The sequence below is a fragment of the Geotrypetes seraphini genome, chromosome 3 (assembly GCF_902459505.1).
Source record: "Geotrypetes seraphini chromosome 3, aGeoSer1.1, whole genome shotgun sequence".
NCBI classification, from domain to species: Eukaryota; Metazoa; Chordata; class Amphibia; order Gymnophiona; family Dermophiidae; genus Geotrypetes; species Geotrypetes seraphini.
Genome location: NC_047086.1, coordinates 222,610,924 through 223,173,816, shown reverse-complemented (window position 1 = coordinate 223,173,816; position 562,893 = coordinate 222,610,924). Strand labels below are relative to the sequence as shown.

Here is a 562,893-nt window from a genome sequence, read left to right as displayed (position 1 = left end):
TTCTAGTTATAGTCTCATGTAACTGCTGCAAGAGGTCATCTCAACCATTTTGACAGAGTTGATATGGGCAACAGCAATTGGGAATCTCTAATCTCTATCCAAGGCGTAGTGAAGGTCGCTGCCTCTTATGCAGCAAACAATAGAGAAATTCACCATTGGAACCTACCTAATGAGGAAGGAGTAGCTGCTTCCTTGCTGGGGCATGAGACGGCAGCGATTTCTCCTTGTCCAGCAGCAACTACATTCAGTGGAGTTGCTGAAGTGGCAACTAATGAATTGCCTAAAAAGGATCCAAGAATGGAAACATTTGAGCGATGGAATTGAGAACCGAGGTGGAAGAACCACACAAGGAGGTCATGCTGGAAGCAATTTGGACTTTGCTTCAGAAACTCAATACTGCTGCAACCAAGACATCCGGAGAGGTAAAAGCTCTGGCAAGGAAAATGGATGACTTAGTTAAATCTTTTGAGCAGAGTAATTCAGATTTTAAGACCACGATTACACAGATTCAGTCAGAGGTATCTTCTCTTCAGGAATTTAAAATATTCACGCTAACTGATAATGCTGCATTATACATGAAAATTGAATTACAATTGCAGACTAAATTTGTGAATTTTAAATTTTCCCCAAAACCCTTGGAATTTCTCCATTAGAAATGATTAAAGAAATATTCCTCAGAACTTATACCTCTAAGGAGACATAAATGGTAATAACCCCCAGACTATTCAAATGGATTTAAATAACATTTCAGCTGTTTTAGAAGTCTGTGACTGATTCATCTGTTAGGGCTACTTTGTTGGTCTCCTTTGTTTTTGAGCAGGACTTGAACACTCAGACTATTTCCAACATTCCTCTGAACTATTTTGGGGGGTATCCTGATGTAACTAAAGTTCCTCAAGAGAGGCGAAAACAGTTTCTTGGAAGGAGTTGGGAAACAAGATCTATTCTATTCCAGAGCAATTAAGAGCCATTTTTGGATTTAAAAAAATTGCTTGAGTATTAGCTGACTGGTTAGATATATTTTTATTTAAGCATTTATATACCACTAAAGTGGTTAGAGTAGGGATTATAATGCTAAGAGCCTATTGATCATAATACTTTGTATTCCTTATTTAATTGGTACAAGGTACACGCTACGCTCTCCCACTTAAATTGTGGTTTAAGGAAGTGTATACATGTGTTCTTTTCCTTCATTTTAGAACTCACTGTGTTGCTTTGACAAGAGTTTATCTTGTAATATGTTAAAATTAATAATAATTAAAAAAACCAATTACACACATCCAAAATTCCTTCCTTCAGATTTTCATCTAAACCAAACTATAATTTTACCATCATTTTTTCCCTCTTCATTATAGCAGAGCAATATCTCCACATGCTAGACTGCAGAAGAGCATTACTGTACTATTATCTCAAAGCAACTGATCAGTTACATCACACAAACCAACTATTCATTTCGTACAATCCAGCTACCAGAGAAAACTAGCATCAAAAAGAGCTCTTTCCTCTTGTATAGCACAATGCATCAATTTTTGCTACTCAGGAACAAACCTACAACCATCTGGTTCAATTGGGACTCAAAGTACGAGCTACAGTTCATTCAATAGTGAATTTGAAATCCATCCCCATTCAAGATATTTGCTAGGGGAGAGCATCAGCACACAGGCTCTCAAAGGACTTCAACAAATGTGACTGCATTCCCCTGCTGTCACAGAGTACACCTGTAACAGGTAAGCAAATTTAGTTTGTTTCCACTTTCTGCCATCTTTCGCTCTCCCTGCTTGTGCCCTGGGTCAAACCTTTCCTCCTCAATGAAGCATCTCTTCTTTGTTCCCCTCCATTATGAGCAACATTTCTTTCTCTCTCCATGCACTGTCTCTCCCTGTCCTCCTACCTATGTTAAACATTTCTCTCTCTTATCCATGCATGTCTGACTCCCCTCCACTCCAAGGACTCCACTCTGACTCCAAGATATCTCCTTTTCACCCCTTTCTACCTCTTGTTTGCTCTTGGCAGAATTCTGTGTAAAAAATTCAAAATTCTGCACACAAAATTAGCAAGTTCTGCAAGTTTATATGTTAAAATTAAAACAGTATTTTGTTAGTTATCCATATTCCATTCAAAACAGTTACAATGTTTTTCTTTTACCTTTGTTGGCTGGATGTTCTTTTTCATTATGTTCCAGTTTCTCTTTTCTGCTTTATTGTCATCTGCTAATTCTCCTCCTTCAAGTGGCTGCTATCTATTTGTCTTTCTATTCTCCTGCCTATTTCCTCACTACACTTCCTCAGTCATTGATAATTCCTTTTTAGCTCTTTTCTGCCTATCTTCTATTTTTCACTTCAGCTACTCATCAAATTTCCATCTTCTCTCCCATTCCCCATCTCATTCTTTCCTCAGTCCTCCATTCCCTTTCATCTTCAATTTTACTTCCATTACCATATTTCTACCCTGTTATCGCTCTCCTTATCTGTTTCCTTTCCACCCTCTCTTCCCCCTAAGGGTTCTACCATTCTCAGCATCTCCTCCCGCAGCATCATCACCTGACATCACCCCATCTCTTCCCTACTTTACTCTCCTCCCATGGTCCAGCTTTTCTCCCACTCTTCCCTCACTCCCATGTCCAGGCATCTCTCCATTCTGCTCCTGGATCTAACATCTCGCAACTTCTACCTCCTCTGTATCTCCCTCATCAACCCCATGTCCAATACCTCTCTCTTTCCCTATGTCCCTGTGTCAAATTTCTCTATCCTGTTCCATGTACCATGTCTCCTTCTCATCCCCCTGTGCCATCAACTTTCCTTTCCTCCCCTGTACTTCAAGGTTTGCTTCTTCAAATTGCGGTATCAGCATTGTCTCAGGCTGCCTGCTGCTAACCTGGAGGTCTTCCAACCCCCTCTTACTGTGGAGAGACTTCGGGTCAGTGACAGGCAGCACATGGGAAATGCTGCTGGTACTGTGACATGAGATTTGATGCCAACACTGCCAGTGTGGCAAGATTCTGCGCAGGAAAAGGGATTTCCATTCCTCCCTCCTATCCCCCTATGCAGCACTTCCTGATCGATCGCTCCCCTACCCCCGGTAAGACCTCAACTTTTGGAACTCCTAGAGCACCAGCAGCAGTGGTGAACAGGCTGCTTGTGGCCTACTTGCCAGGGCTTCCCTCTGCTGCATCACCAGCCTGTTCACCACCACCACTGCTTTAGGAGACCTGGAAAAAACTCAGGACTCGCTGAATTGGTGAGTTGTTTGGGTTTTTTTGTTTTTTGTTTTATGAAAGATTCAAATCGATCCACTCCAATTGAGGGCAAATTCCCGCTGGGATGATGCTATGAACATCAAAGTGACTCTAGGGCTGGAAGCTCTGGGCCCTGCATGGCGATTACACTTGAAACAGTTTGGAAGGCGGCTATGGACTTGACATCGGTGGTTCAAAAATCTTCTATGGAAGTAACAACTTCAATTTCTACAATGGATACTATCTCTAAAATTGTTCAGGAACTAAAACAAGACTCTTTCATTAAGTCTCAACAATTTCAATTAGATATTTCTTCTCTACAATAATTCAGATCTGTTGCCATAAACGATAATGTTTCAATAAGGAGAAAAATTAAGCAGATTTAAACAGAAGATTAAATCTTTGGTTTTTGAACTGTCCTATGGATCCTTGGATTTTACCAAAAGAGATGCTTAAAAAAATCCTTTGGTAGTTCTACATTTTTCCTCTGCTATGGTTCCTCCTGTGAATAGATTACTTTACTTGAAAATGCCTAAGAGAAATACCTAAGATGGTGATGTTCCAGTGCAATCTGCTGTTGGTCTTGAAAATCAGAAATTGGATTTGAATAATTTATCTGAGATTTTGGAGCAGTCGGTGATGGAAAGTCTTCAATGAGTTACTTTAGTTGCTGCTTTTGTTTATGAACAAGATCTGACTAATATCATGAAAATGTATTTCTGTAATTCAAAAGCTCTCTTTTGGTCAAACATTTGGTCTTCCCAGATGTGACTGAAGTGACAGGGGAGGGGGAAGGCTTGTGGGCTCGGCGCTTGTGCAGTTGCTGCATGCTCCTGGCCTGTTGCAGTGTCAGGGAAGCAGGGAGAAATTGGCGGCAGTGGCTTGGAGGGGGTAGGGACAAAGAAAGAAAGAGGGGCAGGGGGAGAGAGAGAGAGACAGAAAGAAAGGGGTGGGAATGGAATGTATCAGGGGGCAGGCAGGCAGGGAGAGAGGAAGAAAAAGTTGGACTCGTGGAGGGACAGATGTTGGTTGGGGAATGGAATGAGGTCAGGAGAGGAAGCATGCAGGAGGCAGAAAGAAAGAAATATTGGATTTACAGTCAGAAGAAGGAAGTGTAACCAGACAACAAAGGTAGGAAAAATTATTTTATTTTCAAGTTAGTGATCAAAATATGTCCTTTGAGTATTTATATCTGCTGTCTATTTTGTACTATGGTCCCCTTTTACTAAACTACGATGGGAGTTTTTAGCACAGGGAGCCTATGAGCGTCAGAAGCAGCATGGGACATTCAATGCAGCTCCCTGCGCTAAAATCTGCTATCGTAGTTTAGTAAAAGGGGAAGGGGTATATTTGTATATTTTTGTATAGTTGTTACTGAGGTAACTTTGTATATTTTAAAGTCATCTGCTTTAACCTCTCTGAAAAATCCCCCAAATATAAATGATGATTAACATTTTCTCTGTATACAGCAGCGGTGTCCAACCTTTTGGCTTCCCTGGGCCGCATTGGCAGAAAAAATGTTTCTGGGGCTGCGCAAATGCTGCAGCAAGACCGAGGAGAGAGCCAGCAAGACGGTAAACACCCAGGGGCAGCAGAGGAAAATGCTGCATTGCTCTCGACCGGGACTGCACAAAATACTTCATGGGGTCGCAGGTTGGACACCCCTGGTGTAGTGTGCTTTGTGGGTTTTTTTAAGCTTTATTGTTGGTAGATCATTTTGACTTGGTCATTTTTAAAAGTAGCTTGCAAGCCCAAAAAGTGTAGGCACCCCTGCTCTAGAGAAAGCTAGGTAGGGGCCAAAATATAATACTGTGGATATAACCAACATAGCCTTTGACAGTTTAAGAGACGGGAGCGATTGCTACTGCTGCCTGGATTGATACAGGATTCATCACTCACTTGGACGCTGCTTTGGTGATCACAACAAGGTGAACAGGGCTCAGGTGAGAATCATGAAAACACTGGATATATAGTTTGAAGAGGAACTGCAGCAGAATGGCATCGGTTGCATTTTCTTTGATGGCTGGCCTGATGATATCAGAGTCATGTTAAAGACAGAAGAGAATGATAAAATCTAACCAGATATGGTGAAAGAGGAACATTACAGGGTTTGTATGGAGCCAGGAGGCAGATATCTGAGGCATTTTGGGTCAGATTCTCAAAAAGTGGCCAAAAGTTAGATGCCAGCAGTCACCTAGATCAGTGTTCTTCAACCGCCAATCCGCAAAAAAATCTTGCCGGTCCATGAAGGATTCGGGGCCCTGCCATAACAAAAGGTTCCAGCGTCAGCTGACATGCAACTTCCTGTTGCCGTCGCTAAGCTGGGACTCCTGCTTTCCACCAGCAGAACGCCAGACACATATGCCTCCTACTCCTGCCTTTGTCTCCGCACCCCCAGACCAGCAGCGGCATTGTAGGCCGGCCTACAAGCTGCCCCTGGGCTGCCTCATGAAGCTACTGCTAAACTACTGCTTAGAGGCAGCTGTGTGCTGCAGTTAAAAGTACCTAGAGCTGCCGCTAGCCTAAAGAGAGGGAAGGGAGAAGGGGTACTCCTGGACAATGGAGGGCAAGGGGGTACTGCTGCCAGGGGAGAAGGGGAAGGGAAGAGTTTCTGTTGGATAAGGTGAGGAGGAATGGGAGAAGGGGTACTCCTGGACAGGGGAGGGGAGGGGAAGTGAAGGGGTACTGCTGACAGGGGAGAAGGGTAGAGAGTTACTGTTGGATAAGGGAGAAGGGATACTACTGGACAGGGGAGGAGGAAAAATGGAAGAAAACAGCTGGCAAGGAGATTAGAGGAGGGGAAGGAGTCAGGATGGAATGGAGAGATCAGATGAGGGAAAGGGGAGAGACAGAGGAATGAGAAAGTAGAGAGAGATTGATGCTGGTAAGGGGGGTCAGATGAGAAATAAGGAGAGAGGGACAAAGATGCTAGACCTGGTGTAGGAGAGAAAAAAATGAAGAGAGCAGAATGAATCATGTAAAAAGGAGAGAGGGGGCATAGGCTTGATGGAGAGGGGCATAGAAAGAAGGCAGATACCATATGGAAGGGGGAGTGGGCAGACAGTAGATGGAAGGGGCAGATGCTGGATTGAAGAGAGTGAAAAGATGATGAAAGCAGAAACCAGAGATGACAAAAGGTAGAAAAATCATTTTTCTATCTTGTGATTAGAATATATCAGATTTGAAATATGTATCCTGCAGGAGCTGATGTTTGACATAACTAGGGAGTGCAAAGCCCAGGCAGTACTTCTTTAGCTTCCATCTGGCTTAGGGAACTCTGACCAGGGGGCAGTTGCCCTAGTTGCATTCCCCCTAACACCATTCCTGCCATGTGTGACTGTGGTATTCTGTTAGCATGATATATTTATAGCATTCTGTAATAATTTGGCTTATTCAGTTTTCTTGATAGTAGAGGGGATATATGTGAAGGGGAGACGGGGGTTTTGTTGATCCTTGCCCTGTACAGAATATTGTTTATATTTTAATAAAATATGTTCAATATAAAATCATAACTATTTGAGGATTGTGCGGATGGGATCAGATGGTTTGCGGGATCGAGCTCGTGGGGATGGGGCGGTGATGGTTGTTTTTTTTAAATTTCAGTCTTAGTGGTTTGCCGGTCCACGAAATAATTATTTTGTTTCCGCTGGTCCATAGGTGTAAAAAGGTTCAAGAACACTGACGTAGATTATACCTACTGGTACTTAAGTGTTTTAATTTGGGTTTATGTTCAAACAATTTTATTGATAAAATCCACAAATCAACAGAAGCAGACAGATAATATCAAAATCAAGAAAAAAACATAGGAACAATATCCACAACATAAGAACAGTCATCAACATTTTGTTGCCCATTGGGACATAATACACGTCTCCTACCCACCATATTTCCCAACAGACTTAGTTCCAAGAATACAACAACATGAACCAGGGCCCTGGACTCTGAGCTCTGGAGCAAGCCATCCATCAGCCTCCTCCTACTGAACCCAGAAATAGTGACCTGGAACGAAATGTGTAAACCTTAATAACAATAACTTTAATTTTCTATACCGCCATAATCAGATGACTTCTAGGCAGTTCACAGCGAAAAAGGCTTGACATTCAGCGAATTACAAATGCATGAGGGGAATGGTACAGAAGAAAAGGATTGTAGTGGAGGGAAATGTAAGAGAGGTTGAAGGGGGAGGGAAAGTGAGAGGGGTAGGAATTGCCTGAAGATTGCTTCGTGTTTGTAGGGGGAAAAAGCGTAGTGAGCGCGGATTGGTCTGTTTAGGTGATGAATTTGTCAAACAGAGTGGTTTTGATAGATTTTCGGAATGCATTGTAGGTCTGTCTGGTTTTATTTATGTAGTTCCCCCCTTCCCCACCCAAAAGCCCAATCCAAATGCAACAACCAAAAAGACCCAACCCTCCCCCCCAGGTACTCTCCACCCTGTGAATTGCAAACTGCCCAGATTAAGACAACCACCTTAATATGGCATTACATCCCTTTGGGTTCAAAGACTGCAAATAGGGTTCCCAGATGTTCAGGAACAAAAGCTTCCTCTTCCTTAACCCCCCGGCATCCCTTGCCTCACAAGTAGCCAACTGATGCCAGAACGCCGGAGGGTCCTGAACCGTCCAGTATTGCAATATACATTTATGGGCTAACAGGCTCATCTTCCTACATAAAGTCAAATGGTCCCGGGGCAAACGGCCATAAGCCTCTGGTAAATCCAGAACCATCTGGGCTAGTGTGCTCCACAATACTCTCCCTATCAAGCCTGACATGTAAGAGACGATACGGTCCAGAAGTGCTGTATTATATGGCAGGGCCAGAATGCATGTCCCAAGGTATGCTCCCCCTGTCCACACTTATGACATATTGGTGTAGGGAGACTCCCACTGTAATATAATTGTGTGCGAGTATAATATGCTCGTAATGTCACCCTATAATAAGTTTCCTGCAACCATGTGCACGGTGTCACCTCTGTTGTCGCCTGGAGAGTGTGGGCTACATCCCAATGTCCCAAAGCAACCTGTAACTCCTGTTCCCAGTGACCCTTAACTGCCTGGTAGTCTTTATTGGGTTGCAAATCCTACAAACTGGTATGTATGCTCGAAACCGATAGAGGGGTCCCCTCCTCCCTAAAGAAAAACCTCTGCAAACTAGCCCCCATATGTTTCCCCAATTGTGCTCTGTCGAGGAATCCCACATAATGTTCCACTTGACATGCATACTGTGCCCCTCAGTGATCTCCCACCAGAGCCTGCAAGTCCGCACGGGCTAACATCTCCCCGTCCTCCCCCAAGAGGTGTTCCAACCGGGAAACACCTTTCGCTTCCCAGGTCAAATAAACACAGGATTCCTGACCCGGCAGAAAAGCTGAATTGCCCTGTAAAGGCAAGAGATCAGTGACCCTTGGGGCCCCTCCCCCCAAAACATTTCAATAGCCATCGCCAAGCCTCTTGCAGAGAACCAAATATCACACTTGCTCTGATATCCACTGGAAGCGCACTTCTGGGACTATGGAGCAATGCAAACATATCAAAGGAAGCAAAAAAACTCCCGTTCCATCAAAAGAGGGGTATAACAACTAGACTGATTCACCCAATCCCCCAAATGTCAGAGCAAACACTCATAATTATAAACCTGGATATCCGGCAAACCTATTCGCCCCCCCCCCCCCCTTGACCAATTCCCCAAGAGCTGTGGCAGCTTCAACTTAGGTTTCTTTGCTGCCCAACAAAATCGAGCGATACCTCTATATAATCTTTGCAGATCCTTCCCCGTCAAGCGCAACGGGAGGGTTTGCAACGCATACAGCCACTTAGGAAATATGAGCATCCGGACCAGAACAATGCGACCCAACAGGGAGAGAGGCAGAACTTGCCAGGTATCCAACAAGAGCTCTGTGTGCTGGTGTAGTAAATCTACATTAATTATATACATAATTATATAGACTGGAAACCGCAATGGACATCTGAACCTCCAGATATCTGAACTTCCCTGGTGCCCAGGCGAGCAGAAACCATGTCCCCCAGAGGGTTCTAACCTCCGCCGAGGAGGCCATCGCTTAAGACTTCTCCAAGTTTAATCAAAACCCAGCGAAATCTCCATATTCTTTAATTAATTCCAACAAAGCTGACAATGAGGGTCCACCGGATGAACCAGGATATCATCTGCTAAAACAGACATCTTGAATGTAGTACCCCCTATGCGAATCCCCTGTATAGTTGACATGGTATAAATATCCCGTATGAGGGGGTCCAGGGTAAGCACAAATAACAAGAGCGACAATAGGCAGCCATGTCTTGTGCCTTGATAGATTGAAAACCGATCTGATTCAAAGTCTTTCAACACTAATTTAGCTTGGGGAAGGGCATACAAGACCTGCACAGCAGAAACGAAGTACCCATTAAACCCATATGCGGTTAATGTAGCGTAGAGAAAATCCCACCATACCCTATCAAACTCCTTTCGGCATCGACAATGATCAGTACTGAAGGGATATTCCGAGCTGTCCTCTGTTCCAACGACAGAAGTAATTTCCTCACATTCTTTGTTATCGTCTGATTCTTCACAAAGCCCACCTGAGCTTCGTGAATAAGATCTGGCAGAACCGCTGCCATTCTATTTGCCAAGATTTTTGCTAACAATTTGACCTCCGTATTCAAAAGAGAAATGGGTCAATACGAACCAGCCTGCTCTGGGTCTCAACGGAGTTTAGGTAACACCAAAATGTGTGCCATGTTCATGCCCTCAGGTAAGGCCTCAGCCCGGACCATGATGTTAAACATCTGAGCCATAGGTTGAATAATCTCTTCACCCAAAAGTTTATAGAATTCAATTCTCATACCATCATCTCCAGGTGCTTTCATCAAAGGACTGTTCATGATCGCCCAGTACACTTCCTCTGGAGAAATGGGCGCATTCAAGCGATCCTTAGCTTGGTCAGTAAGGTGAGGTAGCAGAATCCCTGACAAATATTGAGTGGCGGAAACCCCCACATCAAGTGGAGGGCCATACAATCTCTTATAATAGCGCAAGAAAATATCCCCCCGCTCATTCCTCAGGGCCTGTAACCGTCTCGGACCCGTCCTGGTGGTGACCAGTCGGGACAAAAGTCTACCGCCCTTATTCCCAAACCGATAGAGCCGATATTTATAGTAGGCGAGTGATTTCCGCGCTCGCTGATGTAGGAGCGAATTAAGGGCCACCTGATATTCCATCAACTCCTGTCTGTGCGTAGGGCTATCCCGTACGGCTATACCTCTGCTGCGCTCTGGTAACATCCCTCTCCAAGCGCAGAATTTCCCAGTCCCAGGCCTTCTTAACATGACTACTGTAACTTAAGGTATCCCCCCGCAACACCGCCTTTGCTGCTTCCCAGAAGAGGATAGGATCCTCTTCTGCATGGGCATTATGCGGCTTATAATCTTTCCAAGAGGCCAATAGCCTCTCCCGATAATTCATGTCTCCATACAGCGCTAAGGGAAGTACCCAACACCATGCCTTCTGAGTCCCCCCCCCACCCCCCTGCCACTGCACACTGACCCATGCATGGTCCGAAACAGTATACGGTCCAATATCTGCCATCTCAACGCCCCGGAACGTCACCCATATATAATCAATGCAGGATTGAGTACCATGCACTCGGGACAAGTGTGTAAAATCCTTTTCATCTCCATGCAACACCCTCCAGGCATCATGTAATTCTAAGTTGTCACTAAATTGTCGCAGTTCACTCTCCCCTGCCTGACGAGAGGCCCCAACTGCCCCAGTACAATCCAGGCGGGAATCACGGACGGCATTAAAATCCCCCCCAATTATGAGAGAATTCTGAGAGAATGGCAACAGCAAGCGTGTCAGTTTGGCATAAAATTCCGGATCACATTCATTGGGGGCATAGACACAGCAGAACATCATGTCTCGTTGATCAAGCACCCCCCCCCCCTTTTGACAGTGCACATATCTGCCTTCCCCATCCTTAGCCAAAATTTGCAGATTTTCAGTAAGACCCTTACGAAACAACATTGCCACTCCCCTACGTTTCATCTGTGCTGAGGCTGCTACACACTCCCCTACCCACCACTGTTTCAGTTTTGCATGCTCCATATCATTTAAATGTGTCTCTTGAAGGAACGCCACATCTACTTTGTGACGCTGCAACTGCTGTAAAATTTTTGAGCGCTTAACCAGGGAATTAATCCCCCCCCCCACATTCCAGGTTACCAAATTAACCAGGATCCACAAGCGTCAGCCACTCTGCATACACCTCCACAAAGATCCGTGCGGCTCAGCCACCCCAGCCCCTGAATCCAGCCCCACCCCAGCCCAGGCCCCACCAGTGCATCAGTCTACCACCCACTACCAAAGAGGGGCAGAGAGTACCATCCCCCAATGAACCCCCTTCCCCATCCCCAAACCCCTCCCCAGCACCCCTCCAATTCCTCACCTATCCTTCTAATCTTCCACTCCCCCCAAACTCCCTCCAGGCACCTCCAAACTTACATAAACCACCCCCAAAATAACTGAACAGTACATACCATACTCCCATCCCAAACCTCTCCCTCCCTGCTCCCTGCAGTGTGGAATTATTATCTTTTATAATTTTTATAGGGCTGTATTTTGTGCTATTTAGTATTTTATTCTGAACTGTTTTCATTTATAATAATTTATATGACTTTGTATTTCTAATTGCTAGTGTAATTATTATTGTGTAACCACCATGAACTGATGGTTTGGCGGTTTATAAAAATAAACTACTATCATTATTATTATTATTGTTATTATAAAGATGTGACTTAACTAAGGTGACCATACGTCCCGTTTTGAACGGGACAGTCCCTTTTTCACATCCCCTGTCCAGTTGTCCCCACTCACAGCTTCGGGACGCCGAAATGTCACGTTTTCAGAGAGGGCGTCCCAAAGCTGTGAGTGGGGACAACGGGACAGGGGATCGCAGCCTGGATTCAGGCCCCGCTGACCTTCCTATCTCTCCCTCCCGACCCTCCCATTGAGTTGACAACCTCCTTCCAGTAGCGTCGGCAGCCGCAGTAAGCTAAACAGGCTGCTTCGCGGCTTTCTCCTGCCGTCGAAGCGTCACTGATGATGTCATCGGTGACGTGGCAGAGGGATTCGCGGGCAGGAGAAAGCCGCGAAGCAGCCTGTTTAGCTTGCTACGGCTGCCAACGCTACTGGAGGGAGGTTGTCAACTCGCTGGGAGGGTCGGGAGGGAGAGATAGGAGGGTCAGCGGGGGTTCGGCTGGGAAGGGGGAGAAGCGGTCTGCCTCGTTGCTCCATTACCTTCTTCGGGCAGCAGCAGCATTTACAATTCGCTGCTGTTGCCGGCTTCAGGCCTTGCTCTCTGTCGGGTCCTGCCTACTTCCTGTTTTCATGAAGACAGGACCCGACAGAGAGGAAGGCCTGAAGCCGGCAACAGCAGTGAATTGTGAATGCTGCTGCTGCCCGATGAAGTTCAGGACACCAGGCCTTGGGTGACAAGGAGGAAAGGGAGTAGAGAGGGAGAGAATTGGGGAGAGTGTTGAAGGAAGATGAGGGAGGGAATGAAAGGAAATGCCAGGGCTTGGAGGGAAGGAGGAAGGCATGCCAGACCAAGGGAAAAGGAAGGAGGAGATGTCAAAGCATGGAGGGGGAGGTAGAGATGGAAGAAAAGGAAAGGAGAGAGATGCCGGGAATCAGGGAAGGGATGATGCCAGACCATGGGGGAAGGAAAGAAAGGAGAAGAAAGAGATGCCAGAGCATAGGGGAGGGAGTTGTGACAGAGAGAGAAAAACGGAGAGGTGAGAGTTGAAATCAATCATGTACAAAGGAGAGAAGGGGCACGGGATAGATAGTTTATGGAAGGAGCATAGAAAGAGGGAAGATGCCATATGGAAGAGAGAGAAAGAGAGAGAGGGCGGACACTGGATGGAAAGAGCATAGAGGGCAGTGAATGGAAGGGGCGAGATAGAGGGTGAACAGTAGATGGAAGGGATAGAGAGAGGGAAACAGACACTGAATGGAAGTGTGGGGAAGAGGAGGGACAGCCGCTGAATGGAAGTGTGAGCAGACACTGGAAGGAAGTGGGGAGGAGAAAGAAAAAAAGGGCACATGCAGGATTGAGGGAATAGGATAGAGTTAGTTACTGGAAGGGGTGAGGGAAAGAGGTGGCAAGCTATAGGTAGATACAGTGAAAGAGGGAAATTGAGGACTGAATAGTAAAAAAGAATTTAGACAGAGGCAGAAAATAAATTGAGAAGGAAGACCAGGAAAGAACAGGAGGAAGGGAGCGGAGAGAGAGATGCCAGAGCAAGGGGGAAGGAGAGGAGACAGATACCAGACCTGGGAGGAGGAAAAGAGGAAGGAGACAGATACTAGATCCGTGGGGAAAAAAGGAGGAGAGAGATATGCTTAAAATCTGCTGGGAGGGAGGAAGGAAAGGAGAGAAAGAGGCAGAGAAAGGGGGGGTTGTAAACACATTAGAAAGACTACAGAGAAAAAGGCTTTGATAAAAGTGAAAAGACAGGAGGCAGATGCAGGACTATGGGAGGTTCAAACAGAGGGGGAGAGAGAGGGAGACCTGGAACAAAGGTAGAAAGGAGAACTGACACTGAATCTGGGGAGGGTAACAGAGGGAAAAGAGAGAGAGAGACCTGGACCCAAAGGGGATGGGGCTGGATTCTGAAAGAAATGTTGAATGCAAAAGAAAGAAAGATTGGATGCAGTCAGAAGGAAGTGCAACCAGAGACTCATGAAATCACCAGACAACAAAGGTAGGAAAAATGATTTTATTATCAATTTAGTGATCAAAATGTGTCTGTTTTGAGAATTTATATCTGCTGTCTATATTTTGCACTATATTTGTCTATTTTTCTATAGTTATTGAGATGACATTGCATATTTTAAAGTAATCTGCCTTGACATCTTTGAAAAAACCTACAATGCGTAAAGTGTGCATTGTGGGGTTTTTTTTATATTTTATATTTACCATTATGAATTAATAAGATATTGTGTGTACAAGAAAATGAATGGAAAAAATTGGGGGCGGAGCTGGGGCTGGAGCTGGGGGTGGGGCTAGGGCGGGAATGGGGGCGGGACTGAATATTAATAGATGTCCCGTTTTGATGAAAAAAATAAATGGTCACATTAGACTTAACACGGCCTCAAACAACCGGTCTTCCTGGGCACTGTGGGGAAGGCTTTTTTTTAAAAAGAAGACAGTGCAGTATCGGAGTCCGCCAGCCCAGGTAACAGTCGAGATCTGCATCTCTGCAGTGCCGCCAGCAGTGCGACCATAGAGACCAGAAGCTTTACTAAGTCCCCGGAAGAAAATAAGGGTGGGTAGAAAGTACAGGCGTCGTAAAGTGACATTAAGTTAGAGGAGAGGATTTAGCAACCGGCATGAATAATGTAGCATTATATTTGTTGATTTAAAAAAGTTACAAAAACTGCTGCACTGTTAGGGTACGTATATTAAGATTTTACCAGACGTTTATTTCCCTCCCCCAGCACAGTTGGGATGGTCTAGGTGACGTAAACAATCGTCGGACGCTCGATGTCCGGCTGTGCCAGGTAAAGCGCTGGTAAGTTGGGTTCTATCGGGATTCGGTTGCTTCACCTGTTCTGGCCCTTGGAAACGTCGATTATGACGGATCGGCTGTAATCTCTTTAGAGTCTCGTGGTTTAGTTCTTCAGGCGTCGCGGGACCTGGCTTTGGAAGCCCCCGAAGAGGCTGCGATAGGCCTTTCCTTTGTCCAGTACAGGACGCCATGAGCTCCCGAGTTTACAGCCTTTGAATATCCAAATGCAAGACTTTTCTGCGCCCTATCATTTTGTTTTCCCACTGTTTTAATTTTGCAATATTTTTCCATTGTAACCAGATTGAAGTTAATTTCAGAAAGCGTTTTCTGTGTGCGAGGTATGTTCTATACGTGAAAATGTTTGTTTTGGGTTGGGTTTTTTAATGAAATAAAACGGGTGGTATATGTGCAAGTAACATGCCAGTAAGAGACATAAGCAATGCCTCCGCTGGGTCAGACCTGAGGTCCATCGCGCCCAGCAGCCCAACAGGTCCAGGACCTGTGCAGTGATCCTCTATTTATACCCTTCTATCCCCCTTTCCAGCGGGAAATTGTCCAATCCTTTCTTAAACCCCAATACCGTACTCTGCCCTATTACGTCCTCTGGAAGCCATTCCAGGTGTCCACCACACGCTGGGTAAAGAAGAACTTCCTAGCATTTGTTTTGAATCTGTCCCCTTTCAGCTTTTCCGAATGCCCTCTTGTTCTTTTATTTTTGGGAAAGAACAAGAGGGCATTCGGAAAAGCTGAAAGGGACAGATTCAAAACAAATGCTGCATTTGGGTGGAGCTGAAACAAAGTTGTTTATCTGTAGGTATAGTTTGACTCCCTTTTTGGAGGAGGGGGAGATTTTCACCCCTTCTCCTGATTGTCATGTATTAGCTTTCTCCTCCAAATCATCCCCTCTTTCTCTCTAATATATACCTTTCCATCTCTCCTCCAGGGCCTATTGCCACCAACCTCAACGTTTCCACCTGTTCCAGCATAGCTGCCATAGTGTGGTGTGATATCGTTTTCGTACCTTTTTTTTCCCCCCAACATTTATTTTTTTCCAGATGCTTCACTCTTCCTTCTTGGCTTTTTTCCAAACCTTCCTCTTATCTCTCTCCCATTTTTATCTTCTCTTCCCTCCCCATGTGCTTTTGCACTCCTTCCTTCTGATTTTCTGCTGCTCTATTACTCTAAGACTGTAAAGACATTTATTTATTTATTTACTTTTGTAATCAAACTTGGAGCGTAACCAGAACTAATAAAGTTGCAACGACTGAAAAATATACTTTGGTTCATCACTAGAGGGCGCAACTCTCTTCTTGAAGAACTCTATACCTCTGAGTGACTTTCAAACGTGACGGTTGCAATCCTGAAGTTTGGTTACCAATTTGAATGAGAAGACAGTTCTTTTATTTGAACTCTAATATTTTTCTGACTTCCACTAATATTTAACTATTAGTACCCCAGTGACATTATAAAGAAGCTCTATTACTCTCAGCAGTAACTCACTCTCACTATTTCAAGTTTATTTAGTCTCGATATCTCATTTTAATTACCAAAGATGTTTACATTTGTACACTTTTAAAATATAAAAATGGGGAAGACTGACTATATGAACATTACAGACAAAACATGCTACATAAGGAAAGTGGGTGGGATACATTGAATAGAATGAAAAAGAAAGGGGAAAGGGAAAGGCAATCTTTAATGTGGCTATTGTCTTGAGTCTCATGAGCAATTTAGTCCTAGGAATAGATCTCATAAGCATCTTTGAAGAGAGGTTTTAAGACTAGACTGTCTCGGCCAAAGGGAAGGAATTCCATAATGTGGGGGCAACTACCGAGTAAATAGTCTTGCGTGTTGTATCATAGAACAACTGATGGACTGAAGGGACAGCAAGAAGATATTGTTGAGAAGAACGGAGTGATTGCTGAGATTCATATGGAATCAACAAGTCTGTCTATAAATGAGGGAATGTGACTAGCATATCTTCCTCTCCTTCCTTTCCAACAAGCTCAGAATATTTCCCTCTAGCACAGAAGGTGGGCAGCCTCGGGGCCAAATTCAGCCCACCATTGAATTTTATGTGGTCCTCAATCCCATGGGAAGGGTACACAAAAACTATCATTAGCCAGAGTTTTGATTAATTACTATATTTCACAAATATTTTCAGAATAGCCATATCTAGCAGTTTGTTTTTATTGTTTTAAATTAAATTTTTAGATATTTATCATAGGTCTATGTAGCTCTGTTCATTTTTGGTTCTAACATTATATTACATGGATTGTTAGGGATAACGGCATTAATTTGGACCTTTTATATAATGATTACCTTCCCCTATTGCTCCCACTCCTTCTCTAGGTGTTGGTCTTGTTCCTCAATTATTATTTTCTGGAAAGTACTTTGCCACCATATTTTCAAAAGTATAAGGTTTTACAGTTTAAGCCACACCTGATCTTTTGTTTGGTCATTTTGATATCTATGTGCTACTTTTTTGGCAAAGAAAAAAATGTATTGTTGAATTTGGCTGTCATCTGAAGCTCCTTCTTTAGCACAGAAATTTCAGATTTTGTTGATGCTGGATCGCTAAGGAGTAAAGGCCTTGGACCTGAGCAAAAGGATTCTGTTCCAACAGATGTGGGATCCATTTTGGAATACAGGCAGTTCCTGGATTAAGAATAGGTTCTGTTTTTTAAACTGTTCTTAAGTGGAACTTGTATGTAACTCGGATCCTAGTATTCTTCCCACCTTCTCCACCTCCTTGAAGCCCCTCTTGCATCCCTTTCCATCCATCCCACTGTTCCCTCTTCACCACATCCATCATTACTCCCTTTCATCTCTCTTCCCTATGCATCTCTACCTCACTTTCTCCCTCCCTATGCCCACCAATTCTCCTCTTTCTTCATCTCTCCATGTACACCATCTCTTTCCCTCCCACTCAGACCCCAATTTTCCTTTTCTATTCCATCCCCCTCCCCAGCATCTTTCCCTCACTCCTTCCATTCTTCCATCCTATGGCCCAATTTCAAGCTTCCCTCCCTCCTTCCTTCGATCATTTGTCCAAAGTTTTTGCCTCCCTCCCACTGGTGTTTTACCTTCTAGCCAGCTCCCTCCTCCTTCCAACCACAGTCGTTTCTCTTCACAAAGTTGTAGGCAAAATGTCTCTGAGCCTTTAATAGCCGAGTAGAGATGATTCTAAAACTTGAAATGTTTGGGGTTTTTTAACAAGAGTTCCTCCTCCCCTTAGTTGAATATCGTCCCTAATCATTTTTATTTTTGAATAATTAATTTTTGCTTTGTTCTAAGAGTTTCGTTTATGAAATTTGTGTCTATTTCTCTTTTTAAAAATTCTTTATTCATTTTTTAATCTTACAAGTGTACAAATAATAAAACATTTAAAATTAAATACATCACTTGAATTTCTTTCTAGTATAACATCAAATAAATAAATTTATTCCCTTCCTACCCACCCTTTCCTTTAGCATTTAATCAAAAATATACAAATATAAATATTCTTTTCTTTTGATTAAACCTACAGTAAACTTTAATTCACCCTCCTCCCCCCATTTGCAAATATACTTTCAAAAGAAAATGGTATCTACTCATTATAGTAAGTTGTCAATGGCCCCCAGATCTTTTTAAATTTATTATAATTCCCTTTTTGAATAGCAATTATGCTTTCCATTTTATAAATGTGACATAACGAATTCCACCAGAAGGTATAATTTAATCTACTGCGGTTTTTCCAATTACCGTATTTGCCGGCGTATAAGACGACCCCCCAACTTTTACAGTTAAAATATAGAGTTTGTTATATACTCGCCGTATAAGACTACCCCTTCTTCCGATTCGCGACCCCCCCCCCCCCCAAGCCGGCAAAAACAGCTTTGCACCGCAGGCCCAGCCACCCAAGACGAGTCGGAGGCCCCTACCCGCCGCATCCTGCACGTGGGCAGACTCAGCACAAACGCTGCTGATGGCCCCAATCAACACGCTGACCTCCCCGCGCACGCTGACCATCTTCTCTCTGCCTGCACTTTCCCCGCGGCCCTCTTCGGCGACTCAGCAGGGGCAGCGATCAAGACAGGCTGCAAACGTCGGGACCTTCCCTCTCTGAGTCCCGCCTATTTTGTTTCAACTTCCTGTTTCCGCATAGGCGAGACTCACAGAGGGAATGACCGCCTGTCTTGATCGCCCGAGGCTGGGAGGAACAGAAGATTTCTGCAAACACCATCGGGGCAGAAAATTTAACGGGTCCATCTCGCCAGTCCTGTGCGGACCGGCAGGAATTTTCTGCGGACCGGCACCGCGGACCGGCGGTTGAAGAACTGTGATGTAAACAGTACCCGGCGTATAAGACGACCCCCGACTTTGGGGAGGATTTTAAGGTACTGAAAAGTCGTCTTATACGCCGGCAAATACGGTACTTGTGATATTTTGAATGGTGACCCCTGTCATAATCAATAAAAGTTTATTGTTGTTTGAAATCTGACTCCTTGTTCTCATTGATGTACCGAATAGAATCATATCATATGATAATGCTACATGATTCTCATAAACAATTAATTTGGGACCAAATTGATTTCCATAAGGCCATGATAAAGGGACAATCGAATAATAAATGATCTAGAGTCCCTGCTTCAAGTTTACAATGGCAGCATCTATTAGACTTAGAGCTGTCTAACTTTTGTAATCGAACTGGGGTCCAAAATGCTCTATGCAACAAAAAGAACCAAGTTTGTCTCATAGATGCAGAAACTGTACACCTCATTCTCCAAGACCAAAATCATGGCCATTGAGACGCAGAAATTTGATACTTAATCTCAATGCTCCAAATGTCTTTGAGGCCAGTCTGGTTTTTTATTTATAAATTCTGTTATCAATTTATACTACTTTGCGTCTTGGTGTCCCAAGAAGTCCGCCTAAAAGCATAAGAATTCCAGATTATATTGATTATTAAGATTCTTCCATTCAGGGAACCCCTCCTGAATAGCCTGCTTCAGTTGCAACCATTTAAAACTTTGTGTTTTATTAAGACCATATTTTTGCTGCATCTGTGAAAAATCAAGCAGTTTACCATTTAAAATAACATCGTTTAAAACCTGCAATAATCCAATGCTTCCAGATGACTTTAAATCCGCCAATTTGAATCTTGGAGTTAAGCCATATAGATTGATTTGTTGATTTTTGTGTTCGGTTAGGTGTTAAATTACTGACATATCGTAATGTTTTCTACGTATCCATTAATATTCTATTATCTTTATACTAGTCTTTAAGCCCGTTACATTAATGGGTGCTAGAGTAGATGTCTGTCTGGCTGGGTTTTTTTTTCTTTGTCTATCTCTCTTTTTGCACGCTGCCTGTCTGTCATTTTTTTCTGTCTGTGTCTCTCCCTATGTCCTTAGTGCCCTCAGTGCCTCCTTCCCATGTCCTTAGTACCTCTTCCCATGTTCTTAGTGCTCCCAGTGCCTCCTTCCCATGTTCTTAGTGCCCCCAGTGCCTCCTTCCCTTGTTCTTAGTGCCCCCAGTGCCCATTTCTATGTCCTTAGTGCCCCCAGTGCCTCCTTATGTCCTCATTATCTTCTAGACTTTGTCCCACCCCCACCCCCGTTGCCATCCTGCCTGCCTCCCATCCCCCTGAGCAGCATGTTAACATTAACCCCTCCCCCCCAATGCCAGCCTGCCTGCCTGCCTCCCATCCCCTGAGCAGCATGTTTTTAACCCCCACCCTCCCACCGACCCTACCCAGCACACCACAAACCCCCGTTGACCCTCCCAGCCGACCCTCCCACTGCTACACGGCCGACAAACCTCGCAGCTCCAGCAGCATCCCAAGCACAATAAACACGCTGCTTCGGCTCTTCAACTGGCCTAATTTCTTCTGCCGTGTCTCTGATGATGTCATTAGTTACGCGGCAGAGGAAATTAGGCCAGTAGAAGAGCCGAAGCAGCGTGCTTAGTGTGCCTGGGACGCTGCTGGAGCTGCGAAGTTTGTCGGCCGTGTAGCGGTGGGAGGGTCAACGGGGGTTTCTGGTGTGGCGGGTAGGGTCGGCCGGGGGGGGAGTCACGGCTTGTTAGTGGTATGCCGGGTAGGCTGGCGGCGGGGGGGGGGGAAGAGAGGGAGTTGCGTTGTGTTACCTGGCTGGTCCTTCGCGCGCGTGCGCACTCTGTCAGCCACATCCCAACAGATCAGATCTCAGGGAACATGGGATAAGAGTGCGCATGCACGCTTAGCATATTATTATGAGGTATTTAGGAAACGTCTAAAAACACACCTGTTCCTAAAACATCTTGACAACTGATCCACTTATCTCTTTCCTCTCAATAGCGACCTACTGTCCTTTTGATCACTTTTCTCCTCAACAATGAATTTCCTGTCTAATTACTTCTCTTTCTTCTTCCCCTCTTGAAGTCAGTCAATTTGTACCTTTGCTTAATCTTTTGTAAACCGCATAGAACTTCACGGTATTGCGGTATATAAGCTGTTATTATTATTATTATAGATATTCTAGGCATCTTAATACTGAGAACATGACATAAATGTAAAGGGAACATGAGTCGCCATTCCAAATATAACCAATCTGTGACATTTTCCATGTGCTCTGGGAGGACCCAATACATACCCTGGCGTAAAATATAGGCTTGATGATACCTATAAAAATTTGGGAAATTTACCCCACCCTCCCTAATTGATTTTTGTAGAGATACTAAAGCAATTCTAGGCCTTTTACCCAGCCAAATAAATTTTGTAAGAATACCATTTAACTTTTTATAAAAGGACCCATGAAAAAAAACTGGTATCATACTCATTTCATAACAAACCACAGGCAATATCATCATTTTAATAGTTTGAACTCTCCCCCACCAAGAAAGATGCAAAGGATTCCATTGCTCACACATTTCTGTTACTTTCTTTAATAAAAAAATTTTCATTCTCTTTTACCGTGTCTTCAAGTGTATTTTTAATCCAAATACCTAAATATTTTAATCCATCTTCCTTTCATACAAAGGAAAAAGAGTCAAATAGTCCTTTAGTACATTAAGAGGCAGAATTTCTGTTTTGTTCCAATTTATCTTGTATCCTGAAAATTTTCCAAATTTCTCTATTAACTCAAGCAAGCATGGAATGGAAGTTTCTGGATTCCTCAAATAAAGCAGTATATCATCTGCATAGGCAGAGAATTTATATTCCCAGTCTGTACGATGAATACCCTGTATCCCCTTTGCTTGTTGAAAAGCTAATAACAAGGGTTCTAATACAATATCAAAAAGCAAAGGAGATAGTGGACAGCCTTGTCTAACCCACCTCCGCAAAATAAAACGCTCTGATAAATTATTATTAATATACAATCTTGCAGATGGGGAGCTATAGACCTTAAATCTGACTTGGGTGTTTTGCTTTGTATTCTTAAGTTTGCTATTTTTGAGGTCTTTGCAGACAGTAAAATACCTTTTTATTGTAACAGTGTAGTAACTTTCTCAAGAGTTACCATAGAAGAGCTGAGCAGATTTCATTTGTTAAAAATAATTCTTGGGTTTTTATTCTTTCTAATTTTCAGAACAAGTTTGTCAAGAGGAAAGGCTTCCCGATTGCACATCAGTTCCTACAATGAACTGTCGGTCAGAAGTGCTGGAAGTATCGGTGGAGGGTCGGCAGATTGAGGAAGCAGTGCTTGCTTTGCTTCATACCATCCTCTTCCACCGGAGCACTGGGAAATTCCACTACAAGAAGGAAGGGACCTATTCCATTGGAACAGTCGGAATGCAAGACATAGATTGTGACTTCATCGAGTTCACTTATGTTAGAGCGTCATCTGAGGAACTTGACAAGACTTTAAAAAAGGCTGTGGGCGATTTCAAGGTAAAGTAGTTTCCAATCTGTGTAAACGGGTTATGAGACACGTTAAAAAGCTTCATGTGTAGATATGCTTGTGAAGTAAACAGAATGTAAATAAAATGGGAAAGAACTATGAAAGCACTTCATTTGGGAGCCTTATCCTGCCACATGTCTTATTCTGTATTTATCAAAACATAATAAAAATGTAGCAGATGTAATGGCATCCAGCAATAAGAAATGCTTTTTAGCTGTTTAGACAAGCTATAATGACCAGCTTAAATTCATAAGCCAAATATTACTTATAAGGAGGCTGAATTTGCGTTGAATAATGTGTCAAATGTTTCCCTCTACTAAGAATGTTATAATGCCCCTATAGCGCTCCATGGTGCGACCACACCTAGAGTATTGCCTTCAGCTCTGGTCTCCTTGGCTCAAGAAAGATATACAGTACTCCCCCGAAATTCGCAGGAGTTCCGTTCTAAGAACACCTGTGAATCTTGAAAAACCGCGAATACGGGTTTTTCGTGGGGGAGATTGGAGAGGCAGGAGAGAGCAGCCGGAGCACCGGTAACTGAAGTAAATCACTCGCTGTATGCTCCTACCACCTCTTCCTGCACTAAAGTTGGGCCTTACCAATCAGGAGCTTCTTTGACACGCAGCTCCTGATTGATAAGGTCCCGACTTTAGTGTAGGACTTTAGTGCTCCGGCTGATCTCTCCTGTCTCTCCAGCTGTCCTCTTCTGGTCGGCGGTCAGAAAATACCGCTAATGACTGGGACTGTGAACCACCGACCGCGAATGACCAGGGGAACACTGTAGCGGTACTTGAAAAGGTTCAGAGAAAAGCGACCAAGATGATAAAGGGGATGGAACTCCTCTCATATGAGGAAAACTTAAAAAGGTTAGGGCTCTTCAGCTTGGAAAAGAGACGGTTAAGGGGAGATATGATTGAAATCTACAAAATCCTGAGTGGAGTAGAATAGGTACAAGTGGATCAATTTTTCACACTGGCAAAAATGTCAGAATAGGGCAGGGGTAAGCAATTCCTGTCCTTGAGAGCCGGAGCCAGGTCAGGTTTTCAGGATATCCACGATGGATTTGCATGCACTGCCTCCTTGAGATGCAAATCTATCTCATGCATATTTATTGTGGATATCCTGAAACCTGACCTGACTCCGGCTCTTGAGGACTGGAATTGCCTACCACTGGACTAGGGGCATGAAGTTACAGGGAAATACTTTTGAAACCAATAGGATGAAATATTTTTCACTTGGAGAATAGTTAAGCTCTGGAACGCATTGCCAGAGGTTGTGGTAAGAGCGAATAGCTGGTTTTAAGAAAGGTTTGCACAATTTCCTGAAGGAAAGTCCATAGTCTGTTATTGAGAGATACATGGGGGAAGCCACTGCTTGCCTTGGATGAGTGGCATGGAATGTTGCTATTTGTTGGGTTTTGGCCAGGTACTAGGGACCTGGATTGGCTACTGAGAACAGACTACTGGGCTTGATGGACCATTGGTCTGACCCAGTAAGGCTATTTTTATGTACTGTATCTGTGTATTATTACATTCTGCAATGATTAACATTATGCAGCTTAACACAATATATTAGTAATTCACTCTATTATAAATTTATTCTAGTTCATTTCTCACACCGTCAAACTACAGTCATGAAGAGCTGCGAACCAGTCAGGTTTTTGGGATCATCTTATAATAACAAGAGTTATTCACAAGACCAGATAATCCTGATGATAAAATTTCTCTTTATCACAAACAGTTATTACTCATAATTATATAATATAATCACCTTATCCTACAAATATATAATCAGTAATAGGAGATCCACACCCATACATCTTCATCCCTGCAAAAAGTATACTAATGTCCTGTGAATCAGTTATCAACCTCAAGACGACATGATCTTTTTGCTGCCAACGTCCAAAATGGCATTTATTTGCAGGTGCTGGGATGGACGTAGTCCCCTGGGTAAGGGTGCATAAACATCTGTTCTAGGATGCACTCCTCTCCAGCAGTAGCTACCTTGGCCAGCGGAAGCTTGTTGTAGCCTAGCCTGTTGGTTGGAGCACCAGTCTCTCACCAGAGGAGTTCCCCTTAGCATATCTGTGGGTGATACTGACACTGACAACGGACGCCAGCCTAAATGATTGGGGGACACATTGCAAGGGATGTCCGTTTCAGGGACGCTGTTCTCCTTCCCAGAGGAAGTGGTTGATCAACCGCTTAGAACTTTGAGCCATCAGCCTGGTGCTTCAGGTGTTTGGGAAGGCGTTGCAAAACAAAACGGTATGAGTTTTTTTGGACAATGCAATGGCAGTAGCCCATGTCAATCACCAAGGGGGCATAAAGAGTGCTGCTCTACCTTTGGAAGCCTAGATGCTGTTTTGATGGGTGGAGGCCCATCTCGGTGCTCTTGGCAGCACTTGTGGCAGGAGTGGACAATGCAAGCGGATTTTCTCAGCTGGAAGACTTTAGATCCCGGGGAGTGGTCACTGTCTCAGGAAGCCTTCATGTGCATTTTGAATCGGGGGCACCCAACATTTGATCTGACGGCCTCAGCAGCCAATAGCAAGACTGTCGAAGATACAAGCCAGGAAGCAAAGACTTGGATGCCCTGGAGGAAGCCTGGCCAAAGCCAGGTCTTCTTTACGCCTTCCCTTTGTGGCACATGATAGGAAGACTTTCAGGTGGGATCATGGCGCACCAGAGGCTGGAGATTCTAGTAGTATTGTATTCAGACCTGGTCCGTCTACGAAGAGATCAAGGTCTCGAACTTCCTTGTCATCCCTGGCTGATCAGCCAGAGTTCAGTTGTCTTGCAGGGTCCAGAAAGTTTTGGTCTTATGGCATAGCTTTTGAGTAAATGTTGCTAGTGTGTAAAGGTTATTCAGATGGAGACATCTCCACCCTTCTAAGATGTAGGAAGAAGGCAACTAAAGCAGCATATGCAAAAGCCTGAATATGCTTCCAAGCTTGTTGTGCTCAGAGAAGTGAGGACCTGAGCTTGGCACCAATCTCTGTGGTGTTTGCATCCCTGCAGGAAGGTCTGAAAAAAGGCCTAGGATTAATATAACTGCATATCCAGATGTGGCCAGGTTTTTGAAGGGCACCTTATGTCCCCTTCCTCCAGTGCAATAGCCTTTTTCTGGCATGAAGTCTTAATTTTGTCCTGCGGATGCTAGCTAGAGCACCCTACGGACCTCTGGAGCAAACTTTCTTTGATGGACCTTACCATCAGGATTGTGTTTTTGGTAGCGATTGCCTCAGTTCAAATGTCTGAACTACAGGCTTTGTCATGCAGAGATCCCTTCCTCATAATTTTGGATTCAGGGGTGGTCTTATTCACAATCTTCACTTTTGTTGTTTGGTTGTTGTTTTTTTTTTTTTTTTTTGGGGGGGGGGTGTTTACTGAAAGTGGTTTCCAGCTTCCTCATCAACCAAGAAGTATGCTCAGGATCGAGAAACAGTGATCGCATGTTGAAATTGTTAGATGTTTGCAGATTCTTACTGCAGTATTTAGAAGTTACAAACCAATTTAAATTGTCAGATCATTTGTTTTAACGGGAGCTGCCTGTAAAGGCTGAAGGCCTCAAAAGTGTCCATTTCCAGATGGATCTGTATGGCCATTTCTTCAGCCAGTATCAGAAGTGAAAAGCATCCACCTATATCCATGAAAGCACACTCCACTAGAAGCATTGCTTCAAGGAAGAAATCTGTAGAGAGGCAACTTGCTCCTTTCTCCATACATTCACAAAGTTTGTTTTTTGTTTTTTTGTTTTTTTTTAAGGGTGGACGTGGTGGGAAAACAGGACTTCGCATTCAGATCATCTGTTCTATTAGCAGGCTCGTTTGTCCTGCCCTAAATTTGAGAGACTGTTTTGATATGTCCCATAGGTTCAGGAATAGTGTCTGTCACACTAGAAGGAAAAAAGATTAGGTTCTTACCTCTATAATCTTCTTTCTAGTAGACAGACACTCTATTCCTGAAGCCCACCCTGTCAGATGTTCATTTGCCTGCTTACTGCCTCGAATGTGCTGGGGCATCTGGACACTTTGATTCTTTCCTTTATTCAGTTCTAACAAGGATAGAGGATGCAACTGCTGCATTAATGAATATAGGGGGTATCTGTAGAATCTCCCACACTCTTAGTGCAGGTTACCCTCAGAGTGGTGACTTGATTGTGTTCACCTTATTATGTTTTGCAAATGGTAAGCTTTTGTTTGTTTTTTCTGTTATGTTACTGATACAAGCTGAACTGACATGTTTTTCATGAAGAGTTCCTGTACCCCTCCCTATTTTGTTTCCTTTCCAGGTCTGACTATCTGCTTTGGTATGAACTGAAGAATTGGAGGACAGCCCAGAGGGATGGAAGGAGGAGCAAAAATAATGTTAATGAGGCTATACAGGAATTCTTGCAGGAAGGGATTGATGACCCCAGGTTCAGGAATAGCGTATGTCTACTAGAAAGAAGATTGAGGTTAAGAACCTAATCTTTCCATAAAACTTTAGTTTACACAGTAGCAAAAAAAAGTTAATATTTGGTTGTATGTGCATTTTGGGCTTTTTTGCCCATATTTAATATTTGTTTTCTGTTCTTTTGTAGGATGCTCTGCAGAATTCTGGAAGTGATGGACTAGGACAAATATGCCTGGAATTTTATCAGAAAAAAAAGTCACGTTGGCCTTTTTCAGATGAGTGCATCCCTTGGGAGGTGTGGACCATCAAGGTCAACGTGGTGAACTTGGCCAATGAGCAAGAGCGACAGATATGCCGGGAAAAGGTGGGGGAGAAACTTGGTGAAAAGATCATCAATATTGTGGAAGTGATGAACAGGCATGAGTACCTGCCAAAGATGCCAACACAGTCGGAGGTGGACAATGTTTTTGACACGAGTTTAAAGGATGTTCAACCTTACTTGTACAAAATCTCCTACCAAATTACAGATTCACTTGGCACCTCTGTTACCACCACAATGCGAAGACTGATCAAGGACACACTGGCTCTCTAGATAAAGTCACTCTTTGTACAATTACCAGCTTGTTGGGAGATGTTGTGATCAGCCTCAGTTTGCTGTAGGTGGCGTAATTTACAAAGGTTATATGTAGGCAGCTGGAAAGGAAAGAGTACATACCTGTCTGAGGAAAAAGTAGTATTAAGTTTTTGTAAATTTCTGACTTGGTTCTTTATCTGTTCATTCCTTAGAGTTATGAATGAGGCAGAAACTTCTTGTATCGACAGTTGTGACACTAAAGGTGTATAGCTTGGTTGGGGGGGCGGAGGTTAGTTGTTAATTTTTACTTATTGGAAGGTATCCCTCAGTCTTGCACCTTTGCATTGTAGTGAACTAGAGGAACTTTAGGATTATGGCAAGAAATAAAGGTAGATGGCAATACAAACGGGTGCTTCTCATGTATTCTGTCTGTAAAGTAATCTGTACATATGGCGGTGAACAATTCTTACTTGAAATAGAGCATCTGTGTAGTATAATAAGAATTTTACTAGTATATCTTTTATTCCACCTTTTAGTAAAACCAGTACAGACAGTAATGTTGGGAAAAGCAAGTAGACTTCATCCCTTGTTTTATAAAACATGTATGACCTGTTTAACATGCACCATTCTGACAAGATCTGATTTTTGCTACATATATCTTTCCAGTATATTTTAATTGCATTATAAAATTTGTGGTGAAGTTGTACTGTTTCAGTAAAGCATTGAACTGCAAACGAGGTGCATCCATAAAATGTCTTCCTTTTCCTGAGTGACTTTAATCTCATGTTGGTCTCACCTTAACTAGCTGAATGTTGCTGTGCAAGAGACCTGAGTCTGAGCTAGACTGTTGGCCTGAGCTGAGAAGTTGTAGAGCTAACATTTAAAGCCTCTAGAAGAGGACACTGCCTGTGTTTGGAAACACCTATGGCCTGATGTGCTAAAGCTTTTCTCTTCTGTCTGTCTGATGAAAAAAGCTTAGTAAATTAGTCCTTCCTTAGCATCCTTACCAGACCAGTTCAGAACTTGTGGGTTATGCCCATCAGCCAGCAGATGGAGACAGATTAAAGACTTGTAGGCTCTGTCCTTTATTATTGGAATTTATTAACTGCACTTATGAAGAGATTAATGCAAGGAGGTGCACAGCAGGTACAGTTTAATATGAAACTTTCAATTTTGAATGGCTCTCACGAATTCTCATGAGACTTGCTGCAGCCATTCAGGAAGCCACGCAGAACCCAAAGTGCCCTCCTGCTCAATATAGCTGAACTGTCAGAACTCGGGGCAGGAGCACAGAAAGCTTGCTCCTGCCCACTATCACTGGACTACCAGGGATTCCAGATACACGGGTTATAGGGAAGGCATGGCGGCATGCAGGATATTGGCAGAGAGGAGGTACGATAGGCAGGGGGGGGAAAGGGTGCAGAACCTAGCAGAGGAGGGAGGGAGAGAGGTACAGGGTGCCGAGCCTGGTAAGGTAAGGAGGGGATGCCGCATGTAGATCCTGGCAAAGCACTTGAATATTAAGCTGCTCAACTTATATTTAAGTCGACCATTTTTCCTCCTTTTTGGGGGGAAAAATGTGGGTCTTAACTTATGAGTATATATAGTAATCAGTTGGAATGGGTGCGCCTTTCTCTTTACTTAAAAAATAATTTTTAAGAGAAGTTAGTTTTTCAGGAGCCTGGGAACTTCTGAGAGGAATCGGCTCCTCCCTCTCTCCCCTCCCAAGTTAGCTTATTCTCCTTGAGTGAAAAGAACCTTCTACAGTTAATTTGCTCTAAGGGTATGTGAGCATTGAGGGTCTTTTTCTTTGGAGGGGGTGGAAAGGGTTTTCATTACTTACTTATTGGGCTGTGGTATCTTATGAGCTTTGGACAAAATGTTTAGTGCTGACAAGTTGCAGCATCAGCTTTGTGGGATTTATTTTTTGCTTTCTCCTCACATTTGGTGTTTCTGATTAAAACTTCATTTTCACTGCTCATAGAGGTCCTTGTTGATTGTGTGAAGCCTTTACTTTGGGGGCTGGTGCACAGCTGTCAGGGACTGCAAATCATACTGACAGAATTTTGGGTTGGATATGGTGTTGAAACAGGGCCCCAAGTAATTTTTGCCTAGTTTTGACCAAAGCTGTGGCCATGGTTTCAGTATTGGCTAAACTAGTTTTTTTCAGTGAAAAGCTGAAAACTTGTGCTTTGTCTTGTCCCCCCCTCCTTCCTACAAGCACCCCCTTTAGGCCTATCTTACAATTCCCGTGGTCTAGTTGGGGCAGGAGCAATTCCAGGTACTCCTGCCCCTGCTGGCTGTTCTCTCAAAATGGCTTCATGACTGCTAACAAGGAAGCAAGTGGGAACAGACAATGAGCAATCCAAAGGAGGCAGCAGGATAAAACAAAACTTGTTTATTTCAGTCCAGGATATACAGTAAAGTAGACCCGACATTAGGGGTCACTAATACAGTAATCAAAAAACACCTAACAACCCAAAAAACTAAATTGTCAATCTAATAAACATGTATAAACATGCATACATTAAAACAAAATTGCATGACTTCTAGTTATAGTCTCATGTAACTGCTGCAAGAGGTCATCTCAACCATTTTGATAGTAGAGTTGATATAGGCAACAGCAATTGGGAATCTCTAATCTCTATCTAAGGCGTAGTGAAGGTCACTGCCTCTTATGCAGCAAACAATAGAGAAATTCACCATTGGAACCTACCTAATGAGGAAAGAGTAGCTGCTTCCTTGCTGGGGCATGAGACGGCAGCGATTTCTCCTTGTCCAGCAGCAACTACATTCAGTGGAGTTGCTGAAGTTGCAACTAATGAATTGCCTAAAGAGGGATCCAAGAATGGAAGCATTTGAGCGATGGAATTGAGAACCGAGGTGGAAGAACCACACAAGGAGGTCATGCTGGAAGCAATTTGGACTTTGCTTCAGAAACTCAATACTGCTGCAACCAAGACATCCGGAGAGGTAAAAGCTCTGGCAAGGAAAATGGATGACTTAGTTAAATCTTTTGAGCAGAGCAATTCAGATTTTAAGACCATGATTACACAGATTCAGTCAGAGGTATCTTCTCTTCAGGAATTTAAAATATTCACGCTAACTGATAATGCTGCATTACACATGAAAATTGAATTACAATTGCAGACTAAATTTGTGAATTTTAAATTTTCCCCCAAACCCTTGGAATTTCTCCATTAGAAATGATTAAAGAAATATTCCTCAGAACTTATACCTCTAAGGAGACATAAATAGTAATAACCCCCAGACTATTCAAATGGATTTAAATAACATTTCACCTGTTAGGGCTTGCTTTGTTGGTCTCCTTTGTTTTTGAGCAGGACTTGAACACTCATAAGCCTTTATTTCCAACATTCCTCAACTATTTTTTGAGGTATCCTGATGTAACTAAAGTTATTCAAGAGAGGTGAAAACAGTTTCTTGCAATGCGTCAGGAAACAAGATCTATTGGTGCTTCCATTCCTGAGCCATTTTTGGATTAAAAAAAATTGCTTGAGCATTAGCTGACTGGTTATGTATAGAGAGGGATTATAATGCTAAGGTCCTTTGTATTCCTTATTTAATTGGTACAAGGTACATGCTACACTCTCCCACTTAAATTGTGGTTCAAGGAAGTGTATACATGTGTTCTTTTTTCCTTCATTTTAGAACTCACTGTGTTGCTTTAACAAGTTTATCTTGTAATATGTTAAATTAATTTAAAAACCCCCAATTAAAATCTCATCTAAAATTCCTTCCTAAACTTGTCAGATTTTCATCTAAACCAGACTATAACTTTACCATCGTTATTCCCTCCTCATTACAGCAGAGCAATCTCTCCACACGCTAGACTGCAGAAGAGCATTACTATTTTATCTCAAAGCAACTGATCAGTTACATCAGACAAACCAACTATTCATTTCGTACAATCCAGCTACTAGAGAAAGCCAGCATCAAAAAGAGCTCTTTCCTCTTGGATAGCCCAATGCATCAATTTTTGCTACTCAAGAACAAACCTACAACCGTCTGGTTCAATTGAGGCTCATAAAGTACGGCCTACAGTTTCTTAAATAGTGAATTTGCTAGGGGAGAGCATTAGCACACAGGCTCAGTCAGATGACTTCACCAACAAGTGTGACTGCATTCCCCTGCTGTCGACGGAGTACACCTGTTACAGGTAAGCAAATTTGCTTTGTTTTTCCCACTTTCTGCCATCTCGCTCTCCCTGCTTGTGCCCTGGGTTAAACCTCTCCTCCTCTATGCAGCATCTCTCCCTTGTTCCCCTCCATTATGAGCAACATTTCTTTCTCTCCCCCCATGCACTGTCTCTCCCTGCCCTCCTCCTTATGTTCAACATTTTTCTCTCTTAACCATGCATGTCTTCCTCCCCTCCACCATATGCAAGATATCTCCCTCTCGCCTCTTTCTACCTGTTTTGTTTGTTCCTGGTAGAATTCTGTGCAAAAAATTCAAAATTCTGCACACAAAATTAGCAAATTCTGCAAGTTTTATGTTAAAACAGTATTTTGCTAACTACCCATATTCCATTCAAAACAGTTACAATGTTTTTCTTTTACCTTTGTTGGCTGGATGTTCTCTTTTTTATCATGTTCCAGTTTCTTTTTTCTGCTTTCCTGTCCTCTGCTAATTCTCCTTCAAGAGGCTGCTATCTGTCTTTACTCTCTCCTGTCTATTCCCTCACTACACTGCCTCAGACATATTGATCATTCCTTTTTAGCTCTTTTCTGCCTTTCTTCTATTTTTCACTTGTTCAGCTACCTATCAAATTTCCATCTTCTCTCCAATTCCCCATCTCATTCTATCCTCAGACCTCCATTCCCTTTCATCTTCAATTTACCTCCAATACCATATTTCTACCCTGTTGTATCTATCCTCTTATCTGTTTTCTTTCCACCTTCTCTTCCCCCTAAGGGTTCTACCATTCTCAGCATCTTCCTTCCTCTACCCTTGTAGCCCAACATCTTCTCTCCACCATCATAGCCTGACTCTCCCCATCTCTTCCCTGCTACACTTCCCCCCCCTCATGGTCCAGCTTTTCTCACACTGTTCCCTCACTCCCATGTCCAGGCATATCTCCATCACTCCATTCTCCTCGATCCAACATTTCGCAACTTCTACCTTCTCTATCTCCCTCTCATCTATCCCATGTCCAACACCTTTCTCTCCCTTGTGCCCCATGTCAACATAAGAATTGCTGCTGCTGGGTCAGACCAGTGGTCCATCGCACCCAGCAGTCTGCTCATGCATCGGCCCCCAGGTCAAAGACCAGTGCTCTAAAATGAATCCAGCATCACCTGTGTATGTCTAATTTAGCAGGAACTTGTCCAGCTTAGTCTTGAAACCCTGGAAGGTGTTTCCCCTACAACAGACTCTGGAAGAGCGTTCCTGCTCTCCACTACTCTCTGGGTAAAGAAGAACTTCCTTACGTTTATACAAAATCTATCCCCTTTGAACTTTAGAGTGCCCTCTCGTTCTCCCTACCTTGGAGAGTGTGAACAGTCTGTCTTTATCTACTAAGTCTATTCCCTTTAATATTTTGAATGTTTCGATCATGTCTCCTCTTTTTAAGGGAGAAAAGGCCCAGTTTCTCCAATCTTCACTGTACGGCATCTCCTCCAGCCCATTAACCATTTTAGTCGCTCTTCTCTGAACCCTTTCGAGTAGTACCATGTCTTTCTTCATGTACGGTGACCAGTGCTGGATGCAGTACACCAGGTGAGGGCGCATCTCTCTATCCCCCTCCATGCACCATGTCTCCTCTTCTCCCTGTGCCACTATCTTTCCTTCCTCTCAGCTTCCCCTTGTCCTGTGGCACCAATTTTCCTTCCTCTTCTCTCCCCCTGTGCCACCAACTGTCCTATCCTCCCCTGTACTCCAAGGTTTGCTTTTTCAAATTGCAGTATCAACAGTGTATCGCATGCTGCTTGCTGCTAACCTGGAAGTCTCCCCCTCCCCTGCTGCGGAGAGACTTCTGGGTCAGTGACAGGCAGCACATGGGAATTGCTGCTGGTACTGTGACACGAGATTTGGTGCTGACACTGACAGAAGATTCTGCGCAGGAACAGGGAATTCCATTCCTCCCTCCTATCCCCCTGTACAGCACTTCCTGATTGATTGAACCCCACCCCCCTTTCCAGTGAGACCTCAACTTTTGGGACTCCTAGAGCACCAGCAGCGGTGGTGAATAGGCTGCTTGTGGCCTTCTCCCCAGGGCTTCCCTCTGCTGCATCATCAGAGGTAAGGCCCCGGAGGGCAGGCCAAGAGCAGCCTGTTCACTACCACCACCATTGCTGCTGCTTTAGGAGACCAGGAAGAGACTCAGGACTCACTGAATTGGTGAGTCTGATCTTTTTTTAAAGATTCAAATCGATCCACTGAAATGAATTGGTTCAAATCAATGAATCAGGCAGCACTAGTTCCCACCCATTATAGTCACTGCTTGTGTACTTTCCATACATCTATGCCAATCAGAAAGAATGCTGTAGAAAGAGAAATTAGGGCTTATCTTGCTAATTTTCTTTTAGCCCCTCCAGAAGAATGCTGCCAGATTCAGGAAAAAAATTTCGATTCGATTTGATTTTCCTGCCCAATTGGGTGTTTTTTTCCAAACATCCTGGTGGGTTTATTTTATAGCCTCTTCACCCCCTTTGCCTTCTCCTAACCACACTGGCGCTGTGGTGTAAACAAACAACAAAGACTTTTTCTCTCTATTAAATCCTAGTTCACGTTTGCGGTCTATCACCAGCTCTGGCAGGATACACGTTTCAAATATGACATATTGTGATCACAAAACAGAAAATAAAATTAGTTTTTTTACCTTTTGTTGTCTGGTCATTATTCAAATCTTGTCGGTCCCAGGCTCTGGTTGTCTTCTGATAACTTGCTTGCCAGGGTCTCCATCTTTCTTCTTTTTCTGTGCTAACCATCCATCTGCCAGCTCTGTCCTCCCCTTCCGTTTCCCTTCCCTGGAGGTCTGGCATCTTTTCCTTTTTTTCGTCTCATCCATAGATCCACCTTTTCTCAACTACTCTTTCATCCAGCATGTCTCCCTTTCTTTTCCCAACTACCCTCCTCTCCAGTATCTCTATCCCCCCTCCACACCATCCCTTGTGTCCAACTTCTCTCCCTTTCTGTTCCTTATCTCCCTAAATCCCATTGTCCACCATCTCTCTCCCTCTCCTCTGTTTTTAGACCCATTATTTCTTCCCACCCCAAGTCTGGCATATGCACGTCTCTTTGAAACCCCCTCCCTCCATATAATTCTACACCAGGACCCCCCCTGAAGGCCTGCCTGTCCCCCCCCCCCCGAAGGCCTGTGCCACCATCCCTGAAGGTCTGCCCCCCTTGTAGGCCTGCATCCCACTTGCCCAGGCTATCCCACCATGCCCTGCCCGCATGTACCCATTTTCTTATTTACTTCTTTTCCCCTTCTTGCTTCTCTACTTCTCCTCTTCACTGTTCTCTTTCTTTCGCTTTCTCCCACCAGACCTTTTTCTCTGCTCACCCCAAAATCCTTCTTAGCACCGGGGCCTGGGAAAAATGCATCTGGTCAGATCACTACATATGTAATTTTGATATACATTGGCATAAAAAAATCACCCCAACAAAAACACAAAAAAATAACCCAAAAGCAACCACAATCACCAGAAGAGGAACCATAAATCAAACAGAATTCTGGGCCCACTACGAACTTCAACCCAAAACCGAGGAAATACAGGACTTCCCAAATAGATGGGCAAAGTTCAGCAAAGAAGTGCTAGATCAAATAGCACCTCTCCAAACATACAAAAAGAAAGAAAGGATAATAAGCAAATGGTTTGACTCAGAAATACTAACTCTAAAATAGGAACTAAGAAAACTAGAAAGAATCTGGCAAAAAACAAACAAAGATGAAGACAAAACAAACTGGAAACAAAAAATGAAAAACTGCAAAAACCTAATCAGAGAAAAACGAACAAAACACTACGCACAAAACAAATAGCAAAGAACTGTTCAAATTGGTAAACAGACTTACAGACACTACCCAAATCCTAATACAAAAAAATGAATGTATGCCCCCGGCAGAAACCCTTGCCACTTTCTTCAACAACAAAATCTTAGACATAAGAGCGACCATACCTCCACCCTCACCCAACTTCGAATTCCAACTCAGACCCCACAAAAAAGAACCCAGAGTAGACATGCTTTGGAACCACTTTGAACCTCCAAACTGGCACCAATTTCTAACCCTGTACAACAAATATAGTAAATCAAACTGCCTACTGGACATATGTCCTTCCAAGACCATGAAAACTGCCACATTAGATTTTAAAAAGGATCTATTTATCTGGGTAACAACCACTCTCACAGAAGGCACATTCCACGAGGAAATGGGACATATACTAATCACACCCATCCCTAAAGACCAAAAAACCTCATTAGCCCTAAAAACCAACTACAGACCCATAGCGAGCATCCCCTTATTTACCAAGCTTCTTGAAGGATTGGTTAACATGGCGCTAATGAACTATCTAGACAAATTTAGCATACTAAAATGAACACCAATCAGGATTCAGAAAAGGTTTAGCACTAAGATAGTCCTAGCTTCAATCCTAAACCACCTATACGGCTTATTCAGCAAAGGAACAAGTGCTCTGATTTAACATCTGAACTTCAGCAGTGCTTTTGATCTTGTTGATCATGAAATAATGCTACACTGCCTAGATTCAATAGGACTTACCGGAAGAGTAAGAAACTGGATACAGGGTTTCCTAACAAATAGATCTTACCGTGTGGTTAGTGATGGGACATACTCGAAACCTTGGAGGAACCCCTCGGGAGTACCACAGGGATCACCACTATCACCAACACTATTCAACATTTACATCTCATCCCTAGGACACTTACTACAAAAGCTAAACTTAAACTACTACATATACGCAGATGACATTTCCATTTTAATCCCACTGAACAGCATAACAAACGAGACCTCAGACTACATTTCTCATATTAGGACCGAAATAGAACACTGGACAATCAATTTCAAGCTGAAACTAAACACAGAAAAAACTAAAGTCTTCCTTGCAAGCCCAACGGACAAAATTACAAAAACAACATTACATATAAAAGATCATGACTACCCGATTACCAAAACAATAAAAATATTAGGAGTCACATTAGACACACATTTGACAATGGTTGAACACACAAAATCAGTGGTAAAAAAGTGTTTCCTGACATCATGGAAATTAAAGGCCATCAAAAAATACTTCGACCCATTATCATTTAGACTACTAGTGCAATCACTAGTACTTTCTACACTGGATTACTGCAACATCATTTATATGGGTATACCCAAAAAAACAGTGAGTAAATTTAGATTAGTTCAGAACACAGCAGTCCACCTGATATTTGGATTTAAAAAAAAGTGACCATGTCAGCCCCTACTACAAACTACTGCACTGGCTGCCAGTTGAAGCACGAATAATATTCAAGTTCACTTGCATATGCTTCAAACTAATATGGGGACTAGCCCCCACATACTTATTATCACACTTTGTACTATACAGTCCCACGAGGCAAACCAGAAATTGCAATCTATTTGCATATCCAAGCATTACCGGCTGTAAATACAAAACCTTCCTGGATAAAACTTTCATGTACCAAGCAAACAAACAACAACATTGGCTGGACAACTACATAAATGGAGCTAGAGTGACTTACGTCGCCTTTAGAAAACCATAAAAACTGCCTTATTCGACAAATATATCACCTAAACTTCAACTACACCAATCATTATTTCCTTTTCTTTTTCCTAATATGTCCCCCCTGAAAAAAAAATTCTAAACAAACTGTACTATGTATTTTGCCACTTTATCTAAAAGGACCCCTCTGAATTTCTAAACAAACTGTATATTGTAATTGCTGCTTTTCCATGATTCTGTATACTGTAATTTCATTAATTATCTGCATATTGTAACTCACTGATTGTCCAGCTCTCTTCAGTTGTAAACCACCTAGAAGTCGCACAATTGTGGCGGTATAGAAGAATAAAGTTATTATTATTATTATTATTATCCCTCTCTCCAAATACTCTTTATCCTTTTTCCAACCCTATATTTCTCTCCCTGTCTCCTTTCTCATTCCCATCCTTCATTCTGTACTTTTTCACACCTTGCCTCCTTCCCCTCAGCTCGCCTCTCAGGCTTCCTACACTTGATCTCTCTCTCTCTCTTTTTTTTTTTTTTTTTTTTTAAATCGTGCAGCAGTCAGAGAAGTGTCCCTTTATTCCTACCCTCTGTTTCCTGTCCACCAGCCAATTCCTGATCCATCTGTGCACGTCCCCTACCATCCCGTGGCTCCACAGTTTTCTTAGTAGGCGCTCATGAGGTAGCTTGTCGAAGGCATTTTGGAAATCCAGATATACGATGTCTATGGGGTCACCCTTGTCCAATTGTTCGCTTATCCCCTCAAAGAAATGAAGTAGGTTTGTTTAGCATGATCTTCCTTTACAGAAACCATGCTTGCTTGTCTCATCAGATTATTTTTTTCTAAATGCTCATTGATACTTTCCTTGATCAATGATTCGGCCGTCTTCCCCGGAACTGAGGTTAAGCTCACCGGTCTGTAGTTCCCTGGGTCACCTCTCGATACTTTTTTGAAGATAGGTGTAACATTTGCTATTCTCCAGTCCTCCGGGATTACCCCTGTTCTCAGAGATAGGTTACAAATCTGCCGTAGTAACTCCGCAGTGTCTTCTCTGAGCTCTTTCAGTATTCTCGGGTGGATTCTGTCTGGGCCCTGAGCTTTGTCAGTTTTTAATCTATCTATCTATCTGATAACACAGGCCATCAAAAAAAAAATTTCTTGGTGTCTTGGATTTTTTGACCTGTTCCTGGGGTTATTTGGAGCGCTAATTCAGAAAATTGCTTTGGTTAGACTGAATCAGCTCTAGTTTCTTCGATATGGTTGAATTTATGGTTCTATTCCAATCAGTCACTCCACCAGAATGAAAGAAGAGTACATGGCCATCTCTTTAGTCTTGGCAAAGATAAATTACCAAGAACATCAATGGGTGATTTGTGTAGACTTGAAGATGGTTAATTTTCTTCTTAGTCAACAAACTGGCTACACAAAATATCCTTGCTTTTTATGCCTTTGGGATCATAGGCAGTGGAATGCTTTTTTGTTTGGGGGGGCCTGCAAGCTCTGCCACAGACCCCGCCCCCATAATAGTACTAATTGTAATTCCATTTTTACCATTCATTTTCCATATATATACACACACACAATATAATCTTATTAACAATACATAATAGTTAACCACAAAATTAAACTACACAAAGCACACTGTATGTTTATTAACATTCATTCCTATCAGAACACCTGGCCTTGGTCATACATGCAGAACACAGATAACCCCTATGCAAATACAGGACCACAAACTCAAAGTATTACTATATACATATATACTAAGGCCAGTATTGGGCAGACTTGCACGGTCTGTGTCTGTATAGAACGTTTTTCAAAAGATAAGTGAAGTCTATCTAGCCTTCCAGTGATTTCTTCACATGCAAATCTCAACGTATAAGATTTTTCACATAAAGAAATTATATATTTAAAACTAAATTGAACTTACAGGTCTCAGAGAGTAATTTCAATATGAAATTTGCAATGACTGGCTGGTAAACTCTTAAATATAAGAGGGGGTTACCTCCCCCTCTTCTGGAGTTTCATATCTCTGAGCGTACCATATAAATATAGGATTACTCCCTTGATACCAGTTTTTTCACTATAGTCGGTTTGTTCTTGATCTATCCAACAAGCTTTACTGACTCTCTTTTTGGATATATATTCTCTGTTTCTATTGGAAATGAAGTTATACATCCATCTTTAGCATTAACATTCAACTTTCTTCCATTTTTCTGCTTTCTTCTCAAAATCTACTTTTCCATGCTTTCCCTTCCCATCTATCCATGTGTACCATCTCTCTTTTCTTCTCCCCTACTCCCATCTATCCATAAGAAGCATTTCTTCTTATCTCTTCCTTGTCGCACCCATCGCTATGCACCATCTCCTCCCTCTCCCATGGTCAGACATCTCTGTCTTCCCACTTCCCTCCTCATATGGTCAGGCATCTTTCTTCTCTCCTTCCCATAGTCTGGAATCTCTCTCCTCTCCCATGGTCTGGCATCTCTCTCTCTCTCTCTCTCTCTCTCCTTCCCATTCCAGTGGTCTGACATCTTTCCCTTCTTTGGGTCATCTCTCTTCTCTCCCTGTGTAACATTTCTCCCTCCCTCCTCTCCACCACTATCATGTCCAACAATTCTCCATCTTTCTTCCTTTCCCCATATACATCATCTCACGCCACACACCTATGTCCAACAATTCTCTGTTACTTTTCCTTCCCCCACCAGCAGCATTTAGGTCTCTCCCTTTCCACTACTGTACTTGAGCAGCAACTCTCTTTACCTCCTTTCCTAACCCCCTCCCCCCCAGCCCGTGCATTTGTCCTTCCCAACCCTCTCCCAGTACGTGCAGTATCTGTCTTTCCCAACCCCTTGCACCCACCTCTCCCTGCGAGGGAGCCAGTCAAAGAAGCCACTGAGCAGGCAGCATCAAAGCACGCTCCTGCTGGTTGCTGCTCAGCTGCAGAAGAAATCTGCTGCCACTGACTGGGTTAGCAGTGGGCAGGAGCGTGGAATGCTCGCTCCTGCCCACTGCTCTCCTGAACCTCCAGGGATGAAATTTTTGGGTAGGCCACGGCCCCTGTGGCCCCCCGTTCCACCACCTATGTTTGGGATAGTAGAGCCAAACATGAACATTGGGCAAAAAAAGATTGGCCTCCAAGGGAATATGTGGTGGTTGGAGGACAAAATGTAATCAATGAACCTTTGGTAGCACGAGATAGAATCATACATATAAAACTACATATAAAGCTAGGCCTGATGAAACAATTTGTAAAGGCTTTGAATAAAGACGGTTCTTGCATTGAATACATAGCACATATGTTACCTGGACTTACAATGGAAAAATTGAAAGCAGGAATTTTCGATGGTCCACAGATCAGACAACTTATAAATAACCCACATTTCATAGCATAAATTAATGAAATCGAATCATGTGCCTGGTCTTCATTTGTTCATGTTGTGAAAATCTTCTTGGCAACAAGAAGGCAGACAACTACACACAATTAGTAGAAGATATGCTCCTTCATTTCAACAGGCTTGGCTGTAACATGAGTGTTAAAGTCTATTATCTGCACAATCACTTCCCAGAGAACCTTGGTGACCTAAGCGAAGAGCAAGATGAAAGAATTCACTAAGACATTAAAAACAATGGAAGCCAGAGGGGAGTGGCCAAGATGGTGGCACGTACGTGGCGAGCTCTGCTTCTCTTCTGTGTTGAGCTGCGAATTCTTGTTAGTTTTTGCCACAATTTATTATGCTGCATACTAAAAGGAAAGGAAATGTGCAGGTTACCTCCTCACTGGACCACACTTCCTTTCCGCTGCAACAAAACATTGAGAAATATCTCACTGGGAATCTAGCGACTTTGACCGGTGGTGAGAGATCTGCTAAAGCATATGTGGAAGGAGTCGCTGAGCTTTCTGTTATTCTTTCTTCCCCGGATTTGACTCATCTGCCGTGTCCTGTGTCGGAGGTGGGTTCGCCGACAGAGCAAGCAGGTTTGGTTGGAATGCAATCGCCAGAGGCTCCAAGTGAGGGCAATCCCCGCTGGAATGATGCTATGAACATCGAAGTGACTCTAGGGCTGGAAGTTCTGGGTCCTGCATGGCGATTACACTTGAAACAGTTTGGAAGGCGGCTATGGACTTGACATCGGTGGTTCAAGAATCTTCTATACAGGTAACAACTTTGATTTCTACAATGGATACTATCTCTAAAACTGTTCAGGAGCTAAAACAAGACTCTTTCATTAAGTCTCAACAATTTCAATTAGTTATTTCTTCTCTACAATAATTCAGATCTGTTGCCATAAAAGATAATGTTTCAATAAGGAGAAAGATAAAACAGATTGAAAATTACAAAGAAAATTAAGGGCTCCTTTTACTAAGCTGTGGTAGCGTTTTTGGCAAGCGCTGTAGATTAGCGCACGCTAACCCCTGCGCTACGTGGAAAAGCTCAATGGAGGCGTTAGCGTCTAGCATGCGTTAAAAACGCTAGCGCAGCTTAGTAAAAGGAGCCCTAAATCTTCGGTTTTTCAATTTTCCTATGTATCCTGGGATTTTGCCAAAACGTATGCTTAAAAAAATACATTTTGGAAGTTCTACATTTTTCCTTGGATATGGTTCCTCCTGTGAATAGATTATTTTACTTGGAAATGCCTAAGAGAAGTACCCAAGATGGTGATGTTCCAATGCAATCTTCTGTTGGTCTTGAAAATCAGAAATTGGATTTGAATAATTTATCTGAGATTTTGGAGCAGTCAGTGATGGAAAGTCTTCATCGAGTTACTTTAGTTGCTGCTTTTGTTTATGAACAAGATATGAATTATATCATGAAAATGGATTTCTGTAATTCAAAAGCTCTGTTTTTTGGTCATAAACTTTTGGTCTTCCCAGATGTGACTAAAGTGATGCAAGAACATCAGGGTTTTTTTTTTTAAACCGTTAAACAAGAAGTTTTGGATCTGGGGGCCTCATTTAAGTTGCTCTATTCATGTAAATGCCTGATCTATTTGGGTGGCTTGAATTATATTTTTTTTAATTCCTGTACAGTTGAAATCTTTTCATGATCTCAAGAAGATTGTTTGAAATCAAGTGTAAAATGGTCAAGTAAGATATATATATATATATGGTCAAGTAAGAGATATATGGAATTGTGTGGATGCATTATACTTTATTTCTTCAATTGATACTCCTTTTATTGTGAACTCGCTCCCCTCTTATTGTGGTCTATTTAGGAAATAAAACTTTCTTGGTTAATCTGTTTTTCATTTTCCTCTGGTTTGGACAAATTCCTGGAGGAAAAGTCCATAGGCTGTTATTAAGACATAGGGGAAGCTTCTGTTTGCCTTGGATTGGTAACATGGAATGTTGCTACTCTTTGGGTTTTGGCCAGGTACTAGTTATCTGGATTGGCCACTGTGAGAACAGGCTACTGGGCTCGATGGACCATTGGTCTGACCTAGTAAGGCTATTCTTTTTTTCTGATGTTCTTATACTTTTCATGTTGCTGTAACAAGTGTAATCTTGTGATAATTTTATTGAAAATGAATAACTAATTTTTTTTTTAAAACCCCAAATGGAAGCAAGATACCAAGAAAGATGGGATTCACACATGATGGCAGACTATTGTTTGAATCTTATGCGGGATTGTCCTGGCAGATCCCACTCTCGGAAACTTACAAAAGGAACTTTGACTGGAAAGTTTGTATCATAAACTTATGCTTTTGGTATGAAATAAGTAGATTTCTCTTTATACAAATTGTATTTCTGCCCTTTTCCATCCTGTATCGGTAAGTTAATGTTTGTCAGTGCGTCTGATTGTTTGTAGCATTATTTGTAATTTGTTTTTTTACGTACGCTGTTTTTATACTTTGTATTTATATTATGTAAAACCGCTTTGAATTTTGATAAGGCGGTATATCTAATTTTTAAATAAGAAACCTGATTTTCATGAGTGAAGAGTGGTATATGACACATGTTCTGTATCTCAAAAACTAGAGCTAATAGGAGAAAACTGGTGCCATTTTTTTGAATCAGCAGGTCAAATATACCCAGAAACAGATCCATTTGAGGCACCAAAATGAGTTTTAACCAGTGTAATCGTTTTTATATGTTTGCATTGCATATTAATGCCTTTTGTGTCTCAATTATCAGTTTATCTTACTTATTTACCCTTATTGACGCTAACACATCAGGTTCATTTTCTCATCTACAGGTTTTCAAAATAGCGTCATCATAGTGACAATCTAATATTGAAAATGTCCAAAAGAAAAATGAGACTGCAAGTTTGGCCTCATTTTCATCAGTGTTTCTCAACTCGGTCCTGGAGTACCCCCATGCCAGTCAGGTTTTCAGGATATCCACATTGACTTTGCATAAACTTGATTTGCATACCCTGCCTCCATTATGTGCAAATTTATTTCATGCATATTCATTGTGGATATCTTGAAAACCTGACTGGCAAAGGGGTACTTCAGGACTGAGTTGAGAAACGCTGATTTACCTGAGCTACCAACTTGCAGAGAACTCATTAGATATGAGTTGTATTTGAGAGATATCAGTGATCAAGACAGACAAAATGACAGCATTGATGAACTAGCCAATGACCTAATGACTAGATTTCTTGCTGAGTGGTATAAAGCAAATCCAAATTTCAGTGGTCCTGTTTTAAAGAGCCATGTTAGGATTAAAGAAAAGTTGAAATCCATGTGGGAGCAAGCCAGCAAAGTTTCTGCAGACAGAGCAAAACTGGAGGAGAAAGACAGATTTATGGAGAAACTTGACATACTGATGGACATTCTTACCTGCAAGTGAGAAATAAAGAGTTGTACTGATGTGGACTGCAATTCTACCTGTGTCAGTGGAATACACATGTCTTGTGACTTCAGCAGAGAGAAGATTCCTGTGATTAGGTTAGCTTTTATTAAAGGTCAAAGAGAGAAAGCTGGGAGTGTTGGACCTCATTGGATTGAACCAGTCGACCTCCCTGAGACAAGAAGCCAAGAAGTACAGAAAAAAAGGGCAGGCAAAAAGCAAGGAGGATAAAGAAATGCGCAAAATGAAGAGTGAAAAAAAGAACAGAAAAGTAAGAGACAGGCAGAAAGAAAGGGGGGCATGGGGGAGAGAGAAAAAGAAAGGGAGGGGGGTAGGGAGAGAGGAAGAAAAAGTTGGTTAGGGAATGGAGTGTGTCGGGTGGCAGGGGGCAGGCAGTGAGAGAGAGAGGAAGAAAAAGTTGGACTCATGGAGGGACAGAGAGAGATGTTGGTTGGGGAATGGAATGAAGTCAGGACTGGAGGAAGCATGCAGGAGGCAGAAAGAAAGAAAGAGAAATATTGAATTTACAGTCAGAAGAAGGAAGTGCAACCAGAGATTCATGAAATCACCAAACAAGAAAGGTAGGAAAAATTATTTTATTTTCGATTTAGTGATCAAAATGTGTCCTTTTTGAGAATTTATATCTGCTGTCTATATTTTGTACTATGGTCCCCTTTTACTAAACTGCGATAGCGGTTATTAGCGCAGGGAGCCTATGAGCATCAGAAGCAGCGCAGGACATTCAATGCAGCTCCTTGCGCTAAAATCTGCAATCGTAGTTTAGTTAAAGGGAAGGGGATATATTTGTATATTTTTGTATAGTTGTTATTGAGGTGACTTTGCATATTTTAAAGTCATCTGCCTTGCCCTCTTTGAAAAAAACCCAAAATATAAATGATAATTAACATTTTCTCTGTGTACTGTGTGCTTTGTGTTTTTTTTAAGTTTTATTGTTGGTAGATCATTTTGACTTGGTCATTTTAAAAGTAACTTGCAAGCCCAAAAAGTGTAGGCACCCCTGCTCTAGAGAAAGCTAGGTAGAGGCCAAAATATAATAGTGTGGATATAACCAACATAGCCTTTGCCAGTTTAAGAGACGGGAGCGATTGCTACAGCTGCCAGGATTGATACAGGATTCATCACTCACTTGGACGCTGCTTTGGTGATCACAACAAGGTGACGAGGGCTCGGGTGAGAATCATGAAAACACTGGATGTATAGTTTGAAGAGGAACTGCAGCAGAATGGCATCGGTTGCATTTTCTTTGATGGCTGTCCTGATGATATCAGGGTCATGTTAAAGGCAGAAGAGAATGCCAAATATATCCAGATATGGTGAAAGAGGAATATTACAGGGTTTGTATGGAGCCAGGAGGCAGATATCTGTGACATTTTGGGTCAGATTCTCAAAAAGTCGCCAAAAGTTAGGCGCCAGCAGTCACCTAGATTACACCTACTGGTACTTACGTGTTTTAATTGGGTTTAAATGGTGTGATAATTGGTTGCGCCATTAAAATACAACTGGAAACTAAAAAAAAAATAAATAAATATCAGGTACTGCTAGGCACCCTCTGGGATCAGCACCTGGGTCCGTGGCACCTAGTGATGCCAAAGCCCAGATGTGGGTACATTTAGGAGCGATGCTATACTTTGGCATCACTAGGCGACACTGGCTGCAATTCTGCAAGGACCTTAAGTGCTGGAAAAGTAGGCCTGTAAAACCCTGGTCTACATTTCCGACACCTAAGGTCCTTGCTAGCCAGTGGTGTAGCGCGGGTGAGCAGTGCCAGGGGCAATGGCACCCCTCTCCCTTTCTCTTCCCCTTCCCTTTTCATCTTCAGCACAAGCAGCCACGATCTTGCTGTTCGCATCGGCTTCGGCGCTATCTGACATCACTTCCTAGGTGCGGGTCCCAGAAGTGACATCAGAGAGAGATCCGAAGCCGATGCGAGCAGCAAGTTCGTGGCTGCTCGTACCGACGATAAAAAGGTACAGGGGGAAGGGAAGGGGTGCGCTTGCGGCTGGGGGAGGAGTGGGAAGGGGGCTAGAGAACAGGAGGGGTGCCAGCGCCCCAAGGAAGACTGCGCCCAGGTCGGACCGAACTCCACATACCCCCCTTTCTACACCATCGTTGCTACAATTCTGTAAGTGGTGCCTGTCTGTGATTGACATGTGGCAGATGCCCATTTTCTAAGCACCGTTTACATAATCAACCCCTTTGTTCTTGCAAAAGCAATTAAAGGGAAGACTAATGCAGAAATAATTGCTGATAATGTGGTTGCATGGACAAGAGAAAGAGGTGTGAAAATAAAACTTTTCAAGCTATTGGAGGTGATTCCTGTTAATGTAAACACAGGTTGGGAGGGAGGAGGAATGTGTTATGTTGAGGAGAAGCTACCAAGGAAGCTGATGTGGACGGTCTGTAACCTGCACACAGGCGAACTACCATTCAGACACTTGAATGTACACTTAGGCCTAGATTCACAAAGCAAACCGATTGTGTACCCTTTACGACCAAATTTCCCTCTGGCCTGATTCACTTATCTCTCCTGCTATCTGCTTCCAATTCGTGCATGCAAAAGAGGGGGAACGCATGTAAAGTAGGCAGGGATGCAATTCACAACACAAAATTTCACATCCGACTGGGCTGGACGATCAACTGAAGAAGCGACTGCTGGGAAGCAGTCGAAAATGTCTTTCTGACTCTCCTGCACTATTGAAGCCCTGCTCTCTGCCCTGTCAGCCCCGATCTGCCTGCCTGACATGTCCTCTCTGCTCCCCCTCGCTCTGCTGCCTTCCCTGCAGTGTGAACCCACGGGACTGCACGCCGCAGTGCAGCCCTGCTTTAAACCTGCCGGCTTGCACTGCAGGGAAGGCAGCAAGAGCAGGACTTGGAAGGAGAGAGCAGGAGAGTCAGCGCACATGAAAGTTAAAAAAAAACAAAAAAACAGTTGGGCCTAGACACATTTGCAGACCATCTACAGATGGTCTGCACATGCGTTGGGATTGCAGACTTGCGATCCATGCCAGCAGATGGCGGCGTTCCTTCAATCGCCCCCCCATCTGCATATTTGAGTTTAGGGAATTCATCGGACTTGCCCGGATCAGGCCCGATCGGGCAGGTTCGTGAATCTAGCCCTAAGAGAAGATTTTTTCTTCATTTTAATAAATGGATGTTCCCAGATGTTTCTAGAGAGATTCAAAAGAGAAAATACTTTCTTATAATACATTCTGCTGTTTTACAGATGGGGGTGTTGTTTTTTTCTAAAATGCCCCTGCAACCATATCATCAAATATAAGTTGCATAAATGTGTAGTTTAGTTTTTATTAAAGCTACAAGTATCCACTGTACTTTAATTTCCACAAGGGGGAGCAGATCTGGATACCTAATATATTTATTTCCCTTCTATAGGCTTGTAATTAGTTGCTTTTGCCTTTAAGTCTGAAAGAATTAAATTTTTTCTTTGTGTTTTTGTAAGATTCTGCACCTGAGAATAGTTATTTGTATTTCTTATTTATTTGGAAGATTGTTATTCTTATTATGGCCTTCTTTTACTGAGCTGCAGTAGATGTTTCTACCATGGCCTGGGGAGCTAAATGTTCCGACTCTCAAGAATTCTATGAGCATTGGAGCAGTATCGAGCATTTAGCGCTCTGGGCTGTGGTAGACACCTCTATCATGGCTATGTAAAAAGGGGGGAGGGGGGGTTATGACAGCTTGGGGGTTGAAGGTGCACACTGGTCTTGAATCGGGAGCCTGAAAGTAGTTTTGTCACTGCCTTAAATGATGGAAGAACAAATTAAGCCCTTTAAAGGACCAAGAAGAACAGCTATGGGAGCCCAGCGAGTGAGGTGAAAGGCAGCTGCATCTTAAAGGTTGATGCTAGCGTACAAGTCATTACATAGCATGACACCTGAATACATCTCAGCTTAGCTTCCCCCATACATCCCAAACAGGCCGCTCCACTCCCTGGAGGAAACACATCTCCCTCCAACTCCAAAATGGCAGACAAGGATCCTACTCTCATTTCATACCAAGCTACTGGAATCAACTGTCCCCAAGAGATCAGATCGCTCGAAGGGACTTCTGAACTTTAGGAAAGCAATAAAAACTTACCTCTTCATCCAGTAGCCCCACATAATGCCTGTATGAATACGAAAGAAATGTCTTCTATGTAAGTTAACCTGTATATTAAACTGAGATCATCTATGTATATCAAATTAGGATGTTAATGGTGCTTTTTAATTCAATCCGTTGCCAGTAAAGTGAAATCTATATGAACAAGGCAAACTCTAGACTTTCAAGACACTGAATATCTATCAATATTTGCCTGCCACCAGCCTAGCAATTCATGGCTGAGGTGTTTATTTTTAATTTTTATATTAAGTGTGTTGAAAGTCTAGAGTTTGCCTTGTTCATATAGATATCAAATTAGGATGAACACACTGTATTATAAGTATGGCAAATTGTAACCTGTTCTGAGCTCTTTGGGGAGAACGGGATATAAAATGAATTAAATAAATAAATAAATAAATAATTATCTCCCTTTTATGAAGCAATGTTAGGCTTTTTTATCGCCAGCCCCTATGAGTGTTGGAGCTAATACCGCTGAGACTGGTGATAAAGACTAACAGCTTTGTAAAAGGGAGGGTATATAGTTTCTGTAGAAGTAGATTACTTGGATTGTGAAGAAAATATAATTTCAATAAAATTATTTTTTTAAAGAACCCTATAGAACTCAATCATAGCTCCTCTCAGCCATCTCTTCGCCAAGCTGAATAGCCCTTACCTTTCCTCATATAAGCGTCTTTTCATCTGCTTAAACATTTTGGTTGCTTTTCTCTACCTTTTTTTTGAGATGTGGGAACTGCACACAGTACTTAAGGTGTGGTGACTAGATGCCAAATGATCACCCAACGTAACCTCAGAAACACTTTCCCCATTTGTAAGCATCAATTCTAGAACAGTTCTATCCTGCGTGGGTTAGAAACATAGAAAATGACGGCAGAAAAGGGCCACAGCCCACCAAGTCTGCCCACTCTAATGACCCACCCCCCTAATTTCTTCCATGAAGAAATAAGCAAAAAACAAAAGGAATTGACCCCAAAATATCCACAAAGAAGAAAATCCACAGAGGTTTTTTTGGTTTTCCATGAAGAGATCCCACATGCTTATCCCATTTTTTCTTAAAATCTCTGTCAATTACCTGCAGTGGAAGAAGATCATTCTGTAATTAATTGCTGGAGCAATTTTTCATGTAGCTAATCCAAGATCTCCTCGCTTCCTTGCAGCTGGGATGGTCCATTCAAAGTCTGGCAAGTTAAAATCACCTATCAGTAGTACTTCCCCTTTCCTACATAGTGTCACAGGGCAGCCCCTGTGAGCTGTAAGGAATCCTTACCAGAACAGGAATCTAATGAAAACAGTAAAATGATTCCTAAGACTGCTAGCATAAAACCCAGAGCAGCTCCCAGGAATATTCAGGGCAAAGTATTCCTTCATTAAAGCTTCCTCAAACAATGCCCAAGAAGACAAAGACTGGTTTAGCTTTTCCCAAACAGCTGTAGGAACTCTGCAAGAGAAACTACATTTCCCAGTAGCACAGGGAATAGTGAAGGGGAAAAACAGGACTGGAACACAAGCCAATCCTAATCTGTGTGAGACTGGTTTAAACCAGATTAGAAGGCTCCAGAAACCAGATTTCTCAAACTCACCTGCAGTGAGTAGTAATCAGCTCACTGCAGGGAAAGAAAAGGGTGTAACCCACATTCCCAAGCAGTTCCAGCAACCTAGAGCAGTAGTGCAATTGGAAGGGAGCAGAGTCAGCAGACTACAGCCACTGAAAGCCACAGAGCATGGCAGAAAGCTCAGGTACATGCTCTTAGTGAAGAAGCTATGGATAGTTTTGACTCATCATCTGTAAATGAAATGGAAGATGATGTGAGTTTCTGTGCAATGGACACAGAAGTGGCTGAATTATCCAGTATAGAGATTATAGAAATGAGCTAAGGGCTATTGAAGATAAAGGTCTGCTCAGGTTAATTATAAGAATTGAATTGAAGAGTCTTAGAATATTTATTCTTTAATAGTTCTTTGAATTGAAAAAATTAAAAAAAACTAAAAAAATTAAAAAATAGGTGAATAAAAACTGTTTCAAACCCGACAGCCAATGATGAAGTTCCCACAGTAAATCTCCCGCATTTTTGAATCGAATATTGCGGTGGAGTGGTGGGGCTGAGGCGTCGGGTTTTCAAGAACTGATTATTTAAAATTAAATCTGGCTCTCTTACCATTGGTATTTAAAATTATAGTCAGTCTCTCATTTATTATATATTTACTTTTCTGACTAGCATACATACATGTCCCTGTAAGCTCTCTTGACAGGTTAATTATAAAGCAGAAGGAAGTTTGTTTTTTTGAACTTTAAGATAAGTGCCATTGATTAAAGTAGTTTAAGCTGGAATGCAACCAGGGCAAGTGGCAAGCCTACAAAACCAGTAGAGAACATTTGTTTTCTTATTTTTTTTGCCTTTTGGCTATTCTTATGTGCTGTGGGGAAGTTATGGCTAAGAATGAATATCCACACACCACCAATTCAGTGAAAAGCACAAGTAGGAACCCAAACTTCAAGGGAAACTTGGAGTAGAACCCACCCTTGGGGGTATTAATGCTGTGACCCCCAAGGAGTTTTGCCTTTAAAGGCAAAACTTTTAGTGTGTATGACTTTTGTGTCTTTTTGCTTGAACTGAAGTTTTGAAGCTTGTGTGTGGTGAAACATAAAGGCAATGGTGATACAAACCTGAAGGCCACTTTTGAAGCTTTTGTTAGTAGTGTTTTGAACAATAAACTTATAAAAGAATTGCACCAGTATTTGTTGGAACTCTTTATTAATGCATATCAAGCTACCAAACAACCTCGCTCACACTCGGCTGAGGTTTATGTGCACTGGGCCGGGCCATTTGCTGTGTCCAGCTTGGCCATGACCGGTCACAATAGCTATGTTGCAAATGTCTTTAATTAAATCTTTGTCCGTTCCTTCTGTGAAGGAGTCCTGTATATCACATCAACATAAATGCATTTTCCATTCTTTCTTTCAGATTAACCCACAGTGCTGCTTCTTTACTCCCTAGGTCTCTCAATTCTGTCACTTTCTAATATTATTTTTAACATACAATGCAACTCCTGCACCCTTTTTACTTACTCTATCATGCAATCTTCACCATCCTTTCTGGAAAGAAAATATTTCCTCAGATTACTCCAGAGTCTGTTCCCTTTTATCTTCATCCTATGTGTCTTCATTCCAGACCTTTCTCTCAATTAAGAGACTCGCCTCCTGTGTATTTTTCCATGGAAGTAATTTCTCTATTATATCTCACCTCTCATCTTTCTTATATGACATACATATTTAAATCTTTAAGTCTATTCCCATATGCTTCATGATGAAGGCCACTGACCATTTTAGTAGTTACCCTCTGGACTAGCTCCATCCTATTTATATCTTTTGAAGGTCACCAGAATTGTACACAGGATTCTAAACGAAGTCTCACTAGATATGTACTATATATGGGGCACTAGCACCTTTTTTTTTTTCTGCTGGACATTCCTTTCCCTATGTACCCAAGCATCCTTCTAGTTCTAACCATCACCTTTTCTACCTGTTTGGCCACCTTTAGATCCTCAGATACGTTCACCCCCTAGTCCCATTCATCTTTTGGGCACTTCACCCCCTCTACTGTACCTCTCCCTTAGATTTTAGAGCCCATATAATGATCCTGCATTTCTATAGCATTAAATATTAGCTGCTAATTTTTGGACTCTTTGCCAAGCTTCAATACATCCCTCCTCATGTTATCCACACCATTAAGGGTGTTTATCCTATTACATATTTTGGTATCATCCACAAAAAGGCAAATTTTACAAGGCAGCCCTTCCACATTATAGCTCACAAAAGTGTTAAAGAATTGGATCAAGAATTGAACCTTGCAGCACACCACTGGCAACGTCCCTTTCCTCAGAGTTGGCACCATTTACCACTACCCTCTTGTCACCTTCCTCTCAACCAGTTTAGAATTCCAGGTCATTTGAGTTCATACCAAGAATACTTCAGTTTGATAGAATGATTTCTTTATTGAAAGAGCTACACTGGCTTCCAATAAGAAAAATGCATTCAATTCAAATTATGCATATTGTTTTTTAGATTTTATCCAAATTGGCACCAAGTTAATAAGGTACCATTAACTAGGCCTTCTTTGAATAGATTCCTGCGAGCCATAGTCACTTCATTTATACATTCCTTCAGTACATGGAATAACATCTAAGATGAAACTGAATTCCTTGTTGCCTTATCAGGCAGCTATACATTGGAACTCTGCCACCCACTGTTAAGAAGGAGCGTCGGTATTTATCCTGTCTAAATAATGTCTGAAATTTTTGTTCCAATTCCTTTGTTTTAGGTTGTTTTGGTTTATTTGTTAAATGTTTCTTTTTTTGTAATGTTGTATTCCTAGCTTATGGTTAGTTTCTTAATTTGTAATTCTCACTGAACTATATAATTGAAAAGTAGCGGTTTATTGTATTTATAAAGTTGCTTATTCAGAACCATATCAATGGCTTTGCTAAAATCTAGAGTATACCACATGTAGTGCTCTCTTGATCCAACTATGACAAAGTCCTTACCTTTAGTAAAACTATGCTCGGGTCCTATAATCAACTGGATTTCAGAAATCTCAGTTTTAAATTTAGAAGTCACCTCTCGGTCATGATACTATATCTGGTTGTGATTCACCAATCAAGATGCAGACTAAATGCTTTATTGCCAATAGATGTAGAATTGATACTCTTGCTCTCTCTCAGAGGAGTGGCTTAGTGGTTAGAGCTGCTGTTTCAGCACCCTGAGCTAGTGCGTCTGTTTCACAATTCAAATTGATTCACAGAATCAGTAAAATAAAACTCACTGATTCAGGTACTGCGGGTGAGGGGGGGCAGCATCGGCATCCTAACATAGTAGATGACGGCAGATAAAGACCTGAATGGTCCATCCAGTCTGCCCAATCTGATTTAATTTTAATTTTTTAATTTTTTCTTCTTAGCAATTTCTGGGCAAGAATTCAAAGCTCTACCAGGTACTGTGCTTGGGATCCTACTGCTGAAATCTGTTAAAACCGACTCCAGCCCATCTACACCCTCCTAGCCATTGAAGCCCTCCCCAGCCCATTCTCCACCAAATGGCCATATACAGACACAGACCGTGCAAATCTTCCCAGTACTGGCCTTAGTTCAATTTTTTATATTTTCTGATTCTAGATCCTCTGTGTTCATCCCAAGCTTCTTTGAACTCAGTCACAGTTTTACTCTCCACTAGCTCTCTTGGGAGCGCATTCCAGGAATCCACTACCCTCTCTGTAAAGTAGACTTTCCTAACATTACCTTTGAATTTACCACCCCTCAACCTCAAATTATGTCCTATGGTCTTACCATTTTCCTTTCTCTGGAAAATTGGCGTGACGTTGGCTATCTTCCAATCGTCCAGTATCTGACCAGCTCTAATTGCAGGTTGGCAATTTTTTGCAATAGCTCTCCGATTTCAACCTTCAGGTCTTTTAAGACTCTCGGGTGAATTCCATCAGGTCCAGGGGATTTGTCACCTTTTAAGTTTGTCAATCTGGTAGTATATCTGGTCCAAGTCCACTTCTACTGTGGTGAGGCTGTCCTCTGTTACTCCTTTGAACGCTTTCACCACTACTGGTATTGTTGCGGTGTTCCCTTCGTAAAGACAGATGTAAGAAGGAATTTAGTTTGTCAGCAATTTGTTTGTCTTCCTTGATGTACCCTTTTCTAACCTGGTCATCCAATGGTCCCACCGCCTCTTTTGCGGGTTTTTTTCTTTTTATATATATATCTAAAGAAGGGCTTGAAGTTCTTGGCCTCTTGCGCTATTTTTCCCTTGTAGTCCTTTTTGGCATCCCTCACCGCCTTGTGACATTTCTTCTGCTCATCCTTGTGTGTGTTCCGAGCTTCGGTTGTTTTCGTATGTTTCCACTCTTTAAAAGGAGTCCTTCTTTCTTTTTTATGGCTTCCCTCACCTCTAGTAAGCCATGCCGGTTCCCTTTTGCCTTTATTTTCCCATCCTTTGGTTATCTGTAAATGTAGAGGTTTTGTGCTTTCGTGATAGTATATTTTAGTAGGGACCATGCCTGATCAACCGTTCTGATTTTATCCATCCTTTTTCTTGAGCCATTTCTTTTACCATGGCTCTCATGCTATCATATCTTCCTTTTCTAAAGTTGAAAGTCGTGGTTAAGGTTTTGGTATATTTCACTTTCTCGATGTCTAGTTTAAAGTTGATCGTGTTGTGATCGCTCATCCCAAGCGGGACCATGACTTCTGCTTCTTTTGTCTGACCAGTAATGCCATTTAGGACCAAGTCCAAGGTGGTGTCAGCTCTCCCACCATTTGTTCTAGGAAGCAGTCCCCTATCATTTCCAGGAACTTACCACAGTTTGAGGTTCCCAGGTTCCAGTCGATCCCCGGGAAGTTGAAGTCTCCCATGACCATTACATTTCCTATCTTGCATCCTTGTTTGATTTCCTCATTTCTGAGTCTGTATCCTCCGTCTGTCCTGGGGGGGCGATAGTAAAGACCAATTTTTGTGTCTGCACAATTGCGTCTAGGAATCTTGATCCAGAGGGACTCCAGCTTCTCTTTCCCCTCTGTCTTTACCTCTCTAACAGATTCTATTCCTTCCTGAACATATAGGGCAATACCTCCCCCTTTCTGCCCTGTTCTATCCTTTCTGTATAGCTTGTATCCCTGTAGTACTGTATCCCATTCATTTTCATCATTCCACCATGTTTCTGTTATGCCAATGATTTCTAGTTCGTCACATCTTGCTATTATCTCTAGCTCTCCCATTTTGTTCCTCAAGCTTCTAGCATTCGTATACATACATAAGTTCCCTTTGTGGTCCCTTCTTGGACTTTCTAAGTTTTGCAGCCCCTACTGTGTCTTTCGTGGTATCTGTATGTGCTCCTACATTGTCTCCCTCAATTGCTTCGTGGTCTTCACCCCCTATGTCTGGGTAGCTGTCTGCAGATCCATCTTTGGGGCATTCTGTTGCCCGGGCCATCAACTGGTGGTCGACTGTCGGCTTTCCCCTGACCTTTAGTTTAAAGTCTTGTCAATGGCCCTCCTCATGTTGCCTGCCAATACTCTTGCTCCTTCTTGGTGAGGTGTAATCCATCTATTCTGTAGTACCTGTTTCTTCCCCAGAACGCTGTCCAGTTGCGCACAAAGTCAAAACCTTCTTCTTCGCACCATCTTCTCATCCAGGCATTGATCGCTTGCAGTTCCTCTTGCCTCTTCTCATCCACTCTCGGTACCGGGAGGATCTCTGAGAAGGCCACCTTCACCTCCATGACTTTCAGCTTTCTTCCGTGTGAGTGGAACTGGCCCTTCAGTTCTTCCCTGTCATACTTCCCGTCCGCTTACATCGTTGGTTCCCACGTGGATAAGCACACAGGTGTCCTCTCTTTCTGCGTTGTCTAGGATCCTGGTAATCCTGTTGGCCACATCCTTCACTCTTGCTCCGGGCAGGCAGGTGACAAGTCTATCCTCGCTTCCTCCTGCGGTGTGGCTGTCCACATGTTGTGTAATGGAGTCTCCTACGATGATCCTCCATCTTCTCTGTTCAGGGGTTCCTCAGGGGTCGTAGATCCACGTCCATGGTGTAGAGCTGATCTTCTCTCTCCTGAGGTGCATACCCATGCAGTCTCCCTCTTCCTCTCGGTGAGTGGTCGCCCTCTAACTCCGCTTCAGTCACATCTGTAGTTGTAGTGGTGTCTCCTCCAAACTCATCTAGGCCCATATTCCTGGGTTGCTTGGGTACAGTTTTCCAGCCCTGGGACCTCTACATGTTGCTGGTGGGCTTCCTCAATGAATCTCTAGCTCCTCGATCTCCTTGTTGGTACTGGACTCCACTAGTTGCTTCTCCTGCTCACAGATTTCCTCTTCAAAGGTGAGGTGTTCTTTTAGTTCCCTCACTGTCTCTTATAGAAGCCAGACTTTCTTTATCAGGCTATCCAGCTCCATGCATCAACTGCATATGTATGCCCGAGTCTCCGAGGGGCGGTAGTCATACATATTACAGCTGGTGCAGAAGACTGGAAAGCTCATCTTCTGACTTCCTTGAGCTATCATTTCTTGTTCCCCTTCTGAGTTGTGTGGGCTTCTTGCTGCGAACCTTCTGTCTCCGTCGGCTGGATATGACCTGACTTCCTGTTTGTGGGTCTGTTGGTGCTGCTGTGTTTGTCACTGCTTATTCCTCTAGGTGTGTGGTGTGCAAGAAGTGATCCCTGTTTCGCAGCAGCTACAAATAGAACTTGTAACTTACACTCTAGGTCACTCTGGGCATCCTGGATTTCAGCGCCTTTGCCGCGTGCCACACAACTGTGCGTCGCTGCCCCTTGCTCCCGGTTCTCCTCACGACTCTCCCTGCTCTCCTTCCTTCTCTCCTGCTCTCCCGGCTCCTCTCTGTACGCCTCCTGCTCTCTCTGAATCAGCCGGCTCCTCGCTGCTCTCCTCCCGGCTCCTGATATTAATTTGTTCTCTCGTTATATGATTTTAAACAAAGAGTTCCCCCCTTCCCTTAGTTGAATATCATCTCTTAATCATTTTTATTTTTAATCATTTTTTTCCTTTGTTCTAAGTTTTTCATTTATGAAATTTTTCTTATCTATAGACCTTAAATCTGACTTGGGTGTTTTGCTTTGTATTAAGTTTGCTGTTTTTGAGGTCTTTGCAGACAGAAAAATACCTTTTTATTGAAACAGTGTAGTACTTTCCCAAGAGTGTTACTATAGAAGAGCTGAGCAGATTTCAATTGTTAAATAATTCTTGGATTTTTATTCTTTCTAATTTTCAGAACAAGTTTGTCAAGAGGAATGGCTTCCTGATTGCACATCAGTTCCTACAATGAACTGTCAGTCAGAAGTGCTGGAAGTGTCTGTGGAGGGTCAGCAGATTGAGGAAGCAGTGCTTGCTTTGCTTCATACCATCCTCTTCCACCGGAGCACTGGGAAATTCCACTACAAGAAGGAAGGGACCTATTCCATTGGAACAGTGGGAATGCAAGACATAGATTGCGACTTCATAGAGTTCACTTATGTTAGAGCGTCATCTGAGGAACTTGACCAGATTTTAAAAAAGGCTGTGGGAGATTTCAAGGTAAAGTAGTTTCCAGTCTGTGTAAACAGGTTATGAGACGTTAAAATACTTCATGCTTGTGAAGTAAAGATAAAACAGAATGTAAATAAAATGAGAGAGAACTATGAAAGCACTTCATTTGGGAGCCTTATCCTGCCACATGTCTTATTCTGTATTTATCAAAACATAATAAAAATGTAGCAGATGTAATGGCATCCAGCAGTAAGAAATGCTTTCCAGCTGTTTAAGCAAGCTATAATAACCAGCTTAAATGTGTAAGCCAAATATTACTTATAAGGAGGATGAATTTGCATTTAATGTGACAATCCTGCATCCCAAAGTCTTGTCAGAGAAATATGGGAGGAATTACAAGCCCAGATGCAGAAGGGCTGACCCAAGTCAGAGCCCGGGGGTGTAGATCAGCTGACTATCCTATAGACAGTGAAGAAATGGAAGTAGAACAGGAAAGCTGTGACTTCCCCGATACTGTCCAGAAACCAGGCAGTAAAGTTTTACCTCGCTGTTTGCCAGGTGCTGGGAAGCAGAAAGCAGCACAGCAGGGTGCCTTGAGAGCAATTCAATCAGAGGGAAGGAAACTCCCCCTGCAGCTAAAGGGGAGTGGTTTCTTCCCTCAGCTTAAACATAGGCTCCGTAATGAGCTTAGGGAAGCAGCAGGAACGTGGCAGAAAGAAACCAGCAGATTCCCTGGGACAGGAGCAGAAGCCAGAATCGCAGCATGAAGCTGTACTAGCTTGGAAGCAGCCAGAGCGACTTGCTGAAAGGGACTGGGACATGAAGGAGGAACAGGTTGGAAACTTGCCTTTATCATACTGTGTGCCTGAGTCTATGATAATTGAGGGCTATGATCTGAGTGTAACTCATGCTGAGCCAATGGAGATTGCTTAGGGCTGTGAGGTTAAGGAGGAATATTTCTGCTCCTTTCTGTTTCTCTGCTATTCCCTGCTCACAAGGAGAAGTTATGACCAATTCATGAAAACTGTCAGCACTTAGGATCAAATAAGGCATCAGGGCTTATATGTTTTGGGGATATACAAGCCTGCATATAGCTGAGTGAAACGCTGTACAGAACGACAGCCTGTGTTTGCCTGATGTCAGGTTACAAGCCTCCATGCAGGCTTAGAGTGCTAATTGCTCTCCATAGCAACTAAGGAGAGGCTACGAGTGCTGCCAGCTTCAGAGTCTTAACCCAAACGCTGGCTAAAGACGGGTTTATGAATGTTGAGAGAATACAGTCCCCGTTTGTAACAGCCGATGGGGACTAGCTGTACTGCATTAAACTGAAGGAACTTTTGAATGATAGCAAATGCTCAGTTATGATACTCTGGTGAAGAGGATTGTTAATTCTATGATTTATTTTGATGAAGTCCAGAGCATGCCATATGTCTGATTTTTAAAGAAGTGCCTGTTTTGCATATACTGTGACGAACTTTTAGTGTAATTTGGCGATTCTTTGGTGTGCTACCAAACTCTACTTTCCCAGGCTTTTTTTGTGACATTTTTTTCTTTTTTCCTTTATCACCATGGACCCCTGATGAAGGTTGTCCGAAACATGGACTGTGTTGGGTCACTTGTCTGGTAAAAGGTTTTTAATTAAGATTTATTTGTTAAAATAAAATTTTTGCCTGCACCGTGTACAAGCCTGCAGTTTTGGTTTGTTTGCTCTTGTATATAAAGTTTGTCACCGGTGAAATCAGGCTTGGCTGAAGTTGCCAAGGCCAGTGGCCTAATAAGTTATGATTTAACACTGAAGCCATTCTGACTGCGGAGGTTTCTGTACCAAGAACACACCATATCTAACCCAAGGAATAAATTAGAGGTATCCTGCTTGAAAGGTGGCCCTACTACAAAGGGGCTCACGCCGGAGTGTCAGTTATAAGTCACTGCCTGGCTACCAAAAACCGCTCGGCCAGAACATAGGTGTGACAATCTGTCAATGTTTCCCTCTACTTCAGTTATCCATGCCTCTGTTTACTTCTCTCGTTATCCTTACTTCTTGGACCACCAACTCTATTTTCTAGTCCCCATATATGGTTACCCGATCCTCCCATCACATGCTCATTTTTTGTGCTGCATCCTTCAACTTGTTTTAATAAAGCCCTTATGTTATACAGTTACTGGAGGCATTGTGTTCCCATGAATACCTCACCCCTCTTCCCTATTCCCTATTGTCTTTTGCATATCTCAGTTATTACCAATGTCCTCCCAATGTGTGGCGGCAGTCAAAAGAGCACATAGAATTCTAGGAATTATTAAAGGAATGGTTAACAAGACTAAGTGTTATAATGCCCCTGTATTGCTCCATGGTGTGATCTCACCTAGAGTATTGTATTCAGTTCTGGTCTCCTTATCTCAAGAAAGATAGATATAGATATAGGCACTAGAAAAGGTTCAGAGAAAAGCGATCAAGATGATAAAGGGAATGGAACTCCTCTTGTATGAGGAAAGACTAAAAAGCTTGGAAAAGAGACGGCTGAGGGGAGATAAGATTGAAATCTACAAAATCCTGAGTGGATCAATTTTTCACACTTTCAAAAATGACAGAGACCAGGGGACACGATGAAGTTACAGGTCAAGATGACTGTGGTATGCAGACCTGGTCCATCTACGAAGAGATCAAGGTCTCGACTTCTTGTCATCCCTGGCTGATCAGGCAGGGTCTAGAATGCTTTGGTCTTATGGCATAGCTTTTGAGTAAATGTTGCTAGTGTGTAAAGGCTATTCGGATGGAGACGTGTCCTTCCTACATCTTAGAAGGGTGGAGAAGACTATAGCAGCATATGCAAAAGCCTGGAAATGCTTCCAAGCTTGGTGTACTCAGAAGTGAGTGACCTGAGCTCGGCACCAATCTCTAAAGATTAAGTTCTTACCTCTAATCTTCTTTCTAGTAGACAGACACTCTATTCCCGAAGCCCACCCTGTCAGATGTTCATTTGCCTGCCTACTGCCTCGAATGTGTTGGGGCATATGGACACTTTGATTCTTTCCTTTATCCAGTTCTAACAAGGATAGAGGATGCAACTGTTGCATTGATGAATCTAGGGGGTATCTGTAGAATCTCACACACTCTTGTGGCCTCTTTTTTACAAAGCTGCACTAGCGGCTGTGCTGCGCTAATGGCCTTGAAGCCCATAGAGGTTTTAAGGGCTTCGGGGCTGTTGCTGCATGGCTTTGTAAAAGAGGTAGTTAGTGCAGGTTACACTCAGAAAGGCTGACTTGTTTGTGTTCACCTTATGTTATTGCAAATGGTAGGTTGTTTTTTTTGTTTGTTTTTTTTATCTTACTGATACAAGCCGAACTGACATGTTTCTCAGGAAGAGTCCCCGTACGCCTCCCTATTCTGATTCCTCTCCAGGTCTGACTATCTGCTTGATATGAACTGAGGAATTGGAGGACAGCCCAGCCCCAGAGGGATGGAAGTAGGAGCAAAAGAATGCTAATGAGGCTATCTACAGGAATTCTTACAGAAAGGGATTGACAACCCACAGGTTCAAGAATAGTGTCTCTCTACTAGAAAGAAGATTGAGGTAGGAACCTAATCTTTCCATAAAATTTAGTTTACACAGAGCAAAAAAAAGTTATGCATTTTTAGCACTTTTGCCCATATTTAATATTTGTTTTCTGTTCTTTTGTAGGATGCTCTGCAGAATTCTGGAAGTGATGGACTAGGACAAATATCCCTGGAATTTTATCAGAAAGTGTCATATTGCCCACTTGAAGATGAGTGCATCCCTTGGGAGGTGTGGACCATCAAGGTCAATGTGGTGAACTTGGCCAATGAGCAACAGAAATGCCATGAAAAGTTGGGGAAAAAAACTTGGTGAAAAGATCATCAATATTGTGGAAATGATGAACATGCATGAGTATCTACCAAAGATGCCACCACAGTCAGAGGTGGACAATGTGTTTGACACAAGTTTAAAGGATGTTCAACCTTACTTGTACAAAATCTCCTACCAAATTACAGATGCACTTGGCACCTCTGTACCACCACGATGTGAAGACTGATCAAGGACACACTGGCTCTCTAGATAAAGTCACTCTTTGTACAATTACCAGTTTGTTGGGAGATTTTGTGATCAGCCTCAGTTTACTGTAGGTGGTGTAATTTACAAAGGTTATATGTAGCCAGCTGGAAAGGAAAGAGTACATAACTGAGGAAAAAGTAGTCTTAAGTTTTTGTAAATTTCTGACTTTGTTCTTTATCTGTTCATTCCTTAAAGTTATGAATGAGGCAGAAACATCTGGTACTGACAGCTGTTATACTAAAGGTGTATAGCTTAGGGTGGGGGGTGCAGGTTAGTTGGTAATTTTTACTTATTGGAAGGGGTATTCCTCATTCTTGCACCTTTTGCACTGTAGTGAAGTAGAGGAATTTTAGGGCTTTATGTACCTGCCACATGCTTAGCACTCCTTTCCACAGCAGCACTACTGTTTCACAAATGCTCTTGATTTCAGTTGACCCTCATCTTAAAACCCTCGGAGTACAAAGTCTCTCAGTGCCAGCAGCTTTTAGCTTTGAGGACTATATTAGCCATCTCTCTGAATCTGTTCTTCGCAGGTTACAGTCCAGTAATAGAAAATTATCTTTATCTCCTTTTAGATCTGAATAATAACAAACCAGAGCTTTGCTCTGGTCAGAATGTTGTGGGCTTTGGCATAGTGGATGTGAGTTTGGATCCCCTGTCCATATGGGCTATTCAGATATGGGTGCACTAGTGGTACAGTATACTGAGCTCAAGAAGGGAGGACAGATCACTTCTCATGCTGAGGTTGTACCTCCAGATAAGATGCTCTTCAGCAAGGTAGATAGCAAGAAATAAAGGTAGATGGCAATACAAATGGCTGCTTTTCATGTATTCTGTCTGTAAAGTAATCTGTACATATGGTGGTGAACAATTCTTACTTGAAATAGAGCATCTATATAGTATAACAAGAATTTCACTAGTATATCTTTTATTCAACCTAGGTAGAATGCTCTGTAAGCATGCCTTATAGTAAAACCACTACAGATAATGGGAAGAGCAAGTAGACTTCATCCCTTGTTATAAAAAATATGTATAACCTGTTCAACATGCACCATTCTGCCAAGATCTGATTTTTGCTATAAATCTTTCCAGTATTTTAATTGCATTATAAAATTTGTGGTGAAGGTGTACTGTTTTCAGTAAAGCATTGAACTGCAAACAAGGTGAATCCATAAAATGTCATCTCTTCCTTTTTCTGAGTGACTTTAATCTCCATGTTGGTCTCGCCTTAACTAGCTGAATGTTGTTGTGCAAGAGACCTGAGTCTGAGCTAGACTGTTTGCCTGAAGTTGTAGAGCTAACATTTTAAAGCCTCTAGAAAGAGGACACTGCCTGTGTTTGGAAACACCCATGGCCTGATGTGCTAAAGCTTTTCTCTTCTGTCTGTCTGATGAAAAAAGCTTAGTAAATTAGTCCTTCCTTAGCATCCTTACCAGACCAGTTCAGAACTTGTGGGTTATGCCCATCAGCCAGCAGATGGAGACAGATTAAATACTTTTAGGCTCTGTCCTTTTTTATTGGAATTTATTAACTGCACTTATGAGAGATTAATCAGGAAGGTGCACAGCAGGTACAGTTTAACATGAAACTTCCAATTTTGAATGGCTCTCATGAGATTTGCTGCAGCCATTCAGGAAGCCACACAGAACCCAAAGTGCCCTCCTGCTCAATATAGCTGAACTGTCAACTTGGGGCAGGAGCACAAAGTGTACTCATGCCCACTATTTCTGGACTACCAGGGATTCCAGGTACACAAGTTATAGGGAAGGCATGGCAGCATGCAGGATATTGGCAGAAAGGAGGTACAATAGGCAGGGAGGGGGTGCTGGGTGTAGATCCTGGCAAGGCACTTTTGAATATTAATCTGCTCATCATATATTCAAGTCAACCATTTTTTCTCTTTTGGGGGGAAAATGTGGCTTTCAACTTGAGTAAATATACAGTAATCAGTTGAGGGAATGGGTGCTCCTTTCTCTTTACTTAAAAAAAATAATTTTTGAAGAGAAGTTAGTTTTTCAGGAGCATGGGAACTTCTGAGAGGAGTCAGCTCCTCCCTCTCTCCCCTCCCACATTAGCTTATTCTCTTTGAGTGAAAAGAACTTTCTACAGTTAAATTTGCTCTAAGGGTATGTGAGTACTGAGGGTCTTTTTCTTTAGAGGGGGTAGAAAGGGTTTTAATTACTTATTGGGGTGTGGTTATCTTATGAGCATTGGCCAAAATATTTAGTGCTGATTTAGGCTGCAGCATCAGCTTCATGGGATTTCTTATTTTTTGCTTTCTCCTCACATATGCTCATAGAGGTCCCAGTTGATTATGTGAAGCCTTTGCTTTTGGGGCTGGTGCATAGAAGTCGGGGACTGCACATCATACTAGAGCCTGATGGCATTTTGGGTTTGGATATGGTGTTGAAACAGGGCCCCAAATCATTTTTGCCTAGTTTTTGCTTTGGTTTCAGTATTACAAAAAGGAGAGACTGACTCTGTAATCTATACAACCTAAGAGGAGGGCTCGCTATACAAAAACTGAGCTCAGAGACATAAAACTCTAAAGAGGGAGAGATACCCCCCTCTTGGAAAAAGAGTTTATCTTCCAATTATTGCTTGATCAATAGTAAAAGCGAGACCAGCTCAAAGGTGTAAAAATATGTGTATTCAACAGGGTATATATATCTCTTAATTGCTTGATTGAAATACTAATTGAAGTACTGTATACAACTAGGTCAAAAAGGTTTCTTGCATTCAGGTTGCCACAAATACTTTAAAGCACTTAGCTGAACTTGGTTGTAAAGTAGAAACTCATCAGGGTCCCAACGCAGCCCCATTTCGGCGTCTGCTTCAGGAGACCCCGCCAGAAAAAGATTTAATGCTGATAAGGAGTAACAACCGTAACAAAGTTCAAAAAGAAGTCTGAAATGCAAAAAATATATATATGACACGCTATAGATATGGGCAACAAACCTCACAACGCCACAGATCTATGCTAAATGTAATAAGTTTTGACGGCTGCCATAGCAGAAGAGAGCACACAAAAGTACATACCGTACAAATTGTAGAAAAACTTCTATGCAACAGAGAACGCCGGCACCCGCTCCGATATTTAAACCAGAGGGGGGGAAGGGAACCAGATGTAATCAGCGTGATGACATCATAAAAAATACTGACGTGAGCAAAAACTTCACAGGTCCACTGCTCGAGCCAGACAGTATTAGAGGAAAGCAACCCATTCAATATCATTGTTAAGACCGTGTGGGTGGAGGGTATTTAAGTCAAAAATCCACTTCTGCTCCCTCCTCCACAACATACGCGCTGTGTCACCTCCCCTAGTATTGCAATAGCGATCCAACACTGTAAATCTAAGATCTGATGTGGTATGGTTCTTGCTTTGCCAATGTTGCACCAGGGGGGCTTCTTGTACTGCAGTGCGTATGCGGCTCAGATGTTCACCAATACGAAGCTTCAAAATGTGGGTGGTGCTTCCCACGTATACCAGATGGCAGGGACAGGATATAGCGTAAACTACATGGTGTGAATCACAACTAGTCATGTGCTGAGTGTACTTATAACGAGAAGGTAATGACATTTGTTGGATAGTAACACTGAGATGGCAAACTTTGCAGTGTCCACATGGAGAGTGCTGACCCCTCGTTGGGCTGAACGCCACTGGTTTTAAAAATTGAGAGTGTGTAAGTTGTTGTCTCAGGTTGGGAGATTTAGAAAAAGCAAATCTAGGCACTTCTTGAAAAGCCTCATGATACTGCATGATGGGCCAATGCTTCTTGATGATTTTCTTAATCTGAAAAGCGTGAATAGAATAGGGTAACACGCAGACCAATGAGCTGGCTTCGGATACATGATGTGCTTGCAACAGAAATGCCAGGAAAAGTTGGGGAAAAAACTTGGTGAAAAGATCATCAATATTGTGGAAATGATGAACATGCATGAGTATCTACCAAAGATGCCACCACAGTCAGAGGTGGACAATGTGTTTGACACAAGTTTAAAGGATGTTCAACCTTACTTGTACAAAATCTCCTACCAAATTACAGATGCACTTGGCACCTCTGTACCACCACGATGTGAAGACTGATCAAGGACACACTGGCTCACTAGATAAAGTCACTCTTTGTACAATTACCAGTTTGTTGGGAGATTTTGTGATCAGCCTCAGTTTGCTGTAGGTGGTGTAATTTACAAAGGTTATATGTAGCCAGCTGGAAAGGAAAGAGTACATAACTGAGGAAAAAGTAGTCTTAAGTTTTTGTAAATTTCTGACTTTGTTCTTTATCTGTTCATTCCTTAAAGTTATGAATGAGGCAGAAACATCTGGTACTGAAAGCTGTTATACTAAAGGTGTATAGCTTAGGGTGGGGGGCGCAGGTTAGTTGGTAATTTTTACTTATTGGAAGGGGTATTCCTCATTCTTGCACCTTTTGCACTGTAGTGAAGTAGAGGAATTTTAGGGCTTTATGTACCTGCCACATGCTTAGCACTCCTTTCCACAGCAGCACTACTGTTTCACAAATGCTCTTGATTTCAGTTGACCCTCATCTTAAAACCCTCGGAGTACAAAGTCTCTCAGTGCCAGCAGCTTTTAGCTTTGAGGACTATATTAGCCATCTCTCTGAATCTGTTCTTCGCAGGTTACAGTCCAGTAATAGAAAATTATCTTATCTTTATCTCCTTTTAGATCTGAATAATAACAAACCAGAGCTTTGCTCTGGTCAGAATGTTGTGGGCTTTGGCATAGTGGATGTGAGTTTGGATCCCCTGTCCATATGGGCTATTCAGATATGGGTGCACTAGTGGTACAGTATACTGAGCTCACAGGGCTTTAAACTAGGTAAGTCGGCGGAGGGTACCCATTCACATATTAGTGCAGAAAGGGATTATCCTGATGAGATGAGTCGAAACTCCGCTTCCATGTCCAAGGTAAGTACCCACATTGTAAACAGTTCTTTGGGAGTCACACCGACTCGGGTAGGATACGCCTCACAGGGACTTAACAAGCACAAGATCTGAAGGGCCATGTATGTCAATGCACACAGTTTAGGTAACAAAATTCTAGAATTGGAGGCTGAAATAAGGAATGCCGACCTAGATGTGGTGGCAATATCTGAAACTTGGGTCACGGACTCACATGGGTGGGATATGGCTATACCGGGCTACAATCTACTTCGTCAGGACAGAGAGGGCAGGTTAGGAGGTGGGGTAGCTCTATACATTAAAGAGGACATCAAAACCACCAGGATCACAGATGTCAAGTACACCGGGGAGTCCCTCTGGGTAAACCTGGCAAGAGGCAGAGAAAAATGCCTGTATCTAGGTGTGGTATACAGAACCCCAAGACAACTGGAAGACATGGACGCAGAATTAATTGAAGACATAGAGAATATCACTCTACGAGGAGAAGCTGTACTGCTAGGGGACTTCAATATGCCTGATGCAGACTGGAACTCATTTTCAGCGACAACCAGTGGTAGCAGGAGGCTCTTAACCTCCATAAAGGGAGCACGTCTCAAACAAATGGTAACGGAGCCCACTAGGGCCCAGGCGATCCTCGACCTGGTACTCACCAACGGGGAAAGCGTCTCAGAGGTCTCAGTAGGAGATACGCTAGCCTCCAGCGACCACAACATAGTATGGTTCAACCTTAGGAAAGGCTTCCCTAGATCAAACATGAAAACAAAGGTACTCAATTTCTGGGGCACAGACTTCGCACGCATGGGAGATTTCGTCCATCGGACGCTGCAGGACCAAGCGGAGACCGATGATGTAGAAGCTAAGTGGTTAACACTGAAATCAACCATACATGAAGCAACTAGCCGCTTCATAAAATCAGTAAATAAACGACAAAGAAACAATAAACCCAATGGTTCACCGCGGAGATCTCGCACCTCATTAAGGAGAAGAAAAAAGCGTTTCTCTCCTACAAGCGCACGGAGAAAAGAGGTAAAGGTAGAATATAGGACCAGGTCTACAGCGGTCAAAATGGCAGTTAGGGAGGCAAAACTTCGAATGGAAGAAATTCTGGCAAAAAACATTAAAAAGGGGGACAAATCCTTCTTCAGGTATATTAGTGACAGAAAAAGGAACACAGGCGGGATAGTACGCCTTAGAAGACCGGACGGAAGTTACGTGGAAGCAGATTCCGATAAAGCCGAACTACTGAATGAATACTTCTGCTCAGTCTTCACCTGTGAGGCACCGGGACACGGTCCGCAGTTGAAGGCAACACAAAGCACAGAAGACCCGTTTCAGAATTTTGAGTTCACACCAGGTGAAGTTTACAGTGAACTGGCAAGACTCAAGGTGAACAAAGCCATGGGACCAGACAATTTGCACCCAAGAGTGCTCAGAGAATTGAGTGATGTCCTGGCGAAACCGTTGGCTGAGCTATTCAATCTCTCCCTAAGTAAGGGGAAAGTTCCCCTGGACTGGAAATTAGTTAATGTCGTTCCTCTGCATAAAAAGGGTTGCAGGGCAGAGGCTGCGAATTATAGACCGGTGAGTCTCACATCAATAGTGTGCAAACTCATGGAAACACTAATTAAAAGCAAATTGGACACGATCTTGAATGAAGGGAATCTTCGGGATCCCAGTCAGTATGGATTCACCAAGGGTAGGTCCTGCCAATCCAATCTCATCAGCTTCTTTGACTGGGTAACAAGAAAGTTGGACTTGGGAGAGTCTTTGGACGTCGTGTACCTGGACTTCAGTAAAGCTTTTGACAGTGTCCCACACCGCAGGCTGCTAAGCAAGATGGAATCGATGGGGTTAGGAGAGACACTAACTGCATGGGTCAATGATTGGCTGAGTGGCAGACTTCAGAGGGTGGTGGTTAATGGTACCCTCTCTAAAACATCAGAGGTGACCAGTGGAGTGCCGCAGGGCTCGGTCCTGGGTCCACTCCTTTTCAACATATTCATAGGGGATCTGACTCAAGGGCTTCAAGGTAAAATAACACTATTCGCTGATGACGCCAAACTATGTAATATAGTAAGTGAATGCAGTTTACAGAATTATATGGCGCAGGACCTGCTTACATTGGAAAGTTGGTCCTCAACCTGGCAGCTAGGCTTCAATGCTAAGAAATGTAAGGTCATGCACCTCGGAAGCGGAAATCCATGCAGGACGTACTTCTTGAACGGAGAAACTTTAACTAGGACTTCAGCAGAACGAGATTTAGGAGTAATCATCAGTGCAGACATGAAAACTGCCAATCAAGTGGAGAAGGCTTCATCTAAGGCAAGGCAGATATTGGGTTGTATCAATAGAAGTTTCGTCAGCCGAAAGCCAGAAGTCATAATGCCGTTGTACAGGGCCATGGTGAGACCTCATCTGGAGTACTGTGTGCAATTCTGGAGGCCACATTACAGTAAAGATGTGCGCAGAATTGAATCGGTTCAACGGACGGCCACCAGGATGATCTCGGGGCTCAAGGGTCTCTCGTACGAAGAGAGACTGAACAAATTGCAGCTCTACACTCTTGAGGAATGTAGGGAGAGGAGAGACATGATCAAAACATTTAAGTACCTCACGGGACGTGTCGAAGTGGAAGATGATATTTTCTTTCTCAATGGACCCTCGGCCACAAGAGGGCACCCGCTCAAACTCAGGGGCGGAAAATTTCATGGTGACACCAGAAAGTATTTCTTCACAGAGAGAGTGGTTGATCATTGGAACAAGCTTCCAGTGCAGGTGATCGAGGCAGACAGCGTGCCAGACTTTAAGAATAAATGGGATACCCATGTGGGATCCCTACGAGGGTCAAGTTAAAGAAATTGGGTCATTAGGGCATAGACAGGGGGTGGGTAAGCAGAGTGGGCAGACTTGATGGGCTGTAGCCCTTTTCTGCCATCATCTTCTATGTTTCTATGTATAAAAATGCATACATTAAAACAAAATTGCGTGACTTTTAGTTATAGTCTCATGTAACTGCTGCAAGAGGTCATCTCAACCATTTTGATAGTAGAGTTGAAATAGGCAACAGCAATTGGGAATCTCTATCCAAGGTGTAGTGAAGGTCGCTGCCTCTTATGCAGCAAACAATAGAGAAATTCACCATTGGAACCTACCTAATGAGGAAGGAGTAGCTGCTTCCTTGCTGGGGCATGAGACGGCAGTGATTTCTCCTTGTCCAGCAGCAACTACATTCAGTGGAGTTGCTGAACTTGCAACTAATGAATTGCCTAAAGAGGGATCCAAGAATGGAAGCGTTTGAGCGATGGAATTGAGAACCGAGGTGGATGAACCACACAAGGAGGTCATGCTGGAAGCAATTTGGACTTTGCTTCAGAAACTCAATACTGCTGCAACCAAGACATCCGGAGAGGTAAAAGCTCTGGGAAGGAAAATGGATGACTTAGTTAAATCTTTTGAGCAGAGTAATTCAGATTTTAAGACCATGATTACACAGATTCAGTCAGAGGTATCTTCTCTTCAGGAATTTAAAATATTCACGCTAACTGATAATGCTGCATTACAGAGGAAAATTGAGAATTACAATCGCAGACTACATTTTAAATTTTCCCCAAAACCCTTGGAATTTCTCCATTAGAAATGATTAAAGAAATATTCCTCAGAACTTATACCTCTAAGGAGAAATAAATGGTAATAACCCCCAGACTATTCAAATGGATTTAAATAACATTTCAGCTGTTTTAGAAGTCTGTGACTGATTCATCTGTTAGGGCTACTTTGTTGGTTTCCTTTGTTTTTGAGCAGGACTTGAACACTCAGACTATTTCCAACATTCCTCTGAAACTATTTTTGGGGGTATCCTGATGTAACTAAAGTTCCTCAAGAGAGGCGAAAACAGTTTCTTACAATGCATCAGGAAATGAGATCTATTTTATTCCAGAGCAATTAAGAGCCATTTTTGGATTTAAAAAAATTGCTTGAGCATTAGCTGACTGGTTATATATTTTTATTTAAACATTTATATACCACTTATAGTCTAAGTGGTTAGAGTAGGGATTATAATGCTAAGAGCGTATTGTTCATAATACTTTATATTCCTTATTTAATTGGTACAAACTACGCTCTCCCACTTAAATTGTGGTTTAAGGAAGTGTATACATGTGTTCTTTTCCTTCATTTTAGAACTCACTGTGTTGCTTTGACAAGGGTATATCTTGTAATATGTTAAATTAATAATAATAAAAAAACAATTACACTTATCCAAATTTCCTTCCTAAAATTGTCAGATTTTCATCTAAACCAAACTATAATTTTACCATCGTTTTTTCCCTCTTCATTACAGCAGAGCAATCTCTCCACATGCACAAGACATTACTATTTATCTCAAAGCAACTGATCAGTTATATCACACAAACCAACTATTCATTTCGAACAATCCAGCTACCAGAGAAAACCAGCATCAAAAAGAGATCTTTCCTCTTGGATAGCACAATGCATCAATTTTTGCTACTCAAGAACAAACCTACAACCATCTGGTTCAATTAGGACTCAAAGTGCGAGCTACAGTTCATTCAATAGTGAATTTGAAATCCATCCCCATTCAAGATATTTGCTAGGGGAGAGCATCAGCACACAGGCTGTCAGGACTTCACCAACAAATGTGACTGCATTCCCCTGCTGTCACGGAGTACACCTGTAACAGGTAAGCAAATTTGGTTTCCCACTTTCTAACCATCTATTTCACTCTCCCTGCTTGTGCCCTGGGTCAAACCTTTCCTCCTCAATGCAGCATCTCTTCCTTGTTCCCCTCAATTACGAGCAACATTTCTTTCTCTCTCCATACACTGTCTCTCCCTGCCCTCCTCCTTATGTTCAACATTTTTCTTTCTTAACCATGCATGTCTGACTCCCCTCCACCATATGCAAGATATCTCCTTTTTCACCCCTTTCTACTTCTTGTTTGCTCTTGGCAGAGTTCTCTGCAAAAAATTCAAAATTCTGCACACAAAATTAGCAAGTTCTGCAAGTTTTTTCTTTCCTTCCTTTCCCCCCTGTGCCACCAACTTTCCTTTCCTCCCCTGTGCTTCAAGGTTTGCTTCCTCAGATTGTAGTATCAGCAGTGTCTCACATGCTGCCTGCTGCTAAACTGGAGGTCTCCCCCCCCCTCCCTCCTGTGAAGAGACTTTGGGTCAGTGACAGGCAGCACTTGGGAATTGCTGCTGGTACTGTGACATGAGATTTGATGCCAACATTGCCAGTGAGGCAAGATTCTGCGCAGGAAAAGGGATTTCCATTCCTCCCTCCTATCCCCCTGTGCAGCACTTCCTGATCGATTGCCCCCCCCCCCCCCACCGGTGAGGGTCATGTTAAAGGCAGAAGAGAATGACAAAATGTATCCAGATATGGTGAAAGAGGAACATTACAGGGTTTGTATGGAGCCAGATATCTGTGGCATTTTGGGTCAGATTCTCAAAAAGTTGCCAAAAGTTAGGTGCCAGTAGTCACCTAGATCAATGTTCTTCAACTGCCGATCTGCAAAAAAATCTTGCCAGTCCATGAAGGATTCAGGGCCCTGCCATAACAAACGGTGCCAGCGTTGGCTGGCATACAACTTTCTGTTGCTGTCACTAAGCTGGGACTCCTGATGCATATGCCTCCTACTCCTGCCTTTGTCTTCGCACCCCCAGATCAGCAGCGGCATTGTAGGCCGGCCTTCCAAAGGCCCCAGGGCTGCCTCATGAAACTGCGGCTAAACTACTGCTTATGGCCAGCTGTGTGCCGCAGTTAAAAGCACCCAGAGCTGCTGCTAGCTTAAAAAGAGGAAACATTTCTTGGTGAGAAAAGGGAGAAGGGGTACTCCTGGACAATGGAGGGGGAGGGGAAGGGGGGTACTGCTGACAGGGGAGAAGGGAGGAGAGTTACTGTTGGATAAGGGGAAGAGGAAAGGGAGAAGGGGTACTACTGGACAGGGGAGGAGGAAAATTGGAAGAAAACAGCTGGCAAGGAGCTTAGAGGAGGGGAAGGAGTCAGGATGGAATGGAAAGATCAGATGAGGAAAAGGGGAGAGACAGAGGAATGAGAAAGTAGAGAGAGATTGATGCTGGGAAGGGGGTCAGATGAGAAATAAGGAGAGAGAGGGACAAAGATGCTAGACCTGGTGTAGGAGAGAGAAAAATGAAGAGAGCAGAATGAATCATGTAAAAAGGAGAGAGGGGCATAGAAAGAAGGCAGATACCATATGGAAGGGGGAGAGGGCAGACAGTGGATGGAAGGGGCAGATGCTGGATTGAAGAGAGTGAAAAGATGATGAAAACAGAAACCAGAGATGACAAAAGGTAGAAAAAATAATTTTTCTATCTTGTGATCAGAATATATCAGATTTGAAATATGTATCCTGCTAGAGCTGATGTTAGACATAACTAGGGAGTGCAAAGCCCAGACAGTGCTTCTTCTTTAGCTTCCAGCTGGCTTAGGGCTCTCTGACCAGGGGCAGTTGCCCTAGTTGCACTCCCCCTAACACCATTCCTGCCATGTGTGTGTGGTATTCTGTTAGCATGATATATTTGTAGCATTCAAGTTTCAAGTTTATTAGGATTTTATATACCGCCTATCAAGGTTATCTAAGCGGTTTTTACAATCAGGTACTCAAGCATTTTCCCTCTCTGTCCCGGTGGGCTCACAATCTATCTAACGTACCTGGGGCTAGGGAGGATTAAGTGACTTGCCCAGGGTCACAAGGAGCAGCACAGGGTTTGAACCCACAACCCCAGGGTGCTGAGGCTGTAGATCCAACCATTGCGCCACACACTCCTCCATTCTGTAATAATTTGGCTTATTCAGTTTTCTTAATAGTAGAGGGGATATATGTGAAGGGGGGAGAAACGGGGGTTTTGTTGATCCTTGCCCTGTACAGAATATTGTTTCTTTTTATACTTTAATAAAATATGTTCAATATAAAATCATAACTATTTGAGGCTTGTTCGGATGGGATCAGATGGTTTTCGGGACAGAGCTCGTGGGGATGAGGCAGTGATGGTTTTTTAAAAAAAATTTCAGTCTTAGTGGTTTACCGGTCCACGAAATAATTATTTTGTTTCCGCTGGTCCATAGGTGTAAAAAGGTTCAAGAATACTGATGTGGATTACACCTACTGGTACTTAAGTGTTTTAATTTGGGTTTATGTTCAAACAATTTTATTGATGAAATCCACAGATCAACAGAAGCAAACAGATAATATCAAAATCAAGAAAAAAACACAGGAACAATATCCACAACATAAGAACAGTCATCAACATTTTGTTGTCCATTGGGATATAATACACGTCTCCTACCTACCATATTCCCCAACAGACTTAGTTCCAAGAACACAACAACATGAACCAGGGCCCAACGCTAGGAAGTTCTTTTTCACCCAGAGGGTGGTGGATACATGGAACGCGCTTCCGGAGGCTGTGATAGGCAGGAGCACGTTGCAGGGCTTCAAAGAAGGTTTGGATAGGTTCCTAGAGGACAAAGGGATTGAGGGGTACAGATAGGAGTAGAGGTAGGTTATAGGGATAGGAGTGAGAGGCAAGTTATAGGAATAGTCAGGGACCACTGATCAGGCAATAGGCCTGATGGGCCGCCGCGGGAGCAGACCGCTGGGCGAGATGGACCTCTGCGGAGGCAACTTCTTATGTTCTTATCATCCACCTCCCACTGAACCCAGAAATAGTGACCTGGACCGAAAAGCACAGTTACTTACAGTAACAGTTGTTATCCAGGGATAGCAGGGAGCTATTCTCACTAATGGGGCTCTGTTGGATCACGTCACCCATTAGTTCTCACTAATGGGTGACATGATCCAATGGAGCCCCGATGCGGATACCTCACAAGCAGTCTTGCTTGAAGAAACTCGAAGTTTTGAGTCGCCCGCACTCCGCATGCGCGAGTGCCTTCCCGCCCAGCACAGGGCTTGTCTCCTCAGTTCAGATAGCTAGCAGAGAAGCCAACCAAGGAGAGGTGGGTGGGATGTGAAAATAGCTGCCTGCTGTCCCTGGATAACAACTGTTATGGTAAGTAACTGTGCTTTATCCCAGGACAAGCAGGCAGGTATTCTCACTAATGGGTGACCTCCAAGCTAACCAGAATGGGATGGTGGGAATGTTAGCAATTTAGGAGAATAAATTTTGCAATACTGTTTGGCCAAACTGTCCATCCCGTCTGGAGAAAGAATCCAGACAATAATGAGAAGTGAAGGTATGAACCGAGGACCAAGTGGCAGCTTTACAAATCTCCTTAATCAGTGTCGATCTGAGGAAAGCTACAGAGGCTGCCATTGCTCTGACCTTATGGGCTGTGACTTTACTGGGAAGGGTAATCCAGCCTGAGCATAGCAGAAAGAGATACAAGCCGCCATCCAGTTGGAGATGGTACGCTTAGAGATAGGACGTCCCAACTTGTTTGGATCACAGGAGATGAAAAGTTGAGGAGCAGTTCTGTGAGGTTTGGTGTGTTCCAGATAGAAAGCCAAAACACACTTACAGTCCAGAGTATGAAGAGCTGATTCTCCAGGATGAGAATGAGGCTTTGGAAAAAACACTGGAAGAACAATGGATTGATTGAGATGAAATTCCGAGACAACTTTAGGAAGGAATTTAGGATAAGTGCGAAGAACCACCTTGTCATGATTGAACACTGAAAAAGGTGGATCCGCAGCCAATGCTTGAAGCTCACTGACTCGACGAGCAGAAGTGAGGCCAATGAGAAACACCACTTTCCAAGTGAGGTACTTCAGATGAGCCTTGTCAATAGGTTCAAATGGAGGTTTCATAAGCTGAGAAAGGACAACATTGAGGTTCCAAACCACTGGAGGTGGTTTGAGAGGAGGATTGACATGGAAAAGTCCTTTCATGAATCTGGAAACCACAGGATGAGCAGAGAGAGGTTTCCCTTGAAGCGGCTGATGGAAAGCAGCAATTGCACTAAGCGGCCAGAATGAGAAAGGTGCAAAAGGTAGTCCAAAACTGAAAATAAGGAGGAATGTTGAGGCTCCTGATGATGAGAAAAACACCAAGTAGAAAATCTAATCCACTTTTGGTGATAGCATTGTCTAGTAGCAGGCTTCCGTGAAGCTTCCAAAACATCTCTCACAGCTTGCAAAAACTGGAGAGGAGTTACGTTGAGAGGAACCAAGCTGTCAGGTGGAGAGACTGCAGGTTGGGATGAAGCAGAGATCCCTGATACTGTGTAAGCAGAGATGGAAAAACTGGTAGAGGGTATGGCTCCCTGCTGCTGAGTTGAAGTAGAAGGGAGTACCAAGGTTGTCTGGGCCACCGAGGAGCAATCAGAATCATGGTGGCATGGTCGGACTTCAGCTTGACTAGAGTCTTTTGAATGAGAGGAAATGGAGGAAACGCATATAGAAAGAGATTCGTCCAGTCCAGAAGAAAAGCATCTGCCTCGAGGCGATGAGGGGTGTAGATCCAGGAGCAGAACTGAGGCAGCTTGAAGTTGTGGGGGGCTGCAAAGAGGTCTATCTGAGGCATTCCCCACAGAGAGAATGTGATGAAGGGGCGTGGAATGGAGAGTCCACTCGTGAGGCTGCAGAAACGACTCAAGTTGTCCGGTAAGGCATTGTCCGCCCCCTGAATGTAGACAGCTTTGAGGAAGGCTTTGTGGCGAATTGCCCAATCCCAAACTTTCAGAGCTTCCTGACAGAGGGAGGCCGATCCCGTGCCTCCCTGTTTGTTGACATAATACATGGCGACTTGGCTGTCTGTGCGAATGAGGACAGCACAGTCGTGAAGCAGATGTTGAAAAGCATTGAGAGCATTGAAAATCGCCCTGAGCTCCAGGAGATTGATGTGGCACTGGCGGTCTGTACTGGTCCAATAGCCTTGAGTGTGGAGACCATCCAGATGAGCCCCCCAAGCATAAGTTGAAGAGTCGGTTGTGAGAACCTTCTGGTGGGGGGGGGGGGTGTGAAACAGTAAGCCTCTGGATAGATTGGAAGAGAGCATCCACCAGCGAAGAGACTGTGTCAGAGCAGGAGTGACCTGGATGTGACGAGTCAGATGGTTGGAAACCTGCGACCATTGAGATGCCAGGGTCCACTGAGGAATTCTGAGGTGAAGTCTGGCAAAAGGAGTCACGTGTACTGTAGAGGCCATGTGGCCCAAAAGAACCATCATGAGTCTCGCCGAGATGGACGGGCGAGAGGACACTGAATGACAAAGACAAAGAAGAGCTTCCAGACATTGTTGAGGGAGGAACGCTCTGAGTTGGATAGTATCTAGAACAGCTCCGATGAAGGGAAGAGTCTGAGAAGGTTGCAGATGTGATTTTGGAAAGTTGATCTCGAATCCCAGACTCTGCAGGAACCAGATAGTGCGCTGAGTCGCCAGGACGACTCCCAGAGATGTGGAATCCTTTATGAGCCAGTCGTCCAGGTAGGGAAACACCTGAAGACCACGGTTCCTGAGCGCTGCGGCCACCACAACCAGACACTTGGTGAAGACTCTGGGTGACGATGCCAGGCCGAAAGGGAGCACTCGGTATTGAAGATGAAGATGTCCCACCCGAAATCTGAGGTATTGACGGGAGGAAGGATGGATGGGAATGTGAGTGTAGGCCTCCTTGAGATCCAGAGAGCATAACCAGTCGTTCTGCTCGAGGAGGGGATACAGAGATGCCAGGGTCAGCATGCGAAACTTTTCTTTGACCAGATATTTGTTGAGCACTCTGAGATCCAAAATAGGACGCAGATTGCCTGTCTTCTTCGGAACAAGGAAGTACCGAGAGTAAAAACCCTTGTTCTGTTGAGCCAAAGGAACCGGCTCGACAGCCCGGAGCTGCAGTAAAGCCTGAGCTTCCTGAAGAAGAAGGATGGTCTGGGCAGAGGAGGAAAGATACTCTCTTGGAGGCTGTTCCGGAGGAACTTGATGGAACTGAAGAGAGTATCCCTCCCTGACGATGGAAAGGACCCAGAGGTCGGTGGTAATAGTTGTCCATCGGTAGTAAAAATGATGGAGACGACCTCCGATAGGGGGAAAGGCAGAACAACTAACATTATGCTTTGAGAGAGACAGTCAAAAAGGCTGAGGAGCCTTGGGGACAGCAGATGGCTGAGGCTTCTGTTGCTGCTTCTGTGGATGCTGATGGATGGCAGGAACCTGTTTAGGTGGGAAACGCTGCTGGTAGATCAAAGGCGGGTGTGAAGGATGAGGAGGAGCTGGCTTGGACTTCGGATGGAGAATTGATTGGAAAGACTTCTCGTGGTCTGAAAGCTTCTTGGTTGCCGCCTCAATGGACTCATCGAAGAGGTCAGTACCAGCACACGGGACATTAGCCAGCCTGTCCTGCAGAATGGAATCCATGTCGATGGACCGGAGCCACGCAAGCCGTCGCATGGCTACCGAGCAAGCAGTAGCCCGAGCAGACAACTCAAAGGCATCGTATGAGGACTGCATCAGTTGCAACCGGAGTTGGGACAATGAGGCTAGAACTTCTTGGAATTCAAAATGGGCCCGAGGATCCAAGTAGGCCATAAACTTGGGGAGGACGGACAGGAAAAACTCAAAATAGGTAATAAAATGAAAATTGTAGTTGAGAACTCTGGATGTCATCATAGAGTTCTGGTAATTCGCCTGACAAACCTGTCCATCGTCTTGCCCTCCCTGCCAGGTGGAACAGGGCATATACCTGGGAGGGGTGAGACCGCTTCATTGAAGACTCCACCAAAAGGGATTGATGTGAGAGCTGGGCACCATCAAACCCCTTATTATGAACCATGCGGTATCTGGCATCCAATTTTCCCGGAACAGCGGGGATGGAATAGGGAGTCTCCAGACAGCGGACAAAGGTCTGATCCAGCAACTTATGAAGAGGAAACTTGAGGGATTCAGCAGGAGGTTGAGGGAGATGCATTGTCTTTAGATACTCCTTTGAGAATTTGGACCCAGTGTCCAGCTGAATGTCCAAATCAGCTGCTATTTAACGGAGAAAAGAAGATAAAGACAGCTGGTCAGCCAAAGCAGGGCCTTGAGAGGGACTCAAGGACGTCGAGGCCTCTGATCCAATGAGGACGGGGATCGAGCCGGAGAAAAAGACCCCACCGTGTCCTCGAGATCCGGCATCGGAGGAGGCGAAGAAGATAGTGGAGAATACTGAAGAAAAGGCTGCTTCCGATGAGGCGAGGCATGCCTGGAGGAGTGCTTCGAAGAATGCCTCGATCGATGATGCGAGCTGTGCCTCAAAGCAGGCCTCGACAAACAAGGCGAATGTGTCTTCGCTGAGGCCCCCAGAGAGTGTATGGGGCTGGAAGCGGTGGATCGAAGCAGAGGTGGTTGATTGGAAGAACCACGAGGCACTCGCAAAGACTCGAGCCCTTGCATCGAGTGAATCGGTTCCAATGGAGGCACTCGCAAAGACTCTACTCCTTGCCTCGAGTGAATCGGTTCCAATGGAGGCATGGGCAAAGACTCTGCTCCTTGCAATGCATGCAACGATGCCAGACCAGACACTCGCAGAGACTCTGCTCCCTGTAGAGAGTGTGCGTACGGCTGAGGCACTGGAGGCGGCTCGACCTCGCAGGAGGCCTCCACGTGCCCAGGCTAGATTTGAGAGAGAAGCTTCAGCCCCATCGTGGTAAAGAGCTGAATGAATTGCTTCTCAAGTAAGGTCTGGAACGAAGCCGGTAAGGATGGATCTACGTCACCAACGGGACCACTTGCACGGGCTTCGTGCTCCCTCGAGGCAGTGTGAGAGTGCTTGGACTTAGAAGCCTTGGGTACTTTAAGCACCACCAGGGGAATGTGCTGCTGTGCTATCTGACCTGAAGAGACAGAGGAAGGCACCACAGCCTGCGTCGAAGACAGAGCCGGTACAAACAATGCCGGTTTTGATGAGGCTAGGAGAAAATGTGAAAGCCTGGGGAGCTTCGGGAGAGGCCAATGGTGAAGGGCCCTTCGATGACGAAAACTCCCTCGAAGACTCCATGCTGTATAGCTGCTCCCACAAGATGCAACGACGCTTGAAAGCACGGGCAGTAAGTGTTGAGCAAGGCCAGCACAATTTCGGAAGTGATAAGGCCCGAGACACCAAAGACAGCGTCGATGAGGGTCCGTCAGTGAAATCGCGTGCTGGCACTTGGAACACTTTTTAAAACTGGTAGCAGACATAGGTCAGAAAAGCTCCGCCACAAGATCGAAGCCGCAGGGCTGCGGCCATGTGGTCTGCCCGGTCAAATGGATGGAAGAAATTTTTTTTTTTTTAAAACAATAAAAGTACGACGAAAATCAGCGATTAAGAGAAAAATAACCCAAAACCGCGGACTTCAGAAGGCACAAGTGAAAATACTTCACGCACAGAGTCGAAGACGGACTTCTCGGTTCCGCGGAAAAGTAAGAACTGAGGAGACGCGCCCTGTGATGGGCGGGAAGGCACTCGCGCATGTGCGGTGCGGGCGACTCAAAACTTCGAGTTTCTTCAAGCAAGACTGCTAGTGAGGCGTCCGCATCGGGGCTCTGTTGAATCACGTCACCCATTAGTGAGAACTAATGGGTGACGTGATCCAACGGAGCCCCATTAGTGAGAATACCTGCCTGCTTGTCCTGGGATAATGTGTAAACCTTAATAATAATAACTTTAATTTTCTATACCACCATAGTCAGATGACTTCTAGGCGATTCACATCGAAAGAAGGTACAGAATTTCCCGGTCCCAGGCCTTCTTAACATGACTACTGTAACTTAAGGTATCCCCCTGCAACACTGCCTTTGCTGCTTCCCAGAAGAGGATAGGATCCTCTTCCGCATGGGCATTAAGCCGCTTATAATCTTTTCAAGAGGCCACCAGCCTCTCCTGATAATTCATGTCTCCATACAGCGCTAAGGGAAGTACCCAACACCATGCCTTCTGAGTCCCCCCGTCCCCCCCGCCACTGCACACTAACCCATGCGTGGTCCGAAACAGTATACGGTCCAATATCTGCCATCTCAACGCCCTGGAACGTCACCCATATATAATCAATGTAGGATTGAGTACCATGCGCTCGGGACAAGTGTGTTAAATCCTTTTCATCTCCATGCAACACCCTCCAGGCATCATGTAATTCTAAGTTGTCATTAAATTTTCGCAGCTCCCTCTCCCCTGCCTGACGAGAGGCCCCAACTGCCCCAGTACAATCCAGGCGGGGATCACCCACTTGGGGACGAAAACCACCCCCCAACACAAAGAAGTTGGGTCATAAACTCCCCCATACACCCAAGAACCTCCTTCACCCACAGATTAGCCCCAACTACCACAAACATCTTTTCTCAATCCCCTGTGCATACATGAACATAAGATCAATCAACCCAAAGACAGACCTAATAAAAGACTGGATAGTTAATGAACAGCTAGGCTGCCTTTTCCTATCCGAAACCTGGCTATCCTCCTACTCGGACCCAAGCATTACAGAATTTTGCCCCAAGGGATACAAACTTGAATTAGTCTGCCGAGAAAAAAAGCGAGGGGGCGGTTTGGCCATCCTAGTAAAAAACAACCTTACCATCACTGTCCTAGACAAACACTCCACCCCACAATCAGACCTGCTTGCCGTCCAAATTTCCAGTAACTCACTCAAAAACACCCTTACCTGCATCCTCTGCTGCATAGCTCCAGGAAAATGGAACACCACAAAACACGATCTTGAAGATTTCATCTTCCGGAACTCATTAACCTCAACACACAACCTGCTCCTCGGAGACATAAATCTCCACCTAGAAGACACCTCCTCCAAACAAGCTTCTGGCATAATTTCATACCTCAACGCACTCTCTTACCAAATTCTATATCCTCAACCCACACATGAAAAAGGCCACCAACTTGATATTGCAGCCTACATGTCACAACACCCCCACGCACTGAACATTCATATCTCCAATGGGGCCTGGCACCCCTCCCTCTGGTCTGACCACTTCAAATTCACCTTCAACATCAACTGGACTCAAAGCACAAACAAGCACAAAACCCACAAAACCTCCTTCAAAACCTGACCAAAAATCGACCCTTCTACATTCTGGACCACAGTAGACCCATTAATCGTCTCCATAGACCACGATGTATTCATTCACCAGTGGCGCTCGCTGAGCGAAACAACCTTGAACGGTCTAGCCCCAGAAAAGACAAAACACAAACTCTGCAGATCTTCAGACAAATGGTTCGACACAGAACTTCTTCAACTAAAGAGACACTGCAGACAACTCGAAAGAGCATGGCAAAAAAAGAACCAAGAACCAACCAAAGTAGCTTGGAGAAACCTAATAAAACAATACAAGATCAAACTTAAGGAAAAACGAAGAGCTTATTACTCCAAACTAATAGGCACAGAATCCTTAGACACAAAGAAACTCTTCCAACTTGTGAAGAACCTCACCGACACTCAACCATTCCTAACCACTCAAGGAATCCACCCTCCAACGGCCACCCAACTAGCGGACCATTTCAAGAATAAGATCGCCAATATTAGAGCCTCCTTCAACAACTCACCGTCCCTCCTAGACGAGATCATAATAAACCCTACAACAGATGAAGCCACTGCAGCTGACAGGCACTGGTCTAACTTTACAAAGGTGCAATGGCTAGACATGAACAGACTCTACAGAAAATACAGTCGAGCGTCATGCGACCTGAACAACTGCCCGTCATATCTACTGACAAACGCATCCCCCAAATTTAGAGCATGCCTCTTGCAATGGATTCAAACAACTCTCACGGAAGGCCAATTCCCACAAGACCTAGGGGAAATCATAATCACCCCAATACTGAAAGATCCCAAAGGACCAATAGACACCCCCTCCAACTACAGACCCATCGCCTCAATTCCATTATATGTTAAACTAATAGAAGGTCTGGTTGCCAAATACCTCACCAACTACCTTGAAGACCACAACCTACTCCACCCAACTCAATCGGGGTTCAGATCTAACCACAGCACCGAGACACTGCTAGCTTCCCTTCTAGATATAGCCAGACAGCACCTTAGCAAAGGAAGAAGGATGCTGATAATTCAACTCGACCTCTCTGCCGCATTCGACCTGGTCGACCACACCATACTTCTTCAGATATTAGAAGCAATAGGGATCTCAGGCGAAGTATACAACTGGTTTCAAGGATTCCTTAAAACAAGAACATACAGAGTAAAAACAAAGGATCTTATATCGGAGCCTTGGACCAATCCCTGCGGAGTACCCCAAGGTTCCCCACTGTCACCCATGCTCTTCAATCTTTACATTTCCTCCCTCGGTACCCTGTTAGACAAACTCAAAGTAACTTCATTCAGCTATGCAGACGATATCACCATACTCTTCCCCTTTGACACACAAGACCCCACCAAATCAGGCACCCTGGAAAAAACTCTAGAAGCAGTGGAAAAATGGATGACAGAACATAAACTGAAGCTCAACCCAGATAAAACTAAATTTCTGCTTGAAAAGGACAAAACCCCTTCTATAACTGAGCTAGAAATAAAAACCACCAAATATCCCCTACAACCCACTCTCAAACTCCTTGGAGTAACAGTAGACAGAGGTTGCACTCTTCAGGTGCAAATCAACAAAATCACACAAAAAGCTTTCTTCACCATGCGCAACCTTCACAAAATCAGAAAATTCTTTGAAAAAGAACAATTCAGACTCATAGTTCAATACCTAGTCCTAAGCCTATTGGATTACTGCAATATCCTCTACCTTTCTTGTCCTACCTACCTAATAAAACAACTACAGACCGTGCAGAACACTGCCCTCAGAATGATCTATTCCCTTGGAAAATTTGACCACATCACCAACGCCTTCCTAGACTCACACTGGCTTCCAATACAAGCCCGCATCCAATTCAAACTATACTGTATGTTATTCAAAACCTTAAACGGAACGGCACCCACCCACCTAAACAACCGTCTAAACAGGAACCTCTCAACCAGACAGAGGAGAACCCAATCCCCTTTCTCCTTCCCCCCTTTTAAAGGAACTAAACGCAAAAAGATGTATGACAACGTACTTGCAACACATGCAGCTAAATTGGACCCCTCCATCACCAACCTACTGACAGCATCAACTGACCTCAAGGCTTTCCGCAAAGAAATCAAGACCCTACTATTCAAGAAATTCACCCAAACGTCCTAATCCCTTCCTTTTCCCCTCTCTCCCCCTCTTAGAATCTACTCATCAAAATTGCTTTAGACCTAACGCCTTAATTGTAATTTGTATTTCTCTTCCTGGAAATGTCCAGTTATCGTTCTGATGTAATCCGCTTAGAACTGAAAGGTACAGGCGGAATATAAGCCAGTAATGTAATGTAATGTAATGTAATGATCACGGACAGCATTAAAATCCCCCCCAATTATGAAAGAATTCTGAGAGAATGTCAACAGCAAGCGTGTCAGTTTGGCATAAAATTCCGAATCACATTCATTGGGGGCATAGACACACACAGAGAGTTGCGTGGGGACAGAAATCCCACCCATCCCCGCCCGTCCCCGCCAGGATCCTCTCCATCCCCACCCGTCCCCGTCAGGATCCTCTCCGTTGCCACCTATCCCCGCAAGGAATTATCTCCATCCCCGCCCGTCCCCATAAAAAGCAGCAATTACTTCTGACAGGATCATCAATTCCACAGTTTCTTTTGTGTTTGTGCTGCTGTTTTCCTTGTGGAATCTCTTTGGTGGAACCCTTTTTTTGTTTTCTGTTCAGGTAATTAACTTATAAACCCCCGGACGAACCCTGCTTCCAAAGCCTTCCATCCCCGTGGGAGTCCCGTTGGCTAGAGGTGGGTCCCCGTGGGAGTCCCGTGGGCCAGAGGGAGGTCCCCGTGGGAGTCCCGTGGGTTAGGGGTGATTCCCACGGGACTCCTGCGGGAACCGCGAGATTCCCGCGATCCCCGTTCCCGTGCAGACCTCTACACAGCAGAACATCATGACTCGTTGATCAAGCGCCCCCCCCTGACAGAGCACATATCTGCCTTCCCCATCCTTAGCCAAAATTTGCAGATTTTCAGTAAGACCCTTACGGAACAATATTGCCACTCCCCTACGTTTCATCTTTGCTGAGGCTGCCACACACTCCCCTACCCACCACTGTTTCAGTTTTGCATGCTCTATATAGTTGAAGGAACGCCACATCTACTTTGTGACGCTGTAAAATTTTTGAGCGCTTAACCAGGGAATTAATCCCCCCCACACACACATTCCAGGTTACCAAATTAACCAGGATCCACAAGCAACAGCCACTCTGCATACACCTCCACAAAGATCCGTGCAGCCCAGCCCCTGACCAGGCCCCACCAGTGCATCAGTCTACCACCCACTACCAAAGAGGGGCAGAGAGTACCATCTCTCAAAGAACCCCCTTCCCCATCCCCAAATCCCTCCAATTCCACACCCATCCTTCAAATCCTCCCCTCCCCCCAAATCCCCTCCCTATTCCACATCTCGAGATCATCAAAATCAAACCAGACCCCGAGATTCCTCAGAGAGAAGCAACACCACCCCCTCCAGCCGCCTCCAAACTTGCATAAACCACCTCAAAAATAACTGAACAGTACATACCATACTCCCATCCCAAACCCTCTCCCTGCATTGTGGAATTACTATCTTTTATAATTTTTATAGGGCTGTATTTTGTGCTGTTTAGTATTTTATTCTGAACTGTTTTCGTTTATAATAATTTATATGGCTTTGTATTTCTAATTGCCTAGTGTAATTATTATTGTGTAACCACCTTGAACTGATGGTTTGGCGGTTTATAAAAATAAACTATGATTATTATTACAGTATAAAGATGTGACTTAACACGGGCTCAAACAACCGGTCTTCCTAGGCACTGTGGGGAAGACTTTTTAATAAAGAAGACAGTGCAGTACTGCTCCTCGGAGTCCGCTAGCCCAGGTGGCAGCCGAGATCTGCATCTCTTCAGGGCCGCCAGCATTGCGACCATAGAGACCAGAAGCAAGGGTGGGTAGAAAGTACAGGAGGCGTCGTAAAGTGACATTAAGATGGAGGAGAGGATTTAACAACCGGCATGAATAATGCAGCATTATATTTGTTGATGTAAAAAAGTTACAAAAACTGCTGCACTGTTAGGGTACGTATATTAAGATTTTACCAGACGTTTATGTCCCTCCCCTAGCACAGTTGGGATGGTCTAGGTGACGTAAACAATCGTCGGACGCTCGATGTCCGGCTGTGCCAGGTAAAGCGCTGGTAAGTTGGGTTCTATCGGGATTCGGTTGCTTCACCTGTTCTGGCCCTTGGAAACGTCGATTATGACGGATCGGCTGTAATCTCTTTAGAGTCTCGTGGTTTAGTTCTCCAGGCGTCGCGGGACCTGGCTTTGGAAGCCCCCGAAGAGGCTGCGATAGGCCTTTCCTTTGTCCAGTACAGGACGCCATGAGCTCCCGAGTTTACAGCCTTTGAATATCCAAATGCAAGACTTTTTTGCGCCCTATCATTTTGTTTTCCCACTGTTTTAATTTTGCAATATTTTTCCATTGTAACCAGATTGAAGTTAATTTCAAAAAGCGTTTTCTGTGTGCGAGGTATGTTCTATACGTGAAAATGTTTGTTTTGGGTTGGGTTTTTTAATGAAATAAAACGGGTGGTATATGTGCAAGTAACATGCCAGTAAGAGACATAAGCAATGCCTCCGCTGGGTCAGACCTGAGGTCCATCGCGCCCAACAGGTCCAGGACCTGTGCAGTGATCCTCTATTTATACCCTTCTATCCCCCTTTCCAGCGGGAAATTGTCCAATCCTTTCTTAAACCCCAATACCGTACTCTGCCCTATTACGTCCTCTGGAAGCCATTCCAGGTGTCCACCACACGCTGGGTAAAGAAGAACTTCCTAGCATTTGTTTTGAATCTGTCCCCTTTCAGCTTTTCCGAATGCCCTCTTGTTCTTTTATTTTTGGGAAAGAACAAGAGGGCATTCGGAAAAGCTGAAAGGGGACAGATTCAAAACAAATGTTGCATTTGGGTGGAGCTGAAACAAAGTTGTTTATCTGTAGGTATAGTTTGACTCCCTTTTTGGAGGAGGGGGAGATTTTCACCCCTTCTCCTGATTGTCATGTACAGTGGTGCCTCACACAACGAACTTAATTGGTTCCAGGAGCAAGTTTGTTATGCGAAAAGTTCGTTATGTGAAACGCGTTTTCCCATAACAATACATGTTAAAAAAAATAATTCGTTCTGTAGCATAAAATATGCTAAGATGACATAAAGATAAATTTTTTGTTATTATTTTTATTTAGATACATCTAAAAACATACCGTATTTGCCGGTGTATAAGACGACTTTTCAGTACCTTAAAATCCTCCCCAAAGTCGGGGGTCGTCTTATACGCCGGGTACTGTTTACATGCCCTTACTTTACATGCCCTAACATCTCCTTCTTTACCTCCTTACGGTGCTTACGGTAAGTCCTCCTGGCCCTAGCGACCCCCCCCCCCTAGTTGTTCGGGCCAGGAGGGAGCCTAAATCCTCCTGGCCACGGCGACCCCCTAACCCCACCCCGCACTACATTACGGGCAGGAGGGATCCCAGGCCCTCCTGCCCTCGACGCAAACCCCCCTCCCCCCAACGATTGCCCCCCCCAAGAACCTCCGACCGCCCCCCCAGCTGACCCGCGACCCCCCTGGCCGACCCCCACGACACCCCCACCCCCCTTCCCCGTACCTTTCTGTAGTTGGCCGGACAGACGGGAGCCAAACCCGCCTGTCCGGCAGGCAGCCAACGACGGAATGAAGCCGGATTGGCCCATCCGTCCCAAAGCTCCGCCTACTGGTGGGGCCTAAGGCGCCTGGGCCAATCAGAATAGATTTAAAGTTGTTAGTTTCCTGTCTCGGCCAAAGGGAAGGAATTCCATAATGTGGGGGCAACTACCAAGTAAATAGTCTTGCGTGTTGTATCATAGAACAACTGAAGGGACAGCAAGAAGATATTGTTGAGAAGAACGGAGTGATTGCTGAGATTCATATGGAATCAACAAGTCTGTCTATAAATGAGGGAATGTGACTAGCATATCTTCCTCTCCTTCCTTTCCAACAAGCTCAGAATATTTCCCTCTAGCACAGAAGGTGGGCAGCCTCGGGGCCAAATTCAGCCCACCATTGAATTTTATGTGGTCCTCAATCCCATGGGAAGGGTACACAAAAACTATCATTAGCCAGAGTTTTGATTAATTACTATATTTCACAAATATTTTCAGAATAGCCTTATCTAGCAGTTTGTTTTTATTGTTTTAAATTAAATTTTTAGATATTTATCATAGGTCTATGTAGCTCTGTTCATTTTTGGTTCTAACATTATATTACATGGACTGTTAGGGATAACGGCATTAATTTGGCCCTTTTATATAATGATTAGGGTTCCTTCTTTAAAAATCATCAATACTAGACGTCTTACTATCTTTTCGGTGACAGCTCCTCAATCCTGGAATGATCTTCCAACATATATAAGAGAAGAAAAGAATCTAGACAAATTTAAGAGTAAGCTTAAAAGTTTCCTTTTTAATGATGCTTTTAGCGATTAATGATCTTTTACTATCATATTTTTAGTAATTTTCCCCCCCCCCATGTTATTACCTTTTTTTTTTTTTTTTTTTTAATATGCATTGTAACCATTAATGAACTTCCCTTTTGTTTCTAAACAATGTCCAATAATCTATGTTTATTTTAACATTGTGATTTGTGTTTGTAACAGTATTTATTTATATAATATTTTACCTATGTTTTATAACTACGTGTTTTATTTTGTACATCGCCTTGAATTTTGATATGGCGATTAATCAAACTATTTAATAAACTTGGATAAACTTGGATTACCTTCCCCTATTGCTCCCACTCCTTCTCTAGGTGTTGGTCTTGTTCCTCAATTATTATTTTCTGGAAAGTACTTTGCCACCATATTTTCAAAAGTATAAGGTTTTACAGTTTAAGCCACACCTGATCTTTTGTTTGGTCATTTTGATATCTATGTGCTACTTTTTTGGCAAAGAAAAAAAATATTGTTGAATTTGGCTGTCATCTGAAGCTCCTTCTTTAGCACAGAAATTTCAGATTTCGTTGATGCTGGATCGCCAAGGAGTAAAGGCCTTGGACCTGAGCAAAAGGATTCTGTTCCAACAGATGTGGGATCCATTTTGGAATACAGGGAGTCCTTGGATTAAGAACAGGTTCTGTTTTTTAAACTGTTCTTAAGTATTCTTCCCACCTTCTCCACCTCCTTGAGGCCCCTCTTGCATCCCTTTCCATCCATCCCACTGTTCCCTCTCTACCACATCCATCATTACTCCCTTTCATCTCTCTTCCCTATGCATCTCTACCTCACTTCTCTCCCTCCCTATGCCCACCAATTCTCCTCTTTCTTCATCTCTCCATGTACACCATCTCTTTCCCTCTCACTCAGACCACAATTTTCCTTTTCTATTCCATCCCCCTCCTCAGCATCTTTCCCTCACTCCTTCCATTCTTCCATCCCATGGCCCAATTTCATGCTTCCCTCCCTCCTTCCTTCGATCATTTGTCCAAAGTTTTTGCCTCCCTCCCACTGGTGTTTTACCTTCTAGCCAGCTCCCTCCTCCTTCCAACCACAGTCATTTCTCTTCACAAAGCTGCAGGCAAAATGTCTCTGAGCCTTTAATAGCCGAGTAGAGATGATTCTAAAACTTGAAATGTTTGGGGTTTTTAACAAGAGTTCCTCCTCCCCTTAGTTGAATATCGTCCCTAATCATTTTTATTTTTGAATAATTAATTTTTGCTTTGTTTTAAGAGTTTCGTTTATGAAATTTGTGTCTGTTTCTCTTTTTTAAAATTCTTTATTCATTTTTTAATCTTACAAGTGTACAACCATTTAAAATTAAATATATCACTTGAATTTCTTTCTAGTATAACATCAAATAAATAAATTTATTCCCTTTCTACCCACCCTTTCCATTAGCATTTAATCAAAAATATACAAATATAAATATTCTTTTCTTTTTGATTAAACCTACAGTAAACTTTAATTCACCCTCCTCCCCCCATTTGCAAATATACTTTCAATAGAAAATGGTATCTACTCATTATAGTAAGTTGTCAATGGCCCCCAGATCTTTTTAAATTTATTATAATTCCCTTTTTGAATAGCAATTATGCTTTCCATTTTATAAATGTGACATAACGAATTCCACCAGAAGGTATAATTTAATCTACTGCGGTTTTTCCAATTACTTGTGATATTTTGAATGGCGACCCCAGTCATAATCAATAAAAGTTTATTGTTGTTTGATGAAATCTGACTCTTTGTTCTCATTGATGTACCGAATAGAATCATATCATATGATAATGCTATATGATTCTCATAAACAATTTGGGACCAAATTGATTTCCATAAGGCCATGGTAAAGGGACAATCGAATAATAAATGATCTAGAGTCCCTGCTTCAAGTTTACAATGCCAGCATCTATTAGACTTAGCTGTCTAACTTTTGTAATCGAACTGGGGTCCAAAATGCTCTATGCAACAAAAAGAACCAAGTTTGTCTCATAGATGCAGAAACTGTACACCTCATTCTCCAAGACCAAAATCATGGCCATTGAGACGCAGAAATTTGATACTTAATCTCAATGCTCCAAATGTCTTTGAGGCCAGTCTGTTTTTTTATTTATAAATCCTGTTATCAATTTTTATCCCAGGACAAGCAGGCATGATATTCTCACATGTGGGTGACGTCATCTACGGAGCCCCGATGCGGAAGCATTTTCAAGCAAACTTGATTGAAGATTTAAGTTTGCTCTGCTGCTCCACGCATGCGTGCCTTCCTGCTCCACTAGGGGGTGCATCCCCTCGTGGTCTCCAGTTCAAAATTTTCCGCGAGCCTAGAAGCCGTGTTTTTCAGGCTCTGCCCCAACTGCCTTCTAGCACCGCGATTTTTTCTTGTTTTTTCACGATTAAGTCGCTGTGCGCGAATTCCTTACCTTTTTACTTGATTCCTGCTTCGTTTTCAACGACCCGGAGGCTCCGGGTCCCCGTGGCCGCGTGGCTAATCGAGCCGCGGCTACTTTCGATTTAATGTCCCGGCCTTTGACCGGCTTTAAAAAGTGCACCCGGTGCGAGCGGCTCCTTTCTCTCACAGATCCGCATCGCCGGTGCATCCTCTGTCTGGGGGCGACTCATCCAACCGACTCCTGCCCCCAGTGCGCTATTTTCCAAAACCGGGCCCTCCGCCGAAGAAAAGCCCGCATGGCGGATCTCTTCACCCCGGACCAACCCTCCACCTCGGCCTCGAGGTCGGCCCCGGCCTTGACCTCGGCCCCGGATACCTCGGCATCGCCTCGGGACTCGACCCCGAAGTCCTCGGGACAACAGAAAGCCTCGGCTCCGGGTAAGTCCCCTCTTCCCTCTTCAGGTTCTGTAACAACGAAGAAGCCAGCCTCGGGGACAACGGCGACGCATGGCGGAAGCCCCATGCTTACAGCCCCGTCTAAGCCCTCCAAGCCTTCGGGCCGTGCCTCCACCACACGGGAATACTCTGATACGAGGTCGCCCCCGGTGGAGCGCACCGAGGCAGTGGACATGCCTTCGATGCTGTCCGTGCCCGTCTTCCAGGACCTACTCCGAGCGATGATCACGTCGGAGCTGTCCACTGCAATGGCCCAGTTTCAATCGGCCTCGACCTCGGATGTGCCAGACCAGCCTGAGCCTCACACCGAACAACCTTGAGGAAAGGTGCGCAATCCTCGCCGCATCCCATCCTCCTCGGACTCCTCGCCGAGACGCCCGAGACGCTCCCCCTCCGCGGACCGCCGAGGGGCAAAACATCGGGCTAGAACGACAGAAACCTCGAACCGCCGTACCTCCAAGAAGGCCCGAGGTTCACCAACCCTACGAGGCCGTTCTCCCACACCTCGTACAGGACCACTAAGGGTGGCTGAGTTATCACTCTCCAACCCGCGCATCCTCCGAACTCCCCCTCGGACGTATTCTCCGAGGGAGTCCGGATCGAGGTCACCAATCCGACATCGATCGGTACCCCTAACCCCGGCATCGTCTCCGAGGGGCTCCTCGAGACGCCGAAGATCGACAACCCCGGAACACTCTCACAGTGCTTCCCCAGCCTCGGAGCATGGATCAGAGCATGAACCTCGATACTCGAGGGAAGCCTCCTTATCCTTCTCCACCCGACGAAGGTCTCGTTCCCTGACCCCGCACAGGGCCCCGGGGACATCTCGCCCATCCTTCACTCGCTTTGTCCAAGACATGGGCCACGCATTGGACTTAGACCTCCAGTCCGACTCCAGATACTCGAAGGAGTACCTGGCGGAGCTGGATATGCCATCACTGCCCAGAGAGTCCCTTCGCTTACCACCTAACCCGGTACTCCAACAGGCCTTCTTCAGGAACCTGGAGACCCCCTACATGGTCACGGCCGTACCCTCCAAAATGGAGGCCAAGTACCGCACAGTACCTTACCCGGGATTCGAGCAACCACAGCTCTCCCACCAATCGCTGCTAGTGGAATCCTCCTTGAAAAAGGCTCACCCGCCCCGGGTCTCAGCAGCGGTCCCCCCAGGCCGAGAAGGCCGAACCCTGGACAAGTTCGGCAGGAGACTATACCAAAACGCAATGATGGCCTCTAGGGTGCAAAGCTACACTTTCACCTTCACATCATACCTCAAACACCTCATTGGACTATTGAGAGCCTTTGAGACTGACTTACCGGCCTCCCGGCAGGGAACGTTCGACCTGCTCTTAGAGTCCCTCTCCAACCTGTGCCTTCATCTATTCCACGCGGCCTACGATGGCTTCGAACTCTCCTCCAGAGAAGCAGCCTTCGCTATCGCCATGCGCCGACTAGCTTGGCTGCGCCTGGTCGACATGGACCCCAACTTACAGGACCGGTTGGCTAACCTCCCCTGCGTGGGAAAGGAATTGTTCGATGACACTATTGAGGCGGCGACAAAACGCCTCTCCGAACATGAACGCTCGTTTGCCTCCCTTGTCCGGCAAAAGCCCAAACCGCCAGCGCCCAGGCCATACAGGGCCCCTCCGCGCCGCTACCCACAAAAGTCCACCCCTGCTTTCTCGCGGCCCCCACCCAGACGTCCGCAAGCCCATCACAGGGCCATGCCCAAGTCTCAACCGCCCGCGACCACCAAACCATCCCCGTCCTTTTGACGGGACACGCGGAAGGGGGCGGGCCCCCTCCGCCATAGTCCCAGGCCGCCTTCCCATCGGAGGTCGACTCAAAGCCTTTTACCCTCGCTGGGAACAACTCACGTCGGACGCATGGGTCCTTGGCGTGATCTCATCAGGGTACTCTCTCAACTTTCGGGCCATTCCCCCGGACAATCCCCCAAGGAATTGCCCTCCCAACCGGACTCAGCTACCTCTACTCCTCTCCAAAGCTCGAGACCTGCTTCGCCTGAGAGCAGTGGAGAAGGTCCCCCCCGACCAACGGGGGAAGGGCTTCTACTCCCGTTACTTCCTGGTACCGAAAAAAACGGGAGACCTACGCCCAATACTAGACTTGAGACGCCTCAACAAATTCCTGGTACGGGAAAAGTTTCGGATGCTCTCACTACCAACACTCTACCCCCTGATCGACGAGGGCGACTGGCTCTGCTCCCTCGATCTCAAGGAGGCGTACACACATGTCCCAGTGCACCCCGCTCACCGCAAGTTTTTGCGTTTCCAAGTAGGGGACTGGCACCTACAATACCGAGTCCTCCCCTTCGGACTAGCATCATCACCTCGGGTCTCCACCAAGTGCCTCGTGGTGGTAGCAGCAACCTTAAGTTCCCAGGGCCTCCAGGTATTCCCCTACCTGGACGACTGGCTAATCAAAGCCCCGTCCAAGGAAGGGGTTATCTCAGCGACCCAACAGACTATTACCTACCTACAAAGTCTGGGGTTCGAAATAAACTTCCCAAAATCTCAACTACGCCCCTCGCAGTCCCTACAGTTCATCGGGGCCACGCTGGACACGGTTCGCCTCCGTTCCTTCCTCCCCCCTCCGCGCCTGGAGGCGTTAGTAAGTCTGAGCCGAAGGATCTCTTGGCTGACCTCAGTATCAGCTCGACAGATGATGACCCTCCTGGGCCACATGGCCTCCACCGTCCATGTCACACCCTTCGCCCGCCTCCATCTGAGAATCCCTCAATGGACCCTGGCGTCTCAATGGCGTCAAGACCGGGACCCGATCGACCACTCCGTGACAGTGACTCCTTCATTGCAACGATCGCTCCGCTGGTGGGCCGACTCTTCAAATCTTTCCAAAGGTTTGCTCTTCCTCACCCCTCCCCACAGCAAGGTACTCACCACGGACTCGTCGGAGTACGCTTGGGGAGCCCACCTGGAAGGCCTACGCACCCAAGGAATGTGGTCAGCACAAGACCGTCGCTGCCACATCAACGTGCTAGAACTTCGGGCTATCTACCTCGCAGCTGTAGCCTTCCAACATCTGCTCCGCGACCGAGTGGTTCTCATCCGAACCGACAACCAAGTAGCGATGTACTACGTAAACAAACAAGGGGGCACAGGGTCTTGGCCCCTTTGTCGGGAAGCCCTGCGCCTCTGGAAATGGGCAATCTCCAACAACACCTTCCTTCGGGCGGTGTACATACAAGGAGAACAAAACTGCCTGGCGGACAGACTCAGCCGCCTCCTCCAGCCACACGAGTGGTCACTACACTCTCAGGCCCTACGAGGAGTGTTCGAACGGTGGGGGACGCCTCAAATAGACCTGTTCGCGTCCCCTCACAATCACAAGCTGCCTCTCTTCTGCTCCCGGATATATTCCCCGGACCGGCTCGAGGCCGACGCCTTCCTCCTCGACTGGGAGGGAAGGTTCCTGTACGCGTTCCCGCCGTTTCCTCTAATACTGCGGACGCTTGTCCACCTGAAAACAGTACAAGCCACCCTGATCCTGATTGCCCCTCGCTGGCCACGCCAGCCGTGGTTTTCCCTTCTACTTCAACTCAGTGTCAGAGATCCACTGCCTCTGCCTCTGTTTCCCTCTCTACTGTCACAGGGTCAGGGTTCACTGTTACATCCCAATCTTCAATCTCTTCATCTGAATGCTTGGTTTCTCTCCCCCTGACTGCTCTCCCCGTGTCTCAATCAGTCAAGGAGATATTGGAGGCCTCTAGAAAAACCTCGACGAGAACCTGCTACTCCCAAAAGTGGACCAGATTCTCAACCTGGTGCTCCTCCCACAGCCAGGACCCGGCGTCGGTCCCCGTCCCCCTGGTCCTTGACTATCTACTTCAACTATCTCATTCCGGCCTAAAGACCAACTCCATTCGAGTACACCTCAGTGCGATTGCGGCCTTTCATCAGCCCCTGGAAGGGAAAGCCCTCTCGCTCCATCCCCTAGTCACTCGCTTCATGAAGGGTCTGCTGAACGTCCACCCCCCTCTCAAACCTCCCCCGGTGGTTTGGGACCTTAACGTGGTTCTGGCTCAACTAATGAAACCTCCATTTGAGCCCCTAGACAAATGCCATCCAAAATTCCTCACTTGGAAGGTAATTTTCCTACTCACGCTCACGTCCGCACGGCGGGTTAGTGAGCTACAAGCTCTGGTAGCAGACCCACCCTTCACGGTATTCCATCACGACAAGGTGGTACTCCGCACCCATCCAAAGTTCCTACCTAAAGTAGTGTCTGATTTCCATCTCAATCAGTCCATTGTCTTACCTGTGTTTTTTCCCAAGCCCCACTCTCACTCCGGAGAAGTGGCGCTCCACACTCTTAACTGCAAAAGAGCGTTGGCCTTTTACCTCCAACGCACTCAGCCACACCGGAAAGTCCCACAACTGTTTTTGTCCTTCGACCCAAACCGGTTAGGTCACCCAGTTTCCAAACGCACCTTGTCCAACTGGTTGGCCGATTGCATCTCCTTTTGCTACGCTCAGGCTGGTCTCGCGCTGCATGGTCGAGTAACGGGACACAAAGTCCGAGCGATGGCAGCCTCCGTAGCCTTCCTCAGGTCCACACCTATTGAGGAAATCTGCAAGGCTGCCACGTGGTCTTCGGTTCATACCTTCACCTCCCACTACTGTCTGGACTCCCTGTCCAGAAGCGATGGCCGATTCGGCCAATCGGTGTTGCGAAATCTATTTGCTTAAATTGCCAACTTCCCTCCATCCCTCTTCAGTAAGCTTGGAGGTCACCCACATGTGAGAATATCATGCCTGCTTGTCCTGGGATAAAGCACAGTTACTTACCGTAACAGGTGTTATCCAGGGACAGCAGGCATATATTCTCACAACCCGCCCACCTCCCCGAGGTTGGCTTCTTGGCTAGTTAAGTGAACTGGAGACCACGAGGGGATGCACCCCCTAGTGGAGCAGGAAGGCACGCATGCGTGAAGCAGCAGAGCAAACTTAAATCTTCAATCAAGTTTGCTTGAAAATGCTTCCGCATCGGGGCTCCGTAGATGACGTCACCCACATGTGAGAATATATGCCTGCTGTCCCTGGATAACACCTGTTACGGTAAGTAACTGTGCTATACCACTGTGCGGCTTGGTGTTCCAAGAAGTCCTCCTGAAAGCATAAGAATTCCAGATTATATTGATTATTAAGATTCTTCCATTCAGGGAACCCCTCCTGAATAGCCTGCTTCAGTTGTAACCATTTAAAACTTTGAGTTTTATTAAGACCATATTTTTGCTGCAACTGTGAAAAACCTGCAATAATCCAATGCTTCCAGACGACTTTAAATTCGCCAATTTGAATCTTGGAGTTAAGCCATATAGATTGATTTGTTGATTTTTTTATTGGGTTAGGTGTTAAATTACTGACATATCGTAATGTTTTCTACGTATCCATTAATATTCTATTATCTTTATACTAGTCTTTAAGCCTGTTACATTAACAGGTGCTAGAGTAGATGTCTGTCTGTCCGGTGGGGGGGGGGTTTCTTTGTCTATCTCTCTCCTTGCACGTTGCCTGTCTGTCATTTTTTCTGTCTGTGTCTCTCCCTATGTCCTTAGTGCCCTCAGTTCCTCCTTCCCATGTCCTTAGTACCTCTTCCTATGTCCTTAGTGCCCCCAGTGCCTCCTTCCCATGTTCTTAGTGCCCCCAGTGCCTCCTTCCCATGTTCTTAGTGCCCCCAGTGCCTCTGTACTGCGTCCTTAGTGCCCCAGTGCCAGCGTACTGTGTCCTTAATGCCCCCAGTGCCTCCTTCCTATGTCCTTAGTGCCCCCAGTGCCTCCGTCCTGTGTCCTTAGTGCCCCCAGTGCCTCTGTCCTGCTTAGTGCCCTCAGTGCATCCTAAGTCCTTAGCGTCCTCAGTGCCCATTTCTATGTCCTTAGTGCCCCCAGTGCCTTCTTATGTCCTCATCATTATCTTCTAGACTTTGTCCCACCCCCACCCCCGTTGCCAGCCTACCTGCCTCCCATCCCCCTGAGCAGCATGTTTCCATTAACCCCTCCCCCCCAATGCCAGCCTGCCTGCCTGCCTCCCATCCCCCTGAGCAGCATGTTTTTAACCCCCATCCTCCCACCGACCCTACCCAGCACACCACAAACCCCCGTTGACCCTCCCAGCCGACCCTCCCACCGCTACACGGCCAACAAACCTCGCAGCTCCAGCAGCATCCTAGGCACAGTAAACACGCTGCTTAGGCTCTTCAACTGGCCTAATTTCTTCTGCTGCGTCTCTGATGATGTCATCAGTTACGCGGCAGAGGAAATTAGGCCATTAGAAGAGCCGAAGCAGCGTGTTTTGTGGGCCTGGGACGCTGCTGGAGCTGCGAGGTTTGTCGGCCATGTAGCGGTGGGAGGGTCAACGGGGGTTTCTGGTGTGGCAGGTAGGGTCGGCGGGGGAGGGGGAAGTCACGGCTTGTTAGTGGTGTGCCGGGTAGGGTGGCAGCGGGGGGGGGGGTTGGAAGAGAGGGAGTCGCGTTGTGTTACCTGGCCGGTCCTTCGCGCGCATGCGCACTCTGCCAGCCACATCCCAACAGATCAGATCTCGGGGAACACGGGATAAGAGTGCGCATGCACGCTTAGCATATTATTATTATAGATATTCTAGGCATCTTAATACTGAGAACATCACATAAGTGTAAAGGGAACATGAGTCGCCATTCCAAATATAACCAATCTGGGACATTTTCCATGTGCTCTGGGAGGACCCAATACATACCCTGGCGTAAAATATAGGCTTGATGATACCTATAAAAATTTGGGAAATTTACCCCACCCTCCCTAATTGATTTTTGTAGAGATACTAAAGCAATTCTAGGCCTTTTACCCAGCCAAATAAATTTTGTAAGAATACCATTTAACTTTTTATAAAAGAACCCATGAAAAAAAACTGGTATCATACTCATTTGATAACAAACCATAGGCAATATCATCATTTTAATAGTTTGAACTCTCCACCACCAAGAAAGATGCAAAGGATTCCATTGCTCACACATTTCTGTTGCTTTCTTTAATAAAAAAAATTTTAATTTTCTTTTACCGTGTCTTCAAGTGTATTTTTAATCCAAATACCTAAATATTTTAATCCATCTTCCTTTCATACAAAGGAAAAAGAGTCAAATAGTCCTTTAGTACAATGCACATTAAGAGGCAGAATTTCTGTTTTGTTCCAATTTATCTTGTATCCTGAAAATTTTCCAAATTTCTCTATTAACTCAAGCAAGCATGGAATGGAAGTTTCTGGATTCCTCAAATAAAGCAGTATATCATCTGCATAGGCAGAGAATTTATATTCCCAGTCTGTACGATGAATACCCTGTATCCCCTTTGCTTGTTGAAAAGCTAATAAGGGTTCTAATACAATATCAAAAAGCAAAGGAGATAGTGGACAGCCTTGTCTAACCCACCTCCGCAAAATAAAACGCTCTGATAAATTATTATTAATATACAATCTTGCATATGGGGAGTTATAGACCTTAAATCTGACTTGGGTGTTTTGCTTTGTATTCTTAAGTTTGCTATTTTTGAGGTCTTTGCAGACAGTAAAATACCTTTTTATTGGAACAGTGTAGTAACTTTCTCAAGAGTTACCATAGAAGAGCTGAGCAGATTTCATTTGTTAAAAATAATTCTTGGGTTTTTATTCTTTCTAATTTTCAGAACAAGTTTGTCAAGAGGAAAGGCTTCCCGATTGCACATCAGTTCCTACAATGAACTGTCGGTCAGAAGTGCTGGAAGTATCGGTGGAGGGTCGGCAGATTGAGGAAGCAGTGCTTGCTTTGCTTCATACCATCCTCTTCCACCGGAGCACTGGGAAATTCCACTACAAGAAGGAAGGGACCTATTCCATTGGAACAGTGGGAATGCAAGACATAGATTGTGACTTCATCGAGTTCACTTATGTTAGAGCGTCGTCTGAGGAACTTGACAAGACTTTAAAAAAGGCTGTGGGAGATTTCAAGGTAAAGTAGTTTCCAATCTGTGTAAACGGGTTATGAGACACGTTAAAAAGCTTCATGTGTAGATATGCTTGTGAAGTAAACAGAATGTAAATAAAATGGGAAAGAACTATGAAAGCACTTCATTTGGGAGCCTTATCCTGCCACATGTCTTATTCTGTATTTATCAAAACATAATAAAAATGTAGCAGATGTAATGGCATCCAGCAATAAGAAATGCTTTTTAGCTGTTTAGACAAGCTATAATGACCAGCTTAAATTCATAAGCCAAATATTACATACTAGTCTTTAAGCCCGTTAGATTAACGGGTGCTAGAACATATGTGTGTGTGTCTGTCTTTTTTTCTCTCTCTCTCCTTAGCCGCTTTCTTTCTTTCTGCCTTTCTTTTTCCTTGGCTGTCCATCACCACCCCTTGCCTGCTCCCCCTGTCCATTTTCCCTTCCTTTTACCTCCACTGTGTCCACCACCACCCCTTCACTGCTCTCCTTATGCAGCAGCAGCCCTTCTCCCTTTGTTTTACCTCCCCCCTGTCCAGCAGCACCTCTTTCCTTCTCCCCCTGTCCAACATTAGTCCTCCGTTATTTTTTCTTCACCTCCCCTGTCCATCAGCATCTCTTTCCTTCTCCCCCTGTCCAGCAGTAGGCATCCCTTCCTTTTTTATCCTCCCTCCTCCTTCTTATCCCTATGATACTCTTACCTTGCTCTGCCCCTGATCAGAGGTTCCCGACAGCTGCCCAGTTGCACCCATTGGAAAAGTTCCCACTGCCGCATCCCGCACCCCTCCTGACGCGGCTCCCGCTGTCCTTTCTGTCTGTCTCTGTCCCTGGCCCCCTTTGCCTGTCTGTCTTTCTGTGTATCTCCCTGACCCTGTGTCTTTCTTCTTTCCTTTCTGTCTCCCTTCCTCCCTCTGTCTGTCTGTCCAAAGCAGCATTCCATCCCCCTCCCCCCACACCAGTTCCCTGTGCACCTGCCCCTGTGTCTTTCTTATTTTCTTTGTGTTTCCCTTCCTCTCTCTGTCTGTCCAAAGCAGCATTCCATCCCCCTCCATTTCCCTCCCCCCACACCAGTTCCCTGAGCACCTGCCCCTGTGTATTTCTTATTTTCTTTGTGTTTCCCTTCCTCTCTCTGTCTGTCTGTCCGTCCAAAGCAGCATTCCCTTCCCCTCCATTTCCCTCCCCCCCCCACCAGTTCCCTGTGCAGCAGCATTAGCGTTTCCTCTACCCGCCCCTGTCCCTTCCCCTTCCCGCGGGCCGGACTACAAAGGTGGTGATTCCAGCAGCGCTTTTATCAGTCTCCACACGCTGCTTCGGGCCCTTCTGCCCTGATTTACTCTGGCACGTCCCTGATGACATCATCAGAGACGCGGCAGAGCAAATCAGGGCAGTAGAAGGGCCCGAAGCAGCGTGTGGAGACTGATGTACACGCTGCTTGAATCGCCATTCGGACCCGCGGGAAGAGAAGGGGGTGGGCGGCAAAGGAGAAACGGAGATCGGCGGCGGCGACAGGAGAAACGGATAACGTCGTCTGGCTGCGGTCCGGCTTGTGGAGGCGATCGGGTGGTGACGTATTCGCGCGCATGCGCACTCCTTCGGCCACAGACCTACAGCGCACGGAACACGAAAATAGGACTGCGCATGCGCGAGTTAGCCTTTTATTATATAGGATAAGGAGGCTGAATTTGCATTGAATAATCTGTCAAATGTTTCCCTCTACTAAGAATGTTATAATGCCCCTATAGCGCTCCATGGTGCGACCTCACCTAGAGTATTGCCTTCAGTACTGGTCTCCATGGCTCAAGAAAGATATATATTTTTTTTCTGTCACAGCCCCATAGACATGGAATTCCCACCCACTTTATTTAAGAGAGGAGAAAAACCTCGATAAATTCAAAAGTCAACTTAAGAGTTTTCTTTTTAAAGACGCTTTCAATTCTTAATTGAAATGCCAATTACTCTTTACAACTCCCTTTCATTTCAGTCAGCTATAAATAAATATTTTGTTTCCCCATCCATTCTATGTTTTTACCCTATTGTCCCCTCCTTTCCTATTTTAAATTGTATTTCTTCCCCCTCTATCCCAATGGTTCCTGTCTATATTTGTCCTGTTTTTTAAAATGATTTTTTAAAATGATTTTTAGAGTTTTATTATATTACTGTTAATTTTATCATGTATTTTCTGTAAATGTAAATCGCTTAGTAGCTACGATAGGCGATTAATCAAATAATGAATAAAACTTGAAAACTTGAAACTTGATATACAGTACTCCCCCGAAATTCGCAGGAGTTCCATTCAAGGAACACCTGTGAATCTTGAAAAACCGCGAATACGGTTTTTCATGGGGGTGATTGAAGAGGCAGGACAGAGCAGCCGGAGCACCAGCAAGTGAAGGAAATCACTCGCTGTATGCTCCTACCGCCTCTTCCTGCACTAAAGTTGGGCCTTACCAATCAGGAGCTTCTTTGACACGCAGCTCCTGATTGATAAGGCCCGACTTTAGTGTAGGACTTTAGTGCTCCGGCTGATCTCTAATGTCTCTCCAGCTGTCCTCTTCTGGTTGGCGGTCAGAAAATACCGCTAATGACTGGGACTGCGAACCACCGACCGCGAATGACCAGGGGAACACTGTAGCGGCACTTGAAAAGGTTCAGAGAAAAGCGACCAAGATGATAAAGGGGATGGAACTCCTCTCATATGAGGAAAACTTAAAGAGGTTAGGGCTCTTCAGCTTGGAAAAGAGATGGCTAAGGGGAGATATGATTGAAATTTACAAAATCCTGAGTGGAGTAGAACAGGTACAAGTGGATCAATTTTTAACACTGGCAAAAATGTCAGACTAGGGTAGGGGTAAGCAATTCCTGTCCTTGAGAGCCGGAGCCAGGTCAGGTTTTCAGGATATCCACGATGGATTTGCATGCACTGCCTCCTTGAGATGCAAATCTATCTCATGCATATTTATTGTGGATATCCTGAAACCTGACCTGGCTCCGGCTCTTGAGGACTGGAATTGCCTACCACTGGACTAGGGGCATGAAGTTACAGGGAAATACTTTTGAAACCAATAGGATGAAATATTTTTCACTTGGAGAATAGTTAAGCTCTGGAACGCATTGCCAGAGGTTGTGGTAAGAGCGAATAGCTGGTTTTAAGAAAGGTTTGCACAATTTCCTGAAGGAAAGTACATAGTCTGTTATTGAGAGATACATGGGGGAAGCCACTGCTTGCCTTGAATGGGTGACATGGAATGTTGCTATTCGTTGGGTTTTGGACCTGGATTGGCCACTGAGAACAGGTTACTGGGCTTGATGGACCATTGGTCTGACCCAGTAAGGCTATTCTTATGTACTGTATCTGTGTATTATTACATTCTGCAATGATTAACATTATGCAGCTTAACACAATATATTAGTAATTCACTCTATTATAAATTTATTCTAGTTCATTTCTCACACCGTCAAACTACAGTCATGAAGAGCTGCGAACCAGTCAGGTTTTTGGGATCATCTTATACAAACAAGAGTTATTTACAAGACCAGATAATCCTGATGATAAAATTTCTCTTTATCACAAACAGTTATTACTCATAATTATATAATATAATCACCTTATCCTACAAATATATAATCAGCAATAGGAAATCCACACCCATACATCTTCATCCCTGCAAAAAGTATACTAATGTCCTGTAAATCAGTTATCAACCTCAAGACGACATGATCTTTTTGCTGCCAACGTCCAAAATGGCATTTATTTGCAGGTGCTGGGATGGACGTAGTCCCCTGGGTAAGGGTGCATAAACATCTGTTCTAGAATGCGCTCCTCTCCAGCAGTAGCTACCTTGGCCAGCGGAAGCTTGTTGTAGCCTAGCCTGTTGGTTGGAGCACCAGTCTCTCACCAGAGGAGTTCCCCTTTGCATATCTGTGGGTGATACTGACACTGACAAAGGACGTCAGCCCATATGATTGGGGGACACATTGCAAGGGATGTCCGTTGCAGGGACGCTGTTCTCCTTCCCAGAGGAAGTGGTTGATCAACCGCTTAGAACTTTGAGCCATCAGCCTGATGTTTCAGGTGTTTGGGAACACGTTGCAAAACAAAACGGTATGAGTTTTTTTTGGACAATGCAATGGCAGTAGCCCATGTCAATCACCAAGGGGGCATAAAGAGTGCTGCGCTACCTTTGGAAGCCTAGATGCTGTTTTGATGGGTGGAGGCCCATCTCGGTGCTCTTGGCAGCACATGTGGCAGGAGTGGACAATGCAAGCTGATTTCCTCAGCTGGAAGACTTTAGATCCCGGGGAGTGGTCACTGTCTCAGGAAGCCTTCATGTGCATTTTGAATCGGGGGCACCCAACATTTGATCTGACGGCCTCAGCAGCCAATAGCAAGACTGTCGAAGATACAAGCCAGGAAGCAAAGACTTGGATGCCCTGGTGGAAGCCTGGCCAAAGCCAGGCCTTCTTTACGCCTTCCCTTTGTGGCACATGATAGGAAGACTTTCAGGTGGGATCATGGCGCACCAGAGGCTGGAGATTCTAGTAGTATGGTATTCAGACCTGGTCCGTCTACGAAGAGATCAAGGTCTCGGACTTCCTTGTCATCCCTGGCTGATTAGCCAGGGTTCAGTTGTCTTGCAGGGTCCAGAAAGTTTTGGTCTTATGGCATAGCTTTTGAGTAAATGTTGCTAGTGTGTAAAGGCTATTCAGATGGAGATGTCTCCACCTTTCTAAGATGTAGGAAGAAGGCAACTATAGCAGCATATGCAAAAGCCTGGAAATGCTTCCAAGCTTGTTGTGCTCAGAGAAGTGAGGACCTGAGCTTGGCACCAATCTCTGTGGTGTTTGCATCCTTGCAGGAAGGTCTGAAAAAAGGCCTAGGATTAATAAGAGCGCCATAGCTGCATGTCCAGATGTGGCCAGGTTTTTGAAGGGCACCTTATGTCCCCTTCCTCCAGTACAACAGCCTTTTTCTGGCATGAAGTCTTAATTTTGTCCTGCGGATGCTAGCTAGAGCACCCTACGGACCTCTGTAGCAAACTTCTTTGATGGACCTTACCATCAGGATTGTGTTTTTGGTAGTGATTGCCTCAGTTCAAATGTCTGAACTACAGGCTTTGTCATGCAGAGATCCCTTCCTCATAATTTTGTTGTTTGGTTGTTGTTTTGTTGTTTTTTTTTTTGGTGGGGGGGTTTACTGAAAGTGGTTTCCAGCTTCCTCATCAACCAAGAAGTATGCTCAGGATCGAGAAACAGTGATCGCATGTTGAAATTGTTAGACGTTTGCAGATTCTTACTGCAGTATTTAGAAGTTACAAACAAATTTAAATTGTCAGATCATTTGTTTTAACGGGAGCTGCCTGTAAAGGCTGACGGCCTTAAAAGTGTCCATTTCCAGTTGGATCTGTATGGCCATTTCTTCAGCCAGTATCAGAAGTGAAAAGCATCCACCTATATCCATGAAAGCACACTCCACTAGAAGCATTGCTTCAAGGACATAATCTTCAATGGAAGAAATCTGTAGAGAGGCAACTTGCTCCTTTCTCCATACATTCACAAAGTTTTTTGTTTTTTTTTAAGGGTGGACGTGGTGGGAAAACAGGACTTCGCATTCAGATCATCTGTTCTATTAGCAGGCTCATTTGTCCTGCCCTAAATTTGAGAGACTGTTTTGATATGTCCCATAGGTTCAGGAATAGTGTCTGTCACACTAGAAGGAAAAAAGATTAGGTTCTTACCTCTATAATCTTCTTTCTAGTAGACAGACACTCTATTCCTGAAGCCCACCCTGTCAGATGTTCATTTGCCTGCTTACTGCCTCGAATGTGCTGGGGCATCTGGACACTTTGATTCTTTCCTTTATTCAGTTCTAACAAGGATAGAGGACGCAACTGCTGCATTAATGAATCTAGGGGGTATCTGTAGAATCTCCCACACTCTTAGTGCAGGTTACCCTCAGAGTGGTGACTTGATTGTGTTCACCTTATTATGTTTTGCAAATGGTAAGCTTTTGTTTGTTTTTTCTGTTATGTTACTGATACAAGCTGAACTGACATGTTTTTCTGGAAGAGTTCCTGTACCCCTCCCTATTCTGTTTCCTTTCCAGGTCTGAGTATCTGCTTTAGTATGAACTAAGGAATTGGAGGACAGCACAGAGGGATGTAAGGAGGAGCAAAAATAATGCTAATGAGGCTATACAGGAATTCTTGCAGGAACGGATTGATGACCCACAGGTTCAGGAATAGTGTCTATCTTACTAGAAAGAAGATTGAGGTTAAGAACCTAATCTTTCCATAAAACTTTAGTTTACACAGTAGCAAAAAAAAGTTAATATTTGGTTGTATGTGCATTTTGGGCTTTTTTGCCCATATTTAATATATGTTTTCTGTTCTTTTGTAGGATGCTCTGCAGAATTCTGGAAGTGATGGACTAGGACAAATATGCCTGGAATTTTATCAGAAAAAAAAGTCACGTTGGCCTTTTTCAGATGAGTGCATCCCTTGGGAGGTGTGGACCATCAAGGTCAACGTGGTGAACTTGGCCAATGAGCAAGAGCGACAGATATGCCGGGAAAAGGTGGGGGAGAAACTTGGTGAAAAGATCATCAATATTGTGGAAGTGATGAACAGGCATGAGTACCTGCCAAAGATGCCAACACAGTCGGAGGTGGACAATGTTTTTGACACGAGTTTAAAGGATGTTCAACCTTACTTGTACAAAATCTCCTACCAAATTACAGATTCACTTGGCACCTCTGTTACCACCACAATGCGAAGACTGATCAAGGACACACTGGCTCTCTAGATAAAGCCACTCATTGTACAATTACCAGCTTGTTGGGAGATTTTGTGATCAGCCTCAGTTTGCTGTAGGTGGCGTAATTTACAAAGGTTATATGTAGGCAGCTGGAAAGGAAAGAGTACATACCTGTTTGAGGAAAAAGTAGTATTAAGTTTTTGTAAATTTCTGACTTGGTTCTTTATCTGTTCATTCCTTAGAGTTATGAATGAGGCAGAAACTTCTTGTATCGACAGTTGTGACACTAAAGGTGTATAGCTTGGTTGGGGGGGGCGGAGGTTAGTTGGTAATTTTTACTTATTGGACGGTATCCCTCAGTCTTGCACCTTTGCACTATAGTGAACTAGAGGAACTTTAGGGTTATGGCAAGAAATAAAGGTAGATGCCAATACAAACGGGTGCTTCTCATGTATTCTGTCTGTAAAGTAATCTGTACATATGGCGGTGAACAATTCTTACTTGAAATAGAGCATCTGTGTAGTATAATAAGAATTTTACTAGTATATCTTTTATTCCACCTTTTAGTAAAACCAGTACAGACAGTAATGTTGGGAAAAGCAAGAAGACTTCATCCCTTGTTTTATAAAACATGTATGACCTGTTTAACATGCACCATTCTGACAAGATCTGATTTTTGCTACATATATCTTTCCAGTATATTTTAATTGCATTATAAAATTTGTGGTGAAGTTGTACTGTTTCAGTAAAGCATTGAACTGCAAACGAGGTGCATCCATAAAATGTCTTCCTTTTCCTGAGTGACTAATCTCATGTTGGTCTCACCTTAACTAGCTGAATGTTGCTGTGCAAGAGACCTGAGTCTGAGCTAGACTGTTGGCCTGAGCTGAGAAGTTGTAGAGCTAACATTTAAAGCCTCTAGAAGAGGACACTGCCTGTGTTTGGAAACACCCATGGCCTGATGTGCTAAAGCTTTTCTCTTCTGTCTGTCTGATGAAAAAAGCTTAGTAAATTAGTCCTTCCTTAGCATCCTTACCAGACCAGTTCAGAACTTGTGGGTTATGCCCATCAGCCAGCAGATGGAGACAGATTAAAGACTTGTAGGCTCTGTCCTTTATTATTGGAATTTATTAACTGCACTTATGAAGAGATTAATGCAAGGAGGTGCACAGCAGGTACAGTTTAATATGAAACTTTCAATTTTGAATGGCTCTCACAAATTCTCATGAGACTTGCTGCAGCCATTCAGGAAGCCACGCAGAACCCAAAGTGCCCTCCTGCTCAATATAGCTGAACTGTCAGAACTCGGGGCAGGAGCACAGAAAGCTTGCTCCTGCCCACTATCACTGGACTACCAGGGATTCCAGATACACGGGTTATAGGGAAGGCATGGCGGCATGCAGGATATTGGCAGAGAGGAAGTACAATAGGCAGGGGGGACAGGGTGCAGAGCCTGGCAGAGGAGGGAGGGAGAGAGGTAGGGTGCAGATCCTAGTAAGGGAGAGAGGGGGTGCTGGGTGTAGATCCTGGCAAAGCACTTGAATATTAAGCTGCTCGTCTTATATTTAAGTCGACCATTTTTCCTCCTTTTTTGGGGGAATAATGTGGGTCTTAACTTATATTTGAGTATATACAGTAATCAGTTGAGGGAATGGGTGTGCCTTTCTCTTTACTTAAAAAATAATTTTTGAAGAGAAGTTAGTTCTTCAGGAGCCTGGGAATTTCTAAGAGGAGTCAGCTCCTCCCTCTCTCCCCTCCCAAGTTAGCTTATTCTCCTTGAGTGAAAAGAACCTTCTACAGTTAATTTGCTCTAAGGGTATGTGAGTACTGAGGGTCTTTTTCTTTGGAGGGGGTGGAAAGGGTTTTCATTACTTACTTATTGGGCTGTGGTATCTTATGAGCTTTGGACAAAATGTTTAGTGCCGACATAGTCTGCAGCATCAGCTTTGTGGGATTTATTCTTTTGCTTTCTCCTCACATCTGGTGTTTCTGATTAGAACTTCATTTTCACTGCTCATAGAGGTCCTTGTTGATTGTGTGAAGCCTTTACTTTGGGGGCTGGTGCACAGCTGTCAGGGACTGCAAATCATACTGACAGAATTTTGGGTTGGATATGGTGTTGAAACAGGGCCCCAAGTAATTTTTGCCTAGTTTTGACCAAAGCTGTGGCCATGGTTTCAGTATTGGCTAAACTAGTTTTTTTCAGTGAAAAGCTGAAAACTTGTGCTTTGTCTTGACCCCCTCCTTCCTACAAGCACCCCCTTTAGACCTATCTTACAATTCCCGTGGTCTAGTTGGGGCAGGAGCAATTCCAGGTACTCCTGCCCCTGCTGGCTGTTCTCTCAAAATGGCTTCATGACTGCTAACAAAGAAACAAGTGGGAACAGACAATGAGCAATCCAAAGGAGGCAGCAGGATAAAACAAAACTTGTTTATTTCAGTCCAGAATATACAGTAAAGTAGACCCGACATTAGGGGTCACTAATACAGTAATCAAAAAACACCTAACAACCCAAAAAACTAAATTGTCAATCTAATAAACATGTATAAAAATGTATACATTAAAACAAAATTGCATGACTTCTAGTTATAGTCTCATGTAACTGCTGCAAGAGGTCATCTCAACCATTTTGATAGTAGAGTTGATATGGGCAATTGGGAATCTCTATCCAAGGCGTAGTGCAACAAACAATAGAGATTCACCATTGGAACCTACCTAATGAGGAAGGAGTAGCTGCTTCCGTGCTGGGGCATGAGACGGCAGCGATTTCTCCTTGTCCAGCAGCAACTACATTCAGTGGAGTTGCTGAACTTGCAACTAATGAATTGCCTAAAGAGGGATCCAAGAATGGAAGCGTTTGAGCGATGGAATTGAGAACCGAAGTGGTCATGCTGGAAGCAATTTGGGCTTTGCTTCAGAAACTCAATACTGCTGAAACCAAGACATCCGGAGCGGTAAAACCTCTAGGAAGGAAAATGGATGACTTAGTTAAATATTTTGAGCAGAGTAATTCAGATTTTAAGACCATGATTACACAGATTCAGTCAAAGGTATCTTCTCTTCAGAAATTTAAAATATTCACACTAACAGAGGAAAATTGAGAATTACAATCGCAGACTAAATTTGTAAATTTTAAATTTTCCCTAAAACCCTTGGAATTTCTCCATTAGAAATGATTAAAGAAATATTCCTCAGAACTTATACCTCCAAGGAGCAATAAATGGTAATAACCCCCAAACTATTCAAATGGATTTAAATAACATTTCACCTGTTAGGGCTGCTTTGTTGGTCTCCTTTGTTTTTGAGCAGGACTTGAACACTCATAAGCCTTTATTTCCAACATTCCTCTGAACTATTTTTTGAGGTATCCTGATGTAACTAAAGTTACTCAAGAGAGGAGAAAATAGTTTCTTGCAATGCGTCAGGAAACAAGATCTATTGGTGCTTCCATTCCAGAGCCATTTTTGGATTAAAAAAATTGCTTGAGCATTAGCTGACTGGTTATAATGCTAAGGGCCTATTGATCATAATACTTTGTATTCCTTATTTAATTGGTACAAGGTACACACTACGCTCTCCTGCTTAAATTGTGGTTTAAGGAAGTGTATACATGTGTTCTTTTTTCCTTCATTTTAGAACTCACTGTGGTGCTTTAACAAGAGTTTATTTTGTAATATGTTAAATTAATTTAAAAAAAAAAAACTCATCCAAAATTCCTTCCTAAAATTGTCAGATTTTCATCTAAACCAGACTATAACTTTACCATCGTTATTCCCTCCTCATTACAGCAGAGCAATCTCTGCACACGCTAGATTGCAGAAGACATTACTATTTTATCTCAAAGCAACTGATAGTTACATCACACAAACCAACTATTCATTTCATACAATCCAGCTACCAGAGAAAACCAGCATCAAAAAGAGCTCTTTCCTCTTGGATAACACAATGCATCAATTTTTGCTACTCAAGAACAAACCTACAACAATCTGGTTCAATTGGGTCTCATAAAGTACGAGCTACAGTTTCTTAAACAGTGAATTTGAAATCCATCCCCATTCAAGATATTTGCTAGGGGGGAGCATTAGCACACATGCTCAATCAGAGGACTTCACCAACAAGTGTGACTGCATTCCCCTGCTGTCGACGGAGTACACCTGTTACAGTTAAGCAAATTTGCTTTGTTTTCCCACTTTCTGCCATCTCGCTCCTCCTGCTTGTGCCCTGGGTCAAACCTCTCCTCCTCTATGCAGTATCTCTCCCTTGTTCCCCTCCATTATGAGCAACATTTCTTTCTCTCTCCCCATGCACTGTCTCTCCCTGCCCTCCTCCCTATGTTCAACATTTCTCTCTCTTAACAATGCATATATATCTCCCTCCCCTCCACCATATGCAAGATATCTCCCTCTCACCCTTTTCTACCTCTTGTTTGCTCCTGGCAGAATTCTGTGCAAAAAATTCAAAATTCTGCTCACAAAATTAGCAAATTATGCAAGTTTTATGTTAAAAACAGTATTTTGCTAACTACCCATATTCTATTCAAAACAGTTACAATGTTTTTCTTTTACCTTTGTTGGCTGGATGTTCTCTTTTTCATCATGTTCCAGTTTTTTTTTTCTGCTTTCCTATCATCTGCTAATTCTCCTTCAAGTGGCTGCTATCTGTCTTTCTACTCTCTCCTGTCTATTCCCTCACTACACTGCCTCAGACATATTGATCATTCCTTTTTAGCTCTTTTCTGCCTTTCTTCTATTTTTCACTTGTTCAGCTACCTATCAAATTTCCATCTTCTCTCCCATTCCCCATCTCATTCTTTCCTCAGACCTCCATTCCCTTTCATCTTCAATTTACTTCCATTACCATATTTCTACCCTGTTGTATCTATCCTCTTATCCGTTTCCTTTCCACCCTCTCTTCCCCCTAAGGGTTCTACCATTCTCAGCATCTTTCTTCCTCTACCCTTGTAGCCCAACATCTTCTCTCCACCATCATAGCCTGACATCTCCCCATCTCCTCCCTGCTACACTCTCCCCACCACTTCATGGTCCAGCTTTTCTCACACTGTTCCCTCACTCCAATGTCCAGGCATACCTCCATCACTCCATTCTGCTCCTTGATCCAACATCTCACAACTTCTCTATCTCCCTCTCATCTATCCCATGTCCAACACCTCTCTCCCTGGTGCCCCATGTCAACATAAGAATTGCCGCTGCTAAGTCAGACCAGTGGTCCATCGCATCCAGCAGTCTGCTCACGCGGTGACTCCCAGGAAAAAGACCAGTGCTCTAAAATGAGTCCAGCCTCACCTGTGTATGTCTAATTTAGCAGGAACTTGTCCAGCTTAGTCTTGAAACCCTGGAAGGTGTTTCCCCTACAACAGACTCCAGAAGAGCGTTCCTGTTCTCCACCACTCTCTGGGTGAAGAATTTTCTTACGTTTGTACGGAATCTATCCCCTTTCAACTTTAGAGAGTGTCCTCTCGTTTTCCCTACCTTGGAGAGTGTGAACAGTCTGTCTTTATCTACCAAGTCTATTCCCTTTAATATTTTGAATGTTTCAATCATGTCTCCTCTTTTTAAGGGAGAAAAGGCCCAGTTTCTCCAATCTCTCACAGTATGGCACCTCCTCCAGCCCATTAACCATTTTAGTCACTCTTCTCTGGACACTTTCGAGTAGTACCATGTCTTTCTTCATGTACGGTGACCAGTGCTGGATGCAGTACTCCATGTGAGGGCGCATCTCTCTATCCCTCTCCATGCACCATGTCTCCTTCTCCTCCCCCTGTGCCACTATCTTTCCTTCCTCTCAGCTTCCCCTCGTCCTGTGCCACCAATTTTCCTTACTCTTCTCTCCCCCTGTGCCACCAACTTTCCTTTCCTCCCCTGTACTCCAAGATTTGCTTCTTCAAATTGCAGTATCAGCAGTGTCTCGCATGCTGCCTGCTGCTAACCTGGAAGACTTCCCCTCCCCTGCTGCGGAGAGACTTCTGGGTCAGTGACAGGCATCACATGGGAATTGCTGCTGGTACTGTGACTCGAGATTTGGTGCTAACACTGCCAACGTGGCAAGATTCTGCGCAGGAACAGGGAATTCCATTCCTCCCTCCTATCCCCTTGTGCAGCACTTCCTGATCGATTGAACCCCCCCCCCCCTTTCCAGTGAGACCTCAACTTTTGGGACTCCTAGAGCACCAGCAGCGGTGGTGAATAGGCTGCTTGTGGCCTACTCCCCGGGCTTCCCTCTGCTGCATCATCAGAGGTAAACCCCAGAGGTCAGGCCAAGAGCAGCCTGTTCACTACCACCACCACTGCTGCTGCTTTAGGAGACCAGGAAGAGACTCAGGACTCGCTGAATTGGTGAATCTGATATTTTTTTTTTATTTATTATTTATTTATTTGATTATTCGTTATGTCTTAATAACAAATATTCATAAATGACCACAAAAAATACAAATTCCATATAAAGAACAACAAAACATATTAGGCAATAATTCAACCATGTCCTAGTCCACATTATCACTGGTCACCAGTATTTTAAAAAATAAAACATAAAACATCAAATCTTTCCGTCTACTTATCTAGGGACAGGCAACTGGCATTTTATATATTTATACAACATCCTCCAAAAGTAAAATCAGTATGAGAAATTAAACTTTCAACAATGGTTTCTCTTTAATAAAGTTCTAACTGGACTGGATCATAAAACACATATTTATCACTACCATACGAAATAAGGCATTTGTATGGAAATTTCAAAAAGAAAGTAGCTCCAACTGCCAAAACCTTAGGCTTTAGCTGAAGGAACTGTTTCCTTTTGAACTGAGTCTGTCTAGAGACATCCGGAAACATTATCACCCGTTGACCGCAAAACATCTCTTGTTTTTTCAAAAAATATAATTTTAAAACATCTTGTTTTTCAAGCTCTGTCGTGAAGGTCACGAAAAGAGTTGTTCGCTTATCTATTGTGTCTTTAGATGATTCTAAAAACTGTGACACTATTTTATCCATTTCATCTTCATCTGCCCTTTCCTTAGAGTCTCTTGAGATGTAATAGAGATTATCAACTTCAAAGGTCTCCACTTTAGTATAATGTAATATCTCTTTAAAATACATTCTCAAGAGCTCCATCAGGGACAGATAATGTGTGATTGGAAAATTTAACAAGCGAAAATTTTTACCCCTGATAGAGTTTTCCATTTTTTCTAATTTAGCATGTATCATCATACTATCCTTTATATTAGAAACAGCACTAGCTTGTAGGGTACCTACTGCCTGGTCTAATTTTTCAAACTTCACAGCTGTTTCTCCAATTTTGATATCTTGCTCTTTAATTTTAACTGTTGCATCAGATGAAAATTGACATAAATTCATAACAGTCTTTTGTAATGATGACTATTCTATTAATGCTAAGCCAAACATCATTTAGAGTGATCACTTTATCCCTGGGGAGAATGTCCGAGCCTTGCCCAGTAATCATCTGCCCTGGGATTAGTTCTTTAGCTTGCCCCAAGGATTGTCCAGAAACCTCCAGTCCAGATAACAAGGATGATTGAGGGGAAGAATAAATTAATCCCTCCTTAAAAAGGGAGGGAGATTCTTCTAACCATCTGATCTTTTTTTAAAGATTCAAATAGATTCACTGAAATGAATTGGTTCAAATCAATGAATCAGGCAGCACTAGTTCCCACCCATTATAGTCACTGCTTGTGAATTTTCCATACATCTATGCCAATCAGGAAGGATGCTGTAGAAAGAGAAATTAGGGCTATCTTGCTAATTTTCTTTTAGCCCCTTCAGAATAGTACTGCCCGATTCAGGAAAAAACATTTCGATTTGATTTGATTTTCCTGCCCAATTGGGTGTTTTTTTCCAAACATCTTGGTGGGTTTATTTTATAGCCTCTTTACCCCCTTTGCCTTCTCCTAACCACACTGGCGCTGTGGTGTAAACAAAATAAACAAACAAACAAAGACTTTTCCTCTCTCTCTTAAATCCTAGCTCACGTTTGCGGTCTATCACCAGCTCTGGCAGGATACATGTTTCAAATATGACATATTGTAATCACAAAACAGAAAATAAAATTAGTTTTTCTACCTTTTGTTGTCTGGTCATTATTCAAATCTTGTCGGTCCCAGGCTCTGGTTGTCTTCTGATAACTTGCTTGCCAGGGTCTCCATCTTTCTTCTTTTTCCGTGCTAACCATCCATCTGCCATCTCTGTCCTCCCCTTCCCTTTCCCTTCCCTCCTCCGGAGGTCTGGCATCTTTCCTTTTTTTCGTCTCATCCACAGATCCACCTTTTCTAAACTACTCTTTCATCCAGCATCTCTCCCTCCTTCCCCACCACCCCAAGGTCCATCATATCTCCCTTTCTTTTCCCAACTACCCTCCTCTCCAGTATCTCTATCCCCCCTCCACACCATCCCTTGTGTCCAACTTCTCTCCCTTTCTGTTCCTTCTCTCACTAAATCCCAATGTCCACCATCTCTCTCCCTCTCCTCTGTTTTTAGACCCATTATTTCTTTCCCCCCAAGTCTGGCATATGCACGTCTCTTTGAACCGCCCCCTCCCTCCATGTAATTCTACACCAGGGCCCCCCTGAAGGCCTGTGCCATCATCCTTGAAGGTCTGCCCCCCTTGTAGATCTGCACCTCCCTGTCCAGGCTATCACACCCTGCCCTGCCCTCATGTACCCATTTTCTTATTTACTTCTTTTCCCCTTCTTGCTTCTCCTCTTCACTGTTCTCTTTCTTTCCCTTTCTCCCACCAGACCTTTTTCTCTGCTCACTCCATCCCTCTCTGCAAATATTCTTTATCCTCTTTCCAACCCTATATTTCTCTCCCCGTCTCCTTTCTCATTCCCATCCTTCATTCTGTACTTTTTCACTCCTTGCCTCCTTCCCCTCAGCTCACCTCTCAGGCTGCCTATACTTGATCTCTCTCTTTTTTTTTAAATCGTGCAGCAGTCAGAGTAATGTCCCTTTATTCCTACCCTCTGTTTCCTGTCCACCAGCCAATTCCTGATCCATCTGTGCATCTGTCCACATCCTGTGGCTCCACAGTTTTCTTAGTAGGCGCTCATGAGGTACCTTGTTGAAGGCTTTTTGGAAATCCAGATATATGATGTCTATGGGGGTCACCCTTGTCCGATTGTTTGCTTATCCCCTTAAAGAAATGAAGTAGGTTCGTTTGGTATGATCTTCCTTTACAGAAACCATGCAGGCTTGTTCTCATCAGATTATTTTTTTCTAAATGCTCATTGATACTTTCCTTGATCAATGATTCGGCCGTCTTCCCCGGAACTGAGGTTAAGCTCACCGGTCTGTAGTTCCCTGGGTCGCCTCTCGATCCTTTTTTGAAGTTAGGTGTAACATTTGCTATCCTCCAGTCCTCCGGGATTACCCCTGTTCTCAGGGATAGGTTACAAATCTGCCGTAGTAACTCCGCAGTTTCGTCTCTGAGCTCTTTCAGTATTCTCGGGTGGATTCCATCTGGGCCCAGAGATTTGTCAGTTTTAAATCTATCTATCTATCTGATAACACAGGCCAACAAAAAAAAATTATTGGTGTCTTGGATTTTTTGACCTGTTCCTGGGGTTATTTGGGGCGCTAATTCAGAAAATTGCATTGGTTAGACCAGTGGTTCCCAACTCTGTCCTGGAGGACCCCCAGGCCAGTCGGGTTTTCAGGATAGCTCTAATGAATATGCATAAGAGAGATCTGCATATAATGGAGGTGCCAGGCAAGCAAATCTGCTCCATGCATATTCATTAAGGCTATCCTGAAAACCCGACTGGACTGGGGGGTCCTCCAGGACAAGGTTGGAACCACTGGATTAGACTGCATCAGCTCTAGTTTTTTCGATATGGTTGAATTTATGGTTCTATTCCAATCGGTCACTCCACCAGAATGAAAGAAGAGTACATGGCCATCTCTTTAGTCTTGGCAAAGATAAATTACCAGGAACATCAATGGGTGATTTGTGTAGACTTGAAGATGGTTAATTTTCTTCTTGGTCAACAAAGTGGCTACACAAAGTATCCTTGCTTTTTATGCCTTTGGGATCATAGGCAGTGGAATGCTTTTTTGTTTTGGGGGGGCCCTGCAAGCTCCAACCCAGACCCCATCCCCATAATAGTACTAATTGTAATACCATTTTTCCCATTCATTTTCCATATAAACACACAATATAATCTTATTAACAATACATAATAGTTAACCACAAAATTAAACTACGCAAAGCACACTGTATGTTTCTCAACATTCATTCCTACCAGAACACCTGGCCTTGGTCATACATGCAGAACATAGATAACCCCTTTGCAAATACCCCTTTGCATAAACTCAAAGTACATTACATTACATTAGGGATTTCTATTCCGCCATTACCTTGCAGTTCAAGGCGGATTACAAAAGAATTATGCAAGATGAATTACAACAAGAACTTGCAAAAAAAAAAAAATTGGTCATTTTCAAAAAGAGTAAGAAATGGGTAAGGTTATTTGTTTGGGGTAGTTGGCTTTAGTGAGGGGTGGAGTTTGAGACTTGCGGTATTATTTCTTTTTTCAGAGTTTTCTTGAAGAGTATGGTCTTTATTTCTTTTCTAAAAGTCTTGTAGTCGAGGGATGCTGCCAGTAGATTGGCAATTTGGTTGTCTAGTTTGGCTGCTTGAGTGGCCAGGAGGCCATCATATAGTTTTTTTCCGTTTGACCTCCTTAATTGGAGGGTATGAGAATGGGGTGTGAGTTTTCCTATGTCTGTATTACTATTACTATATACATATATACTAAGGCCAGTATTGGGCAGACTTGCATGGTCTGTGTCTGTATAGAATGTTTTTCAAAAGATAAGTGAAGTCTATCTAGCCTTCCAGTGATTTCTTCACATGCAAATCTCAACGTATAAGATTTTTCACAAAAAGAAATTATATATTTAAAACTAAATTGAACTTACAGGTCTCAGAGAGTAATTTCAATATGAAGTTCACAATGACTGGCTGGTAAACTCTTAAATTTAAGAGGGGATTACCTCCCCCTCTTCTGGAGTTTCATATCTCTGAGCGTACCATATAAATATAGGATTACTCCCTTGAGACCAGTTTTATCACTATAGTCGGTTTGTTCTTGATCTATCCAACAAGCTTTACTGACTCATTTTTTTATATATATATTCCCTGTTTCTATTGGAAAAAAAGTTATACATCCATCTTTAGCATTAACATTCAACTTTCTTCCATTTTTCTGCTTTCTTCTCAAAATTTACTTTTCCATGTTTTCCCTCCCCATCTATCCATGTGTACCATCTCTCTTTTCTTCTCCCCTATTCCCATCTATCCATAAGAAGCATTTCTTCTTACCCTTCCCTATCGCACCCATCGCTATGCACCATCTCCTCCCTCTCCCATGGTCTGACATCTCTGTCTTCCCACTTCCCTCCTCATATGGTCAGGCATCTTTCTTCTCTCCTTCCCATAGCCTGGAATCTCTCTCCTCTCCCATGGTCTGGCATCTCTCTCTCTCTCCTTCCCATTCCAGTGGTCTGACATCTTTCCCTTCTTTGGGTCATCTCTCTTCTCTCCCAGTGTAACATTTCTCCCTCCATCCTCTCCACCACTGTCATGTCCAACAATTCTCCATCTTTCTTCCTTTCCCCATATACATCATCTCGCGCCACACACCTATGTCCAACAATTCTCTTACTTTTACTTCCCCCACCAGCAGCATTTAGGTCTCTCCCTTTCTACTACTGTACCTGAGAAGCAACTCTCTTTACCTCCTTTCCTAACCCCCTCCCCCCCAGCCCGTGCATTTGTCCTTCCCATCCCTCTCCCAGTACGTGCAGTATCTGTCTTTCCCAACCCCTGCACCCACCTCTCCCTGCGAGGGAGCCAATCAAAGAAGCTGCTGAGCAGGCAGCGCCAAAGTGCGCTCCTGCTGGTTGCTGCTCAGCTGCTGAAGAAATCTGCTGCCACTGACTTGGTTAGCAGTGGGCAGGAGCGTGGAATTCTCGCTCCTGCCCACTGCTCTCCTGGACCACCAGGGATCAAATTTTTGGGTAGGCCACGGCCCTGTGGCCCCCCGTTCCGCTACCTATGTTTGGGATAGTGGAGCCAAACATGAACATTGGGCAAAAAAAGATTGGCCTCCAAGGGAATATGTGGTGGTTGGAGGACAAAATGTAATCAATGAACCTTTGGTAGCACGAGATAGAATCATATATATAAAGCTAGGCCTGATGAAACAATTTGTAAAGGCTTTGAATAAAGACGGTTCGTGCATTGAATACATAGCACATATGTTTCCTGGACTTACAATGGAAAAACTGAAGGCAGGAATTTTCGATGGTCCACAGATCAGATAACTTATAAATGACCCACATTTCATAGCATCAATTAATGAAATTGAATCATGTGCCTGGTCTTCATTTGTTCTTGTTGTGAAAAACTTCTTGGCAACAAAAAGGCAGACAACTACACACAATTATTAGAAGATATGCACCTTCATTTCAACAGGCTTGGCTGTAACATGAGTGTTAAAATCTATTATCTGCACAGTCACTTAAATCACTTCCCAGAGAACTTTGGTGACTTAAGCGAAGAGCAAGGTGAAAGATTTCACTAAGCATTAAAAACAATGGAAGCCAGAGGGGAGTGGCCAGGATGGCGGCACGTACCTGGCGAGCTCTGCTTCTCTTCTGTGTTGAGCTGTGAATTCTTGTTTTTGCCACAATTTATTATGCTGCATATTAAAAGGAAAGGAAATGTGCAGGTTACCTCCTCACTGGACCACACTTCCTTTCCGCTGCAACAAAACATTGAGAAATATCTCACTGGGAATCCAGCGACTTTGACCGGTGGTGAGAGACCTGCTAAAGCATATGTGGAAGGAGTCGCTGAGCTTTCTGTTATTCTTTCTTCCCCGGATTTGACTCATCTGCCGTGTCCTGTGTTGGAGGTGGGTTCGCCGACTGAGCAAGCAGGTTCGGTTGGAATGCAATCGCCAGAGGCTCCAAGTGAGGGCAAATCCCTGCTGGAGGCATTAGCGTCTAGCACGCGTTAAAAACGCTAGCCCAGCTTAGTAAAAGGAGCCCTAAATCTTCGGTTTTTCAATTTTCCTATGTATCCTGGGATTTTGCCAAAACGTATGCTTAAAAAAATACATTTTGGAAGTTCTACATTTTTCCTCGGATATGGTTCCTCCTGTGAATAGATTATTTTACTTGGAAATGCCTAAGAGAAGTACCCAAGATGGTGATGTTCCAATGCAATCTTCTGTTGGTCTTGAAAATTAGAAATTGAATTTGAATAATTTATCTGAGATTTTGGAGCAGTCAGTGATGGAAAGTCTTCAACGAGTTACTTTAGTTGCTGCTTTTGTTTATGAACAAGATATGAATAATATCATGAAAATGGATTTCTGTAATTCAAAAGCTCTCTTTTTTGGTCAGAAACTTTTGGTCTTCCCAGATGTGACTAAAGTGATGCAAGAACGTCAGGGTTTTTTTTTTTTAAACCGTAAAACAAGAAGTTTTGGATCTGGGGGCCTCATTTAAGTTACTCTATCCATGTAAATGCCTGATCTATTTGGGTGACTTAAATTATGTTTTTTTAAATTCCTGAACAGTTGAAATCTTTTCTTGATCTCAAGAAGATTGTTTGAAATCAAGTGTAAAATGGTCAAGTAAGATATATATATATATAGTCAAATAAGAGATATATGGAATTGTGTGGATGCATTATACTTTATTTCTTCAATTGATACTCCTTTTATTGTGAACTCACTCCCCTCTTATTGTGGTCTATTTAGGAAATAAAACTTTCTTGGTTAATCTGTTTTTCATTTTCCTCTGGTTTGGACAAATTCCTGGAGGAAAAGTCCATAGGCTGTTATTAAGACATAGGGGAAGCTTCTGTTTGCCTTGGATTGGTAACATGGAATGTTACCAGGTTTTGGCCAGGTACTAGTTATCTGGATTGGCCACTGTGAGAACAGGCTACTGGGCTTGATGGACCATTTGGTCTGACCTAGTAAGGCTATTCTTTTTTTCTTATGTTCTTATACTTTTCATGTTGCTGTAAAAAGTGTAATCTTGTGATAATTTTATTGAAAATGAATAAATAATTTTTTTTTTTTTAAACCCCAAATGGAAGCAAGATACCAAGAAAGATGGGATTCACACATGATGGCAGACTATTGTTTGAATCTTATGCGGGATTGTCCTGGCAGATCCCACTTTAAGAAACTTACAAAAGGAACTTTGACTGGAAATTGTGTATCATAAACTTATGCTTTTCGCATGAAATAAGTAGATTTCTCTTTATACAAATTGTATTTCTGCCCTTTTCCATCCTGTATCGGTAAGTTAATGTTTGTCAGTGCGTTTGATTGTTTGTAGCATTATGTGTAATTTGTTTTTTACGTACGCTATTTTTATACTTTGTATTTTGCAAGCCCAACAGACAAAATTACCAATACAACGTTACATATAAAAGATCATGCGTACCTGATTACTAAAAGAATAAAAATATTGGGAGTCACACTAGATACCCACTTGACAATGGTGGAATACATGAACATAGTAAACTAAACTAAACTAAACTAAACCTTAAGTTTATATACCGCGTCATCTCCACGGAAGTGGAGCTCGACACGGTTTACAGGAATTAAAAACAAAGAAAGGAACTCCAGTGGAAGGAAGAAGGGGACTTAGGGAAGTTAAGAGGGGGCTTAGAATAATGGAGAGGGGGGGGGTTACATTTTGGAGAAAAGCCAGGTTTTCAGATGTTTTCTGAAGTGTTGGAGGGAGGTTGAGCTCCGAAGATAGGCTGTAAAGCTGTTCCACAGCTTGGTGATCCTGAAGAGGAGGGATGTTCCAAGTTTTCCTGTATGGGAAATGCCATTTAGAGATGGGAAGGATAGTTTCTGAGTGGATCTGGTGGAGTGAGTACTTGAGAGCCAGAATAGAGGAAAGAGGGGAGGAAGGATGCCGTGAAGAGATTTGAAGGTGAGACAGGCGCATTTGTAGCGAACCCTGAGGGTGACTGGGAGCCAGTGAAGCTTAGACAGAGACATGGTCGAATTTGCCTTTTGTGAAGATTAGTTTAGCTGCAGTATTCTGAATCCGTTGGAGTCTGAGGAGACTTTTCTTTGTTAGGCTTAGGTAGATGGAGTTGCAGTAATCAAGTCTGGATAGAATGATGTATTGGACAAGGACAGCGAAATGTTGTTGGTGGAAGCAGGATCTGACTTTTCTTAGCATATGAAGATTGAAAAAGCATTTTTTTACTAGGGAGTTGATGTGGTCGTTGAAGGACAGTGTGGAGTCGATGATGATTCCCAGAACTTTGCTAGAGTGCTCAAGCTGCAGATTGGTGCCAGAGGAAAGTGGGATGTGGGAGGGTAGCTGATCCAATTTCGGGCCGAGCCAAAGTAGTTTTGTTTTGGTCTCATTTAGTTTCATTTGAATGGTGAGAGCCCAGGATTGGAGGTTTGTTATACAAGATGAGATGTTATCAGAGAGGTTGGTGAGGTTAGAGTCGGTCTCTAGAAGTACAAAGATGTCATCGGCGTAGGTGTAAAGTGTTTCCGAGGTGGATAGTTGGAGGAGTTTCAGGGAGGACATATAAACATTGAAAAGAATCGGGGATAGAGGTGAACCCTGAGGGACTCCGCAGATCGGTTTCCAAGGGGAGGATGAGGTACCATTTGTGTTAACGAGGTAGGAGCGGGAACGTAAGAATTTTGCGAACCAATCTAAGACTGTGGAATTTATGCCGATTTCAGAAAGTTGGAGGATTAGTATGTCATGGTGGACAATGTCAAAAGCTGCAGAGAGGTCGAATTGAAGAAGTACAGCGAACTTGTTGCAGGAGTGAAGTTGTTGGACCTTCGAAATTAAAGAGGCTATAAGGGATTCAGTGCTGTAGTTGGGTCTGAATCCATGTTGGTAGGGTAGGAGAATAGAGAATCTCTCTAGATAGGATGAGAGTTGGGTGGCTATGATGGCTATGATGGCAAACTTTTCCGGCAGTATTCATGGAATTGGCATAATAAAGGGGAAATACCTTGATAAAGCCCCCTGGGCGAAACATAGCCTATGTTGGTGAAGAACCCCTGCTATGCTTCTTTAACAAAGAGATGAGTACTTTTTTCAAAAATCTATTTATTAAATGAAGTACTATAATCGAAACTTATATGAAAAAATATAAAAAATTATGACCGATGAAGACTTCTGTGCTTGTAATCTGTGAATGAAACTCTCTCACAGTTAGCACCGCTGAGGTCCTAAACGGGATAAACTGTATTTATATCTAAGGTCTCTTATTTTTGACTTTTGTAATTAACCTTAGTATAACAGATATTTACTGCCTTATAAAACTGTATGATGGACTCCAGCATTTTGGTCAGGAGAGGAATGTTAGCTATTGGGCGATAGCTGGAAGGAGTGGAGGGGTCCAGATCAGCTTTTTTCAAAAGAGGGGATAGGGAAATGTGTCCCATTTCTGTAGTAAATAGGCCTGAGAGCATGGCGGAATTTAAAAGTTTGGTGAGAGATGAGATGGCCTGTGCTGGAATGTTCTCGTATAAGTAGGAGGGGAAAGGATCCAAAGTACAGGTGCAGGATTTTAACTTGGGGCAGAGTTTAGAGACCTGGGAGTCAGAAACGAGCTCGAAGGCGGTCCAGGATCTTTCGGCTGGGATGTGGTTGGCCTCGGTTAGATTAGGGTTGGAGGTAGTGAGCACCAGAGAATTGTAGTCGGGTGTTGGGGGGAAGGAGCATCATAAGGTAGTCACTTTCTCATTGAAGAATTTTGCTAGATCATTAGCAGATGGAGAAGAGGGGAGTGAGGAGGAATCATGTTTAGTGGATATGGAACGCCAAATGTTGAACAATGTGTTACTTTGGTTGTTGGATCTGGAGATTTTGTTGCCGTAGTAGTTCTTCCTTGATTTTTTTAATTCAGTATTGTAGAACTTAATAAGAGCCCTCCAGGACTGTCTGTCGGTGGGGGATTTGGATTTTTTCCATTGACGTTCCAGTGTTCGACATTTCTGCTTTAGTTGTCTGTGATAGGGAAGATACCAGGGGGCCTTGCGGGAGTAGGAGACAGTTTTTGTGGTTAGAGGAGCAAGGGAGTGGTAGGTGGTCTCGGAGAGGGTGGTCCAATTGTGCCAGTTGGATTCAGGGTTTGAAGGGTTTGGGATGGTGGGAATTAGGTTGAGGAATTTGGCCCAGAACAAATCGCTCGCAATTTTTTTTCGGAAGGTAATGGGATTGGAGGAACGAGGAGGGGGTTCGAGGTGGGACATGAAAATGGGGAGGCAGAAAGCCCCTAGGAAGTGGTCGGACCAAGGGATGGGTTCCCAGCGAATGTCGTCGATCGAAGTTTTGTATTCGGTGAGGTCGATGAAGCTGATGATGTCTAACGTATGCCCCTTTTCATGGGTTGGGGAGGGAGCCGGGGGTGGGGGGAAGCCTAAAGAGGTGAGGAAGTTGTTGAGATCAATTGCATCCTTGTTGGTGGTATCGTTTAGGTGAAGATTAATATCCCCAATGATTAGTAATCTTTGAAATTTGAGGAAGGCGTTTGTAATGGTCTCAAGGACGAGGTCAGATGATTTGTTCCAGGGGGATGAAGGTGGGCGATATAAAAGCAGGATACCTAGTGATTGCGGGTGGAGCTCGTCATTGACAGAGGCTAGCATGTATTCAAGGGAGGCATGGCTACACTTTTCGAGGAGCTGGACGTCGAAGAATGATTTATGGAGGAGTGCCAGACCACCTCCTTTTCGGTTAATTCTGGGGGAGAAGAGACCTTGGTAACCGTGAGAACAGAGTTCGTTTTGAGAGAATATGTCGTCTTTTGCGATCCAAGTTTCCGTGATGAATAAGAATCCGGGGTTGAGATCTTCAAGAAGATCCTTCAAAATTTGGGTTTTGTTGCATGCGGATAGTAGTAAAAAAATGTTTCCTGACACTGTGGAAATTAAGGTCCATCAAAAAATATTTCGACCCTCTATCATTTAGACTACTAGTGCAATCACTAGTGCTTTCAACACTGGACTACTGCAATATTGTTTATATGGGTATACTTAAAAAAAAACGTAAGGAAACTTAGGATTGTCCAAAACACAGCGGTCCGCTTGATATTTGGATTGAAAAAGAATGACCATGTTAGCCCCTACTACAAACTACTTCACTGGCTGCCAATGGAGGCACGAATAATATTCAAGTTCTCTTGCATATGTTTCAAGCTGGTTTGGGGACTAGCTCCTACATACCTGCTTCCTCACTTCACTCTATACAATCTTACGAGACAAACCAGAAACAGCAACCTATTTGCATACCCGAGCATTACCGACTGCAAATACAAAACCTTCCTGGATAGAACTTTTATGTACCAAGCCAACAAACAACAACACTGGTTAGACAGCTACATAAATGGAGCAAGACTGACATATAAGGCCTTTAGAAAAGCCATAAAAACTGCCTTATTCAACAGAATTGTCAACTAAAAAAGTATCTACACCCAACACTACATATGTCCACTCCTGCTTTCAAATCTGAAATGTATAACATTTTTTCTGCTGCCTTTTTTAAGACTCTGCTGTTGTAAGACTCCATATGCTGTATCTCTCTGCCTTTTTGTAAGACTCTATATGCTCTTTGTAAGACCCTACACGCTGTATCTCGGACTTTTTTGTAAGATTCTATATGCTTTTGTAAGTTTCTGTATATTGTATCCCGGATCTCAACACATTGTAACTTTGCTGATTGTCCAGCTCTCTTCGGTATGAACCGCCTAGAAGTCTCACAACTATGGCGGTATAGAAGAATAAAGTTATTATTATTATATTATTTATATTATGTAAAACCGCTTTGAATTTTGATAAGGCGGTATATCTAATTTTTAAATAAGAAACCTGATTTTCATGAGTGAAGAGTGGTATATGACACATGTTCTGTATTTCAAAAACTGGAGCTGATATGAGAAAACTGATGCCATTTTTTTGAATCAGCAGGTCAAATATACCCAGAAACAGGTGTAACATTTGAGGCACCAAAATGAGTTTTAACCAGTGTAATCGTTTTTATGTGTTTGCATTGCATATTAATGCCTTTTGGGCCCCAATTATCAGTTTATCTTACTTATTTACCCTTATTGACGCTAACACATCAGGTTCATTTTCTCATCTACAGGTTTTCAAAATAGCGTCATCATAGTGATAATCTAATATTGAAAATGTCCAAAAGAAAAACAAGACTGCAAGTTTGGCCTCATTTTCATCAGTGTTTCTCAACTCGGTCCTGGAGTACCCCCATGCCAGTCAGGTTTTCAGGATATCCACATTGAATTTGCATAAACTTGATTTGCATACCCTGCCTCCATTATGTGCAAATTTATTTCATGCATATTCATTGTGGATATCTTGAAAACCTGACTGGCAAAGGGATACTCCAGGACTGAGTTGAGAAACGCAGATTTACATCATTTGGTGGGATCACTACCTGTACCTGAGCTACCAACTTGCAGAGAACTCATTAGATATGAGTTGTATTTGAGAGATATCAGTGATCAAGACAGACAAAATGACAGCATTGATGAACTGGCCAATAACCTAATGACTAGATTCCTTGCTGAGTGTTATAAAGCAAATCCAAATTTCAGTGGTCCTGTTTTAAAGAGCCATGTTAGGATTAAAGAAAAGTTGAAATCCATGTGGGAACAAGCCAGCAAAGTTTCTGCAGGCAGAGCAAAACTGGAGGAGAAAGACAGATTTATGGAGAAGCTTGACATACTGATGGACATTCTTACCTGCAAGTGAGAAATAAGAGTTGTACTGATGTGGGCTACAATTCTACCTGCGTCAGTGGAATACACATGTCTTGTGACTTCAGCAGAGAGAAGATTCCTATGATTGGGTTAGCTTTTATTAAAGGTCAAAGAGAGAAAGCTGGGAGTGTTGGACCTCATTGGATTGAACCAGTTGACCTCCCTGAGACAAGAAGCCAAGAAGTACAGAAAAAAAGGGCAGGCAAAAAGCAAGGAGGATAAAGAAATGCGCAAAATGAAGAGTGAAAAAAAGAACAGAAAAGTAAGAGACAGGCAGAAAGAAAGAGAGGTGGGGAGAGAGAAAAAGAAAGGGAGGGGGGCAGGGAGAGAGGAAGAAAAAGTTGGTTAGGGAATGGAGTGTGTCGGGTGGCAGGGGGCAGGCAGTGAGAGAGAGAGGAAGAAAAAGTTGGACTCATGGAGGGACAGAGAGAGATGTTGGTTGGGGAATGGAATGAAGTCAGGACTGGAGGAAGCATGCAGGAGGCAGAAAGAAAGAAAGAGAAATATTGAATTTACAGTCAGAAGAAGGAAGTGCAACCAGAGACTCATGAAATCACCAAACAAGAAAGGTAGGAAAAATTATTTTATTTTCGAATTAGTGATCAAAATGTGTCCTTTTTGAGAATTTATATCTGCTGTCTATATTTTGTACTATGGTCCCCTTTTACTAAACTGCGATAGCATTTTTTAGCGCAAGGAGCCTATGAGCATCGGAAACAGTGCAAGACATTCAACACAGCTCCCTGCGCTAAAATCCGCTATCGTAGTTTAATAAAAGGGAAGGGGGTATATTTGTATATTTTTGTATAGTTGTTACTGAGGTGACTTTGCATATTTTAAAGTCATCTGCCTTGACCTCTTTGAAAAAACCCCCAAATATAAATGATAATTAACATTTTCTCTGTGTACTGTGTGCTTTGTGTTTTTTAAAGTTGGTAGATCATTTTGACTTGGTCATTTTAAAAGTAGCTTGCAAGCCCAAAAAGTGTAGGCACCCCTGCTCTAGAGAAATCTAGGTAGAGGCCAAAATATAATACTGTGGATATAACCAACATAGCCTTTGCCAGTTTAAGAGACGGGAGCAATTGCTACTGCTGCCAGGATTGATACAGGATTCATCACTCACTTGGACGCTGCTTTGGTGATCACAAGGTGAAAAGGGCTCGGGTGAGAATCATGAAAACACTGGATGTATAGTTTGAAGAGGAACTGCAGCAGAATGGCATCGGTTGCATTTTCTTTGATGGCAGTCCTGATGATATCAGGGTCATGTTAAAGGCAGAAGAGAATGACAAAATGTATCCAGATATGGTGAAAGAGGAACATCACAGGGTTTGTATGGAGCCAGGAGGCAGATATCTGTGACATTTTGGGTCAGATTCTCAAAAAGTGGCCAAAAGTTAGATGCCAGCAGTCACCTAGATTACACCTACTGGTACTTAAGTGTTTTAAGTGGTATAGAGCGGGTGAGCAGTGCCAGGGGCAGTGGCACCCCTCTCCCTTTCTCTTCCCCTTCCCCCTACCTTTTTATCTTCAGCACAAGCAACCATGAACTTGCTGCTCGCATCGGCTTCGGCGCTATCTGACATCACTTCCTAGGTGCGGGTCCCAGAAGTGACATCAGAGAGAGAACCGAAGCCGATGCAAGAAGCAAGTTCGTGGCTGCTCGTACCAACGATAAAAAGGTACAGGGGGAAGGGAAGAGGTGTGCTTGCGGCTGGGGGAGGAGTGGGAAGGGGGCTAGAGAAAAGGAGGGGTGCCGGCGCCCCAAGGAAGACTGCGCCCAGGTCGGACCGAACCCCACGCACCCCCCTTTCTACACCACCGTTGCCACAATTCTGTAAGTGGTGCCTGTCTGTGATTGACCTGGCAGATGCCCATTTTCTAGGCACCGTTTACAGAATCAACCCCTTTGTTCTTGCAAAAGCAATTAAAGGGAAGACTAATGCAGAAATAATTGCTGATAATGTGGTTGCATGGCCAAGAGAAAGAGGTGTGAAAATAAAACTTTCAAGCTATTGGAGGTGATTCCTGTTAATGTAAACACAGGTTGGGAGGGAGGAGGAATGTGTTATGTTGAGGAGAAGCTACCAAGGAAGCTGATGTGGACGGTCTGTAACCTGCACACAGGCGAACTACCATTCAGACACTTGAATGTACACTAAGGCCTAGATTCACAAAGCAAACCGATTGTGTACCGATCGGTTTGCGACCCCTTTACGACCAAATTTCCCTCTGGCCTGATTCACTTATCTCTCCTGCGATCTGCTTCCAATTTGTGCATGCAAAAGAGGGGGAACGCATGTAAAGTAGGCAGGGATGCAATTCACAACACAAAATTTCACATCCGACTGGGCTGGACGATCAACTGAAGAAGCGACTGCTGGGAAGCAGTCGAAAATGTCTTTCTGACTCTCCTGCACTATTGAAGCCCTGCTCTCTGCCCTGTCAGCCCCGATCTGCCTGCCTGACATGTCCTCTCTGCTCCCCCTCGCTCTGCTGCCTTCCCTGCAGTGTGAACCCACGGGACTGCACGCCGCAGTGCAGCCCTGCTTTAAACCTGCCGGCTTGCACTGCAGGGAAGGCAGCAAGAGCAGGACTTGGAAGGAGAGAGCAGGAGAGTCAGTGCGCATGAAAGTTAAAAAAAAAAAAAAAAAGTTGGGCCTAGACACATTTGCAGACCATCTACAGATGGTCTGCACATGCGTTGGGATTGCAGACTTGCGATCCATGCCAGCAGATGGCGGCGTTCCTTCAATCGCCCCCCATCTGCATATTTGAGTTTAGGGAATTCATCGGACTTGCCCGGATCAGGCCCGATCGGGCAGGTTCGTGAATCTAGCCCTAAGAGAAGATTTTTTCTTCATTTTAATAAATGGATGTTCCCAGATGTTTCTAGAGAGATTCAAAAGAGAAAATACTTTCTTATAATACATTCTGCTGTTTTACAGATGGGGGTGTTGTTTTTTTCTAAAATGTCCCTGCAACCATATCATCAAATATAAGTTGCATAAATGTGTAGTTTAGTTTTTATTAAAGCTACAAGTATCCACTGTACTTTAATTTCCACAAGGGGGAGCAGATCTGGATACCTAATATATTTATTTCCCTTCTATAGGCTTGTAATTAGTTGCTTTTGCCTTTAAGTCTGAAAGAATAAAATTTTTTCTTTGTGTTTTCGTAAGATTCTGCACCTGAGAATAGTTATTTGTATTTTTTATTTATTTGGAAGATTGTTATTCTTATTATGGCCTTCTTTTACTGAGCTGCAGTAGATGTTTCTACCATGGCCTGGGGAGCTAAATGCTCCGACTCTCAAGAATTCTATGAGCATTGGAGCAGTATCGAGCATTTAGCGCTCTGGGCTGTGGTAGACACCTCTATCATGGCTATGTAAAAAGGGGGGAGGGGGGGTTATGACAGCTTGGGGGTTGAAGGTGCACACTGGTCTTGAATCAGGAGCCTGAAAGTAGTTTTGTCACTGCCTTAAATGATAGAAGAACAAATTAAGCCCTTTAAAGGACCAAGAAGAACAGCATTGGGAGCCCAGCGAGGTGAGGTGAAAGGCCAGCTAGCATACAAGTCATTACATAGCATGACACCTGAATACATCTCAGCTTAGCTTCCCCCATACATCCCAAACAGGCCGCTCCACTCCCTGGAGGAAACACATCTCCCTCCAACTCCAAAATGGCAGACAAGGATCCTACTCTCATTTCATACCAAGCTACTGGAATCAACTGCCCCCAAGAGATCAGATCGCTCGAAGGGACTTCTGAACTTTAGGAAAGCAATAAAAACTTACCTCTTCATCCAGTAGCCCCACATAATGCCTGTATGAATACGAAAGAAATGTCTACTATGTAAGTTAACCTGTATATTAAACTGAGATCATCTATGTATATCAAATTAGGATATTAGTGGTGCTTTTTAATTCAATCCGTTGCCAGTAAAGTGAAATCTATATGAACAAGGCAAACTCTAGACTTTCAAGACACTGAATATCTATCAATATTTGCCTGCCACCAGCTTAGCAATTCATGGCTGAGGTGTTTATTTTTAATTTTTATATTAAGTGTGTTGAAAGTCTAGAGTTTACCTTGTTCATATAGATATCAAATTAGGATGAACACACTGTATTATAAGTATGGCAAATTGTAACCTGTTCTGTGTATATATTATGCACATTAACCTAGAACCCGCTCTGTCTGCTAATCTATAACCATTTTTCGCCAAGCTGAAGAGCCCTTACCTTTCCTCATATAAGCTTCTTTTCATCTGCTTAAACATTTTGGTTGCTTTTCTCTACCTTTTTTTTGAGATGTGGGAACTGCACACAGTACTTAAGGTGTGGTGACTAGATGCCAAATGATCACCCAACGTAACCTCAGAAACACTTTCCCCATTTGTAAGCATCAATTCTAGAACAGTTCTATCCTGCGTGGGTTAGAAACATAGAAAATGACGGCAGAAAAGGGCCACGGCCCACCAAGTCTGCCCACTCTAATGACCCACCCCCCTAATTTCTTCCATGAAGAAATAAGCAAAAAACAAAAGGAATTGACCCCAAAATATCCACAAAGAAGAAAATCCACAGAGGTTTTTTTGGTTTTCCATGAAGAGATCCCACATGCTTATCCCATTTTTTCTTAAAATCTCTGTCAATTACCTGCAGTGGAAGAAGATCATTCTGTAATTAATTGCTGGAGCAATTTTTCATGTAGCTAATCCAAGATCTCCTCGCTTCCTTGCAGCTGGGATGGTCCATTCAAAGTCTGGCAAGTTAAAATCACCTATCAGTAGTACTTCCCCTTTCCTACATAGTGTCACAGGGCAGCCCCTGTGAGCTGTAAGGAATCCTTACCAGAACAGGAATCTAATAAAAACAGTAAAATGATTCCTAAAACTGCTAGCATAACACCCAGAGCAGCTCCCAGGAATATTCAGGGCAAAGTATTCCTTCATTAAAGCTTCCTCAAACAATGCCCAAGAAGACAAAGACTAGTTTAGCTTTTCCCAAACAGCTGTAGGAACTCTGCAAGAGAAACTACATTTCCCAGTAGCACAGGGAATAGTGAAGGGGAAAAACAGGACTGGAACACAAGCCAATCCTAATCTGTTTGAGACTGGTTTAAACCAGATTAGAAAGCTCCAGAAACCAGGTTTCTCAAACTCACCTGCAGTGAGTAGTAATCAGCTCACTGCAGGGAAAGAAAAGGGTGTAACCCACATTCCCAAGCAGTTCCAGCAACCTAGAGCAGTAGTGCAATTGGAAGGGAGCAAAGTCAGCAGACTACAGCCACTGAAAGCCACAGAGCATGGCAGAAAGCTCAGGTACATGCTCTTAGTGAAGAAGCTATGGATAGTTTTGACTCATCATCTGTAAATGAAATGGAAGATGATGTGAGTTTCTGTGCAATGGACACAGAAGTGGCTGAATTATCCAGTATAGAGATTATAGAAATGAGCTAAGGGCTATTGAAGATAAAGGTCTGCTCAGGTTAATTATAAAGCAGAAGGAAGTTTGTTTTTTTGAACTTTAAGATAAGTGCCATTGATTAAAGTAGTTTAAGCTGGAATGCAACCAGGGCAAGTGGCAAGCCTACAAAACCAGTAGAGAACATTTGTTTTCTTATTTTTTTTGCCTTTTGGCTATTCTTGTATGGTTTATGTGCTGTGGGGAAGTTATGGCTAAGAATGAATATCCACACACCACCAATTCAGTGAGAAGCACAAGTAGGAACCCAAACTTCAAGGGAAACTTGGAGTAGAACCCACCCTTGGGGATATTAATGCTGTGACCCCCAAGGAGTTTTGCCTTTAAAGGCAAAACTTTTATTGTGTATGACTTTTGTGTCTTTTTGCTTGAACTGAAGTTTTGAAGCTTGTGTGTGGTGAAACAAAGGCAATGGTGATACAAACCTGAAGGCCACTTTTGAAGCGTTTGTTAATGGTGTTTAGAACAATAAACTTATAAAAGAATTGCACCAGTACTTGTTGGAACTCTTTATTAATGCATATCAAGCTACCAAACAACCTCGCTCACACTCGGCTGAGGTTTATGTGCACTGGGCCGGGCCATTTGCTGTGTCCAGCTTGGCCACGCCCGGTCACAATAGCTATGTTGCAAATGTCTTTAATTAAATCTTTGTCCGTTCCTTCTGTAAAGGAGTCCTGTATATCACATCAACATAAATGCATTTTCCATTCTTTCTTTCAGATTAACCCACAGTGCTGCTTCTTTACTCCCTAGGTCTCTCAATTCTGTCACTTTTTAATATTATTTTTAACATACAATGCAACTCCTGCACCCTTTTTACTTACTCTATCATGCAATCTTCACCATCCTTTCTGGAAAGAAAATATTTCCTCAGATTACTCCAGAGTCTGTCCCCTTTTATCTTCATCCTATGTGTCTTCATTCCAGACCTTTCTCTCAATTAAGAGACTCGCCTCCTGTGTATTTTTCCATGGAAGTAATTTCTCTATTATATCTCACCTCTCATCTTTCTTATATGACATACATATTTAAATCTTTAAGTCTATTCCCATATGCTTCATGATGAAGGCCACTGACCATTTTAGTAGTTACCCTCTGGACTAGCTCCATCCTATTTATATCTTTTGAAGGTCACCAGAATTGTACACAGGATTCTAAACGAAGTCTCACTAGATATGTACTATATATGGGGCACTAGCACCTTTTTTTTTTTCTGCTGGACATTCCTTTCCCTATGTACCCAGGCATCCTTCTAGTTCTAACCATCACCTTTTCTACCTGTTTGGCCACCTTTAGATCCTCAGATACGTTCACCCCCTAGTCCCATTCATCTTTTGGGCACTTCACCCCCTCTACTGTACCTCTCCCTTGGATTTTAGAGCCCATATAATGATCCTGCATTTCTATAGCATTAAATATTAGCTGCTAATTTTTGGACTCTTTGCCAAGCTTCAATACATCCCTCCTCATGTTATCCACACCATTAAGGGTGTTTATCCTATTACATATTTTGGTATCATCCACAAAAAGGCAAATTTTACAAGGCAGCCCTTCCACATTATAGCTCACAAAAGTGTTAAAAAGAATTGGATCAAGAATTGAACCTTGCAGCACACCACTGGCAACGTCCCTTTCCTCAGAGTTGGCACCATTTACCACTACCCTCTGTCACCTTCCACTCAACCAGTTTCGAATCCAGTCATTTGAGTTCATACCAAGAATACTCAGTTTGATAGAATGATTTCTTTATTGAAAGAGCTACACTGGCTTCCAATAAGAAAAAATGCATTCAATTCAAATTATGCATATTGGTTTTTAGATTTTATCCAAATTGGCACGAAGTTATAAGGTACCATTAACTCAGCCTTCTTTGAATAGATTCCTGCGATCCATAGTCACTTCATTTATACATTCCTTCAATACATGGAATAACATCTAAGATGAAACTGAACTCCTTGTTGCCTTATCAGGCAGCTATACATTGGAACTCTGCCACCCACTGTTAAGAAGGAGCGTCGGTATTTATCCTGTCTAAATAATGTCTGAAATTTTTGTTCAAACTCCTTTGTTTTAGGTTTATTTGTTAAATGTTTCTTTTTTGTAATGTTGTATTCCTAGCTTATGGCTAGTTTCTTGATTTGTAATCCTCAATGAACTATATAATTGAATAGTAGCGGTCTATAGTTGTTTATTGTATTTATAAAGTTGCCTATTCAGAACCATATCAATGGCTTTGCTAAAATCTAGAGTATACCACATCTAGTGATCTCTCTTGATCCAACTCTGACAAATCCTTACCTTTAGTAAAACTATGCTCGGGTCCTATAATCAACTGGATTTCAGAAACCTCAGTTTTAAATTTAGAAGTCACCTCTCGGTCATGATACTATATCTGGTTGTGATTCACCAATCAAGATGCAGACTAAATGCTTTATTGCCAATAGATGTAGAATTGATACTCTTGCTCTCTCTCAGAGGAGTGGCTTAGTGGTTGGAGCTGCTGTTTCAGCACCCTGAGCTAGTGCGTCTGTTTCACAATTCAAATTGATTCACAGAATCAGTAAAATAAAACTCACTGATTCAGGTACTGCGGGTGAGGGGGGGCAGCATCGGCATCCTAACATAGTAGATGACGGCAGATAAAGACCTGAATGGTCCATCCAGTCTGCCCAATCTGATTTAATTTTAATTTTTTTATTTTTTCTTCTTAGCAATTTCTGGGCAAGAATCCAAAGCTCTACCAGGTACTGTGCTTGGGATCCTACTGCTGAAATCTGTTAAAACCGACTCCAGCCCATCTACACCCTCCTAGCCATTGAAGCCCTCCCCAGCCCATTCTCCACCAAATGGCCATATACAGACACAGACCGTGCAAATCTTCCCAGTACTGGCCTTAGTTCAATTTTTTATATTTTCTGATTCTAGATCCTCTGTGTTCATCCCAAGCTTCTTTGAACTCAGTCACAGTTTTACTCTCCACTAGCTCTCTTGGGAGCGCATTCCAGGAATCCACTACCCTCTCTGTAAAGTAGACTTTCCTAACATTACCTTTGAATTTACCACCCCTCAACCTCAAATTATGTCCTCTGGTCTTACCATTTTCCTTTCTCTGGAAAATTGGTGTGACGTTGGCTATCTTCCAATCGTCCAGTATCTGACCAGCTCTAATTGCAGGTTGGCAATTTTTTGCAATAGCTCTCAGATTTCAACCTTCAGGTCTTTTAAGACTCTCGGGTGAATTCCATCAGGTCCAGGGGATTTGTCACCTTTTAAGTTTGTCAATCTGGTAGTATATCTGGTCCAAGTCCACTTCTACTGTGGTGAGGCTGTCCTCTGTTACTCCTTTGAACGCTTTCACCACTACTGGTATTGTTGCGGTGTTCCCCTTGTAAAGACAGACGTAAGAAGGAATTTAGTTTGTCAGCAATTTGTTTGTCTTCCTTGATGTACCCTTTTCTAACCTGGTCATCCAATGGTCCCACCGCCTCTTTTGCGGGTTTTTTCTTTTTATATATATATATATATAAAACTTCAAGAACTTCAAGCCCTTTTTTAGATATATAGGGCTTGAAGTTCTTGGCCTCTTGCGCTATTTTCCCCTCGTAGTCCTTTTTGGCATCCCTCACCGCCTTGTGACATTTCTTCTGCTCATCCTTGTGTGTGTTCCGAGCTTCGGTTGTTTTCGTATGTTTCCACTCTTTAAAAGGAGTCCTTCTTTCCTTTTTATGGCTTCCCTCACCTCTAGTAAGCCATGCCGGTTCCCTTTTGCCTTTATTTTCCCATCCTTTGGTTATCTGTAAATGTAGAGGTTTTGTGCTTTCGTGATAGTATATTTTAGTAGGGACCATGCCTGATCAACCGTTCTGATTTTATCCATCCTTTTTCTAGAGCCATTTGTTTTACCATGGCTCTCATGCTATCATATCTTCCTTTTCTAAAGTTGAAAGTCGTGGTTAAGATTTTGGTATGTTTCCCTTTCTCGATGTCTAGTTTAAAGTTGATTGTGTTGTGATCGCTCATCTCAAGCGGGACCATGACTTCTGCTTCTTTTGTCTGACCAGTAATGCCATTTAGGACCAAGTCCAAGGTGGTGTCAGCTCTCCCACCATTTGTTCTAGGAAGCAGTCCCCTATCATTTCCAGGAACTTCGTCTCCTTACCACAGTTTGAGGTTCCCAGGTTCCAGTCGATCCCCGGGAAGTTGAAGTCTCCCATGACCATTACATTTCCTATCTTACATCCTTGTTTGATTTCCTCTCATTTCTGAGTCTGTATCCTCCGTCTGTCCTGGGGGGGGCGATAGTAAAGACCAATTTTTGTGTCTGCACAGTTGCGTCTAGGAATCTTGATCCAGAGGGACTCCAGCTTCTCTTTCCCCTCTGTCTTTACCTCTCTAACAGATTCTATTCCTTCCTGAACATATAGGGCAATACCTCCCCCTTTCTGCCCTGTTCTATCCTTTCTGTATAGCTTGTATCCCTGTAGTACTGTATCCCATTCATTTTCATCATTCCACCATGTTTCTGTTATGCCAATGATTTCTAGTTTGTCACATCTTGCTATTATCTCTAGCTCTCCCATTTTGTTCCTCAAGCTTCTAGCATTCGTATACATACATAAGTTCCCTTTGTGGTCCCTTCTTGGACTTTCTAAGTTTTGCAGCCCCTACTGTGTCTTTTGTGGTATCTGTATGTGCTCCTACATTGTCTCCCTCAATTGCTTCGTGGTCTTCACCCCCTATGTCTGGGTAGCTGTCTGCAGATCCATCTTTGGAGCTTTCTGTTGCCCGGGCCATCAACTGGTGGTCGACTGTCGGCTTTCCCCTGACCTTTAGTTTAAAGTCTTGTCAATGGCCCTCCTCATGTTGCCTGCCAATACTCTTGCTCCTTCTTGGTGAGGTGTAATCCATCTTTTCTGTAGTACCTGTTTCTTTCCCAGAACGCTGTCCAGTTGCGCACAAAGTCAAAACCTTCTTCTTTGCACCATCTTCTCATCCAGGCATTGATCGCTTGCAGTTCCTCTTGCCTCTTCTCATCCACTCTCGGTACCGGGAGGATCTCGGAGAAGGCCACCTTCACCTCCATGACTTTCAGCTTTCTTCCGTGTGAGTGGAACTGGCCCTTCAGTTCTTCCCTGTCATACTTCCCGTCCGCTTACATCGTTGGTTCCCACGTGGATAAGCACATAGGTGTCCTCTCTTTCTGCATTGTCTAGGATCCTGGTGATCCTGTTGGCCACATCCTTCACTCTTGCTCCGGGCAGGCAGGTGACAAGTCTATCCTCGCTTCCTCCTGCGGTGTGGCTGTCCACATGTTGTGTAATGGAGTCTCCTACGATGATCCTCCATCTTCTCTGTTCAGGGGTTCCTCAGGGGTCGTAGATCCACATCCATGGTGTAGAGCTGATCTTCTCTCTCCTGAGGTGCATACCCATGCAGTCTCCCTCTTCCTCTCGGTGAGTGGTCGCCCTCTAACTCCGCTTCAGTCACATCTGTAGTTGTAGTGGTGTCTCCTCCAAACTCATCTAGGCCCATATTCCTGGGTTGCTTGGGTACAGTTTTCCAGCCCTGGGACCTCTACATGTTGCTGGTGGGCTTCCTCAATGAATCTCTAGCTCCTCGATCTCCTTGTTGGTACTGGACTCCACTAGTTGCTTCTCCTGCTCACAGATTTCCTCTTCAAAGGTGAGGTTCTTTTAGTTCCCTCACTGTCTCTTCTAGCAGCCAGACTTTCTTTATCAGGCTATCCAGCTCCATGCATCAACTGCATATGTATGCCCGAGTCTCCGAGGGGCGGTAGTCATACATATTACAGCTGGTGCAGAAGACTGGAAAGCTCATCTTCTGACTCCCTTGAGCTATCATTTCTTGTTCCCCTTCTGAGTTGTGTGGGCTTCTTGCTGCGAACCTTCTGTCTCCGTCGGCTGGATATGACCTGACTTCCTGTTTGTGGGTCTGTTGGTGCTGCTGTGTTTGTCAGTGCTTATTCCTCTAGGTATGTGGTGTTCAAGAAGTAATCCCTGTTTCGCAGCAGCTACAAATAGAACTTGTAACTTACACTCTAGGTCACTCTGGGCATCCTAGATTTCAGCACCTTTGCCATGTGCCACACAACTGTGCATCGCTGCCCCTTGCTCCTGGTTCTCCTCACGACTCTCCCTGCTCTCCTTCCTTCTCTCCTGCTCCTCTCTGTACGCCTCCTGCTCTCTCTGAATCAGCCGGCTCCTGATATTAATTTGTTCTCTAGTTATATGATTTTAAACAGAGTTCCCCCCTTCCCTTAGTTGAATATCATCTCTTAATCATTTTTATTTTTAATCATTTTTTTCCTTTGTTCTAAGTTTTCATTTATGAAATTTTTCTTATCTATAGACCTTAAATCTGACTTGGGTGTTTTGCTTTGTATTAAGTTTTGCTGTTTTTGAGGTCTTTGCAGACAGAAAAATACCTTTTTATTGAAACAGTGTAGTACTTTCCCAAGAGTGTTACTATAGAAGAGCTGAGCAGATTTCAATTGTTAAATAATTCTTGGATTTTTATTCTTTCTAATTTTCAGAACAAGTTTGTCAAGAGGAATGGCTTCCTGATTGCACATCAGTTCCTACAATGAACTGTCAGTCAGAAGTGCTGGAAGTGTCTGTGGAGGGTCAGCAGATTGAGGAAGCAGTGCTTGCTTTGCTTCATACCATCCTCTTCCACCGGAGCACTGGGAAATTCCACTACAAGAAGGAAGGGACCTATTCCATTGGAACAGTGGGAATGCAAGACATAGATTGCGACTTCATAGAGTTCACTTATGTTAGAGCATCATCTGAGGAACTTGACCAGATTTTAAAAAAGGCTGTGGGAGATTTCAAGGTAAAGTAGTTTCCAGTCTGTGTAAACAGGTTATGAGACGTTAAAATACTTCATGCTTGTGAAGTAAAGATAAAACAGAATGTAAATAAAATGAGAGAGAACTATGAAAGCACTTCATTTGGGAGCCTTATCCTGCCACATGTCTTATTCTGTATTTATCAAAACATAATAAAAATGTAGCAGATGTAATGGCATCCAGCAGTAAGAAATGCTTTCCAGCTGTTTAAGCAAGCTATAATAACCAGCTTAAATGTGTAAGCCAAATATTACTTATAAGGAGGATGAATTTGCATTTAATGTGACAATCCTGCATCCCAAAGTCTTGTCAGAGAAATATGGGAGGAATTACAAGCCCAGATGCAGAAGGGCTGACCCAAGTCAGAGCCTGGGGGTGTAGATCAGCTGACTATCCTATAGACAGTGAAGAAATGGAAGTAGAACAGGAAAGCTGTGACTTCCCCGATACTGTCCAGAAATCAGGCAGTAAAGTTTTACCTCGCTGTTTGCCAGGTGCTGGGAAGCGGAAAGCAGCACAGCAGGGTGCCTTGAGAGCAATTCAATCAGAGGGAAGGAAACTTACCCCCCTGCAGCTAAAGGGGAATGGTTTCTTCCCTCAGCTTAAACAGAGGCTCCGTAATGAGCTTAGGGAAGCAGCAGGAACGTGGCAGAAAGGAACCAGCAGATTCCCTGGGACAGGAGCAGAAGCCAGAATCACAGCATGAAGCTGTACTAGCTTGGAAGCAGCCAGAGCGACTTGCTGAAAGGGACTGGGACATGAAGGAGGAACAGGTTGGAAACTTGCCTTTATCATACTGTGTGCCTGAGTCTATGATAATTGAGGGCTATGCTCCGAGTGTAACTCATGCTGAGCCAATGGAGATTGCTTAGGGCTGTGAGGTTAAGGAGGAATATTTCTGCTCCTTTCTGTTTCTCTGCTATTCCCTGCTCACAAGGAGAAGTTATGACCAATTCATGAAAACTGTCAGCACTTAGGATCAAATAAGGCATCAGGGCTTATATGTTTTGGGGATATACAAGCCTGCATATAGCTGAGTGAAACGCTGTACAGAACGACAGCCTGTGTTTGCCTGATGTCAGGTTACAAGCCTCCGTGCAGGCTTAGAGTGCTAATTGCTCTCCATAGCAACTAAGGAGAGGCTACGAGTGCTGCCAGCTTCAGAGTCTTAACCCAAATGCTGGCTAAAGACTGGTTTATGAATGTTGAGAGAATACAGTCCCCGTTTGTAACAGCCGATGGGGACTAGCTGTACTGCATTAAACTGAAGGAACTTTTGAATGATAGCAAATGCTCAGTTATGATACTCTGGTGAAGAGGATTGTTAATTCTATGATTTATTTTGATGAAGTCTAGAGCATGCCATATGTCTGATTTTTAAAGAAGTGCCTGTTTTGTATATACTGTGATGAACTTTTAGTGTAATTTGGCGATTCTTTGGCGTGCTACCAAATGCTACTTTCCCAGGCTTTTTTTGTGACATTTTTTCTTTTTTCCTTTATCACCATGGACCCCTGATGAAGGTTGTCCGAAACATGGACTGTGTTGGGTCCCTTGTCTGGTAAAAGGTTTTTAATTAAGATTTATTTGTCAAAATAAAATTTTGCCTGCACCGTGTACAAGCCTGCCGTTTTGGTTTGTTTGCTCTTGTATATAAAGTTTGTCACCGGTGAAATCAGGCTTGGCTGAAGTTGCCAAGGCCAGTGGCCTAATAAGTTATGATTTAACACTGAAGCCATTCTGACTGCGGAGGTTTCTGTACCAAGAACACACCATATCTAACCCAAGGAATAAATTAGAGGTATCCTGCTTGAAAGGTGGCCCTACTACAAAGGGGCTCACGCCGGAGTGTCAGTTATAAGTCACTGCCTGGCTACCAAAAACCGCTCGGCCAGAACATAGGTGTGACAATCTGTCAATGTTTCCCTCTACTTCAGTTATCCATGCCTCTGTTTACTTCTCCCATTATCCTTACTTCTTGGACCACCAACTCTATTTTCTATTCCCCATATATGGTTACCTGATCCTCCCATCACATGCTCATTTTTTGTGCTGCATCCTTCAACTTGTTTTAATAAAGCCCTTATGTTATACAGTTACTGGAGGCATTGTGTTCCCATGAATACCTCACCCCTCTTCCCTATTGTCTTTTGCATATCTCAGCAAAAAGTTATTACCAATGTCCTCCCAATGTGTGGCGGCAGTCAAAAGAGCAAATAGAATTCTAGGATTATTAAAGGAATGGTTAACAAGACTAAGTGTTATAATGCCCCTGTATTGCTCCATGGTGTGATCTCACCTAGAGTATTGTATTCAGTTCTGGTCTCCTTATCTCAAGAAAGATATAGATATAGATATACACATACTGTGGTATGCAGACCTGGTCCATCTACGAAGAGATCAAGGTCTCGACTTCCTTGTCATCCCTGGCTGATCAGGCAGGGTCTAGAATGCTTTGGTCTTATGGCATAGCTTTTGAGTAAATGTTGCTAGTGTGTAAAGGCTATTCAGATGGAGATGTGTCCTTCCTACATCTTAGAAGGGTGGAGAAGACTATAGCAGCATATGCAAAAACCTGGAAATGCTTCCAAGCTTGGTGTGCTTCCAGATTGGTGCCTGAGCTCGGCACCAATCTCTAAAGATTAAGTTCTTACCTCTAATCTTCTTTCTAGTAGACAGACACTCTATTCCCGAAGCCCACCTGTCAGATGTTCTATTTGCCTGCCTACTGCCTCGAATGTGTTGGGGCATATGGACACTTTGATTCTTTCCTTTATCCAGTTCTAACAAGGATAGAGGATGTAACTATTGCATTGATGAATCTAGGGGGTATCTGTAGAATCTCACACACTCTTGTGGCCTCTTTTTTACAAAGCTGCACTAGCGGCTGTGCTGCGCTAATGGCCTTGAAGCCCATAGAGGTTTTAAGGGCTTCGGGGCTGTTGCTGCACGGCTTTGTAAAAGAGGTAGTTAGTGCAGGTTACACTCAGAAAGGCTGACTTGTTTGTGTTCACCTTATGTTATTGCAAATGGTAGGTTGTTTTTTTTGTTTGTTTTTTTATCTTACTGATACAAGCCGAACTGACATGTTTCTCAGGAAGAGTCCCCGTACGCCTCCCTATTCTGATTCCTCTCCAGGTCTGACTATCTGCTTGATATGAACTGAGGAATTGGAGGACAGCCCAGCCCCAGAGGGATGGAAGTAGGAGCAAAAGAATGCTAATGAGGCTATCTACAGGAATTCTTACAGAAAGGGATTGACAACCCACAGGTTCAAGAATAGTGTCTCTCTACTAGAAAGAAGATTGAGGTAGGAACCTAATCTTTCCATAAAATTTAGTTTACACAGAGCAAAAAAAAGTTATGCATTTTTAGCACTTTTGCCCATATTTAATATTTGTTTTCTGTTCTTTTGTAGGATGCTCTGCAGAATTCTGGAAGTGATGGACTAGGACAAATATCCCTGGAATTTTATCAGAAAGTGTCATATTGCCCACTTGAAGATGAGTGCATCCCTTGGGAGGTGTGGACCATCAAGGTCAATGTGGTGAACTTGGCCAATGAGCAACAGAAATGCCAGGAAAAGTTGGGGAAAAAACTTGGTGAAAAGATCATCAATATTGTGGAAATGATGAACATGCATGAGTATCTACCAAAGATGCCACCACAGTCAGAGGTGGACAATGTGTTTGACACAAGTTTAAAGGATGTTCAACCTTACTTGTACAAAATCTCCTACCAAATTACAGATGCACTTGGCACCTCTGTACCACCACGATGTGAAGACTGATCAAGGACACACTGGCTCTCTAGATAAAGTCACTCTTTGTACAATTACCAGTTTGTTGGGAGATTTTGTGATCAGCCTCAGTTTACTGTAGGTGGTGTAATTTACAAAGGTTATATGTAGCCAGCTGGAAAGGAAAGAGTACATAACTGAGGAAAAAGTAGTCTTAAGTTTTTGTAAATTTCTGACTTTGTTCTTTATCTGTTCATTCCTTAAAGTTATGAATGAGGCAGAAACATCTGGTACTGATGACTGTTATACTAAAGGTATATAGCTTAGGGTGGGGGGGCGCAGGTTAGTTGGTAATTTTACTTATTGGAAGGGGTATTTCTCATTCTTGCACCTTTTGCACTGTAGTGAACTAGAGGAATTTTAGGGCTTTATGTACCTGCCACATGCTTAGCACTCCTTTCCACAGCAGCACTACTGTTTCACAAATGCTCTTGATTTCAGTTGACCCTCATCTTAAAACCCTCGGAGTACAAAGTCTCTCAGTGCCAGCAGCTTTTAGCTTTGAGGACTATATTAGCCATCTCTCTGAATCTGTTCTTCGCAGGTTACAGTCCAGTAATAGAAAATTATCTTATCTTTATCTCCTTTTAGATCTGAATAATAACAAACCAGAGCTTTGCTCTGGTCAGAATGTTGTGGGCTTTGGCATAGTGGATGTGAGTTTGGATCCCCTGTCCATATGGGCTATTCAGATATGGGTGCACTAGTGGTACAGTATACTGAGCTCAAGAAGGGAGGACAGATCACTTCTCATGCTGAGGTTGTACCTCCAGATAAGATGCTCTTCAGCAAGGTAGATAGCAAGAAATAAAGGTAGATGGCAATACAAATGGCTGCTTTTCATGTATTCTGTCTGTAAAGTAATCTGTACATATGGTGGTGAACAATTATTTGAAATAGAGCATCTATATAGTATAACAAGAATTTCACTAGTATATCTTTTATTCAACCTAAGTAGAATGCTCTGTAAGCATGCCTTATAGTAAAACCACTACAGATAATGGGAAGAGCAAGTAGACTTCATCCCTTGTTATAAAAAATATGTATAACATGTTCAACATGCACCATTCTGACAAGATCTGATTTTTGCTATAAATCTTTCCAGTATTTTAATTGCATTATAAAATTTGTGGTGAAGGTGTACTGTTTTCAGTAAAGCATTGAACTGCAAACGAGGTGAATCCATAAAATGTCATCTCTTCCTTTTTCTGAGTGACTTTAATCTCCATGTTGGTCTCGCCTTAACTAGCTGAATGTTGTTGTGCAAGAGACCTGAGTCTGAGCTAGACTGTGTGCCTGAAGTTGTAGAGCTAACATTTTAAAGCCTCTAGAAAGAAGACACTGCTTGTGTTTGGAAACACCCATGGCCTGATGTGCTAAAGCTTTTCTCTTCTGTCTGTCTGATGAAAAAAGCTTAGTAAATTAGTCCTTCCTTAGCATCCTTACCAGACCAGTTCAGAACTTGTGGGTTATGCCCATCAGCCAGCAGATGGAGACAGATTAAATACTTGTAGGCTCTGTCCTTTTTTATTGGAATTTATTAACTGCACTTATGAGAGATTAATCAGAAAGGTGCACAGCAGGTACAGTTTAACATGAAACTTCCAATTTTGAATGGCTCTCATGAATTCTCATGAGATTTGCTGCAGCCATTCAGGAAGCCACACAGAACCCAAAGTGCCCTCCTGCTCAATATAGCTGAACTGTCAACTTGGGGCAGGAGCACAAAGTGTACTCATGCCCACTATTTCTGGACTACCAGGGATTCCAGGTACACAAGTTATAGGGAAGGCATGGCAGCATGCAGGATATTGGCAGAAAGGAGGTACAATAGGCAGGGAGGGGGTGCTGGGTGTAGATCCTGGCAAGGCACTTTTGAATATTAATCTGCTCATCATATATTCAAGTTAACCATTTTTCCTCTTTTTGGGGGAAAAATGTGGATCTCAACTCGAGTAAATATACAGTAATTAGTTGAGGGAATGGGTGCTCCTTTCTCTTTACTTAAAAAAAAAAAAAAATTTTTGAAGAGAAGTTAGTTTTTCAGGAGCATGGGAACTTCTGAGAGGAGTCAGCTCCTCCCACATTAGCTTATTCTCTTTGAGTGAAAAGAACTTTCTACAGTTAAATTTGCTCTAAGGGTATGTGAGTACTGAGGGTCTTTTTCTTTGGAGGGGGTAGAAAGGGTTTTAATTACTTATTGGGGTGTGGTTATCTTATGAGCTTTGGCCAAAATATTTAGTGCTGATTTAGGCTGCAGCATCAGCTTCATGGGATTTCTTATTTTTTGTTTTCTCCTCACATATGCTCATAGAGGTCCCAGTTGATTGTGTGAAGCCTTTGCTTTTGGGGCTGGTGCATAGAAGTCGGGGACTGCACATCATACTGGAGCCTGATGGCATTTTGGGTTTGGATATGGTGTTGAAACAGGGCCCCAAATCATTTTTGCCTAGTTTTTGCCTTGGTTTCAGTATTGGCTAAACTAGTTTTTTCAGTGAAAAGCTGAAAACTTGTGCTTTGTCAAGCACCTCCTTCAGGCCTATCTTACAATTCCCGTGGTCTAGTTGGGGCAGGAGCAATTCCCAGGTCCTCTTGCCCCTGCTGGCTGTTCTCTCAAAATGGCTTCATGACTGCTAACAAGGAAACAAGTGGGAACAGACAATGAGCAATCCAAAGGAGCCAGCAGGATAAAACAAAGCTTGTTTATTTCAGTCCAGGATATACAGTAAAGTAGACCTGACATTAGGGGTCACTAATACAGTAATCAAAAAAACACCTAACAACCCTGCTTCACAGGGCTTTAAACTAGGTAAGTCGGGGGAGGGTACCCATTCACATATTAGTGCAGAAAGGAATTATCCTGATGAGATGAGTCGAAACTCCGCTTCCATGTCCAAGGTAAGTACCCACATTGTAAACAGTTCTTCGGGAGTCACACTGACTCGGGTAGGATACGCCTCACAGGGACTTAACAAACACAAGATATGAAGGGCCATGTATGTCAATGCACACAGTTTAGGTAACAAAATTCTAGAATTGGAGGCTGAAATAAGGAGTGGTGGCAATATCTGAAACTTGGGGTCATGGACTCACATGGGTGGGATATGACTATACCGGGCTACAATCTACTTCGTCAGGACAGAGAGGGCAGGTTAGGAGGGGGGTAGCTCTATATATTAAAGAGGACATCAAAACCACCAGGATCACAGATGTCAAGTACACTGGGGAGTCCCTCTGGGTAAACCTGGCAAGAGGCAGAGAAAAATACCTGTATCTAGGTGTGGTATACAGACCCCCAAGACAACTGGAAGACATGGACGCATAATTAATTGAAGACATAGAGAATATCACTCTACGAGGAGAAGCTGTACTGCTAGGGGACTTCAATATGCCTGATGCAGACTGGAACTCATTTTCAGCGACAACCAGCGGTAGCAGGAGGCTCTTAACCTCCATAAAGGGAGCACATCTCAAACAAATGGTAACGGAGCCCACTAGGGCCCAGGCGATCCTCGACCTGGTACTCACCAACGGGGAAAGCGTCTCAGAGGTCTCAGTAGGAGATATGCTAGCCTCCAGCGACCACAACATAGTATGGTTCAACCTTAGGAAAGGCTTCCCTAGATCAAACACAAAGATACTCAATTTCCGGGGCACAGACTTCGCACGCATGGGAGATTTCATCCACCAGACGCTGCAGGACCAAGCGGAGACCGATGATGTAGAAGCTAAGTGGTTAACACTGAAATCAACCATACATGAAGCAACTAGCCGCTTCATAAAATCAGTAAATAAATGACAAAGAAACAATAAACCCCAATGGTTCACCGCGGAGATCTCGCACCTCATTAAGGAGAAGAAAAAAGCGTTTCTCTCCTACAAGCGCACGGAGAAAAGAGAGGCAAAAGTAGAATATAGGACCAGGTCTACAGCGGTCAAAATGGCAGTTAGGGAGGCAAAACTTCGAGTGGAAGAAATTCTGGCAAAAAACATTAAAAAGGGGGACAAATCCTTCTTCAGGTATATTAGTGACAGAAAAAGGAACACAGGTGGGATAGTACGCCTTAGAAGACCGGACGGAAGTTACGTGGAAGCAGATTCCAATAAAGCCGAACTACTGAATGAATACTTCTGCTCAGTCTTCACCTGTGAGGCACCGGGACACGGTCCGCAGTTGAAGGCAACACAAAGCACAGAAGACCCGTTTCAGAATTTTGAGTTCACACCAGGTGAAGTTTACAGTGAACTGGCAAGACTCAAGGTGAACAAAGCCATGGGACCAGACAATTTGCACCCAAGAGTGCTCAGAGAATTGAGTGATGTCCTGGCGAAACCGTTGGCTGAGCTATTCAATCTCTCCCTAAGTAAGGGGAAAGTTCCCCTGGACTGGAAATTAGTTAATGTCGTTCCTCTGCATAAAAAGGGTTGCAGGGCAGAGGCTGCGAATTATAGACCGGTGAGTCTCACATCAATAATGTGCAAACTCATGGAAACACTAATTAAAAGCAAATTGGACACGATCTTGAATGAAGGGAATCTTTGGGATCCCAGTCAGTATGGATTCACCAAGAGTAGGTCCTGCCAATCCAATCTCATCAGCTTCTTTGATTGGGTAACAAGAAAGTTGGACTTGGGAGAGTCTTTGGACATCGTGTACCTGGACTTCAGTAAAGCTTTTGACAGTGTCCCACACCGCAGGCTGCTAAGCAAGATGGAATCGATGGGGTTAGGAGAGACACTAACTGCATGGGTCAATGATTGGCTGAGTGGCAGACTTCAGAGGGTGGTGGTTAATGGTACCCTCTCTAAAACATCAGAGGTGACCAGTGGAGTGCCACAGGGCTCGGTCCTGGGTCCACTCCTTTTCAACATATTCATAGGGGATCTGACTCAAGGGCTTCAAGGTAAAATAACACTATTCGCCGATGACGCCAAACTATGTAATATAGTAAGTGAATGCAGTTTACAGAATTATATGGCGCAGGACCTGCTTACATTGGAAAGTTGGTCCTCAACCTGGCAGCTAGGCTTCAATGCTAAGAAATGTAAGGTCATGCACCTCGGAAGCGGAAATCCATGCAGGACGTACTTCTTGAACGGAGAAACTTTAACTAGGACTTCAGCAGAACGAGATTTAGGAGTAATCATCAGTGCAGACATGAAAACTGCCAATCAAGTGGAGAAGGCTTCATCTAAGGCAAGGCAGATATTGGGTTGTATCAATAGAAGTTTCGTCAGCCGAAAGCCTGAAGTCATAATGCCGTTGTACAGGGCCATGGTGAGACCTCATCTGGAGTACTGTGTGCAATTCTGGAGGCCACATTACAGTAAAGATGTGCGCAGAATTGAATCGGTTCAACGGACGGCCACCAGGATGATCTCGGGGCTCAAGGGTCTCTCGTACGAAGAGAGACTGAACAAATTGCAGCTCTACACTCTTGAGGAACGTAGAGAGAGGGGAGACATTATCGAAACATTTAAGTACCTCACGGGACGTGTCGAAGTGGAAGATGATATTTTCTTTCTCAAGGGACCCTCGGCCACAAGAGGGCACCCGCTCAAACTCAGGGGTGGAAAATTTCATGGAGACACCAGAAAGCATTTCTTCACAGAGAGAGTGGTTGATCATTGGAACAAGCTTCCAGTGCAGGTGATCGAGGCAGACAGCGTGCCAGATTTTAAGAATAAATGGGATACCCATGTGGGATCCCTACGAGGGTCAAGTTAAGGAAATTGGGTCATTAGGGCATAGACAGGGGGTGGGTAAGCAGAGTGGGCAGACTTGATGGGCTGTAGCCCTTTTCTGCCGTCATCTTCTATGTTTCTATATATAAAAATGCATACATTAAAACAAAATTGCATGACTTTTAGTTATAGTCTCATGTAACTGCTGCAAGAGGTCATCTCAACCATTTTGATAGTACAGTTGATATAGGCAACAGCAATTGGGAATCTCTATCCAAGGTGTAGTGAAGGTCGCTGCCTCTTATGCAGCAAACAATAGAGAAATTCACCATTGGAACCTACCTAATGAGGAAGGAGTAGCTGCTTCCTTGCTGGGGCATGAGACGGCAGTGATTTCTCCTTGTCCAGCAGCAACTACATTTAGTGGAGTTGCTGAACTTGCAACTAATGAATTGCCTAAAGAGGGATCCAAGAATGGAAGCGTTTGAGCGATGGAATTGAGAACCGAGGTGGATGAACCACACAAGGAGGTCATGCTGGAAGCAATTTGGACTTTGCTTCAGAAACTCAATACTGCTGCAACCAAGACATCCGGAGAGGTAAAAGCTCTGGGAAGGAAAATGGATGACTTAGTTAAATCTTTTGAGCAGAGTAATTCAGATTTTAAGACCATGATTACACAGATTCAGTCAGAGGTATCTTCTCTTCAGGAATTTAAAATATTCACGCTAACTGATAATGCTGCATTACAGAGGAAAATTGAGAATTACAATCGCAGACTAAATTTTAAATTTTCCCCAAAACCCTTGGAATTTCTCCATTAGAAATGATTAAAGAAATATTCCTCAGAACTTATACCTCTAAGGAGAAATAAATGGTAATAACCCCCAGACTATTCAAATGGATTTAAATAACATTTCAGCTGTTTTAGAAGTCTGTGACTGATTCATCTGTTAGGGCTACTTTGTTGGTTTCCTTTGTTTTTGAGCAGGACTTGAACACTCAGACTATTTCCAACATTCCTCTGAAACTATTTTTGGGGGTATCCTGATGTAACTAAAGTTCCTCAAGAGAGGTGAAAACAGTTTCTTACAATGCATCAGGAAATGAGATCTATTTTATTCCAGAGCAATTAAGAGCCATTTTTGGATTTAAAAAAATTGCTTGAGCATTAGCTGACTGGTTATATATTTTTATTTAAACATTTATATACCACTTATAGTCTAAGTGGTTAGAGTAGGGATTATAATGCTAAGAGCGTATTGTTCATAATACTTTATATTCCTTATTTAATTGGTACAAACTACGCTCTCCCACTTAAATTGTGGTTTAAGGAAGTGTATACATGTGTTCTTTTCCTTCATTTTAGAACTCACTGTGTTGCTTTGACAAGGGTATATCTTGTAATATGTTAAATTAATAATAATAAAAAAACAATTACACTTATCCAAATTTCCTTCCTAAAATTGTCAGATTTTCATCTAAACCAAACTATAATTTTACCATCGTTTTTTCCCTCTTCATTACAGCAGAGCAATCTCTCCACATGCACAAGACATTACTATTTATCTCAAAGCAACTGATCAGTTATATCACACAAACCAACTATTCATTTCGAACAATCCAGCTACCAGAGAAAACCAGCATCAAAAAGAGATCTTTCCTCTTGGATAGCACAATGCATCAATTTTTGCTACTCAAGAACAAACCTACAACCATCTGGTTCAATTAGGACTCAAAGTGCGAGCTACAGTTCATTCAATAGTGAATTTGAAATCCATCCCCATTCAAGATATTTGCTAGGGGAGAGCATCAGCACACAGGCTGTCAGGACTTCACCAACAAATGTGACTGCATTCCCCTGCTGTCACGGAGTACACCTGTAACAGGTAAGCAAATTTGGTTTCCCACTTTCTACCATCTATTTCACTCTCCCTGCTTGTGCCCTGGGTCAAACCTTTCCTCCTCAATGCAGCATCTCTTCCTTGTTCCCCTCAATTACGAGCAACATTTCTTTCTCTCTCCATACACTGTCTCTCCCTGCCCTCCTCCTTATGTTCAACATTTTTCTTTCTTAACCATGCATGTCTGACTCCACTCCACCATATGCAAGATATCTCCTTTTTCACCCCTTTCTACTTCTTGTTTGCTCTTGGCAGAGTTCTCTGCAAAAAATTCAAAATTCTGCACACAAAATTAGCAAGTTCTGCAAGTTTTTTCTTTCCTTCCTTTCCCCCCTGTGCCACCAACTTTCCTTTCCTCCCCTGTGCTTCAAGGTTTGCTTCCTCAGATTGTAGTATCAGCAGTGTCTCACATGCTGCCTGCTGCTAAACTGGAGGTCTCCCCCCCTCCCTCCTGTGAAGAGACTTTGGGTCAGTGACAGGCAGCACTTGGGAATTGCTGCTGGTACTGTGACATGAGATTTGATGCCAACATTGCCAGTGAGGCAAGATTCTGCGCAGGAAAAGGGATTTCCATTCCTCCCTCCTATCCCCCTGTGCAGCACTTCCTGATCGATTGCCCCCCCCCCCCGCCCCCCCACCGGTGAGGGTCATGTTAAAGGCAGAAGAGAATGACAAAATGTATCCAGATATGGTGAAAGAGGAACATTACAGGGTTTGTATGGAGCCAGATATCTGTGGCATTTTGGGTCAGATTCTCAAAAAGTTGCCAAAAGTTAGGTGCCAGTAGTCACCTAGATCAATGTTCTTCAACTGCCGATCTGCAAAAAAATCTTGCCAGTCCATGAAGGATTCAGGGCCCTGCCATAACAAACGGTGCCAGCATTGGCTGGCATACAACTTTCTGTTGCCGTCACTAAGCTGGGACTCCTGATGCATATGCCTCCTACTCCTGCCTTTGTCTCCGCACTCCCAGATCAGCAGCGGCATTGTAGGCCGGCCTTCCAAAGGCCCCAGGGCTGCCTCATGAAACTGCGGCTAAACTACTGCTTATGGCCAGCTGTGTGCCGCAGTTAAAAGCATCCAGAGCTGCTGCTAGCTTAAAAAGAGGAAACATTTCTTGGAGAGAAAAGGGAGAAGGGGTACTCCTGGACAATGGAGGGGAAGGGGAAGGGGGTACTGCTGACAGGGGAGAAGGGAGGAGAGTTACTGTTGGATAAGGGGAAGAGGAAAGGGAGAAGGGGTACTACTGGACAGGGGAGGAGGAAAAATGGAAGAAAACAGCTGGCAAGGAGCTTAGAGGAGGGGAAGGAGTCAGGATGGAATGGAAAGATCAGATGAGGAAAAGGGGAGAGACAGAGGAATGAGAAAGTAGAGAGAGATTGATGCTGGGAAGGGGGTCAGATGAGAAATAAGGAGAGAGAGGGACAAAGATGCTAGACCTGGTGTAGGAGAGAGAAAAATGAAGAGAGCAGAATGAATCATGTAAAAAGGAGAGAGGGGCATAGAAAGAAGGCAGTTACCATATGGAAGGGGGAGAGGGCAGACAGTGGATGGAAGGGGCAGATGCTGGATTGAAGAGAGTGAAAAGATGATGAAAACAGAAACCAGAGATGACAAAAGGTAGAAAAAATAATTTTTCTATCTTGTGATCAGAATATATCAGATTTGAAATATGTATCCTGCTAGAGCTGATGTTAGACATAACTAGGGAGTGCAAAGCCCAGACAGTGCTTCTTTAGCTTCCAGCTGGCTTAGGGCTCTCTGACTAGGGGCAGTTGCCCTAGTTGCACTCCCCCTAACACCATTCCTGCCATGTGTGTGTGGTATTCTGTTAGCATGATATATTTGTAGCATTCTGTAATAATTTGGCTTATTCAGTTTTCTTAATAGTAGAGGGGATATATGTGAAGGGGGGAGAGACGGGGGTTTTGTTGATCCTTGCCCTGTACAGAATATTGTTTCTTTTTATACTTTAATAAAATATGTTCAATATAAAATCATAACTATTTGAGGCTTGTTCGGATGGGATCAGATGGTTTTCGGGACAGAGCTCGTGGGGATGAGGCAGTGATGGGTTTTTAAAAAAAATTTCAGTCTTAGTGGTTTACCGGTCCACGAAATAATTATTTTGTTTCCGCTGGTCCATAGGTGTAAAAAGGTTCAAGAACACTGATGTGGATTACACTTAAGTGTTTTAATTTGGGTTTATGTTCAAACAATTTTATTAATGAAATCCACAGATCAATAGAAGCAAACAGATAATATCAAAATCAAGAAAAAAACACAGGAACAATATCCACAACATAAGAACAGTCATCAACATTTTGTTGTCCATTGGGATATAATACACGTCTCCTACCTACCATATTCCCCAACAGACTTAGTTCCAAGAACACAACAACATGAACCAGGGCCCAACGCTAGGAAGTTCTTTTTCACCCAGAGGGTGGTGGATACATGGAACGCGCTTCCGGAGGCTGTGATAGGCAGGAGCACGTTGCAGGGCTTCAAAGAAGGTTTGGATAGGTTCCTAGAGGACAAAGGGATTGAGGGGTACAGATAGGAGTAGAGGTAGGTTATAGGGATAGGAGTGAGAGGCAAGTTATAGGAATAGTCAGGGACCACTGATCAGGCAATAGGCCTGATGGGCCGCCGCGGGAGCAGACCGCTGGGCGAGATGGACTTCTGCGGAGGCAACTTCTTATGTTCTTATCATCCACCTCCCAGAAATAGTGACCTGGACCGAAAAGCACAGTTACTTACAGTAACAGTTGTTATCCAGGGACAGCAGGGAGCTATTCTCACTAATGGGGCTCTGTTGGATCACGTCACCCATTAGTTCTCACTAATGGGTGACGTGATCCAATGGAGCCCCAATGCGGATACCTCACAAGCAGTCTTGCTTGAAGAAACTCGAAGTTTTGAGTCGCCCGCACTCCGCATGCGCGAGTGCCTTCCCGCCCAGCACAGGGCTTGTCTCCTCAGTTCAGATAGCTAGCAGAGAAGCCAACCAAGGAGAGGTGGGTGGGATGTGAAAATAGCTGCCTGCTGTCCCTGGATAACAACTGTTATGGTAAGTAACTGTGCTTTATCCCAGGACAAGCAGGCAGGTATTCTCACTAATGGGTGACCTCCAAGCTAACCAGAATGGGATGGTGGGAATGTTAGCAATTTAGGAGAATAAATTTTGCAATACTGTTTGGCCAAACTGTCCATCCCGTCTGGAGAAAGAATCCAGACAATAATGAGAAGTGAAGGTATGAACCGAGGACCAAGTGGCAGCTTTACAAATCTCCTTAATCAGTGTCGATCTGAGGAAAGCTACAGAGGCTGCCATTGCTCTGACCTTATGGGCTGTGACTTTACTGGGAAGGGTAATCCAGCCTGAGCATAGCAGAAAGAGATACAAGCCGCCATCCAGTTGGAGATGGTACGCTTAGAGATAGGACGTCCCAACTTGTTCGGATCACAGGAGATGAAAAGTTGAGGAGCAGTTCTGTGAGGTTTGGTGTGTTCCAGATAGAAAGCCAAAACACACTTACAGTCCAGAGTATGAAGAGCTGATTCTCCAGGATGAGAATGAGGCTTTGGAAAAAACACTTGAAGAACAATGGATTGATTGAGATGAAATTCCGAAACAACTTTAGGAAGGAATTTAGGATAAGTGCGAAGAACCACCTTGTCATGATGGAACACTGTAAAAGGTGGATCCGCAGCCAATGCTTGAAGCTCACTGACTCGACGAGCAGAAGTGAGACCAATGAGAAACACCACTTTCCAAGTGAGGTACTTCAGATGAGCCTTGTCAATAGGTTCAAATGGAGGTTTCATAAGCTGAGAAAGGACAACATTGAGGTTCCAAACCACTGGAGGCGGTTTGAGAGGAGGATTGACATGGAAAAGTCCTTTCATGAATCTGGAAACCACAGGATGAGCAGAGAGAGGTTTCCCTTGAAGCGGCTGATGGAAAGCAGCAATTGCACTAAGCGGCCAGAATGAGAAAGGTGCAAAAGGTAGTCCAAAACTGAAAATAAGGAGGAATGTTGAGGCTCCTGATGATGAGAAAAACACCAAGTAGAAAATCTAATCCACTTTTGGTGATAGCATTGTCTAGTAGCAGGCTTCCGTGAAGCTTCCAAAACATCCCTCACAGCTTGCAAAAACTGGAGAGGAGTTACGTTGAGAGGAACCAAGCTGTCAGGTGGAGAGACTGCAGGTTGGGATGAAGCAGAGATTCCTGATACTGTGTAAGCAGAGATGGAAAAACTGGTAGAGGGTATGGCTCCCTGCTGCTGAGTTGAAGTAGAAGGGAGTACCAAGGTTGTCTGGGCCACCGAGGAGCAATCAGAATCATGGTGGCATGGTCGGACTTCAGCTTGACTAGAGTCTTTTGAATGAGAGGAAATGGAGGAAACGCATATAGAAAGAGATTCGTCCAGTCCAGAAGAAAAGAATCTGCCTCGAGGCGATGAGGAGTGTAGATCCAGGAGCAGAACTGAGGCAGCTTGAAGTTGTGGGGGGCTGCAAAGAGGTCTATCTGAGGCATTCCCCACAGAGAGAATGTGATGAAGGGGCGTGGAATGGAGAGTCCACTCGTGAGGCTGCAGAAATGACTCAAGTTGTCCGGTAAGGCATTGTCCGCCCCCTGAATGTAGAATGAGGAAGGCTTTGTGGCGAATTGCCCAATCCCAAACTTTCAGAGCTTCCTGACAGAGGGAGGCCGATCCCGTGCCTCCCTGTTTGTTGACATAATACATGGCGACTTGGTTGTCTGTGCGAATGAGGACAGCACGGTCGTGAAGCAGATGTTGAAAAGCATTGAGAGCATTGAAAATCGCCCTGAGCTCCAGGAGATTGATGTGGCACTGGCGGTCTGTACTGGTCCAATAGCCTTGAGTGTGGAGACCATCCAGATGAGCCCCCCAAGCATAAGTTGAAGAGTCGGTTGTGAGAACCTTCTGGTGGGGGGGGGGGGGGTGTGAAACAGTAAGCCTCTGGATAGATTGGAAGAGAGCATCCACCAGCGAAGAGACTGTGTCAGAGCAGGAGTGACCTGGATGTGACGAGTCAGATGGTTGGAAACCTGCGACCATTGAGATGCCAGGGTCCACTGAGGAATTCTGAGGAAACACCTGAAGACCACGGTTCCTGAGCGCTGCGGCCACCACAACCAGACACTTGGTGAAGACTCTGGGTGACGATGCCAGGCCGAAAGGGAGCACTCGGTATTGAAGATGAAGATGTCCCACCCGAAATCTGAGGTATTGACGGGAGGAAGAATGGATGGGAATGTGAGTGTAGGCCTCCTTGAGATCCAGAGAGCATAACCAGTCGTTCTGCTCGAGGAGGGGATACAGAGATGCCAGGGTCAGCATGCGAAACTTTTCTTTGACCAGATATTTGTTGAGCACTCTGAGATCCAAAATAGGACGCAGATCGCCTGTCTTCTTCGGAACAAGGAAGTACCGAGAGTAAAAACCCTTGTTCTGTTGAGCCAAAGGAACCGGCTCGACAGCCCGGAGCTGCAGTAAAGCCTGAGCTTCCTGAAGAAGAAGGATGGTCTGGGCAGAGGAGGAAGGATACTCTCTTGGAGGCTGTTCCGGAGGAACTTGATGGAACTGAAGAGAGTATCCCTCCCTGACGATGGAAAGGACCCAGAGGTCGGTGGTAATAGTTGTCCATCGGTAGTAAAAATGATGGAGACGACCTCCGATAGGGGGAAAAACGGGGAAAGGCAGAACAACTAACATTATGCTTTGAGAGAGACAGTCAAAAAGGCTGAGGAGCCTTGGGGACAGCAGATGGCTGAGGCTTCTGTTGCTGCTTCTGTGGATGCTGATGGATGGCAGGAGCCTGTTTAGGTGGGAAACGCTGCTGGTAGATCAAAGGCGGGTGTGAAGGATGAGGAGGAGCTGGCTTGGGCTTCGGATGGAGAATTGATTGGAAAGACTTCTCGTGGTCTGAAAGCTTCTTGGTCGCCGCCTCGATGGACTCATCGAAGAGGTCAGTACCAGCACATGGGACATTAGCCAGCCTGTCCTGCAGAATGGAATCCATGTCGATGGACCGGAGCCACGCAAGCCGTCGCATGGCTACCGAGCAAGCAGTAGCCCGAGCAGACAACTCAAAGGCATCGTATGAGGACTGCATCAGTTGCAACCAGAGTTGGGACAATGAGGCTAGAACTTCTTGGAATTCAAAATGGGCCCGAGGATCCAAGTAGGCCTTGGGGAGGACGGACAGGAAAAACTCAAAATAGGTAATAAAATGAAAATTGTAGTTGAGAACTCTGGATGTCATCATAGAGTTCTGGTAATTCGCCTGACAAACCTGTCCATCGTCTTGCCCTCCCTGCCAGGTGGAACAGGGCATATACCTGGGAGGGGTGAGACCGCTTCATTGAAGACTCCACCAAAAGGGATTGATGTGAGAGCTGGGCACCATCAAACCCCTTATTATGAACCATGCGGTATCTGGCATCCAATTTTCCCGGAACAGCGGGGATGGAATAGGGAGACTCCAGACAGCGGACAAAGGTCTGATCCAGCAACTTATTAAGAGGAAACTTGAGGGATTCAGCAGGAGGTTGAGGGAGATGCATTGTCTTTAGATACTCCTTTGAGAATTTGGACCCAGTGTCCAGCTGAATGTCCAAATCAGCTGCTATTTAACGGAGAAAAGAAGATAAAGACAGCTGGTCAGCCAAAGCAGGGCCTCGAGAGGGACTCGAGGACGTCGAGGCCTCTGATCCAATGAGGACGGGGATCGAGCCGGAGAAAAAGACCCCACCGTGTCCTCGAGATCCGGCATCGGAGGAGGCGAAGAAGACAGTGGAGAATACTGAAGAAAAGGCTGCTTCCGATGAGGCGAGGCATGCCTGGAGGAGTGCTTCGAAGAATGCCTCGATCGATGATGCGAGCTGTGCCTCAAAGCAGGCCTCGACAAACAAGGCGAATGTGTCTTCGCTGAGGCCCCCAGAGAGTGTATGGGGCTGGAAGCGGTGGATCGAAGCAGAGGTGGTTGATTGGAAGAACCACGAGGCACTCGCAAAGACTCGAGCCCTTGCATCGAGTGAATCGGTTCCAATGGAGGCACTCGCAAAGACTCTACTCCTTGCCTCGAGTGAATCGGTTCCAATGGAGGCATGGGCAAAGACTCTGCTCCTTGCAATGCATGCAATGATGCCAGACCAGACACTCGCAGAGACTCTGCTCCCTGTAGAGAGTGTGCGTACGGCTGAGGCACTGGAGGCGGCTCGACCTCGCAGGAGGCCTCCACGTGCCCAGGCTAGATTTGAGAGAGAAGCTTCGGCCCCATCGTGGTAAAGAGCTGAATGAATTGCTTCTCAAGTAAGGTCTGGAACGAAGCCGGTAAGGATGGATCTACGTCACCAACGGGACCACCTGCACGGGCTTCATGCTCCCTCGAGGCAGTGTGAGAGTGCTTGGACTTAGAAGCCTTGGGTACTTTAAGCACCACCAGGGGAATGTGCTGCTGTGCTATCTGACCTGAAGAGACAGAGGAAGGCACCACAGCCTGCGTCGAAGACAGAGCCGGTACAAACAATGCCGGTTTTGATGAGGCTAGGAGAAAATGTGAAAGCCTGGAGAGCTTCGGGAGAGGCCGATGGTGAAGGGCCCTTCGATGACGAAAGCTCCCTCGAAGACTCCATGCTGTATAGCTGCTCCCACAAGATGCAACGACGCTTGAAAGCACGGGCAATAAGTGTTGAGCAAGGCCGGCACAATTTCGGAAGTGATAAGGCCCGAGACACCAAAGACAGCGTCGATGAGGGTCCGTCAGTGAAATCGCGTGCTGGCACTTGGAACACTTTTTAAAACTGGTAGCAGGCCAGGACATAGGTCAGAAAAGCTCCGCCACAAGATCGAAGCCGCAGGGCTGCGGCCATGTGGTCTGCCCGGTCAAATGGATGGAAGAAATTTTTTTTTTTTGAAAAACAATAAAAGTACGACGAAAATCAGCGATTAAGAGAAAAATAACCCAAAACCGCGGACTTCAGAAGGCACAAGTGAAAATACTTCACGCAGAGAGTCGAAGACGGACTTCTCGGTTCCGCGGAAAAGTAAGAACTGAGGAGACGCGCCCTGTGATGGGCGGGAAGGCACTCGCGCATGCGCGGTGCGGGCGACTCAAAACTTCGAGTTTCTTCAAGCAAGACTGCTAGTGAGGCGTCCGCATCGGGGCTCTGTTGAATCATGTCACCCATTAGTGAGAACTAATGGGTGACGTGATCCAACGGAGCCCCATTAGTGAGAATACCTGCCTGCTTGTCCTGGGATAATGTGTAAACCTTAATAATAATAACTTTAATTTTCTATACCACCATAGTCAGATGACTTCTAGGCGATTCACATCGAAAGAAGGTACAGAATTTCCCGGTCCCAGGCCTTCTTAACATGACTACTGTAACTTAAGGTATCCCCCTGCAACACTGCCTTTGCTGCTTCCCAGAAGAGGATAGGATCCTCTTCCGCATGGGCATTAAGCCGCTTATAATCTTTTCAAGAGGCCACCAGCCTCTCCTGATAATTCATGTCTCCATACAGCGCTAAGGGAAGTACCCAACACCATGCCTTCTGAGTCCCCCCGTCCCCCCCGCCACTGCACACTAACCCATGCGTGGTCCGAAACAGTATACGGTCCAATATCTGCCATCTCAACGCCCTGGAACGTCACCCATATATAATCAATGTAGGATTGAGTACCATGCGCTCGGGACAAGTGTGTTAAATCCTTTTCATCTCCATGCAACACCCTCCAGGCATCATGTAATTCTAAGTTGTCATTAAATTTTCGCAGCTCCCTCTCCCCTACCTGACGAGAGGCCCCAACTGCCCCAGTACAATCCAGGCGGGGATCACCCACTTGGGGACGAAAACCACCCCCCAACACAATGAAGTTGGGTCATAAACTCCCCCATACACCCAAGAACCTCCTTCACCCACAGATTAGCCCCAACTACCACAAACATCTTTTCTCAATCCCCTGTGCATACATGAACATAAGATCAATCAACCCAAAGACAGACCTAATAAAAGACTGGATAGTTAATAAACAGCTAGGCTGCCTTTTCCTATCCGAAACCTGGCTATCCTCCTACTCGGACCCAAGCATTACAGAATTTTGCCCCAAGGGATACAAACTTGAATTAGTCTGCCGAGAAAAAAAGCGAGGGGGCGGTTTGGCCATCCTAGTAAAAAACAACCTTACCATCACTGTCCTAGACAAACACTCCACCCCACAATCAGACCTGCTTGCCGTCCAAATTTCCAGTAACTCACTCAAAAACACCCTTACCTGCATCCTCTGCTGCATAGCTCCAGGAAAATGGAACACCACAAAACACGATCTTGAAGATTTCATCTTCCGGAACTCATTAACCTCAACACACAACCTGCTCCTCGGAGACATAAATCTCCACCTAGAAGACACCTCCTCCAAACAAGCTTCTGGCATAATTTCATACCTCAACGCACTCTCTTACCAAATTCTATATCCTCAACCCACACATGAAAAAGGCCACCAACTTGATATTGCAGCCTACATGTCACAACACCCCCACGCACCGAACATGCATATCTCCAATGGGGCCTGGCACCCCTCCCTCTGGTCTGACCACTTCAAATTCACCTTCAACATCAACTGGACTCAAAGCACAAACAAGCACAAAACCCACAAAACCTCCTTCAAAACCCGACCAAAAATCGACCCTTCTACATTCTGGACCACAGTAGACCCATTAATCGTCTCCATAGACCACGATGTATTCATTCACCAGTGGCGCTCGCTGAGCGAAACAACCTTGAACGGTCTAGCCCCAGAAAAGACAAAACACAAACTCTGCAGATCTTCAGACAAATGGTTCGACACAGAACTTCTTCAACTAAAGAGACACTGCAGACAACTCGAAAGAGCATGGCAAAAAAAGAACCAAGAACCAACCAAAGTAGCTTGGAGAAACCTAATAAAACAATACAAGATCAAACTTAAGGAAAAACGAAGAGCTTATTACTCCAAACTAATAGGCACAGAATCCTTAGACACAAAGAAACTCTTCCAACTTGTGAAGAACCTCACCGACACTCAACCATTCCTAACCACTCAAGGAATCCACCCTCCAATGGCCACCCAACTAGCGGACCATTTCAAGAATAAGATCGCCAATATTAGAGCCTCCTTCAACAACTCACCGTCCCTCCTAGACGAGATCATAATAAACCCTACAACAGATGAAGCCACTGCAGCTGACAGGCACTGGTCCAACTTTACAAAGGTGCAATGGCTAGACATGAACAGACTCTACAGAAAATACAGTCGAGCGTCATGCGACCTGAACAACTGCCCGTCATATCTACTGACAAACGCATCCCCCAAATTTAGAGCATGCCTCTTGCAATGGATTCAAACAACTCTCACGGAAGGCCAATTCCCACAAGACCTAGGGGAAATCATAATCACCCCAATACTGAAAGATCCCAAAGGACCAATAGACACCCCCTCCAACTACAGACCCATCGCCTCAATTCCATTATATGTTAAACTAATAGAAGGTCTGGTTGCCAAATACCTCACCAACTACCTTGAAGACCACAACCTACTCCACCCAACTCAATCGGGGTTCAGATCTAACCACAGCACCGAGACACTGCTAGCTTCCCTTCTAGATATAGCCAGACAGCACCTTAGCAAAGGAAGAAGGATGCTGATAATTCAACTCGACCTCTCTGCCGCATTCGACCTGGTCGACCACACCATACTTCTTCAGATATTAGAAGCAATAGGGATCTCAAGCGAAGTATACAACTGGTTTCAAGGATTCCTTAAAACAAGAACATACAGAGTAAAAACAAAGGATCTTATATCGGAGCCTTGGACCAACCCCTGCGGAGTACCCCAAGGTTCCCCACTGTCACCCATGCTCTTCAATCTTTACATTTCCTCCCTCGGTACCCTGTTAGACAAACTCAAAGTAACTTCATTCAGCTATGCAGACGATATCACCATACTCTTCCCCTTTGACACACAAGACCCCACCAAATCAGGCACCCTGGAAAAAACTCTAGAAGCAGTGGAAAAATGGATGACAGAGCATAAACTGAAGCTCAACCCAGATAAAACTAAATTTCTACTGCTTGAAAAGGACAAAACCCCTTCTATAACTGAGCTAGAAATAAAAACCACCAAATATCCCCTACAACCCACTCTCAAACTCCTTGGAGTAACAGTAGACAGAGGTTGCACTCTTCAGGTGCAAATCAACAAAATCACACAAAAAGCTTTCTTCACCATGCGCAACCTTCGCAAAATCAGAAAATTCTTTGAAAAAGAACAATTCAGACTCATAGTTCAATACCTAGTCCTAAGCCTATTGGATTACTGCAATATCCTCTACCTTTCTTGTCCTACCTACCTAATAAAACAACTACAGACCGTGCAGAACACTGCCCTCAGAATGATCTATTCCCTTGGAAAATTTGACCACATCACCAACGCCTTCCTAGACTCACACTGGCTTCCAATACAAGCCCGCATCCAATTCAAACTATACTGTATGTTATTCAAAACCTTAAACGGAACGGCACCCACCCACCTAAACAACCGTCTAAACAGGAACCTCTCAACCAGACAGAGGAGAACCCAATCCCCTTTCTCCTTCCCCCCTTTTAAAGGAATTAAACGCAAAAAGATGTATGACAACGTACTTGCAACACATGCAGCTAAATTGGACCCCTCCATCACCAACCTACTGACAGCATCAACTGACCTCAAGGCTTTCCGCAAAGAAATCAAGACCCTACTATTCAAGAAATTCACCCAAACGTCCTAATCCCTTCCTTTTCCCCTCTCTCCCCCTCTTAGAATCTACTCATCAAAATTGCTTTAGACCTAACACCTTAATTGTAATTTGTATTTCTCTTCCTGGAAATGTCCAGTTATCGTTCTGATGTAATCCGCTTAGAACTGAAAGGTACAGGCGGAATATAAGCCTGTAATGTAATGTAATGTAATGATCACGGACAGCATTAAAATCCCCCCCAATTATGAAAGAATTCTGAGAGAATGTCAACAGCAAGCGTGTCAGTTTGGCATAAAATTCCGAATCACATTCATTGGGGGCATAGACACGCACAGAGAGTTGCGTGGGGACAGAAATCCCACCCATCCCCGCCCGTCCCCGCAAGGATCCTCTCCATCCCCACCCGTCCCCGTCAGGATCCTCTCCATTGCCACCTATCCCCGCAAGGAATTATCTCCATCCCCGCCCGTCCCCATAAAAAGCAGCAATTACTTCTGACAGGATCATCAATTCCACAGTTTCGTTTGTGTTTGTGCTGCTGTTTTCCTTGTGGAATCTCTTTGGTGGAACCCTTTTTTTGTTTTCTGTTCAGGTAATTAACTTATAAACCCCCGGACGAACCCTGCTTCCAAAGCCTTCCATCCCCGTGGGAGTCCCGTTGGCTAGAGGTGGGTCCCCGTGGGAGTCCCGTGGGCCAGAGGGAGGTCCCCGTGGGAGTCCCGTGGGCCAGAGGGAGGTCCCCGTGGGAGTCCCGTGGGTTAGGGGTGATTCCCACGGGACTCCTGCGGGAACCGCGAGATTCCCGCGATCCCCGTTCCCGTGCAGACCTCTACACAGCAGAACATCATGACTCGTTGATCAAGCGCCCCCCCCCCCCCCCTGACAGAGCACATATCTGCCTTCCCCATCCTTAGCCATTATTTGCAGATTTTCAGTAAGACCCTTACGGAACAATATTGCCACTCCCCTACGTTTCATCTTTGCTGAGGCTGCCACACACTCCCCTACCCACCACTGTTTCAGTTTTGCATGCTCTATATAGTTGAAGGAACGCCACATCTACTTTGTGACGCTGTAAAATTTTTGAGCGCTTAACCAGGGAATTAATCCCCCCCACACACACATTCCAGGTTACCAAATTAACCAGGATCCACAAGCAACAGCCACTCTGCATACACCTCCACAAAGATCCGTGCAGCCCAGCCCCTGACCAGGCCCCACCAGTGCATCAGTCTACCACCCACTACCAAAGAGGGGCAGAGAGTACCATCTCTCAAAGAACCCCCTTCCCCATCCCCAAATCCCTCCAATTCCACACCCATCCTTCAAATCCTCCCCTCCCCCCAAATCCCCTCCCTATTCCACATCTCGAGATCATCAAAATCAAACCAGACCCCGAGATTCCTCAGAGAGAAGCAACACCACCCCCTCCAGCCGCCTCCAAACTTGCATAAACCACCTCAAAAATAACTGAACAGTACATACCATACTCCCATCCCAAACCCTCTCCCTGCATTGTGGAATTACTATCTTTTATAATTTTTATAGGGCTGTATTTTGTGCTGTTTAGTATTTTATTCTGAACTGTTTTCGTTTATAATAATTTATATGGCTTTGTATTTCTAATTGCCTAGTGTAATTATTATTGTGTAACCACCTTGAACTGATGGTTTGGCGGTTTATAAAAATAAACTATGATTATTATTACAGTATAAAGATGTGACTTAACACGGGCTCAAACAACCGGTCTTCCTAGGCACTGTGGGGAAGACTTTTTAATAAAGAAGACAGTGCAGTACTGCTCCTCGGAGTCCGCTAGCCCAGGTGGCAGCCGAGATCTGCATCTCTTCAGGGCCGCCAGCATTGCGACCATAGAGACCAGAAGCAAGGGTGGGTAGAAAGTACAGGAGGCGTCGTAAAGTGACATTAAGATGGAGGAGAGGATTTAACAACCGGCATGAATAATGCAGCATTATATTTGTTGATGTAAAAAAGTTACAAAAACTGCTGCACTGTTAGGGTACGTATATTAAGATTTTACCAGACGTTTATGTCCCTCCCCTAGCACAGTTGGGATGGTCTAGGTGACGTAAACAATCGTCGGACGCTCGATGTCCGGCTGTGCCAGGTAAAGCGCTGGTAAGTTGGGTTCTATCGGGATTCGGTTGCTTCACCTGTCCTGGCCCTTGGAAACGTCGATTATGACGGATCGGCTGTAATCTCTTTAGAGTCTCGTGGTTTAGTTCTCCAGGCGTCGCGGGACCTGGCTTTGGAAGCCCCCGAAGAGGCTGCGATAGGCCTTTCCTTTGTCCAGTACAGGACGCCATGAGCTCCCGAGTTTACAGCCTTTGAATATCCAAATGCAAGACTTTTCTGCGCCCTATCATTTTGTTTTCCCACTGTTTTAATTTTGCAATATTTTTCCATTGTAACCAGATTGAAGGTAATTTCAGAAAGCGTTTTCTGTGTGCGAGGTATGTTCTATACGTGAAAATGTTTGTTTTGGGTTGGGTTTTTTAATGAAATAAAACGGGTGGTATATGTGCAAGTAACATGCCAGTAAGAGACATAAGCAATGCCTCCGCTGGGTCAGACCTGAGGTCCATCGCGCCCAACAGGTCCAGGACCTGTGCAGTGATCCTCTATTTATACCCTTCTATCCCCCTTTCCAGCGGGAAATTGTCCAATCCTTTCTTAAACCCCAATACCGTACTCTGCCCTATTACGTCCTCTGGAAGCCATTCCAGGTGTCCACCACACGCTGGGTAAAGAAGAACTTCCTAGCATTTGTTTTGAATCTGTCCCCTTTCAGCTTTTCCGAATGCCCTCTTGTTCTTTTATTTTTGGGAAAGAACAAGAGTGCATTCGGAAAAGCTGAAAGGGACAGATTCAAAACAAATGCTGCATTTGGGTGGAGCTGAAACAAAGTTGTTTATCTGTAGGTATAGTTTGACTCCCTTTTTGGAGGAGGGGGAGATTTTCACCCCTTCTCCTGATTGTCATGTATTAGCTTTCTCCTCCAAATCATCCCCTCTTTCTCTCTAATATATACCTTTCCATCTCTCCTCCAGGGCCTATTGCCACCAACCTCAACATTTCCACCTGTTCCATCTTAGCTGCCATAGTGTGGTGTGATATCGTTTTCGTACCTTTTTTTTCCCCCCAACATTTATTTTCTTCTATTTTTTTTCCAGATGCTTCACTCTTCCTTCTTGGCTTTTTTCCAAACCTTCCTCTTATCTCTCTCCCATTTTTATCTTCTCTTCCCTCCCCATGTGCTTTTGCACTCCTTCCTTCTGATTTTCTGCTGCTCTATTACTCTCAGCTGTAACTCACTCTCACTATTTCAAGTTTATTTAGTCTCGATATCTCATTTTAATTACCAAAGATGTTTACATTTGTACACTTTTAAAATATAAAAATGGGGAAGACTGACTATATGAACATTACAGACAAAACATGCTACATAAGGAATGTGGGTGGGATACATTGCATAGAATGAAAAAGAAAGGGGAAAGGCAATCTTTAATGTGTGGCTATTGTCTGAGTCTCATGAGCAATTTAGTCCTAGGAATAGATCTCATAAGCATCTTTGAAGAGAGAGGTTTTAAGAATAGATTTAAAGTTGTTAGTTTCCTGTCTCGGCCAAAGGGAAGGAATTCCATAATGTGGGGGCAACTACCAAGTAAATAGTCTTGCGTGTTGTATCATAGAACAACTGAAGGGACAGCAAGAAGATATTGTTGAGAAGAACGGAGTGATTGCTGAGATTCATATGGAATCAACAAGTCTGTCTATAAATGAGGGAATGTGACTAGCATATCTTCCTCTCCTTCCTTTCCAACAAGCTCAGAATATTTCCCTCTAGCACAGAAGGTGGGCAGCCTCGGGGCCAAATTCAGCCCACCATTGAATTTTATGTGGTCCTCAATCCCATGGGAAGGGTACACAAAAACTATCATTAGCCAGAGTTTTGATTAATTACTATATTTCACAAATATTTTCAGAATAGCCTTATCTAGCAGTTTGTTTTTATTGTTTTAAATTAAATTTTTAGATATTTATCATAGGTCTATGTAGCTCTGTTCATTTTTGGTTCTAACATTATATTACATGGACTATTAGGGATAATGGCATTAATTTGGCCCTTTTATATAATGATTACCTTCCCCTATTGCTCCCACTCCTTCTCTAGGTGTTGGTCTTGTTCCTCAATTATTATTTTCTGGAAAGTACTTTGCCACCATATTTTCAAAAGTATAAGGTTTTACAGTTTAAGCCACACCTGATCTTTTGTTTGGTCATTTTGATATCTATGTGCTACTTTTTTGGCAAAGAAAAAAAATATTGTTGAATTTGGCTGTCATCTGAAGCTCCTTCTTTAGCACAGAAATTTCAGATTTCGTTGATGCTGGATCGCCAAGGAGTAAAGGCCTTGGACCTGAGCAAAAGGATTCTGTTCCATCAGATGTGGGATCCATTTTGGAATACAGGGAGTCCTTGGATTAAGAACAGGTTCTGTTTTTTAAACTGTTCTTAAGTATTCTTCCCACCTTCTCCACCTCCTTGAGGCCCCTCTTGCATCCCTTTCCATCCATCCCACTGTTCCCTCTCTACCACATCCATCATTACTCCCTTTCATCTCTCTTCCCTATGCATCTCTACCTCACTTCTCTCCCTCCCTATGCCCACCAATTCTCCTCTTTCTTCATCTCTCCATGTACACCATCTCTTTCCCTCTCACTCAGACCACAATTTTCCTTTTCTATTCCATCCCCCTCCTCAGCATCTTTCCCTCACTCCTTCCATTCTTCCATCCCATGGCCCAATTTCATGCTTCCCTCCCTCCTTCCTTCGATCATTTGTCCAAAGTTTTTGCCTCCCTCCCACTGGTGTTTTACCTTCTAGCCAGCTCCCTCCTCCTTCCAACCACAGTCATTTTTCTTCACAAAGCTGCAGGCAAAATGTCTCTGAGCCTTTAATAGCCGAGTAGAGATGATTCTAAAACTTGAAATGTTTGGGGGTTTTTAACAAGAGTTCCTCCTCCCCTTAGTTGAATATCGTCCCTAATCATTTTTATTTTTGAATAATTAATTTTTGCTTTGTTTTAAGAGTTTCGTTTATGAAATTTGTGTCTGTTTCTCTTTTTTAAAATTCTTTATTCATTTTTTAATCTTACAAGTGTACAAACATTTAAAATTAAATATATCACTTGAATTTCTTTCTAGTATAACATCAAATAAATAAATTTATTCCCTTTCTACCCACCCTTTCCTTTAGCATTTAATAAAAAATATACAAATATAAATATTCTTTTCTTTTGATTAAACCTACAGTAAACTTTAATTCACCCTCCTCCCCCCATTTGCAAATATACTTTCAATAGAAAATGGTATCTACTCATTATAGTAAGTTGTCAATGGCCCCCAGATCTTTTTAAATTTATTATAATTCCCTTTTTGAAAGCAATTATGCTTTCCATTTTATAAATGTGACATAACGAATTCCACCAGAAGGTATAATTTAATCTACTGCGGTTTTTCCAGTTACTTGTGATATTTTGAATGGCGACCCCAGTCATAATCAATAAAAGTTTATTGTTGTTTGATGAAATCTGTTCTCATTGATGTACCGAATAGAATCATATCATATGATAATGCTATATGATTCTCATAAACAATTTGGGACCAAATTGATTTCCATAAGGCCATGATAAAGGGACAATCGAATAATAAATGATCTAGAGTCCCTGCTTCAAGTTTACAATGCCAGCATCTATTAGACTTAGAGCTGTCTAACTTTTGCAATCGAACTGGGGTCCAAAATGCGCTATGCAACAAAAAGAACCAAGTTTGTCTCATAGATGCAGAAACTGTACACCTCATTCTCCAAGACCAAAATCATGGCCATTGAGACGCAGAAATTTGATACTTAATCTCAATGCTCCAAATGTCTTTGAGGCCAGTCTGGTTTTTTATTTATAAATCCTGTTATCAATTTATACCACTGTGCGGCTTGGTGTCCCAAGAAGTCCGCCTGAAAGCATAAGAATTCCAGATTATATTGATTATTAAGATTCTTCCATTCAGGGAACCCCTCCTGAATAGCCTGCTTCAGTTGCAACCATTTAAAACTTTGTGTTTTATTAAGACCATATTTTTGCTGCAACTGTGAAAAATCAAGCAGTTTACCATTTAAAATAACATCGTTTAAAACCTGCAATAATCCAATGCTTCCAGATGACTTTAAATTCGCCAATTTGAATCTTGGAGTTAAGCCATATAGATTGATTTGTTGATTTTTGTATTGGGTTAGGTGTTAAATTACTGAAATATCGTAATGTTTTCTACGTATCCATTAATATTCTATTATCTTTATACTAGTCTTTAAGCCTGTTACATTAACGGGTGCTAGAGTAGATGTCTGTCTGTCCGGGGGGAGGGGGGGTTTCCTTGTCTATCTCTCTCCTTGCACGCTGCCTGTCTGTCATTTTTTCTGTCTGTGTCTCTCCCTATGTCCTTAGTGCCCTCAGTTCCTTCTTCCCATGTCTTTAGTACCTCTTCCTATGTCCTTAGTGCCCCCAGTGCCTCCTTCCCATGTTCTTAGTGCCCCCAGTGCCTCTGTACTGCGTCCTTAGTGCCCCAATGCCAGCGTACTGTGTCCTTAATGTCCCCAGTGCCTCCTTCCTATGTCCTTAGTGCCCCCAGTGCCTCCGTCCTGTGTCCTTAGTGCCCCCAGTGCCTCTGTCCTGCTTAGTGCCCTCAGTGCATCCTAAGTCCTTAGCGTCCTCAGTGCCCATTTCTATGTTCTTAGTGCCCCCAGTGCCTTCTTATGTCCTCATCATTATCTTCTAGACTTTGTCCCACCCCCACCCCCGTTGCCAGCCTACCTGCCTCCCATCCCCCTGAGCAGCATGTTTCCATTAACCCCTCCCCCCCAATGCCAGCCTGCCTGCCTGCCTCCCATCCCCCTGAGCAGCATGTTTTTAACCCCCATCCTCCCACCGACCCTACCCAGCACACCACAAACCCCCGTTGACCCTCCCAGCCGACCCTCCCACCGCTACACGGCCAACAAACCTCGCAGCTCCAGCAGCATCCTAGGCACAGTAAACACGCTGCTTAGGCTCTTCAACTGGCCTAATTTCTTCTGCTGCGTCCCTGATGATGTCATCAGTTACGCAGCAGAGAAAATTAGGCCAGTAGAAGAGCCAAAGCAGCGTGTTTTGTGGGCCTGGGACGCTGCTGGAGCTGCGAGGTTTGTCGGCCATGTAGCGGTGGGAGGGTCAACGGGGGGTTCTGGTGTGGCAGGTAGGGTCGGCAGGGGAGGGGGAAGTCACGGCTTGTTAGTGGTGTGCCGGGTAGGGTGGCAGCGGGGGGGGGGGGGGTTGGAAGAGGAGGAGTCCTGTTGTGTTACCTGGCCAGTCCTTCGCGCGCATGCACACTCTGCCAGCCACATCCCAACAGATCAGATCTCGGGGAACACGGGATAAGAGTGCGCATGCACGCTTAGCATATTATTATTATAGATATTCTAGGCATCTTAATACTGAGAACATGACATAAATGTAAAGGGAACATGAGTCGCCATTCCAAATATAACCAATCTGGAACATTTTCCATGTGCTCTGGGAGGACCCAATACATACCCTGGCGTAAAATATAGGCTTGATGATACCTATAAAAATTTGGGAAATTTACCCCACCCTCCCTAATTGATTTTTGTAGAGATACTAAAGCAATTCTAGGCCTTTTACCCAGCCAAATAAATTTTGTAAGAATACCATTTAACTTTTTATAAAAGGACCCATGAAAAAAAACTGGTATCATACTCATTTGATAACAAACCACAGGCAATATCATCATTTTAATAGTTTGAACTCTCCACCACCAAGAAAGATGCAAAGGATTCCATTGCTCACACATTTCTGTTACTTTCTTTAATAAAAAATTTTCATTTTCTTTTACCGTGTCTTCAAGTGTATTTTTAATCCAAATACCTAAATATTTTAATCCATCTTCCTTTCATACAAAGGAAAAAGAGTCAAATAGTCCTTTAGTACAATGCACATTAAGAGGCAGAATTTCTGTTTTGTTCCAATTTATCTTGTATCCTGAAAATTTTCCAAATTTCTCTATTAACTCAAGCAAGCATGGAATGGAAGTTTCTGGATTCCTCAAATAAAGCAGTATATCATCTGCATAGGCAGAAAATTTATATTCCCTGTCTGTACGATGAATACCCTGTATCCCCTTTGCTTGTTGAAAAGCTAATAAGGGTTCTAATACAATATCAAAAAGCAAAGGAGATAGTGGACAGCCTTGTCTAACCCACCTCCGCAAAATAAAACGCTCTGATAAATTATTATTAATATACAATCTTGCATATGGGGAGTTATAGACCTTAAATCTGACTTGGGTGTTTTGCTTTGTATTCTTAAGTTTGCTATTTTTGAGGTCTTTGCAGACAGTAAAATACCTTTTTATTGGAACAGTGTAGTAACTTTCTCAAGAGTTACCATAGAAGAGCTGAGCAGATTTCATATTTGTTAAAAATAATCCTTGGGTTTTTATTCTTTCTAATTTTCAGAACAAGTTTGTCAAGAGGAAAGGCTTCCCGATTGCACATCAGTTCTTACAATGAACTGTCGGTCAGAAGTGCTGGAAGTATCGGTGGAGGGTCGGCAGATTGAGGAAGCAGTGCTTGCTTTGCTTCATACCATCCTCTTCCACCGGAGCACTGGGAAATTCCACTACAAGAAGGAAGGGACCTATTCCATTGGAACAGTTGGAATGCAAGACATAGATTGTGACTTCATCGAGTTCACTTATGTTAGAGCGTCGTCTGAGGAACTTGACAAGACTTTAAAAAAGGCTGTGGGAGATTTCAAGGTAAAGTAGTTTCCAATCTGTGTAAACGGGTTATGAGACATGTTAAAAAGCTTCATGTGTAGATATGCTTGTGAAGTAAACAGAATGTAAATAAAATGGGAAAGAACTATGAAAGCACTTCATTTGGGAGCTTTATCCTGCCACATGTCTTATTCTGTATTTATCAAAACATAATAAAAATGTAGCAGATGTAATGGCATCCAGCAATAAGAAATGCTTTTTAGCTGTTTAGACAAGCTATAATGACCAGCTTAAATTCATAAGCCAAATATTACTTATAAGGAGGCTGAATTTGCATTGAATAATCTGTCAAATGTTTCCCTCTACTAAGAATGTTATAATGCCCCTATAGCGCTCCATGGTGCGACCTCACCTAGAGTATTGCCTTCAGTACTGGTCTCCATGGCTCAAGAAAGATATATACAGTACTCCCCCGAAATTCGCAGGAGTTCCGTTCCAGGAACACCTGTGAATCTTGAAAAACCGCGAATACGGTTTTTCGTGGGGGAGATTGGAGAGGCAGGACAGAGCAGCCGGAGCACCAGCAAGTGAAGGAAATCACTCGCTGTATGCTCCTACTGCCTCTTCCTGCACTAAAGTTGGGCCTTACCAATCAGGAGCTGCTTTGACACGCAGCTCCTGATTGATAAGGCCCGACTTTAGTGCTCCGGCTGATCTCTCCTGTCTCTCCAGCTGTCCTCTTCTGGTCGGCAGTCAGAAAATACCGCTAATGACTGGGACTGCGAACCGCCGACCGCGAATGACCAAGGGCACTATAGCGGCACTTGAAAAGGTTCAGAGAAAAGTGACCAAGATGATAAAGGGGATGGAACTCCTCTCATATGAGGAAAACTTAAAAAGGTTAGGGCTCTTCAGCTTGGAAAAGAGACGGCTAAGGGGAGATATGATTGAAATCTACAAAATCCTGAGTGGAGTAGAACAGGTACAAGTGGATCAATTTTTCACACTGGCAAAAATGTCAGACTAGGGCAGGGGTAAGCAATTCCTGTCCTTGAGAGCTGGAGCCAGGTCAGGTTTTCAGGATATCCACGATGGATTTGCATGCACTGCCTCCTTGAGATGCAAATCTATCTCATGCATATTTATTGTGGATATCCTGAAACCTGACCTGGCTCCGGCTCTTGAGGACTGGAATTGCCTACCACTGGACTAGGGGCATGAAGTTACAGGGGAATACTTTTGAAACCAATAGGATGAAATATTTTTCACTTGGAGAATAGTTAAGCTCTGGAACGCATTGCCAGAGGTTGTGGTAAGAGCGAATAGCTGGTTTTAAGAAAGGTTTGCACAATTTCCTGAAGGAAAGTCCATAGTCTGTTATTGAGAGATACATGGGGGAAGCCACTGCTTGCCTTGGATGGGTGACATGGAATGTTGCTATTCGTTGGGTTTTGGCCAGGTACTAGGGACCTGGATTGGCCACTGAGAACAGGCTACTGGGCTTGATGGACCATTGGTCTGACCCAGTAAGGCTATTCTTATGTACTGTATCTGTGTATTATTACATTCTGCAATGATTAACATTATGCAGCTTAACACAATATATTAGTAATTCACTCTATTATAAATTTATTCTAGTTCATTTCTCACACCGTCAAACTACAGTCATGAAGAGCTGCGAACCAGTCAGGTTTTTGGGATCATCTTATACAAACAAGAGTTATTCACAAGACCAGATAATCCTGATGATAAAATTTCTCTTTATCACAAACAGTTATTACTCATAATTATATAATATAATCACATTATCCTACAAATATATAATCAGTAATAGGAGATCCACACCCATACATATTCATCCCTGCAAAAAGTATACTAATGTCCTGTAAATCAGTTATCAACCTCAAGACGACATGATCTTTTTGCTGCCAACGTCCAAAATGGCATTTATTTGCAGGTGCTGGGATGGACGTAGTCCCCTGGGTAAGGGTGCATAAACATCTGTTCTAGAATGCGCTCCTCTCCAGCAGTAGCTACCTTGGCCAGCGGAAGCTTGTTGTAGCCTAGCCTGTTGGTTGGAGCACCAGTCTCTCACCAGAGGAGTTCCCCTTTGCATATCTGTGGGTGATACTGACACTGACAAAGGACGTCAGCCCATATGATTGGGGGACACATTGCAAGGGATATCCGTTGCAGGGACGCTGTTCTCCTTCCCAGAGGAAGTGGTTGATCAACCGCTTAGAACTTTGAGCCATCAGCCTGATGTTTCAGGTGTTTGGGAACACGTTGCAAAACAAAACGGTATGAGTTTTTTTTGGACAGTGCAATGGCAGTAGCCCATGTCAATCACCAAGGGGGCATAAAGAGTGCTGCGCTACCTTTGGAAGCCTAGATGCTGTTTTGATGGGTGGAGGCCCATCTTGGTGCTCTTGGCAGCACATGTGGCAGGAGTGGACAATGCAAGCTGATTTCCTCAGCTGGAAGACTTTAGATCCCGGGGAGTGGTCACTGTCTCAGGAAGCCTTCATGTGCATTTTGAATCGGGGGCACCCAACATTTGATCTGACGGCCTCAGCAGCCAATAGCAAGACTGTCGAAGATACAAGCCAGGAAGCAAAGACTTGGATGCCCTGGTGGAAGCCTGGCCAAAGCCAGGCCTTCTTTACGCCTTCCCTTTGTGGCACATGATAGGAAGACTTTCAGGTGGGATCATGGCGCACCAGAGGCTGGAGATTCTAGTAGTATGGTATTCAGACCTGGTCCGTCTACGAAGAGATCAAGGTCTCGGACTTCCTTGTCATCCCTGGCTGATTAGCCAGGGTTCAGGGTCCAGAAAGTTTTGGTCTTATGGCATAGCTTTTGAGTAAATGTTGCTAGTGTGTAAAGGCTATTCAGATGGAGATGTCTCCACCTTTCTAAGATGTAGGAAGAAGGCAACTATAGCAGCATATGCAAAAGCCTGGAAATGCTTCCAAGCTTGTTGTGCTCAGAGAAGTGAGGACCTGAGCTTGGCACCAATCTTTGTGGTGTTTGCATCCCTGCAGGAAGGTCTGAAAAAAGGCCTAGGATTAATAAGAGCGCCATAGCTGCATGTCCAGATGTGGCCAGGTTTTTGAAGGGCACCTTATTTCCCCTTCCTCCAGTGCAACAGCCTTTTTCTGGCATGAAGTCTTAATTTTGTCCTGCGGATGCTAGCTAGAGCACCCTACGGACCTCTGGAGCAAACTTCTTTGATGGACCTTACCATCAGGATTGTGTTTTTGGTAGCGATTGCCTCAGTTCAAATGTCTGAACTACAGGCTTTGTCATGCAGAGATCCCTTCCTCATAATTTTGTTGTTTGGTTGTTGTTTTGTTGTTTGTTTGTTTTTTGGTGGGGGGGTTTACTGAAAGTGGTTTCCAGCTTCCTCATCAACCAAGAAGTATGCTCAGGATCGAGAAACAGTGATCGCATTTTGAAATTGTTAGACGTTTGCAGATTCTTACTGCAGTATTTAGAAGTTATAAACAAATTTAAATTGTCAGATCATTTGTTTTAACGGGAGCTGCCTGTAAAGGCTGACGGCCTTAAAAGTGTCCATTTCCAGTTGGATCTGTATGGCCATTTCTTCAGCCAGTATCAGAAGTGAAAAGCATCCACCTATATCCATGAAAGCACACTCCACTAGAAGCATTGCTTCAAGGACATAATCTTCAATGGAAGAAATCTGTAGAGAGGCAACTTGCTCCTTTCTCCATACATTCACAAAGTTTTTTGTTTTTTTTTTAAGGGTGGACGTGGTGGGAAAACAGGACTTCGCATTCAGATCATCTGTTCTATTAGCAGGCTCGTTTGTCCTGCCCTAAATTTGAGAGACTGTTTTGATATGTCCCATAGGTTCAGGAATAGTGTCTGTCACACTAGAAGGAAAAAAGATTAGGTTCTTACCTCTATAATCTTCTTTCTAGTAGACAAGACACTCTATTCCTGAAGTCCATCCTGTCAGATGTTCATTTGCCTGCTTACTGCCTCGAATGTGCTGGGGCATCTGGACACTTTGATTCTTTCCTTTATTCAGTTCTAACAAGGATAGAGGACGCAACTACTGCATTAATGAATCTAGGGGGTATCTGTAGAATCTCCCACACTCTTAGTGCAGGTTACCCTCAGAGTGGTGACTTGATTGTGTTCACCTTATTATGTTTTGCAAATGGTAAGCTTTTGTTTGTTTTTTCTGTTATGTTACTGATACAAGCTGAACTGACATGTTTTTCAGGAAGAGTTCCTGTACCCCTCCCTATTCTGTTTCCTTTCCAGGTCTGAGTATCTGCTTTGGTATGAACTAAGGAATTGAAGGACAGCACAGAGGGATGGAAGGAGGAGCAAAAATAATGTTAATGAGGCTATACAGGAATTCTTGCAGGAACGGATTGAATAGTGTCTATCTTACTAGAAAGAAGATTGAGGTTAAGAACCTAATCTTTCCATAAAACTTTAGTTTACACAGTAGCAAAAAAAAGTTAATATTTGGTTGTATGTACATTTTGGGCTTTTTTGCCCATATTTAATATTTGTTTTCTGTTCTTTTGTAGGATGCTCTGCAGAATTCTGGAAGTGATGGACTAGGACAAATATGCCTGGAATTTTATCAGAAAAAAAAGTCACGTTGGCCTTTTTCAGATGAGTGCATCCCTTGGGAGGTGTGGACCATCAAGGTCAACGTGGTGAACTTGGCCAATGAGCAAGAGCGACAGATATGCCGGGAAAAGGTGGGGGAGAAACTTGGTGAAAAGATCATCAATATTGTGGAAGTGATGAACAGGCATGAGTACCTGCCAAAGATGCCAACACAGTCGGAGGTGGACAATGTTTTTGATACGAGTTTAAAGGATGTTCAACCTTACTTGTACAAAATCTCCTACCAAATTACAGATTCACTTGGCACCTCTGTTACCACCACAATGCGAAGACTGATCAAGGACACACTGGCTCTCTAGATAAAGTCACTCTTTGTACAATTACCAGCTTGTTGGGAGATTTTGTGATCAGCCTCAGTTTGCTGTAGGTGGCGTAATTTACAAAGGTTATATGTAGCCAGCTGGAAAGGAAAGAGTACATACCTGTTTGAGGAAAAAGTAGTATTAAGTTTTTGTAAATTTCTGACTTGATTCTTTATCTGTTCATTCCTTAGAGTTATGAATGAGGCAGAAACTTCTTGTATCGACAGTTGTGACACTAAAAGTGTATAGCTTGGTTGGGGGGTGGAGGTTAGTTGGTAATTTTTACTTATTGGACGGTATCCCTCAGTCTTGCACCTTTACATTGTAGTGAACTAGAGGAATTTAGGATTATGGCAAGAAATAAAGGTAGATGGCAATACAAACGGGTGCTTCTCATGTATTCTGCCTGTAAAGTAATCTGTACATATGGCGGTGAACAATTCTTACTTGAAATAGAGCATCTGTGTAGTATAATAAGAATTTTACTAGTATATCTTTTATTCAACCTTTTAGTAAAACCAGTACAGACAGTAATGTTGGGAAAAGCAAGTAGACTTCATCCCTTGTTTTATAAAACATGTATGACCTGTTTAACATGCACCATTCTGACAAGATCTGATTTTTGCTACATATATCTTTCCAGTATATTTTAATTGCATTATAAAATTTGTGGTGAAGTTGTACTGTTTCAGTAAAGCATTGAACTGCAAACGAGGTGCATTCATAAAATGTCTTCCTTTTCCTGAGTGACTTTAATCTCATGTTGGTCTCACCTTAACTAGCTGAATGTTGCTGTGCAAGAGACCTGAGTCTGAGCTAGACTGTTGGCCTGAGCTGAGAAGATGTAGAGCTAACATTTAAAGCCTCTAGAAGAGGACACTGCCTGTGTTTGGAAACACCCATGGCCTGATGTGCTAAAGCTTTTCTCTTCTGTCTGTCTGATGAAAAAAGCTTAGTAAATTAGTCCTTCCTTAGCATCCTTACCAGACCAGTTCAGAACTTGTGGGTTATGCCCATCAGCCAGCAGATGGAGACAGATTAAAGACTTGTAGGCTCTGTCCTTTATTATTGGAATTTATTAACTGCACTTATGAAGAGATTAATGTAAGGAGGTGCACAGCAGGTACAGTTTAATATGAAACTTTCAATTTTGAATGGCTCTCACAAATTCTCATGAGACTTGCTGCAGCCATTCAGGAAGCCACGCAGAACCCAAAGTGCCCTCCTGCTCAATATAGCTGAACTGTCAGAACTCGGGGCAGGAGCACAGAAAGCTTGCTCCTGCCCACTATCACTGGACTACCAGGGATTCTAGATACACGGGTTATAGGGAAGGCATGGCGGCATGCAGGATATTGGCAGAGAGGAAGTACAATAGGCAGGGGGGACAGGGTGCAGAGCCTGGCAGAGGAGGGAGGGAGAGAGGTAGGGTGCAGATCCTAGTAGGGGAGAGAGGGGGTGCTGGGTGTAGATCCTGGCAAAGCACTTGAATATTAAGCTGCTCGTCTTATATTTAAGTCGACCATTTTTCCTCCTTTTTGGGGGGAATAATGTGGGTCTTAACTTATATTTGAGTATATACAGTAATCAGTTGAGGGAATGGGTGCGCCTTTCTCTTTACTTAAAAAATAATTTTTGAAGAGAAGTTAGTTCTTCAGGAGCCTGGGAATTTCTAAGAGGAGTCAGCTCCTCCCTCTCTCCCCTCCCAAGTTAGCTTATTCTCCTTGAGTGAAAAGAACCTTCTACAGTTAATTTGCTGTAAGGGTATGTGAGTACTGAGGGTCTTTTTCTTTGGAGGGGGTGGAAAGGGTTTTCATTACTTACTTATTGGGCTGTGGTATCTTATGAGCTTTGGACAAAATGTTTAGTGCCGACATAGGCTGCAGCATCAGCTTTGTGGTATTTATTCTTTTGCTTTCTCCTCACATCTGGTGTTTCTGATTAGAACTTCATTTTCACTGCTCATAAGGTCCTAGTTGATTGTGTGAAGCCTTTACTTTGGGGGCTGGTGCACAGCTGTCAGGGACTGCAAATCATACTGACAGCATTTTGGGTTGGATATGGTGTTGAAACAGGGCCCCAAGTAATTTTTGCCTAGTTTTGACCAAAGCTGTGGCCATGGTTTCAATATTGGCTAAACTAGTTTTTTTCAGTGAAGAGCTGAAAACTTGTGCTTTGTCTTGTCCCCCCCTCCTTCCTACAAGCACCCCCTTTAGACCTATCTTACAATTCCCGTGGTCTAGTTGGGGCAGGAGCAATTCCAGGTACTCCTGCCCCTGCTGGCTGTTCTCTCAAAATGGCTTCATGACTGCTAACAAAGAAACAAGTGGGAACAGACAATGAGCAATCCAAAGGAGGCAGCAGGATAAAACAAAACTTGTTTATTTCAGTCCAGAATATACAGTAAAGTAGACCCGACATTAGGGGTCACTAATACAGTAATCAAAAAACACCTAACAACCCAAAAAACTAAATTGTCAATCTAATAAACATGTATAAAAATGCATACATTAAAACAAAATTGCATGACTTCTAGTTATAGTCTCATGTAACTGCTGCAAGAGGTCATCTCAACCATTTTGATAGTAGAGTTGATATGGGCAATTGGGAATCTCTATCCAAGGCGTAGTGCAGCAAACAATAAAGATTCACCATTGGAACCTACCTAATGAGGAAGGAGTAGCTGCTTCCTTGCTGGGGCATGAGACGGCAGCAATTTCTCCTTGTCCAGCAGCAACTACATTCAGTGGAGTTGCTGAACTTGCAACTAATGAATTGCCTAAAGAGGGATCCAAGAATGGAAGCGTTTGAGCGATGGAATTGAGAACCGAGGTGGTCATGCTGGAAGCAATTTGGACTTTGCTTCAGAAACTCAATACTGCTGCAACCAAGACATCCGGAGAGGTAAAAGCTCTGGGAAGGAAAATGGATGACTTAGTTAAATCTTTTGAGCAGAGTAATTCAGATTTTAAGACCATGATTACACAGATTCAGGCAGAGGTATCTTCTCTTCAGGAATTTAAAATATTCACACTAACAGAGGAAAATTGAGAATTACAATCAGACTAAATTAGTAAATTTTAAATTTTCCCTAAAACCCTTGGAATTTCTCCATTAGAAATGATTAAAGAAATATTCCTCAGAACTTATACCTCCAAGGAGCAATAAATGGTAATAACCCCCAAACTATTCAAATGGATTTAAATAACATTTCACCTGTTAGGGCTGCTTTGTTGGTCTCCTTTGTTTTTGAGCAGGACTTGAACACTCATAAGCCTTTATTTCCAACATTCTTCTGAACTATTTTTTGAGGTATCCTGATGTAACTAAAGTTACTCAAGAGAGGAGAAAATAGTTTCTTGCAATGCGTCAGGAAACAAGATCTATTGGTGCTTCCATTCCAGAGCCATTTTTGGATTAAAAAAATTGCTTGAGCATTAGCTGACTGGTTATAATGCTAAGGGCCTATTGATCATAATACTTTGTGTTCCTTATTTAATTGGTACAAGGTACACACTACGCTCTCCTGCTTAAATTGTGGTTTAAGGAAGTGTATACATGTGTTCTTTTTTCCTTCATTTTAGAACTCACTGTGGTGCTTTAACAAGAGTTTATTTTGTAATATGTTAAATTAATTTTAAAAAAAAACTCATCCAAAATTCCTTCCTAAAATTGTCAGATTTTCATCTAAACCAGACTATAACTTTACCATCGTTATTCCCTCCTCATTACAGCAGAGCAATCTCTGCACACGCTAGACTGCAGAAGACTTTACTATTTTATCTCAAAGCAACTGATAGTTACATCACACAAACCAACTATTCATTTCGTACAATCCAGCTACCAGAGAAAACCAGCATCAAAAAGAGCTCTTTCCTCTTGGATAACACAATGCATCAATTTTTGCTACTCAAGAACAAACCTACAACAATCTGGTTCAATTGGGTCTCATAAAGTACGAGCTACAGTTTCTTAAACAGTGAATTTGAAATCCATCCCCATTCAAGATATTTGCTAGGGGAGAGCATTAGCACACATGCTCAATCAGAGGACTTCACCAACAAGTGTGACTGCATTCCCCTGCTGTCGACGGAGTACACCTGTTACAGTTAAGCAAATTTGCTTTGTTTTCCCACTTTCTGCCATCTCGCTCCTCCTGCTTGTGCCCTGGGTCAAACCTCTCCTCCTCTATGCAGTATCTCTCCCTTGTTCCCCTCCATTATTTCTCATTTTACAATCGCTCAATTCCTCTAATAACCTTTTGGAAAGCATTCCTCCATCACTTCTTAAAAAATTCTTCTCTTTCTTCGGCCCATACCTTTGGGAAATGATTTACAAATCTCTTTCTGATAGCTCGGTTCCAATCCCTTGGAAAACTGCTCTCATCTTTCCTAAACTCAAACAACACAATACAGATCCTAGTTTACCTAAAAACTATCGTCCTATAGCCAATCTACCTTTAATCTCTAAACTAACGGAAAAAATTATTCACACTCAACTAACAGATTTTCTCGAGAAAACCCACGCCCTTCATCCATGCCAAACCGGTTTCCGCTCTTCACACTCCACAGAACTATCTCTACTAGGGCTTATTTCAACTATACACTACCATTACGATCATCAGAAATCTACTATTCTAATCTCTCTTGACCTGTCTGCAGCCTTTGACACTATCGATCATTCTCTTCTTCTCTCCAGATTAAAAGACTGCGGGATTACAGGTTGTGCCCTTTCTTGGTTCATATCCTATTTTCACGAACGCTGCTCCAAAGTCCGAGCAAAAAATGAAACTGCTTCAATCATACCACAAACATTTGGAATCCCTCAAGGTTCAATCTTATCTCCTTTACTTTTCAACATTTTTCTATCTCCGCTTCTTACCTTGGCGCAATCTATAGGATTTACAATTTACGCCTACGCCGATGATATACAACTCCTTCACCCAATCAATACTGTACTTCTAACATTTCAGAAATAAAAGAAATAAACAATAAACTGAACATCATCAGCGACTGGTTATATTTAAACAAACTCTCACTTAATATCGATAAATCTTGCGGGCTTCTTCTTCCAATCAAAACATCTGAATCATTATTAGGAACAATCTCAATCAAATCTTTACCAATACAAATGCTAACCAAAATAAAACTTCTTGGCGTCACCATCGATAGAGAGCTTACTTTTCATGACCACATAAGTTCGGTCGTAAAAATCTGCTTTTTTAAACTTCGTATTATTCGATCACTCTGTCCCATCCTAGATACTAACTCAATCAACATCCTAACTCATTCCCTAGTTATTTCCCACCTAGACTACTGTAACTCCCTTTTAAACGGACTCCCTCAAAAAGAATTGCAACGACTGCAATTAATACAAAACTCTGCTATAAAACTAATATACAAAAAAGGTAAATTTGATCATGTTACTCCTCTTCTTAAAGAGGCCCATTGGCTCCCCATCACCCATCGCATCACTTATAAAATCATCTTACTTTCTTTTAAAATTAAACTTTTTCATCAACCACTATTCCTTGATAAACTATTAATTCCACAATGTTCTCCTCGAACGTTAAGATCCACTGACCAAAAACTCCTTTTCATCCCTTCTCTAAAAGAATTCTACTACACCCGAAAAACTAATTTTGCAGTAACTGCACCTACTTTATGGAACTCTCTTCCACAATTTTTACGCGATGAACAAAATTTAATCAAATTCAAGACTAGCTTAAAGACTTTTTTATTTCAAGATGCCTTCGAATGAACCTAAATCACTCATTTGCTTCTCCCAAATCTTACTCAAAATTATTATTATTATTATTATTTTTTTTTTCCTCTTCCCTTTTTCTTTCTTTCTCTCTCTTTTTTCTGCTTCTTACCGCGAGTAAGTATTTGCCTCAACAAAGCTACCCTATCCTTCGTGTTCTATCCCCTCCCCATCTTCTCTTTTCTTACTAAATTATGTAATTTCTCCCCTCCTTCCCATACTTCCCTCACTTTCCAGTTCGTCTAGTCTATGTCATTTACGTTCACTTCATTTTATAAATTTTTTAGCCTTTTCAAAACATTGTTAACCGGCCAGACATTTGTTTTATGGTCGGGATATTAAAAACTAATAAACTTGGAAACTTGGATTATGAGCAACATTTCTTTCTCTCTCCCCATGCACTGTCTCTCCCTGCCCTCCTCCCTATGTTCAACATTTCTCTCTCTTAGCAATGCATATCTCCCTCCCCTCCACCATATGCAAGATATTTCCCTCTCACCCCTTTCTACCTCTTGTTTGCTCCTGGCAGAATTCTGTGCAAAAAATTCAAAATTCTGCTCACAAAATTAGCAAATTATGCAAGTTTTATGTTAAAAACAGTATTTTGCTAACTACCCATATTCTATTCAAAACAGTTACAATGTTTTTCTTTTACCTTTGTTGGCTGGATGTTCTCTTTTTCATCATGTTCCAGTTTTTTTTTTTTCTGCTTTCCTGTCATCTGCTAATTCTCCTTCAAGTGGCTGCTATCTGTCTTTCTACTCTCTCCTGTCTATTCCCTCACTGCACTGCCTCAGACATATTGATCATTCCTTTTTAGCTCTTTTCTGCCTTTCTTCTATTTTTCACTTGTTCAGCTACCTATCAAATTTCCATCTTCTCTCCCATTCCCCATCTCATTCGTTCCTCAGACCTCCATTCCCTTTCATCTTCAATTTACTTCCATTACCATATTTCTACCCTGTTGTATCTATCCTCTTATCCGTTTCCTTTCCACCCTCTCTTCCCCCTAAGGGTTCTACCATTCTCAGCATCTTCCTTCCTCTACCCTTGTAGCCCAACATCTTCTCTCCACCATCATAGCCTGACATCTCCCCATCTCTTCCCTGCTACACTCTCCCCCCCCCCCCCCTTCATGGTCCAGCTTTTCTCACACTGTTCCCTCACTCCAATGTCCAGGCATACCTCCATCACTCCATTCTGCTCCTTGATCCAACATCTCACAACTTCTCTATCTCCCTCTCATCTATCCCATGTCCAACACCTCTCTCCCTGGTGCCCCATGTCAACATAAGAATTGCCGCTGCTAAGTAAGACCAGTGGTCCATCGCCTCCAGCAGTCTGCTCACGCGGTGACCCCCAGGAAAAAGACCAGTGCTCTAAAATGAGTCCAGCCTCACCTGTGTATGTCTAATTTAGCAGGAACTTGTCCAGCTTAGTCTTGAAACCCTGGAAGGTGTTTCCCCTACAACAGACTCCAGAAGAGCGTTCCTGTTCTCCACCACTCTCTGGGTGAAGAATTTTCTTACGTTTGTACGGAATCTATCCCCTTTCAACTTTAGAGAGTGTCCTCTCGTTCTCCCTACCTTGGAGAGTGTGAACAGTCTGTCTTTATCTACCAAGTCTATTCCCTTTAATATTTTGAATGTTTCGATCATGTCTCCTCTTTTTAAGGGAGAAAAGGCCCAGTTTCTCCAATCTCTCACAGTATGGCACCTCCTCCAGCCCATTAACCATTTTAGTCGCTCTTCTCTGGACACTTTCGAGTAGTACCATGTCTTTCTTCATGTACGGTGACCAGTGCTGGATGCAGTACTCCATGTGAGGGCGCATCTCTCTATCCCTCTCCATGCACCATGTCTCCTTCTCCTCCCCCTGTGCCACTATCTTTCCTTCCTCTCAGCTTCCCCTCGTCCTGTGCCACCAATTTTCCTTACTCTCTCCCCCTGTGCCACCAACTTTCCTTTCCTCCCCTGTACTCCAAGATTTGCTTCTTCAAATTGCAGTATCAGCAGTGTCTCGCATGCTGCCTGCTGCTAACCTGGAAGACTTCCCCTCCCCTGCTGCGGAGAGACTTCTGGGTCAGTGACAGGCATCACATGGGAATTGCTGCTGGTACTGTGACTCGAGATTTGGTGCTAACACTGCCAACGTGGCAAGATTCTGCGCAGGAACAGGGAATTCCATTCCTCCCTCCTATCCCCCTGTGCAGCACTTCCTGATCAATTGAACCCCCCCCCCCCCCCCCTTTCCAGTGAGACCTCAACTTTTGGGACTCCTAGAGCACCAGCAGCGGTGGTGAACAGGCTGCTTGTGGCCTACTCCTCGGGCTTCCCTCTGCTGCATCATCAGAGGTAAACCCCAGAGGGCAGGCCAAGAGCAGCCTGTTCACTACAACCACCACTGCTGCTGCTTTAGGAGACCAGGAAGAGACTCAGGACTCGCTGAATTGGTGAATCTGATCTTTTCTTTTTTTTTTTTTTTTTTTTTATTATTATTTATTTATTTGATTATTCGTTATGTCTTAATAACAAATATTCATGAATGACCACAAAAAATACAAATTCCATATAAAGAACAAAACATATTAGGCTGTAATTCAACCATGTCCTAGTCCACATTATCACTGATCACCAGTATTTTAAAAATAAAACATAAAACATCAAATCTTTCCGTCTACTTATCTAGGGACAGGCAACTGGCATTTTATATATTTATACAACATCCTCCAAAAGTAAAATCAGTATGAGAAATTAAACTTTCAACAATGGTTTCTCTTTAATAAAGTCTTCTAACTGGACTGGATCATAAAACACATATTTATCACTACCATACGAAATAAGGCATTTGCATGGAAATTTCAAAAAGAAAGTAGCTCCAACTGCCAAAACTTTAGGCTTTAGCTGAAGGAACTGTTTCCTTTTGAACTGAGTCTGTCTAGAGACATCCGGAAACATTATCACCCGTTGACCGCAAAACATCTCTTGTTTTTTCAAAAAATATAATTTTTTTTTTTTTTTTTTTTTTAATATTTCTTTTATTAAGAAAAGAAGAATACAAAGAAGTAAACCACAATCGGAATACAAAGAACCAGAAACAAAGCAAAACCCAAGACAAAAAGGGTCTACCGCGGTGTTTCTGCGCGGAGACAAAAGATACTCATCAAAAGCCAAGAACAACCCACCCTCCAAACCCCCCCCCCCCACCCCTCACCCCCCCAAGCACTCCAGTGTCAGAAATTCAGAAGAGCACTTCGGGCACCCGGAGACAAATTGTCCCAGACCGGAGCCCAAATCGCTCGGAATTTCCTCCATTGACCAGGGCCACTTTTCTTAGTATCCAAATATTCATACTTCAGCAAAGTAAACAGTTCATTTTTCCACATTGTGAGGGTAGGCACCTCAGCCTGCCTCCATAACAAGAGGATACATTTACGAGCTAACAAAAAGGCCTTCTGCAGCAACACGGAATTACCCCTAGAAAGTCCCAAAGAAGTAAAGTGATAAAAAAGAAAAACCTTCGCTCCAAGGGGAAGTCTTGTCTTTAAGATCGTCTGTAGATGAAGCCCAACAAAAGACCAGAAGGTTTGTATTCTGTCACAGGACCAAAACATATGAAACAAACCCGCAGGGGCAGAACGGCATTTAGGGCATTCAGCATGAGTAGCAATACCGGCCACCAAGGCCTTATATGGGGAAATGTAAAGTCTCAACAAGAATTTATAGTGCTGTTAAATATAATTTTAAAATATCTTGTTTTTCAAGCTCTGTCGTGAAGGTCACGAAAAGAGTTGCTCGCTTATCTATTGTGTCTTTAGATGATTCTAAAAACTGTGACACTATTTTATCCATTTCATCTTCATCTGCCCTTTCCTTAGAGTCTCTTGAGATGTAATAGAGATTATCAACCTCAAAGGTCTCCACTTTAGTATAATGTAATATCTCTTTAAAATACATTCTCAAGAGCTCCATCAGGGACAGATAATGTGTGATTGGAAAATTTAACAAGCGAAAATTTTTACCCCTGATAAGAGTTTTCCATTTTTTCTAATTTAGCATGTATCATCATACTATCCTTTATATTAGAAACAGCACTAGCTTGTAGGGTACCTACTGCCTGGTCTAATTTTTCAAACTTCACAGCTGTTTCTCCAATTTTGATATCTTGCTCTTTAATTTTAACTGTTGCATCAGATGAAAATTGACATAAATTCATAAGTCTTTTGTAATGATGACTCTATTCTATTAATGCTAAGCCAAACATCATTTAGAGTGATCATTTTATCCCTGGGGAGAATGTCCGAGCCTTGCCCAGTAATCATCTGCCCTGGGATTAGTTCTTTAGCTTGCCCCAAGGATTGTCCAGAAACCTCCAGTCCAGATAACAAGGATGATTGAGGGGAAGAATAAATTAATCCCTCCTTAAAAAGGGAGGGAGATTCTTCTAACCATCTGATCTTTTTTTAAAGATTCAAATCGATTCACTGAAATGAATTGGTTCAAATCAATGAATCAGGCAGCACTAGTTCCCACCCATTATAGTCACTGCTTGTGAATTTTCCATACATCTATGCCAATCAGGAAGGATGCTGTAGAAAGAGAAATTAGGGCTATCTTGCTAATTTTCTTTTAGCCCCTTCAGAATAGTACTGCCCGATTCAGGAAAAAAAATTTCGATTCGATTTGATTTTCCTGCCCAATTGGGTGTTTTTTTCCAAACATCTTGGTGGGTTTATTTTATAGCCTCTTTACCCCCTTTGCCTTCTCCTAACCACACTGGCGCTGTGGTGTAAACAAAATAAACAAACAAACAAAGACTTTTCCTCTCTCTCTTAAATCCTAGCTCACGTTTGCGGTCTATCACCAGCTCTGGCAGGATACACGTTTCAAATATGACATATTGTGATCACAAAACAGAAAATAAAATTAGTTTTTCTACCTTTTGTTGTCTGGTCATTATTCAAATCTTGTCGGTCCCAGGCTCTGGTTGTCTTCTGATAACTTGCTTGCCAGGGTCTCCATCTTTCTTCTTTTTCCGTGCTAACCATCCATCTGCCATCTCTGTCCTCCCCTTCCCTTTCCCTTCCCTCCTCCGGAGGTCTGGCATCTTTCCTTTTTTTCGTCTCATCCACAGATCCACCTTTTCTAAACTACTCTTTCATCCAGCATCTCTCCCTCCTTCCCCACCACCCCAAGGTCCATCATATCTCCCTTTCTTTTCCCAACTACCCTCCTCTCCAGTATCTCTATCCCCCCTCCACACCATCCCTTGTGTCCAACTTCTCTCCCTTTCTGTTCCTTCTCTCACTAAATCCCAATGTCCACCATCTCTCTCCCTCTCCTCTGTTTTTAGACCCATTATTTCTTTCTCCCCAAGTCTGGCATATGCACGTCTCTTTGAACCGCCCCCTCCCTCCCTCCATGTAATTCTACACCAGGGCCCCCCTGAAGGCCTGTGCCATCATCCTTGAAGGTCTGCCCCCCTTGTAGATCACCTCCCTGTCCAGGCTATCACACCCTGCCCTGCCCTCATGTACCCATTTTCTTATTTACTTCTTTTCCCTTTCTTGCTTCTCCTCTTCACTGTTCTCTTTCTTTCCCTTTCTCCCACCAGACCTTTTTCTCTGCTCACTCCATCCCTCTCTGCAAATATTCTTTATCCTCTTTCCAACCCTATATTTCTCTCCCCGTCTCCTTTCTCATTCCCATCCTTCATTCTGTACTTTTTCACTCCTTGCCTCCTTCCCCTCAGCTCACCTCTCAGGCTGCCTATACTTGATCTCTCTCTTTTTTTTTAAATCGTGCAGCAGTCAGAGTAATGTCCCTTTATTCCTACCCTCTGTTTCCTGTCCACCAGCCAATTCCTGATCCATCTGTGCATCTATCCACATCCTGTGGCTCCACAGTTTTCTTAGTAGGCGCTCATGAGGTACCTTGTTGAAGGCTTTTTGGAAATCCAGATATATGATGTCTATGGGGGTCACCCTTGTCCAATTGTTTGCTTATCCCATTAAAGAAATGAAGTAGGTTCGTTTGGTATGATCTTCCTTTACAGAAACCATGCAGGCTTGTTCTCATCAGATTATTTTTTTCTAAATGCTCATTGATACTTTCCTTGATCAATGATTCGGCCGTCTTCCCCGGAACTGAGGTTAAGCTCACCGGTCTGTAGTTCCCTGGGTCGCCTCTCGATCCTTTTTTGAAGTTAGGTGTAACATTTGCTATCCTCCAGTCCTCCGGGATTACCCCTGTTCTCAGGGATAGGTTACAAATCTGCCGTAGTAACTCTGCAGTTTCGTCTCTGAGCTCTTTCAGTATTCTCGGGTGGATTCCATCTGGGCCCAGAGATTTGTCAGTTTTAAATCTATCTATCTATCTGATAACACAGGCCAACAAAAAAAAATTCTTGGTGTCTTGAATTTTTTGACCTGTTCCTGGTGTTATTTGGGGCGCTAATTCAGAAAATTGCATTGGTTAGACCAGTGGTTCCCAACCCTGTCCTGGAGGACCCCCAGGCCAGTCGGGTTTTCAGGATAGCTCTAATGAATATGCATGAGAGAGATCTGCATATAATGGAGGTGCCAGGCAAGCAAATCTGCTCCATGCATATTCATTAAGGCTATCCTGAAAACCCGACTGGACTGGGGGGTCCTCCAGGACAAGGTGGGAACCACTGGGTTAGACTGCATCAGCTCTAGTTTTTTCGATATGGTTGAATTTATGGTTCTATTCCAATCGGTCACTCCACCAGAATGAAAGAAGAGTACATGGCCATCTCTTTAGTCTTGGCAAAGATAAATTACCAGGAACATCAATGGGTGATTTGTGTAGACTTGAAGATGGTTAATTTTCTTCTTGGTCAACAAAGTGGCTACACAAAGTATCCTTGCTTTTTATGCCTTTGGGATCATAGGCAGTGGAATGCTTTTTTTGTTTTGGGGGGGCCCTGCAAGCTCCAACCCAGATCCCGTCCCCATAATAGTACTAATTGTAATACCATTTTTCCCATTCATTTTCCATATAAACACACAATATAATCTTATTAACAATACATAATAGTTAACCACAAAATTAAACTACGCAAAGCACACTGTATGTTTCTCAACATTCATTCCTACCAGAACACCTGGCCTTGGTCATACATGCAGAACATAGATAACCCCTTTGCAAATACAGGACCATAAACTCAAAGTACATTACATTACATTAGGGATTTCTATTCCGCCATTACCTTGCAGTTCAAGGCGGATTACAAAAGAATTATGCAAGATGAATTACAACAAGAACTTACAAAAAAAAAAAATTGGTCATTTTCAAAAAGAGTAAGAAATGGGTAAGGTTATTTGTTTGGGGTAGTTGGCTTTAGTGAGAGGTGGAGTTTGAGACTTGCGGTATTATTTCTTTTTTCAGAGTTTTCTTGAAGAGTATGGTCTTTATTTCTTTTCTAAAAGTCTTGTAGTCGAGGGATGCTGCCAGTAGATTGGCGATTTGGTTGTCTAGTTTGGCTGCCTGAGTGGCCAGGAGGCCATCATATAGTTTTTTTCCGTTTGACCTCCTTAATTGGGGGGTATGAGAATGGGGTGTGAGTTTTCCTATGTCTGTATTACTATTACTATATACATATATACTAAGGCCAGTATTGGGCAGACTTGCATGGTCTGTGTCTGTATAGAATGTTTTTCAAAAGATAAGTGAAGTCTATCTAGCCTTCCAGTGATTTCTTCACATGCAAATCTCAACGTATAAGATTTTTCACAAAAAGAAATTATATATTTAAAACTAAATTGAACTTACAGGTCTCAGAGAGTAATTTCAATATGAAGTTCACAATGACTGGCTGGTAAACTCTTAAATTTAAGAGGGGATTACCTCCCCCTCTTCTGGAGTTTCATATCTCTGAGCGTACCATATAAATATAGGATTACTCCCTTGAGACCAGTTTTATCACTATAGTCGGTTTGTTCTTGATCTATCCAACAAGCTTTATTGACTCATTTTTTTATATATATATTCCCTGTTTCTATTGGAAAAAAAGTTATACATCCATCTTTAGCATTAACATTCAACTTTCTTCCATTTTTCTGCTTTCTTCTCAAAATTTACTTTTCCATGTTTTCCCTTCCCATCTATCCATGTGTACCATCTCTCTTTTCTTCTCCCCTATTCCCATCTATCCATAAGAAGCATTTCTTCTTACCCTTCCCTATCGCACCATCGCTATGCACCATTTCCTCCCTCTCCCATGGTCAGACATCTCTGTCTTCCCACTTCCCTCCTCATATGGTCAGGTATCTTTTTTCTCTCCTTCCCATAGTCTGGAATCTTTCTCCTCTCCCATGGTCTGGCATCTCTCTCTCTCTCTCTCTCTCCTTCCCATTCCAGTGGTCTGACATCTTTCCCTTCTTTGGGTCATCTCTCTTCTCTCCCAGTGTAACATTTCTCCCTCCCTCCTCTCCACCACTGTCATGTCCAACAATTCTCCATCTTTCTTCCTTTCCCCATATACATCATCTCGCGCCACACACCTATGTCCAACAATTCTCTTACTTTTCCTTCCCCCACCAGCAGCATTTAGGTCTCTCCCTTTCTACTACTGTACCTGAGAAGCAATTCTCTTTACCTCCTTTCCTAACCCCCTCCCCCCCAGCCCGTGCATTTGTCCTTCCCAACCCTCTCCCAGTACGTGCAGTATCTGTCTTTCCCAACCCCTGCACCCACCTCTCCCTGCGATACTCCTTTTATTGTGGTCTATTTAGGAAATAAAACTTTCTTGGTTAATCTGTTTTTCATTTTCCTCTGGTTTGGACAAATTCCTGGAGGAAAAGTCCATAGGCTGTTATTAAGACATAGGGGAAGCTTCTGTTTGCCTTGGATTGGTAACATGGAATGTTGCTACTCTTTGGGTTTTGGCCAGGTACTAGTTATCTGGATTGGCCACTGTGAGAACAGGCTACTGGGCTTGATGGACCATTTGGTCTGACCTAGTAAGGCTATTCTTTTTTTCTGATGTTCTTATACTTTTCATGTTGCTGTAACAAGTGTAATCTTGTGATAATTTTATTGAAAATGAATAACTAATTTTTTTTTTTTAAACCACAAATGGAAGCAAGATACCAAGAAAGATGGGATTCACACATGATGGCAGACTATTGTTTGAATCTTATGCGGGATTGTCCTGGCAGATCCCACTCTCGGAAACTTACAAAAGGAACTTTGACTGGAAAGTTTGTATCATAAACTTATGCTTTTGGTATGAAATAAGTAGATTTCTCTTTATACAAATTGTATTTCTGCCCTTTTCCATCCTGATCGGTAAGTTAATGTTTGTCAGTGCGTTTGATTGTTTGTAGCATTATGTGTAATTTGTTTTTTACGTACGCTATTTTTATACTTTGTATTTTGCAAGCCCAACAGACAAAATTACCAATACAACGTTACATATAAAAGATCATGCGTACCTGATTACTAAAAGAATAGATACCCACTTGACAATGGTGGAATACATGAACATAGTAAACTAAACTAAACTAAACCTTAAGTTTATATACCGCGTCATCTCCACGGAAGTGGAGCTCGACACGGTTTACAGGAATTAAAAACAAAGAAAGGAACTCCAGTGGAAGGAAGAAGGGGACTTAGGGAAGGAAAGAGGGGGCTTAGAATAATGGAGAGGGGGGGTTACATTTTAGAGAAAAGCCAGGTTTTCAGATGTTTTCTGAAGTGTTGGAGGGAGGTTGAGCTCCGAAGATGGGCAGTAAAGCTGTTCCACAGCTTGGTGATCCTGAAGAGGAGGGATGTTCCAAGTTTTCCTGTATGGGAAATGCCATTTAGAGATGGGAAGGATAGTTTGAATTTCTGAGTGGATCTGGTGGAGTGAGTACTTGAGAGCCAGAATAGAGGAAAGAGGGGAGGAAGGATGCCGTGAAGAGATTTGAAGGTGAGACAGGCGCATTTGTAGCGAACCCTGAGGGTGACTGGGAGCCAGTGAAGCTTAGACAGAGACATGGTCGAATTTGCCTTTTGTGAAGATTAGTTTAGCTGCAGTATTCTGAATCCGTTGGAGTCTGAGGAGACTTTTCTTTGTTAGGCTTAGGTAGATGGAGTTGCAGTAATCAAGTCTGGATAGAATGATGGATTGGACAAGGACAGCGAAATGTTGTTGGTGGAAGCAGGATCTGACTTTTCTTAGCATATGAAGATTGAAAAAGCATTTTTTTACTAGGGAGTTGATGTGGTCGTTGAAGGACAGTGTGGAGTCGATGATGATTCCCAGAACTTTGCTAGAGTGCTCAAGCTGCAGATTGGTGCCAGAGGAAAGTGGGATGTGGGAGGGTAGCTGATCCAATTTCGGGCCGAGCCAAAGTAGTTTTGTTTTGGTCTCATTTAGTTTCATTTGAACGGTGAGAGCCCAGGATTGGAGGTTTGTTATACAAGATGAGATGTTATCAGAGAGGTTGGTGAGGTTAGAGTCGGTCTCTAGAAGTACAAAGATGTCATCGGCGTAGGTGTAAAGTGTTTCCGAGGTGGATAGTTGGAGGAGTTTCAGGGAGGACATATAAACATTGAAAAGAATCGGGGATAGAGGTGAACCCTGAGGGGCTCCGCAGAACGGTTTCCAAGGGGAGGATGAGGTACCATTCGTGTTAACGAGGTAGGAGCGGGAACGTAAGAATTTTGCGAACCAATCTAAGACTGTGGAATTTATGCCGATTTCAGAAAGTTGGAGGATTAGTATGTCATGGTGGACAATGTCAAAAGCTGCAGAGAGGTCGAATTGAAGAAGGACAGCGAACTTGTTGCAGGAGTGAAGTTGTTGGACCTTCGAAATTAAAGAGGCTATAAGGGATTCAGTGCTGTAGTTGGGTCTGAATCCATGTTGGTAGGGTAGGAGAATAGAGAATCTCTCTAGATAGGATGAGAGTTGGGTGGCTATGATGGCTATGATGGCAAATTTTTCCGGCAGTATTCATGGAATCGGCATAATAAAGGGGAAATACCTTGATAAAGCCCCCTGGGCGAAACATAGCCTATGTTGGTGAAGAACCCCTACTATGCTTATTTAACAAAGAGATGAGTACTTTTTTCAAAAATCTATTTATTAAATGAAGTACTATAATCGAAACTTATATGAAAAAATATAAAAAATTATGACCGATGAAGACTTCTGTGCTTGTAATCTGTGAATGAAACTCTCTCACAGTTAGCACCGCTGAGGTCCTAAACGGGATAAACTGTATTTATATCTAAGGTCTCTTATTTTTGACTTTTGTAATTAACCTTAGTATAACAGATATTTACTGCCTTATAAAACTGTATGATGGACTCCAGCATTTTGGTCAGGAGAGGAATGTTAGCTATTGGGCGATAGCTGGAAGGAGTGGAGGGGTCCAGATCAGCTTTTTTCAAAAGAGGGGATAGGGAAATGTGTCCCATTTCTGTAGTAAATAGGCCTGAGAGCAGGGCGGAATTTAAAAGTTTGGTGAGAGATGAGATGGCCTGTGCTGGAATGTTCTCGTATAAGTAGGAGGGGAAAGGATCCAAAGTACAGGTGCAGGATTTTAACTTGAGGCAGAGTTTAGAGACCTGGGAGTCAGAAACGAGCTCGAAGGCGGTCCAGGATCTTTCGGCTGGGATGTGGTTGGCCTTGGTTAGATTAGGGTTGGAAGTAGTGAGCACCAGAGAATTGTAGTCGGGTGTTGGGGGGAAGGAGCATCGTAAGGTAGTCACTTTCTCATTGAAGAATTTTGCTAGATCATTAGCAGATGGAGAAGAGGGGAGTGAGGAGGAATCATGTTTAGTGGATATGGAACGCCAAATGTTGAACAATGTGTTACTTTGGTTGTTGGATCTGGAGATTTTGTTGCCGTAGTAGTTCTTCCTTGATTTTTTTAATTCAGTATTGTAGAACTTAATAAGAGCCGTCCAGGACTGTCTGTCGGTGGGGGATTTGGATTTTTTCCATTGACGTTCCAGTGTTCGACATTTCTGCTTTAGTTGTCTGTGATAGGGAAGATACCAGGGGGCCTTGCGGGAGTAGGAGACAGTTTTTGTGGTTAGAGGAGCAAGGGAGTGGTAGGTGGTCTCGGAGAGGGTGGTCCAATTGTGCCAGTTGGATTCAGGGTTTGGGATGGTGGGAATTAGGTTGAGGAATTTGGCCCAGAACAAATCGCTCGCAATTTTTTTTCGGAAGGTAATGGGATTGGAGGAACGAGGAGGGGGTTCGAGGTGGGACATGAAAATGGGGAGGCAGAAAGCCCCTAGGAAGTGGTTGGACCAAGGGATGGGTTCCCAGCGAATGTCGTCGATCGAAGTTTTGTATTCGGTGAGGTCGATGAAGCTGATGATGTCTAACGTATGCCCCTTTTCATGGGTTGGGGAGGGAGCCGGGGGGGGGGGAAGCCTAAAGAGGTGAGGAAGTTGTTGAGATCAATTGCATCCTTGTTGGTGGTATCGTTTAGGTGAAGATTAATATCCCCAATGATTAGTAATCTTTGAAATTTGAGGAAGGCGTTTGTAATGGTCTCAAGGACGAGGTCAGATGATTTGTTCCAGGGGGATGAAGGTGGGCGATATAAAAGCAGGATACCTAGTGGTTGCGGGTGGAGCTCGTCATTGACAGAGGCTAGCATGTATTCAAGGGAGGCATGGCTACACTTTTCGAGGAGCTGGACGTCGAAGAATGATTTATGGAGGAGTGCCAGACCACCTCCTTTTCGGTTAATTCTGGGGGAGAAGAGATCTTGGTAACCGTGAGAACAGAGTTCGTTTTGAGAGAATATGTCATCTTTTGCGATCCAAGTTTCCGTGATGAATAAGAATCCGGGGTTGAGATCTTCAAGAAGATCCTTCAAAATTTGGGTTTTGTTGCATGCGGATAGTAGTAAAAAAATGTTTCCTGACACTGTGGAAATTAAGGTCCATCAAAAAATATTTCGACCCTCTATCATTTAGACTACTAGTGCAATCACTAGTGCTTTCAACACTGGACTACTGCAATATTGTTTATATGGGTATACCTAAAAAAAAACGTAAGGAAACTTAGGATTGTCCAAAACACAGCGGTCCGCTTGATATTTGGATTGAAAAAGAATGACCATGTTAGCCCCTACTACAAACTACTTCACTGGCTGCCAATGGAGGCACGAATAATATTCAAGTTCTCTTGCATATGTTTCAAGCTGGTTTGGGGACTAGCTCCTACATACCTGCTTCCTCACTTCACTCTATACAATCTTACGAGACAAACCAGAAACAGCAACCTATTTGCATACCCGAGCATTACCGACTGCAAATACAAAACCTTCCTGGATAGAACTTTTATGTACCAAGCTAACAAACAACAACACTGGTTAGACAGCTACATAAATGAAGCAAGACTGACATATAAGGCCTTTAGAAAAGCCATAAAAACTGCCTTATTCAACAGAATTGTCAACTAAAAAAGTATCTACACCCAACACTACATATGTCCACTCCTGCTTTCAAATCTGAAATGTATAACATTTTTTCTGCTGCCTTTTTTAAGACTCTGTTTGCTGTATTTTCACTGCCTGTTGTAAGACTCCATATGCTGTATCTCTCTGCCTTTTTGTAAGACTCTATATGCTCTTTGTAAGACCCTACACGCTGTATCTCGGACTTTTTTGTAAGATTCTATATGCTTTTGTAAGTTTCTGTATACTGTATCCCGGATCTCAACACATTGTAACTTTGCTGATTGTCCAGCTCTCTTCGGTGTGAACCGCCTAGAAGTCTCACAACTATGGCGGTATAAAAGAATAAAGTTATTATTATTATTATTATATTATTTATATTATGTAAAACCGCTTTAAATTTTGATAAGGCGGTATATCTAATTTTGAAATAAGAAACCTGATTTTCATGAGTGAAGAGTGGTATATGACACATGTTCTGTATCTCAAAAACTGGAGCTGATATGAGAAAACTGATGCCATTTTTTTGAATCAGCAGGTCAAATATACCCAGAAACAGGTGTAACATTTGAGGCACCAAAATGAGTTTTAACCAGTGTAATCGTTTTTATGTGTTTGCATTGCATATTAATGCCTTTTGGGCCCAATTATCAGTTTATCTTACTTATTTACCCTTATTGACGCTAACACATCAGGTTCATTTTCTCATCTACAGGTTTTCAAAATAGCGTCATCATAGTGATAATCTAATATTGAAAATGTCCAAAAGAAAAACAAGACTGCAAGTTTGGCCTCATTTTCATCAGTGTTTCTCAACTCGGTCCTGGAGTACCCCCATGCCAGTCAGGTTTTCAGGATATCCACATTGAATTTGCATAAACTTGATTTGCATACCCTGCCTCCATTATGTGCAAATTTATTTCATGCATATTCATTGTGGATATCTTGAAAACCTGACTGGCAAAGGGATACTCCAGGACTGAGTTGAGAAACGCAGATTTATATCATTTGGTGGAATCACTACCTGTACCTGAGCTACCAACTTGCAGAGAACTCATTAGATATGAGTTGTATTTGAGAGATATCAGTGATCAAGACAGACAAAATGACAGCATTGATGAACTGGCCAATGACCTAATGACTAGATTCCTTGCTGAGTGTTATAAAGCAAATCCAAATTTCAGTGGTCCTGTTTTAAAGAGCCATGTTAGGATTAAAGAAAAGTTGAAATCCATGTGGGAACAAGCCAGCAAAGTTTCTGCAGGCAGAGCAAAACTGGAGGAGAAAGACAGATTTATGGAGAAGCTTGACATACTGATGGACATTCTTACCTGCAAGTGAGAAATAAGAGTTGTACTGATGTGGGCTACAATTCTACCTGCGTCAGTGGAATACACATGTCTTGTGACTTCAGCAGAGAGAAGATTCCTATGATTGGGTTAGCTTTTATTAAAGGTCAAAGAGAGAAAGCTGGGAGTGTTGGACCTCATTGGATTGAACCAGTCGACTTCCCTGAGACAAGAAGCCAAGAAGTACAGAAAAAAAGGGCAGGCAAGGAGGATAAAGAAATGCGCAAAATGAAGAGTGAAAAAAAGAACAGAAAAGTAAGAGACAGGCAGAAAGAAAGAGAGGGGGGAGAGAGAGGGGGGAGGGGGAGAAAAAGAAAGGGAAGGGGGCAGGGAGAGAGGAAGAAAAAGTTGGTTAGGGAATGGAGTGTGTCGGATGGCAAGGGGCAGGCAGGGAGAGAGGAAGAAAAAGTTGGACTCATGGAGAGAATGAGAGAGATGTTGGTTGGGGAATGGAATGAAGTCAGGACTGGAGGAAGCATGCAAAGAAAGAAAGAAAGAAAGAATTTACAGTCAGAAGAAGGAAGTGCAACCAGAGACTCATGAAATCACCAAACAAGAAAGGTAGGAAAAATTATTTTATTTTTGAATTAGTGATCAAAATGTGTCCTTTTTGAGAATTTATATCTGCTGTCTATATTTTGTACTATGGTCCCCTTTTACTAAACTGCGATAGCATTTTTTAGCGCAAGGAGCCTATGAGCATCGGAAGCAGTGCAAGACATTCAACGCAGCTCCCTGCGCTAAAATCCGCTATCGTAGTTTAGTAAAAGGGAAGGGGGTATATTTGTATATTTTTGTATAGTTGTTACTGAGGTGACTTTGCATATTTTAAAGTTATCTGCCTTGACCTCTTTGAAAAAACCCCCAAATATAAATGATAATTAACATTTTCTCTGTGTACTGTGTGCTTTGTGTTTTTTAAAGTTGGTAGATCATTTTGACTTGGTCATTTTAAAAGTAGCTTGCAAGCCCAAAAAGTGTAGGCACCCCTGCTCTAGAGAAATCTAGGTAGAGGCCAAAATATAATACTGTGGATATAACCAACATAGCCTTTGCCAGTTTAAGAGACGGGAGCAATTGCTACTGCTGCCAGGATTGATGCAGGATTCATCACTCACTTGGACGCTGCTTTGGTGACCACAAGGTGAAAAGGGCTCGGGTGAGAATCATGAAAACACTGGATGTATAGTTTGAAGAGGAACTGCAGCAGAATGGCATCGGTTGCATTTTCTTTGATGGCTGTCCTGATGATATCAGGGTCATGTTAAAGGCAGAAGAGAATGACAAAATGTATCCAGATATGGTGAAAGAGGAACATTACAGGGTTTGTATGGAGCCAGGAGGCAGATATCTGTGACATTTTGGGTCAGATTCTCAAAAAGTCGCCAAAAGTTAGGCGCCAGCAGTCACCTAGATTACACCTACTGGTACTTAAGTGTTTTAAGTGGTATAGAGCGGGTGAGCAGTGCCAGGGGCAGTGGCACCCCTCTCCCTTTCTCTTCCCCTTCCCCCTACCTTTTTATCTTCAGCACAAGCAACCACGAACTTGCTGTTCGCATCGGCTTCGGCGCTATCTGACATCACTTCCTAGGTGCGGGTCCCAGAAGTGACATCAGAGAGAGAACCGAAGCCGATGCAAGAAGCAAGTTCGTGGCTGCTTGTACCAACGATAAAAAGGTACAGGGGGAAGGGAAGAGGTGTGCTTGCGGCTGGGGGAGGAGTGGGAAGGGGGCTAGAGAACAGGAGGGGTGCCAGCGCCCCAAGGAAGACTGCTCCCAGGTCGGACCGAACCCCACGCACCCCCCTTTCTACACCACCATTGCCACAATTCTGTAAGTGGTGCCTGTCTGTGATTGACCTGGCAGATGCCCATTTTCTAGGCACCGTTTACAGAATCAACCCCTTTGTTCTTGCAAAAGCAATTAAAGGGAAGACTAATGCAGAAATAATTGCTGATAATGTGGTTGCATGGCCAAGAGAAAGAGGTGTGAAAATAAAACTTTCAAGCTATTGGAGGTGATTCCTGTTAATGTAAACACAGGTTGGGAGGGAGGAGGAATGTGTTATGTTGAGGAGAAGCTACCAAGGAAGCTGATGTGGACGGTCTGTAACCTGCACACAGGCGAACTACCATTCAGACACTTGAATGTACACTAAGGCCTAGATTCACAAAGCAAACCGATTGTGTACCGATCGGTTTGCGACCCCTTTACGACCAAATTTCCCTCTGGCCTGATTCACTTATCTCTCCTGCGATCTGCTTCCAATTCGTGCATACAAAAGAGGGGGAACGCATGTAAAGTAGGCAGGGATGCAATTCACAACACAAAATTTCACATCCGACTGGGCTGGACGATCAACTGAAGAAGCGACTGCTGGGAAGCAGTCGAAAATGTCTTTCTGACTCTCCTGCACTATTGAAGCCCTGCTCTCTGTCCTGTCAGCCCCGATCTGCCTGCCTGACATGTCCTCTCTGCTCCCTCTCGCTCTGCTGCCTTCCCTGCAGTGTGAGCCCACGGGACTGCACGCCGCAGTGCAGCCCTGCTTTAAACCTGCCGGCTTGCACTGCAGGGAAGGCAGCAAGAGCAGGACTTGGAAGGAGAGAGCAGGAGAGTCAGCGCGCATGAAAGTTAAAAAAAAAAAAAAAAGTTGGGCCTAGACACATTTGCAGACCATCTACAGATGGTCTGCACATGCGTTGGGATTGCAGACTTGCGATCCATGCCAGCAGATGGCGGCGTTCCTTCAATCGCCCCCCATCTGCATATTTGAGTTTAGGGAATTCATCGGACTTGCCCGGATCAGGCCCGATCGGGCAGGTTCGTGAATCTAGCCCTAAGAGAAGATTTTTTCTTCATTTTAATAAATGGATGTTCCCAGATGTTTCTAGAGAGATTCAAAAGAGAAAATACTTTCTTATAATACATTCTGCTGTTTTACAGATGGGGGTGTTGTTTTTTTCTAAAATGTCCCTGCAACCATATCATCAAATATAAGTTGCATAAATGTGTAGTTTAGTTTTTATTAAAGCTACAAGTATCTACTGTATTTTAATTTCCACAAGGGGGAGCAGATCTGGATACCTAATATATTTATTTCCCTTCTATAGGCTTGTAATTAGTTGCTTTTGCCTTTAAGTCTGAAAGAATAAAATTTTTTCTTTGTGTTTTCGTAAGATTCTGCACCTGAGAATAGTTATTTGTATTTTTTATTTATTTGAAAGATTGTTATTCTTATTATGGCCTTCTTTTACTGAGCTGCAGTAGATGTTTCTACCATGGCCTGGGGAGCTAAATGCTCCGACTCTCAAGAATTCTATGAGCATTGGAGCAGTATCGAGCATTTAGCGCTCTGGGCTGTGGTAGACACCTCTATCATGGCTATGTAAAAAGGAGGGAGGGGGGTTATGACAGCTTGGGGGTTGAAGGTGCACACTGGTCTTGAATCGGGAGCCTGAAAGTAGTTTTGTCACTGCCTTAAATGATGGAAGAACAAATTAAGCCCTTTAAAGGACCAAGAAGAACAGCATTGGGAGCCCAGCGAGGTGAGGTGAAAGGCCAGCTAGCTTACAAGTCATTACATAGCATGACACCTGAATACATCTCAGCTAAGCTTCCCCCATACATCCCAAACAGGCCGCTCCACTCCCTGGAGGAAACACATCTCCCTCCAACTCCAAAATGGCAGACAAGGATCCTACTCTCATTTCATACCAAGCTACTGGAATCAACTGCCCCCAAGAGATCAAATCGCTCGAAGGGACTTCTGAACTTTAGGAAAGCAATAAAAACTTACCTCTTCATCCAGTAACCCCACATAATGCCTGTATGAATACGAAAGAAATGTCTACTATGTAAGTTAACCTGTATATTAAACCGAGATCATCTATGTATATCAAATTAGGATGTTAGTGGTGCTTTTTAATTCAATCCGTTGCCAGTAAAGTGAAATCTATATGAACAAGGCAAACTCTAGACTTTCAAGACACTGAATATCTATCAATATTTGCCTGCCACCAGCCTAGCAATTCATGGCTGAGGTGTTTATTTTTTATTTTTATATTAAGTGTGTTGAAAGTCTAGAGTTTGCCTTGTTCATATAGATATCAAATTAGGATGAACACACTGTATTATAAGTATGGCAAATTGTAACCTGTTCTGTGTATATATTATGCACATTAACCTAGAACCCGCTCTGTCTGCTAATCTATAACCATTTGTGTTTATGTTATGTATATTAACCATCTCTTCGCCAAGCTGAAGAGCCCTTACCTTTCCTCATATAAGCGTCTTTTCATCTGCTTAAACATTTTGGTTGCTTTTCTCTACCTTTTTCTTGAAATGTGGGAACTGCACACAGTACTTAAGGTGTAGTGACTAGATGCCAAATGATCACCCAACGTAACCTCAGAAACACTTTCCCCATTTGTAAGCATCAATTCTAGAACAGTTCTATCCAGCGTGGGTTAGAAACATAGAAAATGACGGCAGAAAAGGGCCACGGCCCACCAAGTCTGCCCACTCTAATGACCCACCCCCCTAATTTCTTTCATGAAGAGATAAGCAAAAAACAAAAGGAATTGACCCCAAAATATCCACAAAGAAGAAAATCCACAGAGTTTTTTTTGGTTTTCCATGAAGAGATCCCACATGCTTATCCCATTTTTTCTTAAAATCTCTGTCAATTACCTGCAGTGGAAGAAGATTATTCTGTAATTAATTGCTGGAGCAATTTTTCATGTAGCTAATCCAAGATCTCCTCGCTTCCTTGCAGCTGGGATGGTCCATTCAAAGTCTGGCAAAATAAAATCACCTATCAGTAGTACTTCCCCTTTCCTACATAGTGTCACAGGGCAGCCCCTGTGAGCTGTAAGGAATCCTTACCAGAACAGGAATCTAATAAAAACAGTAAAATGATTCCTAAAACTGCTAGCATAACACCCAGAGCAGCTCCCAGGAATATTCAGGGCAAAGTATTCCTTCATTAAAGCCTCCTCAAACAATGCCCAAGAAGACAAAGACTGGTTTAGCTTTTCCCAAACAGCTGTAGGAACTCTGTAAGAGAAACTACATTTCCCAGTAGCACAGGGAATAGTGAAGGGGAAAAACAGGACTGGATCACAAGCCAATCCTAATCTGTTTGAGACTGGTTTAAACCAGATTAGAAGGCCCCAGAAACCAGGTTTCTCAAACTCACCTGCAGTGAGTAGTAATCAGCTCACTGCAAGGAAAGAAAAGGGTGTAACCCACATTCCCAAGCAGTTCCAGCAATCTAGAGCAGCAGTGCAATTGGAAGGGAGCAGAGTCAGCAGACTACAGCCACTGAAAGCCACAGAGCATGGCAGAAAGCTCAGGTACATGCTCTTAGTGAAGAAGCTATGGATAGTTTTGACTCATCATCTGTAAATGAAATGGAAGATGATGTGAGTTTCTGTGCAATGGACACAGAAGTGGCTGAATTATCCAGTATAGAGATTATGGAAATGAGCTAAGGGCTATTGAAGATAAAGGTCTGCTCAGGTTAATTATAAAGCAGAAGGAAGTTTGTTTTTTTGAACTTTAAGATAAGTGCCATTGATTAAAGTAGTTTAAGCTGGAATGCAACCAGGGCAAGTGGCAAGCCTACAAAACCAGTAGAGAACATTTGTTTTCTTATTTTTTTTGCCTTTTGGCTATTCTTGTATGGTTTATGTGCTGTGGGGAAGTTATGGCTAGGAATGAATATCCACACACAACCAATTTAGTGAGAAGCAAACTTCAAGGGAAACTTGGAATAGATCCCACCCTTGGGGGTATTAATGCTGTGACCCCCAAGGAGTTTTGCCTGTAAAGACAAAAACCTTTTTTTTTGTGTCTTTTTGCTTGAACTGAAGTTTTGAAGCTTGTGTGTGGTGAAACATAAAGGCAATGGTGATACAAACCTGAAGGCCACTTTTGAAGCTTTTGTTAGTGGTGTTTAGAACAATAAACTTATAAAAGAATTGCACCAGTATTTGTTGGAACTCTTTATTAATGCATATCAAGCTACCAAACAACCTCGCTCACACTCGGCTGAGGTTTATGTGCACTGGGCTGGGCCATTTGCTGTGTCCAGCTTGGCCACGCCTGGTCACAATCGATATGTTACAAATATCTTTAATTAAATCTTTGTCCGTTTCTTCTGTGAAGGAGTCCTGTATATCACATCAACATAAATGCATTTTCCATTCTTTCTTTCCAGATTAACCCACAGTGCTTCTTCTTTACTCCCTAGGTCTCACAATTCTGTCACTTTAATATTATTTTTAACATACAATGCAACTTCTCCACCCTTTTTACTTATCCTATCATGCAATCTTCACCATCCTTTCTGGAAAGAAAATATTTCCTCAGATTACTCCAGAGTCTGTTCCCTTTTATCTTCATCCTATGTCTCTTTATTCCAGACCTTTCTCTCAATTAAGAGACTCACCTCCTGTGTATTTTTCCATGGGAGTAATTTCTCTATTATATCTCACCTCTCATCTTTCTTATATGACATACATATTTAGATCTTTAAGTCTATTCCCATATGCTTCATGATGAAGGCAACTGACCATTTTAGTAGTTACCCTCTGGACTAGCTCCATCCTATTTATATCTTTTGAAGGTCACCAGAATTGTACACAGGATTCTAAACTAAGTCTCACTAGATATGTACTATATATGGGGCACTAGCACCTTTTTTTTTTTTTTTCTGCTGGACATTCCTTTCCCTATGTACCCAGGCATCCTTCTAGTTCAACCATCACCTTTTCTACCTGTTTGGCCACCTTTAGATCCTCAGATACGATCACGCCCTAGTCCCGTTCATCTTTTGGGCACCTCATCCCCTCTACTGTACCTCTCCCTTGGATTTTTAGAGCCCATATAATGATCCTGCATTTCTATAGCATTAAATATTGGCTGCTAATTTTTGGACTCTTTGCCAAGCTTCAATACATCCCTCCTCATGTTATCCACACCATTAAGGTGTTTATCCTATTACGTATTTTGGTATCATCCACAAAAAGGCAAATTTTACAAGGCAGACACAAAAGTGTTAAAGAATTGGATCAAGAATTGAACCTTGCAGCACACCACTGGCAACTTCCTTTCCTCAGAGTTAGCACCATTTACCACTACCCTCTGTCACCTTCCACTCAACCAGTTTCGATTCCAGTCATTTGAATTCATACCAAGAATTCTCAGTTTGATAGAATGATTTCTTTATTGAAAGAGCTACACTGGCTTCCAATAAGAAAATGCATTCAATTCAAGTTATGCATATTGGGTTTTTTTAGATTTTATTTGAATTGGCATCAAGTTTAAGGTACCATTGACTTGGCCTTTTTGAATAGACTCCTGCGATCCATAGTACCTTCATTTATACGTTCCTTTAGTATATGGAATAACATCTAAGATGAAACTGAACTCCTTGTTGCCTTATCAGGCAGCTATACATTGGAACTCTGCCACCCACTGTTAAGAAGGAGCGTCGGTATTTATCCTGTCTAAATGTCTGAAATTTTTGTTCCAATTCCTTTTGTTTTAGGTTTATTTGTTAAAAATGTGTTTTGTTTTTTTGTAATGTTGTTGTATTCCTAGTTTATGGCTAGTTTCTTGATTTGTAATCCTCAGTGAACTATATAATTGAATAGTAGCGGTCTATAGGTGTTTTATTGTGTTTATAAAGTTGCCTATTCAGAACCATATCAATGGCTTTGCTAAAATCTCAAGTATACTACATCCAGTGCTCGCTCTTGATCCAACTCTGACAAGTCCTTACCTTTAGTAAAACTATGCTACCTCGGGTCCTGTAATCAACTGGATTTCAGAAACCTCAGTTAAATTTAGAAGTCGCCTCTCGGTTATGATACTATATCTGGTTGTGATTCTCCAATCCAGATACAGACTAAAATTGCTTTATTGCCAACAGATGTAGAATTGATACTCTTGCCCTCTCTCCGAGGAGTGGCTTAGTGGTTAGAGCTGCTGGCTCTGCACCATGAGCTAGTGCTGTCTGATTCACAATTCAAATTGATTCACCGAGTAGAGTAAAAAAAAAAAAAATCATTCGCTGATTCAGGCACTGCAGGGGGGTAGCCTACTTTGGGCTAGGGTCAGCATCGCCATCCAAACTTCTTCCCCTTCTGATAACAGTGGTGGCGTCTGCTTTCACCTGCCGTCGGGCCTTCCTCTGTGCTGGGTCCTGCCTTTGCGGAAACAGGAAGAAGGTGGGACGAGCAGAGGAAGGCCTGACGCTCACAGAACAGTGAGTTGTGAAGCCTTCCTTCTGATGTTGCAATGTCAAAGAGAAGGCTTCCTATTCAGGCGCAGGATGCCCCTAGGAGCCACGGCCCATGGCTTTATGCAATGAATCAGTTAGGAAGAGGGAGCTGGCTCAAAGATAATGCCGCATCGATTGCACCGTGGACCGGCGGTTGAAGAACACTGTTTTGGGCCTGATGCACATGTTGGCCCTGTGGACCGGCAGGAAATTTCTGTGGACCGGCACTGGCCCATGGACCGGTGGTTGAAGAACACTGGACTAGAGGACATGCCAAGAAGTTACACTTCTTGAACCTACAACCTGCAGCAGGTTTATGATAAGGGCTTGGATCAGATATCAGGGTTTTAAAATGGGGAACGCTCAAGACAAATCTATTAATGACAACAGTTTAAAAAGACCCTGGCTCAGAGATAAAGTTGAAGGGTTTTTAAGAAAAAATAATAACCAATCACTTTATATCCTGGGTGTTGGAAGACCACAAACTTCAAAAGCACAGAGGACAATCGCAGGTTATCTGTTAACTTGCCTTGAGGCAGAAAAATCAGATTTACGGGAGGAGATAGAAAAAAAGCTGCACCCAATTGAGAGGATGGAGGAGTAAGGAGGAAAGTCCTCCAGTTGGAGTGGAGGTAGAAGGAAGGGAGGAGATGAGTGATGCCAGACCATAGGAAAGAGAGGAGATAAGAGCATGGAGGGGGGAGGAAAAATGGAAGGGAAGGAGACAAGATGCCAGACCATGGGATGGGGAAGGACTGAAGGAAAGGGAAGAGAGGGTGCTGGCCACATGGTGTAAGCTGGGCTGGATGGAAGGCAAGAGAAGAGAGAGAGGGTGCTGGTCACATAGGATGTAGGTGGTGCTGGAGGGAAGAGAGATACTGGGCTGGAGGGGAAGGGAGAGAGGGTACTGAACCTGAAGGGAGGAGGAAAGAGAAGGGAAGGTACATAGATGGAAGATGGATTAAAAGCATGGAGAAAAAAGAAGTCAAATGGGAAGGAGACTCTAGCATGCTAGTTAACAGAAATCGGAACCTAGGACTAACATGATTTGAATAATAAAATGACCAGACAACAAATGGTAGAAATTTTTATTTTCTATTTTGTCATTACAATGTCGGATTTGAAATATGTATCCTGCCAGAGCTGGTGTTAAGATAATGAGTATGAGAGCTAGACTTAACTGTGTTCTTGTATACACATGACAGCGCTGGTGTGGGGTTGGAGAGGAGAAAGGTGTATGGGGTAGGTGAAAATGTAGCAAAATAAACCTGCCAGCTAATTTTAAAGTTGTATCATAGAAAGCAAATTGAATTGTCTCAAATCGCATCAAACTGAATTTTTTTTTTTTCTTTTTCTTTTTCCTCCTGAATCAGACTGAGGTTGTAGGTTCAATTGCAGCTCTGTTCCTTGTAACTCTGGGCAAATCACTTAACCCTCCATTACCCCAGGTACCATATTTAGATTGTGAGCCTGCCAGTAATTTCCTGTTTACACACTGGTAGGTCACTGCAGAGGGAAGGAGCAGGCTCTATTCAGGTAGTGTGTTACTACTGCTGCCAGTGAAGAACAGGTTAGCTGGTCCAGAGGCTAAGGAAGAGGTGCTGGACTTGCAGGATAGAATGGGGGGGGGGGGGGACAGCAGAGATGCCAACCCTTGGGTGAAGGAACACAGGAGGGGGAGTGCAGGAACATGGAAGGTGTAGAGGGTCTAGGGGTGAAGATAAGAGGACATGTCAGACTGGGGTGGGGTAGAGACAGGGGCATGATGGGTTGCAAAGGAAGGGACAAGTAAGTGGGTAAGCCACAAAACCAAAAGCTGGTCCAGGGTGCCACAGCCTCTTGAACTGGCCCTGCAGACCTCAGCTTGGAGCCCAATAACTCTATAAATGGCAATAAATGAGATTCCAAATTTGAAAGCTCATGCCTCAAGCTGAAACTGTTAGCTAATATCTACATAAACAAATTATTCAGTTCAATTAGGGAGATTTTTGTTCAGTCCTAGTGCTGAAATCACATCCCAAAGCAGTGGTATTTTTTGTCTCTAGTCAGCTCATTAAAATCAGTGCTGCAGGCAGGGCAGGATTAATTTTTGGAGGGCCCCTAGGCACACAAGTACACTGGGCCTTCTAGCCCTGCCCTACCCCTATTTATTTACTTCTTTATTTCCACTTGTATGTATTTTTTCTTATAAAATTCAAAACAAACAGCAAAGAGGTTTGTTGGCCATCTCACCGTGGGAGCGTCGGCAGGGTTCAATTGGGAGGGAGAGATGGAAAGATGGGAGGGTCAGTGGGGGTTTGGCTATATGGCGGGAGGGATGGAGGAGCGCTGCTGTTGCTGAATCCAGCGATGGTGACCGTGAAGGTAAGGGAGATGGTAGTGGGAGAAATGCCGGTACCGCAAGGACCCAATCAGCCTTTAAGCACCGCACTGTCGGGCCCCCCTGACATTTTCGGCCCTACCCTTTAATCCTTCCCTGGCTGCATGTCTCAATTAAAGTTATCAGAAATCGCAGAAGCCTCAAATCCCCTTCCTGGAAAGTAATTCCAAACTTTTTAAAGAATGATTGAACGAGCCTCTTACATGCTAACTGAACATGTACAGATTGAGAATTTGGAGAGGATGAGTATTGAAATCACAGGCTAGTAGTCAGTGTTTACTATCTTATGATCCATTCGTTTAGACAATTCTACAGACTTTATTTTAGTATAATCAACTTGTATTGTGTAATTACTATCTTTTATAGTTTTTATAGGGCTGTAGTTTGCCATTTAGTATCTTATTCTGAACTGTTATTTTCACTTATTATATGGCTTTGTATTTCTAATTGCCTAGTGTAATTGTGTACATTACATTAGTGATTTCTATTCCACCATTCCATTACCTTGCAGTTCAAGGCGGATTACATTATTGCATATTACATATGGGGTATTAGGTCTTTTGGAGATACATAAGTATTCTGGAAATTTACTAAGATGGTAAGGATCAGGGAGTATTGCAAGTTGTGCATGGGTCAAGTCTGTTTTTTTTTTTTTTTTTAAGGTTTTGAAGTCTGTGGTCGTGATTAGTAGGTTGGAGAGTTGATGGTCCAGTTTTGCAGCTCTAGTGGCTAGGAGGTTGTCATACAGTTTCTTTCGTTCAACGTTTTTGGTTGGCGGGAGCATGAATGCTGTGTGGGTTCTCCTGTGTCTGGTTGAGGGGGATTGATTTAATTGATTGTTCTAGTATGCTGGGCTGTCTCCGTTCATGGCTTTAAATAGTGGCAGTAGAATTTGAAGAGTACTCTCACTTGAACTGGGAGCCAGTGTGTTTCGAGGTATGCCTCTGTGATATGGTCGTATTTTTATCATGGATGCTGGGCATGGGCTATATAGTATCTTGCAGTAGTCTATTAGTCCTAGGACTAGGGATTGTACCACAAGTTTAAATTGTTTTGTCACATTTTCGAACTTGCCTTAGGTTTCTCATAACTGCAAATGATTTTTTTATTTTGTGGCTGCATGGTACAGCGTCTGTATCAGCACTCCCAGGAGTTTTAAAGTGGGTTGAATGGGGTATGAGAGTTTATGACTAGGTTTGTTATGGTTGTGGTTTTGCTGTTTTCAAGTAGAATGAAGTTTGTTTTTGTCAGGGTTTAGTTAGTTTTTGTGTTCTTTCATCTGTTTCAAGTGTTCTGTGTATTGTCTGCCCTGAAGGGTATTGGTTGGTCGAAAGGAAGGAGGATGATTGTCGTTTGCATAGCTGTAAGAGATTAAGTTTAGTTTATCTAGGTGGGAGCTGAGGGAGATAAATGTATAGGTTGAATAGCGTGGGATATAGAGGTGATCCTTGGAACTCCGCACTGGTTGGACCATGGTTCTGATTTTTCTTTGTTTGTTTTGACTCTGTAGGTTCTGGATTGTAGGAATCCTTTAAACCACGATAATACCTTGCTGGTGATTCCTATAGAGTCTTGTATTTGTAGAAGGATGTCATAGTCCAACAGGTCAAAAGCTGCGGAGAGATCCAGTTGAATAATCAGCATTTTTTTTTTTTTTACTGTGGAGAGGTATTGTCTAGCGGTGTCTGAGAGAACCTAGGAGGATCTCTGTACTGTAGTTGGTTCTGAATCTAGACTGTAGGGTGGAGTAAGTTGTGGTTTTCTAGGTATAAGGTTAGGGCTTTGGCTACGAGGCCTTCCATTAGCTTGACATAGAGCGGTATTGAGGCTATGAGTCTGTAGTTAGACTGTTGGTCTGTTGTTCCTTTGGGGTCTCTTAGGATTGGGGTGATTTTCACGGAGGTCATGTGGGAAAAGGCCATCTGAGTAGAATCTAGATCCATTGTAAAATCTGGGTGTAAAATAGCTTACTGGCGGATTCCAATAGGTATAGGGGCAATGGTTGAGGTCGCAAGCTGCACGTAAACCGCCATGAAATGATGGTTTGGTGGTTTTATAAAACATATTATAATAAAGTTGTGACTTAACACTGGTTCAAACGGTCTTCCAGGGCACTGTGGGGAAGGCTTTTTTTAAGAGAAGAGTGCAGTACTGCTCTTCGGAGTCCGCTAGCTCAGGTGACAGCTGAGATCTGCATTTCAGCAAGACCACCAGCAGTGTGATCAGAGACCAGAAGCTTTACTAAGTCCCCCGGAAGAGAACAAGGGTGGCTAGGAAGTACAGGAGGTGTCGTAAAGTGACATTAAGTTGGAGGAGAGGATTTAGCAACCATGCTGGCATGAATAATGCAGCATTATTTGTTTAAAAAAAAAAAGTTACAAAAACCAATGCACAGTTAGGGTACATATAGTAACATTTTACCGGACATTTATGTCCCTCCCCCAGCACAGTTGGGATTGTCTAGATGACGTAAGCAATCGTCGGAAGCTTGATGTCCAGCTGTGCCAGGTAAAGCAGTGGTAAGTTGGGTTCTATCAGTGTACTGTGGAAAGGGATTTGGTTGCTTCACCTGTCCTTGCACTTGGAAACATTGATTATGACAGATCTGCTGTAATCTCTTTATAGTCTAGTGGTTTAGTTCTCCATGCTGTGCGGGTGCTTGTAATTTTGGTTTTATTTCAAGTCGTCCCAAAGATTTTTGGGTGCATGAACAGAAGGCAGCATAACCCCTGACGAAACAAGAGTGTGAAACGGTTGGGCAGCCGTCGGGCACAAAAGTGCCTTTCTTTTTGTAGCACCTTGTGCACGGAATGCACTTTATATTTATTGAATGCAATCTAATCAAGTTCATAAAAGATTTAGAGCACATGTCACTTTACCAAGACCAATGATGAATGAACCACCCCAGTAAGGGCATGAAAATTATTTAAGTAGTGCCTTGGGTATTTGAGGTCTGGTAATTCAATATAACTTTATTAATTTGTTCTTTGTTATGATTGTAAACAAGAGTTCCCCCTCCCCTTAGTTGAATATCATCCCTAATCATTTTTATTTTTGAATAATTTTTTCCTTTGTTCTTAGTTTCATTTATGAAATTTGTCTTTCTCTTTCTATAGACCTTAAATCTGACTTGGGTATTTTGCTTTGTATTAAGTTTGCTGTTTGAAGTCTTTGCAGACAGTAAAATACCTTTTTATTGGAACAGTGTAGTAACTTTCTCAAGAGTTACCATAGAAGAGCTGAGCAGATTTCATTTGTTAAATAATTCTTGGGTTTTTATTTCTAATTTTCAGAACAAGTTTGTCAAGAGGAAAAGCTTCCTGATTGCACATCAGTTCCTACAATGAACTGTCAGTCAGAAGTGCTGGAAGTGTCGGTGGAGGGTCGGCAGATTGAGGAAGCAGTGCTTGCTTTGCTTCATACCATCCTCGTCCACCGGAGCACTGGGAAATTCCACTACAAGAACGAAGGGACCTATTCCATTGGAACAGTGGGAATGCAAGACATAGATTGTGACTTCATTAAGCTCACTTATGTGAGAGTGTCTTCTGAGGAACTTGACCAGATTTTTAAAAAGGCTGTGGGAGATTTCAAGGTAAAGTAGTTTCCAATCTGTGTAAACAGGTTATGAGACGTTAAAATGCTTGAAGTAAAGATAAAACAAAATGTAAATAAAATGGGAAAGAACTATGAAAGCACTTCATTTGGGAGCCTTTTCCTGCCACATGTCTTAAATATTTATCAAAACACAAAATGTAGCAGATGTAATGGCATCCAGCAGTAAAATGCTTTTTAGCTGTTTAGGCAAGTCTTAAATTCATAAGCGAAATATTAACTTATAAGGAGCCTGAATTTGCATTGAATAATCTGTCAAATGTTTCCCTCTACTTCAGTTATCCATGCCTCTATTTACTTCTCCCATTATCCTTATTTCTTGGACCACCAACTCTGTTTTCTATTTCCCATATATGGTTACCTGATCCTCATAAGCAATGCCTCTGCTGGGTCAGACCTGAGATCCATCGTGCCCAGCAGTCTGCTCACGTGGCAGCCCAACAGGTCCAGGACCTGTGTAGTAACCCTCTATCCCCTTTGCCAGCAGGAAATTGTCCAATCCTTTCTTGAACCCCAGTACCGTACTCTGCCCTATTACGCTCTCTGGAAGCGCATTCCAGGTGTCCATGTTTCGTGCTGCGTCATTCAACTTGCTTTAATAAAGCCCTGTGTTCCCATGAATACCTCACCCCCCCTCTTCCCTATTTGTCTTTTGCACATCTCAGCAAAAAGTTATTAGTACCAATGTCCCCCTGCCCCCCATAAAAGGTTCTGGTATCATCGTAGACATACAATGACACCTTCCTCCCAATGTGTGGCAGCAGTCAAAAGAGCAAATAGAATTCTAGGAATTATTAAAGGGATGGTTAACAAGACTAAGAATGTTATTATGACCCTGTATCGCTCCATGGTGCGATCTCACCTAGAGTATGGCATTCAGTTCTGGTCTCCTTATCTCAAGAAAGATTTAGCTGAACTAGAAAAGGTTCAGAGAAAAGCGATCAAGATGATAAAGGGGATGGAACTCCTCTTGTATGAGGAAAGAGACTAAAAAGCTTGGAAAAGAGACAGCTGAGGGGAGATATGATTGAAATCTACAAAATCCTGAGTGGAGTAGAATGGCTACAAAGTGGATCAATTTTTCACACTGTCAAAAATGACAGACTAGGGACACGAAGTTACATGAAAATACTTTTTTGAAACCAATAAGAGGAAATTTTCAATTGGAGAATAGTTAAGCTCTGGAACACATTGCCAGAGGTTGTGGTAAGAGCAGATAGCTGGTTTTAAGAAAGGTTTGCACAACTTCTTGGAGGAAAGTCTATAGTCTGTTATTGAGAGAGACATGGGGGAAGCTACTCCTTGCCTTGGATGGGTGACATGGAATGTTGATATTCATTGGGTTTTGGCCAGGTACTAGGGACCTGCATTGGCCACTGAGGACAGGCTACTGGGCATGATGGACCATTGGTCTAACCCAGTAAGGCTATTATGTACTGTGTCTATGTATTACTACATTCCACAATAATTAACATTATACAGCTTAACACAATATATTAGTAATTCACTCTATTCTAAATTTATTTTAGTTCATTTCTCATTTTAGTTCATTTCTCAAACTAAGATGTCAAACTACAGTCATGATGAGCTGCAAACCAGTCAGGTTTTTGGGATCATCTTATACTAACGAGAGTTATTCACAAAACCAGATAATCCTTATGATAAAGTTTCTCTATCGCAACACTTATTACTCATAAATATGTAATAAAATGACCTTGTCCTATAAATATATAATCAGTGATAGGAGACCTACACCCATACATCTTCATCCCTGCAAAAATTATACTAATGTCCTGTGAATTGGTTATCAACCAAGACAACTATCTTTTTGCTGCCAACGTCCAAAATGGTATTTATTTGCAGGTGCTGAGATGGATGTAGTCCCTGGATAAAGGCACAAACATCTGTTCCAGGATGCGCTCCTCTCCAGCAGTAACTACCTTGGCCAGCAGAAGCTTGTTGCAGCCTAGCCTGGTGGTTGGAGCACCAGTCATCAGGAGTTCCCCTTAGCATATCTGTGGGTGATACTGACAACGGACACCAGCCTATACGATTGGGGGACACATTGCAAAGGACGTCTGGTTCAGGGATGCTGTTCTCAGAGGAAGTGGTTGATCAACCGCTTAGAAGTTCAAGCTATCAGCCTGGTGTTTGGGAGCAAGTCGCAAAACAAAGCGGTATGATTTTTTTGGACAATACAATGGCAGTAGCTTATGTCAATCACCAGGGGGCACAGAGTGCTACTCTACCTTTGGAAGCTTAGATGCTGTTTTGATGGGTGGAAGCCCATCTCAGTGCTCTTGGCAGCACATGTGGCAGGAGTGGACAATGTGCAAGCAGATTTCCTCAGCCAGAAGACCTGATATCCCGGGGAGTGGTCACTGTCTCGGGAAGCCTTCATGTGCATTTTGAATCAGTGGGGGTGCCCAACATTTGATCTGATGGCCTCGGCAGCCAACAGGAAGACTGCTCAGTTCTTCAGTCAAAGATAACAAGCCAGGAAGCAAAGACTTAGATACCCTGGTGGAAGCCTGGCCAAAGGAAGGCCTTCTTTACACCTTCCCTCTGTGGCACATGATAGGAAGACTTTCGGGTGGGATCATGGCGCACCAGATTGGTCAAGATGACTGGTATGCAGACCTGGTCTGTCTACAAAGAGATCAAGGTCTCGGACTTCCTTGTCATCCCTGGCTGATCAGGCAGGGTCCAGAATGCTTTGGTCTTATGGCATAACTTTTGAGTAAATGTTTTTAGTGTATGGAGGCTATTCGGATGGAGACATCTCCACCCTTCTAAGATGTAGGAAGAAGGTGACTATAGCAGCATATGCAAAAGCCTGGAAATGCTTCCAAGCTTGGTGTGCTCAGAAGTGAGGAACTGAGCTCGGCACCAATCTCTGGTGTTCGCATACCTGCAGGAAGGTCTGAAAAAAGGCCTAGCAGTTGGCTCCCTGAAAATTCAGATTGGGGCTTATCTTGTGAACCTAGGATTAATAAGCACCATAGCTGAGTATCCAGATGTGGCCTGGTTTTTGAAGGGCTCCTTATGTCCCCTTCCACCAGTACAACAGTCTTTTCCGGCATGAAGTATTAATATGGTCCTGCGTGTGCTAGCTGGAGCACACTATGAACCTCTGGAGCAAGCTTCTCTGATGGACCTTACCATCGGGATGGTGTTTGTGGTAGCGATTGCCTCAGAGTGTCTGAACTACAGGCTTTGTCATGCAGAGATCTCTTCCTTATAGTTTTGGATTCAGGTGTGGTCTTAAGTCTTCACTTTCAGTAAAAAAAAAAAAAAGTTTCCAGCTTCCTCATGAACCAAGAAGTATGCTCAGGATCAAGAAACAGTGATAGGATGTTGAAATTGTTATACGTTTGCAGATTGTATTTAGAGGATATGAACAAATTTAAATTGTCAGATCGTTTGTTTTAGCGGGGACTGCCTGTAAAGGCTGATGGCCTCAAGTGTCCATTTCCAGATAAATCTGTATGGCCACTTCAGCCAGTATCAGAAGTGAAAAGCATCCACCTATATCCATGAAAGGACGCTACGCTAGAAGCGTTGCTTTAAGGACAGAATCTTTAGTGGAAGAAATCTGGAGAGGCAACTTGTTCCTTTCTCCAAACATTCAAGCTTTTGTGTTTTAAACAAAAAAAAAGGGGGTGGACAAACAGGACTTCGAATAGCATTCGGATCATCTGTTCTGTAAGGAGGTTCGTTTGTCCTGCCCTAAACTTGAGAGGAATAGTGTCTTGTCACACTAGAAGGAAAAGATTAGGTTCTTACCTCTAATCTTCTTTCTAATAGACAGATACTCTATTCCTGAAGCCCACCTTGTCAGATGTTCATTTGCCTGCTTACTGCCTCAAATGTGCTGGGGCATATGGACACTTCGATTCTTTCTTTTATCCAGTTGTAACAAGGATAGAGGACGCAACTGCTGCATTGATGAATCTAGGGGGTATCTGGAGAATATCCCACACTCTTGCGGCATCTTTTACAAAGCCGCACTAACGGCTGTGCTGCACTAATGGCCCCAAAGACCACAGAGGTTTAAAGGGCTTCGGGGCCATTGCTGTGCAGCTTTGTAAAAGAGGCAGTTAGTGCAGGTTACGCTCTGAATGGCGACTTGTTTGTGTTCACCTTATTACTGATACAAGCCAAAATGACATGTTGCTCAGGAAGAGTCCCCATACCCCTCCCTATTCTGATTCCTCTCCAGGTCTGACTATCTGCTTTGGTATGAACTGAGGAATTGGAGGACAGCCCAGAGGGATGGAAGGAGGAGCAAAAGAATGCTAATGAGGCTATCTACAGGAATCCTTATGGGAAGGGATTGACAACCCACAGGTTCAGGAATAGTGTGTCTACTAAAAATAAGATTGAGTTAAGAACCTAATCTTTCCATAAAACTTTAGTTTACACATTAGCAAAAAAAAAGTTAATATTTGGTTGTATATGCATTTTTGGCTTTTTTTTTTTGCTCATAGTTAATAATTTGTTTTCTGTTCCTTTGTAGAATGCTCTGCAGAATTTGGGAAGTGATGGACTAGGGCAAATATCCCTGGAATTTTATCAGAAAGTGTCATATTGGCCACTCGAAGATGAGTGCATCCCTTGGGAGGTGTGGACCATCAAGGTCAATGTGGTGAACTTGGCCAATGAGCAAGAGCAACAGATATGCCAGGAAAAGGTGGGGGAGAAACTTGGTGAAAAGATCATCAATATTGTGGAAGTGATGAACAGGCATGAGTACCTGCCAAAGATGCCAACACAGTCAGAGGTGGACAATGTTTTTGACACAAGTTTAAAGGATGTTCAACCTTACTTGTACAAAATCTCCTACCAAATTACAGATTCACTTGGCACCTCTGTTACTACCACAGTGAAGACTGATCAAGGACACTGGCTCTAGATAAAGCCACTCTGAAGAATTACCAGTTTGTTGGGAGTTTTTGTGATCAGCCTCAGTTTGCTGTAGATGGTGTAATTTACAAAGGTTATATGTAGCCAGCTGGCAAGGAAAGAGTACATATCTGTGAGGAAAAAGTAGTATTTAAGTGTTTGTAAATTTCTGACTTGGTTCTTTATCTGTTCATTCCTTACAGTTATGAATGAGGCAGAAACATCTGGTACTGATGACTGTTATACTAAAGGTGTATAGCTTAGGGTGAGGGTGCAGGTTAGTTGGTAATTTTACTTATTGGAAGGTATCCCCTCAGACTTGCACCTTTTGCACTGTAGTGAAGTAGAGGAATTTTTAGGGCTTTATGTACCTGCCACATGCTTAGCACTCCTTTCCACAGCAGCACCACTGTTTCACAAATGCTCTTGATTTCAGTTGACCCTAATCCTTAAAACCCTCTGAGTACAAAATCTCTCAGTGCCAGCAGCTTTGAGGACTATATTAGCCATCTCTATGAATCTGTACTTCACAGGTTACAGTCTTGTAATGGATAATTATCTTTTCTCCTATTTGATCTGAATAACAAACCAGAGCTTTGCTTTGGTCAGAATGTTGTGGGCTTTCGCATAGTGGATGTGAGTGTAGATACCCTGATATGGGTGCACTAGTTGTACAGTATCCTTGAGCCCAAGAAGGGAGGACAGATAACTTCATGTGCTGAGGTTGTACCTCCAGATAAGATGTTCTTCAGCACAGCCTATGGCAAGAAATAAAGGTAGATGGCATTAAATGGGTGCTTCTTATGACTTCTGTCTGTAAAGTAATCTGTACGTATGGTGGTGAACGAGTCTTACTTGAGCATCTGTGTAGTATAACAAGAATTTCACTAGTATATCTTTTATTCAACCTAAGTAAAATACTCTGCAAGCATGCCTTATAGTAAAACCACTACAGACAATGTTGGGAAAAGCAAGTAGACTTCATCCCTTGTAACATGTATAATCTGTTTTAACATGCACCATTCTGACAAGATCTGATTTTTTTGCTACATATGTTTCTGATATTTTAATTGCATTATGAAATTTGTGGTGAAGGTGTACTGTTTTCAGTAAAGCATTGAACTGCAAATGAGGTGAATCCATAAATGTCTTATTTTCCTTTTCCTGAGTGACTTTAATCTCCATGTTGGTCTCACCTTAACTAGCTGAATGTTGCTGTGCAAGAGACCCGATTCTGAGCTAAGTTGTTGGCCAGAGCTGAGAATTTGTAGAGCTAACATTTTAAAGCCTCTAGAAGAGGGCACTGCCTGTGTTTGGAAACACCCATGGCCTGATGTGCTAAAGCTTTTCTCTTCTGTCTTTCTGATGAAAAAAGCTTAGTAAACTAGTCCTTCCTTAGCATCCTTACCAGACCAGTTCAGAACTTGTGGGTTATACCCATCAGCCAGAAGATGCAGACAGATTAAAGACTTGTAGGCTCTGTCCTTTTTTTTTTTTTTTTATTGGAATTTATTAACTGCGCTTATGAAGAGATTAATGCAAGGAGGTGCACACAGGTACAGTTTAATATGAAACTATCAATTTTGAAGGTCTCACAAATTCTCGTGAGACTTGCTGCAGCCATTCAGCAAACCACGCCGCGTTCAAACTGCCCTCCTGCTCAATATAGCTGAACTGTCAGAACTCGGGGCAGGATCACAGAAAGCGTGCTCCTGCCCACTTTCTCTGGACTACCAGGGATTCCAGATACATGGGTTATAGGGAAGGCATGGTGGCATGCAGGATATTGGCAGAGAAGAGGTACAATAGGCAGGGGATGACAACAGGGTGCAGAGCCTGGAAAGGGGTGTTGGGTGTAGATCCTGGCAAGGCACTTGAATATTAAGCTGCTCATCTTGTATTCAAGTCGACCATTTTTCCTCCGTTTTGGGGGGAAAAATGTGGGTCTCAAACTTGTATTCAAGTAAATACAGTAATCAGTTGAGGGAATGGGTGCACCTTTCTCTTTACTTAAAAAAAAATTTTTGAAGGTTAGTTTTTCAGGAGCCTGGGAACTTCTGAGAGGAGTCGGCTCCTCCCTCTCTCCCCTCCCACATTAGCTTATTCTCTTTGAGTGAAAAGAACTTTCTACAGTTAAATTTGCTCTAAGGGTATGTGAGTACTGAGGGTCTTTTTCTTTGGAGGGAGTAGAAAGGGTTTTAATTACTTATTGGGGTGTGGTTATCTTATGAGCTTTGGACAAAATGTTTAGTGCCGACATAGGCTGCAGCATCAGCTTTGTGGTATTTATTCTTTTGCTTTCTCCTCACATCTGGTGTTTCTGATTAGAACTTCATTTTCACTGCTCATAAGGTCCTAGTTGATTGTGTGAAGCCTTTGCTTTGGAGGCTGGTGCACATCATACTGGAGGCTGACAGCATTTTGGGTTTGGATATGGTGTTGAAACATGGCCCCAAGTCATTTTTGCCTAGTTTTGACCAAAGCTGTAGCCATGGTTTCAGTATTGGCTAAACTACCGGTAGTTTTTTTTCAGTGAAAATTTGAAAACTTGTGCTTTGTCTTGTCCCCCCTCCTTCCTACATGCACCCCCTTCAGGCCTATCTTACAATTCCTGTGGTCTAGTTGGGGCAGGAGCAATTCCCAGGTACTTCTGCCCCTGCAGGCTGTTCTCTCAAAATGGCTTCATGACTGCTAACAAGGAAGCAAGTGGGAACAGACAATGAGCAATCCAAAGGAGGCAGCAGGATAAAACAAAACTTGTTTATTTCAGTCCAGAATATACAGTAAAGTAGACCCGACATTAGGGGTCACTAATACAGTAATCAAAAACACCTAACAACTCAACTAAATTGTCAATCTAAAACATGTATAAAAATGCATAAATTAAAACAAAATTGCATGACTTCTATTTATAGTCTCATGTAACTGCTGCAAGAGGTCATCTCAACCATTTTGATAGTAGAGTTAATATGGGCAATTGGGAATCTCTATCCAAGGCGTAGTGCAGCAAACAATAGAGGTTCACCATTGGAACCTACCTAATGAGGAAAGAGTAGCTGCTTCCTTGCTGGGGCATGAGATGGCAGCAATTTTTCCTTGTCCAGCAGCAACTACATTCAGTGGAGTTGCTGAACTTGCAACTAATGAATTGCCTAAAGAGGGATCCAAGAATGGAAGCGTTTGAGCGATGGAATTGAGAACCGAAGTGGTCATGCTGGAAGCAATTTGGTCTTTGCTTCAGAAACTCAATACTGCTGCAACCAAGACATCCGGAGAGGTAAAAGCTCTGGCAAGGAAAATGGATGACTTAGTTAAATCTCTTGAGCAGAGTAATTCAGATTTTAAGACCATGATTACACAGATTCAGGCAAAGGTATCTTCTCTTCAGGAATTTAAAATATTCACACTAACAGAAGAAAATTGAGAATTACAATCAGACTAAATTAGTAAATTTTAAATTTTCCACAAAACCTTGGAATTTCTCCATTAGAAATGTTTAAAGCAGGGGTGTCCAATGTCGGTCCTCGAGGGCCGCAGTCCAGTCAGGTTTTCAGGATTTCCCCAATGAATATACATGAAGTCTATTTGCATGCACTGCTTTCATTGTATGCTGATAGATCTCATGCATATTCACTGGGGAAATCCTGAAAACCTGACTGGACTGCGGCCCTCGAGGACCGACATTGGACACTCCTGGTTTAAAGAAATATTCCTCAGAACTTATACCTCCAAGGAGCAATAAATGGTAACCCCCGCCCAGACTATTCAAATGGATTTAAATAACATTTCAGCTGTTTTAGAAGCCTGTGACTGATTCATCTGTTAGGGCTACTTTGGACTCCTTTGTTTTTGAGCAGGACTTGAACACTCGTAAGCCTTTATTTCCAACATTCCTCTGAACTATTTTTGAGGGTATCCTGGTGTAACTAAAGTTACTCGAGGAGAAATGTTTCCTGACGCATTGCAAGAAACAAGATCTATTAGTGCTTCCATTCCAGAGCAATTAAGAGCTGCTTTTTTTTTTAATAAAAAAAAAATTGCTTGAGCATTAGCTGACTGGTTATGTATAGAGAGGGGCTATAATGCTAAGGGCCTATTACCGGGTAATCATAATACTTTGCATTCCTTATTTAATTGGTACAAGGTACACGGTACGCTCTCCCACTTAAATTGTGGTTTAAGGAAGTGTATACATGTGTTCTTTTTTTTCCTTCATTTTAGAATTCACGGTGTTGCTTTAACAAGTTTATTTTGTAATATGTTAAATTAATAAAAAAAACCAATTACACACATTCAAAATTCCTTCCTAAAATTATCAGATTTTCATCTAAACCAGAATATAACTTTACCATCGTTATTCCCTCCTCATTACAGCAGAGCAATCTCTCCACACGCTAGACTGCAGAAGAGCATTACTATTATCTCAAAGCAACTGATCAGTTACATCACACAAAACAACTATTCATGTCGTACAATCCAGCTACCAGAGAAAGCCAGCATTAAAAAGAGCATCAATTTTTGCTACTCAAGAACAAACTGTCTGGTTCAATTGGGGCTCAAAGTACGAGCTACAGTTTCTTAAATAGTGAATTTGAAATCCATCCCCATTCAAGATATTTGCTAGGGGAGAGTATCAGCACACAGGCTCAGTCAGAAAACGTCGCCAACAAGTGTGACTGCATTCCCCTGCTATAGACAGAGTACTCCTGTTACAGGTAAGCAAATTTGCTTTCTATTTTTCCCACTTTCTTCACTCTCACTCTCTTCCCATGCACTGTCTCTCCCTGCTCTCTTCCCTAAGTTCAACATTTCTCTCTTATCCATGCATATTTCCCTCCCCTCCACCATATGCAAGATATTTCCCTTTCAACCTCTTTGCTCCTGGCAAAATTCTGCAAGTTTATAAGCTAAAATTAAAACACTATTTTGCTAACTACCCATATTCCATTTAAAACAGTTACAATGGTTTTCTTGTACCTTTTGTTGGTTGGATGATCTATTTTTTTCTGCTTTCCCGTCCTCTGCTAATTCTCCTTCAAGTGGCTGCTATTTATTTGTCTTTCTACTCTCTCCTGTCTATTCCCTCACTACACTGCCTCAGACATATTGATCATTCCGTTTTAGCTCTTTTCTGCCTTTCTTCTATTTTTCACTTTTCAGCTACCTATCAAATTTCCATCTTCTCTCCCATTCCCCATCTCGTTCTTTCCTCAGCCCTCCATTCCTTTTCATCTTCAATTTAACTCCATTACCATATTTCTACCCAGTTATCTCTCTCCTTATGTTTCCTTTCCACCCTCTCTTCCCCCTAAAGGTTCTACCATTCTCGGCATCTTCCTTCCTCTATACCCTTAAAGCCCAGCATCTTCCCTGCTGCACTCGACCCCCATTGTCCAGCTTTTCTCCCATTGTTCTCTTATTCCCATGTCCAGGCATCTCTCCATTCTGCTCTTGGATCCAATATCTTGCAACTTCTACCTTCTATCTCCCTCATCTATCCCATGTTCTTTCTCTGTCTCTCTTCCCCCCCCTGTGCCACTATCTTTCCTTCCTCTCACCTTCTCCTTATACTGTGCCACCAATTTTCCTTCCTGTACTCTCAAGGTTTGCTTCTTCAGATTGCAGTATCGGCAGTGTCTCGCATGCTGCTAACCTGGAAGTCTTTTTCTCTTCCCCCCCCCCACACTGCTGCGGAGAGACTTCTGCATCAGTGACAGGCAGCACGTGAGAATTGCTGCTGGTACTGTGATATGAGATTTGGTGCTAACACTGCTGGCATGGCAAGATTCTGCACAGGAAAAGGGAATTCCATTCCTCCCTCCTATCCCCCTGTGCAGCACTTCTGATGATTGACATCACCCACCTCCCTGGTTTGACCTCAATATCTATGCCAATCAGGACGGATACTGTAGAAAGAGAAATTAGGGCTTACCTTGCTAATTTTCTCTTAGCCCCTCCAGAACAGCACAGGAACCACCCAAGATGTAGTGGGGGAGTTTTTATATAGCGTCTGGTAAACAAAAAAATATAAGAATAGCCATACTGCATCAGACTGATGGTCCATCTAGCCCAGTATCTCAATCACAACTACCTGGCAAAAAATACAAATAGTAGCAACATTCCCTATTCCTTATTTTTGTTCTGGGTGTGATGGATTGCTAGCAATCTTTATTCTGCAGTGGGGAGTCAGCTATTGCTTTCTGGGCAGCAGCATTTGGTCCACTAGCTCAGTGGTTCCCAACCCTGTCCTGGAGGAACACCAGGCCAATTGGGTTTTCAGGCTAGCCCTAATGAATATGCATGAAGCAAATTTGCATGCCTATCACTTCCATCATATGCAAATCTCTCTCATGCATATTCATTAGGGCTAGCCTGAAAACCCGATTGGCCTGGTGTTCCTCCAGGACAGGGTTGGGAATCACTGCACTAGCTTATCTGGTGGGCTTCTAGTGCTGTGATGGTGATTCATTCTTTTTGGTTTCTATTTGAAAAAACAAACAAACCAAAACCCAAAAAGAAACACAGTTTTGTGTTCTGAGCTAGTGCTTGGCTTAGTTTTGCTGTTTGGCTATTTGAGGCCTAGCTTTAGAGGAACTGCACAACCCACTTATCACTGAAGACAGTAATCTGTGTGTAAACACATACACATGTGCTGGTTTGGAGGGACTAAACGAAAGACAATTAGCAGGTAAGCCCTCATTTCTCAAAACTGTTTCCTTTTCTGCTGTGGAAGCTGATGCCACATTACCATTGACACACACATGCATTCCAGATTTAAAACACTGACTCGGTTTGGTTCACTCTATACCTGCAACAGCTTGGGAAGTGTGTTTCATTTAGAAAAGGACCAGACGTCTTAGCTAAGCAGCTAAAAGAAGGATAAATTTTATTTATTTAATTAGATTTCTATCCCTTTGTCACCCAGGAGCTCAGAATTGGTTACAGGTTTAACATGCATAATTTCTGTACTAGTTTACAATAAGTTTAAGTTTATCCTAACTTGATACATATTATACATAACATACAGTGTTCTATAGTTGTCCTTATAGTGCAAGGTTTTCAGTACAAGTTATATCCTAATTTGACAAACAAAGTTAGTGTGTGATGCAAGTTATCCTTATGTGACACATACTAGTTCTAGTCCCAATATATATTTCTTTGTAGACTATTGGTCAAGGTTAGGAGTTTAGGTGCAGAGGTATGTTTTCATTGCTTTTCTAAAGTTGAGGAGTCTTTCAAGGGATCTGATCTGTGGGGGTAGTCGATGCCAGTGGCTCAGTATGAAGTGGGAATTCTACCTGATGTGGGGAATGATCTTTTAAAGAGATGAGTTGGCATTTTGAAAAATTTAGTTGCTTCAAGTACTGTTGGGGAAACCGGTGCAGGAAACTCCTCCTACAGTCACTCAAATATGGATAGTAACTAAAAAGTCTTCTAAAGCTTTATACATCAGGCTATTCAAACACTTATTTTAGCTGAGCAGGGATCTCTTAGAGTCAGGATTAAAGACAGCAAAGCTTTATTCCTTGCTATCAGAGAGAGGTTGTTTGAACTTTTCTAAGGAGGTGGATGCCTTGATAATAGGAGTTGACCTAGGACAGTGTTTCTGAAGATGCGCTACACATACCCTTGGGGGTATGTGGCCTGGCCACCGCCAGGGCAATCTCCCTGCCTGCCCCCTGCTGCTGCACCACTCACTGCATGCAGCAACTCTCATGCAGCCTCCTTCCCCCCCCCCCCCAAAAAAAAAAGAGTCAGTTCTGACCTTGGAAAGAGGGTTCCAGGCCAGCCAATTGCTGCCTTGCTGGCCCAGAACCTTCTCATTGATGTCAGGGGCGAAGGCTTATGCGCTGGCCGTGTGCGAGTTGCTGCACATTCTGTGGCCTGTTCCTGTGTGGAGTTGCTGCTGGGGGTGGGGGGAAGAGTAGAGCATGTTGGCTCTGGTGAGGTGGGGGTGGAGAAGGGAGGGATCCCTGGTGGTGCCTGTGGCTTCTGTGGATGGATCACGGAGAAGGGAGGAAAGGGGCATTAACTTGGGACACAGGAAGGAGGGAATAGAAAGGGAGAATTGTTGGGCATGAGTGTGTGAATGAGAGATGGTGCACATGGGGAAAGGAAGAAAGGAAAATTGGGCAGAGAGAGAAGTGAGGTAGAGATGCACGGGGATTAGAAGGATGAGAGGGAGAAATGTTGGATATGGTGGTGGAGATGGTAGACTGAAGGGGATGCAAGGGTGAGGAATATTGGACATAGTGATGGAGGGAGAAATGTGGCATTGTGCTGGTGAGAGGCTATTCCCATAGCACAAAGGTTTACCTCTTACTGCATTGATACAATTGAAGAATCATCCATTAAAAGATGTAACTTCCGGTAGAATCTTAGGAGGTTCAGGCTCTTTGTGCGGCGGATGACTATCTGGTATCGCTATGGCAGATTTGAAGCCCAAGGAAGGGGTGAAGACTGAAAATAATGACCCTATTAATCTGACAGTATCGGGGCAAGATGGTTCTGTGGGGCAGTTTAAGATTAAAAACATATGCCACTTAATAAACTAATGAAAAGCCTATTGTGAGAGACAGGGTTTGTCAATGAGGTAGATCAGATTCTGGTTTGATGGGCAGCCAATCAATGAAACAGACACACCAGCACAGTTAGACATGGAAGATGAAGATACAATTGATGTATTCCAGCAGTAAACAGGAGGAATATTCTAATAAGGAGGCTACTTCTTCATTCTTGAACTGTGCTTCTTCTACCACCACCACCCTTCATGGTCACAAAAATATCCAAGATCTGTTTGGCCATATTCTGACTACTCCAGTATAGTTTCTTCAACCTCTTCCTTTTCTTTATTATACATAAAATATGCAGTATATGTGCATCCTTGCTTGCTTGCTTTTTTTTTTTTTAAGAACTGGCCCCACTTTTGATCAACATAAGGAGATGGGGTGGACAGACTTGGAAATATTTCTGTGAATATTCCCCCCTATCAGTTGCACGCTCATTCATCATCTCTATTACATTACATTACATTACATTAGGGATTTCTATTCCGCCTGTGCCTTGCGGTTCTAGGCGGATTACATTATAGAAGATATCTGGACAGTTCCAGTTGAATTACATTTCAGGTTAGGAGTATATTACAGTAACAGTAAAGAGTTATGATACTTCAAGTTCACAGAAGATAATACTTGTCACAGAAGTTATTACATATGACAGAAGATATTGCATTTTGCAGAGGTAATACATGGCAACTCGATCGTTTAAATCTGGTGTAAAGTAGAAGAGTTACATTACATTTTAGGTCACAGACAAAGAGATAGTATAGATGGGTGTTTCCGAAGTCGTTGGTTGGGAACTCGGGTGGTGGTTAGAGTGATGGGAGATATTTTTTGAACAGTAGTGTTTTGATTTCTTTGCGGAACTCTTTTATGTCTGTTGTTTTGGTCAGTAATTTTGAGATGTCAGAGTCTATTTTAGCTGCCTGTGTCCCCAGGAGGTTGTCGTAGAGTTTCTTACGACAAGTTCTGTTGAGTGGTGGATAGGTGAAAAGGTTCTGTGTTCTCCTTCTTCTTGGTGGGTGGTAGTGATGGAAACGATTAATTAGGTAACTGGGTGCCGTGCCATGGGTTACTTTGAAAATGAGACAGTAGAGTTTGAATTGTGTTCTTGCTTTTATTGGTAGCCAGTGAGATTCTAGGTATGCATTGGTAATGTGGTCGTATTTGCTGAGTGAGTATATGAGTCTGAGGGCTGTGTTCTGGATGGTCTGTAGTTTTTTTATTGTGTTGGTCGGGCAAGGTAGGTAGAGGCTGTTGCAATAGTCGACAATACTTAGCACAAGGGATTGGACAATGATCCTGAATTGGTCTTTGTTAAAGAATTTCCTGATTTTTCTTAAATTTCGCATTGTGAAGAATGCTTTTTGGGTGACCTTTAGGATTTGTGTTTGCATTGTGCAGCATCTGTCTAAATGTATTCCTAGGATTTTAAGGGAGTTCTGTATAGGGTACTTGATTGAGTTTACTTCCAGTTCTGTTAGGGATGGTTTTTTGTCCTTCTCTAGTAATAAGAATTTGGTTTTGTCAGAGTTCAGCTTCAGCTTGTGATCTGTCATCCATTTATCCACTGTTTCTAATGTAGTTTTCAGGCGTTCTGTGGAGATTGGGTTGTGTATGTCGAATGGAAGGAGGATGGTTATGTCGTCTGCGTAGCTGAAAGAAGTAATATTTTGGGTGTCTAGGGTGGTGCCTAGGGAGGATATGAATAGGTTGAAAAGTGTGGGAGAGAGGGGTGAGCCTTGTGGTACTCCACATGGATTAGACCATGGTTCAGATAGAGTGTCTTTTGATTTGACTCTGTATGTTCTAGTTTTAAGGAAGCCTTGGAACCAGTTATGAACTTTACCTGAAATTCCTATTGCGTCTAGTTTTTGGAGAAGAATGGAGTGGTCCACTAGATCGAATGCAGCTGAGAGATCAAATTGGATGATTAGCAGTCTATTTCCTTGGCTGAGGTGACTTCGAGCTATGTCTAGTAGAGATACCAGGAGAGTTACTGTACTGTAGTTGGTTCTGAATCCGGATTGGGATGGATGTAAGATATTGTGGGCTTCAAGGTAAGTGGACATTTGTTGTGCAACTAGTCCTTCTATTATTTTGACGTATGTTGGGATAGAAGCGATTGGTCTGTAATTTGATGGGTTATTTGTTAGACCTTTGGGATCCTTCAGTATAGGCGTAATTATAATTTCTCCGAGCTCTGGTGGGAACTGGCCTTCCCTGAGTGTGGTTTGCAGCCATAATGTGTAGCTAGCTTTGAAGTTGATGGAAGCTGTTGCTAGTAGGTATGGTGGGCAGTTATTCAAGTCACATGATGATTTGCAATATTTTTTGTATAGCCTGTCCAGTTCAGTCCACTGGGTTGTAGGGAAGTCGGTCCAGAACCTGTCAGCTGATATTGCTTCATCTGATGTGGGTTTTATTAGAATTTTGTCTGTGTTGTTTTGTGAGTTGTTGAATGTTGTTCTAATTGAGATGATTTTATTTTTGAAGTGGTCTGCTAACTGAGAGGCTGTAGGTATTAGGTTTTCCTGGGTGGCTAGACATGGTTTAGTGTCAGTAAGGTTTCTTACTAGGTTGAACAGTTTTTTTGTGTCTGGTTTGTCGGTGCCTATGAGGTTGGAGTAATAGTCTTTGCGTTTTTCCTTCAATTTGATTTTGTATTGTTTGATTTGGATTTTCCATTCTGTTTTAGTAATTTCTTGTTTTTGTTTTGTCCATGCCCTTTCTAGTTGTCTACATTTCCTTTTTAGTTGTAGGAGTTCAGTGTCAAACCATTTATCTGATTGTCTGTGTATTTTGTTTTTTTCTTTTAGTGGTGCTAGTTTGTTCAAGGTCGATTCGCTGAGAGAACGCCAGGTGTTTATGAATTCACTAGGGTTGCTGGAGTCTATTTCTGGGTCCACTGCGTTCCAGAATGTATTCGGTTCGATTTTCTGTCTGGTCATAGAGCTTGTTTTGAGGGGAGTGGGTTTATTTTTGTTATGTACCCAGTTGATAGTGAAGTTGTATTTAAAGTGGTCCGACCATAGGGTGGGTTGCCAGGTGCCGTTGGTGATTTGGATGTTTTGTGAGTTGAGGTTTGGGGATGAGTATGCTGCAATATCGAGTTGATGACCTTTTTCATGTGTTGGTTCCGGGTTGAGGATCTGGTACGATAGGGTACTGAGGTAAGATATAATATCTACTACTTGTTTTGAGGTGTGGTCTTCTAGATGGAGGTTTAAATCACCAAGGATCAGATTGTTTGTAGAGGAAAGAGAGTTCTGGAGGATGAACTCTTCTAGCTCGTGTTTAGTGTTGTTCCATTTTCCTGGGGTGATGTAGCATAGAAGGCAGTTTAGGTTTCCTGTAAGGGTGGTGTCAGAGAGTTGGCAGGCTAGAAGGTCTAAATGGGGGGTGGAGTGCTTGGCTAGTACTTTGATGTTGAAGTTGTTTTTTGCTATAATTGCTAGCCCTCCTCCTCTTCTGTTAGCTCGGCATACTAGTTCAATTTTGTATCCTTTGGGACAGATTTCAGTAATGTGAGGGTCTGTGTCGGATGTGAGCCAGGTTTCAGTAAGGAAGAGGCATCCTAGGTTGTCTTTGATTAGCCAGTCTTTGATTAGTTCTGTTTTTGGACCTACCGATCGTATATTTAAGTATGAACATGCTATTTGTGAGATTTTTTTTTTTGTGAGTGGGAAGGGGGTAGGAGCTATATTTGATTGTATTTTTTGTGATATCTGAGGTCTTTGAGAGCTTGTCTTGGTTTTTGTTGTATGTTTTTTTCCCCAGATTGTGGGTATGCTTGCTTGGTTGGATGGTGAGCAGAGGATCAAGGTTCTAGGGGTTTGGAGTTTCCTGGTTTGTAGGACGGATTTGTGTGGTACTGTAATGATTGGGATTGGCTGTGTGTGGTATCCTGCTGTTTTCCATTTGTCTATGAAGAGGGATAGTAGTAGTATAGCAAGGATGAGTTTGGGTGTACTTGTATCCATTCTGTGTGTGGCTGAGAGAAGTTGTTGTGGGATTTGCTGGGACTTTGTAGGGTCTCTGTATATAGGCTGGTTGAGATCCTGTTTGTAGTTGGGTCACCTAGTAATTGTTTATTTAGGTTTTGGTGTTGGTGGTTTAGGGTGAATTCCTGGTGGTGTTGCAGGTTATTCTCACTCACCTCTAAGATAGGTGGTATTGGCAGTTTCTGTATTCGGTAGTCGTCCCTGCAGTCGCTCCTACACCGGCCCGGTCGAGCTGGGTAGAAGAAGCAGTTCCCGGTGGCAGAGGAGCTTCTTTTGAAGAGGCAGTAGTGTCGCTGTGGTTTCGGGGGGCGGAGCAGGGCTCCCACGCGGCCCGAGGTCGCCTGTGTAGAGAAGCAGCTCCCGGTGGCAGAGGAGCTGCTTTTGAAGAGGCAGTAGTGTCGCTGTGGTTTCGGGGGGCGGAGCAGGGCTCCCACGCGGCTCGAGGCCTTTAGTGTGGCTGAAGCAGCTCCCGGTGGCAGAGGAGCTGCTTTTGAGTAGGTAGTGGTGTCGCTGTGTTTTTCGGGGGGCGGAGCAGGGCTCCCACGTGGCCCGAGGTCGCCTGTGTAGAGAAGCAGCTCCCGGTGGCAGAGGAGCTGCTTTTGAAGAGGCAGTAGTGTCGCTGTGGTTTCGGGGGGCGGAGCAGTAAATTACTATTACAGTAAATTATTTTGCTTTCACTGTTAAAAAACAAACAAACAATGAGACAGACTTGATTTTCCTTGTTACATAGATCTTTTTGGACCCCAGTTAGGTCGCAAAGGTTGGATAGTGCTAAATCTAATAGATGCTGGCACTGTCATCTTGATATAGGGACACTGGATCATTTGCTATATTTTTGTCCCTTGATAGTCAAATTCTGGAAATCCATTTGGGGTCAAATTATTAAGATATTGGATGTTCCATTATCACTATCATATGATATCAACCCCCCTCGTAACATCACCACACACCTGAACTTGCAACTGTTAACCCCAAACCCCCCTAATCACTAAACATGAACACTATACGAACTTACGGAATATTTCTACTTCTGTCTAAACAACTTGGCGCTTCCTGGCCTTGCAACACACAAACTGACGTTAACATTACTAATGTCATCAGATGTACAATGCTATACTCTTTAAGTAGTTGTACAAGAGATACACTGCTATACTCTCTAATTCGCTGTATGAAAAACTTCTCTTGATTGTATTTACAGTTTCTTTATTGTAAACTGCTATACTCTCTAATTCGCTGTATGTAAAACTTCTCTTGATTGTATTTACAGTTTAGTTTATTGTAAACCGCCTAGAAGTCGCAAGATTACAGGCGGGATATAAGAATAAAGTTATTATTATTATTATTATAATATTGTTTGGAATGATATCATTCCCTAAGAAACCAATTAATGCAAATCAGAATAAATTGCTCCTCATCATGACAGGAGTAGCCATGCAGCTGTTAATGAAAAATTGAAAAAATTGGGAAAACTTAAATTAACAGTTTTTGGTAGGAATCTTTGTGTCAGATTTATAAGTTTGAAAACATTAATTCTTTACAGAGGGGACATCACAGCAAATTCAAGGAAATTTGGGGCCCGTTAACAAAATATTGTAAGATATGAATGAGAATTACTAATATTATTTCCCTTTGATTCATGAAAGATTATTATACATATTCAGGAGGGGTGGGGGGAGGGTTAGGGTGTATTGGTATAGAGTGCTATGTTACTAGATTGTTCATGTGTTTTTAAAAATGAATAAAGATTATTTTTTTTTAAAAAAACACCAAACTATAAAAGGAAGCAAACCTGAGTACCTTGTTTGATTGGATCATTTCATTGTTAAACCAAGGATGATTTTATAACTTTTTTTGTATGTAGCTGTTACATGTAGCCTCAATATAACTACTGGGTAAAGTTTAAACAAAAATTGTCCCCAAAGTCCTTAAACAAACAAAACAGAGGGACAATCTACAAAATATAATCCCTGTAAGTGCTTTCAAGAGCGTACGGGTTATGGAACATCTCAGCAAGATCCACCGGGGTGATATGGAGGCTCCACTCACTCAACACTGGCAAATGAAGTCTCATACGTTAGAAGATCTTAAATTTGTGGTGCTGGAAGCTCTGAATTTTAAAGAGAGGAAGGAATAAGCAGGCTTGGTTATGGAAGAAAGAGCAGTCATGGATTTTCCATTGGCAGACAGTTGTTCCAACGGGATTGAATCGTGGAGTGGTGGGCATTCCTACACTGAAGATTGACATTTAGGAAAGTAGTTATACTGGGAGATCAGCTGAAAGCGACGTCAACAGGAAATGTAGCAATTATGGGCAAAGAGCGAGGTATCCACCGGACAGTGTTGTGAGTTTGTTTGAAGCACTTAATTGTTTTACAATTTAAATGGCATTTTCTATCTTCTTTTGCTAGGAAGGAGTTTTACTCATCAGTTATCAGTTACAGCCAGCGTGAGGGGGGTTCTCTGAGGAAGCCACTGGCGAAACGCATCAGGACCCGCTGGAGTGAGACAACTTCCTAACTACCTCACCTTCATTGTCAAGTTAAGTTCTTCAACACATTTGCACTTTAATTTATTGGAGACAACAGTTTTATTAAGAAATGGACACTTTAAAATAATATATTTAACTAGCTGATGCCCCGGCATTGCACGGGTATTTAATTATAGCAATAACACTGTAAATGGATTCAAATAAAGATACTTTATAGTGGTGAATGAAATTATTTTTTTACAGCTTTATAAAAAGTACAATATTCAAATTATAATGTGAAATATTTGACAAAATGAAGACAATACAACACACACAAAACTTGATTATAAACAACATTTTTAGTTTCATCTCCAGGAGCAAGAACATATAAATTCTTGGGTGAAGAGACCCCCAGAACATATCACCCCAGGTAGTGAGGGATTGGCATACCAAGTTTCGTTCAAATCGGTCAAGCCGTTTTTGATTTACTGTGAGAATGGCAGCTGTTTACATTTTTTTCCATTGACATGAATGGGTGAAATCTGATTTTCTGTTTGTAGCTCCACCCACGTGTGCAGGTGGGCCGCGAGACCCCCAGAACATATCACCCCAGGTAGTGAGGGATCTGCATACCAAGTTTCGTTCAAATCGGTCAAGCCGTTTTTGAAGTACTGTGAGAATGGCAGCTTTTTACTTTTTTTCCATTGACATGAATGGGTGAAATCTGATGTTCTGTTTGTAGCTCCGCCCACGTGTGCAGGTGGGCCGAGAGACCCCCAGAACATATCACCCCAGGTAGTTGGAATTACTGTGAGAATGGCAGCTTTTTACATTTTTTCCATTGACATGAATGGGTGAAATCTGATGTTCTGTTTGTAGCTCCGCCCACGTGTGCAGGTGGGCCGCGAGACCCCCTGAACATATCACCCCAGGTAGTTGGAATTACTGTGAGAATGGCAGCTTTTTACATTTTTTCCATTGACATGAATGGGAGAAATCAGATTTTCTGTTTGTAGCTCCGCCCACGTTTGCAGGTGGGCCACGAGACCCCCAGAACATATCACCCCAGGTAGTGAGGGATCTGCATACCAAGTTTCGTTCAAATCGGTCAAGCCGTTTTTGAATTACAGTGAGAATGGCAGCGTTTTACATTTTTTCCATTGACATGAATGGGTGAAATCTGATGTTCTGTTTGTAGCTCTGCCCACGTGTGCTGGCGGGCCGTGAGACCCCCCAGAACATATCACCCCAGGTAGTTGGAATTACTGTAAGAATGGCAGCTTTTTACATTTTTTCCATTGACATGAATGGGTGAAATCTGATTTTCTGTTTGTAGCTCCGCCCACGTGTGCAGGTGGGCCGCGAGACCCCCAGAACATATTACCCCAGGTAGTGAGGGATCTGCATACCAAGTTTCGTTCAAATCGGTCAAGCCGTTTTTGAATTACTGTGAGAATGGCAGCTTTTTACATTTTTTCCATTGACATGAATGGGTGAAATCTGATGTTGTGTTTGTAGCTCCGCCCACATGTGCAGGTGGACCGCGAGACCCCCAGAACATATCACCCCAGGTAGTGAGGGATCTGCATACCAAGTTTCGTTCAAATCGGTCAAGCCGTTTTTGCGTGATCGCAGCACATACACACACACACACATACATACATACATACATACATACATACACACATACATACCTCCGATTTTATATATATAGATTAGACATAATTTAAACCTTTCTACCAATTGAAGATGGTGCAATGATAAACTCTTGAAAGCACTTACGGGGGTTCGTCCCCTGTTTTGTGATTTTCCTACCATCTATTGGTTCTGAGCACCTTCTCGGTTAAAAAGGATTATATTTTGTTGATTGTCCCTCTGTTTTGTTTTTGCTGTTACATGTAGAGCAATCTGTCTTTGAGTAGGGATGACTTACTAGAAAACATTTCTAGCTAGTTTATCCCTTTAAATCAGTGGTTCCCAAACCTGTCCTGGGGGAACCCCAGCCAGTCAGGTTTTCAAAATATCCCTAATGAATATGCATGAGAGAGATTTGCATACCTGTCACTTCCATTATATGCAAATCTCTCTCATGCATATTCAATAGGGATATCTTGAAAATCTGACTGGCTGGGGGTCCCCCAGGACAGGTTTGGGAACCACTGCTTTAAATAAACTTGTTTAAAAGAAAAAAAAACAACCTTAGGAGTAGTGTTAGATCAGAAACTCTCCTATCATGATCAGATAAGCACAGTAGTCAAAAACTGCTTCTTTAAATTATGAACGATAAGATCATTGGCAAAAGTACTAGAACCGGAGTCGCTTAATATATTAATACATTCTCTTATAATCTCAAAAAGAAACCTAGACGACTTCAAATTATACAAAATATGACGGTTAAAATAATCACAAACTCAAGGAAATATGACCATTTTACGCCTGTCTTAAAAAATGCTCATTGACTCCCATTGCTCCATAGAATAACCTTTAAGTTGGCTCTCAACCTTTAAAATCTGGCAAACAAAACAACCTGCATTTCTCAATAAACTTCTTATCCCGTATGCTCCCTCTAGGATATTAAGATCAACAGACCAACCTCTCTTATCAATACCATCTTTAAAAATTATTAATACAAGGTGTGCAGACATCTTCATGGCCACTGCCCCCACATATGGAATCTTTTACCAGCCCATATTAGAGAAGAATCAATTTTAGAAAGATTCAAGGGCTCTCTGAAGAGTTTTCTTTTCAGAGATGCCTTTGAGAACTGACCCACTTATGCCACACCAAATCACAATACTGAAACTTGCATCTCGGGCTTCAATCGGCTGTTTTTTTAACCCTATGCCCTATTGTTTTGGCCCTTTTTTTGTTCCTCTTTACTATAATAATTTGTAGTTTTACCCCTCCTGTCTTGAGACTCAAGGAAGTAATGTTGATGTCAGTTACTATATGTTATTTTACCCCAGTTTTATTATGGAAATCACTTAGGGCTCCTTTTACTAAGGTGTGCTAGCGTTTTTAGTGCACGTACAAGATTAGCGCGCGCTAGCTGAAAATTACCGCCTGCTTAAAAGGAGGCGGTAGTGGCTAACGCGAGCGGCTATCTAGTGCGTTAAGGCCCTAACGCACCTTTGTAAAAGGAGCCCTTAGAAATTTTATAAGTGTTGTATCAAATTTTTTTTTAAGGTTCAAATGTTTTTATTGATTTTTTTTACAAAAGAATAAATTATAACAAGGCGACAAGATACAGACAAATTGTACAGAAAAAGGAATCAAACAATATCTATGTAATACAATACAACAAGCTGATCTACGCCTATTTGGGAGAAAATATCAACTCAATTAGCAGCCGTAGCAGTATATGATAATCCAACACAGAGACACTAGAATTATAATGTAATAGCAATTCGGGACGTGAGCCATAATGAGATGAGTTCTGATATAAATAGCTAATTCTTAGCGCAATAACTGAATGCCATCATCCTGTGTTGCAATATGAGTTGACCGGGCTCCAGATTTTAAGGAATGCATAGACTTGTGTTTACCAGCTATAACACTTTCATATTTTGCAGTGAGGCACAACGTATTCCACCAAGTGACATAATTAGCCTTAGATAAATCTTTCCAACAATGTAAAATATTTTTGAGAGCCAGAGATAAAAGGATATTGAGCTACTTAGCATTATGTTCAGGCAGCATATGTGGGAGGCCACGATAACGCAAAATAACAGTACACAGACTTATGGGCACATGTATATCCAAACTTTGTTCCAATAAACTGAAAGATGGGTGCATGCATATATCATATGCATTAATGTTTCTTCCTGTGAGTTACAAGACCAACACATGGGCGAGAGGCCATTTGAAAACTTTGCAACCTTTAGTGGAGTCCAATGAGTTCTATGTAGAAGGAAGAACATGGATTGAAGCACACTAGCAGAGCGAGATAATCTAAACATATTGACCCAGACATCCTGCCAGACCTCTTCTTCTAACACTAGACCCATATCACCGTGCCAAGCGTTCATCGTGCTGGATAATGAGTAAGTTGCATATCATTGAGATGCGATCTCTTCTTTATTATTATTAACTAGATAAATCTGCAAAAGCAGATCTGGAGTATCTTAACTGTCCTACATCCTGATAAATAATAATTTTATTTTTATATACCACAAAAGCCATAGTAGTTCGAGGCAGTTTACAACAAGAAGAGCTAGACAGTCAGCGAAAAAATAACAATGAAGTCATTGGTTACATAAAGTCAGGCAATGTCTCAATTGTAACCAGCAATATTGTTGATGATGAGGCACTTTATAACATGCCGGTATATCAGCAAAGGACATCCATTGAGAGTCCTTGATTAAATCTTGAATAGTCCAGATACCGCAGTTCTGCCACACTATCCAACATAAGAACATAAGAATTGTCATCTCCGGATCAGACCTTAGGTCCATCAAGTCCGGTGATCGCTCACGTGGAGGCCCAGCCAGGTGTAACCTGGCGAAAAAAAGGTTAGTCACCCGTATCCTTCCATGCATCTTTCGAGGAGATGTGCATCTAACTTGCCCTTAAAATCAAGAACTGTCACCCGTATCCTTCTATGCATCTTTCGAGGAGATGTGCATCTAACTTGCCCTTAATGCCCTTAAAACCAAGAACTGTGGGTTCCGCAGAAACCTCTATTGGGAGAGCGTTCCAGGTGTCCACCACTCGCTGCGTGAAACAGAACTTCCTGGCGTTTGTCCTGGGCTTGTCCCCCTTCAGCTTCAGTCCATGACCTCTTGTCCTGGTCACATTTGACATCGTAAATAACTTTTTATCCTGCTCTATCTTGTCGATTCCTTTTATTATCTTAAAAGTCTCAATCAGATCCCCTCGCAGTCTCCTCTTCTCAAGGGAGAATAGTCCCAGTTTTTTAAGTCGTTCTTTGTAGGTCAAGTTTTCCATACCTTTAACTAGCTTAGTTGCTCGCCTCTGCACCCTCTCGAGCAGTTTTATATCCTTCTTTAGGTAGGGAGACCAGTGTTGGACACAGTATTCCAAGTGTGGTCTGACCATTGCTCTATACAGCGGCATTATGACCCTCTCTGATCTACTAGAGATTCCCTTCTTTATCATGCCCAACATCTTATTTGCTTTCTTTGCTGCAGCCGCGCATTGTGCCGACGGTTTCAGGGTCTTATCTATCAGTACCCCCAGGTCCTTTTCTTGTTCGCTCTTACCCAGAGTTGCACCTGACATTCTATACTCGTGCTCCTTGTTCTTTCTGCCCAAATGCATTACTTTGCAGTTTTCCACATTGAATTTCATCTGCCATTTCTCAGCCCATTTTTCTAACTGGCTCAAATCTCTCTGTAGTTCCTCGCTATCCTTTTGTGATCCGATTACCTGACATAACTTCGTGTCGTCTGCAAACTTGATGACTTCACTGGACATTCCGTCTTCTAGGTCGTTGATGAAAATATTAAATAGGATGGGCCCAAGAACCAAGCCCTGGGGCACACTGCTAGTCACTTTCTTCCAGTCTGAGAACTTCCCATTTAAGCCCACCCTCTGTATTCTGTTTTCCAGCCATTTGCCTATCCACCTTAATATGTCTCCCTTTTTTTCCTTGGCTTTGTAATTTCCTGAGAAGTCTTTCGTGTGGGACTTTGTCAAACGCTTTCTGGAAATCCAAGTATATTATGTCCACTGGTTCCCCGTTATCAATCTGTTTGTTTACTGTTTCAAAGAATTGTAGAAAATTTGTCAAGCATGACTTCCCTTTCCTGAAGCCGTGTTGACTGGCTCTCAACAGGTCGTGTGTATCCAAGTGCCAGACTATGCTATCTTTAATCAGTGCTTCGACCATCTTTCCAGGAACAGACGTAAAACTCACTGGTCTGTAGTTACCCGGTTCTCCTCTTGATCCTTTTTTGAAAATTGGGGTGACATTTGCTATCTTCCAGTCATCCGGTATCTGTCCAGTTCTAATTGACAGGTTAGCAAGGTTTTGCAGTAGTTCTCCGATTTCTACCTTCAGTTCCTTTAATACTCTCGGGTGAATTCCATCCAGTCTAGGGGATTTGTCACTTCTACTGTGGTGAGGCTGTCCTCTATTTCTCCCTTGAACACTCTCACTGCTTCTGGTATTGATGTAACGTCTTCCTTTGTAAAGACAGACACAAAGAAGGAGTTCAATCTGTCTGCAATTTGTTTGTCTTCTTTGATGTACCCTTTTCTTCCCTGGTCGTCCAGCAGACCCACTGCCTCTTTTGCAGGTTTTTTCCCTTTAATGTATCTAAAAAAGGGCTTGAAGTTTTTGGTCTCCTCATAGACTTTTTTGGCATCCCTCACCGCCTTGTGACATTTCTTCTGATCGTCCTTGTGGCTGTTCCAAGCTTCGGTTGTTCTTTCACATTTCCATTTTTTAAAGGAGTTCTTCTTATCTCTTACGGCATCCTTCACCTCATTTGTAAGCCATGCTGGTTCCTTTTTGCTCTTGTTTTTCTGTCCTTTGGATATCTGTGGAATGTAGAGATTTTGTGCTTCCGTGATAGTATTTTTCAGTAGGAACCATGCCTGATCTACTGTTTTAATTGTGTGTATCCTATTCTTGAGCCGTTTTTTTCACCATGGCTCTCATGCTATCATACCTTCCTTTTTTAAAGTTGAGGATCGTGGTTAAGGTTTTGATATGTTTCCCCTTCCCGATGTCAAGTTTAAAGTTGATCATGTTGTGATCGCTTGTCCCTAGCGGGACCATTTTTAGTCTGACCAGTAATGCCATTTAGGACCAAGTCCAAGGTGGCATTTCCTCTCGTCGGCTCTCCCACCAATTGTTCCAGGAAGCAGTCCCCTACCATTTCTAGGAACTCTGTTTCTTTGCAGCAGTTTGCGGTTCCCAGGTTCCAGTCTATCCCCGGAAAGTTGAAGTCTCCCATGATAATTACACTGCCTGTCTTACATCCTTGTTTGATTTCCTCCATCATTTCCAAGTCTGTCTTCTCCGTCTGTCCTGGGGGTCGATAATAAAGGCCAATTTTTGTGTCAGTACCTTTGTGTCTAGGAATCTTAATCCAGAGGGACTCCAGCTTCTCTTTCCCCTCCGTCCTCATCTCTCTAACAGATTCTATTCCTTCTTGAACATATAGGGCAATACCACCTCATTTCTGCCCTGTTCTGTCCATTCTGTATAGCTTGTATCCCTGCACTGCTGTATCCCATTCATTTTCATCATTCCACCATGTTTCTGTTATGCCAATGATTTCTAGTTCGTCGCATCGTGCTATTGTCTCTAACTCTCCCATTTTGTTTCTCAAGCTCCTCGCATTTGTGTACATACATTTAAGTTCCCTTTGTGAACCCTTCTTGGGCTTTATAAGCTTTGCAGCCCCTACTGTGTCTTTCGGGGTATCTGTCTGTGCTCCTGCGTTGTCTCCTTCGCTTGCTTCGTGCTCTTCTCCCTTTATGTCTGAGTAGTTGTCCGTAGTTCCTTCTTCGGGGTATTTCATCGCCTGGGCCATCGACTGTTGGCTTTCCCCTGACCTTTAGTTTAAAGCCTTATCGATGGCCCTCTTCATGTTGCCGTCTCTTCTGTAGTACCTGTTTGTTCCCCAAAACGCTGTCCAGTTGTGCACAAAGTCAAAACCTTCTTCTGCACACCATCTCCTCATCCAGGTGTTGATCGCTCGCAGTTCCTCTTGCCTCTTCTCATCTGCTTTTGGTACTGGGAGTATCTCGGAGAAGGCCACCTTCACCTCCCTGTCTTTCAGTTTTCCCCCGAGTGAGCGGAGCTGGCCCTTCATTTCTTCCCTGTCATACGTCCGTCCACTCACATTGTTGGTTCCCACGTAGATAAGCACAGCAGTGTCGTCTCCTCCTGCGTTGTCAATGATTTTGGTGATCCTGTTGGCCACATCTTTCACTCTTGCTCCGGGCAGGCAAGTGACGAGTCTATCCTTTCTTCCTCTTGCGGTGTGGCTGTCCACATGTCGTATAATGGAGTCTCCTACGATGATCCCCATCTTCTTTATTCGGGGGTTCCTTGGGGGTCTTAAGTCCACATCCATGGTGCAGGGCCGATCTTCTCTCTCCTGTGATACATCCCCATGCAGTCTCCCTCTTCCTCTAAGTGAACGGTCGCCCTCTATCTCTGCTTCAGACTCTTCAGTAATTGTAGTAGTGTCTCCTCTTCTCTCGTCCATGCCTTCTTCGTGGGTTGCTAGGGAACAGTTCTCCAGCCCTGGGGTCTCCACATGTTGCTGGTGGGCTTCCTCAATGAATCTCTCTAGCTCCTTGATCTCTTCGTTGGTACTGGACTCCAGTAGTAGCTTCTCCTGCTGGCGGATTTCCTCTTCAAAGGTGAGGCGTTATCTTAGATTTCTCACTGTCTCTTCTAGCAGCTGGACTTGCTGTTTCAGGCCATCCAGCTCCATGCACCGACTGCAAATGTATGCCTGAGTCCCCGAGGGGAGGTAGTCATACATATTGCAGCTGGTGCAGAAGACTGGAAAGCTCATCTTCTGGCTTCCCAGGGCAATCATTTCCTGCTCCCTTTCTGAGTTGTCTGGGCTATTTGTTGTGAACCTTCTGCTTCTGTCAGCTGGATGTGACCCCTCTTGGTGTGTGGTGTGCGAAAAGTGGTCTCTTCTGCGCAGCTAGCTGAAAGAAAGAAGGAAAGAAGAGAAACAAAAAGTACTTGAGGCTTCTGTCGGCTGGATGTGACCCCTCTTGGTGTGTGGTATGCGAAAAGTGGTCTCTTCTGCGCAGCTAGCTGAAAGAAAGAAGGAAAGAAGAGAAACAAAAAGTACTTGAGGCTTCTGTCGGCTGGATGTGACCCCTCTTGGTGTGTGGTGTGCAAAAAGTGGTCTCTTCTGCGCAGCTAGCTGAAAGAAAGAAGGAAAGAAGAGAAACAAAAAATACTTGAGGCTTCTGTCGGCTGGATGTGACCCCTCTTGGTGTGTGGTGTGCGAAAAGTGGTCTCTTCTGCGTAGCTAGCTGAAAGAAGAAGGAAAGAAGAGAAACAAAAAATACTTGAGGCTTCTGTCGGCTGGATGTGACCCCTCTTGATGTGTGGTGTGCGAAAAGTGGTCTCTTCTGCGTAGCTAGCTGAAAGAAGAAGGAAAGAAGAGAAACAAAAAATACTTGAGGCTTCTGTCGGCTGGATGTGACCCCTCTTGGTGTGTGGTGTGCGAAAAGTGGTCTCTTCTGCGTAGCTAGCTGAAAGAAGAAGGAAAGAAGAGAAACAAAAAATACTTGAGGCTTCTGTCGGCTGGATGTGACCCCTCTTGGTGTGTGGTGTGCAAAAAGTGGTCTCTTCTGCGCAGCTAGCTGAAAGAAAGAAGGAAAGAAGAGAAACAAAAAGTACTTGAGGCTTCTGTCGGCTGGATGTGACCCCTCTTGGTGTGTGGTGTGCGAAAAGTGGTCTCTTCTGCGCAGCTAGCTGAAAGAAAGAAGGAAAGAAGAGAAACAAAAAGTACTTGAGGCTTCGGTTGGCTGGATGTGACCCCTCTTGGTGTGTGGTGTGCAAAAAGTGGTCTCTTCTGCGCAGCTAGCTGAAAGAAAGAAGGAAAGAAGAGAAACAAAAAATACTTGAGGCTTCTGTCGGCTGGATGTGACCCCTCTTGGTGTGTGGTGTGCGAAAAGTGGTCTCTTCTGCGCAGCTAGCTGAAAGAAAGAAGGAAAGAAGAGAAACAAAAAGTACTTGAGGCTTCTGTCGGCTGGATGTGACCCCTCTTGGTGTGTGGTGTGCGAAAAGTGGTCTCTTCTGCATAGCTAGCTGAAAGAAGAAGGAAAGAAGAGAAACAAAAAATACTTGAGGCTTCTGTCGGCTGGATGTGACCCCTCTTGGTGTGTGGTGTGCGAAAAGTGGTCTCTTCTGCGTAGCTAGCTGAAAGAAGAAGGAAAGAAGAGAAACAAAAAATACTTGAGGCTTCTGTCGGCTGGATGTGACCACTCTTGGTGTGTGGTGTGCGAAAAGTGGTCTCTTCTGCGCAGCTAGCTGAAAGAAAGAAGGAAAGAAGAGAAACAAAAAGTACTTGAGGCTTCTGTCGGCTGGATGTGACCCCTCTTGGTGTGTGGTGTGCGAAAAGTGGTCTCTTCTGCGTAGCTAGCTGAAAGAAGAAGGAAAGAAGAGAAACAAAAAATACTTGAGGCTTCTGTCGGCTGGATGTGACCCCTCTTGGTGTGTGGTGTGCGAAAAGTGGTCTCTTCTGCGTAGCTAGCTGAAAGAAGAAGGAAAGAAGAGAAACAAAAAATACTTGAGGCTTCTGTCGGCTGGATGTGACCCCTCTTGGTGTGTGGTGTGCAAAAAGTGGTCTCTTCTGCGCAGCTAGCTGAAAGAAAGAAGAGAAACAAAAAGTACTTGAGGCTTCTGTCGGCTGGATGTGACCCCTCTTGGTGTGTGGTGTGCAAAAAGTGGTCTCTTCTGCGCAGCTAGCTGAAAGAAAGAAGGAAAGAAGAGAAACAAAAAGTACTTGAGGCTTCTGTCGGCTGGATGTGACCCCTCTTGGTGTGTGGTGTGCAAAAAGTGGTCTCTTCTGCGCAGCTAGCTGAAAGAAAGAAGGAAAGAAGAGAAACAAAAAGTACTTGAGGCTTCTGTCGGCTGGATGTGACCCCTCTTGGTGTGTGGTGTGCAAAAAGTGGTCTCTTCTGCGCAGCTAGCTGAAAGAAAGAAGGAAAGAAGAGAAACAAAAAGTACTTGAGGCTTCTGTCGGCTGGCTGTGACCCCTCTTGATGTGTGGTGTGCGAAAAGTGGTCTCTTCTGCGCAGCTAGCTGAAAGAAAGAAGGAAAGAAGAGAAACAAAAAGTACTTGAGGCTTCTGTTGGCTGGATGTGACCCCTCTTGGTGTGTGGTGTGCAAAAAGTGGTCTCTTCTGCGCAGCTAGCTGAAAGAAAGAAGGAAAGAAGAGAAACAAAAAGTACTTGAGGCTTCGGTTGGCTGGATGTGACCCCTCTTGGTGTGTGGTGTGCGAAAAGTGGTCTCTTCTGCGCAGCTAGCTGAAAGAAAGAAGGAAAGAAGAGAAACAAAAAATACTTGAGGCTTCTGTCGGCTGGATGTGACCCCTCTTGGTGTGTGGTGTGCGAAAAGTGGTCTCTTCTGCGCAGCTAGCTGAAAGAAAGAAGGAAAGAAGAGAAACAAAAAGTACTTGAGGCTTCTGTCGGCTGGATGTGACCCCTCTTGGTGTGTGGTGTGCGAAAAGTGGTCTCTTCTGCATAGCTAGCTGAAAGAAGAAGGAAAGAAGAGAAACAAAAAATACTTGAGGCTTCTGTCGGCTGGATGTGACCCCTCTTGGTGTGTGGTGTGCGAAAAGTGGTCTCTTCTGCGTAGCTAGCTGAAAGAAGAAGGAAAGAAGAGAAACAAAAAATACTTGAGGCTTCTGTCGGCTGGATGTGACCACTCTTGGTGTGTGGTGTGCGAAAAGTGGTCTCTTCTGCGTAGCTAGCTGAAAGAAGAAGGAAAGAAGAGAAACAAAAAATACTTGAGGCTTCTGTCGGCTGGATGTGACCCCTCTTGGTGTGTGGTGTGCGAAAAGTGGTCTCTTCTGCGTAGCTAGCTGAAAGAAGAAGGAAAGAAGAGAAACAAAAAATACTTGAGGCTTCTGTCGGCTGGATGTGACCCCTCTTGGTGTGTGGTGTGCGAAAAGTGGTCTCTTCTGCGTAGCTAGCTGAAAGAAGAAGGAAAGAAGAGAAACAAAAAATACTTGAGGCTTCTGTCGGCTGGATGTGACCCCTCTTGGTGTGTGGTGTGCAAAAAGTGGTCTCTTCTGCGCAGCTAGCTGAAAGAAAGAAGAGAAACAAAAAGTACTTGAGGCTTCTGTCGGCTGGATGTGACCCCTCTTGGTGTGTGGTGTGCAAAAAGTGGTCTCTTCTGCGCAGCTAGCTGAAAGAAAGAAGGAAAGAAGAGAAACAAAAAGTACTTGAGGCTTCTGTCGGCTGGATGTGACCCCTCTTGGTGTGTGGTGTGCAAAAAGTGGTCTCTTCTGCGCAGCTAGCTGAAAGAAAGAAGGAAAGAAGAGAAACAAAAAGTACTTGAGGCTTCTGTCGGCTGGATGTGACCCCTCTTGGTGTGTGGTGTGCAAAAAGTGGTCTCTTCTGCGCAGCTAGCTGAAAGAAAGAAGGAAAGAAGAGAAACAAAAAGTACTTGAGGCTTCTGTCGGCTGGATGTGACCCCTCTTGATGTGTGGTGTGCGAAAAGTGGTCTCTTCTGCGCAGCTAGCTGAAAGAAAGAAGGAAAGAAGGGAAACAAAAAGTACTTGAGGCTTCGGTTGGCTGGATGTGACCCCTCTTGGTGTGTGGTGTGCAAAAAGTGGTCTCTTCTGCGCAGCTAGCTGAAAGAAAGAAGGAAAGAAGAGAAACAAAAAGTACTTGAGGCTTCGGTTGGCTGGATGTGACCCCTCTTGGTGTGTGGTGTGCGAAAAGTGGTCTCTTCTGCGTAGCTAGCTGAAAGAAAGAAGGAAAGAAGAGAAACAAAAAGTACTTGAGGCTTCGGTTGGCTGGATGTGACCCCTCTTGGTGTGTGGTGTGCAAAAAGTGGTCTCTTCTGCGCAGCTAGCTGAAAGAAAGAAGGAAAGAAGAGAAACAAAAAGTACTTGAGGCTTCGGTTGGCTGGATGTGACCCCTCTTGGTGTGTGGTGTGCGAAAAGTGGTCTCTTCTGCGCAGCTAGCTGAAAGAAAGAAGGAAAGAAGAGAAACAAAAAGTACTTGAGGCTTCGGTTGGCTGGATGTGACCCCTCTTGGTGTGTGGTGTGCAAAAAGTGGTCTCTTCTGCGCAGCTAGCTGAAAGAAAGAAGGAAAGAAGAGAAACAAAAAGTACTTGAGGCTTCTGTCGGCTGGATGTGACCCCTCTTGGTGTGTGGTGTGCAAAAAGTGGTCTCTTCTGCGCAGCTAGCTGAAAGAAAGAAGGAAAGAAGAGAAACAAAAAGTACTTGAGGCTTCGGTTGGCTGGATGTGACCCCTCTTGGTGTGTGGTGTGCGAAAAGTGGTCTCTTCTGCATAGCTAGCTGAAAGAAAGAAGGAAAGAAGAGAAACAAAAAGTACTTGAGGCTTCGGTTGGCTGGATGTGACCCCTCTTGGTGTGTGGTGTGCCGAAAAGTGGTCTCTTCTGCGCAGCTAGCTGAAAGAAAGAAGGAAAGAAGAGAAACAAAAAGTACTTGAGGCTTCTGTCGGCTGGATGTGACCCCTCTTGATGTGTGGTGTGCGAAAAGTGGTCTCTTCTACGTAGCTAGCTGAAAGAAAGAAGGAAAGAAGAGAAACAAAAAGTACTTGAGGCTTCGGTTGGCTGGATGTGACCCCTCTTGGTGTGTGGTGTGCGAAAAGTGGTCTCTTCTGCGCAGCTAGCTGAAAGAAAGAAGGAAAGAAGAGAAACAAAAAGTACTTGAGGCTTCTGTCGGCTGGATGTGACCCCTCTTGATGTGTGGTGTGCAAAAAGTGGTCTCTTCTGCGCAGCTAGCTGAAAGAAGAAGGAAAGAAGAGAAACAAAAAGTACTTGAGGCTTCTGTCGGCTGGATGTGACCCCTCTTGGTGTGTGGTGTGCGAAAAGTGGTCTCTTCTGCGTAGCTAGCTGAAAGAAAGAAGGAAAGAAGAGAAACAAAAAGTACTTGAGGCTTCTGTCGGCTGGATGTGACCCCTCTTGGTGTGTGGTGTGCGAAAAGTGGTCTCTTCTGCGTAGCTAGCTGAAAGAAGAAGGAAAGAAGAGAAACAAAAAATACTTGAGGCTTCTGTCGGCTGGATGTGACCCCTCTTGGTGTGTGGTGTGCGAAAAGTGGTCTCTTCTGCGCAGCTAGCTGAAAGAAAGAAGGAAAGAAGAGAAACAAAAAGTACTTGAGGCTTCTGTCGGCTGGATGTGACCCCTCTTGGTGTGTGGTGTGCGAAAAGTGGTCTCTTCTGCGCAGCTAGCTGAAAGAAAGAAGGAAAGAAGAGAAACAAAATGTACTTGAGGCTTCTGTCGGCTGGATGTGACCCCTCTTGGTGTGTGGTGTGCAAAAAGTGGTCTCTTCTGCGCAGCTAGCTGAAAGAAAGAAGGAAAGAAGAGAAACAAAAAGTACTTGAGGCTTCTGTCGGCTGGATGTGACCCCTCTTGATGTGTGGTGTGCGAAAAGTGGTCTCTTCTGCGCAGCTAGCTGAAAGAAAGAAGGAAAGAAGAGAAACAAAAAGTACTTGAGGCTTCTGTCGGCTGGATGTGACCCCTCTTGGTGTGTGGTGTGCGAAAAGTGGTCTCTTCTGCGCAGCTAGCTGAAAGAAAGAAGGAAAGAAGAGAAACAAAATGTACTTGAGGCTTCTGTCGGCTGGATGTGACCCCTCTTGGTGTGTGGTGTGCAAAAAGTGGTCTCTTCTGCGCAGCTAGCTGAAAGAAAGAAGGAAAGAAGAGAAACAAAAAGTACTTGAGGCTTCTGTCGGCTGGATGTGACCCCTCTTGATGTGTGGTGTGCGAAAAGTGGTCTCTTCTGCGCAGCTAGCTGAAAGAAAGAAGGAAAGAAGAGAAACAAAAAGTACTTGAGGCTTCTGTCGGCTGGATGTGACCCCTCTTGGTGTGTGGTGTGCGAAAAGTGGTCTCTTCTGCGCAGCTAGCTGAAAGAAAGAAGGAAAGAAGAGAAACAAAAAGTACTTGAGGCTTCTGTCGGCTGGATGTGACCCCTCTTGGTGTGTGGTGTGCAAAAAGTGGTCCCTGCTGTGCAGCTAGCTGAAAAAAAAAAAGGAAGAGAAACAAAAAGTACCTGTGGCTTACGTTCTAGGTAACTCTGCTGGGCGGCCTGGTTTCCTGGCTACTCCTTAAAGCTCCTTCGCAAAGGCGCTCTCCTTTGCTGCGCGCCGTTGGCTCCCTTCCTCTTAAGGGGGAGCCCAGGCGCTGATGCCACCTCTGACGCTGTGGGGGTGGGCGGAGCTCCCTCTCGCCGCTACCCCGATCTGGCTCCTCCCCTCTGCCTGCATGCGGCCGAGATCCGCCACGCGCTCCGACTCCCTTCCTCTTAAGTTAAGAGATCTATTCTGTATCTTGATATGGTCCTTATGCCATAGCAACATCTTACGAGACTAGTGCCATTTGATTTCCATCAAATTATCATAGGCCTTCAGCAACATATGTGTGGAATAAAAAATTGGTTGCTTTTTATCTTTCAATTATAGAGGAGTAGATAGCACAAAAGCAAGGCGAGTATTGCTCTGAAGACTTTTTTCTAACTGCAGCCAAATAGGGGAGGTAGCTGAGGATCCAACATCTAGCCACCATGATCCATGCCTCATAATGAAAGCCTGGTGATAATGGAAACAATCAGAAAAGTTCACTCCCCCCCTCGATTTGTCATGTTTCAGCTTGATACTTGAATAACAGCCATAAAAAATTCTAATGGATATTATTAACATCATCAGCTGATATCTTCTCTGCATTTAACTCTTTCTACAACATGCTTTATAAATCTGAGTCCACAGCAACAACTGAAGATATTTCTGAGTTATTCAAATCTATTGAGCTACCCAAATTGTGTGCTCCCTCCTTGTCTGATCTCCTACAGTAACCCATCTCTGATGAAGAAATTGCAACAGCTATTAAAAAAAGATGGTATCCTCGAAAGCATCTGGACTTGATGGGCTTCCAGTGGAGTTTTTAAAAGCTTTCAGCACTTTTATTACCCCAAAACTTTCTATGTACTATCAAGATTTACTATCTCATCCATTAACATTAGGGACATTTTTAGATGTCAACATTATTGTTCTACCTAAGCCTAATTGTGATCCTCAATTAGTACAAAACTACCATCCAATTTGTTTATTGAATCTTGATTACATAATATTTACAAAAGTTCTTATTAATTCAGATCAAGCTTTTTGAGGGGCAGATTTGGATCAGACAATACAAGATTGTTCTTTCATTTGATCCATTTTTCCCGGTCAAAGACAGAAGCCTTATTAGCAATTACCATTGATGCAGAAAAAGCTTTTGATTGGGTAAAGTGGAACTATTTGTTTCATACCCTTCACACTTTTGGTTAATGAATCATAGATAAAATTACTAAAAGAACTCAAATATTAAATTGTTGACCTGCTGTTACTGATCTGTAACCTGTTGCTAAAATCATCTGTAGTTCCTGAAGATGTTATGTTGATTTTTAAAAAGGGCTCCGGGGAGATCCGGGAAATTACAGACCGGTAAGCCTCACTTCAGTGCCGAGCAAAAGGGTAGAAACAATTTTAAAAAATAAAATTGTGGAACACGTAGACAAACATGATTTAATGAGACAGAGTCAGCATGGGTTCAGCTGAGGGAGATCTTGCCTCACAAATTTGCTTGACTTCTTTGAAGGTGTGAATAAACATGTGGATAAAGGTGAGCCGGTTAAGAACATAAGAGATGCCGCTGCTGGGTCAGACCAGTGATCCATCATGCTCAGCAGTCCGCTCACGCGGCGGCCCTTTTGGTCAAAGACCAGTGCCCTAACTGAGACTAGCCCTACCAGTGTACGTCCTTGTTCAGTAGGAACTTGTCTAACTTTGATATAGTATATCTAGATTTTCAGAAAGCTTTTGATAAAGTTCCTGATGAGAGGCTCCTGAGAAATTTAAAGTGCCATGGAATATGTGGCAAAGTTCAATTGTGGATTAGGAATTGGTTAGCAGATAGAAAACAGAGGGTAGGTTTAAATGGTCATTTTTCTCAATGGAGGAGAGTAAACAGTGGAGTGCCGCAGGGGTCTGTACTGGGACCAGTGCTATTTAACTTATTTATAAATGATCTGGAAATTGGAACGAGTGAAGTGATTAAATTTGCAGATGACACTAAACTGTTCAGAGTTGTTAAAATGCATGCGGATTGTGAAAAATTGTAGACGGACCTTAGGAAATTGGAAGACTGGGCGTCCAAATGGCAGATGAAATTTATGTGGACAAATGCAAAGTGATTCACATTGGAAAGAATAACCTGAATCACAGTTACTGGATGCAAGGGTCCACCTTTGGGGTTAGCGCCCATGAAAGGATCTGGGTATCATCGTAGACAATACGATGAAACCTTCCTCCCAATGTGCGGTGGCGGGCAAAAAAGCAAACAGGATGCTAGGAATTATGAAAAAAGGGATAGTTAACAAGACTAAGAATGTTATAATGCCCCTATATCGCTCCATGGTGCGACATCATCTAGAGTAATGTGTTCAATTCTGGTCTCCTTATCTCAAGAAAGATATAGTGGCACTAAAAAAGGTTCAAAGAAGAGCAACCAAGATGGTAAAGGGGATGGAACTTCTCTTGTATGAGGAAAGTCTAAGGGCTCCTTTTACTAAGCTGCGTCAGGGTATTAATGCGCGGAATGCTGCGCGCGCTAGATGCTAACGCAAGAATTGAGCTGGCGTTAGTTCTAGCTGCGTAGCATGGGGTTAGCACACGCTAATCTTCTGCGTGCGCTAAAAACGCTAGCACACCTTAGTAAAAGGAGCCCTAAAACGGTTAGGGCTCTTCAGCTTGGAAAAGAGACGGCTGAGGGGAGATATGATAGAAATCTACAAAATCCTGAGTGGAGTAGAAAAGGTACAAGTAGATTGATTTTTCACTCTGTCAAAAATTACAGACTAGGGGACACTCGATGAAGTTACAGGGAAATACTTTTAAAACCAATAGGAGGAATTTTTTTTCACTCAGAGAATAGTTAAAGCTCTGGAACGCGTTACCAGAGGATATGGTAAGAGTGGATAGCGTAGCTGGTTTTAAGAAAGGTTTGGACAAGTTCCTGGAGGAAAAGTCTATAGTCTGTTATTGAGAAAGACGGGGGAAGCCACTGCTTGCCCTGGATCGATAGCACAAAAAATAAAGTCACCACATACATCAATATGCTTAGTAAGCTTGTTTCTTACTTAGAACTCTGCTCAGAGACATGAAGGCTGATTACTCGGCCTCACCTACCAATCATTGCAGTGTTCAAAAAGAAAGCTTTTATCTTCAATAATCTTTTAATGCGCTAGCTTGACCGCTATGCTAAAGATGTTAATATTTTTCATAAGTTCTTGTGAACTATACAAAATTACTTATCTTTAAACAGTGACTGGTTCCGACGTGCACGTTTCGTTTGCTGCGTCAGGGAACCGACAATAACAGCTGAGTTTTAAAGCTGGTAGTGAAGTCACTGAAACAGAAATTGAATACTGTAAGTACTTGTATAATAGAATGTAAATGCAAATTATAAAGTAATACAGCACTATCGTATGGCTATTAACTGGAAGGGCACACTCACCATTAGATTACAAAACTGGATATCTCAAAAAAGTGTTTCTTCTTGGTCGTTTCAAACAGGGCTTAGCAGAATACAGACGCTATTTATAGGTAATGCAGAGCCGGTGGGGCTGTCACGTCAGAACGTTGAGACGTCACTGTCCCGGCCTGCAGTTACTATTGCATCATCAAGCTGTCTACTTGGAACAAAAACCTTATTCTCAAAAGAAACCTGTTGTTCACTAATGAAAAAATGTATGAGTGAATAAAAGAATCACAGAAAGGCTCTCCACTCCACCTCACTATTTAACCCTCGGGGGAGCAAAGTGCCCAAGGTATAAATCCATTTCTGTTCTAGGGCATACAGTTTGGCTTTCATATCGCCTCCCCTAGGGAGAATAGGGGCATCTAAAATGGAAAACCGCAGAGAGGAAATAGGATGTTCATGTTGAAGCCAATGTGGTGTAAGAGGGGCTTCTACAACTGCTTTAACAATCCTGCTCACATGTTCCCCGATGCGTACACGAATCTTTCTGACAGTGTGCCCTATATATAACATCTGACAGGGGCATTGAATAATGTAAACCACATTTTTCGTGTTACAGTCAGTGGGGACTATAGATCTACGATTAATCACCCATTCAGGAAGTGAGGTGGAGTGGAGAGCCTTTCTGTGATTCTTTTATTCACTCATACATTTTTTCATTAGTGAACAACAGGTTTCTTTTGAGAATAAGGTTTTTGTTCCAAGTAGACAGCTTGATGATGCAATAGTAACTGCAGGCCGGGACAGTGACGTCTCAACGTTCTGACGTGACAGCCCCACCGGCTCTGCATTACCTATAAATAGCGTCTGTATTCTGCTAAGCCCTGTTTGAAACGACCAAGAAGAAACACTTTTTTGAGATATCCAGTTTTGTAATCTAATGGTGAGTGTGCCCTTCCAGTTAATAGCCATACGATAGTGCTGTATTACTTTATAATTTGCATTTACATTCTATTATACAAGTACTTACAGTATTCAATTTCTGTTTCAGTGACTTCACTACCAGCTTTAAAACTCAGCTGTTATTGTCGGTTCCCTGACGCAGCAAACGAAACGTGCACGTCGGAACCAGTCACTGTTTAAAGATAAGTAATTTTGTATAGTTCACAAGAACTTATGAAAAATATTAACATCTTTAGCATAGCGGTCAAGCTAGCGCATTAAAAGATTATTGAAGATAAAAGCTTTCTTTTTGAACACTGCAATGATTGGTAGGTGAGGCCGAGTAATCAGCCTTCATGTCTCTGAGCAGAGTTCTAAGTAAGAAACAAGCTTACTAAGCATATTGATGTATGTGGTGACTTTATTTTTTGTGCTACCGATTTCTTTAGTCACTCAATAGTAACCCTATTGTGTAAGAGTTACCCCTGCACATTTTGTTTTGACTTAGTCTGCAACTTCATTTGAAGGGGTTAGATTTAATTATGGCATCCACCGGATGGGACATCACCATGTCTTATAGTGAGCAGCAGGCTATGGACCTTTTAGCTGAATTTCATTTATTCAGTGCTTCTGAACAAAACACTGCTTTTTCAGATTGGGACCAAATTGAATCCACTCATAAAAGGATAATACGTGCTGAATTGCACGCAGCAACTCTAGCCGAATATTGTAGAGTTAAACGCATACCCAGAGGCCTGAGAATGCGCACTGAACCCCGTCTTTTTCTAGAAAACAGCAATTTTGTGCAAAAATGGAATGCCATCTTAAATAAATGTTCATGTTAATGTTGCTAATCATTGAAACCACCAAAGTAGAAATTGATCAGTATAAAGTTGATTTACAATCTTACACTGACTTTTTGAAAACTACTGTACAACTTGATGTATATGATACACAATTTCAAGATCTTCAAAAGAAACTTGACGAATTTAGAGCTGACTTGAAAGTTTCAAAAATTAAGAAATTTCGACGTGATGAACTTGATTACCAAAGAGGTTTTGTATACAACTGGATGGATAAATCTAGGCGAAGACCTGTTAAACGTCAACCATATGCACAAACATCCAGTGATACGTCAGAAGAAGACACACAGGCTACATTAAAAACTGTATCTTTAGTCACAAGTTCAGGCACAACAACTTCAAAGAAGCCTTTTTTGTCCACAAACGCAAAAGCAGCCAGCTCAAGATCGACCAGGCAAAAAACGACACGACCGTAGCAGTCCAATCCAACATCTTTAATTTATCAAGTAGACCTTTGACAAAGCCTGAATTAGAACTCCTAAATAAAGGGTTATCGTATGTTCCAACTGTGAAATATAATCCTTTAGATACACGAATAGGGCTCTATAAATTCACGCGTAAGCTCAAACTGAAATATTTTTTTTGACAATAAGTGTGAAGATGGTTCTGATCAAATGAGTGAGCAGAATGAGGAGGACAATGAGCAAATATTAATTACCCCAAGACTTAGATCTAAGTGGTGTCCTCCGGGACCTGTTGATCCCCACATTAAAGCTTTTGAACAATTAGTTGAACGTGATCTAGCCATTTTGGAAACTCAACCCACTTTGATCAAAAATAATTTAACATCAGCACAGAGAACAGCATTAAATAATTTAATGTCAGATAAGAACATAGTGATTAGATCTGCAGATAAAGGGGGAGGAATAGTCATCATGGATACCAGTGCATACACGCGAGAGGCATGGCGACAGTTATCTGACGTGGCATATTATCAATCTATTGATCATGATCCTTTAGAAGAATTACAAGAAATTATTTCTTTTCTATTAGTACAAGCTTTAGAATCAGGAGTTCTTACTGAAGGTGAATATAAATTTCTTATATGTCAACATCCAATTACACCTGTCATTTACTTTGTGCCAAAAATCCATAAGTCTTTGATAAACCCTCCGGGACGCCCTATAGTAGCGGGTATAGGCTCTATTTTAGAGCCACTATCGGAATTTTTGGACCTTCAACTTAAAGACCAAGTTCCTCTAAGTGCGTCTTATGTAAAAGATACTGCCTCCATGATAAATGTTTTGAACACCTATAAGGATATTCCAGATCATGCAATTTTAATCACCCTTGACATTGCAGCCTTGTACACGAACATCTCGCAAGAAGCAGCTGTTTCCATTATACAACATCATTTGAGTCTTCAAAATTTATCTGTCAAGCGGATTGACTTTTTAATCACCATAGCGCGGTTGGCATTGAGTAAGAATTATTTTGAATTTGATGGGCATTTTTTCTTTCAAATTTGTGGCACAGCCATGGGAGCAAAGATGGCACCCACTATAGCATGCCTCTATGTGGCAGCATTTGAAGATCAATATCTATACTCTTCTCAACACTTTGCAAAGTTTCTACTATGGAAAAGATACATAGATGACGTTTTTGCAGTCTGGGTGGGCACAAACATTGAATTAGAGCATTTTTTAGAGTGGTTGAACCAACAAGACCCCACGTTACAATTTACTGCCCAATCTAATACCCATTCTTTACCATTCCTTGACATGAGTATTTCCATCGTAAATGGGGAATTCAGTACTTCCATCTATAGGAAACCAACGGACCGCAACAATCTTCTCAGATACGACAGTCACCATCCAAGGCATCTACGTAGAAATATTCCTACGGGCCAGTTCTTAAGGCTAAGAAGATTATGTTCTTCCAGGACTGAATTTGAAAGCAAAGCTGAAGAAATGAAAAAGCGGTTTAAAGAAAGAGGTTATCCCACCTCTGTGATAAAGAAAGCTTATAAGAGAGCATATTGGTCCAATAGGGAAGTGCTGTTATCCCCTTCTGTCAAATCCAATGAAGCTGAAACAGTATGTGTTTTGCCATACTCTCAACATGCTTTTCAAATAAAACACATTATACTACAACATTGGGGTATTTTACAGTATCATGAATGTTTTAACACTTTTCCAAAATTTGCTTTCTCACGAACATGGAACCTGAAACAACACCTTACGAAAGCCCTTTATCGTTCTGAATCATTCAGACAGCATGAGAAAGGCACTCACTCACCGTGCACAGCGTGCTCTATATGTCAATATAGTGTCGGGTTGGAAGATTTACAACTTCCTGAATGGGTGATTAATCGTAGATCTATAGTCCCCACTGACTGTAACACGAAAAATGTGGTTTACATTATTCAATGCCCCTGTCAGATGTTATATATAGGGCACACTGTCAGAAAGATTCGTGTACGCATCGGGGAACATGTGAGCAGGATTGTTAAAGCAGTTGTAGAAGCCCCTCTTACACCACATTGGCTTCAACATGAACATCCTATTTCCTCTCTGCGGTTTTCCATTTTAGATGCCCCTATTCTCCCTAGGGGAGGCGATATGAAAGCCAAACTGTATGCCCTAGAACAGAAATGGATTTATACCTTGGGCACTTTGCTCCCCCGAGGGTTAAATAGTGAGGTGGAGTGGAGAGCCTTTCTGTGATTCTTTTATTCACTCATACATTTTTTCATTAGTGAACAACAGGTTTCTTTTGAGAATAAGGTTTTTGTTCCAAGTAGACAGCTTGATGATGCAATAGTAACTGCAGGCCGGGACAGTGACGTCTCAACGTTCTGACGTGACAGCCCCACCGGCTCTGCATTACCTATAAATAGCGTCTGTATTCTGCTAAGCCCTGTTTGAAACGACCAAGAAGAAACACTTTTTTGAGATATCCAGTTTTGTAATCTAATGGTGAGTGTGCCCTTCCAGTTAATAGCCATACGATAGTGCTGTATTACTTTATAATTTGCATTTACATTCTATTATACAAGTACTTACAGTATTCAATTTCTGTTTCAGTGACTTCACTACCAGCTTTAAAACTCAGCTGTTATTGTCGGTTCCCTGACGCAGCAAACGAAACGTGCACGTCGGAACCAGTCACTGTTTAAAGATAAGTAATTTTGTATAGTTCACAAGAACTTATGAAAAATATTAACATCTTTAGCATAGCGGTCAAGCTAGCGCATTAAAAGATTATTGAAGATAAAAGCTTTCTTTTTGAACACTGCAATGATTGGTAGGTGAGGCCGAGTAATCAGCCTTCATGTCTCTGAGCAGAGTTCTAAGTAAGAAACAAGCTTACTAAGCATATTGATGTATGTGGTGACTTTATTTTTTGTGCTACCGATTTCTTTAGTCACTCAATAGTAACCCTATTGTGTAAGAGTTACCCCTGCACATTTTGTTTTGCCCTGGATCGATAGCATGGAATATTGCTACTCTTTGGGTTTTGGCCAGATACTAGTGACCTGGATTGGCCACCGTGAGCACGTGCTACTGGGCTTGATGGACCATTGGTCTGACCCAGTAAGACTATTCTTATGTTCTTAATCAAACTACCATATACATTTCCCTCAGCAAGAATTACTGCCAATAATGAACTGTCAACCTCTTTACTTTATATAGAGGTACCTGTCAGGGATGTCCCTTTTATTGTTTAATTTAGCTTTAGAACCTTTTTTAATTAAAATTAGGAAATCTTCTCAGATTCTAGGAATATGAGTCAATGATATAGAATTCAAATTATCTGCTTATGCAGATGATATTTTATTTATCCAACACACAAAGTTCTCTGATAAAACTTATTGAAATAATCTCTTTTTCCCAAATTTCAGGTTACAAGGTGAACTGGGTTAAAACTGTAATGAAATCAGTCATTTACAATTAGTCAGGAGATTCAAAAACATCCACCACACCTTGCATCTACCCCACAAAGTACATATCTTCAAAGAAACAAAGGGTAGTGTTTGACACTTCACTTCTGAATGGGTGAAATCACTTCAAATGTCACACAAAAACTTTTTTCTTCTGCACCAGAATGGCTTTAAAAAGAATTATTCAAAAACATCTTCTCAATCCCATTCATCATCATTGGGTTGTTTTTTTTTTAAACATATGTTAACTAAAATTAGAGCTGAAACTATCCAGGAGAGGAACATCAGAAATCCAATTAGGGAAGGGGATCATGGGGCCTCTTATAGCACACAGCTATTCCAGAACCCACTTCACCAATCTCAATCTTTTAAAATCATTTGTTCCTTCCCCAACCTTCCTATACTTCTAAGTTTTATTTTATGACCATTGCTTTTAACTTAATTATCAATTGGTTATGAAATATTCCATTAAAAAATCATATCAAGGTACACTGACAACCGCTATTAGTCACAACGTGTGAAGGCTGCACTCATCTGTCCCTTAGGACTCCAGCGCTGTCTGAATTTCACTCTGATTGCTCAATTTCTAGCCATCTTTGTGAAGAAATGGGGTTTGTATATGTTACCAACTCTACTTTACTGTTGAAAAAGAATGAAACCAGATAGAGAGTGAATAACAATCTATCTGCAACAGTATAGTGGCAGTCATGAAATCAGTCATTGGCAGTGTTCTCCACAGGGCCTTTCAGCCGGGCGCTCCGCCCAGCTAATTTAGATGAGCGCCCGGCTGTAATCTCGATCGCAATCCTGCTGCTGCTGCCGCCTTCTGCTCAACATTAAAAAAAACAAACCTTCTCACCGGCTTGGAGATTTACCGGGCTGACTCGGCACAGCCTGAATCGCAGGAGCCTGACTTTTTTTTTTTATTTAAGTTTTTAACGCCAGCAAGCGACTTGAACCCATGCTCCAGGGCTCTAAAGTGCATGCCGCTTCCCTCCGAAACCGGAAGTCACGTCCCGAGGGGGGAAGAGAAGGGAAGTCCCGGAGCATGGGTTCGCTATAGGAGACAGGTCAGCTTACAACTTGCTCGCTTCGTGCTTTCCATAAAGGCAGGACCCGGCAACGAAGAAGGCCCGAAGCAAGCAAGAGCAGCGAGTTGTAAGCTTCCCTCCGTTGCTGACTTATGGAAGATAGGTCAGCGATGGAAGGAAGCTTACAACTTGCCTTAGTCCAGCCCTGCACAACATGCGGCCCAAAACGGATCTCACTGCCGATATGGCTCTCACTCCGCTCTCCTTTGAAGATTAGCTCAGGAGGCAAGATTTAGCCCGAGATCAGACGAACATTAAAGGGCATCTGAGCAGATTGAGGAGAACATGTTCTGTTTTTCCTTGCCTAAAAATACCACCTTGTCTAATGTAATCTCATCAGATCCTTAAGAGTGATGCAACTATGTATGCTGGACAGTCTCCTCCAGTAAACAGAGCTTTAAAGCCTGCAGCCATACAGAACCAGATGGTCAAAGGGCTCCAAAGTGTAGTATTGCCAAGAGATCTGTCTCACAAGTTTCTGCTGCTGGCAGATGTAAGCACAGCACAAGAAATAGAGACTTGTGGCATTCTGTGTGGAAAGCTGATGCATAATGAATTTACTATTACCCATGTAATAGTGCCAAAGCAGTCTGCTGGACCAGACTACAGTACAGTGATATGGGGAATATGGAAGAATTATTCAGTGTTCAAGATCAACATGATCTCCTCACAGAAGAAAGACGGAGAGAAAGAGAGAGGCAGATACTGGAGAGGGGGGGGGGGGGAGAGAAGGGAAGGAGATGCCAGAGCATAGGGGAGGGGTGGAGACAAAAATGGAGAGGGGTTGAAGCTGAAATAAATCATGTACAAAGGAGAGAAAGGGCACAGGATATAGAGTTTACTGAAGAGACATAGAAAGAGGGAAGATACCATAATGAACAGAGAGAGGGCAGACACTGGATGGAAAAGGCAGAAAGGGTGGACAGTGGATGCAAGGGGCAGAGATATGGTGGACAGTAGATGGAAGGGGTAGAGAGAGGGTAGAGGCTGGGTGGAAGGGGCAAAGAGAGAGGATAGATGTTGCATGGAAGGGAGCGAGGACAAATGCTGAATAGAAAGAAGAGAGTGAAGAGAAGATGACTAAAGCAGAAACGACAAAAGGTAGAAAAAAATATATATTTTTTGCTTTACGTAGAATCAAGTAGTATTGTAACTGTATTGATTAAAATTTATCAATAGGAAATGGAAATAAGGCAATTTTGGGCGGGACTAAACCCCTTTCCTCAGATCAGGACAGGATACCATAACAGCTGTATACTGTACTGTCTTGAAGAAAGATTTGGCCTCTGAAAGCTAATTGAAAAATGGATTAGTCCAATAAAATGGTATTTTCATATTTCTCATTATTTGTTTTATTTCTATTTGTTAATTTGTAAAGTGGTTATGTAGAAGTTTTTTTCTCAAATTTACATCTACTGTCTTTATATTTTGCACAGTATTAGGGGACATGTGTCACTGTTTCTGTGGTGCTGCATTGTATGAAGAGTCTGGTTTCTACATATTTCTATTTTTAGTTTGTGATAATTCTATATTGGGTGAGGGTGTATCTGTGTTCTGTGTGTATGAAAAGGACATGGCTTTCTGTTAGCATCGACTACAGGATCAATTGACTGTGTAGGATCTGGTTTGTTTAGTTTTCCAATGCGTGTGTTGGTGTTCTAGTGCTCACTGCAGTGTTTAAGATGCTGCCTTTTCCTAGATGCACACTTATTGTGTGACTCATGGATTATTACTAAAAATATCTTTTTTTATATAGAGGAGGGGGTTGTTAAAAAAATGATTAGCACTGGCTATCATATATACTAGGTACACCACTGGATTTAATGACCCTATTCTAACTTTACTGTTGACGTAGGTGTTGTCTCCCCCAACACACAGACACACACATTATAAAGAATTAAATTAAAGTTGTATTATCATCAAGCAGCTTTCAAATGACATTATAACCAAATAAAAATAAAATATTTTAAATACATTGCTAATTATTACCTGCATCTTTACCTATACTGTTTTGCCCTAGCTCTTACTTTGCACTATAGCAAAATAAAAAAGAAGCAGATAAAGATCAATCACACAGGTGCCCTTCAAGGCTCAGTAACACCTCTCCATAAATTATGTGGAAGAGGTCTGGAAGTGGGGATAGCACTATTTCATATTCTCAGTGAGACCTCAGGAAGGAACCTAGTGATCAAAACATTATTAGAGGTGTTGTACAGCCATTTCTTGTATGACTGGATGAGCTATATTTATCTTTTTTTTTTAGTTGTTTAAATTCATGCAGAAATAAATGGTTAGATTGAACCTAATGACTTCATTAACGCATTTCCCTTTTTTAAACCTCTATACCATTTGAAAGAGGGTGAATATCTAATTATTCACTTCTAGAATTGAATACTTCTTAGATTTAGTAAAAATATTCTGGCACAACATAAGAACATAAGCAGTGCCTCTGCCGGGTCAGACCACAGATCCATCCTGCCCAGCAGTCCGCTCCCGCGGCGGCCCAAACAGGTCACGACCTGTCTGTATCACCAGAAGGGGCTCCCTTGCCACCTTGGTTTCTCATTTAAGTCCTGTCTTCCTATCGAAGTCCTAACCCTCCGGTCTTGCACATGCACGACCTGGTTTGGTTTCTATACTCATTTCCTGGTTAGCTTTCTATACTTGTGTTACATCCCAGCTCCTCCCTCAGTATCCCATGATCCCTTTATCCTTCAGGTCAAGTGTCAAACCTTAAAAAAGGAAGTCATATCGAGCATTGGAAAATAATAATAATTAACTAATAAAAATAGTATACATTTAATTTTCTCCACTACCAAATTTCCCTGCCCCGCCCCACCCGGCTACTTTTTCATGCCACCTGGCTGGAAAAAATTTCTGGGGAGAACACTGCATTGGCATAAAAAAAACTCCAACCTTTATGATCAAACCTTGCAGCATAGTTGAAATACTCACAACTGGGTTAAAGGTGCTTTAGAGGTCACTTATCTGGTACGGTCCTGTAAATCTAGGCTTCTTCTCACAGCTATATAGCTTCCAACCACTGCCAAAGGATCAGTTCCATTCAGATGAAAACCCAACAAGAAATCTTGTTTCATCGGTCAAGCTGGCTGCTTCAGGGGAAATCTACCAACCCTGTGCCTGAAGCAGCCGGCTTGACTGGTGAAACAAGATTTCTTCTTGGATTTTCATCTGAATGGAACTAATCCCTGGACAGCATTTGGAAACTATATAGCTGTAAGAAGAAGCCCAGATTTACAGGACCATACCAGATAAGTGACCTCTAGTGCACTTTTAACCCTGTTGTGAGTATTTCAACTATGCTGCAAGGATTGCTCATATGCGTTGGAGTTTTTTTTATGCCAATGACTGATTTAATATATGTGAATAAGAAAAGGATATATCCTCTACATCCCTTTCAATAAACTCACACTTATCAACAAATCTCAATATTCACTGACCCTCATATCCATATGAAACTTATTTATCCAAAAAATCCTTATTACTTTCCAAAAACACTGACAAATGGTCTATTTTATCTACCTATAGATGACATATCCACCACAGTGTCTTAGGTTTAACTTTGTTCATGTTAGCACTTTTGCTTTTTTCTTCATAATTGTTGTGATAACAAAACTTGTTATATCAATTTTGATGTTTATATTGTTTTTGTAAAAAAACGTATTTTCTCAATAAAAATACAAAGACTAAAAAGAAAATATACTCAGGTTACTGTTTATTCATCTTTGAAAATTATTTTTATATTGCCTCCACTCTTTCCATATCCTTTCGGAAGCACCAAAACAGCAAATATAACGTTATGTTTCTTCTTTCAGATGCTTTGCAATATATAGAGGACACCTAAGTCTTTTTAAATTCATAAACCGGAATAGTTACTGGATTTAGCTCACACTATTTTTTTTTTTATAGTATTAACTCAAAATGAGTTACATTTGGGTATATAACCTCTAAAAAAATTATCACTCTTTGGGATCGTTCAGCCTTGATAATTCTGCATTCGTCTCTCTGTTCCATTCTTCCAGCTGTGCACGTGATTGTCCGTCCATCTATTCCGACTTCCGTCCCCCTGTCCTTCCCGAGTTCTGTTCATCTACTACCGGCGCGGAAAGTGTCCCTATCCGTAGCCCTTTCTGCTCCGCCCCTTCTGCCGTTCCACCAATAGGAGCGTCTCTTATTAACGCGTGGGCCGCTGCCTGCCCGGTGCTGGCTGGTCCAGGAATGGTAACGTCTCTTTGTCTTGCGCTAATAATTAATGGCATTATTTTTTGGGGGGGAAAATATTATTATTGCTAATTAACAATAGCTGCGTGGGTGGACTTTGCTGCTATTCCGCCTCTCTCGAGCCCAGGGATGAGCAGCGTCGGTCCCCTTTCCGGCGCGGAGGAGCTGAAGAGAGACCAAACGCGTGCGGGGGAAGGCAGGGAGGGAGGAACGCTCATAGCCAAAGAGAGAGACACGTTGGGTCACTCCCCTCACTTATAGGATTAGATTTACTGAGGCTTTCCCCTATCTTTGGGGAGGGGTGAAAGCTTAGTAAATCAGGCCCATTGCAATAGGAGGGATCAAGTCAGAGATACATGGACAGTTATACTTACATGGTCAGATGCAGATACTCAGAAGTACAAAACAGCTATATATGAGTTGCAGAGAGAGAGCGACCGACCCATGCAGATATGCAGGCACATCTGTCAAAACCCAGAGATGGGCTCAGTGAGCTGCATGAAGAGAGTGAATAAGTAAGGAGGAGGATGTAGTTCATGTCTTTTTCAGAAAGTGCAAACATTTTATCTCTCTTTTATTTATATATACACAAATATATGACAGTGATGCACATATAGGGATACATAAATATAGAGGGATAAATATTCAAGTTTTCCCCCAAATAAGACAGTCTTATATTAATTTGGGCTCCAAAAAACTCATTAGGGCTTATTTTGGGGGAATGTCATTTTTTTCATGTACAACAATCATCTCTCTCCTTCCTCTCCTCCACTCCTCTTTCCCCAGCCCCATGTGCAGCATATTTCCTCACCTCTTACCCATCCCCTTCTGCAGCAGCTCCCGAGGCCTCCAAAAACAGCCTTCCGGGGCCGGCCCTTCTCTCTGCAGCATCTTTCTATCCCTCCCTCCCATCTGTCTGTGCAGCGGAAACCCACCTACCCACAGTGAGTCTGACATACCTCCAAAACAGCAGCGGTGGCAGCGCTCTGAATGGGCTCTTCAGAGCGCTGCTGCCTCTGGTGTTTTGGGGTTCTGCTGCACAGAAGGATGAAAGGGAGGAATAGAAAGATGCTTCAGAAGGAAGGCCCGGACCTGGTGGGGAAGGCTGCAAAGCAGCCTGTTCAGAGCGCTGCCACTGTTTTTGGAGACCTCAGGAGCTGCTGTACAAGGAGATGGATGAGAGGTGAGGAAAGATGCTGCACATGGGGGGGGGGGGGGGAGAGATAAAGGAAAGAGGAAGAATTGGGGTGGAGGAGAGGAAAGGAGAGATGATTAGCAAATTGTGCAGCACTAGTGTCAGGGATGGAGTTGGGGAGTGTCGGGGTGGCTTCGGGGTCGATCTTAAGTAGGGCTTATTTTTTGGCTATTGCTTATATTAGAAGCATCTTTGAAAAACATGCTAGGGCTTATTTTCGGGGTAGGTTTTATTTTCAGGGAAACACGGTATTTTAAGTTCAGAGGCTTCATGCTTAATACATTTTGAAAAAAGCAGTATTTTCTTTTAAGATAGTTCTATATGAATTTAGCCAACTGGGTGGGTGAGGTATGGAGACAGCAACTTGTTTACTGTACAGCGCTTGTGTAGTCTAGTAGCACTATGGAAAAGATTAGTAGTACTTTAGCCACACAGGGGTCCTTTTACTAAGCTAGGTTAAACGTTAATTCACACTTAATGCAGAAAAAAAGAAGCCTAATGTAGGACACGCTAAAATGTTCTACATTAGTTTAAGCACACTATTTATTTTTTCCTAAATTTTTTGAGGGGATGTTCCTGTTCTATCCAGTTAACACATGTTTAACACAGGAGCCCTTACTGCTTCCTAAATAGGTGGTGGTTAAGTGGTCATGTGTTTTTTTGGGGTTTTTTTTTTAATGGCTGTGCATTAAATAAACGTGCATGGCCATTAATGAAAATAATTGAAAAAAGGCATTTTTATGGCTTCGGTAAAAATGGCCTTAATGTAAAGGCCCGCTAATGTCATTCTTACTACAGTTTAGTAAAAGGATCGTATAGATCAGGGCTACTCAGTTCTAGTCCTCAAAAGTCCACAGGCATGACAGGTTTTCAGAATCTTCACAGTGAATATGCATGAGAGAGATTTGCATGCACTGCTCCTTTGGTATGCAAATCTCTCTCATGCATATTCATTATGGAGATCCTGAAAACCTGACCTGCCTGTGGACCTCAAGGACTAGAATTGAGTAACCCTGCCAAAGATTTTTAAGAATTGTATGTGATTCAGCATTCAGTTTTGAAGTGTCTGGATGTGAAAGGGTGTGTGTGGGATTGTTTACATATTTTTAAAAATTTTTTCTAATAGCTAATCAGTTATAAACAATAAGCTCTTATTGGTTTATTATGTAGTTATTTCAATATTTTAATTTTACCTTGTTTTAATTCCCACTCAGTCTCTGTTTATGAGCATTTGTATTTAGAATATTGTGTACAATTCTGGATGCAGCACCTTCAAAAAGATATAAAAAGGATGGAGTTGGTCCAGAGGAAGGCTACTAAAATGGTGCGTGGTCTTCGTCATTAGGCGTATGGGGACATACTTAAAGATCTCAGTCTGTTTACTTTGGAGGATAGACGGGAGAGGGGAGATATGATAGAGATGTTTAAATATGTACGTGATGTAAATGCGCATGAGTCGAGTCTCTTTCATTTGAAAGGAAACTCTGCAATGAGAGGGCTTAGGATGAAGTTAAGAAGTGATAGGCTCCGGAGTAATCTGAAGAAATACTTTTTTACGGAAAGGGTGGTAGATGCGTGGAACAGTCTCCCGGAAGTGGTGGTGGAAACAGAGACTGTCTGAATTCAAGAAGGCGTAGGATAGGCAAGTGGGATCTCTCAGAGAGAGAAAGAGATAATGGTTACTGTGGATGGCCAGACTAGATGGGCCATTTGGCCTTTAGCTGCTGTCATGTTTCTATGTTACTCCTACATTCCAGCGATATTTAAGTCAGTAAGAGACAGCAAGACAGACTGAGGTTGCCAAACCCTTAAAAGAGACTTCAATAGCAATAAATACAGTAAGTACCTAGCAATGAGGGTAGGAGGAGGGTGTCCAGCTGATATAAAGTATTCTACATTGATTATTAGGCTAATGGTACATTGACCTCTGTTTTGGTGATACATGTCATCGGTTTATTTAGTTTTGTGGTCATTGAGTTAATACAAGAAACACGAAGGGGCACTGGAGATGTCACTGCCAACTGATGGATACAAGTCTTTGAATAAAAGACTTGTATCCATCAGTTGGCGGTGACATCTCCAGTGCCTCTTCTTGTTTCTTGTCTAGCAGCCCGAGGCTTGGTCTCTTCTTTCCTTTTCTGCATTGAGTTAGTGCATCAGTTTTAGTGATTGGGTCTCATTGGTTCACTGGAATCTATACTGGTTATTGATATTTATATATTCATGTCTGTGTTGGATCATTCAACCTAAATATCAATTTTATGTTGATCTGGCCGAGATAGAAATATTGAATTTTTTTTTTGTGTCTGTTGGGGAATCTAATTTCATACCATTAGTTCTAATCTGCATATGAAACTCCTGTTGACTAGCTTACATGTATTTATTTCCTAATTGACTGACTTATAGGTATTGATATTTATTTTCTCTATATTTGACAGTCAGCACCGGACTCTGGAGGTGGCCCATCTGGGCAACCAGCTTCCTTTCCCAATGCTCCTCCAATGCTACCACCTCATTTTGTAAGTACTCTTACTTTGGAGAAAAAAATGTACATTTTGTAAATTAATACAATACAAATGCTGTTACTTCTAGTAGATATTAAGGCGAATCAATTCAGATAATCACATATCAAATATCAAAACTCACAATCAGTGAAGAACATAAGAGTTTGAATCTTATCTAATTATTCATGAGGATCTTCAGAAAGCTGTGTGGGTCGATAGCTCATCACACAGGTAACATTCGTCATTGATCCTAATATTTTAAATGTGTTGTTATTTTTTGCATTCAAAATATTTTATAATTTATATATATTATAACTTGTGATGTGAAATCACGCTTTGCCCCTTCATTAGGGTTGAGGTGCTACATTTTGTATCAAAGTTGCAAATAAAAAAATTTAAATTAAATTCTTACTTCACATCCAAATTTAAAAAGTCATCTTCATATAATTTAAAGAAACATAAAACTTCTCATGATAAATTCACTACATATACCGTAGTTCAAAAAAAACCCTTCTATCTGCTTCACTGTGTGTAAATCAAAAATTCTTACCATCTCTTGTCTGTCACTTCAGTTTCAAAATGGCTGTGGTGTTCTTGATCACGTTTTATATAGCCAACCCCCTTTGTGACATCAGTAAAATCTCTTATCCAGTTGAATCGCTGAATACCACCTCTATTCATAAAATTTCCAATTCATTTAATTTCAATCCCCTCTGTTCGTTACAGATCCTGGCTGCGCTGTCACTTTGAGCAGCCTCTCTGTTTAAATAACCCAATCAGCTAACCCGATTATCAATATCAATGACGAATGCTGCCTATGTGATGAGCCATCGACCCACACAGCTTTCTGAAGATTCTCATGAATAATTAGATAAGATTCAAGCTCTTACGTGCTTCACTGATTGTGAGTTTTTATATTTGACATGTGATTACTTCTAGTAGTGCACGAGAATCATTAGCTTCATGTACCAATAATAGCATTCATTTTAGGATCCAGGATTTTGTTATCAAAAGTAAAATTATATTTTACAGAACATATCGGTGTTTTTTTTAGTAATACCCTGTTACATTAGGTGGTCTCCATTTTGATTTTTTTTTTAAATTCTTTATTCATAAATTTGAAATAACATAACTAGCAAAACACTTGTCTATAGAAAACTAGAATAAAAACCAAAATCATTCTTATTTAGGAAACCACATTTTTAGAAATTAAATCAACTCTTCCTTAGACTACCATATATACTCGAATATAAACCGAGATTCTTGGGCCAAAAATTGACCCAAAAATGGGTGTCTGTTTATATTTGAGTCTACACTTGAGTACTTTTCTAACTACCGGTACTGTAGTTTAAAAAATATCAAAATTTAAGCCTACCGGAGGTCTGGCTATGGGAAATAGAGTCGTGGGTCAGGGGCAGGCCTGGTTTCGATCCTGACCCTCAAAATCAGGGGGGTGTGGGATCGAGACCTGTCTATACCAATTTGGCAAAAGGGAAGGCCCCTGCGGTGTCTGGCTTCATTATTGCCTGACAGTTTAGCAGGACTGGGACCAGGACCAAAGGCAGGACTGCTTGCAATCTGGACGCCGCTGACTCCCACTCTCCTCTCCTCCCGGCAGCTGGCAAACAGCATGGAGGACTGCCGCCGGGAGGAATTGGCTGCCTGTCTGCATGTTAGACCTGCCCCTGACTCGCGACTCCCATTTCCCAAAGCCCCAGGTAGGTAGTGTTGGAAGAAGCAAATGATAAAAGGTAATGGGGAGAGATTTTGGAGGGAGGTGGAGGGAGAGAGATGAGGTGTTGGAGGAAAGAGGGGAGAGGATATGCTGGATGGAGGGGGCATGATAGTAGATACTGGTTAGAAGAATGAAAATAAAAGGGAAAAAAAGAGAAAGAGAAGATGCTGAAAGGGGGGAGAGGGAAGAGTCAGCAAAAAAACCCTGGAGAATAATAGGATGAGGGAGATGGAAAGCTGTATGTAGAAGCAGATAGAGATGCAGAAAAATAAATGGAGGAAAACTGAAAGGAAAATGTTAGTCAGAGATGGATGTAGGAGAGGAAGTGAAGGCAGGAAGGAGAGAAGAGGCAGATAGACTGCAGACCCTGGAAAGAAAATTAAGAAAAGACAAAAGAAAGCAGAAACTGGAATAAACATGAATAAAATGGCCAGACAACAAAGGTAGAAAAGAAAGAATTTTATTTTTAATTTTATGAACAGAAAATGCAGTTTTCCTGTAAATTTGCACTGCTTTCTTTTTATATGCCAAAGTGTAGAGGGCTGTTTCTTTTTCTCTGGTGTTGAACTGCTTATCTTACCAATCTTGAGGTTTAAGTTTGATTTTTGTCTACATTTATTTAAGTTTGTGGTTGCTTGTAGTTGCGTTTTCCTATGTAGAGACCTTGTTGTGATATATGCACCACAGATATTTGTATCATGTTTAGTGACTTAACAAGATAGCTGATGGGGAGAGAGGGAGGATGAACAGTCTTTATAGATTGGCTCACCTTGATAACCCAAATTTCTAACCTTGGTTTATATTTGAGTCAAGCTTTTCCACCCCACCCCCCTTTTTGGAGGGAAAAAAAGAATACCTGTTTATATTTGAGTATATACGGTACACCATAAGTAGGGAGTGGCTCATATATAGGAGAGAAATAATAAAAAAAAGAATGTTCAAGAAAGCAAAGTTGCTTACCTGTAAAAAGGGTTCTTCGTAGATAGCAGGGGAATGCAACTACACTTAATGGTGAAGTCTGTAGACTGATCCTGTGTGTCGGTGCTCTCCCCTAACTAAAGTAAACCTTTGGCTTACTGAGCATGCGTAGGACTTGCTACCTTCCTTGGCCCCTCCTCTGCTAATTCAGTTTTGAACATGTACATGTCAGCCTTACAATTTTTCTGGCAGCAGCCATCTTGGATTTTAAACAATCTTTTGCTTCCATCTACCTCAAATGAAATGGACTCCTTAGACCTTTTTACCCCTATATCATGCCAGGTTTGCGCTGGATGGCCAGCTGAGGAATATCCATGTACTGTATTCGACAGAGCGCGCGGAGGAGAGGCGGGAGCTTTGGGCTCAGCATCTTCCAGTGCTAGGGATCCACAGGTGATGCATCCACAGGGGAAGCGACCACTCCCAGGACTCTCCAAATCTGTATTGACCAAGCAGAGTCATGTGGAGGCTGCAGAGCCCAGGAGGTCAGGGGTCCCTACTGGGGTCAGAAAGACCCCTAGTACAAGGCTTCATACTGGATTTTGTGAGCCTTATGTGGGTTGCTTATTTGAACTGCTGAGGGTCCTGAGTGGCTGTTAGCATACACTAGTGGCGGTGGCGCAGGGGTTCTCCCCTCGACGGGTGCCCTGACCAGACAAGGATGCAGACTTGAACCAGGAGGTTCAGTCTGTCATGGACTGGGAGGATAGCAAATCCGATTCTATGCCACTTTTATCTCACAATAAAGTCTCCCTGCAGGAGGATAGTAGTCAAGAGATGGTGGTGACACTGGATAACGGGGTAGACCCCACGGTACGCTGGTGTTTTTGAGCATTATTTCCACATCACTGCAAGAGTTAAAACTGGAAGTCCTGTCAGCTTTGTCTTAATGCTCAGTTATGAGCAGTTCCGTGGCTTCACTGCGTCGTTTCTCTTACATCTGGACATTACTAAGCTGGTCATTGATTTCTTGGAGTCGCCAGAGTGAGGTCTCTTCGAGTGATTAAAACTATGGCCAAGCTATATCCAATGGCTGTTTATGCAGCTGAAAGTAGATTCACTGATGGTGCAGGTCACTAAACAAACCTCCCTTCCTAATGAAGGAAGGGTGCTGTTAATGGATCCTCAAGACTGCAAAGTGCTCAATTTGAAGCTTTGGTCCTAGGGATTAAGGTGGCAGCCGCATCTTCCTTTATGGCATTCGTTTGTCATACTTGCCTGTCTTGGACCTCTGACCCGATAGATTGGGAAGATCCCCAAAAGCTCCTTTCTGGGTGAATTATATTGCTGATGCTCTCTATAATCTTATCAGAGTTATAAGCAAGGTCTTGGCCTATGCTATCTCTACCCGACGAATGCTCTGGATCAGACAGTGGGCAGGAGATGCTACCTCTAAAGCCACGCTAACAGGCTTCCATTTCAGGAACAAATGCTGTTTGGCAAGGGTCTAGATGACCTGATGGTCAGTGTGATGGACCATCAACCCAAAACCTTACTGGACAGCAGACCCCGGACAGCCCGGAGTTTGGGTCGGGGCAATTTTTGAGGCTTCTGGAGATTTTGTATGTATTCAGTAAGACAAATGACACAAAGACCCTTTTGTGGATTGCGTCAGAGGTTCAGTGGGAGCAGGAGACTGTAAGCCTCAGGCTATTGCCCCTCACCAGCCATTAAGAAAGCACAATGATGCCAGGCTAGAGGCTAAGCTCCCCAAGATAGGGGCAGGCTTTCGGCCTTTTGGTCAGTCTGGTCTTAGATTGGCACAGACCGCTGGGTTCTAGATGTAATCTGGGTGGGGGTACAATATCGAATTCTTTGCGCCCCCGCCAGACTGCTTTGTAATGTCTCTGGCTGGCTGGAGAGAGCTCTCAAAGTTCAGACTAAGGTGAAAAGGCTACTGTTCTTTGGGCCATAGAGCCGGTCCTGGATGCAGACTTGGGTTTGAACAAATACTTTATATACTTCATTATGCTAAAGAAAGTCTCAGATGACTGCAGACTGATTCTAGACCGCAAGTTGGTCAATGCATCTATTAAGACACCGCACTTTCGCATGGAGACTGTTCGGTCAGTCATAGTGGCAGTGGCTCCAGCGGAATTTCTTGCCTCCCTTGATCTGATAAGAGGCCTATCTTCACATTCCCATTTTCCTGGCCCACAGGAGGTACTTGTGATTTCATGTGTTGGAGCAGCATTTTCAGTTCTCCATGCTTCCCTTCAGCTTGGCCAAGGTACCTTGCACCTTTACCAAGATGATGGTGGTGGTAACAGCGCACCTCTGCAAGGCTGGGTTTCAGGTGCACTCATATTTGGATGATTGGTTTATCAGAGCTTCATCAAAGAAGGAAATAAAACTGACAGTTTTGAGAGTGGTTCAACTCCTTAAGAGCTTGAGCTGGATAGTCAGCTTCAAGAAGAGACAACTAGAACCGACTCAGTGCCAGGAGTACCTGGGAGTCCTGTTCGACATGGCCTTGGGATGAGTATTTCTTCCAGAACCTCACAGACAAGCTCCAGAAGCATATTTCTTAGCTACTACAAAGAACGGCTCCCATGGTGTGGCATTATTTGCAGGTCCTGGGGTTGATGGCGGCAACTATAGAGGTGGTTCATTGGGCCAAAGCGCACATGAGACCTCTCCAAGATTCTCTTCTCTCTCACTGGTCCCCTCAGTCGGACTCGCTACAACAATCTCTCCCCTGGCTGAGACCAGCTGCCCTTTCCACGGGTATGCCTCTTTACTTCCCTTCCTAGGAGATACTAATGACAATGCCAACCTTTACGGTTGCAGGGGGGGAGAGGGGGGGTCACGGCAACAGACAACTAGTCCAGGGACATTAGACTCTGGCTCAGTGGTCCATAAATCGCCTGAAACTCAGAGCCATTTGTCTAGTGCTTCAGGCACTAGAAAAGTCTTTGGAAGGCAAGGTATTCAGAGTCTTCTCAGAGAACGCAACAGTGGTAGCATATGTCAACAGGCAAGGAGGCACCAGAAGTGCCCCATTGCATCTAGAAGCTCAGCTTCTCTTCTGGTGGGTAGAGGCTCACTTGCAGGCTTTCTCAGCCATGCACATGGCAGGAATGGAAAATGTGCAGGCCAAATTTTTCAGCTGGTAGACTCTCGACCTGAGGGAATGGTCTCTTGTCTCCACAGGTGTTCGACATCATAGTTTTGCGGCGGGAGGCCTCCACAGATGGATCTGATAGCCTCGGCAGTGAACACCAAGACACCTCATTTTTACAGCCGAAGATCCAAGCTCAGGAGCAAGGGATTGGATGCATTAGGCCAATTGTGGCTGGAGAACAAGCTCTTGTATGTGTTTCCCTTGTGGCCCATGCTTGGTCAAGTCATTTGCAGGATTGCGATCCAACCCAGTTTGATAGTCCTCTAGTTCATCTCCAGAGGGACGAAGGCCTCAGACTTCTGGTCCAATTGGATCTTCTTACTCAGGGAGCAGTTCCTATTGTTAATCGGAACACTTTGAGCTTATGGCATGACTCTTGAACAGGCAGCCCTAACAAGCAAGAGTTATTCAGACGTGGTCATTACCACTTTGCTCAAAGCTAAGAAACTGTCCATGGTATGCTAAGGCCTGGAAGTCCTTTCAATGCTGATGTGTGGCAAAGCATGTAGATCCCTGGCAAGCTCTGATTTTGGTAGTCCTGGACTTTTTGCAGGAGGGACTTTAGAAGGGGCTCTCGGTAGGTTATCTGAAAGTGCAGGTAGCAGGTCTTTCCTTTATCCAAGCTTGAGGGGAACGAGGCTCCTTGGCCTCTCACCAAGATGTGGCCTGGTTTATTAAAGGGGCTCCAAGATGTTGCCTAGCTCATTAAAGGGGCTCTGCGGTTGCGTCCTCTGGTGCATTCCCCTTTCTCTTTCTGGAACGTTAACATCATGTTGCAAGCTCTCAGTATTGCTCCGTATGAACCCTTACAAGAGGCTTCCCTCCTGGATCTTACAGTCAAGACAGTATTCCTGGTGATTACATCGGCAAAATGAGTTTCTGAGTTACAAGCTATTTCACGGAAGTAGAGCTCTCCTTACACATGGTCTCATCTTTCTTACCAAAGGTAGTCTCGTCCTTCTATGTTAATCAGGAAGTCTATTTGCCCACTTTTCGCCCCATGGGGGTCAAAGAAAAAGGATAAAGTGTTACATTTACTGGATGTCAAGTGAGTGCTTCTTCGATACCTCAGAGTTACAAATTTTCTTTCGCCTTTTCGATCACATTTTTGTTCTCAAGTCATGCCAAGAAAGGGAGGTCGGCGTCTAAAGCCTTGATTTCCAGATGGTTTAAAATGGCCATTTCCTCTGTGTATATGAGCTGTGGTAAACAACCACCAATTGCATTGAAAGCACACTCCATTAGAGGAATTGCTGCCTCATGGGCAGAAACTAGGGCTGTCTCTCCAGAGAAGATTTGTATAGCCAGCTACCTGGTCTACCCTTCATACTTTCACCAGGTTCTATAGCAGTGTATCTCAAACTGGTTGCCAAGGCACACTTGTGTGTCCCCTGAGATTCTAAGTGTGCCGCGGCACACTGAGGAGGAAGAGAGGCACCTGTCAGCTGACTTCCCTACGCGGTACAGCACCAGCGCTGCCCGATTCGTTGAAGGCCTGCATGTTTTCCCCCTTCTCTCTAGCGTCCTCTGGCTTCCCCCCTGGCCTCCTGGTCTCACTTTTAAAGCTAATTACAGGAGCCTGCAGAGGATCGCCAATAGGTAAAATGATTTTATTTTCAATATAGAGATTAAAATGTGTCAGTTTTGAGAATTTATATCTGCTGTGTATATTGTGTGTATATGAAAAATGAATGGAAAAACTTTCATTACAATTAGTAAAGGGGATGGGATCTGGCGCAGAGCTTGGGTGGGCCTAGGGAGGTCTATGGTTGGGGTACTTAGTTGATATTTGTTAGACTTAGGGGGTACTTAGCTTGAAGTAGTTGAGAAACACTGCTGTAGGCAATCAGCTGGCACCAGTGCCTCTCCTTCTCTCCAGCCCTCTTCCCTGCTGGCACCCCCTACTGGCATCTCAGGGCCCATCTGGAGGGCCACTGCACATGCGTGGACATCGACGTGATGATGTCATGCATATGTGTGATGTCATCACAGTGACTTCCGCGCACTTCTGGGTGCCTCAAGCCATGGCCACTACCTTTAGTGTGCCCTGGCTCTAGAAAGTTTGAGAGACACTGTTCTATAGAGTGGATGTATCGGCTGGGAAGGACACCACTTTCAGGGCCTCTGTCTTAAAGGCAGGTGCAGTGGGCCCACTCTAAATGCTGGGGGCTGCTTTGGTACGTCCCTAGCGTTCAGGCCCACTAGACAAATCGCACTAGAAAGAAAAATTAGATTCTTATCTCGGTAATCTTTCTTGTAGATGTATCTAATGTTCCTGAAGCCCCACCCTGTGTATGGGCTTTGCCTGCCTTAGGATTAATCTGGATTTGAAGAATTTTCTCTCTCTCTTTCTCAGAGGAACTGAGAGAAAAAAAAAGAAAGAAAGAAAGGAAGATGATGCATATGTAGATCATCATGACCATACAGTCTGGATCTAGTCTCTGCTTTCAGCAGGTCACGCGAGTAGCTACAAGCTCTATTCAAGCTCTGAGGGTCACTAGCTTTGCTTTGGATACCAGTTACTGCTCTGTTCGCTCCTTACATTGACCTGTGTTGAATGTTCTATTCATGTGATAAAGTAATAAGCCTTTAAGACTTTTGACAAAGGCATAGATGCTGAAACAGTGTCGAGACTTCGAGACTTTGCAGTGCTAGAATCAATAAAGAGTATCTTGAATTTTACACCTGTGGCTGAATTATTGACATCTTATCCTCATAACTCCTCTTTTCTGCTGTGCTCTTCTCGTCGGTGAGGCTGCCTTGGGCTTTTTTCTTCAGTGTTTTTATAACTTGATTACAGGCAGTCTCCGGGTTAAGAACGGGTTCCGTTTTTTAAACCATTCTTACATTGAATTTGTATGTAACTCAGATTCTAGTAGTCTTCCCACCTTCTCCACCTCCTTGAGGCCCTTCTTGCATCCCTTTCCATCCATCCCACTGTTCCCTCTCCACCTCCACATCCAACATTACTCCCTCTCATCTCTCCCCAATTAATCTCTACCTCACTCCTCTCCCACCAGCATGCCTAATAATTCTCTCTCCCTCCCTATGCACAACAGTTCTCTTTCTTCATCTCCCCATGTGCACCATCTCTCTCTTTCCCTCTCTCTGACACCTAATTCACTCTTTCTATTCTCTTTCCCTCACTCCCTCCATTCTTCCATCCTATAGCTCATGCTCCCTGCCCTCCCTCCATTCTGTGTCCGAAGTTCACGCCCCTTTGTCCAAAGTTTGTGCTCCCTCCTTCCCGAGTCTCAATGCACCCCTCTCCCTCCCGTGTCCCAATGCGCCTCCCTCTCTCCCTCCCTCCATTCTGTGCCCCAAGTACGTGCCTCCCTCTGGCGGGTGTTTACCTTCTGGATGGCTCCCTCCTCCTTCCAGCCGCAGTTGTTTCTCTGCACAAAGCCATGGGCAGTGGCTCCTATGTGTATCCCTCAGCTAAACCAGAAGTCTCCCTCCCGAAGGTAGAGCAGGAACCCCGTTCATAAGTTCAAGTCCGATGTAAGTCGGATATTCGTAAAACAGGGACTACCTGTACTAAATAACTTCCAAGTGAGGTACACCAGTATAATAATTACAGTGTGATTATTTATGCACTCAATAAATTAAATACAATTAAAACAAAGCATGAATTCAGTCACCAAATATCTCTTTCTTGAGTGCTGAGTAGCTTTTGTGGCATCTCCACGCTTGCCTGACATGGGGATCAAACTAGGGAACCTTCCATATGGTAGTAGACAGTACTACCACTGAGCCACCTGCCCAGGTCTCCTAATTTGAAAAGTCATATACAGGGATGATGTGCAATATTTGATATTATGAAATTTATTACTCACAGATTGCAATATGGGATAGTTTGGGCTTCACAGCAGAAATTGGTAAGGTTCCTGTTCTAAAATGAACCACAAATGTTTTGGGAAACACATGGGAATTTAGAGGACTAGAAATGAATTAAGCTCAGTAAGAGTTTTCTCATATTTGAACTTCTGAATTACAGATGCCACCCCCTGGAATGCCTCCTCCATTCCCCCCAATGGGAATGCCTCCAATGGGTCAGAGACCACCAGCAATCCCCCCTATGCCCCCAGGTATGATGCCTCCAATGATGCCACCCATGGCAGGACCACCACCTTTAAGCCAGGTTGGTACAGCAATCCCCCCTATGCCCCCAGGTTGGGCTTCTTTATCTTTGGGGCTCTTAAGTTTTAGTTTGAACCTGTTTTATATTATGGAATATGTGGATGGGCTTCTAAATGTTAATATCATCAATTTTTACTGTTCTTTCACTGTTGAAAAATTCTGGATGGCCGTATGGACAAAGTGGTTGGCCCAGTTGTTCTTGTTGTGGCCAGTGGAGATAGTCCGTTCAGTCTAGTGAAAAAATCAGTAAAATTGGTTTTTAGCTTAGTCCACTTGTTTATAAGTCAGTATTGATGTTTTGATACAGTAGATCCTAAAAGCTGCAAGTCAGCAAAATTGAAGGTTAATCCACTTGTCCATAAGATCATCCAACTGTGTTTTGGTATACAGTACTCCCCTGAAATTTTCAGAGGTTACGTTTGTGGAGTGACCATGAATGTTGAAAAACCGCAAATTTCGGAAGAGTACTGTAATCGCCACTCCTCCACCTCTCTTGCTTCGTCCCCAATTTAAGAAACAAAAAATTTGCCTTTCACCTCCGGTCTCATGTGCCTCATCAGGCCACAGAAGACACTACAGTTTGCGCTGCTCTTGCTGGCCGGCCGCTGCCACACCTGCTTTAGAGGGCAAGGGGGGGATGGACAGCCGATTAGTGCTGGTGTTCGGCTTCCCCCCTGGCGTCCGGTTCCCCACCACCCCCCGGCGTCCAGTTTCCCTCCCTGGCCTCCCTGCACTGTTTACCTTATAGAAGCAGCCTGCAGACAAGATCGTGATGCTAGCGATCTTTGCACTCCTTCTGAGCTGTTTCCTCTGCCGCAATCCTGCCTCTGATGTCAGAAAAGGGGTGGGACCGCGGCGGAGGAAACAGCTCAAAAGCAGTGCAAAGATCGCTGGCTTCATGATCTTGTCTGCAGGCTGCTTCTATAAGGTAAACGGTGTGGAGAGGCCAGGGGGGAAGCTGGACACCAGTGGGAGTCCAGGGGAACACGCAGACCTTCCCGGAGGGGGGTGAGCAGTCCTTCGGGGTGGGGGGTGGGGCAGGCCTTCAGGGGGGACAGGCAGGCCTTCAAGGGGGGGAACAAGCCTTCAAGGGGGGGACAGGCTTTCGGGGGGATGCAGGCCTTCAAGGGAGGGGACAGGCCTTCAAGGGAGGGACAGGCCTTCAAGGGGGAGACAGGTCTTCAGGGGGGACAGGCAGGCAGGCCTTCAGGGGGGATGCAGGCCTTCAAGGGGAGGATGCTGGCCTTCAAGGGGGTGGACAGGCCTTCAAGGATTATGACACACACCTTCAGGGGTGACAGGCAGGCCTTCAGGGGTGGGGTGCAGGCCTTCGGGGGAGGTGTAGGCCTTCAGGGGGGGACAGACCTTCAAGAGAGGGGGGCCCTGGTGTAGAAGTACACGGAGGGAGGGAGCGAAGGGGGGGGTTCAAAGAAACGTGCATATGACGGTCTTTGGGGGGGAAGAAATAATGGGTCTAAAAATAGAGGAGGGAGAGAGATGATGGATAATGGAATTTAGGGAGGGAAGGAACAGAAAGGGAGAGAAGTTGGACACAAGGGATGGTGTGGAGGGGGGGATAGAGATACTGGATAAGAGGGTAGTTGGGAAAAGAAAGGAAGAGATGGTGGACCTTTGGATGGTGGGGAAGGAGGGAGAGATGCTGGATGAAAGGGTAGTTAAGAAAAGGTGGATCTGGGGAGGGAAACAAAAAAAAGTAAAGATGCCAGACCTCCTGGGGAGGGAAGGAAAACGGAAGGGGAGGACAGAGATGGCAGTTGGATGGTTAGCACGGAGAAAGAAGAAAGAATGAGACCCTGGCAAGCAAGTTATCAGAAGACAACCAGAGCCTGGGACCAACAAGATTTGAATAATGACCAGACAATAAAAGGTAGAAAAACTAATTTTATTTTCTGTTTTGTGATCACAATATATCATATTTGAAACGTGTATCCTGCCAGAGTTGGTGTTAGACCGCAAACCTGAGCTAGGATTTAATAGAGAGAGGAAAAGTCTTTTTTATTTGTTTATTTTGTTTATACCACAGCGCCAGTGTGGTTTGGAGAAGGCAAAGGGGGTGAAGAAGCTATAAAATAAACCCACCAGGATGTTTGAAAAAAACACCCAATTGGGCAGGAAAATCGAATCGAAAAACCAATTCAATAGGCTGAATCGAATCAAAATTTTTTTTCCTGAATCGGGCAGCATTAGTGCTGACCATCAAGGTTTCCCCATGACCAGCCCCAGCAAAGGTGCCCTGGTTGCCTTAGTCGGCGGCGTCTTCTGGAGATTGGTGGTGGTGATTTTTGGTGGTGATTTATTTGCTCTACTTGTAGTGGGAGGGGGCGTGGGAGGTGCACGACCAGGAAAGACCGCAGGTTGAGTAAGGGAAGGCTGGCTTAGCGTAGAGAGCTTTTCCATTGGTCAGTCATTCGTGGTATTTTCTGACCGGAAGAGGCGGTCAGAAAATATTACAAATGACTGAGCCCGTGAATCGCGAAATCACGGGGGTATACTGTATAATTAGCCATTGTGATCCTTAATAATTTGTTTAGGTGACTTCCGGTGATGTAACGTTGCATGATGGCAGGTTAGAGTGGGAGCTCTGACCTCCGAGTGCGATCCCCTACCTTCCAGAAGCAGTTGTGCGCTTCGTCCTGGTACAGGGTCCCTTCAACAGCAGCCCAGAGCAGACCATGCTTAAAAAATGGCATCCAAAAAAAAAGATTGACAAGGGGAGACAGCCCGATAAAGGAGCGGAGAAGGGCGGCCTGCGCCATTTGCGCGGGGCCTCCAGTGCGTCCGTGCGAGAGTCTGGGGAGAGCGCATCTGAGGACTAATCGGAGCGGGGTGCTTCTCCGAGACTGAGACGCACGGAATCTTCAGTGTCTGTTATCAAGTCAGATCTTCAGCAGGGGCCACAGACATCAAACATGAAGTGGTAGCAGTGAAAAGCAAGATAAAAGAGGTTGTCAAAGAAATTAGGCAGGACTTTACTGACTTTCTGGGGAGAGTGGAGGAGTCGGAGAAGTACATTGGAGAGGAAGAAGAGGTGGTGCAGGATCTGAGCTAGGCTTTTGATGCGGCTCAGAAGGATTGGCAAGACTGTTTTGCGCAAGTGGAGGACCTGGCGAACTGGTCGCGCAGAAACAATGTACGCATTAGAGGGGTGCCTGAAACAGATGATTACCAAGATTCAGCGCAAGTGGTCCAAGAGATCTTTAGCACTCTTTTCCCGCCGGTGGGGTCACTGCTGGCACGATTTCTGGGGTGAAGGTGGATAGGGCCCAATGTACTCTGGGGCCCAAGAAAGCTGATTTCCCTAGAGACATAATTGCCTGTCTACTTAAGTTTCTGGATAAGGACCGGATGGTGCGGAAGGCCAGAGAGATAGGCTCTTTTGATTGGAAGGGGCATAAAGTGGAAGTGTTCCAAGATTTATCAGCGATAACCTTACAGCGGCGCTGGGAATTTTGTCCGCTAGTGCCGCTTTTGAAAAAACATAATTTAAGGTATCGCTGGTTGTTTCCTTTTGGGCTCCTGATTACCATTAATGGGGCATATAAAAGAGTCACTACAATAGCAGAAGTGGGGCGCTGCTGAGGAGAGAAGGGCTGCAGAGTGCAGAGGATCCAGCCCTGGGGAAACCAACGGTCAGGCCTTTGGAGCGGTTCCGTTGGAGAGATGGTCCAGCGCGTTCCCGCCAGCGGCGGCCAGTGCATCGGGCAGCTGCAGTGGCACCGGCAGACAGTGGTGATAGGCCGGCTACCCGAGGAGAAGCTGAGACTTGCCATGTTTTGACATCCCCGGAGGTCTGGGGCATTGGGATTGTGCAGGCAGGCTAGGCTTTGTATTGGGGTGTGCTTAGGGGCGAAAGTGAGGGGAATCCTGTATGGAGGGGAGCGACTGTAGTGAGTGCTTGTTGTGGGGTCCTTCTGGGATGGGGGAGGTAGAGGGGGAGTGGGCTTTGGTGGGGTCACCCAAAGTCATGGAGGGGACACAGAGGTAGTGGGTGAGGGACTGGTGGGGCGGGGGGTAACAGCAAGGTTTTATGTGGTCAGTTTGGGGGGTGGGGGAAGAGGGGTGAATGGTGTGGAGTTGGAGTTCTGGGAGCTGATACTTTGAGAGTGGGCAGCTTTAATGTTAAGAGTCTTAACATGCCCTGTAAATGCCAGTTATTGTTAAAAGAATTGAAGAGTTTGAAGATTGATATCAGTTTTGTTCAGGACACTCATTTTGTGAAATCGAGGGGAAAAGTTAGTACAGTATTGAGAATATCCGGGTAGGGTCTGTGCCTCCAATAGGAAGGAGCGGAAGAAGGCTGGGGTGGGTATCTTGTTTGCTAAACATCTTAAACTAGTGCCGGAACAGGAAAGGAGGGTTGGGGGGGGGGGGGCGATGGGTTATTTGGCTGGATCAGATCAATGGGAATTGGCACTTTGAGTTCCTTCTTTGATGAGGTATTGGCCAAGGTACTGCTGGTAAAGAAGGGGTCGGTGATTGTGGGAGGAGATTTTAATTTGGTCAGTGATCCTAGATGGGACTACCGGGGCTGGGGGGGGATAGGCTTAAATCGGATAGGAAGTGTCTTAAGCATTTTGTGGACAAACTTAATGTGGTGAATGGCTGGAGATCTCAGCACTGGATGGGCAAGGATTACTCTTATTAATCCCCGGTTCATGAGGTTTATACCCGAATAGATATGCTGTACTTGAATAAGGGGTGGGGAGGTAGACTACTGGGGTCCCACATTGAAGACATTGGGTGGTCTGATCATGCTCCGATCTGGATGGATGTGAGCTGGGGGACCCCGAGGGCAGGGGATCGCTACTGGAAATTGAACGATAGTTTATTAAGGGAGCGTTGCTGGTCCGCAAGGAGGAGAGAGTTATTTTGGATCACTATTCCCTGATCACGATCTGGTAGAGTTTGAAGGCCGTGCTACGGGGGGAGCTTATCTCTATGGCTGCTCATAAGAAACAGCTTAAATTACAGAAGGAACAGAGTTTTGCGAGAGACTTTGCGCCGGTTAGTGGATCAACATAAAAGGGGGTCAGGGGAGAGCTTCCCTTGGAATTTGGATCCGGGAAGTTAGGGCGGAACTGGGGAAGTTGGAGGATGAAGAGATCCAATTTAATCTTGAGCGACTTTGCCTGCAGTTTTTTGAATCCAGCAATTGAGCAGGGAAATTGCTGGCCCATCGTCTTCGCCTTCAGCAAACACAATCTAATATTATGGCTATTAAGGAAAGCACGGGCCAGACATTGACAGCTGAGGCAGCCATTCAAAAACGCTTTTGTGAATTTTATCACCAGCTTTACACACCGGAGAGTCAGGGATTGGAGGCGGAGATTGGACACTACCTCAGGGACTTGGGTTTGGCATCTTTAATGGAGTCTGAGGCTCAGGGGTTGGATAAGGATAGTACCTTGGAGGAGGTGCATAATGTGATTAAACAGCTGAAACCAGGGAAATCCCCAGGGTTAGATGGGTTTACGGGGTTGTTTTATAAAAAGATGTCCACCTTGGTGGCGCCCCTATTGGAGAGGTTATATAATAATATGAGGGAGGGTGCCCAATTGCCTTTCTTTATGCGCTTGGTGGGGATCACGATTTTGCCTAAGCCTGGGAAGGATGCCACCCAGTGTGGGAGTTATAGGCCAATCTCCCTGTTGGGTATTGATACAAAAATCTTTGCTCGTGTACTGGCTGATCGTTTGTTGCTTCATATGCCGGCGCTTATTCACCCTGACCAGGTGGGGTTCATAGGGGGGAGGCAGGTGGCGGATGGAATCCGTAAAGTCTTGAATTTGGTCTGGCAGGCCTGACGCAATGAGGAATCCTGGGTAACGGTGGTGGTGGATGCCGGAAATTCTTTTGACCACGTGGATTGGTGGTTTATGGAAGCGGTCTTCCGGCATATGGGCTTGGAGGCTCACTATGTGTCTTGGATTTTATCTCTATATAATGGACTCATGGCTTGTGTTAAAATCAACAGGGTCTATTCCTCCCCCTTTGAGTTACGGAGGGGAATGAGGCAGGGATGCCCGTTATCGCCTTTGCTATTCACATTGGTAATTGAGCCTCTTGCGCAAAAGATCCACCTGTCAGATCGGGTGTGGGGTATAACGATACAGGGGCACAAGCATAAATTGTCTTTATTTGCTGATGATATTTTAGCCATTGTGGAACGTTCGGAGAGTTTGCTTAAAACTCTCCAGAACCTTATGACGGACTATGGGGCTTTATCAGGATTCAAAGCTAATCTGACTAAAACAGAGATATTGAATATATCAGTCGCAGATTCGGATATACCAGGTATCAAAAAGGTAGTGCCTTTTTTGGTGGGTTAAAGGCCCTCTACGATATTTGGGTATCCAGCTGGGGGTGGATTGGACGTCGCTATTTCAACTTAATTATATCCCATTGGTGGCATCCCTGTCTAGAGATATGGAATGGTGGGATAAATTACATGTGTCTTGGCTGGGGCAAATGGAGGTAACTCAGATGCTGATTCTCCCTAAGTTTTTATATTTCTTTCAAGTTTTGCCTATAGAAATCCCCCGGCAGTACTTTCAGCGGTGGCAGCGCAACTTATTGCGGTTTGTGTGGGGAGGCAGATGACCCAGGGTGTATTGTTGGGCCATGTTTAAGTTTAAGGCAGAGGGGGGTCTGTGTATCCCCACCTGGAGCATTATTACTGAGTGGCACAGCTAAGGATGGGAGTGGAGTGGCATGTGGCATCTTTGATGCTGTGGGTGCAGGTTGAACAGGGGGGGCTCAGACACTTGGGTCGCTTATGTGGAGGGACTTGGGGGAAAAAGTGCTGGGGACCATCTCTAACCCATTCACTAGGTGGACGCTGAGGGTCTGGAAAGGGGAGGCCCGCATATTGCTAGGGAGGGGGTGACATCACTGGGGATTTTGGAGTTCTGCATGTATTACTGTTGTGATGTACTGCTGTTTCTCTGTTCTGTTATTTGTTATAAATAAACAATTACAAAAATATATATATATATATTTGTTCAGGAAAGCTGCATTTCTGTGATCTCAATGACCAAACAATTGACACATTGGATCATTTTGTTAGCCACAGAGTGGATTTGATTTAAATCACTGTTTTCTACAGAAAGACTCATTCTTGCTGGTATAATCTTAATATTTACAACCAGTTGAAGGTTTCATTTTTTTGAAAAATAACTTTTCAGATTAGTTTTACAGTTTATGTAAGAAAAATTACTGATTTGATTATACTCCAAGTTTCCAAGTTTATTTAAAATCTTATACTGCTTAATCATATTTCTAAGCAGTGTACAATAATGATAAAATTTATACAATATTCAGAAAACATAGAACAATGGTTAAAACATTACAACTTTACATATCATCGGTCGGGGAAAATTAGTAAAAACAAAGACTTACATTACGCAGATGACTTTACGATCATCATTCCATTTACTAACTCTCTCTCGGAAGTTACTCCCAAGGCATCAGAAGCACTAAATTTGATGGAGCAATGGATGACTGAATTCAAACTGAAACTTAATTCAGAAAAAACAAAATTTTTTGTAATTTCGCCACACCCGCTTGAAACCAAAACACCACTATGCATCAATAACCTTAGTTATCCTATTCAGTCTACTATGAAGGTATTGGGTGTAACACTAGACCAGAGCCTAACCATGAAAGACCAAGTAGACTCCTTAATCAGAAGGGTTTTTTTCACTCTCTGGAAACTTCGATCCATTAAAGCATATTTTCATATGCCAGCATTTAGAATCTTGGTACAATCCCTCATACTGAGTCAACTTGATTACTGTAACATCGCCTATTTAGCAATTTCCCAAAAGAATATGTGACGATTACAATTAATGCAAAATGCAGCAGTTAAACTGATTTTCGGGCTGAAGGCACGCATAAAGTTTAAGTTCGCCTGTCTCTGCTTTAAAGTACTATACGGTCTAACCCCTAAATACATAACTGACCTTTTCTCCTTCTCAGCCAACAGACATAAGAGAAGCTCACATTTGAACTTTGTTTCCCCCCCAGTTAGAGGATGTAAACTCAGAAGATACCATCAACACCTTTTCTCACATCAGGCAGCATTATGGAGTAAAGATCTAGAACAATTGCTTACGCCTACTACTTATGGGGAATTCAGGAAATGCCTAAGAACATATCTGTTCCTGAAGTATCTACTCAAAGATTTTTCAAACTATTGTTTAAATTTATATCATGCTTTATGAAGCAGCTTATAATACTTTTAAAAGACACAAGGGGAATCTCAGAATGCCACTTGTCTGCTTGTTGATTCCTGCAGCACAATGTGGCAGCACTCGTCACTGGCTCACCCAAATGTGTCCTCTATTCTATTCTAATTTCTTTTTTTCTTTTTTTATATTCTTCACACTGTTTCTAATTCTAATTTTTCATACTGTTTCTGTGCTCTTTAATCTAATATAATAAAGCCCTAAGCGTGCATGCGCACTCCCACCTGCGTTCTCCTGTTTTCCGTGCGCTGTAGGACACCGCAGGTAGGAGTGCGCATGTGAGAGAATCCCCCGAGGTGGCTGTCGGCAGCTGCAGGCCGCTGCAGCGGTTGAAGGCCGCGGCGGCTGTCGGTGGCTGCAGGCCGCAGCGGCAGCTGTCGGCAGCTGTAGGCCGCGGCGAAAGATGGCTGAAGCCTATCATTCAATTCTTGGCAATTATAAAGGAACGGGGTAAAGAAACGTTTGGAACTGAAGGAAATAGACACAGAAAAGGAGAATTGACAAAGGGTTAGCAGAAGCAGAAAGGTTCCAGCAGAGTTGAGAGAAATGATTTGTTGCTATCAAGAAAACTGAATAAGCCAAATTATTACAGAATGCTACACAAATATCATGCTAATAGAATACCGCAGTCACACATGGCAGGAATGGTGTTAGGGGAGTGCAACTAGGGCAACTGCCCCCTGGTCAGAGAGCGCCCTAAGCCAGCTGGAAGCTAAAGAAGCACTGCCTGGGCTTTGCAGTCCCCAGTTATGTCTAATACCAGCTCTAGCAGGATATATATTTCAAATCTGATATATTCTAACCACAAAATAGAAATAAAATTATTTTTTTCTACCTTTTGTTGTCTCTGGTTTCTGCTTTCATCTTCTTTTCACTCTCTTCCTTCCAGCGTCTGCCTTCTCTGTCTCTTCAATCCAGCATCTGCCCCTTCCATCCACTGTCTGTCCTCTCCCCCTTCTATATGGTATCTGTCTTCTTTCTATGGCCCTTTCCCCTTTCCATCCAAGCTGCGCCCCCTCTCTCCTTTTTACATGATTCATTCCAGCTTCACTGCTCTCTTCATTTTTATCTCTCCTACAGCAGATCTAGCATCGTTGTCCCTCTCTGCTTATTTCTCTGCTGACCCCTTCCCATCATCAATATCTCTACTTTCTCATGCCTGTCTCTCCCCTTCCCCTCCTCTAATCTCCCTGCCAGCTGTTTCCTTCCTTTTTTCCTTCTCCCTTCCCTCCTCCTCCTGTCCAGCAATAACTCTCTTCCTTTCCCCTCCTCCCCTCCCAGCAGCATCTCTCCTTTTCCTTCTCTCCAGATCCAGTAGCAGCTGTCCCTTTATTTTCCCTTGTCCAGCAGCTTCCCAGACTCCTTTCCCTCCTCCCCTCCCAGATGCATCTCTTCTTCCCTCCAGGTCCAGTAGCTGCTCCCTTGTCTTATTTTCCCTTGTCCAGCAGCTTCCCAGAGTCCTTTCCCTCCTCCCCTCCCAGCTGCATCTTTCCTTCTCCTTCCCTCCAGGTCCAGTAGCAGCTCCCTTGTCTTATTTTCCCTTGTCCAGCAATTTCCCAGACTCCTTTCCCTCCTCCCCTCCCAGCTGCATCTTTCCTTCTCTTTCCCTCCAGGTCCAGTAGCAGCTCCCTTGTCTTATTTTCCCTTGTCCAGCAGTTTCCCAGACTCCTTTCCCTCCTCCCCTACCAGCTGCATCTCTCCTTCTCCTTCCCTCCAGGTCCAGTAGCAGCTCCCTTGTCCAGCAGCCTTATTTTCCCTTGCCCAGCAGCTTCCCAGCTTTCTCCCCTCCCAGCAGCTCTCCATACTTGCCAGTTCAGCGATTCACTAAGGCAGCCTTGGGTCCTTTGATGGGTCGTGCTGCCTCTGAGGAAAGAGAAAGTTGTACCATCAGAGGCAGCCGCGACTCAGCAAAAGCCTCAAGGCTGCCTTAGTGAATTGCTGCGCTGGCAAGTACGGAGAGATGCTGGGAGAGAGAAAGCCACTGTTGGAGGCTCCCCATGATCTCGCCGGCCCTGTGCGGACTAGCAGGAAATTGCTGTTTGAACTTGATGCTTTTTTTCTCCCCGTTTTTTTGTAAATCAACATATGCTGGTGTGCTCTCCCTCTATTAGCTGAGTAATATTTTTTTATTTTTGTTATGCTAACGTGCAAAACTATCCAATTTGGAGACATTTCGCCTGCCCTACCCGCCAACATCTCCCCTTCCCTCCCATTCAGCACCGCCCTTTCCTGTTTTGAGAGAAGGAGAAGGATAAAGCATGGAAGCTCTGGTCCCTGTAAGTCCTGACATTAGCAAGCCAGGTGAAGTGGGATACATCCCTGTAAGTCCTGACATTAGCAAGCCAGGTGAAGGGGGATGGGATAAAGACAAAGATCACTTTTCTCTTTACAGAAAAACTGCCCTCACCCCCTGCAACTGACATCTACCTTATCTATCTCTGCAGATGATAGAAACAGTAGATTAACTGTGGAAAGATATTTCACCATTGACTAAAGAGCATGCAAAGATGGAGAAATACGCTGTTTTATGAGTTCAATTAGCTACTGTAGAAGTAAAACTAGAGAAAAAGCAACAGGTCCTGAGGCTGTGGGCTAGCTGTGGTTTTACACCAAGGCCCACCCAGCCAGATACCATAAAGAGATAAACAGACCATGGTCAGAAGACAGAATTCTCAGAAGAAAGAATTCATAAGAAATATCATCTAATAGAAAGTATCAGAGATGTTTAAAGTTGGGAGGGGGGCTTGTGCTCGGAAATACTAATATGGTGGGGAAACAGGCATTTCAGGGAAAAAGGTAGGTCTTACGGAAAACAGAGTGAACATATAACATGATGCAGGTCAACCAGCCAATAAAGGAAGGTAACTAGGCAGTAGTGCATAGGTAAATAACCAATAAGGATGTATCATGTGATGTAGACCAACGTGGTGTTGGCCACTAAGAAATGTATAAAAACCAGGCCTTTAGAAGGGAGAGGGCAGAACAGACATCAGAAGACCTCTAGGCCTAGAGATCACCTTCTGTTACGCTATATGCTAAATGATTTATTCCTGTAAGCTGTTATTGATTGGCTAAATAAATATATACTTATTGAAACCGGTATATAGCGTTCGAGATCTCATTACCGAGGTAGGCCTGGACAGCTGCCTACATCAGTTTCCATTCAGCACTTCCCCTCTTCTCTCTCCATCCTGCGCCCGCAGTCTGGCATCACTTCCTTTCTCCTCCCAGCGTGCATACATTCCAGCCGCGGCCTTTCTTCTAACGCGTCCTGGCCAGCAGGAAAATGAAGCTCATCAATCTCGCCGGCCCTGCGTGGACCGGCAGGAATTTTCTGCGGACTGACATCGATCCGCGGACCGGCGGTTGAAGAACTGTGCCCTAGATAACTTAGCTTTGTTATTGCAATGTCGCTGTAACATTACGCCCCACCAACGCGTTTCGTATCTTCCTCAGGAAGGGGGAAGTGCCTTAACAACTACATTTCATTCATTCGCTTTCTCATGCTGCTTACAATATGCCATCCAAATATATTTGGGTGTAACAGCATAAGTCTCCATCCATTGCTTCCTATAGAAAATCCCCTAGCGATCCTCCTTTGGACTCTGACCTCTCTGTACAGGAGGATACTGAACCTAAGTTACCTGAACCTGAATCTTATGGGATTCAATCAGACCCTTCTCCACCCCCACTTAGACAAAGGTCACCTCTGAAAGGTTCTGTCTTTCACCAAGTTTATCTGTCAGTTGGGAAAGGCATTACCGGTGAAATTGGAGATGAACTCGGAACCAAAAGCTGAACTTCTAGAATCACTTGACTTTGATGAGGTTCCAAAAGATCTCCTTAAATTGCCGCTTCATCATCTGCTAAAAGATAAGCTTCTTAAGAACTGGGAGATTCCGCTTACTGTGCCCATGGCTCCTTGGAAGATACTCTCTTTATTGGATTCAATCCTGTCCGGGATTTGATAAACCACAGCTGCAACGTTAATCCCTATTAGTAGAGTCAGCCCTAAAGAAATCTTCCAGCATCAGAGCCTGTGCCAGTGCTCCTCCGGGCAGGGAAGATTGTACTCTTGATAAATTTGGTCGTAAGCTATTCAGAGTTCTATGTTGACCAATAGGGTAGTCAAGTTTTTTAATGACTTTTTATTTCAAATAGTTGGTGAAGCAGCTCTCGGACTTCAAGTAGTTTATTCCACTGGATCGTATTGGCTAGTTTCAAGAGACCTTCCAAAACCTACCTGAATTCGAAAGTTTATGGCCAGGTCCATTTTCAATACGTTTGATGTCACCTCCAGGGCATCAGTTATGAATATTGCAATGTGGCTTTTGTCTTGGCTGCGGGTATTGGACCTGGACATCAATGTTCAAGACTGCTTAACCAACATTCCATGTTTGGGTGAAGAATTATTTGGCGACAAAGTGAAGGAGACAACACAACAGCTCACTCGCCATCAACAAAGCATGTCCATTTTATTCACTTCTAATGCAGCTAAACCTCAGACATCCAGAATTTTCCATAAGCAACCATATTCTCCTTATAAGAGGCATTATCCATCAGCTTCTTCTTCTGCATCTAAACCTCTACCTTAGAAGAGACAAAAGACACAATGTCCTTAGAATCCTCAGACCTCTGATCCCCAGAAGGCTGTACAACGTTTTTGACCAGCTACTTCAACAATGATTTTTTCTATCAATAAATGATCTATCAATGATCTTCCTCTGTCCTACTCATCATCTATTAAGATTCTTGGAGTTACCTTAGATAACTTATTGTCATTTCATTCACACATTTCTGCTGTTGTCTCTTCTTCATTCTTCAAACTTTGTCAGTTTCGTTCTATCCGACCACTCCTAAACCATGGCTCTCTTCGGATTCTCTTGTACTCTATGGTCATTTCCAAGCTCGATTACTGTAATTTTCTCTTAGTTGGATTTCCCCAATACCAGCTTCGTCGTCTTCAGTTCGTACAAAACACTGCTGCTCTCTATAGTCTTTATGGCTGCTCAGAATATGATCACATCACTCCTTTGCTCAAATCTGAACATAAGCTCCTGATAGCATACAGAATACCATTCAAGTACAATGTTCTCACATTCCAGATTCAGTCCTTTGGGCTCCCCTCATTTCTGTCCTGTTTTCTGACTCCCTATTCCTGTAATAGGAACCTCCTTTCTTCCCACCAACACTTGTTATCTGTGCTGTATTTTTGACAGATGTTTCTTGACATTAATCGAGATTCTAGTTTCTTTATTATGGCTCCTATTTTGTGGAACTCCCTACCATTATACTTGAGGTCTGAAAAATCTCAAGAATTTTAAGTCGCAGTTAAAAGCTTACTATTTTACAAAGGCATTTGTAACACCTCCCTTATAGACCAAGTCTTTCTATGGTTACTACGAATGCTTTCTCCTTATTCTTCCATTCCATTTACCTTTTGTTGCTTTCCTTAAATTTTTCATGACATATTGCAAACCTCTCCTTCCTTGTTAACCTGTTTGTATCCAGTTTGTTTCCTTGTCCTGGTTGTACTACCCTGTCAGATTTTTTGTTTTATATTTTATCCCTATTTTTATTATTGTAAACTGTTAATGCGGTATATCAAATAATAACTAACTGTAGAGAGTATGGCTATTTTTCGTCCTTGTCCTTATCCATGGCCCATTGGAGGTCATCTGCTTTTTTACCATCAATTTATAATAACAACAGACTCCTGGATCCTAAAAATCATCCAGGAGTGTTAATACCTGCACTTTGCTCAAACCCCTCCAACTCATTCTACAAAGGAGTCCACATTCAGTTTTCAACAGACTTCCTTTCTTCTTCAGGAAATTGAAGCTCTTCTACAGTTTAATGCTATAGAATCTGTTCCGTAGATCAGAAAAATCAAGGGTTCTATTCAAAGTACTTTCTGATTCCAAAGAAGACTAGAGGTCTACGTCCCATTCTAAACATCTGAGTTATCAACGCATATCTGTACAAAGAGAAGTTTTGCATGCTATCCCTTGGACAAGGACAAGTGGCTATGCTCTCTAGACCTCAAAGAGACATTCACCCATATTCCATTTGATCCAGCTCACAGAAAGTATCTTCGTTTTCATGCTCACAGTCTTCATTACTAGTACAAGGTTCTCCCATTCAGGCTGGTAGTGGTGGCTGCATCCCTTCGAAACTATGGATTGCAAGTGTTTCCCTACCTAGACAACTGGCTGATCAAAGACTCGACACCTCACACAGTCTAATCTGCCACAAAGCTGACCATCTAGCTATTGGAACTGTTGGGCTTCGAGAAAAATTACCAAAAGTCTCATCTTCAGCCAACTCAAACTAGAGTTCTTAGGAGCCGTGGTAGACACCAACTTTACTCGAGCTTATCTATCAGCACCTTGCCAGGAGGTGTTACTCCAACTTGCTCAAAAGGTATCTACACCACATTTCAGCCAGACAAATGATGCTTCTTTTTGGACACATGGTGTCCACAGTTCATGTAACTTCCTTTGCCTGTCTCCATCTCAGACTGGCCCAGTGAAATCTGTTCTCGCAATGGATTCAGTCTCGGGACCCCTTATCCCAAAGAATCAAAGTCTCTTCCCTTCTACGTCACTCTCTCCAATGGAGGCTGTGACCAACCAACCTATCCAGAGGTCTGCTATTCCATGTTCCACCGCATCAGAGCATACTAACTATGGATGTTTCCATCTATGCGTGTGGGGGGGAGCACTTCTCAATGGCCTGTGCACTCAAGGAGCCTGGTCTGCTCGAGAGCAAACTCTACATATCAATCTCCTGGAGCTATGGGCAATTCATTATGCTCTCAGGACATTCCAAGATTGTCTTCTCAACCAACTCATTCTGGTCAAGACAGACAATCAAGTAGCGATGTACTGCATCAGCAAACGGGGAGGAACTGGATCTCTTCCTCTCTGTCAGGAGGTTTCCTGTATTTGGAAGTGGGCAATCTCACAAAATATCCTTCTCAAAGCAGTATATATACCAGAGAAGACCAGCGCTTTGGCAGTGGACAAACTCAGCAGATTTCTCCAAATGCATGAATGGTCTCTCAAATCCAAAGTGCTGGGCCACATCTCTTTCCTCTGGGGAACTCCTCAAGTAGATCTGTTTGCATCTCCCAGCAATCACAAGTTACCTCGCTTCTGTTCCAGACAGTTTTCTCCACATCGGCTGGAAGCAGATGCCTTCCTTCTGGACTGGACCCTGTATGCATTTCCACCAATTCCTCTTATAACAAAGACATTGTTCAAGCTCAAGCAGGAACTGGCCACCATGCTCCATGGTGGCTCCGTCAGCCTTGGTTTCCCCTACTCCTTCGTTTGTCTATCAAGAATCCCATACCGTTACAATTTTTTCCCTTCTTTGATAACTCGGAGCCATGGTTCACTTCTGCATCCCAATCTACAATCACTACTACTACTACTACTATTAATTATTTCTATAGCGCTAACAGACTTGAGCAGTGCTGCACAGTCACAAAGAAGAAGAAAACAGTCCCTTCTCGAAAGAGCTTACAATCTAAACAACCAAGACAGACAAACAGGGTGTCATGGAAACAGTTAAGGGGAATGGTTAATCAGTTGGCTGGGTTGGAGGACAGAGGAGTAGGGTTAAGGATTGAAGGCTATATCAAAAAGATGGGTTTTCAGTCTGCTTTTAAACACGGGAAGGGAAGGGGATTGATGGACAAACTCAGGTAATTTATTCCAGGCATAGGGGGCAGCTAGATGAAAGGAATAAAGTCTGGAATTGGCAGTGGAGGAGAAGGGTACAGCTAAGAGTGGCTTATCTGAAGAATGGAGTTCGCTGGGAGGTGTATAAGGAGAGAGAAGCGAAGAGAGATATTGAGGGGAAGTAGAATGAACACACTTGTAGGTCAGCAATAAGATCTTAAACTGTATTCTAGGGCAGATAGGGAGCCAGTGAAGTGACTTAAGGAGAGGGGTGAAATGAGCGTAGTGAAGTTGGTAGAAGATGAGTCGTGCAGCAGAGTTTTGCACAGATTGCAAGGGGGAGAGGAGACACTGCGGGAGACCAGTTAGAAGTAGATTGCAGTAATCTTAAGCATGAGGTTATGAGAGCGTGGGCATGGGTCTGGGTAGTGTGCTCAGAGAGGAAGGGGCAAATTTTAGTGATATTGAAGAGATAGAAACGATAGGTCTTAGCAGCTTGTTGGATGTGCGTAGAAAATGAGAGGTTGGAATCGAAGAACACTCCAAGGTTGCGAGCAGAAGGGACTGGAACAATCACAGTATTATTTACTGCAGAATTAATTGAAGACATAGAGAATATCACTCTACGAGGAGAAGCTGTACTGCTAGGGGACTTCAATATGCCTGATGCAGACTGGAACTCAATTTCAGCGACAATCAGCAGTAGCAGGAGGCTCTTAACCTCCATAAAGGGAGCACGTCTCAAACAAATGGTAACGGAGCCCACTAGGGCTCAGGCGATCCTCGACCTGGTACTCACCAACGGGGAAAGCGTCTCAGAGGTCTCAGTAGGAGATACGCTAGCCTCCAGCGACCACAACATAGTATGGTTCAACCTTAGGAAAGGCTTCCCTAGATCAAACACGAAAACAAAGGTACTCAATTTCTGGGGCACAGACTTCGCACGCATGGGAGATTTCATCCATCGGACGCTGCAGGACCAAGCGGAGACCGATGATGTAGAAGCTAAGTGGTTAACACTGAAATGAAGCAACTAGCCGCTTCATAAAATCAGTAAATAAACGACAAAGAAACAATAAACCCAATGGTTCACCGTGGAGATCTCGCACCTCATTAAGGAGAAGAAAAAAGCGTTTCTCTCCTACAAGCGCACGGAGAAAAGAGAGGCAAAGGTAGAATATAGGACCAGGTCTACAGCGGTCAAAATGGCAGTTAGGGAGGCAAAACTTCGAGTGGAAGAAATTCTGGCAAAAAACATTAAAAAGGGGGACAAATCCTTCTTCAGGTATATTAGTGACAGAAAAAGGAATACAGGCGGGATAGTACGCCTTAGAAGACCTGACGGAAGTTACGTGGAAGCAGATTCCGATAAAGCCGAACTACTGAATGAATACTTCTGCTCAGTCTTCACCTGTGAGGCACCGGGACACGTTCCGCAGTTGAAGGCAACACAAAGCACAGAAGACCCGTTTCAGAATTTTGAGTTCACACCAGGTGAAGTTTACAGTGAACTGGCAAGACTCAAGGTGAACAAAGCCATGGGACCAGACAATTTGCACCCAAGAGTGCTCAGAGAATTGAGCGATGTCCTGGCGAAACCGTTGGCTGAGCTATTCAATCTCTCCCTAAGTAAGGGGAAAGTTCCCCTGGACTGGAAATTAGCTAATGTCGTTCCTCTGCATAAAAGGGTTGCAGGGCAGAGGCTGCGAATTATAGACCGGTGAGTCTCACATCAATAGTGTGCAAACTCATGGAAACACTAATTAAAAGCAAATTGGACATGATCTTGAATGAAGGGAATCTTCGGGATCCCAGTCAGCATGGATTCACCTGCCAATCCAATCTCATCAGCTTCTTTGACTGGGTAACAAGAAAGTTGGACTTTGGAGAGTCTTTGGACGTCGTGTACCTGGACTTCAGTAAAGCTTTTGACAGTGTCCCACACCGCAGGCTGCTAAGCAAGATGGAATCGATGGGGTTAGGAGAGACACTAACTGCATGGGTCAATGATTGGCTGAGTGGCAGACTTCAGAGGGTGGTGGTTAATGGTACCCTCTTTAAAACATCAGAGGTGACCAGTGGAGTGCTGCAGGGCTCGGTCCAGGGTCCACACCTTTTCAACATATTCATAGGGGATCTGATTCAAGGGCTTCAAGGTAAAATAACACTATTCGCCGATGACGCCAAACTATGTAATATAGTAAGTGAATGCAGTTTACAGAATTATATGGCGCAGGACCTGCTTACATTGGAAAGTTGGTCCTGATGTAGGCCGCTGTCAGGCCTACTTTGGTAATGATACCTCGAACACTATATACTGGCTTCAATAAGTATATATTTATTTCATCAATCAATAACAGCTTACAAGAATAGATCATATAGTATATAGTGTAACAGAAGGTGATGACCTCCAGGCCCAGAGGTCCTCTGATCTCTGTTCTGACCTTTCCTTCCTAAAGGCCTGGTTTTTATACATTTCTTAGTGGCCAACACCACGTTGGTCTATATCACATGATACATTCTTATTGGCTATTTACTTATGCATTACTGCCTAACTACAGTCATTTATTGGCTATTCTCACCTACGTCATGTTATATGCCTTACTCTGTTTTCCGTAAAGCCTACCTTTTCCCCGAAATGCCTGTTTCCCCACCATATTAGTATTTCCGAGCACAAGCCCCCCCCCCCAACTTTAAACATCTCCGATACTTTCTATTAGATGATATTTCTTATGAATTCTTCCTTCTGAGAATTCTGTCTTCTGACCACAGTCTGTTTATCTCTTTATGGTATCTGGCTGGGTGGGCCTTGGTGTAAAACCACAGCTAGCCCACAGCCTCAGGACCTGTTGCTTTTTCTCTAGTTTTATTCCTACAGTAGCTAATTGAACTCATAAAACAGCGTATTTCTCCATCTTTGCATGTTCTTCAGTTAATGGTGAAATATCTTTCCATAGTTAATCTACTGTTTCTATCATCTGCAGAGATAGATAAGGTAGATGTCAGTTGCAGGGGGTGAGAGCAGATTTTCTGTAAAGAGCAAAGTGATCTTTGTCCTTTTCCCATCCCCCTTCACCTGTCCAATGCCAGGACTTATCTTGGGATGTATCTCACTTCACCTGTCTTGCTAATGTCAGGACTTACAGGGACCAGAGCCTCCATGCTTTATTCTCTCTCATCCCCTCTTCAAAGCCCCTCCAGGTGGCTTTGACCCCTGTTCATTCGGTGAGGAGTTAGTTTGTATCAGAAACTGTATATTATGGGCCGGGGCTATGTGCTAGGAATCACCCATGGAAAAGGAAAGAGACAAGTACCCACCCTTGCTATGCTATCGAGGACAGAGCAGTATAACATGTCGTAGTGTACTTATTGCATATAATAATAAGCTAAGTTGTTAATAATTCAGATATTTGTGCAAAGCAGAAATCATGTAAGCAGTCGAGTGCTGCATTAAAATTTATACCTGCCGGGCTGTGATAAAAACATCAGCATAAATTACTGATGTAGTGGGGATAGGTGGTGACTCGTGGGAGGGGAAATCAGCTGCTGGTGTTTCATAGGGAGGTACATTAAAAATTAGTCAAGTCAAGATTATCAAAAATGTTGTGTATGGGTCTGTGTAGGGGTCTCTATTTCAACATTTGGGATAGTTCGGGCAACCAGGTATCTGCAGGGGTTCATAATTTAACCTGATACATTTTAATATATTCTCTCTTTCATCCTGTTATGAGCATACTACATCCAAAAGGGATGGTGGGATAAATTAACAAGTTAGATTATTTCCAAGCCCTTCCAAAACAGCTGGGATCGGTGCAGACTCGGCTGGGTCCAGACGCCAGGGGTGAAAGTCCAGGTAACCACATCAAATCTTACGTCATCATCCTTCAGCTGGGCTCATCATTTCTTCTTCACTGCAGTTCTCCTCAGCTTAGCAGCAAGAAAGAGAATGGAAAGAATCCAACTGGAGGGGAAAATAACTAGGGAGCTATTGTGGGAGTCAAAACAGGATGAAAATGCATAAAGTCACAATCAAGAAAAGCACATGAATCTTGCAATAGGGCTGCTAGAAATAATTATCAACACATGAAAATATATATATGTACTAATACTGCATGAGTCCATAAAAGAGTTAAAGTGCAAATTAATGTCCATAATTAAAGCTGTAAAAGTTCAAGGTCATAAAGGTCATCCCGTCTTTGGTAGCAACAGTCAGGAAGTCTTCGCTGGTAAGTCTCGGCATTTATCCAGTTTCTTCTCCGGTAGCAAGATCCTTCCGTTGGGGCTCATCCGTCATCGGGGTTTCATACGGCCGAAAATCTTTCTTCCAGTGATGATATTTCAAATAGCATTAGTCCATAATTATGCAAATAAGTCCTTAATAGACATTAAAAGGATGTAAACACGGATTCTCATGTAGCATACAGCTTCCTCTGATAGGCAATTGTCTTTGTGTAGTGATCCATAATTAATAAGGCAAAAATATCTGTACTGTATATATCATTTAACTTGTTTCCAACAATACCTGAGCAATATTACTAACAGGATAAGTACAGCGTTAAAAAATGACATACAAAAGAAAACAAAAACTTATCTGCTTTAATTCAGATAGGCTAAGGTCTAATATATGTATTGGCTGAATTATATTTGTCAGCCTAAGGGAGTTATAGTTACAATGGCATATGATGTTCAAAGGACAGGAGTAATATGCTAAACATAAATATGAATTAGCAAAGAGTCAAACCCAAGCAAAAGGATGGCTAAGATATAGCCTTAAACATATTAACACATAGGTTATATTGAAACATACTAAAATAAAGAGGATAAACCCTAAAAATTAAAATAAAATAGGATTTATGGGAGAAATGTCCTTCCCATGGGATTCTATCAAATCATGGGTTCAATTTTGTTTCTTTCACTAATATTCTGAATGTCAATCAGCAAAAAGACCTAAACTACAGTATTTTGAATTCCAATCAATAGGACTGGATATTTCCTTCACCAACTTATTAGAAAAGTTTTTAAACAACAGTTAGAACCATTTTTTTTTTTTTTATAAAGCCAAACGCTAATTGCATTGTGTTAAACCAAAAAGTATTTCTGCGTGTATCAGAGAATATGTAAGAAAAAGAAGAAGTAACATGTCTTTTACAAGTTCCAAGAAAAGGCAGAGAGAGAAAGACTGCTAGAAGTTTGTTGTTTTTTTTCCCAAAACTATTATGATAAGTAAAGGAACAATAGTTTCCCTTTTATATTGCTGTTAACCGTGCAATGGGTTAACAGTACAGTACATGAAGAAAGCAGAAGTTACTTTCGCTTCGGTGTGTTAGCATGACATTAATTAATATTACCATTTGGGATAGAAGCGGATCATTAGAACCCTATGCAATATGTTCCAGTTATTGTAGAGACATGAATAATGAAAAAACAAAACGAAAATAGCAACTGATAATTTCAAGTTAAAGAAATAAAGCACTACATTTCCCAGTGTCCCTAAACATAGACACATCAACCAGGAAGTAGCTCGGTATGTTTGTGTAACGGAAAAAAAAAAGAAGAAACATAACTCCTTTCTTAAACTTTGATCACAGACAAAGAATAAGGTTTGAAATGGTTGTGGTGAGTAGTAAAAAATAAATCTTCTTTCATTATATTGGTAATTATAGTGAGCGCTCATAAATGGAAATCCACTCGCATTTCCATAAACACTGAAGTTGACACAGGGCACAATACAACAGATAATGACTCATAGTAACATAAAAGACTGTAACGCTGAAAATAGACAGACATTAATTGCTAGGAAGTATTAAAGGAGTCCCCCGCTGTCAGGCCTACTTTGGTAATGATACCTCGAACACTATATACTGGCTTCAATAAGTATATATTTATTTCATCAATCAATAACAGCTTACAAGAATAGATCATATAGTATATAGTGTAACAGAAGGTGATGACCTCCAGGCCCAGAGGTCCTCTGATCTCTGTTCTGACCTTTCCTTCCTAAAGGCCTGGTTTTTATACATTTCTTAGTGGCCAACACCACGTTGGTCTATATCACATGATACATTCTTATTGGCTATTTACTTATGCATTACTGCCTAACTACAGTCATTTATTGGCTATTCTCACCTACGTCATGTTATATGCCTTACTCTGTTTTCCGTAAAGCCTACCTTTTCCCCGAAATGCCTGTTTCCCCACCATATTAGTATTTCCGAGCACAAGCCCCCCCCCCAACTTTAAACATCTCCGATACTTTCTATTAGATGATATTTCTTATGAATTCTTCCTTCTGAGAATTCTGTCTTCTGACCACAGTCTGTTTATCTCTTTATGGTATCTGGCTGGGTGGGCCTTGGTGTAAAACCACAGCTAGCCCACAGCCTCAGGACCTGTTGCTTTTTCTCTAGTTTTATTCCTACAGTAGCTAATTGAACTCATAAAACAGCGTATTTCTCCATCTTTGCATGTTCTTCAGTTAATGGTGAAATATCTTTCCATAGTTAATCTACTGTTTCTATCATCTGCAGAGATAGATAAGGTAGATGTCAGTTGCAGGGGGTGAGAGCAGATTTTCTGTAAAGAGCAAAGTGATCTTTGTCCTTTTCCCATCCCCCTTCACCTGTCTAATGCCAGGACTTATCTTGGGATGTATCTCACTTCACCTGTCTTGCTAATGTCAGGACTTACAGGGACCAGAGCCTCCATGCTTTATTCTCTCTCAGTCCTCAACCTGGCAGCTAGGCTTCAATGCTAAGAAATGTAAGGTCATGCACCTCGGAAGCGGAAATCCATGCAGGACGTACTTCTTGAACGGAGAAACTTTAACTAGGACTTCAGCAGAACGAGATTTAGGAGTAATCATCAGTGCAGACATGAAAACTGCCAATCAAGTGGAGAAGGCTTCATCTAAGGCAAGGCAGATATTGGGTTGTATCAATAGAAGTTTCGTCAGCCGAAAGCCTGAAGTCATAATGTCGTTGTACAGGGCCATGGCGAGACCTCATCTGGAGTACTGTGTGCAATTCTGGAGGCCACATTACAGTAAAGATGTGCGCAGAATTGAATCGGTTCAGCGGATGGCCACCAAGATGATCTCGGGGCTCAAGGATATCTCATACGAAGAGAGACTGAACAAATTGCAGCTCTACACTCTCGAGGAACGTAGGGAGAGGGGAGACATGATCGAAACATTTAAGTACCTCACGGGACGTATCGAAGTGGAAGATGATATTTTCTTTCTCAAGGGACCCTCGGCCACAAGAGGGCACCCGCTCAAACTCAGGGGCGGAAAATTTCTTGGCGACACCAGAAAGTATTTCTTCACAGAGAGAGTGGTTGATCATTGGAACAAGCTTCCAGTGCAGGTGATCGAGGCAGACAGTGTGCCAGACTTTAAGAATAAATGGGATATCCATGTGGGATCCCTACGAGGGTCAAGATAAGAAAATTGGGTCATTAGGGCATAGACAGGGGGTGGGTAAGCAGAGTGGGCAGACTTGATGGGCTGTAGCCCTTTTCTGCTGTCATCTTCTATGTTTCTATGTTTCTATGTTTCTATGAGATGGAGAAAGGAGGAGGAGGAGCAGAGGGTTTAGAAGGAAAGAGGAGCAACTCATCCTTATTTCATGATGAATAACTTTTGAACTATAATGTAACTTAAATGGAAAGCTATATAACTTTTACCTCAAAAAGCATTTTATTTTTAAAAAATATGATTTAAATTAAAAGCAAATTTTGATTTAAAAAATAATTGATTTTTATTCACCCTGGTTAGCCACTCATTAACCCCCTCTTTTACTAACGCATAGTGCGGGTTTTAGTGCTGGCAGAGGAGGTAACTGCTCCGATGTTCATAGGAATTCTATGTGCGCTGGAGCAGTTACTTCTGATGCCGGCGCTAAAACTTGCGCTAGGCGTTAGTAAAAGAGGGGGTAAGTCTCAAGTCATCAGCATGTGATTTAAGAATTCATGAGAATAGAAACAAGTAATAGCCAGGCCATCTGCCCCTTGTTAACTTGATTTAACCAACTGTAGAAGAAGAGGTTTGTGTGTTTTAAACATTTTCCAAATATGTCTCTCTTTGATGTGGTGTCGAGTAACATCTTATTCCTCTGGTATTTCATTCTAGAATTGTATGGTCTTCTATTAAATTGAATGTAATTAATGAATTGTGATATTTCAACTTTCTATTTAGCAAATGCCAGGCATGGTGCCCCCAATGCTTCCTGGGATGATGATGATGCCCAGTGTGCAATCGGCGCCTATTTCTGCCACCGGAAGTGTAAGTATCACTTTGGTTTCTTACCTGTCACTGTTTCTTAGATTCATAAATTTCTTTGACCTGGCTGTTTTATCCTACTTCTTTTATGCTTTTAGCTATGGCACCTTGAGAATTCATTAGTAATTACCTGAGGACCTTTTTGGCTTATTTCCCCATTTAGGAACACTCCATTCCATATATAATTAGGCTGGTCATTGAAATGAAAGACCTGGGCTATGTACCATATACCGCAGGGGTCCCCAACCCCCGGTCCACGGCCGTCTGACAGCCGGGCTGCGAGAGAACTGCCGGCAACGGGCATCTTTTCTCTTTGTTTTGTGGCCATCTGACAGCTGGGCCACTAGAGAACTCCTTGTCACTTGTGGCTCCTAATTCAATGGCAACTGAAACCTCTAGTGGTAGTCTAGTGGTACTAGTGCTAGAGGTTGTCTTTAGCAATAGTAGGTTTACCATATAGCTCCAGAAAAAGGAGGACGGATTGAGCCATCCGGATTTTACTTCCATTGCTTTCAGTCCTCCTTTTTCTGGAGCCATATGATAACCCTAACCATGAGATTACCACTAAAGATTGTGATGGCTATTTTCAGTCACAAGTCATAAAGGGCAGGAGTGAGTGGGTTTTGCTCCTGCTCAATGACCACTAGAATACCACCAGGCCTGTTAAGGTAGGCCTAGCAAGGTGGTGTTTGTGTGTGTGTGTGGGGGGGTGGGGGGTCTGCTGCAACTAGAAGGGAGATCAGAATTTTGGTAGGAGGGAGGGGGGCTTGGAGTTTGCCCTGGGATAGACAAGATGAAATGTGGACTCCATTTATGCGGTTCCTGGCTAATATTCAGCCAGGGCCTACTTAAGTTCCCTCAGATAATGTGTGTCTTGAGATCTGGATATTCAATGCTGGTGCCTGAGCCTAATTGAGCTAACAGTGGTCAGTGCATTAAAATCACAGAACTCTGCTGGCTGAATATTGACTAGGGAATTTTTTTTAAAGTAAGAGGTATGAGAGTGAACTGTTACTATGAACTTTTTTCCCCATATATAGAAGAAAATCTGGATTGAAAATTAACTTCTATTGATATAATATTTTATTCTTTTTGGCAGGCATCTGGGACAGAATCCATCAGTCGTAAGTTGTCTCTATTGTAGGGAGGATGGGACATAGGAGAGGTGGTAAAGGAGCTAGTCTGGGTGAGAAATTAAGGGGGGATGAGCTGATGTCATTTTGCCAGCTAATTGCCTTTGTAGTTTTACATAAATTATTTATTAAATATTGTACTTCATTTTAAGAAAATTTCACTAATTTTTTTTTTAAAGAACGTTTTACTTGTAAGCCCATCTTTTCAAAGGTCAGCTGTGTTCTCTCTTGTGGAAGTAAGTATTGTTGTAAGCCTTTATTTTTCCTTTCGCCCTAAGAGCAATTATAGAAGAATCCTCAGGGTGGGTAGGGGGTGTCCTCTTTTCAGGCCTAATTATTTTTTAAATGTTGTTTTTCAGCTGCCCTGACACAACCGTCTCCTACAGTGAGTATTCCTTCTTGAACTATGATGTTTCCTCTTCATCTTTTCTCTTCCTTATGCACATGCATACACATAGTCCCTTCATTGACTGATTTACCATGTATACCATGTATACCTAGGACTTTCCCTACTGCAGTTACCTACCAACATACAGTACTTCTATTATGCTTATATTTGTTTTAAAGTCTTTGAAAACTGATAGTGAGACTTGGTTCCATTGCAAAAATGTCAGTCAGCCCGTGGTATGAATAAATTACTCTAAAATGTGTTCTTTAAAAAAAGTGCAGGTCTATAAGTATGGAAGGAATAGATAATTGGAGGTAAGGGGGATCAGAGTGGTTTGGGTGAGCAAGGGAAGGGGAGAAGGAGGAATTTCGGAGAAGGAAAAAGTAGGGAGAACAGATCACATGATGAACTAGTAGGAATCTGAAAGAACATGAGCCTTTTATGTTTCTGAATTAAGAAGTATAAAAAAAAATTAAGGCATAATGGGGAAGATGAAAGCAAATATCATGTGATAATTAGTCATAGCCATTCATAATTTTGTATAAGTATTGTCAGGACTAAGGTCCTCTTTTACTAAGGTGCGCTAACCGATTAGCACATGCTAATTGCTAATGCGTGCATGTTAGTCTATGGGCGTGTTAGCGTTTAGCGCGCGCTAATTCGATTAGCACACCTTAGTAAAAGAAAGGGGTAAGTGTATGTCTGAAAAGGAGTTTGTCTTTCTACCAGATCGTCTCCTAGCTGCATTCTAATCTAATCTAATCTTCTATTTCTGTGTCACACATACCTAAGCAGACTCAAGGCGACTTGCAAAGAGAAGTGAGAGGAAGCGGAGAGAAGGGGAGGATACTTGGGGGGAACATTTGGGCAGGGGAAGATCTGAGATGTTCAAGTGTCAAAGAGGTAGGTTTTCAGTTTTTTCCAGAATGTGGTGTAGTTGGGTTCCGTTCTCGTCGTTTCAGTGAGGTTATTCCAGGTTTTCACCCCTAGGAAGGTAAGCATGGAGTGAAAAATTCACTTGTATTGGAGATTCTTTGTTGAAGGAAGTTTAGTATATCCTGTTAAGGATTCTGTGGGAGGTAGACCATGCCTTTGAGAAGAGTTGGATGAGTGGAGCTGCTGAGTTTCCATGTATTATTTGGTATATTATGCATGAAGTTTTAAATTTTATTCGCGATGGAATGGGTAACCAGTGATGAAGGCTGATATCAAGTTGTATTTTTTTAGGTTGAAAATTAGTCTTACAGCTGTGTTTTGTATGAGTTGCATTTTATGGATCAGTGCGGTGTTGATTCCCATGTGGCCAGCGTTACAGTAGTCCAGCTGTGGTAGGATCATCGACTGTACAATCAGAGCAAAGTGATGCTGATGAAAGTATGGTCTGATGAGTCTTAGTTGCCTCATGGTGAAGAGGGACTTTTTCCGGATATTAGAGATTTGAGCTTCCATGGTTAGCGTGGAATCAAGAATGCAGCCTAGGATTTTAGATGCATTATCGATAGCGAGGGTGTGGCCCAATCAGAGAGTGATGCTTGTCGGTGCTGTGTGGAAGTATAAGATTTTGAGACTTTGTTGGTGACATCTGATTGGTTGTTGGTTGTGGGGATGAGGAGCAGAATGTCATCTGCATAGGACATTATGCTTTCATCATTGAATTTGATGTTTCCGAGGGAACTCATGAAAAGGTTAAACAGGATGGGGGAAAGTGGAGAGCCTTGAGGCACCCCGCAGAAGGCCTTCCAGGGTTTGGAGATCTCTTCATTCTTTTTAACGATATATTCTCTGTTTCGTAGGAACTCTGAGAACCATTTTAGCACTGTTCCAGTTATACCAATTTCTGACAGTTATGTTAATAGAAGGTGATGATCCACGGAGTTAAAGGCAGCTGAAATGTCAAATTGCAGGAGTATTGCTTGACGTCGCGTACTGAGTAGTTGTTTGGTTTTTGTGATTAAAGTGAGGATGAGAAGTTCAGTGCTGTGTTGTTGACGGAATCCGAATTGGGTCGGGTGGAGACATGAATGTTGCTTGATGTAGGTTGCAAGTTGTTTACTTACGTGGGTCTTGATGATTTTTGTTAGGATAGGTATGCCAGCGATGGGTCTGTAGTTGGAGGTCATGGAGAGATCTGCCTTAGGATTTTTTGGTATGGGAGTAAGTGCTATTTTTCCCATAGTTTCCCATATTTCCCATAGTTTTCCCATAGTTTCTGGTAATTGGCCTTGGTTTAGGGAGGTATTGAGAAAGTTGGTGATTCAGATGATGATTTGCTCGGGCGCGGTTGCAAGGAGGTAGGTAGGGCAGTTGTCCAGGGGACTGCGATGTGCGGACAGTTTAGATAATAATTTTGTTGTATCCTAGATGGACAGGCCAGAGAATGAAGTCCAGATTTGGTCTGCTTTAGTGGGTTCTGTGGAATGCCACAGAGTGTCAAGAGAACGATGCTCCGTGATGGTCGCTTTGGCTACTTCGGATTGAACTGTCTTGATTTTATTTAAAAAGAAGTCTGCGAGTTCTTGTGCAGTGATTTTGTTGGGGTGACCCGTGGAGTCTTGTTTCGGTGAGGTAGTGAGCTGTCGGACCAGGAAGAATAAATTTTTTGTGTCTAACGTTTTGGTGCCTACTTTGGAGGCGTAATAGTTTTTCTTGGCCTCTGAAATGTTGAGTTTGTATTTATTTATTGCTTTGCGTCAAAGTGTTCTGTGTTCCTGTATTCCATTCTTTCTCCATTTCCTTTCCAGTCATCTGCATAATTGTTTGTCTGTTCTCAGTGATTTGGTGAACTAGGGGAAAGTTTGATGTTGCTTTGTTTTTTTGGGAGTGGAGGGGGGTGAGGGTGTCCAGTGTGTTGGTTATGGTGTGATTCTAGCTTGCTAGCATTGATGTAATGCAGTTAGAAGGGGGGGGGATTAGGGAGTTCGTTACTATGTTCCAGAAGAGGTTTGGTTGTGTCCTTTCTCTTCTTTGGTGTCCTTCCTCTTCTTTGGTGACTTTGTCACTCCAGTTCTCCGTTGAAAGGTTTAGGTGAAAGTTTAGGAGGTAATGGTACAGGTGTCCATTTGATGTCAGTAGTGAGATTGGTGGGAGTGGTTGTCAGTATATCTAGGGTGTGTCCTTTTTTTGTGTGTGGGTCCTGAAGGTATTACAGTGATTTTGCAGTCTTCGAGTAGTGTTTTGAGCTTATGGACATCTTTGTTTTCTGTGGATTCAAGAGGGAGGTTGATATCTCCGAGTATAATCAGTTTGATGTGTTCGCATGTCAGGTTAGTTATTAGTTCTGTCATTTTGAGGATGGAGCTTGATTGAGAGTTGGGGGGGCGGGGGGTCTATAGATCAGAAGAATTCCAATGTTGTTTAGTGTGGAGTTGGGCTCCATTGCAGTGGTCTGTACAAGTAAGACCTTTTTTTCCAGCAACACAAGTCTGTTACAGAAATAAAGTCCTAATATCAAATGAAGTGACAAACAAAGCTTTGTCTCAGGAAGATTTATTCTTCCTGCAGCAGCCCCATCAAAGTTTTTTAAAGTTCTGCCAAGACGAGACTGTGTCATGTCTTTTCCCCCTATTCCCACTTCAAAGCTTTGGGTAGGTTAGGGCCCTTCCCCTTTCAAGGGTCCCTGTAACTAGGGGTGAATTACCCCAGTATTGATGGGATAAATGTTACATCAGGGAGCACATTTCTAAATGTAATAAATGACCTCTTCTTGGAGCAACTGGTCCAGGAATCAACAAGAGATTGTCACCTGCTAGACCCCTGCCTAGGTCCGCAGGCGGTCTTAACAGAGCTTTTTTCCGGCATGTTGGCATGGCTTCCTTAGGAAAGAGGAAGGCTTTTCAGGTGAGACAGACCTAGGCCCTTGCCTAGTCTGCCCAGGCCACACTGAGTGATGAATTCACAAAGAATGGGAGATGCAGACCAAGTACTGTTAAATCCCAAACTTTATGCTTTATTTGGTAAATTGGCTATGCCCAGTCAGCATCAGTCATGTAATTCATAAATCTAATCTAATCTTCCATTTGTGAGTCGCACATACCTATACAGGCTCAAGGCGACAGATCAAAGAGGAAGGGAAGAGTAGTATGGGAAGGGGGCATGGAGAAACAAGAGAGGGGACTTAGAAGAATGGTTGTGGTGCCAGAAGGAAACCTAAGTTACTACTGCTGCTGCTGAAACAATGCCGAGACAGATTGATATGATAATGTGTAGAGCTTTCTTGTGGGTAGACAATGCCTTTCCTATGGTTACTGTGCTCTATTAGGAATAAATTTGATATGATCAAGTGTGTTCTATTCTTTGCTTTTAGTGAAACTAGTAAGCTTACCTTTACTATTAGAAAAAAAGCAACAAACCTACCCTTTATATTCACACATTCTGTCTGCGCTTGTTTTGTGTCTTCCACTTTCCTTCTTTCTTTTCTTCCATGTTGCTCCCTTTCAAGCTAAACTTCCTTTCTCTTAAAGTGCACTTTTGGGTTTTGTTTCTTGCATTAGATTTCTAATCCGGTCGTGACCTCCATGCAGCAGAATGTTATAGGGAGCAATTCCCCAGCAAAAGACCCTCCAAAGAAGGTAACCTAAACTGGATGAGGTAGAAAAGAGCCAGAGTGTGTCACATTACTGAGGAGAGGGGTATCAGCTTGCTATTCCTTCACAAAGGAGAAATGTTGGCGAGTATCTCTTTGGGAAGGAGTGGTAGGGTAATAGCAGTAATAGTTTGATAATTTTGCTCAAAAATGTAAGAATTGGATGAAAGTTTTAAGCAACCATTTTGCTTTCATGATTTCTATAGAATTTATTTCTTTGCAGAAATTGCAATAAATTAAATCCTTGGCCAGAAAACACAGTACATTAAATTGGTACAAGCAAATGTCCTTGTGGTATTTTTTGCCAATTTTGCACAAACATAAATATCTGGCTTTAGTAGTAAAGAGAGACAGCTTTTCATGTCTGATGAAAATATTGATGTGAAAAGACTCATTTTCCTTTCTGATATGAGCATTTTTATATGTTTGTTTTTAGAAGGCTTTGTGGACTGAACACAAGGCCCCAGATGGTCGTATTTACTATTACAATTCTGACACTAAGCAGTCCACCTGGGAAAAACCAGATGAGCTAAAATCAAAAGCTGAGGTGAGAAGTCTAAACTGACTGGACTGAAAGAACAGAAAGGAATCTTTTTTTTTTTTTTAATCCATACATTTCTTCCCAGTGTAGGAGTTAATGATTCAATCATTATGAAAGAAGAGAACAGAGGATCTGTTGGGTGTGAAAATTCCTTGGAAATTTGCCTGCTTGGTGGAAAAGTAGTGGATATCATGTGTCACCTAGACAGAATTTTAGACAGTGCTGGGAAGGAGTCAGCTGTTGTGCATGTGAGGTACCAGCAACACATGAAGGTGCAGGAAGGAGCTTGTGGAAGCTTGTATATGATAAATTATAAAGTTTGTATTTTTATCTAAAGAATGGTAAGGATATCTTTTTATCCAAAGAACTATATCTTCTCATAGAATTATTGTGTCTTCTTTATGATGTAAATTGCCTTGAACTAAATAGTATTAAAACGATTCAGAAATCTTAGATTAGATTTAGGATTTTAGGTAGAAAGTTGAAATCCAGAATCTCTTGTGTAGAGTTCTCAGAAATGCTTCTATTTCATGTACAAGCACTAAAAGCAAGAAGAGCTCTGGGAATCTGTATGTGGGTGAGACAATGGTACAAGGAAGAGGGCTTTAGATTTATTAAGAACCAGGCAACATTTTGGGAAGGGGAGCCTAATCAAAAAAGATAAACTCCACCTTAACCAGCATGGAACCTGACTTCTAGTGCTAACGTTTCAAAAGAAGTCCAACTCTCTCTTGGGAAAAAAGCAGGCAGTCGCTTAGGAATTTATAGTTTGGAGTAAAGTAGCTTCAAAAGATGCTGGCAAAATATGGAATATTTTGATAAAGAGGTTGTGGTTAAGGCTAAAGTAGCCCAGTTTTATTTAAGTAAAGACTAGGTAAGCAAGGAAGAAATATGGAATTACAGGCCAGTAAGACTGACTTCTGTGGTAAGCAAATTAATGGAAATACTTTTAAAACAGAGAATAGTGAAGTTTCTGGAATCCTGTGGATTACAGGACGGAGGCAACATGGATTCACTAGAGGTAGGTCTTGTCAGACAAATCTGATCAATTTCTTTGACTGGGTGACCAGAGAATTGGATAGAGCAGGGGTGCCCAACACGTCGATCGCGATCGACCAGTAGCTCAGGAAGGCAACGTGAGTCGATCGCGGAGCCCATCCCGGGCTCCGTGATAGACTCGTGTTGCCGTCTTGATCTACTGGGCCGATCAGCCTTCCTCTCCAGTGTTCTCTCTAGGGCCTTTTAGCTGGGCAGTCCGCCCAGCTGTCATCTGCTGTTGCCGCCGCTACTGAACATTAAAAAAAAAAACAAAAAAACCGGCTTGGAGATTTCAGCCCTTAGCGAACTTATGCTCCGTGGCTCTAACGTGTGCGTGCCGGCTTCCCTTCTATTCCCTCCAAAACTGGAAGTTATGTCTGGGGGGGGGGAGAAGGGAAGCCGGCACACACATGTTGAGAGCCCTGAAGCAAGTGTTCGCTATGGGCTAAGGCGGGAGACAGGTTAGTGAAGCATTTGCTCTTCTTGCTGCCGGGTCCTGCCTACTTTCTGTTTCCGCGAAGGCAGGACCCGGCAGCATTTCCCCCAATAGGTCGATCGCGATCTTGGGCCAATCAGCCTTCCTCTCCCCGACGGCAGAATTGACGTCGGGGAGAGGAATGCTGGTCGGCCGAAGCAGGGAGAGTTTGGGGCGTCGTCGGCTTTCGGGCCTGTTATTGGTGGCGGTTTGGGTCCTGGTTCCCCGATGGCAATGGCTTGGGGGAGGGCAGGGAGAAAGAAAGAAAAAGGGCAGGCAGGGAGACAGAAGGAAAGAAGAGAAACAGAAAAAAAAGAAAGGGAGGCAGAGAGAAAGAAAGGGCAGGGAGAGAGGAAGGAAAAGTTGGGGGAGGGAACGAGGTCAGGAGGAGAGGAAGCATACAGGCTAAAAGAAGGGAAGAAAGATTGGATGCACAGTCAGAAGAAGAAAGTGCAACCAGAGACTCATGAAATCACCAGACAAGGTAGGAAAAATGATTTTATTTTAAATTTAGTGATCAAAATGTGTCTGAATTTATATCTGCTGTCTATATTTTACACTAAGGTCCCCTTTTACTAAACCGCAATAGTTTTTTTAGTGCAGGGAGCCTATGAGCGTCGAGAGCAGCGCTGGGCATTCAGCGCAGCTCCCTGCGCTCTAAAAACTACTATCGTGGTTTAGTAAAAAGGGAGGGGGGCATATTTGTCTATTTTTGTATGGTTGTTACTGAGGTGATAGTGCATAGAGTCATCTGCTTTGACCTCTTTGAAAAACCCTGGAATAGGAATGATAATTAACATTTTCTATGCGTACAGTGTGCGTTGTGTTTTTTTTAAATTTTATTGTTGGTAGATCATTTTGACTTGGTCATTTTAAAAGTAGCTCGCAAGCCCAAAAAGTGTGGGCACCCCTGGGATAGAGGATGTACGCTCGATGTGGTGTATTTAGATTTTAGCAAAGCCTTTGACAGTGTTCCACAAAGACGTCTAATAAATAAACTGAGTGTCCTCGGGATAGGTCCCAAAGTGACAGGCTGGGTCAAGAACTGGTTGAGTGGAAGGCGACAGAGGGTAGTGATCAATGGAGATCGCGCTGAGGAAAGAGATGTTACCAGTGGTGTGCCTCAAGGTTCTGTTCTTCGGCCTGTTCTTTTTAACATTTTTATAAACGATATTCTTGTACAATCCCTCTGGAGGCTGAACTAGCGGGTAGTGCATATATTCCAGCCTTGACTGCAGAACTTAAAAATAAAACCAACCCCCTCTGCGAGATCACCTGTGCGGCCACTCCTTTTGAAGTTCAGTTTGTTTCTGCAGCCTTGCTGAGAACTTCTAGTTTTCTTCTGCTCGTGATTTTATTTCTCAACTCCTAGTCTTTTATTTTCTTCGGTACCGAGGGTTTGCTCACATGCTGCGGATCAACTCCGTGCGAGTGATCCTTCAGCGGGAGATCGCAGACATTTTAAAGTTTGTCTGCTTCTGGAGGGTGCTCTGTAAGCCTGACACTGCAGTAAGCCCTCTGGACAGTCTGCAGATTGGATCGGGTCTCCAGGATCGTGAGCCATCTCTCCCCTGGTTTGTCCGCAAAGGGGTAGAGTGCAGGCTGCTGAGGTTCCAAGGGGGTACGCCGGGATCAGAACCGCACTGCGTGTCTTCCCTGATTTCCCTGAGGGGTCCTGGGGTCGTGATCTGAGGTGACAGGAAAGGTGAGGCAGTCAGAAGACCTGAAAAATCCACTTTAATCAGCTCATGAGGTACTGATCTCCCTATGTTTGCATTGTTTATTGCTGGCTGCCATTGAAATGCATTGCAGCACATGTCTCTGTGGTGTCTGTGAGTCACAGAGTGCTGATTTTGGGGGGGTGCTCAAATCGCGATTTCCCTGCTTGCCCTGGTCCCCCCCACCTGTAAAATTCAAAAATTGCAGTTTTTTTGCATTTTCCTGCATTTTTAATGGGTGTTTTTTAGGCAAAATCGGCACCCGCGGTGGCCATCTTGGATTTTCTTCAAAGTTTTAAAAAGTATAGTTTTCGGACTTAGAAGCTTTGATTTTGCTCCAAACTTCACAGATGGCCACCTCAGGACAGGATGGCATGGATTCATGCCTTAGATGCGGCCAATGGCGGCTGGATTCGTGGCCGTGTATTCCATGCGCCGCAAGGGGGGTGAGACGTGTACAGATACCACGCTCCCCTCCTCCTGAGAGGCCCTAATGCCCTTTAATTCCATCGGAGTCGTGATTGCTGCATCCGGGGCGCCTAAACTGGATGCAGATGGCATTTTTAAAAACGCAAGCACAGTTCTGGGAAAAAGTCTCAGTCTGCTAATCCTGTGAGATCTGAGATGCACAGAGTGGTTCTGGCCACTGGTGATTGTTTTTCCCCAGAATTTGAAGCTCTGGGGTATCTGACTATAAAAAACAAATAAACCAGGAGTAAAATGGGCTTTGCCTGTTTCTACCACTCAGACTTCAGTACAACAGTCTGTTCCACCTTCGGATGCCAGCATGATGACTTGTTTCTTTACTGGGGGTACTAGAAAGCAGGCGGCTCATCCCCATCCTTGCTTCTGCTTCGGTGTCTGTGCCGTTGCTGTTGCCTGTTTCTTTGGCGGAATCAGCAGAGGGGGCTAACTTAGCAGATCTGAGTGATACCCAGACCAATGGGTTCCGAGACCTTGTGGATCGCCAAGCAGTGTGCCGGCTTTTCAAGACTAGCTGCCTGCCCGTCTTTATTTTTGTCAAACACTAAATGAAGGCAAACTCTTAGTACTTGGAACTGCACATCAATCAATCAAACTTCCAAACTTAGTTCCAAGAATATTCTCTCAGTCAAATCTTTTTTCACGTTGAATTACACACATTTAAAGAAATCAATATACTCTATCATAGACCTCAGAAAACACCCTCCTCCGTCCCATATAGGTATATGTTCTTAACGGGGAGTTAATTGGTGTATACCTCCTCACCGGTCCAGACTATTTTACTTGAATTCTCTATTATTTTAAAGGTATTTTGAAAGATATTATGAATCATCTATTCATTATAGAATTGTATTTATCTTAATGAATGATTCAGCGGTTGGACTCGACATGTTTCAGTGCCGCTTCGTCAGGGATCCACACTGTATGAAAAAATGTATCACATCAATTAAAAACCTTACAATGCTATATCCAAATTCTACAGTGAAATCTTTACTATCCGCATATTCTCTATTTGCTTACCATTGCCGCTAACATCCACCCCACTGTAGAATTAATAAGCAAGATGGCGGCGGCGACTTCTGAATCGCTATTTAAAGCTCTTAAATCCCCCTCAAAGGCCTACCTGCCTGCATCCCCCCGAAAGCCTGCCTGCCTGTCCCCCCCCTTTGAAGGCCTGCCTGCCTATCTCCTCTGAAGGCCTGTTCCCCCCTCCCCCGGAAGGCTGCACCCCCTTCCCCCTGGCCTCCAGAATCAATCTTCTGAGCCTAAGGTAAGTACCCATAGCATACACAAAAAAACAAGTGCCACACTAACGGGGATAGGCATATCATCACAAATTTGGAGAGCAATGTATGTTAATGCACACAGCTTGGGCAACAAAATCCTGGAACTAGAAACAGAAATAAGGGATGCTGACCTTGACATAGTAGCGATATCCGAGACCTGGTTCACAGACTCACATGGGTGGGATATGGTTATACCAGGATACAATCTACTTCGTCGGGACAGAGAGGGCAAATTAGGAGGGGGGTAGCACTATACACTAAGGATAATATCAAAACTACCAGGATCACAGAGGTTAGATACACAGGGGAATCACTTTGGGTAAACCTTGCCAGAGGGAACGAAAAATGCCTTTACCTCGGTGTGGTGTACAGGCCTCCGAGACAAAAGGAAGACAAAGACAAAGAATTGATTGAGGACATAGAGAACATCACTTTGCGTGGTGACACAGTACTGTTAGGCGACTTCAACATGCCAGATGCTGACTGGAACACCCTCTCAGCAACTACGAGCGGTAGCAAAAGAATAGTAACCTCCATTAAGGGTGCACAACTAAAACAAATGGTATTAGAACCCACCAGAGAAAAAGCAATACTGGACCTGGTACTCACAAATGGAGACAGTGTCTCGGAAGTATCAGTGGGAGACACGCTGGCCTCCAGTGACCACAACATGGTATGGCTCAACCTCAGAAAAGGCTTCTCTAAATCAAACACAGCAACGAGGGTCCTCAACTTTAGGGAGGCAGATTTCAACCACATGAGAGACTTTGTCCATCAAGAGCTGCAAAACCATGCAGAAACTGACAATCCGGAAACTATGTGGTCAAATCTAAAATCCATCCTGAACGAAGCATCTAGCCGCTACGTAAAAACAGTAAGCAAACGCCGGAGAAACAAAAAACCACAATGGTTCAACAAGGAAATTTCGGACCTCATTAAAATGAAAAAAGAAACATTTATCAACTACAAACATCTTGGGAAAAGGGAGGCAAAAGAAGACTATCTGGCCAGATCTAAGGCTGTCAAAAAGGCAGTCAGGGAAGCCAAACTTCAAACAGAGGAAGATCTAGCACGGAACATTAAAAAAGGGGACAAATCCTTCTTTAGGTACATTAGCGACAGGAAGAGAAACAAAAATGGAATAGAACGCCTTAGGCAATCAGATGGAAACTACGCAGAATCTGATACTACCAAGGCAGAACTGCTAAACGAATACTTCTGCTCAGTATTCACCTGTGAAGCGCCAGGAGATGGTCCACAACTACAAATAAGAGACAGCCAAAATGACCTGTTTCGCGATTACGAATTTACACCTAGTAGCGTCTACCACGAACTTTCAAGACTCAAAGTTGACAAAGCCATGGGGCCAGACAATCTACACCCCAGGGTACTCAGAGAGCTGAGTGAAGTTCTGGCTGAACCACTATCTGTACTCTTCAATCTTTCCATGCGCACGGGAAAAGTACCCCTAGACTGGAAAACAGCTAACGTAATTCCACTCCACAAAAAGGGATGCAGAACAGAGACAGGAAATTACAGACCGGTGAGTCTTACATCCATAGTGTGCAAACTCATGGAAACACTGATCAAACAGGAACTTGACAAAATTCTAGACGAAGAAAGTTTACGTGATCCACATCAACACGGATTTACCAGGGGAAGGTCCTGCCAATCTAATCTGATTGACTTCTTTGATTGGGTGACCAGACATCTGGATGCCGGTGAGTCCCTTGACGTGATATATTTGGACTTCAGCAAAGCTTTTGATAGCGTCCCACACCGCAGGCTGTTGAACAAACTAAAATCAATGGGATTAGGGGATACATTCACTACATGGGTAAAGGATTGGCTAGATGGTAGGCTTCAAAGGGTGATGGTAAACGGTACCCCCTCCAAAACGTCAGCAGTGATGAGTGGAGTACCTCAGGGCTCCGTCTTAGGGCCGATTCTATTTAATTTATTCATAGGAGATTTAACCCAAGGACTTAGAGGAAAAGTATCACTGTTTGCCGACGATGCCAAACTATGCAACATAGTTGGCAAAAGCAGTGTGCCTGACTTTATGACGCAGGACCTAAGACAGCTCGAGCAGTGGTCATCAACTTGGCAGCTAGGCTTCAATGCTAAAAAATGTAAAATAATGCATCTAGGCAAAAAAAAATCCACACAGAACTTACACACTAAATGGTGAAACCTTGTCCAGGACCACGATGGAACGTGATTTAGGAGTGATCATTAGCGACGATATGAAGGCTGCCAATCAAGTAGAGAAGGCTTCGTCCAAGGCAAGACAAATGATGGGCTGTATCCGTAGGGGTTTTGTCAGCAGAAAACCTGAAGTAATAATGCCACTGTACAGATCCATGGTGAGACCTCATCTCGAGTATTGTGTTCAATTCTGGAGACCACACTACCGAAAAGATGTGTTGAGAATTGAGTCGGTTCAGCGAATGGCTACCAGGATGGTTTTGGGGCTCAGGGATCTCACGTATGAAGAAAGGTTAAAAAAACTGCGGATGTACTCATTGGAGGAGCGAAGACAGAGAGGAGACATGATTGAAACCTTCAAGTATATTACTGGGCGTATAGTGGTGAAAGATGATATCTTCAGTCTTACGGGGCCCTCGGTAACCAGAGGACATTCGCTGAAAATCAGAGGAGGGAAATTTCAGGGTGATGCTAGGAAGTACTTCTTCACCGAGAGGGTGGTCGATCATTGGAACGAGCTGCCTCAGCGGGTGATTGATGCCAGCAGCGTGTTAGATTTCAAGAAGAAATGGGATATTCATGTGGGATCTCTAGGAGAGTAAGAATCAGGGAGAGGGTCACTGGTATGGGCAGACTCGATGGGCTATGGCCCTTTTCTGCCGTCAATTTCTATGTTTCTATGTTTCTATGTTTCTAATCTCCCTAACTTCAGCAGGCTGCAATAAGATGCTGGTGCTAGCAATCTTTGCAAACTGCTGAATGGCTTTGGAGCGTCTTCTTTCTGCTGCAGTCCCGCCCCTTCTCTGACAATATCTCTGGGTTCTCAATATCATTCGAGAAGGTTATTCTCTTCATTTCCTCAGTATTCCTCCAAGAGAGTTTCCTTCCAACCCTCTTCAGTCCTCTCTTCTTCTCCAGGAAGTCTAATCTTTGCTCATTCTCAGTGCCATTTAGAAGGTTCCTTTGGACCAGTAGAACATGGGGTTTTATTCCCGCTATTTCCTCGTCCAGAAGACAGGAGGTCTTTGATCGATATTGGACCTCAGAGCACTCAACAAATTTCTTGTCAAATAAAAGTTTTGGATGCTGTCTCTGGCGTCCTTATATCCCCTTCTGGATTAAAACGATTGGTTATGCTTTCTCGATCTCAAGGAGGCTTACACTCACCCATTCCCATTCCCCCAGCCTCTCGCAAGTTTCTCATATTTTATGTGGGAAATCAGCATTACCAGTACATGGTTCTACCTTTTGGCTTTGCATCATCTCTCAGAGTTTTCACCAAGTGCCTGGTGGTGGTGACAGCAGCCTTGCAAAATTACGGTTTCCAAGTTTTTCCTTATCTAGACAATTGGCTCATCAAAGACCCCTCGTCTCAGGGGGTTACTGTAATGACACAACAGACTATACTATTCCTACAAAATTTGGGATTCGAAATCAAGTTCCCCAAATCTCAACTGCAGCCTTCTCAGACTCTTCAATTTATTGGAGCTCTTCTAGATACTGTGCAGCTCAGAGCATTCCTTCCCCAGCAACATCAGGATTCTCTCATACTCCTTTGCCATCAAGTGTCCCTCCTTCCTTCACTCTCAGCGGGCACATGATGGTTCTTCTAGGTCAAAGGGCCTCTACAGTTCATGTGACTCCTTTCGCCAGACTTCACCTAAGAATTCCTCAGTGGACACTGGCTTCTCAGTGGTCGCAGGCTCTTGATCCACTTTCCCAACACATTACAGTAACATCTTCTCTTCAACAATCTCTTCAATGGTAGATGCTCTTTTCCAATCTATCCAGAGGTTTGCTGTTCCAAAAACCTGTTCATCAGAAGGTTCTCAAGACAGATTCATCAACCTACGCTTGGGGGGCTCATCTAGATGGTGTCCGTACCCAAGGGCACTGGTCCGCCACATATCATCGCCATCATATAAATCTGTTGGAACTCAGAGCGATTTTCAATGCTCTCAAGGCTTTTCAGCATTTTCTTCAAGATCAAATCGTTCTCATTCATACAGACAATCAAGTAGCGATGTACTACATGAACAAGCAGGGAGGAACAGGGTCTCTTCTCCTTTGCCAGGAAGCTCAGAAGATTTGGGAATGGGCAATCACTCACAACATTTTTCTCAAAGCTGTCCATATTCAAGGAGAGAAAAATTCACTGGCAGACAAATTAAGCCACATTCTGCAACCTTACGAATTGACGCTCAATTCACCAACTCTTCATCAATTTTTTTCTCAATGGGGAACCCCTCAAATAGACCTTTTTACGTCTCCCCACAACAACAAGCTGCCCCAGTTCTGTTCCAGAATCTACGCTCCTCAGTGCCTAGAGGCAGATGCTTTTCTCATGGGCTGGACAGGCAAGTTCCTCTATGCATTCCCTTCATTTCCACTTATTCTCAAGACACTTGTCAAGCTCAAGAGGAAATCTGTCACCGTGAATGTGATAGCTCCTCGGTGGCCCAGACAACCTTGGTTCTCCCTTCTACTTCAATTCAGCATCAAGGAGCCACTTCTACTACCAATCTTTCCATCTCAGCTTACATAGAGTCATGGTTCTCTTCTTCAACCCAACCTGCAGTCTCTACACCTGACAGCCTGGTATCTCTCTGGATGACTTCACACCTTCAGATTCCCCATGGTACTCAATTTCTCACTCCAACACACTTTTTCATTGGGAAGCATTTAAGCATTTTGCTGCAGCTAACCCCAGTCACATCAATCTAGTTTGCCAGTTGAAAGAACAGATATGCAAACCCAATAAGCGACTCTGTGGTGTAACCCCTAAAGGTTTTCCCAACATACCAGACAAACAGTCCGTATTGTCCCACCAAAACTGTTTCATTATTGAGATATCCCGCCAAATGAAAGGAGCCCAGAGCAGCATTGCAACACCAATAGCTGTTTGATGCCTGAGAAAACATCTTTTGCAATAGCTCTGGAGTATAATACTACCTGGTTTTTATAAACATTTTCTTGTATTAAAACACAAGGGGAAGTTTTGCTTACCTCTTTACATATAGTGGTCCAGTCCTGCTGAGAGAATGTACATCTCAAATCCTCCTACTAGTTTTTCATGTAGTTGAATTTATGTAGTTGTTGCCATCTAAGATATTGATTAAGTATTAAGAGAGACCTTGGTAGTGTCCTGAGGGCCAGCCAGAAGTTTTCAAAATGTTCCCCCTCAGATGGAGGGGCCTTATCCCAACCTTGAGTACCTATAAAGTGGCGTACCTGATGATAGGCTAAATAATCCCCTTCTGGAAGTGCTTATGTCCTCTACAGGACTTCAAAGAGCAATAGACTTTCCTGATGTAATAAATCCATAAAGGAAACCAGCCCTTGTTGGGCCCAACACTTAAAAACACCACTATCTCTGCCCATTGTAAACTGAACTCCTCCTGCATAGATGCCAACGAAGAAACTGCTTGTCTACCCCCCAACTTGCACCTCATCACACTCCATAGTTTAATCGGATGTTTTAAAAATGGGTTATCACCCCTGGAAGCCACAGCCTCTCAGAATGGGAGGACCAAAGCCAATATTTCAATTGGCAGGTTCCTACTAAATACTGCTCTATCTGTACTCCCCATTTATTCTCAGCCACATCTAAATCCAATAGCATGTGCAACTGGGCTGATTGATAGTACCAAACCAAATTTGGAACTGCCCCCCCCCAAAGCCCTAGCTGCCCAAAAAACTTTCTACGCAATATGTGGATGCCTCCTCTGCCAAATAAAGCGTTTAAAATCTGCATGTAATGCCGATATAGTGTGACTAGGGACTTGAATAGGCAATATTTTTGTGGATGTCTTTTGTTTCATGGTAAATCGGGGAAAATTTATGTTGTTTGCCTGCAGTTGCGTCACTTTCTTTTCCAGAGATGGATAGAAGGGAGATTTGAATTTCTTGAGGAGGAACTGAGTGTTTCATGGGATGTCCTAGTTTTTTCACATGACTGTATGTCCTAATATTATGATTGTACTTTGTAAGCCGCTTTGGTGAAAGCGGGTAAGAAATGTTTTAAATAAATAAATAAAGTCTGAAAGAGAAAAAACAACCGTGGCAAGATATTTATCTTCAATACAATTCTCCCCACCAGGATAACCATAAACCATACCACTTCTGTAAATATTTCTTAACCTGTTGTATTACAGGAATATAGTTGACCTCATAGAGCTTGAACAAATCCCGAGAGATCTGTATGCCAAGGTATCATATCCCTGTCTTTGCTCAGCGAAAAGGAAAGCAATCTGAGAGCTGTTGAACTTCCCAGTCTTCCAAAGTAATATTAAATAACTCTGATTTATCTAGATTAACCTAAATCCAGACGCTTTCCCAAACTTATCAAAAATGGACAAATAGATGGGTATGGACTGCTTGGGATCTGTTCATATAATTGTATTTATCTAACCACATACCTGTATTTCTTGTCAAGAACATATGGATATCGTGCTGTTTTCTTGTAGAGTCACTGGGACTTAAAACTGGCAAGCTGGAATGTACAGTAGCTGAGATACAGATGCACGTTTTTCATATCTGATTCTCTCTACTTCCTTTTCCTGCTGCTTACAGCTGCTTCTTTCTCAGTGCCCCTGGAAGGAATACAAATCTGACACAGGAAAATCTTACTACTACAACTCCCAGACCAAGGAGTCACGCTGGACAAAGCCCAAAGATTTGGAGGAATTGGATGGTAAGGCTTAATTCTGGTGCCCCAAAAGAGAAAAGAAGGTGACTGTGCCATCTCATTTTCTCTTTTGTTTAATAAAAGCATGCAAGTGTGCCAATTGTTAGTCTTGTAATCATGAAATGGAGGCTTTTTCTCATATGATATTTCATTGCAATATCCTGACACCTTCTTGGACTGGTATCTGACAGAGAATGCAGACCATTTTTTCACATTACTGTTCCCTTAACATTTGGTGTGGTAATTGTTCTTTGGTGAAGACTTTTCAGTTACTTGAAAATCAAGTCAATTTCCTTGTTGGCTTATCCAGACCGGTTCAGTCACCGACAGTAGGGTTATGTACAGTTACCAGCAGGTGGAGACTGAGAACATACTGGAGGCTTAGGATCTATACATGGTTCTTATACTATTTGAAACTTAAGTATTCTCAGTCTCCAGCAGGTAGTGGATGTCTAGCTTTGTCGTCTGTGATATTTGATTCTGGTAGGCCCTTTTCAGGGCATTTTCTTTCCTTATCTTACTTATTTGTTTGGTACCTTCCCAGTGGTGTCTTGCTGTGTACCTGCCTCTTTCTGGTGTACCATGGGGTGGGTGGTCTTTGGGGTGGGTGGTCTTTGGGGTCCACTTGTTACCCTCTGGAGTATATTACCTGGGTGTCTGTGTCTCCCCACTGGGGGTGGGGGGCGCGTGTGTCTCGACTAACGCTGGAGCCATGAGTGACTTTTTTGTCAGCTCTATATCGAGTAAAAAAAAATTTTAAAAAGTAAGAGAAAGAGAGGTTGTAAATGAACCCAGAGCTTGGGGTTTGTTTTCACAGTATAGTTCCTCTTGGTTATGGTCTCCTCCATGCGGTTAGAGTGCCCTGGGGAATAGTGTTGCTGCCAACAATTCGAGGAAGCATTTCGGTGGGGGTGGGGAAGCCACATTGGTGCAAGGCTTGCGGTCATAAAGGAGTGGACAGCTTGTAGGCTCTACAGTGATTCTCGGGCACTGGCATCCATCAATGTGCACTGTGGGACCAGTTGGTAAACAGCAGATTGCACAGGGGAGGAGGCCTCAGCCATCTTCTGTGGTTGTCATGTCAGCAGCTGCTTCAGAACTGAATTTACTGGGGATGCTGCCATTGGTGCTACAGACCGTGCTGTTGAGGTTCTCATGGATTCATTGCCTAGGCCCTCTTTGGTGGTTGGAAGTGACTGTGGTTTCCCTACACAATATGTGTGGGCTATGTTTAAGATATGGAAAGCTGGAGATCCCTCAGAGACTGTCCCCTCTGGATCTTTTCAGGTTTTCCCAGTGGTCAAGAAGCCTTGGCTAGATTGTGTGGAGGAGTTGGAGGATTTAACCTCCCTTTTCTTCGGGATATGATTCTTGTGGAATGGGTTTAAATTGTATCCTGTTCCCCAGGGGGATAGGGATTCTTTCCATCCTCCTATGGTAGATGCAATGGTCACTGTGCTCACCAAGAAGACCAAGATTCTGGTGGATGGAGGGGTGGCCATGAATGATCAGCAGGATCGCAAGTTGAATTCATTCTTGAGAAGGTTTGATTTGGCAGCTCTGCTCTTACAAGCTTCTATTTGCAGGGGACTGATGGCCAGAGCTTGCTTCCACTTGACCGAGAAAGTATTGGATGACCCAAAGTTGGGGCATTCCACCCTGGTTAAAAAGGTGGCCAAGCTGAAGATGGATCCATTTTTTCTGGCAGCAACTGGCATGATGTATGATCTCAGGGCTTCGACGAAGAATATGGCATTAGGTGTGGGAGCCTGCAGAGCTCTCTGGCTTTGTGGCTGGCTGCGGATGTTGCCTCCAGATCCAAACTGTGTTCACTGCCCTTTTATGGGTCTTTGTTCATTGTCAAGGATTTGGATAAACTTGTTTGGGACTTAGGGGAGGCTAAAGTGCCACGGCTCCTGGAGGACAAACTGAGGAGCTTAGATAGAGGTTTTGCCTCTCGAGGTAGATTTTGTGAGGTGTGCTGTTATCATCCATGCAGACTCAGTGGGGCTCACAGACACAACCCTTTTGGGGTGCTTGAAAAGGAGGCCAGAAGGCCTCTTCTTCCAGACCAAGCAAGACCAAGCATCCCAATGAAGTCCTTTTATGGGTGGGAGGTCGTCTTTTGGAGTTTTACCTGAGGTGGACCCAAATTACCTCCAATCATTGGGTTCTGGAGATTATTTGAGATGGTTACACCCTGGAATTTGATTCTCCTCTCCCGGATCAGTTTGTAGAGTCCCCATGTTAGTCCAAATGGAAGGCCGGAAAGATTGTAGACACCTTGCATCGTTTAGTCTCACTTCAGGTTGTAGTTCCCATCTTCCAAGAGAGCAGAGATTGGGCTGTTACTCCATTTACTTCGTAGTGCCCAAAAAGGAAGGAACGTTTCATCCAATTCTGGATCTCAGGTGAGTCAATGAGGCCTTGAAGGTCTGAGATTTTGGATGGAGACTCTGCAGTCTGTTATCATGGCGGTGCTTCGCAGAGAATTTCTTACAGATTTGGACTTGTCAGAGGCTTATCTACATATTCTGATCCACCCTTCTCATCTATGCTTTCTTCGTTTTGCTGTCTTAAGATGGTACTTTCAATTTTGCACACTTCCTTTTGGCCTGGCCACAGCATCATGTACTTTTTCCAAGGTAATGGTGGTGGTGGCAGCGTCCTTGTGCAAGGAGGGGATTCTGGTTCTTCCTTATCTAGATGAATGGTTGATTTGGGCCAAAACTTTCCAGGAGAATGAGATGGCTGCAGCACAGGTAGTCAGTTTTCTTCAGGATTCAGCTGGGTAGTCAGCTTTTCCAAGAGTCATTTGGTTCCATCTCAGAGCCTGGTTTACTTAGGTGTTCATTTCGACTTACAAATGGGCCAGGTATTTCTTCCTCAGGAACGGATCATTTGCCTTCAGGCCCAGGTTTGCAAGTGCTTATCTTTTCTAGATCCCCAGGCACACAATTATCTCTGGGTGCTGAGGTCCATTGCTACGCTGGTCCGGCTACGCTGGAGATATTCCAGTGGGCTCGAGCCCACATACGGCCTCTGTAGAGGGCTTTGCTCTCATGCTGGTCACCCCAACAGCAAGATTTGGATGTGCGTCTCCCCCTTCTAGGAATGGCTTGCAGCATTTTTTTGGTGGTGGCTCTGTCCAAGTCGGCTCTCCCAAGGAGTAAGTCTGGAATCTCCTCAGTGGATGGCGGTAACAACAGATACAAGTCTCAGAAGCTGGGGAGTGCATTTTCTGTCCCTGGTAGCACAGGGGCGCTGATCTTCAGAGGAGGCAGCTTGGTCAATTAACCCATTGCAGACATGAACGATTCATGTTGCCTTGGAGGCTTTTTGACATGTCCTCAAGAGCAAGGTAGTGCGAGTTCTGTTGGACAACTCGACAGCAGTTTCTTATGTGAACAGACAAAGGGGCATGTGAAGTGCGTTGATGGCACAGGAGGCAGCCGCTGTGATGGAGTAGGCGGAAAGTCATTTGTTAAACCTCTTGGCAATTCATGTGGTAGGCATGGAAAATGTTTAGGCCGACTTTCTCAGTAGAACCTCCTTATATCGGCAGAGTGGATTCTCAGTTGGGAGGCTTTCAACCTGATTGGTCGGACCTAGGATCTCCCGGTGTTTAATCTCATGACAGCTGTAGCCAATGCATAGGTCCCTTGGTTCTTCAGAAGGCATGAATGCCTTGGTACAGCCATGGCCGACACAGAGTCTTCTGTATGTGTTTACTTCCCTCCTGGCCTCTGGTGATCCGGGTGCTCCAACAGAGAGAGACCCACGCAGATCGGGTAGTGTTGGTGGCTCTAGATTGACCGTACAGAATCTGATATGGAGGCTTGGTGGAGGCTCTGTTGTGCCTGTTGGGACTGGACAGATTGTTGTTTCAAGGTCTAATCAGGATGCCGAACCCAGCTCCATTCTCTCTTATGGCTTGGCTTTTGAGAGGGCACTCCTGACCAAGAAGGGGTTTTTGGCAGCTGTAGTTGACACTACACTTCTCCCTCCTTATCCGCGGTTTCGATTATTCACAGTTTTTAGCTTGCTGGCTCCTCCCCTCAAATTACATCAGCTTGCATAGAGTATTTGCTGATTCCAAGCATTTGCAGAGAAAATTGCTGATTCCCAGAACTTTCTGCACTGTGTTTTGCCTCTCCTTCAGGAACAGACCAGGTCTCCCACCATGTTATTCGCAGTTTCACTATAAACTGATGGTTTTTAATAGAAAACAACAAATAACATATGAAAAAGTTATTCACAATTTTTCTGTATTTGTGGTTCTGTTAATCCCCTATCACAGCGAATACGGAGGGAGAAGTGTATGTTGAATTCTTGGAACAGTCAACTTCTCTTGTCTATGTTCAGGTCTGGCACATCTTTGAGGGTTGGTGTGCAGACAGGGGAGTTTCACCCTTGTGTGCTTCTTTGTCTGAGGTTTTGCAATTTCTGCAGAATGATTCTGATAAGGGCTTGGCCTTAGCCTCACTGAAGGTACAGCTTGCGGCCTTGTCATAAGAACATAAGTACTGCCATCTCCGGATCAGACCTTCGGTCCATCAGGTCCGGCGATCTGCACCCATATCTCTCTATGCCTCTCGTAAGGAGATGTGCATCTAGTTTGCTTTTAAATCTTAGAACGGTGGATTCCGCAATAACCTCCTTTGGGAAGGCATTCCAGGTGTCCACCACTTGTTGCATGAAGCAGAACTTCCTGATATTTGTCCTGGACTTGTCTCCCCTTAGCTTCAGTCCATGTCCTTTTGTCTGTGTCACATTGGACATTGCAAATAATTTTTTTTCCTGCTCTATTTTGTCGATTCCTTTCAGTATTTTGAAAGTCTCGATCATATCCCCTCGCATAGTGGGAGGTCAGAGTTTGTTGGCTTCTCCAGGTGTGTTGCATTTTCTGAGAGGGGTCCATCTCTTCCAGCCTTGTGGTGGCCCTGGATTCCTTCTCGGAACTCGAATCTGGGCCTTTCAGCGCTGGTTGCATCACTGTTTGAGCCATTGTCGTCTTGCTCTTTAAAGGATCTCATGTTGAAGACAGTTTTTCTAGTGGCTATTTCTTCCATGAGAAGAATCTCGGAGTTGCAGGCTCTCGCATGCAGGGAACTGCTTTTTTTTTTTTGGGGGGGGGGGTTTGCAGAAAATGTTGTGTTGCAGACGTGCCTTCCTTTCTTAAGGTGATGTCTCCATTTTATTTGAACCAGTCCATTTCCCTTCCTATTTTGAGGGACTGGAAAGGAGATAAAGAACAGTACCAGCTGGCAAAATGACGTGAAGCATGTGCTTTTTGGTCTATTTGCAGAGGACGGAGGAATTCCATCATTCAGACCACTTGTTTATCTTGGTAGGTGGTCACATTCAGAAGAGCAATAGTCTATAAGGCTCACTTGATTAAAGAAGCAATTGCATCTGCTTGCTTAAAGGCAGCCAGGTGCCTCCGTTGCCGAAGGCTCATTCGACCAGAGACATGGCAGCCTCTTGGACTGAGAGAAGTTTGGTTCTGCTGAAGACATTTGTAGGGTGGCAATTGGGTCTACTCTGCACTCATTCAGCTGTAACTACCACATTAATGTTCAAGCAACGCAGCATGCTGCTTTTGGGAAAAGGGTGTTGTGTTCTGCTTTCTGGGAGTTCTGCGCTTGAGAGTTACTGCTTTGATACTTCTTTACCGACAGTGTGACTGGACCAGTCTGGGTAGGCTGACAAGGAAGGAGAAATTAGATCTTATCTGCTAATTTTCTTTCCTTTAGGCCTTCCAGACCGGTACAGGATCCTCCCAATATTTTGTGTGGAAGATTCTGTGACTATGAGTAAGGTTGCATGGAGGTTTTTTGTCTTCTGTGAAGCCTCTTGAGAACGTGAAGAGTCTGTGGTTATTATGGGAAAAAAAAGAGAGAAACAAAGATTGCAATTGGCAACAGTTTGGCTGTCATATGGCTTGCTTGGTGCCCTTTTTGGTGAGTGCTGAGTTCAGTGATAGTGTGGGTCTCTGTTGGGAAGGTACGAGGTATCTCTTATTTTTGGAGTCTTTTCTCCTTATGTTGTGAGGATTATACCGGAGGCTTAGGACATGTACATTGTTCTTATGCTATTTGAAACTTAGTGTTCTCAGTCTCCACCTACTAGTAGGCATATATAAACTTACAGTCAGTGACTGGACTGGTCTGGAAGGCCTAAAGCAGGGGTGTCCAACCTGTGGCCCGAGGGCCGCATGCGGCCCAGTGAAGTATTTTGTGCGGCCCCAGTCGAGGGCGATGCAGTGTTTTCCTCTGCTGCCCCCGGGTGTTTACAGTCTTGCCGGCTCCTTCCTCTGTCTTGCTGCAGTGTTTGCGTGTTTGTGCGGCCCCAGAAACATTTTTTTCGGCCAATGTGGCCCAGCGAAGCCAAAAGGTTGGACACCCCTGGCCTAAAGGAATGAAAATTAGCAGGTAAGATCTAATTTCTCCTTGTTTGATCTATTATACGTATTAACTCTAAAGCTGGTTGTTAACAATGGAAAGACTTTTGCTGATCTCTTTGTTCATATTTGGTGGAACTTTGTATGTTTGATTTATAATTATGAAAGAGTTATAGCAGAACTAAAGGAGACTGTGTATCATTTTACTGAGACATGGGCCTCAATTAATGTTTATTTTGCACAGTGATAGCCGTCAAGTTATATGCCTGTCTGGTCATTTGTTCATTGTTTGTTATGTGTTATCTTTTTCATATGTAAAATTTGATATAAAGATTTTTGGAATTAAAAAGTAAATAAAAGCATACAAGGTACATTTAGAGCAGTTAGTGACCACTGTGAGGGACATTCTTCACATTTTGTTGTGTATTAAGAAGTTAAGTCCTTATTTCTGTTTTGCAGCATTAATCAAGCAGGAGGAGGAAGCAGGGTGAGTAAGATGCTGTTGTCTTTTCTGCTGGCTTTGTAATACTTTAACACCAGGGGCTCCTTTTACAAAGGTGCGTTAGCGTTTTTAGCACACGCACAAGATTAGTGCGAGCTAGCCGAAAAATTACCGCCTGCTTAAAAGGAGGCGGTAGCGGCTAGCGCGCGGGGCATTTTAGTGCACACTAAGCATGCACTAAAACCGCTAGCGCACCTTTGTAAAAGGAGCCCCAAGTGTTCTAATATAAATTTATTATATGAAATTGCCTTTAAAAGCTTACCATGACAATTCACAATCCACTAGTTACCAAACAAATTATTATGGACTAATCAAGATCTATAAAGCTCACAAAACTTATCAAGAAATTTTTCTGGACTTTCAGAATGTGAGCTAATTTCATAGTAACATAGTAGATGACGGCAGATAAAGACCCGAATGGTCCATCCAGTCTGCCCAATCTGATTCAATTTAAATTATTATTATTATTATTTTTTTTCTTCTTAGCTATTTCTGGGCGAGAATCCAAAGCTTTACCCGGTACTGTGCTTGGGTTCCAACTGCCGAAATCTCTGTTAAGACTTACTCTAGCCCATCTACACCCTCCCAGCCATTGAAGCCCTCCCCTGCCCATCCTCCTCCAAACGGCCATGCACAGACAAAGACCGTACAAGTCTGCCCAGTAACTGGCCTAGTTCAATCTTTAATATTATTTTCTGATTCTAAATCTTCTGTGTTCATCCCACGCTTCTTTGAACTCAGTCACAGTTTTACTCTCCACCACCTCTCTCGGGAGCGCATTCCAGGTATCCACCACCCTCTCCGTAAAGTAGAATTTCCTAACATTGCCCCTGAATCTACCACCCCTCAACCTCAAATTATGTCCTCTGGTTTTACCATTTTCCTTTCTCTGGAAAAGATTTTGTTCTACGTTAATACCCTTTAAGTATTTGAACATCTGAATCATATCTCCCCTGTCTCTCCTTTCCTCTAGGGTATACATATTCAGGGCTTCCAGTCTCTCCTCATATGTCTTCTGGCGCAAGCCTCCTATCATTTTCGTCGCCCTCCTCTGGACCGCCTCAAGTCTTCTTACGTCTTTTGCAAGATACGGTCTCCAAAACTGAACACAATACTCCAAGTGGGGCCTCACCAATGACCTGTACAGGGGCATCAACACCTTCTTCCTTCTACTGACTACGCCTCTCTTTATACAGCCCAGAATCCTTCTGGCAGCAGCCACTGCCTTGTCACACTGTTTTTTCGCCTTTAGATCTTCGGATACTATCACCCCAAGGTCCCTCTCCCCGTCCGTGCATATAAGCTTCTCTCCTCCCAGCATATACGGTTCCTTCCTATTATTAATCCCCAAATGCATTACTCTGCATTTCTTTGCATTGAATTTTAGTTGCCAGGCATTAGACCATTCCTCTAACTTTTGCAGATCCTTTTTCATATTTTCCACTCCCTCTTCGGTGTCTACTCTGTTACAAATCTTGGTATCATCTGCAAAAAGGCACACTTTTCCTTCTAACCCTTCAGCAATGTCACTTACATACATATTGAACAGGATTGGCCCCAGCACCGAACCCTGAGGGACTCCACTAGTCACCTTTCCTTCCTTCGAGTGACTTCCATTAACCACCACCCTCTGGCGTCTGTCCGACAACCAGTTTCTGACCCAGTTCACCACTTTGGGTCCTAACTTCAGCCCTTCAAGTTTGTTCAACAGCCTCTTATGAGGAACTGTATCAAAGGCTTTGCTGAAATCCAAGTAAATTATATCTAGCATATGTCCTCGATCCAGCTCTCTGGTCACCCAATCAAAAAATTCAATCAGGTTCATTTGGCACGATTTACCTTTTGTAAAGCCATGTTGCCTCGGATCCTGTAACCCATTAGATTCAAGGAAATACACTATCTTTTCTTTCAGCAACACTTCCATTATTTTTCCAACAACTGAAGTGAGGCTCACCGGCCTGTAGTTTCCTGCTTCATCCTTGTGACCACTTTTATGAATAGGGACCACATCCGCTCTCCTCCAATCCCCAGGAATCACTCCCGTCTCCAGAGATTTGTTGAACAAGTCTTTAATAGGACTCGCCAGAACCTCTCTGAGCTCCCTTAGTATCCTGGGATGGATCCCGTCTGGTCCCATCGCTTTGTCCACCTTCAGTTTTTCAAGTTGCTCATAAACACCCTCCTCCGTGAACGGCGCAGAATCTACTCCATTTTCTCGTGTAACTTTGCCAGACAATCTCGGTCCTTCTCCAGGATTTTCATCTGTGAACACAGAACAGAAGTATTTGTTTAGCACATTTGCTTTCTCCTCATCACTCTCCACATATTTGTTCCCAGCATCTTTCAGCCTAGCAATTCCATTTTTTATCTTCCTCCTTTCACTAATATATCTGAAAAAATTTTTATCTCCCTTTTTTACATTTTTAGCCATTTGTTCTTCCACCTGTGCCTTCGCCAAACGTATCTCTCTCTTGGCTTCTTTCAGTTTCACCCTGTAGTCCTTTCTGCTCTCCTCTTCTTGGGTTTTTTTATATTTCATGAACGCCAACTCTTTCGCCTTTATTTTCTCAGCCACTAGGTTGGAGAACCATATCGGCTTCCTTTTTCTCTTGTTTTTATTGATTTTCTTCACATAAAGGTCCGTAGCCATTTTTATCGCTCCTTTCAGCTTAGACCACTGTCTTTCCACTTCTCTTATGTCCTCCCATCCTAACAGCTCTTTCTTCAGGTACTTTCCCATTGCATTAAAGTCCGTACGTTTGAAATCTAGGACTTTAAGTATCGTGCGGCCGCTCTCCACTTTAGCCGTTATATCAAACCAAACCGTTTGATGATCGCTACTACCCAGGTGAGCACCCACTCGAACATTAGAGATACTCTCTCCATTTGTGAGGACCAGATCCAATATCGCTTTTTCCCTTGTGGGTTCCGTCACCATTTGTCTGAGCAGAGCCTCTTGAAAGGCATCCACAATCTCCCTACTTCTTTCCGATTCCGCAGACGGAACATTCCAGTCCGCATCCGGCAGGTTGAAATCTCCCAACAGCAGAACCTCCTCTTTCCTTCCAAACTTTTGGATATCCACAATCAGATCCTTATCAATTTGCTGCGATTGAGTCGGAGGTCTGTAGACTACACCCACGTAGATAGAAGTCTGTTCTATTTCATATTATTTTGTATGAATCACTCATTCCAGACATAGGACCATATTTCACAATTGGCTGCATCAAAGGTTTTTATTCTATAATGACAGCAAAAAATTTTTTCTATTAGTTATTAGACAAAAGACTAGCCCACAACATTTCACCAAATATCTTCAGGACTTATTCAGAAACCGATCCAAACATTTCACACAGCTTCTCGTTCTTTCAAAATGGCCACTGTGTGTGAGCTGGGGGAGGGGACCCACTCTCACACTAGTAGGGTAAGTAACTCCATCTTGGAACCTGAGGTAAGTAATTGCGCGAATACTAAAGGGGACAGAGGCAATACCAAAGGAAACAAAGGCATGATCGAGGAAGGCGAATTATCTCGAGTCAATACAGAGAGAGACAGAGCGAGAGACAGAGACTTAGTATCTGAGATAAGTAATCAAGCCAATAAAGTGGGGGACAGAGGGAGAGACGGAGATTCCATCTTGGAGTCAGAGGTAAAAAATCGCGTGAATACTGAAGGAGACAGAGGCAAAAATAAGGGCGACAAACACTCCTGATCTGCGGCAGTTGAGCCGTTCGCCTGCTCCTGCCTTTTGCCTGCTCGCACCGCAACTGACATCTCCAGAGCTCCCAGGCCACCTCTCTTCCTCCGGGGCTCAGCGTGTGAGCGATCTCCGCCCCCCAGTAACAGCCGGGAACACTCCTGAACTGCGGCAGTTGAGCCGTTTGCCTGCTCCTGCCTTTTGCCTGCTCACATCGCAACTGACATCTCCAGGGCTCCCAGGCCACCTCTCTTCCTCCAGGGCTTGGCGTGTGAGTGAGTCATCACTGGACCTTCCTGCACCTCAGCGCAGCTGCCAACTCTGCTGCAGAAAAAGAGGAGGAGTTAATGTGCCCCCGACCAACATGGCGCCCAGAACAGACCGCCCCCTCCCTTACGATGTCACTGTTCAGTTTTTATCGGGCATTGTTGGGGCAGGTCGCGTCGGTGAGGATTGCCGAATTGGAGCTGAAGTATGCGGGCAAGGAGATGCCTCCGGCGCAATCGCTCACCCAGCCCCTCCATCCCATCATCGCCGTCACCCCTGTTGCCGAGAAGCCGGCAGCCAACCTGGTGCTCGCCCGCCGCTAGAGGCACCCGAGGCCCTGACGCCAGCCTGGGCCTGCTGAGCAGCGTTGACTCAGAGAAGGCGCTGCAGCCGCTAGCTTCGGCCATGATGAGGAGCGACCCCCACGACCACCACCGCCATCACGAGGGGGAGGCCATGGTTGGCGCCACAAACAGAGAGACGCGAGCAGTGCCTGTCCTGAAAGGAGACAGATTCAGCGAATTTGACATGCAGGCGCAGAGAGTGAATATCTTAGACGAGTTGATGACCGGAGACACTGGATTTGGGGCTTCCGGTTTGCTGACAAGGATTGGATGACATCTGGAGAAGTTTCGCAGCCAAAGCAGTGAAGTCATTTCAAGCTGGACTTCAGTCTTGACTGTTTGTTTTTATTTTTTCACTTTCTTTTTTAGTTTATGATATTTTATTTTTAAATCTCATTCATTGTTTTGCCACTTGGTTTTTGTTTCCTACTTTATTATTTAAATTTCATTTAAATTTCCCAAGTATTCTATAGTTTCAACGGTTCTCCCTTCTGCTTCTATTTCCTATCTCTCCTCTTTTTCAACCTTTCAAAGTCCTTTAGACCATTGTAGTCTTATTATAATGTTTATTTTCTTATTTTTTCTCATCTATCTCTATTTTATTTTTTCATTACTCTACTAATTGTCATTTTTCTAGGTACTTTAGTTAGATTGTGAGCCTTCAGGACAGTAAGGGAATATCTAAGTACCTATTTTACTTATAATTTTAATGCACCCTATTGTCTATTTTTTCTGTAAACCGCTTAGAATCCTAACGGAGTTTAGCGGTATATAAGAAATAAATTACATTACATTACAAAATAAATTACATTGCAATAATAAGGGCGACAAAGGCAAGATTGAAGGGGACAAACTATCTCGGACAGAAAACACTCCATGCAAACAGAAAGAATGGACAGCCATGTATGCTAATGCCCGTAGCTTAGGCAACAAAATACTGGAACTGGAAACGGAAATGAGAAACGCCGACCTTGATGTAGTGGCGATATCAGAAACGTGGTTCTCGGATATACCAGGATATAACAGGTACTAGGATATAACTTACTCCGTCGCGACACAGAAGACAAATCAGGAGGAGGAGTAGCTCTGTACATTAGAGAAGACATCAAAGTTACTAAAATCACAGACATCAAGTATATGGGAGAATCCCTCTGGGTGAACCTTGCCAGGGGCAATAACAAATGCCTGTATCTTGGTGTTGTATACAGACCACCAAGACAAAAGGAGGATGCAGATGATGAACTACTTGAAGACATTGAGACCATCACACTGTGTGGAGATACAGTGCTGATGGGAGACTTCAATATGCCTGATGTGGATTGGAATGAACCTTCCGCTACAACCAGCGACAGCAAGAGGCTACTAGCCTCCATGCGAGGAGCACGCCTCAAGCAGATGGTATTAGAACCCACCAGGGATCAGGCAATCCTGGACCTGTTACTCACCAACGGAGACAGTGTCACAGAAACCTTGGTGGGAGAAACCTTGGCCACCAGCGACCACAACATGGTGTGGTTCCACCTCAAAAAAGGAACCACTAGGTCAAATACATTGACTAAGGTCCTAAATTTTAAAGGAACTAACTTTCAGGGCATGGGGGACTATGTCTACAAAGCGCTGCAAAACCAAAGCACGACGGACAGTGTAGAGGTACTATGGTCGGCTCTGAAATCAACCCTGCAAGAAGCAACCAACATATACATAAAAACCTTGAGCAAACGACACAGAAAAAATAGACCACAGTGGTTCTCCGCGGAGATCTCAGAACTAGTAAAGCAAAAGAAAAAAGCTTTCATAACCTACAAACAATCACAACAACCGGAAACTAAAGAAACCTATCTGGCGAAATCTAGAAAAGTTCAAACGCAAGTCAGAGAGGCCAAACTCCGGATGGAAGAAAACATAGCTAGGCAGATTAAGAAAGGGGAGAAATCCTTTTTAAATACGTTAGTGACAGAAAGAAGAACACAAGCGGTATTGGGCGCCTAAAGAAACCTGACAGTAACTTTACAGACTCGGACGCAGACAAAGCAGAACTACTCAACTATTTCTGCTCAGTCTTCACCTGCGAAGCGCCAGGATCCGGACCTCAGCTACAGACAAAGGGGAGCTCGGAGGACCCATTCTGGGATATGGAATTGACCGCGAGCAACGTCTACCACGAGCTATCAAAACTAAAAGTAAACAAAGCTATGGGCGCAGATAATCTACACCCTAGAGTACTTTGAGAATTGAGAGATGTCCTGGCAGAACCGTTAGTCGAGCTCTTCATTCTTTCCCTAAGCAAGGGAAAAGTTCCCTTGGACTGGAAAACTGCCAACGTTATCCCACTCCACAAAAAGGGATGCAGGTCAGAGGCTGAATATTATAGACCGGTGAGTCTCACATCAATAGTGAGCAAACTCATGAAAACGTTGATTAAAAACAGATTGGACATGATTCTGGATGACAAAAGATTGAGGGATCCCCACCAGCATGGCTTTACGAAGGGAAGGTCTTGTCAATCCAATCTGATAAGCTTCTTTGACTGGGTAACAAAAAAACTGGATGGGGGAGAGTCCCTGGACATCGTGTATTCAGTAAAGCTTTTGATAGTGTAGGTTATTGAACAAGATGAACACGTTAGGACTAGGAGAAGCACTGACAGCATGGGTTGAAGATTGGCTTAGCGGCAGAATTCAAAGGGTGATGGTAAACGGTATTCCCTCAAAAACGTTGAAAGTGACCAATGGAGTGCCACAGGGCTCGGTCTTGGGCCCGATGCTATTTAATATCTTTGTAATGGATCTGACTCAGGGACTTCGAGGCAAAATTACATTATTTGCCGATGACGCTAAACTATGCAATGTTGTGGGCAGGGCAACAGAACCTGACAGCGCAACCAGGCCCAACACTATGGAGCAGGACCTACTTTTACTGGAACAATGGTCCAGTACTTGGCAACTAAACTTTAATGCCAAAAAATGTAAGGTAATGCATCTTGGAAGCGGAAATCCATGCAGAACATACACCTTGAACGATGAAGACAACAAGAACTGTTGCAGAAAGGGACTTGGGAGTACTCATCCGGGAAGATATGAAAGCTGCCAATCAGGTGGAGAAAGCTTCAGCAAAGGCTAGACAAATGCTGGGTTGCATCAGAAGGAGCTTTATCAGCCGAAAGCCTGAAATCATACTGCCGTTATACAGATCCATGGTGAGACCGCACCTGGAGTACTGTGTCCAGTTTTGGAGGCCACATTATCAAAAGGATGTGAAGAGAATGGAGTCGATCAGGACTTAAAGATGTCCCATATGAAGAACGTCTGAGCAGACTGTGCTTATATTCTCTCGAAGAGCGCAGAGATAGGGGGGGGGGGGGACATGATAAAAACATTCAAATACATCACGGGCCGCATTGAAGTGGAGGAAGAAATCTTTTTTTTAAGGGACCCATGGCGACAAGAGGGCATCCGCTAAAACTTAAGGGGGGAAGATTTCATGGTGACACCAGGAAGTACTTCTTCACCGAAAGGGTGATTGATCGATGGAATGGTCTTCCACGCCAGGTGGTTGAGGCCAGTAGCGTGCTCGACTTCAAGAGACGATGGGACAAACAGGTGGGGTTGCTACAGAGTTATGCTTAAAAGATGGATTCTCAATTAAAATACACAAAGCACACTATATGCTTTTCAACATTCATTCCTACCAGAAAACGATAACCCCATGCAAATGCAGGACCGAAAACTAAAAGTACTAATATTTAACAACAAATCCTAAGATGCGAGACTCTGCAAGCAGTACAACCGCAGAGTAAAAGAAACAAATGCATTTCTTCCTGAACAGACCAATCAATCACCAAATTAAAAAAATAAAAGCATTTACCCTACCGTTGTTGTCTCTCTCCGTCCATGTGCCTTGCCTTCTGGCCTATCCCCCGGTGTTATCTTTGGGCCGGTCCACTGTGCGATCAACGCAGCGTCTTCGGGCTGGCTCCCTGAATGCTACATTGCACAAAGCTGTGGGCAGCATCTCCTCACGCGCGTCCCGCGCCTCATCTGATCTGGAAGCCTTCCCTCTGACGTTGCGATGTCAGAAAGAAGGCTTCCGGTTCAGGTGCAGGCCGCGTGTAGGAGCCTTTTCCCATGGCTTTGTGCACTGCAACACTCAGGGAGCTGGCCCGAAGACGCCGCATTGATCGCACCATAAACCGGCAGCTGAAGAACGTTGTCTTGGGCCCGATGGACGTGCCGGCCCTGTGCAGATGCTCAAGGCCCAGCAGAAGAGGAGGCAGATCTTCGGGCACCGGCACCAAGCACAGGACATGCCGGTGCCTAGATGACGGTAAGAAGCGGCAGAGGGGTGCCCAATCACGTCGGGGGGGGGGGGAGATCGCAGGGGGGCCTTCGGGGGGAGCAATGCCGGTTCTCATGGGGGGGGGAAACCTATCAAAGCTAGTTTCCATTATTTCCTATGGGGAAACTCGCTTTGATAAACCAGCATTTTAGATTACGAGCATGCTCCTGGAACTGATTATGCTTGTAATCCAAGGTACCACTGTATATCTTCTTGCACAAATGCCTAATGAACGATGCTCCTGATAAAGCTAATAAAAAATAACTGATTGGAAAATATTTGTGAAATATCAAAATCTACTGTAATACTTTAAATAAAAATAAAAATAAAATCAATTTCTGGTGGAAATTTTAAGCATGAACTTGGCACAGCACCTCAGTATGCCCACGTTTTGCCTACCACATGTACAGTAGTTTGGAACAGTTTATGGTATGGTATAGTTATTAGTTAGGCCTATTTTTAATAGTAACTCTCAAGCAACTCTCAAGCAACCAGAAACTATATTTATCTAGCATCTATCAAACCCCATGGGTGCCGGTTAGCAGAGTCTATTGTACAACATATAGCATGCCCTCTAGCATCCTACAATGTCTACTGAACTAGCAGGAGAAAAGTCTCTATCGCTTGTCATCACTTTAGGAATGGAATGACCAGCATCTGCCATTTCATATTTTCAGTCATAAGTATGAAATGCCATTCCAGTAATGATGCCCCTGCAAAAAGATTTGGGATATGTAGGGATATGCTGGGAGAAAATCATTGAAGCAGTGGCTCGTAATGAAAAATAATCCCCTGATGCAGCCGTAGGGCGAAACAGGGCCTGTCAAATTGTTCAAGAGCGGCATATTGATACCGCTAAAACTGCAGCTGCGGTGGTTTTGCACTGTCAGAAGGAAATAAGATAAGTGCTTACTTTTTCATAAAATCTTAAAAGCCAGTAAAAAGTCAAAAAGTAAATGACAGTAAAAAGTTAAAAGGATAAATAAGAGAATGTGTAACGGTAGAATATAAGACCAAGGATGTATTTCTCTATGTCAATATTATTATTGGCATAGTTGGTTTCACAGGTTTTATCCTGAGAAACACTGAGGTCTTTACCGTTTTCACAGATTGGAAAGTTTATAGCACTTGGTTTCTGACAGTATAAGTTTATGAATATCATTTGGTGTGGCTATAAATTTTGAAGATATTCAGCTTGTATCGTGAATATTAATCAGTTCACATATATCATAATGAGCATAAATCTAAAATTAATAACAAACATGTGCTTGCGCCACTTGTATCACATTGGATTCAACAAAATCATTATCTTTCTGATATATGATGGCGTATTATAGATAAAGTGAACTGTGGGTGGGAGGGTGGTAACTGGGAAAGGATATTAAATTATAAAGAACAAAACTGGATTTTCAGGTTAAAAACTGATTCACCAAGAGGTTTGAATGAAGAGCTGAAATGGATGTCTTTAATTTAATTGAATATATACTGTTGCCTTAAAGAAAAGAAGCTTTATGCGTAATGTCATTTTCTAGTGTCTATTTCAACCTCGGTCCTTCTACACCAGCATTCTTCAAAGCAAAGCTTGCGGGTCAGTGGTTGTGGCCATTCATACTCTGATTCTTCCCTCTCTCCTTAAAGAATGACATGAAGATGGTTTCCCGCGGTTATCCGCGGGGATGGGAATGGTGATGAATTTTGTCACCGTGTCATTCTCTAATTAGAACACCAAGGGAAGAAGTGTAGATGAAAAAAAGAAGTGATCCCAGGATAGAGCTCTAAAGTGCACCAACCAACAGCAGGATGATGGTGAAAGAGGATCCACCACAGCAAACAATAAAGGTACGATGGGAAGGATAAGAAACAAACTATGAGAAAACAGAGCCCCGAAATCCAAGCAAGGACAGTGTATTGATGAGTAAGTAATGATTTACCGTGTCAAAAACCGCGGATCAAGAAGGATGAGGACGGAGTAAAGGCCTTTGGATTTGGCCAGGAGCAGGTCATTGGAGACTTTTGTAAGGGCAGTTTCTGTAGAATGAAGAGGACGAAAACCTGATTGAAGCAGGTGAAGGATAGCTTGAGATGAAAGAAAGTCAATTCAAGGCAGTGAAAAATACATTAAAGTGCTTGGATAAGAAGGGGAGGAGGGAGACAGGACGATAGTTGGAAGGGCTGGTAGGGTCCAGCGAGGGGTTTTTGAGGAGTGGTGTAACATCGGCATGTTTGAAGGCTTCGGGCACAGTTGCTTTGGAGAGTGATAGGTTAAGGATATGGCAGATAGAGGGGATGACAATAGGAGAGATAGTGGTAAGTAGATGGTTGGGGATAGGATCAGAGGAATAGGTGGTGAGTTTGAAGGAGGAAAGAAAATGTGCAGTTTCCTCCTCAGTAATTTCAGGAAAGGAAGATAAGGTGGCAAGGGCTGAGGGGGGTTGGTAGAGCAGACTGGGGGAGGTGGCTCAGTTGAGAACTCAATGTTAATTTGGGAACCTTGTCGTAGAAGTACTCAGCCATGGTCTGGGGGAGAGTGACGGAGGGGTTGCAGGTGGGGTGACCTTGAGTAAGGAATTTAGTGTGGCAAAGAGGTGGCGATGGTTGGAACCGAGAGAGGTGGGTGTAGTAATCTTGTTTGGCAAATGAGAGAGTGGACTGGAAGGAGGTCAGGAAGAATTTGATATGAATGAAGTCAGCATCAGTACAGGATTTGAGCCAGAGCCATTCAGCAGACCGGGCACAGGAATGTAAATAGTGGATTTTAGAGTTTAGAGTTCAAGGGCTGAGGTTTGGGGTGCCTTATAGAGTGTGAGGGAGGGAGGGTATTTAGAACAGAGGAGAGAATGGTGTTATAGGAGGAGACAGCCTTGTTTACGGACTTGTGTAGCATAGTAGTAGAGAGGAAAGGTGAAACAGGTGGCGATCAGCCAGGACTGGAGGGGAGGGTGAATTATTGAGTTGGATGGTGTTTTGTGGCAAGCATCCTTGAGAAAGCTTTAGGCGAAACATGTTGCTTACAATGCTTCCCTGATAATATGGACCAGTAAAGCCTTGTGAAATTAGGCTAAGTAAAATTTAAGTAAAAAACTTTCTGAAACTAATAGAATTTCTATATTGGAAAAAAAGACCAATAGCAATATGACATACAAAGTAGAGAATGGCACGGTGGCGGTTTACCCGCGGCTACTGCGTTTAGCTGCGGGTAACCCGCCAAAAACGGGGAATGAAAATTAGCAGCCTCTGCGGGGACGGGGACCATCACCGCCCTGTGGAGCGGTGAATGGTCTTGTCACCGCAGTGAGGCATAAAGGATCGTGCGGTCCCCGGAGCCCCCACCCGCACGTCTGCTCGATCGTTTAATCAGCTTCCTCTCTCCACCTCACCTTAGTTTGCCGGCTTTCTTTTTCGACGACCGGAACGCTTTCAAAAGAGCCGTGCACGCGCGGCTGCTCAGTATTCAATCTTCTGCTCTAACCCAACCGGAAACAGGAAGTTGCAGCAGAGCAGAAGATTGAACTTTGAGCAGTCGCGCGTGCGCGGCTCTTTGAAAGCGTGCCGGTCGCTGAAAAAGAAAACCGGCAAACTAAGGAGAGCTGGAGAGCAGTAGCGTACCAAGGGGGGGGGCGGGAGGGGCGAAAAAGGTAATGGCGCCAGGCCTTGGAGCACCGAGGCAGACCGCTTCTCCCCCCTCCCAGCCGAACCCCCGCTGACCCTCCTATCTCTCCCCCCCCAAGTGAACCTTTCCGACCCTCCCAGCGAAAGCAGCAAACCTCCCTCCAGTAGCGTCGGCTTTCTCCTCCCTCTGCCGCATCACTGATGACGTCATCAGTGACGCAGCAGAGGGAGGAGAAAGCCGCGAAGGAGGTTTGCTGCTCTCGCTGGAAGGGTCGGAAAGGTTCACGGGGGGGGGAGATAGGAGGGTCAGCGGGGGTTCGGCTGGGAGGGGGGAGAAGCGGTCTGCCTCGGTGCTCCATTACCTTCTTCGGGCAGCAGCAGCGTTTACAATTCGCTGCTGTTGCCGGCTTCAGGCCTTGTTCTCTGCCGGGTCCTGCCTACTTCCTGTTTTCATGAAGACAGGACCCGACAGAGAGGAAGGCCTGAAGCGGGCAACAGCAGTGAATTGTGAATGCTGCTGCTGCCCGATGAAGTTCAGGACATCGGGGAAGGAGCAGGGAGAAATCGGCTGCTGGCTTGGGGTGAGGGTAGGGAAAGAATCGTGGAAGTGGAGAAATTGGCACGATGGCTTTGTGGGGGCTAGGGGGAGAGAGAAAGAAAGGAAAAAATAAAGAGGGGGGAGAGAGAAAGAAAGGCAGAAATAAAGAGGGGTCAGGGGAAGAGAGAAAGAAAGGCAGAAAGAAAGAGGGGGACCAAGGGGAGAGAGAAAGAAAGGCAGAAATAAAGAGGGGGGTCAAGAGGAAGAGAAAGAAAGGCAGAAAGAAAGAGGATGGCCAGGGGGAGAGAGAAATAAAGAGTGAGGCCAAGGGAAGAGAGAAAGAAAGGCAGAAATAAAGAGGGGGGCCAGAGGGAGAGAGAAAGAAAGGCAGAAATAAAGAGGGGGTCAAGGGGGAGAGAAAGAAAGAGGAGGGCCAGGGGGAGAGAGAAATAAAGAGGGAGGCCAGGGGGAGAGAGAAAGAAAGGCAGAAATAAAGAGGGGGGCCAGGGGGAGAGAGAAAGAAAGGCAGAAATAAAGAGGGGAGCCAGGGGGAGAGAGAAAGAAAGAGGGGGGGGGGCAGGAGAAGAAATAAGAAGGATCAGAAGAAGGACCAGAGACTCATGAAATCACCAGACAAAAAGGTAGGAAAAATGATTTTATTTTCAACTTAGTGATCAAAATGTGTCCGTTTTGAGAATTTATATCTGCTGTCTATATTTTGCACTATGGCCCCCTTTTACTAAAACGCAATAGCGGTTTTTAGCGCAGGGAGCCTATGAGCGTCGAGAGCCGCATGGGGCATTCAGTGCAGCTCCCTGCGCTAAAAACCACTATCGCAGTTTAGTAAAAAGGGAGGGGGAATATTTGTCTATTTTTGTATAGTTGTTACTGAGGTGACATTGCATAAAGTCATCTGCCTTGACCTCTTTGAAAACCCGCGGAATATAAATGATAATTAACATTTTCTCTGCGTACAGCGTGCTTTGTGTTTTTAAAATTTTACTGTTGGTAGATCATTTTGACTTGGCCACAAAGGTAAGGGGGAGGGAGGGAGGGGAGCTGCTGAAAGACATCTAGTAATCCTTGCAGGCTTGACTGTGCAGGGAATTATTTTTGTAAAATCATGTTTTGTTATGTGACTGGCATTATCTAGACTTTAATTTCTATGAATGAATAGAATGAAAATGATATAAAATTACTTGCTTGCGGGGACCGCATGTTCCGGCTCACACAAGGAAGGAGGGGGTGAAAGGGAAAAAGTTTCTCTTCCTTGGAAATAGATTCTGAAGTGACCTCATCAAAGAAGACCAGCACCAAATGTACAAGAAATCCCTTAAACAATGTCAAAAGAGCCCAAAATAGAAAACTGCTACTGCCTTGAGACTCCATTATTGAAGGAATCAACTTGAAATCACAGAAGAGACAGGAAAAGGTTAAATGCCTCATGGAATTCTCAGGTACAAAACACAAACCAAATTGTGAATGAAATCAGAGCAGACAGTAAGAATTATAAAATTGATGTCATTATCCATCTGGAAAAAAAGGCGTACTAGAAATAATGCCTCAGCAATACAATTTTCAGAAGTTCTATTTGCTCATGGTAAGGGAGAAGAGAGACTGCTAGTGATGGTGGGGGGACTGATAGAAGATATGAAAGAAGGGTGGTAGAAAGGAACAGATGGTAAAGGAGGGAGGGAAGGGTGGTGGTGGAAAGGAATAGAACAGACATTGAAAGAGGGTAGAGAGGAACAGACCCTGAAAGGAAATGTGGAAGGCAGAGTGGGGAGAAGACGCTGGAAGAGAAGAAGACAGATGCCAAACTATGGGGGAGCGGAGGGAAGAAGATGGGTGCTAGACGGGGACGGTGACAGGGCGGTAAATGGGATGGCAGTGGCGGTGACGGTGCGGTGAAAGGGATGGCGGTGAAGGGAACGGCGGTGACGGGGCGGTGCAGAGGATGGTGGGCCGGGGATGGTGCAGTGACGAGGACAGATTTTTTTCCCCGTGTCATTCTCTAATACAAAGCTTCAGGCTTTTGAGCCTTAAGTGGTGACACTGAGATCTTGGATGAAGGTTTCAGGTTTATTTAAAAATTTGATATACCGCCTTATCAAAATTCAAAGCGGTTTTACATAATATAAAAACAAAAAATGAAAAGGGCATGAGTTAAAAACAAAATACAATTAATATTACAAACAATCAAACACACAGACAAACATTAACATACCGATACAAAATGGAGAAGAGTAGAAATACATTTGTATAATAAGAAAGAGAGGGAGAAGGATCAAAACAAAAGGGATGGGAACAAAAAAATAAATAGTCTGGTACTTTGTAAAATAGGTTAAAATGATTAAAAAATGGCAAGGAACAAGTTTCCATTGCTGTCCTTAAAAGGACTGTTATACTCCAAATGTGTCTTTAAAAAGAAAGGCCTTCAAGTTACTTTTAAATGTATCAAGTGATGAAATTTCTCTTACATAATTTGGTGTTGAGTTCCAGATGGTAGGGACCGTAACAGAGAAGATATTAGTGCGCATAGTGTTAATGTGTCTTAAAAAGGGAATGGATAGCAGGTTTTGATTAGATGAACGTAATGTACGATACAGGGTTTTTTTGACTTAGGATTAAAGACTGAGAGGATGTTTTTAAAGTGACAGTACATTTTGGTACATATCCGTGCCAGGCTCTTTGGACTATGTCGCCCCATATGTGAGAATATCTATCTGTTGTCCTCGGAGAACACCTGCTACAGGTGTGCTATTTATGCACATTCTTACCATCTAAAGCTAGGTTCTTATGACTCCCAAAGAATCATAACACAGTAGGATTTCATTTTCTACTCTCAGACTTATGATTCATACCTCAGTGCCCTGACAACACAACCACTTCTCTTCTTTAAGGGGATGATTGATTGATAATCTCAGTAGTTACTGACAATGAATTTATTCCAGTTTTTATCTTTTTTTTCTGCCTTTTTAGAAAGCAACATGACACACCATTGGTAGCCTCCAGCCCCATTCTTTCCCCTGCAATCACAGCAGACCCTGATATAACCCTTAATGAGGAGGGAGAGCTGGTGTCCTCGCAGCCCACGATGGTAACACCCACAGACATAGTAGATACTGCAGTTCCTCAGGAGGATGTGGTGGTGCAGCAGGAGGAAATAACCAGCAGGTAAGACGATGGTCAACCAGGCCATAAATCTGCAATAAAGGCTTGCGTGCTGGAATCACCAGATAATTACTGTGTAGCAGAACCAATGGTGTTTAGTCAGTGTTGGGTAATATTTATTTATTTGTTAGCATTTATTAACTGCTGTTCTAGTGCAACAGGCGCAAAGGTTCTGAATGGATGGGTAGTCGCCCTCAAACCACGAGTTTGTTTGCAGAAGATATCAATCATTTTCATTGGTTTTGAAAAAGCAGTTCCCCTTCAGTACTTGTTTTCTAGGGAACCCCCATTTGAGTTGGACTCTCATTTTGCCTACATTAGTTATTGTGTCACAAATGACAACACATAACTGCATAAGCTAATGAAATCCTATTTCATCTGAGATCATTCTGTCACAGTTTTGTACATCATTTGCTTTCAGGAGTGTATAGAATGAGGGTGAAGAATTCTCAAACTAAATACTTTGACACAAGGTTCCGATTACTTCTTACTGTTATACTTTCTATTATATCCATGACTTTGTTCTCATTCTTGCTGAGTGTTGATAGTTACATGCTGCAATGTGATATTTTTTCTTTTATTGTTCAGTAGTGATGCAGGGAAGAAGGAGGAGGAAGAAGAAGAAGAGGAGGAGAAAATGGAACCTATAAAGAAATCATACAATTGGAGCACAAAAGAGGAGGCAAAGCAGGCCTTTAAGCAGCTGCTGAAAGACAAGGTATTTGCAGGGAACAAGAGAAAGGAGCCAATCTAGGAGACAGGTTACTGGTAACAAGGAATCTTTCAAGGGACAGAAAAGCCTTTAGCTAAGAATAGGAGTGCAACCATTCAAGAAGATAAGAGAGGATTTTTTTTTCAGCTGAAGTGGGTGGCCTGAATCTAGGATATTAATCTGCAACAGGATGAAAGATCTTAAAGACAGAATTTTTTATAAATACAGGGAAGTATCTACTATATGATACCTTTGGTATCATATAGTTCTGTAGTGCCTGGTAGACTGGTACAGTCCTTACGAATGGGTTATTTACCTCACTGCTACCAGCAAGTGTAGAGAGACTGAGAACAAACTTGTATATCAGGATAGCTTCCCCTCTTGCAATCCAGTCTTCCTCAGTCTCCATTAAAGCAGGTGGTAAGACTAATTCGGCTCCCCTCTTAGTACTGTTGGAATTTTGTTTTGGACTCCTGGGTTCCCCTTTTATGCCGGAAAGAGTTTAGACAGGTCTTGTTTAGGGATCCATCTGACCTCGGAGGTATTAAACTCGGCGGGTCTCATGCTGGGTCCCTCCCCCCACCTTCCTCCACCTCCCCACATTTTTGTAGAGGTGCCTCAGCCAGCAGTCTGGCCCCCTAGTTGGTCAGCCCTCCAGCTTTGAGAGCCGTGGAGTCTGTTCTGACTAGAGAATGACACGGTGAAAAAATTGGTCCCCGTCACCGCCCCGTCCCCGTCTCACCATCCCCGTCACCGCCCCGTCCCCGTCTCACCATCCCCGTCACCGCCCCGTCCCCGTCTCACCATCCTCTTCACCGCCCCGTCACCGCCACTGCCACCCCATTCACCGCCCCGTCACCGCCACTGCAATCCCATTCACTTTTCTTTATTTACGTATAAAGGAAACATTCTTTAAAACTTTAAAACTTAGTTAAATATTAGTTAATAACTATACAAAAACAAAACACGCAGAGAAAAAATTAATTAATATAAATTCCCTGACTTCCCTGCACTGTCCCCCCTTGAAGGTCTGTCCCCATCCTGAAAGCCTGATGCCCCCCCCCCGACGTCCGATACATCCCTCCCCCCGAAGGACCGCCGACTCCCCAACAATATCGGGCCAGGAGGGAGCCCAAATCCTCCTGGCCACGGCGACCCCCTAACCCCACCCCGCACTACATTACGGGCAGGAGGGATCCCAGGCCCTCCTGCCCTCGACGCAAACCCCCCTCCCCCCAACGACCGCCCCCCCCAGCTTCAAAATGATGCCTGAAGTTACCTTGGGGGTTCTGAGCACTATTAATTTTAATTTATTACAGCACTCCAGAAATATTTTTCTAATTGTTTTAACTTGGAAAAGCGAACCAGGATTGTCTTAATGAAAGGCTTATGTTCTGCACTGCAGCCCTCCTGCCCTCGACGCAAACCCCCCTCCCCCCAACGACCGCCCCCCCCAGCCGACCCGCGACCCCCCTGGCGACCCCCACGACCCCCCTTCCCCGTACCTTTGGTAGTTGGCCGGACAGACGGGAGCCAAAACCGCCTGTCCGGCAGGCAGCCAACGAAGGAATGAGGCCGGATTGGCCCATCCATCCTAAAGCTCCGCCTACTGGTGGGGCCTAAGGCGCGTGGGCCAATCAGAATAGGCCCTGGAGCCTTAGGTCCCACCTGGGGGCGCGGCCTAAGGCACATGGTCGGGTTGGGCCCATGTGCCTCAGGCCGCGCCCCCAGGTGGGACCTAAGGCTCCAGGGCCTATTCTGATTGGCCCACGCGCCTTAGGCCCCACCAGTAGGCGGAGCTTTAGGATGGATGGGCCAATCCGGCCTCATTCCTTCGTTGGCTGCCTGCCGGACAGGCGGGTTTGGCTCCCGTCTGTCCGGCCAACTACCAAAGGTACGGGGAAGGGGGGTGGGGGGGGTCATGGGGGTCGCCAGGGGGGTCGCGGGTCGACTGGGGGGGCGGTCGGAGGTTCTTGGGGGGGGGCGGTCGTTGGGGGGGAGGGGGGTTTGCGTCGAGGGCAGGAGGGCCTGGGATCCCTCCTGCCCGTAATGTAGTGCGGGGTGGGGTTAGGGGGTCGCCGTGGCCAGGAGGGTTTGGGCTCCCTTCTGGCCCGATATTGTCGGGAAGTCGGCGGTCCTTCGGGGTGGGGGTGCGAGTGGTCCTGCCGGGGGGGGGATGTATCGGACGTCGGGGAGTCGGCCGGGCAAGAGGGCTTGGGCTCCCTCTAGCTCCGATCGCGGGTGCGGGTGGGAGCGCGTGCGAGCGGTCGTTCTGGGTGGGGGTGCGAGCGGTCCTGCTGGGGGGGTGAATCGGGCGTCGGGCGGTAAATAGCGGTTCCTAGAAGGGGGTACATTGGCCCGCGGGGACAAACCTGTTCACCTTTTCCGCGGTCGGTGAATGGCCTTGTCCCCGTCACCGCAGCGACTGCTAGTTTTCTTCCCCGTTTTCGGCGGTGACCCGCGGCTTAAATGCGGTGGCCGCGGGTAAACCGTCACCGTGTCATTCTCTAGTTCTGACTAAGTGGGGAAAAAAAGAAAAATCCTGAGGTGTGCTGGTCTAAAGAGCTCAATCCCCTTTAAAACTGCCATTTGTATTGTTTTTTCTCAATTAACCGGCACTTTTATTACAGCTAGGGCGTTTTTCAGCACAATGAGCACTTTTAAGGGGGGAAAAACATGCTCATTGTGCTCCAGACGCAAGGTACTCACGGCCGGCCTGTGCAAGTGTTGTGCAGGCCGGAGCGGTGGGGGAGTCTCATTGTCAGCAGTTGCCGGTGGCCAAGACACCCTGCCGTATGTACCTCATGAAGGATTCCCTTACTGACAGAGCAGCTGGGGATTCCCTTTTCGCTTCGGTCAGTTCCTCGGCCTCAGCATCAGGAAAGTCCCAGGCTTTTCAGACACGACAGGCTGCAGGAGCTCAAATTTTAGCAGTTTCAGGTCCAATTTCGGCGGGAACATCCTCTTTCATTTCTGTTACGTCAGGTAACCTTCCCCTGTTCTGGCTATACAGAGGCAAGGTATGGCAGGGTCCCCTGCTGGGGCAGGGAGTCCCTTGGGGCCGCTGGGGCTTTTTCCCCACTGAATTTATGCTGGAACTATGTAAAGCTTATGTGCTGGTGGCTGGAGGTTCCGTGTCTACTCCGATGGTCTTGGGGGGGGGGGGGGTTGCCCTCGACTAGAGAGTTGCACGGGGACAGAAATCCCACCCATCCCCGCCAGGATCCTCTCTGTCCCCACCCGTCCCCGTCAGGATCCTCTCTGTCCCCACCCGTCCCCGCAAGGAATTACCTTTATCCCCGCCCGTACCCATAAAAAGCAGCAATTACTTCTGACAGGATCATCAGTTCCAGTTTCTTTTGTGTTTGCGCTGCTGTTTTCCTTGTGGAATCTTTTTGGTGGAACCCTTTTTTTGTTTTCTGTTCAGGTAATTACCTCTTTTACTAACCCTGCTTCCAAAGCCTTCCATCTCCGTGGGAGTCCCATTGGCTAGAGGGGGGGTCCCCGTGGGAGTCCCGTGGGTTAAGGGGGGATTCCTGCGGGACCCCCGAGGGATTACCGCGATCCCCGTTTCCGTGCAGACCTCTACCCTCGACGTCATCCCTGACACGGACCCATACAGCGGCGGTTTTGCCCCCCTCTACTCCTCTCTCATCCAAGCGCCCGAGGGTGTCTTGGGATAAGTATTTTTGCCCAGAGGAGCAAGATGTTATTGATGAGCCCCTGGACCCTTGGGGAGATTTCCAGGATCCTCTTGGGGAACCAGATTCTGCTAGCGAGGGTTTCGAGCACCTCCCTACTAGCAAAGATGCATCTGTGGTGTGCATTTTTCATCGGGACGAGTTTCATGAGTTAATTCTTCAGGTCTCCTCGGTTTTGCACTTTGAGGACACCATGTCGGAGCCCCCGCGTACGGTGGACCCCTTGCTTAAAGGGAGCCGCTTTGCTTCCCGCTCTTTTCCTATGCATCAGGATATTTGGGACATTATGCTCGCACAGTAGTAGGTGCCAGAAGCCCCCTTTCGTTTTGCGCACTCCATGGCCCACCTGCATCCCATTCCTGAAGGGGATAGGGACACTCTGAAGTTGCCTGTGGTGGACTTGGTGGTCTCAGCCATCTCTAAGCGGCATACCGTGCCGGTTGAGGGCGGTGCAGTCTTGAAGGACCCTGAGGAGCGTAATTTGGAGTCCCCCCTTAAACAGAGTTTTGATGTGACAGCTCTGGCAGTCCAGGCAGCGATATGTGGTGGGCTGGTGGCTCGGGCGTGTTTTCGCTGGTCCGAGCATATGCTTGACAGTAAATCTGAGGAATGTGAATTGCTAAAGCGCAAGGTGGCAAAGATTGCATTTGGTGCTTCTTATCTTTCAGATGCCATATATGACCTCTTGTGCGCTTCTGCCAAGTCGTTGGCTTTTGCAGTGGCAGCTCACCGTACCTTGTGGCTTCGCACTTGGTCGGCAGATTCGGCATCCACAGCTAAGTTGACAAAGTTTCCCTTTAAAAGATATTTCTTGTTTGGTGAGGACCTGGACAAGTTGGTTCAGACTTTCACTGATTCTAAAGTGCCTTATTTGCCTGAGGATAGGCCTAGACCGCTGGCGCAAGGTGGTGCTGCTCGTGGGTGTGGGCGTGATTTTCGCCACTTCCGCCCTGGTCGAGGGGCTGCTTCTTTTCAGTCTCCTGGGCTCTCTAGAGGCAGGTTCTTCCGGCGCATGCAGTCCTTTTGTGAGGCCCGCCGGGATGCGGGTAGCACCTTCACCGGGTCCCCTGCCCCCTGTCCTGCTCAATGACTCCTTGCCGGCGCCTGTTTTTGTTCCGGTGGGCGCCCGGCTGCGGGATATTTATCCAAAATGGGCAGACATCACATCCGATCAGTGGGTTCTGGAGGTGATTCGGGATGGCTATGCTCTGGAGTTTGACCGTTCCTTGCCAGATCATTTTCTCACTTCTCCCATGCAGGTGGTGTTGAAGCAGCAGGCCTTTCGCCAGATCCTTCAAAGATTGTTGGATCTCCATGCAGTGGTTCCAGTTCCCCCGCAGGAGTGGGGCATGGGTTGATATGTGATTTACTTTGTGGTACCAAAGAAAGAAGGGACCTTTCGGCCCATCCTAGATTTGAAGGGGGTCAACAGGGCTCTTCACGTGCCTTCCTTCTGCATGGAAACTGCGGTCTGTGATTCTGGCGATTCAGCCGGGGGAGTTTCTGACCACTAGATCTGACGGAGGCCTACTTGCACATTCCTATTCGGGCCTCCCATCATCGCTTCCTGCACTTTGTGATCTTGGGGCAACACTATCAGTTCTGTGCACTTCCCTTTGGTCTGACCATGGCTCTGCGGACGTTCAAGGTGATGGTGGTTGTTGTGGCAGCGTCTGGTTGATTCGAGCAAAGTCATTCTGGGAGAGCACCTGGGTCACGGCTCAGATGGTGAAGTTTCTGCAGTTGCTGGGATGGGTAGTCAACCTTTCCAAAATCCGGTTGTCTCCATTTCAGTGCCTGGAGTATCTAGGGGTGCTGTTCAACACCTCCTTGGGGAAGGTCTTCCTTCCAGAGGCCTGGGTAAGCAAATTGTAATCTCAGATTCGCCTGCTTATGGCATCCCAGTGTCCTCGGGCACAGGATTTCCTCGAAGTCTTGGGGTCGATGGCGGCTTCCCTCGATATAGTGGTTGCGGGTCCGTATGCGTCTTCTTCAGTATGCTCTTCTTTGGAGGTGGTTGCCTCAGAGGCACAGTTTGGATCATCCTGTTCTGCTTCCGGACTTGGCTCGGTGCAATCTTCGTTGGTGGCTCTAGACCTCCCATCTTGTACAAGGGGCAAGCCTGGACCAGCCGCAGTGGACGGTGCAGCTCACGGATGCCAGTCTTCTTGGTTGGGGAGCTCAGTGTCTAGGTCGCTCAGCTCAGCGCATCTGTGTCCACCAAGGAGGCTTCTTGGTCGATCATTGTGTTGGAGACCAGAGCCATGCGTCTGGTGCTATTAGCCTCCCAGTCCTTTCTGATGGGCAAGTCAGTCAGAGTTCTTTTAGACAATGCCACGGCAGTGGCCTATGTCAATCAGGGGGGCACCAGGAGCACTTTGGTGGCACAGGAGGCGGCTCTGCTCATGGTCTGGGCGGAGTCTCATCTTTAGGAAATATCAGCCTCCCACATAGCCGGAGTGGAGAATGTTCAAGCGGACTTCCTAAGTCGTCACGTGCTATATCCCGGAGAGTGGTGTCTAAGCCCCGTGGCCTTTCAGTTGATAGTGCAGTCTTGGGGTCAGCTCCTCATAGACCTGATAGCCACAAGTGTCAATGCCAAAACACCCCGCTTCTTCAGTCATTTCAGAGACAGTCATGCCGAGGGCTAGATGCTCTGGCTCAGCCATGGCCAGTGGAGGGGCTGTTGTATGTGTTCCCTCCGTAGCCATTAGTGGGCAGAGTTTTTCTCCGCATAGTTCGCCATCCGGGCCTTGTGGTTCTGGTAGCTCTGGATTGGCCCAGGCATCCGTGGTACGCGGATCTGGTGAGGCATCTGGTGGTGGAGCCTCTTCCTCTCTTGGACTACCTTCTGACTCAGGATACCATTCCAGTATTCGATCTCTGGGTCCCTTCTGTCTTACGGCTTCGCTCGAAAGGTATCGCCTAGGTAAGAAGAGGTATTCAGATAAAGTGATCTCAACTCTCTTGGGGTCCCAGAGGCTTTCCACCTCTCAGGCTTATGTGAGGGTTTGTCATATATTTGAGGAGTGGTGTGCTGCGCGTGGAGTGGTCTCGTTTTGCGCTTCCTTGCTTATCATCTTAGAGTTCTTGCAGGATGGCTTGGTCTTCTCTTCGGGTTCAGCCTTTCGTGGATTGTTGAAAGGTCAACGTTTGATTGCCATTCCTGATGATTCACTTCTTGCAGGTGGCCAAATTTCTCAAGCCTCTCGTATGACCCTCTGTTCCATCTTGGGATCTGAATCTGGTTCTGTCTGTTCTAGTGCACCCACCTTTTGAACCATTGGGCGACTATTCTTTGAAGGACCTTACTCTTAAAGCGGTCTTCTTGGTGGCCATTATTTCTGCTAGATGTGTTTCTGAGCTGCAGGTTTTCTCTTGTAGGGCTCCCTTCTTGGAATTTTCTAGGGAGCGGGTTGTCTTGAGGCCTGTTCCTTTTTTTCTGCCAAAGGTAGTTTCTCCTTTTCATGTCAATCAGGCTGTGGTTCTCCAAGTGTTGGGTAGCAAGGAAGGCTCTACCGAGCAGAGACAGTTGTGCAAGTTGGATGTCAGTCAGGTCCTTCACTTTTATGTGCAGAGGACCCGGGAGATTAGAAAATCAGATCATCTATTTATCTTTCTAGCGGGTCCTTGTATGTGGGATGGCGCTTCTAAAGCTACTATTGCATGCTGGATTAAGGAGACTATTGCTTCTGCTTATCTTCTGAAGAAAAAGTCATTCCACTCGGGGTCAGGCAGCTTCTTGGGCTGAGTCTTCTCTAGTGCCTCCAGTGGATATTTGCAAGGCTGTAGTTTGATCTTCTCTGCATTCCTTTGTCAGACACTACCATGTGGATGTTCAAGCGCGTTGGGATACGGTATTTGGTGAGCGTCCCACCCTTAATGGGTACTGCTTTGGTACGTCCCATTTGTAAGGACTATACCAGTCTATCAGGGGCTACAGAAGGAGAAATTAGGTTTCTTACCTGTTAATTTTCTTTCTGTAGACTGATATAGTCCCCCACCCTGTCTGTCTTTGTGCAGTGATTGTGGGTTTTTGTTTTGCTTGCGTGCAGATTTTGTTTTTTCTGTGGGTTCTAGAATTTTTCTAGGGCCGGGAAGAATTAAGAACAGCGGCTATGGCTCAGCTGGCTTAGCTGGTGAGCTGTGGGGATATTTTCTATACCAGGGTTTAGTTCTACACATGTTCCAACAATTGTTTACCAGTGTTTGTTGTTTTTACACTCCTGTTCGGAGCGTGTTTCACTGTTTTCAGTTGAAGTCTTTCCTAGGTTCTGCTTGGCTGTTTGGCAGACTGGATTGCAAGAGGGGAAGCTATCCTGATATACAGGTTTGTTCTTAGTCTCCACCTGCTGGTAGCAGTGAGGTATATAACCCATTCATCAGGACTATACTAGTCTACAAGCTAACAGAAAGAAAATTAGCAGGTAAGAACCTAATTTCTCCTTCCTCACTCACCAGATGTTACCTCTGACTTCTTTGGAACACAGAATTCATGTGTTTAGTCCATTTTATGGAGATGTAGCATCTGACAGTGAGTCATGAAGGGCATGACTGGACTGAAGCTACCATCCTTCTACAGAATAAGGGCCAAGAAAACTGATTTTTGAGTTTAAAATAGTAATTAAGTTGTGAATAGAATAAATAAATTAAAATGATTACCTCTAAATTAAAGTACTTTATTGTAGGGTGTTCCTTCCAATATATCTTGGGAACAGGCAATGAAGATGATTATTAATGATCTGCGATACAGGTGGGGAACTAATGAGATCTTTTTAACAGAAGATCTGAACATTTATGCATTTCTCAGCTAGTGGTATGAGGATAAAATATCCATGTTGGATTGGAATGGTCAAAGCAAACAAACTCAGTGCAGTACCCTTCAATGAGCAAGAACTCCTTCCCCACTTTTATGCATTGCCACCTAATAGGGAATGCAGGGAATGTAGGAGCTGTGAATTCGCCTACTGCCAGTGCTCTCTACCATTTCTCTGCAGTGCCTTCTGCAAAGACAGGGGGGGAATATTTCTTATATTGTGCTCTGCACGTTATTTTATATAATGCTTCCTACTGTAAGAAACTGGGAGTGTAAGATATGCGAATTCCCTAAAACCTGCACTGTCCTATATATTGCCACCTTCTGTGAGAGGCTAGGACTGCACAAGTGTGAGCACCTAACAGTCAGAGAGCATAGAGGTAGACAAAAATGTCTTGAGAGACATGAGCTCAAGCACTGTGCTTTAACAGATGTTTCCCTTTTTCGGGGGTGACTCCTAATATGAATCTTGTAGCATGATATAGCAATTAAGGTACTACGATAGGGGATTACTCAGAAAAAAAATCCTTTAACTCTCAGGTCTCATAAAATCCTATTTCCTTCTCACCTAGTGCCCTTCCTAAACTCAGTGAGAAGAAACAGGCCTTCAATGCATACAAGACACAGAGAGAAAAAGAAGAGAAAGAGGAAACCCGACTAAAAGCCAAGGAGGCTAAAGAAAAACTTCAGCGTTACCTTGAACAGCATGAGAAGATGACATCCACTACTCGCTACAGGTACACAGTCACACATAAGAATAGCCTTAGTGGGTCGGACCAATGGTCCATCAAGCACAGTAGCCCATTCTCACGGTGGCGAATCCAGGTCACTAGTACCTGGCCAAAACCCAAGTAGTAGCAACATTCCATGCTACTGATCCAGGGCAAGCAGTGGCTTCCCCCAGGTCTTTCTCAATAACAGACTGAACTTTTCCTCCGGGAAATTGTCCAAATCTTTCTTAAAACTAGCTACGCTATCCGCTCTTACCACAACCTCTGTCAATGGGTTCCAGTGCTTAACTAGTCTCTGAATGAAAAAGTATTTCCTCCTATTGTTTTTTAAAGTATTTCCCTTTAACTTCATAGAGTGTCCCCCTAGTCTTTGTAATTTTTGACAGAGTGAAAAATCGATTGACTTGTACCCGTTCTACTCCACTCAGGATTTTGTAGACTTCAATTATATCTCCCTTCAGCCGTCTCTTTTCCAAGCTGAAGAGCCCTAACCTTTTTAGTCTTTCCTTATACGAGAGGAGTTCCATCCCCTTTATCATCTTGGTCACTCTTGAACCTTTTCTAGTGCCGCTGTATCTTTCTTTGAGATAAGGAGACCAGAATTGAACGCAGTACTCCAAGTGAGGTCATACCATGGAGCGATACAGGGGCATTATAAAATTCTTATTCTTGTTAACCATCCCTTTTTTAATATTTCCTAGCATCATGTTTGCTTTTTTTAGCCACATTAACAGGCCATGGCATCTTTTTCCTAGCCTTTAAGGCCCTGTGACACATGCCACAGGATATGCCATGGATAAACAGCTTCTCTGTTTCCAGCAACCTGATTTTATTACTAGTTTTGACTCCAAGTCATGTTGTATATACAGTATCTGGTCTGTATGCTATGCAACACTGGTAGTCATTAGTGATCTGAGTATATAATGCTGCATCTTAATTAGCTGTTTTATGTTGTTTCTGTCTTTGCTGTCCCTTCTGAGGACACTCACAGAGATGGGGAGCTAGAACAGGTGTACAGGGTCTTATTTTTAACTATACTATTTTCCTGCATAGAAAAGCTGAGCAGATGTTTGGAGAAGTTGAAGTTTGGTCTGTTGTTCCAGAGCGTGACCGAAAGGAGATTTATGATGATGTTCTCTTCTTCTTGGCAAAGAAGGAGAAGGTAAGGAGATGTGTGCCTGTAGTGCTGAGAGCAGTTCCTGAGTTATTGGAGCAAAAGGAAGGCCCTACTCTATATGAGTGTTTCTCACCTTTTCAAACCCAGGATGTAACCCACATAAGCAAAAAGACATTATGGTTAAAACCTGCTTCCATGGAGCAGGCAGTATGGATACAGAAGACTCAAAGCCAAAAGAAAATCTAGGGCAACACTAGGAGCCCCACCAGAGGCTCAGGAGGGGGAGGAGTTGTATGCAATGTTTATGCTGCACAAAGCAGGCCTCTCTTGACTGTAAGCTGCTCATTAATTTTCAGATTTTGGTGCTCACACTGTAGCTAGCTAGAAAGGAGAGACAAGTCAGAAGGGAGCATTTGTAGAATTAGGAACACCTGTTGGTGTCTCTTGTTTCTGTGAGATGTAGAGAATACAATTTGAGTGCTGATCTGGTCCTGGGCATCAGGCAGTAGTAATTTTTCTATGGTACACCTGATCAGATCTGAAAATATCTTAAGATATTTCACTTTTGCTTAGAAAGTAAAGAAATTCTTTTTACTAAGCAATACAGTAGTCGTTTGCACAAAGAATAATAAAATTAAAAATGTAAAATGAAGTACAGTACATAGACAAAAATCAATCACTGTTCAGAGGCAGTGATAGGATAGATAATGTGCTGCAACACTGCTTTGAGCACTAGGTTGCACTATCACCCTTTATTGTAAAGTCCTTGTGACACTAGGGGGCCAGTTGTATAACTGGGCATTTTCATTTAGGTTCTACAAGGGCAGGAGCCTATTCTGTAATGGAACCTAAGCACCTAAAGGCATAATTTCATGCTAGTTGGTATTTTATAGAAGACTGCTTAAAGTTCATAAATGCCTAAAATATCAGCAGTTATTTATTTAAAAATGTATATACCATATAAAATTATGTGGTTAACATATTGATTAATATAACTAATAAAGTGAATTTGAATAAGAAACAATATTTATAAATCATTAAAAAATAATTTTAAGAGTGCTCAGTGTGATATCTTATTCAAAACCAGCAGATTATAAGAATGAAGATATATAATCTTTACATCATTGCACTCACCTCCCTACCAGCCCTAAACATCTTGTAGGATATAAATTGTTCAAGCAAACCTAAAATAAAAGATGTATATAAATGAATACTTAGCTGAATTCACAAGATGTCACTTTGGTTGAAAGATATTATAAAGTTCACCACTCATAAATGAGTTTGCTCAAAAAAGTTGTCTTTAAAGGCTGATCGCTGGTGATTACTAATTTGGTGCAAAAAATTATTCCAAGTTGTTACTCCATGTTGTTATAGCTGGTTAAGAAATAATGTTGAATAAAGTGAGTCTCCACAACAACCACAAAACCCAAAATGAAAATCAACGTGTAGCTAAAACATCTTAGTCTAAAAGCTAAAGCAAAGTGTCCAACATTTCCTCATTTCCTCAACACCGATCGTGTTTCGCTGTGAATATCGTCATCAGGAGGAAAAGACTAAAAATAAAACAAAGAATAATAATGAATGTGTTGTAGTTGTCAAATATCAAAAATATATTTTGAAAATAAACTTTAAAAAACTAGTAATGAATTACCTTCGAGTCTCCCAAAAGAGAGAACACGCCCTCTGGGATGATTCATCAAATGAACCGAATCAACGTGTGACGTTCGAACGTAGCATCATAAAAAAGTCGTCAAAGGGTCACATGATATGCAACGTACTAATAATATAATTTGTTGAGACCTAATGACTAATTTTTACCTAATGGTCCATTCTATTTCTCTATTGAGACCATTTGGAGTCACTGTGTTCCAGGTGTAAATTAGCCGTTGTTCATGGTACAAGAGAATGTGAGAGATATCACCCTGCCTGTCAAATTTGAATTGCCTGATTACACTAAATTTAAGATCATTTAAAGAATGGCCAGCAGAAAACCAATGTTCTGTTAAGGGAGCTTCTAGTTTGTTAGTCCTAATACTACTCAGATGTTCCGCTATTCTTAATTTAATGGGTCTTTTAGTTTGACCTATGTAAACTTTATTGCATGGACAAAAAATCCCATATATTACCTGGGAGGTATTACAGTCCGAATGACCCCGCAAATAATAGAATTTATTAGTGTTAGGTATCTTGATTTGATTGGTTATCAGAGAATGGTTGCAATATTTGCAACTGCCACAACTTGTATGTCCCGTTGGTCCAATAAGCTCTTGATGTGAAGGATTAATATTAAAAAATTCACCTAGATTCTTGCTTCTCTTATATGCAAACATCGGCATCTCTGAAAATACTGGGTGAAAACTAAGTATGTTCCAATGTTTATGTATAATTTTTTGTACATAAGAGATTTTACTAGAGAATGGCAATACACAAGTCATTCTTGAATTAATTTGATCAGACTTGTTACTAGGTAACAAAAGCCAATCCCGATTAGCATTCTTAGCCCTCTTGTGAGCAACTTTGATACATTGTTCAGGGTAGCCCCTATCACGAAAACGTTGACTCATTGCTCTTGCTTGATGATGGTATTCAATGGGTGAGAAACATAAACGTTTCAATCTAAGAAATTGACTATTTGGTATACTATTTTTAAGTTTTTTTGAATGAAAACTTCTATAATGAAGAATAGAATTTCTATCAGTGTTTTTTCTGTAAATAGTTGAATGGAAATGACCAGTTATGAGAGATATTTGAATATCCAAAAAATTTATTTTAGACTTATCCATGTTAGCAGTGAACTTGATGTTAAAGTCACATTCATTAAGCTGGTTCACAAATAAATCAACTTCCTCCGCAGTGCCTTTCCATATAAAGATAATATCATCAATAAATCTCTTCCAAAATAAAATCTTAGAAAAGAATACTGAATTATATATGTATTTGTCTTCAAATTGGGCCATAAATAAACATGCCACGGCTGGAGCTACTGTTGCTCCCATGGCAACACCTTTTCGTTGTATAAAGTATTGATTCTCATATACAAAATAATTGTTGTTTATCACTAATCGAGCCATGAACATTAAGAGATTAAGTTTATTGCCTACTTGTGATGATTGTGACAAATAATTTTCAATAATTTGTAAAGCAGCTTGTTGGGGTATACTAGTGTATAAAGAGGTTATGTCCAATGTAACCAATATGAGATCCTCTGTATTGATAGAAGAAAAATCCAAATCCTGGATTTGTACTAATAAATCCATAGAGTCTCTAATGTAAGAGCGAATAGACAACATAAATGGCTGTAAATAAAAATCGATATATTGAGATAAAGGTTCTAATAAGGATCCACAACAAGATACTATAGGTCTCCCTGGTGGATTATTATATGATTTATGTATTTTCGGGAGAAACCTGATCATCGGAACTGAAGGATTTTTGCAGTATAGATATTTAAATTCTTTAGATGATATAATGCCATCAGTGTTAGCTTGACAAAGAGAGGTATATATGACCCGTTGAAGATCTTTGGTCAAATCATTCTCCACCCGTTGATAGACTGTAGAATCAGAAAGTTGACGTCTAGCCTCTGTATGATATGCTTCCGTATCCATAACTACAACTCCTCCCCCTTTATCAGCACGTAAAATTTTTATAGAACTATCATGCATCAAAGTATTTAAAGCTGTTCTTTGTGCTCGTGTCAAATTATGATATTGTTTGTGATAAATTGTCTCCATTGTTGCCATATCCCTTAATACCAATCTTTCAAAAGCACCAATCATATTGTCTACGGGACCCGGTGGAACCCATGTTGAAGGAACATGATGTGAGTCAGTAAAGGAAGGTTCTTCTTGAGATTGCGTATTAGTCTGGCCAAAAAATAATTTTAATTTCAATGATCTAAAGAATTTGTGTAACCAGGCTTGAGTGTCATATGAATCATAATAAGAAAATGGAACAAAAGATAAACCCAATTGTAACAATGATATTTCTGAAGGAGTTAACATTCTTGATGAAATATTGAATACCAATGTTACCGATTCTTGTTCAATTTGCGTGGTTTGAGTTTGTTCTGAATACCCGGATCTGTTTGTTTTTCTGTTGAAGTTGTTAAACGTAAAAAAGAATCAGGAATGAGTGGTGTCGAATCTGGTTTTGAACCAATTGATTTCATTCCATCATTAGATGATTCACTAGAAGAGTTGATAAAAGTAATGTGTTTCCTATTGGGGCGATTACGTCTTGATTTTCTATTTTTGTCCATCCATGGATATATATAACCTTTAGTGTAATCCAATTCGTCCCTTTTAAACTTAGCTATTTTTTGTTTACGGATATCAGTTTGATATAATTCCATAGCTTTAAAGTGTTCCTGATAATGAGTTTCAAAATCTTCTGAATTTTCCACTTTTTTGATGTTTTCCAATTTTTCAAGTAATTCCAATTCTAAATCTTTAATGATGGTATCAAGATTGTCAATTGTTAGTAACATTAGATCTAAACCACATTGGGTCAGTAAAGCGTTCCATTTTTCCACATATTGTGGATTATTAAGGAACCTAGGTTCCTTATATAATCTCAGTCCCCTTGGGATTCTTTGAGTATGACAATATTCTAATAATGTTGCTGAATGCATTTGTTCTCTAATTAATGTTCTATGTAATTTAACTATATTAGTCCAATCATCTGTATTGGTTTCATGTGCTCCTATTAAGAGACGTGTGCCACTCATTAATTGGGTGATTCTCTCATTAGATAATCCTGACTTTGTATCCCATCCAATGGAGGCCATTATTCTCCTTAATTAAATTGAAGATCAAAATCTAAATAAGTTGGAGAAAAAATCTATAAACTTAATTCACAATTTAAACAATATAACTAATAAAGTGAATTTGAATAATAAACAATATTTATAAATCATTAAAAAATAATTTTAAGAGTGCTCAGTGTGATATCTTATTCAAAACCAGCAGATTATAAGAATGAAGATATATAATCTTTACATCATTGCACTCACCTCCCTACCAGCCCTAAACATCTTGTAGGATATAAATTGTTCAAGCAAACCTAAAATAAAAGATGTATATAAATGAATACTTAGCTGAATTCACAAGATGTCACTTTGGTTGAAAGATATTATAAAGTTCACCACTCATAAATGAGTTTGCTCAAAAAAGTTGTCTTTAAAGGCTGATCGCTGGTGATTACTAATTTGGTGCAAAAAATTATTCCAAGTTGTTACTCCATGTTGTTATAGCTGGTTAAGAAATAATGTTGAATAAAGTGAGTCTCCACAACAACCACAAAACCCAAAATGAAAATCAACGTGTAGCTAAAACATCTTAGTCTAAAAGCTAAAGCAAAGTGTCCAACATTTCCTCAACACCGATCGTGTTTCGCTGTGAATAGCGTCATCAGGAGGAAAAGACTAAAAATAAAACAAAGAATAATAATGAATGTGTTGTAGTTGTAGTTTTGAATAAGATATCACACTGAGCACTCTTAAAATTATTTTTTAATGATTTATAAATATTGTTTATTATTCAAATTCACTTTATTAGTTATATTGTTTAAATTGTGAATTAAGTTTATAGATTTTTTCTCCAACTTATTTAGATTTTAACATATTGATTACACACATAATATACTAATCGCCCTTTAGTCGAATGGATATGAACAGACAATGGACAGACATCTTATCAATTAAACATTTAGCAATAACTGTAAAAAGTTAAAACCCAAATATTTGTTGGCACTGTAATCTTACAGGAAGAACAGAAGTAGCAACATTTTCATAGGAAGCATTTATTTATTTAAAAATTTATATATCGTATAAAACTTTGCGGTTAATGAGGATCCAAGATGGCTGCCGCTATCTGAATGCTGACAGGACGTCTGAGAGTGTCTTTCCTACTATATCGAAGAATGCCGAAAAGAAGAGGCAAGAGCGTTGGTGGTGCCTCCCAGCACTCGGGACCTACAGTTCTTACAGTTGAAGACATCTTCAGGCGCCTTCAAAGCGAACAGGCTTGTTCGGGGAATCACCCGTTGGGAGCATCGGCAGAGAGGAGTGCTTTGGCAGATACCCCTGGGCTAGATGTCACACTGAGCCCTGACGTCAGGACGCCTCCCCTTCAGCCGCTGCCGCTGGGAGCCAGCTTACCACGAGAGGAAAGTATGTCTGACGAGGCAGCGTTCTCCTCTCAAGAGGCCAGCGTTTCGGAGGGCTTGCTACAGGGAACAACTCAAAAGGAGTTTTTCCTTTTGGAAGAACCAGCGACTGGGACAACTTCAGCCAAGGAGGGACAAGGCACTGGGGAGGTAAACCGGTCAATTGAGCAATCTTGTATTGCACCAATAATTTCCTTTGCTCTAGTAAAACCCCCAGAAGTCACTCTAGATTCGCTTTGGGATCTAGTTTCTACTTTGGGAAATTCCCTCAATCCCCAATAAAGAACTTAGATAAGGAATTAAAAAACCAGAAAGAAGAAATAAGTACTTTGAAACAAGATATTATATTATTGAAGACTGAAACTCAGGAAGAAAAGAAGGACTTAAAAATGATTAAAAGCAGTCAAGATTTACTTATAAAAGATAACCTAATTATGAGGAGAAAATTGGAAACACTCGAGAACAATAGTCGGATTAACAATTTGTGCTTAATTAACTTTCCAAAGGTTTCACTAATTTCTCCAAGAGATATGATAAAGCGTTACTTTCTGGAAATTCTTAAAATTCCTGAGAATTCTTTACCACCATTGTCAAGAGTGTATTATCTACTCATAAAGAATCAGGATTCTCAAAAGAAAGATGATGATGGAAAACCACAGGAAAGTTCTCTGGATGTTACAGCTTTATTGGAACAATCAGATAGAGAAGTGGCTATTTCAGCCACTCTCTTATTGACTGTAGTTTTGGCTCTAGACAAAGATTGAATCCTTAAACTTTTCTTTAAAAATAGATCTAGAGACTTTCTTGGGTTTCATATTCAAATTTTTCCAGATGTCTCGAGAGAGACTCAAAAGAGAAGAAGGAAATTTTTAATATTGAAACCAGGTGTAACTCAGATAGGGGGTTTCTTTTTCCTTAGATACTCTTGTAAATATGCAATCAGATATGGTACCTTAAAATATATCTTTTTTGACCCGGCTCACTTGATGGCTTTCCTTTCTATGAAGCGCCTTGAAAAAGGAGAAATATCTGTGTCCAAGTAATAATTTAAGTTCTCTTTCAGCAACAGATAATGTGATTTGGTTTGATTGTTAAATTGTATTTTATTCACTCCTAATTCTTAAATCTTGGATCCTAATTTTGAGGACTAGTGTGTGATTAAGTTGAGAAATATTTTCCTTTTATTTTCAGGATTGAAAGTAATTAATATTATGTTTTCTTAATTTCACTTTCTGTACAAGATGAAATGCTTGTTAAATAATTTGAAAATTTACAAATAAAATAAATTTTAAAAAAACACTTTGCGGTTAACATATTAATTACACACATAATATACTAATCGCCTTTTAGTTGCATGGATATGCACAGACAATGGACAGACATCAATTAAACATTCAACAATAACTGTAAAAAGTTAAAACCCAGATATTCATTGGCACTGTATCTTACATAGGAAGCATTAACAAAGAGCTGTATTTTCAACATTTTCTTAAAACTGATCTTTCCAACACAAAATCGCAATATGCCTGGCAGAGCATTTAAAACTTTGACACCCACCACTGACATCATTGATGCTCCAATTCTAACATGAATAATAGGCATCCTCCCTTCTAAACTCAATTTCATAGTGTTTCCAGACCTTAGATTTCCTCTAGATTGGTAAATTTCAAACAATTCTTGTAGTATCCTTGGAGCAATATAGTACGGTATTTGATGGATGATTGCAATGATCTTAAAATGTACTCTTTGCTGAATAGACAGCCAGTGTAACTGTTTCAGTATAGGAGATATATGTGAGCTCCTAGGAGCCCCTGTAATCAATCTAGCAGCCGAATTGATCAGCATCTGCAGTGCCTTCAATTTTCCTTTAGCAACTCCTAGATACAGTGAGTTACAATAATCTACTCTACTCAGTGTTAAAGCTTGGACCACACTACGAAAATCAGATGCTGGTAATAATGGTTTCAGTCTATAAAGTAGTTGCATTTACATATAACCTACCCTGATTGTTTTCAAAATTTGCTTTCCCATCGTCAGACAGCTATCCAAGCACACCTTTACATATGTTGCTGATACTTAAAATTATGCAGCTCTTCTTTAAATTGCTCCCGGTGGTATTGGATCCAAGATGGCCGATGGGGCAGCTAGCTGAGCGTCCTGGCTAGACTCCCGACTGAAACTCTTGGGTTTTTTTCCTTCTTGAGACGCGTTCTTACAAAAAAAAATGCCGAAAAGAAGGGGCCAAAGTGCTTCTGTAGCCTCGCGGTGCCCCGTCCCTGCCAGAATCAGCAACATTGAGGAGTTAATCCGCCGGATGCAGGAAGTGTCGGAGGCGGATGCAGGAAGTGTCGGAGGCAGCGGCGGCGTCCCCGTTGGAGGCTCTCGTTGGTGAGCAGGAGGCGGTCTCCCCGGGACTGGAGATCTCGTTGAGCCCCGACGCCAGAGCACCTCCCCCTCTTCCTCAGACCGCCAGCTCCCTTCAAGTGGAGGAGTCATCGGAGGGCGGTGAGCTCCTGTCCCGTGAGGCTCTGGACAACAGACAGGGGAGACTGGATTTGGACTCCTGTTTGGAGAGTCTTGTGTTGGCTAAGGGCGTAAACAGCAGGAGGGAGCACAGCTTCCAGGGGAACAGCTTCCAGGAGGACAGGTCAGTTGTATTAAATCCTCCAACCTTGCTTGAAAAATCCATCACAATAGAGAAACCCCGAGAAATAACTCTTCAGGCGATATGGGATCTAGTGGCGGACCTGGCAAAATCTATTAAACCTCAAATTTGCCAAGTTGAACAAATACCCATGAAACATATATTAAAAGTTTACAAACTGATATGCAGAACCTCAAAGATTCAAATGAAGCCACTAAACAACTTACTGAAACATTAATGAGAGATAATATAAATATGAGAAGAAAATTGAAAGTTTTGGATAATCTCTCTCGTAATAACAATCTTAGATTAATCAATTTTCCTAGAGTGGCAACAATACCTCCGAGAGACATGATAAAAAGGTATATGATTGAAATACTGGGTATATCAGAAGATTTGCTCCCATCATTTACTCAGGTCTATTATTTGCCCATACGAAGGGTCAAAGGACAACATTAAAAAACCACAGACACCACAAGAGGTTCAACAGAACTTAAATGTTTCGTTGATGTTGGAACAGTCGGATAAGGAAACAGCGACACCTGCAACTTTACTTCTTATTGTTTCCTTGGCACCAGATAAAAACTGGTTGCTGAGACTTTACTTCAAAAATAAGTTAAAAGAATTCTTGGGATTTAGAACACAAATGTTCCCAGATCTGGCACAAGATACCCAGAAACGTCGACGTGAATTTTTGATTTTGAAGCCGGGAGTTATTGCCCTTGGAGCTTCCTCCTTTTTACGACACCCATGTAAATGTGTGATATTGCATCAAAAGCAAAAATATGTTCTTTTTGACCCTATACAACTGACATCCTTTTTGTTAGCTGCACACCTGAAAGCTGGGATAACAACACGAGTGCTCAATGTTTAATTTGGTCACTTCCTTCAGTTGATTGTATCCCTGTTTTCCTTTCTTTATATTTCTATGTTTTATTTTAGTAGACTCGCTGCTTTACTTCTTGGATCTATGATTGAGGACTTGAGGTGGAGTTTAAGACTATTTTGTCTTGATTGTGGTTAATGTTAATTGAGAAACTTTATTTTCTTTAATTAACTCTGCCTTTCTGTACAAGTGTATACTTGATATGTTCATGAAAAATGACTAATAAATAAAAAAAATAAAATAAAAAATAAAAAATTGCTCCCTAAATACTGAGAATGAGCTTTGAAGAGCATCAGTCTGTACTGTAGGCAGGCTCTGTCCATTCCAATTCTTGAGGTTTAGGTACATTCAGAAAGAAAGTGCCAGTGAAGTTTAGGCACACACTTGTTCTAGGAACTGAGTTAATTTGCATATTGTTACCTTGAAGATACATTCATTTGTGGCCTTCAAAAGCTGGAGCTGTAATTTACAGTAGTCCTGAACCCAAGCTGACAGGAGGAGTAAAGAACTGTTGTACCATCTTATAACTTCAGCACTGAACCATAGGATTTTGCATCAGAACCTGCAAATTGCTTGCAGAAAACTGTCAATCATTTTTTCAACTCCACCTCCTTCCTAGGAAGGTGCTTTTGCCCTCTCAGTTTGTGTTCTGCAAGCAAGTTGCTTAGAAGAGTTTCTGCTCTGCTCTGCGGTTTTTTTATTTTCAGGTATTTTTTTAAGTGTTCGATTGGAGACGATGCCCAGAGGTTCCCACTTGTAGGGACCTCTGCCTGGGAGAAGATGCAGACTTGCACTGCTGAAGTCTGCTGCTAGCAGGATCAGCCCTCAGGGATACCTAGCCAGGTAGCCTGACGTTGTATTTTTGAAGCTCAGGGACCATCCCCTGTATAGTTGCTTACATCTCTGATTTATTCAGGAGCTTGAGCACAGGCTGTTTGGCACCTTCTCGGCTTGGCCAGAATTAATAGTGGGCTGTCAGCATGGTGTGTCCCCCCTCCCTTTTTCTGGGATTTGAGACTCAGTCTGACTAGCAGTCCAAAGACCAGGTTCATCCAGCAAATCTGTGAGGCAGATTTCTTCTCCTTTTGTTCCAACTGAATTCCTATGCTGAAGTAGGCAGGCACTGTATGGCACAGTGAGTAAAGCTATGATAGCCAAAGGGGAGGGGTCCTCAAAATTCAAATTTAAAGGTTTCTTTATCCAGAGTCTTGGCCCCCCCCTCCTCTAAAACCCCTTTCCCTGGGTTTATTGTCCTTTAGGAAGGCCTCCACGCAGTGGTGTTGTGTGGGGGGTGGACTGCCCTGGGCAATACCCCCACCTTTTTGACCCGCTCTGTCTCTGCGGTATAGCTTGTATTCTGGTAGCACAGTGTTCCAGACGTTTTCCTCGTTCCACCATGTTTCCGTGATGCCAATGATGTCAAGGTTATCCTTTTGTGTCATAGCTTCCAGTTCCCCCATCTTATTCCTTAGGCTCCTTGTGTTCGTATACATATACTTGAGTTTGTGGCCTGTTACTTTCTTGCATTTCCTTCCCTCTTGTGTCCCTTTCGATCTGTCAGGATTTCTGTCTTGCCTATGATCTGATGAGTCTTCCCCGCTATCTTCCTGTTGGTCGACTGTCGGCTTTCTTCTTCTTCCTAGTTTAAAAACTTCTCAATTTCTCTATTGATGTTTCTTGCAAGTATCCTTGTTCCGTCTCCGCTGAGGTAGAGTCCTTCCTTCCTGTATAGCTTGCTCTTCCCCCAGAACATCGTCCAGTAGCGCAGAAAGTGGAATCCTTCTTCTTCACACTAGCGCCTCATCCACGCGTTGACTGCATGCAGCTCCATCTGCCTCTTCTCATTGGCACTGGGTACCAGCAGGATCTCAGAGAACACTATCCTCAGTGTTCTGGTCTTCAGCTTCCTTCCTAGCATCCGGAATTGGTCCTTCAGTCCTTCCCTTCTGTAGTTCCTGTTGCTCATGTATAAAACCACCCACTACCTACCCCTCCCTGCTGTAATACCCACAATCACCGATAGGTTCTCCCCAACTCCCCCCTCATACCTCACCCCAACACTCCTCCCCACCACCATAGCTTCGTATAACTCCACCACCCCCAGTTTCTGCATTGAACTGCCCCCTCAATCCCATCCCCAATCCCTCAAGTATATCCATACCTACCCTCCCCCATTAAAGCACTCACATCCCAACTATACACTCCCCCATTCAAACCCCAATATGCATCCTCAGATCAGGGGTATCACCAGTTTCTGCCAATCGGCAGTCCAAGACAGTTGGAAAGTCAGAAAAAAATCATATCAGCCCACTCAAGCCTCCAGTTCAAGTGATAGGCAAAGCCGTTGCCTTATCTGACTCTGATGATGCTCCTGATCCTTTGTGCCTCTTTCTCCTAGAGCGTGGAGAGGTCTCCTACCACCGATATTTCTCCAGCTGACGTGCAGGCACGTTTCCAAGAGTCAAGTCCTCAGCAGCCATCAGACCCTCCTTTCGCAGAAATACACCAGCCTCCGCCATTGTTGTAACTCTCTTGTGCACACCATTCACCGTTATCAGCAGTCCAAAAGGAAATAACCAACGATGCCTTAGATTTTTTTGCTTCAAGATAGTCAACAGAGGATGAAACTCCTGCCTTTTCTGTAACGTGATAGCAGACAAGTCTTGAAAGATTTCAATCTTATGGGTATTCCACTGAATGACTCCCAGCTCTCGCGCCTTCCACATAAACTTATCCTTTGTCAGTAAAGTTGTGCAAGCAGGCTACACTATCCCTTGGTTGATTCCCTTGTCTTAGGCCCAGGGATCTATGAATTCTGTCCACTTTGAGTGACTGTGTACCGGCCAAATCACCATCTCCCAGGGGAAAAAGGAAGCTGTAGATGTCCTGAACCATTTGCATATAGCATCCTTATAATCATCTGTATCAGGGACCCCTCTGATCCGGACATTGATCCAACAGGATCTATTTTCCAGATCCTCAATGCGTGTGATACAGTCCTGCAGCTCTTTCTGTATCTCTCCAACAGTCTCGCTCACATCTTGCACCAGCTTCTCCTGTCCCCCTAGCCGCTGCTCCATTTCCTCCACGCGGCCCAATAAATCAGTAAAGTCCGTACGTATCTCTTTTACAGCATCTTTAATCTTTCCTTTCACTTCTGCCACTTCACTGTTGATATCAAAAGCCCATTGTTGCAGATCAACTTTTGTGACCGCTTCCACAGATTCAGCATGCCTCAGCTTTGGTAAAGCCCCCCCACTCCGACTCCTCCTCTGATGCGCTATCTCCCGATTCATGCTCGGGCGCACTGGAGCTCCCCGCACATGGCCAAGGCCGCTTTTCGCCAGCCCTTTCTCTCTCTGGTGCACATCATCAAATTTCTTTTTGAATGGCATGCTGGCAGTCCCCACGGACTCCTGCAGCGAATCGGGTGTGCAGTACTGGGTTTACCACTCCGATGGTCGGATGGGATGAGGTGCTTCACTATGGAAGGGCAGAGCTCGCGCTTTAGCCCTCCATTTCAGATGATGACGTCACCAGAAGCCCTGCACAAGTTTTTCTATCAGTTTATAGCAGCTGCTTGAATGATATATCAATGTTTGTTACAGAGCAGAACAGAATTGTACCATCAGGAATTCTTCCCCATTTCCCTCCTTCCAGTTATGTCTTTCATTGCAGTGTTACTTGATTGCTTTTGTATGAACAGAAGGGGTAGCAGCAGCTCTGTGAGAAGAAGGTGAAGTTGAAAAGATGATTGACAGTTTCCTGCAAGCAATTTGTGGGTTCAGATGTAAAACTCTACGGTTCAGGACCATTAGACACAACTACAAAAAAGAAGATTATTGAGGTAAGAACCTAATCTGTCTGTGGAGTGGTGGAGGAGTAGCTTATTGATTAGAGCAGCAGGCTGTGAACCAGAAAGACCAGGGTTTGAATCCCTCTTGATCCTCCTTTTGGCCTTGGACAATTCATTTAACCTTCCATTGCCTTGAGTACAAACTGAGATTATAAGATCGTTGTGGACAGGGAAATGACTTACTATACCCAAATGTAACTCACCTTTAACTACCACTAGAATGGTGTGAACTAAATATTACCCACCTTTTACTAAGCCAGACAGTGTGGGCTGGAGCGGTAAATGCTCCAATGCCCATCGAAATTAAATGGGCATCAGAGCATTTGTCGCGTGGCAGTCGGCTGCTTGGCTTAGTAAAAGGACCAGTAAATAAATAAAATAAATGTTAACAGCATGGTAATTTCATTTCTCAAAATAGGAGCAGGCCAAACAACTGCGAAAACGCAATATTCAGGCTCTAAAGAATATACTGGACAACATGAGCAATGTCAGTTTCCAGACCACATGGTCAGAAGCCCAGCAGTATCTTATGGACAACCCCACTTTTGCTGAAGATGAGGACCTGCAGAGTAAGTCTCATTCATGGTTCAGAGTAAGGTATCGTTGAAGTTATTTTCCAACAGAGAAGTTAGATCATACTGACAGGGAGGTTGTAACAAAAGCACAAAAATAAACTAGGTGCCTTTAAGGGTAGAGCAGACAAAGAGTTAAATGGCAGACTATTCCTGTCAGCTTCTAAGCAGATTATAGACATAAACAAAAACCCACTTTAAAATGTCTATATGCAAATACTAGAAGCCTCAAAAAAATAAAATAGGAGAGTTAAAGAGTATGTAGCACTAATTGAAGAGGTAGATGTAATAGACATGTCAGAGACTTGGTAGTCCTTCAGTTCTTTGTTTTCTGTGGAGCGAAGAAGTTGTGTTTTTCAAATACTTGTGTGCGGTAAATGTTTTCTTTTCAAGTGCTTTCCTATACCATTTTTTCCTCATATTTTTCTGTATATAATTTTTTTCTTCATTTTTGTGATTTTCTTTTTTTGAGCCTTCCAGCAATTTTTCTCCTCTGTCAAAGGTGGGAACATTGACTCCTTTTTGGAAACGGTTATACTTGACGCCTCCTCCCTACAATTGAGCCCTTTGATTTAGCGTTGTCGGTCTTCCCATCAATGTCCCCGATGTTCAGTGGATTCAAGAAGTGTTCTTGATGTAACAGGACCACAGTGTTTTCCCCAGAAATTTTTTCCAGCCGGTTGGCATGAAAAAGTAGCCGGGTGGGGCAAGATGGGGAAATTTAGTGGTAGGAAAATTAACCCCCCCTCTTTTACTAAGGTACGCTAGTGTTTTTAGTGCACGCAGAATATTAGCATGCGCAAACCCCCGCGCTACGCAGGAAAACTAACGCCAGCTCAATGCTGGCATTAGCGTCTAGCGCATGGCAATTCTGCGCATGCTAAAACCGCTATCGCAGCTTAGTAAAAGGAGCCCTAAATGTGTACTATTTTTATTAGTTAATTATTATTATTTTCCAATGCTCAATATGGCTTCCTTTTTTAAGGTTTGACACTTGTGCCAGAATATTTATACTAAATTTAAGAAATATCCAATTCTAGAAGGAAATAATTAGATATTTTCCCTCTTTCAAATGGTATAGAGGTTTAAAAAAGGGAAATGCATTAATGAAGTCATTAGGTTCAATCTAGCCATTTATTTCTGCATGAATTTAAACAACTAACAACAAAAAAAAGATAAATATAGCTCATCCAGTCATACAAGAAATGGCTCTACAGCACCTCTAATAATGTTTTGATTACTAGGTTCCTTCCTAAGGTCTCACTGAGGATATGAAATAGATGCGATCTCCACTTCCAGACCTCTTCCACATAATTTATGGAGAGGTGTTACTGAGCCTTGAAGGAGACCTCTGTGATTGCACTACAGCAAAATTGAAAAAGTAGCAGATAAAGATCAAAGTGAGAGCTAGGGCAAAACAGTTTAGGTAAAGATGTAGGTAATAATTAGCAATGTATTAAAAATATTTTATTTATATTTGCTTATAATATCATTTGAAAGCTGCTTGATGTTAATACAACTTTACTTCTTTTTACTGCCGGGGGGGTGGGGGGGGGAACAACACCACTTACATCAACAGTAAAATTAGAATAGGGTCATTAAATCCAGTGGCGTACCTAGTATATATTACAGCCAGTGCTGATCATTTTTTTTAACAACCCCCTCCTCTATATAAAAAAGTTATTTTTAGTAATAATCCATGAGTCACACAACAAGGGTGCACCTAAGAAAAGGCAGCATCTTAAACACTGCATTGAACATTAGAACACCAACACACGTATTGTAAAACTAAACAAGCCAGATCCTGCACAGTCGATGCTAACAGAAAACCATGTCCTTTTCATACACACAGAACACAGATACACCCTTGCCCAATATGGAATAATCACAAACTAAAAATAGAAATATGTAGACAAAAGTTAACACCACAGAAACAGTGACACGTCCCCTAATACTGCGCAAAATATAGACAGTAGATGTAAATTTGAAAAAATTGATACATAACAATCACCAGTTTACAAATTAACAAATAGAAATAAAACAAATAATGAGAAATAAGAACATACCATTTTATTGGACTAATCCATTTTTCAATTAGTAGTAATTAGCTTTCAGAGGCCAAATCTTTCTTCAAGACAGTACAGTATACTGCTGACCTGAGGAAAGGGATTTAGTCCCCCCAAAATTGCCTTATTTCCATTTCCTATTGTTAAACTTTAATTAATACAGTTACAATACTACTTGATTCTACGTAAAGCAACAAATTTTTTTTCTACATTTTGTCGTTTCTGCTTTAATCATCTTCTTGTCACTCTCTTCTTTCTATTCAGCGTTTGTCCTCTCTCCCTTCCATGCAACATCTGTCCTCTCTCTTTGCCCCTTCCACCCAGCCTCTGCCCTCTCTCTCTCTCTACCCCTTCCATCTACTGTCCACCGTCTCTGCCCCTTGCATCCACTGTCCACCCTCTCTACTCTTTCCATCCACTGTCCGCCCTCTCTCTCTTTTCCATATGGCATCTTCCCTCTTTCTATGTCCCTTCAATAAACTGTATATCCTGTGCCCTTTCTCTCCTTTGTACATGATTCATTTCAGCTTTACCCCCTTTCCATTTTTTTATCTCCACCCCCTCCCCTATGCTCTGGCATCTCTCTCTTCTCCTTTCATTCCCTCCCCCCATGCCCTGGCATCTCTCTCCTTTCTCTCCTTCTCCATCCTTGCTCTGGCACCTCCTCTCAAACCTTTCCCTCTGGTCTGGCATTTTATGTCTTCTTAGTTTCCCCTTCCCTCCCCATGCCCTGGCATCTCTCGCCTCTCCTTCCATCTCCCCCGCCCACTCCATTATCTGGCATCTCTTCTTTCTTTCTCTCCCTCCTTCCTTCCTTTCACCTGGTCTGGCATCTGTCTCCTTCCCCCCAGGGCAGGATTAATTCTTTGAGGGCCCCTAGGCACACAAGTATACTGGGGCCCCCCTGCCTCACCCATACCCCTGCCCCCATTTATCTGTTTTCTTACTCACTTCTATTTCTTTTTTTAAATTCAAAACAAACAAAGATTAGTATACCAGTGCACAGTTTTTCTTCTATGCAACCTCCAAACATCTCTGAACAAATCCCCCTTCCTTCCCTTCCCACCTACTTATCCAGGACTTTAACTCTGAACTCTTTCCGTATATATATGTGTTCAAATATATTGTAAAACAGTAATACTATCCAAAATATAAGTCTATATTAATAACCAAGTTTATAATGTCTCTCAACTGCCTCACTCTACGTAAGCCAACTGTAACCCCTATGTATGTATAAACAACCAAATCTGTAACTCCTCTAGTACGTTCCACTCCATATATGTTAACTTGTAACGAAACAACAAGGCAAGCAGTCTACCAAAGAATCCAACATGAAACAAAAGAAGATCGGCAGAAAATAAAGAGATTCAAATCAGGTTTATTAAAGGTGCTCCCAAGAACCATGCCTGATGCATTTCGCCAAACAAGGCTAGTCAACAGTAACAGAAAACCATGTCTTTCATACACACAGAAAACAGATACAACCTCACCCAGTATGGAATAAGTAATCACAAACTAAAAATAGAAATAGGTTGATAAAGGTTAAACTGAACCGCCAAGAAGCCAAACTGCAAACAGTGAAACACTACAGAAACAATGACACATAGTCCCCTAATACTCTGAAAAATATAAATATAGCAGATGTAAATTTGAAAATACTGACAATCACCACTTTACAAATTAATAAATAGAAATAAAACAAAAATTGAAAATAATATACCATTTTATTGGACTAATCCATTTTTCAATTAACTTTCAAAGGCCCTAACCTCCTTCTTCAGGTCAATATAGTATACTGCTGTTACATTATACTGTCCTGACCTGAGAAACGAGGTTTTGGTCTCTAAGTTAGTAAAAAAATATATTAAAATGAATCCAATAAAAAGATCATCTTATTTTCTGCTTATAAAAGTTTTTTCAATACAACTACGATACTATTTTATTCCAAAGCACCCAAAAAATACTTTTTCTACCTTTTGTTGTGTCTGCTTTAATCATCTTGTCTTCACTCTCTTCTTTCTAGCCAGCATCTCTCCGCTCTCTATCTTCCATGCAGCATCAGCCCCTTCCATCCACTGTCCGCCCTCTCCCCGTTCCATATGGCATCTTCCCTCTGTTTATGCTCCTTCAATAAACTGTCTATCCTGTGCCCCTTCTCTCCTTTGTACATGATTGATTTCAGCTCTGCCACCTCTCCATTTTTCTCTCTCTGTCACCACCCCGTCCCCTATGCTCTGTCATCTCTCTCTTCTCCTTTCTTTCCTTCGCATCCCACAGTCTGGTATCTTCCCTTCCCTGATCCTCTGGAATCTCTCTCATTTCCTTTTCTTCCATCTCTCCCTCCCCCTCCATGCTCTGACATCTCCTTCCTTTCCCCTGGTCTGGCATACATTCCTCCTTCCCTCCATGCCTGGCATCTCTTCCTCCCTCCCTTCCCTCCAAGCCCTGGAATCTCCTTTCATTTCCTTCCTCATCTTCTTTCTCCCTCCAGTTGGGTGCAGCAAGTCTCTCCCCCTCTGCTCCCTTTCCTCCTTCTGTCACCCAAAGCCTTGCATTATGAACTTCGGGCAGCAGCATTCACAATTCGCTGCTGTTGCCGGCTTCGTGCCTTCTTCTCTGTCGGGTCCTGCCTTCATGGAAGCAGGAAGTAGGCAGGACCCGACAGAGAGAAAGGCCTGAAGCCGGCAACAGCAGTGAATTGTAAATGCTGTTGCTAGCCAAAGAAGTTCATGTTGCCAGGCTGAGCACCCGGGAAAGACTGCTACTCTCCCCTCTCCCCGACCCTCCTATCTCTCCCTTCCTCCCATAGCGAGACTCTAAACAGCAGTGCTTCACTCTGAGCAGGCTGCTTTGCGGCTTTCTCCTGCCGGTGATTCCCACTGGCACGTCACTGATGATGTCATCAGAGACGCGCCAGAGGGAATCACTGGCAGGAGAATGCCGCGAAGCACCTGCTTAGAGTGATGCGGTGCTGTTTAGAGTCTCAGGATGGGAGGGAGGGAAGGAGGGGAAGATAGGGTTGGAGCGGGTTGGGGGGGGTGCCCGGGATGATGACGATGCTGCTGCTGCTGCCGCCGGTGAATCCAGCAAGGGTGATGCCCCAAAGCACAGCACTGGCGTGCCCCCTTGACCATTTCGGGCCCTAGGTCCGTGCCTACTGGGCCTATCCTTTAATCTGGCCCTGCTTCCCCCCATATGCCCTGACATCTCTCTCTCCCACTCCATGGGCTGGTATCTCCTTTCCCTCCTTCCCATGGTCTTGGCATCTCTTTCTTCTCCTATTCCTGCTCTTCCTTCTCCCCCCCCAAATTGGGTACAGCAGCATTTTTCTCCCCCCCTCCCCCATTGGGTACAGCAACAACATCAGCATTTCTCTTCCCCTCCCCCCATTGGGTGCAGCAACATGTCTCTTCCCCTTCCCCCCCCGATTGGGTGCAGCAGCATTTCTGTTCCCTCTCCCCCCTACATTGGGTACAGCAGCAGCAGCAGCAGCATTTCTCTTCCCATCCTCCCCCCATCTCACACACCCTTCGCGGAAACAGAAAGTAGGCAGGACCCGGCAACGAAAAAGGCCTGAAGTAAGTAAGAGCAGCAAGTTGTAAGCTTCCCTCCGTGGCTGGCCTATTTTCCGCATGCTCCGGGGCTCTAATGGTACCACTGTCCATGCCGGCTTCCCTTCTCTTCCCTACCTCCCCCCCCCTCGGGACGTAATTTCTGGTTTCAGAGGGAAGAGAAGGGAAGCTGGCAAGCGCCGGGTTCAAGTCGCTTGCTGAATTTTGTTTTTTTGTTTTTTTTAAGTCAGGTGGGAGTCTGTTGGCAGCTCTTCGGGCTGTGTGTTAAGCGGCAGCAGGATTTGCGGCAGATGACAGCCGGGTGGGCATCTAAATTAGCCGGGCGGAGCGTCTGGCTAAAAAACGCTAGGGAGAATATTGGGACCATCTCAGGTTCTGACCCTCAACTGTAGTGTGCAGTGTCTAGGTCCTGAACATCAGGACATTTCTTGTAACCTCTGTGCTTGCATACAAAAGAAGGCTTTAAAGTCTCGCCAAATTCAATTGAAAAACTGTTTGGGTCCACTTCTACCATATCTACAGACCCAGGTGCCTCCTCCATCAACTTTGACACCAACCTCCACCCAGCCTTTGGCACTTACCAGAGGAGGCTCTGGCTTTTCCTTTTCTGATAGTCAGCCCTCGGAGGCCCTTCGGAAAAAGTCTAAGAAGCGTCAACACTCACCTTCCAGATGAACTTCCACATCCTCACTGTCTTCAACTCCTCAGAAGCATCAATGGTCGGACCACTCTCCATCACTCCAGATTCCTTCTCCCACTGGGTGTCCTCCTCCTAAGTCCCCAACACCTCAATGTCAACCTGAGATGACTGTACCTTTGACTACATTGGTTCCAGCACCTTCCCTGCAGGACCAGATTAAGGTCTTCTACTGCAGTAGGAATTGGCATCCTTACTTCAGTCTAGGTCATTACTGCCCTTGATGCAGCACACCTCAGCCTCAGAGCAGCCTGACATGCTACAGACAGATGCTGCACAGATGCTACAGACAGATGCTGGTACATCCTCATTGTCAATCTCTTATCACGACATCATCAACTAACACCTCGATGTCAATTTACATCCAAGCATCGAGCTTCCACATCTCGACGTCGAGATTCTCTCTGATGTCATTCACCTCATACCTCCTCGTCAGGTGTAGATCCCAAGCCTCCTCTTCATGCTCTGTGTCTCTGTCAAGGCATCCTCGGCACACCTCTCCATTACGGTCTTGAAGCTCTTCACGATGCTCCCCTCGACGTGCTAAGTCCCATTCTACTAGACAACATCACATCAAGGATATAGATCTCTCCATATATTCATCTGAGCTTGAAGTTTCTGCTATGGCATCCTATCGGATCCTTCACCTCCTCTTCCTAGGAGACAATCCCTGCCTGAAAGCCTCTCTTTTACAGAGTTCATCAGGAAAATGGGTCTGGCTCTTCCTATTCATATTGAATCTGAGCAGGAGCCTCGAGCGGAGCTGATGGAAGCATTGAACTATGTAAAATGACCCTAGGACTGTGTAAAGCTTCCTCTACACAACTTAAAGAAGCTGTCTTTAAAAATTGGGAAAATCCTCTCAGTCCCAGTAGCTCCTAGGAAATTAACATAAGAACATAACATAAGCAATGCCTCTGCTGGGTCAGACCTGAGGTCCATCGCGTCCAGCAGTCCGCTCACGCGGCGGCCCAACAGGTCCAGGACCTGTGTAGTAATCCTCTATCTATACCCCTCTATCCCCTTTTCCAGTAGGAAATTGTCCAATCCTTTCTTAAACCCCAGTACCGTACTCTGCCCTATTACGTCCTCTGGAAGCACATTCCAGGTGTCCACACTTTGGGTAAAAAAGAACTTCCTATTATTCGTTTTGAATTTGTCCCCTATCAGCTTTTCCGAGTGCCCTCTTGTTCTTTTATTTTTCGAAAGTTTGAAGAATCTTTCCCTCTCTACTCTCTCTATGCCCTTCATGATCTTGTAAGTCTCTATCATATCCCCTCTAAGTCTCCTCTTCTCCAGGGAAAAGAGACACAGTTTCTCCAATCTCTCAGCATAGGTTTTCCATACCCTTTATCAGACGTGTCGCTCTCCTCTGAACCCTCTCGAGCAACGCCATATCCTTCTTAAGGTACGGCGACCAATATTGCATACAGTACTCCAAATGCGGGCGCACCATCACCCGATACAATGGCAGGATAACTTCTTTCGTTCTGGCTGTAATACCCTTCTTGATTACTCCAAGCATTCTATTCGCTCTCTTAGCGGTCGCTTCACACTGTGCCGTCGGCTTCATTGTCATGTCCACCATTACCCCCAAGTCCCTTTCCTGGGTACTCTTATTTATTACTATCCGTCCCATCGTATAGTTGTACCTCGGGTTTCTTCTTCCCACATGTAATACTTTACATTTTTCAACATTGAACTTCATCTGCCATCTCGTCGCCCATTCTCCTAGTTTATTCAAGTCCCTTTGCAATTCTTCGCATTCCTCTTTAGTCCGAGCTCCATTAAATAGTTTGGTATTGTCCACAAATTTTATTATCTCACACTTCATCCCTGTTTCTAGATCATTAATGAAGATATTAAATAGACATACTATGCAGGCTCCAGTTTACACCTGCCTTCAACAAACTACAACACCAGTCCTTAGTTATAGAGACAAGCCTTGAAATGTGCTCATAGTTCACATGCTTATGTCCTTCTGAATGAGAAGGCAAGACCTTGGACAGATTTGGCAGATGGGTTTTTCAGTCATCCATACTCACCAACTGCATGCTAAATTGTAATTTCTGTATGACTTTTTACCTAAAGTCTTTAATTCAGCAACTGCCAAACTTCCAACAATATCTTCCTAGAGACCAACAGGAAGCTTTTCAACGCCTCACCAAAGACTTTAGAAACTGGAAAGTACATGGTGAGATCTGCCTTCAATGCTTTTGACTTCTCCTCTAGAACAGTGTTTTTCAACCTTTTTACACCCATGGACCAGCAGAAATAAAAGAATTATTTTGTGGACCGGCAAACTACTAGGACTAAAATTTAAAAACCCCGCTTACGCCCCATCTCCGCGAGCTCGGTCCCCGCAAACCATCTGATCCCATCTGCACAAGCCGCAGTTATGATTTTATATTGAACGTATTTTATTAAAGTATAAAAAGAAACAATATTCTGAACAATTGTGATTTTATAAATACAAATATACAGAGCATGGACCAACAAAACCCCTGTCTCCCCTCCCCTTCACATATATCCCCTCTACTATCAAGAAAACTGAACAAGCCAAGTTATTATAGAATGCTACATAAAAATATCATGCTAATAGATTACTGCAGTCCCCAGTTATGTCTCTGGCAAGATATATATTTTAAATCTGATATATTCTAATGACAAAATAGAAATAAAATTATTTTTTTCTACCTTTTGTTGTCTCTGGTTTCTGCTTTCATCTTCTTTTCACTCTTTTCCTTCCAGCGTCTGCCGTCTCTTCAATCCAGCATCTGCGTATTCCATCCAATGTCTGCCCTCTCCCCCTTCCATATGTATCTGACTTCTTTCTATGCCTCTCTCCCCTGTCCATCCAGCCTGTGCCTCCTCTCTCCTTTTTACATTATTCATTCCAGCTTCACTGCCTTCTTCATTTTTATCTCTCCTACACCAGATCTAGCATCTTTATCCCTCTCTCATTTCTCTGCTGACCCCTTTCCAGCATCAATGTCTCTCTACTTTCTCATTCCTCTCTCTCCCCTTTCCCTCATCTGATCTCTCCATTCCACCCTGACCCCCTTCCCCTCCTGTAATTTCCCTGCCAGCTGTTTCCTTCCTTTTTTCTTTCTCCCTTCCCTCCTTCCTTTTTTCTTTCTCCCTTCCCTCCTTCCTTTTTTCCTTCTCCCTTCCCTCCTTCCTTTTTTCCTTCTCCCTTCCCTCTATCCAACATTAACTCTCTTCCCATCCCTTTCCCTCCTCCCCTCCCAGCAGCATCTCTCCTTCTAACTCCCTCCAAGTTCAGTAACAGCTCTCCCTTTATCCAGCAGCTTCTCAGCCTCCTACAGTGGCTTCCTCTCCTTCCTGCAGCTCTCAATACTTGCCTGCAGGAAGTTGCCAGTAAATCACTGCCCTGGCAAGTAGGAGAGCTGGTGGGAGGGGAGACAGCCACTGTGAAGGCTCCTAGGATCTTGCTCGCACACGCTGACCATCTCCCTCCACCTGCACCTGTATCTGCAGCTCTCTCCGTTCTACTTGCAACTTCCACGCTGCCCTCTTCAGCAACTCGGCAGGGGCGGCGATCAAGACAGGCTGCCGACGTCGGGACCTTCACTCTTTGAGTCCTGCCTATTTTGTTTCAACTTCTGTTTCCTAACAGGCGAGACTCACAGAGGGAAGGCCCCGACGTCGGCAGCCTGTCTTGATCGCCTCAGGCTGGGAGGAACAGCAGTCGGCAGGAACCGCAGTCAGCAGGAAATTTAACTGTCGACTTGATCTCGCCGGCCCTGCGCAGAATGGCAGAAATTTTCTGCGGACTGGTACCGGTCTGCGGACCAGCGGTTGAAGAACAGTGCTCTAGAACATTGGCTGTTTCTATTTCTATGTGCAGGCAGACATGTCTCTGTGTTTCTGAATTAGAGCCCAGTGTCCAAACCCAATGTCCAAGACTGTCTATCAAACATCCCATGTACAGAAGATGCCTTTTTTGAGGGGATTGAATAGAGGAGGCTACTGAAAAGATAAAAATGCATACTGACTTATATGACAATATTATCTAAGACACAATCTGCTCCAACTACACACCATCCAACTACACAGCTGTCATGTAAATATTCTGCTCCATATCGATGGCAACCTTCCTATCATTCCAGGCATCATTTTTCTAGCCTGCCTACCCATCATGCCAGTCTACTCGTAGACGCCTTTGTCAGCAGAGATGGCAAACCTCTCTTTTCTTCAAAGTCTCAGCAGCCTTTTTGACCTGCACTTGGAGACCATAGCGAGCGTCTCTCTCTCCCATCAGAATTAACAGTAGGGGGTCAGATCTACCATTTTTATCTGCACTGGTCCCACATAACATCAGGCAGATAGGCCTTCAAGTAGTCTCCAAGGATATGCCCTCCACCTTCTGAAAATGCCTTCAGTCCACCCTCTTAAGAGAAGTTTACTTTCTAAAAGTCTCTGTTTTACCAAAAGCTCTCCACCCTTCTTCACCTCAGTACAACACAACCAGTTCTGTTACGCCCCCTATGGATTCTGTTTGAAAGGTGTTCAATCAATGTTCGCGAACTGAGACTTGCCCAAGGTCACAACGAGCAGCATGGGTTTGAACCCACAACCTCAAGGTACTGAGGCTGTAGTTTTAACCAAAATCAAGTGGTATTGAGGCAAAAAAAAAACAACAACTTTGAAAAAGATTGATAAAATCCAAAATGGCTACTGCCAGTAAATTCAGGCCACAAACGGCCCATAGACACAATTTGAAAAAAAAATTTAAAAATACCAAAATAGGGGTTTTGGAGGTAGGAGACCTGAACCCTATCCTCAGAAACTTTCCAAAACACTGTTTTCAGACCACCCCCGATTTTCCCATAGGATATAATGGAGGTGTACTCACGGTCACTGAAGTGCCATGCCGATCAGCTCCTTTCACTGCATTTAGGCGCCAGAAGTGCTCACTTGTGTCGGGAGGCTTGGATGCTATTTTGCTGGGTGGAAGTGCACCTTCAAGCTCTCTCTGCTGCGCACGTGGCTGGAGTGGAAAATGTGCAAGCGGACTTTCTCAGTTGCCAAGTACTGGACCTGGGAGAGTGGTCTCTCTCACAAACAGCATTCCATCTCATTGTGCGGTGCTGGGGCAGGCCACAGATGGACTTGATAGCTTCAGTAAAGAACTCAAAAGTCAAGCATTTCTTCAGTCGAAGGACAGAGCCAGGAAGCTTGGGGCTAGATGCATTGGTTCAGCCCTGGCCAACTCAAGAGCTCCATTATGACTTCCCACTTTGGCCCTTGGTGGGTCGAGTTATACACAGGATAGCATCTCATTTGGGATTGGTGATTCTCATTGCTCCAGACTGGCTTTGCTGTCAGTGGTATGCAGATCTAGTCCGTCTTAAGCCCAACAAGAAGCTCAAGCTCCCTCTTCATCATGACCTGCTCAGAGACCAGTTCCCATGGAGAACCCCCAGCACTTTGGTCTTACAGCTATTGCTGCCCGATTCAGAGAAAAAAAATTTGATTCGATTCACCCTGTTGAATCGATTTTTTGATTCGATTCACTGTTAATGACACAGCTTTTTAAGTTTAAACAAAGTACAACAATAAATTTCACAACAACAATAAATTTCACTACTTCAAAAAAATCATATTTTTCCATTAAAGCAGTTTTGGAGACATTTGCTTGAACAGTCTTTTTTCCCAGTCCATAAGCAAGCAATATGAAAAAGATTTCCTTAATTATCTACTCAAACATTTAAATGATTATACTGAAGCAGGGTGTCCTCAGCATGAGAGGTAAGCGAGGGGAGAAAATTCTCCAGCGCTTTACACAATAAGGCACAGGTTAATCACCCTCTGCCTGCAGTGCACACCATCATAGGACACCTCACGTGTGCTCAGATTAATCAATGTGATAAATTAAACAGTGATATACAATTGGTCAATCACACGAGTGCAAGATCAAACAGGTTGTTCCCACTCAGAGAACCTATTGACTTTTACTGCTTTTTTGTGTGAGTAGATAATTAAGCAAATTTCTGATAGCCTACAGAAATGATTCTCAGCTTCCCCAGCCCCCAAGACTCACCAGCCCCCCTGCTGATTCTCAGCTTCCATCCCCAGCCCCCCCTGCCGATTCCCAGCTTCCATCCCCAGCCCCCAAGACTCACCAACCCCCTGCCGATTCCCAGCTTCCATCCCCAGCCCCCAAGACTCACCAGCCCCCCTGCCGATTCTCTTATATCTTGCAGAGCAGAACCGAATTTGTCTTGTGTTTATGGGGAGTTCCTCATGCCCCCTTTTGTTCAGTATGCTTTGTTCCAGTGCGGATAGTTAGCTTTTGGACTTAACTGTAAGGGGCTCTGTCTCTCTCAGCTAGGTAAGAGGAGCTGATGAAGAAAATGTGTGGATTTCTGCAAGTCCTGGTTCATGGGCATGGATTGAACACTTTTTGTACAGAATTCATTGGGGACTACACTCAAATTTCAGTCTTACCAGCCCACAGAAGATACCTACGGTTTCACGTGGGACCTCGACACTTCCAATACAGAGTCAGAGTACTTTCATTCATCCTTGCCTTTGCTCCAAGAGTCTTCACCAAATGTCTAATAGTAGTGGCTGTATATTTGCGCAATTATGGGTTTCATGTCTACCCATACTTAGATAACTGGTTAGTCAAAGCTTCCTCACGGACTCTGGCTCACCAGGCTATCACTTCTACAATTTGCCTCCTGGGATTCTTAGCCAGCTATCCAAAATCACAAAATGACTCTGACTCAGAAATTAGAGTTCCTAGGAGCCCTTCTAGACATGACTCAGACTCGTGCTTTCTCACTTCAACAGAGGCTCGACAATCTCCTGCACCTCTGCCAGACAGTCTCATTGCAAACATATCTCAGGGCAAGACATGTTATGCCTTCTAAGTCATATGTAGTCCACCGTATACATAATTCCGTTTGCATGCCTTCATCTCAGAGTGCCATAGTGAACTCTATCCTCCCAATTAATTCAGGTTATAGACCCCCCCCCCTCTCTGCATGCCTTCGTGTCACCCCAGAATTTCAGAAGCCACTTCAGTTGTGGCTCAACATATCCAGTTGTTTGCTCCATAACTACATGGACAGATTTCATACCCCTTCAGCCCTTTCTTCCCACCTTTGGAGGAGACACAGGAATAACTGCCATTACTCATACTGTTAATACAACTGAACAGAAAAAGGAAATCAAGTGGACCATTGCTTTGCCATTTGAAATACTTTTGATCTCAAGCTGCATGGTATCCTTGAAGGGTGAAGCATGCAGGACTTTATTTTTCTGTCTGTTTGACGGACATAACTCAAAGTTCTGGACTGGACTGGACACCAATCTTCAAAAAAGGATCGAGAGGCGACCCAGGGAACTATAGACCGGTGAGCTTGACCTCAGTTCCCGGGAAGATGGTCGAATCACTGATCAGGGAAGGTGTCAATGAGCATATAGAAAAAAATAAACTGATGAGAACAAGCCAGCATGGTTTCTATAAAGGACGATCGTGCCAAACGAATCTACTACATTTCTTTGAGGGGATAAGCAAACATTTGGACCAAGGTAACCCCATTGACATAGTTTATCTGGATTTCCAAAAAGCCTTCGACAAGGTACCCCATGAGCGCCTGCTGAAGAAACTGGAACCACGGGGTGGAAGGGGACGTCCACAGATGGATCCAAAATTGGCTGGCGGATAGGAAGCAGAGGGTAGTAGTAAAAGGACACTACTCTGACTGGAAAGGGGTCACGAGTGGTGTCCCGCAGGGGTCAGTGCTGGGACCGCTGCTGTTCAATATATTCATTAATGATCTGGAAACGGGCACGAAGTGCGAAGTTATTAAGTTCGCGGATGATACAAAACTCTCCAACAGGGTCAAAACTGTTGAGGAATGCAAAGAACTGCAGAGCGACCTGAACAAACTGTGTGATTGGGCAAAAAGATGGCAGATGAGCTTTAATGTGGAGAAATGTAAGGTCTTGCACATGGGGAAAGGGAACCCCATGTACAGCTATACGATGGGAGGGAGGGTGATGGGGAAAGGCACCCTGGAAAAAGACCTGGGGGTTTTGGTGGATACAACAATGAAGCCAGCGGCGCAATGTGCAGCGGCCTCAAAGAAAGCGATCAGAATGCTGGGCATTATCAAAAAAGGTATCACTACCAGAACGAAGGAGGTTATCCTGCCATTGTATCGAGCAATGGTGCGACCACATCTGGAATACTGTGTCCAATACTGGTCACCGTACCTTAAAAAAGACATGGCGATACTTGAGAGGGTTCAAAGGAGAGCAACTAGGATGATAAAAGGAATGGAGAACCTTTCATATGCCGAAAGGTTAGACAAACTGGGGCTCTTTACCCTGGAAAAGCGGAGACTGAGAGGAGACATGATACAGACATATAAAATCATGAAAGGCATAGAGAGGGTGGAGAGGGACAGATTCTTCAGACTAGCGGGGACAACAAAAACAAGAGGTCACTCAGAAAAACTGAGAGGGGACAGATTCAAAACGAATGCAAGGAAGTTTTTCTTCACTCAGAGGGTGGTGGACACCTGGAACACGCTTCCAAAGGAGGTAATAGGACAGAGTACAATACTGGGTTTTAAAAAGGGACTGGATGACTTCCTGGAAGCGAAGGGGATTGCAGGGTATAGATACAAGGTTACTCTACAGGACAAAATCAAAAAGTGTATGTGAGTTTTAGGGTAGGAGCACTATCAGGTCCTGGACCTGAGGGGCCGCCACGTGAGCGGACTGCCGGGCACGATGGGCTTCCGGTCTGACCCGACAGAGGCAAGTCTTATGTTCTTATGGTCTGGAGGGACTAAAGGAAAGAATATGAGCAGGTAAGACCTAATTATTTTATTCCTTCCCTTTTGTTTCAGTTATGTCTTTCTTTTTTTGTGTGTGTGTGTGTGTGTGTGGGGGAGGGTTATTTGTCTCTTTTGAAGTCTCTGCCTAATCTTCTTAAATTGTAAATCACCATGATATCATCTGGTGATATGACTGTATAACAAATGTGGAAATAAAAATAAACTACTTAGTAATTCTTGTACTGTCTTGGAGTCTACAGGATTAGTAGCACAGTTATACTGTAAAGGAAAAGAGAAAGTAAAATTTGTGAATAAAGAATGTAATTATTAGAATCCAGTACAAAACATTTACAGAGGAGAAATAAAAAGAATATAATTTTAACTCCCTCCTCCCAATAAAAATCCATGTCCTAACCCTCTCTTCGTTTCCTGGGGCTGTGATCAACCTGGGGAGTGAAAGACCTGATGCAGGGATCAAACAAGAGGTCTTCTACATGGTATCACACAAGCTTGCCACCTGAACCATTGTCCAGCCCAGAAAGGGGACAGGGATTGAGACTTGTACACCGCCCTTTTATAGTTTATATAAAGTTTGTTTTAATTTGTATGGTCACCTTAGAACTAGGATTCTTTATTCAAAGTCAGTAAAGGTACTGGGAATCTAAACTCCAAATTAGAGAGTATTTTACCGTCTGAAAGTCAGGTTTTAAAAAAGGTGCTGCCATGTTTGTGTCTCTCTTTGACTGTGTTGTAGATATGGATAAAGAAGATGCCCTTATCTGCTTTGAAGAACATATTCGTGTCCTTGAGAAGGAGGAAGAGGAGGAGAAGGAAAAAACAAGAGTTCGAGAAAAACGTCAAGAGCGCAAAAATAGAGAGGCATTCCAGGTAGGCACTGTAGGAGAGATAGCACTAGAGTAGATATAGCTCCCAACATAATATTCATAGTCATTGCAACCTTCTGGAAAAAAGTGATGGTGAATATGATTGATACCTGTTATTCTTTATGACTGATAAGTCACTGTCTTGTCTTGCCTTCCCAAACCTCAGCTATGAAATCTAACCCTATCCAGTGCCCATGTTCTACTGAATCTTTATTACTTTGTTTTCTTCTTGGGACTAGTTGTGTCATGTGTGTCTTCTTCTACTTCTGGGAATTAGTTGCTCTTCCTCTATCTACCTACCACTGGGAATTGATTTGGTGACATGTGCTACCTCTGTCCCTCACTAGTATTCAGCTATGCTGTCTGGCTTTGATGATAAGCTTTGCATTAGAACAGATCTGTCTAATTGCTAGCAACATTGATCTGGTTCTCAGGACATACTGTAGTTTTTGCAAGGAGAAGCCAGTAGAGGGAAGCACATACTGTATAATACTGTAACCAGATAGAAATCAACCCCCATCCTTCAAAATTTACACTGCAACATTCTTCCTTATAAATGTCTAGCTGTAACTTTCTTTAGTCTGTGAGCCAGATTTAAGTTTTGGGCAAAAGTAAAGCAATAAAAAACCCCAAAAACAAAATGTTACCAGCAAGTCAATTTGGTTGCACCAATTTGTAGTATCTTTTGCCCATTATCTTCCAGCTTTAGAAAGAAATTCCAAGGAGAAATCATGTTAACTATAAAGTGCTGTGATTCTTTTTCCCAATACTACAATTCAGTTGTTTTGTGAAAAAGTTTTGCTGTACTTTTTGCAGACCTCTTCACTGGTATGATTTTCTGTCAGGAGACTGTGTCAAACTCTTTATTCTTCAGACATGTTCTGTTCCTAGCAAGAAGCTGGGGTCTGATATCCACTTTCTCCAAGGATAAGCAGACTGATGTCATCCAACTGCAAAGATGTGGACAGCATTCCTAGAAAGCTATAGAAAATACTAGTAAACCTTTCTTAGGATTTTCCACTGCTTCCATGCAGGGATACCCCTTTCCTATCTTATCTGCAGATGATTCAAATACTTTTTTCCTCTGAGAAAAAATGTTTGTTTTCTAGCTGTTGAGCCATCCACATCCTTTCTCCACATAGCCATTTTTTAGATAGCTCTCTTCAAAATTTTCTAAGTGGTATTCTTTTTTCACTATCAGTCAGTTTGACAGTTTTTTTATTGCTTTGGTGAAACCTTTTATAAGAGCCTTGATCAGTTTTTCCAATACGTATGCTGCTATCACAAGATGTCAATCACAGATCATCAAATTGATGGCATATGCTATTTAGGCTTAAAGCATGACGTCCCTGGCTGTGGCATCTTCTCAAGAATATTCTCTGTATCTATACAATAAAGATAGATGTGATTAGACTGGACCTCTTTTTGTTGTTTGCATTTGCTTTAGAGGCAAGTATTCCCTCCTTTCTTTCTTGGATACTGAAAATAAATAAATCACATTCTAAAGATGGTAGAACCTTGGACGTGTTTGGGAAGAGAGTTCAACGAGCTATCATTGACACCGAAGATTTAATTATCAGTATCAGGACCCAAGAGTTGTGCTAACAGTCCTAACAGTGAAAGTACAGTTGTCTTCTCCACAGTCCAGATCTTAGAGAAGGCCTAGAAGCAGAGAGCCCTTTCATTCTTCTCACAACTCTAAAATCCCTCCTGTATTTCTAGACTGTTTTCATTTTACTGCAAGGCTGTTTGTAGCAATTTTTTCAGGTGCAATATATCTGTGCCCCAGAAACCTTACAATCTAAGTGGGATACCTGGAAGCAGTGATTTTCCAAAGATCACATGGAATGACATTGGAAGAAATAGAATTTGATCTGACTTTCCCTAGTTTGGAGCCCTTGCTCTAACCATGAGGCCACTGCTTCCCCAAGTTTTCTCAGGTTCAGGTCTGAGGAGAGCCAACCCTGAACTTTATGTAAAAACATCAATATCCCAGCATCAGTCCCTTTTGATGCCAGAATCTGAGAGCATGGAGCTCATAGGTGCTTTAGAAGATGAGATCTGACTCCCATGTTGAGACTCAATTGTGATAGCCTCCAGGGGTCCATACCATTGGCATCCCATTGGCAACATAGAAATATTTCTTCTTTTGCTGATTTTTCTTTTGTTTTGGCCTCTTAGCATGCTCTCAAAAATTTAAAATGATAGATAGATCTGTGATGCTGATAGAATTAGTCAGTGAGATCTGGGCTGCTAGACCAAAGCACAGAGGCTCTCCTCTTACTCAGCAACAATTGGTTCCCAGGCTATGGTTCAGGATTTAGCATACTCTCTAGCTTCAGCTCTAGCTTATATTTCCATGTCTAAGGAGTCCTGGATTTCTGACTATAGGTCCAGTGAGACTTTTTGCAAAGATAAGGATTCTGCAAACTTCCCTTCTGAAACTTCTCCACAGACAAGAATTCCACAAAATTGATCCAGCAACCCCACAAATTGACCCCTTCCCCAAAGATCACAGCAGTTCCTCTTCTAGTATTGTCTGCTGCGTGGGATTCCTGGTGTATGGCATATCAAGGGGGGAGGTGGTCCGCCCTGGGTTCAAATCCTAAGGGGATGCACAGCTGGCACAGAGACCCCCCCCCCACCTGACCTTACTTGCAGCAGAATCAATAAACTGTAAATGCAGCTATCACAGGACTTTCCTGCGTCTTCGCACAACTGCCAGTCTACCACCTCTGATGTCACTGCAGGGAGGTGCAGAAAGGTCCTGCGATGACTACATTTAAGTTTACACCTGCTACTGCAAATACGAGAAAGCAGCAGCAGCAGCAGTGGGGAGGTAAGGGGGTAGGATACGCAATGAAATTGGGGTAGAGGGAAAGAGAAGGGGGCAGGATATTATGGAATTGTGGTAGAGAGAGAAGGGGGTAGGATACTCAGTGGAATTGGGGTGGAGAGAAAGAGAAGGGGACAGGATACACTATGGAATTGAGATGGAGGGAGAGAGAGAGAAGGGGCTGATGCTGATGGAAGTGGGGAGTGGGGAGCAGATGCTGGATCGAAGTGGGGAGGGGAGGAAGAGAGGAGAGAAAATGCTGGATGAAAATGGAGAGGGGAGAAGATGCTGGATGAAAATGGAGAGGGGAGAAGATGCTGGATGGAAATGGAGAGAGAGGGGGCAGATGTTGGATGGAAGTGGGAAGCGGAGATAGGGGAGGAGATGTTGGATGGAAGTGGGAAGGAGAGAGAGGGGAACAGATGCTGAATGGAGGAGGAGAGAGAGGGGATCAGACACTGGATGGAAGTGGAGAGGGAGGGTACAGACGCTGGCATGAAGTGGTGAGGAGAAAGAGAGGGGAGCAGACGCTGAATGAACATGGAGAGGAGAGGGGTGCAGACGCTGGATGGAAGTGGAAAGGAAACAGAGAGCCCATACTGGATGGAAGGAGGAAATAAGTCTAGGCCCCTTCATTTTATTTTGGAAAGTTCTGAATAATAATAATAATAATTTATTTTCTTCTACACCGCCCAACCAGTAGTTCTGGGTGGTTCACAACAGGAGAATACTGATACATTTAGCACATGGTACAGTTTCATAGAACACACTATCTACGTACAATCTAAAATTATATAATAAAAGTAATACAATTGGAAACTAAGCCATTCTAGATTACATTCTTCTTTTATATTTATGTACTATACTTACATTATTGTAAACCGAGTCGAGCACCTTTTTGGCTGAAGACCTGGTCTATAAAATTAAGTTTTAGTTTTGTTTTAGTTTAAATAAACAAAAAAGGGCACACGCCGGATGGAGGGAAGAGGATAGAGTTAGTGGAGAGGTGAGGGAAAGAAGAGGCAAGCTGTAGGTAGAGGGAAATTGAGGACTAGATATTAAGAAAGAATTTAATCTAAACAGAGGCAGAAATTAAATTGAGAAAGAAGACCTGGGAAAAAAAGGAAAAGGAGAGCGAGAGAGATGCTGGCCCATGGTGGGGGGGGAGGAGGGAAGGGAAGGAGAGGAAAGAGATGCTAGTGCATTGGGGAGGGAGGAGGAGACAGAGATACCAGATTTGGGAGGAGGAAAGGGGAAAGACGACAGATACCAGATCTGAGAGAAGAAAAGGAAAAGAGAAAGATGCTACAAACCATGGGAGGGGAGCCGGGGAAGAGATGCCAGATAATAGAGGGAGGAAGATGGATGCCAGACCAATTGGGGGGGGAAGAGATAGAAGAGGGAAGCTAACAGTTTCTGGAAGGGGCATAGAAAGAAAGCAGATGCCATAGAGAAGAGAGAGAGAGAGCAGACAATAGATGGAAGGTAGAAAATGAAAAGATGAGGAAAGCAGAAACCAGAGATTGACAAAGATAGAAAATTTTACATTTCATTCATTCATTCATTCATTCATGTATTTAATTTGCTTTAGGATAAAGTAGTATTGTAGCTGTGTTGATAAAATATTTATAAATAGAAAATGGAAATAGGATGAACGTTTTATTGGACTAATTTTAATACATTTTTGACAAACTTTCAGAGACCAAATCCCCTTTCCTCAAGTCAGAACAGGATATTGTAGCAACAGTAAACTTTACTGAACTGAGGAAAGAGGTTTTGACCTCTGAAAGCTAATTGAAAAATGTATTAGTCTAATAAAATGGTATTATCTTAGTTTTCATTTTTTGTTTTATTTTTATTTGTTAATTGGTAAAGTGATGATTGTATTTCTCTTTTTTCAAATTTACATCTGCTATCTTTATATTTTGTACAATATTAGGGGACATGCATCATCGTTTCTGAAGTGTTGCATTGTATGCCGAGTTCAGCTTCTTGGTGGTTCAGTTTAACTTTTGTCTACATATTACTATTTTTAGTTTGTGATTACTTATTCCATACTGGGCGAGGGTGTTTCTGGTTTTCTGTTAGCATTGACTGTTCAGGATCAATCTGTAATAATCTGGCATGTTTAGTTTTACATTGGGTGTATTGATGTTCTAGTGCTCGCTGCAGTGTGTAAAATGTTGCCTGTTCCTAGCTATACTTTTGTTGAGCGATTTGTGGATTATTACTAAAAATCATGTTTTTTTTTGTATAGAGGAGGAGTGTTAAAAATGATCAGCCCTGGGTATCACATATGCTAGGTACGCCACTGTTTCTGGCAGACTTCAGACCATAGAGTAGCAATTTTGAGGGATTGCTGGAGCAATTTTGTGGAATTCTTTGCTAGTTGAATTACTGGATTTTGTAATACTGTTATTTTTGAACTCAGACAGGCAATTTGTCTTTTTTTTTTTTTTTTTACATCACTCTGACCTCTAATGCAGGCATTCACTGAAACATAGGTTATTTTGGGTCCAATTAAATCTGCTTCCTCTCACACTTAGCTTCGTCTGTTTGTTCCATCTGTTGCCTACTATACTGTTCTTGTCCTCTAGACACCAAAGTAACCAATAAAGTGGCTTTCCCAATAAACAAAAAGTCTGCATAATTTGCTATATTTTAATATATTGGAAATGGTGTCTAATCATTTTAAGATAATTATATATTACTTAGATAACAAATTATATTATGGAAGTTAAACTTTTTTCACTAAATGTTAATGGCCTTAATCATCAAATAAAAAAGAAAAAAATGCTTTTTTTTTTTTTTTGAAGCAGCAAAATGCGGATATATATATTTCATACAGGAAACCCACTTATCAATGGTAGAATCACAAAAATTGGAAGGGGGTTGGATAAAACAAAGTTTTTTTGCACTTGCTATTGGTAAAAAAAAGCTGGGGTTGCCATATTAATAAATAAAAAGAATACTGCTAATTATCAATTGATAAATTCTGATCCCTTAGGAAGATGGGTACATGTAAGAATGAGCATGGGAAATAATACCCTGGATTTGGTGAATGTATATGCCCCAAATACTAATCAATGTGAATTTTTTTAAAAATTACAATTATTACTCCCACTGGCTGCTTCTAATTTAGTAGTGGCTGGAGATTTCAATGCTGTTATAGATCCATTTATGGATAAAAAAACCAAGTAAAATTATGAAGTCTTTAGGGTTAGATAATTTGGTACAATCTTGTGATTTGAAAGATATATGGCGGATACTTCATTTTGATGAACGGGAATTATTTTTTGTTCACAAGTTCATAAATCTTTTTCAAGAATAGATTATATTTTTGTTTCGAATCAATTAGTACAAGTGACAAAAGCATCCATAGATCCAATCATATTGTCTGATCATGGAGGAGTGTGGATAGAGTTTAAGATTGAGGAGCATGAATATAATAGGTCTGTTTGGAGATTCGATAATACACTGATTGCGGATTCAAAATTCCATGAAGAATTTAATTTATAGATGATTGAATTTTTTCAATTTAATACCTTGGAAGAAATTAGCATAGAAACATAATGGGATGCTTTTAAGGCTACCATGAGAGGTAATATTATCTCATATTCGGCATATGTTAGGAAACAGCTTAAACAATAATTTTCTGATTTAGAGAAAGAAATTAAACATTTGGAAACTAAATTAGTTGATAAATGGGAACAAAATACCCTACAGACTTTATTTAAGGCTAAAGGTAAATATAATGAGATTTCATCAAAATTTGCAAGGAATGATTTGTTTTCCAAAAAAACTTTGTATTATGGAAGTTCAAATAAGGCGGGAAGATTATTGGCAAATTATCTTAAAGCAAAGAAAAGGAGGACAAAAATTATTGCAATTAAGGACAATAAAGGTGTCACACATACGCAAACTGGTAATATTTTAAGTCAATTTCAAAATTTTTATAAAGACTTATATTCTTCTGAGCCTTATGAGGATAGGAAAAAAGATGGTTTAGAATTTTTGAATCTAATTATTGGACCGAAGGTTCCTGATCATATAAAAAGAAGTTTGGATGAACCTATATCACTAAAAGAATTAGAATCAGCGTTGAAATCTCTTAGAGTTGGATCCGCTCTAGGTGGTGATGGGTATGCAGTAGAGTTTTATAAATCATTTCAAATTACCCTGTTACCTCATTTATTAAATTTATATCAGTACCAACTAACTAAAGGTTGCATTACAGGTACTATGGCAGAATCATTAACAATTGTTTTGCCAAAGCAAAACAGAGATCCCACTTTGGTTTCAAACTACAGGCCTATTTCGTTAATCAATGTTGATGGAAAACTTTTGGCTAAGACATTGGCTTTACGCTTCGCTAAAGCTCTCCCTTTTATTATTGATATGCACCAAACAGGATTCGTTGCTAAGAGACACTCCTCTAATAATACCAGACTGGCTTTTCATATGTTAAATTTAACAAAAGCCTTAAATGATCCAGCTTTCTCTGTTTCTCTAGATGCGGAGAAAGCCTTTGATCAGGTTGAGTGGACCTTTATGTATCAAGCATTAAATTGGTTTGGTATAGGTTCTGGATTTATACAAATGATTCAGACGTTGTACAGCTCTCCTACTGCAAGATTGTATATTAATAATAATGTATCAGAGAAATTTAATTTGCAGAGGGGGGTTAGACAAGGCTGTCCATTATCTCCTTTGCCTTTTGATATTGTTTTAGAACCTTTGTTATTAGCTATTCAACAAGCAAAGGGGATACAGGGTATTCCTTGTACAGATCGGGAATATAAAGTCTCTGCATATGCAGATGATATTCTGCTCTATTTGAGAAATCCAGAAACTTCCATTCCATGTTTGCTGGAATTGATTGAGAAATTTGGAAAATTTTCAGGATATAAGATAAATTGGAATAAGTCAGAAATTCTTCCGCTTAATGTGCTTTGTACTAAAGGTCTATTTGAAACATTTTCATTTATTTGGAAAGAAGACGGATTAAAGTATTTAGGTATTAAGATTAAAAATACACTGGAAGACAATAAAAGAGAATGAAAAACTTTTATTAAAAAAGTAACAGAAATGTGTAAGCAATAGAATCCTTTACATCTTTCTTGGTGGGGGAGAATTCAAACTATTAAAATGATGGTTTTGCCTGTGGTTTGTTATCAAATGAGTATGATACCAATTTTTTTCCAAGGGTCCTTTTATAAAAAGTTAAATGGTACCCTTACAAAATTTATTTGGCAGGGTAAAATGCCTAGACTTGCTTTAGTATCTTTACAAAAACCAATTGCGGAGGGTGGGGTAAATTTTCCAAATTTTTATAGGTATCATCAAGCCTATATTTTACGCCAGGGTATGTATTGGGTCCTCCCAGAGCTCATGGAAAATGTCCCAGATTGGTTGTATTTGGAATGGCGACTCACGTTCCCTTTACATTTATGTCATGTTCTCAGTATCAAGATGCCTAGGAAATATAAAGAAAACAGAATATTAATGGATACATGGAAAACATTGCGTTATGTCAATAATTTAACACCTAATCCATTACATAAATCTACAAATCAGTCTTTATGGGTAAACTCCAAGATTCAAATTGGCGGATTTAAAATCATTTGGAAGCATTGGATTATTGCAGGTATATGGACTTTAGATGATGTTATTTCAAATGGTAAACTGCTGGATTTTTCACAGTTGCAACATAAATTTGGTCTTAATAAATCACAAAGCTTTAAATGGTTGCAGCTGAAGCAGGCTATTCAGGAGGGGTTCCCTGAATGGAAAATTCTTAATAATCAGTATAGTCTGGAATTCTTATGCTTTCAGGCGGATTTCTTGGGACACCAAGCCGCACAGTGGTATAAATTGATATCTGGATATATGAATAAAAAACCAAGGACTGGTCTTAGAGACATTTGGAGCATTGAGATTAAGCATCAAATTTCTGCGTCTCAATGGCCACGAATTTGGTCTTGGAGAATGAGATGTACAGTGTCTGCATCTATGAGACAAACTTGGTTCTTTTTGTTACATAGAGCTTTTTGGACCCCTGTTAGATTACAAAAGTTAGATAGCTCTAGGTCTAATAGATGCTGGCATTGTAATCTGAAAGCAGGGACTTTGGATCATTTAATATTTTATTGTCCCTGTATCATGGTTTTTTGGAAATCAATTTGGTCTCAAATTAATTGTTTACTAGAAAACCATGTTGCTTTATCATATGATACAATTCTGTTTGGGATGTCAATGAGAGCAAAAATTCAAATTTCATCAAATAATAACAAGCTTTTGTTAATTATGACAGGAGTCGCCATGCAACATATTACCAACAATTGGAAAAATTACAATAGGCTTAGCTACACATTTTGGTGGAATTCACTATGTCATATTTATAAAATGGAAAGATCAATTGCCATACAAAAAGGGAATTATAATAATTTTAAAATGATTGGGGGGCCATTAACAAATTATTGCAATGAATAGACATCATTTTCCTAATGAAAGTACATTTACATATGGGGGGAGGGTAAATAGTTCTTTTAAAGGTCTGATTAATAAATTGAAATATAATATATAAATGATATTTTGAATTAAATTACTTGTGGAAAGTGTGATTGGGGGGAATAAATTCATGTATGTAAAATCATAATTGTATGAATATCAAGTGATATGTAACAGTTAATATGATGTAGTATTGTGCACTTGTTGTAAGATGGAAAAATGAATAAAGAATTAAAAAAAAAAAAACATTTGCTACATCAGACAGAGTCTGTTAGTGCTAAGACTTCCATTTCTTCACTGACGGATTTGAATGAGACATTGAGGGTGTATAGTAAATCCTTGTATTGTTGGTAATAAATCTAGAGAGATCTTAAGAATTTCAATCATATATCTTTTAATCAATTCCAATGATGTCACATCCTGGATCTTTGGCAGGCCAAGATTCTATGATGAAGACGTCTAGCAAAATTCTTCAAGAATTCAGTCCTTCTATTAGATATAGTCTTATCCTTAATCAAATTGTTAACAATCTTAATTTTCTTCAATTCTTTCTCAAGAGTATCAATTCTCCCATGTTGTGTCTCCAGTTGTTGCTTAGTAAGCTAAGTCGTATTTTGTAATTCATTAGCTAAAGTCTTAAGGTAAGAAGAGCATGTAGCATTGCAACGATAGAAGTATCAAGTCTTACTAAAATGTTCCACAGAGAATCCAAAGTGATGACCAGAAGTTTTATCAAGGAAAAGAATAATCCAAAGATGTTAACCTGGGCAAAGCTGTTCCTTAAGCCACTTGGGCTTCTCTAGGTTGGGATTGGGAAACTGGCTCCCCACTTCCAGTAATTTGCTGTATTACAAAAGAATTCAGCATCTGCTGAGGAAAAGATAATGCCGAGCTAGTACGGAGATGAGCTGGAGTTTTCCCCCTCCTTTTCAGAGCCATATTGAATATTAAGAAACAAATTCTGGAGGAATTCTAAAGACACTAGAACACTCGTGATTGGAGTGCCACCATCTTGGTTCCACCCCAAATCCCAGGCAGGAGACAGTTGGTCCCAGCCAGGACCAAGAAGTTCAAATCTCATTCCTTGGCATTTTTGGGATGAGAGGTGCAGATCTTGGACCTTTTCAGAAAAAGATATTTTCAAAATTCCATGCTAGGTAATTTTATAAGAATGCAATTATTATATGGGATAAAGTATTTTCAATATGATATCTAAATCCAAGTCTTGACATTTTCAGAAGTGTGCTCAAAAATCAGGTAGAGAAAATAGCCATTTTCAAAACAGCAAAACATCTGCCTTTTTTCAAAAATGATTATGTCTGTGTTTTTGCCACTAGTGCCCTTTGACCATTTCTGAAAAAAAAAAACACCAAACATATCCAAATGAAAAACGCACAGGACAAGCCATTGGAATGTAGGAGGGTTCAGTATTTGTAGTAGACTGGCTAAATACTAGTGCTGCCCGATTCAGGAAAAAAATTTTGATTCGATTCAGCCTATTGAATTGATTTTTTGATTCGATTCAATTTTCTTGCCCAATTGGGTGTGTTTTTTCAAACATCCTGGTGGGTTTATTTTATAACCTCTTCATCCCTTTTATAGCCTCTTCACCCCCTTTGCCCTCTCCTACCCACACTGGCGCTGTGATGTAAACAAAATAAACAAAAAAGGCTTTTCCTCTCTCTGTTAAATCCTAGCTCACATTTGTGGTCTAACACCAGCTATTGCAGGATACACGTTTCAAATCTGACATATTGTAATCACAAAACAGAAAATAAAATTAGTTTTTCTACCTTTTGTTGTTGTTATTCAAATCTTGTTGGTCCCAGGCTCTGGTTGTCTTCTGATAAATTGCTTGCCAGGTTCTCCTTCTTTTTTTTTTCCATGCTAACCATCCATCTTCCATCTCTGTCCTCCCCTTCCGTTTCCCTTCCCTCCCCCAGAGGAATGGCATCTTTCCTTTTTTTTTGTCTCCATCCACAGATCCACCTTTTCTCAACTACCCTTTCATCCAGCATCTCTCCCTCCTTCCCCACCACCCCAGGGTCCACCACATCTCCCTTTCTTTTTCCAACTACCCTCCTATCCAGTTTCTCTATCCCCCCTCCACACCATCCCTTGTGTCCAACTTCTCTCCCTTTCTGTTCCTTCCCTCCCTAAATCCCATTGTCCACCATCTCTCTCCCTCTCCTCTGTTTTTAGACCCATTATTTCTTCTCCCCAAAGTCCGGCATAAGTACGTCTCTTTGAACCCCCCTTCCCTCCGTGTACTTCTACACCAGGGCCCCCCTCCCCTGAAGGTCTGTCCCCCATGAAGGTCTGCGCCACCACCCCTAAAGGTGGTGCGCCACCACCCCTGTTCCACCACCCCTGAAAGCCTGTTCCCTCCCCCCCTTGAAGGCCTGCGCCACCATCCCTGAAGGCCTGTGCCACCCACCCCTGAAGGCCTGCCTGTCCCTCCTGAAGGCATGTACCAGCACCCCCGAATGACTGCACCCCCCCCCCCCCCGGAAGGCCTGCGTGTTCCCCCTGACCTCCCGCGCATCCATTTACCTCATTTCAGCAGCCTGCAGAGAGGATCGCTTGTGCTAACGATTTATGCAAGCTGCTATAGGCCTTGGGAGCTGTCTTCCCTCTGCCGTGGTCCCGCCCCGCCAGGATCGCGGCAGAGGAAACAGCTCCGAAGGCCTATAGCAGCTTGCAGAGATCGCTAGCACAAGCGATCCTCCCTGCAGGCTGCTGAAATGAGGTAAATGGTTGCACGGGAGGCCAGGGGGGAAGCCGGACGCCAGTACTTCCTGACTGACCCTCCTCCCTCGCCCTCTAAAGCAGGAGCGGCAGCGGCCGGCCAGCAAGAGGCAGCACTGCCTCTCCTGCTTTAGGGGGTGAAGGGGGAGGGTCAGTCACCGAATTGGGAGGCCAATTTTTTTTTGTTTTGAATCGATTCACCCGAAGTGAATCGGTGAATCGATTTGAATCGGGCAACAGTACTACACAGACATTCCAGCAGAGCAATGGGACTCCTTAGTGGACACTGCAGTGAACCTCACATAAAAAGTTCCAGGTATACATAACCCCATTATGGTGTATGGTGAACCCTCCATAATCCACCCAAAACCTACTGGACCCAACTATATACCACAGCAATAGCCGTTATGTCACCAATATGTCAGTACAGTAGGTTTTGAGTGGGTTTTGGTATTCTCACACTTTCCACCACACGTATAGTAGTTAGAGTGGGATGGGGCCTGGGGCCCCTTCTCTGGCATTCACTGCACTGGCCATCAGGCTACTCCAGAGACCTGCTTGCTGCTCTACTAGGACTGCCCATACCATCTGAATCTATTCAGGCAGGTATGTACTGTTTCATTCACATCTTTGAGGGGGGAGGGGGTCAGTGATCACTGGGGGAGTGTGGAGAGATCATGTTTACATCCCTCCAGTGGTCATCTGATCAGCTTGGACACCTTTTTGTCACTTATTCTTTATTAAAATAGGTCTAGCCCCAAATGTCCAAATTGTGCCTTGGACGTATTCTTAAATGTTTGAATATGGCAGAAAAATGTCCAAGTCATAAGTCCACCCTAATCCCCCCAACACCACACTTCTAACACATCCTCCTGAGATTTAGATAAACAGCTTAGAAATCTGTCTAGAGAATAGGTTTCAAAAATACTGAATTGGAAGGGTTTGAGGAGAAAAACGTCCATCTGCTCCTTTATGCCATTTTTTGGATGTTTTTCTCTTTTGAAAATGAGTACCAGAGGCAACATGGGCACCTATGTGCTTTTATAGAATAGATTTCTCCATATTTGCCTATTTTATGAAAATGCAATCATTGCAACTCCTCCCCTGTACAGCCCAAACTACTTCCTCCAGGAATGCCTATGTATGGCATATATTTTACATCTAGCTGTATTTACTTATAAAATTGCAAGACTGAATATTTTTTTTATGAGCCATTTTATACATGTAAAGCATTCATTACATATGGAAAATGCTTTATAAAATTATCCCCATGGTGTCTTATCAGAGCTTTATGCTTCTCTCAGGTCTTCCACTCAACCATCTCTCTTCTCCCAATCTGCAAAATTCTGCTGCGCGATTTATATTCTGTCAGAACTGCCATACACACATCACTCCTCTTCTCAAGTTACTTCACTGGCTCCCCATCCATTTCTGAATACAATTCAAACTCCTCTTACTGACCTGCAAGTGCACTTACTCCGTAGTCCCTCAATATTTTTCCTCACTTACCTCCTCCTATGCTCTCACGTGAACTCCGTTAATCGGGCAAGTTCCTTCTAACCATACCCTTCTCCACTGCCAACTCCACTCTATCCCTTCTATCTTGCTGTGCCATATGCTTAGAATAGACTGCCTGAGTCATTACAGGCTCCATCTCTTGCAGTATTCAAATCCAGTCTAAAAGCCCACTTCGAGGTTGCTTTCAACCCCTAACTCCCACTCACTGTAAAATTACCTATGTCCTTCCTATCATTCTCTCTGCATGGAACTCTGTCCTGTCTGTTTGTCCAAACTAGATTGTTAGCTCTTCAGAGCAGGGACTGTCTATTACATGTCAGATGTACAGCGCTGCGTACGCTTTTCAGTGCTATAGAAATGATAAATAATAGTAGTAGTAGTACATAAATTCCATTTTGGAAAAGGCATATTTCTCAGAGTTTTTTTCCTTTAGGGAACCCTCCCCCCCCCTGCAGAATTAAGGTGAGGAGAGCATTCCATTAGGTTGATGCTTTTGAAACTGTATTAAGAGCCTTTGCTATAATCAATATCATTTATGTATCATTTATCTTATGTACTGTCAGCATCAGGCTTAAGGGAGGGTGTAGTGGATAGACTTATAGATATGCTCTGTAGTGGAGAGAACATCTCTAGGGATAAAGTTAAAATCTCATAAGTCTTAGACAAAGCTTCTGTTCAGTGCTTCAGTGCTTTTTCTAGTGCAATAAGTTGTTCTTGACGGGTGGGTAATATCCCAGTGCTCATGAGCTATGCAGAAGGAATCCATTCCAACTTTTGAATCCCTCCTCCTTCATTAGAGGGCTCTGCTGCCCCCTTCAGTTTTACCTGCTGCAAGTAAGCCGGAAGGAGTCTTTCTGATTTGCTCGGTTTCTTCTTTTTGCAGTCTTTTTTGCAGTATTTTGACTGATTTTGATGCTAAGAACTCCCCTAGTCTAGAGTCCAGCTCTGTCTGCATGGAGGAGAAGCAGACTGAAGTTTGCAGCTAACAGGCCAATCCCTCTATAGTACCTGTTGGCCAACCTGCAGCTATCTTTTGGACTTGAACGCAGGCTGTCAGGTATCCATATGGGGCTCAGCGGGGTCTTGAAGGGTGCCGACTGTGTTTTGCCTCCCCCCTTTCATGTCTGCATGGGTTCAAGGTTCAGTCAGACTGGCAGCCCAAAGATTCTGCACTGGGGAGTGGTCCATTTGATGCAGTGATTTCTTCTCTCTGATCCAGCTACCTTTAGAGCTGAGGCAAGCTGCAGCACATTTCCAGCACAGGTCACAGTGAGTAAAGCTGTTAACAGCCTATGAGGAAAATTGGAGGGGGGGCATTGTCTCTAAAACCAGTTTTTGTAGGTTTCTGTCTCTTCCCTTAGGTTCCCCCACTTCTAAAATCCTGAAATTGCTGGGGGGGGGGGGGAGGTTATTTTTGTTATAGCGTTATGGTGCCATTTTTGGTGCCAAAACGCTGTCGTGCAGCCATCTTGGATTTACCAAATTTTATTTTTTTTTAAGATCTCCAGAGGCTTCAAATCACCTTGTTTTGTCTCAAAACTGGCAGGGATAGAGTCCTTAGGCTCCTTTACCTCTAATTCATGCCAGGTTTGCACTGGATGAGTGCCCTTGCGCCATATGCCTCACAGCATGTGAAGGGGGGATGGGAGGGGTTCGCTTAATCTCCCCTTTGCTCTCTAGGGCTTTGGAATGGCTGGGTGGTCTGTTGGTTGAGAGTAAATCCCTTCCAGAGCCTCAAAATGGCAGTCATCCTAAATGCAGGGTGCGGAAACTGCAGAGCCCAAGAGACATAAGCTAGAGTCATTTAAAAGAGACTCAGTGCTGCCTAGCACAGTATTTTCTCCAGAATTTGTCAATCTAATGTGGAGAGCCTTTCTTGATGACCAAAATCCCAAAGGGGCATCTGGCAGCACACCAGTAGCTAAATGAGGGGGCTGGGGCTCCCAGGGCACATCTGCTTCAATTTCAGAGGTTGGCCAGCATCTGGTGCGCCTTTCTGAGGGAGACTCAGATGATGAAGGGTCTATTGCTATGCCCTTACTATCACAGAGCAACCCTTCACTGTCAGGAGATGCAGGGTCCCAGGCATGTGCGCTAGATACAATGATGGCCCTCAATCAAGGGGATGACCCCATGGTCTGCCAACTGTTGAGACCCTCGGCTCTATTAAATCTTATCACTGATTCTCTGTGGGAGTTAAACTTGGATTCCCAGCAGGTTCCCTCTGCTCCCTGCTCTATATTGAGCGGAGTGAGAGCCCAGTCTTCTTTGTTTCCCTGGCTTCCTGATATCAGTGTATTGGTCATGGAGCATTTTGATGCTCCTGAAGGATCCCTTAAAGTAGCCAAGACAGTGGCTCAGCTGTATCCAATAGCACAAGAGTATCAACAGCTGTTTGCTCAGCCCAAGGTAGATTCCTTGGTGGCACAGGTAACTAAGTGCATGTCCTTATCAAATGAGGGAGTTGTGATATTAAGAGACAATTCAAAACGCTGACCTTAGATATCAAAGCAGCTTCCTTTGTGACATGTGCCTGTCATACCAGGTTGCAGAATCTTGAGCTGGTGGGCATTGAGCCTTTAGCTGGAGTGGATTATTTAGCTGATGCTTTCTACGGCATCATCAGAGACATGAGCAAAGTTTTGGCTTACTCAATCTTAGCCTGCAGAATGCTCTGGATCAGGCTACTCTCGGCAGACTTCCTTTCAAGGGGCAAATGTTGTTTGGGAAGGGGCTGGGCACTCTCATGACCAGCATGGCTGAAATTTCTACCTGACAGCAGACCATGAACCTCTAGAGCAAGCATATCAAACTCAAAGGCCGACACAGACCAAATAAACAAGGTTTAAGTTTATGTGGGCCGCAAAAAGCAAAAACGTCCTTTTTCATAGAAACAGGTTTATTTCGAAAAGTACAGTATAAAAAAAGAACAAGAGCAATAGACTCAGGCATTCTATTCTATGCATATGGCATCTCTGCTACTATTTTTCCTGTTTCAGGGAAAATCTTGTCCACAGTGATTACCTTTATAACTGACCCAAGGAGAATGTCGGTAATTCTGGATCTGATAGGAGACTTATTTCCTTTCATAAGTGTTAAATAACTGCTTGCACCGATAAGTACTTCCAAACATGGAAATAATTTCATATTCGAATTTTTGAGTATTTTCAAACCTGGTTGACAAATATTTATAAAATTCAAGCAAGCCAACTTCACTGTATTTTATCTTCAAATCTGAATCACATTGGATCACAATTACTTTCATTTGCATATGATTAGTTACTGATTCTATATTTATTGAGAAAATCAAAGAAAACAAATAAAACTTGTCTTTCAAAGATTTAAAATCTGCAAATCTGGTTTCAAACTTAGTTTTAAGGTTTAAAAATTTTTCTACGTATTTTTGATACGATGCAATTACACCTAAACTTGATTTGTTTATGTTGCATGTTGGAAAGTGCGTTAAATCTTCATTTTTAAACTGCTTTTTCCAAAGAACTAGCTTAACTTGATCACACATGTTCGTAATGATCTGATCTTTTCCTTGCAGTTTTAAATTTAAATTGTTTCAGTGTTTTGTTATATCAACCATGAAGGATAAATATTTTAACCATACTGGATCAGAAAACAACCTTGTCTCTTGATTTTTAGTTATTAAAAACTGACATATTTTTTCTTTCACGTCCTAGAATTGTTTAAGGACTTTGGAGCAGGATAGCCAATGTATCTCAATAAAGTAGGACAAACCAGTATATTCACTTTCTAATTCACTTAAGAAAGCAGAGAATTGTCGTTGATTTAAGCCTCGAGATCTTATGAAATTGATAGTTTTTTTGACAAATGTCAACACATTTCCCATGTTTATTACTTTTGTGCATAATACTTCTCGATGTATAATGCAATGCGTATGATGACTTTTGGATCCGTCACACGTTTCACTTTGTTGTTTTCGCAGTAATTCCACAAAACCATTGTTTTTTCCGGCCATTGAAGGAGCTCTATCTGTAGCTACAGAAGTTAGTTTTGACAGAGGTAAATTGTATTTTTACAGAAGTTCATAAACACAGTTAAATATATTTTGTCCCATTGTAGTGCCACATATCGGTACTAGTTCCAATAATTCCTCAAAAATGTTGAAATTTGTGTCGCAAGCTAATTGAGCTACGCCCCAGTGTCCGTACTCTCATCACAGGCAATGGAAAAAGCTTCAAAACTAGATGATTTTGCATTGATCTGATCACTTAAATTGCTGGCCAAATCAGTAATTCTTTCTGCAACTGTATTTAGAGACAAAGAAATGTTTGAAAAGCCTTCACACTTCCAGGACAAACAATTTCTGCAGCTTTAATTTGATATTCCTTAATGAAATCACCTTTAGTAAAAGGTTTCGAGTGTTTAGCTATCAACTACGATAAGGCGTAACTTGCATGCACCACCGCTTCACTTTCTTGTGATACTGTAGTAAACATTAACTTTTGTTGTTCAGTCCCAACTTGAGCTCTTTCAACTTTTCTTGTCTCATTAATCCTTTATAATTGTCACATTTTGATTTATGCTGTTCATAGTGCCGTTTAATGTTATATCACTTTGGGCATACTAATAGCATTATTACATATAAAGCAAATTATTTTGTCTTTTACTTCACAACAAAAATACTCCAATTCCCACTTTTCTTGGAATTTTCGATGTTCATCAGCAATTTTTCGTTTAGTTTTACTACTACTTGGTTTTGATAAAGACATACTGAATACAAAGAGCTGAAATAAATGAGTAATCGTTAACACAAAAAATAAAACATTTCAATAAAAATCAATATCTTTTCTTAAATATTGACTTACCAGACACAGAATAATTGCACAAATTAATAAGTGTAATGTAAATAAATCTGTACTCTTATTTTTTATTGTACTCTGAAGGTGAAATAATTCCTGTTAGGTGCACCAAGCAAGTCAATACAAGACTAATGGCATGGTAGGTATTATAGTCTGATTCACTGCTAGCCTAGTGGGGGGGAATGGTACATTATGACTAGAGGCGCAAACTTGTCTCCAGTATCAAAGACGTCTGCATTGTAGTACTTAATAAGAATAAGCAACTGGTTATACTCATATGTTGTATCGTTGTTTTTGATTGGCTTAGATTGGCGACTGCTTGGCGCCAATGGATTGCGGGAGAAATTTCGTGACTGTAGTTTTGACTTATTGGATTACATTGACTGGGCTGCAAAGATGTTTGTTGTGGGCCACATATTTGACATGCTTGCTCTGGAGGCTCTGGGCAGTCTAATTTTTGTAGCTCTAGGTAGGTCTTCAGAGGATCCTTCTCCCAGAGATCCATACAAAGATTTTCAGGTCCCAGGCAAAACTAAGCCTCCGGTTCTGGTTCCACTACAACCTCCAAGAAAGCACAATGACACCAGATCTGGAGCAGTTTCCCTGAAAATAAGGGGTTGGCTCTTTCACTATGAGGCGGCCTGGGTACAGATCTCATCATATTGCTGGGTACTGGAGATCATTTAGAGTGGTTAAAAACTCAAATTCGCCCAGCCCTTGACAGACTGATTTGTGGACTCCCCAGCAGGGCAACCAGTGAAAGCAAGCAAGGTTACAGCTACAGTTCAGAGGTTATTAGATATTTAGGCCATAGAGTCTGTGCAACCTGAAGATTTGGGCTCGAGCAAATACTCCATATACTTTTTGTGCCCAAGAAAGGCTCAGCCGATTGGAGACCCATTCTGGATTTTATGCATATCAATGTAGTGCTGAAAGTTCTGCACGTTTGCATGAAACCAGTACGATCAGTTATAGCGGCAATAGAGCGGGGGAATTTCTGGCCTCTCTGGATTTGACAGAGGCCTATCTGCACATTCCCATATTTCTGTGGGTTAAAGCTCACATGTGTCCTCTCCAGAATGTGTTGCTATCTTGGTGGTCACCTCTATCGAACTGCCTGCAGATGCCTCTGCCATGGACACCAGAAGCACAGGCCAGTACGGACTGGTGGCTTCATCCACAGGCGTTAAAGGGTATGCCCCTCCAAATTGCCTCCTGGGTAATTGTGACTACGGATGCCAGCCTGTTTGTCTGGGGGGCTCAATGCAAATGACAATCCAGGGGCATTGGTTGGCCTCCCAAAGGAAGTGGTCGATCATTGCAGATACTACAGAAGAGTCTGGAAGGACAAGCGGTCTGAGACTTCTCAGTCAATGCTACAGCGGTGGCATATGTCAATCACCAGGGAGGCACCAAGAGTGCACAGCTGAGTTTGGTAGCTCACTTAGTGTTCATGTGAGTGGAGCTTCATCTTCAGGCTCTCTCAGCGACACATGTAGTGGGAGTGGAACTCATCCAAGCCGATTTTCTCATCAGACAGACACTAGCTTCAGGCAAGTGGATACAGTCTGCAGCAACCTTCTAAGCCATTGTTTGTTGCTGGGGTTGCCCACTGTTCGAGCTAATGGTGACAGCAACAAACAAGACAGATTCTTCAGTCGAAGGTCTGAGCCCGAAAGCACAGGTCTGAATGCTCTGGTCCAGCTGTGGCTGAAGAGCAAGCTCTTGTATGTTTTTCCTTTGTGACCCAGGATAGAACGGATCCTCCACAGGATTGCAAGCCATTAGGGAACAGTCATTCTCATGACTCCAGATTGGCCATGCAGACCATGGTATGCAGATCTAGTGTGTCTTCAGACAGGTGCAAGTCTTAGACTGCCAGTACACCTGCACTTTCTTTCTCAGGGACCAGTGATCATAGAAGATTCGGTTCACTTTGCTCTTATGGCAAGGCTGGTATCGCGCAAGGGATACTCAGAGGTAGTCATTGCTACTCTGCTCAGATTCAAGAAGCCCGATGATGGTCTCTGCCTATGTTATAGCATGAGAATCTTTCCCGCGCTGGTGCATTAAGGAAAAGTAGGAGCCTTTCTCTGGTCCGATCTCTATGATGTTAGCCTTCCTCCAGGATGACCTTGAAAAGGGACTTACAGTGGCATCCCATAGAGTCCAGGTGGCAGGACTCTCTTGTTTCAGGGCTTGAGAGCTTTGTTGGTATCTCATCTGGACATAGCCAGATTCCTTAAGGGGATACTTCGTCTCAGGCCCCCGGTAAAATACCCATTCCCTTCATGGAATCTTAACTTGGCTTTTAGGACCTCGTCCAGGCTCCATACGAGCCACTGAAGGAAGTGTCCTTGATGGATCTGATGCTCAAGATGTTTTTTCTTGTGGCCATTACCTCAGCAAGAAGAGTCTTGGAGCTACAGGCTCTTTCTTGCAGAGAGCCTTTTCTCAAATTCACAGAGGCTGGAGTTTCTTTGCACACAATTCCAACCTTTTTGCCAAAGGTTATTTCAGCTTTCTATGTCAATCAGGAAGTCAGATTGTCGGTATTCCAATCCACAGGTTCCAAGAAGAAGGACTGGTTTCTAAAAAAGTTGAATGTGGGAAGAGTACAGGCTATTTGACCATCTTTTTCTGCTCACTAGTCAGGCTACATGCAGTGCGCCGGCCTCCAAGGCTACAATCTCCAGATGGATCCGTAGAACCATTTCAGCAGCATATATTCACTCTGGAAAACAGTCACCAATCTCCGTGAAGGCGCATTCCACTAGAAGTATGGCGTCTTCATGGGCAGAAGCTCAGGCAGTTTCCCCCGAGGAGATTTATAGGGCAGCAACTTGGTCCACTCTACTTAAATTCTCCAAGTTTTACAGAGTAGATGTAGTGGCAAGGGAGGACTCTGACTTTGAGTCCTCAGTATTCAGATTGGCCCAGTGATCCCACCCTAGATATCTTTTACATCTTTGAGTTAGACCCACTTCTATCAGGGTACTTCTCTGTGCAATTGATCCTTTTCAACATGTACAAGAAACCTTATCTCTTTAAATTTTTGTTGGGCTTACTGTTGTGTCATAGGACCTCAACATAGTGTGTACTAATTGATAAAAGCTCCTGATACCAACAAAAAAGGTAGGGATGTATAGTGAATCTTCTTGCAAAAATAGAAATATTCAGGTCATCAAAATATAAACTGTTTATTATAAAGAGCACCACATCTCTCCAGAAACATGACACGGCACTGTGTTTCGATAGAGAAAACTGCCTGCCTCAGGAGTCAAACAATCTGAGGCTGATTCTGTATAGGATGTCGATCTCCTAAGTGGCCGCCTAAGAAACAGCTGAGAATCGCACACCAGCATCCTATACAGAATCGGGTCTGTGTTAAAGAACAGACATTTTACCACCCACCCCCACGCCACCCCCCTCGATTCTCTAACTGGCACCCATGTTACCAGTGCCAGTTAGAGAATTTACACCTGCCAACAACACACCTTGGACACTTCCCTGATACTGCAACAGTCCCCCCCCCACCGGACAACCCCCTGACACTACAACACCCCCCGATATCCCCCAGCCCCCTCCCCCGTACCTTTAGAAGATGACCAGCAAGAGGCCCACCTCTTCCAATCAAAGCATTAGGCCTCCTTCCCGAAGCATCCTGGGATACACTAGGGTGTAGTCTTTAGTATCTGGACTAATCGGAGTCTTAGGCCACTCCCGGCATCCCAGGATGCACTGGGAAGGCTCTGATTGGCCCAGGTGCCTAAGGCCCATCCTGGGAAGGGGAAGGCCTGCCATTTTGGCATCCCTCCTGCCAATTGGATGGAGGGTGTCAGAGGTGTTAGACAGGAGGGAATGGGCATCTCTCCTGCCATGTGTGTGTGTGTGGAGGGTTGTGGTAGACAGGAGGGAGTGGGGATGTGTGTGTGGGAGGGTGCTCTGCCGCTGCTGGCTTTGCTGATTGTGGCAGGGGTATTTTCCCCAATCAGCTGAGCCAACAGGACTTCCTGAAGCCGCAGTTTGGTAGAGTCCTGCTGGCTCAGCTGATCGGGGATTCCCTTGCCACAATCAGCTGAGCCAGCGGCGGCGTCTACTTTTAGGATGAAATGTAGGAAAAAACATTTTGCAGGCCTACATTTCAGATGTCTGTCGTGGCTCTAGGGACACTTAAACTCGTCTAAGGCCACTTTGGGTAAAACCATGTCCATGGGCGAGCTTGTGTCCTATGCATCTCCCTAGTTTTACCACAAACATTTACAGTGTAGGTGTCCCGCCTTGGGACACCTTTTTTCTGAAAATGTCCATTAACACTAGTAATTTTACTGTTGTTGGAGAGGATGCTCTAGGGTAAGTGAGCTTTGAGTGGTGAAGTCCCTGTGCTGCCTCATCAAAGAAGTCATAAGACTTTCCCAGCCGGCATTCCTCTTGCACGCTTAGCTCATGTGCAAATTGAGCATGTGCAAGGAATACTGGTGTCAGCAGGCTGTAAAAGTAGCCATTGACTTCTTTGCTTAGGCAGCACTGGGACTTAACTGCTCGAAGATAAGGCACAGAAAGATCAGAGGCATGATGGGCAAAAAAAGGAAGAGCGGACCATGCAAGGGCTCTGAATTGTGCTGATGATTGCTTGAGAGCCAAAAATGCACGTGGCAAGTATATGGCAGCACAGCATGAGTCTGGATGTGGAAAGTGTACTATGCAATTCTGTTCTCCAACAGCTCTTCAGCAGGTATGGAAGGTACCTGAGCCTGCAGGTTCCCAAGGCCCCCAGTGGCTATGTGGATGTTGTGGTGGAGAGAATTAGGAATCAGGCTTCATGATTTGAAATTCTGGACACACACACACAAATTGATTTAACAAATAAAAATACATACAGCATAAAAAAAAAACTACATACGAGACAACCTAAACAAAATCTCATATGATAGATGCTGTTTATATCATCATATGTCAATAAATACCATAAAATAAAAACAATATGCAGAAAACACACTTACAATACATATAGTACATAGTGAATATTAAAAACTAACTTTTACATTCATAAATACAAAAATAAAATGTGGCTAAGAAAATTGGATATTCAACTTCTAAGCACCATTTTGTATGCCTGAGTATGATACCACGACACATTTATTAGGCTTGCAATTTTTAAAATACCATTAAGTTTTAATTTTAATTTAGAGTGTGCTTTAAAATTGGTTATGCATTTATGTTCATTGACACATATTGAATATGATATGGTTACTTTAAATATATTTAGGCACAATATTTCAGCGCAATTACTACACAGGCCAACAAAAAAATAAATCTTGGTGCCTTGGGGTTTTGACCTGTTCCTGGGGTTATTTGGGGCATTGATTCAGAAAATTGCATTGGATAGACCACATTAGCTCTAGTTACTTAGATATGGTAGCTACACAAAGTATCCTTGCTTTGTAGCCTTTGGGATAGTAGAGCCAAACATGAACATTGGGCAAAAAAATATTGGCCTCTGAGGGAATATATGGTGGTTGGAGGACAAAATGTACTCAATGAACCTTTGGTAGTATGGGAGAGAATCATACTGTCACTACTACATATAAAACTAGGCCTGATGAAACAATTTGCAAAGGCTTTGAATAAAAACGGTTCATGCATTGAATACATAATGCCAGGGCCGCCAAGAGAAAATTCGGGCCCCGGTAAAAAGAAGGTGTGTGAGCCCTTATACAAAATTCTACACACATGTATTTATTTCTAACCATCATAGATTACATTGATACATTTAGATAAGTATGTATAGGTAATAAATGTAATAATAAAGTAATATATTTATAATAGTAAAAGATATTTATAATAGCATTTATTGTCTGCCAAACAAAGGTGCTTTCCTGGCCTTCTTCCTAGCAAAACTCTGAATTACATAATCAAAATTAATCTGAGTCTTGCCAAATCTACTAGTCGTGCTTGTGACATAGTGGATCTTAGAAAATTTTTTACCAGCTTTAACATGCTGAATGAGCGCTCAGCAGAGGTGACAGTGGCAGGAATTGTCAACAAAATGCACAGACTGATGCATATATTTGGAAAGAGTCTTTCCAGTTTGTACTTTTTCAAGCAATTCAGCAGCTCCAATGAGCCCAGCTGGTTCTCTCAAAAATTTGATCGATGAACAGCTGGCAGATGACTCATCTCCATTACACGATCTTCACTGATATCAGCAGGATATTGATTTGCCAGTGATTTTGATTTTTCTTTCAGCTTATCTACAGCAATTGTTAGGTACTTCCAGAGGAAGCTGAACTTCTCAGAAATGTTCACTGCAGCATTGAAACAAACTGTGAGTCCACCAGTAACATTATCCAACATTACATAGAAAATAAATTTTCTGAAATACGCTTCTTCAGGGGAGTCATCCATTTCATGTTGTTGTAACAATTTGGCATCTTCATCATGGAACCTCCTTTTGCGTTTTGGGTCACCACTACTTCCAGATAGTTTAATTTCTATGTGTAAATTGGAAGCAACATGCTTAGCTTCACTCCACATACTTTTCCAGCTGTTGCAGATATCTGTCAATTCTGAAATTAAGGTTTTTATGTTGGACACTTCAACATCCAGTGTTGCATTTCTGGATTGGATAACTTTGTTACAGATATCAACTGGAACAAATATTTTGTACCATACAACAGATATTATTACACAAATGAATGATGTCACATAAGACAAAGCTCCATTAATCTCTGTTCTTGTTTTGGCAGTTAGGTTCAGCTTCAAGAGGTCTTCTAATGCTAATTTGATGCCAGGTGCTACAAAGGGCTTCACACTTTCAACATGGTCTGACCATCATGTGCTAAATATGCCATGAAAAGAACAGCCAATATTGATTTTGAAAAATTTTCCATCCATGTGGACTAGAGCTAAACAGTTTGTATAGTTCCAAAGTATGTTATAGTTTCAGAAATACATTCTGCAGCATCATTTCCACACAAATTGAGTGTGTGGCATCCACATGGAGAAAATATTGCTGTTGGACATTGCTCAAGTATTCTAGCTTGTGCACCTTTATATTTCCTGACATGTTGGCTGCATTGTCCTAACCCTGTGCTCGGCAATCATAGAGTGGAATATCATGTTCATTCAATGTATCTACAATCATCTGTGCTATGTCAGATCCGGTTTTGTCAGAAATCTTTCTACAATTTCAAACTGGGATTCATTTTGAATTACATAACATAGCAGGAATGTTGTCTGCTCAACCTGAGGTGCATCTAGTGTGAAATCAACTATCACTTCAAAGTACTTTGCAGTCTTTCTGTCCTGCAAAATGTATTGTTTCACAAGTTTAGAACATTTAGCAATTAACTAATTTTGAGAATCAGCAGAGAGATAATGCACTTGAAGTCGTTCCCCCCTTTTCTTGTGACTCTTTAACTTGCAACACATGTTCTTTTAGAATTGGATCCCAATGAGACAACAACTCTATTAGCCCCAAAAAGTTTCCATTGTCCTTGTCACCAGTGCGCTGTGAATTACCACACAAAGCAAGCCCACATTCTCCAAGGAATAGTATAACATCAATGATTAGTTTCATAATGTTGTACCACTTGACAGATTCTGTTGCAGTTGATGCCTCTAAGAGACTTTCAATGCCCTTATCAGAAGACAGGTGTCTTTCTAATTCCCGCCAAGCCAGATAGCATTGCCTATGACTATTGCTTCTCTCATGTTCTGGGATGCGACTACATAATTTTTGCCACTTTCCATCAGCTGACCATCCTTCTGATGATGCAAGCATAGATTGGATGCGGAGCTAATGTTACCATACAGATTGTTCCAAAATAATCAGCAGGAAAAACAATATAATGCTTGTTTAACATCACTCTAGACAAGCCAATCTCGGACATGTTTCTCACCATTCAAATTTTGAAATGTTAGAATGCTTTATGGATGTCCAATTTGCTCTATGTAGCAAGAATATTGAAGTTTGGAGGAAGGAAGCCGCTTTACAAGCAGTAGAAGTACGAGACCATATGTATTCCCATTGTTGGTCTTCCATCTCCAATTGAAGTTCAGAAGACCACTTGTTTAATAACTCTATTGGTTTAGTATTCTTGTGGTGTCTAATGAACTTGTACCAGTTAGATGCCTCCTTTCTCCCAGTTAGCATCGATAAACCAATCGTCAGTATTGAGGGCTTATCTGTCACTAAGGAGTGAGATTTGACGTAAGTAGCCAGGGCATGCTTCAATTGTATAAGACGAAAATGTTGAGTATTCGGCAGGTCAAAATCTGTTTTCAGTTGATCATATGATGACCAGGTTTCACCATCAAATAAATGTCGTATCTGGTGTATTCCAATGTTCTGCCATTGTTTCCATTCAATCTGTCGATTCTGTATAAGTAGTAATTTATTTCGCCAAATCGGAGAGTGTAGGGTATCTAGCCACTTGACATCAAGATATTGCTCCACATGTTTAAAAGCTGTTATTGTCGAGAGTAAGATATGATCACGTACAGACGCTGACGCCGATGGGCACATGAATGGAAGTAGTTGTAGCTGTAGAGGATGATATTTGATTTTTTCAAAGAGTAGCCAGGAGTTGGTGGATGAACTCGGAGTATCAATGAAAAGCCATCGAGAGCTCTGACGGAGTATATAAGCGCAATGATAGTCAAACAAGTCGGGGAAATTGACTCCACCCTGCTGTCTTTTCTGCTTTAGTTTATGCAAAGCAATCCTAGGAGATTTGTTATTCCATAAGAATGCGGACAAGATAGTTTCTAATCGCTTGTAAAGAGATGATGGTAGTAAAACCGGAAGCATGCTCAAAGTGTATAGAATTTTAGGAGCAAGAACCATTTTAATTGAGTCCAGACGTCCCCACCAGGACAGATGAAGAGGAGACCATTTAGCAATTTGATCCTTAGCAAGTTGCAACAAATGAGACGAGCAATTTTCTATTGTTGAATCGATGGTATTTCCGAAGCGGATGCCTAGATATTTTAGTTTAGTGTCAGACCATTGAAAGCCATGATGCGTAACCATATAATGTTGAACCAAAGAGTTTAGTGGCATGATTTCCGTTTTACTGGTATTGAGTTTATAACCCGATGTCTCCGAATAATCTTTAATGAGGGTGAGTAACGCAGGGATAGAGTCTGGAGTAAGATTCAAGAGCACGTCATCCGCGTAGGCTGATAATTTAACTTCAAGGTCACCGCATCGAACACTGTGTATGTTTTTATTGAGGCGGATTGAATGCAGAAAAGGCTCCAGTGCTAGGTTAAACAATAGTGGTGAAAGAGGGCAGCCCTGTCTCGTACCTCTCGATGGCGTGAAGTTAGCAGAAGCAAATCCATTGATTCTAACATTCGTTTTAGGAGCTGAGTATAGTACTTTTATCATGGAAATAGCTGACTCATTGAAACCAAACCATTTTAGTGCAGAGAATAAATAGCCCCATTCCACTCGATCGAATGCTTTCTCAGCATCCAAGGCTACTGCCAGCAGCGGAGATTGGTTGGTATTGGCATGATGTATGACGTTTGCAAACATGCGAGTATTGTCACTTGAGAGCCTACTCACCATGAAACCATTCTGCTCAGGACCTATCAATTTGGGTAGTAACTGTTGTAGACGGGTGGCAATTATCTTCGCGTATATTTTGGCATCGACATTAATAAGGGCCAGAGGCCGGTAATTGGAGACCAGTAGTGGATCTTTGCCAGGTTTCGGTAGCACTGGATCTCTGGTTCGTTTTGAACAGATGTGGGCTCCCCTCATTGATTCCGCTGGCCTATCACTTGGCACAACCCTATGAGTTTCTTGCATACACAATGTCCATGTAGTATTATATGATTCTCTGCATATTATAGCTGTCAGGCTGCGCTCTCCGTTCTTGACTGGCATATTTGTACACATCTATAATGTTGTATTACATTACATACAGATGTTGCTTTACCTTTAATAAGTGTATCTAGTTTTGATCATTTCTCCATATTTCTTTATCCCACTGACCTTTTGATTGTTGTATCACTGTGCAACAAATTTGTACTGAATATTTCATTTTTGTTTTTTGTAGAAAAACTTTCAATAAAAACTTTTTGAACTGAAAAAAAAAAAAGAATGCTTTATGGAAAAACTTGGTTATTCATATATTTAGGAAATGTTTTAGGATTGCCAATGTGACCTTTCATAACATAGTTTTCTATATCCAGATGACAAGGAACCTCTGTTACAAGAAGTCCAATGTCAATTCCAGTATTACTCTTTTCTTCACCATGGCCAGATTCTGTAGACATTGACGTACTCGTTGCCTCACTTCTCTTTTCATCACTAACATTCACTTGTTCCTTCAAATCTCCTTTTCTCTCATATCCTCTGTCCTCCAAATCCACATCTGCGCCATCTCCTTTTGTGCAAGAATCACATTAGGATATACTTGAGCTGATGTTTTTTGAAAATCCAAACTGGCTTCATGAGATTCTATCCTTTTTTCAGTTCTGCATTTGGCTCACCTTGTTCTAAATCTAAAGTTTCATTTTTGTCAGTTTCTCTTGTTTTGCATTTAACGCCAATTTGAAAGAGTGTTTGCAGTCCTTTTTTTATTAATCTCATCACGTTTTTGTTTTTCTTTACGTTTTTGAGCTTCAGATTTTTGGGATGACATGTTTAAGGCCGTACTTGAATTGAAGTATAGAACATAGAAATTTGCTGTATTGCTATTGATAATTTTGTTAGTGGTTCCAAAGTTAGGATAATATTGCTATTGTCTTTCCGCTAACTGTCAAGCTGTTTACAGTCTCTAATCTTTCGATAATGTAGATAAAAAGAAACGCGATGCCAGTGGGTCCTTTATGCTACAATTACAGCATTTACAGGGAACTTTATCTGTGGAATTATTTCTTCCTTCACTGTCCTGTAAAGTCTTCTTTGCAGTCCACAATGAATCAGCGTGGCTCGTGTCCCGTTTTCTTCCTCCCCGGATTTGGTGGGAAAGCAAGGAGGAGTAATCCAAGCAATAAGCTTGAAGCTACTGTAGGAACGTACACGTGAGAACACTCGTTGATAGTCACTCGTTGAATCTTGAATGCACCGTTTTATGTCACTCAAAAGTATTTTAACATTGTCATGGCCTTCTATTGCTTTGCGCTCACTGAACGCTTCGTGATCTTGTACGCAAAAGTTTTCATTCCATTCTTTGTCTTAGTTTGTAAGAACATCTCCTTGCGATGACACGTTTTGGTTTTCATGATGTTTTTTGAGCTTCATAGGCCCTGGAGCGATGTACTGGCTGCACCCCCCTCTCCTCGGGCCTGCATAGTGCATATGTTACCTGGACTTATCATGGAAAAACTGAAGGCAGGCATTTTCGATAGTGCACAGATCAGACAACTTACAAATGACCCACATTTAATAGTATCAATGAATGAAATTGAATCATGTGCCTGGTCTTCATTTGTTCTTGTTGTGAAAAACTTTTTTGGCAACAAGAAGGCAGACAACTACACACAACTAGTAGAGGATATGCTCTTTTATTTCAATAGGCTTTTGGCTGTAACATGCATGTTAAAGTCCATTATCTGCACAGTCACTTAGATCGCTTTGCAGAAAATCTTAGTGACTGAAGTGAAGAGCAAGATGAAAGATTTCACCAAGACATAAAAACAATGGAAGCCAGATACCAAGGAAGATGGGATGCACACATAATGGCAGACTATTGTTGGAATCTTAAGTGGGATTGTCTTGGCAGATTCCACTCTCAGAAGTCTTACAAAAGGAGCTTCTTGTGTGTCGAATGACTAGAAAGTGTGTATCATAAACTTGTGCTTTTGATATGAAATAAATAGATTTTCATGTGGTACACTTTTCTTTTAATTTTTAATATGTATCCTTCATGCTTACAAGATATTAATGTTAACAGTACATTAATATATCCTGATTTGTTAATGGGCAAGCAGAGTGAAGAGTAGTATCTGGCACTTGTTCTGTATCTCAAAACTAGAGCTGATAGGAGAAAACTGGTGCCATTTTTGGAATCAGCAGGTTAAATATACCCAGAAAACAGGTCTAACATTTGAGGCACCAAAATGAGTGTTGGCCTGTGATTATCTTATTTCAGTTGTTTGCAGATAGTACCTTTGTTTGGTGCTTATTTTAAACATTATGGGCCAAATTCTGTAAAGAGCACCTAAATCGGCAGCTACCTACAAAATAAACGTCAGCCACATAAGAACATAAGAATTGCCATATTGAGATAGACCAAAGGTCCATCAAGCCCAGTATCATGTTTCCAATAGTGGCCATCCCAGGTCCCAAGTACCTAGCTAGATCCCAAGTAGTAAAACAGATTTTATGCTGCTTATCCTAGGAATAAGCAGTGGATTTCCCCAAGCCATTTCAACAATTGCCTATGGACATCTCTTTTAGGAAATTATCCCGGCCTGTAGGCGCAATTTCAGCGCTGATTTTTTTAGGTGCTGGTAGGCACCTTGAAACTCAGTTAAAATTGTCATTTAAATGCTGTTTTGTTTTTTTTACTGAGTTTGGGCATCTACTGACACCTAAAAAATCAGCGCTGGTTAGAGAATCCGGGCCTTAGTTTCTTCATAACAAGGAGGTATCTGTACACACATATACCAGATTCTTGCCTAAGATAGTATCTGATTTCCACATTAACCAGTCAATTGGTCTTCTAACATTTTCTCCCAGGCCACATGACATGAACAAGTCCTGCCCAGATTGGTTTGATAAACTAGCCTTCACCAATCTTCTGCACTCTTGGGGGTGGATCAAAGCCCTTAGAAGGTCCACCCGACTTTTTTTTTCCTTTTGATCCAGGTCTGGTATTGATGTATCTAAACAAACACTGTCTAATTGGTAAACAGATTTCATTTTCATCTGTTGTGCCTAGGTATGTCAGCATTGATATTGCTACACCTATGGCAATGCCTGTGGCCTGCTTATGATTATTAGCTTTTGTAGTTTGCAAGATTGCAATTTGGAGGCCGTGCAATATATTCACATCCTGCAGTATATAAATGATGGGGAGATGTGATAGAGGTCTATAAAATACTGAACAGGTAGATGTGAATTGCTTGTTTACTCTTTCCAGATATACAAGGACTAGATGACACATAATGAAGCTACTAAGTAGTGAATTTTAAACAAATCAGAGAAAATATTTCTTCTCTCAACATGTAATTAAACTCTGGAATTTGTTGCCAGAAAATGTGGTAAAAGCAGTTAGCTTATCAGGGTTTAAAAAAGGTTTAGACAAGTTCCTAAAAGAAAAGTCCATAAGCCATTATTAAAATAAACTTGGGAACATCTACTACTTATTTCTAGGATGAGCAGCATAATATTTGTTTTACTCTTTTGGGACCTTGCCAGGTACTTGTGACCTAGATTGGTCACTGTTAGAAATGATACTGTGTTTGATGGACCTTCAGTTTATCCCAGTATGGCACTGCTTATTTCTTATAACTTAAAGTTGTAGTTATTTTGTGCTGCATGGTCTGTTTTAAGACTAGAATCAAGACTCCATCCCCTTACAGTCCTTTATATCATTTGAATTGCCTTTCCTGAAAAAAAAAATGCAGAAAACATAGCAAAAAATAGAAAAGGTTTTGTTGTTATTAGCAGCCAGCCCTTAGCTAGAGATTAACTACTACTACTATTTATCACTTCTGTAGCACTGAAAGGCATATGCAGCGCTGTACATTTTGACATTTTCTAGATGGTCCCTGTTTGAAAGAGCTTACAGTCTAACTTGGACAGACAGACATGACATAAAGGGTTGGGGATGAAGAGCCTAAGGTGAGAGGAGTTATTTGTTGAAAGCAGTCTCAAAGAAGTGGGCATTTACACATGTGGCTGCATCCTCCAAGAAAGCAGAGTGGCTTACCTGTAACTTGTTCTTTGAGAATAACAGAATAAGCAGCCTTTCATATTCACCTTCCTCCATTAAGGAGAAGGGGCTCCCAGGTGGCAAAAGCAATTAAAAAACCACCATAAACAGAAAAGCAAGAAACACCAAAACCCACACCACTAGAGGCAAGATCGACCCGAACGAATTCTGGTCTCGCTACGAAACTATCACAAAACAAAACGAAGAAACGGACCAAATCATGACCACCTGGATCAAAGACAGCACAAACATTCTAAACGAAATAGCCCCCTTAAAAACCAGCAGAATTAGATCCTCAAACCAGGAGGGCTGGTTTGGCCTAGAGCTACTACAGGCAAAAAAGGACCTCAGAAAATCGGAGAGACAATGGACCAAATCTGGAACCCAAGAGCACAGAATAGAATGGAGACTCAAACTAAAAAACTACAAAACCCTAACCAAGGATAAACGAAAAAACTTCTATGCCCAAAAAATTGGAAATGTCACAATCAACAGTAGTAACCTCTTCAAACTGGTCAACGATCTTTACAATCTCGAGACAGTTACCGACAACCGAGACGAAGAACCCACACTAACCGCCAACTCCCTAGCCGACTTCTTCAACTCCAAAATACTGAAACTAAGATCTTCAATAACTGCCCCTGCCAATCCCCACGGGGACTTTCCAACCCTCCAAGACAACAACAGTTCCAAACCAGACCCGGGGTCCAGAGCAGACCTAAACTGGGATCAATTCACTACTATCGATTGGCAATCCTTCAACAAATTCTATAACAAATATACCAACTCCTTCTGTAGACTAGATACCTGCCCCCCTAACGTTATGAAAACGGCTCCAATCCACTTCAAAGCAAATATGCTGGCATGGGTTAACCTCCTACTATCTACCGGAAGCTTCCCAGCAGAACAAGGCCACATCTCGATCACCCCAATCATAAAAAACACAAAAGAACCACCCAATATCCCGTCCAACTACAGACCGATCGCAAGCATCCCACTATTCACCAAAATAGCAGAAGGGCTAGTTAATGCCGAACTTACCACATACCTTGATAAATTCAATATCCTAAATGACAATCAATCAGGCTTTCGCTCCAACCACAGCACCGAAACCATTATAGCCTCTCTCCTAGACCACCTTCACACACTCTTCAGCCAAGGCTCCAGCGCCTTGATTGTACAACTTGACCTGAGCAGTGCATTCGACCTGGTCGACCACAACATTCTCCTTGACTGCCTCACCTACATAGGCATCTCGGGCCAGGTCCTTAACTGGTTCCACGGGTTCTTACGGAACAGATCATACAGGGTATTCAAAAACGACACCTTCTCATATAGCTGGGAGAACTCCTGTGGCGTGCCACAGGGCTCCCCCCTGTCTCCCACCCTGTTCAACGTCTACCTTGCCTCCCTAGGAAACCTTCTGCAAAACCTCAAGTTCAAATTTTTTATCTACGCAGATGACATCACTATAATCATCCCGCTAACCAGTTTCACATCAGAGCTCCTTACCTTCCTTTCAAGCATACTCAATCAGATAGAACACTGGATGTTATCATACAGACTAAAACTAAACCCGGATAAAACAAAATTCTTCCTAGCAACCCCCAAAGATAAAATCAAAGACACCACAATTCAAGTAAAAGGATCCGTTTTCCCCCTTGAACAAAACCTAAAAATACTGGGCGTCACACTAGACAAACATCTATCCCTTGACAAACACACGGACAATACCGTCAGAAAAAGTATCTCGGTGCTTTGGAAACTCCGCACCATAAAAAAATACTTTGACGACACTTCATTCCGCCTGCTAGTACAATCCTCCATCCTTAGCATATTGGACTACTGCAATATCATTTACTTAAGCTCCACAAAAAAAACCATCAGGAGACTCAAAATGATCCAGAACACTGCTGTCCGCCTCATATTCGGCCTGAAAAAATGGGAACACATCACCCCTTTCTACCACAAACTCCATTGGCTGCCATTAGAATCCAGAGTCCTATTCAAATTCGCCTGCTTCTGCTATAAAACAGTATTTGGTTTATCCCCAAGCTACATCATCCCTCACTTCGCCCTGAATCACAGCATCAAGGACTCCCACAGAATCCAACTATTCGCCTACCCCTCCCTTAAACTTTGCCACTCTAAAAAATTCCTCGACAAAACCCTCGCCTTCCAAGCCACTAAGCTAAACCCATGATTATCCCAAATGGCCCTCAAGGCCCCCAACTACCTCGGCTTTAGAAAACTACTCAAAACCCGCCTCTTCCAAGACCAGGATCCCAACGCCCCTTCTATCTAACAACCCCTCTCCCCTCTACATCCTTCCCTCACCCCCCCTGGCAACTTTGATCAATTTGTTATTGAACCGCTTGTAACCCCGCTCAACTGATGTAAACCACTTGTAACCTTGTTTAATTGATGTGAACCGCCTAGAACTCTTCCGGGTATGGCGGGATACAAAAATAAAGTTATTATTATTTTATTATTAACTTTGCTCACTCCCTGAAAAACGTTTCAGGTTTTTCTACAGCCATCCAGGAATGCTGTCTGTATTGGTACCCTTAGATGATGTTATCCTACCTATCCTGCTATCCTTGGAGAACATCATTTACAGGTAAGCAACTCTACTTCCCCTCTCATGGAATAACCTTCTTCTTCTTAGGCTTTCCTCGACGAGCTTCATGAGACGGGGCAGCTGCATTCTATGTCCACCTGGATGGAGCTGTATCCTTCTGTCAGCACCGACACTCGATTCGCTAATATGCTTGGGCAGCCGGGTAAAGAGCGGCTTTAGCTCCTCCCCTTATCTTCCTTTATAGTAACCTTCTCCTGCCTGTCATCCTCTCTCACTGTTTGCAATGCTTTACTTGCACAGAGCCAGTTTGATGTGGGCCTGAGAGGAGCCATTGAATCTTTAGTGTTTGTTTCATTTGCAGGCTCCACGCCCCTTGACTTGTTTAAATTTTATGTGGAGGATTTGAAGGCACGTTTCCATGATGAAAAGAAGATTGTTAAAGATATTTTAAAGGTGAGGTAAAGGTTCCTTTATTCACAAGAAGTCCTTTTCCAATTTTGCTTATAACAGTTTTATGTGAGGAAAGCATTTGTTACTATTGTCCTTCAAAAGCAACATATGGAGAGAGCAGCACTTTATAGGCAGGAAAACAGCAAAATTTCTGAATATGCAGTATAACTGAATTGTGGACTTCTTTCATAGGATCGCAGCTTCAGTGTGGAGGTGAACACAACCTTTGAGGACTTCGCACACATTATCAGCTTTGACAAGAGAGCAGCCACCCTGGATGCAGGAAACATTAAGCTGACTTTTAACAGTGTGAGTGCAACTCACAGCATTACGGTAGACATAATAGCTGTGGCAGCCATTGATTTTGTCATAGGTCAGAGACGAAAGATCTCTTGGGTGAGGTGAAAGTGACGTCAAACTGGTCCTGCAGCCTCAAGACTAGTTCCAACTAACCCTATTCTTGCTGATCGGCTTGATTCCATTATGCTTTTAACTCTACTGCATGCATGGACTTGTCTTTAGACTTTAGTAAGGAAAAGTCAAGAGGCACAAGCCCATCCATTTGGTAAGGGTAAAACCAGCAGATTTGGAGTCGATTTACAACCTCACTGAAGACCTCACCTCAGTCTTCTTTCTGACTTTCCCTCTGTTATTTGAGGAAATCATGTAAAATGCAATTCTATAACTGTGCATGTAGTTATGTGCACCTTGCATTCATGAATACACTTATGCAAGTAAGTGTACAAAGCACTATTCTGTAAAAGAGCACATAAGTTCATTAGTGCAAAATTGCATGGGGGTGTATAAGTGTGCAAAACAGGGGTAAGACATGGGTATGTCCCCCACTTATGTGTGTAATTTACAGAATACTGTAAGTTATGCACACTGCATATTGTACTTAGGTGTGCCCATTTACAGTATGCTTGCCATTGACCTGGAGTAAGTAGGCATGCCTATCTTTAGGTGTGCTAGTGCAGAATTACATAAGTATTTTAGAACAAAATCTGGGTGCCCAGATTCCATTATAGAATAGGCAGCATTAAGGCACCTGAGTTGGGGTGCTGATTTGTAGATTTTTCCCCCTTAGCTTCTGTGGGCTCAAACTTAGAATATAATTCTTTTGAAAGGACTATACTAACAAGAGGAGGAGCTATTTTATATCTAGAATTTCACAGAATTTGCTGCAGCAGATAATAGTATTGGAACTACTTGGCATTGATGATCAAATTTGACTATGGTGCTAAGGGCATGTGAGTCTTGACAAGTGGTTTATTCTCCCCTTACCGTGAGTTGTGCAGAGGGTATTATCTACATTTCGCAGGTCCGCCTCCTTCCTTACTGGGCTTTACTGTATCCTCCTCAGTATTTCCTTCTGCACACAAATTGGAAGTTGTTTTTCTGATCTGCTCTGAGAAAACATTTTATTTTCATGTTTTTATCCAAATCTTGAGGCTTTTCGGTGCTCAAGAGGTTCACAGTAGCCCTAGAGCAGCTCTGCCTGGGAGAAGATGCAGACTCTCTGAGCAGAAGTCTGCAGCTAACAGGGCAACTCTTTTAGGGAACCTGTCTAGCCAGCCTGCACTAACATCTCTGGAACCTGGGGTCCATTCCCCTAGAAGCTGCGCTCACATCCTGATTTATCAGGCACTTGAACGCAGGCTGTTTGATCCAGTAGGCTTTAGTGGGTGCCAGCTGCTTTTCCCTACCCCTAACACCATAGGTGGATTTTAGGAGGTCTGAGGTCTCAGTCCAACTTCAATCTGACTGGCAGCCCAAAGATTGCCGCATTAGGATTTTTTTTACCCTTACTAGTCTGAAGAAGTGATCTTCTGCAGTTTCCAGCTGCAGTGTAAGCAGAAGCAGGCACCAGCATAGCACCAGCATATTGCAGGCTATGGGAGAATCAGGGGGGAGTCTGAAAAGTGCTGTTTTGATGATTTCTGGAGATTCGTATAGGGTCCCCCACCCCCAAAAATCCCTTCCCATAATTTTTTAAACTTTGCTCTCCCAGGCCGTTTTCTGGTGCCAAAATGCTGTCATGGCGGCCATCATAGATTTTCCAATTTAAATTTTAAAAAACTTTTATCTGCCTCAAAACTCCTTAATTTTAAATTGAGTGGAATGGACTCCTCACACTATTCTACCCTTATATCATGCCAGGTTTGCACTGGATGACCAGCTGAGAAGTATTTGTGTGGCACATGCTTTGGGGCACGTGAGGGAGGGGTGGGGGCCATGGTCTTAGCCTCCTCTGCTTCCTGTACGGTTGGGGAGTCGCAGATGGCTCGCTTTTCGGGGAGAAAATTCCTTCCAGAGCCTTCGGATAGCAACATGGCAAAATGCAAATGTGTGGACACCTCAGATCCTAAGAGGAGACAAAGTGAGTCCCTGAAGGGGTTCATTGGGCTTTCTACTTAGGGCTTTAACCCTGATTTTGTGAGTCTGATGTGGAAAGCTTACTTAAACTGGGGGGGTCAGAATCCTTGTCTTTATTGCCCCAGAATGAATCTTTGAGAGATGCAGAGTCTCAGACAGGGGTCGTTAGTCAAGAGGCAGTAGTAGCCGTTGACCAGGGGGAGGACCTGATGGTACACCACTTTTTTAAGTCATCTGCGTTGCTTGAACTTATTACTGATTAACTTTGAGAATTGAATCTTGAATCCCCGCAGTGCTCAGCTATACAATGCTCTATTGCTGTGTAATGAATGTCTCTAAAACTCAGACTACATTTTTTCCCTTGCATACAGACATTACTATGCTAGTTACGGAGAATTGGAAGACCCCTGAGGGCTCCTTGCAGTTTGCTAAGGCTATATCAAAACTATACCGAATGACTCCTGACTTTCAGCAACTGTTTGTTCAGTCTAAGGTAGATTGGTTGGTTGCTCAAGTGTGCCTCCCTTCCTAGTGAAAGGGGGAGTAATTTTAAAGAATGTGCAGGATCGCAGGGTGGATGTAGTCCTCAAGAGGCAATTTGAAGCCTTGGAGTATTTTGAAAAAAAAAATTCAAGAGGCTGATAATTTGTCTAAAAGATTATTTCAGATTTTTTCTTCTTTGACATGTGCTGAAGTAGTTCTTCAAATGCCTATTATTTTTCAGCCTAAAGTTGAAATTTTAGCAAACTGCTTCTAAGATAAAATAAATTAAATTAGAGATGCATCTCCATTAGATAAGGACAAACTGAATTATATAGAGCAGGGCTGCCCAAGTTCGGTCCTCGAGATCTACTGGCAAGCCAGGTTTTTTGGATATCCACAATGAATATGCATGAGAGAGATTTGCCTGCATTGCCTTCTTGGTATGCAAATCTCTCTCATGCATGTTCATTGTGGATATCCTGAAAACCTGGCCTGCCAGTAGATCTTGAGGACCGGACTTGGGCAGCCCTGATATGGCTCGCCCAAATTATACTTGACACCTCTTCATACCTCCACTTTAGAAAAAAGCTCAAAACTCTACTTTTCAACGGACCAAATCCTTAACGCTCCCCTCTTCCGCCTTAACGTTTCCCCTTCTCCACATTAGAAAACAGATCAAAACCCTTCTTTGCAACAGACCAAACCCTTAACGCTCCCCTTCCCCCCTCCTCAACGCTCCTCACCTCTTCCTTTACTTTTCCGCCCGCCCCCCTTCTAAGATTGTTGCTCCCCCCCTTTCCATCTAATATGCTTTGTTCCCCCCTTCTCTTAAACTCAATTGTATTCTATTACAGCACACACTGTATGTACTCCGTATTTAGCCCTTCCCTCACCTAAATTGTTAATGTAAATGAGTTTGACCCTACGATTGCCTTGTTATGTTCTTCTTTTTTCTTTTTCAATCGCACTGTATGTAATTCATCTATCTGCTGTGAACCGCCTTGAACTCCCTGGGTATGGCGGTATACAAAATAAATTATTATTATTATTATGATGATATAGAGAATGATTCTGGAGGTAGATTACATGAGGTTTTAGTTGGCTGATGCTGGGAATCATTTGACTATTTGACTGACAAGCATGATATTCAATTATTGAAAAGGTTAGATAAAAGGTATTGTGCAATTGACTCTTGTCCATCATGTTTGTTGAGAACAATACCATTAAATCTTGTGAATTGGTTAACACAATTTGTCAATATTACATTACAAAAAGGTTGTTATACTAAAACAATTTTGCATATTTTGCTAACTCCTATTCCTAAGTCAATAAGGGAAGATCTTTATAAACCTGAAAAATTTAGACCAATAACAAGTATGCTCTGGATTGCTAAATTGCTTGAAATACTGGTTAATTATCAATTGGATAAATTTGTTTCTGAAGATGAAGTATTATATTACAAGGTGCGCCCTCATCTGGAGTACTACGTCCAGCACTGGTCGCCATACATGAAGAAGGACACGGTACTACTCGAAAGGGTCCAGAAAAGAGTGACTAAAATGGTTAAGGGGGTGGAGGAGCTGCCGTACAGTGAGAGATTAAAGAAACTGGGCCTCTTCTCCCTTGAAAAGAGGAGACTGAGAGGGGACATGATCAAAACATTCAAAATACTGAAGAGAATAGGCTTAGCAGATAAAGACAGATTGTTCACCCTCTCCAAGGTAGGGAGAACGAGAGGGAACTATCTAAAGTTGAAAGGGGATAGATTCCGTACAAACGTAAGGAAGTTCTTCTTCACCCAGAGAGTGGTAGAAAATTGGAATGCTCTCCCGGAGTCTGTTATAGGGGAAAACACTCTCCAGAGATTCAAGACAAAGTTGGACAAGTTCCTACTAAACTGGAACGTACACAGGTGAGGCTGGACTCATTTAGAGCACTGGTCTTTGACCTGGGGGCCGCCACATGAGCGGACTGCTGGGCACGATGGACCTCTGGTTTGACCCAGCAGCGGCAATTCTTATGTTCTTATGCAACATAGTTTTAGAGCCTTTCATAATACAGAAACATTGTTGTTAGAGATGGTTTCAGCTGTGCATGAGTATTTAAGCATGGGGCAACAGGCAGTGGTACTGCAGTTTGAGGTTTCTGCTGCATTGGATGTAGTGGATCATCGTTTAATATGGAAAGCTAGTTGTGTGTCTAAAGGTTCCAGTCTTCTCTGCTCGCAACCTTGGAGTCGTCTTCGATTCCGACCTCTCATTTTCTACACACATCCAACAAGCTGCTAAGACATGTCGCTTCTATCTCTTCAATATTTCCAAAATTTGCCCTTTCCTCTTTGAGCACACAACCCAGACCCTTGTCCACACTCTCATAACCTCTAACTGGTCTTCCGCAGTGTCGCCTCTCCCCCTTGCAATCTGTACAAAACTCTGCTACACGACTCATCTTCAACCAACCTCGCTATGCTCATGTCACCCTTCTCCTTAAGTCAGTTCACTGGTTCCCTATCTTCCACTGCATACAGTTCGCTCCTATTGGTGACCTATAAGTGCGTTCATTCTGCTGCCCCTCAATATCTCTCCTCTCTTCTCTCTCCCAGAGTACTCCATTCCTCAGAAAAATCACTCTTAGCTTTACCCTTCTCCTCCATTGCCAATTCCAGACTTGGTTCCTTTCGTCTAGCTGCCCCCTATGCCTGGAATAAATTACCTGAGTTTACACCTTACCTTGTTTAAAAGCAGACTGAAAAGCCACTGTTTTGAAATAGCCTTCAGTCCATAACCCTATTTCCCGCTGCCCTTCCAACCCAGCCAGCTGATTAACCATTCCCCGTAACTGTATCCATGACATCCTGTTTGTCTGTTTTGGCTGTTTAGATTGTAAGCTCTTTTGAGCAGGGACTGTTTTCTTCCTCTTTGTGACTCTGTACAGAGCTGCTTACATCTGGTAGTGCTATAGAAATAATTAATAGTACATAGTAGTAGTAATTCACCATTATCACCTTCTTTATTTAAAATATATATAATAATAATAACTTTATTTTTCTATACCGCCATAATCATGCGACTTCTAGGCAGTTCACAGAGAAGATTAGCTGTACAGTCAGAGAATTACAGTGTACAGATAAAGAAGAGATTACAGAATATGAGTGAATTAGAAAAAAATCTTTTCAAATTTAGGTTACACAATATCTCGTACTTATGCAGATGATATATTTCTGCTCTGCCCACTCATGGAAGCAACTATAAATGTTCCTGAATATATCAGTCAAGTTATAGATAAAGTTAGCAATTGAACTATGAAAAACTTTTAAAAACTGAATATGGCTCAGTGTTCTCCCCAGAAATTTTTTCCAGCCGGGTGGCACGAAAAAGTAGCCAGATGGGGCAGGACGGGGAAATTTGGTGGTGGGGAAATTAAATGTGCACTATTTTAATTAGTTAATTGTTATTAATTATTTTCCAGTGCTCAATATGACTTTCTTTTTTAAGGTTTGACACTTAGGCAGTGTTCCAGTAGCATTTAAGCCACCCTTGAAAAAAAGTAATGCTGATCCTCTTATTCCGAATAACTACTGGCCAGTATCAAACCTTCCATTTCTTTCAAAATGACCATACTTGAGAGAGTGGTATTCGACCAACTTCAAACTCATATTGAATCAGGTAATGCTTTGAATCCCCCGCAATCTGGTTTTTGTTTAAGACATAGCACAGAGTAGTTCCTGCCTTAGGGCTCCTTATATAAAGCTGCGATAGCAATTCTGCCACAGCAAATGCATGGAAGCCCCTAGGAATTGAATGGAATTTAGTGTATTTGCCATGGGAGAATTGCTACTGTGGCTTTATAAAAGGGGCCCTTACTGAGTGAACTCGTGAACTCCATAGTCACCTAGATCAGTGTTTCTCAACTTCTTCAAGCTAAGTACTCCCTAAGTCTAACAAATAACAACCGAGTACCCCAGCCCAAGCTCCGCCCCTGACCCCACCCCCATTATAATAGTACTAATTGTAATGCAATTTCTTCCATTTTTCTTGTACACACAATATAACCTTATTAATTCATAATGGTAACCACAAAATTTAAAAAAAACAAAACACAAAGCACACTATATACAGAGAAAATGTTAATTATCATTTATATTTGTTTTATTTTTCAAAGAGGTCAAGGCAGATGACTTTAAAATATGCAATGTCACCTCAGTAACAACTATAGAAAAATAGACAAATATAGTGCAAAATATAGACAGCAGATATAAATTCTCAAAACTGACACATTTCAATCACTAAATTACATAGTAACATAGTAGATGATGGCAGATAAAGACCCGAATGGTCCATCCAGTCTGTCCAACCTGATTCAATTTAAATTTTGTAAATTTTTTCTTCTTAGCTATTTCTGGGCAAGAATCCAAAGCTCTACCCGGTACTGTGCTTGAGTTCCAACTGCCGAAATCTCCGTTAAAACCTACTCCATCACATCTAAACCCTCCCAGCCATTGAAGCCCTTTCCAGCCCATCCTCCCCCAAACGGCCATATACAGACACAGACCGTGCAAGTCTGCCCAGTACTGGCCTTAGTTCAATATTTAATATTATTTTCTGATTCTAGATCCTCTGTATTCAATGTTTGAAAATAAAATCATTTTTCCTACTTTTGTCGTCTAGTGATTTGGTTAGTTTCTGGTTGGACTTCCTTCTGACTGTGCATCCAACATTTTTTTCTTTATGCCTCCTGCATGCTGCTTCTCCTCTGGACCTCATTCCCTTTCCCAACCAACATCTCTCGCTGTCCCTCCATGAGTTCAACTTTTCTTCCTCTCTCCTCCACTTCTATTGGCAACATGTCTCCCTCTCTCTCCCTCATCTGTTATGATCTTGCATCTCTCTGTTCTTCCTCAGGGTCTCTCCCCCTCTGTTTCTTCTGTCTGCATCTCCCATAGTCCAGCATCTGCATCCAGTCATTCCCCTTTGGTCCAGGCCTCTCTCTCTCTCTGTCTTTGTTCTGCTTACAACACCCCCCCCCCCCCCATGTCTAGCATTTGTTCTTCTTTCTTCCAGGTCATTCTCTACCCTTCTCTCTCTCCCACCTACCTTCCTCCCTCCCTGATCCAGAATCTTTCCACCTCTCTACAGTCTCTTTCTCTCTCTTCCCTCTATACATCACTAAGTCCAACATCTTCTCCCCTCTCTTCTGCCTCCCCTTTGTTTCAGGTTTCTCCCTCTCTCTATCTTCCTTGTTAACATTTTGAGTCCTCCCACCTTTGTTCCAGGTCTTTCTGTCTCTCTCACTCATTGTCTCCCCCAGGGCCTGGCCTCTCTCTCCCCTCGGTTCAGGGTGTCTTTCTCTATCTACCCCCTCTAGTCCAGCATCTGCCCTGTCTTCCCCCTCCCTTTTGGTTCAAATCTGCTTTCCCGCCTCTCCTCAAGGTCCTTTTCTGTTTCTCTCTCCCCCCCCCCCTTTTAGTTAAAGTCTGCTTTCCTGACCCTCCTCAAGGTACTTTTTTGTCTCCACCCCCCCCCCCTGGTGTCCAGATCCAATACAAGGAGCTTGCTCAGTATTGGGAGTCATCAACACCCATTGGCACCTATGAGCTGGCTCCTATGAAAATGGCAACTCAAGTGAGAGTTTTGCTCTCAGTACCTTCAAAACGCGTAGATCTAACTAGCCCTTGAAAACCCGACTGGCTAAAAGTGCTCCAAGGACTGGGCTGAGAACCACTATGTTCCATTATAACGTTTTCCAGGTACAGCCCAGGAGAATCCCTATTACAACACTAAAGATGCATGAGTCAAAAAATAAAATATACAAAACCCAGAGTCACTGCATATTTTGTCCCTCGCCGGCTCCCCAGTCAGATTAAACCTTCCTGTAATGAGCTGCTTCAAATCTAAGAACCATTCAGACATTGACAAAGCCTATATCTATACATTTATTTTTACTTTTTTTTTTTTTTTTTTTACTAGGGTGAAATAAAGCTAGAACAAGAGGTCATAGCAATTCTTCATGGATTTTTTCAAAAGGCCTCCCAGAGAACAGGCAAGACCAATAACTGAATTTGTTTGCTCTCGCGTTCCCCTCTCCAAACTCTTTATTTAAAAACACTGGCATTAATTTTTTTAATCTAGCTATGCTTTGACATGGCATAAAGCCAGGTGATATTCTTGATTTGGTTTTCCTTCACATTTTCTGTTTGCTCTCATTTTTTGTTTGTACTCTCAGATACTTAGGAATTCAGGACAAAGTATCACATCAGATAATTCTGTCCACCTGCAATCAGTTTTCCTTATTTTTGTATTTATTTAATGGCTAAGCAAATAGTTGTTTTGTACACTGTCTATTGAGGGGAAGGAAGTTTGATACTCTCCTGTGCATCCGGTTTTTTGCTTTTATTGTAAAAGGTCATAAAGATCAGCATTTTTAGATCTGTAAATTTCCCTGTCCTTCTTCACTGCCCTATCTCATATATGCATTTCTGTCAAATGTTCCTTCTATGAATTGCCATTTTCTAAATAGTTTTTTTTCAATAAAAGGAAAGAACAGAAAAAAAACAAACCACTGGCAACATGTGCAAATTAGCATTCTGCTCATGACGTCCCTTTTTTGATCTGGGAAAAGTCATATATGAAAAAAATATGCAGTACATTATAGAACGCTTATCAAGCAGAACCTGCCAGTGGGATGTGCAGGGTAAAAAGCCAATGCCCCAGGAATGCGGGGTTTTAGGGAAGCACGAGCTCTTTACACTGTGGCCTCAGTCAATACTCGAAGCCCCTCCTGCGGGATCCGCCGCGTCACAAACACTTTCTGTAGCTGCTGCATGGTTGCACTCACACCGCCGACTACCGCATGAAAAGAAACCAAGACGACCTTACCAGCTCTCAACATCGGTGGGCCCATAAGAGGCCTACAGCATGCCCGGGACCCGCCTTCCAAATGTAATATGATCCTGTAACTTTAAACTCGTTCTGCAGTTGCAGCACGAAGAACGGCTCCTTAACTAGAATACTATTCCAGGGGCAGGACCGCGGCAGAAGAAACAGCTGGGCGCTCACCTAAATTAGCCGGGCAGAACACCCAGCTAAAAGAAGCTAGGGAGAACACTGTGGCTAAGGCAAAACTTTTTGGTTTTGGAGATTATGAGAGTGTCTGTATGAATGAAGTAGTTAATATCTGGTGATGTTTTGAGAATAAATAATGCATCTGGAATTTTAGGTGTAATCCTAGATTCTGATTTAGAATTAAATCATTATATGAGAATGCTTTCTAAAAAATTCTTTATCCCAGGACAAGCAGGCAGCATATGCTCATAGTTGGGTAACATCATCCATGGAGCCCGGTACAAACAGTGCAAAAGTGTACTGTCATTTTAACTTCTTTGGAAGTCTCAAGACTGCCTGTACCTCACATGCACAAGTGCCTTCTCACCCGACGTCGGCTCGCCTGACCATCAATTCTTAGTTTTCAGCGGAGCTAAGAAGTCATGTGTCATTGGAGTCTCTCCAATTGTGCTATTTTTTATATGCCTTCACGCATTATTTTTATTCTTTTCTTTTCTTTAGTACTACTTTTTCTTGAAATTTTTACTTTTTATGTTTCAGACCTTCAGTCCTCCTTCAGCCAGATTTCTGGCCAGAGACATCAACTCTCTTTTGATCACAAATTTACTTGATCATCTCACTGGGGATCCATCGTGAAGGGAAACTCCTCCCCCCCCCTCAAGATTCTAATAATAAGTATTATAGCAGCATTTGGCAAATCAGAAATAAATCAGTTCGGACATATTCAATGGAGAGAAGAAAAACCCATACAAACAGTGCCAGCATATTTCTGTAAGTATGGCGCAGCTTCTCTAAAGAAACTCTGCCAAAGCATGGGGGTTTTATACAGAGAGTTTCTTTGTCTTAGACCATCCCCTGGCTGTGAATAAGTAGCACCCTATTGGAGCAGATATGCTGCCTATCTAGCCCACCCCTAGTCCACACCTCCATTCTTCCCTGGGGGACCCTGGACAGGCATAGCTTCTGGAACTTTCTTCTTCTTGAAGTTTCCATTCTTCACACGGGTACATCGATATCAGTGCCTCAGTGCATTAGCCTGGCAGCACTTTATCAGTTGAAGTGTCTGCTGACTTACATTTTCTTTCAGCACTACTAAATAGCTCATTGTCTTTACAGCACTGTTTGATGTCCTTGAGAAACTCTTCACAGCAAGAAATCTACACACTCAACATGCCACACATTAGCATCTCAGCATCTGAACTGAAACCAGTTTGTACAAGCCCGTGGCTTCAGCAACTCCAGCAAAATGCAGGAATAGGTCTCACAACCTGGAAAAGTCTCCCATAGGCTCCTGTCATCTATCTCACCATCAGAGAAAAAATTGATTCCTTTGATCTCGCATTGGCAGTTTTTCCCTCGATGTTGAAACCTTCTACTGGCTTCAAGAGATGTTCTTAGTGCAACACGGCCATATCAGTCACTGATCCGCACGATTGTGTCTTCAGTGCTTTGATCCTAAGCACCGAGTAGACTCTTTGTCATCGCTGTTCAAAATTACAAAACTGTTCTTTGAAGGCTCGACATATGCAGCAGGAGAAATTTTTTGGACCTCAAGAATCAGAGTAGACACCAAGGAGGGAGTGGAACATGAAAAAATTAAAGGAATGGTCTAAAATCTGGCAACTAAAATTCAATGCAGAGTAATGCCTTTGGGGATTAATAATTGGAAGGAGCTGTATATACTGGGAGGGGAGAGGCTGATATGCACAGATGGGGAGAGGGACCTTGGGGTGATAGTGTCCGAAGATCTAAAGGTGAAAAAACAGTGCAGCAAGGTGGTGGCTGCTGCGAGAAGGATGCTGGGCTGTATAAAGAGAGGTGTAACCAGTAGAAGAACAAAGGTGTTGATGCCCCTGTACAGGTCATTGGTGAGGCCCCACTTGGAGTATTGTGTTCAGTTTTGGAGACCATATCTGGCGAAGGAGAGGGCGATGAAAATGATAGGAGGTTTGCGCCAAAAGACGTATGAGGAGAGACTGGAATCCCTGAATATGTACACCTTAGAGGAAAGGAGGGACCCGGGAGATATGATTCAGACGTTCAAATACTTGAAAGGTATTAACGTAGAACAAAATCTTTCCCAGAGAAAGGAAAATGGTAAAACCAGAGGACATAATTTGAGGTTGAGAGGTGGGAGACTCAAGAGCAATGTAAGGAAATTCTTCTTTACGGAGAGGGTAGTGGATGCCTCTGGAATGTGCTCCTGAGAGAGGTGGTGGAAAGGAAAACGGTGATGGAGTTCAAAAAAGCGTGGGATGAATACATAGGATCTAGAATCAGAAAATAATAGTAAATATTGAAGAACCAAGGCCAGTACTGGGCAGACTTACATGGTCTGTGTCTGTATATGGTCGTTTGGGGGAGGATGGGCTGGGGAGGTCTTCAGTGACTGGGAGGGTGTAGATGGACTGAAGTGAGCTTTGACAGAGACTTCAGTAGTTGGAACCTAAGAACAGTACCGGGCAGAGCTTTAGATTCTTGCCCAAAAATAGCTAAGGAGAAGAAGTAAAAAAACAAAACAAATTTTTAGATTGAATCAGGTTGGGCAGACTAGACAGACCATTCGGGTCTTTATCTGCCGTCATCTACTACATAACATAGTAACATACTACTATATTATCACAGATGACCTCTACACCCAATGTCGACACCACGTCGAAGTCAATACCTCAGTCGGCGTCAGCTTCCTCGGTACCAACGTTGACACCATCCAGTAAACAGACTAAGAAAGATTCCCATGCCTCTCCTCACAAAACGACACCAGCATCTGTAGCATTGAGTAAGTCGATGCATGCCAAACGATGTTGACAGCAGTCTCACTCTCGATTGTTACAGGAAGTGTCACCTCTGAGGCATGCTTTGACATCAAGGTCACCAATGCCTCGACACCATGTACCATTGGTACCACCCACATCAGCACTGCATCCCACCAATCAAGATCAACTTTGCAAGCTGCTTCAACAGGAGCTAGCAGCAATGCTTTGAAGCCAATCAAAGCCAACTGCTGCACAGATTCCTCTGGTACTGGCCCAGCCCGAGCACGGCTCTATGAGGCCTCATGGTGCCACCTCTAAGTCTCCTCCTCAATGCAAATACAAGTCCCATCATCGGAGTACTTCCTCCTCATCGATGTCAGACTGGCACCGCAGGAGACTTAGGAGTCCTTCCTAATGCTATCATCGGCACCCTAGCCACCATGCCGCACAGCGCCATACTCCTTCTGGAGGAACACTTTTTACATCTCCAGTTTTACAGCACAAGGACTCCGATTTATCCTTTCGAGATTTCTCTGACCCACAATATTCTGCACTGTAGTCCTATGGACTTTTGTATGATCCATCTCCTCCTCCAGGCAAATGTAAGGCAAATGTTCGTAAGGTAAATGAGTCAAACTCTTCCTGTGCATATGGAATCTGAACTGGAACCAAGAGCTTCACTTTTCGATGCACTTGACTTTGAGCAACTCCCAAGAGAATGTTTAAAATTCCCAATCCATGACCTCATATGGGAATTCATGTTGTAAAACAGGGAGACCCCTCTGCATATACCAGTGGCTCCATCCAAATTGGACTCCCTTTACAGAGTGCAGTCAGGTCCTGACTTCAACAGGCCGCAATTGCAGTATCAATCTCCTTGGAGTCTATTTTGAGGTCATCCAGCATCAGATCATATGCAACTGCACCTCCAAGTAGGGAGAGCCGCATCTTGGACAAGTTCAGTTGTAACTTATTTCAAAATTGATTTCTTACTAGCTGCATCCTCAACTATGCTTTCTATATGACATTCTATTTTAAGCACTTAGTTCAACGCCTGTCTTACTATGAACAATTAATCCCTGTGACCAGCTTCCTGATTTTCAGCAAACTTCGCATGATCTCTTCAGACAGGCAAAAAGAAGAACACGTCACCTTGGGGTATAGTCAGTCTAACAAAAGGCAAGGGAGGCGTCTTTTCAACCAATAATCAAGTCTTTATTTAAACCAGTAGTCCCAACAAAGATCCAGGTTTCAGCGTATTGAAGACGCCTTCCTCAGGGAACACTATTAGAAACATTTAACACAAAAAGACAGCATTTAAAATCATGTAGCAAATAAAACCAAGTAACGTAACACATATATAATAAATTCATTAAGAGAGATAGCAAACAAAAATACTATAGTAAGTGCTGATCTCAGCTCCATCAGTGCCCTGGAGCAAAAGGAGATGAGTTTCAAGTGTGAATATCATGTAGAAGATTTGCAGGAACAAAAGGTATCAGAGGTCAATTAGCATGTATGAAGGAGCAACAATCCCTTTTCATACATCTTGCTAAAGTTAAGATAAATAAGCCAGACTATCTCAGGCAGATCAAAGTGATTAAGCTTGAACTTTCCATCAACCATTTAGGTAATGATGCGAGAAATATATTACATGCTTTGACTTTATAGAGAAGAGCCTCATGATGTCAAAGCCTTCAATCTAATTTCCTTCAGTTACTGAAAACTCCATTTGAAATACTTATGACTTCATCTCTCCAGCATCTTACTTAGACAGTACTCTTTTCCCTTTGCATTACTGTTGGGCACCGATTCTTATGATTCCAGTCTCTCATACATGATCCACTTTACACAACATTTTCTCAACAAAGAGCTGCTCTTCTTGCACCTCCCAATTTTCTACTAAAGATAGCCTCCAATTTACACCTTAGCCAGTCTAGAATTACTGGTCTTCTTCTCCAGACCATATTATCTTCCCGTGAGACTACAGAGGTGGTTCCTTGGGTGAAAACTCATATGCACCTCCTCCAGGACACACAATTATCTGACTGGTCTCCACAGGCGGATTTGATCCTAATGCCACTGACCTGGATGGTGGAGGCATGCAAAGTTTGCGTTGGTGGCTCCAAGCAGAGTCACTCTCATAGGTCATGCCATCCGCATAGCCTCTTGGGACATCCTAACAGATGCCAGCCTTTATGACTGGAGGTTCACTGCATGGGCTATCCAGTTCTGGGATGATGGACGCCCTCTCAGAGGAAATGGTCTATAAACAGAATGGAGCTACGAGCCATTCATCTGGTGTTACAGACATTGGAGAAATTCCTAGAAGGCAAGACAATCAGGGTTTTCTCAGACAATGCCATAGTGATGACTTATGTCATCCAGCAGGGAGGCATAAGAAGTGTTCCATTACAGATAGAGGCCCAGTTGTTGTTCTGTTGGGCAGAAGCCCACCTGCAGGCTCTCTCAGCAGCACATGTAGCGGGAGTGGAGAATGTACATGCTGATTATCTCAGCTGGTAAACACTGGACCTGGGGGAGTGTTCACTGGCTCAGAAAGCCTTTGACTGCATTGTGCGTCAATGGGAATAACCAACGGTCGATCTGATGACCTTGGCAATAAGATCATTTCTTCATCCAAAGATTCAAACCCAGAAGCGCCGGACTGGACACTTTAATTCAATCATGACTGGAGAAAGAGTAGGTGTACATGTTTCTCCCATGGCCCATGATAGCTAGAGTTATCCGCAGAATAGCGAACCACCCAGTGTTGGTAATCCTGGAGGCCCCGGATTGGCCTTGTCATTTGTGGTATGTGGATCTAGTATGTGTATGGAGAGATCAAGGTCTCATGTTACCAGTTCTTCCGGATCTACTATCACAGGGACCAGTTCCCATGGAAAATCTGGAACACTTTGCATTATTGCATGGCTCTTGAGCACTCAGCATTAGTGTGGAAAGGATGCGCGGAAGTGATCATCAGTACTCTCTTAGAGCCGAGAAGCTGGCAACAGTCATAGCCTATGCTAAGACCCGGAAAATGTTTCAGCAGTAGTGTGCTAAAGACAATGTGAAACTCTTAAGAGCCCCAATTTCAGTGGTCTTGACATTTCTGCAAGCTGGACTCAAAAAAGGTCTGGCGGTTGGATCACTCAATGTGCAGATGTGTTTCAGAGCTCTAGTGGAAAAGGCTTCACTGACTTCTCACCCAGACGTAGCCAGATTTTTGAAGGGGGTGCTCAGGTTGTATCCTCCTGTAAGAACTGTTTCCAATGTGGAACCTTAACATTGTATTGCAGGGACTTAGTAAGGCTCCATTGAGCCTTTGCAGGAGGCGTCACTGATAGATCTGATGGTTATGACAGTCTTTTTGATGGCTATTGCCTCTATGAGAAGAGTCTCGGAGTTACAGGCGCTCTCATGTAGAGAGCCATTCATCAAAGTTACAAAAGCTGGGATCTCCCTGCGTGTGGTTCCGTCCTTTTTGCCAAAGGTGGTTTCAACCTTCACATCAACCAGGAGGTTTGGTTACTCACGTTCCATTCCATTCCACAGGTTCGAAGGGCAGGCCAGCGTCTAAGATGGATTTCCAGATGGATTTGCATGGCAATCTTATCGCCATGCATAGGCTGTGGTGAACAGTCATTGATGTCTTTGAGAGCACATTCCACTAGAAGTGTGGATTCTTCATGGGTGGAGGTACGGGCAATTCTGTCCTAGGAAATTTGTAGGGCAGCTACATGATCCACACTCTATATCTTTACAGTTTTATAGAGTGTACATGGCAGCATGAAAGAACACTGCTTTTGAGTCCTCGATATTAAGGGCAGACTCATCTGTCCCGCTTAGACTCAAGGGACTGATTTGGTACATCCCACCTATCAAGACTCATATACACCAGAAGGAAAGATTAGGTTCTTACCTTGATAAACTTCTTTCTGGTATAAGTCTTGACATGTGGTATATGAGTCTTAAAGTCTGGTATATGAGTCTTGACGTCCCATCCTGTCAGTTTATGATTTTACCTGCTTATTGTCTTGGACAGGTATATAGGTCTGGAGCTCAGGATATTCTCCTGCCAGTCGGATATGAAGAGTACCCATTTTTATGGATACAAAGACGAGTGCAAATATAAGATCTCCATAAGTGTTGGTGCTGATTGCACTCAGGTAGGTGGCTTGTTCGTTTCACCTCATTTCTCTTAATGTTTTCATTAACATTGTTTACTATATTTGTTACAGAGCAGAACAGAAGTGTCTTGTCGGGGTAGTTCCCTGTACCCCTCCTTCTTATTTCTTCTATTCTAGTAGTTATCCTCTGCTTTGGTACAAACTGAGGAGATACAGTAGAGCCCAGTAAGGATGGAGGCAGAGCTGAGAAATATAGATGATATCTTCTGCACAGCTCATGATTAGAGGAGAATAACCCACTTGTCAAGACTTATATGCCCTTCTACCAGATTTAGATAAGAACCCAATGATTAAATGAGGAAAATGATTAGGAAAAAATCCCCAAAGGAACAGTTGCATAGATATTTAAAAATATTATCTTGGTTATCCCAGTTCAGATGTATCTCAGGTATTTAAAAAAAGCAGGAGGCCAAACGACTGCAGGAATTGTTAAAAGGTGGAGTGAATTAGGCTATTATAACCAAAAGAACATATTTTGAAAAAATGGATGGATCCAAATGAAGAAAATAGGAAACAGAAAAAGAATATTTGAAATGAAGTTTGCCATAGGGACAAAGGGGGGAATTTATCAATGGACGTTATGGTTTTAACACACTTTAATGGAATTAGTGTGTACCAAATGCTAGATGCCCATAGGATTAGAATGGGGCTTAGTTACTTTGCACACGCTAATTCCATTAATGCACATTAACTTATCTTTAAAATCATCTATGATATCTGAAGATATACCAATATGTAAAAAGGGCTCCAGGGATGATCTAGAAAATTAAAGATTCAGAATCAGGCAAAATGGTATACACTATTATAAAGAACAAAATTACTGAACAATAGATAGCTCTGGTTTACTGGGACACTGCCAAGGTAAGTCTTGCTTCACTAGTCTACCACAGGGTTGATATCCAGATGGTGACGCTCAGTGTTTTGCTGACCAAAACCAACATTATGCCCAGAAATTTAGTGCTGGGCTATGTCCTGGCTTTGGCATTGAATTTATGTGTTTCTGGAGCTGCATAAACCTTAGTGGGTTAAATGCGATATTCGGTACCTAACCAGCTATGGGGTACCACATAAAGATAGAAACATAGAATATGATGGCAGAAAAGGGCCTTCGGCCCAAAAGTCTGCCCACTCAAATAACCCTCCCCTCTAAGTTCTTCTTTGAAGTGAACCCACGTGTTGATCCCATTTATTCTTAAAGTCATTCACGTTACTGGCCTCAACTACCTGAAGTGGAAGATCATTCCAACGGTCAACCACCCTTTCGGTGAAGAAGTACTTCCTAGTGTCACTATGAAATTTCCCGCCTCTGAGATTTAGCGGATGCCCTCTTGACTGACTTTTATGCTGTCCTATTTAGGTAGTGACTTTGGATGGTTAAGTGCGGAATATTGGCACTTAACTGATAGAGTTCTGACTCTGGCCTGGAACATCCCCAAAATAGCTGTTTTTGAGTTTGGCATTAACTGGACATTTTCAGTAGCACTAACCAGTTAAATGCAGCCAAAAATGTTCAGTTATCCACAAACAGGCAATTTAACTGGCCTAATTGCTTTGCATATCATCCCCTTTATTTTTTTGAAGGTGTGAATAAATATACAGATAAAGGAGAGCCAGTTAATATAGTTTTTGGGATTTTCAGAAATCTTTTGGCAAAGTTCTTTATGAGAAACACCTCAGGAAATTAAACAATCATGGGATAGTATGCAATCTCCACTTGTAGCTTGGAGACTGGTTTACTGATAGAAAACAAAGAGCAGGGCTAAATGGTTACTTTTCTCCGTGGAGAAAGGTGAATAGTAGCGTGCCCAAGAGGTAAGTAATGTACTTTATAACATATTTATAGATGATATGAAAATGGGAACAAGTGAGGTGATCAAATTTGTAAATGACACAAAATTATTTGAAATCGGTAAATCACAAAATTGTGGGAACTTGCAGGAAGACTAGGCATCCAATAAATGATGAAATTTAATGTGGACAAGTGCAGTGTGATACACTCTATGAAGAATATCCTAAATTATAACTACAGAATGTTTGGTTCCACATTAGGAGTTGCGCCCAGGAAAAAGATCTAGGTGTCATTGTGGATAGTGTGTCAAAATCTGTTCAGTAGAGGCATAAAAAGCAAACAGATTATTAGGAATTATTTGAAAAGAAATAGATAATTAAATAAGGAATATCATCATACCTCTATATTGTTCCATGATGTGACCACATCTTGAGTATTGTGTGCAATTCTGGTTGCCATATCTTAGAAAACATATAGTGGAATTAGAAAAGTTACACAGAAGGGAAAAAAAGGATAAAAAGGTTAGAACCTTTCAGTTTGGAGAAGAGGAAGCTGAGGGGAGAAATGAATGGACTGAAATGAGAATCAGATGTGTACTCTTTCAAAAAGTAAAGAATCTTAGTAAGTAATTCTATTTAAAAAACAAACAACAAAACTTTTTTCACTGAACACATAATTTAACATTTATTTGTTGCTAGGTTAATAAATAAAAATGAAACACAGCAAAAAAAAAGAATACCTTTTTATTGGACCAAATACATTTTTGACTAGCTTTTAAAACTAGAGCCTTCTTCCTTAAGTCAGTATGAGTAAAAGATGACAATATCAGAAAAACATTCCAATGACAATCTCAAAGGAAAAAGTTGTGGGGGAAGGAGAAACAGGGAGAGATGGATGAGTGATCAGAAGGTGACAAAGCAGTATAATTTTATTATTTATAGTGTGATAGGAAACTTCCCCTCCCCTCTTTTATGAAAGCATAGCGCGGGTTTTAGCGGCAGTGACGGTAACTGCTCCGATGCTCATAGGAATTCTAGGAGTGTCAGAGCAGTTACTGCTGCTGGCTCTAAAACCCACGCTATGCGTTTGTAAAAGAAGGGGACAGATTTTTGTTGTCCTTTCCTGTTGGTATTGAAGTATTTTAATTTAATTTGAAAAGTCTTACATTCCCAGTTGTTTTAAAAGTTCCTCTTAGTGTTCTGACCATAAGGTCACTGATGCAATGTTCTGTTCTGAAAAATGTTCACCTACAGAGGTATCAACTTGGTTTGCTTTGTGGCATCTGGTTTTATATCTGTGAGTTAATTCTTGTCAGCAGCATTTGTGATATGTAGTGGCACAATTTGCAGCTTCTTTCAAGCTTTTGTTGGGAACTTGCTTTTCACTAATTTTTGCTTCAGATTTAGTGGTTATTGGAAAACCAGCATCAGTGAAGCTGGGAATATCTCTTCAGGAATTCATCCTCCTAGAGTAATAGCTATGGGTCTTCTATAATTTTTCTGTTTTTCCATCTTTGTAATGTATTTCATTACAAGGATACTCTGAGGCCCGGATTCTGTATAGGATGCCCGGTATCAGAAGCCGACCTAAGGCCGCCTAAAATAAGCCTGATTCTGTAACCGACGTTGTAGCCAGCACTAGAGCCCTAGGGCGGGACTCAGCAGTGCCTGCAGTGGCCACCAACCAAAAGTGCACCGGCGTGTGACTTAGACTGGAGTCACCCTGCAGGATTTTAAGGAACTCAAACAAAAACACCAACACAGTTGTTGAATGACAATAAAGAAAATGTACTATGCAAAATAAAGTCAGAATGGCTCAAACAATCAAAAATACTCAAAGTTCATTGTAGCAAATAAATGTTCAAACAAGAAAAAAACAAAAAGAAAGCAGGGGGAAAACCCTGTCAGCATTCAAGATTTCTCTCTCATTAATCCAGTTCTGCCTGTGATATATTCTTTCACAGGGCTGCTTTATCCCAAACTTCTTTCTCCCCAAGTCTGCTCCACAGCAGAGCTCAGGTAAATGTAGCCCACAGTATTCAAAACAGTGTCTGTAGAATATGCTTTTTCACTCCATGATTCTTAGTGCAAAAACCAAAACATAAAGCCTCCAGCCTACAATATATCAGCGCTGGGTAAAGAGGAGTGCTATAAGTTTGCCTTTCCAAAAGCACAAAAACAGCTTTCAAAAACTCCCTCCTGGATGTAAGCAAACTTCTCCCCCTACTCACTCTTAGCTCCACACACAACTGCACAGTTCAGAAAGTCCTTGCAAAATGACTGGGAGCAGGAAAAAGAGCCCAGCCACAAAAATAGGAACAAACACTCAAAGTTTTTGCTCAGTCTGAGCTGATCGCCACTCCCACATCCATCGGTTCTGGAATCACACACAGCTCCTCAGCAGACAACTCCTTGTAATTCCATGGGAGTTTCTTCATCAGCTCCTAGTAATTCTGGAGGTGTTCCAGCTTCCTCCACTTCCATGGGGACAGAGCCATTACCCCTGCTTGAGCCAGGCAGGTCCTCCTGGGAGAGAGCCCTCAGCTTCCTCCCTATCCTGCCTAACAATTTGTTGAGGACTGCTGGCCTTTCTAGGGGAGGGACACGCCATGATCTACCTGAGTCAGCAGGGATCTGTTCTCTTTGGCTCCCCCGGTGGTGGCCTAGATAATAGGGCCTTGGCTTGCTTTCAGGTCCGGCTTTGCCCTCCTGGGACCTAGCTCTGCTGTGTTCCCGAGGTTTGCGAGGAATTTTCCCAACCCCTGACTCTGGATTGTTAGTAGGCTCAGGGACATCCACATAGTGACGTGGCTGAGTCCTGGGCATCCCCTTTTTGGGTTTCCTATCACCTTTCCTCCCGGCACCCACAGGGACCTTGACAGGCATGGAGCCTGACTGGTCATAACGTCCATGTTGCAGACACCGGTTAGACAATTGGGTTATTGTAGACATGGCCATTAGAGAATGACATGGTGGTTGTTACCCGCGGCTAGCCGCGGGTAATTCGCCAAAACGGTGACCAAAAAAAAAAGGTCACTGTGAGATCAGGGATGAGGCCATTCACCGCCCTGTAGAGCGGTGAATGGTTAGCACACACGGTGAACAAGCGTTCGATCCGGCAGCTCCCTCTCTCCTGCCGTCCATGCATCTCCCTCCCTCCCTCCCTCCTTTTCCCTTACATTTTCTTGTTGAAACTGGCGATTTCTGTAAGATTTATGAGCTGTATTACAGCCGGAGCCTTGAAGTTGCGTCGCGTTGCCTACTGGAAAAATCTCTGTCGCAACTTCCTGTTTCCGGTTGCATCGGAGGAAACTTTTCTAGCAGGCAACCCGACGCGACTTCAAAGCTTTGGCTGTAAAACAGCACATAGCCTTATACAAATTGCCAGTTTGCCACAACAGAAGGTAAGAGGGAGGGAGAGAAATGCACGGCTGGCCGACAGGAGGGAGCTGCTGGACCGCGTGAAGGGTGCTGGGGGTGGGGGGATGGAGAGGAGAAGACGCTGAAGACAGGGACGGGGCAGTGAAAGGGACAGCGGGGACGGTGACGGGGCGGTGAAGCAGACAGCAGAGACGGGGACGGGGCGGTGAAGGGGACGGCGGAGATGGGGCGGTGAAGAGGATGGTGGTCCAGGGACGGGGCAGTGACGGGGACAGAATTTTTCCCCGTGTCATTCTCTAATGGCCATTACACTTATCGCTGCAAGGGATCTCCCTGACACGATAAGTATAGCGGCCGCGGGTGCAGCTGCTAGTCCCTCCACCCACCCCAAACGAATGCGGAAGGAGGGATGCCCTATCCCTCCTGCCCGGAACACCCCCCACCCTCCCCAAATGAACGCGGCAGGAGGGATGCCCAATCCCTCCTGCCTGGAACACCCCCTACCCCCCCAAACAAACACAGCAGGAAGGATGCCAAATCCCTCCTGCCAGAACACCCCTCCCCAAAGATCGCTGGCAGGAGGGGGCCCAATCCCTCCTGCCGGTTGGTTTAGCACAAACTGGACATATTCCCATAAAGAATGAGAATTTCAAAGTGAAAATTAATCTGTAGATCATCCTAAGCATACTCTGAATCCTCGCCCAACTTAGAGATATTATCAGTATCGCTAACCTCAAAATCCCTAACAACCTCCCTGGCAACAATTCTGTTCTATGTCCCACCAAAAAAATGGAACCTAGCCAAGGAAGACTTCGCGGAATTTTTAACAACCAACTCACTAGCAAGCCCATAAAACTTACTATGTGGTGATATCAATATTCACCTAGAGCAAACAGACCAACCAGAAATATCAGATTTCTGGTCACTCATCTCTCAACTAGGCTACTTCATACCACCCCCAACCAAAACCCATCAAAAAGGTCATCAGTTAGACCTGGTGACTTTCTCCTCTAAAGAACCAATCAACCCCAAACTCTACTGGAAAGAAGATAACTGGTCAGATTCCCTATGGTCTGAACCAGTGGCGTACCTAGGGTATGTGGCACCCGGGGCCCATCATTTTTTGACACCCCCCCCCCCCATGTAAAAAAATATTTTTTGTAATGACCATGAAACGGAATAAATGGTCAGAATAGAAACAGGCAGTGAAAATTTTCTTATATTCCAAACATAACATAACATAAATTATGTCTGAATTGTCATGACATCAGAAGTACATATGGAGTAGTTGCAGGTGATGCTTGGGACAGTTCTGATTGTGTTAGTTCGGTTTTATGTGTTTTTTGAATAGAAGGGTTTTTATTTCTTTTTGAAGGTTTTGCAGTATGTGGTCGATGTCAATTGGTTGTAGGGTTGGGGGTCGAGTGTTGCAGCTCGAATGGCTAGGAGGTTGTCGAACAGTTTTTTTCTTTTGACGTTTTTGGTTGGAGGGTGTGTGAATGGTGCGTGAGTTCTCCTATGTCTGTTTGAAGTGGATTGAATTATTTAGCTGAAGAAATTAGTTACCCCCTCATCCCACACACATTAATTCTCTTCCATTTTTGTTCCCATTATAAAAAACACTGATAAGTTCCCAGAAAAAAAATACATTAAAATAAGAAGTGAAAACAAAGGCCCCTACAGATGAGAACATAACATAAGAATAGCCTAACTGGGTCAGACCAATGGTCCATCATGCCCAGTAGCCCATTCTCATGGTAGCCAATCCAGGATACTAATACCTGGTCAAAACCCAAAGAGTAGCAACATTCCATGCAAGCAGACACTTCCCCCATGTCTTAATAAGAAATTATGGACTTTTCCTCCAGGAATTTGTCCAAATCTTTCTTAAAACCAGCTACACTATCTGCTTTTACCATAACTTCTGGCCACTTCATTTTTAAGTTTAGATCTTTCCTTTCAAACAGAGACCTTGCTAGATGTCAAATACAGCACAAGGTAACTTCACATGGACTTAGCTGTGCAGGAAATGTGAATCTCCTCATACACCCACCATATAGTGCAAAAATGTGCAAAGGTCTGTTTTTTTCTTTCGATCACTTCATAGCCTAATGCCACACAAGCAGCGCTGTTACAAACATATTCTGTAGGTCAATGCTAAGGATAACAAAGTTTCCTTCCTTGGACCAGAAGGAGATACTGATAAACCACTGGAAGAGATCCCAACACAACACCCAAAGACCCACTCAGTGTGTGAACCAGTTGAGTGGAGTGGACTAACTGGGGGGTGGAAATGGGCCCGGAGTTTGCTCAGCAGAATTTCCCAGACCACCTCTTCCTCTCAACACATTGACACGCTGCCACCACCACCACTAGAAACACCTCACTGGGTAGGCCAGCTATGCTATAAACTTTATAAAACACATTATTATATTTTCTTATAAAGCACATATTTTAACTGAACTCTCTGACATCCTCAACCTTTCCATTCACAAAAATAGAAGGAAGAAAAGTTCCCATTTCCTGCTGTTTCATGTCCCCGGCCTATACAATATTTTTTTTCTGCAGACCCTTCAAAAGTCTGACCAAATCCTCGTTTCACTTGCATTATAAAGTACTGAGGATGCCATCTCTCCCCAATCCCAGGTCCTAAAGTCTAAGACAGTAACGCAAACTAATGCTGCCAGATTCAGGAAAAAAAATTTCGATTCGATTTTCCTGCCCAGTTGGGTGATTTTTTTCAAAACTCCTGGTGGGTTTTATAGCTTTTTCACCACCTTTGGCTTCTCCTAACCACACTGGCGCTGTGGTGTAAATAAAATAAAGAAACAAAAAGGACTTTTCCTCTCTCTGTTAAATCCTAGCTCACGTTTGCAGTCCAACACCAGCTCTGTCAGGATACACATTTCAAATCTGACATATTATAATCACAAAACAGAAAATAAAATTAATTTTTCTACCTTTTGTTGTCTGGTTATATTTCAAATCTTGTTGGTCCAAGGCTCTGGTTTTCTTCTGATAACTTGCTTGCCAGGGTCTCCTTCTTTCTTCTTTCTGCGTGCTAACCATCCATCTGCCAACTCTGTCCTCCCTTTCCATTTCCCTTCCCTCCCCAGGAAGTCTGGTATCTTTCCTTTTTTTCATCTCCCTCCACAGATCCACCTTTTCTTAACTACCCTTTCATCCGGCATCTCTCCCTCCTTCCCCACCACCCCAGAGTCCACCATTTCTCCCTTTCTTTTCCCAATTACCCTCCTATCCAGTATCTATCCCTCCTCCACACCATCCCTTGTGCCCAATTTCTCTCCCTTTCAGTTCCTTCCCTCCCTAAATCCCATGGTCCATCATTTCTCTCCCTCTCCTCTATTTTCAGACCCATTATTTCTTCATCCCCCCCAAAGTTTGGCATATGCACGTCTCTTTGAACACCCCCTTCCCTCCGTGTACTTCTAAACCAGGATCCCCCCCTTGAAGGCCTGCACCCCCCTTGAAGGCCTGTCCCACCCCCTTGTAGGCCTGTCCCACCCCCTTGTAGGCCTGTCCCCCCTTGAAGGCCTGTCCCTCCCCCTTGTAGGCCTGTCCCCCCCACCTTGAAGACCTGCCTGCCTGTCCCCCCCTTGAAGGCCTGTCCCCCCCCTTGAAGGCCTGTCCCCCCCCTTGAAGGTCTGCACCCCCCCTGAAGGCCTGTCCCCCCCTTGAAGGCCTGTCCCCCCATTGAAGGCCTGTCCCACCCCCTTGTAGGCCTGTCCCCCCCTTGTAGGCCTGTCCCCCCCTTGAAGGCCTGCCTGTCCCCCCCTTGAAGGCCTGCACCCCCCCTGAAGGCCTGTCCCACCCCCTTGTAGGCCTGCCCACCCCCTTGTAGGCCTGCCCACCCTTGAAGGCCTGCCTGCCCCCCCCTTGAAGGCCTGTCCCTCCCCCTTGAAGGTCTGCACCCCCCCGAAGGCCTGTCCCCCCCCCCTTGAAGGCCTGCCTGCCTGTCACCCCCCTCCCCCTTGAATGCCTGCCTGCCTGCCCACCCGCCCCACCCCGAAGGACCGCTCGCCCCCCTGGCCTCCCCGCACCACCTATGAAGCAGCACTACCTATGCTCCCGGCCTTGCCGTTCAGTCCCCACCACCACCACCACCCCCAAAGGACCGCTCGCCCCACTGACCTTCCTGCACCACCTATGAAGCAGCCGCAGCAGGATCGCGACGTCAGCTATCCCTGCGCTGCTTAGGCACTGCTTCCTGCGCCGCGTTCCCGCCCCTCCTCTGACATCAGAGGAGGGGCGGGACCGCGGCGCAGGAAGCAGCGCCCAAGCAGCTCAGGGATAGCTGACCTCGCGATCCTGCTGCTTGCTGCTTCACAGGTGGTGCAGGAAGGTCAGTGGGGCGAGCGGTCCTTCGGGGGTGTGGGGGGACTGAACGGCAAGGCCGGGAGCACCCCTTCAGGGCTGGCACCCGGGGCGGACCGCCCTTCCCGCCCCCCCTTGGTACGCCACTGGTCTGACCACAGACTATGTAACTTCACTATTGACTGCCAGCAAAGACCCAATATAAACAATAAAACAAGAACTAATAAAACCCACACTTCCAGAGGGAAGATCGACCCACTAGAATTCTGGTCCCACTATGAGAACATCACTATTCAGAATGCAGAAACAGATCAATTCATGTCCTCATGGACTAAGGACAGCACTAACATTCTAAACAAAATCGCCCCCTTAAAAACCCGCAGAATTAGAAACACAAATCTAGAGGGATGGTTTGATTCTGAGCTACTACTGCTAAAGAGAGACCTAAGAAAGTCAGAAAGATTATGGTCTAAATCTGGTACTCAGGAGCACAGGGTTGTGTGGAGATCAAAAGTAAAAATCTACAAAAACCTCACCAAGGAAAAACGAAAAAATTTCTACGCCCAAAAAATAGGAAACGTGACAAACAACAGTAGAAACCTTTTCAACCTGGTCAACGACCTCTACAACCTCGAGACACTCACTGACACCCGGGAGGAATCCACTTTAACAGCCAGCACCCTAGCAGACTTCTTCAATTCCAAAATACAAAAATTAAGATCATCTATAACGCCCCCTGCCAATCCCCACGAGTACTTTCCTATCCTCAATGACACAAACACATCCAACTGTGATCTAAGGTCCAGAACCGACCTAAGTTGGAACCATTTCACAGCCATAGACTGGCAATCCTTTAACAAATACTACAACAAATACAATAACTCCTACTGCAGACTGGATACGTGCCCCCCAAATGTCATGAAAACTGCCCCAATCCACTTCAAAGCCAACATGCTGACATGGGTCAACGCTCTACTATCCGCCGGAAACTTCCCAGCAGAGCAAAGCCACATCTTGATAACTCCAATTATAAAAAACTCAAAAGAACCTCCCAACATCCCATCTAATTACAGACCTATCGCTAGCATCCCGCTAGTCACCAAAATAACCGAAGGGGCAGTAAATGCTGAACTCACCACATACCTGGACAAATTCAACATCTTACACGACAACCAATCAGGCTTTCGCTCTGGCCACAGCACCGAAACCATCATAGCCTCTCTACTCGACTATCTGCAGTCACTCTTCAGCCAGGGTTCCAGCGCCCTAATCTTGCAACTTGACCTAAGCAGTGCTGTCGACCACACCACTCTCCTAAACTCCCTTGCGCACATCGGCATCTCCGGACAGGTTCTTAGCTGGTTCAACGGGTTTCTAAAAAACAGATCTTATAGAGTGATCAAGAACGACTCTTTCTCCCACAGTTGGGACAATTCTTGTGGTGTTCCCCAGGGCTCACCACTTTCCCCCATCCTATTCAACATATATCTCGTCTCCCTGGGAAACCTCCTGCACAGCTTCAAGCTCAAATTCTTCATTTATGCAGACGATATCACAATAATCATCCCACTAACCAGTTTCACCCTAGAGCTGCTTAACTCTATATCACACTTACTCAGGCAGATAGAACTCTGGATGCTATCCTATAGATTAAAACTAAACCCTGACAAAACTAAATTCTTCCTGGCCTCCCCCAACGATAAAATCAAAGATACCTCAATTCAAGTGAATGGATCGGACTTCCCCCTAGAACAAACCCTAAAAATACTAGGAGACAAACACCTTTACCTTGAGAAGCACACCGATCTTACCGTCAGGAAATGCTTCTCGGCGCTCTGGAAACTCCGCACCATAAAAAAATACTTTGATGACAACTCATTCCGACTGTTAGTACAATCCTCCATTCTCAGCATCCTCGATTATTGCAACATCATTTACCTAGGCTCCATGAAGAAAACCACCAGGAGACTAAAACTGATTCAGAACACGGCCGTCCGCCTTATATATGGCCTAAACAAAAGGGAACATATCACCCCTTACAACCATAAACTGCACTGGCTACCATTTGAATCCAGAGTACTATTCAAGTTCGCATGCCTCAGCTACAAAACGGTGTTTGGTCTATCCCCAAGCTATCTCATCCCCCACTTTAAATTAGATCACAATAATAAGAACTCTCGCAGAATTCATCTATTCGCCTTCCCCTCCCTAAAACTATGTCAACTTAAACGATTCGTCGACAAAACCTTCTCCTTCCAGGTGGCCAAACTAAACTCATGGCTTGCCCAAATTATACTTGATGCCCCCACTTACCTGGACTTCAGAAAAAACTCAAAACTCACTTATTCCATAGACAGAATCCCTAACTCTCCCACTCGCTCCTTCTACTCCCTTCAATACACATGAACCTCCACCTTCCCCCCCTAATGTACCCTCCAAACCAACTAACTTCACTGACCGGTTTTTTTCCCTCCTATTGTACACTCTTGTATTTTCCTATTGTACTCCATTGGATATTCTGTCAACTTCATTGACCTGTACACCCCAAAAAATGTTAATTCTTGTCAACTTAAATGACATGTTCATTCCAAAAAATGTTAATTCCCAATGGTATCTTCTTTTGTAACATTATTAATTGCTGTGAACCGCCTAGAACTCTCTGGGTATGGCGGTATACAAAATAAAGTTATTATTATTATTATTATTTAAGTTATTATTCACAGTTCAGCAAGCTGGGTACAAGTTAAATTCATGTAATTAAAGTTCCTGGTATCATGGTATTTAATTTTTAACTCAGTTTTATGGTGCAGTGCACATTTTGAAGTCTCAAACTATAACAGATAGCATCAACTTTTATTTTAAAAAATGAAACACAATAATCGATGATCAATAGACATACGGCCACCTAGGTTCGCCTAAGGCTACACCTAACCTTAGGCGGGCTTGCTGGCCTCCCTATGCTCCCAGAGGCGCCTCCAATGTAGGCGGCCTGCCTGGGGAGCTTTTTTAAAAAAAAAAACAAAAAAAAAACGTGCATCCCGATTGGCTGGTTAGACAGCTGTAGGACGCCTACAGCTGCCTACAATCATGATGCAGTTTATAGAATCTGGACCTGAAAGTCCAATAAAAAAGGTATCCTTTTTCTTTTGTTTTCTTTTAGTTTATTATTTTTTATTAATTTTTAAAGTGAGCTATTGAAAACACGATACTGGGCTTCAGCAATGTGGTTTTTTATCAGATATGTCTCATGTGACATGATTTGATGGTGCCTTGGACAGAAGTATGCAGCTCTGAATATATATGGTTTGCTTTTCATTTCCAGTGACTGAGGTCCCCTCAGTCATATTTAAACTAATAAAAAAAAATAAGCTGAAACAGAAGTTCTGATAATTCCAAAGGAAGGTGGGAAGGTGTTCACAGAGAGCAGTTACAGGTAAGCAGTTTAATTTTTTTTTGTGGATCAGCAGAAAATTCTGCCACATTTTGTTTTGGAGTGCTTACATTCCCATACTCCTAGACATGAAGGGGCATTTTCAAAAGAATATCCCCCCAAAATCCATCTTGTGGCTGTTTTTGAAAACAAGGTTTGTTGTTTGAAAATGTTTGAGAAGGATGTTCTCGCGCTGAAAACATCCAAAATTAACACCCATTTTCTAAAATGTAACGTCTAAAATATAAACTCCAAAAAAGCAGGCACAGAAATGTCTGTCTAACATAATTTGTACAGAAATGGCCCCATCAGATGTCCCTGAAGAGCAGAGGGTCAGCCTAAAGGTCAGTACATTGGACTTTAAACTTTGAGACCCAGATACAAATCCTAATTTAATTCCTCTATATGTTATTGTGTACAGTAGGTGTTTCTGTGTTCCAGGAGGGCTCATATTTCTACAGAAATAATTATAATTTAATAGAGACCATTTATATTCCACTTAATTAGAAGTTCTAGTTAGGTCACAAATATAAACTCCTAACAGTACATCTCATGCTATTAAATGCTTACACCAAATATATCCATCAACAAATACAAAGTTTCAAATCTCAGCTATACATAAAAAATTATATATTTCTATATAAACTCATGTAAAATACTTAGAGAGTTATACAGGGGCAGAAACCAGCCAACAGGGAAGAGATCCCGCTCAGAAGCCGCACATAATGGTGCAAAATGCAAGCATGTGGAGGAGGCAGAGGTCCCACAACCTCAGTCAGAAGTGCTGCAGGGGTCTTTAGGGCCACTTGTTCAGGGTTTTTCAGACTTGTTCAGTCTCTTATGGAGAACCTATTTGATGGGCCCGGGGAACGCTGTGCTGCCTGCGAGTGCACCAACACTGGAACAGGGAGAGTACCATCCCAAATAGGCATCCCTGCCTCGTCACTAGCCAGCTCCAAGTGTCAGTGACCTTCAGCTCCAAATCATCCAAGGACACAGCTGATCTTTGAGATAATAGACACACAGACAACCTTTTTGGCACATCCAAACATCACCTCTGACCAATGGTAATCTCCAAAAAGCTACCTAAAGGTGGCAAAAGCTAAGTACAGGCTTTATTGTATGGCTCCAGAATTCCAACAGCTGTTTTTGCAGCCAAAGCTAGATTCTGTGGTAGCTCAAGTGACCAAGTGTACCTCCCTTCCTAGTGAGGGAGGGGTGATGCTGAATAATTCACAGGATTGCAAGGTGAACATGGTAATTAAAAGACAGTTTGAAGCGCTAGCTTTGGGTATACTGCCTCCTTTGTGACACAGACCTGTAATACCAGATTGCGGTGCAGTCCTGTGGAGCTGGAGGATATCTAGCCTCGTTTGATTATGGAAGGAGTGGATTATGTGAATGATCTTTATGATATCAGAGTCATGAGCAAGGTATCGGCTTATGCCGTTTCTGTCTGCCAGATGCTCTGGATTATGCAGTGGACAGGCAATTCAGCTTCCAAAGTTACTCTAAGCAGATTTCCCTTTAAAAGGCAGTTTCTTTTTTGCAAAGGCTTGGACAACGTTATGGCCAGTGTAGTGGATCGCCATCTCAAATCTCTTCCAGATATAAGAATTTGATGTTACATGGGGGGCAGCAGGGAACCACTTTTCGTTTCTCTGAGAGATCCTGCCAATTCTCCAGTGTTTCTTTCCCAAGACTCTTCCAAGGATCCAGACAGAGATTGGCAACTACAGACACCAGCAACCTTCAAGGTCACATGGTGGCACAGCTACCAAAAGCTACAAAGATGCCATGTTGACTACCACGCCTCCTCACATTTGTGGGAGACTGATGGCTTTCTGGAGGGAATGGGAATAGATCTCATCAGACCGCTGGGTCTTGGTCATTATTCAAGAGAGTCCCAAGATCAAATTTTCTTGTGTTCTCCAGACCTGTTCCTTAACTCCCCAGCTGGAAAAGGAGACCAGGATCCAAGCAACAGCACGACTCTTGGACATTTATGTCATAGAACAATTTCCCAAAGAAGAATCGGGCTCTGGCAGACACTTCATATACTTCATAGTGCCCAAGAAAGGCACAGAAGACTGGAGGACTATCGTGGATCTGAAGTCTGTAAATGTAACACTGAGAGTTCCACTCTTCCGCATAGAGATGGTCCGGTCAGTCATCATGGCAGTGGCTCCAGGGGAATTCCTAGTCTCACTGGATTTAACGGAGGCATATCTTCACATTCCCATTTTTCCAGATCACAGAAAATATCTGAGATTCCATGTTCTCCAGAGACACTTTCAGTTTGTGGCACTGCCTTTCAGATTGGTCATGGCCCTGCACACCTGTACCAAGGTAATGGTGGTGATAGTGGCTCACCTTCACAGGATAGGCATACAGGCTCACCCATACCTGGACGATTGGCTAATCAGAGCCCCCTCAAGATAGGAGGGCGAGCATGCAGGTGGTGGATCTCCTCTAGGGACTCAGATAGTCAGCTTCAGGAAGAGTCAACTACAGCCGACTCAGTGCTTGGAATATCTAAGAGTCCACTTCAACACAACAAGAGCCACACAAACAGAAGCTCAGAAAGCAGATCTCAGAGATCTTACTGTTACTGATGCCCACAGCCTGGCATTACCTTCAGGTACTGGGCTTGATGGAGGCCACCCTAGAAGTTGTTCCCTGGGCGAGGGCACATATGCGTACACTCCAGGATTCTCTCCTCTCCAGGTGGTCCCCTTAAGAGCATTCTCTACAGAGGCATGAGAGGCAAGGAACAACATAAGTTGGTGGCTTCAGGGGGATGCCTTTTCATAGGGCATGCCCCTCAGAATCACCTCAAGAGTGACATGACTGACACCAGCCTGAGCAGCAGGGGGGGTGGGGGGCTGGGCAATGCTGTGATCACCCACTCCAGAGCAAGTGGATACCATTGGAAAGCAAGTGGTCCATTAATTGTCTGGAACTGAGAGCCATTCATTTCACATTGAAAGCTTTGAAGACTTTCCTAACAGGAAAAGCGGTTATAGTATTCTCTAACAATGCCACTGTGGTAGCTTATGTGAACAGACAAGGAGGCACCAGAGTGCCTAGAGGCATAGATGTTGTTCAAGTGGATAGAAGCTCACTTACAGGCACTCTCAGCAGCCTATGTGGCAGGAGTAGAGAATGTCCAGGCTGAATTTTTAAGCAAGCAGACTCTGGATCCAGGGAAGTGGTCCCTATCACAGAGAGCATTCAGACTCATTGTGCAGCTCTGGGGAAGACCAGAAATGAATCTCATAATCTCAGCCAAGAACGCAAAGGCAAATAGCTTCTACAGTTGAAGAGCTAAACTGGGAAGCGCAGGGCTGGCCACCCTGGTTCAGCTCTGGCACATAGTGGGCCATGTTAGGCCGGATCATCTGCAGAGTCGCAAGCCACTTGGATCTGGTAATACTGGTAGCTCTGGAATGGCCTTGTTATGTGGATCTGCTGCAATTGCAAAGGGGCAGGTGTGTCAAGCTGCTGGTTCATCTGGGACTCCTTAGTCAGGGCCCAGTTCCCATGGAGAATCCAGAGCGCATGGGTTTTGAGCGCACAGCCCTAATCCATAAGGGTTACTTAGAGGTAGTCATCATGAGTCTCCTTAAAGCAAAGAAGCCTTTGACGTTTGCAACTTATGCTAAGACCTGGAAGGCTTTCCACCTATGGTTCACCAAGAAACAGGTAGATCCTTGTCAAGCACATTTCCAGTGATCCTGGTGTTTCACTGCGAATGGTACCTTCCTTTCTACCAAAGATGGCTTCAGCTTTTCACATCAGTCAAGACAATTGTTTGCACACTTTTCACCCTATGGATTCAGCTAAACAGGACAGTATTTTATAGAGGCTGGATGTGCAAGGGGAGTCTACTTTACTATCTTGAAAGGACCAATGATTCACATCTCTCCGACCATCTTTTTGTGCTGCCCAGCCACACAAGACGAGGCAAGCCAGCCTCCAAGGCTTTTGATTGCTAGTTGTATTTGTATGGCAATTTCTTCTTCATATTTTGCCTGCAGAAAACAGCCACCTGTCTCTATCACAGCACATTTGACCAGAAGTGTTGCTTCCTGGGTGGAGTCCCGGGTTGTTCCACCCAATGAAATCTGTAGAGCAGCTTCTTGGTCTACTCTCCATACCTTTGCAAGGTTCTACAGAGTGGATGTGGCAGCCCAAGAGAATGTCACATTTGGGTCCTTGGTGCTGCGTGCAGGCTCATCAGTCCTCTCTTAGATGTCTGGCACTGCTTTGGTACATCAGCTTCAGTACAGAATCCTATGTCTTTGCAACCGAATGGAAGATTAGGTTCTTACCTCTATAATCTTCTTTCTGTTATAAAACATAGGATTCTGTATAGCTGGCCCTATGCAGACTTAACGATTCACCTGTTTACTGCCTTGGACATTGCTGGTGTCTGTCGCAGGGCGACTTCTCCTGTCATTTGGAAGAGAATGAAAAAACCCCAAAACAGGAGTATAAACAACACTATTTTTTTAACCTTGGGGTTTTTTTAGTACAATAGTGCTAGTTGCACCCAACAGGTTGGTTCCTGGATACTGCTAAGTTATGAGTTTATTTATTTATTTTAAAAAAATTTATATTCCGTATATCCTGCAATTCTATGCGGAGTACAATAAAACATCCAAATAATGAAAAATGACAAATTACAGTCTTATCAAACTAAACATGCTTTGGATCAAGCAGTGGACAGGAGATTCGGTCCCTAAAGCCGACTCCCCCTTAAGGGGCAGGTGCTTTTTTGAAATGATTTGGATGATCTTATAGCCAGTGTGACTGATCGTCACCCTAAGACACTTCCGGACAGTCGACCTCAGAACTTTCAAGGGTCTACTCTAAATAGGTTTTGTGGCTTCAGATGCTTTTGTCAGTACTCCAGACGATTTTCCGCCCAGAGAACAGTGCAAGATTCCAGACAAAGGTACAGTAACTCTAGATGTACCCAGTCCTCTCGACCACGTTTTGCCACAGCCTCCTAGAAGTCCCAATAACACCAGGACTGTAGCCAAACTCACACAAATAGGAGTTCTGGGAGTCATGGGCGCATATCAGCTTGGATCGCTGGGTGCTGGATATAATCTGAGGTAGATACCAATTTGAATTCAGCTACCCATTGGTGGATCATTTTGTGGATTCGTTGACTGAACGGACCGAAAAAGTAATCAGAGTCTGAGCAATGGTGGAGAGGCTGCTAGACATTCGAACCATAGAACCTATTCTACCCACAGAATCGGGCTTGGGCAGATACTCTATATTTCACAGTGCCCAGAAAAAGACTCAGAAGAATGAAGACCAACCCTGTATCTGAAGTCAGTCAATATGTCCTTGAAGGTGCCACGTATCCGCATGGAGATCGTTCAGTCAGTCGTTGTGGCGGTCACACCAAGGGAGTTTCTGGCATCCTTAGATTTGACAAAAACCTACCTCCATATTCTGATTTATCCAGCTCACAGGAGATTTCTTGAGATTCCGTGTGCTGGGAGGGATGCTTCCAGTTCTCTACTCTTCCATTCTGGCTGGCAACGACACTGCGTTCCTTCACCAAGGTAATGGTGGCAGCTGCAGCTGCAGCCCATTTCTAAAAGAAGGAAATTCAAGTGTATCCCTACTTGGATGATTGGCTGATCAGGGCCTCATACAGAATGGAAGGATAGAGCATGATGATTCAAGTGGTCTAGCTGTTGCAGGACTTGGGTTGGATCATCAACTTCCATAAGAATCACTTTAAGCTGGTTCAGCAATTGAGAATATGCTTTGACATGGTGGAGGGCCAGCTCTTTCTTCCGAAGCCACACAAACGGAAGCTCTCAGAAGTCTTGATGATGCCTGCACTAAAGCATGGCACTATCTCCAGATACTAGGTTCACTCCACAGCCTCAAGACCCAAGAACCCTTCTCCCACCCATTCCCTAGACCCATCCCCTAGACCCACAAAGAACATACCAATTTTAATAGCGTCTATATTGTTCTGAAAGTAAAGGGATATTAAACAATGAGCCAAGTTCAGATTGGCAATGTCTGGTACGGGAGGAGAAGGCCCAACACTGCCCACCAGGATAACTGCTCCACTGCTCATTGAATGCCCATAGTGCCCTGTTATAAAGTGGCATAGGGCCCCAGAGCAATAACATCAAGTGACAAAGGAAGCAGAAATCAGGATGAACCTCCGATGAGGCATGTCTTATGCCCTTCTCAAAATCGTACAACTGTGAAAAGTAAAATTTATCTAAGGGCTCACAATTATACAAATAAAGGGTAAATATCAGTCATAAAATCAGACTTCAAAGGTTCAACTAACTAGCGAGAGACAGGTCCATGCCTCCAGTCGCAGAAGATAAATCAAAACTGGAACCGCACTTCCCTTTTAGCAGACGTGAAGAGTCTAAAATAAAGTGAATAGACTAATTAATCAAGTCTAGGAGCTCCTTGACTCAAGACATTTTTGATCAGAATGAAAAGAAGGAGGTAAAGTAAGATTTGATGCATTTGAGATTGCACATGTAGAAAAAGAATCCAGGTAAAATTGTAAAGCCGTTGGTTTATCAAAGTTGTGTGAAGGGATCACCTCTGTCCCCTATTCTTTTCAACATTTATGTCTATTTTGAAACTTTTCCAACTATCTCCCTCTAAAACACTATACACATATGCAAATGACATCCTTGTCCTTCTTGAGATAGATTTGAATCTTACTAACTTCATTGAGAATATAACAGCATGCATAACGAAATTCCAAACCTGGGCCCTCACTATACGAATGAAGCTGAATGAGTTCAAAACAAAATTACTTTGGCTTGGCCAAAAATTAGATCAGCTTCCCACACTCATTTCATTAACTTCTGGTCCCACACTGCAGATTGAATTCTCAAGCAAAGTTTTGATTGTCATTATTGACTTTACATTTTCATTTAACGACCATCTCATCATTCTGGTAAAAAATATTTTTTTAGTCTCCACATGTTGAGAAAAGTGAGATTCTGCTTCCACCAATAACATTTTGCTGTCCTTGTACAATCAATCATTCTTTCTGGGCTGGACTACTGCAACTCTATCTATCTAAGTCTAAGTAAGAAAAGTCTCCAAAGACTTCAGCAGATCCAGAATATTGCGGCTAGGTTGAGCTTCGCAAAAAGTAAATTTGATCATGTTTCCCCGCTTCTGTCAAAACTTCACTGGCTTCCAGTAATTTCTAGGGTTCACTTTAAGTGTGCCTGCCTAACATTCAAGATCTTGCATGGCATTCTTCCTCCTCTAATTCCACTATCTTGGAATTCTACGAGACCTGACACTACCAGATCCATCCAAAAACTATCTTTCCCCTCGCTAAAACATTCAAGATCCACTGCACATTCACAATGAAGTGCCAATGACCCTTCAACATAACATGTTTACACAAGCAAGTAATGGTTATCTTTGAAGCTTTAAGTCTTATCAAAGAAAGATCGGGTCAAAGATGAAACAGGATAGCTTCTGTAGCAAAAAACATGCTTTTTCAAATGATATTAAAAAAAACCTACACATTAGAGTTATTTGAATCTGAAAAACAGTGAAAATTTGCATAAATCCATAAAGCCATATTTTTTGGATGGTCATATCTTCAGCTTCACTTTACTGTAAAAGCTCATATTGCAAATCTTGGAAATACCTCATGGAACATATCTGCTGGTAAAGTTGTACCCTCAGCTGACTTACCTACCAGCAGCAGTATGGAGTCAAACTGCCAAAAATTTCATTTGTGAATTTTTTTGCCTACTTTGCTGACCTGTAGAAATGGAAGCATGTTCGCAAAAGATTTCAAACTTGGTACAGAAACTTGCCCCAAGGTATTGTACCAAACTGCAAAATTTCATACTCCTAGGTGGTTTCCTTCTGCTGCAGTGCTTAAGCAAAGTTGGTGTTTTAGGTCACACGAGGCATGGGAGTGGATCAATTGCTTTTGTTCAACCACCCCTAGCTCCTGACCAAATTGAGATAGATCCAAAAAATTTTGTAGAGTTTAATTTGAGACCCTAGACAACACCCCTGTAAAATTTGGTTGGATTTCAAGGGGGTTGAGCATGGGCGGTTTTCAGTATTGGTCCACTTGACATGGAATGACCCAGAAGCTATTCTAAAGGCAACAAATCTTTATATTAGGAAAATACATAAAGGTAAAAGGAAAAGAAGGTCACTTTGCTTCTCAAATGTTGTAGCTCAGGGGTGGGGAATGAGGGCTGCAATCCATTCAGGATTTCCCCAGTGAATATGCATGAGATCTATTTGCATAGAATGGAGGTAGTGCATGCAAATAGATCTCATGCTTATTCATTGGGGAAATCTTGAAAACCTGACTAGATTGCGACCCTCATTCCCTACTCCTATAGTAGCTGAAAAGGTTAGAGACAAAAAAGGTTAGCCTTCATCAATTACATGACATCACAGACAGAGTATGATCAGGCAGACATAAAACCCTTTGTTGCTGTGCTGTTAGGTTTAGTTTTAAGTGAGGAAGGAGCAGGACAGACTGTTAACTGGCCACTTTCCTAATGTTCAAGGATTCCAGGGAGGCGGGGCATAGAGTTGTCCTGCAGTGAACTAGAGGCATCCAGCATACAGGTGCTAGGCAGGACTGATACGGACACACGTGTAATGGCAGGGTCAGAGTGCAGCAGAACTGCCATGAGAACTCTAGTGTTTTGTGATTATAATGGACTGTGCACCACCTTACACTGTTGGAAGTAAGTTTGGGAGGGAGCCTTCAGCACTGAGACCATCTGCTGCTCCAGGGCCTGAAGCAAGCCCCATGGAGAAGTGTGATCCTGTGGATGTAGGAACCATAGGTATCTTTATAGGCTGGCAATGATATGAAAGATATGGTTGTAAGCCCCACCCCCCACCCTTATTCTGGTTCCTGCATATCTGGAAGCTTTGACTGCATTGGGGTGCCTGAGGCAGAGAACCTTACTCTTTTATGTTTTTCCTCGAACACCATGTCCAAGATTAGGACCAAGATATTCAGGCGTCTGGGTATAAGTATCTTTGGGATGACATTGGGGATGAAGAGGGAGCTGAAAGACTAGGACTAGTGTTCCTGGGGGGGGGAACTTGGAGAAAAGAGATATTACAGCTAGGGAAAGAGATGATTGATGGTTTGCTTCTTCAAGAAGGAATAGAGCAATGGTCAGACCACACTTGGAATACTGTGTCCAACATTGGTCTCCCTACCTAAAGAAGGATATAAAACTGCTGGAGAGGGTGCAGAGGCGAACAACGAAGCTGATAAAAGGTATGGAGAACTTGAACTACAAACAACGACTTAGAAAACTGGGACTGTTCTTCCTTGAGAAGAGGAGACTGTGAGGAGATCTGATTGAGACTTTTAAAATAATAAAAGGAATCGACAAGATAGAGCAGGATAAAAAGTTATTTACGATGTCAAATGTGACCAGGACAAGAGGTCATGGACTGAAGCTGAGGGAGGACAAGCCCAGGACAAATGCCAGGAAGTTCTACTTCACACAGCGAGTGGTGGACACCTGGAACGCTCTCCCGGTGGAGATTGCTGCGGAACCCACCGTTCTAGGATTTAAGGGCAAATTAGATGCACATCTTCTCGAAAGATGCATAGAAGGATACGGGTGACTAAGTTTTCACCAGGTTACACCTGGATGGGCCTCCGCGTAAGTGGATCACCGGACTTGATGGACCTAAGGTCTGATTCGGAGATGGCAGTTCTTATGTTTTTAAGAGCTGTCTTCAGTGGTAATACAGGATCTGGAGGCCTTGAGCATAGCAGAAGAACTGGTAGAGGAAAGCAAAGATGCTTAGAACCCAGTACTGAAAACCACACAATTCTTCACAATTCATAGGATGATTACTGCCTTGTTTTTCAGCAGCATGAAATGCTGTAAAAGCTTGCCTGAAAGTGAGCAGAGCAATAGGCAATTTAGCTTCCCTGTTCACTGAGGAGAAAGGAGGATAGGTTCATGTTGCTGAGAGTGAATTCTCTGGTTTCAGCAGTCTTATGCATAGCCACATTTCCAGTGGAGAGAGGTGCTATCCTGAAAAAAAAAAAAAAGCATAGGACAAAAGAATAATGTATTGCTTAAGCAGTCTTTTTAAGTCTTTGCTCTGGTGCTGCAGGTAGCAGTTTTCAGTGAATATGCATCCATATCCACCACCTCCAGATTCAGCAGCTCCCAGTGGGGACCTGGAAATAGAGTTGCATGGGAACAGAAATCTCATCCATCCTCAACCATCCCACTAGAATCTAACCTCCATCCCCACCGGAATCCAACCTATTTCCATATGTCCTATTAAGATCTATTTATTCCATCTCCATCTATTCCTTCAAGTAATCTCCTCCATTCTATCCTCTACCCATAAACTTTTAAATTCAGTTACTTTTTAATTTAGTTTTATTGAGTTTTAATAAAAATACAAACACAAAACATCTACCAAAACAGGCATAAAACCAGTACCCCTCCCACCATTCCCCTAACTCGGACATGCTAGAACAAATGGTAAAGAGAAAAAGATCACACATCAAGCTAGCTGGGTTATCTTACCTAGCATAAATTGCTCTGCAAGCCAACCTCAAATGCTTTTCATTGGAGCATAAGAGCATTACTTGCCATAATGGGTCCATATGTGCCCAGGGCTTTATCAATGTATCATTTTATAATTTATGTTATATTTTTGTTTAAATTTTGATCTATTAAATTGATTTTACTTCTCTACGGTAGAAATCTTTCAGCATATCTTGTGAATTTAAATTCCATTGCCAAAGTAGATTTTTTTAAAAACCTGATAGACAGTCTTTAAACCACGGCTGCTCAAGTCTGGTCCTTGAGATCTTCTGGCAGGCCAGGTTTTCAGGATGTCCACAATGAACATGCATGAGAGAGATTTGCATACCAAGAAGGCAGTGCAAGCAAATATCTCTCATACATATTCATTGTGGATATCCTGAAAACCTGGCCTGCCAGTAGATCTCGAGGACCGGACTTGGGCAGTCCTGCTTTAAACCAATCAGGTAAACTCTTGCAATACTATTAACTCTACACCAGTCTCTGTTAAACCATCATTAAATGCACGTATTTTACCACCTTATTATCAAAATAGCTCACAATGGTCTTTTCCGTGCTTTCTGGAAGCCTACAATTGTACTATGCAAATGTAGTACAACGAGGTTCACTCCCTCGTGCCACAGGGTCGGGGCCCCTTCCACAGCAAGCTCCTCACAAACAACCCCCCATCAAGCCTGTTGGTGTAGTGGGCCATCCCTCCTCAGACTTTCCCCAGGCAGCTCCCTACAACCTCCTACCACACCAATCCTGGTGGTTTAGTGGACCGTTCCTCCCTCTGCACCCCTCGTACCTTTTAATAGAAGACTGACAGGAGGGATGCTCACTGTCTCCTGCCAGCGGGCCTGCCTCTTCAAAATGGCGGGCCTTCCCCTTCCCAGTGCACTGGGGAGGGGCCTAAGGCCCTGATTGGCCCAGGCACCAAAGGCCCTTTCTATGGGAGGGGCCTTAGGAGCCTGGGCCAATCGGAGAATCCAAGGGTGCACTGGGAAGGGAGGGACCTAAGGCCCATAGGAGGTGTCTTAGATGCCTGGGTCAATCAGAGCCTTAGGCCCCTTCCAGGATGCACCAGGAAGGGGAAGGCCTGCCATTTTGAAGAGGTGGGCCTGCCGGAAGGAGGGAGTGAGCATCCCTCCTGCTGGCCTTCTAAAAATAGGTACGATGGGAAAGTCAGAGGGGGGATGGCCCACTAGACCACCTGAATTGGTGTGGTGGGGGGCTGTAGGGAACTGCTGGGGGGAGGTTGCTTCAAGGGGGAAGTGGGGAGGGGTTGGAGGGGGGATAGCCCACTAGACCACCAGGCTTGGTGTAATAGGGGGAGCTTGCTTTGGGTGGGTTTTTAGGTTTTTTTTAATAGGTGCAGCTCTTGTGTGTGTTGTGCACACACAACAGCTGCACCCATTAAAAAAAAGCAGCCCCTGCTCTCCCTGCTTGCCAGTTCAGGTTTTTGTTTTATTTTACAGGCAGGCAGTTAGGAGGAAGAGATGTGCTGGCGATTTTTGTTCTGAGTACAGCTCCTCCCCTCCCTACCCCTCTTTTACCGTCAATTTTACGTCACATAGCATGCTATGTGCTGAGAATCACCAGTAAAACAAAAATCGCTCTCGCCATGGTATTTTTTTACTGTGGTATCCGAGCTTAGAGAATTCGACCCTCAGCAATTTCTGCTTGATGGTGGTAGGACTTACATCCCACAGGCACAATTGTTGGTGACTGAAAAATGAATTCCAAATCCTTTCAAGTACTCTTACTTCAATGCACTCAATGAAATTACATGGAAATACTTTTAAAACAAATAGGAGGAATTATTTTTTTTTACTCAAAAAATAGTTAAGGTGTGGAATAGAGAATGACACGGGGACAAATTTGTCCTCGTCCCTGCAGGAACTCAATTTTCCCACCCCATCCCTGTGAGTTTTGTTGCTGTTGCTGTCCCTGCCCCATTCCTGTATATTCTGCCTTAACCACACAAGCCTTGAACACTTATGATATTAAAGTGTTTGAGGCTTGTGCAGATGAGGACAGAGCTTGCAGGAATGGGGCAGGCACAGGAAATGAACTCGCGGGGATTGGACGGGAAAATTAGTCCCCGAGGGGACGGGGAAAAAATTGTCCCCGTTTAATTCCCTAGTGTGGAACTCATTGCCACAGGATGTGGTAAAAGCAGTTTGCGTATCTAGGCAAAGGGTTTGGACAAGTTCCTGGAGGAAAAGGCCATAGTCTTCTAATGAGATAGAAATGGGGGAAGCCACCGCTTATCTTGAAACTGGTAGTAGCATGGAATGTTACTAATTAGCCACTGTTGCAAGCAGGATACTTGCAACAGTTTGACCCAGTATGACTATTCTTACGACTTCATCCCACAGGCAGTGAAATCATTGTCCTGCCTCATCCAACAAGTTGACAGCATCTGGCTGCAGTAGATCAAGTGCATACACTACGCACTATCCAGCTGGAGCCTCAAGTCTAGAGTGGAAGATTAATACCGTAGAGAGATAAGTAAAATTAATTTTGCAAATTTGATAGAGCATGGTTGAATCAAAAATACAAATCTAAATACATAAATTAAAAAATGATAAATTGATCAAGGTAAATCTAAATTGAGAAGTGATATTGGGTAGTTATTTCTTACATCCGAGCAGAAATGGAAGTCCATTGACAGTTTATTGTCCTAACTATGATCGTCTGTCCTCGAGATCACGCCCAGCAGATGAAAAAGACCATTTGGATGATGTGCTGGCAGCAGGCACTCTAAGGACTCATCTGGCAACTTCAGAAAGGTTTTTCTACTTTGTTAATTTTGCCTTCTAATAAAACAAGATATTCCTCTGTAGTAGCCAAATATCTATCCACCTGAGAAAGAGCAAATGATATTGTAAACAATTTGCTATTATATCATTTTTGAATCTGAAAGTGTATTAAGCAAATATTGTCATCACAAATAAAGAAAAATGTATTGAAATAACTAAATAAAGAAAAAAATATAGATACATACCTCTGAATTATTTGAAGAAAATGAAATACAATAGAGGTCTCCCAAGAAATTTTCCTCTAATCTTATTGGGTTGCTCAGGACAGAAGAATCATCATCTGAATTTTCTGTTGCCGGCAACTTATCCACCATCTCTTTCAAATTGGATAATGCCTGTGCACTATGACCTCACTGTATTAATAGTAGAAAATGACACGGGGAAAAAATCTGTCCCCGTCCCACCGTCCCCTTCACCGCCATTCCCTTCACCGCCCTGTCACTGCCATCCCATCCACCACCCCGTCACCGTCCCCGCAGCATCCATATAAGCCTCAGTACTGCAATATTTAGCTTATGCCTTCCTTATAAATCAAAGTTCCTGCTGCTGAACTAGAGAAAGAGATGTTCAGCTGGCAGGGCTTTGTTTATAAATTTTTATCAACACAACTAATATACTACTTTATCCTAAAGCAAAAAAAAAAAGAATAAATAGAAATAGAATAAATAAATAGAATTTTTTTTCTACCTTTGTTGTCTGGATTCTGCTTTCTTCATCTTCTCATTCAATTCCTTCCATCCACTGTGTGTCTTCTGTCTGCGTCTTCCATTTGCTCGGTTACTGTGCCTCACCCTCCCCCCCCCCCCCCCCAATTGGTCTGGCACCCATCTTCTCTCCGCCCCCCCATAATCTGGCATCTATCTTCTTCCTTTCCAGCGTCTTCTCGCCACTCTGTCTTCCACAGTTCCCTTCAGGGTCTGTTCCTCTCCACCCTCCTTCAATGTCTGTTCTATTCCTTTCTACCACCATACTTCCCTCCCTTCTTCACCATCTGTTCCTTTCTACCACCCTTCAGCTCCTCTCACGCGGCCTATCTATCTACCTCCCTCCCTCTTACTTTCGTGGCACGTTACAATGTAATTTGTGCAAGCCGCTGGAGCCTGCGAGCTCGGTCCCCAAACAATCTCGCTTCTGTGTTCCTATTTTCCCCATTTCTAATATCTCCCTTATGTATCTGGTATTACCCACCCCCTGTGTCCATATACCATCCCCATGGCATGTATGTCCCCTTTATGTCTCTGTCCCTATGCCCCCATGCACATAATTTCCCCTGTTTCTTTCTGCGTCTTCCATTTGCTCGGTTACTGTGCCTTTCCCTTCACCCCCCCCCCAATTGGTCTGGCACCCATCTTCTTCTCTCCGCTCCCCCATAGTCTGGCATCTGTCTTCTTCCTTTCCAGCGTCTTCTCGCCACTCTGTCTTCCACAGTTCCCTTCAGGGTCTGTTCCTCTCCACCCTCCTTCAATGTCTGTTCTATTCCTTTCTACCACCATACTTCCCTCCCTTCTTCACCATCTGTTCCTTTCTACCACCCTTCAGCTCCCCTCATGCGGCCTCTCTATCTACCTCCCTCCCTCTTACTTTCGTGGCACGTTACAATGGAATTTGTGCAAGCCGCTGGAGCCTGCAAGCTCGGTCCCCAAACAATCGCTCTTCTGTGTTCCTATTTTCCCTATTTTTAATATCTCCCCTATGTATCTGGTATTGCCCCCCCCCTGTGTCCATATACCATCCCCATGTTATGTATGTCCCCTTTATGTCTCTGTCCCTATTCCCCCATGCACATAATTTCCCCTGTTTCTGTTACCTTCCTGTATCCAGTTTCCCCTCTCTTCCTTTTCCACACCAATGTGTCTCTTCTCTTCAACCCCATCTAGCATTTTTCCCTCTTTCTTCCCCCCTCCCCCCCTGCTTCCAGCATCTGGCTCACCTGCCTGTCCTCCCCTTTCTTTCTTGCTGTGGGTTTCTTTCTCTCTCTCTTCATCCCCTTGGCCTAGAATCTCTTTCCCTTTCACTCCCTCCTTCCTAAAGTGAGCCAGGAACACGCATGGTCCAGCAGCCCCCTCCCACCCGAATGCAGCGTTCCGTCATCTCCCTCCACCTCACCTTAGATGCCGAGTTTGCCGGCTTTCTTTTTCACCCAGCCGCACGCTTTCAAAGAGCTGTGCACGCACGGCTGCTCTGTTGTTCAATCTGCTCCTCTGACGCAACCGGAAACAGGAAGTTGCAGGAGAGGAGAAGATCGATCAACTCCAGCAGCCGCGCATGCGTGGCTTTTTGAAAGTGTGCGGCTGGGCGAAAAAGAAAGCCGCTAAACTCTGCATATAAGGTGAGGTGGAGGGAGGGAAATGGCGGAATGCTGCGATCGGGCGGGTGGGGCTGAAGGTCTGCGCGATCCGTGATTGCCTCACTGCGGAGACAAGACCATTCACCACTCCACGGGCCAGTGAATGGCCTTGTCCCCGTCCCCGCAGAGACCACTATTTTTTCTTCCCCGTTTCGGCGGGTTACCCGCGATTACTCATGGTTAGCCGCGGGTAGCAACCACCGTGTCATTCTCTAATTAATAGTTGAACTGATCCACCTGTACTAACAACCCTAATGAATGTTCGTGTCAATCTGTCTATTGTAACTTCCTGGGTAACTGACCTAACCTCTTGTAATGTAATCTAACCTTGAATTGAATAGGTAAAAGCAGAATAGAAAACTTGATTAATATAACACATTCAGTTAGAACCTAAGCACACTACTGGGCAGGGCTCTGGGTTTCTGGCCCAGAAATATCTAAGAAGAAAAAGGACCATTTAAACTAAATTAATTTATGGAGCGTGTATGGTTGGGCAGACTAGATGGACCACTCGGTCTTTATATGCCGTCATTTACTATGTTACTATACTCCCTCTAATTGAATGCAAATTTTTTTTTGTTTGAGTGACAAGTTCAAAAAGTTATTTTCATGTGAGCAACTAGTTCTAAAAACCAGATTTGTGAGAATTTTGTGAGCAACCATGTAAAATCTGTGCTCGAGGCTCCTAGAATGCAAGAGCAATTGCTCATGTGTTCCACTTAGAGGGAACATAGGTTGGCGCTAATGTTTCAAGGTTGTTTTTAAACAATGGATCCAGCAAAGCTACACTACAATATATGCTGAACTGTGAAGTATTTATTCAGCATGTTAAGCAAATAGTTTTTCAGTTGTAAGATTATGCTACTGTCAGAATTTTTGAGATAATTTCTTTTGCGGCTTTATTTTCATGGGTAACACAGAAACCATGATGGGCTTTTGTCAGTAGAAAGGTATTTTGTGGTGACCTCAACTGGTTCCAAGGCTTGAATGACATCAGCTAGCAAACAAAGAAAATTTCTGTTAATATCTGGCTCAGCACTCAATGCATGGAGAGCAGCAAAATTTGTTGCTACTGATTTCAGCATTAACAGTACACTGTTCCATTGTGTTACTACACTTTGCTTAAATGTTGTTACCAACCAATTTTAATTTTTGTTCATTTTGCCAGTCACTAGTTTATTTATCTCATGGAGAAAACCAGTGCCATCCAAATTTGTGTGCTGACAAAACAGGATTCAAATTGACACAAACATCCAATCCATGTGTATTCTCAAAAGCAGCCTTCATATTACTGCCCTTGTCTAATGTGAACACACTGTCTTGATGTTGTGCTCTAAACGTGCCCAGAATCGACCTCACTGACAGTTTTACACTTCTCCCTCCGGATTCGCGGGGGATAGGGGCAGAGCCGGACCGTGAATAGTGAAAAACCGTGAATATCCGGCTCTGACCCACCCTGCCTCCCTCCCGCCTTCCAGGCCTTACCTGGTGGTCTAGCAGGAGCGATCTTCCTTATAATCGAGTAGCAGTAAAGTAGGAGGTACCTCTAAACCAGTCATTAATATGTCGCATCTGGCAAGCCAGGGCATACCAGCGTATATTCAACAACCCATAACCCCCCCTGTCCCGGGGGAGGCACATCCTAGAGCCATGCGTGGTTTTTTTCCCTCCCCATATATAGCGCTGAAGCCCTTTAGTAAGCTGGTGGTTATGAGCATGGGATAATAAGAGTGGAAGTACCTGGAACCTGTATAACCATTTTGCGAATAATACCATGTTAAACAAGGCCACACATCCCGCTATGGACAAGGGGAATGTGGTCCAAAGTTGCAAATGCCTCAGTGTATCATCCACTAAGGGAGCTATATTACAAATATATAAAGTAGGGAGATCTCGAGGTATCCACACCCCTAAATATTTAATAGAGGTAGGGGCCCATGTAAATGGAAAGTCACCATTCCAGGTATCCTGTAAGGAAGACAGAATCGCTAATGCTGTTGATTTTTGAAAATTAAGGGAAAAACCTGAATAAAATCGGAATTCCTCAAGTGATTGCAGGAGCTGAGTGATAGAGGTGTGTGGGTGAGTTAGAGTAAAAAGTAGGTCATCTGCAAAAGCTAACACCTTTATCGTATGATCTTGAAAGGCCACCCCTGCTATTCCAGGGTCTTCAATAACCGTCTGCAAGAACGGCTCTAAATATAACAAAAAGAGAAGTGGCGATAAGGGGCAGCCCTGTCAGGTTCCCCATTTGATGGGGAAGGCCTCTGTAATAACATCATTAACCAGTAAACAAACCCTTGGAGACACATATAATGCTCGTATTGCTTGCATATACCACCACGTCATCCCTAAATAGTCCAGTACCCCAAATAAATACTGCCAGTCCACTTGGTCAAAGGCTCTGGCCGCATCTAGACTAAGGAGTATCATGGATGTTTCTCAGGTCTGAGCATGTGCTACTGTCAGAATAGCCTCACAAATGTTGTGAGTCGCCTGGCGACCTTTCACAAAGCCCACCTGCTCCGGTCCTACCACTCCCTCGCACCACTATCCACTAAAACGGTCTCCTACTCCCGCAAGGCCCCTTGGTACTTTCCATACCACAGAGAACTGAAGCAGAAATATCGATTACTGGAACACAAATGGAAAAAATCTAAATCCCCCACAGACAGACAATCCTGGAGGGCTAATATTAAGTCATACAATACTGAACTAATAAAAGCAAGGAAGAATTACTACGATAACAAAATCTCCAGGTCCAGCAACCAAAGCAATACTTTGTTCAACAACTGGCGCTCCATTTCCTCCAAACATGATACCACCACACTCCCCTCCTCTCCAACTGCAGACAATCTAGCAAAATTCTTCAATGAGAAAGTCACTACCTTACGAGGCTCGTTCCCACCAACATCCTCTTTCAACTCTCTGGTATCCACCGACTCCAATCCCACTCTAACCGTCGCCAACCATATTCCAGCCAACAGATCTTGGACCGCCTTCGAGCCCGTATCTGATTCCCAAGTCGCCAAACTCTGCCTCAAGTTGAAATCCTGCAACTGTATTTTGGACCCTTTCCCCTCCTACCTATACGAGAAAATTCCCACACAAGCCATCTCATCTCTCACCAAACTCATAAACTCTGCCTTAATTTCAGGCCTATTCTCTGCAGAAATGGGACACATTGCCCTATCCCCACTACTGAAAAAAGCTGATTTAGACCCCACCATACCATCCAACTATCACCCAATAGCAAATATCTCTCTCCTGACCAAGTTGTTGGAGTCCATCATATCCACCCAACTTTCATCCTATCTTGAAAGATTCTCCATTCTCCTACCCTACCAACATGGCTTCAGACCCAACTTCAGCACCGAATCCCTATTGGCCTCATTAATCTCAAAGGTCCAACATCTTCACTCTTGCAATAAGTTCGCTGTTCTTCTTCAATTCGACCTTTCTGCAGCTTGGTCCATCATGATATACTAATTCTCCAACTTTCTGAAATTGGCTTAAACTTAACAGTCTTAGATTGGTTCTCAAAATTCCTACGTTCCCGCTCCTACTTCGTTAACATGAATTGCTCCTCATCCCTCCCGTGGAAACTGATCTGTGGAGTTCCTCAGGGGTCACCTCTATCCCCGATTCTCTTCAATGTTTATATGTCCTCCCTGAAACTCCTCCAATTGTCCCCCTTGGAAACACTTTACACTTACGCCGATGACATCCTTGTCCTCCTCGAGACCGACTCTAACCTCACCAATCTCTCTGAGAACATCTCCTCATGTATATCAAACCTCCAATCCTGGGCCTTCACCGTACAAATGAAATTAAACGAGACCAAAACAAAACTACTTTGGCTCGGCCCAAAATTAGATAAGCTACCCACCCTCATCCCTCTGTCCTCTGGCACCACATTGCAACTTGAACACTCATGCAAAGTTCTAGGCATCATCATTGACTCCACATTATCCTTCAATGACCACCTTAATTCCTTAGTGAAAAAATGCTTTTTCAATCTTCACATGTTAAGGAAAGTGAAATCCTGCTTCCATCATCACCACTTTGCTGTCCTTGTACAATCCATCATTCTTTTCAGACTGGATTACTGTAACTCTATCTACTTAAGCCTAACAAAGAAAAGCCTTCACAGACTCCAGCGGATCCAGAACACTGCGGCTAAACTAATCTTCGCAAAAAGCAAATTTGCCCACGTCTCCCCGCTTCTGTCTAAGCTTCACTGGCTCCCAGTAATCCTTAGAGTTCACTACAAATGCGCCTGCCTAACCTTCAAGTCTCTACACGGTATCCTGCCTCCCCTTTTTCCATTATCTTGGAACTCCTCTAATCCCAACACCACCAGATCCACTCAAAAATTCAAACTATCCTTCCCCTCTTCAAAAGGCATATCCTATGCAAGAAAACTAGGGACTTCCCTCTTCTTCAGGATCACCGAACTCTGGAACAGTTTTACCACCCCGCTTCGGTGCCTGTCCTCCCTCCAACTCTTCCGAAAACATCTGAAAACTTGGCTCTTCTCCAAAATGCAATGACCTCTCCCTCATCGATTTACTAATTCCCTCTAAACCTCCTTTTCTAAGTCCAATTCACGTTATAGTCGAAGGATGCCCTTGCATAACCTTCGATTGCGTGCGATGACATAAGCTATGCAATCCCCCCCGTAACATTACTTTCGCTGTGTTCCAAAACAATGCCAGGTCTGGGTGATGTTGGCCATTGAATTCTAAGTACTCCTCCCACTTATTATTTAAGTACGTTTGAAAATGATCATCTTGAAACAAATAGCTAGGGAAGCGCCAACGAGCAGGGCCATGCAGCCCAAAGCCCACGTTTACATGTATCCAAATCAACACGTGGTCTGAAATTATTGAGGGACCAATGACCGCAGAGTCAATAGTTAGAAAAGAATGTCTAGTGGTGAGTATGTAGTCAATGTGGGACTGCGTTCCATGAGCCCAGGATTTGTGGGTATAGTCTCGCTCGTTAACATGAAGTGTACCCCACGGATCAACCAGGTCCAGGGCCGCACAAAAATATCGAATGCTACGAGTTCCCACTCCCCCCCCCCCCGGGGACCCCAGGATTTGAGCGGTCAATACTCTGATCAAGAACCTGATTAAGATCCCCCACTATGTACACCGGTGAATCCATCTGCTCCAACAATAACGCAGTCAGTCGTTCAAAAAAAGCATAATCATATATGTTAGGGGCATAGAAGTTCAAGAGGTAGAACGAATAAGTGCCTACTTTGAGATAAAGTAACAGATAACGGCCCTGCGGGTCACTCTCAACAAGTGTTGCTGTGTAAGGTAGGGTTTTGTTAATATCGCCACCCCCGCTTTTTTATGTGGTGAAGAGGCTGCAAATATAGCCCACCCAAGAGCGACCCAATTTCAAATGTTCTACAACAATCAATCGGGTTTCCTGTATGCAAGAAATGTCAACGTTATGATTCTTTAACTGGTTCAGAAATTTAGTTCTCTTAATAGGGGACATGATGCCCGAGACGTTCCAGGACATGTTGTGCATCGTAGTGCCTAGCGGCATAAATAGTTGGGAAGATATCAGCCTAACCCAAGATGGTTGCAAGAAAAACCTGGGGGTATATGAGAACGTGTCAAAAAAGAAAGACATATTCACTCCAATCATCAAGCCCCGCAAGAGCACGGGATCAAAGCACCAATCCTCCTGTTCTCCCCTGCCCACATGTAGCAATGAACCCTCTTTTTCAACAACATCATATCTGTTTGTGAAAAAAATGCTCATATATAATATCACTATGAAAGACCCCATCCCCTCCCCCCTCCCCTACATCCCTCCCCACCACCCCCTCCCCACCCCACAAAATTCTCCATAAGAAACACAGTTACTGGCCCATACAATTGCAGGCTCAGAAGTGTGTAGAGTCACTTAGAGATGCACCCCCGAGTCACAGCATTACAACACAGTTAGAAATATCCCCACATCAACTAACTCTGGGAAAAATGAACATAATAAAGAACAAAAACCAAGCGTGATTATAGCTCAAACTCGCATATTTGGAACCAAAAACAACTGCTGAGTGCGCAACCGCCACCCAACCAACTGACAAAGCAGAATGGCTGGAGTCCGTGGAAGACACTATCAGTCACAGCAGAACAACTAACACTCATGTTATGTTCTGCAATCATGAAGATTCCTGTGGTTGAAGCAGGTGAGTATTAAGATAATTGGCTGCTTCCAGAGAAGAGTCAAACGTGTGCCACTGGCCCTGATGATATAGGCGCAAGATTGCGGGATAAAGAAACATGAAGCGCATCTTTTTATCCGCCAAAGTAGAGCAAAGTGGATAAAACAATTTCCTCTTCTCCGTCAATGCTGCTGAGTAATCCTGAAAAATGCGTACTTCATTGTCCCCAAATTTCAAAGAATCTCTCGATTGCTTGTATTTGCGCAGAATTTCAACCTTATTATTGGCAATAATCATTCGTGGGCAGGCCTCCTGATTTTGTTCCCTGCCCAAACGATGCGCCCGTTCCAGGCGTATTGGGCCCAGGGCCTTCCCGCAAGGGAAAATTCTCCCGCAGCCACATCTCCAGGGTCTGCAAGAGAGCAGGCCCCACTACTGTTTCAGGTATACCCAAAAAGCGGAGATTTGACCTGCGGGACCTGTTCTCCATATCTTCCAGTCTCTTTGTGTGTGCACGTGTCAGCTCCTGCAGCTCCTGGAATGGTTGTTGCTGGGCCCCCTGCGCATCCTCAATGCGGGACATGCACGTCTCCAGCTCGGTGATGCAGCAGGTGGTGTCCGCAATCATATTCTCCAGCAGCTGCTCTGATAGCCGGTCAAGGCCTGGCTGCATCGCCTGGGTGACTGCCAAAGTAATGTCCCGCAGGGCTTCCGGCAAGAGTTGGCTGATCTCAGCCGCGGGTACCGACGCCATCTTGTCAGCAGCGACCGCTGGGCGGTTGCAATCATTTTTGGTGATATAGAAACATTGAAACATAGAAAATGACGGCAGAAAAGGGCCATGGCGTTGCCATCGGGAGCCCTGGAGAATGAAAGTATTTGTCCATGTACTTGTGCAGTACTATGGACGAGTTAGGGCGATTTCCACGCGCGCTGCAGAGGAGGGAATAGCAGCTTTGTCTGCCTCAGCTCACAGCATCACGTGACTCCCTATCAACAATATTAAAAGGCCTGACATCTGTTCCACACATGGCAACCACAATGTCTTCCACTTCAGATTTGATGTCCGTAGGAACTTTGTTGGTATTATTCAACAGAGAAAATCATGTTCCCAGTTTTGCTATTTCATTTTATTTACTGAGGAGTTGTCATTTACATCTCCTTTCCACTTTTACTTTTTACTGTTAACTGCAAGCGTCAAATGTAACTAGGTAAAAGTAGTAAAAATTGGCAAAATTATTACGTCAGTAAAAGTAACAAATGTTATCCTGTTCTTCTTTACAAGTAAAAGTATCAAAACCTTTACTTAAATACAATAATTAGTTACATTTACTTAGTCACTATACAACGCTGCCTAGCAGAATCCCCAAAAGTAACAAGATTCCATATTACTTATCCTTAGGGATAACTGACTTTCTTAAGGTCTACATTAATATGTTTATGGAATTTTCTTCCAGGAATTTGTCCAAACCTTTTTTAAACACAACTACGTTAACTTCTATTACCATATCCCCTGGCAACAGTTCCAGAGCTTAACTATTCATTGAGTAAAAATACATTTCCTCCTATTTGTTTTAAATATGTTACGATGTAACTTTATAGCGTAACCCCCTAGTATGTGTATTTTTTTTCTTATTTACCTTTTCCACCCCACTTAGGATTTTGTAGACATCTATCATATACTACTACTATTAATTATTTCTATAGCGCTTCCAGACACACGCAGCGTTGTACAGAGTCACAAAGAGTAAGAAAACAGTCCCTACTCAAAAGAGCTTACAATCTAAACAGGCAAGACAGACAAGATGTCATGAATACAGTTAAGGGGAACGGTTAATCAGCTGGCTGGGTTGGAGGACAGAGGAGTAGGGTTAAGGATTGAAAGCTATATCAAAAAGGTGGGTTTTCAGTCTGCTTTTAAACAAGGGAAGGGAAAGGGCTTGACGGACAAACTCGGATAATTTATTCCAGGCATAGGGGTCAGCTAGATGAAAGGAACGAAGTCTGGAATTGGCAGAGGAGGAGAAGGGTAATGTTAAAGTGACTTAACCTCTTTAGCCTTTCCTCATGTGAGAAGAATGCCTTTCCCTTACTCATTTTGGTCACCCTTTTCTGTACCTTTTTATAATTACACTATTCAAGGTGTGGTCACACTATGGAGTGATACAAAGGCATTATAGTAGTCTTTGTTTTATTCTCTGTTCCTTTTCTAATAATTCCTAACATTCAGTTTGTGTTTTTGGCTCCTGCTGCATACTGAGTTAAAGATTTGATATATTGTCCATAACACCTATAGTAGATCTTTTTTCCTGGGTGGTGATTCCTAATGTAGTTACTAGTATCTAGGTTATCGATGTGCATAATTTTGCATGTGTCCACATTAAATTTTATCTGGCATTTAAAAGCCCTGTCTCTTAAGGTCCTCCTGCAATTTCTCACAGTCTGCATGTGATTTAACAACTTTGAATAATTTTATATTATCTGCAAATCTGACATCATTTCCATTTCCAGATCATTTATAAATATGTTAAAAAGCAATGATTCCAGTACAGATTGTCTGTTTTCCTCATCTTGGTTCTGAAAAGGTCTTTTCCTTAGTACAGGTTATACTGGCCAACTACTCATGCATATTCTTTCTGAAACCCAGAAACCTGGTTCCATGCCATTCTTCAGGTTCCATTGGAGAGGACAGAACCAATGTTTGAGGTATCAAAAGTGTTGTAGACTAAGCCTACCAGATGCATATCATTACTTGTTTCCATCTGCGAAGAGTTCTTGAATTTGTCTTATTTTGGGGTAAGGAATCTCTAGATTCTTTAAGCATCTCAAGGATGAAAATGTTGCAATATGACAAGCTGAGAGGCAGACAGAGAATAGAAAGCTGGGAAAAATTTTCCTATTAAAAATATCCAATTTCTGTAGATCCCTGCATGGGAGGAACTGGACTATGTGACCTAGATGATAGAATGATGGAACAATTATGCACCATATACTTAGCAGCTACCCTTTATATAACGTTGAAATACTGAGGGTCATTTGCTATTTGTAGATCTTTGTAATGGATTGGAAAGACGGAGTTTGTTTGGATATCTGTGATATCCCTGCACAGGGGTTTTGGATTCAGGTTCCTCACTTACTTTAGTAGAGAGACCCTCTTCCTGATGAATGCCAGGAAAGAAGTATCCTCTGGAAGTGAAGTGTTACTAGTTGGTAGACATGGATCTGGCATAAGAGCAATGGAATCTTCAACATTTGACTCTGTGACCTCAGATGCAGCCTTTTTCCTGAAGTGTTTGGAATCTTGGCTTATCTAGAGCAGTGTTTTTCAACCTTTTTACACCTATGGACCGGCAGAAATAAAAGAATTAATCTGTGGACCGGCATCGGTCCATGGACTGGCAGTTGAAGAACACTGGACTAACTCGTGGGCCAGACCACGCCCATCTCCACCCCAGACCCCGCCCCCATAATAGTACTAATTGCACCTTGCACGTCCTGTGCCTCATCTGGAAGCCTTCCCTCTGACATTGCAACATCAGAGAGAAGGCTTCCGGTTCAGGCAAAGGATGCCCATAGAAGCCATTGCCCGTGGCTTTGTGCACTGAATCAGTTAGGAAGAGGGAGCTGGCTCGAAGATAACGCCGCATCGATTGCACCGTGGACCGGCGGTTGAAGAACACTGTTTTGGGCCTGATGCAAGTGCTGGCCCTGAGGACCGGCAGGAAATTTCTGTGGACCGGCACTGGTCCATGGATCGGTGGTTGAAGAACACTGATCTAGAGGGTGATTCCTTTGTGAAGCCTTGTATTCTGAAGCAGATCTATTTTGGTAGTCGCCCTGCTGCTTGACAGAAGAAGGGTGTGGAGCAGAGGGTTCTCAACCCAGTCGTTGGAACACCCTAGCAAGTCAGGTTTTCAGGATATCCATAACGAATATGCATAATATAGAAACATGACGGCAGATAAAGGCCCAATGGTCCATCCAGTCTGCTCATCCACAGCATCCACTATGTCTTCTCCCTAAGAAATCCTATATGCCAGTCCCATGCTTTGTTGAATTCCGCCACCATCTTTATTTATTTATTTAATTCATTTGCTATCCCATTCTCCCCAAAGAGCTCAGAACAGGTTACAGGTTAACATACATAATATACAGTTTACAGGTTTCAATTTGCCATAGTTACAGTGCAAGGATTTTTTGATACAAGTTTTTAGCCTAACGACCCATACTAGGAATCTCTTGTCTCTACCACTTCTACCGGGAGATTATTCCATGCATCTGTGTGGTGGGGGGATTCCTCTGTTCATTGAATCTTTCAGAGGTTTCAAGTTGCAGAGAGCTGCTCTTGCCTCTGATGTCATGACAACAGGGAGGCTGTCATGCACACTTTGTGGACTTCTCCCACTTCCAAGAATTGAGAGCTCTTTTGAAAGATTCAGAGGGTTTTTTTCTCAGCCTGAGAACAGTATAGAGGAAAACAGAACTGTAGCTGGAGTGAGAAGGGGTAGAGAGCAGTTTGAAGTAGGGAGAAGCAGCTTGTCTCTCTCTGGTTAATAGTTCTGTGGGAGCCAACAGAGAATTTTTCTAAGCAGCTGGTTACCTCTATACCAGGGGTCTGCAACCTTTAAGACATAAAGAGCCACTTGGACCCGTTTTCGAAAAGAAAAAAAAACTTGGAGCCGCAAAACCATTATAAAACAAATCTAACACTGCATATATTGTTTCTTATCTTAATGCTATATACAGGATCACTAAATTGAAAATAAAATCATTTTTCCTACCTTTGCTATTTGGTGATTTCATGAGTCTCTGGTTGCACTTTCTTCTTCTGACTGTGCATCCAATCTTTCTTCCTTTCTTTCAGCCTCCTGTATGTTTCCTCTCCTCCAGGCCTCATTCTCTCCCCCAACTTTTTCTTTCTGTCTCCCTGTTCCCCCTTCTTTCTGTCTCCGTGCCGTCCCCCAAGCCACTCGGTTTGCTGCCACCGCAATCGGGGAACAGCCCCCAAGCCACCGCCGTCCCAAGCTTTCCCTGCAGAAGTGTTGCGCTGACCAGCATTCCGCTCCCTGACGTCAATTCTGACGTAGGAGAGGAAGTTCCGGGCCAACAAGGCATTTCTCCTCATTCCATCCAGCCTGAGCCCCATCTCTCCTTGATCCAGCATTTCCCTTCTGTGTCTGTCAGAATTACCATTCCACCTATTTTCCAGCATCACCCTTCTTTGTGTCCATCTCACCTATATCCCTATCTCACCACTTTTTCAGAATCTTCATTTGTCTCTGTCCTTATCTTTACGCCATGTTCACCATTTGCCCTTTCAATGTCTTTATCTCCCCCCCCCCACTTTTTCAGCATTACTTCTATGTCTCTATTTCACCTCCTCTTCATGTCCCCTCTGTATCTCTATCCTTATTCAGTAGGTCCTGCTTACTCTTTCTCTTCTTTGTGTCACTATCTCCATTTTCAGCTTTCCCCCCCTTTTCCTTTGTTAATGCACCCTGTAGCCAGAATCTTTCCACCCTCCCTCCACTCCGGCCCAGCCCAGTATGAAATATTTCCTTTTGTTCCCCTCCCCTCTCTCTTTCTCTCTCTCTCTTCTGCTCCCTCACCCACGAGTCCTGCATCTGGCCCTCTCCCTTCTACCTGCACCTGGCAACACCCCCCTGCTCCGCGGCTCTCTTCAGCAACTCGTCAGCATCAGTGATCAAGACAAGCTGCCGACATCGAGGCCTTCCCTCTACGAGTCCCGCCTTTGTGGAAAAAGGAAGTTGAAACAAGCGGGACTCGCAGAGGGTAGGCCCCGACGTCAGAAGCTTGTGTCGATCGCTGCTGCTGAGTTGCCGAAGAGAGCCGCGGAGCAGGGGATGTGGCCGGAAGCAGGTAGAAGGGAGAGGGAGATAGGAAGGCTGTAGATCTCCGGAGCATGACACCGACCCCGGCCAGGATGATTTCTTTTTCAGGCACCTTACAACTCCAGCGTCGCGGCGGGAAATAGCCATGCTGAGCAGTGAGCTCAGCACTACACAGATGAAAGCCTTGCTTGCTGATTGGTCCGGCGGCACGGCGGGGCGGGGCCGCCGGACCAATCAGCAAGCAAGGTTTTCATCTGTGTATGTGCTGAGCTCACTGCTCAGCATGGCTATTTCCCGCCGCGACGCCGGACTTGTAAGTGCCTGCGTGACACACTACCGGAGCCGCAGCAAAGGTGGAAAAGAGCCGCATGCGGCTCTGGAGCCGCAGGTTGCCGACCCCCGCTCTATACATATAGCGCAGGGAATCAGTGCCCTGAATGTACAATGTTTCCCCGGTCGTTTGCGGTCGGCAGTTCGCAGTCCCGGTCATTCACGGTATTTTCTGACCGCGAACCGCCCACAAGGAGAGAGCAGCCGGAGCGGTATGCTTGCGGTATGCTCCGACCACCTCTTCCTGCATTATGTCAGGCCCTATCCAATCAGGAGCTGATTGGATAAGTCCCGACTTAGTGCAGGAGGAGGCAGTCGGAGCATATCGCGAGTGATTTCCTGCACTTGCGGCGCTCCGGCTGCTCTCCCGCTGCCCTCTTCAGTCTCCCCCATGAAAAATCATATTTGCAGTTTTTCAAGATTTGCGGGGGTTCCTGCAACAGAACTCCTGTGAATATCGGGGGAGTACTGTACTGGTAAAGGGGCAATTTCTATTTACCTTTTTACCTGATAGTGTTCTTCTGGCCTGCATCCTGTGCATATAACCAGCCATAGGATACCAAAGGAGGCTAGGGGTTACACCTCTAAGATACATTTGCATGCATTACCTTCCTTGTATGTAAATCTCATGCATATTCATTGTGGATATTTTAAAAACCTAACTGGCTAGATGTGTTCCTAGGACTGGGCTGAGAACACTTGGTGTAGAGATAGGACCAGATGTGACTGCAGTGACGCACTAGAAGTCGCAGGAACAACCTGAAAGCTTGTAAGATGTTGAACCATTAGGTCATGAATCATTTACTAAGACTCTTCTTCTAGATTAGCATATATCCTTCTAAGATGCAATGGGATGCAGGAAGTCCTTTTGGGAAATTAAGATGTATCCAGGCTTGAGGGTCACTGGAGAAGACAAAATCAAGTTAAATGCTTTTTTGCACTCAAAGAAAACAATGATATGTACATCATGGGCATTGACATTGATGTCATAGGCATCATGATCGACATTGATATCCATGATTCTACAAACGCAGGCATGTGTGCCAGGAAAACTTCTATCGGTGCAGGTATCAATGCTTTAGGCCTGTAATGATATACTGTGCATTGAGCAGGGAGTCCTCCATGCTTGGATGAATCTTGTTCCTCAGCCATGAAAGGCCAGCAAGGATTGATGGGCTGCAGAAGTCTGGAGGTCTGAGCATATTGCCTGCTTTTGAAGGCTTGTGCTCCAATGGTAGATTGTGCCTCATTTAGGTAGCTTGAGGAGAGAGGCTGTACACATCTAATCTTGTCTATGCTGAAAAGGAATAACTTACTTTTCCATGGAAGATTTGCTGAGAGAAGGCGTGGACTTTGACTTTGAAGCCTAATAATGTTTTCTTGGTTTTTCCTCAGTTGAATCCCATTTCTATAAAGCAACCTTAAGTATAGTCTGTGCAGCCCAAGTCTTTGTAGCCACTTGGTCTTTTAGAACAGATTGGCCCAAATATTGAGATATGTATAATCTTTGGTATGATTTTAGTGTTGGCTGTAGGGTAGTCAAAGGATAAATCCCTCTTTTTTATTTTAGTTTATATTTATTGAACTTTTGAACATGTCATTCATCACATTACAATGAATGAAGAAAATTGCAAAATACAATTCCAAAATACAAATAATCCACAAAATATATACCTACAAAATAACAAATTAGGTAATAAGGCAAAGAGTCAGGAAACAAAAATATAAAATAATAAGAAATTCATCATATCACAGACGGGAAGGAGACAAAATGTTAGCAATGCCTAAGTAGGTTCTTAGAGGAAACATTCAATAAGTCTTCTGTGTGTCTTCCTTAAATGAAACATCTACATGGAAATTTCAAATTAAATGTAGCACTCAAAGGCCTGGACTGTCAGATGAAAAGCCAGAAAGTCTTGTACCTTTTCTAAATCATACATGAAAAATCAGGAAAAACTTGTATCCTAGCTCCCAAAAATTGAGAATCCATTTTCTTGAGGTAAAGTTTCAAAACTAAATTGTGGTTATATTCCAAAGAGAAGCATACTATCAGAGTATTCTTTCAGTCGCCACATCCAGGGAATGTTCCAAAAACTCAGTCATATTTAATGTAACCCCACCTTCTTGATTTTCCAAGTCAAATGAGGTTTCTACATTGGACTTTATCCTAGTTATATACTGCACATGGGCAATGGGGGCATGTTGTCCATACTGAATCCCAGTGTTTCCCTTAAATACTTCTGAACCATTTCAGTTGATGACAACAATGGTGACTTAGGGAAATTAAGAAACCTAAGATTGGTGTAGCAATTCGTCTGATTTTTAATTTGAAAAAACATGATCATATTAGTTTATATTATCAAAAGCTTCACTGGTAGCCGTTTGAGGCCAGAGTGTTATTCAAATTTGGTTGCATTTGTTTTAAAATTTTATTTGGTCTAGCACCATCTTATCTTTCTTCCCATTTTAGATTTCTTACTATTAAGAAAAACATTTGCAGATCCGATTGGTTTTATTTTCCTTCAGTAAAAGCATGCCAGTATAAAAAAATTTTGGATAGGACCTTGGCATTCCAAGCAGGAGTAATGAATTCATGTTTGAATGCTCTCATTTCCCAACCCTTACTTATTACCAATTTCAGAAAGATCTTAAAACTTATTTATTTAAACAATACAAAACACATTATTGATTTTATTTCTAAATTTGTTATCTTATGATCATTCGTTTAAACAATTCTACAGACTATTTTTATTTATTGTAGTATAATCAATTTGTATTGTGTAATTACTATCTTTTATAAGTTTTTATATGGGCTGTATTTTACTATCTAGTATTTTATTCTGAACTGTATTATTTTCATTTATAATAATTGTTATATGGCTTTGTATTTCTAATTGCCTAGTGTAATTATTATTGTGTAAACCGCCATGAACTGATGGTTTGGTGGTATATAAAAATAAACTATTATTATTATTATTATACCTCAAATACTGTGTGCAATTTTGGTCGCCATATCTCAAAAAAGATATAGCAGAATTAGAAAAGGTACAGAGAAGGGCAACAAAAATTATAAAAGGGATGGGATGATTTCCCTATGAGGAAAGGTTAAAGCAGTTTGGTCTCTTCAGCTTAGAAAAAAAGATAGCTCAGAGGAGATATGATAAGAGGTCTATAAAATACAGAGTTTTAGATATATAGGAGGATGGGACAATACATGGAAAAACAAGAAGCTATATTGTAAGGACAGCTTACATCTTTCTACAGTGGGAAGAAGGCTACTTTCTGAGAAATTCAAACAGTATGTTTCTAGGTGTTAAATTAGAGTGTGGTGATAAGAACATAAGAATAGCTTTACTGGGTGAGACCAATGGCCCATCAAGCCCAGTAGCCTGTTCTCAAGGTGGCCAATCCAGCTTACTAGTACCTGGCCAAAACCGAAAAACTAGCAACATTCCATGCTACCTATCCAGGGCAAGCAGTGTTTTCCCCCATGTATTTCTCCATAACAATATGAACTTTTCCTCCAGGAAATTGTCCAAACCTTTCTTAAAACCAGCTACACTATCCTCTCTTACCACAAACGCTGGTAACGTGTTCTAGAGCTTAACTATTCTCTGAGTGAAAAAATATTTCTTCCTATTGGTTTTAAAGGTATTTCCCTGTAACTTCATTGAGCCTTTGTAATTTTTGACAGAATGAAAAATTGGTCCCTTTGTACCCGTTCTACTCCACTCAGGATTTTGTAGACTTCAATCATATCTCCCCTCAGCCATCTTTTTTCCAATCTGAAGAGCCCTAACCTTTTTAGCCTTTCCAAATACGTGAGGAGTTCCATCCCTTTTACCATCTTGGTTGCTCTTCTTTGAACCTTTTCTAGTGCACTATATCTTTCTTGAGATAAGGAGACCAGAATTGTTTAAGGATTGTGGTCCAAATGGAGTCGGTAATTGTTGTTGTAGTATACATAGATGAAATAGTAGGTTGAAGTTGGAAAAAGTACTGCAAGGGACAATGGAGCATCATATTAATGGTTGTTGGCTTTGTTGCAGGAGAGTAGATTCTGACAATAACTAGAAGTTTGGCAAGTTTCCTTCAGTGGCGTCTGTCTTGGTAGCATGGGTCGCATAACCAGTCACCTGATTTGTAATACTAGTAGTCACATTAATCAAATCAGAATTAACTTTACTAACAAAAGCCATAAGGGAAGACTCCAGTTCTTTGATTATGTCCCAGGCTTTATCCAAAATAATTTCCCTGGGTCTCATTTCCATTCCCTGATCTGGAAATATAGCCCTCTGTTCCTGCTGGGCAGATGGTAATAATAGGGGTCTCGATGTTCTCACCAGCTAAAGGAACTTCCCCCTTCCTTAACTTGGGCTCAATGATATCTGTGGCATCTAGGCAGGGACTTCAACCACTGAGATACTTCTGGAATACAGAGGAGGTAAGCTCTATTCGGGGATAATCGATGCCCCTTCTCCACTCTGCTCCACTTAAACTGAAGCCATCTTAAAGACATTAGTCTCTACTTATGAGGCAATTCCTAAGGCTTTAAGTGTTGGCTGTGAAACTGAGGATGCCTGAACTGGTAGGGGAGGTATACCACCTGTTTGCCCTTCCTCTTCCCCATACCAAGGCCACCACAACTGTGAACATAGGAGCCAACTATGGAGCTGCTATCTCATGCCTGCTCTATGCCACCATCTTAACTCAAGTGATAAACCTCTCTTCTATGAATAAAAAAGAAAAAATATATATATACTGTATATGGATAATTTTTGGCCTTTTAAATTGCTAAGTGACCCAATACTATCTATATAAAAAGGGCAAGGGGTGAACAATTTAAAAAAATCTGGATAGTGGCAATATTCAGCTGCTAACCAAATAAATTATGGTTTTAGCTAAGGCCTGTCAAACAGCAGGCCTGAACCAAATGAATAGTGCCAACATATCGACCACACTTCCTATATATTCAGCACTGCTACCTTTACATATAGTGAGCATTGAATATACTGATTAAGTTACTGTGACTAGCATTAAATTAAGCTAGTCACCATGCCAGCTGAAAATTGAACCCAAAGAGAGTGACTCCTAGGCAATTCAGGCACACTTTATTTTGATAAACTAGCATATCACAGAACACTGAAAGCCTGTGATGAGGAAAATTGGAATGGCCAAACAAAGGGAGCAGAATGCTGCAAGTCAGGAGTGAAACTGCAGTCAGTTATGAGAGACATTAGTTTCAAGTTTTATTTTAAATTTGATATACCGCTCATCAGGTTTCTGAACGGTTTACGTATTTAAAACTATAAATTTGGGTGACAGACAATATGACAAACAAACATACGGTAACGATAGACATAAAGGGTAAGAAATACAAGCCAAATAGGATAGGAAGCCATTAAAGAGTTGAATAACAGGGGATCCTGTCTGTAAGCAAAAAATGTGCATTTCCTGAGGAAATCCTCCCCCAAATGATTGGAGCACTGCAGGACTTTCCTTACTTGCTGTATAAATGCCAGAAAACTGAGGAAACCTCACACAGCCACTGTGTCATGTGCAGCACACCATAAATACTCAGTGGAGCTTATAACCTTTTACTCAGAGCTATGGCACTTACATCCTTGATGCTACCAGATGACATCACCCATAAATACAACTAACTTTTCTCCTTGCTAAAGAGAAATATATCTTTATTTATATCTACAGTATCTAACTAGATAGTTGTATGTACTGTATTAGGATTTATGAACTGCCTTAATGAAGAGATTCACTGAAGGCTGTGCAGAACAGGTAAAGCTTGACATAAACAACTTACATTCTATTAACAGTGTAGCAATAGTAAAATGATCAATTATAAGCACAGAGTATCATCAATGATGTAAACTTGGTGATAGGCAAATTTTATTCTAGTAATAGCAATGACCTTTTGGAGATGCTTCTAGCGACATATAAATGATGTAGGTTTACTTACTTTTAAGTCCATGAGCAGTGACATACTCAGAATAAATAACCAGATGGCAACATCTATTCAGAAATTCTGTCTTAACTTTAATATTTCAGTGGTAGTTTGTGGGGTAGGGGGTATTAGAGCAGTGATTATGTTTTTTTGGACAGCTGGACAGTCCTCAGTTTTTTCCTTTAGTTGCTGGAGAAGGCAGAGGCCCGAGAACATGAGCGAGAGAAGGAGGAAGAGCGTCAACTGCGGAGAAAGGAAGCTGCATTTAAGAGCATGCTGAAGCTAGCAGCCCCACCTCTAGAACCAGACTGCAGCTGGGAGGACGTAAGAACTTTAATGTCCATACCTTCCCTACCTACCAAATAGCATGCTATGGCTTTGACAAGTGTCTGATCTTTCTCTTGATATCCAACCCTCCCCTGACCCAGAATGACCAAAGTCTAATACATCCAGACCCCCTGGTGATTGTGATATTACATACTAGCTTTCTAATGACATGGTGTAAGTTCACAATGTCTCTGTATGATGTCTGGATTCTTGACTAGAGAGTTGCATGGGGACAGAAATCAAACCTATCCCTGCTGGAGTTGAATCCGTCCTCGCCCGTATCCCTGCAAGTAATCTCTTCCATCCCCACCTGTCCCCATAAACTTCAGAAGCAGCTGTTTCATTTAATTACTAGTCTTTAAGCCCGTTACATTAATGGGTGCTAGAATATATGTTTGTCTGTCTCTCTTTATTTCTGTCTCTCTCTGCCGCTGTCTTTCTTTCTTTCTTTCTGTCTCTCTCCCTGCCCCTGTCTCTTTTTTCTTTCCTTTCTGTCTCCCTCCCTCCCACTATCTGTCTTTCTTTCTCTCCCCACTTCTTTCCAACGTCTGCTCCCCCTGTCCCTCAGACTTCCATTCAGCAGCTGTCCCTCCTCTCCCCCACGCTTCCATTCAGTGTCTGTCTCCCTCTCTCACCCCTTTTATCTACTGTTCACCCTCTTGTTTTTCCCCTTTCATTCACTGCCCTCTCTTCTCTTTCCATCCAGTGTCCGCCTTTTCTCTCTCTCTGTTCCATATGGCATCTCCTCCTTCCTTTCCCCCTTCCTTTTCACTTGGTGTGGCATACCTTCCTCCTTCCCTGCATGCCCTGCCATGTCTTCTTCCCTCTAAGCCATTCTCTCCCCCTCTGCTCCCTTTCCTCCTTGAACTTCATCGGGCAGCAGCATTCATAATTCATTGCTGTTGCCAGGCTTCAGGTCTTCCTCTCTGGCCGGTCCTGTCTTCATGAAAACAGGAAGTAGGCAGGACCCGCCAGAGAGTAAGGCCTAAAGTCGGCAACAGCAGCGAATTTTAAATGCTGCTGCTGCCCGAAGAAGACAGGCCTTAACAACAAAGCTCCCTCCAGCGTTGGCAGCCGCAAGAGCGAGGTAGGGATACCGCTGGACTACCATGTTTTTTAAAAAAACTTACCAACGATGGCGGCGGTGCCGGGGGGGGACGGTTTGAAAAGCCATCGGCCATGAAGTATGCCACCTGCATACTTCACGGCCGACGGCTTTTCAGGACTTTAAAAACTTAGCAATGATGACAGCAGTGCTGGGGAGGGTTTGAAAAGGTGCCGCGGCTCCTCTGTCGATCCCCGCCTGACATGTCTCACAACAGCAGTTTAAGTCCGAGGTAGGGTGAGAGGAGCCGACATGGAGAGCAGGAAGTCCAGCGCTAGCGGCGAGTGGTAGGTGCTGGAAACTTAAGTAAGGCTGGGGACTCGCGCATACGCACTCCTGCAAAGCCACGGACCTACATCTCACGGAACAGAGATCACAGAAGCACGCAGTTGAATGTGCATGCGCGGCTAGCGTTTTATTATTTTAGATGCTACTGAATTAAAGGCTCTTGTAGAGACCCATTTATAAATAAGCAAAGACACCTTATTAATTTGGAAATATTAATTGAAAAAAATACATACTTTGTAAACGGGTCTCTGCCAGAACCTCTAATATAAATATAAAATGTAAATACTCCAGCTAATGAGGATCCTCAAGCTGTTGGCTGAGAACTTCCTCTGGATTTGGCCGGGGGTCCCTATTGCCAAGCTTGGCAGGCAGCAGTAGCGTTCCTGAGTCCCATGCTGGCACCTCAGTAGCTCAAGGATGCTGCCAGCGACTGCTACGCTTGGTGGAGGGAAGTTCTGGTCACCTTTGGAGGAGGTCCTCAGCTGGTGGTGCTTGGGGATCCCCACCAGCCACAGCAAGGGTCAGCAAGTACTTCAGCACTGGAGAAATAAAACCAGAAATGCATTTCCTGTTCTTTTGAGTTGATGGAGACTTCAGTAGTTGGAACCTAAGAACAGTACCAGGCAGAACTTTAGATTCTTGCCCAGAAATAGCTAAGGAGAAGAAGAAAACAAAACAAAACAAATTTTTAGATTGAATCAGGTTGGGCAGACTAGATGGACCATTCGGGTCTTTATCTGCCGTCATCTACTATGTTATTATGTTTGAGCACAATACAAATACATCTGCTATATCCCAAAGCTAACATATTTCAGTCAATAAATTCCTTTTTTTTCTTACCTTTGTTGTCTGCAGATTATTTTTCCATCAAGTTTGTCCCAGTTTCTCTTTTTTCTGCATTCCTGCAGATTGTTCTTCAAGCGGTTGCTGTCCATTGGTTCCTCCTACCATAGTCCTACATTTCTCTCTTCCCTCCTTCCCATTGTACAGCATCTTCACTCCCTTCTGTCCTGGATCATTCTCCTTCTTTTTCCCCTCCCCACTCCTGCACAGCATTTCTTCCTCTGTCCTCCATCCCCATGTTCAACATGTCTCTCTCTCACTGGCAACCATCTCTCTTTCTGTCATTCCCACCCTTGCTGCAAAGAGAGTGGGGAAAGAGAGAGAGGAAGCTAGGGTGCTGCCTCATCCAACATTTCTCCCTATCTCATCCCCTGGACCATGTGCAGCTTCTTTCATCCCTGCCCACAAGCCCCATGCCCAACATTTCTGCTTCTATCACCCCTCTCCAGCACCATGCCACATCTCTCCCTCCACCAGCATATCTAACATTTCTCCCTTTCATCTTTCTCTTCCCCATGTATCTCTACCTCACTCCTCTCCCTCCCTATGCCCAACAATTCTCCTCTTTCTCCCATTCCCTGTGTGCACCATCTCTTTTTTCCTCTCACTCACACACCCATGCCCAACAATTCTCCCTTTCTATTCCCTTCGCCATCTAAGCATCTCTTTCCCTCCTTCCATCCTATGTCCCAAGTTTGTGCCCCCTTCCTCTCTCCCTTCTCTGTCCCAAGCTCATGCCTCCTCCCTTCCTTCTGTGTCCATATGCACTCCCTCCCTCCCTTTTGTATCCCAGGTTTATGCCCCCTTCCTTCCAGCTTTTGTCACAAATTTGTGCCCCTTTCATGTCCCAATGTACTCCCTTCTTTATCCCAAGTTCATGCCCCTCTCTCTCCCTTGGCCCAATGTAGAGAATGGCACGTCCTCGTAGGAACTCAATTTCCCTATCCCGTCCCCATGAGTTTTGTTGCTGTCCCTGTCCCTGCCCCTGCCCCATTCCTATAAGTCTCAAACACTTATGATTTTAAAGTGTTTGAGTCTTGTGCAGATGAGGACAGAGCTTGCAGGAGTAGGGCAGGGGCAGGAAAAGAACTAACCGGGACAGGAAAATGAGTTCCCGTAGGGATGGGGGAAAATTTATTCTCGTTGTCATTCTCTAGCCCAATGCACTTGCATGCTCACTCCCTCCTTTCTGCGGTCCAACTACTTCCATACGCTCCTCCCGTGCAACCTTACCAGAGCCTTCTAAGTTGGCCATCTCCTTCCTGCCTTCCAGCCTCACTTTATTCTTGGCAGGGTCTTGGGCCTTGGTTCCTGCATGCTGCACATCGCTGACCCAGAAGCCTTCCCTTTGACATCAGCTCTGACATCGGAGGGAAGGCTTCTGGGTTGGCTGCAGGTGGCATGCTGGAAGAACTGCACACTGCTTTGTGAAAGGATCGAGTGTGGCTGGAGGGCAGAGAGCAGGAAAAGGAGGCACACTACTGAGGTAACTTGAGCCCCTCAAGGTGCCTCTATCCCCGCAAGATCCCTGGAGAGGGGAGGGGGAATCCCTGTGGGTTCTGCAGAATTCCTGTCATCCCCGTTCCCATGCAGCTCTCTACTCTTGACACTACATAACACTATCTTCCTCTAATAATTGGCCTCTGATCTCACATTCTTGTCTTTTCCATAGTGACTGAGTTCTGATCTCATAATATCTGTTCCTTATCTCTCCAGATCATTCTTGACAATAAGGTATGTGCCAACCTACTAGCAGGGGGTGGGGGAGAGACAGAGAACTACTGAGTAATATCAGCTTATAAGGAATTGTGCAGTCCTGGGTCATCTAGTATTTCTAAATCTCCCAGCAGAGCCATTTGAATAACTGTGCAGTCCTTGGATCAGGTCTTCTAAATTTGACCCTACAAAAAATTACTTAATTCTATAGAAGGTTTAAAAAAAAAAAAGGGCAGCACAGCTTTCTGTTTGTGGGTCAGGTCAGTTTTGGTCTTTGCTCTGGAGGGTGTACACTCTTGCTATGGGTTCATGTCCCCCTTTGTCCGGAGTATAGTTTGTGCCTTAGCTCCCTCTCCTGCTGATTTTGGGAGGGGTTTCTTGAGAGTGCCTGTGAAAAGAATTAAATAATCAAAAAAATACATTAAGGCCTGCAGGACAAAGCCTTACCATTAGGGTTGCATTTCCAGATTGATTAAGCTTCCTCCTTCTTGAGGTGGGGCTGTGGTGGGACACTAGCTGGTCATGGTGGGTTTGCTCCTGGAATGCCATGTTGGTCTCCTCAGAGAAGCCACATTTCTGCACCATGTGTGTGCTGCATGGCAAATTGTATCTGTTAGCAGCAATCTCTATGCCACTGCACAGAATCGGTCCCTGGTGATGTGGGGGTTCAAGTTTCCTCCATGGGGTCCAGACAGGACCAGAGGAGCAGCTGGGTGCTTATGCAAATGAAACAGGTTGCTTTCACAACAAAATGACAGAACATATACATAAACATGGATTAATGACAGCCAACATGGATTTAGTCAAGGGAAAATATTTCTTCACACAATGTGTAATTAAACTCTGGGGTTTGTTCCTGAAGAATATGGTAAAATCAGTTAGCTTAGCAGGATTTAAAAAGGTGTGGTAATTTCCTACAAGAGAAATCATAGGTCATTATTGAGATGGCCTGAGGGAAAACACAAACTCTGAAGGAAGAGCCCCCAAAGCTCACAAGACATGATGCCAGAGGTCTGGTGATTCTCTTTTCTCCAGAGTTTGTGCTCCTGTTACATCAGGCCTTTTGCTTGAAGCAGGATTTGCTAGTTCCATCTCAATCAGACCCTTGGGGACTAATAGGCTACATTTTTCTGGTTTACAGGAGCTTGAAGACTTAGAATCTGTGGGTTCCCTGGCACATGTGGATGAGGGCTTGGACTATTTGGATTCCTGGGATGAAGAGCTACAGGAGGATGGTTTAGATAGAAACATGATGGCAGACAAAGGCCAAATGGCCCATCCAGGCTGCCCATCCATAGACTGGATGGGCAGGCTGGGGGGGGGGGAGATCCTTCTGTGGTCTGTATTTTTTATAGACCTGATCTCCCTGGCTTGATCTTTCAGGTTCTCCACATTCTCAGTTTGTGGGAAAATCATCCCCCTGTGATCAGAAAGGCAAGAACTCCTGTCGAAAGGCATACAGAAATCAGCAAAGACCTTTCCTTTTAATGAGAATCTCAAGGAGTTGGAAACCAAATTGGAAGCCCCAGATGCAGCAGTGAGAATTGGTGGAACCATGGCTAGGATTTATCATCTTCCCTTGCAGGTTCTTGAGAGGTTTAGGTTAGCAAAGGTAGATGCCCTGGTTACAACATTTACTTAGAAAATGGTAATCCCAGTTGAAGGTGGAGTGGTGCTGAAGGATCCTCAGGATTGAAAGATGAAGGCACTCTTAAATAGATCCTTTGAGGTGTTGGCTTTAGCCTTGCAAGCAGCCATCTGTGATGGGTATGTAGCTAGAGCATGTTTTCGCTGGGCCAAGAGTTTTATGGATCTTCCTGGAGAGAGTTTAGATCAGCCTTTTTTGTAGATACCTTGTAAGGTATAGTTGGGGTTTCAGCAAAGAATCTGGCCTCAGCAAGAAGAGTAGATCACACATCAAGGAGAAAAAAAATAGTTCATTCACAGCATGGGAAGACCTCACATAAAAGTGCTCAATATGGTTGCATTTTACCCACAAATAGGCTGTGCCAGGGGTTACTGTTAATACAATAATATCAATTCATAAGAATACAATAATAAATAAAATACAAGTATATTATAAATATCAAGTAACAGAAAATGGTAAAGCTTTAACAAACATATAAATCTATATTAATCATAAAAACTCTCTATATAGAGTTTGATCTCCATTGGGGGATATGTATTTTATATATGTGATTAAAGTCTTCAGAAACAAACAAACAAAAAAAAGAGGTTTTAATTAATTCTGTTAGAGCAAACAATTTTGTAATAAAATGGTGCAAACCCAATCTTTTTATGTGAAAAAAGAAAAATAAAAGTTACAAAAATTCAAACATATAACTTATTCAGACTGGTTAAAGACCCATGACATGAAAAATTGACTATTCTCTACATTTTGGATCTAAGATTTGAATCACCTTTGCCCAGAGATGGTCACAAATAATCACCTAAAAACTCTCTTAAAATAGTTGGAAATGCAGAAGCTAAAAACAGGAACAGAGAATCATTTCAGTCTGCATCAGCATCTAAAGTGATTTATTTTCAAATTGAAGTAAAACTGAGTAAGAACTCACTCAGCTGCAAGTCACTTTTGCAAACAAATGACAGCTTCAAGTATCAGTATCTAACTACCCTGTTAGTCATCAAGCTTATATATACTTTATATGCTGACATCACAATTTTAAAACTGAAAAGTTTAAACATAATATAAAACATTCCTGCTAAGGAAGTCTGCTTCCATGTTGCTGAACCCCCAACACATAAGCAACAGCTCAGAAGGTGACGGTGACTCTTGGTTCCCCTTTATCAGCTGACATATGACATTGTCGGACAAGAAGTTTATGGAGTTGGAAACCCCAGGAGAGGCAAACAAATGGCTCTTGTCTCTAAACATTTTATCGACCAAGTTGCCAAGTTGTGTTTGTGTGATGGAGAAAGAGGGATGGGGTTATTTCACCATAAAGTAAAAACGTCATGCATTTGAATTTCTTTACTTCAATTAATAAATATGATATTCAAATTCTAAAATGCAACCACCAGTACAGTGCAATGAACTGGGTGTCTGACATGTAAGCAACAGTATAGGTTGTCCAACTGTCAGTATCAAGTCAACAACAATGTGTCCCTGCAATGAATGCATATGAGCTCTTGCCCAAGTCAGTATCTCGAGGGTGGCTGACATTGACTCCAAAACTTGCAACACATCCCAAGCTAATAGTTTGAGTGATATGAGAAGAGCTCATATCTAAGACTGTGTCTTCAGGTTCTGTTCTCCAGAACCTGAAGATACAGTCTTAGATATGAGCTGCAACTTATGTGTTGGGGTTCAGCAACATGGAAGCAGAATTCTTTAGCAGGAATGTTCACAATTCAGGGGAATGGTCCCTGTCAAAGAATGCCTTTCTGATCATTATCCAGTACTGTGAAACTCTGGCCATGGATCTGATGGCAACAACCACAAATGCTTAGGTTCCCAGATTTTTCAGTTAAAGGACAGAGCAGGTGTCAGGCATAAACATAGTGATCCAACCATGGCCTCCAAGGGAATTAGTGTACATTTTTCCCTACATGGCCCTTGATTCGCTGACTGCTTCAGCAAATAGAAGACTACCACACTTAGGTGGTTCTAGTAGCTTCAGATTGGCCCAGGCACCTGTGGTATGGAGATCTGACTCAGTTGAAGCTCAAGGATCCTTTCTCTTTCCTTCTTGTCCAGTGTCTGATACGGATACTCAAAATGACTCAGTTCTCAGGGGAAAAAACATTTTTGTTCGATTTTGCCAATTGAATCGATATTTTGATTTGATATGATTCAATTTGCTTTCTATGATTTAACTTTAAAATTAGCTGGTGGGTTAATTTTGCAGCCTTTTCACCCATTCTACCCCCCTTTGCCCTCTCCAGCCCCACACCAGTGCTGTCATGTGTAAACAAAACAAACACTGTTAGGTCCTAGCTTGTGCTCGCTGTCTAGCACCAGCTCTGGCAGGATACACATTTCAAATCTGACATAATCACAAAATAGAAAATAAAATTAATTTTTCTACCTTTTGTTGACTGATCATTTTATTGTTCAAATCATGTTGATCCCAGGCTCTGGTTTCTGCTTGTCTTCTGTTAACTCACTCGCTAGGGTCTTCTGCCTATTTGATATTTTCTTCATTCTCCATGCTCACCATCAATCTTCCAACTCTGTACCTTCAGCACCCCCCCAAGGGTCCAGCACCTTCAATCTCTTCCTCTTCAGCTACAGCCCTCAGTCCAGTGTCTCTCTCCCTTTCCTCTAACACCCCCTCCACCCATGTGGCTAGCATTTCTCTCTTCCCTTCCATGCAGTCCCCCTCACACCATATGGCTAGCACTCTCTCTCTTCCCTCCAGCCCAATCTCACCCCATGGTCTGTCTTCTGGCTACCATGTGCTCCCTCTCTTCTTGCTTCCATGTGCTTTCTCTCTCTCTTCCCTTTACTCCAGCTTACCACCACCCCATGGTCTGGCTTCTATCTCCCTCCCTTCCCTCCCTCATACCCTGGAATCTGTCTCCTTCTCTTCTTTCTCTCCCTCCCCACTAATGATCTGGCATTAGTGGTGTAATAAGGGGCGGACTGCCCCGGGCACCATCTCCATGGGAGACGCTGACACTGGCGCCTCTCCTCCTCTCTGTCCCTTCCCCCCCCCCCCCCCACATACCTCTTTAAATGTTTGCTGGCGCCAGCAGCATCTTCCACTTGCTGCTTGAGCTGGCCTCAGTTCCCTTCTAACGTCGCTTCCAGGTCCCGGAACCAAGACATGACATTAGAAGGGTGCTGAAGTCTGCACGAGCAGCAGGTGGAAGATGCTGCTCACACTGACAAACATGTCAAGAGGTTACGTAGGAGAAGGGGTGCTCAAGTAGTGGGAAAGAGTGGGGGGCACAGAGCAGGTACCTCCTTATCGGTGGCAGTCTTCCGGGCCTTCCTGTCTGCTGGTCCCATCTACTTCCTGTTTCCGTGAAGGCAAACCCCAGCAGAGAGAAACGCCCAACGCTGGGTGAAGGCTGCTACCGCTGTTACCATTGTTAGGAAAAGAAGTCTGAATGCCAATGCTGACCCTAGGAGCACCCCCTTATGGTCTGCACCCATGCCTGAATTTATGATTCCAATCATAGCAATCAGTGAGTCGATTTGAATCGTGAATCAGACAGCACTACTGCACAGTAGCTTATAAGCTGAGATCACTCAGCAGTTCTCAGTATCCCCCTCTGCTGGTAGGAGGGCACATACCCACTTGCTGGAGAGACTCAAGGAATGAAAATTAGCAGGTAAGAACTAATTTCTCCATTCTTTTCAAAAACTGAATGGTGATCTAACTCTCCCCATACCCTTACAGTGAAGGACTGGGTCATGAGCTTATATTTTTTAGCACTCAGAATTAAAGGACATCATCTCTTAGAATGTAACAGACCAGCAGCTAGAATGTTTTTATGTCACTTCTTGCCTAGTGGTCACTTTTGTTTCCTTGTAGTCTTTCCCCATTCATTTGCTGCTTTCTGATGAGAGCAAGCCTGCATCTTGAGTTGCTAGAGTAAGCATTAGAGGCTAGATTTAAAACTGGGGAGGGTGCAGGGGCATAAATCCTTGAACCCATGGAACCACAAGCTATTTTTCAAAGGTAAACACCACATGGGCACATGGTATACTTTCTATATCTAGGGACTGTGCACCTATTCGGAAGCAGGGATATGTATATGCCTTATGTGTACTTTCTTTTCTTGACCTAATTCTATTCACTTTTCTCCACAGGTAAAATTAGAGATATCTATCCACAATAAAGTGGAAGAGTGTATGGAGAATTTTTGAACACCATTTTCAGTAGAAACAAACAAGTATTTATCCATGTAAAAGCTTGAAAAATGCTCTTAGAGCTTATTTAAAAACACAAAAGCTGGGTTGTCTGCTGAAGAGGTAGAAGCAGCTCATGGCTTATGTGAAATTCCACAGAGGAGATCATATAAAGCTCTTCCTCCCTTATTGTCCAGATGAGTGAGTTATGGGTAGGGTTTCCAGATGTCTAGGTTTCTCTGAACATGTCCTCTTTTTGAGGAATCCATTGGGCATTCAGGTGGCTTTTTCAATTTGCCTCCAAGTCCATTTTTTGCCATTTTTGGGGGCAGCAGCGGTGGTAGCAGCCTGAAAAAGAAATCATTCTGACCGGAGTGGGGGTCGTGCTCCGGAGCTCCTTCCTCTTCTGGCAGCCTTCACATCTGGCCCTCTTTCTTCCACCTGCACCCGAGGCCCTCTTTGACGATTCGTAGTGGCAGTGATCAAGACAGGCTGCTGGCGTTGGGGGTCTTCCCTCTGCGAGACCTGCCTATGTGGAAACAGGAAGTTGAAACAAAGTAGGCAGGATTTGCAGAGGGAAAGCCCCAACAATGGCAGCCTGTTTTGATTGCCGCTGCTGCCGAGTCGCTGAATGGGATGCAAGTGCAGGTGGAAGGGAGAGGGCCAGATGCAGGACTCATGGGAGAGGGGGGAGAGAGAAAGAGAGAGAGAGAGAGGAGGAAATGAAAGGAAAGATATACCGGGCTGGGCCTGAGTGGAGGGAGGGTGGAAAAATGCTGGCTACAGGATGCAGGAACAAAAGAAGAAAGGGGATAAGCTGGAAATAGAGACAGTGACATAGAGAAGAGGCAAGCAGGAACTATAAAGATAGGGATATAGAGGGGAAATGCTGAAAGGGGGATAGATAGGAACACAGATAGGGCAATGCTGAAAGAGGCTAGATTTGCACACAGGGGGATAATACTGAAATGGAGGGTTGACAATGTTAATAAGGGGAAGAGGCAGAAGGGACACAGAGAGGGAGCAATGCTGATGGGTAGTAACCCTGAAAAAGAGGATATGAAATAGAAATACAGAAGCAATGCTGATAAAAGGGGGGAAGATAAGGACACTGAGAGGACAGATAGTGAACATGGGGGGGAAGATAAAGACAGGGACACAATGAAGATTCTAGAAAAAAAGGTGAGATAGGGACATAGGTGAGATGGGCACACAGAAGCATGATGGAAAGAGGTGGAATGTTTACTTTGACGGACACAGAAGGAAAATGCTGGATCAAGGAGAGATGAGGGCTCAGGCTAGATGGAATGGGAAAAAAGAGGGCCAAGCCATAAGAACATAAGAATAGCCTTACTGGGTCAGACCAATGGTCCATCAAGCCCAGTAGCCTGTTCTCATGGTGGCCAATCCAGGTCACTGTTACCTGGCCAAAGCTCAAATACCTGGCCATATGGAAGGGGCATAGAAAAAGGACAGACATTGGAAAGAATGAGAGAATGAAGAGAATATGAGGAAAGCAGAAACCCAGAGACAACCAAGATGGATAAAAGTTGTTGGGTTTTGGTATTTTTTTTTTTGGGGGGGGGTTGGCTTGAGGACAAAGTAGTAGTATACTTATGTTAATAAATGTTTATAATTTAAAAATGGAAATGAGGTGATATTTTTATTAGATTAATTTTAATACATTTTTGACCTGCTTTAAGAGACCAAAGCCCCCTTTCTCAGGTCAGGAAAGGATACCATAACACCAGTATACGATACTGACCTGAGCAAGGAGATTTTGGCCTCTGAAAGCTAATAGAAACATATATTAGTCCAATACCATGGTATTTTCCATTTTTGTTTTTTTCTATGTGGTGATTGGTATTTGTCATTCTTTTCAAATTTATATCTGCTGTCTTTATATTTTGCACAGTACTAGGGACATGCATCACTTTTTCTGTGGTGCTGCATTCTATGCAGAATCTGGCTTCTTAGGGTACAGTTTCATTGTTGTCTACATATTCTATTTTTAGTCTGTGGTTACTTATTCTATGCTAGGTGAGAGTATATCTGTGTTCTGTGCATGCAAAAAAAAGACATGCTTTTCTGTTGGCATTGACTGTGCAGAATCGATCTGTATTAATCTGGCTTGTTTAGTTTTACAGTGGGTGTATTGATCTAATGCTCACTGCAAAGGTTACAATTAGAGAATGACATAGGTGAAAAATTTGTCCCTGTCCCCGTGACCACCGACCCTGTCCCCGCCCCGTCCCTGCATCCACTGTCCACGCCACGTCCCCGCGACCACTATCCCCGCTCCATTCCTGTCCCTGTAGCATCCATACAAGCCTCAGTACTGCAATATTTAGCTTATTCCTTCCTTATAAATCAAAGTTCTGATTACTGAACTAGAGAAAGAGATGTTCAGCAGGCAGGGCTTTGTTTATAAATTTTTATCAACACAACTAATATACTACTTTATCCTAAAGCGCAAAAAGAAAAAAAAAAAAAAAAAAATATATATATATATATATAAATATAAATTTTTTTTCTACCTTTGTTGTCTGGTTTCTGCTTTCCTCATCTTCTCCACATTCATTTCCTTCCATCCACTGTCTGCCTTCTCTGTCTCTTCCATATGCTCTGTTACTGTGCCTATCCCTTCTATCTCTCCCTCCACCCCACCCCATCCCCAATTGGTCTGGCACATATCTTCTTCCCTCCGCTCCCCCCATAGTCTGGAATCTCTCTCTTCCCCATTTCCCTTCAGCGTCTGTTCCTCTCCACCCCACCTTCCTCAGTTCCCTTCAGGCTCAGCATCTGTTCCTCTCTACCCCACCTTCTCTAGTTCCCTTTAGGCTCAGCGCCTGTTCCTCTCTACCCCACCTTCCCCAGTTCCCTTCAGCGTCTGTTCCTCTCCACCCCACCTTCCCCAGTTCCCTTCAGCGTTTGTTCTTCTCTACCCCACCTTCCCCAGTTCCCTTAAGCATTTGTTCCTCTCCACTCCACCTTTCCTCCCTTTCTCCCTCCCTGCTCCTTACCTTTGCGGCAGGCAATTTCTAAATTTGCTTCCTACAAGCAGCTGGAGCGTTGAAATCCGGTTGCATCAGAGATGACCTTTTTGACAGCCATATGCGATTTCAACACTCTGACTGCTTGTAAGAAGAAAATTTAGAAGTTGTCTACTGTGAAGACAAGGGGCATGGAGGGAGAAAGGGAGATGCTCAGGCGGCAGCAGTGGTCGGGAGGCAACGATCAGGAGGGAGGGAGATGCTTGGGTGGCCGCTGCGATCGGGCAGCGGCAGCTATCAATAAGGAGGGAGCGTGATCGGTGACCGCACACGTTCCTTCCCTTAACTGTAGAGACAAGGCCATTCACTGCTTCACAAGGCAGTGAATGGCCTTGTCCCCATAGCCACAGTGAACACTGCTTTCTCCCCCTACTGTTTCAGTGGGTTACCCGCGGTCACCTGCGGCTCACCGCGGGTAACAGCCACCATGTCATTCTCTAGTTACAATGTCGCCTTTTCCTAGGTGTGACTCATGGATTATTATTTAAAATATTTTTTTCAAATAGAGGAGAGGTTGTTTAAAAATGATTGGCTCTGAATGTCAAATATGCCACTGATGGCAAGCAAAAAGAGCTTCCTTTCTCCTCTGATCTTTGCACTGCACATAGCCACCAGCTGCCAAGGCCCAAGGAGAGGCGAAAAGATTCAAGAGGCCATCTGGTATCAGGGAGGGACTTACTGCATGGACAGTGCAGGTGCACCAGTATTCTGCTGTCTAAGTTAGTCTGAAGTTGGGACAAAATAAAATAATGCTCTCTTTCCTAAGATTAGGGGCAACCAAAAGGAGGATGTATCAGGAAGTTCTTCTCAATTGCCTTTTCCCTGGGAAAGAAAAAAAGAAAAGGCTATGGATTGGCTGCCAGGTTCTCAAGAAATAAACTCCAATAGAATGGATGCTATATGGCTCATAATTTAAAAAAAAAAAAAATCTAAAAAGTGGCCTAAATGGGTACTTGGACGATCAAAAAGCCTGATCGTCCAAGTACCCATAACCAAAGCTGGTTTTAGAAGTATCTAAAACCAGCTTAGGCCTTTCCCCTGTCGAAACGCATAGAGCGAAAAGAGGCGTTTTTAGAGGAGGGGAAAGGGCGGGAGGTAGGCCGACCTAGACATAGTCATACAGCATGTATAATCAAAGGTTTAGGCAGGTTGTCTAGTCGGCACATATACGTTTAGACTTAGACCAAATCAAAACAGGTATAAGTGCCGAAAAAGGGGCCGCTGAGCTGATGGCGGCTGCCACGATCAGCTCAGCAGCCCTGGCAACATGCCTACCCCCCCCCCAGCAACGATCACGGCAGGAGAGATGGCTTATCTCTCCTGCCGTGATAGCGATCGTCCACTCCCCCCGAACCACGGCACTTCGGGGTGAGGATCGCGGCAAGGGAGATGCCTTGCCGCGATCCTCACCCCGAAGTGCCGCGGTTGGGGGGGCAATCACTATAGTGGCACGAAAGATGAGCCATCTTTCCTGCTGCGATCCATCTCACCCCCCCCCCCACGACATGACTGGGGCAGGAGGGAGCCCAAGCCCTCCTGCCCCAGAGACCGGCACCCTCCCCAACACGATCGGGGCAGGAGGGAGTCTAAGCCCTCTTGCCCCGGCAACCCTCCTAACCCCCACCCCCACTAAAATACGGGCAGGAGGGATCCCAGACCCTCCTGCCCCGATGCAGCCCTCCCACGTCCGGCCCCCCCAGAACCCCCGATTGGCCCCCCGAACATCCTGCCGACACGCGACCCCGACACCTACACCCCCGTCCCCCCCGGTACCAGCTGTGGGAAGGGCTTGAGGCTGGAGGAAATAACATTAGTTATTTCCACATGGTTATCAACTCAAGGTTTGATTCACTCCACTCGGTATTTTATAGACTTACAACTGAAAGTCTGATATATCATGAGCACAGCATAAGAAAGGATGGGGGCGCCATGGAGGGCAAGTTGCACGGAATACAATTATAGCTTGCTTTGACCCTGATTGCACACAGCAGGCAACTGCCTAAGTGAGGGGCGAGGCCAGGGGTGGGGCCATGTGTCTTCTTTTGTGGCTTCACAAATATGATAACCCTAGTTATGGGCCCCTGCCAGTATGGAGCTAGAGAAACAGCTCTGAGCTGATTTCTCTCCCCTTAAAGGAGGTTAGTGCTGCCCTAAATGCCTCTGTATTTCTTGCTCTAGCACATGATTCAGACATGTGAAATAACTATGAATAGGCCACTCCCAGGAAAGCTGTAGGCTCAGATTCCTGGTAGAGCATAGTCCTGTGGGATTGATTTTCTAACCCCATTGAGAACAGACCTAAGGACTAGAATTGACTGCCACTCCACAGAGCCCAGGGATGCTAAAACTGGTGATGCCTAGTCACTTCCCTTGATCCCCTGTGATCTTTGGAGGGGTTGGGGGGTTCTGGATGTAATGTGTAATGGGGGCCAGAGATAATCTCCCTGAGGGCTGGAAGAAGAGGTGAAAAAAAACCCTTCAGTGCAGCTGCTTCTCAGCAGGGGGCTGAAGTGACCACACTTCCTCAACTCTTTCCGTCCATTTGTTTCTAGTATGTCTTGCCATTTGTTTCTAGTATATCTTGGAAAAAGAGATGAGACCTATAGCTCCTAGTATGTTTGGAAATAAATGGAGGTGATATGTTGCAGGTAAATCTTGGCAGTTCATTGTGTCAACCAGTACATTTGGCCTGACTTGGGAGCAGACAGGTAAGCAAGTAGGTTCTTGCTGCAATCTGTGGAGGTTTAGCACCCAGCTGAAAATGAAGCTTGAGCTGTGACCTGTATGGTATGTGTGCAATAAGATCTAATCAGTGCTTCTGATACAGAAATGGTGACATTCATGAAGGCTACATATCTACCTTCAGACAAGGCAAAGCTAGCACAATTCTCTAATATGTCAGCAGGTGTCAGCATATGGAGACCAGAATTCCTCTCTCTCCTCCACTCCTTTCCACCTAGGGCTGTGGTCGGCAAACCGTGGCTCACGAGCCACATGCAGCTCTTTAGTCACTTGAGTGTGGCTCACGGTTCAGCTAGCTAGAGCAGGGGTGTCCAACCTGCTTCCCTTCTCTGTAAAGATAAGGTGACCATACATCCCATTTTGAAAGGGACTGACCCCTTTTTAGATCTCCTGTCCCATTGTCCCCATTCACAGCTTCAGGATGCCGAAATGTTCCGTTTTCAGGGACAGCGTCCCAGGCGATCACTTCCCCTCCCTCCAGCGCCGAAGCCTGGCCCTCCCCGGACCGACCCCCGCTGTTGCTGCCTACCGCTGCTTCAAACAACCCCCCGCAGTCCGCTGCCACCCGCCGCAAGAAGGAAGGTCCAGGTGCCGGCTCACAAACCTTCCTGACGTCAATTCTGACGTTGGAGAGGAAGTTCCGGGCCAGCCAATCGCTGCCTGACTAGCCCGGAACTTCCTCTCCGATGTCAGAATTGACGTCGGGAAGAAGGTTTGTGGGCAAGCGCCTGGACCTTCCTTTGCTTTAGTTGTGGCGGGCAGTTTGTGGGGGGTGTTTGAAGTGGCGGTAGACAGCAGCAGCGGGGGCTGGTCCGGGGGGGGGGGGGCAGGCTTCGGCGCTGGAGGGAAGGAGGGAGGCAGGCAAGCTGGCTTTAGCGCGGCAGGGAGGGAGGGAGGTAGGCTGGCTAGTTTCAGGGGAGGAGGGTGGAACAAAGGCTGGAAGGCAGTGAGGGGGACATAGGAAGGAGCACTGGGGGCACTAAGGACATGGGAAGGAGGCACTGGGGGCACTAAGGACATAGGAAGGGGCACTGGGAGCACTAAGGACAAGAGAAGGAGGCACTGGGAGCACTGAGGACATAGGAAGGGGCACTAAGGACATGGGAAGGAGGCACTGGGGGCACTAAGGACATGAGAAGGAGGCACTGGGAGCACTGAGGACATAGGAAGGGGCACTAAGGACATGGGAAGGAGGCACTGGGGGCACTAAGGACAAAGAAGGGGCACTAACGACATAGGAAGGAGGCACCGGGGGCACTAAGGACATAGGAAGGAAGGAGGGAGGGAATAGAAAGGGACAATTGTTGGGCCTGAGTGCAGAAAGAAAGGATGCACAGTCAGAAGGAAATGCAACTAGAGACTCATGAAATCACCAGACCACAAAGGTAGGAAAAATGATTTTATTTTCAATTTAGTGATCAAAATGTGTCCGTTTTGAGAATTTATATCTGCTGTCTATAGTTTGCACTATGGCCCCCTTTTACTAAAACGCAATAGCGGTTTTTAGCGCAGGGAACCTATGAGCATCTAGAGTAGCGCAAGGCATTCAGCTCAGCTCCCTACGCTAAAAAATGCTATCGTAGTTTAGTAAGGGAGTGCTTTCTGTTTTTTTAAATTTTATTGTTGGTAGATCATTTTGACTTGGCCACGAAGGTAAGGGGGAGGAAGGGGAGCTGCTGAAAGACATCTAGTAATCCTTGCAGGCTTGACTGTGCAGGGAATTATTTTTGTAAAATCATGTTTTGTTGTGTGACTGGCACTATTTAGACTTTAATTTCTATGAATGAATAGAATGAAAATGATATAAAATTGCTTGCTTGTTTTTATGTGCATGCGCTGAAGGGAAGTGGAGAGATTGGGCTGAGGACGCTGAAGGGAAATGGGGAATAAAGAGTGGGGAGAAGAAACTGATTTTAAATTGACAATTGTACAGAATATTGTTTCTTTTTATACTTTAATTTAATAAGTTCAGTATAAAACTATTCGAGGCTTGTGTGGATGGGATCAGATGGTTTGCAGGGACGGGGCAGGGACGGAGACAAATTTTTTTCCCCGTTTCATTCTCTAGGCTCTGCCACGAATCGATTTTGACTACATGAGGGCGAGCGGGGTGTCAGTCGGGTTGACATTGCCGTCATAGCTCAAGCGAGTGCGGGGTATGGCTCTCAAAATAAATCTTAATTGTTGTACTGCTGATCTTTAGCTCTTTTGATTAATGAGTTTGCCTACCACTGACCTAGGGGAGCACTGTTGAGAACATCTGTCTGTCCCTCTATACAAGTGATACTTCCCAGAGTGCCTTTAAGGCCAGATTAGGCTTGTGATGCATGAAACATTTCTGCAACCTTAGTATAATTAAAAGAAAAAAAAATTCCTAAGTATTCCTAAGTATGTTATGTTTTGCATCCTTCCTAGACCTAATTTACATAAGTTTCTAAACGGAAGGAACCACAAGTTGACCAGTGGCGTACCTAGGGTATGTGGCACCCGGGGCCCATCATTTTTTGACACCCCCCCCCCCCCCATGTAAAAAAATTTTTTTATTTTTTTTTGCAATAACCATGAAATGGAATAAATGGTCAGAATAGAAACAGGCAGTGAAAATTTTCTTTTATTGAACCTCATATATGTAACCATTATTCCTAACATAACATAAATTATGTCTAAATTGTCATGACATTAGAAGTACATATGGAGTAGTTGCAGGTGATGCTTGGGACAGTTCTGATTGTGTTAGTTCGGTTTTATGTGTTTTTTGAATAGAAGGGTTTTTATTTCTTTTTGAAGGTTTTGCAGTCTGTGGTTGATATCAATTGGTTGTAGAGTTGGGGGTCGAGTGTTGCAGCTCGAATGGCTAGGAGGTTGTCGAACAGTTTTTTTTCTTTTGACGTTTTTGGTTGGAGGGTGTGTGAATGGTGCACAAGTTCTCCTATGTCTGTTTGAAGTGGATTGAATTATTTAGCTGAAGAAATTAGTTACCCCCCATTCCACACACATTAATTCTCTTCCATTTTTGTTCCCATTATAAAAAACACTGATAAGTTCCCAGAAAAAAAATACATTAAAATAAGAAGTGAAAACAAAGGCCCCTACAGATGAGAACATAACATAAGAATAGCCTAACTGGGTCAGACCAATGGTCCATCATGCCCAGTAGCCCATTCTCATGGTAGCCAATCCAGGACACTAATACCTGGTCAAAACCCAAAGAGTAGCAACATTCCATGCTACCGATCCAGGGCAAGCAGACACTTCCCCCATGTCTTAATAACAGATTATGGACTTTTCCTCCAGGAATTTGTCCAAATCTTTCTTAAAACCAGCTACACTATCTGCTTTTACCATAACTTCTGGCCACTTCATTTTTAAGTTTAGATCTTTCCTTTCAAACAGAGACCTTGCTAGATGTCAAATACAGCACAAGGTAACTTCACATGGACTTAGCTGTGCAGGAAATGTGAATCTCCTCATACACCCACCATATAGTGCAAAAATGTGCAAAGGTCTGTTTTTTTCTTTCGATCACTACATAGCCTAATGCCACACAAGCAGCGCTGTTACAAACATATTCTGTAGGTCAATGCTAAGGATAACAAAGTTTCCTTCCTTGGACCAGAAGGAGATAAACCACTGGAAGAGATCCCAAAACAACACCCAAAGACCCACTCAGTGTGTGAATCAGTTGAGTGGAGTGGACTAACTGGGGGGTGGAAATGGGCCCGGAGTTTGCTCAGCAGAATTTCCCAGACCACCTCTTCCTCTCAACACATTGACACGCTGCCACCATCACCACTAGGAACACCTCACTGGGTAGGCCAGCTATGCTATAAACTTTATAAAACACATTATTATATTTTCTTATAAAGCACATATTTTAACTGACCTCTCTGACATCCTCAGCCTTTCCATTCACAAAAATAGAAGGAAGAAAAGTTCCCATTTCCTGCTGTCTCATGTCCCCGGCCTATACAATATTTTTTTTCTGCAGACCCTTCAAAAGTCTGACCAAATCCTCGTTTCACTTGCATTATAAAGTACTGAGGATGCCATCTCTCCCCAATCCCAGGTCCTAAAGTCTAAGACAGTAGCGCAAACTAATGCTGCCAGATACAGGAAAAAAAAAAATTTGATTCGATTCAGCCCTATTGAATTGGTTTTTCAATTCGATTTTCCTGCCCAGTTGGGTGATTTTTTTCAAAACTCCTGGTGGGTTTTATAGCTTTTTCACCCCCTTTGGCTTCTCCTAACCACACTGGCGCTGTGGTGTAAATAAAATAAAGAAACAAAAAGGACTTTTCCTCTTTCTGTTAAATCCTAGCTCACGTTTGCAGTCCAACACCAGCTCTGGCAGGATACACATTTCAAATCTGACATGTTATAATCACAAAACAGAAAATAAAATTAATTTTTCTACCTTTTGTTGTCTGGTTATATTTCAAATCTTGTTGGTCCAAGGCTCTGGTTTTCTTCTGATAACTTGCTTGCCAGGGTCTCCTTCTTTCTGCATGCTAACCATCCATCTGCCAACTCTGTCCTCCCTTTCCATTTCCCTTCCCTTCCCAGGAAGTCTGGTATCCTTCCTTTTTTTCATCTCCCTCCACAGATCCACCTTTTCTTAAATACCCTTTCATCCGGCATCTCTCCCTCCTTCCCCACCATCCCAGAGTCCACCATCTCTCCGTTTCTTTTCCTAATTACCCTCCTATCCAGTATCTCTATCCCTCCTCCACACCATCCCTTGTGTCCAATTTCTCTCCCTTTCTGTTCCTTCCCTCCCTAAATCCCATGGTCCATCATCTCTCTCCCTCTCCTCTATTTTCAGACCCATTATTTCTTCCCCCCCCCAAAGTTTGGCATATGCATGTCTCTTTGAACACCCCCTTCCCTCCGTGTACTTCTAAATCATGGTCCCCCCCCAAAGGCCTGTCCCCCCTTAAAGGTCTGCCTGTCCCACCTTGAAGGCCTGCACCCCCCTTGAAGGCCTGTCCCTTCCCCTTGTAGGCCTGTCCCCCCCTTGAAGGCCTGCCTGCCTGTCCCCCCCTTGAAGGTCTGCACCCCCCCTAAGGCCTGCACCCCCCCGAAGGCCTGTCCCCCACTTGAAGGCCTGTCCCACCCCCTTGTAGCTTCTCCCCCCCCTTGTAGGCCTGTCCCCCCTTGAAGGCCTGCCTGCCTGCCTTTCCCCCCTTGAAGGCCTGTCCCCCCCTTGAAGGCCTGTCCCACCCCCTTGTAGCTTCTCCCCCCCCTTGTAGGCCTGTCCCCCCTTGAAGGCCTGCCTGCCTGCCTTTCCCCCCTTGAAGGCCTGTCCCCCCTTGAAGGCCTGCACCCCCTTGAAGGCCTGCACCACCCCCCTCGAAGGCCTGCACTCACTTGAAGGTCTGCACCCCCCCGAAGGCCTGTCCCCCACTTGAAGGCTTGTACCACCCCCTTGTAGCTTCTCCCCCCCTTGTAGGCCTGTCCCCCCCTTGAAGGCCTGCCTGCCTTTCCCCCCCTTGAAGGCCTGCACCCCCTTGAAGGACTGCACCCACCCCGAAGGCCTGCACTCCCTTGAAGGTCTGCACCCCCCCGAAGGCCTGTCCCCCCCTTGAAGGCCTGTCCCCCCCCCCTTGTAGGCCTGTCCCCCCCCTTGTAGGCCTGTCCCCCCCCCTTGTAGGCCTGTCCCCCCCTTGAAGGCCTGCCTGCCTTTCCCCCCTTGAAGGCCTGTTCCCCCCCTTGAAGGCCTGCACCCCCTTGAAGGTCTGCACCCCCCCAAAGGCCTACACCCCCCCCGAAGGCCTGCACCCCCCCCCCCCGAAGGCCTGCACCCCCCTGAAGGCCTGCCTGCCCCCCTTGAAGGCCTGCACCCCTTGAAGGTCTGCACCCCCCCCCGAAGGCCTGTCCCCCCTTGAAGGCCTGCCTGCCTGTCACCCCCTCCCCCTTGAAAGCCTGCTTGCCTGCCCGCCCGCCCCACCCTGAAGGCCTGATGCCCCGACCCACCCCGAAGGACCGCTCGCCCCCCTGGCCTCCCCGCACCACCTATGAAGCAGCCGCAGCAGGATCGCGAAGTGAGCGTCAGCAATCCCTGCGCTGCTTCCTGCGCCACGGTCCCGCCCCTCCTCTGACGTCAGAGGAGGGGCGGGACCGTGGCGCAGGAAGCAGCGCAGGGATGCTGACGCTGACTTCGCGATCCTGCTGCGGGCTGCTTCACAGGTGGTGCAGGAAGGTCAGTGGGGCGAGCGGTCCTTCGGGGGTGGCGGGGGGCTGAACGGCAAGGCCGGGAACACCCCCTTAGGGCTGGTACCCGGGGCGGCCCGCCCCCCCCCCCCCGCCCCTCCCTAGGTACGCCACTGAAGTTGACCTTGGCATTATTTCCTTCATGACCCTGTACAGCACTGGTAGTGCTCTACAAATAATTACCAGTACTAGTAGTATTTAATGGGCACCTGGGAAGGGTTTGCCCTTGACTTATAAACCATATTTGGAAGAAAGCATAATATTCAAGGACCTCCATGGTAGAAAGATTTGAGTTTCTGCTCATACAATCTTTTTTTTCTTCTATAGTCTCTCTCATTTTAGATAGCTGTATGCAGTAGCTCCATGACTCTAGTCCTAATGTGTTGGGTCCAGCATAGCTTAGATGGGGCTATGATAACCTTCCTGCAGGCAGGGTCACCGAGAGAAAATCTGGGCCTCAGTACAAAGATTTTTGAGATGACATGTTTAAGGCCGGTACCTGAAATGAAATATAGAACATAGAAATTTGCCGTATTGCTATCAAGAATTTTATTAGAGGTTCTAAAGTAAGGACAATATTGCTATTGTCTTTCCGCTAACCGTCAAGCCATTTATAGTATCGAATCTCTTGATAACATAGACAAAAAGGCACGCGATGTCAGTGGGTTCTTTATGCTACAATTATAGTATTTACAGGGAACTTTACCTGTGGAATTATTTCTTCCTTCACTGTCCTGTAAAGTCTTCTTTGCAGTCCACAATGAATCAGCGTGGCTCATGTCCCATTTTCTTCTTCCTCCCAGGATTCGGTGGGAAAGCAAGGATGAGTAATCTGAGCAATAAGTTTGAAGCTAGGAATGAACATGTGAGAACACTCGTTGATAGTTACTTTCACAAGTTTATGTTTGTTGAATCTTGAATGCACCATATTATGTCACTCAAAAGTATTTTATCATTGTCACGGTCTTCTATTGCTTCGCGCTCACTCAACACTTTACGATCTTGTACGTGAAAGTTCTCACGCCGTTCTTTGTCTTAATTTGTAAGGATGTCTTCTTGGTTTTCGTGATATTTCTTGGGCTTCATTGGGCCCCCTTGAGCTTCATAGGCCCTGGAGCGATGTACCAGCTGTACCCCCCTCTCCTCGGGCCCGCCTGCAGGTAACAGTATGGAGAAGAGAGTGGTCTTGAGGAGAGCATGGAGAGAGGCCTAACAGTTCCTGAATAGGTTAATGATTGCTGAGTCTTGCAAGATGAAGGTAAGTGTTGATAGGAGCTCCTTTGGTTGGATCTTCCATATTGCCTCATCAGAGTTTGTTCAAGACAGAGCCACAGCATTTCAGTCATGCTTCTTGGAAGCTCCAGCACAGAGTGACAGATGTGGCAATTTTGAATGCAGTTTTATGCTCTGCAAGAAGTAACAGAATTTTAGAGAAGTCCTGGAACTTTAATGGACCAAAATTCAAAGGCTGATGGAAAGTACTTATGGGAGGTCCTTCCCCCAAAACTTGTCAGTCGGTCCAAATTCAGAAGCTGTGAGAAATACTACTGATGCAGCTCCTACCCTTGCTCAGAAAAGTAATCCTGGATAGGTTTGGCTGGGTGGACCCTTTCCTGTTGTGAACTATTGTGTTCTGGCTGTGCTCCTTCATGGAAACCTTTGGAGTCTTCTCACTGGGTGACAGGGCACTACCTAAGGGGATTTCCATACTGCTCCTGAAGACTATAGTCTTCAGGAGCAGTGTTAGGTTGGTGATGAACCACTTGAGTTTTGGGCTTAAAAGAGGGCTCTGAGTCTGTTATTGGGGTCTCAATGCAAAGTGCAGACCTCTTCCTCTGGTAGTTCCCCACATTCCAAGGATAACAAATATTATCCTACGACAAGCAGGCAGCATATTTTCCCACGGAGCCCAGTTTGGACAGTGCTAAAGTGTACTGTCACTTTAAGCTTTAGAAAGCTTTAAGACTGCCCGTACTGCACATACGCGAGTGCCTTCCTGACCGATGCTGGCTCACGAGGTCGTCAGTTTTTCATTTTATCTTTCTTGTTAGTTGTTTTTTTCTTTTAAATCCTTTACATTTTTAATTAAATTTCTTTATTTTCACCATTGGGGCCTGTGGGCGTTTTTGAAGCCTTTGTCCCCATGAGCGGCGTTGATGACTTTTCAGCTTTCTTTTCACTCAACCCGTGCTGCTTTGTCTTTCCTGTTGTGTCTCTCCCGATTTTCCAGGGCTTAAAAAAAAACAAAAAAAATCCACAAACAAGAAAAAGAATAAATGCCTTGTCAAACAAATGTTTTATTCTTGAATTTTATTTTCTATAAGAAGATATTAGGCCTGGAATCAGGTACCCAGCAACTTGGAAATCCTGGCAGAAAAAGCTGTGTATCCTATCCCTATGGCACCATTTACTATACCTTCAGTTGTTTTTAATAAACCTTTATACATCCAGATACTTTGTCAGTATCCTGCTTTTGTTGTTTCTTCCTGACTGATTGTTGTGGGATCTACAGGGTCTACCCTTCTGTGACTTATAATAATTTGGATAAAATTAGGCATTTTGTTTTATTGCACCTCCCTCTTCCTTCTCCAAAGGAGTCTAGTAGATGGATTGGGATTATTTGACAGCTGTGCTTTTGATTAGTTCAATGTCCATTCCTACATGATAGGAAGGATCATGGAGCGCACTTTCAAATCTGCCAAGTTACCAAGTTCCAAGGATGGAGATTTTTTGACCAGGCCGGATTTTAAACTTACAATCCTTAGCAGTGTGGTGTTTGCAAACGCTGATTCTACCATTGAAATTATTGCAGCAGGTCTCATAATGCATCAGATAGTTGTCTGAAATCTAGGAATGGCCAAAAGTCTTCCTGTTAGAACTTGGCAGCTTTGCAGGAGGGAAATTTTAGACTAGTCCTGGATTTCCTATAATCCCATTCTGATGTATTTATATTTTAGTAATTAGCTCGCTCACATCTTTCCAGTGGTACTTCAAGGCAATTTCTGATGTAAAGGACATATGAGTCCTGACAATAGGTAATATTTCTCTACTTGAATTGATTGCAGATGAAATTTATATCAATTTTGCCTCCTTCTCCAGTGCTGTAGAGTCCCCTTCAATTTTTTCCTTCTGCAAGTGAGTTGAGAAGGTGTGATTCATCAAAGTTTTATAGGGTAGATGTGGCAACGAGAGAGGATACTGCTTTTGGGTCCTTGGTGCTAAAGGCAGGCTCATCTATCTCATCTTAGACTGAGGAGACTATTTTGGTATGTCACCTATTGTCAGGACTCATATGTCCTTTGCACCAGAAGGGAAGATTAGGTACTTACCTCGATAATAATCTTTCTAGAAAAAAGACATGAGTCCTGACACCCTGCCCTGTCAGTTTGGAGTTCGCCTGCCTACTGTTCGGACAAACACAGGTGTCCAGAACTGGAGATTTTCTCCTGTCAGATAATATTTAAAAAAAAAAGAAAGAGAAAAAAAATGTAAAGCGGTAAGTGAGACTACAAGCTCCATTAATGTTGGTTGCAATTTGATGGGTAATTTGTTCTACCTATATTGTTTTCGAATTTGTTTAGCCTTGTTAATTTTGTCTTACAGAACAGAACAGAAATGTTTTAGCGGATTATCTTCCTGTTCCCCCTCCTTATTTCTTCATTTTAGAGCTGTTTGATTGCTTTGGTACAAACTGAAGGGGGCTTTAAAGCAGTGGAGAAGGAGGCAGAGCTGAAGAATATAAATTTCATCCTTCTGCAATCAACTCGCAAGTAGAGGAATATTACCTATTGTCAAGATTCGTATGTCCTTTTTCCAGAAAGAAGATTATTGAGATAAGTACCTAATCTTCCCTTATATTCAGATTCTTTTCCTGTACCCAGAGGGCTTACAATCTTAATTTATATCTGAGACAATGGAGGATTCAGTGATTTGCCCAAGGCTACAAGGAGGGTCAGTGGATTTGAACCCTGGTCTCTCTAGTTCCTAGCATGCTGCTCTGACCACTATGCTACTTCTGGTGTATTATGGGCCCTTTAGTACTTATTTCAGTAGGTAGAATTAGGGACTACAAATACCACACTGTCCAAAAAGTCTCCTTACTGGGACTAAGGGCTCCTTTTACGAAGGCGCGTTAGGGCCTTAACACGTGGAATAGCGCGCACTAAAATGCCGCGTGTGCTAGCCGCTACTGCCTCCTCTTGAGCAGGCAGTTGTTTTTGGGCTAGCATGCGCTAATCCGGTGCGTGTGCTAAAAACGCTAACGCACTTTCGTAAAAGGAGCCCTAAGTAACTTGGAAACTCTGCACACTTGCTTTCTTCCTGCTGCTGCAAGATGTCTGCTGTTGCATCCTTTTGATGCTGCTGCTACAGTTCCAGGTGGAAGAGCATTCTTTGAAAGTAGACACCTTTATTTCTGGGTAGAAAGAAATCAGAACTATATTTCTATGAATACAGTGGGGAAAACCAATTTGTCCTGGTGACATGGAGCTGTGTAATTGCCCTACTTAGTTACTCCTGGCAGAATTATGTGCAAAACTTTTGAAAATTCTGCATATAATATTTCAGAATTCTGCAGTTTATTTGTTGTGTTTTGCGTAAAATTCTCCTATCCTGAGGCTTGAAATTCCTTCCCGACTTTTTCTTTCTCAGGTTCCAGCCTCCTCAGTTCCCTCTCTCACTCTAACTGCAGTTCTATCTCCTTCTAAATCCCACCCCTCACTTGCACCCGAATCCCCTTCTTGGCCCCCATAGTCTGGCATCTCTCTCCCTCTCTCCACTGGCTAAGAACCTCCCTTCCCATCCCCTTTTTGGTCTTGGTCACTCTCTCTTCCTCTCCTTACCTTCCCCCTCCCCCCGCTTGCGTATCCAGCATTCATGTCCCCTCACCCCACCCATCACCTCTCTCACTTGCACCCTGAATCCCTTCCCTACTCACCATGGTCTTGCATCCCTTTCTTTAAGGTCAAGCATATCTTTTTTCTCATGCACCTTTTTGGCCCGGGTTTCCTTCTCACCCCCTTTCCCCTCTACTTATTGATCCAGCATCCATATCCCCTCCCCTTTCCTCATACCCCTGCAGGTCTAGCATCCATGTCCCTGCCTGTCCCCCACCTCCCCCTCACATACAATCTTGCAGGCAGCATCCATGTCCCCTCCCCTCTCTTCCTCTCTGTGCAGGTCTTATATCTATGTTCCCTCCTCTCCTCCACACCACTTACAGTTCAGCATCCATGTCCTCTCCACCCACTAAATTGTGGTCTAGCATCCATGTCCCCATCCTTTCCCTTTGCATGGGTCTGGTCTCTCCCCCTCTGACCGAACACCCCCACCCCCTGTGAGATCAGACATACCTGTGGGCTTCCCAGAGCAGCAGCCAGCCAGCCGAGGCAGCGCTGTGAAAGGGCTGCTTATGGCCAGCCCTACTAGGATCTTCCCTCTGCCACTTCATCTATCTACAGGAAGTGATGCTGCAGAGGGAAGGCCCTGGCAGGGCCAGCCACAAGCAGCCCATTCACAGCACTGTTTCAGCCGACTGGCTGCTGCTAGTGCTGCTTCCTTGGGAGGTCCACAGGGATGTCTGATCTCACAGGGTTGGGGGGGTGGTCAGAGGGAGAGTGTGGGAGAGAAGGAAGGGGCAGAACGGAAGGTTTGCACAAAATTTTGTACAATGGGTGCAGAATTCTGTACAACGGGTGAGAAATTCTGTGCTGTGCAGTTGCACAGAATTCCACTAGGAGTAATTTGTGCACTCACCGCACATGCCTCTAATATGATAGGCAAATTTGGGCACTTGTTTCTATCAAAAATCTGATACTCTGAATTAATTAAGTCTTACAACAGTCAGAACCTTCTCTTCAAATTGATAGTTATCAACTCTTTGCTTTGGAATAACAAGGACCTGCTTATAATTTCCTTCCTCAGAAGGATTGCACTGTAGCACAGAGTTATCAGTATGGATTTTTATTTATTTTCCACATTTCTAGAGATGTGCTCAGGATTGCAGGGAGAAGAAAACTCCTAAACAAGAAGTGGTGTAAAAGCACCACTTATGGCTACTGACCTGTTAAGCTTCAAGGCAGGCAATACTCTAACTGTTATGTGAGTAAACAGAAAGGAAACTGATGGTCACAAAATGTCTATTTTCTCATATTCCCTATGCCCCTGTAATGTGACTGGAATGTTATCTTGCATTATGATATTGCGCTTGCATCTCACTCTGCTTGCAGGTAAGGGAACAGTTTGTTGGTGACCATGCCTTTGATCAGATCACCGTGGAGTCAGAGAGGATTCGTCTTTTTAAAGAATTTCTCCAGGTATTTGTAGTGTATGATGTGTCTGCCTTCTTAGTTTGTGAATGGCTCTGAAAAGATTCATTGTTCAGTCTATGGCTATCTTGTCCTTGGGTACAGATGGGTTTGTACCTTCTGTTATGATGCTGTGCAGTAACAGGTATTATCCCAGGACAAGCAAGCAGCATATTCTCACACATGGGTGACGTCACCGACGGATCCCCGGTACAGACACTTTAAAAGTGCATAGCCACTTTAAGACTTAAGAAGGAGTATTTCTCATACAGATCGGGAATATAAAGTCTCTGCATATGCAGATGATATACTGCTTTATTTGAGAAATGTAATGTAATGTAATGTAATGTAATTTATTTCTTATATACCGCTACATCCGTTAGGTTCTAAGCGGTTTACAGAAAATATACATTAAGATTAGAAATAAGAAAGGTACTTGGAAAATTCCCTTACTGTCCCGAAGGCTCACAATCTAACTAAAGTACCTGGAGGGTAATAGAGAAGTGAAAAGTAGAGTTAGAGGAAAAATAAAAATAATAATAATCCGGAAACTACCATTCCATGTTTGCTTGAGTTGATAGAAAAATTTGGAAAATTTTCAGGATATAAGATAAATTGGAGCAAATCAGAAATTCTTCCACTTAATGTGCATTGTACTAAGGGTTTATTTGATTCATTCTCATTTGTGTGAAAGGAAGATGGATTAAAATATTTAGGTATTAGGATAAAAAAATACACTGGAAGACACAATGAAAGAGAATGAAAAATTTTTATTAAAAAAAGTAACAGAAATGTGTGAGCAATGGAATCCTTTATATCAGGGGTCTCCAAAGTCCCTCCTCGAGGGCCGAATCCAGTCAGGTTTTCGGGATTTCCCCAATGAATATGCATGAGATCTATGTGCATGTACTGCTTTCAATGCATATTCATTGGGGAAATCCCGAAAACCTGACTGGATTCAGCCCTCGAGGAGGGACTTTGGAGACCCCTGCTTTACATCTTTCTTGGTGGGGGAGAGTCCAAACTATTAAAATGATGATATTGCCTGTGGTTTGTTATCAAATGAGTATGATACCAGTTTTCTTTCATGGGTCCTTTTTATAAAAAAAAATTAAATGGTATTCTTACAAAATTTGTTTGGCTGGGTAAAATGTCTAGAATTGCTCTAGTATCTTTACAAAAAACAATTGCGGAGGGTGGGGTAAATTTTTCCAACTTTTATAGGTATCATCAAGCCTATATTTTACGCCAGAGTATGTATTGGGTCCTCCCAGAGATCATGAAAAATACCCCTGATTGGTTGTATGTTCTCAGTATCAAGATGCCTAGAGTATATAAAGAGAACAGAATACATGGAAAACATTGCGTTATGTCAGTAATTTAACACCTAATCCAATACATAACTCAACAAATCAATCTATATGGCTAAACTCTAAGATTCAAATTGGCAGATTTAAAGTCATTTGGAAGCATTAGATTATTTGCAGGTATACGGTAATTTAACACCTAATCCAATACATAACTCAACAAATCAATCTATATGGCTAAACTCTAAGATTCAAATTGGCAGATTTAAAGTCATTTGGAAGCATTAGATTATTTGCAGGTATACGGATTTTAGATGATGTTATTTCAAATGGTAAACTGCTTGATTTTTCACAGTTGCAACATAAATATGGTCTTAACAAATCACAAAGCTTTAAATGGTTGCAACTGAAGCAGGCTATTCAGGTGGGGTTCCCTGAGTGGAAAAATCTCAATAATCAGTATAGTCTGGAGTTCTTATGCTTTCAGGCGGATTTCTTGGGACACCAGTCTGCACAGTGGTATAAATTGATATATGGATTTATGAATAAAAAAACAAAGACAGGTCTTAGAGACATTTGGAGCATTGAGATTAAGCATCATATTTCTGCGTCTCAATGGCCACGAATTTGGTCTTGGAGAATGAGATGTACAGTGTCCGCATCTATGAGACAAACTTGGTTCTTTTTGTTACATAGAGCATTTTGGACTCCTGTTCGATTGCAAAATTTAGATAGCTCTAGGTCTAATAGATGCTGGCATTGTAATCTGAAAGCAGGGACTCTGGATCATTTACTATTTTACTGTCCCTGTATCATGGCCTTTTGGAAATCAATTTGGTCCCAAATTAATTGTTTATTAGAGAACCATGTAGCATTATCATATGATACAGTACTGTTCGGTATGTCAATGAGAACAAAAAGTCAAATTTCATCAAGTAATAATAATCTTTTATTGATTATGACAGGAGTCGCCATACAACATATCACCAGTAATTGGAAAAATTACAGTAGATTTAAATATAGCTTCTGGTGGAATTCGTTGTGCCACATTTACAAAATGGAAAGAACAATTGCCATACAAAAAGGGAATTATAATAATTTTAAAAAGATTTGGGGGCCATTGACAAATTATTGCAATGATTAGACACCATTTTCCACTGAAAGTACATTTATACATGGGGAGAGGGGATGGTATAAAGTTCTATTAAAGGTTTAATCAATAAATAAGAATATAATATTTATATATTTTTGATTAAAATATTTGTGGGAAGGGTAGGTGGGGAGAGTATAATTTTATGTATTTAAGATGATATTAGAAAGAAATTCAAGTGATGTATACAAGTTTTATTTGATGAAATATTGTATACTTGATGTAAGATGGAAAAATGAATAAAGAATTTGGAAAAAAAAGACTTAAGAAAGGCACGCGGTCCCTCAGTTTCTTAGTTTCCACAGAGCTAAGAAGTCGTGTTTCAACAGTCATTGAAATGTTTCTGCCTTCCCGCTCTAGCGGTTTTTGACTTTCAGTCTTTTTTCTTTTCTTTTTACTTAGTTATTTTTAAATAGTTTTTAAAAAACACCCTTATTTTCCCCTTTTTACCATTGGCAGGTTTCTGGCCTGGTAGGGCCTCTTTCTTCACTTCAGCCATCACGTTCAATTTGGCTGAGGCAGTATTCCCGTCAATGTCACATCCGCTGACGGGTTTTAAAAAGTGCGGTCGCTGTGCTCAGGCTATTTCTGTGACTGACCCTCACCGTTGGTGTCTCCAGTACTTGGGGCCTGAGCACCGTCCTGAAACTTGCACATGCTGCTCTTCTTTACAGAAAAGAACTTTAAAAATCGTCTTCTTCAGCAGCGACAGCTTTTCGGGGACGCCATGGAAGGGGAGCCGACATTGTCACCGACACTGACCGCTTCGACATCAAAAACTTAGACGCCGGCGGAACCACCGATGTTGACTCCAGTATCACAGTATACCATCTCTTTGGGTAAGCTGGCTAAGAAGCCTTCCCTCTCCGGGACACAGGTCAAAGCTGCATTGAGTCAAGTCATGCCGACCTTAAAGAAGTCCCATTATCACACAATCCCGATCTCGGTGAGTACCTTTACAACGGCCTCCTCATCACCGGACCGTGCCGCAGCATCTTCGGTACCGGCAAAAAAGCCTACACCTCCCGTACCGGTTCTAACCCTTAAGCAAAAAGTCGATTCCTTGCTTAGGGAAGAGCTAGGTGAGCATTTCCAAATGGTTCTGACACAGCCTCTGCCGGTGTCAACACCGACTCTTCCGGTGCAGGTCCAGTCTGAGCACATCATGACACCGACCACCAGCACTATTGATGTACCATCGACACGGCTTCAAGATCCGTCCTGTTGTTCCAGATCTATGACACAGGTGTCAAAGTGTCAATCATCTCGACACCGGTCTTCATCTATCAAGTCATCAACGGCTACCATGTCTGTCAAGTCTGGTAAGCTGTTTTGCAAACGCAAGCATACTGACACCCCCACACCAGACCAACACCAATCTGTCTCCATCGATGTTACAAGACTCGGATTTGTTAGAAGATTCTGATCCTCCATCATCATCATCTACGACAGGCTGATTCTTCTGCGTCAGGTTCTCCACGAAAATCTCCCACTAGAGCATCTTCTCCATTGTAGAAATTTTTTTTAAAAAATTTATTCGTCAGATGGGGAAAGAATCTCTCAATTACTTTGGAAGCTGATTCTAAATATAGCAAAGAATATTTAGAGACTCTAGACCATGACCAGCCTCCCAAAGAGATGTTAAAATTGCCACTACATGATATCTTACGGGAGACTTTTTATAAGAATTTTGATGCTCCTCTTTCTATACTGGTGGCACCTAAGAAACTTGAGTCTCTTTATAAGATTATTATTACTTATAGTGACTCTTCCGGGATTTGACAAACAACAATTGCCACATGAATCCCTTGTTGTAGAGTCCACCCTCAAGAAGTCATCTGCAACTAGTGTCTATGCTTCTGTTCCTCCTGGTAGAGAGGGACATACCATGGATAAATTTGGCAGACGTCTGTACCAAAATTCAATGCTTGTCAACAGAGCAGGAAATTATAATTTTTATTTTACCTGTTACCTGAAACACCTGGTTAAGCAGTTTTCAGCATACAAGAAATACATTCCTGCCTGCAAAACCAAGGGTTTTCAACATCTTATCTCCACCGTCTTGCAGTTGCAGAAGTACATGGTACGTTCAGCTTATGACACATTTGAGCTCAACTCTAGAGCAGCGGCCATGTCGGTGGCCATGAGACATCTGGCATGGCTCCGAGTGTCTGACCTTGACGTTAACCACCAGGACAGTCTCACTAATGCTCCATGTGTAGGTGACGAACTCTTCGGAGATTCTACTGACACAGCCATGCAGAATCTTTCGGCCCATGAGACCAGATGTGACACTTTGGTCAAGCCCAAAAAGAAATCACCTGCCTCTCGACAATTTAAACCTACTCCTTCATACCAACGCAGGTTTTCTGCCAAGGCTTCTGCACCTGCTCGGCTTCCACCAATAAAGCAAAAGCAACAACCATGTCAGGCTAAACCCAACCGGCTGCTCAGCCAAAACCTGCTCAGTCTTTTTGACGTGTTCCTACAGAGCATAGCCATAGTTCCACTACTGCAACCTCTCCCTCAGCCTATAGGAGGTCGACTTCATTATTTCATCAGTTGTTGGGAGATCATCACCTCCAATCTCTGGGTGTTAAGAACATAAGCAATGTCTCCACTGGGTCAGACCTGGGGTCCATCGTGCCCAGCAGTCCGGTCACGCGGTGGCCCGACAGGTTCAGGACCTGTGCAGTAATCCTCTATCTATACCCCTCTATCCCCTTTTCCAGCAGGAAATTGTCCAATCCTTTCTTAAACCCCAGTACAGTACCTATTAAGTCCTCTGGAAGCGCATTCCAGGTGTCCACCACACGTTGGGTAAAGAAGAACTTCCAAGCATTCGTTTTGAATCTGTCCCCTTTCAACTTTTCCGAATGACCTCTTGTCCTTTTATTATTTGAAAGTTTGAAGAATCTGTCCCTCTCTACTCTCTCCATGCCCTTCATGATCTTGTAAGTCTCTATCATATCCCCTCTAAGTCTCCTCTTCTCCAGGGAAAAGAGACCCAATTTCTCCAATCTCTCAGCGTATGAAAGGTTTTCCATCCCTTTTATCAGACATGTCGCTCTCCTCTGAACCCTCTCGAGTAACGCCATATCCTTCTTAAGGTACGGCGACCAGTACTGGACGCAGTACTCCAGATGTGGGCACACCATCGCCCGATACAAGGGCAGGATAACTTCTTTCGTTCTGGTTGTAATACCCTTCTTGATTATACTTAGCATTCTATTCGCTCTCTTAGCGGCCACTGCGCACTGTGCCGTCGGCTTCATTGTCATGTCCACCATTGCCCCCAAGTCCCTTTCTTGGGTACTCTCATTCAATAAGATCCCTCCCATCGTATATTTGTACCTTGGGTTTCTGCTTCCCACATGTAGTACTTTACATTTCTCAACGTTGAACTTCATCTGCCATCTCGTCACCCATTCCCCTAGTTTGTTCATGTCCCTTTGCAATTCTTCGCAGTCCTCTTTAGTCCGAGCTCCACTAAATAGTTTGGTGTCGTCCGCAAATTTTAGTATCTCATAAGAACATAAGCAGTGCCTCCACCGGGTCAGACCATAGGTCCATCACGCCCAGCAGTCCGCTCCCGCGGCGGCCCAAACAGGTCATGACCTGTCTAAATCACCAGAAGGGGCCCCCATGCCACCTTGGTTTCCTGGTGAGTCCTATCTTCCCATCGAAGTCCTAGCCCTCCGGTCTTGCACATGCACGACCTGGTTGGGTTTCTATACTTTCTCAGTATCCCACGATCCCTTTATCCCCCAGGAATCTGTCCAGTCTCTGTTTGAATCCCTGTACCGTACTCTGCCCGATCACTTCCTCCGGTAGCGCATTCCAAGTGTCCACGACCCTTTGGGTGAAGAAAAACTTCCTTGCATTTGTTTTGAACCTATCTCCCTTCAGTTTCTCCGAATGCCCCCTCATACCTGTTGTCCCCTTCAGCCTGAAGAATCTGTCCCTATCCACCCTCTCTATGCCCCTCATGATCTTGAAGGTCTCTATCATATCACCCCTGAGCCTCCTTTTTTCCAGAGAGAAGAGCCCCAGCCTGTCCAACCTCTCGGCGTATGGGCAGTGTTCCAGCCCTCTTACCAGTTTCGTTGCTCTCCTTTGGACTCTCTCAAGTACCGCCATGTCTTTCTTGAGGTACGGCGACCAATATTGAACGCAGTATTCCAGATGAGGACGCACCATCGATCGATACAATGGCATGATGACTTCCCGCGTCCTGGTTGTTGTGCCCCTCTTTATGATGCCCAGCATCCTGTTGGCTTTTTTCGAGGCCGCTGCGCACTGTGCAGATGGCTTCAGTGATGCATCCACCAGCACACCCAAGTCTCTCTCAAGACTGCTTTCTCCCAACAATGCCCCCCCCCCATTTTATAGTTGAACAACGGGTTCTTTTTCCCTATATGCATGACCTTGCATTTTTTCACGTTAAAGCGCATTTGCCATTTGTTTGCCCAGTCTTCCAGCTTGTCTAGGTCCCTTTGCAGGTCCTCACACTCTTCCCTGGAGCTAACTCTGCCGCACAGTTTGGTATCGTCTGCAAATTTTATAACCTCGCACTTTGCCTCCTTTTCCAGGTCATTGATAAATATGTTGAAGAGTAACGGCCCCAGCACCGATCCCTGTGGCACACCGCTCGTGACTCCCTGCCAGTCAGAAAATTGGCCCTTTACTCCGACCCTCTGCAGTCTACCCGACAACCAGTGCTCGATCCATCGGTGCACATCCCCTCCCACCCCGTGGTTCCATAGCTTCCTAAGCAGCCTTTCATGTGGAACCTTGTCGAAAGCCTTTTGGAAATCGAGGTAAATGATGTCGACGGGTTCCCCATTGTCCACCCGACTGCTTATTCCCTCAAAGAAGTACAGAAGGTTCGTTAAGCACGACCTTCCCTTACAGAATCCGTGCTGGCTTTTTCTCAGTAGGCCATTTCTCTCAATGTGCTCGCAAATGCTGTCCTTGATCATAGCTTCCACCATCTTCCCTATAATTGAAGTCAGGCTCATACTTTGTCCCTATTTCTAAATCATTTATGGCTATATTAAATAGCAGTGGCCCGAGCACTAAGCACTGTAGCACAGAGTTATCAGTATGGATTTTTATTTCCAGTTCCCCTCAGTTTTGTCCTTTTTCCATTTCCTGAATTAATTTTTCTTATTGCCTATCGCTTCCTTCACTATTTTAGTTATCCACGCCGGGTCTTTTGTTCAACTCTTTTTGCACCCCTTTATGAATCTGGGGATATACAGATTTTGCGCCTCGTTCACCGTGTCCTTGGAAAAAGGCCAGGCATGTTCTACCATTTGCCATTTTTTGGAAGTGTTCCTAAGTTTCTTCCTTACCATTTCCCTCATTGCTTTGTAGTTTCCTTTCCTGAAGTTAAAAGTTGTCGCTATGGTTCTCTTTCCTTTAGGTATTCCTACCTCAACCTTGAACTTGATCATATTATGATCGCTGTTTCCCAACGGTCCAACTACTTCCACTTCCTTTGCAGGTCCCCTTAACCCATTTAGGATTAGATCCAGAGTGGCATTTCCTCTTGTTGGTTCTCTAACAAGCTGCTCCATGAAGCAATTTTGTGTAGCCTCCAGGAATTCTGTCTCCCTAGCGCATCTTGAGCTTCCAAGACTCCAGTCTATCCCGGGGTAGTTGAAGTCTCCCATAATGACCGTGTTACCGCTTTTGCATTCTCGCTTCATTTCGGCTTCCATTTCTTCATCGATATCTCCGGTTTGCCCGGGTGGATGATAGTATAGGCCCATCTTTATTTCAGGCCCTTTCCTTCACGGTATTTTAACCCATAGCGATTCCAGCTTGTTGGTTGCCTCTGCTGTGTCCATTCTTGTCGATTGTATATTTTCTTTTATGTATAGGGCTATTCCACTTCCTTTCTGTCCTGACCTATCCTGGCGATAGAGCTTGTACCCTGGCAGTGCTGTATCCCATTTGCTTTCCTCATTCCACCATGTTTCAGAGATTCCAATGATGTCTATGTCCTCTGCATTGGCCATGGCTTCTAATTCTCCCATTTCAAGTTTCAAGTTTCAAGTTTCAAGTTTATTAGCATTTTTTGAATCGCCTATCAAAATATCTAGGCGATGTACACTCTAAAAGCCACAGGTAGTGGTTTCACATATACTTTTGACATAATACAGACAATTTAAAACTAGTTTAGAGAACGACCATTACAAAACATTTGGGGTTAAGGAATGATAAGAGTAGGCAGGGAAGAAGGGGAAAGTTACATCATTTTTAAATATTAATATTTACATAAAGGGAAAACACAATGGGAAACAGGGGAATTGAAAAATACAGTATTTATATAAGAAGTATAAAAATTATGCGTGTTATAATATGTGTTCAAATGCATCTTGAAATAAGAAAGTCTTTAAAAATCTTTTAAATGTATGTAAATCTTTTTCTATTTTTATGTAATTTGGTAATGAGTTCCATAATGTGGGAGCCATAACAGAAAATATTTCATTTCTTCTTATGCCAATGATTTTTAAGGAGGGGATAGATAATAAATTTGAAGTAGATGAACGTAACGAACGTACTGAATTATATGGAATGAGCATTTTATTTCTTAGGCTCCTTGCATTAGTATATATGCAATTTAGATCCTGGTATTTTATTGTCTTCATTTGCTTTCCCTGTGCTTTGGTCTTTAGTTTCTTCTCTTTTGCTACAATCTTTCTAACCTCCTCTTCTGGGTTAGTCGACTCCTGTAATTTGTCCCTTGTTTCTTCCCAGCCTTTTTTCCCCTTAGTATCTTCACGGGATACCTTCTTCCGAATCGTCGATGCTTGGTCAACTGTTGGCTTTCCCCTTCCTTTTAGTTTAAAGCCTGTTCTATTCCTCTCTTGACGTTGTTTGCTAGAAGTCTAGTTCCAGCCGTGCTCAGGTGCAGTCCATCTCTCCTGTAGAGCTTGCTCTTGCCCCAGAACGTTGTCCAGTTCCTCACGAAGTGGAATCCTTCTTCCTCACACCATTTCCTCATCCACGCATTTATTGATTGTAGTTCCTCCTGCCTTTTCACATCTGCCCTCGGTACCAGTAGGATCTCTGAGAAAGCTATCTTCTGGGTCCTCATCTTCAGCTTCCTTCCCAGAATCTTGAACTGTTCTATCAGTGTGCTTCTTCTGTAGTCTCTCCTGCTGACATCATTTGTCCCGATGTGGATCATTACTGTGGTCTCTTCCGTCTCCGCTCCTTCCAGGATCTTTCCAATTTTGTCCACAATGTCCTTGGTTCTTGCTCCTGGGAGGCAGGTCACCAGTTGATCCTCTCTCCCTCCTGCTATGTGGCTGTCCATATGCCTCAGGATCGAGTCTCCCACTAGGATCGCTGACTTTCCCTTCTTCAATTTTCTCTTCGGTCTCAGGTCAATGTCCTTGGTGTGCTTCACTCTTTCTTTTTCAGGGCATCGACTAGCCAATTTATCCTCCTCGTGCGGTATTCCTCTGTGGGTGTCTTATTTGAGGTCATCTGCTTCTTGTTCTCCCTTCCATGTTTGTGTTGGTGTAACAACATTCGCCAGGGGAATATTCTTCACTTCAACACCCTCCCTCCAAATCATCCTCCAAGAGAGTCTGCTTCCAACCCTACACAGTCCTCTCTCCTTCTTCAGGAGGTTCAATCCCTGCTTCTCCTCAATGCTTCTCCTCAATTCTATCGAGGAAGTTCCTCTCCTTCAGCAAACTCAGGGATTTTACTCCCGCTACTTCTTAGTTCCAAAGAAGATGGGAGGACTTCGCCCAAGTCTGGATCTCAGAGCCCTAAACAAGTTTCTTGTCAGGGAAAAATTCTGCATGCTCTCTCTAACCATACTCTATCCCCACTTGGCTCAAAACGACTGGCTATGTTCTCTGGATCTCAAGGAAGCCTATACTCATATACCGATTCATCAGGCTTCCCGCAAGTACCTCCGTTTCCAAGTGAATCAGCATCATTACCAGTACAAGGTACTTCCCTTCGGCCTGGCATCTTCTCCACGGGTCTTCACGAAGTGCTTGATTGTGGTAGTGGCAGCCTCACGATCCCACCATCTCAGGTCTTCCCTTATCTAGACGATTGGTTGATCAAGGCCTACTCATCTCAGGAGGTTGATCTAGCGACAACTCACACCATCTCATTTCTTCAAACTTTGGGTTTTGAAATCAATTTCCCCAAATTGAACCTTCTTCTGACTCAACGTCTGTAGTTCATTGGGGCCATTCTCTGTTCATTGGGGCCATTGGGGACACCACTGTTAGAAGGCTTTTTCCTCCAGATCGTCAAAACACTCTTCTTCACCTGTGTCAGCAGCTGCTTCACATTGAAACAATCTCAGCGAGACGCATGATGGTTCTCCTCGGTCAAATGTCCTCCACAGTCCATGTACCCCACTTGCCAGACTGCATCTCCACATTCCTCAGTGGGTCCTCACTTCTCAGTGGTCTCAAGCGACAGATCGTCTCTCACAGCATATTTCTGTAACCTCTTCTCTTCAACAGTCGCTTCACTGGTGGATGACTTCCACCAGTCTCCAGAGGTCTCCTTTTTCACTTGCCTCCTCAACACAAGGTAATAATGCCTGGGGGGCGTACCTGGAATTCCTTCAAACTCAGGGTTATTGGTCCTCAGGGAGTGCAAATTTCACATCAGTTTACTCGAGCTCAGAGCGATGTATTATGCACTCAAAGCTTTCCAACATCTCTTGAGCCCTCAAGTCCTCCTCCTTCGCACGGACAATCAAGTAGCAATTTACTACATAAACAAGCAAGGAGGCACGGGATCTCTCCCGCTCTGTCAGGAGGGTCAGAAAATCTGGCTTTGGGCGACTGCCTGTGACATTTTCCTGAAGTCAGTCTATATTCAAGAGAAGAAGAATTTATTGGCAGACAACCTCAGCATAACTCTTCAGCCTCACAAATGGACGGACGCTCAGCTATGCAGCTCTCCATCCCATCTTTGTGCAGTGGGGCACGCCACAAGTGGACTTGTTTGCAGCTCCACACAATCACAAGTTGCCCCTGTTCTGCTCCTGACTCTACTCTCTTTACCGTCTAGAGGCCGATGCATTTCTTCTGGATTGGATGCAACTGTTTCTCTATGCGTTTCCTCCCACTCCTCTCCTGTTGAAAACTCTTTTCAAACTCAAACAGGAGTCAGCCACCATGATCCTAATTGCTCCTCGATGGCCCAGACAACATTGGTTCTCCCTTCTACTTCAGCTCAGCACCAGGGAGCCCATACCTCTTACCAATTTTTTCTACTCTGCTTACTCAGAATCACAGATCTCTTCTATATCCCAACCTGCAATCATTACACTTGACAGCTTGGAATCTCTCGGGCTGAATCCATCTGCATTGCGTCTCTCTCAGCCTGTCTGCAATATTATTGATGCCTCCAGGAAACCAGCCACTCAACAATGTTATCAACAAAAGTGAACTCGGTTTTTCTTCCTGGTGTCTTCTTCATCATCATGATTCAACTTCATTGTCAGTTGAACTAGTGTTGGATTGGGGCTACGGAGGAGGAGCTTACCCAAGATGGCAGCTTGAGGTCTACAGAGAGACACTGTCACGGTCTTTTTTGAAAAGTTTCCCTTCTTTGCCTGATGAAGCGTAAATCGAAGCTCCGAATCTTCCATGAGGAATCAGTTGCTGCACAGACTGGACCGATGGATCGCTTTGTGGAGCATAGGTCCCGAACAACACAACCGGATGATTTTGCCTTGGTAGGAGAGTGCACGCAGGCTGTCCCTAAACGGAGGCAGGAGGAGTTTTTACCATCATTGCAGTCAGCGGGGAGAGCAGAACAAGCTCAAGAAAACCCAGTGATAATGTCAGAGAGTAATACTGCGGTGAAAGGTACTGTTTTTTCCATTATAGGGCCCAGAACTGAGTTTGCCCCTCTACAGAGACCTAAGGTCTTTAACATGGAGTCCCTTTGGGAGGCGATTTGTAATTTACAATTGTCTCTGGGAAGTCAAATGGAACAGCTTTCCTTAAAATGTACTACAGTGTTCTCAGAAACCTGGAACTTATGACTAAAGTATTAACTTTGGAAAATAAATCGGATAATGTGGAATCCAGGATAAAGACTTTGTAAACACAAGCTCTAACTTGGGTTAAAGATAGTGCAAGTTTACACTTCAAACAAGAAATGATGGAAAACTCTATTAGGAGGTGTAATTTTAGGATTATTAACTTTCCAAAAATATTTCCGATGCCTGTGCTTGCTATGTTTAAAAGATATTTGAATGAAGTTTTGAAGGTACCGGAGACCTCACATCCTACTCTCTCCAAAGTATATTATTTACCTAGACGGATTAAGTCTCAAAGTCCTAACCAGCAGAATTTGTCTGTGGATAGTTTGGACTTATCTAATTTCCTGGAGAAGTCGGATACACGTTGCGGCCACATTACTGGTGCAATTTGCCATAGACTGATAGGGAATGGATGCTTAAATTGGTTTTTTTTTAAATATAAAGATGTTCCCTTTTTGTCTTATTTGATAAGAATGTATCCAGATGTGTCCCGTCCTATCCAAAAGAGAAGAAAACAGTTTTTGATTATGAGACCATAGGTTCATCAAATGGGAGCAATCTTTGTTTTGAGATATCCCTGCAAGTGCATTTTGGTGTTTAAGGAAAACAGATATGTTTTTTGAGCCGCAGCAATTATCTAGATTTATTTCTGCTAAAGGATAATCCACTGTTATTTCTTGAGTTTTGTTAGCTTGTTAGCCCAATAAAGAAAAATTCGGGACTTGTATAGCCTTATCTTTAGTTTACCTTTGAAAAAATTTTTGAAGTTGTTAAATCTCAGTTAAATTTTAGCTCCTTCTCCATTTATGGTGGACTAACTATAACCTGCAGCTTAAAGAATTATTATTATTATTTTTTCTCCTTCTTTTGAAATAATGATACATTGTAATGATATGTTTCCTATGCAGGTTGTGTTTGCTTTTTTGACTTGTATAATGGTCAATGGTTAAAATTATAAATAAATAATTTTTTAAAAAGAACTGGTGTTGGATTATTTGCTTCATCTGCCTGACTCTGGCCTCAAATCTACATCGATTAGAGTCCATCTCAGTGCTATTACAGCTTTTCACCTTCCAGTCGAGGGTAAACCTCTCACTGCTCATCCTTTGGTCTCCAGATTTATGAAGGGACTTTTCAATGTGAAACCACCTCTCAAATCCCCTCCAGTTGTCTGGGATCTAAATGTGGTTCTTTCCAAGTTAATGAAGCCTCCATTTGAACCAATAGCCACAGCTCATCGCAAGTTTCTCACCTGGAAAGTTGTATTTCTTATATCACTCACTTCTGCCAGTAGAGTCAGTGAGTTGCAAGCGTTAGTGGCAGATCCACCATTCACAGTTTTTCACCATGACAAGGTGGTTCTGCGCAAACATCCAAAGTTTCTGCCGAACGTTGTAACTGAGTTTCATCTCAATCAGTCAATTGTCCTTCCAGTTTTTTTTCCCTAAGCCTCATTCTCATGCAGGAGAATCGGTTCTTCACACTCTGGACTGTAATGTGCTTTGGCCTATTAAATCGACAGGACAAAGCATCACAAAAAGTCTCCCCAACTCTTTGTCTCATTTGATCCTAACAAAGTTGGGCCATCCTATTTCCAAAAGAATGATTTCCAACTAGTTGGCTGCCTGTATATCATTCTGTTATGCTCAGAATGGACAGCAACTAAGAATTGTGTCACAGCCCACAAGGTCTGAGCTATGGCAGCTTCTGTAGGTTTCCTTAGATCTACTCCTATTGAGGAAATCTGTAAAGCTGCCATCTGGTTCTCGGTTCATATCTTCACCTCTCATTACTGCCTGAAAACTTTTTCCAGACAGGATGGGCACTTCGGCCAGTCAGTATTACAAAATTTATTTTCTTAAAGGTCAACTCTCCCACCATCTCATTCTGGTTAGCTTGGAGGTCACCCATGTGTGAGAATATGCTGCCTGCTTATCCTGGGATAAAGCACAGTTACTTACCAGGGACAGCAGGCAGATATTCTCACATCACACCCACCTCCCCTGGTTGGCTTCTTAGCTGGCTTATCTGAACTGAGGTACTGTGCGCTTACGTCGGGCAGGAAGGCATTTGTGCATGCCTGGTGTGGGCTATCGCGAACTTTCTTAAGTCTTAAAGTGGCAATGCACTTTTAAAGTGTCCGTACTGCGGCTCCCTTGGTGACATCACCCATGTATGAAAATATCTGCCTGCTGTCCCTGGATAATACCCGTTACGGTAAGTAACTGTGCTGTCTAGGACTACGTAGTGCTATAGCTAGAGGATTTTATTGCCCTGTGTTAAAACAGCCTCCATCCCACCACATGGGCAGTGCAAATTCTGCCACTACATGCTCTCTCTTAGCAGCACTGTACCTTTTTTAAAGATCTATTTTGTGGCATCACACCATTCATACCCCTAACCCCCCTAAATTAAGGCCCAGGTAATTCCCTGGTAGGTATTATATCTCATGGGTTTATTATGCCTATGGAGTTGGGGGGGGGGTTAGATTGTACTGCAGTTAAAAACTCTTTTGATATCTGTTTTGACTGTTTTGATACAGAATGAATGTCAGCATCATCACTCCAAGAGCAAGAAGCATTCAAAAAAATCTAAAAAGCACCACCGCAAGAGATCACGCTCCCATTCGGTGAGCAGATTGAATATTTTGCTAAAGAGAAAGGGGTGGTATTGTGATGGGGATTAATTATGCAGTAGTGAATTGTGATGGATATATAGGCAAGTTTATCTCTGGCCAGAAAATCCTGGATTTGAAAATTTTTAAGGAGCACACAGTGGAGTTATAGGCACAGCAAGAGGTATAAAATTTTGCCACAAACTATCTTAAGTTTGTGTCGATGATCATGTACATTTGCACACTAAATCATGTTAATTGTAAAAAAGCCATTTTCTGTTGTGTGTGTTCATTTATTTTAATTGGCTCATTTTGGGGAAAAAGGGATTTCAGTGATCAGTGCTCAGAAGGAAGAAGGGAATACAAAATAGAGGGAGGAATCTCAGAGGAGAGAAATGAAAATGAATCTTGAGAAAGAGGGATAAGGAAGGGGACAGAGATAGGACAGGAAGGGAAGAAGAACAAGAATCAAGGAATGGAGTTAGAGGGATCGAGGATCATGAAAGGCATGTCCCCTCACACCTCTCTAGCTGGTACTGATTAGAGAGTTGCACGGGGACAGAAATCCCACCCGTCCCCGCCAAAGTTCCACCCGTCCCCACCCATCCCCGTGAGGAATCCCACCCGTCCCCACCTGTCCCCGTGAGGAATCCCTCCGTCCCCACCCGTCTCCGCGAGGAATCTCCCCGTCCCCGCCCGTCCCCGTGAGGAATCCCCTCCGTCCCCGCCCGTCCCTATAAACTTCAGAAATAGTTATTTCATTTAATTATGCTACTGAATTAAAGGCTCTGGTAGAAACCCATTTACAAACAAGCAAAAAGACTTTATTAATTTGGAAATATTAATTGGGAAGAATACATACTTTGTAAACGGGTTTCTACCAGAGCCTCTAATGTTTATAAATTTTTATCAACACAACTAATATACTACTTTATCCTGAAGCAAAAAAAAAAAAAAGAAAGAATTCTTTTCCTACCTTTGTTGCCTGGTTTCTGCTTTCCTCATGTTCTCATTCAATTCCTTCCATCCACTGTCTCTCTTCCCTCTGCGTCTTCCATTTGCTCAGTTACTGTGCCTCTCCCTTTCTCCCCCCTTCCAAATTGGTCTGGCACCCATCTTCTTCCCTCCGCTCCCCCCATAGTCTGGCATCTCTGTCTTCTTCCCTGCCAGCGTCTTCTCCCCACTCTCTCTTCCCCATTTCCTTTCAGCGTCCTTCTCCCCCCCATCTTCCCCATGTCCTGTCAGCGTCCTTCTCCCCCTCTGTCTTCCACATGTGCTTTCAGTGTCCTTCTCCCTCCTCTGTCTTCCCCATGTCCTTTCAGTGTCCTTCTCCCCCTCTGTCTTCCCCATGGCCTTTCAGCGTCCTTCTCCACACCTTTGTCTTCCCCATGTGCTTTCAGGTCGTTCTTCACCCCTTTGTCTTCCCCATGTGCTTTCAGCGTCCTTCTCCCCCCCCCCATCTTCCCCATGTCCTGTCAGCGTCCTTCTCCCCCCTCTGTCTTCCACATGTGCTTTCAGCGTCTTCTCCCCCCTCTGTCTTCCACATGTGCTTTCAGTGTCCTTCTCCCCCCTCTGTCTTCCCCATGTCCTTTCAGCGTCCTCCCCCGTCTTCCCCATGGCCTTTCAGCGTCCTTCTCCACCCCTTTGTCTTCCCCAGTGCTTTTAGCGTCCTTCTCCCCCCTCAGTTTTACTCATTTCCCTTAAGCGTCTTTTCCTCTCCACTCCACCTTTCCTCCCTTTCTCTCTCCCTGCCCCCTTACCTTCGTGACGCTTCCCCACCCACCCGACAACAGAACAAGCCCAGTCCAACAAACCTCCTTGCCCTTAACCGCAAATCTAAATTACCTTCTTACAGCTGCTGTAAGAAGGTAATTTAGATTTGCGGCTACAGGGTAGGGAGGTTTGTTGGACCGGGGCTGTTGTCGGTCGGTTGGTCGGGGAAGCGCCACAAAAGTAAGGGGACCTGGCTGGCTGTGCTGCACCCGGGGCGGACCGCCCCCCTCCCTTGGTAGCCACTCGAGCCGTGCGGCTACTCTCCTTCTCCTTACCTGCCCTGCCTGCAGCACAGAGCCGAACGGAAGTCTTCCGGACGTCAGTGCTGATGTCGGGAAGACTTCCGTTCGGCTCTATGCTGCAAGCAGAGCAGGTAGGGAGAAGAAGAGCCACGCAACTGAGTACATCTAGCCCCGCAGGAACCCCGCGACCCTCGGAGGCGTCCCCACGAGATCCCCGTGACCCTAGGGGGCGTCCCCACGGGATCCCCGTGACCCGAAGGGGGAACCCGCGGGATGCCCGCGGGTCCCGCGGGTTTCCCGTTGTCCCCGTTCCCTTGCAGCTCTCTAGTACTGATACCTTCTGTTCCTCAGACTTTTTCAGTCTCCTTCATTATTGCCCCCCCACACACACACACACCTTTCCTTCACCCTCTACCCCTTTCTTGCTCTCTTTTTGCTCATTGTCCTTTGTCAAATCTCTTTCCCCACACCCCTTCCGTGTCCCCTCTCTCTCTCTCCCACCAACTCACTTTCATGTTCTTTCCTGGCTGGACTGGACTGCTCAGGCTGCATCATCCCCTTTTTGCTGTCCAGGGCTGATGTTACAATTTGGACCATAAAGTAAGATAGACGTTTACATGGGAAAGGAGGCCCTAGAAGCAGAAGGGAAGACATGGTTGCAGCACTGTGTTATTGTCTTCTCCAAGAAGCCAGAATTGCACTAGGGGTGGAGAAATAACAGAGCCCCTGCTATTGCCTACATTCTGACTCCTCCATATGGTGATTTTATGAGGAATGGGGAATTCCATAAGAAGAGCTGGATTTTGCATTTTTTCCTACAGCCTTATAATTGTGACAGACCAGTAGCCCTAGCCATAGGTGACATGATAATACTTGAGAAATTGGGACTGAATATTAGTGCTGCCCGATTTGCTGATTCGAATCAATTCATTTTTTTTTTTAAATTGGGCTCTCTGATTCGTTCGGGTCTCCTAAAGCAGGAGCAACAGTGCTGCCTCTTGCTGGCCGTCCAGTGCTGCTGCTGCTCCTATTTTAGGGGGTGAGAGTCTTGAAGTGCTGCTTAGGCGTTCTTTCTAGTATTCTCTGGCTTCCCCCCTGGCCTTCCGATATCACCTTAACCGAATTAGGACAGCCTGTCGAGGATCACTGTTCTGTAGCGATCCTAGCAGGCTGCCATCATCCTCTGCAGCACGTTTCCTCTGCCGCGATCCCGCCCCTGATGTCAGAGGAGGGGCGGGACCACAGCAGAGGGAACGTGCTGAGGAGGACAACGGCAGCCTACTAGAATCACTACAGCACCGACGATCCTCTGCAGGCTGCCCTAATTAGCTGAAGGTGAGACCGGGAGGCCAGGGGGGAAGCCGAGGGACACTACAAAGAAGAAGGGAACATGCAGGCCTTCGGGGTGGGTGGCCCTGGTGTAGAAGTGCACGGAGGGAGGAAAGGAAGGAAGGGGGGTCCAAAGAGATGTGCATATACCAGACTGGGGGGGAAGAAATAATGGGTCTAAAAACAGAGGAAAGGGAGAGAGATTGTGGACAATGGGATTTGGGGAGGGAAGGAACAGAAAGGAAGAGAAGTTGGATACAAGGGGGGAGAATAGAGATACTGGATAGGAGGGTAGTTGGGAAGAGAAAGGGAGAGCTGGTGGACTCTAGGGTGGTGGGGAAGGAGGGAGAGATGTTGGATGAAAGCGTAGTTGAGAAAAGGAGAGATGATAGAAATGGGGATGGTGGGATCCATTGCTGAAGCAGTGGGGATGGAGACTAAAAAAGGAAAGATGCCAGACCTCCGGGGGAGGGAAGGAGAGGACAGAGATGGAAGATGGATGGTTAGGAATGAGAAAGAAGAAAATGACAAATGGGCAGGAGACCCTGGCAAGTGAATTATCAGAAGACGTTTGTCACAGAGCCTGGGACCAACATGATTTGAATAATGACCAGACAACAAAAGGTAGAAAAAATAATTTTATTTTCTGTTTTGTGATTACAATGTGTCAGATTTGAAATTTGTATCCTGCCAGAGCTGGTGTTAGACCGCGAACGTGAGCTAGGATTTAACAGAGAGAGGAAAAATATTTTTTGTTTATTTATTTTGTTTACATCACAGCACCAATGTGGGTAGGAAAGAGCAAATGGGATGGAGTGGATGAAGAGGCTATAAAATAAACCCACAAAGATGTTTTTAAAAAAACATCCAATTGAGCAGGAAAATTTAATTGAATTGAAAAATCGATTTAATAGGCTGAATTGAATTGAATTTTTTTTCTTGAATCAGGCAGCTCTACTGAATCTATCTGGTTCACATTTCCAGGTCTAAAAATATTTCTGAATTTCTAGGGTTCAGAGTCAGAGGATGATGAGCATCATCACAGACCACAGAAAAGGAAAAAACGGAATCATTCGGAGACTGGATCTGATCTCTCCTCTTCTCTAGATTCAGGTAAAATTTTTAGAAATCCTTAGTGACATAGATGATAGTGGAAAAAGAACAATTGGCTGTCTAGTCTACTGAAGTATTTCTTTCTGTATTGCAAGGATATATCCTATCTGTAAACCATAGGGTGTGACTGCCATCATCTACTACGTTACTTGTAAGAGATCACTCAGGATCACACAAGAGATTTTATGTTCTTCCTCCTTCATAATGCCACCATTTTGGATACAAGGTTTCCCCTTGGTTTATCTTTCCATAGTGCTTTGTGGATATGCATATCTCTACAGAATATACAGTCAAACCTCGGTTTGCGAGTAACGCGGTTTGCGAGTGTTTTGCAAGACGAGCAAAACATTTTCGCAAATTGTAACTCGCAAAATGAGCATTGACTTGATTTGCGAGTTCCCACACCCACGAACTGGCATCGCCCCGCAAACGCCAACCTCCGCAAACCAGCATCGCCCCCCCCTCGCAAACGCCTGCCCCCCAAACTGAAGGCTTACCCCCAATCTGTCACCGGCACACAGCACCAACCCACAGGAGGTGCTGATGCCCGAAGATTCTTGGAGAGAATGAGAGCCAGAAGGCCTTGAACATGCGCAGGTGCTCAAAGCCCAGTCCGGGAAGAGGCAGGATCTTCAGGCACTGGCACCGGCACCTCCTGTGGGTTGGTGCTGCGTGCCGGTGCCAGATTGGAGGTAAGCCTTCAGTTTGGGCGGGCGGGGGAGGGCAGGCATTCGTGAGGGGCGGCGATGCCGGTTCATGGGGGGGGGCATTTGCTGGTGGGGGGACGATGCCGGTTCACGGGGGGGAGATGTGGAAGCGCACCAGTGGCCTCGGGGGAGGGAGGGTCTTTTGGGGATGTGGTGGGATGGGATGGAGCAGCACCGATGGCCTGGGAGAAGGGAGATGGAACGAATCAAGCGAGATTCCCTTACTTCCTATTGGGAAACTCGCTTTGATATATGAGTAATTTGGTTTATGAGCATGCTTCTGGAACGAATTATGTTCAAGTTTCAAGTTTAATAAGGATTTGATTGATCGCTTAATCAGAATTCTAAGCGATGTACATATCAATAAAATTACAAAATTTAGGGAACAATACAACAAATGACAAAAACTAAGTCTTGCAAGACTAATTATAAACTAACAAGGTTCCATTGTATATGATTATTTAAAACCTGTGGAAAAATTACCTGTATATATTTCATAGAATGATTCAGGCAAGACCTCATACTTGAAGAATCTGTGATATAGTCATTAGAGGCCAACCAAAACTGCTTTTTTCAGTTTCTGCCAAAACTGAAACTGCCTCCAAAACTGCCTAAACCAGGGGTGCCCACACTTTATGGGCTTGCGAGCTACTTTTATAATGACTAAATCAAAATGATCTACCAACAATAAAATTAAAAAAAAAAACACAAAACACACTGAAAGGCAGAGAAAATGTTAATTATTCATATTCCGGGTTTTTTCAAAGAGGTCACGGCAGATGACTCTATGCAATGTCACCTCAGTAACAAAATACAAAAATAGACAAATACACCCCCTCCCTTTTTACTAAACCACAATAGTAGGTTTTAGCACAGGGAGTTACGCTGAATGCCTCGTGCTGCTCTCAATGCTCATAGGCTCCCTGCACTAAAAAACGCTATTGCGGTTTAGTAAAAGGGAGCCATAGTGCAAAATATAGACAGCAGATATAAATTCTCAAAACCGACACATTTTGATCACTACATTGAAAATAAAATCATTTTTCCTACCTTTGCTGTTTGATGATTTCATGAGTCTCTGGATGCACTTTCTTCTTCTGACTATGCATCCAATCTTTCTTCCTTTCTTTCAGCCTACTGTATGTTTCCTCTCCTCCAGACCTCATTCTCTCCCCCAACTTTTTCTTTCTGTCTCCTTGTTCCCCCTTCTTTCTGTCTCCCTGTCTGCCCCCTTTCTTTCTTTCTCCGTGCCCTCCCCCAAGCCACTCGGTTTGCTGCCACCGTCATCGGGGAACAGCCCCCAAGCCAATGCCGTCCCAAGCTTTCCCTGCAGAAGCGTCGCGCTGACCAGCATTCCGCTCCCTGACGTCAATTCTGACGTAGGAGAGGAAGTTCCGGGCCAACAAGGCATTTCTCCTCATTCCATCCAGCCTGAGCCCCATCTCTCCTTGATCCAGCATTTCCCTTCTGTGTCTGTCAGAATTCCATTCCACCTATTTTCCATCTCACCTATATCCCTATCTCACCACTTTTTCAGAATCTTCATTTGTCTCTGTCCTTGTCTTTACCCCATGTTCACCATTTGCCCTTTCAATGTCTTTATCTCCCCCCCACACACACTTTTTCAGCATTACTTCTATGTCTCTATTTCACCTCCTCTTCATGTCCCCTCTGTATCTCTATCCTTATTCAGTAGGTCCTGCTTACTTTTTCTCTTCTTTGTGTAACTATCTCCATTTTCAGCTTTCCCCCCTTTTCCTTTGTTAATGCACCCTGTAGCCAGAATCTTTCCACCCTCCCTCCACTCCGGCCCAGCCCAGTATGAAATATTTCCTTTTGTTTCCCTCCCCTCTCTCTCTCTCTCTCTTCTGCTCCCTCACCCACGAGTCCTGCATCTGGCCCTCTCCCTTCTACCTGCACCTGGCAAAACCCCCCTGCTCCGCGGCTCTCTTCAGCAACTCGTCAGCAGCGGTGATCAAGACAAGCTGCCGACATCGAGGCCTTCCCTCTACGAGTCCCGCCTTTGTGGAAAAAGGAAGTTGAAACAAGCGGGACTCGCAGAGGGTAGGCCCCGACGTCAGAAGCTTGTGTCGATCGCTGCTGCTGAGTTGCCGAAGAGAGCCGCGGAGCAGGGGGTGTGGCCGGAAGCAGGTAGAAGGGAGAGGGCTGCTGGAAGAGGTAGAAGTTCCGGAGAATGACACCGACCTGGGCCAGGATGATTTCTTTTTCAGACTGTTGCTGCTGCCGCCACCACGCCCCCCCCCCCCCCCCGAAATGACAAAAACAGCCTAATGCCCGGTGTCGGCGTCTTTGACTTCGGGGAGAGGAAGGCTGATAGGCCCGGTAGATCGGGACGGCAACACGAGTCTATCACAGAGCCCGGGATGGGCTCTGCGATCGACTCATGTTGCCTTCCTGAGCTACCGGTTGATCGCGATCGACGCGTTGGGCACCCCTGGCCTAAACGCTTTTGACTGAAGCTGAAAATGCAACTGAAACTTATTGCCTAGTTTTGTCTGAAGCAGAAACCAAAAACCTAAAAATTGATTGTGTGAATGTGAACCAATAAGGTCCACTGGGGATTGTCAGAGCTTGCAGTCAGCAGCCGCCTGCTAAACCTACAAGAGATGGTTACCCTCCAGTCCCAGGAACTGTAAGCACAGGCTGATAACTGGGAGAATCATTGTAACAAGGACTTCTGAACAAGTCTTGCAAGTTTAAGTTCCCAAGTCAATGCAAATGTAGTTAAATATCATCTGAGACAGGAACTTTATGAGAACATATACATAAAAAATCATTATTCTTACCCAAACTGCACAAGTAACAAGAGAAAGTAGCATTGAAATATTTCCCATTTTATATTTCATTATAAAACTAAGAACATGATGGAGATTCTTACTGTGGACATTATACCAGCCTGATGCATGATACAGAATTCAAAGGCACATTGATGCCTTTGAATGAGAGGACTATATGCTCTGAAAAATTACAATTGAGCAAATCATTTCTCAAATTATTTTCTAATATATAAACTTCATTTCACTGTAATATTTTTTCCTTACTAACACTATAATCTGCCCAGTACTTTACTTGAAACCAATCACTGTGAGTTCCTTCCTCACAAAATTTAGCTTCTGCACACTAGCGCTGCCCAATTCAGGAAAAAAAAATTTCGATTATCAATTTTTTGATTCCATTCGATTTTCCTGCCGGTGTTTTTTCAAACATCCTGGTGGGTTTATCTTCACCCCTTTTATAGCCTCTTCACCTCCCTTTGCTCTCTCCTACCCACACTGGTGCTGTGGTGTAAACAAAATAAACAATAAAAAATACTTTTCCTCTTTCTGTTAAATCCTAGCTCATGTTCGCGGTCTAACACCAGCTCTGGCAGGATACAAATTTCAAATCTGACACAAATAAAATTATTTTTTCTACCTTTTGTTGTCTGGTCATTGTTCAAATCATGTTGGTCCCAGGCAGTGGTGTACCTACCATATGTGACACCCGGGGCCCATCATTTTTTGCCCCCCCCCATCTGTACGAAAAATATGATTTTTAGTAACAAGCCACATGTCACATGAGTACCTAGGAAAAGGCAGCATCTTACATATGCAATGAGCAGTACAACATCAATACATCCATTGTAAAACTAAACAAGCCAGACTAGTACAGATCAATTCTACACCGTCAATCCTAACGGAAAACCATGTCTTTCGAACACACAGAACACAGAAAATACCTTCGCCTAGTATGGAATATGTCATCACAAACTAACCCCTCCCTCTTTTACAAAACTGTAGTGTGGATTTTAGCCACGGTGGTAACAGCTCTGACGCTCATAGAATTCTGAGCATCAGAGCTGCTACCACCACGGCTGGCGCTAAAAAACGCTCCACAGTTTTGTAAAAGGGGGGATAAAATAGAAATACATAGACAAAGGTTAAATTGAACCAGCAAGAAGCTGGATTCTGCATACAGTGCAACACCACAGAAACAGTGACACAGGTCTCCTAAAGCAACAAATAAATAGAAAATTTTTGTTCTACCTTTGTCTTCTCTGGTTTCTGCTTTCCTCATCTTCTTGTTACTCTCTTCCTTCCATCCACTGTCTGCCATCTCTCTGCCCCTATATGGCATCTTCTCTCCTTCTATGCCCCTTCTAGAAACTGTATGCCTCCCCCTTCCATCTCTCCTTTCACCCCCATTGGTCTGGCATCTCTCTCCTCTCCTTCCCTCTCCCATACCTCTCTTCTGCAATCCCTTTCTTCCCTCATTTTCCTTTTCATTTTATTTTCTGCATCCATCTAGATTACATTCTTACTACCCTCTCATCAATTTCCTTTTTTACTGTCTACCTACAGCTCGCCACCTCTTTCCTCACCCCCTCCAGTATTTTCCTAACTCAATCCTTTTCCCCCATCATGTGCCCTCCTTTTATTTATCCCCTCCTTCCATCATCTGCCCCTTCTCTCTTTCCCCCACTTCCATCATCTGCCCTCTTCTCTCTCCCCACTTCCATCATCTGCCCCTTCTCTCTCTTTCCCCCCCACTTCCATCATCTGCCCTCTTCTCTCTCCCCCTTCTCTCCATTTCCATCATCTGCCCCTTCTCTCTCTTTTCCCCCTCCTTCCATCATCTGCCCTCTTCTCTCTCCCCACTTACATCATCTGCCCCTTCTCCCCACTTCCATCATCTGCCCCTTCTCTCTCCCCCTTCTCTCCACTTCCATCATCTGCCCCTTCTCTCTCCTTCCCCCACTTCCATCATCTGTCCCCTTCTCTCAATCTCTCCATCTTTCTCCCTCACCTTTCCGATTTTGGCAACAAGATCGGCAAGGCCCCCCCTCCCCTGTGACGGCACTCAGCGGCATCCGCCCAGGCAGTTCAGTCAGGGGAAGCTTTTGACTGAGCACCTGTTGCCGATCTGAAGGTCTGCTGATGCCGGGAGAAGGAGGCCGAACTTGAGTGCTGTCGCGGGGCAGGAGGGGCGCCGATGCCGCTGAGTGCCATCGCAGCCCAGGAATTTTCCGGACCTGTCCGGCTGTGCACCTCCCCTATGGCTGCACCCGGGGTGGACCTCCCCCCCCCCTTGGCATGCCACTGGTCCCAGGTTCTAGTTGTCTTCTGATCAGGGTCTCCTTCTTTCTTCTTTCTCCATGCTAACCATCCATCTTCCATCTCTGTCCTCCTCTTCCGTTTCCCTTCCCTTCCCTGGAGGTCTGGCATCTTTCCTTTTTTGTCTCCATCCCCACAGCTGCAGTGATGAACCCCACCATCCCCAGATCCACCATCTCTCCTTTTCTTAACTACTGTTTCATCCTGCATCTCTCCCTCCTTCCCTACTACCCCAAGGGTTCACCATCTCTCCCATTCTCTATCCTCCCCCCCTACACCATCCCTTGTGTCCAAATTATCTCCCTTTCTGTTCCTTCCCTCCCTAAATCCCATTGTCCACCATCTCTCTCACTCTCCTCTGTTATTAGACCCATTATTTCTCCCCCCCCCCAAAAAAAAAAAATATCCGGCATATGCATGTCTCTTTGAACCCCCCTTCCCTCCGTGTACTTCTACACCAGGGCCCCTCTTCCCTGAAGGCCTGCACCCCCCTTAAGGGCTGTTTCTCCCTGAAGGCCTGAGCTGTTCCCTTGAAGGCCTGCACCCCTTGAAGACCTGCACCCCCCCCCCTCCGAATGGCTGCTCCCAACTGACCCTCGCCCCTAAAGCAGGAGCAGTTTTCAAACCACTACCAAACTCTGGAATGGCAGCAGGAGCTGCTTCTTCATCTGCCCGCACTCCGGCCTCGGCGCTGCCTCAAGTGCCGGGAGCGGAGCCCCGGGGAACCTAGAGTTCGTGTGCAAAGCCGTGGGGCTTTTCCTCATGCAGCTCCTAGATGTGCTAACGATCGTGGGCAACGTGGCAGTCACCGCGGTGATCATGAAGACCCCTCAGCTTAGAAAGTTCTTGTTCGTGGTGCATATGTGCCTTGTCAACACTCTGGCCACTCTCACTGTCATGCCCCTGGAAACCAGGGAACTTGGATGGTGGCCAGCTCTGCGGTCTTCTGCAAGGTGGAAGTTGGGGATGAATTCTGTCGGCTCTACATCTCCCTGGGAGTTTGTTTCAACTTTGCCTCGAGTCTCACTATTTCTGCAATCACCATCGAACGATATTATTATATTGTGAATCTTTTTTACTTTAGAGGGCAAGGGGGGAAGGTCAGCCACCGAATCGGGAGGCCGATTTTTTTTTTTTTAAGTAAATTGATTTGAATCAATTCACCCAAAGTGAATCGGTGAATCGATTCAAATCGTGAATCGGGCAACACTACTGCACACTATAAGTTTGATTAAAATGCTGCATCTTCATCTTATCAGAGCCTGTAAATTCTTTAGAATCACCTAAATATTATCCAAGCCAGAGTATACGAGGGTTGATTTATAAGTCTTTTCAACTCAGAAAAATCCAAGAAAAACTCACGCTTTATTTGTTTTCCCTTCAGTTAGTAGATGCAAGTACAAAACATTTCACGAGCGACAACTTTCTTTTCAAGTTGCATTGCATCATAGTGACTTTAAGAATCTGTTCCTAACATCTTACTCTTATCTTCAATTTAGAAAGCAGTTGAAAACTCATCTTTTCAAAAAATTCATAGGCAACTAATTCTTTAACTATTTTATCCTGTAGTAATCTTTTCTGAACCACCTGGTTCACCTGAACGACCTGGTTATGCAGTCTAGAAATTGATTTATTGTATTGACAACAATTTTTTTTCTCTCAAAAATGTGCCAACATTGGAAATCTAATATATATGTTTGAAAGTGTGTGACATGTACTTCTTAATGTTGCTACCAGATGAGAGATGAGTGCAGCGGTCTCTGGTAGGGGAGAAGCAAAATACATGACATTTGAAATCCTCGTTTTATTATGGCATACAGTGTACAACATGAACATACTGTTTAACTGTTAACATCCTTCAAAGTAGTATCCCAGGTTGTCTTGTGTATCATCCAGTTTGTGAGGGACACACTGTGAATGTACAATATTACAAATAATTTCTGCAGCACCACCTGTATCGTACAGTATGGGAGAAACATCCAGAACTGTTGCACGATGCCATAATCCTACCTGGCAATGCTTTGAACGTTGTTAACAGTTAAACATACTCACTCTCAAGTTGATTGTGTGCTTGGTTTAGTGAAACAGCTAACATTTATTGCTTGTTTGTTAATAAAACGATGATTTCAAATGTCATGTTTTTTGCTTCTCCCCTACCAGAGACCGTTGCACTCATCTCTCATCTGGTGGCAACATTAAGAAGTACATGTCACACACTTTCAAACATATATATTAGATTTCCAGTGTTGGTGCATTTTCAAGAGAAAAAAAATTATTGCCATGACTTGGTATAATTATTTACATTATAAGCATAACAGCTTCCACACATATGGACCTTAGCTAATGAAAAATGAAATTAGGCAGATGCTTTTACAGTGCTGACTTTGCACCACATTTGGAGTGGCAGTTGATGTCATTATCTCCACAGAGAGTCTAATTCCTAAGGAGCTTATCATCCCAAATTTACAGACTTAAATTCCTGCAAAACTTTTGTATCAAAAGCATTTATTTAGAGCGTTGTCTTCACCATATAAGCAATATCATAACTGCATCCACCAGACTACCTTACAATCACTGGTGGTCTAGTGATATACTCAAGACAGGAGTGACCCCAGTTGCTCTTGCCTTTGTCATCTTGTACTCTCAAAATGGCTGCCGTGACCTCTTGCAGCAGTCTCGCAAGATTGCCACTAAAGGTCACAGCAGTCATTTTGAGAGCAGATCCAGCATGGGAAGGAGCAACTGTGGATCACTCCTACCCTGACTACACCCCTAGACTATCAGGGATTGAAACATAGGCCTGAGAGGGGCACCTATAGGTCAGCAAGGGGGAGATACAGCTCCTATTCAGAGGGGAGAGGAAGAGAGACAAACAGGGCAAAGCACAAATTTTCGGTTTCCACTGAAAACATAGAGTCAGATTTGGCCAAAACTGAAACCATGGCCTTAGAAAAAAGATTTTGGGCCAGTTTTGGTACCATAACCAAAACTGAAATTTGGTCAGCTTCTAACAATCTTGTCTGTGATAACAGGTATGACTCTGTAAATATATTATTCATTCATTTTAATTATTTATATTCTGCATATCCTACAATTCTATGCGGATTATAAATTATTCAGGCACTCAAGCATTTTTCCCTATCTGTCCCGGTGGGCTCACACTCTTTCTAATGTACCTGGGGCACTGGGGGATTAGGTGACTTGCCCAGGGTCACAAGGAACAGTGCGGGATTTGAACCCACAACCCCAGGGTGCTGGGGCTGTAGCTCTAACCACTGCACCACACACTCCCTTCAATACTGGTCTTATTCTGTGTGTATATAGAATCTGTGATACAGGCATAGCTGTCAGCAACAGATGTATATCTTCCCCTTGCCTACTAAATATCCATACCATTCTAGTCACCACTGTCTTAACCTCCAGGGCTCTATGCTGTGTATCTTTTCAGTCACCATATATTTCTGGCACGTGCTTTATCAGTCACTGGGGGAAGGATGGCATGGGAGGTCTGTACTGCTGGTTACTTTAGTCACTTATGGGTCTGTGTTCATCTGCCCAGTCACACAGGGTTAGGGTTGGGGTATGGTCTGTGTCACTCCCTTGTAGGGTCATTAAGGAGTTCTGACTAGAGAGCTGCACGGGAACGGGGATGACGGGAATCCCGCGGGTTCCCCCTTTGGGTCACGGGGATCCCGTGGGGACGTCCCCTAGGGTCGCGGGGATCCCGTGGGGACGCCTCCGAGGGTCGCGGGGTTCCTGCGGGGTTGGATCGCAGCGGGGTTGGTCGAGCCGCGAGGGTAGTCTCCTTCTCCTTACCTGCCCTGTCGCAGCACACATCCGAACGGAAATCTTCCCGATGTCAGCGCTGACGTCGGAGGGAGGGCTTAAGCAAAGCCCTCCCTTCCTCCGACGTCAGCGCTGACATCAGGAAGACTTCCGGTCGGCTGTGTGCGGCAGGGCAGGTAGGAAGAAGGCAATGGCGTACGAAAGAGGGGGGAGGGGGCGGTCCGCCCCGGAGAATGTGCACAGCCGGTCAGGTCCCCCGATCGACCGACAACAGGCCCGGCCGACAAATCTCACTGCCCTGTAGCCGCGAATCTAAATTACCTCTTACAGCAGCTTCACTACTCCAGCTGCTGTAAGAAGGTAATTTAGTTTCGCGGCTACAGGACAGGGAGATTTGTCCGACCGAGCCTGTTCTGTTGTCGGTCGGGTGCAAAAGCGCCACAAAGGTGGAGGCAGGGAGGGAGGAAAGGTGGAGTGGAGAAGAAAAGACGCTTAAGGGGGGAGAAGGCCGCTGAAAGCACTGGGGAAGACAAAGGGGTGGAAAAGAACGCTGAAAGGACATGGGGTAAACGGGAGGAAGGGGGGGGAAGGACCCTGAAAGCACTGGGGAAGACAAAGGGGTGGAGAATGCCGCTGAAAGGACATGGGGAAGGCAGAGAGGGGAGAAGGATGCTGCCTGACAGGACATGGGAAAGATGGTGGGGGAGAAGGACACTGAAAGGAAATGGGGAAGAGGGAATGGGAAGAAGACGCTGGCAGGGAAGAAGACAGAGGTGCCAGACTATGGGGAGAGCGGAGGGAAAAAGATGGGTGCCAGACCAATTTGGGAGGGGGGAGAAAGGGAGAGGCACAATAACAGAGCAAATGGAAGACACAGAGAGAAGAGAGGCAGTGGATGGAAGGAATTGAATGAGAACATGAAGAAAGCAGAAACCAGGCAATAAAGGTAGGAAAAAAATTATTATTATTTTTTTTTTTTGCTTAAGGATAAAGTAGTATATTAGTTGTGTTGATAAAAATTTATAAACATTAGAGGCTCTGGTAGAAACCCGTTTACAAAGTATGTATTCTTCCCAATTAATATTTCCAAATTAATAAAGTCTTTTTGCTTATTTTTAAATGGGTTTCTACCAGAGCCTTTAATTCAGTAGCATAATTAAATGAAATAACAATTTCTGTAGTTTATAGGGACAGGCGGGGACGTAGGGGATTCCTCGCGGGGACGGGTGGGGACGGAGGGGATTCCTCGCGGGGACGGGTGGGGACGGAGGGATTCCTCGCGGGGACGGGTGGGGACGGGTGGGAGTCCTCACGGGGACGGGTGGGGACGGGTGGGACTTTGGCGGGGACGGGTGGGATTTCTGTCCCCGCGCAACTCTCTAGTTCTGACCTCTCATTTGCCCATTCATTCTGAGGAGTGGAGAGAGGGATTGTCACTTGCCCTATCACTATAAGGTTTGCCTATTGTCATAATTGCTCGCACAGTCATTGATTTTCTCTGAGGTCAAACAGGACATGTATCTCACATACAGGTGATGTCATATGACAGAGCCCTGGCATGGACTTTGCCCAGCATTCAAGGAAAAATCTTAAAGCCTTTGGTTACACCACACTGCATAAGCAGGGGCGCCTTGCCATCCAGCATAATCATGCAGACCAGCAGTCTGTGGAGCAGAGAAGTCATCTTAGCTCTCCTCAACACACCTCTTTTTCCAAACTTTGTGGTATCTTCCCAGCAGTATGTGAGGCTTTTTTCTTAATTTCCACCATTTATTTTGCTTCTTTATTATTTCTTAGTTATTTTGGCCTGTATAAGTTTTCTTTATTTTTTGTGTGGTTCCGTTAGCTCATAATCAAAAAATAAAAACATCTGAAAACAGTCATAAATCAGCACTTGGATGTCCTAATCACGGGGATGTCCAAGTGCTGATTTTTTAAGCCATTTTTCTTGATTTCTAGTGAGGCGTTTCACCCACTGTGTGTCCAGAGTTCCATGGGGGGGTGTTGGGAGGCATGTTATGGGTATGCTTAACTTGGATGTCTTGTGGCGATAACCAAACCTTTCTCAAGATGTCTTGGATAGAACTTAGATGTTCTGAGCTAGACCTGTTTTAGAAGCTTCTAAGTGACACAAAGGTACCCAAAATGACAGATGACCACTAGAGAGATGAAAGTATGCTCCACTCCTATATTCTCCCAGTGGTCAATGATCCCCCTCTCATCCCCCCCCCCAAAGATGTAAATGAAAGAGTACATATCTGTCTCTAGAACAGCAGCACTTGGTATGGGAAAGCCTAGTAGAGCAGCACACGGATATCTTAAGTAGCCTGGTGGGTGGGCTAGTGAACCACAGAGAGGACTCAGGCCCATAAGACACTCTAACCACTACATTTAAAGTGGAAAGTAGGCCACCAAAATCTACTATACTGCTATATAGGTGCCATCTTCAGCCATAAGGACTATTGGGGTGGTAGGTGGTTCAGTAGATTTGGGGGAGTTTTTGAATAATTTTGTGTCATTTGCAAATGTAATCACTTCACTTCTCGTTCCAATTTCCAGATTATTTATAAATATGTTAAATAGCACTGGTCCCAATACAGATCCCTGAAGCACTCCACTATTTACCTTCTTCCATTGAAAAAAATGACCATTTACCTACCCTCTGTTTTCTGTCCAGTAACCAATTCATAATCCACAACAGAACATTGTTTCCTATCCCATGCCTCTTTAATTTTCTCAGGAGTCTCTCATGAAAAACTTTAAAAGCTTTCTGAACATCTAGATACACAAAAGCATAGTCTGACCATTCATGTGTGTAAATTTGGTGGGGCAAAACCTTTCAGTGGACCTCAATACCACCCAGCCAGTAGTCTCCTGAGTACATTTCATGGATCTAATAAGTATAGTCTTGTGCTAAAGGATGAGCACATCTCCATAAATCTAGGAGATTCCAGTGAGCAAGATTTTGCTGAACTCATGCAGGACCGGGGAACTATGATCCTCATCACACATTATTGGCTAAGACAGATCTTGTTCTCTATCCATCACTTATCACTAGTCAGGTTGTGATGTATTACCTCAACAAGCAGTGAGGCATGGGTTTGTTCTTCTTGTGTCAGGAGGTGGTGAGGTTGTGGTGATGGGCCACTGGTCAGGATGTGGTACTCAGAGCCTCATACCTGGCAGGAAAGGATAACAGACTGGCAGACAGATTGAACATGGTAATGCAACCCCACAAGTGGTCTCTGAAATGGGCATTGTCTGGAAGATCATCTGAATGGGGGGCTTCCCACCCCAACATCAAAATCCCTCAGTTTTGCTCCAGGTTCAAGTTTTGCATCAGATGCCTTCCTCCTTCATTGGGGGAAGGGTCTTCTGTATGTTTAGAGCCCCTGCCGTTCCAGCCACCGGGGATCACCGACGCAACCCGACTTTTGAGTCGGATTTTTCTTCAGCCCTTGAGGGCCACCGAAAGCCTCCCCCCCCCCCAGCGACTTCCTAGGCAGAGGAAGGAGGAAGTTTCTGCCATCTTGTCCCTCCTTCCTCCGCCCGACGCCGTGCAAGCAGGAGGACTCTGCTCTCTCATAGAGCCCCTGCCGTTCCAGCCACCGGGGATCACCGACGCAACCCGACTTTTGAGTCGGATTTTTCTTCAGCCCTTGAGGGCCACCGAAAGCCTCCCCCCCCCCCCAGCGACTTCCTAGGCAGAGGAAGGAGGAAGTTTCTGCCATCTTGTCCCTCCTTCCTCCGCCCGACGCCGTGCAAGCAGGAGGTCTCTGCTCTCTATCAGAGCCCCTGCCACTCCAGCAACCGCGGACCGCCGAACGCCGAGCCCCTGCCTCTCCAGCCACCTCTCCAGTGAACTCTGAACACAACCCATACAACCACTCTCACAACCAACTCAAATAACTACCAAACCGCAATCTTCACAAATATAAAAAAAAAAAAAAAAAATGGCACTGCGTACACACAACCTCATTCTTGCCCACATACTAAATGCCACATTTATAGCAAAATGGAAAACCACAGGCTACCAAATACAAACCATCCCTATACTAACAACAACACACAGACCTGTTCAACATACCAGAAAACTGCATACCACTAGAACGCTAACTCCATGCCCACTATCCAGCCAAGCCAGCATCCCCACCATCTGGGGAAAAAGACCCCCACCAAAACCTAACTCAAACACACAAAAATATCAAACCTCACAAAGAACTATCATCAATACAACCACTACACCAACCACAAAATACACTACAATTGCTTGCGCATATATGAACATCAGATCCGTCAGCCCAAAGGCAGAACTAATCAAAGATTGGATGACCAAAGACAATCTAGGCTGTCTCTTCCTAACCGAAACATGGCTCACCTCTGAGTCAGATCCAAGCATCACAGAATTCTGCCCCAAAGGATATAAACTTGAAGTAGTATGTCGAGAAAACAGAAGAGGAGGAGGTCTAGCAATCATAACAAAAAACAATCTCAACATCGACGTACTGACCAAGCACTCCACCCCTTATCTTGATCTGCTAGCCTGCCAAATATCTGACAAATCACTCAATGGAAACCTGAACTGTCTTATTTGCTACATTACACCAGGTAAATGGAACACTTCAAAACAAGAACTTGAAGAATTCATCTTCCAGAACTCACTCTCCTCCACACATAACCTGATCCTCGGAGACTTAAATCTCCACTTAGAAGATCAATCATCCAAACAAACAACAGATATACTCTCATACCTCAACACTTTATCCTATCAAATTCTCAACCCAGAACCCACACACGAAAAAGGTCATCAACTTGATATAGCAGCTTACTCATCTCCAAATCAAAACACACAAAACATCTACATCTCAAACGGGTCCTGGCACCCTACTCTATGGTCAGACCATTTCAAATATTCATTCACCATCAATTGGGCTCAAAATAACAACAAACCCATCCCAAAGAAAACACTCATCAAATTCAGACCGAAAATCGAACCTCACACATTCTGGAACACAGTTGACCCCGAAATCGACCCCAACAACCCCAAAGAATTCATAAACAGCTGGCGGACCCTCAGTGAATCCACACTAAACGAACTTGCTCCAATAAAAAACAAAAACAAAATAGACAGACCATCTAATAAATGGTTCGACGACGAACTTCTACAACTAAAAAGAAAATGCAGACAATTAGAAAGGTCATGGAAAAAACAAAAACACAACCACATCAAAGATGAATGGAAAATCCTAATCAAACAATACAATACCAAACTGAAGGAAAAACGAAAAAACTACTACTCCAAACTCATCAGCACCGAAAAACCAGATACAAGAATACTTTTTGACATCTTAAGAAATCTCACCGATACCAAACCATTTCTCGCCACCCAAGGAAACCAAACTCCCACAGCCACCCAATTAGCGGATCACTTCAAACACAAAATCATCACAACCAGATCCACATTCAACAATTCAAGAACCAACATAGAAGAAATACGAATCAATCCCAAAACAGATGAAGCAATACCAGCAGACAGGATATGGACAAACTTCCCAAAGATACAATGGTCAGACTTGAACAGGCTTTACAAAAAATACAGCAAATCCTCATGTGACTTGAACAACTGTCCCTCATACTTACTAGCAACAGCTTCCACCAAATTTAAAGCTAGCCTCACACTATGGCTTCAAACAACACTAAGTGAAGGTCATTTCCCACCGGAATTAGGAGAAATCATAATTACACCTATCCTAAAAGATCCCAAAGGTCCTATAGATAATCCTGCAAACTATAGACCAATCGCTTCAATCCCTCTATACATTAAAATAACAGAAGGCCTTGTCGCACAACACCTCTCCAACTACCTTGAAGACCATCACATACTACATCCATCACAATCTGGATTCAGATCCAACCATAGCACAGAAACTCTACTGGTATCACTATTAGACATTGCACGACAACACCTCAGCAAAGGAAACAAGCTGCTTCTCATTCAACTCGATCTTTCTGCGGCATTCGACCTAGTTGACCATCACACACTACTCCAGATATTAGACGCAATAGGAATCTCAGGTAATGTTCACAAATGGTTCCAAAGCTTCCTCAAAACACGAACATACAAAGTCAAATCAAAAGAGCACATATCCGAACCATGGTCAAACCCATGTGGAGTACCACAAGGATCACCATTATCACCCATATTATTTAACCTCTTCATAGCATCCCTAGGCATAACCCTAGACGCCCTAAACACAGTATCATTCAGCTACGCAGATGATATAACTATCCTCCTACCCTTTAATATTCAAGACCCCTTATCCACAAACCACCTGAAAATGATAATGGAAACGGTAGAAAAATGGATGTCAAGTCATAAACTAAAACTGAACTCGGAAAAAAACTAAATTCCTACTACTGGAAAGGGAAAAAAAACCTTCTCTCACAGAACTAGAAGTAAATACAATCAAGTACCCAATGCAAAGCACACTCAAGATCCTGGGAATTCAACTAGACAGAAACTGCACAATGCAGTCTCAAATCCACAAAATCATCCAAAGAGCATTCTTCACAATACGTAACCTAAGAAAAATAAGAAAATTCTTCAACAAAGATCAATACAAGATATTAGTACAATCCCTAGTACTGAGTATTGTAGATTACTGTAACAGCCTATACCTATCATGCCCAAATTACATGATAAAACAATTACAGACAGTTCAGAACACAGCCCTCAGAATCATCTACTCACTAGGCAAATATGACCACATCACCAAAGCATACCTAGATTCACACTGGCTACCAATAAAAGCAAGATCCCAGTTCAAATTCTACTGTCTACTATACAAAGTAATACATGGAACAGCACCCAGCTACCTAAACAACAGACTACACCGTAACCTCTCACACAGATTAAGGAGAACTCAGAGCCTATTCACTCACCCCCCTCTCAAAGGAACACGACGAAAGAAACTATATGACAGCCTTTTAGCGACACAGGCAGCAAAGATCGATACTACCATCACCAATCTACTGACCAAATCAATAGACATTAAAGCATTCCGAAAAGAAATCAAAACTCATCTCTTCAAAAAACATTTCACATCATCATAACCTCACAAAAGTATCAGAAAATGCTCTCATGACTACCCTAACACCACCACCAGCAACACCCGAATCCGGACAGTATTATCTCTATTCGTCTAAACAGCAGAATCCGGACAATATTATCTCTATTCGTCTAAACAACCTATCACTATCTAATATCTACTACCAATTTATCCTGGAAAAGTCCAGAACAACAATTGTAACTTAACGCATTCTTGATTATATGTACTGCAATGCTACTGGAAATGTCCAGTCTTCTAACTTGTAATCCGCTTAGAACCGCAAGGCACAAGCGGAATAGAAATCACTAATGTAATGTAATGTAATGTAATGTAATCCTCTCTTTTGTGAGGAAGACTTTGCAGAACTCAAGCAGGACCGGGGAACCATGATCCCCATTGCACCATATTGACTGAGACACATTTGGTTATCTCTACTTCTGGAGTTAGCCTCCGAAGATCCCTGGAGGCTGGACTTCTTTCCAATCTTCATTACTCAGAATGAGTGATATCTTTTGAATCCCAAAATCCAATCCCTGGCCCTCATGGTTTGGATGCTGAGAGTGAAGAGTTGGCATTTCTTCAGTTGCACGAAGGGGTCTCCAGAGTAGTGCTGCCCGATTCAGGGGGAAAAAAATTGATTCGATTCAGCCTATTGAATTGGTTTTTCGATTCGATTCGCTTTTCCTGCCCAATTGGGTGTTTTGTTTTTTTCAAACATCCTGGTGGGTTTATTTTATAGCCTCTTCACCCCCTTTGCCTTCTAACCACACTGGCGCTGTGGTGTAAACAAAATAAACAAACAAAAAAGACTTTTCCTCTCTCTGTTAAATCCTAGCTCACGTTTGCGTTCTAACACCAGCTCTGGCAGGATACACTTTTCAAATCTGACATATTGTAATCACAAAACAAAAAATAAAATTATTTTTTCTACCTTTTGTTGTCTGGTCATTGTTCAAATCATGTTGGTCCCAGGCTCTGGTTGTCTTCTGATAACTTGCTTGCCAGGGTCTCCTTTCTTCTTTCTGCATGCTAACCATCCATCTGCCATCTCTGTCCTCTCCTTTCCTTTCGTTCCCTTCCCTCCCCAGGAGGTCTGGAATCTTTCCTTTTTTTCATCTCCCTCCACAGATCCACCTTTTCTTAACTACCCTTTCATCCAGCAAGTCTCCCTCCTTCCCCACCACCCCAGGGTCCACCATCTCTCCCTTTCTTTTCCCAACTACCTTACTATTCAGTATCTCTATCCCCCCTCCACACCATCCCTTGTGTCCAACTTCTCTCCCTTTTTGTTCCTTCCCTCCCTAAATCCCATTGTCCATCATCTTTCTCCCTCTCCTCTATTTTCAGACCCATTATTTCTTCCCCCCCAAAGTCTGGCATATGCACATCACTTTGAACCCCCCTTCCCTCCCTCCGTGTTCTTCTACACCAGGACCCCCCTCCCCTGAAGGTCTGTTACCCCCTAAAGGCCTGCACCTCCCTCTGAAGGCCTTCACACCACCCCTAAAGGCCTGCCTGTCCCCCCTGAAGGCTTGTGCCACCATCCTTGAAGGCCTGTCTCCCCCTTAAAGGCCTGTCCCCCCTTGAAGGCCTGCATCCCCCCAAAAGCCTGCCTTCCTGCCTGTCCCCCCTGAAGGCCTGCACCTCCCCATGAAGGCCTGTCCCCCCTTGAACATCCAAACTATAACATAGCTGTAAAATTAGTTAGAAACATAGATTCACAACTTCCCCAAAGCAAATCATCCCCAAAGTTTCCCCAGCCCCCCTGCCTGATTCTCAGTTTTTCCAGGCCCCTGCCAATTCTCCGCTTCCATCCCCAGCCCCCAAGACTCACCAGCCCCCCTGCTGATTTCAGCTTCCACCCCAGCCCCCGTGCCAATTTCAGCTTCCATCCCCAGCCCCCAAGACTCATCAGCCCCCCTGCTGATTTCAGCTTCCATCCCCAGCCCCCCTGCCGATTTCAGCTTTCATCCCCAGCCCCCAAGACTCACCAGTCCCCCTGCCGATTTCAGCTTCCAACCCCAGCCCCCCTGTCAATTTCAGCTTCCAGCCCCCAAGACTCACCAGCCCCCCTGCCGATTTCAGCTTCCATCCCAGCCCCCCTGCCGATTTCAGCTTCCAGCCCCAGCCCCCCTGCCGATTTCAGCTTCCAACCCCAGCCCCCAAGACTCACCAGTCCCCCTGCCGATTTCAGCTTCCATCCCCAGCCTCCCCTGCCGATTTCAGCTTCCATCTCCAGCCCCCAAGGCTCACCAGCCCCCCTGCTGATGTATTTACTTACTGCCTGGACTGGATATTAAATCGCAGGGAAGAGAGGAGAAATGCGGAGAGTCAGCCAAATCTAGTATTTGTTGCTGCCGAGTGCCGAGGTCTGCTGCACGAGGTCCACTTGCTCACCGCTTGACTCTCCCACCAATCCTTTTGTTTCTTCCGATGTAACTTCCTGTTTCACAAAACCAGAATTTACATTAGATGGGAAGAGTCTGGCGGCCGGCGGCATGAAATAGCCCGAAGTTCCCCGAACTTGTCTTGCGGCTGAATCGGTGAGTCCGGTTTTTATAAAAAAACAAACCAATTCGAATCGATTCACCTGATTTGAATCAGTGAACCGATTCGAATCATGAATCGGGCAGCACTACTGTCTCCCCCCTTGAAGGCTTGTCATCCTTCCCTTAAAGGCCTGCATCCCACCCCTGAAGGCCTGCCTGCCTGTCCTCCCTGAAGGCCTGTCCCCCCCACCCCAAAGGACTGCTCACACCCTCTCCCCCGGAAGGCCTGCATGTTCCCCCTGGCCTCCCACTGGTGTCCGGCTTCCCATTGGCCTCCCCACACTGTTTTCCTTTGAGGAGCAGCCTGCAGACAAGATAGCAATGCTAGCGATCTTTGCACTACTTCTGAGCTGTTTCCTCTGCCTTTGTCCCGCCCCTTCTCTGATGTCAGAGGCAGGATTGCGGCAGAGGAAACAGCTCTGAAGCAGTGCAAAGATCACTAGCATCGCGATCTTGTGTGCAAGCTGCTCCTCATAGGTAAACAGTGTGGGGAGGCCAATGGGAAGCCGGACACCAGTGGGAGGCCAGGGGGGGAAGCCGAACGCCAGGGGAGGGAAACGGATGCCAGGGGAGAAGCCGGATAGCAGCACTTCCCGACTGACCCTCCCCCTCGCCCTCTAAAGCAGGTGCGGCAGCGGCCAACCATCAAGAGCAGCGCTGCCGCTCCTGCTTTAGGGGGCGAGGGGGGAAGGTCAGACGAATCGGGAACCGATTTTTTGTTTGTTTGTTTGTTTTGAATCGATTCACCCGAAGTGAATTGGTGAACCGATTCGAATCATGAATCGGGCAGCACTACTCCAGAGTCCTGCTTTCTTCTAGAAAAGATTCCACCAAGAGGTCATATAATTTTAAATGGAAGAGGTTTGCCTTCTGGTGTGAAGGCAGGGCCCTAGATCATTTTTCCTGCCTTACACAAAAACTTCTTGAATACCTTCTACATCTTTCTGAGTCTAGTCTCAAAACCAATTCCATAAGGGTTCACTTCAATGCAATTAGCATTTATCATCACTGTGAAAAGTACAGTAAGCCCATCTCTATACAACTTCTAGTTGTTTGATTCATGAGAGGTTTGCTTCTTACAAAACCCCAATCAGACTTCCCACTGTGTCATGCGATCTCGATGTTATCTTCACCCAGCTGATAAAAGCTCTTTTTGAACCGCTTGATGCTTGCTAAGAGGGGCATTCAATAAAGCACAGTTACTTACCGTAACAGGTGTTATCCAGGGACAGCAGGCAGATATTCTTAACACATGGGTGACGTCACCGACGGAGCCCTCGGTACGGACCTTTTTAACTAGAAGTTTCTAGTTGGCCGCACCGCGCGTGCGCGAGTGCCTTCCCGCCCGACGGAGGAGTGCGTGGTCCCCAGTTAGGATAAGCCAGCTAAGAAGCCAACCCGGGGAGGTGGGTGGGACTTAAGAATATCTGCCTGCTGTCCCTGGATAACACCTGTTACGGTAAGTAACTGTGCTTTATCCCAGGACAAGCAGGCAGCATATTCTTAACACATGGGTGACCTCCAAGCTAACAAAGAGGGAGGTGGGATGGTTGGCCATTAGGAAAATAAATTTTGTAACACAGATTGGCCGAAGTGTCCATCCCGTCTGGAGAATGCATCCAGACAGTAGTGAGTAGTGAACGTGTGAACTGAGGACCAAGTGGCCGCCTTGCAGATTTCCTCGATGGGCGTGGAGCGGAGGAAAGCCACGGAAGCAGCCATAGCTCGGACTCTGTGGGCCGTGACAGTTCCTTCCAGTGAGAGACCGGCCCGAGCATAGCAGAAAGCAATACAGGCAGCAAGCCAATTTGAAAGTGTCCGTTTGGAGACAGGACGACCCAAACGGTTGGGGTCGAAAGACAAAAAGAGCTGAGGGGCTGTTCGGTGAGCTCTGGTACGATCAAGATAGTAAGCAAGGGCACGCTTACAATCCAGCGTGTGCAACGCCTGTTCCCCAGGATGCGAGTGAGGCTTAGGGAAGAAGACGGGCAGCACAATGGACTGGTTGAGGTGAAAAGCTGAGACCACCTTGGGAAGGAATTTAGGGTGGGTACGCAAAACAACCTTGTCATGGTGAAAAACAGTGAAAGGTGGGTCGGCAACCAGTGCATGTAGTTCGCTAACCCTCCTGGCAGAGGTGATGGCAATTAGGAAAAGCACCTTCCAGGTTAGAAGCCTGAGAGAAGTTGTGGCAAGAGGCTCAAATGGAGGTTTCATAAGAGCTGAGAGAACCACATTCAGGTCCCAGACGACAGGAGGAGGCTTGAGAGGCGGTTTGATGTTGAAGAGGCCTCTCATGAATCTGGAAACCAGAGGATGAGCCGTGAGAGGTTTTCCGAAAATAGGCTCATGAAACGCAGTGATGGCACTGAGGTGGACTCTGATGGAGGTAGTTTTGAGGCCAGCGTTGGACAGAGAGAGCAAATATTCCAAGACAGTTTCCATCGCTAAGGAGGTGGGTTCCTGATGATGCCGGAGACACCAGGAGGAAAATCTGGTCCACTTCTGATGGTAACATTGGAGAGTGGCCGGTTTCCTGGACGCGTCCAAAATGAGGCGGACCGGTTGAGATAGGTTCTCCGGAGAGGTCAGCCCGAGAGAAACCAAGCTGTCAGGTGGAGCGAAGACAGATTGGGATGTAGCAGAGACTGATGCTGTTGCGTAAGTAGAGTAGGAAACACAGGAAGAGGAATGGGCTCCCTGGAGCTGAGTTGGAGCAGGAGGGAGAACCAGTGTTGGCGAGGCCACCGAGGTGCGATGAGAATCATGGTGGCGTTGTCCTTGCGGAGTTTGGACAAGGTCCGCAACATCAGAGGAAGTGGAGGGAAGGCATACAGGAACCGATCCCTCCAATCGAGCAGGAATGCATCCGGGGCCAGACGGTGAGGAGAGAAGAGTCTGGAGCAGAATTGGGGCAGCTGATGATTGTGAGGAGCTGCAAAGAGGTCCACCTGCGGAGTGCCCCATCGAGCAAAGACGGAGAGCAGAGTCGGGGGGGTCCAACGTCCACTCGTGGGGTTGAAGGATGCGACTGAGATTGTCGGCCAGAGAGTTCTGTTCGCCCTGGATATAGACCGCCCTGAGAAAGAGATTGCGGTCCGTGGCCCAGGTCCAGATGCGCAGAGCCTCCAAACAAAGGGGGCGAGATCCGGTACCGCCTTGCTTGTTTATGTAGTACATGGCGACTTGATTGTCCGTGCAGAGGAGGAGGACTTGAGGGCAGAGGAGATGTTGGAAAGCCTTGAGGGCGTAGAACATGGCTCTGAGTTCCAGGAAATTGATGTGATGACGACGCTCCTGTGGGGTCCAAAGACCCTGGGTGCGTAGATCTCCTAGGTGAGCTCCCCATGCGTAGGGGGACGCATCTGTGGTGATGATCATAGAGTGGGGGGGCAGATGAAAAAGCAGACCCCTGGAAAGATTTGAGGAGTTCAACCACCATTGGAGAGATTGCTGAAGAGATGATGTCACAGATATGGGATGAGAAAGAAGGTCCGTAGTCTGTGACCATTGGTTGGCGAGAGTCCACTGAGGCGTACGAAGGTGGAGGCGTGCCAGAGGAAGGACATGCACCGTCGAGGCCATGTGACCCAGTAGGACCATCATCTGTCGGGCAGGGATGGAGGGGTGCCTGAGAACCTGACGGCAGAGATGGAGCAGAGTTCGCTGGCGATCGGAGGGGAGAAAGGCCCTCATTAGCGTGGTGTCCAGAACTGCTCCAATGAATTGAAGTCGCTGGGTGGGAAGCAAGTGTGACTTGGGGTAGTTGATCTCGAACCCCAGGAGGTGGAGGAGAGAGATGGTGTGATGAGTGGCTTGTAGCACGAGTTGAGATGAAGGTGCTTTCACCAACCAATCGTCCAAGTAGGGGAACACCTGGAGGTTGTGAGACCTGAGGAAGGCCGCTACCACTATAAGGCACTTGGTGAAGACCCTGGGTGAGGAAGCGAGGCCGAACGGTAGCACCTTGTACTGATAGTGGTGGTGCAGCACCTGGAACCGCAGGTAGCGGCGAGAATTTTGATTGATGGAGATGTGAGTGTAGGCCTCTTTGAGGTCCAGGGAACATAGCCAGTCGTGTTGAGAAAGAAGAGGGTAGAGCGTGGCAAGGGAGAGCATTCTGAACTTCTCCTTGACCAGACACTTGTTGAGGTCCCTGAGATCGAGAATGGGACGGAGGTCTCCCGTCTTTTTGGGTACCAGGAAGTAGCGGGAGTAGAATCCCTGCCCCCTTTGATCTTGAGGTACTTCTTCGATGGCATTGAGAAGGAGGAGGGATTGAACCTCCCTCAGGAGGAGGGGGGTTTGAGATGAGTTTGAAGCAGACTCTACGGGAAGGTTGTCCGGAGGTAGAGTCTGGAAGTTGAGAGAGTAGCCGTGGCGGATGATGTTGAGGACCCACTGGTCCGACGTAATGATTTCCCAACGGCTGGAGAAAATGGTGAGACGACCTCCGATGGGTTGTGGAAGAGGTAGCAAGGGTGGATGACTGGCTATGCCCTGGAGAGAAGAGTCAAAAGGGCTGAGTTTGTTTAGTAGGCTGAGGAGGCTTAGAGGGTTGAGAGGCCTGAGATCGAGCCTGAGCGTGATGTTGCTGTTGACGGGGCCGCCTAGATTGCTGGGGAGGCGGATTGAGTGGCCTGGCTGAGAACCTCCGTTGATAAGATGTTTGTGGCCGATAAGGTCGGGTAGGCGGTGCCTTCTTTTTCGGCTTGATCAGGGTGTCCCACCTGGTCTCATGGGCAGAGAGTTTCTGGGTGGTGGAATCCAGTGACTCTCCAAAAAGCTCATCCCCGAGACAGGGGGCGTTGGCCAGACGGTCCTGGTGGTTGATGTCCAGGTCGGAGACTCTGAGCCAGGCCAAGCGACGCATGGCTACGGCCATGGCAGAGGCCCGAGAGGTGAGCTCGAAGGAGTCGTATATCGAGCGGACCATATACTTGCGCATTTGGAGAAGGCCAGAGATGTGCTGTTGGAATAGCGGGACCTTGCGCTCAGGTAGGTACTTCTGGAGGGCAGACAGCTGTTGGACCAAGTGTTTGAGATAGAAGGAAAAATGGAAGGAATAGTTGTTTGCCCTGTTGGCAAGCATGGCATTTTGGTAAAGCCTCTTGCCAAACTTGTCCATGGTCTTACCTTCTCTGCCAGGAGGGGTAGAGGCATAGACACTGGAGCCCTGAGTCTTTTTCAAGGTGGATTCCACCAGAAGGGACTCATGGGGCAATTGAGATTTGTCGAATCCAGGAATAGGGATGACACGGTAAAGGTTGTCCAGTTTACGGGGAGCTCCCGGTACCGTGAGGGGATTTTCCAAGTTTTTGTAGAATGTTTCCCGTAGGATGTCATGCACGGGAAGCTTGAGGAACTCCTTAGGAGGTTGCTCAAAGTCTAAGGCTTCTAAAAAGGCTTGGGACTGTTTGGAGTCAGATTCCAGGGGAAGGGACAGAGCAGCAGACATTTCCCTCAGAAATTTAGAAAAAGAGGACTGTTCAGGTTTAGAGGTGGCATCAGGTGCCGATGGTTCCTCATCAGATGAGGAGGGATCCTCCTCGGTACCGAGGGGAGTCTCCTCCCATAAATCAGGGTCCCTGACCTCTGGTGCATGTCGAGACACCGGGGTGGAGGGTGCGGTGTGGCGAGTCTTGGACAAAGATTTACCAGAGCGCACCGAAACGGTACCGGGGGAGGACGATCGGCGTCGTTCTCGGTCCCGAGAAGAGTGCCGTACCGCCTGGTGCCGAGGGGGATCCACTGTGGGTAGAGAATGAACCACTGGATCACCATGAAGTTGTTGGGCCGAAAGGATCGGCATAGAGGTGTTTACCGGTACCGAAGGAGTGGACACCGGGGGCTCGGTGCGGGGCTCGGGCCGGTCTGGTACCGGAAGGAGCGGTGCCAGGATAGAGGGTAGCAGTTGTTCAAGTTGTTTCTTCAACTGCTCCTGAAGCTGAGCTTGCAGAATGGCCGAGATACGGTCATCTAGGGGTGGCATCGGAACCGCTTTCTTTTTCTTCGGTTCCTTGGATGCCGCTCCACGCCCCGGCGATGAGGAGGCCGATGACGAGGCACTCACCGATATCGGGGCGGAGCGTTTACGGGACCGGTGCGATGCCGGTAGGGACGGTGTCGCCACCGTAGCAGGAGGGCGCTCGAGGGAAGAGGAAGGCTTCTTAGCCGGCTTACCTGGCGCCAGTGGCGCCGATGCGGGGTCGGTCGGTGTCGAGGTTGACGGTGCCGATTTTTGCGGTACCGCCGTTGAAGGTGAGGAGTCCATCGCCGACTCGGTGCCGAAGAGAAGAGTTTGTTGGATTCTTCGGTTTTTAAGAGTTCGTTTTTGCAAAGTGGCACAGCGGGTGCAGGAGTCCGCCCGATGCTCCGGACCCAGGCACTGCAAACACCAATTGTGTGGGTCAGATACGGAGATCGGGCGTGCACACCGCTGGCACTTCTTAAAACCGACCTGCGGGGGCATGAAGGGGAAGATAGCCTCCGTAAAATCGAAGTCCGAGGCCTGTATAATGGCAACAGGCCCCGCCGGGGCAAAAACGAAAGAAAAAGGAAAAAAATCAAAGTTTTTTTTTTTTTTTTTGCAATTCAAATAAAAAGGAAACCCGAAGGTAGAGGGAGAAAAATTTAGAAAAAAAGCGCGAGCGGGAAGGCAAAAAGTGATTTCAACGGCCGTTGAAAAAATACACGCGTCTTCTTCGCTCCGCGGAAACGAAGAAACTGGGGACCACGCACTCCTCCGTCGGGCGGGAAGGCACTCGCGCACGCGCGGTGCGGCCAACTAGAAACTTCTAGTTAAAAAGGTCCGTACCGAGGGCTCCGTCGGTGACGTCACCCATGTGTTAAGAATATGCTGCCTGCTTGTCCTGGGATAATTTATCTACCTGAATGCAAAAGAAAGTAGCAGGCATGTTGAATCAAGTATGTCTCAATGTTACTCATGCATGCACAGTTGCAGTTCACTGCAAGCCTTACATTCCAAAAGTCAAGATGTCAGGAAAGTCCTTGTGCGAAACAAGTAAGAAACTGCTAGATTTGGAGCACCATTCAGTGATAGAATTTCTCACAAAAGAAGGGAAAAAGCCAAAGGAGATATACGAACACATGACTGCAGTTTATGATGAGTCTGCCCTAACATTGTACAAAGTAAAATTTTAGAGCAAGCAGTTAAGTGGGATAGAGAGTCCATTGAAGATGACCCTCACTCTAGACAGCCTGTGGAAGCAACTTCCACAGAAATGTGCAAGAAAGTTGAAGATTTAATTTTGTTTCCCGAATAGTTGAAGAAATGGGCATCTCAGCAGGTACAGTTTGGAAAATAATTCATGAAAAGTTGGGCACATCCAAGGTTAGTGCAAGATGGGTTCCAAGAATGCTGATGCCATGTCAGAAGGCCATGAGGCTCCAGTGCTGTGAGGAGAACTTGGAGATGCTCCATGAAGACCAAGTTTTTTTGTTTGGTGACTGGGGTCTATCACAGAGATCCTGAGCTCAAAATGGAGTCAATGCAGTGGAAGCACAAATCATCCCATATCCCCAAAAAGTTCAAGACAAAAAAAATCTGCAGGCAAAGTCTTGGCAACTGTCTTCTGGGATGATGACGGACTTTTGCTTCTGGAGTTCATGCCACACAAGACAACCATAACCGGGGAGAGTTACGCCAACACAATGGTTGCTTTGCAGGTGTCAATCAAGGAGAAAAGATGAGGAAAACTCACAGCAGGTGTGCTGCTTCTTCATGACAATGTGCCAGTGCGCATATCACAACAATCACAGACTGCCATCTGAGAAAGTGGGTTTCAGCAGCTGAAGCATCCCACCCTACAGTCCTGACCTGGCTTTCTGGGATTATTTTCTGTTCCGAGTTTTGAAGAAATCTCTCCATGGACAGAGGTTTTCAAGTTGTGACATCTTGGTTTGAAGGTCAAATGGAAGAATTATTTTCTAGAGGGCTAAAATCATTGCAGGAAAAGTAGATGGAAGTGTAAGGAGCTATCGGAACTATACTGAAGAATAAAACAAATATTTTTTGAAAACACAATTCCAGCTTATAGTTCAATCCCTAATCCTAGGTCTACTGGATTACTGCAACATCCTCTACCTCCCCTGCCCTGCAACAATGACTACAGACAATCCAAAATACAGCTCTAAGACTCATCTACTCATTGAGGAAACATGACCATGTTACAGAAGCATACATCAACTCACACTGGCTATCAATTCAAGAAAGAATACTATTTAAATTCTACTGTATGCTATTTAAATCTTTAAATGGAGATGGCCCAATCTACCTGAACAACTGCCTTATCCAAACAACCTCAACCAGACATAGAAAAACACACACCCCATTCACACACCCTCCAATCAAAGAAATCAAACGGAAAAAAAACGATATGATGGCCTCCTAGCCACTCAAGCAGCAAAACTAGATAACCAAATCTCCAACCTACTGATAACCACCCCAGACTACAAGTTGTTCAGAAAAGAAATAAAAACTATACTCTTCAAGAAATCCCTGAATCAGTCTTAACATCTGAATCAAACGTGTCAAAGTGGGTGGAGCCGACAGGACCTTCCTGAACGTGTGGACTTGAAGGCTCTTTGGCAGAGGGGAGCATGCCACTGGAGGAATGGGGACAGGAGACCCGCACCTCGTACCCCTCCAAGCAGCTCGTGTACCCCTTGGGTTACGCATATCACATGTTGAGAAACTCTTCTCTAGATGGTCATGTCATGGCTCATAATGTTAGAGCCATGGCTGTGTCGATAGCCCACTTGAGATCAGTCTCCATTGAGATTTGCAAAACTGCAACATGGTCTTCAGTCCCCACATTCACTTCTCATTACTGCCGAGAGTGAGATTCCCAATGTAACAGTTGGTTTTGTCAGACAGGTCTGCAAAGTTTGTTTGGGGGTCTAGAATCCAACTCCACCCTCCTAGACCCATCTATCTTCTGTTCCAGGCTGTTCCCTCACAATAAGTCATACCTATTTTCACTATAGTTACTTTTTTACCATTCAACCCTCCTTCTTAAAGTAATGCTACTGCAAACAGTGTAACTTAAAAACTTGTTCTGACTTGCAGAAAATGTCGGTATATAAGACACTGTATTGTATTGTTATATTGTATATAAGTTTAGAAGTTTAGATTGGTGTTTAATTGGCCTTTCCATTGCAAGTTCTTATTGGCCCTTCGTAGGTGTTTTTGGTGAGCCTGGTAGCTGGGGATTCCCATATCTGAGCTACAATGTCCTGTTGTCTTCAGAAAAAACAAAGTTACTCACCCTGTAGCAGCAGGACATGTAGTCTCACAATCCCTCCCTACTCCATAAGGAGTTGCTTTCTATCTGCTTTATTACAGCACTGCTGGTCTCATGCACCCAAGTTGGGTGGTACGTCAAAGGCTTTGAGATTTTTCCTTAAACACTAGGCAGCATATGTGCCAGGACTCCATTGGATGATGTCCCCCTATATGTGAGAATGCAAGTCCTACTGACCTCAAAGAATAGCTGCTACAGGTGAGTAACTTCACTTGAGAACGGGGATGCTCAGTACCTCTCGCTTGGTCACTAGGAGTGGATGCCTGGTCATGGGGGGGGCGCGGTGTTCATTAGCTTAGTGAGAAATCAATGTTGCTGTGTTTTTATTTGTAGATCACAGCTCCAGGAAAACCAAAAAACAGAAAAAGAAAAGCAAGAAAAAGAGACAGAAATCGGTAAGGGAGTTACTGAGGTACTGTAAATGCGCAATCCTGGCTATCTCTGCTAGATTTTGTTAACATGCGTGTGAGAAGGAAGCCACTGCTGACCTAGTCTTTCAGGATTTTGCCAGGTACTGGAGACCTGGATTGGCCACTATTGGAAACCTATGGTCTGTGTTAGTATGGTGATGCTTATGTACTGAGAAGTCTATTGTCTGGCTTTTTCTTTTGTCCTTGCCTCAGTGCAATTTAAAAAAATTTAACACTCTGATGTGTCTCCCTCCAAAAATGCATATCATAATCCAGTATTAATCACTGTCAGCCATTAAAAAGTTATAGCTTGGATATTATTTTAGAAAATCCTTCAGCTGCATTGCCGTCAGCACAAAAATTTATTTATTTAAAAGGAGGACTCTACCGCCATCTCCTGACTCTGCTCCTTCTCTGGCATTATTCAAATCCATGCTAAAAGCCCACTTCTTTGAAGCTGCTTTTCAGTCCTAACTCCAACCCACTTGTAAAGCACTCATATCTGTTTGTCATTCCCTGAAGGCCTGTCAGCCCTTGTAGGCTGGGAAGAATTTGTATATGTATATGTTTCAATTTATTGGGGAGTAGTTTCTGAGCTCCTTTGAAGCCAGTGTTGACGGTTAATAATAATAATAATAATAATATGGTAATATTTAGTTTAGAGCAGAACAATTTAAGCCTGTTGCTACAGGTGCCTCTACTTCATGTGTATTGGGTGGCTCTACGTGCTTGGGTACTAACTGTAGGTGGAGCTAGAGAGCCCAGTGAAGTAGAGAGCTAGAGAGCCCAGTGAGGCAGAGAGAAAAATCGGGAGTGGATTCCTTCAGCAGCAGCAAACAGCTATGGGAAAATAACCCTACTGTCTAGAACAGGGGTGTCAAAGTCCCTCCTCGAGAGCCCCAATCCAGTCGGGTTTTCAGAATTTCCCCAATAAATATGCATGAAATCTATTAGCATACAATGAAAGCAGTCCATGCAAATAGATCTCATGCATATTGATTGGGGAAATCCTGAAAACCCAACTGGATTAGGGCCCTCGAGGAGGGACTTTGACACCCCTGGTCTAGAATGCCTCACCTATCTACTGGAAAAGAGCTTACCAGGATAAGTACATAATCTCTTTTTCTAATATAATTAGTACTAGTTTCAGTAGTCTGCAAATGTAAGGCTCTGTCTTCTCTACTGACTTGTGACACCTTCTTTAAACTTTTTTTTTTTTTTTTTTTGTAACATTTGGGTACCAGAAACTGAACCGCCTACTCTAAAGTGATGGTCTCAAACAGTGGAAGAATGAGATACCCTGTAGCATTGCAGGATGTACATTGTTCATAAACCATCTGGCATTGGCTAGAGCTGTTGCCTGTTTTTCTTTTATAGAACAGCCCTGAAAGTGATGTGGAGCGAGAAAAGGAGAAAAGCAGGAAAGAGAATGAAAAAGAGAGTAATCGAGAAAGGGAAAAGGAGAAAGATGCTGATCGTTCCGACTCACATCGCAAATCTCCCAAACGAATCTCAAAGGAGAAAGTAAGTTATGCTAGATAGTAGAGGTACATTTTAGTGCTAAAGAGAGCTAAAAAAAAATTATTCCTGCTTATAAGATTTGGGAAGGAAGGTTATTTTGGAAACAAGGCAACATAAATGATGGGCTAGCCTTCTCCCAAGACCACTACTCTTCAGCTTTGCTTCTCTTTCCAGACAGGCTGGGACACGTCTGAGAGTGAACTTAGTGAAGGAGAGTTAGAGAAGAGACGTAGGACATTACTGCAGCAGCTGGGTGATGACCAGTAAGCGGCTGCTGTCGCCCTACCCAAGAGCTCTCTTTCATTTCTTCAGACGTTTGTGTGATGCTCCTGCCTGTCTGCTTAAAATCCTATCAGCTGTAATCCTTGGGCAGTTTTCGGAGGCCTCTGTTTCTCTGAGGCACAAAGCTGGATTACTGCAGCATGAAATTTGCACCAGAATTGTGATCTTCTGTCGAAATGCCGTTTCTAGAAGATACTGTGAAAAAGCAGTACCTCGTCAGTTTGTATGTTTAGGGAAATTTGCTCTACTAACCCTTCCATCTAAAGACGCTGCTGCTTTCCACTTAGAAAAGACAGCAATTCAAAACTAAAAATAAACCTGTGACATGTTGCCTTATGTACACAGGTTTGTGGGTATTGAAGCCTATGGCACCATAAGGTGAGGAGCTATAAGAAGCCCATTTCATATTCACCTTTCTGGGCAGGAGCCCCATTTTCATATGACCAAGTGCTTCTTTGCTTCCTCTAGCAGAAAGGTGTTTCTGTGCTCTTTTATTATTTGGAGGTTAAAGCCACCACATAGGCAACGCCTAGAGCCTTGTCTTCTGGTCATAAAGATATTGTATTTATTTAGTAGTTCATAAGCTAAAACCTTGGACTACTGTTTGCAAGGAATATTTATTTTGCTCAGTCCATGGTTGGTGTGTTATATATAAAGTTTGGGTGCTGAGGACACAATTTGCTGCCTTGCACTAGAATAGAATAAAAAAATATATCAGTGAAACACTGGAAGACCAAGGGAACCCCCAGACTCCGCAGTGATATCCAAGGATGCTCATTCATGGTATTAAATTGTTTGCTTTCTTTCATGCCCTTGTCTCTTGGAAATGTTGACTACCACAATCATTCTTTCATTGTAAATTGCTCTGGAATGAAGTAAAAGAACTGAAGAAAATTTCCTTTTACATTTACTAGAGCTACCACTAAGCCAATTTATTTACGAGTCTGAAGGCGGCAAAAACCACTCATGCCATCAGGCCACAAAGTAGTATTTCTGTCTCTGCTCCCCCCATCACCTTTTGTAGCTTTTGGCGCTGAGGCTGGATGTGCTTGATCTTGGAAATTATAAAGATTCAGTAACATCCAAACTCAGCCAAGCAAAGTTTCCCCTTGCTCATGTGGGATGAAGGTGCGAAGGGTCTTTCTTCTTCTATCCTGCCCAAGTCACCTGTAGTTTTGTATTCTGAGCAAACAGTTTGTTCAAAAATAAGATTCCAAACATGCTATCAATTAAATGAAGGATTTTTTTCCTTAATGATAATTTAGCACTGATGTTATTTCTTGTACATTGTTGTCTAAATTGTTTTTGTTTAGGTATGAAGGGAATAGGGACTAGTACTGGTATAAAATTGCCCAATATGAAACTTATTTTACCATTTTCTACTGCCAGCCACATAGCATTCCAGCATAAAAGTGAGTTCTAAAGCTGAGGAAAATGAACTACAGTTTCCCAGTATATACTGGAGATTAGCCTCATCAGTGCCCATTATAAAGCCCAGCAGCAGCCACCTCTCTATCCCCAGTTCAAACCCTTATCTCCATAGTGAGAATGATAGGACTTTGTGGTTTGGTTTGGTTTTGCCTGGAGATATATGTTTAAAGTAAAGCTTTACTGAATAGCATATTTTACTATTCATATGAATATGGATAATGAAAAATATTATTTAGCCAAACATGAATACTGAGCGTTGAGCTTTAACATAACACATTATTCAGGACCAAATCAAACCCAAATAAGAATATTTGGTACAATCCCAGTTTAAAGTAACACACATTCCTCAGAAAAGGAGACATCTTAAAATGGTTCTAAAGTCTGCTCTGTGCCTTGCCTTTCAGGTAGCCCAAGCAGCTGGGAACTTATCTTTCACACTGAGCGGGGGAGGGGGCTGATACACAAAACATTAGCATGGCTTTAACCCACTTTTACTGGCCAAGCAATACTCAAAAGGTTTCAGTGTGAGTATTAACTTGCGCAAAAACCATTACCACAGACCACATTTAAATGGCATGTTAATGCGGTCATTTGGTATTTCCCAGCCATTCTAAAAAAAAAGTTTCTCATGTATGTTGTGCATGGGAAACTTTTCACCAGGTCCAGGGCAAGGTAAAAGGGTTAGTTGAGAGAGGTAGCTATTTAGTGGCACCTCTTCTCTCCCTCCAACCCAATCACCCTACCCCAGACTACTTGGTGCAGTGACCCTAGCAGGCTCTCTCCGACCATACCTAAATACGCTTCCCCTTCCTGTCCCTAGCTTAAAAGTTTTCCCTGGTAATCTAGTGGGCCCTCCTCCTGATAGTAAACCCCTAGTAGTTTAATGGCCTCCCTTCTAATACCCCCTTCCCCTAGTATACAAAAAAGTGCCCAGGTGGCCCCCTCCCAAATACACACACACACACAAACTCGCTAGTAGTCCCCTTCCTCCCGGTCTCAGAAAAATCCCTGGTAGTCTAGCGGGACCACTATTGCCCATTCATGACCCTAAGCCAAGCCTCCTGACCCTGTATCTTGCACAAAACAGGATTGATACCCACTTGTTCTTGCCTCTGAGTGCCATCATCTTCAAAATGACAGTGCCCTGTCCCCACATGGTGCAACCTGGGAAGCATGATCTGGGGCCTGTCTACCATGTAAGGGAATCTCTCCATTCCAAGATGCACTGTGTGAGATTGGGCATTGCAATTTTACTGATGATGGCACCCAGATGCAGGAACAAGTGGGCATCATTCCTGTTTTGTGCAGGATAAAGGGTCAGGGGGCTAGGCTTGGTGTATAGAGTGAGCGGGTCCCCATTAGACTACCTGAAATTTTTGGAGGGAGGAGACTACTGGACTAACAGGGAATTTGTGTGAGGGGGGGAGGAGGGCTGGGGAGCCCAGGGTGGTAGGGGGAGGGTCAGTCATGTGGGGAACAGGATGGGTGTCACTAAATACAAGGGCTATGTATGGGAGTGGGATGGAGTGTATCTCAGGTGATATTTGTAGGGGCACCGAGAGCCGATGCATGCGTGTTGGTTTAGAGAATGACACGGTGACAAAATTAATCACCGTTCCCGTCCCCGCGGGAAACCATCTTCATGTCATTCTTTAAAGACAGAGGGAAGAATCAGAGTATGAATGGTTATAAAGGAAAACACCCTCCAAGGATTCAAGACAAAGTTAGACAAGTTTCTGCTGAACAAGAACGTGTGCTGGTAGGGCTAGTCTCAGTTAGGGTGCTGGTCTTAGACCAGAGGGCCGCTGCATGAGCGTGACATGGGATTATTTCCTGCGGTTATCTGCGGGGACGTGAACAGTGATGAATTTTGTCACCGTGTCATTGGGATTTGGAGGTTTTTAAAAATGTCAACCTTTCCTGTCAGGTGCCTGAGCCAATCACCGCTCAGGCACTGATAAGAAAGATGACATTTAGTGCTGAGCCGCAGATCACTGCTACTGTTTTAACATGGCAGTAATGGGTCTGCTGGTTGGTTTGAGCATTCTGCAGCAATTGTTTGGTGCTAATTTTGTGGAAGAGAGAAGCTTGAGGATCGGCCCCTGACTTCTAAGTCTAGTGCTACCAGAAATGGACACTTTTCTTGAAAACAAAATGAAATTCTAGAAAGAATAAGACAGAAATAATAGATTTTTTTATGTTAGAAATTCTGTACAGTACTGAAAGGCACCAGTAGAATATAGTTTACATGTACATCAGTTACAGGTATAGAGAAGATACATTGGAATGGATATATTGTAAACAGTCTGAAAGTTTGGGTAGTTTTTACAGAGATGAGACTGCATAAGCCAGTGGTCATCATTCATTTTTAAGTCAAAGCCATTTGAAGGAGAGCCACCAAATATCTTCCTATGCAAGGCTGTGACACTGCTGCCCAAGGCCACCCTCAATCCTACCATCAAAATTTTTTTTATTGAAAGTATCCTCAGGAAGGTGAGCATTTCCAAATGCATTTTCTTACCAATTGAGAAATGCTCTGTCCTTCAAGCTTGTGACCTTTTTCTCCCTCTACTTTCCCCTTTCTGTAGAGAGGCAGAATAGCAGAAAAAAAAGCCAAAATGATGATGAGGGCTGCTGTAGATGTCTCCAGGGGTTGCCCTGGCCCCCAGGCCTTGCATTGAAGAACACTGGTGTAAGCAGTTGTCCTGTTAAGCATTATTCCTGAATAAAGAGCAGACACTTGCCTTCCAAGTTTTTCAGTGTTCTGCATGGTTTATAAATATATCAGTCTAGATCACATTCCCAGCACCAAGCAGCAAGACAGACAAGAGGAATGGGAAATGCACAGAGGAGTTGTGTATTTTTTTGCTGGGAAGGTACATTATGTATTGTTCTTTCTCTTCTGTTCAGTATAGGACCCCCTCCCTTTCTTACTCTGTATGTGAATGAAATAGAGCAGGTCCTGCCGTAGTTGGTGCAGTTGAGGAAAGGGATGAGCCAGTTCTCAAAAAGATGGAAGGAAGCCCCTCATGGGAAACACTGATTAACAAACACAAGTGCTGCACTGCTCATAACTTAGACTAGAAAAAGGCTTATAGGAATTTGCATTAACAGAAGTAAATACTTAACAAACATGAAACTTTAAAAAAAAAAAAAAAAAAAAACACACTTTGCTCTGCTGAATGTTATGGCAGGACTAGAAAAAGTTTCAACCATGCAGTTGCTAAGGATCCTGTGCAAAATTCATTTCTGTGATCCCTAGCTTGATAACTTGAGGATTCTTTGGTATTATGAGGACAAAAAAAAGAAAAGATATGTGCACATAGGGTTACCAGATTTCCTCATTAAAGAAGAGGACATGTGGCCCCAGCCCTGCCCCCAAATGAACATCAGCTCCTGCCAAGAGCTCAGGGCCATATCTGGAGGGCCTTGGAGCATGCATGAGTGTGATGTCATCATGTCACAATCTTGGAGGCCCTCCAGATTCAGCCCCTAGCTCAGGGCCTTCCAAAACCCAGACCGTCCTCTAAAAAGAGGGTTTTCCCAGACATCTGGTAATCCTATGTGCATACATATAAATGCACCCAAGAAATTTTTCTTGAAAATTAGGGGTTCTAAACGAGAGCCATTAAGGCTTAACAGTTGCAAGATGCTGGTAGAAAAATAGGCAAGTGACATTCTACTCAGAAGTTTACTTTAAATGTTTTATTTCTAGTGAGTTAATTGATGAAACTCTGATTAGAAAAATGATATGTGCCTTGTCACTCTCAACATGAGAAATTTAACTGCAGCTCTTGCCAACAACAACTCAGCTTCCCACGAGTGGCTGTTAGGCATTAGACATAGTGTCAAAAGGCTTATGGTGGCCACAGGCTGATTCACATCCATTGTGTGTCTGGGTTTTTACACATTGGAGTAGTTTGATTTTGGTCTTTCCAAGGTATAAGGTGAAAGTGGCTATTAATGGGGCAATTTTCAAATGGCACACACTTAGAAAGTGCTACCAGCTGAGACAGAAAAGTACAGTCTCTAGTTGTAAAAGTGTCTTATATGTGCACCAGTTTCTTCCCCTGATGTTAACCTGCTTCAGGAACAGCTCATAACCCGGCTGCAAGGTACTTGTGCTATGGAACAGCATGCTCAGGGATGGCAGTGTTTCCAAGAGTGACTTTATCTGGGTAAAATGCCATTTACTGAGATGAATGGCTTTGAAAATTATTCAAAAAAA

At 43.6% G+C, this 562,893-nt stretch overlaps 7 protein-coding genes and 1 pseudogene across 34 annotated transcripts; all 8 read left to right on the top strand.

Annotated features, from left to right (window-relative positions):
- Positions 1 to 14,343: 14,343 nt before the first annotated feature.
- LOC117357713 (autophagy-related protein 101) lies at positions 14,344 to 28,369 on the top strand. Of its 7 annotated transcripts, none has more exons than XM_033938686.1 (3): positions 14,344 to 14,466; positions 22,350 to 22,651; positions 27,246 to 28,369. In XM_033938686.1, the coding sequence occupies exons 2-3, from the start codon at positions 22,400 to 22,402 to the stop codon at positions 27,648 to 27,650; spliced, it is 657 nt and encodes a 218-aa protein (XP_033794577.1). In that variant the 5' UTR covers positions 14,344 to 14,466; positions 22,350 to 22,399; the 3' UTR covers positions 27,651 to 28,369. The 7 variants fall into 7 exon arrangements, with proteins under 7 accessions (XP_033794577.1, XP_033794576.1, XP_033794578.1 ...); XM_033938685.1 differs by having other exon boundaries at positions 14,419 to 14,556; XM_033938687.1 differs by lacking the exon at positions 14,344 to 14,466 and adding an exon at positions 14,552 to 14,683.
- A 21,483-nt stretch (positions 28,370 to 49,852) lies between these two features.
- Positions 49,853 to 66,169, top strand: LOC117356572 (autophagy-related protein 101-like). Of its 3 annotated transcripts, none has more exons than XM_033935953.1 (4): positions 49,853 to 50,010; positions 57,059 to 57,360; positions 60,993 to 61,147; positions 65,256 to 66,169. In XM_033935953.1, the coding sequence occupies exons 1-4, from the start codon at positions 49,995 to 49,997 to the stop codon at positions 65,470 to 65,472; spliced, it is 690 nt and encodes a 229-aa protein (XP_033791844.1). In that variant the 5' UTR covers positions 49,853 to 49,994; the 3' UTR covers positions 65,473 to 66,169. The 3 variants fall into 3 exon arrangements, with proteins under 3 accessions (XP_033791844.1, XP_033791845.1, XP_033791846.1); XM_033935954.1 differs by having other exon boundaries at positions 60,993 to 61,154; positions 65,263 to 66,169; XM_033935955.1 differs by having other exon boundaries at positions 49,942 to 50,079.
- LOC117356575 (autophagy-related protein 101) lies at positions 50,059 to 106,207 on the top strand. 6 transcript variants are annotated; one of them, XM_033935962.1, is made up of 3 exons: positions 50,059 to 50,079; positions 98,391 to 98,692; positions 105,083 to 106,207. In XM_033935962.1, exons 2-3 carry the CDS (start codon positions 98,441 to 98,443, stop codon positions 105,485 to 105,487), a joined length of 657 nt encoding a protein of 218 aa, XP_033791853.1. In that variant the 5' UTR covers positions 50,059 to 50,079; positions 98,391 to 98,440; the 3' UTR covers positions 105,488 to 106,207. The 6 variants fall into 6 exon arrangements, with proteins under 6 accessions (XP_033791853.1, XP_033791854.1, XP_033791850.1 ...); XM_033935963.1 differs by lacking the exon at positions 50,059 to 50,079 and adding an exon at positions 85,257 to 85,275; XM_033935959.1 differs by lacking the exon at positions 50,059 to 50,079 and adding an exon at positions 85,267 to 85,405.
- A 24,237-nt stretch (positions 106,208 to 130,444) lies between these two features.
- Positions 130,445 to 142,910, top strand: LOC117356573 (autophagy-related protein 101-like). Its single transcript, XM_033935957.1, has 3 exons — positions 130,445 to 130,601; positions 137,321 to 137,622; positions 141,057 to 142,910. The coding sequence occupies exons 1-3, from the start codon at positions 130,586 to 130,588 to the stop codon at positions 141,426 to 141,428; spliced, it is 690 nt and encodes a 229-aa protein (XP_033791848.1). The 5' UTR covers positions 130,445 to 130,585; the 3' UTR covers positions 141,429 to 142,910.
- A 19,804-nt stretch (positions 142,911 to 162,714) lies between these two features.
- On the top strand, positions 162,715 to 175,389 carry LOC117356576 (autophagy-related protein 101). 5 transcript variants are annotated; one of them, XM_033935969.1, is made up of 3 exons: positions 162,715 to 162,734; positions 169,434 to 169,735; positions 174,268 to 175,389. In XM_033935969.1, exons 2-3 carry the CDS (start codon positions 169,484 to 169,486, stop codon positions 174,670 to 174,672), a joined length of 657 nt encoding a protein of 218 aa, XP_033791860.1. In that variant the 5' UTR covers positions 162,715 to 162,734; positions 169,434 to 169,483; the 3' UTR covers positions 174,673 to 175,389. The 5 variants fall into 5 exon arrangements, with proteins under 5 accessions (XP_033791860.1, XP_033791855.1, XP_033791858.1 ...); XM_033935964.1 differs by having other exon boundaries at positions 162,726 to 162,864; XM_033935967.1 differs by lacking the exon at positions 162,715 to 162,734 and adding an exon at positions 162,845 to 162,983.
- Positions 175,390 to 200,414: 25,025 nt separating this feature from the next.
- Positions 200,415 to 215,539, top strand: LOC117356571 (autophagy-related protein 101-like). Of its 2 annotated transcripts, none has more exons than XM_033935951.1 (3): positions 200,415 to 200,572; positions 209,179 to 209,480; positions 214,020 to 215,539. In XM_033935951.1, exons 1-3 carry the CDS (start codon positions 200,557 to 200,559, stop codon positions 214,413 to 214,415), a joined length of 714 nt encoding a protein of 237 aa, XP_033791842.1. In that variant the 5' UTR covers positions 200,415 to 200,556; the 3' UTR covers positions 214,416 to 215,539. The 2 variants fall into 2 exon arrangements, with proteins under 2 accessions (XP_033791842.1, XP_033791843.1); XM_033935952.1 differs by lacking the exon at positions 200,415 to 200,572 and adding an exon at positions 200,620 to 200,641.
- A 7,292-nt stretch (positions 215,540 to 222,831) lies between these two features.
- Positions 222,832 to 223,119, top strand: LOC117356375 (annotated as a pseudogene).
- Positions 223,120 to 258,429: 35,310 nt separating this feature from the next.
- Positions 258,430 to 561,829, top strand: PRPF40B (pre-mRNA processing factor 40 homolog B). 10 transcript variants are annotated; one of them, XM_033935778.1, is made up of 28 exons: positions 258,430 to 258,615; positions 262,249 to 262,329; positions 272,149 to 272,292; positions 296,441 to 296,527; positions 297,624 to 297,648; positions 297,837 to 297,893; positions 298,017 to 298,042; positions 302,536 to 302,613; positions 303,064 to 303,174; positions 314,949 to 315,069; positions 321,926 to 321,953; positions 337,741 to 337,935; positions 338,521 to 338,650; positions 347,034 to 347,098; positions 347,734 to 347,898; positions 348,946 to 349,054; positions 362,982 to 363,132; positions 379,047 to 379,180; positions 414,190 to 414,304; positions 414,464 to 414,555; positions 414,745 to 414,861; positions 478,631 to 478,768; positions 506,777 to 506,863; positions 521,902 to 521,988; positions 526,328 to 526,430; positions 555,355 to 555,416; positions 556,809 to 556,955; positions 561,254 to 561,829. In XM_033935778.1, the coding sequence occupies exons 1-28, from the start codon at positions 258,613 to 258,615 to the stop codon at positions 561,344 to 561,346; spliced, it is 2,751 nt and encodes a 916-aa protein (XP_033791669.1). In that variant the 5' UTR covers positions 258,430 to 258,612; the 3' UTR covers positions 561,347 to 561,829. The 10 variants fall into 10 exon arrangements, 9 of the variants coding, with proteins under 9 accessions (XP_033791669.1, XP_033791670.1, XP_033791668.1 ...); XM_033935779.1 differs by lacking the exon at positions 561,254 to 561,829 and adding an exon at positions 557,127 to 558,488 and having other exon boundaries at positions 338,524 to 338,650; XM_033935777.1 differs by lacking the exon at positions 561,254 to 561,829 and adding an exon at positions 557,127 to 558,488.
- Positions 561,830 to 562,893: the final 1,064 nt, after the last annotated feature.

Excerpts from the sequence above, each read along its gene's own strand:
- PRPF40B (XM_033935778.1), top strand. Across the intron at positions 272,293-296,440 it reads GACCACCACCTTTAAGCCAG|CAAATGCCAGGCATGGTGCC; the intron begins GTTGGTACAGCA and ends CTTTCTATTTAG. Across the intron at positions 521,989-526,327 it reads AGAGATCACGCTCCCATTCG|GGTTCAGAGTCAGAGGATGA; the intron begins GTGAGCAGATTG and ends CTGAATTTCTAG.
- LOC117356572 (XM_033935953.1), top strand. Across the intron at positions 57,361-60,992 it reads AGGCTGTGGGAGATTTCAAG|GATGCTCTGCAGAATTCTGG; the intron begins GTAAAGTAGTTT and ends GTTCTTTTGTAG. Across the intron at positions 61,148-65,255 it reads TTGGCCAATGAGCAACAGAA|ATGCCAGGAAAAGTTGGGGA; the intron begins ATGCCATGAAAA and ends CTTGCAACAGAA.
- LOC117356573 (XM_033935957.1), top strand. Across the intron at positions 137,623-141,056 it reads AGGCTGTGGGAGATTTCAAG|GATGCTCTGCAGAATTCTGG; the intron begins GTAAAGTAGTTT and ends GTTCTTTTGTAG.
- LOC117356575 (XM_033935962.1), top strand. The coding sequence starts at position 98,441 with ATGAACTGTCGGTCAGAAGTGCTGGAAGTATCGGTGGAGGGTCGGCAG. Across the intron at positions 98,693-105,082 it reads AGGCTGTGGGAGATTTCAAG|GATGCTCTGCAGAATTCTGG; the intron begins GTAAAGTAGTTT and ends GTTCTTTTGTAG.
- LOC117357713 (XM_033938686.1), top strand. The coding sequence starts at position 22,400 with ATGAACTGTCGGTCAGAAGTGCTGGAAGTATCGGTGGAGGGTCGGCAG. Across the intron at positions 22,652-27,245 it reads AGGCTGTGGGCGATTTCAAG|GATGCTCTGCAGAATTCTGG; the intron begins GTAAAGTAGTTT and ends GTTCTTTTGTAG.
- LOC117356576 (XM_033935969.1), top strand. The coding sequence starts at position 169,484 with ATGAACTGTCGGTCAGAAGTGCTGGAAGTATCGGTGGAGGGTCGGCAG. Across the intron at positions 169,736-174,267 it reads AGGCTGTGGGAGATTTCAAG|GATGCTCTGCAGAATTCTGG; the intron begins GTAAAGTAGTTT and ends GTTCTTTTGTAG.
- LOC117356571 (XM_033935951.1), top strand. Across the intron at positions 209,481-214,019 it reads AGGCTGTGGGAGATTTCAAG|AATGCTCTGCAGAATTTGGG; the intron begins GTAAAGTAGTTT and ends GTTCCTTTGTAG.